At 43.4% G+C, this 469,622-nt stretch overlaps 2 protein-coding genes across 5 annotated transcripts; both read left to right on the top strand.

Annotated features, from left to right (window-relative positions):
* Positions 1-20,261: 20,261 nt before the first annotated feature.
* Positions 20,262-175,738, top strand: TTC26 (tetratricopeptide repeat domain 26). Of its 2 annotated transcripts, XM_033933397.1 has the most exons (18): positions 20,262-20,362; positions 32,592-32,729; positions 35,564-35,656; positions 39,254-39,368; positions 50,956-51,005; positions 57,990-58,135; positions 65,160-65,331; positions 77,803-77,877; positions 84,951-85,053; positions 93,968-94,023; positions 105,626-105,679; positions 109,629-109,692; positions 119,943-120,031; positions 128,338-128,421; positions 130,453-130,522; positions 143,168-143,274; positions 154,161-154,294; positions 173,736-175,738. In XM_033933397.1, the coding sequence occupies exons 1-18, from the start codon at positions 20,360-20,362 to the stop codon at positions 173,845-173,847; spliced, it is 1,665 nt and encodes a 554-aa protein (XP_033789288.1). In that variant the 5' UTR covers positions 20,262-20,359; the 3' UTR covers positions 173,848-175,738. The 2 variants fall into 2 exon arrangements, with proteins under 2 accessions (XP_033789288.1, XP_033789287.1); XM_033933396.1 differs by lacking the exons at positions 84,951-85,053; positions 93,968-94,023; positions 105,626-105,679; ... (5 more) ...; positions 154,161-154,294; positions 173,736-175,738 and adding an exon at positions 77,999-78,139.
* Positions 175,739-204,832: 29,094 nt separating this feature from the next.
* Positions 204,833-469,397, top strand: UBN2 (ubinuclein 2). Of its 3 annotated transcripts, none has more exons than XM_033935206.1 (16): positions 204,833-204,940; positions 205,766-206,639; positions 230,448-230,537; positions 263,472-263,573; positions 343,269-343,406; positions 349,248-349,357; positions 351,180-351,660; positions 370,739-370,857; positions 382,025-382,138; positions 393,223-393,366; positions 399,655-399,705; positions 420,365-420,407; positions 424,911-426,518; positions 449,823-450,063; positions 459,188-459,277; positions 468,143-469,397. In XM_033935206.1, the coding sequence occupies exons 2-16, from the start codon at positions 206,187-206,189 to the stop codon at positions 468,190-468,192; spliced, it is 3,834 nt and encodes a 1,277-aa protein (XP_033791097.1). In that variant the 5' UTR covers positions 204,833-204,940; positions 205,766-206,186; the 3' UTR covers positions 468,193-469,397. The 3 variants fall into 3 exon arrangements, with proteins under 3 accessions (XP_033791097.1, XP_033791096.1, XP_033791095.1); XM_033935205.1 differs by having other exon boundaries at positions 230,445-230,537; positions 468,146-469,397; XM_033935204.1 differs by having other exon boundaries at positions 230,445-230,537.
* Positions 469,398-469,622: the final 225 nt, after the last annotated feature.

Genomic DNA, 469,622 nt, shown 5'->3' with positions numbered 1-469,622 from the left:
GAAATGTCCATTCTCAAAATAAAGTCCAGAATGAGGTTTTTTTGAGAATGCCCGACCTCTACGTTCAGCAGTTTAATCGTCCAAACCACCACTACGTCTAACCTTAAAACACATTATCAATCAAAAAATCGCCCAAGTCTCAAACAAAACCTTGTAGGCGAAGGAGAGGCCAGTCCTTTGCCTAAAAGCAGGATTCTGTAACCGGTGTCTGTCAAAGCATATACTGTACATCTGAAGTAAAGTCTCCCATTTCAGAGTGTCCTGAGCCAGAATTGCATCCTGTGTGATGTCCTGCCCACTCTGACATGGCCACCACAGGGGAGACAATGAATGGGAAGACATTTCTGCACTCCTTTCTTGGGCCTTGTGTGGCTGCCCATGTAGCCCTTGAGATGACTCTGCTCCCATGGACCCCCGCATCTTCTCCTTGGTTTATGCTGTATAATTCCCCGAAGTTTAAAAGTTCAATAAAGAAAAAAAAAATTGAAATAAAAATAAAGCATGTGCCTATTTCTTGTGCAGACTTCTGCTAATCTGGCCTCCATGTTTAAGTACTGGACTGTAGCTTTTTCAATAGCAAGCCTGTGAGGTAGAACAGATTGTCTCAGGATTTAAGGGTTGAAAGTGGTTTCCTTGCCTTTTGGGGAAAAAATGAAGATAATAGCTGTTCCATGAAGATTTTTTTTTTTTTTTTTACTCTTGAAAGGTTTTAATAGTTAAGAGCAGATGTAGAGGGATCAATAGGGGATGTCTTATATTTTTTCAATAATTTTCACATGTAACTTGCTAATGTGTAGATGGTTTGCTTTGAAATTAGGTCACAGTTAAAAGTATACATGGTACCGGCTACCATGTACTTGTACAATAGGGCATCCTTTTATTAAGGTACACTAACAGATTTAGCACATGTTGTGCAGCCCAGTATACCTATGGGGTGCATGGCACTTAACATATGCTAATTAATTAGCACACCTTAGTAAAAGGACCCTTAGGTATGCTTAGGGACAGGGTTTGGGCAGAGCAAGGGTGGAGTTGCGATTCATGCATTAATTTTATAAAATACGTGCATTTACATCTACTCTCAAACAGTAATGGAGGGGCATATTCAAAAGGAACATCTAAGTCTGTTTTCATCTGTCGCAAGTCGTCCAAAGTAAAAAAAACAGCGTAGGACATGTTTTTGAAAAATATGTCCAAAAAATATTTGTTTTCGAAAATCTTCTATGTGTTTTCTAATATTTGTGTTTCTTTGCTTCTGTTTCAATATTCAGTTATCCGCCAAAAGGAGTTTTTCCTGGATTGGTGGACTATAAATTTTGTTAGACCAAATATCAAATTATTCACCCTCTTCAAAACTATTTTCCTAAAAACACCACTGATGATAATCTGCAGTCTAACCTTGAAGTTAATTTCAAAATCAAGAAACATAACTTCAGACAATAAATTATTTTTACAAAACTCATAAAATGGAAGAAAAGGTCTCAGAAAAGATTACCCTATGGTGGGTTGGCCACTATTCATGTTGTGATCAGCCACAATCTCAGGCAAACACCCCCCCCCCCCATCCTTATGATTTTCTAATTTTGTGTTATTGGGACATACTGCAAATAAATGAAAAATAAGTTTATCAACTAATTCCAACAGCAATACTTACCTGTAAACTGAAATGTAGCACTTGGTCCCTCAATTTGTGCAACAAGGGAACTCTAATTGCCACTTCCCAGCATTTGGACAAAGCCCAAGAAGGCTAGTGTAGTCATAAAAACATAAGAGGAGCCAACAAGGGCCTCAGTATGTAAATTAAAACCTCCTAATAGTAGTTATGCAGCAGAACTTACCTCCTGAATAAATTAAGAAAAAAACTGCAGCACTACAACTGAACTTTACTTACAAAAAAATCATATAATACTTTATTGTATTCATTTGTTGGGATTTATTAACTTTACATGAAGAGATTCACCCATGATAGTCTACAATAGGTATAGTTTCACATAAAGAACTTTAAAATTGTGTTAGCAATGTAACAATACTGTAGTAAAATGGCCATCTGAAAACATGAAATACAATCAGTAAGGTACCTATAAGCTAGTGGCAGAAAATCTCAGAAAAGAGAAACAAATGTCACTCCAAAACAAGTTACCTGTCCTTAAAAATCACAATTTAGAAAAAAAAGAATCAATTAAAAACATACAAATATCATAGATTATCCACAAACTTCCAATGAGCCTTCCAAAAGGCAGTCAAGCCACCTCCAGGCTCATCCTTTAAGCAGGAGAAAAGCTGCTTGTTGATGACACGGCATCGTCTCTGGATCAGCAAGAAGGGAGCTAATACTAACCACGAAGACAAGCATGGACTGTCCTGGAGCACACCAGGGACAGCAAAGTCCTAAACTATCTTTCTTGTGAGATCTTGAAGTCAATCCTTCACAGAGTGGTATATGTTTCACTGTTAAATTAAAAATTATGAATAAAACAAACAAAAAAAACCTACAGACCTGAGGCATTCTCTATGCTACCTCGGCCAGAGTACAGCACAGTCGTTGACCCTTCTTTCAGGGGGCTTATATTCTCAAAATTCTCACTAGGATCCAGGATTTACCATTGACCAGGTTTATTTCCCTGGGAAGAAGGGACCTGGGGAATACTGTCAGGACCTCTTACTATACACACTCCTTCCTTGCTTCAATGAGCAGGTTGGTGCTGCTCTGCATGGTTGGCAATCAACTGCTAGGCATCATTTATAGGATAACGCCTAGCGGTGCCTATGTGGGCTTAGGTGTTGTTAGGCATCAGTACATTAAGCCAGGTCTTACCATACCTATTCTTCTATACCACAAGTTTGGTGATGGGACATTCATGCGCGGGACTTCAGCGCGCCGACAATTCAGCACAAGACACCAGCGCGTCGCCTAAAAAGTGACTTTTAAAGAGCTCCGACGGGGGTGTGTGTGGGGGGGGAACCCCCCACATTATAGAGAAAACTGAACTTTTTCCTACAAAATCGGGAAATAGTTAAGTTTACTCTATAATGGAGGGTTCTGACTCCCCCAACCCCCCCAACGGCAGCACGAAGAGTATGAAGTAAACTGGGGGGGGGGGGTTCCCCACTCACACTCCGCATCAGAGCTCTTTAAAAGTCACTTTTTAGGTGGCACGCTGGAGTCTTGCACCAAATTGTCGGCGCTGCAATGTGGGCGCACTAAAGTCTCATGCGCGAATGACTATGAACCACAAGTTTTGACAAGGATTCAATGCGGTTTACAACAAGGCAAGCAAGGACAAACTCCTTGCCTGACTGCTGGACAAAGAAGATGAGGCAAAATTTCATCATTGGCCCTTTAAGGGCTGTGGAAGATCATGACCACTGAGTGGGCAGGGCTTGGATTCAGCGGTGATTGGCTGCAACGGTCCAATGAGAAAAGGAGGGACAAACTAGCCACACCTATTAACAATACCTAGCAACGCCTAAGTCAACCATGCCTATTCTTACCCCTAACCACACCTACTTTTCAGGTAGGCATTGGAGGGCTCCTCGACTTAGGCATCACTAGGCGCCATGCAGATATCTGGATGCAACCTAATTTGGCAATTAAAAAATTATTTTCAATGGGCTTGTAATGGCATCATGCCATTTAACCCATTAAAAACAATTAAGCACCCGAATTTTAGTTAGACATCACTAGGCATCCATGATTAGGGCACCTAGTGGTGTCTAACCTAGGCACCATTTATAGAATCAGGCCTGAAATGCTTTGCAGTCAATTTTCTTTCCCTTATGCTTCCTTGTTCAAGAGCCAGTATATTTGTAATATAGTAGAGCATCAATTGTACATGCACCATTAATTCACTTGATCAGTGGTGTAGCGAGGGTGAGAGGCAACCGGGGTGGTGGTGCCCCCTCCGTGATACTCCTGCCATGAACACGTACCCCTAGCTTTCCTGGCACGAGCAGCATCACCAATTTGCTGCCTGAGTTGGTGTCGGCTCTCTCTCTCTGATGTTACTTCCTAGGTATGGGACCCGGAAGTGATGTCAGAGGCAGGGCTGTGGAGTCGGAGTCGAGGAGTTGGAGTCGGAGGAAATTTCGGGTACCTAGAGTCGGAGTCGGAGTCAGAAGTACAAAAAACTGAGGAGTCGGAGTTGGAACATTTATCTACCGACTCCATTTTTGAACTTGGCATACCAATCACGAGCGATTCTTTCAGCTATAGCACCCACTATATACACAGCACAAATGTTGCGAGCAGCTTCTGCGGCCTTAGAACCTTGATTAAAAGCAAAAAGAAGGTGGTGTCGAAAATGCTCATTTCTCTCAACTTGACATTCCATTTTAACGATCTGAAAATTAACCAATGATGTGGAGTCAGAGTCGAGGAGTCGGAGGAAATTTCGGGTACCTGGAGTCGGAGTCTGAAGTACAAAAAACTACCGACTCCACAGCCCTGGTCAGAGGGAGCGCCAACCACTAGTGCAAGCAGAGGAGTGTGTGGCACAGTGGTTAGAGCTACAGCCTTACCACATTGAGTTTGTGGGCTCAAATCCCATGTTGCTCCTTGCAACCATGCACAAGTCACTTAATCTCCCATTGTCCCAGGTACATTAGATAGAGTGTGAGCCTACTTAGGTTATAAGTGGTATATAAAAAAAAATGCTGCTTACACTGGCAAAGAGCAAGAGGTACAGTGGAGTGGAAGTGAAGGCACACACATGGTTGGAGGAGGAAAGGGAAGGAGGAGGGGTGCCAGCACCCCCACCAACATGGTGCCTGGGGCAGACCCCAATCCCCTTAATGCACTTGATCACTTTTTATGTAGTAATAACCTGTCTCTCAAAATCATTAATGTGTGTAACTTGATAATGCATGGTAGGCTGTACTGGAAATGACCTGGCGAGAGCAAAAACAGACTTCCTTTCCAGTCCAAGTGTGACAGAGGTAAGACATATTTCTGCCTAATTCTGGTTATTTTACATTTGAGAGGATGGAAATAAGCAAAAGCGCTGCTACTCAATCAAGGAAAAATTATTGGCTGTGGATAGAGTACACAAAGGAATGTAGCAAGCTAAAATTTCAAAGGGCCACAAAATTTCAGAATCAACACTTGAAGAGGTTTTCTTGGGAATGAAGCTAAACTACGTGACATCAATAAAAACATTGACACTTCACAAGGACCTGACCCAAAACATGTGCATTATGTGACCAAACCTGAGCTTGATAAAACATTGCACACACGGCCCAATACTCCAAGCACAAACTGAAAAATTTGGAAATTTGATTGAACATTAATTTTTTTGCTAGTAGAGAGTACAGAAATAAGTTCATGAAATACCATGGAATTTCACAAGTGTTGCTTTTTGGGGAAAGCTGTTCGGCAGATGAGGCTGTCACCAACATGTTTCCCAGTGAGTTAGATCCCTAATAGGTGTCTAGTTAGGATAAAAATTTGTATTGAAAAACATACATTGTTAAGGATAACTATGGCAAACTGTAACCTGTGAACTCTATATTATGTTTATTGGTATTAGACCCCCTAGTACGTATAGAATTAGGATCTGGGAAACTGCAATAAAAGGACATAAAATGTAAATTTGGCCCTGGGTTTAGCGTTATAATATGGCTCCAGAAAAAGGACGGATTGAGACATCCTGGTTTTACTTCCATTGAAAGCAATGGTGTCTGGAATTGTATACTCACCACATCAGCTAGTCTTCTCCTAGAACAGCCAAAGAACTAAGCAAACGTGTTTTGTTTTGTTGTTGTTTTTTTTGTGATGTATTTTTGAGTTAGATGGAGAAGAACAGATTAAGCAGGAAGTTTGCTTCTTTCACAACATTTTTTGATTAGTTGGATAATTTATTAGTTAATAACATACTAGTTTTTAATAGGTACAATATAATTTGATAGCAGGTCGCTTCCTCTTTTTAAAGGTTGTCTGTTTCCCTAGTGAAAACACAAATGCAAAAAGAACATCTTCCTCATCCAGCTACTTACATGTTTAATAGTATCCACGGGGAATGCATAACAGTTAGCATTAGGAATAACAGTTTTCACAGAGCTAAGTGACACAGTGATAATTTGTAGGATAGAAATGTCCTCTGACGTTCCCCCTCCAGTCTTCTGATGACACGGTGCAGCTATACACTAGTAGCCATGCAAAATAATTTGCCTTGTATCACTGCATCCTGCATCCTGTTAAAGGACCTTGGTGCTCCCCAACTTAGCACACAATAAGGTTACAGGCAGTCCCTGGGTTAAGAACGAGTTATGTTTTTAAAGCTGTCCTTAAGTCAGATTTGTATGTAACTCAGAACGTGTAGATTTTTAAGATTCTTGCTGCTTACCTCTGCTCCCAGCTGACAAAAGGGTCAACTGTCCCTACTAGTGTTCCTATTAAGGTACAGTATGCACAACCACACACAGTTCTCAGTGGCATACCAAGGGGGGGAAATCTGCCCTGGGTGCACGCCTTAGGGGGGTGCACAGCTAGCCAGGTCCGGGTCGTCCGGTGCCGGTCTGCATAGGGGTGGGAAGATCGCATTGAGGCCATCGGTAGCGTCGGTAGCCCCCCCCCCCGCAACGCAATTCATGATTGGCAATGCACCCCCCCCACCTCCCCGCGATGACACTTAAGATCAGCAACGGGTCTCCTACCCCCGGCATCAACAGAACTTCAGATCGTCAACGCAGTGCTCAGTCAAAAGCTTCCCTTTGACTGAACTGCCTGGGCGGAAACAGGAAGTTGAGTCAGAGGGAAGGTTTGGACTGAGCATCGCGTTGCCGATCTGAAGTTCTGATGATGCCGGGGGTAGAAGGAGGCCTGTTGCTGATCTTATGTGTCATTGCGGGGGCGGGGTGGGGTGGCATTGCCGATCTTGTTGCCAAAATCGGAAAGGTGAGAAGAAGGGAGCGAGATGGGCCTGTGGTGGATGGAGAGATTGAGAGAAGGGGGCAGATGATGGAAGTGGGTAGAAGGCGGAGAGAGAAGAGGGCAGATGATGGAAGTGGAGAGAAGGGGGAGAGAGAAGAGGGCAGATGATGGAAGTGGAGAGAAGGGGCAGATGATGGAAGTGGGGAGAGAGAAGAGGGCAGATGATGGAAGTGGGGAGCAAATGCTGAATGGAAGTGGATAAAGAGAATACATACTGAATGGAAGGAGGGAAGAAGATAGAGTTAGTGAGATAGTGGAGGGGTGAAGGAAAGGGGTGGCATGCTGTGGGTAGACATAGTGAAAAGAGGGAAACTGAGAACTGCATAGTAATAAAGAATTTAATTTAGACGGAGGCAGAAAATAAAGAAGGAAGACCTGAGAAGGAAAGGGAGGAGAGAGAGATGCCAGAGAACGGGGAAGGAGACAGAGATATCAGATCTGAGCGGAGGAAATGAGAAGAGAGAGATGCTAAAAACTACAGGGGGGGAGGGAAAGAGAGATGAAAGGAGAAAGATGCCAGACCATGAGGGAACAGAGGGAAGATGATGGATGCCAGACCAAAGGGGGTGGGGTCTAGAGAAGAGATGGCAGGGGGAGACAGACAGTTTCTGGAAGGGGCAGACAGTGGATGGAACGGGCAGATGCTGGATTGAAGAGACAGGGCAGACGCTGGAAGGAAAAGAGTGAAAAGAAGATAAAAGCAGAAACCAGAGACAACAAAAGGTAGAAAAAAATCATTTTATTTCTATTTTGTCATCAGAATATATCAGATTTGAAATATATATCCTGCTAGAGACATAACTAGGGACTGCAAAGCCCAGGTAGTGTTTCTTTAGCTAGATGGAAGGGGTAGAGAAAGAGGGCACATGATGGAAGGAGGGGATAAATAAAAGGAGGGCACATGATAGGGGGTGAAAGGATTAAGTTATGGAAATACTGGAGGGGGTGAGGGAAAGAGGTCGCGAGCTGTAGGTAGACAGTAAAAAAGGAAATTGATGAGAGGGTAGTAAGAACGTAATCTAGATGGATGCAGAAAATAAACTGAAAAGGAAAATGAGGGAAGAAAGGGATTGCAGAGGGAAGGAGAGGAGAAAGATGCCAGACCAATGGGGTGAAAGGGGGGGGGGTCTAGAGGAGAGATGGCAGGGGAGACAGACAGTTTCTGGAAGATGCCATATAGGGGCAGAGAGACGGCAGACAGTGGATGGAAGGAAGAGAGTAACAAGAAGATGAGGAAAGCGGAAAACAGAGAAGACAAAGGTAGAACAAAAATTTTCTATTTATTTATTGCTTTAGGAGACATGTGTCACTGTTTCTGTGGTGTTGCATTGTATGCAGAGTCCAGCTTCTTGCTGGTTCAATTTAACCTTTGTCTATGTATTTCTATTTTATCCCCCCTTTTACAAAACTGTGGAGCATTTTTTAGCGCCAGCCGTGGTGGTAGCAGCTCTGATGCTCAGAATTCTGAGCGTCAGAGCTGTTACCACCGTGGCTAAAATCCACACTACAGTTTTGTACAAGGAGGAGGGGTTAGTTTGTGATGACATATTCCATGCTAGGCAAAGGTGTTTTCTGTGTTCTGTGTGTTTGAAAGACATGGTTTTCTGTTAGGATTGACGTGTAGGATTGATCTGTACTAGTCTGGCTTGTTTAGTTTTACAATGGGTGTATTGATGTTGTACTGCTCACTGCATATGTAAGATTCTGCCTTTTCCTAGGTACTCATGTGTGACATGTGACTTGTTACTAAAAATCATGTTTTTCGTACAGATGGGGGGGGGGGTTTGCCAAAAAATGATGAGCCCCGGGTGTCACATATGCTAGGTACGCCAATGACTGTTCTTAATGTGGCTATACATCATTCCTGAATCTGCTGAAGGAGAAGTGTAGGAGTCTATGCAACTGGAAATACTGCTCAATGAAATCAAATGAAGCCGCAACCGTGTTCTTAAGTACGAGTTGTACTTAAGTTGGGTATCTGTAACTCAGGGACAGCCTGTACTTCCTTGAAGAAAGGGTATATTCCTAATGTTTTGAAATAATCTGTTGTAGTTCCTTAAGAGGAGTACATACGTAGCAGAATAGGACAAGCCAGTGGTCCATATCCTCACCAATATTTTTCCCAACACAACATCAACAACTAGAAAGCCTGGAAGTGGAGCCAGAGATTGATTTGTTTGGCCCCTTCAACCGAAAAGGGGTTCCTTTGCCTCTGAAGCAAGAATTCAGAGGAGGTGCATCAGACAGTTATAGGTCCATCTCATTATTACACCTGTTGAGTAAAATTTTGGAGAACACTGTGCTATTACAATTGAGGAAATTCAGCAAAAAGCATGGGTTTTTGGATATTCAATAGTTTGGTTTCAGGGAGGGACATAACAGTCAGTAGCATAGAAAAGGGAGGGGTAGCAGAGTGGACCACTCCGGGTGCTGTCTTGGTGGAGTCGCCAGAATCTCTCCACCCCCCCCCACACCATGCTCGTGCCATCTCTTCTCCCATACTTCGTCATCATGAGCCAATTCGTGGGCCTACTGCTCGCACCAGCCTGGCTCCCCTCTGAAATCACTTCCGGGTCATGGAGCCAGGAAGTGACATCAGAGGGAAAGCCAATGCCAGCACGAGCAGCAGGCCAGAGAAGCTACTTGCGCTGTTGAATATTTAAAGAGGTATGGGGGGGAGAGGGAGCAAATGTAGCATGGGGGCAGGTAAGGAGTGGGAGGTGGTGCAGGGAGGTGCCACCACCCCTGGCACCTCGTATTCTTGCTACGCCACTGCACAGAGTCATTGCTATTTTCCCTCACTGATATTTTACCGTGATGCATGGACAAAAGGGATGTTTGTTCTGGTTATGTTAGAGCAGGGGTAGGGAACTCCAGTCCTCGAGAGCCATATTCCAGTCGGGTTTTCAGGATTTCCCCAATGAATATGCATTGAAAGCAGTGCATGCAAATAGATCTCATGCATATTCATTGGGGAAATCCTGAAAACCCGACTGGAATATGGCTCTCGAGGATCGGAGTCCCCTACCCCTGTGTTAGAGATATCATTAGCATTTGATCATAGACTTTTTAATTGTCTGCAGAATATGAGGTGTAGTTGCCTGGTATTGAATTGAAGCAGAGAAACATGAAGAAAGACCATATGGCCCATCTATGCCATCTACTAACTCTTTCTCTCCTTTTAGAGATCCAATGTACTTGTCCCAAGCACCCTGAGGCTTTAGGATCAATCCCTACACTCTCCTTGTGGACCTGGGCAAGTCTCTTAAACTTCCACTGTTCCAGGAACAAAATAAGTACCTGTATATATAAACCACTTTGAATGCGTAACCATAAAAAAGTGGCATACAAGTTCCATCCTCTTTCACTTTTCTTGAATTCAGATAGAATTTTCATCTCCACTGGAAAGCTGTTCCATGTATTCACTACCCTTTCCATGAAGAAGTACTGTATTTCTTCAGATTACTCCTGAGTCTGTCCCCTTTTACCTTAATCCTATGGCCCCTCATTCCAGAGGCTCTTTTCACTGAGAGACTCGCCTCCTGCGCATTTATGCCATAGAGGCATTTAAACACCTCTATCATATCTTCCCTCTCCCACCTTTCTCCCAAAATATACATACTAAGATCTTTAAGTATGTCCCTATAGTTGGGATTTTGTTCGTTTATTTTTATATTTTAAAGACTACACTTCAATAAAAGACTTATATTCCCTAGCGCAGGGGTAGGCAATTCCGGTCCTCGAGAGCCACAGGCAGGTCATCTTCTCCTTCTTCTTACAAACAGGGCAGCTATACATCAACCCCTCAACTCGCCCTGCGGAACAGATTCCAGATTCTTCAGGAAGGAACTGCCGATGAGTAACAGGAGCAGGAACAGGAGCAGACCCAACACACAGCTCCATCTCCAGGGACAACTGACCGGCTCCCCCCAAAGAAGCGCAGAGTAATAGTCATCGGGGATTCCATGCTGAGGGGCACCGAGGGACCAATTTGCAGACCGGATATGCAATCTAGGGAGGTCTGCCTGGAGCCAGGATACGAGATGTCACCGCCAGCCTGGATAGACTACTCACGCCCCGAGACCACTTTCCTATGCTTCTTGTCCACATAGGAACCAACGACACTGCCAGGAACACACCGGAGACCATCACCAGAGACTTTGGAGCACTGGGTGAGAGGCTGAAGCGGACAGGAGCGCAGGTGGTTTTCTCATCGATCCTCCCAGTTAGAGGCAAGGGAAGAGCCAGAGATGAACGTATCCTGAGGACGAACGAGTGGCTACAGGGATGGTGCCGGGATATGAACTTCGGATTCCTAAACCATGGGGAAGCGCTACAAGGACTTCAGGGACCAGACGGACTCCATCTGACCAGTAGGGGTAGGGAACGTCTTCGGACACTGACTAGCCCGCCTGCTTCACTGGGCTTTAAACTAGGTAAGTCGGGGGAGGGTACCCATTCACATATTAGTGCAGAAAGGAATTATCCTGATGAGGTGAGTCGAAACTCCGCTTCCATGTCCAAGGTAAGTACCCACATTGCAAACAGTTCTTTGGGAGTCACACCGACTCGAGTAGGATACGCCTCACAGGGACTTAGCAAACACAAGATATGGAGGGCCATGTATGTCAATGCACACAGTTTAGGTAACAAAATTCTAGAATTGGAGGCTGAAATAAGGAATGCCGACCTAGATGTGGTGGCAATATCTGAAACTTGGTTCACGGACTCACATGGGTGGGATATGTCTATACCGGGCTACAATCTACTTCATCAGGACAGAGAGGGCAGGTTAGGAGGGGGGTAGCTCTATACATTAAAGAGGACATCAAAACCACCAGGATCACAGATGTCAAGTACACCGGGGAGTCCCTCTGGCAAGAGGCAGAGAAAAATGCCTGTATCTAGGTGTGGTATACAGACCCCCAAGACAACTGGAAGACATGGACGCAGAATTAATTGAAGATATAGAGAATATAACTCTACGAGGAGAAGCTGTACTGCTAGGGGACTTCAATATGCCTGATGCAGACTGGAACTCATTTTCAGCGACAACCAGCGGTAGCAGGAGGCTCTTAACCTCCATAAAGGGAGCACGTCTCAAACAAATGGTAACGGAGCCCACTAGGGCCCAGGCGATCCTCGACCTAGTACTCACCAACGGGGAAAGCGTCTCAGAGGTCTCAGTAGGAGATACGCTAGCCTCCAGCGACCACAACATAGTATGGTTCAACCTTAGGAAAGGCTTCCCTAGATCAAACATGAAAACAAAGGTACTCAATTTCCGGGGCACAGACTTCACACGCATGGGAGATTTCGTCCATCAGACGCTGCAGGACCAAGCGGAGACCGATGATGTAGAAGCTAAGTGGTTAACACTGAAATCAACCATACATGAAGCAACTAGCCGCTTCATAAAATCAGTAAATAAACGACAAAGAAACAATAAACCCCAATGGTTCACCGCGGAGATCTCGCACCTCATTAAGGAGAAGAAAAAAGCGTTTCTCTCCTACAAGCACACAGAGAAAAGAGAGGCAAAAGTAGAATATAGGACCAGGTCTACAGCGGTCAAAATGGCAGTTAGGGAGGCAAAACTTCGAGTGGAAGAAATTCTGGTAAAAAACATTAAAAAGGGGGACAAATCCTTCTTCAGGTATATTAGTGACAGAAAAAGGAACACAGGCGGGATAGTATGCCTTAGAAGACCGGACGGAAGTTACGTGGAAGCAGATTCCGATAAAGCCGAACTACTGAATGAATACTTCTGCTCAGTCTTCACCTATGAGTTCACCGGGACACGGTCCGCAGTTGAAGGCAACACAAAGCACAGAAGACCCGTTTCAGAATTTTGAGTTCACACCAGGTGAAGTTTACAGTGAAATGGCAAGACTCAAGGTGAACAAAGCCATGGGACCAGACAATTTGCACCCAAGAATGCTCAGAGAATTGAGCGATGTCCTGGCGAAACCGTTGGCTGAGCTATTCAATCTCTCCCTAAGTAAGGGGAAAGTTCCCCTGGACTGGAAATTAGCTAATGTCGTTCCTCTGCATAAAAAGGGTTGCAGGGCAGAGGCTGCGAATTATAGACCGGTGAGTCTCACATCAATAGTGTGCAAACTCATGGAAACACTAATTAAAAGCAAATTGGACACGATCTTGAATGAAGGGAATCTTCGGGATCCCAGTCAGCATGGATTCACCAAGGGTAGGTCCTGCCAATCCAATCTCATCAGCTTCTTTGACTGGGTAACAAGAAAGTTGGACTTGGGAGAGTCTTTGGACGTCGTATACCTGGAATTCAGTAAAGCTTTTGACAGTGTCCCACACCGCAGGCTGCTAAGCAAGATGGAATCGATGGGGTTAGGAGAGACACTAACTGCATGGGTCAATGATTGGCTGAGTGGCAGACTTCAGAGGGTGGTGGTTAATGGTACCCTCTCTAAAACATCAGAGGTGACCAGTGAAGTGCCGCAGGGCTCGGTCCTGGGTCCATTCCTTTTCAACATATTCATAGGGGATCTGACTCAAGGGCTTCAAGGTAAAATAACACTATTCGCCGATGACGCCAAACTATGTAATATAGTAAGTGAATGCAGTTTACAGAATTATATGGCGCAGGATTGCTTACATTGGAAAGTTGGTCCTCAACCTGGCAGCTAGGCTTCAATGCTAAGAAATGTAAGGTCATGCACCTCGGAAGCGGAAATCCATGCAGGACGTACTTCTTGAACGGAGAAACTTTAACTAGGACTTCAGCAGAACGAGATTTAGGAGTAATCATCAGTGCAGACATGAAAACTGCCAATCAAGTGGAGAAGGCTTCATCTAAGGCAAGGCAAATATTGGGTTGTATCAATAGAAGTTTCGTCAGCCGAAAGCCTGAAGTCATAATGCCATTGTACAGGGCCATGGTGAGACCTCATCTGGAGTAATGTGTGCAATTCTGGAGGCCACATTACAGTAAAGATGTGCGGAGAATTGAATCGGTTCAACGGACGGCCACCAGGATGATCTCGGGGCTCAAGGGTCTCTCGTACGAAGAGAGACTGAACAAATTGCAGCTCTACACTCTTGAGGAACGTAGGGAGAGGGGAGACATGATCGAAACATTTAAGTACCTCACGGGACGTGTTGAAGTGGAAGATGATATTTTCTTTCTCAAGGGACCCTCGGCCACAAGAGGGCACCTGCTCAAACTCAGGGGCAGAAAATTTCATGGCGACACCAGAAAGTATTTCTTCACAGAGAGAGTGGTTGATCATTGGAACAAGCTTCCAGTGCAGGTGATCGAGGCAGACAGCGTGCCAGACTTTAAGAATAAATGGGATACCCATGTGGGATCCCTACGAGGGTCAAGATAAGGAAATTGGGTCATTAGGGCATAGACAGGGGGTGGGTAAGCAGAGTGGGCAGACTTGATGGGCTGTAGCCCTTTTCTGCCGTCATCTTCTATGTTTCTATGTTTTCAGGATATCCACAATGAATATGTACGAGATGGAGTTACGTGCACTGCCTCCTTGAGATGCAAATCTATCTCATACATATTTATTGTGGATTTCTTGAAAACCTGACCTGCCTGTGGCTCTCAAGGACCAGAATTACCTACCCCAGCCCTAGCTGGTTGTGACGTCTCCAGTGCATCTTTTTGCTGTTTCTCTAGAATAGTACACAATATTCTAAATGAAATCTCATTTAGAATATTGTGTACTATTCTAGAGACCATATTATCCACACCATCAGGAGTGTCTACCCTATTGCAGATTTTGGTGTCATCCACAAAGAGGCAAATCCCATCAGACAGCCCTTCAGTAATATCACATATAAATATTAAAAAGAATTGACCCAAGAACTGAACCTTGTGGCACACCACTCATAACATCTCTTTCCTCAGGGAGCTCCATTTACCACCACCCTCTATTGCCTTCCACTCAACCATTCCCTAACCCAGTCAGTCACTTTAGAGCCCATACAAAGGTATTCAATTTCTTTATTAGTCATCTATGAGAAACTATGCTAAATATTTTGCTAAAGTCTATATGCACCACATCTACCACTCTCCCTTGATCCAACTCTCTGGTCACCCAATGAAAGAAATGAATTAGATTGATCCAAGATGTCCTTCATAGTCAAACTATGTTGCCTCGGGTCCTCCAATCTATTGGATTCCAGAAACTTTATTATTCTCAATTTTTAAAGCATTTCCATTCATTTACCACAGAGGTCAGACTTACCTGCCTATATGTAGTTCCCAATCTCCTCTTTAGTCCTGCTTTTGTAGAGAGGGACTACAATATATTCACCTTTCTCCAGTGCTCTGGGACCACTCCTGACTCTAGACGGTCAGCCAGTGCAGCTGCCAAAACTTCTTTAAGTTCCTTCAGTATTCCTGGATGCATGCCATCCAGCCTCATCACTTTAACATAGAAACATAGAAACATAGAAATAGACGGCAGATAAGGGCCCACGGCCCATCTAGTCTGCCCACCTTAATGTCCCTCCCCTACCTTTGCCCTGTGAAGAGATCCCATGTGCCGATCCCATTTGGCCTTAAAATCAGGCACGCTGCTGGCCTCAATCACCTGTAGTGGAAGACTATTCCAGCGATCAACCACTCTTTCAGTGAAAAAGAATTTCCTGGTGTCACCTCGTAGTTTCCCGCCCCTGATTTTCAACGGATGCCCTCTTGTTGTCGTGGGACCCTTGAAAAAGAAGATATCTTCCTCCGCCTCGATGCGGCCCGTAAGATACTTGAATGTCTCGATCATGTCCCCCCTCTCTCTGCGCTCCTCGAGCGAGTATAGCTGTAATTTGTCAAGCCGTTTTTCGTATGGTAGATCCTTGAGTCCCGAGACCATCCGGGTGGCCATTCTTTGCACCGACTCCAGTCTCAGCACATCCTTGCGATAATGCGGCCTCCAGAATTGCACACAGTATTCCAGGTGGGGCCTCACCATGGATCTATACAATGGCATAATGACTTCCGCCTTACGACTGACGAAACCCCTTCGTATGCAGCCCATGATTTGTCTTGCCTTGGACGAAGCCTGCTCCACTTGATTGGCAGACTTCATGTCCTCACTGACGATTACCCCCAAGTCTCGTTCTGCTACCGTTTTTGCTAGGATCTCGCCATTAAGGGTATAAGACTTGCATGGATTCTGGCTGCCCAGGTGCATAACTTTGCATTTTTTTGGCATTGAAGTTGAGTTGCCATGTCCTAGACCATCGCTCCAGTAGGAGTAGGTCGTGCATCATGTTGTCGGGCACTGAATCTTCGTCTGTTGTGCATTTGCCCACTACATTACTCAGTTTGGCGTCATCGGCGAATAATGTTATTTTACCTCGAAGCCCTTCTGCCAAGTCTCTTATAAAGATGTTGAATAGGATTGGGCCCAAGACTAAGCCCTGTGGTACTCCACTAATCACCTCTGTCATTTCGGAGGGGGTGCCGTTCACCACCACCCTTTGGAGCCTACCTCCAAGCCAGCTCCCAACCCATTTCGTCAATGTGTTACCTAATCCTATAGAACTCATCTTGCTCAGTAACCTGCGGTGTGGTACGCTATCGAATGCTTTGCTAAAGTCCAGGTACACGATGTCCAGGGACTCCCCAATATCCAGCTTCTCCGTTACCCAGTCAAAGAAGCTGATCAGGTTGGATTGGCAGGATCTCCCCTTAGTAAATCCATGTTGTCGGGGATCCCGTAGATTCTCCTCATCCAGGATCTTATCTAATTGGTGTTTGATTAGAGTTTCCATTAGTTTGCTCACTATCGATGTTAGACTCACTGGTCTGTAGTTTGCTGTCTCCATCTTTGAGCCTTTCTTGTGGAGTGGAATGACGTTAGCCGTCCTCCAGTCCAACGGGACGCTGCCTGTACTAAGGGAGAGGTTGAAGAGCGCGGACAGTGGCTCCGCCAAGACATCACTCAGCTCCCTAAGCACCCTGGGGTGCAGGTTGTCCGGCCCCATTGCTTTGTTAACCTTGAGCTTTGACAGCTTACCGTAGACACTGCTGGGCGTAAACTCAAAGTTACTAAACGGGTCAACTGAGCCAACCCTTGTCTGTAGCTGAGGGCCGAGCCCTGGCGCTTCTCGGGTGAAGACTGAGCAGAAGTATTCATTTAATAGTTGGGCTTTTTCCGAATCCTTTTCCACATAGTCTCCGTCTGGTTTCCTAAGACGTACAATCCCGCCTGAGTTTTTTCTTCTATCACTGATATACCTGAAGAAGGATTTATCTCCCTTCTGGATGTTCTTTGCTAGAGACTCCTCCATGAGGAATTTAGCCTCCCTGACTGCTGTTTTGACGGCTTTTGATTTGGCCAGGTAGTCTGCTCTAGAGTCCTGCTTCCCTGATTGTTTGTAAGAGATGAATGCTTTTTTCTTCTCCTTGATCAGGTCTGAGATCTCCGCAGTAAACCACTGTGGCTTATTGTTCCTTCGCCGTTTACTTACTGATTTTACATAGCGGTTTGTTGCTTCTTGTATGGTTGCTTTCAAAGTCGACCACATGTCTTCCACGTTATCGGTTTCTTCTTGGCTTTGTAGCGCCTGGTGAACGAAGTCTCCCATTTCTTTGAAATTTGTGTCCTTGAATTTGAGGACTTTGGTTAGTGTAGTAGATTTAGTGAAACCTTTCCTGATATTGAACCATACCATGTTGTGGTCACTGGAGGCCAATGTGTCGCCCACCGAGACCTCTGTGACACTTTCTCCATTGGTAAGTATCAGGTCCAGTATTGCCTGATCCCTTGTCGGTTCCAACACCAGTTGCCTGAGGCTTGCTCCTTTCATAGAGTTTAATAGCCTCCTGCTGCTGCCGGAAGCAGAGGTAAGTGTAACCCAATCCACATCAGGCATGTTGAAGTCACCTAGCAATACTGTGTCCCCACGCAAGGTGATATTTTCTATATCTTCGATTATTTCCATATCCAGATCATCCTGTTGTCTTGGGGGTCTGTAAATTACGCCAAGATACAAGCATTTGTCCTTCCCTCTGGCCAAATTAACCCAAAGGGATTCCCCAGTATACTGGACATCTGAGATTCTCGTGACCTTAATGTCATCTTTAGTATATAATGCTACACCCCCTCCCTTCCTACCCTCTCTGTCCCGGCGAAGCAAGTTGTAACCCGGTATGACCATGTCCCACCCGTGGGAGTCTGTGAGCCAGGTTTCGGATATCGCCACCACATCCAGGTCGGCATTCCTTATTTCTGTTTCCAATTCCAGGATCTTGTTTCCTAAGCTGTGTGCGTTGACGTACATAGCCCTCCATGTTATATTTTAGCTATCTGCTCAAGAACATAGACCTCTGAAAATCACACTTCCATTCCTATTAGTATTTGTGTTTGGTGGTCCTACTCCTGGCCCTTCAGCAATGAACACAGAAAATAAATATTTGTCAATTCTTCCTTATCCATATCAACTTTTACTTATTCCTCCCTTCACTCTTGAGTCTCACATTGCCACTTTTGCATTTCCTCCAATCACTAACATATCTAAGGTGACCATACGTCCTGTTTTGAACGGGACCGTCCCGTTTTCAGACCCCCCTGTCCCGTTGTCCCCACACACAGCTTCGGGATGCCGAAATGTCCCATTTCAAAGGACAGCATCCTGAAGCTGTGCTTGGGGCAACAGGACAGGCAATCACTTCCTGTCCCTACCTGCCGCGCGCAAAAAAAAAAAAAGCCTCCCTCCTTCCTTTCCCCCGGTCCACTGCTATCTTACCTCCCTGCTGCTGCTAATCGCTTACACGAATTCTTCTTTCCGACGTCAATTCTGATGTCTGAGAGGATGTGCTGGGCCAGCCAATCGTTGCCTGGCTGGCCCAGAACGTCCTTTCCAATGTCAGAATTGATGTCGGAAAGAAGACTTTGTGTAAGCGATTAGCAGCAGCAGGGAGGTAAGATAGCAGTGGACCGGGGGAAAGGAAGGAGGGAGGCTTTTTTTTTTTTGCGCGGCAGGGAGGGAAGGAGGGAAGCAGGCTGGCTTTGGCCAGGGAGAGGGGTAGACAGGCAGGCTGGCTGACTTCGGGGGTGGGGGTAGGACAAAGGCAGTGAGAGGGATATAGGAAGGAGGCACTGAGGGCACTAAGGACATGGGAAGGAGGCACTGGGGGCACTAAAGACATAGGAAGGGGCACTAAGGACATGGGAAGGAGGCACTGGGGGCACTAAGGACATAGGAAGGAGGCACTGGGGGCACTAAGGACATGGGAAGGAGGCACTGGGGCATTAAGGACATGGGAAGGAGGCATCAGGGGCACTAAGGACATAGGAAGGAAGGAGGGAGGGAATAGAAAGGGCCACTTGTTGGGCCTGAGTGCAGAAAAAAAGAAATGAAAGAAAGGATACACAGTCAGAAGGAAACGCAACCAAAGACTCATGAAATCGCCAGACAGCAAAGGTAAGAAAAATGATTTTATTTTCAATTTAGTGATCAAAATGTGCCAGTTTTGAGAATTTATATCAGCTGTCTATATTTTGCACTGTATTTGTCTATTTTTCTATAGTTACTGAGATGACATTGCATATTTTAAAGTCATTTCAAGTTTCAAGTTTATTAAGATTTGTTATCTACGCAATATCATATACTTCAATGCGTATAACAATTTTTAAAAAATCTAAAAATAAAAAAAAAATGGGGAGGACAAAATAATACATTATAAACAAATTATTTACGTTCTAATACAAACTGGTACAAAAGGTAAGGGGGATGAACTACAATCTTTAAGGAAAGAAAAAGAAACATTTAGGGAAGAACACATATGGTGGGAGCACATTTGCCTTGACATCTTTGAAACCCCTCCAAATATAAATGATAATTAACATTTTCTCTGCATATAGTGAGCTTTGTAGTTTTTTTTTACAATTTTATGGTTACCATTATGAATTAATAAGATATTATGTGTACATGAAAATGAATGGAAGAAATTGGGGGCGGGACTGACAATTAATAGATGTCCCATTTTGATGAAAAAAATAAATGGTCACGTTAAACATATCCCAAAATATATCCAGTGTCTGAAATGTCTTATCTTGTCTTGTTTCTTTCCCCCCCCCCCCCCCATTTTACCATATTGGTAATTTTTTTTTTTCCATTGGCATCTTTACCAGCTTCTCTTTATTTTTCCTGACATTGTTGCCTGTTGTCTTCTTTTTACCAATCTCTTGTAGTGTCTGGAGGATAAGTCTATTAAAAAAATGTAGCCTGATATTGATACAACTGGAATAGCTTTTTCTACGCGAAGACAGGAAGTGACGTGTTTGGAGCGGAGGGAACGCACTAAGCAGGTTTCGTTTCTAGCCGGTCATTTCCGGTAGCTGCTGGTTGCCGAGGGAACCGAGTCGCTGAGGAGGTCGGTGGTAGTGGTGGTTTGCTGAGCTGCGGCTTGAAGCTCCGGTCATCAAAAACGTCAAGATGGTGAGTGAGAATCTTGAAAGCACAGACTCACACAAAGCGTTTCAGTTTATTTATTGTCCATACGCCGCACACAGACTTTCCACATTATCCTTTACAAATTATTTCGCTCCAGGGCTATTCAGCGAGGCGTGGATGAAGTGGAGCTTCCCCGGGGCCAATAGCTGTAGAAAAAATATTTTCCATTGCTTGAGACTTGAGTTAAACACTTTTATGGATTAAAACATCGTTTTCCTTTGTTTTGATGGTGGTATCTTGGATGGCTTATAATTATATCGAATCCAGTACTGTAGTGTAAAAACAGAGTATGATGCAGGGATTTTTCATTTTCTCACATTACTTCTTATTTATACTGTGGAACTTATTTTTATCTCATAATGTTTTTCATTTTGTGGTTAGGTACCTTATAGGGCAGGGGTGTCAAAGTCCCTCCTCGAGGGCCACAATCCAGTCGGGTTTTCAGAATTTCTCCAGTGAATATGCATGAGATCTATTAGCACACAATGAAAGCAGTGCATGCAAATAGATCTCATGCATGTTCATTGGGGAAATCCTGAAAAACTGACTGGAGGGACTTTGACTCCCCTGTTATAGGGGAAAAGAGGTTAGCATTGAAAAATTGCAGGAAGAGGAAACCCAAATAATGTCTGGAAAATTTAAGATGTTGTGGAAGTAGTCAGGAACGTGGGAAAGTTCTGGCTGCTCCACTGACATTTTCAATATAGTCAGCGGTGATTCTTGAGGCCTGGAGAAGGGTGGATATGTTGTCTCCTCAGAAAAGTAAAAGGAGGAGATTGGGAGCTATAGGCTAGTTCAGGGGTGGGCAACTCCAGTCCTCGAGGGCCGGAATCCAGTCGGGTTTTCAAGATTGCCCCAATGAATATGCATGAGATCTATTTGCATGCACTGCTTTCAATGCATATTCATTGGGTAAATCCTGAAAACCCGACTGAATTACAGCCCTCGAGGACTGGATTTGCCCACCCCTGGGCTAGTTAGTCTGACCTCTTTGGTGAGTAAATTAATGGAAACGTTGCTAAAATGGAGGACAGTGAAATTTCTCAGAGAACAGGATTGAGGCAGCATGGTTTTATTAGAGGTATGTCTTTGTAAGACTAATCTGATTTAATTTCTTTGATTTGGTGACCAGAGTTGGATCATTGGAGAGCACTAGATGTGTTGTCTTAGATTTCTTTAAAACCTTTGAAATTGTTTCTCATTGATGATGTAAATAAACTAAGTGCCCTTGGTATGGTTGCCAAAGTGCCTGACTGGGTTAGAAACAGGGTGAGTGGTGTGCTTCAAGGTTCGGTCCTTGGTCTGATTCTTTATAGGTTCAAACAATTTTTATTGATGCAAACAACAGCAAACACAACACCAGGGCACCCCCAAGGGTGCACAGTACAAACAATGATGCATCATATATCAGAATATAACAAGCATGTACACAAAAAAGGTAACATCGTCCAAACTCCCCCCCACATCCTACTGAACAGTAGGCGAGCGAAAATAAGGAGGCGGAAGGCACTCCGAGGCCCTGGACTCTTATGAGCCCCAAAGATGCCTCTACTCCCCCTCCCCCCACCCAATCCTCTTACCCTATCCTTGACTAAGTGCCAGAACCGTGCATTATCCCAGGACAAGCAGGCAGCATATTCTTGACTGATGGGTGACGGCACCGACGGAGCCCCGGTACGGACAATTTTAGAGTGATTGCACTCTAAGAACTTGGAAAGTTCTGGTAGGCCGCACCGCGCACGCGCGAGTGCCTTCCCGCCCGACAGAGGCGCGCGGTCCCCAGTTTCTTAGTTTCCGCGGAGCTAAGAAGATGCGTTTTTCAACGACTGTTGAAAATTTTTTCTAACTTGCCTTCCCGCTCGCGTAAACCTTTTTGGCTCTATTGCCTTTTTTCTTTTCTTTAACTTTTGTAAAAAAAAAAAAAAAAAAAACTTTCATTTTTTTCGTCATTTTTGGTTTTTCCCCGGCGGGGCCTTCTGCCACCATCGAGGCCTCGGCCTTCGATTTGGCTGAAGCCGTTTTTACTTTCATGCCCCCTCAGCCAGGGTTTAAAAAGTGCCAGCGGTGTGCTCGGCCTATATCTCTCACGGACCCACACAACTGGTGCCTACAGTGTTTGGGTCCTGAGCATCAGGCCTCCACCTGCACCCGCTGTGCCACACTTAAAAAACGAACCTTGAAGAATCGCCAAATACAACAGCGATTACTGTTCGGTGCCGAGATGTCCGACCCCGTTCCATCGACTCCGGCTTCGGCACCAGTTCAGTCGGCACCTTCTTCTTCGACGCCGCACCGGCGTCCCAGCATTCAGGTAAGCCGGCTAAGAAGCCTTCCCCGCTGGAGCGTCCTCCGGTCTCGAGTGCAGTGAGCCCAATCCTGCCGACTGTGAGGCGCCAGCGGAAGCGCTCCGCCCCTATTGAGGTGAGTCCCTTGACATCGGGCTCCTCATCTCCGGGGCGTCGAGCGGCACCGCAGGTACCGCAGAAGAAAAAGGCGGTACCGGTGCCATCCCTTGATGACCGTATTGCGGCCATCCTCCAGGTGCAGCTCAAGGAGCAATTACAACAGCTCCTTCCAGCTATCCTGGCACCGAACCTTCCGGTGCCGGTCCGCACTGAGCCACCGGTACCGATAGTGGAACAGCCTGTGCTGTCTGCCTCCACTGTTTCGGTACCGCTTCACTCGGCCTCATCGGTATCGATGCCAGTCCTCGCACCGGAGCCGAGAGCTCAACATCAGTCGGTGCAGACTTCGGCACCGGTGCCACCGATTACATCTCCTGGCTCGGTATCGATGAGGTCGGGTAAATCGGTGCGCAAACCCGACACGTAGAACCATCTACTCCAGAGTCTCGGGACCGTACTTCCCATGTCAGGGATCCTGATCTGTGGGGAGATTCAGAGGAACCCTTTCTCTCTGAGGGTGAATGTTCCTCAGATGAGGATGATTCTGCTGTACCTGACCCGTCCTCTAGGCATGACACTTCGTCTTTCTCGAGTTTTCTGAAAGATATGTGTGACTCTTTGTCTGTTCCTTTGGAGGCTGAGTCCAAAAAGTCTAAAGCCTTTTTGGATGCCCTTGACTTTGACCAACCTCCAAAGGAATTTTTGAAGCTCCCTCTTCACGACATCTTGAGGGAGACTTTCTACAAGAATTTAGAGACTCCCTTAACGGTTCCAGGGGCTCCACGTAAATTAGACTCTTTATATAAGGTAATTCCCATTCCTGGGTTCGACAAGCCTCAACTTCCACACGAGTCTTTACTTGTCGAATCTACCCTTAAAAAATCCTCAGGAGCCAGTGTATATGCTTCTGTACCTCCTGGCAGAGAGGGTAAAGTCATGGATAAATTTGGTAAGAGGCTCTACCAAAATGCAATGTTAGCAAACAGAGCTGGTAATTATGCTTTTCATTTTTCTTTCTACCTTAAACATCTCCTTACCACCATTGCTTCATTTGAGAAGTACCTTCCTCAACGTAAACAGCAATCCTTTCACCATTGCTTGTCGTCTCTGTTTCAACTTCGTAAGTCCATGGTTAGGTCCATTTACGACACCTTCGAACTTACATCCAGAGCGACAGCAATGTCTGTGGCAATGCGTCGCCTGGCCTGGCTTCGGGTATCCGAACTTGATGTTAACCATCAAGATCGGTTAACCAACGCCCCGTGCCTAGGGGATGAGCTCTTTGGGGAATCCATGGACTCGACCACTCAAAAGCTCTCTGCTCATGAGACACGCTGGGATACCCTGCTTAAAAATAAGAAAAAGCCTCCTCCAGCAAGGCCTTTTAGGCAGCAATCGGCCTATCAATGCCGCTTCACAGCTCGCCCATTACCAGCAGCTGCTCAGCAACCCAGGTGTCAACGGCAGCAACAACGTCAGCCTCCCAGACAACAGCAACAGCAGCAACCTGTGAAGCCACCTCTACAACAGAAGACACAGCCCTTTTGACTTCATTCTCCAAAGTATAGCCAGTACTCCTATATCTGCTCTCCTGCCTCAACCTATAGGAGGTCGTCTTTCTCTGTTCCTCAGCCGATGGGAACTTATTACTTCGGACCAATGGGTCCTCAACATCATCCACCACGGCTACTCTCTCAACTTTCAGACTCTTCCGCCCCAAAACCTGCCAAAAGAGTCTGCTTTGAACAGTCCTCAATCTGCCCTCCTTATTCAAGAAGTTCAATCCCTCCTCCTTCTGAACGCTATAGAAGAAGTTCCTCTAGATCAAAAGGGGCAGGGATTCTACTCCCGTTATTTTCTAGTCCCCAAAAAAACGGGAGATCTCAGACCAATCTTAGATCTTCGCGATCTCAACAAACATCTGGTAAAAGAAAAATTCAAGATGCTTTCTCTAGCCATTCTTTATCCTCTTCTCAATCAAGACGACTGGCTATGCTCCCTCGATCTCAAAGAGGCATACACTCACATACCGATCAATATAACCTCCAGACGGTATCTACGCTTCATGATCAATCATTGTCATTACCAATACAAGGTGCTGCCCTTCGGTCTTGCTTCCTCTCCAAGGGTGTTCACCAAATGTCTTATTGTGTTAGCTGCATTTCTACGCTCTCACTACCTTCAGGTATTCCCTTACCTGGACGACTGGTTAATCAAGGCCACATCCGCTCAAGCAGTACTCCTGGCCACCAACCAAACCATCCTGTTTCTACAAATACTGGGATTCGAGATCAATCTACCCAAGTCTCATCTCATCCCCACTCAAAGACTTCAATTCATTGGAGCGATACTGGACACACTCCTCATGAGAGCATTCCTGCCATCCAACCGTCTTCAGACTCTTCAGTCTCTATGTCAGCAGGTGCTTCCACAACATTCCATCTCGGCCAAGCAAATGATGATACTTTTGGGTCACATGGCATCCACAGTCCATGTCACACCCCTCGCACGTCTTCACCTGTGCACTCCTCAATGGACCCTTGCTACTCAGTGGTCCCAAGCGACGGATCCTTGCTCACGACACATATCTGTGACATCATCTCTTCGTCAGTCTCTACAATGGTGGTTGGTATCCTCAAATCTATCCAGAGGTCTTCTGTTCCATCTACCTCCTCATCAACTAGTCATCACCACCGATGCCTCTCCTTATGCATGGGGAGCTCATTTGAACGAGTTCCAAACTCAAGGTCTTTGGACAGCCCAGGAAAAGAAGCATCACATCAATTTCCTAGAACTCAGAGCGATGTTTTATGCCCTCAAGGCCTTCCAACATCTTCTCTTTCCTCAGGTCCTCCTGCTGTGCACAGACAATCAAGTGGCGATGTACTACATCAACAAGCAAGGTGGGATGGGCTCTCGCCTCTTGTGCCAGGAAGCCCAGAAGATCTGGACTTGGGCCATAAATCACCATCTATTCCTGAAAGCTATCTACATTCAGGGAGAAAAGAATTCCTTAGCGGACAAGCTCAGCAGAATTCTCCAGCCTCACGAGTGGACACTCGATCCTTTCACTCTACAGTCTATCTTCGCTCAATGGGGCACTCCTCAGATAGACCTCTTTGCAGCTCCTCACAATCACCAGCTGCCCCTATTCTGCTCCAGACTCTACTCTCCTCACCGTCTGGCAGCGGATGCATTTCTCCTCGACTGGTCCAATCTGTTCCTGTACGCTTTCCCTCCTCTGCCTCTCATGTTGAGAACCTTGTTCAAGCTCAAGAGGGAACGAGCCACCATGATTCTGATTGCTCCGAGGTGGCCCAGGCAACATTGCTTCTCCCTTCTACTTCAACTCAGTTCCAGGGAACCTTTTCTTCTTCCTCTGTTTCCTTCTCTGCTTACACAGCATCAGGAGACCCTTCTACATCCCAACCTCCAGTCTCTGCACCTGACAGCTTGGTATCTCTCTGGCTGACCTCTCATGATACTCTTTTGTCTCAGCCTGTTCGTTCCATTCTAGATGCCTCTAGGAAACCAGCCACTCTACAATGTTACCATCAGAAGTGGACAAGATTTTTTTTCCTGGTGTCTTCTTCATCATCTTGATCCAACTTCCCTGGCAGTGGAGACATTGTTGGATTATTTGCTTTCTTTGTCTGACTCTGGCTTTAAGTCTTCTTCCATCAGAGTCCACCTCAGTGCCATTGCTGCTTTTCATGAGCCGGTTCATGGAAAACTTCTCTCAGCTCATCCCCTGGTGTCCAGGTTCATGCGGGGTCTTTTCAATGTGAAACCACCTCTTAAAGCCCCTCCTGTTATCTGGGATCTCAATGTGGTTCTTTCCGCCTTAATGAAGCCTCCATTTGAACCTTTGGCTACCACTTCTTTCAAGTTTCTCACTTGGAAGGTACTTTTCCTTATTGCTCTTACCTCTGCCAGGAGGGTCAGTGAGCTACATGCACTAGTTGCAGATCCACCTTTTACGGTCTTTCATCATGACAAGGTGGTTCTGCGTACGCATCCAAAGTTTCTTCCTAAGGTTGTCTCTGAATTCCATCTCAACCAATCCATTGTTCTGCCTGTCTTCTTTCCGAAACCTCATTCTCATTCTGGGGAACAGGCCCTTCATACTTTGGATTGTAAGAGGGCTCTTGCTTACTATCTAGAGTGTACGAAACCCCACAGATCAGTTCCCCAACTCTTTATGTCCTTTGATCCGAACAAATTGGGACGTCCTGTTTCTAAACGTACGTTGTCTAATTGGCTGGCAGCGTGCATTTCATTCTGTTATGCTCAGACCGGACTGACACTGTAAGGTTCTGTCACGGCCCATAGAGTCCGAGCAATGGCAGCATCTGTAGCTTTCCTCCGTTCCACTCCTATTGAGGAAATCTGCAAGGCTGCTACTTGGTCCTCAGTTCATACTTTTACATCTCATTATTGTCTGGATGCATTCTCCAGACGGGATGGACACTTCGGCCAGTCTGTTTTGCAAAATTTATTTTCCTAATGGCCAACCTTCCCTCCATCCCTCTTTTTGTTAGCTTGGAGGTCACCCATCAGTCAAGAATATGCTGCCTGCTTGTCCTGGGATAAAGCACAGTTACTTACCATAACAGGTGTTATCCAGGGACAGCAGGCAGATATTCTTGCGTCCCTCCCACCTCCCCGGGTTGGCTTCTTAGCTGGCTTATCATAACTGGGGACCGCGCGCCTCTGTCGAGCGGGAAGGCACTCGCGCGTGCGCGGTGCGGCCTACCAGAACTTTCCAAGTTCTTAGAGTGCAATCACTCTAAAATTGTCCGTACCGGGGCTCCGTCGGTGCCGTCACCCATCAGTCAAGAATATCTGCCTGCTGTCCCTGGATAACACCTGTTACGGTAAGTAACTGTGCTATACCCCCACCTCCCCTCCCCAACCAGGTCTGATTCTTTTTAACATTTTTGTAAACAATATTGTGGAAAGGTAGTCTGGTAAGGTTTGCCTCTTTGCAGATGATACCAACATTTTCAGTATGGTGGATAAGGAGGGATATGGCAAAGCTTGAAGAATGATTTGGCAGCTAAGATTTGCTGTATATACTCAAATATAAACCAACCTGAATATAAACTGATGTAACTTTTTTTCACCCCCCATAAAGGAGGAAAAATAGTAGAGGCGAATATAAACCAGGAAATTTATATTCAAACGCCTTGTCAGGTTCTGTACCCATCCCACCTCCCTCCCTCCCTCCCCTGGCAGGCACTGCACCCTGTCACTACTATCTCCCGATGCCTTGCAGGCCTCCACTGGGCCTGCCATTAGCCCTGGTGGTCCAACGGTGGGCCGGGACAGGAAGGATCCCTCCTGTCCTAGCGGACTCTAACAACTCTCACCTCCTCAATTAGTAAAAAGCATACCTGGTGGTTCAGAAGTGGGCCGGGACAAGAAGAAACCCTCCCACCTCCTATCCCAGCCGATTCTAACAACTCTCATCTCCCTCCCATCTCCCTGATTTGTAAAAAGTATACCTTTAAAATCCCTGGTGGTCCAGCGGTGAACTTGGGCAGGAACAATCTTCCTATGCTTCTGCTCCTTGCAGAGCTGCTATCTGAATAGCTGCCGTGAGTTTTCGTGGCAACCTCGCGAGACCGCGAGAACTCTGAGGTTGCCATGAGAACACGTGACAACCATTCAGATAGCAGCTCTGCATGGAGCAAGAGCGTAGAAAGATTGCTCCTGCCTTGGTTCACTGCTGGACCACCAGGAATTTTAAAGGTACACTTTTTACTAATCGGGAAGGTGGGAGTTGTTAGAGTTGATCAGGACGCTGTCCTGGCCCACTAGGTTTTATGGCAGGCCCAATGGAGGCCTGCAACAGGTCCGGGAGAGGAGTGGGTGGGCGCTGACCCAAATATAAACTGAGACCCTAATTTTTCAGCCATTTATTTGGTCCAGAAATCTTGGTTTATATTCAAGTATATACGGTAAAGCTTAAAAAATATAGGTTCATTCATTTGAGATAAGGGAGAGGGACAGTATAGAGGGTAATATACTTATGTGCAGGAAAGTGGGACCTGAAGTGATTGTATCTGATGATCTTGAGGTAGACAAACAGGTAGAAAAGGTATGTAACAAAGGCTAGAAAGATGTTTGGGTACACAGAGGTATGGCCAATAGGGGGAAAAATAATAATGCCCCTGTATGAGTATCTGATGAGACCTCATCTGGAATGTTATGTACAGTTTTGGAGATTGTACCTTCAAAAAGATTTGAACAGGATGGAGTTGTTCCAGAGGGTGGCTACGGTCAGTGGTTTTTATCCTAAAGCTAATGAGGATGGACTTAAAAGATCTGATTTGGAAGAAAAGCAGTAGGGGAGATATGCTAGAGACATTTAAGATATCTCTATGGCATAAATACATTGGAGAAATTATGGAATGAGGTAGCAAAGAATGAGATAGTGAAAGAGGATAGATTCAGAAGAAATCTAAGGAAATATTACTTTCTGGAAAGGGTGGGTTTTGTTTGGAATGGGCTCCCAGCAGAGATGGAAGGGCCAGGTGCATGCAGCGAATGCGCGTGGGCAGCCCATAAGCCTTCTCCCCCAATGTCAATTCTGACATCAGGGAGAAGGTTCTTCTCTGATGTCAGAATTGACGTTGGGGGAAGGCTTGTGGGCTGGCCACATGCAGTCGCTTCACGCGCCTGGCCTGTCCCTTTTGCTGCAGCGGCAGCACAGGGATGGGTGAGAATGGAGTGTGTTGGGTGACAGGGTCGGCTTCAGGGGTAGCAGGGAGGAATCAGTGGCTTCAGGAGGGGGTGCAGGCAGGGAGAGAGCCTGCGTACCCCCTAAAAGGCGACCCGCGTACCCCCTGAGACTTTAATTAATACAGATCACTGCAGCTAAACTTATTTTCGGTAAGAGTAAATTTGATCACGTAACCCTTCTGCTCAGAAATTACTGTGGCTTCCAGTGTATCTCAGAATTCAATTTAAGTGCATTTGTATTGCATTTAAGATCCTATTTGGCATTTTTGCCACTTTGATTCCTTTAGACTGGAATGTTCATAGATCTCATCTTGCCAGAAGTTTTAAAAAATTAAAATTTACATTGCCCTCTCTCAGTGGTAAAAACAAAACCTTTAAGAGATTTAGTTATTATTTTGCTTTTAAATTAACCAAATTCTAGAATGCTTTACCACTTACATTAAGAAGATTAGGCTCTTTTGCTTTATTCCAGAAAGTTCTGAAATCTTTTTTGTTTGCTAAACATTTTGGAAATTAACTATTTCAGTCTATTTTTCCTTGTCAAATTTATGTAGTATGTTTTACATTATTGTTAACCGAGTCGAGTTCCTCTAGGTTGATGACTCAGTCTATAAAACTAAGTTTTAGTTTAGTTTAGTTTAAATATTGGTGTAGAGGAACCTTCAGAAAGTGTTTGGGCAACTCTTTATAGTCGAGTGCCTCTCTGTATTCTGCCAAGAGTTCTGTTTCAGACTCCATTCTAATTAGAAGATCCTGTGCTATTTGCCTAATGTACTTGATAAAGGACAGTATGGCAGGTGGTAGAGTCTGATCAGGCAGTGAAGCTGAATCTGAAAGACTGCCATCTGAGAATGCATCATTGTAGTCAGACCTGCTAGAAACAGGAAGAGACAAGTCGGAATCATAGTCCTCATCATAATTTCCCATAGACCTGGAACGGTGGTGGGAACACCTGAAAAAATGCCTGGTTGCACTATGATGTCTAGAAGTAGAACTGCTAAGTTTCCAAGTTTTATTTAAAATTTGATAAAAAGTTTATTAAAAATTTTCTAAGCAATTTACATTAAAAAAAGAAAGTTAAGGCAAAAAACACATAACCAGACTGATACAAAATGATCACTTACTGGAGGTTAAGGAAAGAAGGTAGAACTACAATTATGATAGAGAAAGTAACATAAATGGATAAAACATTAGGGAAGGCTTAGTAGCAGCCTAAGGAAGGCTGATTGGTGACCTTGTGAGGAGCGTTGATGAGAACACCATGAAGCTTGTCGAGAGGAGTGTCAAGAATCTGAAGATATGCTCTGACCCCCCAAAGATGATACGGCTATAGACACAGGTGTTAGGTGTGTGTTTTCTTCGCCTTCATTAATCGCATGTGACAAAAGTGCAGGAGTCTGAAAGTGGCGGTCTGCGGTATCTCGCTTACCTTGCTCAGCTCCAGTCAAGGCAAGGGACATGTTGACAGGAGTTAGCACAGATTGCGACTGCAGTAGCCTGACTAGCCCATTCCACAGCAGCATATTCAGATAATCTTGGAGATCAGGGGCCTATACAGTATTCACATATGGTGACTGTTGAAGGAAGAAGAGCACTTTTATGGTTGGTGTTACAGAATTTGCTTGCTGCTGTAAAGAGAATGCTTGTGTGGTAGGCGGCACAAAATTTGCCTTTTCAGAGTCCGACTGTTGTTTTTTTGCTACAGGTGCACAACATTGAAGGGGGAACAGTGCTTTTGCTGCTTAGCTTTCTTACACAGTTCCCCCAATGGTGGCAGCACCAAAGAAGCTGAGGTAGATCTGGATGTTCAAGTTGACGGCCTTGGAGTATGGCTATGAATTTGAACCTCCATGCTGGAGTTGGCAATCCTTGACGTCGCTTCAAAACTGAAAGACTAAAAATCATAGGGAGGAAAGCGACCCCCGAGAGAAAAGCCACCGACATGAGGATCCTCACATAGGAGAAGGAGGCTACTAGGCCGAGGTCTAAAAGCACACCTTGTAGTTATACTGGCAATTAAAATAAATAGAAAATAAATTTAATATGGGAAGGCACCAATTTAATACATGTAGAAAATAAATGCGTATGATATATGTATGTTAAAAATGCATATGATACACACCGAACGGCATATGAAGAGGAAACAAAAAGATAACTTCTCTGCTCAGCAGAAAACAAAGACACTAGGACAGAATTTGTCTCCGTCTTTATGGTTAACCATGGGAAACCATCTCCGTGTCATTCTTTAAGGAGAGAGGGAAGATGAATGGGCATCACCACTGATTCTCAAGCCTTGCATTGAAGAATGTGGTGTAGAAGGACTGAGGTTGAGATAGACACTAAATAATGACACATGGTTATCCATGGGGATGGGAACAAATTCTGTCACTGTGTCATTCTCTGGTGAACCCATGAGCTGACAGCAAGTGGGAAGTCACCCTCCTGCCGGTGATCTTCGGAAAAGGGTGGCGTCATCGGATAGGAGGGGTTGGGCACCCTCCTGCCGTGATCGTCGGGGGTGGGTAGGGGTCTACCAGCAGGAGGGGTTGGGCACCCTCCTGCCTCATTTGTTTAGGGGGGAGACTGGCAGCCACGGCCGCTATACTAATCTCAGCAGGGAGATCCCTTGCCGCAATTAGGTATAGCGGCCACTTCTACTTACATTGTAAGTGTCTCCCGCTTTTCTAGGGAAACGTGTAGGGCCCCAGAGGCGCTTTCAATATAGTCAGCCTGCCTGGGGAGTATTTTTAAAAAGCATGCATCCAGATTGGCTGACTAGACAGCTGTAGGACGCCTACAGCTGCCTACAATCAGGACGCAGTTGTACAGAATCCAGGCCTATATGCTCAAACCATGATGTTCAGATGCTCTCTGTAGCTATACATCTAAATCTTTGGGTCAGAAATACTTTAAAAAATATATATATATATATATACCACCTGCAGTATCAAAGCAGTGCGTGCATTCAGGTATGCTTGCAAATAGAGGGATCCACAATATTTCTGGGGAGCAGCTAGGTTAGGAGTCCTATTAATATTCTTATTTCTATTTTATCTGAACAGATGCTTTCAAGAGCAAAGCCTGCTGTGGGTGGCGACCAGCAGCAGAGCGATAAACGTAAGAAAAAAGGCAAAAAGATACCAAAGCTAGAAGATCTGTTGATACAAAGAGACTTTACTGGTGCTATCACTTTGTTGGAGGTAATGAAAGAGACAAGTATAAGATCCTGCTGCACAGAATAGGGAACTAGGACAGTGGGAGTTACTACACCGGTGTACTAGAAGTTTATTAACCAACATGTTTTCCCTTTTTTTAATTTATTGTGAATCTTTATCCTCCATTTTTGCTCAAGTACATCAATGTTTGATTCAATATTCACAATGACAGTGTCCCCCAGAATACCCAAGTCACCCCACCCTATTGCTGAGCCCCTTCACTTGAGCAATCCCTTAACCCTTGTCCCCATTCATCTTTTTCTTCTTAAAGTGTGATGATCTTTCTCAAAAATTCATTGAAATATGAATGTCGATAGTGCTTTCTAGTTTAATACTTCAGAATCACAAAAGAGACTGAAAGCACAATGGGAATGAAACTGCAAAAATAAAATAGTTTATATAGGCTATTTAGGCTAAGGGACAATTGTGTGCAGATTCACTAGCAGCTTTGTTCGCAGATATGAGGGGCTGCTGAAAAGTTCTCAGCCTAACCAAGAAGAGAATGATGTGTAGCCATGAAACTTACAAGTTATTCCACACTTTTCTTGATACTTTTCACTTCATTTCATATCATTGAAATGAAAAGTGTCAAGAAAAGACACCAATCTCTGGGAAAAGATGACTAAAGTCAGTAATTTGCAATGTTGAGAGTGGCAAATTTTTCATGTCATGAGTCCATAAGCAGACTGAAAAAGTTACATGTTTGAACTTATTCACTTTTTTATTTTTTCACATAAAAGGACAGGGTTTGGATTATTGCATTACAAATTGTTTGCTCTAACAGAATTCATTAAAACTTCATTTTGTGTTTCTGGAGACTTTATTCATCTTTTCCCAGAGTTGGTCACATTTTATGAGCAAAAATAGAACATAAAATTACTGACTGTGTGTGCTTATGAATGTTTTGAAGACGGTGTTTGTGAGGAGCTAGCTAAATTAAAAATAGACAAGGGAATGGGACCTAACGAGATACATCCCAGGGTACTCAAGGAACTCAGAGAGGTTCTGGTGGCTCCGTTGTGTCATCTTTTCAATGCTTCCTTAGAGTCTGGTGTGATCTGGAGAATTTGTGGCAGCCAATCACTAGTGGTCACTAGTGGCTCTCCACGGGGCAGGAGCGTGGGAAAGCCGCTCCTGCTCCAGTTTACCGCTGGACCACCAGGGATTGTAAAAGGTATGTGGAGGAGGCAGGAGGGAGGTAAAGGAAGGCACAATTATCCGGGATAGGAGGCGGAGGGATTCCTCCTGTCCCGGCCCACCACTGACCCACCAGGTTTTACGGTAGGCCCAGTGCAGGCCTGCAATAGGTTCAGGAGGGGGGGGGCGGGGGGGCACTGGCATGCATATAAGCTGAGACCCACATTTTTTGGCCATTTTTTGACCCAAAAATCTCAGCTTATATTTGAGTATATGCAGTAGTTGCATACCAGTAATGAGATGCTCTGTAGATTGTAGGATGCTGTGTATCAGGAGAGTCAGCTACTAAATTCTGTACTAGACTAAGGGAAATTGTAAAATAACAGCTTTATGGGCAGTCCCATGAGCACTCCGAAAAAATAATATTTAGGGCTAGATTCACTAAGCCCACCGATCGTGTCCTGATCACTTTGTGACTCGACCCGATTCACTAACCTTCCTCTCGAGTATATCTGCACCCGATCTGATCCACGCATGCAAATGAGGGGAAATGGCATGCAAAGTAGGAAGGGCCTTGATTCACTAAACAAATTCCAGAACACCGACTGGGCTGGCCGATCAAAAAAGAAGCGACTGCTGAGGATCACTCGCTCACATCTCTGCCGCCCTGCCTCTCTGGACTGACAGTGCACTACACCTACCCACCCTCCATATCAGAAAAGCGGAGCATACATAGGGGGAACTGGACTCCGAAAGAAGCAAACCTGCTCTCTGCCGCCCTTCGAGCCCGTGGTTGTGGTTTTAAAATGGGGCTGCACTACAGTGTGTTCTGTTCCAGAATATGCTGCAGTGCAACCCCGCTTTAAACCCACAGGTTAAAACCACAGGCTCGCGAAGTCAAAAAGGTGCTCCCAGAAACCTGCTACAGCTCCAGCAATGAGAATGTGATGAGTAGGCTGGAAAAGAAGGAGCAAAAGAGTAGAGGGAGAGACCCGGGCAACTCGCCAATGCAGCCAAAATCCACCGCTGGGACTGCAAAAACATATCAGCATAAGTGCTGAGCTATTAACCAGCAATTTAAAGCGGGGCTGTATGGACTTGTGAATAATAGTCAAGCAACAAATCCAAAATGGGAGCTACAGTGGCCTCCTATATGAAACCCCCCTCCCCTTTGTTTTGATCTCACTTGTGCGGTCTGAGCATGTGTCTGGATCGCTCTGCAGTGATCCGTGTTGTCAATGTGGGGTGTGCCTCCAATTGCGTTGATTTGCATACGGACTGGTAGTGAATCGGTTAGCCTGCCACGGATTGCCCACGGATCGGATTGGATCGGAAAGGTTAGTGAATCTGGGTCTTTGTTTGAAGAGCATTTAGGTCTTCTTCCCAATTGTGAGTCAGAACTCCAAATGGGATAAGAAAACCCACATTTGAGGTCACAAGCTGGGTGGGCTCTCCATAGCATCATTATTCTTCACCTCCAGGGGGTGTTGCAGTTTTATCTGGCTACTATCATGGGATCATGGCCACAAAAAGATTGACAAGCACTGATTTAGTTTTTTTCTTAGGTCTGAGAGAGCTATCTTTGTTGGCATTGTTGTCTGATATCATCCAGATGTGTGTGTTGCTGTCTACAGACAATCCTTTTACAAGTAAGCAACTTTACTTTCTGTCTTTTGTTTCAGTTCAAACGTCAGCTGGGAGAAGGAGATGAAGACTCAGATATGTGGATTGGTTACTGTTCTTTTCACTTGGGGGACTACAAAAGATCAATGGAGGTAGTGGATAATTCTATAGTATATCTGAATAGCTTGGAGATGATTGTTTTTATTTGTTTGAGTGTCAGTTTTAGTTTTACCTTATAGCCATAACATTTTGTAGTATGTGGTGAGTTTTGTCGTGTAGTGAATTTTGGCCCAGCAGTTTTCTTCTTCTTTGGGTTTCCAGTTTAATCAGAATTAGCCTCTCCTGGAACTTGAACAGAGTTTTGGTTCTACCCTGCTCATAGATGCACTGGAATAATGATAATTGTACAAATATTTCCAATCAAATATTGTTTATTAAATTTAACAGAAATCTTGGAGGCACATTACAAGTCAGATAGTATAAATGCAACTTCCCTGATATATGACATATAATTGGTCAAGAATACTTGATACCATATAAGGCTTGCATGCATATTTGGGGTGTGTCTTTCCCCCTCACACAAGAATTTCTAAAAGTTACATTTTAATACTAGCTTACATCATTTATAAAAATACAGAAGGAAATAAAGAAAAAGTATTGCAATATACTTATTCATACACACAACTTTAAATCATTCCCTTAAAAGTCAAACTGCTGCTCCCATGTTACTGAATGATTTTGCAGCATGCACTGAGAGATCCTTTGTCTCAGTGAAAGAGAAGGGGAGTGGCCAACCCACTCCCACAAAATCTACTTTTCCTATATAAATCCTCCAGTACATTTTTGAGGGAATTATATTCTAATCTAAAGTTCCTACATTTATATTTTAATAGTTTACTAAAATTTAATTCATTATATATGCATTTTGTATATCCAATTAGTATTTCTAACTTTACTCTGCAAAAAAGGGAGAGGGAGCGCCCCCCTCCTGGAATGTAATCTCTGTAGTAAGAAGAAAAAGTCCATCTCTACAGCAACCAGATTTAAAACCAAACCTTATCTGCCACAGGGCTCTGGAGACCAGACTGGGCACACATTAAAACAATGGAACTTCATAAAGCTAAGCTACCACCCCTGGTTTATCTTCTCTGACCTTCAACAGAGCTTATCAATTACTTCTAGTGCCCTGAGAGAAGGCCTACTCCTGTTTTCCAGTGACCTCAGCACAAAACACATATTTAGATCAATATATTATCCCATATTTGTCTTATCTGGTTTGTGTTCTGGTTCATCCAATTGTGATTTTATATAGCCACTCATAAAACCTCTGCTCTTGGATTAAGTCCCTATCTTATCAATGAAACCCTAACTAGTAAATCCGAAGCAATGGGAGGAAAATGTAATGGCTAATGCTTGCCCATTCCACCACATAACTGTCCATTTTTAATAGGCGGCCACCCCCAGGCTCCTTTGAGCCGAAGCGCCACATCAAACTACAGTACAATTAACCTTCATGCAAAAAGTGTGGAGTCTCTCCTCACCCCAACACATACTTTATCTGTCTTCTGTCCAGCCCAGCTTATGCAGCAACAACCTTCTGGCTGAAGCTAGAACCAAAATTCTTTACAGCTTTGTTTGAAGAAACTTTTTTTAGACAAAGAACACTGTTTTTAGGGAAATAAGAGATATAGGATGAATATTCCTTTGTAATAGTATTATTTAATATTTTATGCAACTAGCTTTATAGCCCGTTACATTAACGGGTGCTAGAATATATGTGTGTGTCTGTCTTTATTTCTTTCTCTCTGTGTCTCCTTAGCCGCTTTCTGTATTTCTGTCTTTCTTTCTTTTGGCTGTCCACCACCACCCCTTGCGTGATCCCCCTGTCCATTCTCCCTTCTTTTTACCTCCCCTGTGTCCACCACCACCCCTTCACTGCTCCCCTTATCCAGCAGCAGCCCTTCTCCCTTTGTTTTACCTCCCCTCTGTCCATCAGCACCTCTTCTTGCTCCCTCTGTCCAGCAGTAGGCCTCCTTTCATTTTTCCACCCCCCTGTCCATCAGCACCTCTTCCTGCTCCCTCTGTCCATGGGAGTTAGTACAGGCCCGGCCTCTGCCGTTCTCCCCAGAGTTTGTTCTTTACTCGGATAGAGAGTCCTTGCCACTCCCCCTTCAATTCCCGTGGGCCCGACTACGAACCTGGTGATACCAGCAGCGTGTGCAGCAGTCTTCACACGCTGCTTCGGGTCCTTCTACTGCCCTGATTTACTCTGGCACGTCCCTGATGACATCGGGTCCGTGGGAAGGGAAGGGGGGGCGGCAAAGGACTCCTCTGGTCTGTCGTGGAGGCTGGCCCGGCTCCATTTCTTGGTTCGTCCCAGAGAGGGGGGGGGCAGGAGGCGCTCTAAGTGTAAGGGAGCCGGGAGAGGAGCCACCACCGCCGCTGTGAACTTTAAAATAAGGGAGCCAGAGCCGGCAAGATCGCACATCACCTTGCGGTCTGAGAGAGAGGGAGCGTTGGCCACGGACCTACGGATCACAGATCACACAGGTATGAGTGTGCATGCGCGGCAAGCGTTTTATTATATAGGATTATATCGTATGTATGTACTTTGTGACCTGCTTAGGTTTTAGTCAGGATATAAGTCTGTTAAATAAATAAGGCTCCCTTTTATGAAGCTGCGTTAGGCTTTTTTTTAATCGCCAGCTGGGGCAGTATTAGTTCTGATACTCATAGGAATTCTATGAGCTTTGGAGCTATTACTGCCCCAGCCAATGATAAAAAAGCCTAGAATGGCTTCATAAAAGAGGGTGTAAATAAAGAGTGAGAACAAGAATAATTGAGTTGTATCTTCAGAAATGTCAAATCCATACCATTCGTCAACGATTGCATAGAAAAACGTCTATCAACAGATATTAGATTTTTTTTTGTATTCAGAACTCTCAAATCCCGTTGGAGAGGAGGTGATTTAGATCTCCAGCTACTTTACACAGAACAGAGGATTATTTATGAGCTTCATAAAGTTAGCCCCTCTAGTCTTAACCAAGACTTGTATTTTATTCTTAAGAACATAAGAGATGCTGCTGCTGGGTCAGACCAGTGGTCCATCACGCCCAGCAGTCCGCTCACGCAGCGGCCCTTTTGGTCAAAGACCAGTGCCCTAACTGAGATTAGCCTTACCAGCGTACGTCCTTGTTCAGTAGGAACTTGTCTAACCCTGGAGGGTATGATAGCCTCCGTGAGAGCATTCTTTTTTAATGTTACTATGAAATGCATAGATATCAGTAATTTTGTTTAGTGGTCCTGAAACGATAGGGTTTTGTATTCTAACTCTCAAGTTTGACACCTATTTTATAGAATTATCCAATTTAGTTTTTATGGTTCAGAATCTTCAAGTGAGTCTACTGGATAAACAGTCCTTTAGCCTTAAGGAGAGCTGCCTCCTTAATAGGTGTAACTTTTCAAGTAAATTCAAACTTCTGACATTAAGTATGATACAAATTGTATCCAATGCAGTACATAACAGAATGCATCACCAAGGGCCTGATAAATTTTTCCCATTAGATGAGGGCTGTAGTTTTATCATTCATACACCACATGCTCTTCCACCCATTCACACTCCATTGAGCATTATAACTTAGTAAACAAGGAAAGAGTAAAAGCTGAAGATTTTTCTATGTTGTTTTTCACTTTTCTTTCCTCTCTCTTTGCCACATATTATAAATACGATGTGATCTTATGTGTTTCAGGAGTATGAATCTATTAGCAAACGTGAGGTATGCAACCCTGATGTTTGGGTGAACTTGGCTTGCACTTACTTTTTCTTGGGAATGTATAAGGAGGCAGAAGAAGCAGCTACTAAAGGTGAGACTTTTGATATAACTGATCTGTTCTTTGTGTGGGCATCATAATTTCCATTCTTAGTAGTTGGGTTGGCTTGGATTATACAGCCATGCCTTGAATCTGTTGAGTGTACTGGTTTCTCCTTATTCATTTTAAAATAGAAACACCAATAGCAAGTATTAAAGCCAAATACTGGATGAACTTCAACAGTGAAGAAAATAAAGGTTAACCTATTGGCCCAGCAGCAGCACTTCCATATAGAAGTTTAGGGTTTGGTTGCTAGATCTGTTGGCTTTCCTGGCCTTTTGAGGATGGTTTCACTGAGCTGCATCATCCACAGCCTTATTGAGGTATTCCTAGTTGCCATAGTGGGGTGCAAGTCTGCAATAAGCAGCTCATTAGTGCTGCCTGATTCAGGGGAAAAAAATTTGATTCGATTTGATTTGGCCTATTGAATTGATTTTTTGATTTGATTTGATTCACTTTTCCTGCCCAATTGGGGTTTTTTTTCAAATGACCTGGCGGGTTTATTTTTGTAGCCTCTTCATCCATCCCACCCCCTTTACCCTTTCCAACCCCACTAGGTGCTGTAGTGTAAACAAAACGAAAAATACTTTTCCTCTCTTTGGTAGGTCCTAGCTCATGCTCATGCTCAGCTCTGGCAGGATACACATTTGAAATCTGTCATATTATAATCACAAAACAGAAAATAAAATTTATTTTTTCTACCTTTTGTTGTCTGGTCATTTTATTATTCAAATTATGTTGGTCCCAGGCTCTGGTTTCTGTTTGATTCTATTAACTCATTCACCAGGGTCTCCTGCCCATTTGACGTTTTGTTCTTTCTCCGTGCTCACCATTCATCTTTCATCTCTGTACTTTCCCTTTCACTGCCATATCCAACATTTCGGTTTCTTTCCCACTGTCTTTCATCTCTCTCTCTCCCTCTAACCCCTTATGCCCTGGTCAGACCTTTCTATTCTCCTCCATGCAGCATCTCTTCCTTCCTCCCCTCCATTATCATGTGCAATGTTTCTTTCTCTCTCCCCATGCACCATCTCTCCCTGCCCTCCACTCTATGTTCAACATTTCTCTGTCTCCATTCATGTCTCCCTCTCTTCCATCATTTGCAAGATTTCTCCCTCTTACCCTTTCTACCTCTTTGTTGCATCTCTCCCTTCATCTTCTCCACCCCATGTCCAACAATTCTTCCTTTCTCCTCTCTTCCCATGTGCAGCAATTTTCTATCCCTCCCATGTACAGCAGTTTTCCCTCTCTCCCTCCCATCCCCTTGTGCAGCAGCTTTCCATCCCTCCTATCCCTCTGTGCAGCACTTCCTGAGTGACAACCCCCTCCCCACCGTGAGACCTCAACTTTCGGGCCTCCTAAGGTAGCAGCAGCGTTGAACAGGCTGCTCGCAGCTTGCCCACAAGGGCTTCTCTCTGCCGCGTTATCAGTGATGTCATCAGTGACGCAGCAGAGACATGCCAGGAGAAGCCTGTTCAGAGCGCTGCCTCTGTCCGCCAGGCACCACTGTTGCTGCTGCTGCTTTAGGAGGCTCAGAGGTATTGTCAGGACTCGCTGAATTGGTGGATCCGATTTTTCCAGCAAACGAATCGATTTGAATCAATTCACCAAAATGAATTGGTGAATCAAGCAGCACTACAGCTTACTGCTGTTTTGAAACTTCAATATGCAGTTTTTCTACATAATAGTAGATGTTATGGTGGAACATCAACATAAGCACCCACTTGGCAATTAAAGTTTGCAGAGACCAGTATGGGAAGCAAAATTTTTAACTTGAAACAAAACGAGCCTCAGAACTAGCAAGCTGAGAACACAGCCCAGCTAGACCAATGAGCCTTAGAAAGGCTCCAAAGTGCTCAAATCTTTGGCTCCTCTTAACTGGAAGGGAAAGCACAGTAAAAAAAAACTCAGCAGGCTAACACTGCTAATGAGAAAAACCTGTGCTTGTACCAACCAGTTGAGCAATCAAAGTTTACAAAAATGCCCCAAACTTAGTCATGGTAAACAAAGGTGAAAACAAAGAGCAAAAATCAATAGCAACATGTTACAAAAAAGAAACTCCAGCAGTACTTATCTCCAAAGAATCACATCTGTATGGCTGCAAAGGATCCAATCGTGGCAAAAAAATCACGCTGTCCCAAAATGAATATTTGTAATCCAAATGGAGCCAGAAGAACCAGTCACAATCTTCCCAAGGGCCTTGTTTCGCTAAATTTTGCTGCTTCAGGAAAGAAGGAAGCTGGAGATGCAACAACAATTTGCCAGTGAAAAGCCAATACACCAAATGCTAGCTGGTCTCTGTTCTCAGCTTGCTATTTCTGAGGCTTGTTTTGTTTCACTTTAAATATTGTGCTTCCCGTACTGGTCTCTGCAAACTTTAGTTGCCAAGTAGTTGTTTACGTTAGGATGGTAATTAATTTTGGCAATAATACCAATTTTGTATTTACTATTTATGGTGGAACATCATTCATTGTGTTTCAGTGCTCACTTCTCTTTCAAATACAACTAATTTTTTATGTTAGATATGCATTTATATTGTCCTCTGTTTAGCAAATCGTAAAGTTTAAGCAGAATTGTATCTTGCAACAAAAGTGGCTCCAACTTCAGCCCATTGGTTATATAATTCTGATTGCAAGTTCACTTCAGCTACTCTGTGGAGTGGCAATTTCTTCATCTACAGTGGAATGTTGATTGAGGGGATATAAAAGAAACTGTTGTTGACAGAGGTACATTGTCGCATGAGCAAAGAAGTACTCTAAATGGACTTGTGAGATGCGGGAATAGGTTCTTTTCAGTGGTGAAAGCACTGTCTGCCTTTTTGGAAGTTAGGCTCACACCTACTGTATGTAAGGTGATTGCTAGGTGAAGAATGCAAGTCAGGGTGTTTGAATGTATCTGTTGAACATAATGCCTTGGAGATATATGACAGGATGTTGTGTCAAGACCTCTACAAAATGTGGTAAATGCTAAGTGATTCATGAAATACTGCAGAAGTGCATGATTCCATTATCAGAGAAACTTTGCCCAAGTGACTACCATGTTTCAGAATGACAGTGCCCTGTGCCATTGAGCAAAAGCAGTTGATGACTGGCAAAAATCCAAGATCTTGGTGTACAGACTATTGATCATAGGATAATTGGGCATACCTACTTTTATTTACACATTTATATACCACACTATCCAAAGTTCTAAGTTGTTTAAAATAAAAATACTCATAATAAATTTTAAAAACAGAGATCAAAATCATTCTTTGTCATAGTACCTTTTGGTTATATGGTTTTAGGGTGCCCACCAAAACACTCCTTGATTTTAAATGGTTACAAAACCAAAATTTATTGGAATATTCTTTCACCTTTGATTTTCATATGGTATGTGTTGATTACATACACTCAATGTGCGCCCCACCTGTTACTTGGCAAACATTGATGCGATAATTGAGCTCGGACCAGACTCTCCGAAGCATATCCGGCGTGATCGCGTTTATAGCTTCAGTGATGCGTGTAGTGGAGGTATGTACACTCTGTCTTTTACATACCCCCAAAGGAAAAAGTCACAAACAGTAATGTCCAGTGAGCTCGGGGGGCCACTTGAGAAACACCTGGTCATTTTGTTGCGTTGCATTGTCTGAACGTTGTAACTTCTGCACCAATTGCAGCTTATAAGGGTGAAAGTGCAAGCGATTGTGTAAGATCTTGCTAACCGTGTTTTTTGGGATTTGTATTTGCCGTCATCTTATTTATAAACATATTCCAATAAGTTTTGATTTTGTAACCATTTAAAATCAAGGAGTGTTTTTGTGGGCACCCTATATAATGGACACATCTACTATTGGTCATAAGGCCATTAGTTAACTGATATATGTTGGTTATAAGGATATTTTCACAGTGCCAGTGGCGTACCAAAGGGGGGGGGGCGCAGTCCACCTTGAGTGCAGACCATGAAGGGGTGCTCCTAGAGTTGGCATCATGGGCCAGGAACTTTGCTTCTCTACCGGTGTCAGCTTTCTCTCTGCTGGGTCCTGCATTCGTGGAAGCAGGAAGTAGGTGAGACTGGCAGAGAGGAAGGCCCGATGCCAGCAGAGCAGCAAGTTAAGGCTGCCAACAAAGAGAAAACTCACATACCCTGAGCCTGCCTTCTTAAACAGCAGCAGTGGTGATGGCAAACAGGCTTCTTGTGGCCTGGTCCGCTGGGGCTTTTCCTCTGCCACATTACTGATGACATCACAGAAGCCCTGGTGGAGCAGTCCGCAAACAGTCCATTTGATGATACTGCTGCCGTTGGAGGAATGTCAAATCTCACGGTGGGGGGTCGGTCAGATCTGGAGGTACTGCATAAGGGATGGGAGGGATGGAAAACTGCTATACAGGGGGATTGATAGGAGGGATGGAAAACTGCTATATAAGGGGATTGGAGGGAGGGATGGAAAGCTGCTGTATAGGGGGATAGGAGGGAGGAATGGAAAGCTGTTGCACATGGGGGTAGAGCAGAGAGAGCAAGAATCAATGGACATGGGCTGGAGAAGAGGAAGGGAGATGCAACAAAGAGGTAGAAAGGGGTGAGAGGGAGAAATCCTGCATATGGTGGAGGGGAGGGAAGCATGCATGGAGAAGAGATAAGGAGAAATGTTGGACATAGGGTGGAGGTCAGGGAGAGATGATGCATGGGGAAAGAGAAAGAAATGTTGCACCTGATAATGGAGGGGAGGAATGGAGAGATGATGCAAGGAGGGGAATAGAGAGATTTGACCCAGGGTACAAGGCAGGAAAAGAGAAAGAGATGGTAGACAGTGGGAAAAGAAGCAGAAATGTTGGATATGGCAGTGGAAGGGAAAGTACAGAGATGGCACGGAGAAAAATTAAAGCATCAAATGGGCAGGAGAACCTGGTGAGCGAGTTAACAGAAGACAAACAGAAACCAGAACCCAGAACCAACATGATTTGAATAATAAAATGACCAGACAGCAAAAAGTAGAAAAATAATTGTATTTTCTATTTTGTGATTATAATATGTCAGGTTTGAAATGTATATCCTCCCACAGCTGGTGTTAGCAAGCATGAGCTAGGACCTACCAGAGAGAAGAAATGTCTTTTTTGTTAATTTTGTTTACACCTCAGCGCCAGCATGGAGTTGGAGAGGTTGTAACCCTATGTAATGTTATATTGTAACACTGTGAATGTTAAACTGTAACATGTTCTGAGATGTTTGGGGAGGAGGGGCTATATAAATAAATAAAATTACTAAAAATATTTTTTTATATTGTGGGGGTGTTAAAAACGATCGGCCCTGGGTGTCACATACCCTAGGTTTGCCACTGCACAGTGCCATTTGGTCACATGGCTATTGGTCATATGGCCATTAGATCTCTGATATATTGGTCACAAAGAGATTATTATGAAGAACTTTTGTTTTATAGATTTAATGTTGTTACATATTTATCTGTGATCTAGAGATGGGAATAAATAGTGAGATCATTAAATTTGCTGATAACACTAAGTTGTTCAAAGTTGTTAAATCACAAGAAGATTATGAAAAATTGCATGAGGACCTTGTGAGACTGTAAGATTTGGGCATCAAAATGGCAGATGATGTTTAATGTGAGCAAGTGCAAAGTGATGCACCTAGGAAAGAGGAACCCAAAATATAGCTACATAATGCAGGGTTCCACGTTAGGAATCACTGCCCAGGAAAAGGATCTAGGTGTCATCCAGGATACATTGAAACCCTAAGGTGGATTCTAGTATGACGCAGGATACCCAATGTATGAACCTCCCTAATGATGGAGGCGCAGTGTTTAAGGACTCCCAGAATCGCACAGTGGATATTATATTTAAAAAACCCTCAGCTCATTGTGCAGTGGTGACTAAGAAAGCAAATAGAATGTTAGGAATTATCAGGAAAGGAATGAAAAACAAAGATGAAAATGTTATAATGCCCTTCTATCTCTATGGTACAGTTGCACCTTGAATACTGTGTGCAATTCTGGTCGCCATATTTCAAAAAAGATATAGCGGAATTAGAAAAGGTACAGAGAAGGGTGATGAAAATGATAAAAGGGATGGGACAACTTCTGTATGAGGAAAGGCTATAGTGGCTAGAACTCTTCAGCTTGGAGAAGAGACGACTCAGGGTGATATGATAGAGGTCTATAAAATTCTGATTGGAGTAGAAAGGTTAGATGAGCATCGCTTGTTTATTCTTTCCAAAAATGCTAGGACTAGGGAAGTATGCAATGAAGCTACTAAGTAAGTAGAATTAAAACAAACTGAGGTAATATTTCTTCACACAATATGGAGAGGAAAACAGTGATGGAATTCAAAAAAAGTGTGGTATAAACATAGAAGATCTCTAATTAGAAAATGAAGGATGTAAATTAAAGAGCTTAGGCCGGTACTGGCAGACTTACATAGTCTGTGTCTCTTATGTGGCAATTTGGTGTAGGATGGGCAGGGGAAGGCATCAATGGGATCTCCACTAACTTGGAACATGAAGATGTTACTGGCCAGACTTTATAGTAGATATCCTGCAAACATGATGGTTGGATAGGCTGGAGTGAGCTTGGATGGCAACTTCACCTTTTGGACAGGTGGATTTTACAGTCTGTGACCCAGAAATATCAATGAAGAGACAAGTTAATTTAATCATGTATTTTTAATGGTTATAACTAATGAGCAAACTGGACGGATTAATAATAATAATAATAACAGCTTATATACCGCATTACCGTGAAGTTCTATGCGGTTTACAAAAGATTAAGCAGAGGTACAAATTGACTGACTTCAAGAGGGGAAGAAGAAAGAGAAGTAATAAGACAGGAAATTCATTGTTGAGGAGAAAGTGATCAAAAGGACAGGATTAAGGTCTTTATCTGCCATCACCTACTATGTTACTATGTAATTTTGTTATGTCCCTTCCAGATTCCATACGCTAGGTGTTCAATCCCTTCCCGCAATCCGGGAGTTGCAGAAATCCAAACACAGTTCTGAGCACATGCTCCCCCCCATTAGAGTGAGAGCTAGAGCCACCTGCTGCAAGCAATCCATGCAAAACTCTTGTAAATATGCTGTGCATATTTTTCTTATTTTTCAGTAAAAGTTTGTCTTTTTCAGTGGCTTCAGTGCCTTGAGAACCCTTTCTGGTGGTCCCCTGTTGGAGGAAAAGACGCAGTCCCACGAGTCCGGGCTTCATGGAGAAACTTTAGTGGATCTGTGGAGCTCACCTGCTGTGTGCCACCATTCTTGGACTTGGGGTCCATTCTCCTGGGAGTTTGCTTACCCACCCACCTTGTCAAAGATTTAAACGCAGGCAGTAAGCGTCATGAGTGAAACTTCCCCAGGTTTCAGGGCACAGGCTGCATTTCCCACCCCCAGTCACATGGAAAGGATCCTTGGGGGGTTACAGTCGGTTCTCAGACAATGCCATGGTGGTGGTGTATATAATTCATCAAGGGGGCACAAGAAGCGCTTCCTTGGGCCAGGAGGCTGCATACTATTTCACTAGGCAGAGTTATGTCTTCTGTCTTTTTTGGCGGCACACATAGCGGGAGTTGACAGACTGCCTCAGTTGACAAGTCCTGGACTTGGGAGAATGGCCCCTCTTACGCAAAGTGTTTCTGTCTGATCGTACAGCGCTGGGGTCGGCCCTAGATGGACTTGATGGTGTCAGTAGAGAACTCAAGGGTCAGGCACTTCTTCAGAACAGAGCTTGGAAACTTAGGGCTGGATGCCTTTGTTCAGCCCTGGCCATCTCACAAGCTCCTTTGTGTCCCCTCCGTGGCCTCTGGTGGTCGGATCATCCACCGGATAGCAACACATCCAAGCTTTGTGATTCGAGTTGCTCTGGACTGGCCTCGTCATCTGTGGTTTGCAAATCTCGTCAGTCTTCAGCAGGACAGGAAGCTCAACTTCCCTCTTCCTGGATACCTTCTCGGTCAGGGTCTGGTGCCCATGGAGAATCCACAGCACTTTAGTCTTCCGGCATGGCTCTTGAGTGCTCAGATGTAGTCCTCTTGACGCTTTTGTGGTCAAAGAAACCTTCTACTATGGCTTCTTATGCCAAAAGCCTGGAAGGCTTTCCAACAGTGCTAAGGACCAGGTGGAGCCTGAGAGGACTCCAATTTAAGGGTTTAACAGTAGCCTCTCTTAAAGTTCAGATTGCAGGCCTTTCGTGCTTCAGAGCACGCAGAGGCTTTCACTTACTGCTTATCCAGATGTAACCAGATTTATAAGAACATAAGAACTGCCATCTCCGGTCCATCAAGTCCGGCGATCCGCACACGCGGAGGCCCAGCCAGGTGTACACCTGGTGTAATTTTAGTCACCCATATCCCTCTATGCCTCACGTAAGGAGATGTGCATCTAGTTTGCTTTTAAATCCTAGAACGGTGGATTCCGCAATAACCTCTTCTGGGAGAGCATTCCAGGTGTCCACCACTCGTTGTGTGAAGCAGAACTTCCTGATATTTGTCCTGGACTTGTCCGCCCTTAGCTTCAGTCCATGTCCTCTTGTCCGTGTCACATTGGACATTGTAAATAATTTTTTTTCCTGCTCTATTTTGTCTCTTAAGTCGTTCCTCGTATTCCAAGTTCTCCATACCTTTTATTAGCTTTGTTGCTCGTTTCTGCACTCTCTCCAGCAGTTTTATATCCTTCTTTAGGTTGGGAGACCAATGTTGGACACAGTATTCCAAGTGTGGTCTGACCATTGCTCTATAAAGCGGCATTATAACTTTCTCCGATCTACTCGTGATTCCTTTTTTTATCATGCCTAACATTCTATTTGCTTTCTTTGCCGCTGCTGTGCATTGTGCCGACAGTTTCAGGGTCCTATCTATCAGTACACCCAGGTCCTTTTCTTGTTCGCTCTTACCCAGAGTTGCACCTGACATTCTATACTCGTGTTCCTTGTTCTTTCTGCCTAAATGCATTACTTTGCACTTTTCCACATTAAACTTCATCTGCCATTTCTCCGTCCATTTCTCTAACTGACACAAGTCACTCTGGAGCTCCTTGCTATCCTTCTGCGATCTGATTGCCCGGCATAGCTTTGTGTCATCTTCAAACTTGATGATCTCACTGGATGTTCCTTCTTCTAGGTCATTGATGAAAATATTAAATAAGATGGGGTGCTTCGTTTGTGGCCTCCCTTGCATCATCCTTTCCTTTCATAGAATCAACATAAATCTACAGGGCCTTGGAGAAGCCCAATTTGAGCCACTGAAGGATGCTACTCTTCTGGATCTGAAGATCAAGACTGTCTTTCTGGTTGCCATTGTCTTAGCATGGCATATTTGGAGTTTCTGGCTCTTTCTTGCAGGGAACCCTTTCTCCTAATTATGGACTCAGGTGGTATTCTCCATACTGTACCTTCCTTTCTACCGAAGGTGGTTGCCACTTTCCATGGCAATCAGGATAGGAATGAAAGGATCAGATTTTGCACAAGTTGGATGTCAGGAGGGTCTTGCTCCACTATTTGGAGAGGACTAATGATTTCCGGCTGTCTGATCACCTCTTTGTCCTGACTGCTGTACCTCACTGTCCAAGTCCTCGATCGCTTGATGGATTCACCTGGCCATTTCCTTGACTTTCATCGCCCATCAAGCAGCTGCCAGTTTCTCTTAAGGCTCACTTGACTAAAAGTCTTGCTGTGAACTTTACAGGCGGCTACTTGGTCCTCTCTTCATACCTTTACCTGGTTTTACTGAGTGGCTGTGACGGCTCACTCTGATGCCACTTTTGGGACCTCGGTGTTGAGGGCAGGTTCTTCTGTCCCTTCCCAGTTGCTACCATTGCTTTGGTAGGTCACCTATTATATGGAATTCAGAAGGGATGTAACAGAATGGATGATTAGATTTTTAGCTTTGATAATCTTCTTTCTGTTAATCCCTGAAGGATTCTATATGACCTGCCGTCTGTGTACGCTCAGTTGTTTAGAATAACCTACTTGTTTCTGCCTCGGTTATTCTCCTTGCAGGCTTAAAGACTTTCTAGCCAGTTGACGGATCATGTGGGGAGTTTTCCACTTCTGTGATTATGTTTAATTGAAGGATGTCTCATGTGGGTGCTTGTTGCACACAGCAGGTTAGTTCTGTGTTCTTTAGTGTCTTTTTTGTATTGCATTTTGCCTGTTTATTACTTGTTTTTTTATTTTGCAGAGCTGCTCTTAACAGAAATTATTTGTTGCTGGGGAGGTCCCCGTGTCCCCTTATTTGTCCTGAATTGGTCCCAGTATGGTTGCTTGGCTTTGAGACTGAACTGTAGAGGGCTCTAACTCACTCTCTAAGGTAAGAGGAGAACATGCTCAGAAAAGTGTTTGGATTTCTGCAACTCTTGGATTGCAAGAAGGGATTGAACACTTGGAGGGACATAATCGAAAGGAGCGTCTAAGTCCATTTTCATCTAAGTTGCAAGTTGTCCAAAGTAACAATATGTCCAAATTTTTTTTCATTTCGAAAATCGTCTAAGTATACGTCCTGCTGATCTGATCGTCCAAGCTGCTAAATCGTCTATCTTTATACCACATTTTCGTCCAACTTTTCGTCCAAGTCAAAAACGCCTAGAACAAGCCCTGTTGGACGTGGGAGGGATCTGCAAAGTGATGGACTGAACACCCAGACATGGCACCTAAATAGTGGCACCTAAAGAGTGAACTTCACAAAAAGGGTGCCATGCCATCATCTCACTACAGCTCCCTTATAGGTCATGGTGAGCCCCCCGAACCACCTATAGAATCCCCTAGACCCACTTATCTACCACCCCAATAGCCCTTATGGCTGCAGGAGCCACTTATATGCCAATACAAAAGGGTTTTGGGGGTGTAAAAGGGAGTGCACATGTTTCAATATCAATGCAGTGATTACAGGGGCTTATGGGCATGGGTCCTTTTCTCCATGGGTCCCTAACCCACCCCCAAGACGGCTTAAGACGCCTCTGTGCAGCACGACTAGGCTTTCATATGCCAGGCTGCCAGATGATGTTCTAGAGGCACAATTTTCAAGTTGCGATTAATATTTTTATGGGGGGGTTGGTGATCACTGGGGTAATGTGTGGGGGGTCTGTATTATGTGTTTGCATGCTTATCTGGTGGGTTTTTGTGACTTAGACCATGTTTTAAATGTTCTAAGTCACAACATCCAAGTTCCGTCAATCCTGTGCTGTATAACTTTCGGTTATACATGCAGTACGACTAAATCTAAGCCAGCCCATGTCCTGCCCCACTCCCGCCTTCGACGCTCCTCCTGACACGCCCCGTTTAGCTCTGGTCGTTCAGCGGCACTATGAAGGCATAGGTCGTTTATAAATACAGTACGTCCAAAACCCGGTTTCATTATCGGCACTTGGACGTTTTTGCCTGATGATCGTTCAAGTGCTGACTTAGGCCGGTTTTTGGATACTTTTCTCTTTCGATTAAGAGCTCCCTAGCATATGGAATCCTAATTGGCTAGTTAGTTTACATGCAGATCTGTGATCCACACCGAACAGAATCCAGCAGAGAACTATTGACTAATATTTGGTTAGAAGTTATGCATACTATGTGATTGTGTTTCATGCTTTCTTTTAAATAAATGAATGTTTTTATCTTTTAGCTCCCAAAAGTCGCTTGCAGAATAGACTACTCTTCCACTTGGCACACAAGGTATTGCCTTCTTGCAAATATGCAATAGTTTTAGTTATGTAATGTAGAATTGACAGCAAAATGACTGAAAATCAAGAGACAGTTCCTGTCTAGTAAGAACTGTGATTTCTTTTCAGTTATGAATAATGCCTAGAAGCCCATTTATCAAAGGGCATTAATGGGTATGTGTTAATGCCAAAATGCAGATATTCTTTTATTGCTGTCATTTACTTCTACCCTAACACCCAATAGAGGTTACATCCTTGGCTGCTTAAGGATTTTAAAAATCATTGTAATTATTTCTTTGTAATTATGCCAACTGGGTTCCTAATTGCCTCTGAACAAGTTCTCTATTCATAAGCCATTCTCTGTAACCTTACTGCAATCTGTGGATCTAGAGTTCCCCAAAAAGTAGTCACAAACCACACATCAAAAATACTGGAATGGTCTATTTTTAAAATCTTTTTTATTCAATTTTTTAGTCTAGCAATCAGTGGCTAGACTAATTATCAAACAGGACTGTAGAAAAAGTATAACAGGTACGTTAGTCGTTTGTAAGCCCACTGGGACAGATAGGGAGAAATACTTGAGTACCTGAATGTAAACCGCTTAGTGCTATAAGCAGTGCATAAATACTGAAATAAATAAATACAAAAAAACAACTGTAATGATAAATAAATATGACAACGAATAAGAGTCCAAACTACTAATCAACAACACCCCCTTCATCCCCATGTGTTTTTAGAAATAGAGATAGCCAGCATTCTTGCCCTCCAGACTAGTATTTTATATTTCCCAATATGTACTATGTACTACGTGAACAAGCAGGGAGGAACAGGATCTCTTCTCCTTTGCTAAGAAGCTCAAAAGATCTGGACTTGGGCAATTCTTCACATTTTTCTGAAGGCTGTTTACATTCAAGGAGAGAAAAATTTTCTGGTGGACAAACTAAGCCGCATTCTCCAACCTCACGAATGGACGCTCAATTCACCAACTCTTCATCAAATTTTTTCTCAATGGGGAACTCCCACAACAACAAATTACCCCAGTTCCAGACTCTGCTCTCCTCATCATCTGGAGGCAGATGCTTTTTTCCTCGACTGGACAAACAAGTTCCTCTATGCGTTCCTTCCATTTCCACTTATTTTCAAGACACTTGTCAAACTCAAACAGGAATCTGCCACTATGATTCTGATAGCTCCTCAGTGGCCCAGACAACCATGGTTTTTCCTTTCTACTTCAACTCAGCATCAGGGAACCACTTCTGCCAATTTTTCCATCTCTTCTTACACAGAGTCAAGGTTTGCTTCTTCATCCCAACCTGCAGTCTTTACAACTGACAGCTTGGTATCTCTCGGGCTGACTTCACCTGATCTTCAGTTTTCTCAACCTGTAAAGGACATTTTGAATGCTTCCAGAAAACAAGACAATGTTATACACAAAAGTGGACTTGGTTTTCTGCTCGGTGCGATCTTCATCATCAGGAACCGCAATTCACCTCCTTGTCTTCGATTCTGGATTACCTGTTCCATTTGTCCCAGTCTGGCCTCAAGTCTACTTCTATTAGAGTCCACCTCAGTGCAATTGCTGCTTTTCACAAGCCATTGGATGGAAAACCTCTCTCTGCTCATCCTGTGGTTTCCAAATTTATGAAAGGACTTTTTAATTTCAAACCTCCAGTAATTTGGGATCTGAATGTGGTACTTGTTAAACTGATGAAACCTCCATTTGAACCAATGTCTACTGCTCATCTTAAATTGCTCACTTGGAAAGTGTTTTCCTCATTTCTCTCAGGTCTGCTCAAAGAGTCAGTGAACTTTTCAAGCCTTGGTAGCAGATCCACCATTTACAGCAGGGGTGCCCAACACGTCGATCACGATCGACCAGTAGCTCAGGAAGGCAACGTGAATCGATCGCAGACTCGTGTTGCCGTCCTGATCTACGGGCTGATCAGCCTTCCTCTCCAGTGTTCTCCCTAGGGCCTTTTAGCTGGGCGGTCCGCCCAGCTGTCATCTGCCGCTGCTGAACATTAAAAAAAACCCCAAAAAAACCGGCTTGGAGATTTCAGCCCATAGCGAACTTATGCTCCGGGCTCTAAAGTGTGCGTGCCGGCTTCTCTTCTCTTCCCTCCGAAACCGGAAGTTATGTCCGGGGGGGAGGGGAGAAGGGAAGCCGGCACGCACATGTTGAGAGCCCTGAAGCAAGCGTTCGCTACGGGCTAAGGCGGGAGACAAGTAAATGAAGCATTTCCTCTTCTTGCTGCCGGGTCCTGCCTACTTTCAGTTTCCGCGAAGGCAGGACCCAGCAGCATTTCCCCAATAGATTGATCACGATCTTGGGCTGATCAGCCTTCCTCTTCCCGACGGCAGAATTGACGTCGGGGAGAGGAATGCTGGTTGGCCGAAGCAGGGAGAGCTTGGGGCCTATTATTGGTGGCGTTTGGGTCCTGGTCCCCGATGGCAGTGGCAGTGGCTTGGGGGAGGGGAGGGAGAAAGAAAGAAAAAGGGCAGGCAGGGAGACAGAAGGAAAGAAAAAGGGCAGGCAGGGAGACAGAAGGAAAGAAGAGAAACAGAAAAAAAAAGAAAGGGAGGCAGAGAGAAAGAAAGGGCAGGGAAGAGGAAGGAAAAGTTGGGGGAAGGAATGAGGTCTGGAGGAGAGGAAGCATACAGGCTGAAAGAAGGGAAGAAAGATTTGATGTACAGTCAGAAGAAGAAAGTGCAACCAGAGACTCATGAAATCACCAGACAAGGTAGGAAAAATGATTTTATTTTAAATTTAGTGATCAAAATGTGTCTGAATTTATATCTGCTGTCTATATTTTACACTAAGGTCCACTTTTACTAAACTGCAATAGAGTTTTTTAGCTCAGGGAGCCTATGAGTGTCGAGAGCAGCGCTGGGCATTCAGCGCAGCTCCCTGCGCTAAAAACTGCTATCGTGGTTTAGTAAAAAGGGAGGGGGGTATATTTGTCTATTTTTGTATGGTTGTTACTGAGGTGATAGTGCATAGAGTCATCTGCTTTGACCTCTTTGAAAAACCCTGGAATAGGAATGATAATTAACATTTTCTATGCGTACAGTGTGCTTTGTGTTTTTTTAAAATTTTATTGTTGGTAGATCATTTTGACTTGGTCATTTAAAAAGTAGCTCGCAAGCCCAAAAAGTGTGGGCATCCCTGATTTACAGTATTCCATCATGATAAAGTGGTTCTTCGCACCCATCCAAAGTTTCTACCTAAAGTTGTAACTGAGTTTCATCTCAATCAATCAATCAATCAATTGTTGTTCCAGTATTTTTCCCAAGCCTCATTCTCATCCTGGAGAAACAGCTCTTCATACTTTGGCCTACTATTTGCAACAAACTAAATCGAATAGACCTTCTTCACAACTTTTTGTCTCCTTTGATCCTAACAAGTTGGGGCACTCTTTTTCTAAAAGGACACTTTACAATTGATTGGCTGCTTGCATCTTGTTTTGTTATGCTCCGGCTGGGCTGTAATTGGAGGGTCGAGTCACAGCCCACAAAGTTAGAGCTATGGCAGCTTCATTAGCTTTTCTCCGCTCTACTCCTATTGATGAAATCTGCAAAACTGCCACTTGGTCCTCGGTTCATACTTTCACTTCTTATTACTGTCTGGAATCCTATTCCAGATGGTATGGCCATTTCGATCAAGCAGTATTACAAAATTTATTTTCTTAAAGGCCAACACGCCACCATCCCATTTTTTTGTTAGCTTGGAGGTCACCCACATGTGAAACTATGCTGCCAGCTTGTCCTGGAATAAAACACAGTTACTTACTGTAACGGGTGTTATCCAGGGACAGCAGGCAGATATTCTTACATCCCACCCACCTCCCCTGGTTGGCTTCTTATCTGGCTATCTGAACTGAGGAGCCGCAAGCCTACGTCGGGTGGGAAAGCACTTGCGCATGTGCGGTGCAGTTGGTCTTGAACTTTTTAAAGTTCTTAAGTGGCAATACACTTGGAACCTTCCGTACCAGGGCTCCGTGGAAGACGTCACCCACATGTGAGAATATTTGCCTGCTGTTCCTGGATAACACTTGTTACGGTAAGTAACTGTGCTCTCCTGCATCCCCCTTCCCTGCAGCCCATTGGTGAGACATTCTTAGAAGGTTCTCAGAGAATCAGCTTGGAGGGAAGAAATTCTAAGGAGGTCAGGAAAACGATGTAAGTGGGAAGAGGTGAGAGCATTTTCATTTTCAAATTTAGGACACCTCCTCCCCACAACTGAGTGAGCTCAAGAATCACTGGGTGGAAATGTGCACCCCAATACCTACACAAGATAACCCAAACATCAAACCCATCATAGAAACATAGAAACATAGAAAAAGACGGCAGATAAGGGCCGCGGCCCATCTAGTCTGCCCACCCCAATGACCCTCCCCTATTTATCTCTGTGCAGAGATCCCACGTGACGATCCCATTTCTTCTTAAAATCAGGCACGCTGCTTGCCTCGATCACCTGAAGTGGAAGTCTATTCCAGCGATCAACCACTCTTTCGGTGAAAAGTATTTCCTGGTGTCGCCGTGCAATTTCCCGTCCCTGATTTTCCATGGATGTCCATTCACCCATTTTCTCGAGCTTGTAAATTCTTAACATTATATGTTAATGTCTTTTTGTAACCTGCTTAGAATCCAGAATGATATAAATAGGATATAAATGTCTTGAATAGAATTATGTAATAATGATCAATTGATCTTACATTTCCCTTCAGTTAGAAGGTATTGAATACAAAAAAATAGCTACATGGAATTCCCTTCCTTTGTATATATTAGATTAGAAGCTTATTATTTACCTTTCAATAATTGAATATGTATGTATTTATTTGCTTGTAAATTGGATTAGTACTTAGTCTTTAATTCATTTGTATTTTATCCGGTATAACTGTATTTCCTAGTAATGACTATTGGGTTATTCCATGTCAAGTGATCAAGGGCTCCCTGCATGACCATCATGGATTTTGATGAAACTTCATATGCAGAGTCCACCATATCTCAAACGAACTTTGGTAAAGTTTTAGTTTCGCCTGTGGAATATTCGTGGAGATATAGCCATTTGTTTGACCCCATACTGCAATGACATACAGTACGACAGTGACATTCTGACAACTTTGAGACACAATATCTCACGAGCTATGTTTCCAAAAAAACTGAAACTTAGTTACCCTGCACAACTTTTGGAGCTCTATTCAGTGCTACCAATAATAATTTTTGTCGAGCACTGAGTGAATGGCTGAATTGCAGTAAACTTGGCCGAAAAAATTAGTGCTCCAAAAAAAGTCAAAGTTTGACATTACTTAGCTCCCACAATAATTGAGTAATAAATGCGAAATTTGGCGCATAATGTCTCAGTACAACGTTGTTTTCAAAAGTACAATTTCAACCTCCAAGCTTTTTCCATTAGTTTACAAATTAAGTGTAAAGTTGCTAATTTGTGTAAAAAGGCCAAAAATAGGGTATTTTCAGCCTGCTTTTACAGAAAAATACCTTTTAGAAACTCTTTCAAATCAGTCTCATTAGAAAGAGCATATTTCAAACCCCCTAGAAAAGTGGACTTCATTTTTCAACGCAGGTTAACAATGCCCGAAAAAGGGGGACAAAGTTGGGAGATGTCACCATGGCAACGGCCTATGTTTCAACTTACAATTATGTCACTTTTCACACTGTTTTTCCCTGTTTATTTTTACTCAAGCTTTGGGTACAATTATAGTGTTCTTAATTAATGATTATTCCTAACTAGAAATTGAGATGATAATTTTGTTGCATGCAGATCACAAATTACAACTTGTTTTCTTTTTCAGATCCACATTATTATTAATTCAGTTTAAAATGGATGCCAACTAATCGATGCCAACAAAGTGGACTTCACTTCGGCTTGGGAACCATATAAGATACCCAATTTAGGCTTGGGAACCTAGGATAAGACACCCTAATCATTGGCTTTGGAACCAGAAAGATACCAACAAAAGGCTTTGGAACCTTGACAAAGAAACCAAATGCGAGGCTTGGGAACCTGGATGAAGTGGCCCACCCGCAACGTCTCCCAACTTTGTCCCCCTTTTCAGCCATTGTTAACCTGCGTTGAAAAATGAAGTCCACTTTTCTAGGGGGTTTGAAATATGCTCTTTCTAATGAGACTGATTTGAAAGAGTTTCTAAAAGGTATTTTTCTGTAAAAGCAGGCTGAAAATACCCTATTTTTGGCCTTTTTACACAAATTAGCAACTTTACACTTAATTTGTAAACTAATGGAAAGAGCTTGGAGGTTGAAATTGTACTTTTGAAAACAACTTTGTACTGAGACATGCGCCAAATTTCGCATTTATTACTCAATTATTGTGGGAGATAAGTAATGTCAAACTTTGACTTTTTTTGGAGCACTAATTTTTTCGGCCAAGTTTACTGTAATTCAGTCATTCACTCAGTGCTCGACAAAAATTATTATTGGTAGCACTGAATAGAGCTCCAAAAGTTGTGCAAGGTAGCTAAGTTTCAGTTTTTTTGGAAACACAGCTCGGGAGATATTGTGTCTCAAAGTTGTCAGAATGTCATTGTCGTACTGTATTTCATTGTGGTATGGGGTCAAACAAATGGCTATATCTCCACAAATATTCCACAGGTGAAACTAAAACTTTACCAAAGTTCGTTTGAGACATGGTGGACTCTGCATATGAAGTTTCATCAAAATCCGTGATGGTCATGCAGGGCACTTTCCAAGAATCTGATCACTTGACATGGAATGACCCTATTCTCTGTATTGTAATCTGCATATAATCAATTTATGGTAATTTGCAGTATATATTCTGTTGTATTGTTGTATACACTGTAATTGTATTGATCTTGTTCTTTCTGTGTGTTATTCCATATATTGCCTCAGACCATTCTACTAGGAGTCATATCATATAATTCAGGATCCTGCTGTAAACAGGTTGCTTCCTAATGCAGCACCTTCATGCAGTTCCGCTGTGTATTCTTTTCTTTTCAAGTTCAATGATGAGAAGAAGCTGATGAACTTTCATCAGAACCTACAGGATATTACAGATGATCAGCTAAGTCTGGCATCCATCCACTATATGAGGTCCCACTATCAAGAGGCCATTGAGATTTACAAGCGTATCCTACAAGAAAACAGGTTTGCCTCTCACATGTATTTCTTTATTATTTTTTTTTTTTAACTTATTTTTATTATGATTTTACAAATAATTTATGCAACTTACAGCAATAACAATAGTATATTCAACATAGAACCTACCAAAAATCCCCTACTCTCTCACCCTTTAAATTATACAGAAACTAAATAAAATAAAACCAAGAAAAATATAAATAAAATTAAAGAGAAAAGACAATTTTCAAAAATCCTAACATAAAGCAATGCCATAATTTGTGCATATTGATACCAAACCAAAAATGGTACCCAGTGTATGCAAGAGTCTATCGATGTTATGAGCATCTGTGTGCATAAGGATACAGACGCCCAGACATACATTATTCTTTGATGTGATTGGTCTCTGGCTTCTTTGTCCCATTCAAGTAGCATATCTTCTTGATAAACAATCCAGTCTGGCTGGATGCTTAATGTATGTGAATTCTGTGCAGGAGCATTTAGCTGGGGCTAGTGTTCATCTAAGTACAAGACCTTAGCACATCTTTAGAATCTCAGGTCTGTTAATCATTGATACTTTATATGTAATTTTCTGAGGATGTCTGCATTGACACGTCCCAAGGTCAGATATAACTGATATGATCTCCCATAGGTCCTTGCTGATATTGGTAAAGCCAGCAAGTTAAGGCTGGGCTGACAATAAGATTTGCCTCTTTGTGGATGATACCAAAGTCTGCAATAGAGTAGACACCTCCATGGTATGGATAACATGAGGAAGATCCTAGCGAAACTTGAGGAATGGTCCAAAATTTGTAAGAAATGCAGGGCCATGCATTTGGGCTGTAAAAACCTGAAAGAATGGTACAGTTTAGGGGGTGAAGTACTTTTGTGCGTGAAAGAGGAACAGAACTTGGATGTGATAGTATGTGATGATTTTAAAGTGGCCAAACAGGTTGAAAAGGTGACAGCAAAATCTAGAAGGATGCTTGGGTATATAGGGAGAGGAATGGCCAGCAGGAAAAAGGAGGTAGTGATGTTTTTTGTGAGACCTCATTTAGAATATTGTGTACAATTCTGGAGACTGCACCTTCAAAAAGATATAAACAAGATAGAGTCGGTCCAGAGGAACTAAAGGCTACTTAAAATGGTTGATGGTCTTTGTCATAAGGCATATGGGGAGATACTTTAAGATATGTATACTTTGGAGTCAAGGCAGGAGAGGAAGATATGATAGAGATGTTTACCTACATGGCATAAATGCGCATGAGGAAACTCTGGAATGAGGAGCATAGGATGAAGCTGAAAAGAGATAGATTCAGAAGTAATCTCAGAAAATACTTTTTCTTTATCGTCCTTCCAGACCGGCACAAATGGATGGGTTTATGCCAGCTGGTGGAGACTGAGAATATATTGAATTCTTACAGTACAAGTGGGCTGTGCAGTCCCTCATCGAATCAGTCTGTTCTCAGTCTCCAGCAGGTAGAGTGATAAGCCTGTTCAGTTTTTATCTAGGCCTTTCCTTAGGCACTTTTGGAGAGGAGAGGCAGGGGCCTTTCTGGTCTGGTTTTGTCTGGACTGAGCTTGGACTTGTAGGAGTCCAGTCCAACCTCAGGGGTGTCACACTGAGGCGGCTGAGTCCTTCCCTCCTTTCTCTCACCTCCTCATTTTTGCGTTAGAGGTGCCTCAGCTGTACATTTTGCCAGGGAGCAAAGACTACAGCTTTGAGAGCCAGTGAGGTCTGCTCCTTTAAATTTTTATTGACAAAAAAACCCATTTGAGGCAGAGCCATTAAGTTTTATTTGTGCCGGTCTGAAGGGAAGTTTCATTCATTAATTTTTCTCCCTTCTAGCTGAATTAAACCTTCCTCGTGGTTCACAATGAGCACTTCTCGGTCGAAAAAGTGCTCAGTGTGCTTCAGCCGAGGTCTTAGAGAAGCTGGTATCTGTTATTTTTGCTTGCAGCCATGCAAAGGAAAACCCTCATTGGGGTCCAGTAGGAGGTTTTCCCCAGCAGCTTTGACGAGTAGCTCGGCCATCTGCGGAGGGGATGCCTAGGATTTCCCAATCGCCCACAGCTCTGGGGCTTTCCCAGGCATTGTGGCTTTTACCGACACTGGGGATTCCCTTGCTGTCGCATTGGGGTTTTCTGGGGATTCCCTTTTTGCTGCTGGCTATTTTCAGGCCTCTTCAGTGATTTCAACCTCGGGAAAGGTTTTTCTTTGGAATGCGATCTCATGATTTTTCTTCTTTTTGCCATTTTTTTCTTTTTCTGGGGAGTGTAAATAGTTATTGTGGAGCCGCAGCATCTGATTCGTCTGGTATAGCTGGCAAACTGGGGACCCAGTTTTGGTTGCCTGTTCCGATCTTTCTCCAACAGTTGAGTTTTCATTAAAAAAACCAAAACAACTATTGTTGTTTGGAGTTCCTGTGCTGGTATGTTTGTCTTGTTCCTGCTTGACTATTCGTCAGACTAATTCTATGAGGGACTGCATAGCCCACTTGTAGTTTAAGAATTGAATGTGTTCTCAGTGTCCACCTGCTGGCAGAGGAGCGTAAACCTACCCATCTGCCATCCATCTGTGCCAGTCTGGAGAGACTAAAAGAAAGAAAATTAGCAGGTAGTAAGACCAAATTTCAACTTCACGAAGAGGGTGATGAATACTTGGATTGGCTTCCTGGTGGGGGGTTGAGGTAGTGGAGACAAAAAGAGTATCTGAATTTAAGAAAGCTTGGAACAAGTATGCTGGATTTCTTTGTCTTTGTCAAACTCCCTAACATAATATGTTGGATTTCTAAGGGAGAAGAGTTGAGAGTAGATGGCATGATTAGGCAGAGTAGATAGGCCATATGGTCTTTATCTACCTTCATTTTTCTCTGTATAAAAATACATCAAACTCATTATTTCCTAATTATTTTACTATTAGGTATGATTTTCATATGACTTATTTAACTACAAGTTAATTTTTAATAGGGGTGGGAGCCTGCTTTCAGAATATCACTGTTTAAATTGTCCTTAAATTGACAGAAGTCAAAATGTGAATGGTATATGAAATCTTTTTCCGTAGCAACAGCAGCAGATGAATCCAGAGACCAATGGGATAGCCGACATCTACCAGCAGAAACTGATTAATAGGTGGTCCTATTGGCTGGGACTCCTCCTGTATCTACAGTATTTTCTATCTCCCAGCAGGTTATGGTTGCTATTCATCTAGCTCCTGGATTCTGGCTGTGGCTAGAACATTATTTTCTCCTGTTGAGGCTTTCTCTTCAGTGAGCTGCCAATTCTATTTCTCCTGTTGAGATTTTCTCTTCAGTGAGACAGGGGTGTTCAGCTGAATGATGCCAGCTTTAGGGGTTACACCTGGGCTCCCCCAGGTCCCTGCCTCACCCTCCCTCCAGTGATAGAGGGGTTAACTGGGTCTCTACTTTTTTCTTCTTTCCCTTAAAAAAAAAAAAAGGAGACCATTTGCTATTTGTGATTATGCCTTCTCAGGGATGCTCAACCGGTGTCTACCGGCGTCTGCCAGCCCTATAAGCCAGGTTGTGAGTATTCCTTTTTTGCATTGCATCTGCGGGTTCCATTATTTTGCGATTGTCTTAGACCTACGGGTTTTGTTGTTGGTCTTATGCTTGTTCTGGAGTACCTGCAGCTGTGCGGTCGCATGCCTTTCCAAATAGCTAACTTATTCCTCAACATCTAAGCCTTGTTGGGCAGTGAAAACTGTGCAGTATGGGGAGTTTATAATTTGAATGTGTGGATGTTTCAGTAAAGGCCTCCTGTTTGGTATCTTGGGCACAGTTGTTCAAAACAGTGCTTTCCCGCATGCGGGAGCCACTAGCTTATTCTAGTGCATGGGCGGGAGAGTCCTGGCTTTTGCGGCCTGTTCACTGGGGCTGTCCTGTGCACAGCAGGTGCCGCGGCTGTGTTCAAGCCGCCAAGATTGACGCGGTTGTGGAGCCAGTGCTTTTCAATGAGCGGGTGGCTCACGCTTGTGCTCCGACGCTGGCGGCGGTGCCACGGCGTTCTTAGCGCCTGTTTCAGCTGCGTCCTTATCTCCGTGCCTCCCCGTTCTCCCGGTTCTGGTCCTGGTTGCGTCGGTGGGTTGCAGCTGCAGTTGCTGTTCACGTGGCGGTTGGACTCACTCCCGAGGTGATTCTTTGTGGTATGGGAGCCATCCTGCCTTGCCTGAGGGCGCTGGAGAGGGAGACCATTATGTGATTGGTTCCTCGGTTGCAGCTTGTTCCGGCACTAGGTCAGCAGGAGGTGCTTTGCCGCTGGGATGGTCAGCGGCGGGGGAGGGATACCGGGTCTTGGTTCGGATCTCTCCTCCTACCTCCCGGGGTCCCGGTATGGTGAGAATTATGACTTTTGTCTGTTTCCTCTTCTTTGCGCCTTGGGGCGGCGCTGCTGGTATCAGGTGGCGCTGTTTGAAATATGTCCTTGTAATATGTATGTATATTATATTGCTGAAGAGTTTAAGTGATATTATACACTTATTGTAAGATAATAAAATGGATAAAGAATTGGGAAAAAAAACAAAAAAAAAACCCCACAACTTTCCTTGTACTTGAGTGCTAGGTTTCCTGTTGGGGCTGCACTCTCCTGGTAATGTGGGGTTGCCTGGTGGCACCTTGACTTTTCAAGTGGGCAGGACTAGGTTTTGTTTGTGTCTGGAACAACGCAGGGTCCTGTGTTTTTCGGGCTACTCAACAGCCTTGTGCGGCTATCGTCTTCTCCTGACGTATGTTAATCAGCTCCCCTATTTTTCCCTCATGTTCTACTTCGCTGTGTGGAATCTCCTCTTGCTCTTCTGTCCGGCATGTTTTTACAGGACGGGAAGTTGGTTTCGATAGTCTTTCTCACCTTCATATCTGAGCATGGACTGTCTCGAGTTGGTTGACCGATGCAGCGCTTTCGCAAACATACATAGTGGTGGTAGTAACATCTTCTCCATCCTGGACGATTTGCTCGGGCGTTCCAACTCTTTATATTCAGGGGCGATCTCCTGGACCTAGACCTCCTGGCCTCATCTCGGAATGCAAGGCTTCCTAGCTTCCTCGACAGACGCGAGGTCTGGCGGTCAGAGGGGGTAGCAGCGTTGCTTCTTTCTCGTCTCTGGTTTCTCTTTTCTGGTATTTTCCCCTGGCTAATAATTGGATGGATTTGCCATCTCAAGCTCGCTTTCAGGGCTCCGTAATTGGAGTGGCTCTGGCTTGGCTGCGCCATCCTTGCTATGCGGATCTGTTGAGTCTTTCGACGGCCGATTTGTTGAGATTCCTGGTATCTCCGGATTTACTCTCCTAGGGTTCGACCACATAGCTATTTGTCCTACTTTGATGTTACGACCTGGCTTTCGCACAGTCATAGCTGCCTTGTATGGGTTATGTTTTCTTCTCTTCTCCAGGCGATCCTGATGTATTCTCCTGTGGCTTCTGCTTCCTTTTGGAGGCTTTTCCTTTCATGGCTTCTTCTCCACGTTTGCACACTTCCTGAGTTCTATGTTTTATCTTCTTTCTTTTTTGGCACAAGCGTATTGCCAGGGGCTTGGCGTTCATTTCCCGTCATATTCAAGTGACAATCTTCGAGTTTTCCATGGGCTGTGTATCTCGCTCTTCGCTTACTTTTCAGCTTCGTGTAGTTCTGTTCCTCCACGGAGAACAGGATCTTCGTGCACCTCTTCAGCAACCCTGTCCGGAGTCCGGTCTTAGGGTACTTCTTTGCAGTTGCATGCTGGATTCGTTTCGATCTTGTCTTTTGAGACTCAAAAAGGCTGTGCCATTCAACATGGTGTTCCTTGTGGTCATGGCTTCCGCTCGATGGTTTTCTGAGTTGCTGGCCTTTTAAGGCGGGGATTCTTATTTCTGATCTGCAAATTCTGAGGTGTCGGTTCGGGCGGTACCTCAATTTCTTTCTAAGGATGTCATCCTTTCTTTGATGCCGCTCTCGCTTTTCCTTCCTTTTTGCTGGGAGGATTACTGGGGTGGCGAGTTTTATTCTTTGCTGCGGTTTTTTGAATGTGTGTAGCATTCTCCGCACTCTGTCGGCTTCTCACGTGTTTTGGGTCATTTGGTTTACCTCTTTGTATTCTTCAGGGGATGCGACATACGTAGGGTAGCATCCCCAGCCTCCCTTACTCACTGGGGGGGGACCTTCTTTCCGCTTCCTTGATGGCAGGGAAGCGGTTGGTGGATGAACTTCATGTCCCTTCAGCCGGAGCAATGGCGGCTACTTGGACTCAGTCCAGAAGTTTTTTCCTTGGAGGTGTTTTGTCCTGCGGTTTCTTGGTCTTCCGAGAGTGCTTTATCTCAGCATTGCTGGCTGGATGAGGGGGCACCTGCGGAGGATGCGTTTAGTGTTTCGGTTGTTGCGGAGGCGGCATTTGCTTCCCACCCAGATTGAGGATTGCTTTGCTACATCCCATTGGTCTCTGGATTCATCTGCTGCTGTTGCTAAGGAAGGAAAAATTATGTTCTTACCTGTTAATTTTCTTTCCTTTAGACGCAGCAGATGAATCCAGAGCCCCAACCTTTCTGGATTTTGACTGTTGGTTTTTCTTTTGCATCTTTCACGGTTTGTTGTTATTGTCGGTGGTATTGTGTATTATTACCTTTTTAATTTTGTTATGGGAAAGAAGTTTTTTTACGTGCTATACCTGTTGATGGTTACAAATGCTTGGGCAAGGAGCTATACTGGAGATGCAGGAGGAGTCCCAGCCAATAGGACCACCTGTTAATCAGTTTCTCTATCTCCGCCTGCTGGTAGATGTGGGCTATCCCATTGGTCTCTGGATTCATCTGCTGCGTCTAAAGGAAAGAAAATTAACAGGTAAGAACATAATTTTTCCTTATTTGTTTGTATTTAATCATGTCATTTTTGAATTTCTGAAGCCAAGACAGTGGCATAAATTAACACAGTATTTAGAAGCTTTTGCTAAACTGTGGCTTGGCTTAATATTTACATATCTTACAGTGTTTCATATGTTCATATGTACCCTTTGCTTGGTAAGCAATGTTTGGATATTGTAAATGGCTATCCATCTCTTCTCTCCATGCAGGGAATTCATGGCTCTTAATGTCTATGTAGCACTGTGTTATTACAAACTGGATTACTATGATGTTTCCCAAGAGGTCCTTGCTGTTTACCTTCAGCAGATTCCTGACAGCACCATTGCTCTCAATCTCAAAGCCTGTAACCATTTCCGACTTTACAATGGCAAAGCAGCAGAGGTACCGAATAGTAGGGAATTTTTAATTGTGTTATTTGACAATATATTGTATTGGTTGGAAAGAATAAATCAAAGGAATTATTGCATGCATCTATGTCATTAATGGCTAGAGTCAACTTGTTTTTTTAAAAATTCTTGTTGATGTCTTCTTTCATTTTCACCCAAATATATATATATAAATATATATAGTGACGGGGCTGAGGTCTGCTTAGAATGCCAGAGACCCAGCTTCCGCTGTAGGCGCAAGGCCCAGTACTCCCTGGAGGACCTCACAATGGCAACAAAGGAAGGAGAAAATAAAGGCTGTCCAGAAATAAGTCATAGTTCAAATATTTATTCCCCAGTTCAATTTGCATTGGATTATTCTTACAGTCCCTTGGGCTAACCCTTATTTGGGCTCACTCAGTTCAAAACACAGTTCACTGCTTAAACATGTTGAAATAATCAAAAATTTTCCTCAAAACGAGCTTTCACTTATACAAAGTTCAGCTGCCACTTTAGCTCAGTCTCTGCAGTTTTCTGGTTCTAAGCACCAATGTTAGGAGCCCTTGGCCACCCTGTTACAGCCCCTTTTCTTTTCCTTAGGCTTCAGTTAAACACATTTCTGGAAGTTTTTCACCTGACTCCCTGAACTACATATTCCCCCACTGACCAGTCTTTAACCCTGGGCAGGCGATAGGGGAACCAGTCCAACCTTTATGATTTTGATGATCTAAATCCCTCCCATAGTTCCCACTGTCATGTATTCTAGAATGTCAGGGCTCTGAATTACATTAAGTGTTCCTTCCCTTCTACATGTTAGCCATCTTTAGCCCATCCCCCTTCCACTATGCTTCAATAGCACAAAGGGATCCTGGCTTTACCGTTCCTAGTATCAAAGCCACACATTCAACAAACATTCATTCATAAGGACACTATTGCTTCATTACAGTCTCTTAGACCACCTTCTGTTAGCCAATAAATTTGCACTACCTTCCCCATAGTATTTTACTCACTCATGCTTTCCTCAGTCATACGCTCCACTGCTTCTGGGCTCTACTTCATTTCATTATCACTCTCCCTTCTCTCAAAGGAATCTTCCTCTATTTCCATGAATGGTTCCTCCCACTCTGCAGTAGGGAACAGACTGTTCTCCTAAGCAGTTTCTGAACACATTTGCTCTAACTGCCCCCTTCTCCAAGCTGGCTTCTGCCTGGAGAATAAATTATTGTCACCGTTGCTGTGCCATGGAGCAAAATGCTTGCGATAGGTAGTGGAGCTGAGCTCCTGGCCAGATGCTGTCTGTTGTCTGATGAACTTCCTTCCTTCCTTCCAAGTTCCTGATTGCCTCCTCGTGTTCTCAGCTGGGCTTAATTTATCTAGCTGTGCCTTTACCTTTTCTTTGTCTCCCTAGGCAACCTCTGTCTGTTCTCTGAGCAAGATGTGCCTTTCTTTCCCTCCCCTTTCTTTAACCCTTGCTGTGGCAGATTGTTTAACTAGGGGTTTAGCCTGAGTACTTTCAGTGTATTTGTAAAAGGAATGATAGGAGAGTGTAGCAGGAATCATGTTCTTCCCTGCAGTATTCCCTCTGATCTGCCCTCCCTGTCTTCTGGGGCTAGGAACAGACTTAGTGAGCAGGTTTCTGTTCTAAGTCATGGGGACATTTTCCTTACTGGTTGGGTATTGTCGCTCTGCTGGTATCGGGTTTTGGAATGGCTACCGGGCAGTGCGCAAAAATACAGTCTCTGGCGTGCCTTCACAGGTTGAAAGCCCTGCTGGTAGTGATAATATGAAGTGCACAATAAAAGTCAGAATAGCAAGGTGCTCCTCAAAACAATAAGGCTTTAATTCACAACAAAGCTTCACTCAGCAATGCTGCCAAAGTTCAAAAGTTCCAAACAAAACAAATCCAAACAGAAAATTTGTCTTGCACTAGACTGAACCAACCCTTTCCTCAAGGTAGGTGCAAACAGTCCTTAATCAGCTTTTCCACAAAGAAAAGAATAACAGGGAAACAATAGTGAAAAATTTGCACAGTCCTTAACTCAGTCATTCATCAAAGTTCATTGGTCCTAAAAAAGCACACCGGGTTTGCCTGGCTTCAATCAGGCTTCCCCTACCAACTTTAGTAAGCTGGCGGGGATGGGGAGTTGCCGAATCCACAATCAAAATTGCCAAACTGGCCCCAAGATCCCAACCACAAAAGATCTTCTGTGGATTTGCCCCACAAACCCTCTATCACTCTCAGTGGCAGAGTTTCTCACAAACAGGGAAAAAGAACAAAAATCAAATCCCAAATCAAAGTCCATAGAACAGGGCGCCGTTTCCCAGCAGTGAGTCTTGCAGTGCTCACTCGGCCAGCACAAGTCTCCTCATTCAAAACATCAAACAATTCAAAAAAGGTCAAAACAATCAAACTTAGCTTTCCTCCATAAACACCTCTTCAGGTTCCAGGGATGTGTCCATAACCTCCACTGCTTGTGGACAGACTGGCTGGTTCACTCCAGGGAAAACTTCTAAATCTTCCATTTCAATTTCATTTCCCTGCTTGAGTTCAGGAGCATGGTCCATGTGTCTCCTTGCTCTCCTGGCTCAGGACTGACTCTCCTAAATGTACCTGGCTCTATTTGCCTTGCTCTGAGCAAGCCATGCCTTAACCTTTGTGTGGGAAGGGCAAACTGTTGCTTCTGCTGAGCTTTCTCTTGTTGTCTAATTAGCCTCAGCAGGTGGGCGCTCAAAGGACTAGGAGCCTGTTTTCTGGGCTGTGTCTTACTGGGAGTTACTTTAGGTTCACTAGAACTGTTCTCCCCAAACTGCTCCCCCTCCTCCCAGGTTCCTGTTCTTGGGCACTCATCTTAGAATCAGAGCCTGAATGCATGCTTGTTGCAGAGCTGCTGCACTGGTCAGCTCTTGTCAGCTTTAGAGTTGAGTTCCTTAGTCTCCTATCTAGAACAAGACTAGCTTCAGGGCTGGGATTGTGACAGTATAAATCAGGTTCTGAACAGGGTCTTCCATGTCATGACAAGAAAAAACTTGCAACTCCAACACACATCCAGCTAAAGTAATGGCAACAAGAAAAAACATCTTCAAAGTAAGGTCCTTCAGAGTGCAGGATCTAAGGGGCTCAAATGGTGGATGAATCAATATCAAAAGCACCAGACTGAGAGCCCAAGCTGAAACCGAAGGGTGAACTGGAGGCCAGATCAACTTCACTGCCCTCAAGAAACAGATCATATCAGGAAGAGATGGCAAACCGCACAAAAGACCTCTAAAAGAAGACAAGGCTTCCACTTGAACTCTCAAGGAGCACAAGGCAAGTTCTTGCTTCAGGCCATCCTGCAAAAAAATCCAAAATATATAGTGACATGGAAGAGCCTGTTCAGACCCTGGTTTAAACCCAACCAGTAAGGAAAATATCCACATGCCTAAATTTTTTAGGAGAAATGGGTCTACACGTCTATTTTTTTTCCACCAGATAGTATGTTGGGTTCAATTTATAGATGATGTGTTTTGCTTTTGGAGGGGCTCTTTGAAGTCTTTCCAACAATTTTTGGTCTACATAAATGCTTGTCATCCTAAAATACAGTTCACAGCACAATGTTTTTGGATGCTCTGATTAAGAAGGGGGCTTTAGTACCTCATTCTCAAAACCTATGGACAGAAATATTATTTTTATTTTTTTCCAGCAAGCACCCTTTCTGCCTGAAGGCAAATATTCCCTTTGCTTAATTTTTCAGGTGTTGGAGGATCTGTTATACAGGTATGGATTTTAAAAATAAATCAGGAGAACATCAAAGCAAATTTGTGAACTCTGGTTATCCATCCTCCATTGTAAAGAATGCCTGCAGAAGGGTGCTTTATAACCCTAGAGAGCAGTTATTACAATATAAAGAACGCAGGGGGACAGAAAATATTATTCCATTTAGCTCCCATTTTTCCAGACTTTCAGCACAAATTCAGCACACGATGTGCCCACTTATGACTTTATTAAGAATTCATCATCTGCAAGATGATTTTTTTGTTTGAAAGGAACCAGAACTTGAGTGATATTTTGAACATAAGAAATGCTGCTGCTGGGTCAGACCAGTGGTCCATTGTGCCCAGCAGTCCGCTCATGTGACGGCCCTTAGGTCAAAGACCAGTACCCTAACTGAGACTGGTCTTACCTGCGCACCTTCTGGTTCAGTAGGAACTTGTCTAACTTTGTCTTGAATCCCTGGAGGGTGTTTTCCCCTATAACAGCCTCCGGAAGAGCATTCCAGTTTGCTACCATGCTCTGGGTGAAGAAGAACTTCCTTACATTTGTATGGAATCTATCCCCTAATGTGTTGAAATCTGAGTCAACTGAAATGAACAGTCATCAATGAGGACATTCTGCATGTGGACATTGTATGATGTGTATTAACCTTTATCTGTTTTTAAGTCCATTATTCTAATTTGTATTTTATCTATATCCCTTGTATTAGCTCACATTGTTGTGAACCGCCTAGAACTTTTTCGGTATGGCGGTATATAATAATAAAATTATTATATATATATATATATATATATATATATATATATATAATAATTTTATTATATATATATATATATATATATATATACTCATCCAGTAACAAGTAACCCACACTACAGTTTTGTAAAAGGGGGAGGGGTTAGTTTGTGATTACATATTCCATACTAGGCGAAGGTGTTTTCTGTGTGTTTGAAAGACAAGGTTTTCTGTTAGGATTGACAGTGTAGGATTGATCTGTACTAGTCTGGCTTGTTTAGTTTTACAATGGGTGTATTGATGTTTACTGCTCACTGCATATGTAAGATGCTGCCTTTTCCTAGGTACTCATGTGTGATGAGTGATTGTTATTAAAAATCATGTTTTTCGTACAGATGGGGGGGTGCAAAAAATGATGGGCCCCGGGTATCACATATGCTAGGTACGCCACTGCATCCGAGGGTCGACAAAGAACTGAAAGGGACCATAGCTGAACTACTTCAACTACTAGCCAATCTGTCGATCCAAACAGGAAAGATTCCAGAGGACTGGAAGGTGGCGAATGTTACGCCGATCTTCAAAAAAGGTTCAAGGGGAGATCTGGGAAACTACAGATTGGTGAGTCTGACCTCGGTATCGGGAAAGATGGTAGAGGCGCTGATAAAGGACCGCGTCATTGATCAACTTGACGGACATGGTCTGATGAGGACCAGCCAGCACGATTTCAGCAAAGGCAGATCTTGTTTGACAAACTTGCTGCACTTCTTTGATGGAGTAAACAAGCAGATAGACAAGGGGACCCGGTCGACATTGTATATCTGGACTTTCAGAAGGCGTTCGACAAGGTTCCGCATGAACGACTACTTCGGAAAATTGCGAGCCATGGAATCGAGGGAGAAGTACTCACGTGGATAAAAAAATGGCTGGAGCATAGGAAACAGCAATACTCGGACTGGAAGAATGTCACCAGCGGGGTGCCGCAGGGCTCGGTGCTTGGACCCATACTCTTCAACATCTTTATAAACGATCTAGACATAGGTATGACGAACGAGGTGATTAAATTTGCAGACGACACGAAGTTATTCATAGTAGTGAAGACACAGGGGGATTGCGAAGGTCTACAATGTGACATAACCAGGCTCGAGGAATGGGCATCGACATGGCAGATGAGATTCAACATGGATAAATGTAAAGTGATGCATGTCGGTAACAAAAATCCCAGGCAAGAATACAGGATGTCCGGGATGGTACTTGGAGAGACCTCCCAGGAAAGGGACTTGGGAGTTCTGATCGACAAGTCGATGAAGCTGTCTACACAATGTGTGGTGGCGGCGAAAAGGGCGAACAGAATGTTAGGATTGATAAAGAAGAGGATCACGAACAGATCGGAGAAGGTTATCATGCCGCTTTACCGGGCCATGGTGTGCCCTCATCTGGAGTACTGCGTACAGCACTGGTCGCCGTACATGAAGAAGGACACGGTACTACTCGAAAGGGTCCAGAGAAGAGCAACTAAGATGGTTAATGGGTTGGAGGAGCTGCTGTACAGCGACAGATTAGAGAAACTGGGCCTCTTCTCCCTCGAGCAGAGGAGATTGAGAGGGGCATGATCGAAACATTCAAGATCCTGAAGGGGATAGACTTAGTAGATAAGGACAGGTCACCCTCTCCAAGGTAGGGAGAACGAGAGGGCACTCTCTAAAGTTGAAAGGGGATAGATTCCGTATAAATGTAAGGAAGTTCTTCTTCACCCAGAGAGTGGTGGAAAACTGTAACGCTCTCCTGGAGGCTGTCATAGGGGAAAACACCCTCCAGGGATTCAAGACAAAGTTATACAAGTTCCTACTGAACAAGGACATACGCTGGTAGGGCTAGTCTCAGTTAGGGCACTGGTCTTCGACCAAAAGGGCCACCACGTGAGCGGACTGCTGGGCATGATGGACCACTGGTCTGACCCAGCAGCGGCATCTCTTATGTTCTTATGTAAGAATTATGTTTTGAGAAGCCATACTAAATGTCTCTCGAGGGGTGTCATCTATCTGATATGGTGCCCATGTTTATTTGAAATGGGGAATGTCAGCCTCTGCATACACACAACAAGCAATACGAAAAGAGCAAAGCAGTCCAGGTCTTCAAACCAATGGGATTTATTGACAGTGATACAAGACAAAGATGTGACTTGACTTGACATGGGTCATGTTTCAGCTGAAAAGCCTGCCTCAGGAGTCTATGGCACAAAATATATTGTGCTGGAATAGTAATGATAAATCAAACATATATATGTATATAAAAATTTAGAGTAAAATCATACCTCTTAAGCTGTGTCAATCAAATGATGAAATAAATAGCTAAAATAATATGACATGACAATAAATTAATTAAAATACTCCTACAGATATTGAAACGGAAAATTGTAAGTAAAATACTACGAATTTAACAATGCACAGGAAAAAATGAGAGTAAGCAAGTAAAGTGGCATGGGCGCCGGTTAGAGAATCAGGGTGGTAAGGTGGGGTTAAGTGATTATAGGTCGCCCGTGTGCAATTCTCAAAAGCCGCTTAGGCGGCTGCTGAGAACGGGCATCTTAAACAGAATTTTCCCCTTAAATTGTAAGTTTAAGTGTTGGTACAGTATTTTATTACATGCAGTATTGTTGTCAAGTCATCACAATTTACATATTGCATCATGCTGAATGCGTTCTATTTTGGACTGCCAGTTTTTATGAGTGCACCTTGTCTTCAAGTTTTTATATTTTATGGCATGGAATGTCTTTTAGCTTGTAATGTAATGTAATGTAATTTATTTCTTATATACCGCTACATCCGTTAGGTTCTAAGCGGTTTGAAGAAAATATACATTAAGATTATAAATGAGAAGTAAGAAGGTACTTAAAAAAATTCCCTTACTGTCCCGAAGGCTCACAATCTAACTAAAGTACCTGGAAATTAATAAAGAAGAGAAAATAAAGATGGTTGAAAAAAGAAAAATTCTATGTGAACTTATAGGATGGAAATTAAACTGACAGTGAAGAACTGTATGAAAAATACTTATGGAATGCAGTTAGAGAGGGTAGGTTACAATCTATTTATGGTATTTGTTTAATTGGAAGGTGTTAAGGTGGGTAATTTGGGGGAAGGTTATCTGAAGGTAGGTGAATCTTCTGGAGGTAAAAGAGGAGGGGTTAAGATATTTGGATGAATTTTTTGAAAAGCAGGGTTTTGATTTCTTTTCTGAATGTTTTGAAGTTGTCTGATATTGTTATAAGATTGGAGATGGAATGGTTGATTTTTGCTGCTTGTGTTGCCAGAAGGTTGTCAAACATTTTCTTGCGTTGTGTGCCTTTGAGTGGGGGGAAGGCGAAAGGGTTCGAGGTTCTTCTGTGTCTTGAGGTGGAGATTTGGTTTAAGCGGTTGTTTAGATAGGAGGGGGAAGATTTGATTTGATTTGATATCATTGTATTTTACCCTGTAGGTTCTAGATTTGAGGAACCCCTGAAACCATTTGTAGACCTTGCCTGAGATTCCTATGGCGTCGAGAATTTGTAGTAATAAGGTGTGGTCAACTAGGTCAAATTCTGCGGAGAGGTCTAATTTTGTTGTCTAATTTTTTTTTATTGTAATGGATCCTGTGGCATAATCATTTACAACAGCTGTTTTGAAACCATTTTATAATTGAGTCTTTTATGTTACTTTCATATCAGCATTATTTGTTGTTACACTTCTTTTTATACACTCAGCATGGACTGAATTTATAACGGCACTTTTTGAAGCTTACTAGTTGATAACACATTATGCTTGTATGATAGCAAAGTACTGTGTTTTTAACCAATACCTTTTTTTATCAATTATCATTATAAGAGCATTGTTTTATTCCCTTTTTTTTTTTTTTTTTTTTTTGTTAGCTCAGTTGGATTATTTTCAGTCACTTTACTGGCTTACTCTCACTTTTTCCTGTGCATTGTTAAATGAATGGTATTTTTCTTACATACATACATACTAAACTAAACTAAACTAAACCTTGGGTTTGTATACCGCACCATCTCCATAGTTGTGGAGCTCGGCACGGTTTACAGGAATTGTAATGAGAAAGGAACTCCAAGGAAGGGCTACATACATACAGTATATATGTTTAATTTATCACTCCTATTTTCCAACACAATATATTTTGTACCATTGACTCTTAAGACTCCTGAGGCAGGCTTTTCAGTCAAAACATAGCCCGTGCTGAGTCACATCTCTGTTTCGTATGATTGTCAATAAATACCATTGGTTTGAAGACATTAACTGCTCTGCTCCTTTTAGATTGCTTGCCTATATTTATTGTTATATGTGGGATAGATTTCCCAGATGCTAAAAACACAATTGTTGGAACATTGTGTTTAAATACTCGCCACGTGAAGGAACCTATGGTATCTCACTGCCTACAATATCAGCATGAATTTGATTCATTGTGATGTATAGTGCTTGAGCACATAGAAGAACCACAGCGATGAGATGACTGGTGGCGCATGTTACAATAACATGAAAAACAGTGGATATTTGAACTGGATTCGGTAAGCCCTAAAGGACTGAATGGACAATAGAATGGGTAGCCTTTTTTTGAATGAAGTTTCTGGGTCAGCCGGTGATTGGATCTCAGTGGAAGAATCTGATTAGTAGTTGCCATATAGAAGGAGGACCTTGCTAATATAGATAACGGACTTCTCTGAGCATTGGTAGCCCTCAGCATCAATATATTTCAGTTTATGCAAAGCTGTAGAGTTGCTGAAGAGGAAGATCCCTGATGTAGCCAGATGGCGAAATGGGGAATCCTTGTCAGATCTTGGTATTTTTGATTTTGAACACCTTTGGATGTGAAGATTGAGGTGACGCTTTGTAGTTCCTTGTGGGCTCCCAGATGCAAACATCAGGAAGGAGGCCTGCATTACAAGCTAAGTTGCTTTTCATTCTAAAGTGCATGATATGACTGACCCAAGACCTGCTTGTTTGTTGCTTGGATTTGCTTATTGAAATTGGAATCATTAATTGTGAACACACTGAAATTGAGAGTGGGTCGATGCAGAAAGAAAATGAGAATGCTTTGTATTGGGAGGTTTTTTTTAGACCTATGAAGCAGAACTGAGGTCTTTTTTCCAATATTTTCTTTTTCTGTTCCTTGCTGTACTTTAAAATAACAAGGTGGATGGTTTAACCCATCAGTGTGGGTATGTATTTTTGTTTATTAAGATTCTAAAAACATACCTGTTCTCCTTATTGTTTGCCAAAGTTTGTCTCCATCTCTGACCTGGCCCCATGGCCTTTGTCCCAATCCTTCCCTCATCCCCGCGGGCTCTGTCTCCATCCTTTCCTTATCCCCATCCACGAGGACTCTGTTCTCATCTGCACAAGCCTCAAACATTTATTTTATATTTAAATCTTTTTTATTAAAGTATAAAAAGGGACAATATTCAGTTCAACTGTTTGTAAATCACAAATAGAGCCTCCCATTTCAATCTGGTTTTTGTACAAGTTTCCCAAAGATTCAATTGCCTGTGTTTTTACATCATCTGGGAAGGTGTCGCAACCTGCGGGCTCCTGAAACGCGCAGCGAGCCTGGGCCACAGTGACAGATACTATTCCCAGCGCGTTCCCTCCATGCACTCTAGGCAACAGCCTAGGGTAAAACAGCAAGTAAAATGTCCACAGTGCAAGCAAGCAAGCAATCCACACACAATAAAAGAGGTTCAAAAAATAAAATTAGACTTTTATTCCTGACCCGGAGTCAGGTTGCTCTGAGATTCTCAAGTAGGTTGTGATATTTTCCAAATACATTAATGCAAAAGCCAAAACATATAATGCTGGGCCAACCTGGCCACACTGGTCTCACAACTGTCAGAATGACCCTTATTTCAAAAATCAGAAAAGAAAAAAAAAATCACAAAAACCAAAACTATGGCTGGGTTTCAATTCCTACAGCTCAGTCCTCTTCACCAGCCTAAATGGGACAAAGTAAATTCAGCAATGAGGCAACATACACACTGGTCTTGCTGTATGGCAATGAATTTTTCATAAGCAAAAGGTAAACTGTTCAAGCTGAAGCACTCTGCCACTGGCTGACTGCAGTCAAGGAATCTATTCAAAACAGAGCTCCTCCGTGGCTGACATTCCCTGCAGTTGCTTATCAGAAGTAATTATTCTCCAGCTGTGTGGAGAGGAGCATAAGCCAAAAACTCCGTAGTGAATTGTTCAAGAAGTTTTAAAGCAAAAACACAGCAACAGAATCTTCACCACATAGCTCTCAAAAGTGAGACATTTCTGTTGCACACAAAAAAAATAACACAGTCTCAAGCTTTCACCAAAAACAACAGGTAAGGAAAAATATCAAACACTCCCCACCTTTTCAGCTTGTGTCCATGACTTCTAGCCTCTCACTAGGCTCACTGGAAAAACCAATATCCATCGGTTCACAGCTTCCAAACTGCTTCTCAATGATGGTTTCAGACTCTTCTGAAAGGTCCACCATCTCACACTCTTCCCCTGGCTCATCAGAATTCAGTTGGTGAGGGAAGTCATGCTGCCTTTCTTGAAAACGCTCCCAGCTCCTCTGCTTCTCCCCCTCTCTGGGTCTCAGTTGCCTTGTTTTAACAGCCTCCAATTCGCTCCTCCCTGCTCTGAAGAGGGAGAAGGGAGAAAGCTCTCTCTGCAACTGTGACTGCCTATGTGACAGCTTCTTGCTATGACTCTGGCCTTCTGGGAACTGTAGTTTTCTAGCTCCTGAGTTCCTTTGAGATCTAATAGCAGGCTTGGGAGAATAACCTGCAACTGGACTGAACTCTCCCTGGCAGTCAGTGTCTGGCTCAATGTCGGTACAAGGAAAGGCAGCGCTTTCATAATCGGCAGGGCCAACCTGGTCAGCTCTCCTGCATAGGGGTTTACTGCTCTTCCTATCTAACCCTGAGACAAAGCTAGCAGGAGAGCTAGATTTGTCACAAAGGTAATTAGATTGTTTTTCAGACATGGATTTAGAAGAGAACCAATATGATGTAGTGAATGAACAGGAAAATAAGTGCTTATTAAATGTTCGAAATGCTCCTTGATGCCAGCAACAGTGGATGAATCTGTTGCAATAACAGTAAGATGCTTGAGTAACTAGGCAATCAATGGAAGGATGTTACAGGTGGTAGGAATCTGATCAGCAGACAAGACTTTTGTTGCCACATCAAAGACAGATAAGACACAAATGATGTCATTTAACAGTAGTTAATTTACATTCAAAAGCATTTTTCTACAGTTTTTTTTTTAATCATTGAATTCAGTTGCCAGTTGTCTGAGGTATGTTAGGTTAGCATTTTTAAAATGCTGTTCCATCTAGTTAGAACAACCTGTTTAAGGCTAGTCTCAAGCTTTTAGAGAATGACACAGGGACACAGCCTGCCCCATCCCCATGTACTCTGTTCCCGTGGGCTCTTTTCCATCCCCACTCCACGGTTAACCGTGGTACCCATCTCCGTGTCATTCTATAGCAGATAAGCAACTGCACCTTACATAGCCACTTCCACTTTAGACCTCTAAATAGGATGAGCTTTTGAAAATTTTAAACAATAAGTCAGAGCAAAGGGAAGGTTATTTATTTAACTGCCACCCAAATGTATTTATGACAGGTTTAAACTGCTTACTGCCTCAACCCTTAGTGCCTACTGCCTCAACCCTGATATAGAAAATTCATTTTTAAGTATGAAAAGGGAGTTCAGACCCTGTGCTCACATCCTTGTGATGGTGGTTTAGTGTTGCAAAACCTGGGTACTAAAATTGGAACTGAGACCAGCAACTTATTTCACATATACCACAAACAACTGTAACAAGATATGATGCCTGAAACTTCTTAGTTCAGTTCCAAACTTTTCATCCAGAAGCATTTTCTAAAATGTTATTTGTAAGTAGTACCTCTTGGGCATAATTAAGAGTTTGATTTTTATCCATCTTCTATGCCTAATTGTCTTTTTTTCTTTCTTTTTTCATGTAGGCAGAGTTAAAGAGTTTAATGGACAATGCATCCTCCTCTTTTGAGTTTGCAAAGGAACTCATCAGACATAATCTTGTGAGTTATAAACCTTGAAGTTTTCATTATTGGCACATTGTCTTCTTGGCTTAGTGTCATACTGCCAGTTTTTGCTCTTTGTCTTCCATTCCCTTTATCCGTCCCCTTCTGTTTTTCCAAGGACAAGCAGGATACACAACCCTGAAAAGTGGTGATGCCATCCATCGGACATAAGTAAACAAAGCTTGCAAGACTTTCTAGAGCTATGCACTGTCTTGGTGCCACCATATGGAACTACCTTGGTTCCATTTTTTTCTGCAGAGCCCACAATACTTAAGGTGGTGCTGACTTGTGAATTTTTTTTTTTTTTTTTGTCATGATTACTTTACAAATATTTGTTTTTGTGATATATAAACTTAAACCTAGATGGAGAGGAGGAGACGTTGACTGTTCTCTCCTTTGTGTGAAACAACGGTTTATTTTTGAAATGAGAACTGTGACACTCAATGAACTCAATATGGAACTTGATTTACCTCCTTTTTTATAATACATATATCATTTTGTTATGCACTTACATACTTTTTTGTTTGTGTCTAGGTTGGGCATTGTTCAAAATACTTCACAACTTTTAACATCATTATTTATTGTGCCTCCATTTTTTACTCCTGATTATTTTTGAAACACTTTTAAGTTAAATTCAGATATCATCGTTGTTTATTATGTTTGCTACATGCCAGATTAAAATATAGGACTGCCAAATAAATATCTCAAAGTCGTTATTCCCTCTTTTCACAGGAGCTCATGAGCCTATGAACTCAGAATTTGATATGAGCACTGTGATACATAATGGACTCAATATGGAACATATATCACTCTTTTATGTGTTGATATATCATTTGTTTGTGCCTTAGCTGGCCCTTGTTTAAATTTTCATTATCACTTTTGAGGTGTTTGAGATCCCTTTCTCTGCTCTTGATTATTTTGTTTTATTTTTTGAGCACTCTTGCGTCATATACACCAATTGCTGTTTTTTATGTCCACTAGATCAGTGTTCTTCAACCACCGGTCCATGGACCAGTGCTGGTCCACAGAAATTTCCTGCCGGTCCACAGGGCCAGCATGTGCATCAGGCCCAAAACAGTGTTCTTCAACCGCCGGTCCACGGTGCCATCGATGCGGCATTATCTTCGAGCCAGCTCCCTCTTCCTAACTGATTCAGTGCACAAAGCCACGGACAGTGGCTCCTACAGGCATCCTGCACCTGAACCGGAAGCCTTTTCTCTGACGTTACAACGTCAGACGGAAGGCTTCCAGATGAGACACGGGACGTGCAAGGTGCAATTAGTACTATTATGGGGGTGGGGTCTGGGGTGGAGATTGAGTAGAGATGGGCGGGGTCTGGCCCACGACTTAGCCCAGTGTTCTTCAACTACCGGTCCACGGACCAATGCCGGTCCACAGAATAATTATTTTATTTCTGCCAGTTCATAGGTGTAAAAAGGTTGAAAAACACTGCACTAGATCACAGTATAGGGCTGCCAGTTAAAATTTCTTCTGTATGAAGGATTTAAATATTGTTTTATTTTTTTAATGTTAAACAGGTATGTGTGGGAGATATGTTTTTAAAAATTTTTTAAAGAATAGAATTGCTTTAGTATCCTTGCAAAAATCAATTGAGGAGGGAGGGGTAAATTTTCCAAATTTTTATAGGTACCATCAAACCTATATTTTACGTCAGGGTATGTATTGGATCCTCCCAGAACTCATAGATAATGCACCAGATTGGTTATACTTGGAACGGCGCCTTTTGTTTCCTTTGAATTTAGTTCATGTTCCAAGCATTAACATGCCTAGGAGATATAGGGAAAATAAAATGTTAATGGATACCTGGAAAACGTTGAGATATATCAGCAAATTAACACCTATCCCAATTAATAAGTCAACTAATCAATCTTTATGGATAAACTCCAAGATTAAAATAGGTGGAACCCAAGTCCTTTGGAAGAACTGGATTATTGCAGGCATTCGAACTCTAAAGGATGTTATTTCAGATGGTAAACTGCTTGAATTTTCACAATTGCAACATAGATTTGGTCTTAGTAAAACACAAAGTTTTAAATGGTTGCAGCTGAAGCAGGCCATTCAGGTAGGGTTCCCTGAATGGAAGACTTTGAACAATCAGTATAGTATGGAGTTCCTATGCTTCCAAGCAGACTTCCTAGGACATCAAGCCACACTGTGGTATAAATTATTATCTGGATACTTGAATAAAAAACCAAAGAATGGTCTGAGAGACATTTGGAGCATTGAGATCAAGCACCAAATTTCTGCATCTCAATGGCCACAAATTTGGTCTTGGAGAATGAGATGTACAGTGTTAGCATCTATGAGACAAACTTGGTTATTTTTGTTACATAGAGTGTTTTGGACCCCTGTTCGTTTACAAAAATTAGATAGTTCTAAGTCCAATAGATGCTGGCACTGTAATCTGGAACCTGGGACATTAGATCATCTACTTTATTTTTGTCCCTATATTAAGATATTTTGGAATTCAATATGGTCTCAAGTAAATATATTATTGGAAAATCATGTGGCACTCTCTTATGATACAGTGCTATTTGGAATGATGATGAGGAAAAAGAGTCAAATATCATCAGAGAACAACAAGCTTTTATTAGTTATGACAGGGGTTGCCATCCAACACATAACCAACAATTGGAAAAATCACAGAAACCTTAGTTATACATTTTGGTGGAATACATTATGCCATATATTTAAAATGGAACGAGCAATAGCAGTACAAAGAAGGACATATACTAAATTGGCAAAATATTATAGTAAATAGTCATCACTTCTTCTCTTCTCTATTTTGTTTTCTTTTTTAGCACACTAAAGGGGGGAGGAAGTTGGAAATAATGTTAAATAATATGTTATACTATGATATATAATATGTGTATATTTTTATTGAAAATATGATGAAGGGTGGGTGGTAGGGGGGTTTTACTAGAAGTTTATATGGCAGATATCAAAGTGCTATTCTGGAATAATTTGTTGTAATATATTTTTTGTGCACTTGTTTAATTTGATAATGAATAAAGAATTATTAAAAAAAAAAAAATTTTTAAGTAGGGCTAATGATCTAAAGTGTCTATATCACTTGGGGGGTCAATGACATGACATTTCTTGCACATACTCCAGCGTTCTTTTTTTAGCATTGCTTTCCTGCAGTATATTTTTTCATTCTGCATGGTAGAAGCTGATCCGAGTGCTTCGGTGTTTTATTATGAGTAAGTTTTACAATTTCCTAAACATAATGAAATGTTTATTAGGTACGGCAAAAGTGTATCCAATATGAATCGACTTATTAACGCTTTTATTTTGACCATTTTAATATTGAAAGGGCTTTTACAATTCATAATTTTTGATCTGCTATATATATGCCAGTAGATAATTTTGCTTCAACACCAATCTTCCCAAGAGCACCTTTTACTTTTCCAATTAATTATTCATCTTTTAGAACGGCTTCAGCAGTGTCACTCAGTGCTCAAAGTAGATGAGGAGGAGATTACACCAGCTCACCTGTCTTGGATGGATTTGTAAGCTTGCAAAAGTGGTTAATAAGAGTGGAGCTCCATTCAAGCACAATGGTGCCATATTTGAAAAAAGCAATGATACCATGGGGGTTACGTATTTTGAAAGAGCCAAAGACTATAAGTAATGTTAAAAAATTTCTGGAGAAGTGGACCGGTGTGGCAGGGATTTGATGGTGAAGACTACAGGATTTTAAGTTACGGGTTGTGGTAGACCTCTTTGATCAAAAGCATGCTGATCTTAAGAAAGCAATGGTGGACTTTAGAGACGCAATTAAACAGGTTAAGATAAAAAAAAATTGAAGAGGGATGAGCGTGACTATCAACAGAATAAAGTATACACTTGGGCAAAACAGAATATGAATATATACCAACCACAGAAAAAGAAAGTGACATTTGGGAGTTCACCTGGGGACACAGATGACACAAGTGAAGATTCGAGTGATGTCACTACGGACAGAATAGTGGGGGAAGATACTAGCAGTGAGAGCCTGTACTTGGTCGAGCCAAGATGACCCAGAGGTTTTGAGGGAAGCAGCTCATGGGGGTGAGTGCTCAGACCTGGATAATGATGAATCCCTAGTGATCAACATATCATCTTTTGCTTTGACAGTGGGCAGCACAAGGTCCTGGAATTAGGATTGGGCTTTGTGCTTTCAGCTCCTTTGGACTTATTTTGACTACGTATAAGTTTTTCAAATTTCTGTGGAAGTTGCACAATTGCAAATTTACTTTTTGGACAATCTTTGATAGTGGATAACTCAGTAGTCAAGCCGGTGTCATGATGGGTTCCCCCAGGTCAAGTTAATCCTATAATGGCAACTTTTAGAGATGTGGTACTGCGGGATTTTGAGGTATTGGAAGGGGGAAGAAGGACCAAGTTGTGGAATATTACAAGAGCCCAATCGGATGCCTGGAGAGCTGGCTTATCAAAAGGAAGTCATCGTAATAAAAGCAAATAAAGGGGGTGCTATGGTGGTGATGGATAGGAAGACATATGAGGCAGAAACGGAGACATAATTGCATACCAACAGTTGATTGAGGATCCGACTCAAGCACTTAAAACAGATATTCTGGACTTTCTTATGAAGCATCATAAGTTGGGCATATTAACCACAAAAGAGTTCCAGTTCCTATGGGAAAAACACCCGAAAGTACCAGGAATTCACTACTGGAAACTGTCTAAATTTATAGATGCCTTCTTATGTGAGGAAGCAAAAAAGTTATATCATATCTAAAAGATTCTACCCACATGTTAAGGATCCTACAAGAGGGCGCTTTACATGGAACTTTGGTAGTAACTTTAGATGTTGTTTCCTTGTATACAAGGATTCCACAGGATGATGCCCTGGAGATAATAGAGGAATTACTTAATTATAGGGATGAGCCACAAAGAATATCTAGCTTGTTTTTGAGAACTTTAGCTGAATGGGTCATAAAGAAAAATTAGGTGGGGTGACAATGCGAGCCATTCTTGCCCCGTCAGTTACCACATTGCTTGTGACTAGATTTGAGGACAAATTTTTATATTCCTTCCTATTTTTTTCAACACCTAAGATTATGGAAATGATTTTTGATGATGTGTTTTTCAACTGGGAGGGTTCAGAACATAAGAATAGCCTTACTGGGTCAGACCAATGGTCCATCAAGCCCAGTAGCCCATTCTCACTATGGCCAATCCAGGTCACTAGTACCTAGCCAAAACCCAAGGAGTAGCAATATTCCATGCTACCGATACAGGGCAAGCAGTGGCTTCTCCCATGTCTTTCTCAATAATAGACTATGGACTTTTCTTCCAGGAACTTGCCCAAACCTTTCTTAAAACAAGCTAGGCTATCTGCTGAATTGCAGCAGTTTGGGAGTTGGTTAAATACCATGGATCCCTGTTTGTTGTTCAAGATGTCCTATGACTCCAGAAATATTGGGTTTTTGAAGTTGAAAATAGTTAAAACAACAGAAGGACTGTCGATTACAATTTATCGCAAGCCTGTATCACATAACACCTTTTTGCATTTCTCTAGTTTCCACCCCTATATGCTTTAATTTAAACTTCCAGTTAATTAGTTTCTTTGGTTGCAAAGAATCTGTTCCACTGTTAGTTTAAAGAGGCAGTTATTTTAAAGAGTTCTGAAGTGAAAGGTTATCCTAGACTAGATCTATGCCAAGCATATTTGAGGGCACGCTTTACAAATAGGGATTTACTATTGAGGGTTTCGATTCCATTTACAACAGATACCCTGACATGTGTTCTCTTATTTTCTAGGGAGGTTAAGCAGTTTGTGTAGATAACGAGGAAACACTGGCATATAGTCAGTTGTTCCCCTGTTAGTGTATTCCAGGCAGAAGACTATTGGGGAGTATTTGAACCATCTAATGTTTGGGGAAATGAAAGAAAAGGGAGAGCAGGAACAATATAGACATGGAAAGTGTGGCGGGTGTCAGTGGTGTGAGGCTACTTTAGAGGGAGCTGAATGGAAAGATCCACAGACAAGAAGGAGAGTGGTGAGCGCTTGTCAGACCACCTGTAATAGCAGTCAGGTAATATAAGTCATTGAATGCCCATGTAGGTTAGTGTATGTCGGACGTACTAGTCGCCTCATTAAAATTAAGTTAAACGTACATAAATTGCATATAGTTGGGGAAGTGCAGGCTCCTTTGGTGCAGCACTAGTCTGATAAAGGCCATCAGGTGTCACACTTAAAGTGGAGAGTTATTGATAGTATAAAGATGGGTAGAGAGAGTAGCATCTATGAGAAAATATTAAATTTCAGGGAACAGTTATGTTAGTTTTCACTACATACACCAGGCCACATGGACAAATAATGATATATACAAAACAAGTGCTATTGCAATCCAAGTTAAATCTTAATTGGTATATGGTGTTAGTATCAGGTCGTGTGTAATTTGTAATGTTTTTGGTATGATTACACACACACTTTATGAGCCACAGGCCGAATGGCCTCACCAGCTGCCAGTAGCAGGCTTGAATTTTCAAAAAGATGCCCCTAAATACAAACACATCCCCATTCCCAGAGAATACCTCAACTCAGTTAGAATAAAGGTCCACCTGTACAGACTCTATGGGCTCCTTTTACGAAGGGCCTAATGCGCTAGCCGCTACCGCCTCCTCTTGAGCAGGCAGTAATTTTTCGGCTAGCAAGCGCTAATCCGGTGCTTGCGCTAAAAACGCTAGTGCACCTTCGTAAAAGGAGCCCTATGTTTATAACTACCTGAATATTAGTTGGGCGGTCTATCATAGGTAAAGCACTGTTTTACATATGGAAATGCTTTTAAACTTATCCTCAATCATTATTGAAAATTGCTTGTTAGAAGAAAGCTTTGTTCTAGCTAATTTTAAATAAAGAGTGATGTAGTTTCTTCCTCAGAAGCAAATATATCATAAACTTAATGAATTGGAATTCATAGCACTGGATTTTGTAATTATATTAATGTGCACTACATATTTGGTTTAAAATGTTATAAGGACCTTGAAGGATGATATTGATAGATATATGAAATGAGATGCATGTGCATCCTATACAGGTGGTGTTCCGAGGAGGAGAGGGTGCTTTGCAGGTTTTGCCTCCCTTGGTTGATGTTATACCAGAAGCCAGACTGAATCTTGTGATATACTACCTTCGACAAGGTAAGGAAGTTTTTTATCCCCCCACCTTTTCTTCCTACTATTTACACTATCATGAATTCCTACTGAATAAGGGACTTTTTCATCTTGGGTACAATAAAATATATCTTTCCAAAGCAAATCATGACTATTTTGCTTTGCCAGTGATGGTACAGTAAAGGTGTAATTTTATAAAGGAGTAATTTTTAAAAGGGCAGCTATTTTTGTTAAATATGGATTTGGATGTGCAAGGGGAAAATAAACTTATTGTTTTATTGGGAGGCATTGTGATACAGGGGAATGATTAATTAATTGAGGCATTTGTTGGTTTCTGGTATCTCCTACAGTCCCTTTTTAGTACAAAATCAAAATGGAGCTGAAAATATTTTTGTTAATTGTAAATGGCTTAAATCATCCAATAAAAAAAATACTTTCCTTTCTGAAACAACAAAATGCAGATGTATACTATATTCAAGAAACTCACTTGACGGCCACAGAAGCTAAGAAACTGGAAGGGGGTTGGGTTTAGCATTGTTGTTTTTTTTGCCCCAGCAGTAGGGAAAAAGGCAGGAGTAGCTATATTGGTGAATAAAAAATGTTCAGCTAATTTTAAAATGGTGGATTCAGATCCTCTAGGAAGATGGGTATATGTGGAAATGAGCTTGGGAAATACTATGTTGGCGCTATTTAATGTATATGCCCCTAATTCGAAACAAAGTGAATTCTTTAAAACTCTGCAACAGTTAATACTACCACTGGCCGCTTCTAATTTAGTGGTGGCTGGGGATTTTAACGCTGTGATGGATACAGTGATGGATAAAAAACCTAGTAAAATTATGAAATCATTAGGGTAAGTATTGGGTCCTCCCAGAGCTCATTGAAAATATACCAGATTGGTTGTGGTTGGAATGGCGACTCATGTTTCCTCTGCGATTATGTCAGGTTCTCAGTATCAAGATGCCTGGAGTATATAAAGAAAACAGAATTTTAATGGATACATGGAAAACCTTACGATATGTTGACAATTTAACACCTATCCCAATACATAAATCTACAAATCAAACTATATGGCTAAACTCCAAGATTCAAATTGGCGGTTTTAAAGTCACCTGGAAGCATTGGATTATAGCAGGAATGGTAAACTGCTTGAATTTTCACAGTTGCAACATAAACTTGGACTTAGATGGTTGCAACTGAAGCAGGCCATTCAGGCAGGGTTCCCTGAATGGAAAAATTTAAATAGTCAGTATAGCTTAGAATTCATATGTTTTCAGGTGGATTCTTGGGACACCAGGCCGCACAATGGTATAAATTCTTAGCTGAATTTGCAAATAAAAAACCAAAATCTGGTCTTAGGAATATTTGGAATATTGAGATCAAGCACCAAATTTCTGCATCTCAATGGTCAAGAATTTGGTTTTGGAGGGTGAGATGTACAATGTCGGCATCTATGAAACAAACATGGGTTTTTCTGCTACATAGAGCATTCTGGACCCCAGTTCGTTTACAAAAGTTAGATAGCTCTAAGTCGAATAGATGTTGGCATTGTCATCTCGAAGCAGGGACTTTAGATCATTTATTGTTCTATTGTCCTTTTATTTTGTCATTTTGGAATTCAATATGGGGCCAAATTAACTATCTATTGGAAAATCCAGTGGCATTGTCTTATGATATGGTATTATTTGGCATGGTCATGAGGGCTAAAAGCCAAATATTATCTAAAAACAACATGCTTTTATTAATTATGACAGGAGTTGCCATACAACAAATTACAAACAATTGAAAGAATTGTAAAAGGCTTAATTATAGTTTTTGGTGGAATTCACTGTCATATGTACAAAATGGAAAGGACATTGGCCATTCAGAAAGGAAATTTTAAGAAGTTTCAGGAGATTTGGGAGCCATTAGCAAAATATTGTAATGTTTAAATAGTGTTTTTCCCTTTTAAATATGCACATCTGGGTGGGGGGAGGTGGGGTTGGGAATTTTGAATAACTGATAAGGGGTAATTATAGATATTTATGTATAGATATAGTGATTGTTTAGGGGGAGGGGGATATAATTCTGAAATGGATATTATAAGACTATTAAGTGTGGAATTTGGATATAAAATGTTTGTATTTACTGTGACACTTATTGTAAGTATTGAAAATAATAAAAAATTGGGAAAAAAAAGGGCAGCTATGTGAAATGTCTTAAAAGATTTATATTTTATAAAGGTTCTCCAAACATATCTATGAATCTATCCCTCTTACATACCGTTTACTCGTAGACAAATACACAAAACATAAAGAAGACAGACCAGGCTTAATGATTTGGACTTTGATGATGCCATAGGAAAGTCCTACTTAATAAGCCAGTTCTCACTGTTGCACTGAATAAAAATAGTTTGCCTGTTTGGTATATTACACATCATTAAGTCTATAGCCAGAGGAAACAAAAGTGGCTAGAGTACACATCCTTGTTGCACAACAGTGACAATATTGAAGAAATGTCGTGACAATGTCTCTTATTTAGAGAACGACTAAAGTTCAAAAACATGTTATTGAATATGTTGATGTCCCATTGGGAAATACCACATATTCTTGTAGTATTCCAGATTGATTCCTTGTTTTTGCTATCAAATACCTTTTTGAAGTGATGAAATTTATTGACAGTAGCTTTTGAAACCTGAGGCTTTGTTCAGTGATGATACACAGTGTAAACGTTTGCTTAGTGCACAATTACCCACCTCAAAACCCTGCTTCCTCTTCTCACAGGATGACATCAACTATATGTTGCAGCTGCTTAAGCTACACAGCACAGAAGAATTTGCCAGATTTTGACAGATGGTATAATGCCACACTCCATGATGTTGCCTTTCTTTGGTAACTTGATAATCAGCCCTCACATCCATTCTTCTGGGACACATTCTTCATTCATAACAACTTAAGTTCAATGGTCTTGTTAGTTTTACTATTCAAATACCACTGGAATCTGGTCTGGAAGTCTTGTTACTTTTATTGCCATATCAACTTCTTCCATAATTTTCTCTTGCTTTACTCTTAATTCCTCATTGGGAGTGAAAACATAATAATTAAGTTTCAGCTGGATTTAGTTGATTCAACGTTTCCCTGAAATGCTCTTCCCAGTACTCCTGTTCTTAAATTAGCAAATCTTTCCATTTTTAGCTTTGATTGGAATCTTGAAGTTGCTTCTTGCTCCTGTCACAAAATAAGATGACCACTTGAACCAGAGGCTCTGACTCTCCTTTAATGGGAGGCACTGTCTTCCCAGTAAGCATTGGAGTTTCTGAAGCTGATGTCTTCGCCATTGCCTTCTGTGCTTCCTCCATTGTTATGGTGTAATTTCCCATCATGCTAAAACACTGGGGCAAACAGATGTTGCCATTTATATCTAATACCTTCTTCTCATAATTGTAGGGTGAAAGGTTTCAGTTCATTTTATCACTTCAAAATTATTTAAGCAAGATCCTAATATATGTCAATATTATATGGGTATTGGACAAGGTGTCCAGTTGCCCTCACTCATGCTAAAACCATTTCCTCTACCTTAAAGTTGAAGTAGCAGGTATTCTTTTGTAGATTTGCTCTCACTTGCCCCATGGCACAAGGGGCTCAGTTTAGTTTAATATTTGAATCAACCAACTCTGCTTCCTCTGAAAGTAGAAAACTGGTGATGTTCTGTATCACCTTTTCACAGTTAAAACCAGGGCTGTGGAGTTGGTAGATAAATGTTCCTACTCCGACTCCTCAGTTTTTTGTACTTCAGACTCCGACTCCAGGTACCCGAAATTTCCTTCAACTCCGACTCCGACTCCACAGCACTGGTTAATTTTCAGATCGTTAAAATGGAATGTCAAGTTGAGAGAAATGAGCATTTTTGACACCACCTTCTTTTTGCTTTTAATCAAGGTTCTAAGGCCGCAGAACTGCTTGCAACATTTGTGCTGTGTATATAGTGGGTGCGATAGCTTAAAGAATCGCTCGTGATTGGTATGCCAAGTTCAAAAATGGAGTCGGTAGATAAATGTTCTGACTCCGACTCTGACTCCTCAGTTTTTTGTACTTCTGACTCCGACTCTGACTCCAGGTACCCGAAATTTCCTCCGACTCCGACTCCACAGCCCTGGTTAAAACATTCAGCGAGCTCACTGATGATTGCACTTTCCACTGCAGTTTTCTAGGTCTTCTGTTATACCTGCAAGATATGATCATTTCCAAGTTCTCTTCTATTTAGACTTCCAGTCAGTGTCTCAGACCTGATTGCTTTTAAAACTGTCTTTATTTCTCAAAGTCATTCATGGAACTGCCCAGCTGTTCCACTCCTTCTTCCATCATTTTAGGTGAGGCCACTGAAGTTTGCTGTGGTTGTACTTCTTGATATTGTGAAAGTTGTCATCTTGTCCATTGTATTACAAATGGGAACTATGGGCTAACAGTGAAATCTTTCAGGCTTACACCGTTTGGATATGGAATATTCATCCAATTCCTCATAGTAGCTGTTCTGCCATCAAACACCTGGTAAAACACTGTTTTTGCTCATAGCCTTTATGAAGATGATCTAGGGAAAATTCACTGCTTAGTCCTAGGATAAGCAGCATAAAATCTGTTTTACTCTTTGGGATTGTGCCAGGTATTGTGACCTGGGTTGACCACTGTTGGAAACAGGATATTGGGCTTGATGGACCTTCAGTCTCACAGTTTGGCAACTTTTATGTTCTTGTGGAGATTCAAAGACTTTTGCTAGTCTGGATGGGAAAATTGCCTTCACAGGCTGCCCTCTTCAGACAACAGTCCTGCCCAGCAGTAGTAAATGCCCTTGTCTCTAAGTGATGCCTCAGAAAGGCTTTTTTCAGATGTAGAATTACCACCAGTAATTCTCCTTCTTGGACTCTGTTAAGTCAGGGTAAGAATCCCAACAGTACTTCTTCTCCCCTTAGATGCTAACTACTGATGCTTGGAGGCTTAGCTTCACATGGGCTGCTTTTGTATTTCCCAATTCTTCCTCTCACACAAAGAGAAAATAATTAACAGTCAGTCTTATCAGAGCATTAGCTTATGCAAATTATCTTGCTGCCCTTTCTCACAAGCTTTCACCACTATTGTCCTAACAAGACAGGGAGGTGTTTTCTTTTATCAGCCTCTACTCACTGGATAGAACTGTCACTCCATCTCAGCTAAACTCAAAAGAAAGCACCAGTTAAAACTATCAAACTGAATCTCTTTCTCAGCATTTAACTTGGTTCTTCATGCTTTAGCAGTACTTTGTTTAATCCCAAAGCATTAAACTTCCTCCTAATTCCACTTAGGTCTGAAAAATGAGGACTTCAATACCTCACATAAAGTCCTACCTTGCCAAACCCTACTTTTCCCTGTGCAAGCCACTAGTCCAGAGGTTTCTCTACAAACAATCATTCTATACCTTACTTTTGGTTCATTTTAGCTTCGCAGGGAATAAGCACGTGGAACATGTTATTTTTGGGTTCTATCTACCACCTAAGGGGTTACATCCTGTGTGCATGTTCCTCATTCCTTTAGTTGCAGGCATCATCAGCCCTCCCTGTCTGCCTGCCTCCTGGGGAGGAGCACTTTTATGAAGCTGAAGCCTAAAAGCCCTCCCCTGCTTCAATCCTAACCACCAGTTAGAGATTATCTTCCTCCCACCCTTCCAGGAGCTTCCTTTCTGCACCCTAGTGAAAGCCAAAATCTTCTTCAGTCTTAGCTCCTTTCCCTTGTATCTGGGCTACAGAGGGAGCGTAAGAGAGTCCCTGATTGACTCAGATGCATAAGACCCCACCCAAGGGGAGGGGTTTGAGGCATCTGAGCCAATCAGGGTCTTAGGCACCTCCCTATGCATCAGATGATGCACCAGGGAGGGGCCTAAGGCCTGCATTGTAGACGGTGGCCAGCAGAGGAATAGGAGGGATTGACTGAGCACTCCTGCTCCAGACTAAAGGTATCAGGGAGGAGGGGGAGCCCATGGAGGGTGGCCTCCACTGGCAGGAGGGAGTGGGCATCTCTCCTGCCATATTTAAGTTCAGGGGGGAAGAAGCATCCAGGGCAGGAGGGAGTGGGCATCCCTCCTTCCATTTGTGGGTCACCGTGTTTGTCGAGGGGCGTGCATGCGTTTGTCGTGGGTCAGTTGTTTGGGAGGGCCGGCAGTGGGGGATTTTATTTTTATGGGACAGATATTTTGTGGGCCATTAAAAAAATGAAAAAAACCCAAACAAACCTGGCAGAAGCCCTGACAGCAGTGACAGGAGGCTGCTTTCCCTGTCACTACTGTTAGGGCTCTGTGCATGTGATTAAGTCAGTGGATTTGCATGCAAATGATTTGCATCTCCGTGCAAATCATTTGCATGCAAACTTAATAGTGAATCAATTGCTGTTGGAATCGGCCAACAGCGATTGAATCGCTATTGTTGGTGAATCTAGCCCCAAGTCTCTGGAATTTGAGACTTCCTACAAAGTCCTGGTGGGTAGACAGAATTAATCCACTTGTCCCAGAATAAAGTGTGGATTTACAAGAAAAAAGATTAGCAAAGGTGAGAACCTAATCTTTCATTCAAAGCAAAAGTATGCATGTACTTTCACCTTGAAATTGGGGTAAAGTCATAGGTAAAATGTACTGTGGAGTTTTGTCTTGAAACACACATTCTTATACAATCCCTCGAGGCTGAACTCGTGGGATCTTGTATCCTCTTTAGCCTCGGCTGCAGGGCTAATAAAACTTCCCTCCCCTCTAGGCTATCTGCCTGGTAGCTTCCTGTCATGCTCAGTTTGTTCCTGCAGCCTCACTGCATGGGTGAAATCAGTTTCTTCTGCTTGTGATTTGTTTTCAATTCTTAGTCTTTATTTGATTTGTTTTGCGGGTTTGCCCAAGTGCTGCGGATCAACTCTGTGGGAATGATCTTTGGGTGGGAGATCGCAGACATTTTAAATTTTGTCTGCTTCTGAAGCTCTATAAGCTTAAACTGCAGTAAGACATCTGGACAGCCTGCAGATTGGATTGGGTCTCTGGGATCGGGCGCCATCTCTTCCCTGGTTCATCTGCAAAGGGGTAGAGCTTAGGCTGCTGTGGTTCCGTGGAGGTACGCCGGGATCGGAACCAGACTGCATGTCTTCCCTAATTTCCCTGAGGAGTCCTGGTGGCCGTGATCTGTGGTGACAGGGAAGGTGAGGCTGTCAGAAGACCTGAAAAATCCAGTTTGATCAGCTCCTGAGGTACTGATCTCCTTGCTTGTACTGTGTATTGCAGGCTGCCATAGACTTTCATTGCAGCACATGTCTCTGTGGTGTCTGTAAATCACAGAGTTTGGTGATTTTGGGGGGTGCTGAAATCGGGGTTTTGGGTGGTTTCCCTGCATGCCCTGGTCCCCCTCCTCCCACCTATAAAACCATAAAATCACCATTTTTTGCGGTTCCCCGCGTTTTTCCTGGGCAGTTTTAGGGCAAAATCTGCACCCTTACGACCGACGTGTCTGACATGGAACCTGAATTTGGTCCTATGCTCGCTGACTCACCCGCCCTATGAACCCCTGTATGGCATTTCTCTGAAAGAGCTTGCCATTAAGATCATTTTTCTTGTGGCGGTCACTTCAGTGCGGAGAGTGTCGGCACTTCAGGCTCTGTCATGCAGAGATCGTTTTCTTTACATCACTGTGTTGGCAGTGATTTTGAGGACTGTGTCTTCTTTTCTTCCAAAAGTGATTTCCTCTTTCCTTGTCAACCAGGAAGTTTGGCTGCCAGCCTTTGTTCCTATGGGTTCCAAGTCTAAGGACCGTGTTTTACGGTCTCTGAATGAGCAGCTTTTCCTTTTGAGATACCTGGAGGCCACTAATGCTTTTCATCTGTTGGATCATCTCTTTGTTCTAGCGAGCCCCGCGCATCGGGATCGACCTGCTTCTAAGGCTACCATCTCTCGTTGGATACGTGTGGCCATTTCCGCTGCCTATGTTTCAGCGGGGAAGAAGCCTCCCCTTGGGTTGAAGGCTCGCTCTGCCAGAGACTTGACTTCATCCATGGCAGAGTCTCTGGCGGTTTCGCCTGAGGAGATTTGTAGGGTGGCCATGTGGGCTTTGATTCTTCCCTTTGCCGGGTTTTACTGGCTTGATGTGGCAGCTAGGGGTGATAGGGCCTTTAGTGCTTCCGTTCTGGTGGCGAGCTCATTGGGCCCCCCCTGAGAATTGGGACTGCTTTGATATGTCCCACGAGTTCAGCCTCCAGATGGATTGTACAAGAATGAAAGATTAGGTTTCTTACTTCTGCTAATCTTCCTTCTTGTAAATCTCCTCTGGAGGCTGAACTCCCGCCCATCTGTTTTGTCCGATTTGCAGATCGCTTCTTCAGTTACTCGTAAGCTGGATTACTGTATTTGACCAGCCTCACTAAGAATTCAATACATGTTCCCTTAGGTTGGGTTCAAGAGTTGACGAGGTTCCTTGGTGGAGCCCCATCTGAATTTCAGGTTGTGTCTACGTTAGGTGGATTTATCTGTTTTTCAATTTGTACATGCTCAAATAAATAAATAAAAGTAGCCTTTTTTGGCTGTGGTTCTTTGTGTTTGATGTACTCATGAGCAGAATTGACTGGTAACGGGAGTTCCCGCACACTCTTCTCTTTTTCTGTTTCCTGTTTGCACTAGATATTACTGGCTTTTCGACAAACTGAGAATGACAGGAAGCTACCAGGCAGATAGCCTAGAGGGGAGGGAACAACTTTTATTAGCCCTTCAGCTGAGGTTAAAGAGGATACAAGATCCCACGAGTTCAGCCTCCAGAGGAGATTTACAAGAAGGAAGATTAGCAGAGATAAGACACCTAATCTTTTCATTTGATAATTGCCTTCAACATTTCAGCTTCTGAATAAGATATTTTTTCCTGTTTTATACTTTTATTCACAGTTCACTGGTTGAATACTGTTTCCTTGTGTTTTAGATGATATCCAAGAAGCTTATAACCTCATTAAAGACCTGGAACCCTCCACACCACAGGTATGAAAGGATATCTGTTGTAGGTTCTGTGTGATTTCATTATAACGATAATAAATTCCCTATCTAAGTGGCAGACCTGTGAGACTGCAAGCTTAAAAAAAATGTGGCCATTGCTTGGAGTCAGGTTACGGAATAATCACATATTTTAGCTCCTGTATAGGAACAGAACTGAAGTACATGTAAAGTGACTTGTGATAATCAAATCTAAGCAAAGGCATTCATGGGTAACCTGCATGAAACAACTCTTAACCACCTCTGAGCAGACTGGATAGGCCATTTTGATCTGCCATCATTTACTATGTTACTATATGTTAGTTATGCAATCCATATGTGGGTTTTCTCCTTTAACTAGTCTCTGACTACTTTCCCCCTAGGATGCATACTTTTAATTAAACAGAGTAGGGAGAAATGATGCTGTTTATTGTATTGTATATCATACACAATTTTGGATATTATCCTTGGACAAGTAATCAGCATATTCTCACATGCGGGTGAAGTCATCCATGGAGCCCGGTGGGCACAAGTTACTGCTTTACGAAATGAAGGTCTTTTATATCGCAGAATTGCATCTTCATTGAAAATTTCACTTTGGATTGGTACATGCTACACTTGAATGTTTGAAAAATACTGGATCCTTTGGTTCCAGGCAAGAGTGGTCATCCTCATGCATCAACTATCTGTGATGATCAGAAAATTATAATGACTGCGAAGTTATCTCCTCGTATCAATGCCACCTGACTCCGTTCTTGCTTACCATCTCACCTTCAAAACCTAAGCAGATGGACAGTTCGTCGCAGATTGTTTGAAGGTGGTCTGAAGTCATGTCATCCATCAAAAAGACCTTCTTTGTCTGCCAAGAACATTGCTGATCATCTTCAGTTTTGCAACAAATACAGAAGCTGGAAGTCAGCAGATTGGGAGAAAGTGATGTTTAATGATGAAGCCAACCTCACTCAGTTTAAGAATTACACTGGAAGGTTTGGAGACCTGCAAAACAAAGGTACAATGCAAAATATGTGGTGCCTACAGTAAAGCAGTGTGGAAAAGTGATGCCAAGTATTAGTTGATGTTTCTTTGTAATTGTTTTCTTTTTGTAAGTGTTAATGGTATTGTTAATGGCATATTTTATTATGTTCATGCTCTCATTTTTTATATTATAAACTTGCTTAGAAATTAGATAAGCCATTAAATCAAATTTTAATAAAATCTTGAAAGGTTTGGGGTGCAATTTCAGCACATGGACGAACTGGAATCTGGATGATGCCTAGAAACACGACCATGATGGGACCAGTTTACCTGCAGATTCTGAAAGACACGTTACCAGTATTCATGTCCATGCATGGTACCAATCATTTTCAGCATGTTGGAGCACCATGTCATTCAATTAAAACAGCTAAAGAATGGATAGCATCATGTGGATATCATTTACTGGCTCCTTGGCATGGAAATTTTCTCAATCCAATCGAGAATGCATGAGTGATAATGAAGAGAGCTGTGGTTGACATGCATCCAACATCACTAGAAGATCTGGAGAACAAAATAAAACAGGTGTGGACAACTCAGATCACACCGGAATACTGCCAGCAGCTATGCCATTTGATGCCTGCCTGTTTCCAAGCTGTGCTCAACAACAAAGAATGACACTCAAAATTCTGAAGAAAGGCTTTAACAACCAGAAACTTTGCTTATTTGTATTCATTTTGGACTAGTCAACAGCTGCAGTATTTTTGTGCATGTACTTCATTAAAAAAAATGTTTATTGGATTATTTGTTTGTATCTCTGAGTGTTTCTTGTACTGAAATTTGCACAGAATAGTGGCGTTCACAAACTTTTGCTCCTCACTGTGTGTTTATATATAATTTTTTTTTCTCGTTTTTTTCTTTTTTTCCTCACAGCCTTTGAGCCTCCTCCGTATTCAGTCAAAGATTAAATCCTTTGACTTTGCAGCAAATTTTTCCATCCATGTCAAAGCCAACGGCTAATCTCAATCACTGATCCCCATAACTGGTGTGTTCAGTGTCTGGGTCTGAACCACCATGTGGATATTTGTATTAGTTGTTCTACCCTTCAGAAACACTCCCTCAAGGTTCGACAACTTCAACAAGAGAAGCTAATTGTACTGACTATGGCTTCTGGAGATACATCAATGCCATCGGTACCGAAAAAGGTACCAGCATCCTCCTTTCCGTCGATGTCGGACGTCGTTCCTGCATCGGGTAGACCGACTAAGAATCCTTTCATTTATTAGCATCGCAGGCATCTTTGGCATCGAGTACCTCAATGCATGCCGAGTGCCAATGCCACCGATCTCCTACAGGGCGTGCATCCTCATCGAAGTCACCCATCCCTCATTGCCCTGCAACACCGATGGTACTGGCTGTTGAGCCAATGGTATCAGTGCCAATGGTCTGAGAACAGCTATAGGAGACTTTCCTGAAGGAGATGAGGGACCTTTTATGGTAGCATGCGGCACCACTGCTAAACCTCATGCCCTCAGTACCAGCCCAGTCTGAGCATAGCGCACAAAGGCCCAAAGGTACCAAATCCAGTTCTGCATCGAAGCATCGACTGACATCGACGCCCGATACTAATGCTCCGACTAAAAGCAAGGGAACATCAAGAGGTACCAGTTCCCTTTCACCTTAACACCGACATGGTACAGTTTCTCCTCGACGTAAGTTGAAACTTAGGTCTAGACATTCTCACTCTCAACATTGTTCTACCTCATCATCCTCCTCAGACTGGTACCGATGTCAATGAAGGAGTCATTCTAGACACTCTTCCATTCATCGCACTTCCCATTCCAGGAAACAACACTCTTCACTGACTCCTGAACATTAAGACACTGAAGGAGTGGACACTGACTTCTCTCTTCATACTACAGATACTAACTTGGAACCTAAACTATCTGCACCAGAGTCCTATGGAATACCATCAGACCCATCTCATCTACCAAGGCGTAGATCTCTACCAGAGGGTCTCTCATTTGCAAAGTACATCAGAAAACTTGGCAGAGATTTACCAGTTAAGCTGTAATCTGATGTAGAGTCCAGAACGGAGTTACTAGAGGCTCTGGACTTTGATAAACCTCCAAAAGAGCTCTTGAAGTTGCCTTTACATACACTCATCAAAGAAGCTCTTTTTAATAACTGGGAGGTCCCTCTTTCTGTTCCAACTGCTCCTAGGAAAATGGACTCACTTTTCAGGATTCAATCTTGTCCTGGTTTTGATAAACTGCAGTTATCTCATTAATCATTGATGATTGAGTCTACTCTTAAAAAAAAAAGTCATCCTGTTCCAGGGTCTATGCTACAGCACCACTAGGATGTGAAGTCCATACAATGGATAAATTTGGTAGACATCTTTTCCAGAACTTAATGCTTATCAGTAGAGTTCTTCTATATGACCTTTTATTTAAAACATCTCATTAAGAAGTTGCCAGATTTTGAGCAGTACATTCCATCTGACAGACTTGTGGAATTCCAGGATATTACCCAAAACCTGCCCCAAACACGAAAGTTTATGGCAAGGTCATCTTTTGATGCTTTTGATTTTACTTCAAGAGCTTCAGCTATGTCAGTTGCAATGAGGCATCTTGCATGGCTTTGAGCCTCTGATATGGACATTAATGTGCAGGATCTACTAGCAAACATCACCTGCCTCAGAGAAGAACTCTTTGGCGATAAAGTGGAAGATGCCACACAAGAGACTTACCTGGCATGAGCAGAGCTGGTCTGCATTGACGGCTCTAAAGCTTCAGCTCAGGCTCCTAAGACTACTCAAAGGCCTTCTACCTATGCCTATAAGAGGTGTTATCCAGCCACTTCCTCCGCCTCCAAGCCTCTGCCTCAGAAGAGACAAAGACCGCAGAAGTCTCAAAAACCTTAGCCTTCCACTTCCCAAAAACCAACTCAACCTTTTTTACATGCTTCTGGAGAGCATAGCCAAACTTTCCCCCATCTCAGCCTCTCCTCAGCCCATCAGAGGATGACTTCTATCATATCATCATCGTTGGACTCTAATTACCACAGACACCTGGGTTCTTACCATAATTCTGCAGGGTTACTCTCTCCATTTCACATCGGTACCACCAAATAACACTCCATGAAAGTCCTCTTTCATGTCGCAACAGATGTTCTTTCTTCTTCTTCAGAAAGTAGAAGCTGTGCTTCAACTAAATCCCATGGAAGTAGTAGCTCCTTTCCAGAAAAATTAGGGGTTCTGCTCCAGGTATTTCTTAATTTCAAAGAAGAAGGGAGGTCTTCATCCCATACTCAACCTCCGCATGCTATCTCTGGGAACTCTATACCCACTTCTAGAAATAAATGATTGGCTGTTCTCTCTAGACATCAAAGAGGCCTACACACATCTCAATACATCCCAACTACAGAAAGTGGCGTATTAACATTTCCAATACAAAGTTCTACCATTTGGCCTTGCTTTATCGCCAAGGGTTTTCACGAAGTACCTGGTGTTAGTAGCAGCAGCGACCCTACATTCCTATGGACTTCAAGTGTTCCCCTATCTGGACGTAGAGTAATAAAAGCTATCTCACTACAACTAGTGCTCTCAGTAACAAAAAAGACAGTAGCTTTCCTCCATCTCTTGGGATTCAAAATAAACTTTCCAAAATCTCATCTTCAACCCACTCAGGTGTTAAGAGTTCATAGGGGCCGAACTAAACACCATTCTCCTATGGTCTTTCCTGCCTCAACAAAGGAAAGACACCTTAATTCAACTTTGCAGTCATGTGACCAATCTACAAACCTTTTCAACAAGACAAAGATGCGACTCATGGGTCATATGGCATCCACAGTTCATAACTTCCTTTGCTCATCTTCATTTCAGATCAGCTCAGTGGACTCTAGCCTCTAAGTGGTCCCAGGCAATGGATTCCTTATCCAGGTGAATTAGGTCACCTCGCCTCTTTGTTAATCTCTCTAGTAGTGGCTGAACTTGGTCAACCTTTCCAGAGGCCTGCTGTTTCACATACCACCTCATCAGAAAGTGCTCACAACAGATGCATCGATGTATGCCTGGGGAGCTCACCTAGATGGTCTCAAAACTCAACTTTCTCCCTATCCTGCCTAACTGCTTGTTCCAGACTGCTGGTTTAACTAGGGGAGGGACATGCCCTGCTCTGCCTGAGTTAGCAGCAGAGAACCGAACCTCTCTTGGGCTCCCCTGGTGGTGACCTAGATACAGGTTTCTCTGCAGGATCTCAGTTCATTCTGGCTCTCCCTAGTGGACAGCTGGGAAACCACCATGACCAAGGTAGGCATGGAGCCCTGCTGTGCTGCTTCCTCTTCTGGTGGTCCCGCCCTTTCTCTGACGTCAGAGAAAGGGTGGGACCGCCGGAAGAGGAAGCAGCAGGTATAACATTTAAAGCCTATAGAATTCCTTGAGCATGCGCAGATGCATGTTCAAGGCAGGCAGAAGCCGGAGGTGTCAGGTCAAAAGCGTGCTGGGACAAAGGCGCGCTTTGTCTATGGAACCGAAGCCGGAAGATCTTCTAGGCACACGAGCTGTGCTGGTACTAGACGGGGAGGTGGGTAAATTTAAATTGTACTGGCGGGGGTCCGGTTCGCGCGGTGGAGGGGGTGCCGGTTGGAGCGAGGAGGCCTTTGCGAGTCAACACTCGGTTTGCGAGTCAAAAGTTTGCTGAGTGTTTTGCTCGTCTTGCAAAACACTTGCAAACAGGGTTACTCGCAAATCGAGGTTTGACTGTATATATATATATTGTACAATAGTGTGCTCTCTATATCATCTTCACATTAAACTTTGCAGGCATGCTTCTTTACTGACGAAATATGTTAGTGACATCGAGATGACAGGTGCCAAGAATCTGTTATAAACTGGAGTCTTGTGAAAGGTGATTATCTGTTCCTTTGCAGCTCGTGGTAGCAGAGATTAATAGTTGACAACTTTTCTTTGTACTTCCTCTTTCCCAAAAACCTGCCACAATTATTCAGATTCCGCTTACCCTTGGGATGGGAAAGGGTATTCTCAATCCTGATTTTATGGGCAGTTTAGACAACCTTATTAGATGTTTGCTCCTACTATTCTGGCTACCAACTCAGTCAGCTAAAGCACCTAGGAATAGCTTCTCTTCTACTGTATCCTGCAGACTGCAGTGAAAGGGGAAATAGCATATGGTATATTGCCTGCAGATTTCAACTAACAAAATTGAAAAGCTGTGTCAAGATACAACAATAGCCTTTAAATGCTACTGCTTTTTGAACTCCTCTTGAGTCAGCAGGGTTTGATCTCCTTACTAGTCCCATTTCATCATCAGGTCTGATCCCTTGTGGATGATGACATAGCTCTGAGAAGGATTAATATTATTTTTGTGTTACATTCAAAAATCAACATTCGTATTTAACACAGATCCAGTAGTACAGGCCTGACTATTCATGAGCAAATATATGTTTCTACATAGCAGTGCTCCATTCTCCTTTCTTGGCAATTGAAAGCTCTTGTTGTGGTTATTTTAAATTCCCTTACTCCTTTCCCCTTTCTTATAAGATATTCAAAATCCATCCTCTTCATTTATATGTCCAGAAAACAATAGATATCACTCTGTCAAGATTATTAAATCCAATTCCTTTAAATAGACATTGGCTCATTGTTTGACAAGAAGTCTTAACTTTTCTGGATCTTCAAAATATAAGGACTTATTTCCACTTGTCACTCTCATTTTTGCAAGATAGTACAATCCATAGGTAAGCCCTTTTTCTTTCATTTGAGGTCTTAACATGAGGAACTGCTTTTGCATGTTCGCTGTAGATTATGCGAAATCCGGCATGAACAACAACTTGGAATCCTTATAATTTAAGTTTCTGTCAGCTTTGGCCAAATTTAATAATTCTAATGCCTGCTGGAAGCGTAAGAGCTTGAAAATTTAAGGCATTGGTCTCACTTGATTTGCTGACCATTTAGATGGAATCCTGTGTGCTTGTTCTATTTCTAGGGGATTTTCAAATTTAACTGTAGTAATTTTGGTAAAAGTTTTCTAAAAATTGAATAATATTTCCCCCTTCCAAACCTTCAGCTAATCCAATAATTTTCACATTCTTTCTCCTTCCTCTGTTCTCGTAATCTTCAAGTTGTTTCTGCATTTCTTTAATAGTTTAACTGTCAGCTTTACATTGGTTCGTATTAAGTTCCATCTGATCCATTTTATTTTCCAATAGTGACATTCTTTGGTTAGCGACTTCCATCTGTCGATTTAAATTCAAAACTTCTTCCTTTACTTCATTAATTTTATTTGCGTTGTCTTGAAGCATTTTTTTAATGCTCCGCAGTTCTGCCATTACATCATTCTTGTCCAATATGTCCGTTACTTCCTCAGGAAGAGGTGCTTTCGACAGCATCATCTGATCATGTTTGACGCGCTTCGCTGTCCCTGCAGCCATGAATGCCATGTCTATCTTCACTTGCCGCGTACTTGACATGTTCCTGAAGTTATTACAACCACTTTAGGGAAGAAAAAAAGCCGCAAGATACTTTCAAATTTTCAATCTGTTGCCTGGGTTAGAGGAGCACCGCAATTACGCCTCCATCTTGTGTGCCGCCAAGCCACGCCCCCTGAAATTGATGAGTGAAAACAGAACTGATAAAAACTAAAAAGACTAAAGATAAGTAAATTCTCGTTAGCTTTTTTCAAACTTTGAAGTGGTCTGTATTCAGATGTTCACTGTGGAGTGAATTAATCACAAGTTCATAAAAAGACAAAAAAAAGGATAAAATGATTATAACTTAAATATGAATAGTAAAAATGTACTAAGCAGGTTTTTGGCCAGTGATTGAAGGAGTATGTATACTGATTACATCTACGCTGGCAGTGAATGTCGATGAGATTATAAGCGTAGTACTCCTTAACTCTGAGGCCTTTTCCTGCACAAACAGTATGTTCAAAAAGTTAACTAAATAATAGGCCCAATAAGAATGGTTAATAGTTTATTGAATATAGACCTTTTCATGTGAGTGGATTATTGACATCTGTTGTATACTGATTATCTATACCATTCAGTTAAAAATTCCTTAAGTTTGGGTGAACTAGTGAACCATAGAGAGAAGCAGCAAGTCCTATAAGCCACTCTAACCACTACTACTTTCATGGTGGAAAATGTGAGCCCATCAACCCCCCTCAAACCCTACTTTACTGCCATTAGGTGCCACCTGCGGCCATAAGGGCTATTGGGGTTGTAGACAGATGGGTATAGTGGATTTGGGGGATGTTTTGGAGGGCTCACCATAACCTATAAGGGAGTTCTGGTGAGATTTTTATCTGGCACCGTTTATGTGAAGTTCACAGCAGTGCCCTCTAAGGTGCCCCAATGCTCTGTTGTCATGTCTGGATGGTCCGTCCATTACAGGACTGGCCCCTCCCACGTCCAAATGGTCTTGTTCTTGGAATTTGAGACTTGCTCAAAAATGTAGTATAAAGATAGACGTCCTGGCGGTCTAGGAGTTCCAATGGCCTGGATGTAGAGGATTTTCAAAAAAAAAAAAAAATTATTTCTAGACGTATGGTGGTTTGCCTTTCAAAAACAGGTATTTTCTTACTGCCAACTTTGGAAGTCTAGAAAAATATGTCCAAATCAGACTTAGATGTATGTTTTGAAAATGTCCCTCTAAGTGTGGTTGGTATGGATAGGCCAGGCTGAAGTTGGAAGGATTATGACTATGGTATAGATGGACTGATGGGGGGAGGGAGGAGAACAAAAGTGAGATGGAGTAAACTGGTGGGGATGAGTTGGGGTTGGGAGGAAGAGAGACTGATGGGGCATTCAGTGCTTCCCTAGCTTCTCTTTTAGCACAGGTCATCCCAGTATGTGCATTAGCTGCTATGCTCTGCATTTAAATATGGTTTTGACCAGTTGTGCCCATGACCATTCCTTACCGTGTTTTCTTGTTTTATAGACATGGTAATATGTGTCGAGTTGAGAACCCCCAATTGTTTTGAAAAGTTGGCTCCTATGGATGTCATCATGAACAATATGTTAAAATCTACTGCTCAGTGTGCGACAGTGGCAACCAAAAAGTTAGGAATTATTAGGAAAGAAATAGATAATAAATCAAAGAATATCATAATGCATTTATATTGCTCCATAGTGAGGCCATACCTTGAGTATTATATGCAATTCTGGTAACCACATCTCAAAAAATATATAGTGGATCTAGAAAAGGTATAGAGAAGGGTAACCAGAATGATTAAGGGGATGAGGAAAAGCTAAATAGGTTACAGCTCTTCAGCTTGGAGAAAAAACAGCTGAGATATGACTGAGAGATCTATAAAATCCTGAATGAAATGGAACTGATAAACATGAATTGATTGTTTATTTGTTCAAAAAGTACAAAGGCCAGGGGACACTCCATGAAGTCAGTGGTATATTGAAAACAAATACAAAAACATATTTTTTTCACTTAGTAAATAGTTGTTGTAAGCTCTAAAGTTCTTTGCCAGAGCAAGTGGTAAATCAGTTAATATAGCAGGGTTTAAAAAATGTTTGGACAAATTCCTGAAGGAAATGTCCATAAGCCATTAGTAAGGTAGACCTGGGGAAAGCCACTGCTTATCTTTGGAATTAGGTAGCATGGAGTCTTGTCACTCTTTGGGACTCTGCCAAGATTCAGGATAGATGGACTATTGGTCTGATGCAGTGGGCCAACTCTTATGTTCAGTAGCTCATTAGAAATCATCCAAAGAATATATCTACTGTTGAGATAGAAATGGAAAAAGTCACTGCTGTCCCTGGAATTGGTAGCATGGAATTTTGCTACTATTTGGGAATCTGCCAGGTATTTGTGACCTGAATTGGCCATATTGGAAGCAGGATTCTGGGGTTGGATAGACTATCAGTCTGCCCCAGTATGGCTATTCTTATGTTCTTTTATGTGCAGAACACTGACATTGTCTTCCTTACATAATTTGTTTTACATTACTGTCTGGATCACATATCTAGGAAAGGTAGAACCTTGGTCAAGCAATTTTAAAAAAACTTACTTGCATATCAACATAGGTGTTTGCAAACAAATAAATAGAAACAAACTGTTGGAAGTAATACAGAAAAACTCCATGCTGGAGAGACCCCATGATCGATTTCATCCTGTATATCAAAAGAGAAAGTGATTTTGCTTACTTATAATGAAGTTCTCTATAGGTAACAGGAGCTAAGTACTGTAAGATACACAGGCCCACCCTCTGCCCTAACAGTTTTCTTTTAAGCTACATACAAGAAGTATTACCAAAGGGGTGATAACATATAAGAACAACTGCAAATGCTTAGATTTTTTTTTTTAACTAATTCTGATATCTTAGAGAACTGCTCCATTAGATGGTGTTATCCATTTGTGTGTCCATCTTATCCTGTTTATGGAGAAACCCCCTGTTACTTAACTTTAAGCAATTTGATTTGATTTTCAGCACATTGAATTTAAAATGGACATTTATATTCCACTTAACCTATAAGTTCTAGGTGGATTACAGTAACATAAATTTAGTACACAGAGAATAACATAAACAGGTGGAACATAAAACAAAACAGTTAAATTCATAAAGTAGCAAGTCAAAATTATAACACTTGTAACAGATTTGAATTTTAGCTTTATTATTCACGTTTTCCAAACTCAAGCTCAGGGTAAGCTACATTCTGGTGTATGAGTTTTTTCCCTGCCTAAACTTGTTCACAGTCTAAGAACATAAGAATAGCTCCTGTTACCTGTTTATATGTCAGCCCAGTAACCCGTTCTCATGGTGGCCAATCCAGGTTCCTAGTACCTGCCCAAAACTCAAGGAATAGCAACATTCCATACATGCAAGCAGTGGCTTCCTCCATGTCTTTCTCAATAACAGATTATGGACTTTTCCTCTAGGAAATTGTCCAAGCTCTTCTTAAAACCAGCTACGCTATCCGCTCTTGCCACAACCTCTGGAAATGCGTTACAGAGTTTAACTATTTTCTGAGTGAAAAAATATTTCCTCTTATTGGTTTTAAAAGTATTTCCCTGTAACTTCATCGAGTATCCCCTAGTCCAGGGGTGTCCAATGCCGGTCCTCGAGGGCCGCAGTCCAGTCGGGTTTTCAGGATTTCCCCAATGAATATGCATGAGATCTATTTGCATGCACTGCTTTCAATGCATGTTCATTGGGGAAATCCTGAAAACCCGACTGGATTGCGGCCCTCGAGGACCGACATTGGACACCCCTGCCCTAGTCTTTGTAATTTTTGATGGAGTGAAAAATTGATCCACTTGTACCTATTCAACTCCACTTAGGATTTTGTAGTCTAGCTGTACTGGTGAAATTTGCTTCATTTGGGTGGTGTAATGTACTTCTTTTCTGCATAGTTGCAGAATGGCATTTAAAGGAAATAATTTGAAAAGAATCACTATCTGCATCATTGCTCAGTTACTGATGCCTAAAGTAGAACTCTGAAAAGAATAACAGTAGTAAAATCAGAGAAAGCACTCAAATGGAATAGCAGGAACAAATAAATAAGTGTATTAGAAATACCACTAGGATATTTGTTAAGTTGGGCCCATAAATCTGCCTTAAGCTGATTCTCTGTCTCTCTCTCATACATACATATCCTATAGGAGTACATCCTGAAGGGGGTAGTGAATGCAGCTCTTGGACAAGAAATGGGTTCAGTGAGTATAACTTGCATATTGTAAATGTATCAAGTTTGAGTTTTGGTTTTTATCCCAGGACAAGTAGACAGCCTATTCTCACAGATGGGTGATGTCATCCACAGAGCCCGGTATGGACGGTCTAAAAGTGTAGTATCACTTTAACTCTTCAGAAGTCTCGAGATGACCTGTACCATGCATGCGCGACTGCTTTCCCGCCTGACATAGGCTCGTGGGTCCATCAGTTCTTAGTCTTCTGTGGAGCTAAGAAGTGGTGTCTTGGAGTGTCACCAAATGCACGTCAGTTTTTCTCTCTATTTTTGCCTTCCTGTCATTTTTCCACCTGTTTGTCTTCATTGTTTTCTTCCTTCTTTTATTTTCTTCATTTAGTTGAAGTTTTTTTGTGTTTGACTTCAGAGACCTACAGGCCACCTTCAGCTTCATGCAGCCCAGCTGCATCAATCAATTTTGGGGCTCTGTTATACTCCCTGGTAAAATTGAGTCCTTTGACTTTACAGTGGCTATTTTTCCATCCATGTCCAAACCTTCCAGTGGTTTTAAAAAGCATATTCAGTGCAACAGGGCCATTTCTATCACTGACCCGCACAGTTGGTACCTTCAGTGTCTTTGTCCTGAGCACCGAGTCGACACTTGTCTCTGCTGTTCCATCTTTTAGAAACACTCACTGAAAGCACAAATTTTACAGCAGGAGAAACTTTTCAGGTCTTTTTTGCTGGCGACCATGTCACCTCCTTCTCCAAAATCTAAGAACCAGTCTTCGGAGGTATTGACATCGACCTTAGCACCGGCATCCCACTTGGTGTCGGCTTCCTCGGTACCATCAACTTCGCCTCCCAAGAATGCTAAGAAGCGCAGCCAGGTCTCTCCTTCTACTCATATGTTGGAATCATCCCAAGCATTGAGTAAGTCGATGCACATCAAAGCATTGATATAAGAAGTCCAGGTCTCCCTCGCTACAGCTGGTGTCACCAAAGAGGTGTGCCTCCTCACTGAGGTCACCAATGCCTTGACACTCCACAGCTGCATTGACACTGACTGTACTGACACCACCTGTGGTACTGGTGCAATCTTTGCAGGACCAGATTAAAGAGCTGCTTCAAAGGGAGTTGGCATTCAAGTTGCATTCACAACCAGCCCTCATACCTCCCTCAATACCACTCCATCAATACCACTCCATCAATACCACTCCAGCCCGAGCATCACTCTACTAGGAACTCTGGTACCGAGCCTTTAATTACTCACAGGCATCACAGTTCTTCCCATTCCACTCCCCTCTGCTGCCATCAAGCAACCCCCCCACCCCCTGGCAGCGGGAGAGATAGTAAAGTTGCTTACCTGTAACAGGTGTTCTCTGTAGACAGCAGGGGAATGCAGCCACACTGCCCACCCTCCATCCCATTATCTTGACTTCTTCTCTTGCTAGAGACAAAACTGAAGGGACAAGTGGAGGGGGTTCTAGGAGTAGGACATCCTGCACATGCTCAGTAAACTTAAAGCTTACTATAGCTATGGGGAGGGCACCAACACACAGGCTCAGTCAGAGAACTTCAACAACAAGTGTGGCTGCATTCCCCTGCTGTCTACAGAGAACACCTGTTACAGATAAGCAAATTTGCTATCTCTCCCGGGGGGGGGGGGGGGTCAGGTAGGGGGTTGCTTTCCCAATCCCTTCTGCCACCATCATCTTTCCTGCTGCTGGGGGGAGGGGGCGGGTCAGGTAGGGGGTTGCTTGATGGCTGTGGAAGAGAGTGGGCATCTCTCCCGCTGACGGGGGGGGGGGGTGAGTTCATTGTGGAGACATTGCTTGGTGGCGGGATGGAGTGGGCATCTCCCTCTGCGGGGGGAGGTAGCAGCATTGTGCAACACGGTAGGAGAGGGTGAGCATCCAATTTGGTTTTTTTTTAAATTTTAATTTGCATGGGTGAGGGGGGAGGGATCTGAGCTGTCAAATCTTACTTTCCTGTCAGTGCCTGAGCCAATCAGTGTTCAGGCACTGATCAGAAAGTAAGGCAACGACAGCTCAGACCTGTCTGTAGATTTTGGCCGTAAATGTGGCACAACAAGGTTAGAGAATCACTCGGCAATTATAGAGAATCGCTCGACGTGATCATTTTAATATTAATGACCTCGTTGTAGTATATTTGCATGGCAGTATTGGAGACTGCTAGAAAACTCAGAAAAGACCTTGGTAAGCCATTTTGATAATCTGCCGCTAAAAAACATGCATGCTAAACTGGCTGGAACCAGTTTAGCAAGCACATTGAAGGCAGATTTTAGTTTTGAGAATCTGCCCCTTAATCCTTAGTGTTTTTCCTTCCTTTTAACCCCTCTCTTCCCATCAATACAGAGAAGACAAAATTTTTTGTCGCTTCACCACACCCGCTTGACACCAAAACACCACTAGGCATCAACAAACTTAACTACCCCATACAGCCCACCATTAAAATACTGGGTGTAACTCTTGACCAAAGCCTAACCATGAAAGATCAGGTGGACTCCTTAATCAAAAAGAGTTTTTTCACCCTCTGGAAGCTTAAATCCATTAAATCATATTTTGACAACTCTGCATTCAGAATCCTGGTACAATCCCTCGTACTGAGTCAACTCGACTACTGTAACATCGCCTATTTAGCAATCTCCTAAAAGAATATGCGACGCTTACAATTAATGCAAAATGTTGCGGTCAGACTTATCTTTGGTCTGAAGAAATTTGACCACGTGACGCCATACTACAAACAGCTACACTGGCTGCCCTTAGAAGCTCGTTTAAAGTTTAAGTTCGCCTGCCTCTGCTTTAAAGTTCTTTACAGTCTAGCCCCTAAATATATAACCGACCTCTTCTCCTTCTCAGCCAACAGACACAAGAGAAGCTCCCACTTGCACTTTGTTTCCACCCCGGTTAGATGTTGCAAACTAAAAAAACACCATGAACACCTTCTCTCACATCAAGCAGCGTTATGGGGTAAAGATCTAGAACAACTGCTCTCGCCCACCACTTACGAGGTATTCAGGAAGCGCCCCAAAACTCACCTGTTCCTGAAATATCTAGACAGTTGACCCGTTCCTCTCTTTCCACTCTATAATGGTTCTCTTGTCCCATCCCCCTCTTGTTGACCAATCCCTTAACTTCTTTCAACTTGTACTTCATTAATCTTTTGTAAACCGCATAGAACTTAACGGTACTGCGGTATATAAACTGTTATTATTATTATTATTATCCTTTCCAGGATGTTCCCCCTTCTACTTACTCAATTCTTGCTTCCTCTCCTTTCAGGCTGTGCAAGATCATAAAGATACCTACCCACAATCCAACCATATTCTCCTTCCCCTCTCCCACCAATTTAGCAGAAAGGGAAAGGGGATGGGATTTGTTATACATATTCTCATATATAGGTGCTTATTTAGTACCTGGGACATTGGAGAGAAGTGTTTGCCACAGTGCCAGTTTCATGATAAAAGAGTTGCAAGATGTTGTGACTCTTTACTATGAAATAAGAAAATTCATTTTGAGGCAGATATATCGAGGGACTGGTACTACAGGCAGCAGAAGAGAATGTATGAGTGAAAGCTGCTGCTGCTGACAGGATTAAGGGAAGAATGGGCATGGTGTGGAAGGGGAATCTGAGGAGGAAGTGTTTCAGAGAGAAAGATTACTTGATTTGCCTTGCTGCATGATGCCCAGGGCATCTGCTGCATTGGATCCCTCATCCCCAATACCAACTGAGCTAGGGAAGTGTTGAGATTGAGTCTTAAATTGGTGTTATGATAGAGTGTGGCAGTTAGTTTGATCATTTAAAGATAGTGAAGGTGGCAGGTTTGAAAGCAACAGTGGAAAAGTGGTGGGAGTCAGTGGTAACTTTGTAGGGGTGAAAGAAGGAGGTGACTAGTAGTGTGGGTGTATTTCTTGGTTTTTCTTTCTCATCAGTCTACTCTTCTATTTGCCTTTTAGAGGGACCATGTAAAAATTGCACAGCAATTCTTCCAGCTGGTTGGAGGGTCAGCCAGTGAATGTGGTATGTTAATAATCAATTAAATACAAATGATGGCCTCATTTCATATAATGCTTTACAAAAGACAAAGGCAAAAACTGCAGTGATGATGTACAAGATGCTAAGTTTTTATTGAACAATCATAAAAAATATAAATATAATCATAAAACAGTTTGTATCCAAAAGTATTAATGAACCCAGACCTGACACTGTCCATGTTTCGAAGAAACACTCCTTCCTCAGGGGTCCTATAATGTATCATATACAGAAAAACCTGATGGATAACAACTGGGATCAGCGATAAACAGCTGAGCAAACTGTAACTGCTCCTACGTAGTGCAGGACAGAAACGAAAGTAAAAAAACTTTGCTTATATTTTTTATGATTGTTCATGAAAAACTTGGCATCTTGTACATCATCACTGCAATTTTTGCCTTTGTCTTTCGACTTGATATTTCACTGCAGTTTTGTTGGATTCTTTGTTTGTTGTTGCCTTCTATATAATGCTTTACATCATCAACACACATGATCCTCTCTCTTTCCTTATAACATTCAGAGAACCTTTAAAAATTAAGATTCTGCTCTGACTGAGTCAAATCAACATGTGTTAAAATATGCCTTTTAATACAGGTATAAGTTCCTTTATCCAAAATCCTTGAGACCAGGCATAATTCAGTTTTCAGAACTTTTCAGATTTTGGCATGCCACTTATGCACTTTAGTTTTGCTACTGCGTTTTTTCAGGTTGACACCATTACAGGGCAGAAGTTCCCGTGGTCTTTATGAAGCATAAGTCCTAGTAAGGATGATTGCATAGTGACACGGGTCATATCAAGCTTTCTGCCAATTGGTCACTGGATGTCAAATGTGGTTGGAACATGTTCAGTTATAGTCATTTTTCTTGATCTCCTGATGAAGCCACAAGCGAAACGGGCCCCATTGAGATCACGATTGTGAAGTTTCATTGCTGTTTAAAGCTAAGTTCCACACTTATAATGTTTACAGAATATTTATGATATTTATGTTCAAATATATTTTATTGAGCTTAGCAAAAACACCAAACAGGGCAACAAAACGAAATACAGACAAGCTCAACATTTTTAGATTACAGAATGGACGTGTGATCGCGACGCTCCTCTCAGCTAGGCAATAAATGATTAAAAATTCCTCCCCTTCGAGTTGATTTTTGACAGAAAATTTAATACGGATTAATAAAACTTATAAATATTTACCAACAGATAAAATTTGATAATACTCTCTCCACCGGCACTGAGAAAAGACCTGAGAAGAAGGAGACAAGTAAGACTGTTGATTTTTTTTTTTTTTTTTTTCCGGCTTTTCTCTGGACTAGTGCGGGCTGCTTACTATTTGAACTGGCCAACGACAAAAGAAAAAGTAAAAAGAAGACTGATTTTGTTGGGAGGTTGGTGTCGGTTAATTCTGAAGTTGTGGCGGTTGGTAGTAGTGCTGAGACGGAGCCCTGAGGGCGGAGAGTTAAAGAGAACAGTTACTCTTTCGCCAGTTTCTTTTTCTAATATAAAGAGTAATATTGAAAGTAAAATACGGAAAGAGCATTTGTAATAAGAAGACTTTTGAACATTGAATTTGCTAGCGACAGAAAAGCAAAAAATTATTCTTCAGGTTTCGGTTGAGGGCTAATGCCTGTCAAAGATAAAAACATGACAGTTTGAAGTAGCCCTCCCCCGCCGGTAGTAAAATAATAGCCTTGAGGATAAAAAGCCGGTTGAGCTGAAAGACATCAGAAACAACTGGGGAGAAATAAGCTGGAAAGATAAAATAAAACCTGAAGGAAGAAAGCCAACATAAAAGGTTTGTTTCTCTTTTGCCGGTTTTTATTGACAAAATACTGACAGTTGGAGCGACGAGATATAAATGAGCAAGAAACTCACAGAGTGAATGAAACTTAAAATAAGGTACTGAGAGATGAGGAGCTAAAAAAAATTAAGAGTGCCGTTTTATCTCAGTGCTGAAGTGATGTGGGGATGAGGGCAGAGATTTCTGAAGAGCTAAATGAATAAAAATTAAAAAGAAGCTTGAAATCCATGGTGAACTAACATTGTACTAGCTGACAGCAGAAAGAAAAAGATAAAGGTTTAATATATATGCCCCTAATTCAAATCAATCAGAATTTTTTAAAAAGTTACAGAATATGTTATTACCACTGGCTGCTTCTAATTTAGTGGTAGCTGGAGATTTTAATGCTGTAATGGATCCATTATTGGATAAAAAACCAGGTAAAAGTATAAAATCTTTAGGTTTAGATAATTTGGCTCAATCATGTGATTTGAAGGATATATGGCGTATTCTTCATTTTAATGATCAGGAATTTTCATTTTGTTCACAGGTTCATAAATCATTTTCAAGAATAGATTATATTTTTGTTTCAACAAATAAAGTGCAACAGGTGATTAAAGCTTCCATAGATCCTATTATTATTTCGGATCATGCGGGAGTATGGATAGAATTACAATTAGATCAATTGGAGAATGGTAGACCTCTTTGGAGATTTGATAATGCATTGCTTGTTGATGACAAATTTTTGGAAAATTTTAAAACACAAATTAACGATTTCTTTCAAATAAATTTAGTGGAGGATACATCTATTGAGAATGTATGGGATGCATTTAAAGCAACTATGAGGGGTAATATTATATCATATTCAGCTTTTGTTAGGAAACAGATTAAATTACAATATATAGAATTAGAAAAAGAAATAAAAATATTAGAAGCTAAATTGATAAGTAAATGGGAACATGAAATATTACAAGCTCTTTTGAAAGCAAAAGGTAAATATAATGAATTAACTTCAAAAATGATAAGAAGAGATTTGTTTTCCAAGCAAACAGTGTATTATGGAAATTCTAATAAGGCGGGGAAATTATTGGCAAATTATCTTAAAGCAAAAAAAAAGAAGAACTAATATAAATGGAATAAAAGATGATAATGGTATAATAACAAATCAAACAAATATAATATTAAAACAATTTCTAAAATTTTATAAGGACCTGTATTCTTCTGAGCCTTATTTGGAGAGACAAAAAGATGGAAAAAATTTTTTAGACTCTATTAATGGACCTAAGATCCCTGATCATATGAAACGAAGTTTAGATGAACCTATATCTTTAAAAGAATTAGAAACAGCATTGAGATCTCTTAGAGTTGGATCCGCTCCAGGTGGTGATGGTTATACAGTAGAATTTTATAAAACATTTCAAAATATCCTTTCCCCATATTTACTAAATTTATATCAGACACAACTTATAAAAGGCAATATTAAAGGTACTATGGCTGAATCAATAATAGTTGTTTTGCCTAAGCCAAACAAAGATCCTACCTTGGTTTCAAACTACAGGCCTATATCTTTGATAAATGTGGATAATAAACTTTTGGCGAAAATTTTGGCTTTGAGATTAGCCAAAGCTCTCCCACATATTATAGATATGCATCAAACGGGTTTCGTTGCTAAAAGACATTCCTCTAATAACTCTAGATTACTGTTTCATATGTTAAATTTATCAAAAAAAATGGATGAACCGACTTTTACAGTTTCATTGGATGCAGAAAAAGCGTTTGATAGGGTAGAATGGAATTTTATATATCAGGCTTTAGAATGGTTTGGTATAGGTTCTGGATTTATACAAATGGTAAAAACATTGTATAGCTTCCCGATTGCAAGATTAAATATTAATAATAAGATATCTGATGGTTTTCAATTGCAGAGGGGAGTTAGGCAGGGTTGTCCTTTATCTCCTTTGTTATTTGATGTTGTATTAGAACCCTTATTGTTAGCAATACAGCAAACGAGAGAGATACAAGGTATTCCATATTCAGATATGGAATATAAAATTTCGGCTTATGCTGACGATATTTTACTTTATTTGAGAAATCCAGAGTCTACCTTATCTTCTTTATTGGAATTAATTGATAAGTTTGGCAAATTTTCAGGTTATAAAATTAATTGGAACAAATCTGAAATTATACCTTTAAATATTCATTGTGTAAAAGGATTATTTGATACTTTTCCATTCATATGGAAAGAAGAAGGATTTAAATATCTTGGCATTCAAGTTAAAAATACAATTGAAGATACTGTAAAAGAGAATGAAAAATATGTATTAAAAAAAGTTACGGAGTTATGTGAGCAATGGAACCCATTACATATTTCCTGGTGGGGAAGAGTTCAAACTATTAAAATGATGATGTTACCTGTAGTTTGCTACCAAATGAGTATGATATCTATTTACTTTCAGGGGTCCTTTTATAAAAAGCTTAATAGCATTTTAACAAAATTTCTTTGGCTTGGTAAAACACCTAGAATAGCTTTAGTAACTTTACAAAAATCAATTAAGGAGGGAGGGGTAAATTTTCCAAATTTCTATAGGTACCATCAAGCCTATATTCTACGTCAGGGTATGTATTGGATCCTCCCAGAACTTATGGATAATGCACCGGATTGGTTATATTTAGAATGGCGCCTTATGTTTCCCCTAAATTTAGTTCATCTGCCAAGTATTAACATACCTAGAAGATACAGAGAAAATAAAATATTAATGGATACTTGGAAAACGTTAAGGTTTATTGATAAATTAACACCTATCCCAATAAACAAATCAACTAATCAATCTATATGGATAAACTCCAAGATCAAAATTGGCGGAGCTCAAATCCTTTGGAAGAACTGGATTATTGCAGGCATTAGATCTCTAGATGATGTTATTTCAGAAGGTAAACTGCTGGATTTTTCACAATTGCAACATAGATTTGGTCTTAATAAAACACAAAGTTTTAAATGGTTGCAATTGAAGCAGGCCATTCAGGTTGGGTTCCCTGAATGGAAAACATTAAATAATCAATATAGTTTAAAGTTCTTATGTTTTCAAGCAGACTTCCTAGGACATCAAGCCGCATTGTGGTATAAATTAATATCTGGATATTTGAATAAAAAACCAAAAAATGGTCTAAGAGATATTTGGAGCATTGAGATTAAGCATCAAATTAATGCATCTCAATGGCCACTAATTTGGTCTTGGAGAATGGGATGTACAGTGTCAGCATCTATGAGACAAACTTGGTTCTTTTTATTACATAGAGCTTTTTGGACCCCTACACGTTTGCAAAAATTAGATAGTTCTAAGTCCAATAAATGCTGGCACTGTAATCTGGAACCAGGGACATTAGATCATTTATTATATCATTGTCCCCACATTAAAATTTTTTGGAATTCAATTTGGCCACAAATTAATAAATTGATGGAAAATCATATTGCAATATCATATGATACAGTATTATTTGGAATGATGATGAGAAAAAAAAAGTCAAATTTCACCAGAAAATAACAATCTTTTATTAATTATGACAGGGGTTGCCATTCAGCATATAACCAATAATTGGAAGAATTATAATAACCTAAATTATACATTCTGGTGGAATACAATATGTCATATATTTAAAATGGAAAGAACAATAGCAATACAAAGAGGGACATATACTAAATTTATAAAAATATGGGGGCCATTGACAAAATACTGCAATGAATAAATAGTAGGATTTTTCTTCTTCTTTTCTTCTTTTAAATATCTTTTTTGTGACACACATAGAGGGGGGGTAATAAAAATAATTTATACATAATATGTTATAATATATTATACAATATGTAGTGTATGAATGAAAAGTAATAGAAGGGTGGGGGGAGGGAGAGGGGATAAAAAATATATTTAGAATAAGATGTAATAGATATAAAAGTGATATTGTGTATTCATCAATTGTATTTTAATATTTTGTACACTTTAGGTAAAATTGAAAATTAATAAAAAATGATAAATAAAAAATAATAGAAGGGTAGGGGGAGGGAGAGGGGGAAAAATATATTTAGAATTTGATATATTAGATATAAAAGTGATATTGTGTATTCATCAATTGTATTTTGTTATGTTGTACACTTTCTGTAAAATTTGAAAATTAAAAAAAAAATTAAAAAAAATAAAAAACAATTACCGTATTTTCGCGGATATAACGCGCACCATTGTAAAACGCGCACAGGGGTATAGCGCGCAGAAATCACGATGATATGTACAAAAACTTTTCTATACCGCGCTCAGGCATATAACGCGCATGCTGCCCGACTCTCCTCTGGCCACCCCGACTCTCCTTTCGCTCTCCCCGACTCTCCTCTGGCCACCCCGACTCTCCTTTCGCCCTCCCCGACTCTCATCTGGTTGCCCCGACTCACCCTGACTTTCGGTGCACTGCCCCGACTCTCCTCTGGTTGCCCCGACTCACCGTTCACCCGCCCTGACTTTCGGTGCACTGCCCCGCCTCTCCGTGCCTGTCCCCCTTGAAGTCCTGTCCCCCCTTGAAGGTCTGCCTGTCCCCCTTGAAGATCTGCCTGTCCCCCCTTGAAGTCCTGTCCCCATCCTGAAAGCCTGATGCCCCCCCTCGACGTCCGATTCTTCTCCCCCCTCGGCAGGACCACTCGCACCCCCACCCCGAAGGACCGCCGACTCCCCGACAATATTGGGCCAGGAGGGAGCCCAAATCCTCCTGGCCACGGCGACCCCCTAACCCCACCCCGCACTACATTACGGGCAGGAGGGATCCCAGGCCCTCCTGCCCTCGACGCAAACCCCCTCCCCCCAACGACCGCCCCCCCCCAAGAACCTCCGCCCGTCCCCCAGCCGACCCGCGACCCCCCTGGCCGACCCCCACGACCCCCCCACCCGCCTTCCCCGTACTTTGTGTAGTTGGGCCAAAAGGGAGCCCAAACCCTCCTGGCCACGGCGACCCCCTAACCCCACCCCGCACTACATTACGGGCAGGAGGGATCCCAGGCCCTCCTGCCCTCGACGCAAACCCCCCTCCCTCCAACGACCGCCCCCCCCCCAAGAACCTCCGACCGACCCGCGACCCCCCTGGCCGACCCCCCCACCCCCCTTCCCCGTACCTTTGGAAGTTGGCCGGACAGACGGGAGCCAAACCCGCCTGTCCGGCAGGCAGCCAACGAAGGAATGAGGCCGGATTGGCCCATCCGTCCTAAAGCTCCGCCTACTGGTGGGGCCTAAGGCGCGTGGGCCAATCAGAATAGGCCCTGGAGCCTTAGGTCCCACCTGGGGGCGCGGCCTGAGACACATGGTCGGGTTTGGCCCATGTGCCTCAGGCCGCGCCCCCAGGTGGGACCTAAGGCTCCAGGGCCTATTCTGATTGGCCCACGCGCCTTAGGCCCCACCAGTAGGCGGAGCTTTAGGACGGATGGGCCAATCCGGCCTCATTCCTTCGTTGGCTGCCTGCCGGACAGGCGGGTTTGGCTCCCGTCTGTCCGGCCAACTTCCAAAGGTACGGGGAAGGGGGGTGGGGGGGTCGGCCAGGGGGGTCGCGGGTCGGTCGGAGGGTCTTGGGGGGGGGGGCGGTCGTTGGAGGGAGGGGGGTTTGCGTCGAGGGCAGGAGGGCCTGGGATCCCTCCTGCCCGTAATGTAGTGCGGGGGGGGGTTAGGGGGTCGCCGTGGCCAGGAGGGTTTGGGCTCCCTTCTGGCCCAACTACACAAAGTACGGGGAAGGTGGGTGGGGGTGTCGTGGGGGTCGGCCAGGGGGGTCGCGGGTCGGCTGGGGGGCGGGCGGAGGTTCTTGGGGGGGGGGGCGGTCGTTGGGGGGAGGGGGTTTGCGTCGAGGGCAGGAGGGCCTGGGATCCCTCCTGCCCGTAATGTAGTGCGGGGTGGGGTTAGGGGGTCGCCGTGGCCAGGAGGGTTTGGGCTCCCTCCTGGCCCGATATTGTTGGGGAGTCGGCGGTCCTTCGGGGTGAGGGTGCGAGTGGTCCTGCCGGGGGGGGGGGATGTATCGGACGTCGGGGAGTCGGCCGGGCAAGAGGGCTTGGGCTCCCTCTTGCTCCGATCGTGGATGCGGGTGCGGGTGGGAGCGCGTGCGAGCGGTCGTTCGGGGTGGGGGTGCGAGCGGTCCTGCTGGGGGGGTGAATCGGGCGTCGGGCGGGGTGGGAACTATGTTTAAAAACTTTTGTATACCGCGCTCAGGCATATAACGCGCGAGGGGTATGCGCGGTACGTAAAATCACGTATAACGCGCGCGTTATATCCGCGAAAATACGGTAATGCCAAAAAAAAAAAAAATAAAGATTACAGAACCCAGACCCCACAGATTTCTGCCCCCCGAACAACCTCTCCCCCCCCAAACAAACCCTCCCAAAACACCCCCACCCCGGGTCCTCCTTCCAGATACAACAATACCAATGAAAAAACACAAAAAGAAACAGGCATACTAAGTGCTTCATGATGGGACAGAAAACAAAGATTCAACAGTTAAGCAAACGGCTGTGAGCCAGAGGAGTCATGGTTGTCCAAAATGGTTCCCAAGTGCGCTGAAAGACACGGCCTGAGAAAGAAGAAAGGTCCGTCACATCCCTCCTTTCCCATATCAGGAGAGTAATCATCCAACAGCGCCAAAGGGAGTAATCCGGAGCATCATCCTCAAGCCATTTCAACAAAATACATTTCAGGGCAACAAGGACAGTCCACTTAAGGAAAGCTTCAACTCCCCTTGTACGAGGGAAATAGTGGGGAACAGCTCCAAATTACATTACATTACATTACATTAGTGATTTTTATTCCGCTTGTACCTTGCGGTTCAAAGCGGATTACATAAGAAGAGAACTGGACATTTCCAGGATGGTACATGACAATAGAGAATACAGTTTGAGGATAGAGACTTAATAACAGAATGATAGTAAAGACTTAATAACATCGGAAGATGTTTTGGACGGCAGTGTTTTGGTTTCTTGGGGGATGGGGTGAGGGAGGTTAGGTAGATTGTATATGCTTTTTGAACAGCAGTGTTTTGATTTCTTTACGGAATGTCTTGAGGTCTGATGTTGTGGTTAACAATCTGGTGATGGAAGGTTCGAGTTTTGCAGCATGTGTTGCCAGGAGGCTATCATAAAGCTTTTTGCGGTGAGTACCCTTGAGTGGTGGGTATGTGAATGATGTCAGTTTTCTTCTTGTTCTGGTTGGAAGGTTACGGTTTAGGCGGTCATTTAGGTAGGTGGGTGCAGTACCGTTAATTACTTTGAAGAGTAGACAGTATAGTTTGAATTGAATTCTGGCTCGAATCGGTAGCCAGTGTGAGTCTAGGTAGGCATTGGTGATGTGGTCAAATTTTCCGAGTGAGTAAATTAGTCTAAGGGCTGTGTTCTGAACAGTTTGAAGTTTTTTGATCATGTTTGTGGGGCATGGTAGATAAAGGATATTGCAGTAGTCCACGAGACCTAGTACCAGGGATTGTACTATTATCCTGTAGTGTTCTTTATCAAAGAATTTCCTTATTTTTCTTAAGTTGCGCATTGTGAAGAATGCTTTTTGGGTAGTTTTGTTGATTTGGGTCTGCATAGTGCAGCATCTGTCTATCTGCACTCCCAAGATTCTGAGTGAGGTCTGGATTGGGTATTTGGTTGCTTTAATTTCTAGGTCTGTTATGGATGGGTTTTTGTCCGTTTCAAGCATTAGGAATTTGGTTTTGTCCGAGTTTAGTTTCAGTTTGTGGTTTGTCATCCATTTTTCTACTTCATCCAGAATTATTTCCAGGTGTCCTGTTGAGGTGTGGTCTTGGATTTCAAAGGGGAGGAGAATAGTTATGTCATCTGCGTAGCTGAATGATGTTACATTTAGGTTGTCTAAAGTGGTGCCGAGGGAGGAGATGAAGAGATTGAATAGAATGGGCGATAGTGGTGACCCCTGCGGGACTCCGCATGGATTTGACCATGTGTTAGATTTCGTGTTGTTTGTCTTAACTCTGTACGTTCTTGTTTTGAGGATAAGAACAAAGGAGAACAAAGGAGAACAAATAAGAACAAAGGAGAGCGATGAATGGTAATTTTCCAAATGCTCTCCACAAAAATAAAAATAGCAGTCCAAAAATTTATGGCAAGTCCAAAATTTATGATATTTATAATATTTATTGTTTTAGCACGATAAGATTTTGCATTAAGGTTGGTGGTGGTGATTGACTGGTGACTGAAAAATTAATCCCCCGAATGGATCAGCTTAGGCTGCCCTATAGTGAGTTGGGGAATGAATTTCTGAGGTCTCACCACAAATGATTTTTATATTTTGAATGAAAGCTCAGCCTTACCACTCTTTTCAGTAATGATTAATGAATTATTTATGAACTTTGGCAATAGTTATTTCACCCCACATTTTTGTTGACTACAAAAATAAAGACCATTATGGTGAGTGACTTCTTTGTTCCCTGCTGCAGATACTATTCCCGGGCGACAATGCATGGCCTCCTGTTTCTTCTTGCTCAGACAGTTTGAAGATGTTCTGATTTACCTCAACTCAGTCAAGGTGGGTGGAGATTTTCTGCTTGTGGACGTGCAATGGCAGAGGTTAGCTATTTCTCTTCTCTTGGCCATCAGGATTAGCCCTCCCAACATTAGACAGTGATAGAGATTCTGACCCAAGGTTCTGTATAGGTCACCCAAAGTTGAGCATGTAATTTTGGACATAGATCACAGATCTGCACATAAACTAATTGACTAAATAAATGATAACAATCAATTATTGGTGTTAAGCACTAATTGGCAGTCATTAGTAGTTACGTATAGATCTGCATGCCTAATGTATCTCATACAAAACTTCAAACAGGGTTCAGCCAGGGATGTTCCCAGGACTTAAGCACGCAGTTATAGAACATTTGTATTTCCACACCTAACTGATGATAGATGGGTGTGAGCATTTACACTGACCTTTGGATAGCATAAGTTCTTATGCCCAAAGTTAATCCAGTAAACCAGCTGAATAAATTTTAAAAGTTTGCAATATCAAAAATTTTTCACTTAAGTATACAAACCAAAAAGATTTTGTAACAATTTTTTCATAAACAAAATATTGCAATTCAAATACTCTTGATAACTTGAAATTCTTAGTGTTTAAGAGCCATCAGAAGCGGCACTCCAGGTATACAAAATACCAAACTCATGGAGCTAAACGCTGCTACGCTTCTTCATCAGCTCATGCACTAGTATACAATCTTAATAATTAATGCTTATTTAGTTCAGAAATTCAAATACAAGTTAAACAGCTTATATATGAAGTTTAAATGAGACTTATCTTTAAAGCCCTAGTTAAGACTTTAGCTATTGCCAGGGGCAGGAAAATACCAATACCGACATGCATGTTTCATAGGTATCAGGTGTCAAGGCAGCTTCGGCCTCCTTCGAAGCTTGGGTGTGCCATTCCAAATTGCACCATGATCCTGACACTGGTGCTTCATGATTTGAATTTTCTAATTTCTGGAGTGGATTATATGGCTGATGCCTTGTATGATATCTTGAAAATTTTTGACAAGCTTGGCACTTATTCTGTTTTGGCTCAAAGAATGCGCTGGATTCGGCAGTGGTTTGAGGATTCCTCTTCTTTAGCGACCCTGAATCGGTTGCCATTTAAGGGACAGCTCCTGTTCGGCCAGGGCCTGGATGACCTTATGGCCAGTATATAGGATCGTAGGCCCAAGACATTGTGTGGGAGTAGGTTCCACCCTTTGAGGGAGTCTGGGCATTCTAGTTTTTGTCCCTTCTGGCATTCTCATCCATATTTAGGACCTTCCACAGGACAACAAGTTCTCTACACACTAGCTTGGTCTGTTTGCCTGCTTTCAGCTTTCTTTCCTGACTTTCTCTTAAAGGGACAGGCTGGTGGAAAGGTAGCAATCTCCTGGCAATGTTTGGGTAAACTGGGTAAAGCTTTCCTGCCTGTCCTTCTCCTGCCATTCCTCATCTGATGCAATCTCTCTTTCTAAGTGGTAGTCAGCTAATTCTGCAGTCTGAGTTTCAAATTGATCAGCTCTCCTGTATCAGGGTTTAGTGAATTTCCTCCCTATCTTTGGGACAAAACCTGACATGGAATTGGGTTTGTCACATTGCAAGTGGTCAATCAATTGCCTGGAACTTCGGGCGATCTGACTGGCTCTTCACCACTTCAGGGGTCGTCTCCATCATCGAGCAGTCCAGGTATTCTCGGACAATGCCTAGGTGGTGGCTTAAGTCAATTGACAGGGGGACATGAGGAGTCCCTCTCTGAGCTTAGAGGCTTAGTTGCTTTTCTGGTGTGTGGAGAGACACCTTGTGACGCTGTCGGCGGTACACATAGCAGGAGTGTACAATGTTCAAGCAGAGTTTCTCAGTTGTCAGACGCTGGACCCCGAAGAGTGGTCACTCTCAAAGTGTGTTCGATTGCATAGTGGAGCAGTGGGGCTGTCCCAAGTTTGACCTCATGGCAACTGAGGGCAACAAGAAAGCTGATCAATTCTTCAGTCATTGTCGCAAGGCAGGCAGCGAAGGGCTGGACACTCTAGTTCAGCTGTGGCCATGGGAAGGTATTTTCTATGTCTTCCCTTCATGACCCATAATAGGGCATCTGTTGCGATGGATAACAGTCCATGAGGGTCCGGCGAGTCTGGTGGCACCTTATTAGTCGAGGCAGCCATGGAATGCCGACTTGGTTCGTATCGGGGGCTTTGGCTCCCTTGTCATTCTCGCCTTCTCACACAGGGTCTGATTGCAATGCAGGATCCAGACTGCTTTGGTCTTATGGCATGGTTCTTGAATGGGCGACCTTAACTAGCCAAGGCTATTCCTCGGCTGTGATTGCCATGTTGCTACACAGCAAAAAGAAATCCACAGTGGCAGCCTATGCGAAAACTTGGAAGTGCTTCCAGGCCTGGTGCGCACAGAGGGACCTGTTTCTCCCTTCCATTCCTCTGGTTCTGGAGTTTTTGCAGGATGACCTGAAGAAAGGCCTCGCAGTAGTTTCGCTTTGGATGCAAATTGCTGGTCTTTCATGTATGGGCCCTCCTTTGAAGGGCTCCTTGGCAGCTCATCCAGATGTTTCTTGTTTTCTGCAGGGCGCTCTGTGCCTTAGGCCTCCTTTACACCTTTTCTGACCTGGAACCTTAATTTGGTTCTCCACTCTCTGGCTCATCCACCATATGAGCCTTTGCAGCAGGCATCTCTGATGGACCTCATGGTTAAGACGGTTTTCCTGATGGCGATTGCTTCGGCCCATAGGGTTTCTGAGCTTCAGGCCTTTTCATGTGGGTATCCTTTTCTGCATATTACGAATTCTATAATTCAGCGTACTATTTCTTCTTTTCTTCTGAAAGTAGTTTCTGCTTTCCATGTAAATCAGGAAGTCCAGCTTCCTACTTTTGCTTCCTCTGGTTCGCGGGAGCAGGACTGAGTGTTGCAGTTCTTGGACGTGTACAGAAATTTATTGCTGTATCTAGAGGTCACCAATGAGTTTCACCTCTCTGACCACCTGTTTGTTTTGGTAATTCCGGCCCACAACAGTAAGTTAGCTTCTAAGGCTACCATTTCCAGGTGGATTCACATGACCATTTCCGTGGCTTAAGTGGCGGCTGGAAAGAAGCCCCCCCTGGGGTGCGGGCTCATTCAACCAGAGGTATTTCATCCTCTTGGGCAGAGTCGCCAGTTGTTTCTCTGGATGAGATTTGCAAGGCCGCTACCTGGTCATCATTGCTTACATTCACCAAATTTAACAAGATCAATATGGCGGCCAAGCAGGGGGCTCATTAGTCCCACCCTGATTTTCGGGACTGCTCTGTTAACACTGGCCCTGGAATAAAGTGGGATTGTACAAGAACGAAAGATTAGGTTCTTACCATTGCTAATCTTATTTCTTGTAAATCCACACTTTGTTCCGGGGACCCACCCTATACTTGCTGATTTGCGGATTGTCTGCCTTCCAAGTACTGGTAAGCTGGATTTCTGTTTCCTGACCTGCCTTTATAAGAGTGCCATTACTATGGGTTTAGCATTTGATTTGGGGGGGGGGCCTTGATTCAGGCACCCCCTTCTGACAGTATAGGCTGTGTCTCCCTTTAGCACTGCTTTGTCGTTCAGGTTTCCAGTGTTTTATAACCTGTTATTTCGTTTTTCATTGTTGCTGTTGTTGCATTTGTTACTATAATTGATTTAATTGCTGGGGAGTTTCCCTGTTCCTCTCTCTCTTGTTATTATCCTCTATAGATGTTTCTGGCTACTTTAAGACTGACTGGTGAACACAGGAGCATTCTCAGTGATAAGGTGTGAGGGGGAGGAGGTAAAAGCCTCTGAAGTTTTGAGGCTTCTTACAGATCCTGGTGGGTAGATGGAAATAACACATTTGGTCCCGGAATAAAGTACGGATTTACAAGAAAGATTAGCAGCAAAGGTAAGAACCTAATCTTTCGCTCTGGAATTTAGATATCATATGTTCCTTGGTTCCTATATCAAAGCTTACAACCTTGGTTAAACTGACAAGTTACAGACACAAGGCCCAAGTATTATAAAAATAACATTAGTTTTTTATTAGCAGTAGATAAATTAATAAGCACATAAGAACAATGCACAGATGCTAGATTACCGAAAAAAAAAAAAAAAAAAAAAAGTGAAAGATGTTTAGCCCTTGTGGCTACGTTACAGGGTCGTACCATCACTCTTATCAATCTGTATGGCCCCAATGCAGATCAGGCCAGCTATTTTGGGTCTCTTAAAGCCGATCTGGTTGGTCTGGTGAAGGGGTCTGTGTACCTTGGGGGGGACTTTAATGTTACACCAGATGTTGTTTTGGATCATTCTGTAAGTGGGACTCGCTCTCCGTCTAGGGCTGCTAGACGGGCTTTACTGTCTTTGTTCTCTTCTCTGGGCTTGGTGGACTGCTGGAGGTTGTCTCATCCCACACAGCGTTCCTATACTCATTACTCCCATGCACATAAATCGTATGCACGTATAGACGGGCTATGGACCCATCGTAATTCGTGGGGGGGGATTCGAAAGGCTGAAATAGGAGTTATTCAAATTTCCGATCATGCGCCAGTATGGGTGGCTTGTACGGGTTATTGGGCTGGGGAGGGACGGCGCTTCTGGAGACTCAATGAGTCTTTATTGAAAGATCCTGTGGTGGTTCGGGAGGTGAGTGTGGCGGTAGACCAGTACCTTCAGGTTAATGATAATAATACGGTAAGCGATGCGACTCTGTGGGATGCCCTGAAGGTGGTGGTGCGGGGTATTTTCATTAAGTGGGGGGCTCGTCGTAAGCGTCTACGGGCACAACGTTCATTGGCATTACATGAACAGTTAGAGCGGTTGGGGAGGCAGCATCAGAGACACCAGGACCCCTTGGTGTTTGAACATCTTCGTAAGGTACGGGCGGAACTTTCTTTATTGCAGATGGGGGAATATGAGTTTTTGAGAGAGCGGTTGAGTCAAACGGTTTATGAGTATAATAATACCCCGGGTTCTCGTTTGGCTCGGCTTATTAAGCTGAAGCAGGCGAGAGCAGCTATTACAGAGATAAGGGATTCGCGGGGTACGGTACATCGTTCGGATTCGGCTATTAGTGCGGTTTTCCTTAAATTTTATTCTGATTTGTATCAGAAATCCGGGGGGCGAGAGGCCATGGCTCTGGAGGGATATCTCTCGGAGTTGCGGCTTCCTCGGCTTTCGGACGTGGATAGAGATCTGCTTAATGAACCTATTGAATTGGGAGAAGTCCTGGGAGTCATTGCTAATTTGAAGTTGGGTAAATCGCCTGGCCTGGATGGGTATACTAATCGGTTTTATAAACTTTTTCGGGAGATTCTCGCTCCGCTGTTGGTTCGAGTTGCGAATGGGATACGGGGTGGTTCATCGTTGCCCTCTACTATGGGAGAGGCCGGGATCACGGTCCTGCTTAAACCGGGTAGGGATCCTACTGGGTGTGGGTCATATCGACCGATATCATTATTGAATACGGATGCAAAAATTTTAGCGAAGGTCTTAGCGCTTCGCTTGGGACGGGTACTGCCCTCTCTGGTGCACTTGGATCAATCGGGTTTTGTTCAAAGGCGGCAGGTCGGTGATAATATTAGACGGACGTTACATCTCATGTGGGCGGCGCAGAGGTCCTCTGCTAAGATTGCCTTTTTGGCAATCGATGCAGAGAAGGCTTTCGATCAGGTGGACTGGGAGTTCTTGTGGGAAGTGATGACTCGGATGGGGTTGGGAGCTTTTTTTTTGGCCTGGGTGCAAGCCTTTTATGCGGCCCCCAGAGCCACAGTGCGTGCAAATGGGGTTTATAGCGAGTTTTTTTCCATAGGGAGAGGCACTCGACAGGGTTGCCCTTTGTCTCCTCTGTTGTTTGCTCTCTCTATGGAACCTCTGGCCATTCGTATTAGGGAACATGGAGATTTATTAGGTGTGATGATTGGGGATATGGAACATCGTTTAGCACTGTTTGCCGATGATGTGTTATTGTATGTCCGAGAACCGGAGGACTCGTTACCTATTTTAGTGGATCTTTTGTTGGACTATGGGAGGGTTTCGGGGTTTACGGTGAATATGGATAAATCTGAATTATTGAGTGTAAATTTGGGGGCAGAGGATCAACGTAGATTAGCTGCCCGGTTTCCTTTTCGCTGGGCTCCTGGGGTTATCCGCTATTTGGGGATTCGTTTACCGGTGGACTTATCCCAATTGTATACAGCTAATTATGCTCGGATTATTCACCAAATCCGGACTGATATTCAACGCTGGAATGGGTTTTGGTTGTCTTGGTGGGGTCGCATTGCAGTTTTAAAAATGAATATTTTACCCCGCTTGCTTTTTCTTTTTCAAACGTTACCGATTTCTGTTCCCACATTGGTGTTGAAACAGTTGCATACTTTGTTTTTTCGGTTTATTTGGCAGGGGAGATCCCCTCGTATTTCTAGAGCTGCGTTGTGGGCGGCCAGGGACAAAGGGGGGCGGGCGGTGCCGAATTTGTTTTGGTATTACCGGGCTGCTCAGCTGCGGCTTCTATTGGATTGGGAAATCGCTGACTTCAAATTGGCAGTACGCATAGAGCAGCATTTTGTGGGACGTCCCTGCTTGAAACATTGGCTTTGGTCCTCGTCCATGGGAGTCCGGACGGTGGCGGTTCCGGGGAATCCGTTTTTGGACCATCTCGTGAAAGTGTGGTGTGTCACTCGAAAGCGTTGGGGGGCTGGGGTGGTCCCATCGGTGCTTGGTGCGATGCGGGAGGAGCCCATGTTCCCGGCCGGTGGGGAGAGTTCTGTTTTTGTGCGCTGGGCGCAGTTGGGACTACACACCTTTAGGGATGTGCTTCAGAAGGGGGTCCTGGTGTCTTTTGAAACCTTCAGAATTAGCGCTGCCTTGCCCGAAGGAGATTTTCTGGCCTATTCTCAGATACGTCATTTTCTTCACTCTCAGAAGTGGGATCGGGAGCCTATTCAGTCGCTTGATCCCTTGGCTCACTTGTGGGTCACCCTTAGGAACCTTCCTAAACCGATTTCTGTTCTTTACCAGTATATTCGGGGCTCCTTTTCTTTTCCGGCTCTCTACCAACGGGCTTGGGAGGTGGATCTGGGTTGTACCTTCTCGGTTGAGGAGTGGGCGCTGATCACTACAGAAGTGGGCAAGGCATCCTCTTGTGCACTTATTAAGGAAAATGCCTATAAAGTGGTCGTTCGGTGGTACTACACGCCGGAGCGACTACATCGAATGTTCCCTGGTGCTTCGGTATTGTGTTGGAGATGTGGGTTGGCTTCGGGGACTTTTTTGCATATTTGGTGGGACTGCCCTATCCTACAGCCTTACTGGAGGAAGGTCGTGGGATGTTTATCACAACTGTTACAAATTTTATTGCCCTTTTCTCCACAGGGATGTTTGTTGGGCCTCTATAATGTGTGTTTATATGCCTGGCAAACTAAACTTAGACGCTGGGGTTTGGCGGCAGCCAAGTGCTTGATTGCTGCTCATTGGAAGCAGGAACTGGCACCTACTCAATTAGATTGGACTTTAAAGCTTAAATTTATTTATCACATGGAACTGTCTATTGCACAGCGTCATGGTTACTACTATACTTACACACGGACTTGGACACGAATCCTTGAAAGAATCGAATCTTTGTTTTAAGCTTCTTTCTGGGGGGGGGGATTGTGGAGGGGGGGACTATCCTGCAGAACCAACAGGGAGTCCCTCTTTGCTAGAGGTAGGGCTGGGTGGTGGGGGGGACATAGTGGAGTTTGGGTTACTGCTTTATATTGGGGGATTGTTGGTATGGTTGGGAGCACTTTTTGATGATTGTATTGGTGGGGGAGCATTATGAGACTTATAGATCTCTTGTTGTGGTTTTGTATGCTTGTTTGCAACTCTGTTGTCTCTGCTATGCAATTTCTGGTGTGTATAATTTTTATACCCAAAATCTTTTAATAAACATTTATTGATAAAAAAAAAAAAAAAAAGTGATGAAATACAGGTTAGGCAAACTTAGAGAAAATGCACACCTAGTAAGGCACAGAAGTTGTATCACAGGTAAGCCACAAGCATCTTCCTGGATGTTCAGTGGTTTTGACAACTCAGTCAGAGTTTATACTTTCTGTTCTCTCAGGGTTTCCGCAGCTGGAATCATGCTTGTTACAGGTTTCCTGGTCTCGCTGCGTCTTGTCAGGTAGAACCGACATTTCATCCATCATGCTGTGGCTTCAGGGTTTGCTTTATCCTGATGCTTCCCAATCCTGCAGCATCTGTATGTTTAGTTTTCCCAATCCTGCAGCATCTATTGTTTGTTTATTTTTAAGCTTGTTTCCATGTTATGTATACTTTTTGTTGTAGAGTTATTTTTATAATGATGACACCTTTAACTTCAACTATGCCCAAGCCAAAGCTGCTGCTGGCAATTACAAAGAGGCGGAAGAGGTGAGTGACTATTTATTAAACTCTTTTTTTTTTTAGTACTTGACATGCACATAGAAGAACTGATTTTTAGTTATGAAGCTATCTAAAACAATGTTAGGGAGTAAAATACCTTTCAATTATGTGTTTTTTCAATAATCCAGGAGAAAGAGGGAATGAATTTTATTCCAGGGTCTCTCTCTCTTTTCTAGACCTAATGACTTTGGAAAAATTCCTTGAAAAAAAAGACTTTCCTTGAGCACTTTAATTCCTTTCCTCGATAAAGAAAACTGGCAGTGTTTGCTGGATTTAAAGGAAGCTTATTCCCACTTTGAGATACTTTCTTTGATTTGGATTGTATCTCAGATTTCTAATAGGAAAATACGACCTCTAGTGCTGCATACTGCCTTGTGGCCTAGTGTCAACTTCTCTAGTATTTACAAAATGCCTAGCTATGGTAGCAGCACACCTATTCAAGCCTTTTCCCTATCTGGATGATTAGTCAAAAGTACTTCTCAGAAATGTGCCAAAGAATCAATGAACACAGCCATTCAGGTTGTGGACATCACAAGTCTTATTTGAGCCCATCACCTCAGTTGGAATTCATAGGAGCTCTGCTGCACACTCCTATTTGGGTAATTTTATAAAAGGCAATTTCTGTATAAAACATTATTCAATGCCTTATACAATTACCCCAAAAATGGATATCCTCAGCATTTTGGAAAACAAAACTTTAAAAATGTGTAGAAAAATTGACAGAGGCAAATGTCAACTGACTAACCAGTTTATTGAGGCATAAGCATTTGAGGACCATGCATCTGACAAAGTGAACTCTGGTTCTCAAAAGTGTGTGCTTTAATAAATTGGTTAGTCTAGAACAGTGGTTCCCAAACCTGTCCTGGGGGACCCCCAGCCAGTCAGGATTTCAAGATATCCCTAATGAATATGCATGAGAAAGATTTGCATATAATGGAAGTGACAGGTATGCAAATCTCTCTTATGCATATTCATTAGAGATATCTTGAAAACCTGACTGGCTGGGGGTCCCCCAAGACTGGTTTGGGAACCACTGGTCTAGAAGATGACACCAGAATTATGGGAAAAATGGTTCAGAAACAGTTCAGAATCCCTTTGTTTTTGTTTTTCTTTTTTTTCGATAGAATCAAACTTGGTTCTTTTTATTACATAGAGCTTTTTGGACCCCTACACGTTTGCAAAAATTAGATAGTTCTAAGTCCAATAAATGCTGGCACTGTAATCTGGAACCAGGGACGTTAGATCACTTACTGTATCATTGTCCCTACATTAAAAGTTTTTGGAATACAATTTGGCCACAAATTAATAAATTGATGGAAAATTATATAGCAATATCTTATGATACAGTGTTATTTGGAATGATGATGAGAAAAAAAAGTCAAATTTCACCAGAAAATAACAAGCTTTTATTAATTATGACAGGGGTTGCCATTCAGCATATAACCAACAATTGGAAGAATTATAATAACCTAAATTATACATTTTGGTGGAATACAATATGTCATATATTCAAAATGGAAAGAGCAATAGCAATACAAAGAGGGACATATACTAAATTTATAAAAATTTGGGGGCCATTGACAAAATATTGTAATGAATAAATAGCAGGATTTCTCTTCTTCTTTTCAATATCTTCTTTGTGACACACATAGAGGGGGGGTAGTGAAAATAATTTTTACATAATATGATTTAATATAATATATAATATGTAATATATGATAGAAAAGTAATAGAAGGGTGGGGGGTGGGAGAGGGGATAAAAATATATTTAGAATATGATGTATTAGATATAAAAGTGATATTGTGTATTCATCAATTGTATTTTAATATTATGTACACTTTATGTAAAACTTGAAAATAAAAAATAATATCAAAAAAAAAAAAAAGAATCCAACTAAGGAGATCTTACCCAGCTAGACTTCGTCTTTTAAGAAAAACTTTAATTGTTTTCCTTTGCAGAAAAAAAATAGACTATACAGTACTGCTATATACTAAACATCTTGCCTCTTATATGTCCAGGTATTTCTACTGATCCAGAGTGAAAAGATCAAGAATGACTATACCTACCTCAGCTGGCTCGCTCGTTGCTGTTAGTAACTAACTTAAAAAACACAACTTGTACAACTGCAATTTACTTGAACCTAACTTTACCTGTACTGAGTTCTCAGGGTTAGCAGCAGTCATTGAAAATGTCAGTCTATAAATAAATCAAATATTTTTTCTACATATGCTCCCCTTCAAAGATGATAGTGTCAGATACTCAATTTGCTAGTAAAAGTGGGAGTAGTTTTATAAGAGGGTACCTATTTTATAAAGGCTACATAGGCGCCTTTGTCCCTTTAAAAGATAGGCACCTAGAACCAACTCCAATAATATGCAAGTTTATGCATACAAACAATTTTCCAGTTCCCAAATAAGTTAATCTTCATTTCTTGAAAATGTCCATCAATCCATTGAACAGTAGTCTTTCTACTCGTAGCTGTCTGATTTGGAAGAATGCCCATAATCAAATTTCAAAATGCTGGTGATTCTGTAGTGCTTGAACTTGAAAACGATTGATTGTGCAGTGTATGTTGTACTTTATTCCTGGACATTCTTCAAATTCACTCTTTCTCTTGCATGATGCAGTTTCTCATACTGTTTTATCTCATTTGAGTGAATTTGTGCGATATGCTTCCACAGTTTAGAAGGTGAATCCATAAAGGCTGTTCTAGTGAAATGTGTCTAGTAGTCCTAAACACCAGAGTTAAGCATCTGAACCCACAAGTTGCTTGCAGATTACTGTCAATCAACTTTGATCTTCGCCTCCTTCCCAGGAAGCTACTCCAGCAACACGTTCCTATCAATTTGTATGCACCAATCCAAAAGCATAATGTCATTTTCTCCCCTTTTCATTCCATAAAACACCACCGTGGTCACACGTGGTGTTCTCTTTTGAATCTTTCAGAATAGAAGAGACCGCAGGTGCGACTGCACAATGCGCTGTTTTTCAGTGCATGGAACCTTTGAAGAGCTATATTGAAGTGTGCAGTATTTAAGTTTTTATACTTATTTAATTTTTGTGCTTACAGTTTTGATTGTGTTTGCTTTATAGGGACCCTGTTTTCTTGATGTAAAGACCTATTTGGGGTTCCCCTGAAGTAGAAACGAAATATGGTCCATGTTGGGACCCCACAAGTGTGATATTTCTAAAATAAGTTGTTTTTTTTTTGATGGTTATAACCGCATGTTAGTTTTCAACTAAAATTCAAAATATGCAATGATTGGTTGGTAAGGCTTTAAATGCGAGATAAATATCTCACAGAATCTCTGGGTCTCTGAGCATATTTTAATACACTCATATAATAGTTTATTTTTATAGTTACAGCTGGTTTTATGCTGGTTTTTATTCTTGCATAACAAGGGTATTGATATATTAGATATTCGTCCACTTTTTCCTTTTAGTTTTATGACTTGGTCAAATGCAGTTTCTCTGCAAGAGAACAGCAATCAAGAAGTGGTAGTGGCCATTGACCAGGGGGGAGAGCCCAAGCGCTGGCTGGCTAAATCCCCAGCACTGGCTGTTCAAAGCCTCTGTGTTCTCAGATATTATATATACCCGCTGCGAGAATTGAAGCTGGAAATTCCTCTAGCCCCCTTGTCACAGTGCTTAGTTATGAGTACCGTATTTTCGCGGATATAACGCGCGCGTTATACGTGATTTTACGTACCGCGCATACCCCTCGCGCGTTATATGCCTGAGCGCGGTATACAAAAGTTTTTTAACATAGTTCCCACCCCGCCCGACGCCCGATTCACCCCCCCAGCAGGACCGCTCGCACCCCCACCCCGAACGACCGCTCGCACGCGCTCCCACCCGCACCCGCATCCACGATCGGAGCAAGAGGGAGCCCAAGCCCTCTTGCCCGGCCGACTCCCCGACGTCCGATACATCCCCCCCCCCCCGAAGGACCGCCGACTTCCCGACAATATCGGGCCAGGAGGGAGCCCAAACCCTCCTGGCCACGGCGACCCCCTAACCCCACCCCGCACTACATTACGGGCAGGAGGGATCCCAGGCCCTCCTGCCCTCGACGCAAACCCCCCCCCCCCAACGACCGCCCCCCCCCAAGAACCTCCGCCCGTCCCCCAGCCGACCCGCGACCCCCCTGGCCGACCCCCACGACACCCCCACCCGCCTTCCCCGTACTTTGTGTAGTTGGGCCAGAAGGGAGCCCAAACCCTCCTGGCCACGGCGACCCCCTAACCCCACCCCGCACTACATTACGGGCAGGAGGGATCCCAGGCCCTCCTGCCCTCGACGCAAACCCCCCTCCCTCCAACGACCGCCCCCCCCCAAGAACCTCCGACCGACCCGCGACCCCTCTGGCCGACCCCCCCACCCCCCTTCCCCGTACCTTTGGAAGTTGGCCGGACAGACGGGAGCCAAACCCGCCTGTCCGGCAGGCAGCCAACGAAGGAATGAGGCCGGATTGGCCCATCCGTCCTAAAGCTCCGCCTACTGGTGGGGCCTAAGGCGCGTGGGCCAATCAGAATAGGCCCTGGAGCCTTAGGTCCCACCTGGGGGCGCGGCCTGAGGCACATGGGCCAAACCCGACCATGTGTCTCAGGCCGCGCCCCCAGGTGGGACCTAAGGCTCCAGGGCCTATTCTGATTGGCCCACGCGCCTTAGGCCCCACCAGTAGGCGGAGCTTTAGGACGGATGGGCCAATCCGGCCTCATTCCTTCGTTGGCTGCCTGCCGGACAGGCGGGTTTGGCTCCCGTCTGTCCGGCCAACTTCCAAAGGTACGGGGAAGGGGGGTGGGGGGGTCGGCCAGGGGGGTCGCGGGTCGGTCGGAGGTTCTTGGGGGGGGGCGGTCGTTGGAGGGAGGGGGGTTTGCGTCGAGGGCAGGAGGGCCTGGGATCCCTCCTGCCCGTAATGTAGTGCGGGGTGGGGTTAGGGGGTCGCCGTGGCCAGGAGGGTTTGGGCTCCCTTCTGGCCCAACTACACAAAGTACGGGGAAGGCGGGTGGGGGTGTCGTGGGGGTCGGCCAGGGGGGTCGCGGGTCGGCTGGGGGACGGGCGGAGGTTCTTGGGGGGGGGCGGTCGTTGGGGGGAGGGGGTTTGCGTCGAGGGCAGGAGGGCCTGGGATCCCTCCTGCCCGTAATGTAGTGCGGGGTGGGGTTAGGGGGTCGCCGTGGCCAGGAGGATTTGGGCTCCCTCCTGGCCCAATATTGTCGGGGAGTCGGCGGTCCTTCGGGGTGGGGGTGCGAGTGGTCCTGCCGAGGGGGGAGAAGAATCGGACGTCGAGGGGGGGCATCAGGCTTTCAGGATGGGGACAGGACTTCAAGGGGGGACAGGCAGATCTTCAAGGGGGACAGGCAGACCTTCAAGGGTGACAGGACTTCAAGGGGGACAGGCACGGAGAGTCGGGGCAGTGCACCGAAAGTCAGGGTGAGTCGGGGCAACCAGATGAGAGTCGGGGAGGGCGAAAGGAGAGTCGGGGTGGCCAGAGGAGAGTCGGGGAGAGCGAAAGGAGAGTCGGGGTGGCCAGAGGAGAGTCGGGCAGCATGCGCGTTATATGCCTGAGCGCGGTATAGAAAAGTTTTTGTACATATCATCGTGATTTCTGCGCGCTATACCCCTGTGCGCGTTTTACAACGGTGCGCGTTATATCCGCGAAAATACGGTAGCTCAGTCACTCCGACTGCGTTCTTTCCCTTGCCATCCGGACATTTCAAAGCTGGTCACAGACCACTTGGAATCACTTTACACCATGGCTCTGAATTTCCAGCAACTGTTTGTTCAGCCAAAGGTGGATTCACTGGTGGTGCAGGTCACCAAATGAACCTCATTGCCTAGTGAAGGAGGTGTGATATTAAAGGATACTCAGGACCTTAAGTGGATGTGGTCCTCAAGAGACAATTTGAAATTTTGGCCCTAGGGATTAAAGCAGCAGACACGGCTTCCTTTGTGGCACATGCTTGCCACACCTGACAGTCTCGAGTCCTGGCCTCAGAGTTAAGACGAAGACCCCCAAATGCTCCTATCTAGGATGAATTATATAGCGGACTCTTTGTATGACATCATTAGAGTCATGAGCAAGGTGTTAGCTGTGGATCAGACAATGGGCAGGAGATTCAGTCTCTAAAACTACACTGAGCAGGCTTCCCTTTCAGGAGCAGGTGCTATTTAGCAAGGGTATGGATGACCTGATGGCCAGTGTTATGGACCATCAACCTAAGGCCTTGATGAACAGCAGACCCCAAATGGCTCAGAGTCCATGATGTGGAAATTTTCAAAGTTCTTGAAGATTCAGTCCTTATGCGGGAGGCCAAGCGATGCAGAGGTCCTTTCAGGGGTCATGGCAGAATTTCAGCCAGGGGCAGAAAACAGCAAGCCTCTGGCTCTTGTCCCTCTCCAGTCTCCAAGAAAGCATAATGATGCCAGGACAGAGGCCAAGCCCCCCCAGAAAGGGATCAGGCTGTCTGCCTATTGGTTGGTCTGGGCTCAGATTGGCACAGACCATTGAGTCCTAGATGTTTGAGAAGGTTGCAAAATCAAGTTCTGTGCCTCACATCTGACCTTTTTGTAGATTCTCTGGCCGGCAGTGGTGCAAAGGCTATTGGATCTTTGATCCATAGAGCCAGTCCCGGATGAAGAATCTAGCTCAGGCAGATACTCCATATGCTTCATCGTGCCAAAGAAAGGCTTAGACGACTGGAGACCATTTGGTCGGTCATAGCGGCAGTGGTGCTGTTTCTTGCCTCCAGGACAGGGTTCGTTTTTGAGACTGTGTGTAATTTTGAGTTTTTAATATGTTTTATTATGTATGTAATGATTTTGTTACCTGCTTAGAATTGTGGATTTGCAGGGTATAAATATCTATCATAATAAAACCCTTAGTGCGCATGCACACTTCAGATTGCGTGATCCCTGCCTCCATGATCCGTGCTTCCGTATTACACATGCGCAGTAGAAGAAGCCAGCGGTGGTTTCCCTATCGCCCTCCTTCAACGACGCTGGCTCCTTCTACTGCGCATGCGTAGACACCTTAAGCACAGATGCACGGAGGCAGCGACGACTCCCCCTCTCGCCCTCACTCTGTCTAACAGGACCAAGGAGAGCACAAAAATAATGGAAGCAGGCATACTGACGCTCAGCATCCAGACTGTAGTTGGTGGTTGTTCAGGCTGGGGAGGAGGCAAAAGGAGTGATTTAAGGGTAGGTGGGAGAAGGGGGCTGGAGCTGAAGCGTCTCAGTGCATGAGAACGAAAGACAGACACACGGAAAGACAGCGGGCAGGGAGAAAGAAAGACAGACGTACTGCGGGCTGGGAGAGAGACAGAAAGAAAGAAAGAGAGACAGACAGGGGGCCAGGAATAGAGACATACAGACAGAAATAAAGACAGACAGACAGGGGACCAGGGAGAGAGACAGACAGAAAGACAGACAGACAGGGAGCCAGAGAGAGAGACAGACAGACAAAGGTGGCCAGGGAGAGAGATAGAAAGAAAGACAGACAGACAGGGGGCCAGGGAGAGAGACAGAAGAAAGACAGACAGACAAAGGGGGCCAGGGAGACAGACAGACAGACAGAAAGAAAGACAGACAGATAGCAGGCAGGGAGAGAGACAGACAGAAAGGCAGACTGCGGGCAGGGAGAGAGACAGACAGAAAGATAGACAGACAGGGGGCCAGAGAGAGAGTGAGAGAGAGATGGAAGAAAGAGAGACAGACAGACAGCAAGAAAGGCAGACAGACAGCAGGAGGGAGAGAGATAGACAGAAAGAAAGACAGACAAACAGGGGGCCAGGGAGAGAGACAGAAAGAAAGACAGGGGGCCAGGGAGACAGACAGACAAAGGGGGCCAGGGAGAGAGACAGACAGAAAGAAGGACAGAGAGACAGAAGGCCAGGGAGAGAGACAGAAAGAAAGACAGACAGATAAAGAGGGTCAGGGAGACAGATAGATAGAAAGAAAGAAAGACAGACAGGGGGCCAGGGAGACAGACAGACAGAAAGAAAGACAGACAGCGAGCCAGGGAGAGAGACAGACAGAAAGAAAGAAAGACAGACAGCGGGCCAGGGAGAGAGACAGAAAGAAAAACAGCAGGCCAGGGAGCGAGAGAGAAACAGAAAGACAGACAGATAGCGGGCAGGGAGAAAGACAGACAGAAAGGCAGACAGCAGGCAGGGAGAGAGACAGATAGACAGGCAGGGGGCCAGAGAGAGAGAGAGACAGAAATACAGACAGACAGGGGGCCAGGGAGAAAGACAGACAGAAAGAAAGGCAGACAGACAGCGGGCTGGGAGAGAGACAGACAGAAAGAAAGACAGACAGCGGGCAGGGAGAGAGACAGAAAGACAGACAGCGGGCAGGGAGAGAGACAGACAGAAAGAAAGACAGACAGGGGGCCAGGGAGAGAGACAGACAGCAAGAAAGGCAGACAGACAGCGGGAGGGAAAGAGATAGAAAGAAAGATAGCGGGAAGGAGAGAGACAGAAAGAAAGGAAGAAAGAGAAAGAAAGACAGACATATATATATTTTAGCACCCATTAATGTAATGAGCTTAAACACTAGTTTAAATAAATAAATAATTTAATGGAAGTCTATCTCCACATTCTCATTTTTCCGGCCAACAGGAGGTACTTGTGGTTTTATGTGCTGGAGCAGCATTTCTAGTTCTCTTCACTCCCCTTTGGCCTAGCAATGGCACCTTGCACCTTTACCAAGCTCATGGTTGTGGCAGCAGCACACCTCCACATGGCAGGAATCCAAGTGCACCCATATTTGGATGATTGTCTAATCAGATCCCTGTCCAGGGAAGAAGGAGAATGGGCAGTTTCAAGAATGGTCCAACTCCTCCAGGACCTGGGATGGATAGTCAGCTTCAAGAAGAGTCAGCTGGAGCCAACTCAGCACCTGGAGTACCTGGGAATTTTGTTCGGCAGACTTTCTACCCAGATGAATGGTTACTGTCCCCCCAGGCGTTCAACTCCATTGTTCAGCAGTGGGGGCATCCACAGAGGGATTTGATGGCCTCATCAGTAAATACAAAGGTGGCTCGCTTTTACAGCTGAAAATAAGAGCTTGAAAGTGCAAGGTTGGATGCATTAGTCCAACTGTGGCTGAAGAAGGAGCTCTTGTATGAGTCATTCACAGGATTGCAAATCATCCTGAGTTGATGATCCTGTGGCATTCGATTAGCGTGGCGTACCTAGCATATGTGATACCCGGGGCCCATCATTTTTTGACACCCCCCATCTGTACAGAAAACATGATTTTTAGTAACAAGCCACACGTCACACATGAGTATCTAGGAAAAGGCAGCATCTTACATATGCAGTGAGCAGTACAACAGCAATACACCCATTGTAAAACTAAACAAGCCAGACTAGTACAGATCAATCCTGCAGTCAATCCTAACAAAACACCATGTCTTTCGAACACACAGGACACAGAAAACACCTTCGCCTAGTATGGAATATGTAATCACAAACTAACCCCTCCCTCTTTTACAAAACTGTAGTGTGGATTTTAGCCACAGTGGTAACAGCTCTGACGCTCATAGAATTCTGAGCATCAGAGCTGCTACCACCACGGCTGGCACTAAAAAACGTTCCACAGTTTTGTAAAAGGGGGGATAAAATAGAAATACATAGACAAAGGTTAAATTGAACCAGTAAGAAACTGGACTCTGCATACAATGCAACACCACAGAAACAGTGACACATGTTTCCTAAAGCAATAAATAAATAGAAGATTTTTTTCTACCTTTGTCTTCTGTGGTTTCTGCTTTCCTCATCTTCTTGTAACTCTCTTCCTTCCATCCACTGTCTGCCGTCTCTCTTCCCCTATATGGCATCTTCTCTCCTTCTATGCCCCTTCCAGAAGCTGTATGCCTCCCCTTCCATCTCTCCTTTCACCCCCATTGGTCTGGCATCTCTCTCCTCTCCTTCCCTCTCCCACACCTCTCCTCTGCAATCCCTTTCCCCCCTCATTTTCCTTTTCAATTTATTTTCTGCATCTGTCTAGATTACGTTCTTACTATCCTCTCATCAATATCCTTTTTTTACTACCTAAAACTTGCCACCTTTTTCCTTCACCCCCTTCCAGTATCTAACTCTATACTCGTCCCTCAATCCAGCATGTGCCCTTTGTTCTTTCTCCTCCCCACTTCCTTCCAGCGTCTGCTCCCCCTCTCCCTCACACTTCCATTCAGTGGCTGTCCCTCCTCTCTCCCACACTTTCATTCAGTGTCTGTCCCTCTCTCTACCCCTTCCATCTACTGTTCACCTTCTGTCTCGCCCCTTCCAGTCACTGCCCTCTCTGCCCTTTCCATCCAATGTCTGCCTTCTCTCTCTTCCATACAATATCTTCCTTCTTTCTATGCTCCTTTCATAACTATCTATCCTGTGCCCCTTCTCTTCTTTGTACATGATTGATTTCAGCTCTGCCACCTCTCCATTTTTTTCTCTCTGTCACCAACCCATCCCCTATGCTCTGGCATCTCTCTCTTATCCTTTCTTTCCTTCGCACCCCACAGTCTGGTATCTGCCCTTCCCTGATTCTCTGGCATTTTTCTCCTTTCCTTCCATCTTTCCCTCCCCCTCCATGCTCTGAGATCTCCCCCTTCCTTTTCCCTTAGTCTGGCATACCTTCCTCCTTCCCTCCAAGCCCTGGCATCTCCTTTCATTCCCTCCCTCAACTTCCTTCTCCCTCCAGCTGGGTACAGCAACACTCTCCCCTGCAGCTCTGGACTTCCCCACACCTGCTCCCCCCAAATTGCCAATGCTTCGGTTACTCTTCTTTCTTCCTCCCTCCCCCAAACGCGGGACCCTCCGGCACCATCATCTCTTAGTCCCTTTAACGCCGGCCCTGCAGCTCCGGACTTCCCCACTCCTGCTCCCCCCCCCAATCAATAATATTTTAAATGTTATGGCAGCCACGGCGCTGTATCCATCGGAGGAGACTTCTAACCTCGGCCTGCCCCGGAACTCTTCCTGCAACAGCAACTTCCTGTTCCCGCCTAGGCGGGCAGTGGCTGCAGGAATAGTTCCGGGGCAGGCCGAGGTTAGAGAAGTCTCCACCGCGGCTGTCATAACATTTAAAATAATAGCGATTGGGGGGGGGGAAGCAGGTGTGGGGAAGTCCGGAGCTGCAGGGCTGGCGTTAGAGGCAGTGAGAACAGCCGGCTGTGCACCCCCCTTGATGCTGAACAATGAGATGGAAGGGGAAATAAAAGAGATGCTGCATCTCTCTCTCCCTTCCACCCCCGGGCCTAACATTTCTCCCTCCGTTCCATCTCCAGATCCAACTTCTCTCCCTTTCTCTTTCCAACTGCCCCCATCCCATCTCTCCCCCTGTCTGCCTGCCTACCTGCCAACCTCCCCCCAGGTCCACCATTTCTCCCTTTCTCTTCCCAACGATTCTCCCTTCAAGTACCTTTTTCCCTCTTCCTCCACTCCACTCTCTCCCTTCATCTTGCTCTCCAAGTTTCCAAGTTTATTATAAGTTTTGATTAATCGCCTATTCCAAATTCTAAGCGATGTACAGTTAAAAATTACAAAGTCGAGGGAAACAAACATGACTAACAAAATTATTACTAAACATATTAAAATTTCAATAAATACATAACAAGATATACCATAACTAACAAAACTATTATTAAACATATTAAAATTCAATAAGTACGTACAAGATCAAAAAGAGGGAAAGTTAAGAGAAGAAGTACAATTCAATTCAAAAGTAACGATTAAGGTAAATAATACATTGGGAGAGGGGAGAGACATTCATTATAATATAAGGAAGAATTAAAGGCATAGGCAATTCATTTAATCCTTGAATGCATCTTTAAAAAGAAAGCCCTTAAATTTACTCTTAAATTTATCCAAAACCCTTTCCTCTCTTAAATAAATTGGAAGGGAATTCCAAGCTTGAGGAGCCGTAACCGAGAAGATAGATTGACGCCGTGTATTAACAACTTTTAAAGAAGGGACAACCAGTAAATGTTGATCAGTTGACCGTAGTACTCTCAAAGTAGTGTAAGGAATCAAAACTTTATGAATGAATGCTGGGGTTTTAAATACTATGGACTTAAAAGTAAGCAGACATAATTTATACATGATTCAATGAGCTACTGGAAGCTAATGTGCCTTCTCAAGTAGGGAAGTCACGTGATCAAATTTTTTAGCTTTCTCAATAAGCTTGATTGAGGCATTTTGAATAATTTGTAGACGTCTAATTTCTTTTTGATCTAGTCCTTTAAATAAGGCATTACAATAGTCAATTTTGGAAATGACCAAAGAGTGAACCAGTATATTTAAAGATTTTGGGCATAAGAATTTAGCCATTGAACGAATTTGTTGGAGCCTATAAAAAGTGGATTTTACAACATAACTGACATGATCATGATAGGTTAATTTAGCATCAAAGAGAATTCAAAGAATCCTGATCTTATGAATCAATTTCAAAGAAATGCCTTTAATGGTAATTGGGAAAGAGAGAGTATGACTGTCTTTCCGAGGAAAAAGCATGACATTAGTTTTATCAATGTTTAGTGCCAATCTATTTGAATCGAGCCATTGACGAATCTGTTCAAGTTTTTCATTTATAGTGGATACTTCAAGGGAGCTGTTAGGATCCAAGGGATGTAGGAGCTGAATGTCATCCGCATAAGCGAATACGGAAAAACCAATAGATTGACACAAGGTCATGAGGGGTGCAAGAAAAATATTAAATAGAAGAGGAGAGAGAATCGATCCCTGCGGAATTCCATAAGGTGCTGAAAAACTTTCAGAAGTAGTATTATTAAAGAAGACAGTAGAAGAGCGATTATCAAAATAAGATTTAAACCAGAGAAGGACTTGATCTGAAATACCGATAGATTGAAGTCTATCTAGTAAAAGAACATGATCAACAGTGTCAAAAGCTAATGAGAGGTCGATTGAAATCAGAAGAACAGACTTATGATGGTCAAGATGGTAGAGTATGGAAGTTGTCATGCCTATTAAGGAATGCTCCGTAGAATGATATTGTCTGAAGCCTGTTTGGTTTGGATGTAGAACGTTTGTTTTTTCTACAAAGTCTGAAATTTGTTTAAATACAATCTTTTCTGTTAATTTGGCTAAGTAGGGTATATTAGCGATGGGCCTATAATTTGATTTTTCTTCGGAATTAACCTCACAGCCCAGCTTGCCTTTCTCTCCAGCACCGGTCCCTCTCTCCTTACAGCTCAGCATGCCTTTCCCTCCAGCTCCAGTCCCTCTCTCCTCACAGTCCGGCGTGTCTTTCCCTCCGGGCTGGTCCAATGTCGCTGCCAAGCTGAGGAATCTGCCGGCCTCAGCGATTTGGCAATGTTGTACGTGGCTCCTCCTCCTGCTTTTCGCCAGCTGCAGTCTGTCTCCTATGGCGGGAAAATTCCTGTTTCCGCCCGGGTGGACCGCGGCGGATGGAAGGCAGGAGGGGGAGCCACGAACAACACTGCCAAATCGCTGCCGAAGCCGGCAGACTTTCCAGCATGGCAACGACATTCGACCAGCGCGGGAGGGAGGACATGTTGGGCTGTGAGAAAGGGAAGTTCGAGAGCATTGCCGCGGGCCAGATAAAAAGGCCAGACAGGCTGGATTCGGACCGCAGGCCTTGTGTTTGACACATGTGCCCTACACAATCATTATTCTGTGATGCTTACAAATCATCCTTCTTAGGCTACCCCTCAATCCCTCCCCTTAATGTTTTTTCCCTTATTTGTTCTCTTTGTTTGGCAGTGGGGGCATCCACAAAATTGTAGTTCTACCCTTTTACCCATAATTTCAAGTTTGTCATGGTTTATGTCAATCTCTTATATGTTTGTTCCTTAATTATTCATATGCCTATTTTATTATTGTAAATCACTTTGAAATTTTTTATAAGCGTTTCATCAAATTTTATTTTATTTTTTCAAATTCTTTATTCATTTTTCCACCTAACATCAAGAACACAATATTACATCATTAAAACCCTGTAAACATCTCTTGTATTTCTTTTAACATTTTCTTAAAAACACATTTATACCCGCCCCTCCCCCCTCCCACAAACATTTCAATCAAAAATTTCATATAAATATTATCAATTGATCAAACCTTAATATAACTTTATACTTTCTCCCCTCCCCCCTATGTGCATCATCAAATTTTAAATAAATCTTGGAAACTTGGAATGAAATAGATCCGAAATACCAGCATAGTTTTGGCAGCAGGAAAAAGCTTACCATCGCAGTGAATACTTAATGTTGTTGGGAGGAGACATCAAGCTAAGTGGCCATTTCTTCCACCCATCTGCAGAAGGCTCTTTTACTTCAATCAGCCAATTATACTGGGAAGGAGGGAAGGGGCTAGGGTTTTCAAGCAATGTCAAAACTTGTCTTGCATCTGACTGGACCTGAACTTCTGATCCCAGCTCAGGAAGTTCAGGTCCAATCAACTGGTAGCCAGGTCTGAGAGTGCTTGGTATGGTCTTTGAAAATATATTTTACTTTTTAAATTTGTACTTTGTTACAAAGTACAAAAGTTCTGCTTATTTGTAACAAGTTACTAGCAAAAAGTATGGCAAATCTCGTTACAAGTAAAAGTAATACAAATTGTATTTAAGTACTTTAATGAAGTACAAGTAATTCGTTACTACCCATCTTTGCTGAGTGACATAACATAATGTTCATTAAGTTGCAATAAACAGTAAATTTAGACATGTTTTCCTTTCTTTGAACTATTGCAGATATCATGAATAAGAAGCCACGGCTAGCCTGGGAACTGTACCTAAAGATGGAGACCTCAGGCGAGTCCTTCAGCCTCCTACAACTCATAGCAAATGACTGTTATAAGGTAAGTTCTGTAAATCAACTGGTAGATCTGAAAAACCCAGTTTAATCAGGTCCTGATTTACTGATCTTCCTTTCCTTGCACTGTGTATTGCTGGCTGCCATTGAAATGAATTGCAGCACATGTATCAGAGCTGTCTGTGAGTCACAGAGTTGCTGATTTTAGGGGATGCTCAAATCGGAGTTTTGGAGGGTTTCCTTGCTTGCCCTGGTCCCCCCACCTGTAAAATCCTAAAATCGCCATGTTTCTCATTTTCCTGCGTTTTTAAAAGCCGTTTTTAAAGCAAAATCGGCACCCGTGGCGGCCATCTTGGATTTTCTTCAAAGTTTTTAAAAGTATATTTTTTCAACTTAGAAGCTTCATTTTTGCTCCAAACTTCACAGATGGCCACCTCAGGACAGGATGGCATGGATTCATGCCTTAGATGTGGTGGATGGCGGCTGAATTCACGGCTGTGTATCCCGTACGCCGCGACGGGGGGTGAGACGTGTGCGGATCCCGTGCTTCCTTCCTCTTAAACCCGGCGTGGATGGCGTTTTTGTGAAACACAAGAGCCGTTCTGGGAAAAAGTCTCCTCAGTCTGCTAATCTTGTGAGATTTTAGACACACAGAGCAGTTCCGACCGCCGGCGACTGTTTTTCCTCAGATTTTGTGGATCTGAGCTATCTGACTGTATGAGGAAAAAAAAGTAAAAGGGGCTTTGCCTGTTTCTCCCGCTCAGACTTCAGTACAACAGTCTCCACATTCGGATGCCAGCATGTCGATTTGTTCCTTTTCTGGGGTACCAGAAAGCAGGCGGCTCGTCCCCGTCCATGCTTCTGCTTCGGTGTCTGTGCCTTTGCTGTTGCCTGTTTTTCAGCAGAATCAGCAGATGTGGCTAATTTGGTGGATCTGGATGATATCCAGAACAGTGGTTTCCTTGCAGTTCGCCAGGCAGTCTGACTGCCAGCCCGTCTTTATTTCTGGGTCACTGTGAACACGGAACCTGGTTTCAGAACATGCGGGTCAGGCCGAATGTACAGTTCTGAGTTCTGAGCTTCCGCTGTCCACCTCCTTGCTGGACAATGCGGTTTTGGCTGATGTGCTGTTAGAGGTCTGGGAGTCCCTGGAGGGTTCCCATATCCTTGGACATGGCAAAGTTGTATCCCATGGCATTGGACTTCACCTAGCGCCTGGTCCTGCTGACGGTAGATTCACCTGTGGCTCAGGTCTCCAAGCATACCTCTTTCTCCTCAGATGGAGGGATTGTCCTGCAGGATATTCAGGACAGAAGAGTGCATTTTGTTCTCAAGTGTCTCTCTTTCTGCTATGGCGGGAAGGCGAGCTGCGGCGGCCACTTCCTTCTGGCCTGGACATGTTTGAATTTTTTGTGTGTGACTGACGCACGCTATGGCATCTTGAACTAAACTGGGAGATTCTTCAGTGTCCGCTCGCCGAATGACTTGGATTCACCAGTGGTTGGGTGCTCCTTCAGCTACAGGCTATGCTGAGCAGGTTCCCTTTTAAAGGTTCGATCCTGGTTGACCAGAGTTTGGATGACCTTATGGCCAGTGTTCAGGACCGTAAGCCTGAGGTGTTCCCTGGCTTTAAACCTCATCCGACCAGATTTTCGTCCCTTCTAGTGCACTTCTCAGTTCACTGGACCCCCTGTGGCAGGACGTTTCGGAGCTCCCTCCAGTCTTCACTTTGGAAGTGCAGTGCACTAACAGTTTTCTCACTCCCGGCCTTCTGCCCCTCCCTAGAGAGAATTATGATTCCAGGTCTCTGGTGGACTCCCCCCTCCCCCCCGGTTCAGGGGAGCAGCTTTCGGCCTTCCTTCCGGAATGGCGAATGGTAATCTCGGACCACTGAGTCCTCAATGTGCTTAAGGAAGGCCTTTGACTACAGTTTTTTTCCAGCCCCCGCCGGAATTCTTCCTGTTCCCTTCTGTGGGAATTCTGGACAGGACCAGCAGGTTGCTGGATCTGGCGGCTATAGAGCCTGTCCCAAAGGGAGACTTGGGCTCCGGGAGATACTCGATTTACTTCATGCCAATGAAGGACTCTGAAGATTGCAGACCTATTCTGGACCTGAAGACAGTGAACGCCTTCCTGTGAATTCTACGTTTCAGGTTGGAAATGGTGCGTTCAGTGGTAGCAACAGTGGCGCCAGGGGAGTTTTTGGCTTCCTTGGACCTCCGAAAGCGTACCGCCACATCTCGATATCTTTTTTTCTGGATCATCAGAGGTTCCTGAGGTTTCATGTTTTCGGAGGCATTTCCATTTCACGGCGCTGCCTTTCGGGTTGGTGTGGGTGCCCAGATCATTCACCAAAGTCATGGTGGTAGTGGCTGTCCATCTGTGCTCACTGGATGTGCTGATCCATCAGTACCTCAATGACTGGCTGATCAGAGCTCCCTCTTTGGAGGAAAGCTGCTTGGTGGTTCGCCAAGCGGTGACTGCTGGACAGTCTCGGCTGGGTGATCCATCTCAAGACGAGTCGCTCTGAGCCGACACAGGACTTGGAGTACGAGGGAGTCCGGTTCCATACGGGCAGGAACCAAGTGTTTCTGATGGAATCCGGGAAGCTTAAGCTTTGAAGTGGAGTTCGAGAGATGTTAGCGGCTCCAGCCCCGATGGCCTGGCAGTGTCTGCAGGTATTGGATCTCATGGTGGCGACCATAGTTGTGATCCGTGGGCAAGAGCTCACATCCGTCCTCTTCGGTTGTCCCTTCTTTCTCGATGGAATCCTCAGCAGGATGCGCTGGGGGTGTAGTTGCCATGGTTGGTGACAGTACGCAGCTGTATGGTGCGGTGGTTATATCTGGTTACTCTGTACAGAGGGCTCCTTCTGTCTTGAGAACATCAGCACCTGGCATAGGAAAGCCTAGTAGAGCTGCAAAGAGGTGGCTTAAGTAGTCTGGGGTGTGGGCTAGTTGAACCATACAGAGGAGGACCCGGGCCCAAAAGCCACTTTAACCACTGCATTCATGGTGAAACATGTGCACTCCCCAAAACCATATTGTACTGCCATATAGATGCCACCTGCACCCACAAGAGTTATTGGGGTGGTAGACATAGGGGTCTAGTAGGTTTTGGGGGTGTTTTGAGGGGCTCACCATGACCTATAAGAGAGTTGTGGTGAAATGTTTATGTGGCACCTTTTTTGTAAAGTTTGCAGCAGTGCCCTGTAAGGTGCCCCACTACTCTGTTGCCATGTCTGGGTGTCTAGTCCATCACTTTGCTGACTCCGCCCACATCCAAAAGGTCTTGTTCTAGGCGATTTTGAATTGGACAAATTTTTGGAAGGGAATGGGCTGTAAAGATAGACAACTTAGCGGTCTGGACGATCAAACGGCTGGGCGTAGAAGTAGATGATTATCAAAAAAAGAAATATTTTGGGGGCGTGGCTTGGACACGTAACCAGATGGTCGGGTAAAACATTAGATCCGTGTTAACAAGCTCTAATTACTAAAGATACGCTACAAAACTTTGAATCGGAGAGATAAAATACTCAAAACCATCAGATTAATGGCATCTAGTAAGCAAAACAAGAATGATTTGAGTGCTGGAGGGTTAGGCATGGGAAGTAGCAAACGTTCAAAGCCAGAACTGGCAACTCCATCTAAAGTTCCGTTGCCAGCGGAGGAAAATCCTGATATAATAACGGAGCTTCGGCAAATCAAGGAGATTGTTTTAGAAATCTCTAAAAAACTACAGAAGGTGATTGATGATGTTGGAATTCTTACCAAAAGAGTGGATCTGGCTGATAGTAAAATAACTATTCAGGAGGAAAAAACAGAACAAGTGAGCATTGAAATGATAAACAATAAAACGATTTGGAAGGAAATGGAAGTAGTAAAAAGGGATCTTGAAGATTGTCTGAACCGTGACAGGAGAAATAATTTGTGTATTATTGGGATGCAGGAGGGAGTAGAAAAGAATGACCCCATATCTTTTCTTGAGCAGTTCTTGCCTAAAGTTTTACCTATTAAATCAAAAGTTCCACTAGAGATTGAGAGAGCGCATAGGATTCCTGTACAACGAGTAAACTCTCAAAAAAGACCAAGAACTCTGATTTTCAAACTCCTGCATTACCAACATGTAGTGGAAATATCCCGACTAGCAAAAGAAAATAGGAATCGGAATCTTAAATGTCAGGACGCAAGAATACACATAGTCCCTGATTTTGCTAATGAAACAGCATTGAAAAGGAAGCAATTGTTGGATCTGCGCCCAGAGTTAAGAGCACTGGGTGCTAAATATGGGCTGCTATACCCTGCGGTAATGAAGGTTACTCTGGCCAGCAAAACCCAAAATTTTACGGATCCAAAAAAGCTACAGGAATATTTGGAACAATGTGAGCAGCCGATGTCTTCATAATCAAGATCCTTAATGAAGTTTATACATTTTATTATATCTTTGTGTATATGAGATATAATTTATATATAGAAATTTGAATTCGCTAATTCAGGAATTACAAGAAGGAATACAAGAAAGGAATACTGTTGGTATTTCTGGAATCTATACTTTGAAATGTAACGAATTGAACATGGCACGAGAACAGAACTGAGTTGTCAGCGATAACGGAAATTTTACAGGGGATATGGAATGCACACTTCTTTATTTTCCTTTTAGCAAGATATGGAATGTTTTTGCCAAATTTCATGAATGGTGACTTCGACATAAGACTTTTTTGTAAAAGTGAGGTTGGCAATGTCACAGTTAAATGATTAAGCTCGGTATTTCTTGAATGGTATTAAAGACAACTACTGTCTCAACCAATGAACTTATATGGGAAGGAAATGTGATTGGATGATCTAACGCATACCCTTAAGCGAGCATATACATTATATTCATCTGCAGGTATATGAAGAAATACTTTATATTAGGAATTTGAAGTGTGAGATTCCTTACATTTGAATTACAGGATAGGAAACAAGGAAAGATAACTGATGGTGTTTATGGATTGCATGCTTCTTTGAAACTTAACGGTGAACAATGGGCACGAGAGTAGATCTCTGGAATGGGATGGGACTAGGTTATAGGAAGAGTCAGGGACCACTTGACAGGTCATGGACCTGATGGGCCGCCGCGGGTGCGGACTGCTGGGCGCGATGGACCTCTGGTCTGACCCAGTGGAGGCAACTTCTTATGTTCTTAAGGGATGTTTACATAACTGGTCTTTCTGTTGAGGACCATGAATTGAAAGCTTTGGCGTTTGCGGATGATTATTTTGACAAATCCTGAGCACTCTTTGCCGCACCTGTTTGTTGCTTTGGTCAAGTATGGGTTTCATTCTGGGTTTTTGTTGAATTATCGGAAATCTATAGCCCTTCCATTCCATCCAAGTCTCCCTTCTCATTAGCCTGGTCTTTTTCCGCTTACCTGGGTGCCTGGGAAAGTTGTTTATATGGGGATTACAATTCTGCAAGATGTTACTCAGCTACATAATCTCAATGTGCAGCCCTTATTGGAAAAGGCTAAATCCCATCTCTTGACTTGGTGTCATTTTCCTATTTCCTATGGTCCTTCCTCAGTGGCTGTATGTTTACCAAATGCTGCCCTTGTCTCTTTCTCGGAAGGTGGCATGTCATTTGGATAAATTTATATGTGGATTTCTCTGGTTGGGGGAGTCGCCCTCGTCTCCCTCTCTGCAAGGTGACTTTACCAATCGATCGGGAGGTAGGGGAAGGGCTGGGCTTGTTGCCTTTGCATTAGAGAATGACACGGGGAAAAAATCTGTCCCCGTCACCGGCCCACCATCCTCTGCACCGCCCCGTCACCGTCACCGCCATCCCTTTCACCGCCCCGTCACCGCCACTGCCATCCCATTCACCGCCCCGTCACCGTCCCCGCTGCATCCATATAAGCCTTAGTACTGTAATATTTAGCTTATTCCTTTCTTATAAATCAAAGTTCCTGCTGCTGAACTAGAGAAAGAGATGTTCAGCTGGCAGGGCTTTGTTTATAAATTTTTATCAACACAACTAATATACTATTTTATCCTAAAGCAAAAAATAAATAAATAAATATAATTTTTTTTTCTACCTTTGTTGTCTGGTTTCTGCTTTCCACATCTTCTCATTGAATTCCTTCCATCCACTGTGTGTCTTCTCTCTGCGTCTTCCATTTGCTGTTACTGTGCCTCTCCCTTAACCCCCCCCCCCAATTGGTCTAGCACCCATCTTCTTCCCTCCGCTCCCGCATAGTCTGGCATCTGTCTTCTTCCCACTCTGTCTTCCACATTTCCCTTGGGGGTCTGTTCCTCTCCACCCTCCTTCAATGTCTGTTCTATTCCTTTCCACCACCACCCTTCCCTCCCTCCTTTACCATCTGTTCCTTTCTACTACCCTTCAGCTCCTCTCGCATGGCCTATCTACCTTCCTTCCTCTTATTTTCATGGCACGTTACAATGTAATTTGTGCAAGCCACTGGAGCCTGCAAGCTCGGTCCCTGTCCCATCCCCACAAACCATCTCGCTTCTGTGCTCCTATTTTCTCCATTTCTAATATCTCCCCTATGTATCTGTCATTGCCCCACCTGTGTCCATATACCATCCCCATGGCATGTCCCCTTTATGTCTCTGTCCCTATGCCCCATGCACATAATTTCCCCTCTTTCTGTTACCTTCCTGTGTCCAGATTTCCCCTATCTTCCTCTTCCATACCAGTGTGTCTCTTCTTTTCAACCCCATCTAGCTTTTTTCCCTCTTTCTTCCCTCCCCCCCTGCTTCTAGCATCTGGCTCACCTGCCAGTCCTTCCCTTTCTTTCCTGCTGTGGGTTTTTCTTTCCGACTTCATCCCCTTGGCCCAGAATCCTTTTCCCTTTCACTCCCTCCTTCCAATTTGAGCCGGGAACACTAGCGATCGCACGGTCCCCGCAGCCACTACCTGCCTGCCCAATCGATCCTAGTGTTTAGCCAGCTCTCTCCCTTCTCCTCACCTTAGTTTATAGGTTTTCTTTTTCGGCGACCTGCACGCACGGCTGCTCAGTGTTCAATCTTCTGCTCTGCTGCAACTTCCTGTTTCCGGTTGCGTCAGAGCAGAAGATCGAAACTGAGCAGCAGCGGGTGCGCGGCTCTCTGATAGCGTGCGGGTCGCCGAAAAAGAAAATCTACAAACTAAGGTGAGGAGAAGGGAGAGAGCTGGCTAAACACTAGAATCGATTGGGCAGGCGGGTGTGAGCTGCGGGGACCGCGCGATCCTTCATGCCTCACTGCGGGGACAAGACCATTCACCGCCCCGCGGGCGGTGAATGGCCTTGTCCCCGTCGCCGCAGCGACTGCTAGTTTTCTTCCCCGTTTTCGGCGGGTGACCCGCGGCTAAAATGCGGTGGCCGCGGGTAAACCGCCACCGTGTCATTCTCTACTTTGCATCGGATTGTAGAGGCTTGTCTTATGCGCCATATTCATGATTGGTTTCTTTCCACATCTTATTTCTCATGGACTCCAGTGGAATTGCAGTTCTGGAAGTCTTATCATTTCAGTTCCAATCCAATCCTTAGGGCTCCTTTTACAAAGGCGCGCTAGTACCTTAATGTGCGGAATAGCGCATGCTAGCCACTACCGCCTCCTTTTGAGCAAGCGGTAGATTTTTGGCTAGAATCCGGTGGGTACACTAAAACGCTTTGCGCACCTTCGTAAAAGGAGCCTTTAGTCTTATATATCGGGTCATTCCCCTGAGGGACTCTAACCAGTTAACAAAAGTTAACTCAAGGAAACATTAAAAAACAGTAATAGGGCAGGAAAAATTCAATTAATGCCAACATTCAGTTATGTACTAAAAATTTCTTAAACAGATAAGTTTTCAGAGTTTTTCTAAAGCATGTCAACGAAGAAAGACTTCTAATTTCTGAAAGGAGATCATTCCAGATTTTCACTACAGTAAAGCCATAGACTGTGAGAACCTACCTAAAGTTTGAATCCCTCTAATAGAAGGGAATATTAATTTGAATTTATGTATACCCCTAGTGGAAAGGGGTCGCTGAGAATTGAAAGAAAGTGAAAATAATGGGAAAAAAATCCCATATAAACTCCTAAATATAACATTGGCACATTTAAACTGAACCCTCCAATACATCAGTAGCCAATGCAGTACCCTTAACAATGGAGTAACATGATCGTATTTATTTTTACCAAAAAACAATTTGGCAGCTGTGTTCTGAATAAGCTGTAATCTCTTCAAGTTACACTTAGGGCTCCTTCAAGTTACACTTAGGTGCACTAGCGTTTTTAGCGCATGCAAAAACCGTCTCCAAGGCATGCAAAACACTGCAATCCGACTCCTAAAAAACCTGGGCCTCCGCGATGTCACCCCTGCACTAAGATCCATGCACTTGCTGCCTATCCAAAAATGATGCGCCTTTAAAGCCCTGGTTCTAGCTTTCAAGATATTCCACAAGATGACACCTAGCTGTATAGCATCAAAACTACAAATTTATGTCCCCAACCGATCACTGATATCCCAAGCAGAAAAACGGCTAGCCATTCCACCCGGATGCTCACTCACATCTGAAACAGCCTGTAAACACTCTTATTCCCATTTCATACCCAGATTATGGCACATCATCCCCCCCCCATCTGTCAGATCTTTAAACAGTCTATGGAACTTCAGGAAGGCCTTGAAAGCCTTCCTCTTTACAAACTCAGCTCCTTAGCTTATATCTGCATCCCTGACTGACCCTTACGGCTGTCCACCAGATCAAAAACCCACCATACTTCAGTGACGCACAAACCTACAAAACTATTTTACCTTATGTTAGGCTATGTCCATACGGAAAATGATGTGATTTAAACCACCACAGGCTATGTCTCGTCAGAAAATGCTGCAATTTTAAAACACTCTTATGTCCACTAAGTCTCCTTTTACTAAGGTGCGCTAGCGTTTTTAGTGCGCATTGAAGATTGACACTCACTAACCCCCGCGCTACATGAAAAATACTAACGCAAGCTCTATGGAGGTGTTAGCGTGTAGCGCGCGCAGCAATGTAGCGCACATTAAGTGCGCACTAAAACCGCTAGCACACCTTCGTATAAGGAGCCCCAAATCTATATTTCCAAATCTGTATGTTAAAACTATACTGTAAAAGCTGAAATTTATATCTCTATGTACACTAAGTTTGTTTTTCCTGCTTATACTGTGAATGTACTCTTGTAACCCATTCTGGGCTCCTTTGGGAGGATGGGCTAAATAAATGAATAAATAAATTAAATAAATATACTCCGCTTTTTGAAATTGTTACATGGTTTATTACCCGATATCTCTTATTTTGAAATGGGATATAAATTTCTCTGTAGACTGTGCTTATCGAGCAACACTCATCTCTGTGGGTTCTTGTCCCAAATGTGGTCACCTTAAAGCTACTTTGTCTCATATGTTTTGGACTTGTTCTTTGAGACAATTTTGGTCTGTAGTCTTTTCCAGAGTTGGTGGTATGCAGAGTTCCAGGTGGCATTGTAAGAAGCTATAGCTTATTTTGGTTCTTTGACCTGCAGCATCCTATCCCTACCGCCTTAAAGGTTTTTGAGATGAGCGATGCTTTCAGGCCTGAAGGTTATTTTTTCTCTTTGGATAGGACCATTGGCACGCACGTATGCTCCATCTCTTAATTATGGAAAGCAAGTCTCTATTTGATTGAGATACCCGGCAGAGAGGAGTATTGCTCACTCTGTGGCAGCCCTTTTTGGATACATTAACCCTTACTGCATGCAGTCGTGTTTTGCTTAATAGGCCTTGATTTCTGTTTTTTGTAATCTGTTTTATGCAGCCCTGGGAGGTGGGGGTGGGCTGGGGGGGTGGGGGAGGTGGGGATACCATGTATTTGTACTGACGTTTTTCCTGTACCGGTTGGAAGTATTATTCTGCCAGCTTTGCTTTGGTACAAAATTGTTGCGCTTGTTTGAACTTTTTGCAAAAAAAAAAAAAAATTAATAAATATGATTATTAAAAAAAAAAAGTGACTGTTGGGTAGACTGGATGAACCACACACGTCTTTATCTGCTATCATTTGCTATGTTACTATTTTATTTGAAGCTGTGTTTTATTTGAAGCAACTTATTTGAAGCTGTGCTTAAATCCTGACCCTACCCACATAACCAGGGCTGTGGAGTCTGAGTCGGAGGAAATTTCGGGTACCTGGAATTGGAGTCGGAGTCAGAAGTACAAAAAACTGAGAAGTCGGAGTCGGAACATTTATCTACCGACTCCATTTTTGAACTTGGCATACCAATCACGAGCGATTGCTATAGCACCCACTATATACACAGCTATAGCACCCACTATATACACAGCACAAATGTTGCAAGCAGCTTCTGCGGCTTTAGAACCTTGATTAAAAGCAAAAAGAAGGTGGTGTCGAAAATGCTCATTTTTCTCAACTTGACATTCCATTTTAACGATCTGAAAATTAACCAGTGCTGTGGAGTCGGAGTCGAGGAGTTGGAGTCGGAGGAAATTTCGGGTACCTGGAGTCTGAGTCTGAAGTACAAAAAACTGAGGAGTTGGAGTCGGAACATTTATCTACCGACTCCACAGCCCTGCACATAACAGTCTGTCATGCCCTCAGTAGACCCTTACTACCTTTCCAGCCCCCTCTAATTCCCTCCATTAGTACTAAGCTCAGACTCCCATTTGCCCTGTGTGATTCTGGCTCATCAGCCCCTTCTAATTCCCTACATAAGCACTATGTTTTGACTCCCCTTTTGTCCTATGGGACCATCTCTTGTGTGTACAATGTGCACTGCGTGCATCTGGTAGTACTATAGAAATAATAAATTGTTGTTGTTTTATGGATTATTGTTTGTAAGTGTGTTAAATTATTTGCATTGTGCTTGAGACAGTATCACAGCTTATTGGTCTTCATGCTTCATTCCCCTCCAACTCCTAATTAATACTTTCTCTTTCTTCACAGATGGGTCAGTTCTACTATTCAGCTAAAGCCTTTGATGTTCTGGAGAGATTAGATCCCAGTCCTGAGTACTGGGAAGGAAAACGGGGTGCTTGTGTGGGCATCTTTCAGATGATCTTAGCTGGTCGAGAACCTAAGTAAGTAACTCCAATGAGATTGATTTCTGTGTATGTGAGTTCCTCATACTCAGCTTCAGGTCATTCTTATAAAGAACTTAGGGCCAGATATACTAAGGGTTCTCCATTGGCAAGTAGGGTAAATCAGCCAAACAAGTGTATGTCATCACCCAACTACATTGAAAGAGACTAGTACACAACAGTTAAGCTCTGGAACACATTGCCAGAGGTTGTGGTAAAAGCAGATAGTGTAGCTGGTTTTAAGAAAGGTTTGGACAATTTCCTGGAGGAAAAGTCCATAGTCTGTTATTGAGAAAGACATGGAGGAAGCCACTGCTTGCCCTGGATCGGTAGCATGGATTTTTGCCAGGTACTATTGACCTGGATTGGCCAGCATGAGAACAGGCTACTGGGCTTGATGGACCATTAGTCTGACCCAGTAAGGCTGTTCTTATGTTCTTATTTATGATCATAGCCAGAGATGATAAAACCCCATCCCCTAATTCTTGAACTATTGCTAGTGAGCATAGATCATCCATGGATCTTGTTGGACACAAAGATCATAATATTTGCAAAACCTCATCAGAGGAAGGAAGATTGTCCAGATATTTTGTTCCTTACCAAATCGTAGTTATTAGATTCAGATCAAGTAATCTTGAATCAGCTTTATGTGAATGGATATGTAGGCCTCTCCACGCCATGTATTTGTAAGAGAGGAGGGGGGCTATTATCCCTGGCCAAGAAAAAAATTAAGGTTAACAAGCTTGATGTTAAAGCAGGGAATGATATAGAGGTCCAATTGTTATCTAGGGAGTTTAAAAGTTCTGTTGTGCTATTGTCCTCCTGGGATTTTGAGTTTAGATTTGACAAATTTCTTATCAATGTTAATTGAAAACAGAATTGATCTTGTAATTACCATGATCTTAGGTGATTTTAACATACATATTGACCAAGCTGATGTTGACATATAGGCAGCTGCTTTTTTAGATGCCATGGGAGGACTAGGGTGGGACCAAATCATCCCCACTGCAACTCATGTAAAGGGCCATATTTTAGTTCTTTGTTTTGTTGATGTTTCCCGGAAGTTCTCTGTGGGATCGACACTGGTCCCTTGGTCTGACCATTTTATGATTTAATTTCAAGTTCCAGTGCAGATTAAACGTGAAAAAGTTAGGAATGCCTCATATTTAATAAGGGAGGTAGTTGATTTGCAAAAATTGAGGGATCAATGGTTACCCAAATTGGATGATATTGACACTAGTGATCTCCCTGACATGGTAGTGTTTTGGCATGATTTTTTGGTTGAATGTTTAGATCAAGTAGCACCTGTGAAAGAGTATACTCTACGTAGAGCACATAATGCCCCCTGGTTTTCAGAAGACATCTGGATGTTGAAGTGTGATGTTAGAAGAAAAGAAAATTTGTGCTGAAAATCACGTACACTAGAGACACAGGAGGTATATTGGGATGCCTTTATGGTATACAAGAATGCCACCCTGAATGCTAAAAAGGCTCACTACTCAAATTCAATCCTACAGGTAGGAAACTCTGGGAAAGAGTTTAGAGTGGTGAAAAAACTTACTTCAGGTTGTGCACCCCGAGGTAATCCATGTTTCACATGTAGGGAGTTTCTAAACTTCTTTGTGAATAAAGTGAATAACATAACGAAGGAATTTGATGATTGGCCTCCTGTTGTGCGGAGGGAAGTAGGTGGTGAACAATGGTCACAGTTTGAGACCGTCACATTAAGACAATTGATATCTTTGGCAAAGCAGTTAAATAGGGCTGCATGCTCCTGGACCCGTGTCCGATAGGAGTGATTTTGGCAGTGTGGGAAGGGGTTGCGCCCTTTCTCTTAAAGATGGTAAATAGGTCCCTTCAGTAAGGGTTGGTGCCATGCTCTTTAAAAAGGCAGTGGTTAAGCCATTGTTAAAAACTAATGTTGATGGCTTGATGCTGCAACATTATCATCCCATTTCCTGCTTGTCTTTTCAGGAGTTTTTGGATAGACTGGGCGCTTTGGAAAGTGGTCAGTTTGGGTTTCGGGCACATCACTCTACGGAGATGTTACTGATATCCACTCTTGACACTACCCATAGAGGGCTGGATAGGGGAGAATAATTTCTGATGGTCTTTCTAGATATTTTGGCAGTATTCAATAGAGTCAATCACCATATTTTATTTGAAAGACTACAGGATTTAGGGATTGGTGGAAAATTTTGCAATGTTTTACCTTGTTTCTTGATGGAAAGTTGTTTCAGGTGGAGTTAGGAAAAGATCAGTTAGATTGGGCACAACTGACCACTGGAGTCCTTCAAGGATCTGCAGTATTGTTTAATATCTATTTGCTGCCATTATGTCGGGAGCTATAAGATTTAGGAATAAGCTACAAGCTATATGCAGATGGCATCCAGTTTGTAGTACCCGTAACAACTTCAATATGTGAGGCGGTTAAGAGGGTGGATAGTTGTGTTCTCTGTTTACATGTATTGATGACTGTAGAGTGCGCCTATTCTCGCTGATTGTTCGTTGACTGTTCCAGTCCTTCCTATCCCTGAATCCTGCCTACATGTATTCTATGACTTTACATTGTACCTTTTTCCATTGATTGTCCAGCTCCTCTTATTGTAAACCGCCTCAAACTACAAAATTATTATTATTAAGTGCTGGATGGAAAATGATCATCTGAAACTGAATACAGACAAAAACGAGGTGTTGTGTATTGGTTGCTTGAAGCAGTTTGACTTGTTTCCTCAGATGTTGTCATTAGTTGGTGTTGAAGTGCCAATAACACATAAAGTAAAATATCTGGGGGTATTGTTGGACTCTGTATTGTCCATGAAACCTCAGGTAAAATCAGTGGTGTCACGTGCTTTTTTCAAACTACGGTTATTATGGAAAGTAAGAGATTTTCTTCCAGTAGGGGAATTTTATACCGTAATCAGTGCAATTATAACACCAATTTTGGACTATTGCAATGTGCTGTACTTAGGGTTACCAAAATATGTAGTTTGTGCCTTGCAATTAGTCCAAAATGCAGTGACACGATTGATTGTTAATGCTGCCAAATTTAAACGTTACATCAATTTTGGTTCGGTTGCCTTTGCAAGCCTGAATTGAATTCAAGGTGCTTTGCTTGATCTATAAATTAGTTCATTTACAATGTCCATCAGCAGTAAGTGGCATTTTCACTGAATATCAACTGGTGAGGAAATTGCGTTCAGAGGATCAACTATGTTTGGAGGTACCCTCCTTGAAACAGGTGAAATCTGGGGGTCTGTCGAACAATGTTAGCAGTTCAGGGTGCAGTATTATGGAACAATCTACCTTTTGAAGTAAAGAGAGCATCAACTTTCCTAAATTTTAGGAAGTTACTGAAGACGGAGTTATTCAGACGCAACTCTTCTTCCTAATTTCCGGATAGTAAGTAGGCTGTTTAGCAAGAAGTTATTTTTCAGTGCTATTATGCAATATGTGTGATATTTTGTGGTTTGTGTTTTAATTATGAATGTTATTTTGTAACTCGCACAGAACTAGAGGATGGCGCGAGTAATAAATTTTTTAATAAAACCTCTTCAAATTCCTCCTATCGCGCTATCATAACTAGCTGATCCATCTCGTTGGTATTCTTTCTATCTAAAATTTTTTCCTCTAATTTTTCCATTTTATTTACCAGAAAGTCGAGATATTCATCAGCATCTAGATTTATCATATCCTTTTGTTTATTATGACCCTTAATTAAGTACTTTACTGTCTAAATAATTCTTTTGGTCTATTAACTGCTTTCTGTATCTTTTCACTATAATATCTATCTCTCTCTAATTGACAATACGTCTGATATTCAAATAAGTGAACTTGATAATTATCACAATCATCTGCATCTTTTGTTTTCCTCTATATTATTTCAAATTTCTTTAACTCTCTTCTCAAATTCTTTATAATATTGAATCATGGGCAGGGGCTAATATTTGCAACAGATTTAACCATTTTCAATGAAGCGCAGTCTCTTCTAGGGAGCAATTCACAAGTTTGCAATGACAAAAAGCTTAGTTTTAAGCGATCTTCTTAGAACACAGTAGTACAAAATCCTGGGTAGGAATTCACAGATATGCATCAACAAAAAGCTTTGTTTTTAGCAATCTCTTAAAGCTAATGGCCCTGATTCTTTAAATGGCGCCTAGCAGCAAGACGCCATTCAATGCAGTTGTCAATCAACTGCTTATCGCTGTTTGTAGAATCGCACCTAGCAATGCCTAACTCAACTTAGGCACCAGTAGGCATCATTATGTTAAGCTAGAGTTTTCTTGGCCTAATTTACTGGTGCTTAAGGCAATCCACACCCAAACTCCACCCCCTAACCACGCCTTCTTTTTAGGTAGGCACTGGTAGGTGTCGATCCAAAAATTAATACAGTGGTGCCTCGCATAACGGACGCCTCGCACAGCGAACGCTGCGCACAACGAACTTTATGTCTTGATCCGTACAACGAACTTCGTTTCACACAACGAAGTCGCCCGAGCTGCATCCTTCCCTGCGCTTAACTGCCCTCTCTCCGCCTGGTTCCCTCTTGCCCCCCCGACTCCCCGACACGATCGGGGCAAGAGGGAGCTCAAGCCCTCTTGCCCCCCCCCCCCCGACTCCCCGACACGATCGGGGCAAGAGGGAGCTCAAGCCCTCTTGCCCCCCCGACTCCCCGACACGATCGGGGCAAGAGGGAGCTCAAGCCCTCTTGCCCCCCCGACTCCCCGACACGATCGGGGCAAAAGGGAGCCCAAGCCCTCTTGCCCCGCCGATTCCCCGACACGATCGGGGCAAAAGGGAGCCCAAGCCCTCTTGCCCCGCCGATTCCCCAACTCCCCGACAATATCGGGCCAGGAGGGAGCCCAAGTCCTCCTGGCCACGGCGACCCCCTAACCCCACCCTGCACTACATTACGGGCAGGAGGGATCCCAGGCCCTCCTGCCCTCGACGCAAACCCCCCCTCCCCCCAACGACCGCCCCCCCCAAGAACCTCCGACCGCCCCCCCAGCCGACCCGCGACCCCCCTGGCCGACCCCCACGACACCCCCAACCCCCTTCCCCGTACCTTTCTGTAGTTGGCCGGACAGACGGGAGCCAAACCCGCCTGTCCGGCAGGCAGCCATCGACGGAATGAGGCCGGATTGGCCCATCCGTCCCAAAGCTCCGCCTACTGGTGGGGCCTAAGGCGCCTGGGCCAATCAGAATAGGCCCGGGAGCCTTAGGTCCCTCCTGGGGGCGGGGCCTGAGGCACATGGGCCCAACCCGACCATGTGCCTCAGGCCCTGCCCCCAGGAGGGACCTAAGGCTCCCGGGCCTATTCTGATTGGCCCAGGCGCCTTAGGCCCCACCAGTAGGCGGAGCTTTGGGACGGATGGGCCAATCCGGCCTCATTCCGTCGATGGCTGCCTGCCGGACAGGCGGGTTTGGCTCCCGTCTGTCCGGCCAACTACAGAAAGGTACGGGGAAGGGGGTTGGGGTGTCGTGGGGGTCGGCCAGGGGGGTTGCGGGTCGGCTGGGGGGGCGGTCGGAGGTTCTTGGGGGGGGGCGGTCATTGGGGGGAGGGGGGGTTTGCGTCGAGGGCAGGAGGGCCTGGGATCCCTCCTGCCCGTAATGTAGTGCAGGGTGGGGTTAGGGGGTCGCCGTGGCCAGGAGGACTTGGGCTCCCTCCTGGCCCGATATTGTCGGGGAGTTGGGGAATCGGCGGGGCAAGAGGGCTTGGGCTCCCTTTTGCCCCGATCGTGTCGGGGAGTCGGGGGGGCAAGAGGGCTTGAGCTCCCTTTTGCCCCGATCGTGTCGGGGAGTCGGGGGGGCAAGAGGGCTTGAGCTCCCTTTTGCCCCGATCGTGTCGGGGAGTCGGGGGGGCAAGAGGGCTTGAGCTCCCTCTTGCCCCGATCGTGTCGGGGAGTCGGGGGGGGGCAAGAGGGCTTGAGCTCCCTCTTGCCCCGATCGTGTCGGGGAGTCGGGGGGGCAAGAGGGCTTGAGCTCCCTCTTGCCCCGATCGTGTCGGGGGTGCCAGGGACTACACGGAGTCACCCACCGTACCACCCGATTCGGGTAAGCGCAGGTATCGGTGGGTGGCTTATTTGCGGGGGGGTGCCTTATTTTACATTTTTTTCTAAAAAGGGGGGGCTGTCTTATTTGATGGCCCTGCCTTATCATCGGGGAAACACGGTAGAAAAAAAAAAAAAAATGAACAGTTAAGTCCCAGTTTTTGCCGCTGAGACTCTGCCCTCTCACTGTAAAATTAGACTCAACTTAGTCTGTCTTTAAATTTAAAAAATGTGTGTTGTTTTAAAAAACAATTATGTTTTTAGATGTATCTAAATAAAAATAATAACCAAAAATGTATCTTTTTTTATGTCATCTTAGCATATTTTATGCTACAGAACGAATTATTTTTTTTAACATGTATTGTTATGGGAAAACGCGTTTCACACAACGAACGTTTCACATAACAAACTTGCTCCTGGAACGGATTAAGTTCGTTGTGTGAGGCACCACTGTATTTTAAAATTGTTTTTTAATGGTACAGTTCAATTAACAGTGCCGATTGAACCAATTAAAAAATTAAGCTAAGCACCTAGATTGGCTAGGCACACTAATCTAGGGGCCTAACAGAAGGCACATTTTATAGAATCAGGGTCAAAATGTTTATCCCAGGACAAGCAGGCAGCATATTCTCATGTATGGGTGATGTCACCGACGGAGCCCCGGTACAGACCACTTTAAAAGTGCATCGCCACTTTAAGGCTTTAGAAAGTTCACGATAGCCCGAACTGCGCATACGCGAGTGCCTTCCCGCCTGACATGGTCGTGCAACCCCTAAGTTTCCACAGAGCTAAGAAGTCATTTTTTCAACTGCTGTTGAAATCTTTTTCTCCGCTGCCTTTCCACTCTCGCAGATTTCTGACTTTTTAGTCAGTTTTGTCTTTATTTTCTTTCTTTAATTTGTTTTAGTAAAAAAAAAAAAGTAAACATTTTTGTTTTTTCCCTTTCGCGGGTTCGGCCCGGCGGGGCCTGTTTGTCCACCTTGGCCTCCGACTTTAATTTAGCCGAGGCCATTTTTCCTTCAATGTCCCACCCGCAGATGGGTTTCAAAAAGTGTGGATGTTGTGCTTGCCCTATCTCTGTGACCGACCCACATCGCTGGTGTCTTCAGTGTTTAGGGCCTGAGCACCTTCCTGAAACCTGTTCCTGCTGTTCATTGCTGCAGAAGAGGACTCTTAAAAACTGCTTAATTCAGCAGCATCTCCTTTTGGAGGGCGATTCGACACTGCTGCCAGCGTTGGTGGCACCGGCCAAACCGACACCGCACCATTCGACATCGGTGGATCCATCTTCAGTGTCAAACACTTCAGTGGGTAACCTTGCTAAGAAGCCTTCCCCTACCCCCTCTGGGCCTCAGGTCAAAGCAGCAGTGAGCCAAGTCCTGCTGACTTTGAGGAAACCCAAAAAATGCTCTGATCTGATTTTGGTGAGTGCCTTGACATCGGCCTCCTCATCGCCAAAGCGTAGAGCCGCTTCGAAGGTACTGGTGCTTACTCTGAAGCAACAAATTGAGGAATTGCTCAGAGTAGAGTTATGAGACTAGCTACAAATGCTGCTACCAACTCAAGTTTTTCCCATGTCAACATCGACTCCACCAGTGCCAGTCTGGTCTGAGCCTTCAACACCAGTTGCGCCAGCTGTGGAGTCTCCCTCGGTGCTGCTACTTCTTATCAAGGACCTGACACCTACAAGTCACCGGCACAAGTCTTTTTCAACTCAGATATCACCTGACTCGATGCCAGTGAGGTCTAGAAAAGTATTGCAGAAGTTGAAACACCTTGAACCCTTGGTACCGGTTACTCAACACTGACTTCTGACAATGCAAGATTCAGACCTTTTGGAAGATTCAGATCAAGAACCTGTTCTATCTGACCATGAAGGTTCTTCAGAGGAGGATTCTATTCACCAACCTTCTCAAGAGATTCCTCTTTTAACTGAGAAATCTTGTTTTTCCATATTTTTATGAGAAATGTCTGAGACCATGTCTGTTCCCCTTCAAGCTGATTCTAAATGGTCTAAGGAGTTTCTAGATGCTTTAGATTATGATCAGTCACCTAAGGAACTCCTCAGGCTCCCTATTCATCATATTCTACAAAAATTCATGATATTACAAAAATTTGGAAACGCCACTTACCATTCCAGTGGCTCCTCATAAGTTGGACTTTTTGTATAGGGTAGTCCCTATTCCAGGATTTCATAAAGCCCAACTTCCTCATGAGTCTCTCCTGGTAGAATCTACCTTAACGAAATCCTCAGGGGCTAGTGTGTACGCCTCTGTCCCTCCTGGCAGAGAGGGCAAGACAATGGACTGGTTTGGCAAGAGGCTGTTCCAAAATGCTATGTTAGCCAACCAGTCTGGTAACTACACTTTTCATTTCTCTCTCTACATGAAACATCTGGTCATGCAAGTTACCAAGTTCCACAAATACCTCCCAGAACGTAAGCTTCCTGCTTTTCAACTTTTCTTGGCTGACCTGCTACAGCTTCGTAAGTATATAGTTCGTTCCATTTATGACACTTTTGAACTCACTTCCCGGGCTGCAGCAATGTCAGTTGCCATGAGATGTCTGGTCTGGCTTTGACTCTCTGAGCTGGATGTCAATCATCAGGACACGTTGGCCAATGCTCCTTGTCTGGGGGACGAGCTTTTTGGTGCTTCCACTGATACCACTACCCAGAAATTGTCTACACATGAAACCCAGTGGGACATTCTGGTGAAGCCCAAAAAGAAACCTCCTCTTTCTCATCCTTTCAGATCACAATCTTCCTATCAGAGAAAGTTTGCTGCAAAGTCCACAGCTCCTGTTCCACCTCAACCAAGGAGACAGAGACAGCAACAGCCGCGTCAGCAGCAGCAAAAACAACAGGCTCCTCAGCCTTTTTGATGTGTTTCTTCAGAACATAGCCAACGTCACCATTCTTTGCCTCAGCCTATTGGAGACCGTCTTCAATTTTACATAGCTCACTGGGAGCTCATAACATCAGACCTCTGGGTCCTCAACATCATTCGTCAGGGTTACACTCTCAATTTCCACACTGTACCACCAGACCATCCTCCAAGAGCGTCTGCTTGGACCCTGCACAGTCCTCCCTTCTGCAGGAGGTTCAATTCCTTCTCCTGCTGAATGCCATCAAGGAAGTTCCCCTCAATCAGCAGAAACAGGGATTCTACTCCCGTTACTTCTTAGTTCCCAAGAATACCGGAGGACTGAGACCCATCCTGGATCTCAGAGCTCTCTAGTCAAATAGAAATTCAGGATGTTATTGTAACCCCTCCCTCTTTAATTATCAATTCTCACTCTCTCCACCTTCTATAGTCAGGTTACCTTATAAGCAGTGTTCCCTCTAAGCGGGCGGGTGTTGTGAGCAAACTTTTTTCACTGTGAGCTAAAAATATCGGGCGCCAGCAAGTTATGAGCCAAATAAATATGTTGCTTTCTACCACAGAACTTCCTTACGTTTGTATGGAATCTATCCCCTTTCAACTTTAGAGAGTGCCCTCTCGTTCTCCCTGCCTTAGCTACTAAGTCTATTCCCTTCAGTACCTTGAATGTTTCTATCATGTCCCCTCTCAATCTCCTCTGCTCAAGGGAGAAGAGGCCCAGTTTCTCTAATCTTTCGCTGTACGGCAACTCCTCCAGCCCCTTAACCATTTTAGTTGCTCTTCTCTGGATCCTTTCGAGTAGTACCGTGTCCTTCTTAAAGTACCAGTGCTGGACGCAGTACTCCAGGTGAGGGCGTACCATGGCCCGGTACAGCAGCATGATAACCTTCTCTGTCTCTTCAGTCCAGCATCTGCCCCTTCCATTCACTGTCTGTCTTTCCCTGCCATCTCGCCTCCTGCCCCCCCCCACCCCCCAATTTGGTCTAGCATCCATCATCTTCCTTCTGTTCCCCTCATGGTCTGGCATCTCTATCCTTCCCTCCCCCCTGTGGTTTTTAGCATATCTCTCTTCTCATTTCCTCCACTCAGATCTGATCATTCTCTGCTCTCTCTTCCCTTTTCTTCTCTGGTCTTCCTTCTCTATTTTCTGCCTCCATCTAAATTAAATTCTTTCTTACTATTTAGTCCCGTTTCCCTCTTTTCACTGTGTCTACACACAGCTTGTCACCCCTTTCCCTCACCCCTCCATTATCTTACTATTTTCTTCCCCCTTTATTTATCTCCTCCTTCCATCCAGTATGTGTTCTTTCCCCACTTCCATTCAGCATCTGCTCTCCCTTCTCAACTGACATCCATCTGCCTTCTGCTCTCTCTCCCTTCTTCTCACTTCCATCATCTGTCCCCTTCTCTCTCTCTCTCATCTCCTCCATTCCATCATCTGCCCCTTCTCTCTCTCTCTCTCCCCCCCCCAACTTCCATCATCTGCTCCCCTTCCCCTCACCTTTGTGGGTCACTTTCTTTCCCCTGAGGGTGGCTCATGTCACAGGGGAAACTTTGGCCGAGCAGAACCGCTTGATTGACAGTGGAACTTACTTGATTGATGTCGATGCTGGGGCCCGTTGCCGTTTGAAGGAAAAAAAAAAAGGTGGAAAAAAGGAACCTGTAAAGGCGAGAGGAAGGGAAACCTCCAGGACAGCTGCTTTTTGCCCTCCTTCAGCGGCCCAAGAGTTCAGACCAGCAGCGGCAGCTCTGTATGCTTTTAACTTCGGCACAGAGCTGCCCCTAATCAATAGTTTAGCGCGGTTTCATGAGGCAGCCTCGGGGCCTTTGATAGCCGGCCCGCTTCGATGATGCGATGTGGGCCGGCCTAGCAAAGGCCCCGAGGCTGCCTTATGAAACCGCGCTAAACTATTGATTAGGGGCAGCTCTGTGCCGAAGTTAAAAGCATACACAGCTGCCGCTGCTGGTCTGGAGGTGCGGAGACAAGGCAGGAGGCAAACGCGGTGGAAGGCAGGAGTCCCGGCGAAGGCAGGAGTCCCGGCACAGCGACTACAACAGGAAGTTGCAAGTCAGCTGACGCCGGCCTTTCGTTGCGGCGGGGACCGAATCCTTCGCGGACCGGCAAGATTTTGTTTGCGGACCGGCGGTTGAAGAACTGTGCTCTACACTGTGTGCGCTGTGACGAGAAACTTGTGCGCTGCGAGGTAATATTTTGTGCGTGAGCGCACCCCAGCGCAGCTTAGCGGGAACACTGCTTATAAGTCAAAGTGAGAATGTTTCTAAAAAGAGGGAAAAGTTAGCATAAAATATAAAATCTACCCTAAATAAAAGATACTGGGTGAACAATAAATGAAACCTTTTAAACAAATACTGGTTCTAAAAGTTTTTGTTAGTTTATTTTTACAAATCTAACAAAATCTATATATCTATATAACTTTAGAACAAGTTTCCATATAAAATCTTTCTCTAATATGAGACAAAATCAAACAACTGATACTCTGCCCACTGCCCAGAGCTTGCTTCTTACTTTGCTGATAAAGTCAATAAAATTAGGAAAAACTTTACTACAAAACAATGCACAATATCAGATCGTGAGCAAGTTGAATTAGGATCCTTCTATTCAAAATGCTCCCAGTTCAATATCCCAAATCTTACAGAAATCGAACTTCTTATCAAATCTATTAATACCAAGGGTTCTCAGGTAGATTCAATACTGCCTTTTATTCTCAAACGTTATTTTACGATCTTCGGTACCTCTATCCTTACTTTAGTTAGTGAAAGCTTGCAACAAAGTATCATGCCAAAGGCCTGGAAAGCATCAATTATCCGGCCAATCATTAAGGATGGCAAAAAAAGCTCTGGTGATAAATCAAACTATAGACCGATAGCAAATATTCCATTTTTAGCAAAACTGACTGAAAAAGTGGTTTTCAACCAGTTATCAGAATTCATTGAAAAAGCAAATATTCTACATCCAAATCAAACAGGATTTAGACAGCATCATTCCACAGAACATTCACTGATTGGCATGTCCACCTCCATACATTATTTTCTGGACCATCATCAATCGGTCCTCCTAATTTCAATTGACCTGTCAGCTGCCTTCGACACGATCGACCATCAGCTTATGTTAGATAGACTTCAATCCATAGGCATCACAGACCAGGTTTTTTCCTGGTTTACATCATATTTTACAGAACGTACCATGGCTGTGTCATTCAATAACTCAATCTCTAAAAGTTCCTTCACCACATCTGGAGTCCCCCAAGGGTCTGTTCTTTCTCCACTTTTATTTAATATATTTCTTGCACCCCTGATGACATTGTGTCAATCCATTGGTTTTAACGTATTTGCCTATGCTGATGATATCCAACTTTTACATCCGTTAGATACTAACAATCCCCTGGATACAATTACAATTAATAAGAAGTTAGAACAAATTCATAAATGGCTGGATACCAACAGACTAGCGCTCAACGTTAGTAAATCAAATGTGATGCTCTTTCATGTTGAAAGACAATCTAAAGCTTAACTTTCCTATCTCTATTAAGGGTTCTCCTTTACAACAAGTGAGCAATATCAAGATCTTGGGGATCATTTTTGATCATAAATTAACCTTCCATGATCATATTAGCAGTATTATTAAATCAACCTTTTTCAGACTCCGTCAAATTCATTCACTCTCACAATTCCTTTGTCCTAAATCTCTTAATATCCTTATTCACTCTTTGGTGATTTCCAAAATTGACTATTGCAATGCCCTATTTAAGGGTATAACTCACCAAAATTGACTATTGCAATGCCCTATTTAAGGGTATAACTCACAAGGAAATCAAACGTCTACAGATTATTCAGAACGCCTCTATTAAGCTCATATCAAAAGCCAAGAAATACGACCATGTAACACCTCTTCTTGAAAAAGCACATTGGCTTCCAGTAGCTTACCGGATAACATAAATTATGCCTACTAACATTCAAATCTCTACTTTATAAAACTCCTGCTTTCATTTATAAATTATTAATCCCATATACTTCTAAAAGAATACTGAGATCCAATGAACAGCACCTACTAACGGTTCCCTCCCTCAAAATTATCAATACAAGGCGACAATTCATTTTTTCCGTTACAGCACCTGAAACCTGGAATACTCTTCCTATTTATTTGAGAGAAGAACATAATTTGGAAAAATTTAAAAATAAATTGAAGAGTTTTCTTTTCAAAGACGCATTTGAAAATTAGTTATTTTAGTCAATTTTAATTCGACTCTATCATTTTATTGAAGCTTTTTTAACTTTACCCTCCCTATGTTTTTTTTCCTTAAATGTCTTGCTTTCTTTCAAATAATTTGTAGTTCTACCCCTTTATCCTTTTGTGTTTAATTTTGTTGAGTTTGTTAATTACCATGCAAGACCCTGTTTTTGTAATGCACTGTTTTGTCTCCTTAATACTGTATTTTAATATGTACATCGCTTAGAATTAAAATTAAGCGATTAATCAAATTTATTATTAAACTTGAAACTTGAAAGAATTTAGTTCTTTGAAATAATTTTTTTCTCACAGGGTCCAGGTGTAAACTCCTTTATCCCAGGACAAGCAGGCAGCATATTCTTAACACATGGGTGAAGTCACCGACGGAGCCCTCGGTACGGACCTTTTTAACTAGAAGTTTCTAGTTGGTCGCACCGCGCGTGCGCGAGTGCCTTCCCGCCCGACGGAGGAGTGCGTGGTCCCCAGTTTCTTCGTTTCCGCGGAGCGAAGAAGACGCGTGTATTTTTTCAACGGCCGTTGAAATCACTTTTTGCCTTCCCGCTCGCGCTTTTGTTCTAAATTTTTCTCCCTCTACCTTCGGGTTTCCTTTTTATTTGAATTGCAAAAAAAAAAAAAAAAAAAAAAACTTTGATTTTTTCCTGTTTCTTTCGTTTTTGCCCCGGCGGGGCCTGTTGCCATTATACAGGCCTCGGACTTCGATTTTGCGGAGGCTATCTTCCCCTTCATGCCCCCGCAGGTCGGTTTTAAGAAGTGCCAGCGGTGTGCACGCCCGATCTCCGTATCTGACCCACACAATTGGTGTTTGCAGTGCCTGGGTCCGGAGCATCGGGCGGACTCCTGCACCCGCTGTGCCACTTTGCAAAAACGAACTCTTAAAAACCGAAGAATCCAGCAAACCCTTCTCTTCGGCACCGAGTCGGCGATGGATTCCTCACCTTCAACGGCGGTACCGCAAAAATCGGCACCGTCAAGCTCGACACCGACCGACCCCGCATCGGCGCCACTGGCGCCAGGTAAGCCGGCTAAGAAGCCTTCCTCTTCCCTCGAGCGCCCTCCTGCTACGGTGGCGACACCGTCCCTACCGGCATCGCACCGGTCCCGTAAACGCTCCGCCCCGATATCGGTGAGTGCCTCGTCATCGGCCTCCTCATCGCCGGGGCGTGGAGCGGCATCCAAGGAACCGAAGAAAAAGAAAGCGGTTCCGATGCCACCCCTAGATGACCGTATCTCGGCCATTCTACAAACTCAGCTTCAGGAGCAGTTGAAGAAACAACTTGAACAACTGCTACCCTCTATCCTGGCACCGCTCCTTCCGGTACCAGACCGGCCCGAGCCCCGCACCGAGCCCCCGGTGTCCACTCCTTCGGTACCGGTAAACACCTCGATGCCGATCCTTTCGGCCCAACAACTTCATGATGATCCAGTGGTTCATTCTCAACCCACAGTGGATCCTCCTCGGCACCAGGCGGTACGGCACTCTTCTCGGGACCGAGAACGACGCCGATCGTCCTCCCCTGGTACCGTTTCGGTGCGCTCTGGTAAATCTTTGTCCAAGACTCGCCACACCGCACCCTCCACCCCGGTGTCCCCTTTTTCCTCACAGGGTTCAGGTGTTCTTTTTTCTGTAGAGCCGTTGGGTACCAGCGCTTCTTCTTTTCAGGAGATTCAGCTTCAATAAATGGAGTACTACTCCCTAACTAAAAAAAAAACCCCAAAGAAAGCAAAACCCTATGACACCCTGAAATTTATATTTGTTTCTTTACTTTTGACTAGCTACCCAGAAAAAAAAATGGATAATTAAAATTTCCCTAAACTTTTTCCCACCCACAATGTATCTTAATCTATAGGCTTATCTCCAAGGTTATAAATCAAATGGTTATCTAAACCAAAATATTTTAGTGACAGAATTCACTCCAGTTCATAACTAGTTTTTATAAATAACCAGAACTCATCAATAAATGATTCCTCAGCACTACTACTTACAACATCAAAAAGATACTTTCTATCCTGTTTTCTTAATGTTAACCAGGACAAAATTAATTTAACTGTTACTACATTCCATTTAAATACAAGAGCTCTGCACCTCAACACAAAAGTGACAGAAAATCACTGTATGACATAACCAAACACAGCCCTTGCCACAAAAATAGGCCAGACTTGAACTTAATTAACATTAGCCAAAAATCCACTATAAAATTTTTTAAAAAAAATATTTTTCTATTCTCAGGCAACCAAGACCAACCTGTCTTCCAGACTGATAACCACCCAACTGCTTTCCCTGGCAGTTTTAGAATTCTCGATAACCACCCAACTGCTTTCCCTGGCAGTTTTAGAATTCTCCCCAGCACTACTGACTTCTATATGAGGTCATCAGACCTGTTGCAGACATCATCAGTCTAGAATTCCAACAATCAGTCATGCAAACACAGCATTATCTTTGCTGGACAACAACAAAAAAACTTTTAACTTTAAAATATTAGAGGAAAAAACCTCTGTCAGGTCTCTCCTGCCTTGGGTTAACTATAACATATTTATTTTGTAACCCATGGTTACATTATCGCTTGCCTTGCTTTATCCTCTCCTCAATCAGAATGACTAGCTATGTTCTCTGGACCTTAAGGAAGCCTACACACATATTTCCATTCATCCAGCTTCCAGGAAGTACCTCCGGTTTCAAATCAGTCAATGTCATTACCAGTACAAGGTTCTTCCCTTCGGCCTGGCATCTTCTCCCAGAGTCTTCACGAAGTGCCTGATTGTAGTGGCCACATCTCTCCATTCACACGGCTTTCAAGTCTTTCCTTATCTGGATGACTGGTTGATCAAGGCTGTGTCGTCTCAGGAAGTGGTCCAAGCTACATCTCAGACCATTTCTTTTCTTCAGGTTCTAGGATTCGAAGTCAACTTCCTCAAATCACATCTCATTCTGACTCAACGCCTGCAGTTTATTAGGGCCATCCTAGACACCACCCTTATGAGAGCCTTTCTTCCTCCAGATTGTCTTCAAGCTCTCATAAGTCTGTGTCAGCAACTGCTGCCTCTTCAATCCATCTCTGCCAGATACATGATGGTTTTGGGCCACATGGCTTCCACTGTCCATGTGACACCGCTGGCAAGGCTACATCTTCGCACTCCTCAGTGGACCCTTGCTTCTCAAGTGACGGATCGCCTCTCACAACATATATCTGTGACATCATCTCTTCTGCAGTCGCTTTGATGGTGTATGACCTCCAATCTATCCAGAGGTCTCCTTTTCCATTTACACCCTCATCACAAGGTCATCACAATAGACGCATCCCTTTATGTCTAGGGGGCTCATATGGACGATCTTCAAACTCAGGGTCATTGGACCACAAGGGAACGGAAATTTCACAACAATCTCCTGGAACTCAGAGTGATGTTTTATGCCCTCAAGGCTTTTCATCATATACTCTGCCCTCAAGTCCTCCTCCTTCGCACAGACAATCAAGTAGCAATGTACAACATAAACAAGCAAGGAAGCCCCCAAAATCTGTCTATATTCAAGGGGAGAAGAATTCCCTAGCAGACAACCTCACCAGAATTCTTCAGCCTCATGAATGGACTCTCAACTCTGTAACTCTCCAGTCCATCTTTGCTCAATGGGGCACTCCACAAGTGGACTTTTTTGCGACCCCGCACAATCACCACTTGCCCCATTTTGCTCCCGGCTTTACTCTCCTCTCCATCTTTTAGCAGATGCCTTTCTCCTGGATTGGACGGCCTGTTTCTATATGCATTCCCTCCAATTCCTCTCATGTTGAGAACTCTGTTCAAGCTCAAGAGAGAAGCAAACAACATGATTCTCATTGCTCCACGGTGGCCCAGGCAACATTGGTTCTCCCTTCTACTTCAGCTCAGCTCCAGGGAACCCATACCTCTTCCAATATTTCCTACTCTGGTTACTCAGAATCAGGAATCACTTCTACATCCCAACCTGCAATCTTTACACCTGACAGCTTGGTTTCTTTCGGGCTGAGTTCTTCTGAATTACATCTCTCTCAGCCTGTATGTCACATTCTTGATGCCTCTAGGAAACCAGCCACTCAACATTGTTACCAACAAAAGTGGACTAGGTTTTCTTTCTGGTGTTTTCTTCATCATCACGATCCAACGTCATTGGCAGTGGAGCTGGTGTTAGATTATCTACTTTCTCTGTCGCATTCTAGACTTAAATCTATATCCATTAGAGTCCATGTCAGTGCTATTACTGCTTATCATGTACCAGTAGAGGGAAAGCCTCTTACTGCTCATCCTTTGGTTTCCAGGTTCATGAAGGGACTTTTCAGTGTTAAACCATCTCTCTGGGACCTTAATGTGGTTCCTGTCACCTGGGACCTTAATGTGGTTCTTTCCAGTTTGATGAAACTACCATTTGAACCAATGGCCACAGCTCATCTCAAGTTTCTCACCTGGAAAGTGGTCTTTCTTATTGTTCTCACCTCTGCCAGGAGGGTCAGTGCGTTACAAGCCTTAGTAGCAGATCCACCCTTCACAGTTTTTCATCATGACAAGGTGGTTCTATGTACATATCCAAAGTTTCTTCCAAAAGTTGTTACTGAATTTCATCTCAATCAATCGATTGTGCTGCCAGTGTTTTTTTCTAAACCTCATTCTTATGCTGGAGAAACCGCTGTACATACTTTGGACTATAAACGGGCTTTGGCCTATTACATTGACCGGACAAAGCCTCACCGAACATTTCCCCAGCTGTTCATCTCGTTCGATCCAAACAAGTTGGGGCATCCTGTTTCCAAGAGAACGATTTCCAACTTGCTGGTGGCCTGCATCTCATTCTGTTATGCTCAGACTGGACTGGCACTGGAGAGTCGTGTCACAGCCCACAAAATTAGAGCTATGGCAGCTTCTGTTGCTTTCCTCAGATCTACTCCCATTGAGGAAATCTGTAAAGCTGCCACCTGATCCTCAGTTCATACTTTCACTTCTCACTATTGTCTGGAGTCATTCTCTAGACGAGATGGGCACTTCGGCCAGTCTGTATTACAAAATTTATTTTCCTAAAGGCTAACTCTCCCATCATCCCATTTCTGTTAGCTTGGAGGTCACCCATACGTGAGAATATGCTGCCTGCTTGTCCTGGGATAAAGCACAGTTACTTACCGTAACAGGTGTTATCCAGGGACAGCAGGCAGATATTCTCACAACCCACCCTCCTCCCCGGGTTGGCTTCTTAGCTGGCTTATCTTAACTGAGGGACTGCGCGACCACGTCGGGTGGGAAGGCACTCGCTTATGCTTAGTTTGGGCTATCGCAAACTTTTAAAGCCTTAATGTGATGATGCACTTTTAAAGTGGTCCGTACCAGGGCTCCGTCGGTGACATCACCCATATGTGAGAATATCTGCCTGCTGTCCCTGGATAACACCTGTTACGGTAAGTAACTGTGCTATATTTCACTTAAGAGCTGAAACATACAAGTAAATACAAGTGGGTTTAAGTAATTATCTAAAGTTTGCTATGAGTGTTAGTAACCAATCGCAGATTCAGTGGTAATGCATTCCAAAGTACTGGGCCAATAATAGAAAAAAAATCTGTTCACAAGTCCCACATAGCAGAACATATTTTAGACTAGATACATTAATCTAATGGTGATTCACTGATCTTAAAACTTGAAGTGGCCTATAAGTTATCCCCCAAAAACAGGAGATGCTTACTTCCCAAAACTTGGAAAGTGACAACAACTTGCGGCTTATAAATTATGACATCAGAAACCTCAATACTTAGTGTTTTATGTACCAGTAATAAGATCTTAAACCTTTTCTGGAGAAAACAGGAAGCTAGTGTAATACTTGTAGCTGTGGTATAATTTATCTCCCATCCAAATAATGCCACTGAAAATCCAGGTATGTACTCAATGAATAGAACATCTGAGTAGGAGCTGTTCGTACATGAACAGCTCCTATGAAAGTCCTGCTATCAACCTCGGGCAGTTTTTAAAAAATATTTTTGTCTTTATTAATTTCCTCTTTCCATAAAACCAATTCAAAACAGAACTATATACTGTATTATTGCATAGCAATCAACCTAACAACTGTCTCCACCAACTACCCACTACCATTTTATGACTAACACTTCCATTTCCAGGAGTGTAGCAGTGTTGCTTCATTGAATACTGCTCTGATCACTAATAGTGAAACAAAAGTCGGTCATGCAAATACCATTTCAACCTGCACTTCTTTTTCACATTGTGTTTCTTATCAGAGAGACCCTCCGGGAAGTACTACATCTTCTGCGCAGCACAGGCAGTACACAGGTGGAGTACATCATACGCATTCTGAAGAAATGGGGGAAGGAGAACCGGGTGCCTGTCTAACCTAGAGGCCTATTCAGAAGGATGAATACCGGATCTCATACTCTTTGTTGCAGAGAGAGCCAAGAAATTTTGAATTATTTTACATACAATGCCACCATCCCTGCAGTTCCAGTAGTGGAATTAAAATGGGTAGTATATAGGACAATTCTACAACAGTTTGCCTACATTTAGGTGCCTGGAGGGCATTTATTTTATAAAGAAAAATAGAAGCCTTCTTTTCCTTATAGAACAAGTATAACATGTGTTTGTGATTAAGGTGTAAGGCACTCACTTTATTCAAATGTTTAGAGCAAGAGGTAATAATATATCATAAACTTCAATATATAAAGTATATAAACCATATATCCTCACACCTCATTCATATCTTAGTTTAAATTATGTAGAACAAAGGTGGATTTACCGCCTGAACACAGTGACGCCCCATGGTTTAAATAATGAATTAGAGTGGGCCACCCTTGTCTAGCTGGTCTGCCTCTGGGACGCGTCCATATTATGTCATCCATAAAAGATCAATGAATTAATATTCATTTATGAGTAGAAATGAATACACAATATAAATAGTGAGGGATTGCCCTGACATCAGACATTCACGTGGTCAAGGTTTAGACCACGTTGACGTCTGGGATGGGGCCGGCCTTTAAAAATAGGAAGTTGGAAGCATTTCCTTCATTTTGGAGAGTGAATTGGGCTGTTCAGAATGGAGTGTGAGTTATGAGGTAAGGAAATAAGAAACTTTTAAATAAAGGTCTGATTGGTTTTAAATGGAATAAGTAATATTCCGTTTCATTATTGCAGGGAGTGATAACCTTGAGAAAACCACTGGTAACACATGAGTGAAACTTGTCGGTTATCTCCCCCCTTTTCTGTGACCTGAGACCAGAAGCTTGATTAAGCAAAGCTAAGTAAACCGCTTTGGTTTAATATTTATAAGTTGAAATATAAAATATAAGAATAAAACGAAAACGGAAAGAAAAGTTCAAAAAGTATATAACCAAAAAAGAATAGAATGATCCTTTGACGAATTGAGGCATAAAGCCGCCAACTATGAGTAAACACTGAGTGGGAAGGTGAGGATATATGGTTTATATACTTTATATATTGGAGTTTGTGATTTAGGTGTAAGCCCTTATGCCAGTCATAGAGTTAATGTAAGTGTTCACAATTAATGCAGGAGATAGGCATATGTATATGTCTACCTGTAAAAGATATACTATATAAGATATGCACATATTTCCAGAATAGCGCTTAGGTGAAATTTTGGCATTTATACATTATGGCCCAGATTCCATAAATGGCGCCTGAAGTTAGGCAGCTAGATTGGCATGCCTAGCTGATCTAGGCGCCTAACTTATCTTCCCTTTTACTAAGCTGTGGTAGAGATTTCTACCACAGCCTGGAATGTTACTCCTGGAATGCTACTCCAATACTCATAGAATTCCTAAGAGTGCTGGAGTGGCATCGGAGCATTTAGTGCCCTGGGCCACGGTAGAAACCTCTACCGCAGCTTAGAAAAAGAGGGCCTTAATTTTTTAATTAGCTTGATCCACACTGTTAATGAGTTCATAATTAGCAAATAATTAAAATTAATTTGATGGTAGGCACCTAACTCATTAGGGGGCGGATCTTGGGCTTGTTTTGCATCTAGGCACTTAAATTGGAATTAGGCACCAGTATTTATCCCAAGAAAACCCTGGCATAAATAGGGGGTGCCTAAGTCCAATCTAGGCACCTCTAGGTGTGATTCTATAAACAAGCACTATGCACTGCAATCCTCTGGGCCTATTTTTTAGGCGCTATCTATAGAATCAGGGCTTATATGCACATACATGCCATTATTTTAATCATTAAATATTCGTACACCTGTAACAATATTATATAGTGTGTTCCAATTTCTCAAGTTTTTCAATTCATCAGAACCTCAGCGACACCACTTAAGGTTCAAGCATTTCATTGCCTTAAGCTTTGTGTGCCCATTCGTCATTGGTTCAGCTGTAATATACAACTTGTTCCTTTTCCATAAATATCTTTATTAATATCATTTATCTTTATAAGTTAACCTATTTTAAGTACCAACACTTTAAGTAGCTCTCAGCTGTCTGGGTAAATTAACATATGATGTAACGGAATCTACGTAGTTCACCCAGTGACAGGTCTGTGGTAGCTATTTAATAGATTGTTTTGAACGCCACTGCCATTTTACTTTAGAACAAAAGTGGTCGAGTGAGATGGCTGGTATGGAATAGGTAGGTGAGGAGTTTAAGTGATTGTATGAACCATCTATGAATGCAAAAGTTCTATTAGCTTCTAATGGCTGTTTTTGTTGTAGGGAAGAAGCCTTGATAAACTTTTGGCGAAACATGTTGCCAATAATTCCCTGCCAAAGGAACGGCACTGATGTAAATGAGATACTACAACTAAGATTTCTCCACTAATCACATAGGAAAGTTACTGACGTTCCTCAGATTGCCACACCAAACAGCAGTGTGGTAGCATATCCTCACCGGAACAATTTTTTGTAAAAAGATAAGTTATTCTTTATAGCATATATCAGCTTTAATAAGTTATAAGTTATAAAAAAAAGTATCACTATATGAAAAATATAAAGTTCACATAAAGTTACAAAAAATTGTTCCGGTGAGGATATGCTACCACACTGCTGTTTGGTGTGGCAATCTGAGGAACGTCAGTAACTTTCCTATGTGATTAGTGGAGAAATCTTAGTTGTAGTATCTCATTTACATCAGTGCCGTTCCTTTGGCTTGAATTATCAACATTATGGCACACTTACAATCATCAAGTAACCAGCAAACATTTAGTTTTTCGGAGGAACAACGGTCAGTGTTAACTAACCGACCTACTCTGTACGATAATTCCCAGGAAAATGCTATTGCCCCATCCTGGAGTGAGCTAGAGTTGTTACGGCAAAGATTGATAAGAGCTGAATTACATGCCAACACTCTGGCTCAATATGTCACTTCATCTATGATCCCGAGAGGTTTACGGATCCAAAAAGCACCTACTTTGTATTCATATGATTCTGAATTTACCAACAAATGGTGTGCTATCCTCAATAAGTGTAGCATTGATCTCATGCTACTGATAATAGAACAAACAACTAAGTTGGAAACCGAACTCAAAGGGAACATTGAACAAACATTACAAACCATCAAGAATACGTATACAAATGAAGCTGAAATGTCTAAATTGGAGGGGGATCAACAATCAGCTTTGGATACGTACAGAGACAAGATTAAACAGACAAAAATAAAAATATACAAAAGGGATGAGAGGGACTATGTCAGCAATAAGGTGTACATATGGCTATTTAAAACCAATAACGGATCACGACCACAACATACAATCTCAGATGACCAAGGTTCCACCAGTTCGACATCCGGTGGTAGTGACAGTTCCAACTCCTCTGCCAGAGGAGGACATACTACTCACGGAACAGTACCGTCAAAAAACTACATACCACAAGGCTCCAGAGGACGCCAGCGATATTGCAGCAACCGAGGACGGAGAATAGCTTTTCAATCCATGGGATATCAAGGGCCCCAAACGAGGTCCCAGAGGAACTATCAGCCGTGATCAATATATCAGGATACAACATCTCTCAAGACCAATTATCCTTGTTGGAATTGGGACTGGGATTTGTACCCATGAATACTTATGATGCCTTTGAAGCTCGCATAGCGGTGTACAAACTAATTCGCAGACTTCATACTTACTTGTACTTTAAGGACAGAGACATCTCTACTGATTCCTCAATCATATCCAGAAAATCGGGATGGTGTCCACCCTTACCTCTCCATCCCAACATCAGTACTTTTCTGGATTTGGTATTGCAAGATATCGAGATGATGGAACAACATTACACTCCTCCTCCCGACAATATTTCAAGAAGTCAAAGAAGATCTATAAAAGAATTAAAGAATAAACAGGAATTGATCATATCCCATGCGGATAAAGGAGGAGCGATAGTTCTTCAATCTCATGAGAAATACAATATGGAGGCTGAGAAACAGCTTAATGATATCTGCTTCTATAGTCTTTTATCTGAGGATCCAGCAATGGCATTGAAAATCGACATTTCCATCATTGTATCTCGTGCCTATAAGTCCAAAATTATAACCACAAAAGAAGCTGCCTTTCTTCGCCCCCCTTTTCATAGTACTCCGAAAATTCAGTTCTTACCCAAAATACATAAATCAATGATCAACCCCCCAGGTCAGCCCATCGTGTCTATGAAAAACTCCTTGTTAGAACCTCTGTCCAAATTTGTGGACAAATTTCTCCAACAGGAAGTGGTTAAAATCAAATCCCATGTGAAGGACAGCACTCACATGATTCTCATGCTAAAGGAACTTTCAGAGATCCATCCTGATTGGCAACTCATTACGTTGGATGTCAAATCTCTTTACACCATGATCCCCATTGAAGGAGCTCTTAGTATGTTGGAGAGAATCTTTGAAAGCCAAACTTTTTATAATAGAATTCCTACCACCTTTCTCATGGACTTAACCAAGTTAGTTTTAACTCGTAGTTATTTTTGGTATAATGGGAAGTTTTATCTACAAACCCACGGCATAGCCATGGGCGCTTCCCTCGCTCCGTCTATCGCCACCTTATATATGGCGAATCTTGAGGAAGAACATCTTTATCAGTCTCAGTGGTTCCAACATGTGGTTATATGGAAGCGATATTTGGATGACATATTTTGCATCTGGCGATCCAATTTGAATCATTTCAATGAATTTTTGTATTGGCTAAATCAAATGGACCCTAACATCCAATTCTGTGCTACCAATAGCCAACAACACATACCCTTTTTAGATCTTTGGATTTTCAAGTCTCAAGGGAATTTATTAACCACTATATTCCGAAAACCCACAGACAGGAATAGTATGCTTCGTTACCATAGTCATCATCCGCGCCAGTTAAAGGACAGTCTCCCATACAGCCAGTTTTTGGGTTTGCATCGCATTTGTTTTTCTACCAGGGAGTTTAAAATTCAAGCTCGGGACCTCAAAAAAAGATTTAAACTAAGAGGCTATCCTAAGGAAGTCATACGCCAAGCCTACACTCGTGCTAGGTATGCCCACAGAAGTGTTTTACTTCAGTATAATCATACCAATATTGAAAACAAATCCACAGTGTGTGTGCAACTGTTTTCCCCTCTAGCCCTCAACATCAAACGTAGCATACTCAAACACTGGCACATTGCCAAATTAATTTTAGGACAGGATGTGGATACCCCTACCTTCGCTTTTAAAAGATCCAGGAATATAGGGCAATTGATTACCCCTTATAGAGAAAGTATTTCTAGCGAGGCATGGGGTCATTCCACCTGCGGACAGTGCCAGTGGTGCACATTTGCCATTACAGGGGAGAGTTGGGAACATCCTCAAACAGGCCAGGTTTTTCAAGCCAAACATAAAACCGATTGCAACTCGTCTCATGTTATCTATATGATACCATGCCCTTGTCCTAAGTTATATATCGGACGCACCACTAGGGCCATTAAAATTCATTTAAACGAACACAAATCCAGAGTCCACACAGGTACCGAAACTGCCCCTTTGGTCCGTCACTGGACTTTATTTAAGCACAAGTTCACTGATATGAGATGGCGGATCATTGACAAGATAAATGTCGGGTGGGAGGGAGGCAACACAGAGCACAGGCTCACTATAAAAGAACTACGATGGATGTTTTCTTTAAATACCATGCATCCCCATGGATTAAATCTTACTAATGATTGGCTGACTTCAGCACTTTAATTCTCTGTCCTTTGTTCCGTTGTTTACTGTTTACTTTTTCTGACAATCCACTCAGGGTTAGTTAATTAATAACACTTTGGTTCAGTTGGTTCTCAAGACATCACAGGTCACATGTTAGGGGGAGGCTGCTTTAAATACTCCACTATACGCCGCGGCCATCTTACAGCCTTGGACTTCTATTAGGATTAGCGTTATGCTGTATTATCCCAGGACAAGCAGGCAGCATATTCTTGACTGATGGGTGACGGCACCGACGGAGCCCCAGTACGGACACTTTTAGAGTGATTGCACTCTAAGAACTTAGAAAGTTCTAGAGGCCGCACCCTCATGCGCGAGTGCCTTCCCGCCCGACACAGGCGCGCGGTCCCCAGTTTCTTAGTTTCCGCGGAGCTAAGAAGACGCGTTTTTCAACGGCCGTTGAAAATTTTTCTCTTCGCCTTCCCGCTCTCGTAAACCCCTTTGGTTTTATTACCTTTTTTCTTTTAATTTATTCCGGATAAGTCTGGTATTTATATTAGCATATAGTTGTTTGTAAGTACTGTCGGACGCCGGTTCATCGAACTAACGGGGTTCTCACTTTTTTTAGTGAATCATGTCCCCGACCCTGAGGAAACATCTGAAACGCGTCGGTGGGGAATGAAACAGACCCGGTGCAAAAAGATAAGTTATTCTTTATAGCATATATCAGCTTTAATAAGTTATAAGTTATAAAAAAAGTATCACTATATGAAAAATATAAAGTTCACATAAAGTTACAAAAAATTGTTCCGGTGAGGATATGCTACCACACTGCTGTTTGGTGTGGCAATCTGAGGAACGTCAGTAACTTTCCTATGTGATTAGTGGAGAAATCTTAGTTGTAGCCAATAATTCCCTACTCATCTGACCATTAAGCTAAGTGTTTAAAATTATTATTAAAGTTATTTAAAGTATTGGTACTTAAAATAGGTTAACTTATAAAGATAAATGATATTTATGGAAAAGGAACAAGTTGTATATTACAACTGAACCAATGACGAATGGGCACATAAAGCTTAAGGCAATGAAATGCTTGAACCTTAAGTGGTGTCGCTGAGGTTCTGATAAGTCAAAAAACTTGAGAAATTGGAACACACTATATAATATTATAGGTGTATGAATATTTATTGAATTTAAGCTCTCAAGTGCCGATAGGGGAAAACTGAATTATTCTAATCATTTACACATTATATTAGCACCCACTTTATAGAATTACCTCCTTTGTGCCTTGGCCTGGTGTGGGTCTTCAAACAATCCCATTTAAAACTGTGAACCTTCAAGTCTACTTATTGGGGGTAATTTTATGTGAGAAGTCCAGAAAAGTTTCAACATAAGCCTCTTTCATAGAGACACCAATCATCACTTTGTGCCTTTATAAAATAAGCTTCTACATATAGCCCCAGAAGCACACAAATGTTATGTTAAAATTTCATGTTTCATAAAGCACAGATTTGCACTTACTCTGAAAAAGTACCCTATGTGTGTACATCACAGCTGTGATTCCACTCCACTATGCATGATTGCCTGTATGCAAATCATTTAAAAGTGGATGTACCCTTTCCATGTACAGTATATACTTTTTATGCATTTATGTAGTCAAGTAATTTTATAAAAGTCATTTTTCTGCTTGTAAAACAGGCTTTACACAAGGGAAAAAGCTTTATAACTTACCCTTCTCATTTATCTCGTAATATATGTTTAAAAAAATTATTTTATTTGTTTCTAAGGCTCCCAGGCTTCCTTAAGCAGAATACTATTGACATTGAGGTGAGCTGATAGATATTTGGTTAAAGTGGCCTGTTTGAATATAGCCAGCTAAGGATAATGGATATTTTTATCTGATTATCCTAGGCTTGCTATATCTGTAGCCAACTTAACCGGATAGCACTGAATATCAGTGCTATGTGGTTAATTTTGTCATGCTCCCAACATACATCTGTGCCATCCCACCTTTCACCAGTTAAATTATGATATTTTTTAGCCTCAGATTAACTTGTCAGGCCAAAATGTAACCAGTTTCTAGAAGGGAAGCAATTTAGAAAAGCAGGAATTTACCTGATTAATGTCAGAGATCAACTAGTTAAATAATTTTGAATATCCATCCCTTTGTGCCTTTAAAGGCATTCAGATGCAGGGGGCCAGACAAGTAAAATTAAGCTATTCTATTCCTGACCTCGGTGGTGAACAAACACTTTACAGTTCAATTATATGGAAGCTTTTTAAACATATTGGGCCTGATTCTGTATAGGTCGCTTTAAAAAATTGGCACCGACTAGTGCAGCACTAAGCCTGATTCTATAAAAGTACACTGTATAGAATCACACTTAGCGCTGCCTAAGCAATGTTCCAGTGCAATAGATGAGACATTCTAGACAGCTTGTTGTGTCCCTGTGGCTGTGTGCCACGTGCAGAAGGAATCCACTCCGGATTTTCTTTCTGTGACTCCTGTACTTCACTGGACTCCTTAGCACCACCTACAGTGTTTCCTCTGCACGCTTGCCAGCAGGAGTGTGTTGTTCTGCTCTCTCCATTTTATTATTTTATTCAGTGTTTTTTCATCCCCTTTTCAGGATTCCTGGTACTCGGAGCGATTGTTCAGCTCTGCCTGCATTGAGATCACACAGACTTCAGTCTGCAACGGGCAGGCCAATCCCTGGTAGAACCTGTCAGCCAGCCTGCCTCTGCTTCACAGGAGCTCAGGGGCTGTCTCCATTTTTCTCCTTCTGCCGTACACTGGTTCGAGTGCAGGCTGTTGGGTATACCTTGGAGACTTGGCGGTGTCTCGCAAGCTGTGTATTTTTGCTTCTACCTGTCCCTGAGCACATAGGGGTGGAGGTACAATCAGGCATTGGGTTTGACTGGCAGCCCGAAGATCAGCGTTGAAGAGGCATTCCCAGTATGAGGCAGTGAATCTATAATCCAGCTGTTTTAAGAGAGATGAGGCAAGCTGCAGCACTTTCCCAGCACAGATCACAGTGAGTAAAGATTCTCACAGTCTTTGAAGTGAATCGGGGGAAGTTTGAAAATTGATGTTTTGGAGGTTTCTGCATGTTCCCCTCTGTTCACCCAACTAAAAAATCCTAAATTCGCCATTTTTAAACTTTGGTATCTCAGAAAAATACCACAATTTTGGCGTGAATGTCTTAGTGGTGGCCATCTTGGATTTTTAGTGATTTTTTTTTCAGAAGTTCTCTGCTTCTCTAAAACTGCAGTTTTTTGCCTTAAAATTTGTTGGGATGAAGTTCTTTGGCTCTCCTTATCTGAATTCTTGCCAGGATTGCACAAATTTAGCACTTTTGGAGCATCCTTGCACCATGTGCCACATGGAACAGCTGGGAAGGGCAGCAGCGCAACGCTTAGTCTCTCCCCTCATTAAGCAGGTGCCCAAAAGCTCGGCTAACCCAGTGGGGAAGCCTTCTTTGTTTCTGGGGCTGGACACGGCTGATAGTTCCGTGTTTAAGGTTATGGACCCTCCGCAGCCTAAGAAATGCAAGTAAAGTCATCTAAGGGGACTCTGCACCCCAGGAGCCGGAGGCTTTCTCAGACTTTATGAAATATTTGTGGAATGAATTTCAAAGTAAACATTCTTCCCCTGCACAATCCCACTCTGCCTCTGATATGTCTTTGAGTGGTGTTGCTTTGATGGGCATGTCTTCCTCTCAGTCAACCGCTTTTCCAGCACTGCCTGATCTTGATCTGGATGATCCTTATGTTGATGACCAGCTTTCTGACCCCTTAATTTCAGGAGCAGCACTCCCAGGATCAGGAGACCAGGGTCTGTATTCAGGCTTTTTGGAGCCTTCTGGTACTTTAGAACCTGGGGATGATCCCACAGTTCTGCGCTTGTTTAAGTCAGCAGCTTTGCCAGAGCTTATTTCTGAGTTGAATTTTGTCACTCAGCCAGCTCCATCCACTTCTTCCTCCTGGCTTTGTGGTGTGTGCTCACAGTCTTCCATCTTTCCCTTGCATCCTGGTATGAACATTTTGGTCTCAGAGCAATATGACTTTCCAGAAGGTGCTCTTAACCCTTTAATTGGAAGATGGTGAAATAGCTGCCTTACATAACTTGATGTTGAATGAGAGCAAATAGGCATTTGGAGATGCAGATCTCCCATAAGAGCCATAGAAAACATATGTTGCTTCTGAGCAACAATGCCAAATAAAGGGTTAAAATAGCGAGGGCCATGTTTCTCTTGTATCCTCTGGCACAGGAGTGCCAGCAGCTTCTGGGTCAGCCTAGGGTGGATTCTTTAGTTGCACAAATGACTAAACGCACATCTCTTCCCAGAGGGTTGTGTGGTACCAAGTGGATGTAGTCCTTTGGAGGATTTTTGATGTAGCATCCTTTGGCATAAAGACTGCTTCAGTGGTGTCTTTTGTCACACTAGAGACTGAGGTTGAGGATCCTCCTCCTCAACTTCTTTTGGCTGGGGGTAATTATGTTGCTGACGCTTTATATGATCTTATGCGGGTTCTGGCTAAAGTGGCGGCATACTTTGTTTCTGCTCGCAGGATGCTTTGGATCAGACTATGGGCTGGTGATTCCACTTCCAAGGCTACTTTGGCTAGACTTCCCTTTAAAGGGCAGTTATTGTTTGGCAAGAGACTGGACGACCTCATGAATTCTGTGGTGGCCCTAAGGTCCTTGCCTGATAGCAGACCCAGATCCTCTTGAGGTTCTGGACGCTCTAATTTTCATGGCTCCAGGCGTTCCTGCCCATATGCGAGCACCATGTCTCAGATTTTCCTAGAGCGCCTGGCAGTCGTTCCTCTTTGGCATCGCATCCTGATGTCGCTTGATTTCTGAAAGGGGCTCTTCACATTAGACCGCTGGTTAAGCTGCCGTTCCCTTCCTGGAACCTCAAAATGGTGCTGTCTAGCCTCACCAAGGCTCCGTTTGAGCCCCTAAAGGATGCTTCCCTCTTTGACTTGATGCTCAAGATTGTGTTTCTGGTCACTGTTACCTCAACCCAGCATGTCTCGGAGCTCTAGGCTTTTTTTGGTAAGGAACCTTTCCTCCGCATCTCAGACACACGTATGGTATCTTCCTTTCTGCCAAAGGTGGTTTTGGCTTTCCATGTTAATCAGGAAGTGCGTTTGCCTAGCTTTCAGCTTACTGGTTCCAAGACACAGGATTGCCTTTTGAGGAAACTTGATGTGCATAGAGTGCTTTTTCACTATCTGGAGGTCACTAACAAATTTTTTATCTCTGACCATCTGTTTGTGTTGACTCATTCTGTTAAGTGAGGCGCTTCCGCTTCTAAGGCCATGATCTCCAGATGGATCCATAGGGCCATTTTGTCAGCCTATATTCTTTCCAGCAATCAGTCTCCCGTTTCCATCAAGGCACATTTTACCCGAAGTATGGCTTCTTCATGGGCCGAAGCTAGAGTTTTCTCCTCTAAGGAGATCTGCAGGGTGACAACGTGGTCCTCTCCATACGTTTGCCGTGTTTTACAGAGTGGATGTGGCAGCGAGACAGGACTCTACCTTTATGTCCTTAGTCTTACAGGCTGGCACATCAAGCCTGCCCTAGTATTTTGGGGACGGCTTTTGTACGTCCCAGCTGTCTAGAATGTCTAACCTAAGCTCTTTTCCAGTAGATAGGTGAGACATTCTAGACTCTCACCCTGTCCTTCCTGCACCTGCCTATTGTCTACTTTGTTTCTCCAAGTTGTTTCTTGAATTCCTGTCAGCCCTTGGGGACTGGAAAGAATTCTGTATATAGGTTGCCTTTTTCTGCAGTAGTTTCTGAGCTCCTTTGAGGCATTTGTTTATTGGCTGTTTGCAGTTGATGTTTTATGTTCTATTTTGAGCAGAACAGTGATTTCTTGATTATCATGGGTGTTTATTTGGTGGCTCTCGGTGCTTGGATACTAACTGTAGATGGCGCTAAAGAGTCCAGTGAAGTACAGGAGAGGCAAAGAAAGAAAATCCGGAGTGGCCATAGGGACACAACCAGCTATCTAGAATGTCTCACCTATTTACTGGAAAAGAGCGTACCAGGGTAAGTACATAATCTCCTTTTTGGTGTCGCTAGGCACCCTAACTTTAGGCGTACTGTATATATGTCAGGGTTTTCTTTGCCTGCACCTAAGCTAGGCACCTAATTCAAAAGGAAGAGCCTATCTTAAAAACACACCAACAATATGCTCCAACCATCATCTTTGGATTAGATGCCTACTTTTTATAGAACTGTTTTTTAAGTTAGGTGCCTAACTTTCATTTAATGGCCTAAAGTTAGGTGCCTAAAGTCCATTTAATAGCAATTATGAGGTGTTAAGTGCCAACTGTAAGCCTATTAATTAAATTAGGCACTTACATTGGCTAGGCATACCAATGTAGGCACCTAACTTTAGGCGGACTAGATAGAATTTGCCAGATTGTAAATATCTAAACCGTTTACTTTTGAATTGATTCAAAATAAGGACACTTCGTGTGTGAACATATTTTGTACTCTATTTTGGTAGAATAGATATTTAAAAGTGTCCATCAATCTGATAAATATTTTTCCATCCTATGATTGTGTGTGAAGCAGGTACTTCAGATACAATACAGAACTACTTTGTTTCAGTTTTTATATTTTTAATTTATGCTGTACTGCCATAACTTAATGTCTGGTCAGAGTTCAATATTAGCAACTTCTAAGTAGAACCTTTCTTGAAAGCTGCATCCTGTGTAGTCAGAAAATACTTTAATAATTCCAGATAGTGCTCCAGGAACCAAATAAAAATTGAAATGAAAGAAATGTTTTATATGATATCTGTTTCATTGTCTGCTACAAAATAAAAATATAAATTCTGCCTTAAAAACATAACAATGGGTCATGTGATGCAGTTTGCCTGAGAGGACGCAGGAGAGGAGAGCTCCACTCCCACACCAGTTAAATCGGCTATATTTCTCTGCTTAAGCATCTTTTTTTGCACCCCTTCTTACCTCTGCTGTGGTGCTAAATTGCCCATGTCTTTCTGGAGCCATCCAAGCAGCCAGACCGGCCCGAGAAAAAAATCCAGTCACCTACAGCCAAGATGGCGGTGGAGCCTGCGTCTTTCACGATCCTGGTGGGTGACTGGATTCAGGAGATTACTCGCTCTGTCTCGGTGGCACTGGCGGACTGCCTTAACAAACTCCAGTATGGCACAGTTGCTGGATCTCTCGGCTCCTTTTCCCTCCTTTTATCAGGTCCAGCCAGCATGGGCAATTCCCCATAAGTATCTGTTTTCCTTTCTTCAGCTTTGACATTACTGGATCTCTGCCCGCCAGGAGTGTAGGGGGGGTTAGTACTCTGGATCAGATCTTTGCTGCTACCCTGCCTGTGCTCAACCGGTTGTCCCACTGGTATGGTGCTTTGTGACTCTCTTCATGGGTTTCTGGGATGTGTAAATTGCGGGAGAGATGGGAGGGGGATTTGGGCCAGAGCATTCCTGCTCCCCAGTTCTTGGACTGTTCCGGACCCTTTATCTTTTTTCCAAGTCGGCAGATTATCAGGAAATGCAGTATAAAATACTATATAGAGCCTATATCACTAGGCATAGGGGGGCACAGCTTGGGTTGTGGAGCAGTGATCTTTGTGTCAAGTGTAAATGTAACAAATTTGTTTCCTTTTAGAAAGATCAGGGATAATAATTATCAAAAAGGAAGTCAGAAAATGATTTAAATGCAACAAAAAACTGACTTCAATAGAAAAAAAACTGTCTATAGAGAGTGATCAATTAAATATATAAAATGCTCAGAGACATGAAACTCTGAAGGGAAGGCTAATAAACCCCCCTACTGTAAGAGTTCACCTTCCAGTCATTGCAACTTCATAAATCAGTGATCACGCTCTAAGACACAGTGAACAATTAGTATAAATTTCAAAGCTCTTTTAATCCTTCAAAGTTATTGAGAGTGATATCTTCTCTTCATATGTCAAAAAACAGCCATCACTACGTTAATTAGATGTATTAATGTTCACTTAGCTTTTAAACTTAGTTTGAGGGGTCCCAACGTGGCCCCGTTTCGATCTCTGCTTCAGGAGACCTGAATGTAGGTTTTCAAAAAAGGCTTAGTGCTGTAAGTTGTAATAATTCTTTAAACTTCGTGATGTTTGCTGCTGGATCTCAATGTTAGTTCTCAAAGTTCCAACCGCCAGGCAGAACTAACCTTTAAGCGATGTACACTTTAAAATGTAAAATTATAAAATAAGAATACATCTCAAATCATACAAGGACCAACATGATACAACAGGGAAAGGGGTTGAACTATAATAGTTATGGTAAAGAAAGGAGTCTAGGGAAGCACATAGTTGACGGGGAAATCTCTGATGTCTCCTGAGTTGTATACTTCTTTAAAAATAAGTATCATACATTTGATACTTAAGTGTGAAAAGCATCTTTAAATAAGAAAGACTTTAAGCTGCTTTTAAAGCGATCGAGTTTTTGTTCTCTAAAATAAGAGGGTAAAGTATTCCATAGTTGCAGAGCAAAAATTGTGAATATTTAGTTTCTTCAAGTATTAATAACTTTTAGGGAGTGAATTACAAGTAAATTGTGATCTGCAGATTGCTAAGTTCTCAATGGTGTATATGGTATTAAGAGTTTATCTAGGAATGCTGGTACGTTTGGTTGTCGTATTTTAAAACAAAGCAAGATTATTTTATAAGTAATCCGATGGGATATTGGCAACCAGTGGGCATTCTGTGAAGGGACGTCACTTGATCAAATTTTTTGGAATTAGTGATGAGTTTTATAAATGCGTTCTGGATTAACTGCAAGTGTCTTAGTTGGATCTGGGTGACGTTTTTATATAGTGAGTTACAGAGGTCCAGTCTAGAGATGACGAGGGAGTGGACTAGGGTGTTTAATGCGGCTGGTTCTAGAACTTTTGCGATCTTATCATTTGGAGCTTACAAAAGTAGCTTTTTACCAACTAACTTATTTGATCACAGTATGATAATTTTGGATCTAGTATGATGCCAAGAATTTGATGTTATGTATCATTTCTAGGGGTATATTATTAATATGAACTTGTGCCAAATATTCCTTCCTTCCAGGTAAATAACATAGTTTTGGATTTTGCAATGTTTAGTGCCAGCATATTTTCCCTCATCCATAGGTTGATTTTTTTTCCCTATTTTCTCATTTATTTCTTGAATTTGGTTAGGATTTCCTGAATCTATTTGGTGTAAGAGTTGGATATCATCTGCATATGGAGTAAAGTCTATAGATTGGCATAGGGTTATGAAAGGAGCTAGAAATTCATTAACAAGTAATGGTGATAATATCTAATGTACTTGGGGCAATGGGGGGATTAAGTGACTTGCCCAGGCTCACAAGTAGCAGCGTGGGTTTGAACCCACAACCCCAGGATGCTGAGGCTGTGGCTTTAACCACTGCGCCACACTCTCCCATTATTATCATTAAAATTATGCAATTCTTTTAAACCTCTGAGAATCTAAAACATTTTCACAAATTAGCTGACTTAAACGAAATCAGATTGATTCCTTCAGTATGTATAGTTGTGAAATCAATACTCCTACATACCAATCTGAGTGTATGGGAGGTAACTGAGATTTGATAAAATGGCTTGTACTACACATTAGAAGATTGTAAAACAATATTAGTAACTTAGGCCCCCTTTTATCAAGCCACATTAGGGTTTTTTTAATCACTGGCTACTGCAAAGCAATGTTACTTACCGTAACAGTTGTTATCCAGGGATAGCAGGCAGCTATTCTCACTAATGGGTGACATGATCCAATGGAGCCCCGATGCGGACGCTTCACAAGCAGTCTTGCTTGAAGAAAACTTGAAGTTTCGAGTTGCCCGCACCGCGCATGCGAGAGTGCCTTCCCACCCAGATCAGGGCGCGTCTCCTCAGTTCAGATAGCTAGTAGAGAAGCCAACCCAGGGGAGGTGGGTGGGACGTGAGAATAGCTGCCTGCTGTCCCTGGATAACAACTGTTACGGTAAGTAACATTGCTTTATCCCAGGACAAGATGGCAGGTATTCTCACTAATGGGTGACCTCCATGCTAACCATAGTGGGATGGTGGGAGAGTTGGCAACTTAGGAGAATAAATTTTGTAATACTGTTTGGCCAAACTGTCCATCCCATCTGGAGAAAGTATCCAGGCAATAGTAAGAAGTGAAGGTATGAACCAAGGACCAAGTGGCAGATTTACAAATCTCCTCAATCGGTGTCGATCTGAGGAAAGCTACAGAAGCTGCCATAGCTCTGACCTTATGGGCTGTGATTTTTTTGTCAAGGGGCAATCCAGCCTGGGCATAGCAGAATGAGATGCAAGCCGCCATCCAGTTGGAGATGGTGCGCTTGGACACGGGGCGTCCCAACTTGTTCGGATCGAAGGAGATGAAAAGTTGAGGAGTTCTGTGAGGTTTGGTGCGTTCTAGGTATAAAGCCAAAGCACGCTTACAGTCCAGAGTATGAAGAGCAGATTCTCCAGAGTGAGAGTGTGGCTTCGGAAAGAACACTGGCAGAACGATGGATTGGTTAAGATGAAATTCTGAGACAACTTTCGGGAGAAATTTCGGATGGGTGCGGAGAACCACCTTGTCATGATGGAAGACTGTAAAAGGTGGGTCCGCGACCAAGGCTTGGAGCTCACTGACTTGTCGAGCGGAAGTGAGGCCAATGAGAAACACCACTTTCCAAGTGAGATACTTCAGGTGAGCCTTGTGAAGAGGTTCAAATGGAGGTTTCATAAGCTGTGAAAGGACAACATTGAGGTCCCAAACCGCTGGAGGCAGTTTGAGGGGAGGATTGACATGGAAAAGTCCTTTCATGAATCTGGAAACCACAGGATGAGCAGACAGAGGTTTCCCTTGTAGAGGCTGATGAAAAGCAGCGATTGCACTGAGGTGGACTCGTATGGAGGAAGACTTGAGGCCAGACTGAAACAGGTGCAAAAGGTAGTCCAAAACTGAAGGCAAGGAGGAATGTTGAGGCTCCTGACACTGAGAAACACACCAAACAGAGAATCTAGTCCATTTTTGGTGGTAGCATTGTCTGGTAGCAGGCTTCCTTGAAGCTTCCAAGACATCCCTCACAGGTTGGGAGAACTGTAGAGAGGTTACGTTGAGAGGAACCAAGCTGTCAGGTGTAGAGACTGCAGGTTGGGGTGAAGTAGAGATCCCTGATGCTGTGTAAGCAGAGATGGAAAAACTGGTAGAGGGTATGGCTCCCTGCTGCTGAGTTGAAGTAGAAGGGAGTACCAAGGTTGTCTGGGCCACCATGGAGCAATCAGGATCATGGTGGCATGGTCTGACTTCAGCTTGACCAGAGTCTTTTGAATGAGAGGAAATGGAGGAAACGCATATAGAAAGCGATTCATCCAGTCCAGGAGGAATGCATCTGCCTCGAGACGCTGAGGGGTATAGATCCTGGAGCAGAAGTGAGACAGTTTGAAGTTGTGGGGGGCTGCAAAGAGGTCTATCTGAGGCGTTCCCCACAGGGAGAAGATGTGATAAAAGGGCGTGGAGTTGAGGGTCCACTCATGAGGTTGTAGAAGACGGCTCAAGCTGTCTGCTAAGGCATTGTCAGCCCACTAAATGTAGACCGCTCTGAGGAAGGTTTTGTTGCGAGTCGCCCAATCCCACACTTTCAGAGCTTCCTGGCAGAGGGAGGCCAATCCCGTGCCTCCCTGCTTGTTCACATAATACATGGCGACCTGGTTGTCTGTGCGAATGAGGACAACCTGGTCGCGAAGGAGATGTTTAAAAGGTCTGGAGAGCGTTGAAGTTCGCTCTGAGTTCTAGGAAATTGATGTGGCACTGGCGGTCCGTGCTGGTCCAGTGACCCTGGGTGCGGAGGCCGTCCAGATGAGCCCCCCAAGCATAGGTCGACGAGTCGGTCGTGAGGACTTTCTGATGGCAAGGGGTTTGGAACAACAAGCTTCTGGAGAGATTGGAGGATAGCATCCACCAGCGAAGAGACTGTTGCAGAGCAGGAGTGACCTGGATGTGTTGAGTCAGAGGGTCGGACGTCTGGGCCCACTGAGACGCCAAGGTCCACTGAGGCGTCCTGAGGTGAAGTCTGGCAAACGGAGTCACATGCACTGTAGAGGCCATGTGGCCCAGTAGGACCATCATCTGTCTCGCCGAGATGGAAGGGCGAGAGGACACTGAATGGCAGAAGTGAAGAAGAGCCTCCATGCGTGGGGGAGGGAGGAACGCTCGGAGTTGGGTAGTATCCAGGATCGCCCTGATGAAGGGAAGAGACTGGGAGGGCTGTAAGTGGGATTTTGGGAAGTTTATCTCGAATCCCAGATGTTGTAATAACCAAACTGTCTTCTGGGTCGCGAGGGCGACTCCCTGAGACATGGAATCCTTGATGAGCCAGTCGTCCAGGTAAGGGAACACCTGGAGGCCGTGGTTCCTGAGTGCTGCGGCTACCACTACCAGGCACTTGGTGAAGACTCTGGGGGATGAGGCCAGGCTGAAGGGAAGCACTCGGTATTGAAGATGAAGATGTCCCACCCGGAATCTGAGGAATTGGCGTGAGGCCGGATGAATGGGGATGTGAGTGTAGGCCTCCTTCAGATCCAGAGAGCATAGCCAGTCATTCTGCTCGATGAGGGGATACAGGGATGCCAAGGTCAACATGCAAAACTTTTGACCAGAAACTTGTTGAGCACCCTGAGGTCCAAAATGGGCCACAGATCGCCCGTCTTCTTCGGCACAAGGAAGTACCGGGAATAAAACCCCTTGTTCTGTTGGTCCCGAGGGACCGGTTCGACAGCCCTGAGCTGCAGCAAGGCCTGGGCTTCCTGAAGAAGAAGGGTGATCTGCGTCAAGTTGGAAGGATACTCTCTTGGAGGATGTTCCGGAGGAACCTGATGGAATTGAAGGGAGTATCCCTCCTTGACAATGGAGAAGACCCAGAGGTCAGTGGTGATAGTCGTCCATCGATGGAAAAAATGGTGGATGCGACCTCAGATAAGTGGAGTTGCTGAAGAAGGTAGAACGACAGAGGTTATGCTCTCTTTGAGACAGTCAAAAGGGCTGAGGAGCCTTAGGAACAGCAGATGGTTGAGGCTTTTGCTGATGTTTCTGCGGGTGCTGCCTCTTCACAGGCTGCCGGATGGGGGAGCCTGTTTCGGGGGGGGGGGGGGTGACGCCGCTGGTAGATCAGCGGCGGGCATGATTGACGAGGAAGAGCAGGCCTGGGCTTCGGACACAGGATGGACTGGAATGACTTCTCATGGTCCGAGAGCTTCTTGGTTACCGCCTCGATGGACTCATCAAAGAGGTCGTTGCCAGCGCATGGAACATTGGCAAGCCTGTCCTGGAAGTTGGGGTCCATGTTGATTGTCCTCAGCCATGCCAGCTGGCGCATAGCCACCGAACATGCTGCGGCCCGAGCCGTGAGCTCGAAGGCGTCGTAGGAGGACTGCATAAGCTGCACCCAGAGCTGGGATAACGAAGCCAGCACCTCCTGGTACTCGAATTGTGCCCTAGGATCCACATAGGGCATGAACTTCTGGAGTACGGACAAAAGGAACTCCAAATATGTTGTGAAGTGGAAGTTGTAATTCAGGACTCTCGAGGCCATCATGGAGTTCTGGTAGACTCTCCTGCCGAACCGGTCCATGGTCTTTCCCTCTCTACCAGGTGGGACGGAGGCGTAGACCTGGGAGGGATGGTACCGCTTCAGTGAGGACTCCACTAGCAGGGATTGGTGGGAGAGCTGAGAGCTGTCGAACCCTTTAAAATTAACAGTGCGGTATCTGGTGTCCAACTTACCCGGCACCGCGGGGATCGAATAAGGTGTCTCGAGGCACCGTGCAAAGGTCTGGTCCAATAGCTTGTGTAAGGGAAGCTTTAGGGACTCCTGCGGTGGTTCAGGGAGGTGCATAGTTTCCAGGTATTCTTTCGAGAATCCAGGGGGATGTCCATGTCATGAGCCATCTGTCGAAGGAACGAAGAGAAGGACAGTTGGTCGGCCATTGCAGGGCTTTGAGACGGGCTCGAAGAGGTCGAGGCCTCCAGATCCATTGGGGACAGGGATCGAGACGGTGAGAGAGATCCCATTGTGTCCTCGAGCTCCGGCATTGGTGGAGGAGTAGTGGTCGGTGGTGAATACTCCAGGTATGCTTGCTTCCGATGAGGCGAGGCCTGCTTGGACGAGTGCCTCGTTGAGTGCCTCGATCGGTGATGCGGACTGTGTCGAGAGGTCGGCCTCGATGGGCGAGGCGAGTAGGTCTTCGCTGAAGCCCCCAGGCAGTGGATGGGGCTGGAAGCGGTTGATCGAAGCAGGGGTGGTTGCTGTAAAGGCTCTAACCTCGTCGGGGTGATCGGTTCCAATGGAGGCACTCGCAAAGACTCTGCTCCTTGCATCAAGTGAATCGGCTCCAATGGAGGCACTCGCAAAGACTCTGCTCCTTGCATCGAGTGAATCGGTTCCAACGGAGGCACTCGCAAAGACTCTGCTCCTTGCATCGAGTGAATCGGTTCCAACGGAGGCACTCGCAAAGACTCTGCTCCTTGCATTGAGTGCATCGGTTCCAATGGAGGCATGGGCACAGACTCTGCTCCTTGCGATGCAAGCATTGTTGCCAGACCAGATACTCGCAGAGACTCTGCTTCCTGTTGAGAGTGTGTTCCCCGCTGAGGCACTGGAGGGGGATCAAGCTCGCGGGAGGCTTTCACGCCCAGGCTGGATTTGGGAAAGAAGCTGAGGCCCCATCGTGGTAAAGAGCTCGATGAATTGCTTCTGTAGCATGGTCTGGAACGAGGCCGGCAAGGATGGATCCGCATCTGAAATGGGACCACCTGCGCGGGCCTCGCGCTCCCTCGGAGCAGTGTGTGAGTGCTTGGACTTCGAGGCCTTGGGCACTTTCAACACTACTGGGGGAATGGGCTGCTGAGCTACCTGACCTGAGGTTGAGGAAGGCATCGCAGCAGGCGCCGGAGTCTGAGCCGGGACGAACGAGGCGGGCTTGATGAGACTCGGCACCGCAGAGGTGGCAGGCTGTGGAGTTGCGGATGATGTTGAAGGCTAAGGTCCATTTGTGGTCGATGGCTCCTTCGAGGACTCCATGAACAGCAATTCCCACAAAACACAACGGCGCTTGAAAGCATGTGCGGTGAGTGTAGAGCAAAGCCGGCACGATTTCGGGAGATGTTCAGGCCCGAGACACCGAACACAGCGTCGATGAGGGTCCGTTAACGATATCGCGCGCTGGCACTTGTCACACTTTTAAAAACCGGTGATAGGCCGGGACATAGGCCGAAAAAGCTCCGCCACAAGATCGAAGCCATGGGGCTGCAGCCACGTGGCCTGCCCGGTCGAACGGAACAAATATTTTTTTTTTTATTTTAAAAACAATAAAACACGACGAAAATCAGCGATTAAGATCAAATAAAACCAAAACCGCGGACTTAGAAGGCACAAGTGAAGAAAACTTTGCGCAGAGAGTCGAAGACGAACTTCTCAGCTCCGCGGAAAAGAACTGAGGAGACGCGCCCTGGTCTGGGCGGGAAGGCACTCGCGCATGCGCGGTGCAGGCGACTCGAAACTTTGAGTTTTCTTCAAGCAAGACTGCTTGTGAAGCGTCCGCATCGGGGCTCCGTTGGATGACGTCACCCATTAGTGAGAATACCTGCCTGCTTTTCCTGGGATAATAAAAGCTCTGACGTTCATAGAATTCATTCATTGCAATAAAAAACATTGCAGCTTGCTAAAAGGAGGCCTTAACTTTAATTTTAATTGATGCCATCTAAGGGATTACTGTTTGTTAACTGTACTTTTGAAATGCTACATAGCATACATTCATTTTAAACTTACATGATTCAGAATTAAGATTCAAAGGGCCTGACAGTACTTGTAGAAATGTTATCCTGAATAGTGGCAAGCTAACACAGTGTCAGGTCAAAAGCGCGCCGGGACAAAGGCGTGCCCAGACAATTGAGCACAGTGCGAAGGCGCGCACCGCTCTAAATTACTGTTTTTAGGGCTCCGACGGGCGGACGTGGGGGGGAACCCCCCCACTTTACTTAATAGACATTGCGCCGCGTTGTGGGGGGTGTGGGGGGTTGTAACCCCCCACATTTTACTGAAAACTTAACTTTTTCCCTGTTTTTAGGGAAAAAGTTCAGTTTACAGTAAAATGTGGAGGGTTACAAACCCCCATAACGCTGGCGCAATGTCTATTAAGTAAATTGGGGGGTTCCCCAACAAAAACCCCCGTCGAAGCCCCTAAAAACTGTAATTTTGTGCGGTGCGCACCTCCGCGCTGCGCTCAATTGTCGGCGCGCGCTTTTGTCTTTCGCGCTGTTGTCTATGAACCAGCTAACACATCTGCTTTCTCTATTACATTTCCCAACAATCAGAATGAAATCTTTGCTGTCTTTCATCCAAGCAGTGAAACCAAGAGTGTTCCTGTACTGTACTCTACTGATTTTCATGATGCTTACTTACATGTCCTCATAGGGATATATTAAACACTTGTTTTTTGAATGCTATTAAATCCAATACAGGGCCTTGGGGCAAAAAATGATATAGAGGCAAAGGTGCAAATAGCCTCTCCTGTACTGATTCTCAATATAGGCCTTGCCATTCAATTTAAATTCTACATTGAGAGTGTTCTCAAAGGTTCTGGTGTTCCTTATAGCTCTGCTTATTTGGAGGCCATCCTCCTCTCTGCCCAAGCTTGTTTGAATGTTGTCAGTTTGCAACTAGGTTATCTTCACTTGCAACTGTTAGTATATAACTAGGAATTGGGTGGCTGAGGAGTAGGCTAGTGCAGTGGTCTGAGAACCTGAGGAATTGGGTTCAATTCCTACTACAGCTCCTTGTGACTCAGTAAGTCACTTAACTCTCCATTGCCCCAGGTATGAAATAACCTGTATTATATAATGTATAAGAAACAACAACAACGTAGGAGACCAGTTGGTGTTCAATCCTATTTATTTGTAACAGGCTCGACACAATCATGTTGTCAAATGAATAGGATTTAGCACCAACTGGTCTCCTTCTTTGTTGTTTCTTGCTTCTCAATGTTGTAAAGGCAGTTTCTCCTGTTTGTTGTCTTTATATAATGTGTAAACCACTTTGACTGTAACTATAGAAAAGCAGTATATCAAGTCCTTCCCCCTTTATCGATTGAGAGAAGATTTTTCTTAATTTTTCTCAAGACCTCTAGCATCTTGGAATAAAGGAAACTCTCTTCTAGGCCTGGTCAAACTACTAAAGGAAGTTCAATTTTTCTAGAGCAGTGCAAACTTTTTAAAACTGCGGCACACTAAACTCGGGGCCGTGGCTGGACGGCATCTGGAAATGCGCGGATATCGACGTGATGATGTTATGTGCAAGTGTGACATCATCATGTTGACATCCATGCATGCGTGGAGGCCCTCCAGACAGGACCTTGATCCTACAATTACTATGCCGTGAGGGGTGCTTGAGGAGGAGAGGCGCCAGTGCTGGTTGACTGCCTACAGGACATGCCTTTTACCACAAGAGGCATGTCCTATAAGCAGTCCGCTGGTGCAGGTACATCTCCTTACTGGCATCTCACGATTCACCCAGAATTTTGCTGCAACACAGTTTGCGATACACTGTTCTAGAGTCAAGAAATTATGGCCATTGGAGTATGGAAATAGTGGACCAGATTGTATATGAGGGTGGTAGAGTGAGGGTAAAGAGTAAAGGGGATGGGACTTGATATACTGTGATTTCTGTATGGTTACAATCAAAATATCAGTTGCAGACCAGAGTCTGCGTCTTCTCTACGCAGGCAGAGCTGAAGAAGCACAAATAAATCCTGAAAAAGGGACAAAAACACCAAATAAAATAAGAAAAAAGGAACAGCAGAATGGAAACACTTCTTCAGGTACATTTGGAGAAGGGAAAAACTGCAGGTGGTGCTAGAGCTCCCAGTGAAGTAGAGGAGAGTCACAGCAAAAATCCGGACTGGATTCCTTCTGCATATGGCAAGCGTCCATTGTGAGATAATCCACATATCTAGATTGTCTTACCTATTGCATTGGAAATACTTTTTTTATTTTCAATATAATTTTTATTGATTTTCTAGTAACATACACCATACAAAGTAACATACATATACAAGTAACAACCTACAACAGAAGATAATGTAAAGCTATCCATGTGGATTCTTCATGGAAGCTTAAAGGAATGTAATCTGTAACTGAAAAAAGTAACCACCCTCCACCCTAACTCCCAAGAGCTCCAACATAGTGAATCTAACAACAAACTATGTGCTTTATGGCAGTGTACCTCTAACCCTGTCCTGGAGGACCACCTTCCAGTCAGGTTTTCAGGATAGCCCTAATGAATATGCATGGTGCAGATTGGCATGCCTGACACCTCCATTATAATAATAAAAATAACAGTTTATATACTGCAGGATTGTGAAGTTCTATGCGGTTCACAATGGTTAAAAATGCGACAAATTAAGTAAAACTAACAAAGTAAAAGCTAGTGATTTACAGCTCTAGAGATCAGTTATTGTGGAATAAGATTGTACAAATCATCTACCTAAGTACTTTAGGAACAGATATGTTTTTAGATGCCTTCTAAATTCCCCATAAGTATTAGTGAGCATAAGTAATAGTTCCAGATCTTTACCCCATAATGCTGACTCATATGAGAAAAGATGTTAATGTTTTTTAAATTTACATCCTTTAACCGGTGGAGAAACAAAACACAAGTGTGAGCTTCTCATGTCTATTGGTTGAGAAAGAAAAAAGGTCAGTTATATATTTAGGGGCTAAAGCAAAAACATCCAAACTTAAACTTCACACACATCTCCATCGGCAACCAGTGCAGAAGTTGGTAGGAAGGTGTTACATGATCAAATTTCTTCAACCCCAAAATTAGCCTGACTGTCGCATTTTGCACCAGTTAAAGTCGCCGCATATTCGTCTGGGAAATTGCTAAATAGGCAATATTACAGTAATCAAGTTGACTTAGTATAAGGAATTTACCAAAATTCTAAATGATGAAACATCAAAGTATGCTCTAATGGACCGAAGTTTCCAGAGAGTAAAAAACACCTTTCTAACCAGAGTCCAGATGTTGCACAATGCAGTCCCAAATCAACAAGACGACCCAGAAAGCTTTTCTAAACATGAGAAATCTACGTAAAATCAGAAAATTCTTCAACCCAGCACAATTCAAACTAATTGTCCAATCCCTAGTCTTAGGTCTGCTGGACTATTGCAACTCCCTCTATCTTCCTTGTCCAGCCACTATGATAAAACAACTCCAGACCATACAAAACACCGCCCTCAGACTGATCTACTCACTTAGAAAATATGATCACATAACAACTGCCTTCTTAGACTCTCACTGGCTACCCATACAAGCACGAATTCAATTCAAATTCTACTGCCTATTATTCAAAGCGTTAAATGGCTCTTCCCCCTCCTACCTAAACAACCGCTTAAACCAGATCTTCACCTCAAGACACAGAAGAACCCCGAACCCTTTTGCCTTCCCCCCACTCAAAGGCACACAGCGCAAGAAAATGTTTGACAACCTTCTGGCAACACAAGCAGCAAAACTCAACCATTCCATCTCCAACCTGCTGACAACAACGGGCAACCTCAAAATATTCCGAAAAGAAATCAAAACCCTGCTTTTCAAAAAATTCATCCAAATATCTTAACCCCTCTTCACTTTCCTCCAGATAATTCTCCCCTATAAAATCCTCCCCAAATCACCTATCAAGTAAACAGATCCCTGAAATGCATTGTAATCTTACCTATTCTAAATGTAATCTATTGTTTATATCACAGTTCCGCACTGTCAATTTGTTATCCAACTTGTAAATCCCCTCGGAATCTTTCCAGCTATATCTCCTCTGTTGTAAAAAAAATTGTATCTTCACTGGAAAATGTCCAGTCAAATCTTTTGTAATCCGCCTTGAACTGCAAGGTATAGGCGGAATAGAAATCCGTAATGTAATGTAATGTAAGTCCACCTGGTCCTTCATGGTTAGGCCCTGATCCAGTATTACACCCAAATCTCTCATGCATATTCATTAGGGCTATCGCAAAAACCTGACTGGCTGGTGGTCCTCTAGGACAGGGTTGAGGACCATTGCTCTATGGGACAAACCGTCCCACATAGGTGACCAAATTTCTTTATACCTTTTCCACAATCGAGATGACCCTCACTTAACATCCAAATATTTCATTTTCAGCAATGTAAAATTTTGTTTCTCCATAAGGTGAAAGTGGGAGTATCAGATTGTCTCCAGTGTAATAGAATATTACACACACACACATACACTGGACAGACCCAAGGATCTTACATTAGAAAATAACAATAAATCAGACCTCAGAGGTATCTGTTTACTTAATACAGTTTGTAAGTGAAAGGCAATAAATGATCAAAATGGTTGTATTGTCTCACAAGACCAAAACATGTATCAAGCCAGCATGGGTATAGTGACATTTAGGACACTGCATGAGAAGTGATACCAGAAATATAGGCTTGATAAGGTGATAAATACAAGTGAAGGAGGAACTTGTATTGAAGCTCCTGTAGGGCAACAGAGTGAGTCAAGACCTTTAAATGTTTCATGAGAAGTCTCAGTCCATCCCCTGTTATCTATTCCAAGGGTTGGGGGTCTCTATTCCATACCTCTGCCAATGCATCATAGTCCCACAGAGTACTACTGGCTTTGGTTTGTTGGGATAAAGTAAGAATTTCTTGAATTATATCAGCCAGGTCTTCATTGAAAGTAGCTAAGTCCAGTGATTGAATATAGTGAGAGGCCTGTTGATAAGAAAGCCAATCTTGCTCCCACAAGTGACCTTCAAGCTGCAAATCCTGGAATGATTTCATGGCCTCTTGTTCAGTAACCAGGTACCTCACATAGCAGAGACCTTTCTCCTGCCACTGCTTTAAATAAATTTTGCATACATCAGGGTCCAGATTCTTGTTACTCCACAAGGTGAGCAAAACAGTAGAATAGGATGGCAAATGCTTACACAGCCACTGCCAACATTATCTCATTGATTTCAATAAAGGATGCCTTCTAGTAGGGAAAATCTGATAAGGTTTTCAAGAATGTAAATAATATAACAAATGCATAGGAGATATCAATTGCTACTCAAGATATACAAGAGTATAAAATTGAGTGGTTTTTTTTTTTAAAATCCAATCCACAAGAGACCTCGTTAAACAAGCAACATTAAACCTTTGCAAGTCAGGGAGGGCCAAACCTCCTTGTCCTACAGTGAAAATACTTGGAATTATTCTAGATCAAAACCTCTCTTTTCACCAGCAAATCAGTTCAGTAGTTAGCAAATGCTTCTACAGATTAAAACTCATTTGATCACTCTCATCTCTACTTGATCCTCCATCTCTAAACATTCTCATTCACTCCCTCATCATTTCAAACATCAACTATTGCAATTCCCTTTATCAGGGTATAAATCAAAAAGAGATACGTAGACTTCATATCCTACAAAACTTATTTACCATGCAAAGAAATTTGAAGAGAAGGTGGAGGTTTCTTTTTTGTCTTCACCAAAGTATCCCACCTGGTTTCATGGGCCAACATCTTTTGGGTAGTTGAATCCAAAGATGCCCCCAAAAGCTCATCCCCCAAACAAGGAGCATTATTAGCCAATCTAACCTGATGGTTAACAATAACATCAAGTTCTGACACCCTAAGCCAGGCAAGGCGCTGCATAGCCACAGACATTGCCGCAGCATGTGAGGTTAGCTCAAAGGTGTCATAGATAGAGCGAACCATATATTTATGAAGCTGCAGAAAGTCAGAATGCTAAAAAGCCGGTAGTTTATGGTCAGGTAAGTATTTTTGAAAGGCGGCAACTTTAAATAAAAAGAAAAATGAAAAGCATAGTTGCCGGACCAGCATTCTGAAAGTGCCTCCATTATATGCAAATTTATTTCATGCATATTCATTGTGGATATCCTGAAAACCTGACTGGCAAGGGGGTACTCCAGGAATAAGTTGAGAAACATTGCTTTAAGCTACAACTGAAAAAAAGTGTAAGCTAAATTCTTAACAGGAAATTCTTCCCCTTGCTAGTGTCCAGGAACCAAGAGTGCTCCACTGTATATATGTCCTGTCTGTCCAAATTAGATAAACAAAAACAAACCAACTCTATTATGGTAACTCAACCCACGAGGAGGACCCGTTATGCTAAAATACAGCTCAGAGGTATAAAACTCTAAAGAGGAGGAGGTAACCCCCTCTTAGGAAAAAGAGTTTATTTTCCAATCATTGCTTCATAACAAACGAGTCCAACTCAGAGGTTTGAATGATTGTAAAGTATATATGTCTCACTAATAATGCAATATGCATTCAAAAACGTTTCTCAAAAAATAATCAGAATTTCTGCATTCAGGTAAGCACTAAAAACTTTGCATTCATATAGTAAATTCTCAAAAAAAAGGTACTTGTCAGGGTCCCGACGTGGCCCCGTTTCGGTGTCTACTTCAGGAGACCCCGTCTGGCTGATTAGCTTGCTTACAAATTGACAACCATGTAACATTTAAATGGAAGATCTGAAATGCAAAAAACAGAATCAAAAAATGCAATAGAGATGGGCTGACACCTTCTAATAGCCACAAAACCATGCATAACTTAATAAGGCTTGCGACTAGCCAGCAGGACAGGAGCACAAAAATGTACGTACCGTTCAGCAGATGAAAAAATTATTTGTGCTACACAGTGTACCCGCCCCCACTGCGGTATTTAAACCTAAGAAAGGCGGGAAAACAAACGTGGCAAACGTGATGACATCACTATTACACTGAAAACAGAGTACAATGCAAAAAACTTCAGAAAATGTTCACGGGAATCAGACATGATCAGAGGAAAGCCACCCACTCGATTTCATTATTGAGGCCATAAGGGTGAAGAGTATTAAGATCGTAGATCCATTTCTGTTCCTTTCTCCACAGCATGCGAGCTGTATCGCCTCCCCTGGTAGTACTGTAGCAATCCAGAACTGTAAATCGCAAATCTGTAATGGCGTGGTTGTTATTCTGCCAATGCTGCACCATTGCTTCTTGCACTGCGGTGCGTATACGGCTCATATGTTCCCCAATACGATACTTTAAACTGCGGGTGGTGTTCCCCACATACACAAGTTGACACGGACATGATATGGCATAGATAACATGGTGAGTGTTGCAATCAGTCGCACGCTGAGTATACTTGCGCCGAGGAGGTAGAGACATTTGTGAAATAGTCACACTGAACTGACAATATTTACAATGTCCACATGGTAGGTGCTGACCTCTGGCAAAATTAGTGAATTCTGGATTCAAAAATTGAGAATGCGTGACCCGCTGTTTCAAATTGGAAGCTTTGGAAAAAGCAAATCTAGGAACTTCTTGAAATGCTCCATGATATTGTAGAATGGACCAGTGACGTTTGATGATTTTCTTTATCTGAAAAGCGTGAATAGAATAAGGTATCACACAGACCAGTGAACTGGCTTCAGATCTATGTTGTGATTGCAATAACAAAGACCTATTGGCATGTAATGCTCGTTTGTAAGCTTTTTTTAAGGACAGAAGGGGGATAACCCTTCTCCAAGAATCTGTGTTGCATTTCATCCGATCTGTATACATATTCTTCCACCGTTGAGCACAGTCTCCGGAGTCGTAAAAACTGTCCCGTAGGGATATTATTCCTTAAGTGTTTTGGGTGGAAGCTGTCATATTGTAACAGATTATTTCTGTCTGTGGACTTGCGAAAAATAGATGTATTAAAATGTCCATTGGTGAATGTGATAGTAATGTCCAAAAAAGCAATTTGATGAATGTCCATGGTCATAGTGAACTGTAAATTAGGGTCACAACTATTGAGCCAATCATAGAACCGTGCTAGGTCCTCTGGAGTGCCAATCCAAACTGCCAGCACGTCATCAATGTATCTCTTCCAGAATAGAAAAAATTGCCAAAACTCAGAGGTGTACAAAAACTGACTTTCAAACTGGGATACATACAGGCAGGCTATGGATGGGGCCATTTTGGACCCCATAGCCGTGCCTTTAATCTGTTTTTAAAAGTCCAAATCAAATTGAAAATAGTTCATGCTGAGAGCAATACGAGCTAAATCCAGCAAAAATTGTACCCTACTGGCTGGTAATTCCTGGGATTGAAGTTCAACCTTAATGACCTCAATAGCTTCTTTTTGAGGAATATTGGTGTATAAGGCTGAAATGTCAAAGGTCAGTAATATAGCATGTGGAGGTATGTTCTGTAAAGAGGACAAAAAATGTATCATGCTGGTAGAGTCCAAAACATAAGAAGGAGCCAACGGGACTCGATCTTTGAGATATAAATCTAAAAAAGCTGATAATGGTTCTAAAAGTGATCCAATTCCTGAAACTATAGGTCTGCCTGGAGGGCAGGTCAAAGACTTCCAATTTGAAACAGCGGGTCACGCATTCTCAATTTTTGAATCCAGAATTCACTAATTTTGCCAGAGGTCAGCACCTACCATGTGGACATTGTAAATATTGTCAGTTCAGTGTGACTATTTCACAAATGTCTCTACCTCCTCGGCGCAAGTATACTCAGCGTGCAACTGATTGCAACACTCACCATGTTATCTATGTCATATCATGTCCGTGTCAACTTGTGTATGTGGGGAACACCACCCGCAGTTTAAAGTATCGTATTGGGGAACATATGAGCCGTATACGCACCGCAGTGCAAGAAGCTCCCCTGGTGCAGCATTGGCAGAATAACAACCACGCCATTACAGATTTGCGATTTACAGTTCTGGATTGCTACAGTACTACCAGGGGAGGCGATACAGCTCGCATGCTGTGGAGAAAGGAACAGAAATGGATCTACGATCTTAATACTCTTCACCCTTATGGCCTCAATAATGAAATCGAGTGGGTGGCTTTCCTCTGATCATGTCTGATTCCCGTGAACATTTTCTGAAGTTTTTTGCATTGTACTCTGTTTTCAGTGTAATAGTGATGTCATCACGTTTGCCACGTTTGTTTTCCCGCCTTTCTTAGGTTTAAATACCGCAGTGGGGGCGGGTACACTGTGTAGCACAAATAATTTTTTCATCTGCTGAACGGTACGTACATTTTTGTGCTCCTGTCCTGCTGGCTAGTCGCAAGCCTTAAGTTATGCATGGTTTTGTGGCTATTAGAAGGTGTCAGCCCATCTCTATTGCATTTTTTGATTCTATTTTTTGCATTTCAGATCTTCCATTTAAATGTTACATGGTTGTCAATTTGTAAGCAAGCTAATCAGCCAGACGGGGTCTCCTGAAGTAGACACCGAAACGGGGCCACGTCGGGACCCTGACAAGTACCTTTTTTTTGAGAATTTACTATATGAATGCAAAGTTTTTAGTGCTTACCTGAATGCAGAAATTCTGATTATTTTTTGAGAAACGTTTTTGAATGCATATTGCATTATTAGTGAGACATATATACTTTACAATCATTCAAACCTCTGAGTTGGACTCGTTTGTTATGAAGCAATGATTGGAAAATAAACTCTTTCCTAAGAGGGGGTTACCTCCTCCTCTTTAGAGTTTTATACCTCTGAGCTGTATTTTAGCATAACGGGTCCTCCTCGTGGGTTGAGTTACCATTATAGAGTCGGTTTGTTTTTGTTTATACAGTATCTTTTCTGACTCTCTTTTGTTACATTGTCCCTGTTGATAGTGAAACATGTCCAAATTAGATGGCAAACTCTTCTGAGCAGGGACTGTCACCATCTATCACAGTGGTTTCCAACCCTGTCCTGGAGGTCCACTAGGCCAATCGGGTTTTTAGGATAGCGCTAATGAATATGCATAGTGCAAATTTGCATGCCTGTCACTTGCACTATATGCAAATTTCTCTCGTGCATATTCATTAGGGCTAGCCTGAAAACCCGATTGGCCTGATGGTCCTCCGGGAAAGGGTTGGGAGCCACTGATCTATCCCATGTTAAATATACAGCACTGCTATGTCTTTCAGTGCTACAGAAATGATAAATAATAGTAGTGTATGCATCATTCTCTAAAATATTATACTTTCAACTTTGAGCAAAAACGAACTCATTTTAGACGATCATTATTGCAAACTTTGCCGTAGAAGCGATTAAATATGAGGTGAGTTGAACTGTTGCTTTAAATTTTTACAGTACACGAGGAAAAGGCGTCCACGTTGCCAAGGAAACCAGGGAGGTATTACGCCACTTCCGTAGAATCCAAAGTCACCTGACCAAGGCACGCCGAAAACCACAAACAAGCAAAGAACGTGAGGGACGTCTCTCGACCCTGCGTGACGTGTCCTGTCCGCTTCAGTTGACCTTTCGCATGCGCGCCGGGGCAGCATATTTTTATTTATGTGGGCTGCAAGATGGCTGCAATGGCGGCGAGCAGAACGTAAGTGTGGGGGTTAAAGAGAAGCCGTGCAACCGGGGCGAGTGTGGAGTTGGAGCCTTATTTCTCCCGGCAGGAGTGAAACACACTACGCTAGGAGGAGTGAACTCGAAAGTGGACAAGAGGCAACAAGGAAGGAAGAAACAGTAGAAGAGGCGTGAGAAACACAGATATAGCTGAATGGCGGAGCCGCGCAGGGTACCGTTTGTTAGCCTTTCACCTGTCAAGCCACGCGAAGTTGCCACGGGTGGCGGTAGCGGTGGGTCGGCTCTGGAACAGCACGAGGCGGAGCAGCAACGCGAGTCTGGTGGTCAGTGGCCGAAGCCACTGCAACAGCTTGAGGAGCAGCAGCAACAACAACAGCAGCAGCAGGGCGAGCCTGAAGGGCAACGGTCGCAACAGCCACAACAGCCTCAGCCACGTGAACCTGAGCGACCACAGCCCCAGAAACAGCAACACGAGCTGGGAAGTCACAAAACAGAACCGCCGCTGCAGCGCGAGACGGTGCGGCTGGAGCTGTCCCTGAAGGACTCCACGGAGGAAAGCTGCGCCGAGTTTAGTTACCCCGAGCTGCTGCTGTGCGGTGAGCGGGGCTCGGCGACAGTAGGAGCGCCGACAGCCTCTTTGGTGCAGGTATGTCAGCGGGCCCGGCCGGTGTTCCTTGTGTCGCTGTCTCTTCGGAAGCGTTTAATGGCTGGGAGAGAGCGTGCGGGGTGCACAGGGAGGTGTGAGGCCTGTGTGATGCGGCTCCGCCGCGCTTGTCCGCTCGGAGCCTCCCTCCTTCCCAGAATGCACCGGCGCAGAAAACTAAGGTACTAGTGAAGTTACCCCCCCCCCCCTTTCTTGGTGGTTCTACTTCTGAAAGAAAACAAGAGGTTGCAAACCAGAGTTTATCAATAAATAAAAACTAAATGCTGCTTCCTTCTTTTGCTAAGTATTTTATTTTCCAAGCATTCCTTGTGTTTTCGAGGTTGATTGCCAAATGCTGTTCTTAAATCATTTGTGGGTGCAGAGTTCGAAAACTCAAAAAGAATGCAGGAGTACTACCTCATACGTTTGAGAGATGGTTACCTTTTAAATAGGCTGGTATAAATATACAGATTACTGTGGTGTACAAAATTGTACTAGTATTAAGAGAGAGTCTACTGTTGTGCATTGGGCAAAAGTTATTTTGCCATGTTATTTTTTTCCTTTGATTCATGAGCCAATTCCTGTGGCGTATTCTCTGTCTGCTTCCGCAAAGAGTTCAAACTGTTCTTACTGACCTACAAGTGTAACCCCTCTGCAGCTCCCCAATATCTTTCTTATCTCTCCCTATACTCTCCCCCGGGAGCTCCATTATTTGGGTGTCCTCTGTTATTTGGGTAAGTTGGGTTGTCTTTATCCTTCTCTACTGCCAACTCCCTACTTGGTCCCTTCTGCATTGCTGTGCCATACGCCTGGAATAACCTGCCTGAATCAATATGCCAGACTCCGTCTCTGGTGGTATTCAAATCCAGGCTCAAAGCCCACTCTTTCAAAGTTGCGTTTTAGGTCCTAACACTTTCAACTTGTACTACACTACTAATGTTTCTTGTTCCCTCTATAGCTTCTATTCTCTCTACCTCTTCATCCCTTTGTATGTCCCTTCATGAGCACCATATGATGAGCTCCCCTGTGTCCTGTGTGTCTGTCATAATTTAGATTGTAAGCTTTTATGAGCAGAGACTGTCTCTCTTACATTTTAATGTACAGTGCTGCGTACATGTTACACTATAGAAATAATAAATAGTAGTATTCACTGTTCAGGTGTGTGGTGGGGGCAAAATAGTTCTGCCTCACACATTAACAGGTGGAGAAAAGAACCCCCACCCCTCTCCACATAACCATCTGTACCAGGGCATGTAAAAAAAACTCCCTTATATGCAGCCTGACCTGAAGAAGCACATTCTAAAGTACTAAGAAATTATCTGTGCCATGTTTAAAGGCAGCAGTGTTTGGAGGCAAAAGCAGAACCGGCATTTTTTGAGTTTGGCAGTGGTGGTGTCTAGGGACTACTTGCATCCTCGGGTTTTTATATAATTTATAATTTTTACCAAATGGGGTCATCTGAGGTGAATTGCTGCTCTTCACCTCACATAACCCTTTGCTCCAGAGCTAAAATCTTTATTCCAGTTCACTCCAGCCTTGAGCTGCAGTAAATGATTCGTCAAAGGAAAAAAATTCACTAAAATTAAGTACATTTTGTTACATTGTGAGCAATTTTATTTTTGGCTATTGTGAATGCCAATAGTGGTTTTATCACAGACTTTTCCATGCTAAAAAATGTATTGCATTGGGGTGAAGTGTAGTACTGGGAAATGTGAATTATACAGCCAGCTGTATTAAAGAATATTGCAGTTTTGATATATAAGGCTGCTCTTTAGGTAGAATTTTGCAATTAATCCTATTTATTATAAATTACAAGGCGTTTAGGTCACATTTTTTTGGTTGCAGGACATCCTCTGTCTTCTGCAGAAGCTGATGGAAGTGCATTATAGAGACATCTTACTGGTTCAAAGACACAATAGCTAATGTTTGTTTTTGCTGCTGCTAGAACATTTAGTATTCTTAGTTTGAAGTTCCAGTCATGATACATGCATCTGAGACGCTGAAAACTATAATGACTTGTAGCCTTGTTGGCTTAAAATTTCTGGTTTGGATTTGCTTGTCCAGCCTGTGTGTCTGTGGCTCATGTTGTTTTAAAGATTTTTTGAAGGACAGTGGCTGATCAAAACATAGTGACATTTTTGTCAAGTGAAAACATACTTAAGCTGAAAGCTATGCCATTGGTAGTTTCAGTACCAGCAGGGCCTCCCAAGGCTGGCAGGTTTTAGCGGAGATGTCAGACTAATGATGTAGCATCCATCTGGGAAGCAGCAGATGGGCAGTGTTGGAGGTGGAGGATTACATTTGATGCGGCAACAGCAACATCAGCCTTATACTGTGGAGAAGAAAGGCCAGGCAATCTACTATTCTGACAAGAAAACTTGATGATGCTGATTAGACAAAGAATTGACATATAGTGTTTGGAAGATGGTCCCCTAAGTTGGAAGGTACTAGGGAAGAGTTGATAGTCGCTCAGAGTATGCCCAATGTTTGTGAAGCTGACGAATCAAAGCCGTCAAAATGTCCTGATGCTGATGTTACTGGACAGAAAAGGGAGATCAGAAGCTGTAAATATATTTTTCAACATGGAACGTACGAAGCATGAATCAAGGAAAATTGGAAATTGTTAAAACATCAAATGGAAAAAAACCAAAATCGATTTGATAGGGATCAGTGAACTCAAATGGACAGAGCAAGGCCATTTTCAATCAGACAAGCATTGGATCTGCTACTTTGGTCATGAAACACATAGGAAAAATGGTATGGCATTCATCCGCAACAAGTTTTCAAAAATGGTACTAAAGTACAGTGTTATCAGTGAAAGTCGTGTCAATTCGTCTACAGGGAAATCTGATTAATGTCATCTTGACCAAGTATATGCTCCAATGACAGATGCGGAAGATGAGGATGTAGAATTTTTCTACGAACAATTTCAAAATGTAATAGATCAAATGTTGAAACAAGATTTACTGATCATTATGGGGGACTTCAATGCAAAAGTAGGAGGTATATCTGAAGATGGCAGTGGTTGGAATGCACGGCTTAGGAGAAAGAAATGAAGCTGGTGATAACTTAGTACAGTTTGTAAAATGAACCAGCTCTCAATCATGAATACCCATTTCCAATACCACAAATGTCGCCAGTCCACATAGACCTCTCTAAATGGATGTATCGAAATCAAATTGACTACATCAACATAGGATAGAGATGGAAATCTGTAGTTTTGACTGCAAGGACTAAACCAGAAGCTGATTGTGGAAGCAATCATGAGCTTTAGACATGCAAGACCAAGGTAGAGCTTTGCAAGAAGATCATTGGAGACCTCCCAAAATATGACATTGAAAATATTTCATCAGACTATTGAATAAAACTAGACAACAGATTTGCCTTTCTTTAATACAGGAGACAGAGAGTCCGTAGAATTATGGAATGACATCAAAATTGTAATTAGTGATGAAACTAAAAAACACTCCAGAAAAGAAAGAGCCAATAAATCGCCTTGGATCTCAGAAGAAACCAGTAAATTAACAGACCAAAGGAAGACAAGAAAATTTTTCTGATAATGGAGAAAAAGTATCACAAATGAACTGAGTTAAAACATAAAGTTTGGTAAGACAAAGAACAATATCTCAAGGATATTTGTCAGAAAATTGAATTGGAACATATAAATGGAAAAACCAGATTAGCGTATCAGAATGTTAAGAGATTGCGGCACAAATTCTAACCTTGAGTTGGGATGCTTAAAGATGCCATTAGAATGAACAAACTTTTCCGTCACAGCCTCATCTATTTGGAATTCACCCCTGGAACTACGGGATGAACCCATACTTGATCGTTTCAAAGGAAAACTAAAAATGTTTTTTATAGATGCATTCAACCTCTAATGCACTTCTTATGAAACATTATCTTTATTTCTGCTTTGGTTATCAGATGGGATCTCCCTTCCCGTTGTATTTCCCCTATATGGCTCTCTTTCCTATTTTATAATGTACTTCTTTATCTTAATCCCATTGTCCTGTATGTTACCCTATTTTACTATTTTTATTATGTACAAACCGCTTAGAAGATTGATAAGCGATATATCAAATTTTATTAAACTTGAAATTAAATCAGACATGTCAAACTCTGGCCCGCGGCGTGTTAAAAATTGGCCCGCCAGACATTTTAAATTTTATAGTAAATCTGTCCTGCCAGCATGAACCGCTGCCACTGCTGCTCCTCTTCACTTACGTCTGCCTTCACCTGGTCTCCTCTTCAAAGCAGCTTGCTGAGGATCGCTGGTCAGCTGTAGTGAACCTTGCAGGCCGCTATCCACCTCGGTAGCACATTCCCTCTGATGCGATCCTGTACGTCAGAGGAGGGGCGGTATCACTTCAGAGGGAATGTGCTACCAAGGTGGACAGCGGTCCGGGAGGTTCACTACAGCCTGCCGGCGATCCTCAGCAAGTTGCTTTGAAGAGGAGGCCAGGTGAAGGCAGACGTGAGTGAAGAGCAGCAGCGATGCGTGCCGGCGGGCCAGAGTAGACCAGGAAGCCGGGGTGGAGGGAAGGTTAGAATGGTGGGCCAAATCTGAAGGTGAGACCGGGAAGAAGAAGGGGGGAGAACATACAGGCCTTCGGGACAGGGGCAGGCCCTGGTGTAGAAGTACTCAGCAGGAGAGAAGAAGGGATCCAGATGTGCATATGCTGGACTGAGTGAAGGGTGGGGTGGTGAAGAAATAAAAAAGAGGAGAGGGAAGGAGCAGAAAGAGAGAAGTTGGACACAAGGGATGGTGTGGAGGGGGGATAGAGATACTGGATAGGAGGGTACTTGGGAAGAGAAACGGAGAGATGGTGGACCCTGGGGTGGTGGGGAAGGAGGAAGAGATGCTGGATGAAAGGGTAGTTGCGAAAAGGACAGATGGTAGATCTGGGGATGGTGGGGTCCATTGCTGCAGCTGTAGATTTGGACACGAAAAAAAATAAAGATGCTAGACCTCCAGGGGAGGGAAGAGAAACGGAAGTGGAGGACAGAGATGGAAGATGGATAGTTGGCATCGACAAAGAAGAAAACGACAAATGGGCAGGAGACCCTGGCAAGTGAGTTATCAGAAAACCACCAGAGCCTAGGTCCAACAAAAGGTAGAAAAAATTATATTTTCTATTTCGTGATTACAATATTTATTTTGTTTACACCACAGAGCTGGTGTGGGGTTGGAGACGTAACCCTATACTTCTAAGACTAAGCCTTAGTCACTTAGGGGTCCTTTTATTAAGGTGCGCATTTAGCGCGTGCTAAATCGGTTAGAGTATCTTAATTAAAGGACCCCTAATTATATTAATTCAAAATTTGGCCCGCGGCTTAGCCTTTTTTTCAGATTTCGGCCCCTTATGTGATTGAGTTTGACACCCCTTTATTAAATAATCCAGAAAGCATTAAAAAGAGATGGAAAGAATGTATGGAAAATGTATATAAAAAGGTAATGAGGATAACATTGGGGAAATTGAATTTGAAACTGACACCAAAGAAGAACCAGATATTTTAAAAGAAGTCATAGCAGCAATTAAAGTTTTATTGAAAACCAAAGTCAATTGAATTAATCAAAAGCTCAGAAGGTGCTATCATGGTCCTCACTTGACTGTGTCAACAGATTCGGAAGGAAAATACATGGCCAACCGATTGGAGAAGATAACTATTCATGCTTATATCGAAGAAAGGTGACGCCAAGGACTAATGACTACAAAACAATTGCATTAATTCCATACGCCAGCAAAATATTGCTGAAAATAATACAACGAAGGCTATGTATTTTATTTATATGTATCTTTTAATTTGCATAGACCTTTGTGATTTGTGGAATATAAATGTTTTAGAATAAACTACTGGTGTTAAGATTATACTTAAAGAATTCTCATAAATTATATGGAGAACAACGGATTTGGATATACCCAGATGTCTCTAAAGTTACACAGGAACGAAGAAAGGATTTCCTATCTCTGCGTAAAGAAACTCTTAAGTTGGGGGCTACGTTTCTATTAGCCTATCCCTGCAAGTGTTTGGTGAGGTATTTGGGAATTAAGTACACTTTTTTTTCTCCAGACCACTTGAGGGAGTTCCTGAAAGTCAAAAATATCATCAAGGATTGATTATATGATGGACTTTGAGTAAAGATAGTAACCGGTTTCACATTAAGCCTTTTCTTTAGAATTTAATGCCACTTTAATATCTCCAACCTTAAAATATTTCCATGCCCCCTATCATTGTGGTCTAAGAAAGGGATAAATAATATTTCTGTATTTGATTTTTGGTTTTGAATGGTAAAATGGTTTCCTTCCTGTGTTACTTGGAACAAGAATATTCTTGTGATTTGTTGTGAAAGTCTAATAAAGATAATTATATTAAAAAAAAAAGAATAAACTACTTTAAGTTCAGGCTTGGTTTCGGAAATGTTGAGAAACAAGAGACATTATTACCAAGGTTAGATGGATATTGGAGAATGCCAAAAGCCCACCCTGTACCTTTGCTTTATTGACTACAGCAAAGCTTTTGACTGTGTGGATCACAATAAACTATGGAGAACTCAAGTGCAAATGGGAATACCCAAAAACACAACTCAGATGATAGAGCCTCTACAAAAATCGAGAAGCTGCAGTGAGAACTGAATATGACAACACACCAATTGGTTCCCAATAAAACGTGGCATCGGGCAAATATGCATCTTGTTGCCTCACCTGTTCAACCTTTACAGCAAAGCCATCTTCAGAAAAGCAAATTAGTTTCAAAGTTGATAAGTGAAATATAAAGAACCTGCGTTATGTAGATGATAATTCAATGCTTTTAAACAACAGTAAAGAAGACATACTGTATCTACAGAGAAAAGTCAAAGCTGAAAGTCATAATATGGGATTAGAACTGAACATAAGACGAATGTCATAAACATGGAAAATGATGAAGATTTTGAGTTTGAAGGCGATTGAAATTCTTTACAACTTCAATCTCAGGGGCTTGACCATGCAGTGAGCAAGGCAGACATGTTTTTCTTGTGTCTTGAGCTTCGCAGCTCCCCTCTTCCTATAACCTTTGGCACTATAATGGGCGACAATTCTCAGTGCAAACTTTATCCACTTTTGGTGTACACCCGTATGGACAAGTTTGTCTCGAAGGGCGATGCCGAAATGATTGTGAAGACTGGAAAAAAGGATCGAGAATGAGTGAGGACAGCTGCAGGTGGCGAACCCAAAATAACAGCTAGTGTGGAAGACCCTGATGCTTCAAAAACTTATTGAAGCTGTAGTGGTGGCGCTGGGCTCGTGTTTAGATAGTTAACAAAACTCTGACCACCCTTTCAACATCGGTTACAGACTTTAATGCTCGATTTTTCTGAGCTCAAACAGTGATTGAGCTCAGCTGAGGACTCGGTAACAATTGTGCATGAGGAGTTAGCTCAATTACGCAGCAAAATCTCTGTTTGATGAAAAGCTGGATGACTTGGAAAATCATTCCAGGCGCAACATCCAACAATATCCAACTGGTGGGGCTGCCAGAATCACTCAAAGATACTGATATTGTACCTACTCTGGAGAAATGGCTATTGGAGGAACTGCTGCTAACTCCTTGTGCAGGCCCGTCTGCTCATTGAATGAGCTCATAGAGTGGGACAAAAGCCAGACCTTGGATCATTATTGCAAGAATTTTGAACTTTGCCCATAAGGATCTCTTGCTATGGAACTTTCGGCAGTGCAAGGAGCTTACCTTCCAGAACCATCGTGGCCTCCTTTTCCAAGATTATTCGGTGCAGATTTTCTGCCATTTGTAAGCAGCTCACGGAGAAGAAAATATGCTTTACTCTGCAATTCCCTGCACATCTACAAGTGGTTTTTAATGGACAGCCATTTGTATTTGACACCAGTGACAGTGCTCTCGCTCAAATCTTTTGGTGGTTTCCTGAGCGGAACAGGAGCCCTTAATTGAGTTTATTCGGTTTTGCTGGCTATATAGTCCTATGAAGAGGCTTTTATGCCTGTGACTGCATTCTGCTCTGTTCCTTCCTGGTGGAGTTGGAGTTGTGGACATGAGTGATACTGCACTTTAAATTTTGGGGATTTTTGTATTTGGAGAGCGGGCTGATGGAAGGCTGCATATAATTGGGATAGCTCTTTCACCTGTTTTAGATGTTTTGTGTGCCATGTTGGGCTGCACGTGTTGGCGTTGTGCGTTTATAGTATTGGATAGGAGATGTATTATTCCCCTACCCAAAAATTCTGTGGCATAGTGACAAAGCTTTAAGAGTTAATTACAGTAGACTCTTAGCTATCCGGCATCCATGGGGATTGATGAATGCCGGATAACTGTTTTTCTGGCTGATTGAGAGTTACTTTAAAAAAAATAATACTATAGCAGCAGGCAGCCGTTCCTGATAACACCCCCTCCCTCCTTCCCTCCCTCGAAGCAGCAGAGCCAGTCCTGACAACTCCCCACCCCCTTTTCTAGGCCTGAGGCGGCAGCCAATCCAGACAACCATAAGCGATGACTGGATAAACAAACTCCTTCAGGAGGGTTAACAAGCCCTCCAATAGAGCAACATTTCTGAGCATACGGAGAAGCACATCAATCTTTGACTTTTTTGAAACTGGTTTAATTGAATAGCAAATACATTGTATATTTTTCAAAGTTGGATGCAAGGCAGAAAGTGAAGAAGGAGAGAAAAACAGTCAATGGATAAGAAGGCATTGGAAACATAGTTAAAAGCACAGAATAATAGTCACCACACAACAAAGGTAGGGAAAATGATTTTATTTTCAATATAGTGCTAGAAATGTCAGTTTTGAGAATTTATATCTGCTGTGTATATTGTGTGTATATGAAAAATGAATGGAAAAAAATTGCATTACAATTAGTAAAGGGGGTGGGATCTGGGAAAGAGCTTGGGTGGGTGTAGGGTGGTGCTTGGAAGGTCTGTGGTTGGGGCACTCAGTTGATATTGGTTAGACTTCCCTGCTGGCAAGCCCTACTGGCATTTCAGGGCCTGTCTGGAGGGCCTCTGCGCATGCGTGGATGTCAAAATGATGTCACGCTTTTACTTAGCAACAGCAGCAGATGAATCCAGAGACCAATGGGATAGCACACATTTACCAGCAGGCGGAGATAGAGAAATTGATTAACAGGTGGTCCTATTGGCTGGCACTCCTCCTGTATCTTCATTATGCTCTATCTCCCAGCAGGTGATGGTCGCTATTCAACTAGTTCCTGAATTTTGGCTGTGACTGGAAAATTATTTCTCTTGTTGAGGTTTCTCTTCAGTGAGATGGCAATTTTATTCTCTTCAGTGAGACAGGGGTGTCTGGCTGAACGGTGCCGGTTTTAGGGGTTACACCTGGGCCCCCCCAGGTCCCTGCCTCACCCTCCCTCCATTGCTAGAGGGTCTGACTGGGTCTCGATTTTTTTTTCTTCTTTCCCTTCTCTGTTAAAAAAAAAAAAAAAAGGAGACCACAATTGCTACATTCTGCCCTATGTGTTTTTTACTGTTGTTTGAACTTCAGGTTCTGTTTGGGAGTCTTAGTACTGTGGGTTCTTAGCACTGATGGTGCTTATTGCGTGCGGGCATCTAACTCCCTATGTGCTCTAGGTTAGATATGGAAAAAGGTAAAGCTGAAATCTTTTGTAGAATTTCAAGAGGAATTTGGAATACTGAGTAGATCATTTTTACAATATCAACAACTTAGGGATTTCATAAACTGTAAGGCTGGTAAGGAGCTTTGTGTGGTAGAGCATCCTTTGGAAATGGCTTTGCTGATAGGCATGGATAGAGGGGATTTCCTGCCTTTACTCTGCTTTGGTATCTCACTACAATTCTCTCTCACGAGATACTGCTAGATGGGAACAAAGACTGAGGAAATCTTCCATGGAACAAACCTGGAAGCAGGGATTCAGGGACCTCTTAAAATTTACTATGGCCACTCCTTTATTTGAGAAGGCTATAAGCTCTTTTATCAATGGTATTATGCTCCTGGGGATGTGAAGGTGCAATTGTGGGCACATGGGTACTTTTATACATGTCTGATGGGATTAGCCATGCATAACCTCCTTCTTGGATACCCCCTGCTGTTAAATTTTTGGATTTTTACCTCTGAATGCTATCCCAACAAGGCGGAACAAGTTTGTTTGAACTTCCCAATGAAAGGTATCTCAAAAGAGACCCATTGCCTGACTGTTCATATTTTCAGCTGCAAAGCTCTTAATAGCCAGAGGATGGAAGACACCCACACCTTCTATGATTTCATTATACAATAAAGTTGATTAAGTGTGTTTTAATGTCTCAGTTGACTGCTCATAAGGAGGGGCCATCTGAAGGAGTTTCATAAAATTTGGGATGTCAATGTTCAGTGGAGGGAGCATAGTAATTATGGTGGTTATGATTATGCTTTACCTACTCTCTAAGTTGTCTGATAACTTGGGAAGGACCTGGAAGGACAAAACCTTTGGTAAGGTTATTGTACAATAGCACGTTATATCTTCAGCTTTCATTATATATTGTATGTTATTATTGGAAAATCTTTAAAGTTGAAAAAAAGGTCACAACAATTTTGGTTGAAATCACATACAGCCAAATTTGAGGTCTCAACCCACCAAAGCCAACAGGTCTTTCTCTTCTGATCACCCCACCCCAACGTACATAGATCCAGCATGTCCTGTCTACTGCATGGCTTTGTTGTTTTTTGTTTTTTTGTTTCCCCCTACCCTTTGCACCTCAAATCTCTCTTCATAGAGCACTGACAGTGCAACAGTACCCCTAGACTGCCTGAGGTTTGCTCTGGAACTCTTTGTCTTACCTCCCTTGCCTGTGTTGTCTGAGTTGGAAGTGCTCTGGAGGATGGATGGGGAACAGGAGTGATCTCCAGTTGCTCTTTCATCTGCAAACTCTCTGTTCAAAATGGTGGCTACTACATGTAGTGATAGTCTTGCGGTACTACCTCGAGGGTGGGGTGGGGGGGCTAATATGGTTGGGGGGACTTTGAGAAATGAGTGAATGCTCAGTGACTGCCATGGGATGAATATTGATCTGGATAGTTTTAGTTATGTAAAATTAACATCACTTAGTAGCATCAAGAATTTTAATTGTTTAGATAATGGAGAGCGATTACTATACTCTTGGAGGTTAGCAGCAGTAACATTGATACTTAAACCTGGGAAATAACCTACTGACTGTGGGTCTTGCATCTCCCTGCTAGACACAGACTATAAATCTTTACAAAAATTCTGGTGAACGGATTACAAATAGTAGCACTGAAATGAGTCCATAATTTCTGGGCAGGATTTATCCAGCAGAGACAAACTTTTGATAATATTTAAAAAAGCCTTACATTTACTTTGGTATGTGAGGGAGACCAGCTTCCACAGTCTAGTTTTTATCTCTTGATGCCGAAAAGGCTTTTGATAAGGTGAACTGGTCTTTATTATTCCAGACTTTGAACAAAATGAGAGTAACTGGTAGATACCTACACTGGGTATGCTTAATCTATATGTCCTCTTCCCCCCTCATCGATTCTCAAGGTGGATGGCATCTACTCAGAACCAATGGAATTAGAGAGGGGAACGCGTCAGGGATGTGTATTCTCTCCCTTACTATTTGCCCTTTCCTTAGCAACAGCAGCAGATGAATCCAGAGACCAATGGAATAGCTCACATCTACCAGCAGGCGGAGATAGAGAAACTGATTAACAGGTGGTCCTATTGGCTGGCACTCCTCCTGTTTATCCAGTATTCTCTATCTCCCAGCAGGAAAAGGTCACTATTCAACTAGCTCCTGAATTCTGGCTGTGACTGGAACTTTATTTTCTCCTTTTGAGGTTTCTCTTCAGTGAGACTGCCATTCTGTTTCTCCTGTTGAGGTTTCTCTTCAGTGAGCTGGCAATGCTATTTCTCCTGTTGAGATTTTCTCTTCAGTGAGACAGGGGTGTCCGGCTGAACGGTGCCGCTGTACACCTGGGCCCCCCCAGGTCCCTGCCTCACCCTCCCTCCATTGCTAGAGGGTCTGACCGGGTCTCAATTTTTTTCTTCTTTCCCTTCTCTGTAAAAAAAAAAAAAAAAGAGACCACAGTTGCTACATTCTGCCATGCTTTTGCTGCAAACTGGCTTCAACTGGCCCTAACAACAAGCTTGTGAGTATGTCTGGCTTTTACGGTTGTTTGAACTTCAGGTTCTGTTTGGGAGTCTTAGTACTGTGGGTTCGGTCATCGTACATTTTAAGGTATGGATATTTTATTGAGGCTAAGTTTTATGACTAGAAATCCGTGGAGGGAGCCGGGACTTCCCGCCCTTTGCATGCACGCGCTTGGTTTCCTTGTTGGTTACAGCGCAGCAGTAGCGGGGCGATTTCATGCTCGTACTTGTTCTCATTGTTGGGTTTCAGTGCAGCAGTATTCCTGTTTATTCTGAGGCTCTCTTTCATCGGTGTTTGTCACGGCCATATGCAGCCGATTGTGCAGGTGCCAGTTTATAGCAGCGCGCATGAGATGGGACATGTTTTTTCCGGCGCTGTGGGCCGTTCTTCTGGTTATTCGAGTCTGATTTTCTTTCTATGCAAGCTGCAGCAGGATAAATTTTGCGGGGCTCGAATCCAACTATGTTTCTAGGAGCGTTGATGCAGCAACCACGTGTCAGCGAGAATCAGGCGTGTGCTTGGGTCTCCGGCAATGGCAGGAGAGCTGCAGCATTCCGGTAGTTTGTTTCCAGCTGACTTTGGTCAGGGTATGCTGGGGCTTCTCTCCTTTCCGGTTAAAGTTAGCATATAAGCGGGCGAGATTCGCCCAACGGGAACTACTATTACAAGAAAAAGATCACGAGGATGAGGAGACAGACCTCCTCACATGTGTTCTCCCGTTTTCAAGGGTGGTAGCTATGATAGTTAAGATTATGCAGCGCCATTTATATATAGTTCAAGTTCACGAGTCCTTACAGGACTTCCCCAGGATAGCATACTCCAGAGGTACCACGTTAGGCCAGAGGTGTAATTTTTCAAAAATATGCACGTTACAATAAGATGATTGGAGGACAACGTAAGAAGTGTGGAAGGTGCCAATGGTGCACCTTCACCATAGAGGGACAATTTTGGCAAGTCCCGGGGAAGGATATTATTGTGAAATCAAATATGGACACCGACTACAACTTGGCCGATGTGGTCTATATAATAATGTGCCCATGCGGGTTGGTATATGTAGGCAGAACAAGCAGGATGATAAAAGTTCGACTTACTGAACATAAATCGACAATTGTCAACAGGATTATCCAGGCCCCTCTAGTTGAGCATTGGCTAGAGCAAGGCCATAAGATAGAGGAGATGAGATGGAGGGTTATTGAAAGAGTGGTGGGAAGGGACGGTGGGAAAGATCATAGAAAACTCAATGAGAGGGAACAGAGACATATTTTCACGCTGGACACAGTGGCACCCAGGGGGTTAAACAGTGAACTGGAGTGGGCTTCAATGATTGGTTGAGGGTTGGGCCAATAGGAAAGTGGGGGAGGCAACATTTCCATGGTAAAGGGTGGAGGTATTTAAACACTGAGGTTTCAAGCCGCCACCATCTTTTCTCCTTTAAAAGCTTACATTTGGAGTCGGATGACAGCAGCCACCTTGGTAAGAACAAGATATTATATGGCAGAACAATAATCAGGAAATTATACTTAGGTAGGGAGCAGTAACATTAACTGTAGTTTACTGCTTTTTTCCTTTTTTATGTGCAGGGAGACCCTTGATAAAGCGCAACGGCGTGAAACATGTCGGGTCAGGCTCCCAGATGTTGGCCGATGCAGAGATAAGTGCATAGTATATACAACAAGATAATTGAAGTAAAATAGAAAACGCTAATTTAAATGTATAAAATCTAGTCACTAATAGTGGAGTACTGGTTAATGCACATGAGCCAATGATGAAAGTCACCACGTAATTTCTTCCTGCGGTTTTAAATTATAACAGCGGTGGAGTGGTGGGACTGAGGCTTTTGTATTCAACCAACTTTTTGAAAGGATTTGTTATCTAGTCCTATTTCTTACTATCAAATCACTGTACAATATGGACAGATACTGAAGCTGGAAAAACACACTACTATAGCCATTACTTGAGTGTTACCTCTCATCAGGACATTACTAAGAAGTTAACAGACCACTGGAAAATCCCGAAAGGTCCATGTTGGGTGGCCAAGGCCATAGCAAGACTTATCCAATGGATGCAGCTTGTAACCAGCTATTTGTCCCACCAAAGGTGAATTCCCTGGTGGCGCAGGTTTACCTCTCTCCCCAGTGAAGGCAGAGTTGTACTTGGAGATAACCAGGACTGCAGACTGGATTTATTCTCAAGAGACAATTCAAAGCCACAATCTCAGATGAGGTCAGCGGCATCCTACGTTGCATGTGCTTGCCACTCCAAGTTGCATCACAATCTGGAGGCAGCTGCTGGACAGGATCTCCAATTTGTAATGTCTGGTGTGGACTGTTAGCAAATTGTTTTTATGATCTATTCAGAGTATTGAGCATACACTATTGCTGCCTGTGGGCGAGAGACTCAGCTTGTAAGGTGACGTTGAGCTAACTGCCATTTAGAAGGCAATTTTTGGGGGAGGGGGAAATCTGGATGATCTCATGGCCAGCGCAGGATTGTAAACCAAAATCTTTGCCTGACAGCAGGCCGAGAACCCCCAGGGTATCAATTCGAAGTAATTTTCGTAAAACCAGGCATTTTCACCAGTACTTGGGTGGACCATCGGTCCAGAGATCATTTCAGTGCTCTAGACAGATTCAGAGGGCCAGGTACCCCAATCTTCAGGTTCCCGCCCCACAACTGCTCCCAGGACAGGAGCTGGACTTCCAAGATTTGGAGGGAGGTTAACGGCTTATTGGGAGGCATGGGCAGGGATTACTTCTGACTGCTGGGTACTGGAGATTTCTCTAACTGGAAGACCAGAGAAAGTGGTCATAGTCAGAGTGACTGTTCAGAGGCTACTAGATCTAGCGGCCATAGAAGTCATCCCGGATGAAGAATCAGGCTCAGGCAAATACTCCATATACTACTTAGTGCCCAAAAGAGACGCAGAAGACTGTAGGTAGATTCTTGACCTCAAGGCTATCAACGTGGCCCTCAAGATACCCTGTTTCCACAGGGAGGCGGTGCATTTGGTCATTGCTTCCATGGTGCCAGGGGAATTTCTTGCCTCATTGGATTTGACAGAAGCCTATCTGCACATTCCCATATTACTGGAGCAATTCCAGTTTGCAGCTTTGCTGTTGGGCTAGCCACGGTGCCTTGCACCTTCACCAAAGTGATGTGGTAGTAGCAGTGCACCACTGTGAGGCAGGGATTGAGGTGTATTTATATCTGGATGATTGGCTGATAAGAGCCCTGTCTTGAGTCCAAGGGTAGACTGCAGTGAAAATGGGGATGCCAACTCCTGCAGAACCTGGGCCGGGTGGTCAACTTTCAGAAAAGCCACCTAGAGCTGACGCAGTGCCTGAAGTATCTCAACATCCTGTTCAACACAAAGGAGAACATGGTCTATCTGCTGGAGGCCCGCAGAGTGAAAATCGCACATCAGATCAGGGAGTTTCGGGACAGTCCAGCCTCCACTGCTTGTCATTATTTGCAGGTGCTAGGGTTGATAGTAGCAACTATAGATGTGGTTCCCTGGGCAAATAGTGCTTCTACATCCTCTCTAGGAAGCACTCCTATCCCGAAGGTTCCCACAACGGGATGCATTGCAGATGCTGTTATCTTGGACATCAGGGGTGTGTCCAAGTCTGACTTGGTAATTGCAGCCACAGTCCCTAGCCAGAGAAATCAATGGATAAGAAGAAGGCCCTGGAAACATAGTTAAAAGCACAGAATAATAGTCACCACACAACAAAGGTAGGGAAAATGATTTTGTTTTCAATATAGTGATAGAAATGTGTCAGTTTTGAGAATTTATATCTGCTGTGTATATTGTGTGTATATGAAAAATGAATGGAAAAAAATTGCATTACAATTAGTAAAGGGGGTGGGATCTGGGGAAGAGCTTGGGTGGGTGTAGAGTGGTGCTTGGAAGGTCTGTGGTCGGGGCACTCAGTTGATATTTGTTAGACTTCCCTGCTGGCATTTTAGGGCCTGTCTGGAGAGCCTCTGTGCATGCATGGATGTTGACGTGATGATGTCACGCATACGTATGATTTCATCACGGTGATGTCCGCGCACTTCTAAGTGCCTCGAGCCATGGCCACTACCTTTAGTGTGCCCCGGCACAAGAAAGTTTGAGAGATACTGCTTCAGATTATCATGTTCTATATCTATTACAGGTAATTTGGCAATTTTTTTCTTTAAAAAAATCAGCAAAACCTTCACTTAGCAGATTTGAATCCACTTCTAAGGCTCTCCCAATGCCTGTAAGATCTTTAACAATTTTGAACAAAACAAAAAAGTGAGAATAAGACGACCAACCAGCCCTGCCAGGCCCTGCACCAAGCCCTCTTCCTCCCCTGGGATGTCTCAGAGTTGACCAGGACAGGAGTTGGGAGAGATCCCTCCTATTCTGATCCAACACTGGACCATTGGGGATTGCGGCAGACTCTGGGGGTGGCCTGTAATAGGTCTTGGGGGGGAGTGATCTGAATATAAACAGAGACCCCCATTTGGGGGCTATTTTTTTGGCTCAAAAACCTCAGTTTCTATTCAAATATACAGTCATGTGAAAAAATTAAGACACCCCATGAAATATTCAGTTCTTTCTTAAGAAACGTTCACATATCGATGTCAAATCTTTTTTTTTTTTTTTTTATCCCTTGAAAAGAAAGTGATGTAATTGCAGGTAAACAAAAGATATCCACAAAAATGTGTATTCTAACTGAGGAATAAAGTAGGATACCCCAATAGCTAGTGTTACCTCCTTTGGCTGAAATAACTGCAGTGAGACGCTTCTTGTAGCCATCTACCAATCTGACATCGGTCTGAGGAAAGTTTGGCCCACTCCTCAATGCAGCTCGTTTCAAATCACCCCACAACATCTCAATGGAATTAAGATCAGGGCTTTGAATCGGACACTCCAGGACTCTCCATTTCTTAGTTTTCAGCCAGTTTTAGTGGATTTACTGGTATGTTTTGGGTTGTTGTGTTGCAGAATCCAGTTCCGCTTCAGCTTTAATTTTCTTACAGATGGTCTCACATGTTCCTTAAGCACCCTCTGATACACGGTAGAATTCATGGTGGATTCTATCATGGTGAGCTGGCCAGGTCCTCCTGTAGTAAAGCATCCCCAAACCATGACACATCCATCTTCATGCTCCACATTTGCTATGAGGTTCTTTTCCTGGAATGCTGTATTTGGTATATGCTAAACATGTCCTCTTTTCTGGTATCCAAATAATTCAATTTTAGACTCATCTGTCCATAGAACACTATTCCAGAAGTCCTGGTGTTTGTCTATGTTCTCTCTGATATACCTCAGTCTGGCCTTGATGTTTCTCTTAGAGAGCAAAGGCTTCCTCCTTGCACATTTCCCATGCAAGTTAAATTTGTGCAGTCTCTTTCTAATTGTAGAGGCAAGTCACATGAGAGGGGGCACGCCAGGCTCTGATGAAACTGTTTTCTTTCGTCTTTCCCAACTGCTGCTGTTCCTGGGGATTCTATGAGCTGGTTTAACACAGCTTTCCTTGTCCAAGCTCTTGTCCAGCAGCAGAAGGGGGAAGCCATCGGCACGATGCTGCATGGCCCCGACATGGTCACCAGCAGTGTATTGATGCTGGCGTCAGATGATCTCCTGTGGCCTGCCCTCTCTCCCCCCTCTCCTCGACAGACTTGCACTCCGGCAGCTGCGTTGTTGGACACATCGAAGGGAAACTGGACTTCACTTCAGGGGTCTGCTATCGGCGGCGCTGCACCTTGCCTGTCCGGTGACTGGTGTCATGGTTGTCTTTATTGGTGTGGTTCCTGGTCCTGCTTCTTTGGTGGCGGCTGGTTGACCTGGTTCTGCAGACTGAACTTACTATCAAGCCGCCTCAGAGACTTTTCTATTTCTTAAAGTTGTTTTATTTTATGTTTAATTTTTTTATCTTTCATTATTTGTATTTCCTATTTCTTTGATTTTTGATCTTAGAAATGTATCGCATATTTTTATTTTAATCAGGTACTTTAGCTAGATTGTGAGCCTTCAGGACAGATAGGGTAGTTTTTCTCAAGTACCTAATTTCATTTTAGTTTGATACATTGTAAACCGCTTAGGTCAGTAAAATGCAGGAGTGGTATATCAAATCTTAAATAAACATAAACACTTTCACATCAGCAAGAGCCTACTGTAGGTTCCGTGATGACATTTTAGGGTTTCTGGAGACTTTTTTTAGCATCTTGCAGTCTGCTCTGGAAGTCAACTTGCTTGGATGGCCAGACCTGGGCATGTTGGCAATTGTTTGGAAAGTCCTCCACTTGTACACTATTTTCCGGACCGTGGAATGGCAAATGTCAGATTCTTTCGAGATCTTTTTAAATCCCTTACCAGACTTATAAGCTGCTACAATCTTCTTTCTGAATGCCTCAGACAGCTCTTTTGATCTTACCATGGTGTTCACTCTCACCGCAGCAGTCATGAGCATACCAAACTAAATGTCTGAGGTTTAAGTAGGGCAAACTTTCAAAATGCTGAGTAAAGATGTTCTAATCATGTGCACCTGATGTGATACACCTGTGTGTGATTTGAGCCACTTTAAGTGGGAGGATATGTGGGGATGTCCTAGTTTATTTCTCAGAATACACATTTTTATAGATATCTTTTATTTCATGAGTAAATCAAGGAACATTTTTGTTGTTTACCTGCAATCACATCACTTTCTTTTCCAGAGATGAAAAAAAATTGGTATCGATATATAAACATTTCTTAAGAAAGAACTGAATATTTCATGGGGTGTCCTAATTTTTTCACAGTAATAATTCCTTCTATATTTAAATCACAATGGTCAGACCATGTAACAGGTTTAATCTCCAATGATTTCCACATCCTATTAAAGGAATTAGATAAAAACACCAAATGTATTTTATTGCTCTGAACATATGTTGTTCCATTATTCTTTTGACAAAACCCAATATTGTCCATTGAGCAGAAAAACCTTATGAATTCCTCCCAGTTTCTGATTAATAGGTATGTTAAAATCACCTAATACAGTTAATTTCTCACGATATACTGAAAGCTCAAATATCTAAGTAAGTGCAATAGCTTATCAGATGTAATATTTAGAGGGCAGTATACTAATAAGATGGATCCGTATGGCCATTTCTTGAGCTTGTATTGGAAATGAGAAGCATTCGCTGTTATCCTTGAAAGCGCGTTCCACTAGAGGTGTGGATTTCTTGTGGGCAGAGCCAAGAAATCTGTAGAGTGGCTACATGTCCTCCCTCCTTACTTTCACAAAGTTTTACAGGGTAGACATAGCAGCCAGATTGGATTCCACATTCATATCATCCTATTGGTAGAACTTCTGCTTTATCAGCTTATATTTTGGATGTCTTCTATTAAAGCTCTGTCCACTTCTGTCTGTGAAGGATGCCTGTATATCACACCAATGTAAATACATTTTCCATTCCGTCTTTCTAGATTGACCCATAGTGCCTCTTCCTTACACTTTAGATCCTGCAATTGTGTGGCTTTAATATGATCTTTCAAAACAAAAAAGTGTGAATAAGACTTGACCAACCAGCCAGAGATTACCAATTTGTGGATTTCCCAAATGAAGTCTTTATTTGCACAGTTGTCAATTAAGCTCAGACACAACACTGTACATGTTTTAGTTCACATGAGGCTGCCTCAGTGATCAGAAAACGTATGCGACGCTTCCAGTCGGTCATGCAGAGGAAAAATTTTTTTCTCTCATAAACGAACAAATTGAGCTGAGAAAATAAAATATATGCTTGAACGTTTTTTCACTGCAGGAGTCCGCTGCAATGTGCAGGAACAAAAAAATGCCACTCCCCCTCCTTTTCTTCCTATCCTGTCTTTCTTGAACAGATTATAACCCAGTAAAATTATATCCTAGTCATGGTTCTCTGTGAGCCATGTCTCTTGTGATTGTTATTAAATCCAAATCAGCTTCTTCCATAGCCTCTAGATCCAGAACCTTGTTTGCCATATTTCAAGCATTAATATACAGTATACTGCTTTCCAGAAAGCCCCTTTTTTCCCATGTATGTAGTGGTATTGGATCTTTATGTACCTCAGGGCTTTGATCACCCTGCCCCAGTGATTCTAATTTAAAGCCTTCAGTAGATTACCTAGTCTACTGCTGAAGACACTTCTTTCTTTCTTTAATAGATGCACACCAGCCCTTGGAAAATCATCCCTTCTTTAGCAACAGTAGCTGATGAATCCAGAGACTAGTGGGATACCGCACATCTACCAGTAGATGGAGTTAGAGAACTGAATTGCAGGTGCTCCTCTTAGATGGGATCTCTCCTGACCATTTAGTATACGCTCTCCAGCAGGCGGATGGATGCCATTCTTTGAGCTCCTGGCTTCACTGACTGAAAATCAATCAAATTCACTGAAAAGAGTGAATTTCACTACTGTTGCTATGGCTTCAGTTAGTGCAGGGGTGTCTAGTTGAGTGGTGCCAGCTTTGGGGGTTACACCTGGGCCCCCCCAGGTCCTTTCCCCAACCTCCCTCTAGTGATTGAGGATTTGCTGTGGGTCTCTGCATCTTTTCTTCTTTCCTAATGGGTTTAAAAAAAAAAAAAAAGACACACACTGGGAGTAGTGTTTTGCGCTGTCCTTTGCTGACACACTGCAACTACTGTCCCTGCCAAATTGTAAGTATTTTTTATTGTGCGTGTATGATTGGCACGTGTGCAACGAGATGCATGGTGTGCGCTTTTAGTTGGCGCATTTTCTGGCCATGGAGGGTGTTAAATGGTGCTCGCACTGTGGGAAACAGCGGTTGTCATTGGGTCTCTGTGTGGCGGGCTGCTCGGATGGCACCCTTGTGAATTCCAATATAGTGGTGAGAGGGCAGCATGGTTTCCTACATGGCTGATCTGTTTTTGCTTTTGTCGCCTGCTTAGGCCGGCCTCTTGGCATCGGGACATAGGCAGGATTTAGTGGCAGCCATGGACACTGGCACCTTGATGTCTTTGGGGCAGAGCACGCTGGATCTGATGCTGATGCGGAAGGGGTCTTCGGCGATGCCGTTTTCTCCCGAGTTTGTCTTGATGCACCAGGTTTTTCTTTTATGGGGATCCTCGTCAGCTCAGGCTGGGGTTGGTTCTTGGAATGTTTGCCTTTAACGGGCCAGCTTTCAGGGATGGCTGGGATCGGGGCTCAGAGTGCAAAAAAGCGCAGAATGGAAACCGCAGTGGTGGTAGACCCTGCTGTGAGCCCTGATATGTCTCCTCCTCTCACGAGCTCCATGGTGGATGGAAATTTGCAGGATCTGCATGATTTATAAGTGGGGGAGGGGTGGGGGTGGGGTGTTGGTATGGGGGGAATGGGCTGTTTGGGGGGGGAGGTTGGGGCTGGGGAGTTGTTTGTTCTGTTTGTCTCTACACTGCAAGGACTTGTGTTTTTTGGAAGCTTAGCCCTTGCCATTGTTGTATTTGTTATTTGCTGTTTTCCTATTCATTCTAATAAAAAGATTTGAACATATAAGTGGGGGAGTCTGTCCTATGGGGTGGATGACCCCATGGCCCTTTGGCTTTTCCATAGAGAGGAGCTGCCCGTGTTTCCATAGAGAGGAGCTGCCCGTGCTCCAGGGGCTACAGATCTCTCAGGATGTGCCGCAGTCGTCTTGTGCCACCTAACCCTCTCATGGCCGGCTTAAAGAAGCCCTCCAAGTCTTTTCCGGTTCATGAAGCCATGAAGGAACTCATTAAGGTTCAATGGACTTCTCCAGAAGTGGGAGTGCATGTGGCAAAAGCGATGCACCAATTGTACCCCTGGATGAGATGGAAAGGTTGCGGTTGCCTACAGGGGACGTTCTGGTGGTGGCGGTTACCTAGAACAATGTTTCTCAACTCTGTCCTGGAGTACCCCCTTGCCAGTCAGGTTTTCAAGATATCCACAATGAATATGCATGAAGGGCATTTGCATATAACAGAGGCAGTGTATGCAAATCAAGTTTATGCAAATTCAATGTGGTTATCCTGAAAACCTGACTGGCAAGGGGGTACTCCAGGACAGAGTTGAGAAACACTGACCTAGAACAGTATTTTTCAACACGTGGTATGCGTACCCTTGAGGGTACGCAGCCTGGTCGCTGCCGGGGATCCCTGCCTGTCCCCCGCTGAAGCCGCCGCCAGGGATGCCTCCCTGCCTCTGCATTCCCGCTTCACCCCCCCCAAGCTGACCCAGAGCCAACATGCTCCATCTCCCCCCCCCTCCCTCAGTAGCAACTCCGTGCAGGGACGGGGCTATAGCGCATTAAGCAGCTGGCCAACAAGCCTTCCCCCTGACGTCAATTTTGACATCGGAGAGAAGGTTCCGGGCCAGCCAATTGCTGCCTGGCTGGCCCAGGACTTCCTCTACAATGTCAGAATTGAAGTGGGGAGGGGAGAAAGGCTTGTTGCCGGCTGCTGCACACGCTATGGCCCATCCCTGTGCGGAGTTGCTACTGGGGGGATGGAGCATGTCGATTCTGGGTCGGCTTTGGAGGTGGCAGTGGTGCAGCGCGCATGCAGACAGAGGCAGGGAGGTATCCCCTGGTTGCAGTGGGGGGCAGTCAGGGCTTCTGTGGACGGGTCAGCTTTGGGGGAGGAGGAGGAATAGAAAGGGAGAATTGATGGGCATGAGTGTGTGAGTGAGAGATGGTATACATGGGGAAAGGAAGAAAGGAAAATTTGGCATAGAGAGAGGAGTGAGGTAGAGATGCATGGGGAATAGGATGAGAGGGTGAAATGTTGGATATGGTGGTAAAGAGGGCAGTTTGAAGGGGATGCAAGGGGAAGAAATGTTGGATATAGTGATAGGGGGAGAAATGTGGCATTGTGCTGGAGAGGGGTGACAGAAGGAGAAATGGGCTTGGGGCTGTTGAGCAGGAGTGAAAAATGCTGCACATGATCCAGGGGATGAGTGAGGGAGAAATGTTGGATGTGGCATTAGAGGGGTGGGAGAAAGGGAGACATATTGCCAATAGGGGTGGAGGAGAGAAGAAGAAAAGTTGGACTCATGGAGGGACAGAGAGAGAGAAATGTTGGTTGGGGAAAGGAATGGTGTCCAGAGGAGAGGAAACATACAGGAGGCAGAAAGAAAGAAATATTGGATGCACAGTCAGAAGGAAATGCAACCAGAGACTCATGAAATCACTAGAGCTTGGGCGGAGTACTTGGTTTGTATTTATTAGGATTAGGGGGTACTTGGCTTGAAGAAGTTGAGAAACACTGTTATTGCCTATGGAAGCCCAAGTTTACTTTCCCAAGTCTGATTGCCAGTAGGTAAGATATTCCAATGAAACTTTTCTTCCCTTTAGCAGGTCATCAGCATGTCTTCAGGTTATGTTTGCCATCCAGAGTTCTGTTTCCCCAGTCAAGTCTATTTGTTAAGCTACTGCAATGATGTTGCAACTTTTTTTCAGATGTAGACTGTGCTATCATCTATGTAGATTTAACGCCATAGGTATTAGTGCATCAGTACAGTTAGTGGCAGTGCCTTTTTGAGCCATGAGGTAGTGTTACTGTAAGATTGCCTATAGTGCCTTTCCAGGTTTTCATGGAGGATGAGATTGTGTTTTGGTTTTATTCTGCTTTGTGTTTTTACATAAAATGATTTGTACCTAACTTCTGGTAATATCAATTCATGGATTTCTATAAAGAGGAATAAATGTTTTTCTTTTTGCCTTTAGAAGAAGCCTCTTCACTCAGAAGATCCATTTAATGACGATGCGCGAGAAAGGCAGGAAGTGGAAGCATTGGCCAAAAAGTTTGAAGCAAAATATGTGAGTGTATATATGTTTTTTATTGAATATCAAACCATTACAAGCATGAAGAAGAATCACAGTTTTAATAACTGATCCCAGACATTTTTAAAGTGATCGAGAGAGCTCCGACATGCCGCTATTATTCTTTAATATTTAACTAATTAAACTATGTTGCATATAGAGGACCATCAGAACTGAAAACAAATGACTTAGATTTTTTTCCAATTTTATATTTGTTGTTGTTGTTTTACATGGTTTTCCTGTTAACCTATTTGATTTATATTTGCTCTACTCTTTAAATCTTGGATCCAATACATGGAGGACTAGTGTGTGATCAATTAGATCATTTATTACTTCATTTATGTATCTTTATTTTCAAATTGAATTATGTATTATGGTATATCTCAATTTTGGAAACTCAGTTTATTATGTTATTGATCTCACTTTACTGTACAAGATGTATATGCTTGGTAATATAAAATTCTATAAATAAATAATAATAAAAAAAAAAGAAAAAAGGGAGACCCAATGATCCACAGTGAAAACAATCCACCGATGAAAACAAACTGTGGATACAGATGTTCTGGAGATAATTTATTGAACACTGACATATAAAACCATGAAAATTCAATTTAAAAAAGTACATTGATAAAAAAATACTGTGATAAAAATCCAACCGGACCCCAAAGCAATGGCCATGAGTATCCCATTTTAGGACCAGGAGGTTCCCAGTGATAGACCCTATTGGTAGCCAGTTTGCTGTAGCTGGCTGCAAACGTGGCTGTTTGGCCCTGCCAATTTTGGAAATGGTAGGTGTTATCAGCCAAAAACCCCTTTAAATTTGTACTATCCCTGTGGCGCATGCCACCAAAAGTGCACATAAAGTAGTGCTGTTTAGTGTGCAGCCTGGAGAGCCAAGATGTTGGGATACTTTAATTTTTACGGCTGATTCTCCTCCTTTTTGGGGTGTTTGTAATGACTTGTTATATTCCTGTTATATTGGGTAACTGTCCCTCCAGACCTATAACATTAGGCTTAAGAGTTTTGCACAGGATATTTCTATAACAGTAATCCAGTGGTTCTGTTAGAATACCAGAAGTAGATTTCCATCTGGGCGATTTGAATGTTTGCTCCTTAATTGATAAGCACCATTTAGTTATGATTTGTTAACACGTGCTATAGATCTATGCCTAGTGGAGACTTGGCTGACGGATGCCAATATAACATACTTATCCCAGGCAGCACCAGCGGGATATTTTGGCTTTATTTTTCTAATAGGTGTTCACGAAGGGGTTGGGGGTTGGTGCTCCTTTATAGGAAGTTGCTGCCCTTATGACCAGTTACCTTGGGTGCATATAATAGCTTGGGGTTTGAGTTTGTACTTCTTTACTCACCTCTTCCGGTTACAGCATGTTCAGTACAAATGTTACAGATGCTTCTGGTACATCATTCCATATTAGTAACAAATATGATGGTAGTAGATGATATTAATTTACATTTAGAAGATGCACATGCTCCATTTGTTGAAAACTTTTTTGCATTCTTACAAGGTATTGGTTTTACTATGCATATTACTGGCTCCACTCATGAGGCAGGTTGTTTGTTAGATGTGCTGCTGACTTTGGGCACATTAACAGTGCGTGCTGTCTTGAAAGGGTCGTATCATTTATCCTTTACTGATCATTCTCTCTTGTGTTCTGTGCGCTATTATAGTACCGTATTTGCCGGCATATAAGACAACTTTTCAATACCTTAAAATCCTCCCCAAAGTCGGGGGTCGTCTTATACGCCGGGTACTGTTTAAATGCCCTTACTTTACATTAGAGAGCTGCACGGGGACGCCCCTAGGGTCGCGGGGATCCCGTGGGGACGCCCCCTAGGGTCGCGGGGATCCCATGGGGACGCCTCCGAGGGTCGCGGGGCTGGATGTACTCAGTCTTCTGGATGTACGCGGCTCTTCTTCTCCCTACCTTCTCTGCTTGCAGCACAGAGCCGAACGGAAGTCTTCCCGACGTCAGCGCTGACGTCGGAGGGGAGGGAGGGCTTAAACAAAGCTTAAACAAAGCCCTCCCTCCCCTCCGACGTCAGCGCTGACGTCGGGAAGACTTTCTGTGCTGCAGGCAGGGCAGATAAGGAGAAGGAGTAGGTGGGATGAGGAATATTAATAGAAGTACAAGGTGAGAGGAATCTTAATATGAATAGCTTGGCTGAATATTTTTATGCTTCATTTTCCATGGGCTTAAGAAATGTTAATCACTTGACTTGCTGGTTGAATTGTGTGGATGTATGTACAAACATATTTAAAATAGTGTTTTACTTTCAGGCTATGAGGGAACAGAAGATGAATGATTTGGTAAGGGATGTAGGTTTTTTTGTAGCATACTATTTGAAGATCAGTTTGGTTTTCAGTTAATCGCATGATAAAGTACATGTACAAAAATGTTTCTTAATGTTTAAGCCTAAAATAATAATCTTTGATGTACATTTTGGAGTTTTGGATATTTTTTTGAGCGACATTACAGCAGCTGTAAGAAGGTAATTTAGATTCGCGGTTAAGGACAGGGAGGTTTGTCGGACCGGGGCTGTTGTCGGTCGGTCGGGGAAGTGCCACAAAAGTAAGGGGACCTGGCCGGCTGTGCTGCACCCGGGGCGGTAGAGAAGGTGTGCGGAAGAAGGGGTAGTCTTATACGGCGAGTATATAACAAACTCTATATTTTAACTGTAAAAGTTGGGGGGTCGTCTTATACGCCCAGTCGTCTTATACGCCGGCAAATACGGTATATTGATCGCTCCCTCCAGGTGATGATATATATTCACTCGTTTGCTAATTTGTCAGATCAATCTATTAATCAGAATTTGTTCAGATGGGAGATTAAGGAATTGTTGTCTGGATGGAAACATCTAGAAGAAGTAGAAAAGCAATGGGCAAAACTGAAAGGAGCTTTTGTAAGGGCAACAAACCATTTGGTAAGGAAAGTAAGTAAGAGGAAAAGAAGGCTGCTTTCCCTAGCAACAGCAGCAGATGAATCCAGAGACCAGTGGGATAGCTCACATCTACCAGCAGGCGGAGATAGAGAAACTGATTAACAGGTGGTCCTATTGGCTGGCACTCCTCCTGTTTATCTAGTATTCTCTATCTCCCAGCAGGAAAATGTCGCTATTCAACTAGCTCCTGAATTCTGGCTTTGGCTGGAACTTTATTTTCTCCTGTTGAGATTTTCTCTTCAGTGAGACAGGGGTGTCCGGCTGAACGGTGCTGGCTTTAGAGGTTACACTTGGGCCCCCCCTTGTCCCTGCCTCACCCTCCCTCCATTGCTAGAGGGTCTGAGTCTCAATTTTTTTCTTCTTTCCCTTCTCTGTTAAAAAAAAAAAAAAAGAGACCACAGTTGTTACATTCTGCCATGCTTTTGCTGCAAACTGGCTTCAACTGGCCCTAACAACTAGCTTGTGAGTATGTCTGGCTTTTACGGTTGTTTGAACTTCAGGTTCTGTTTGGGAGTCTTAGTACTGTGGGTTCGGTCATCGTACATTTAAGGTATGGATATTTTATTGAGGCTAAGTTTTATGACTAGAAATCCGTGGAGGGAGCCGGGACTTCCCGCCCTTTGCATGCACGCGCTTGGTTTCCTTGTTGGTTACAGCGCAGGAGTAGCGATGCGATTTCATGCTCGTACTTGTTCTCATTGTTGGGTTTCAGTGCAGCAGTAGTCCTGTTTATTCTGAGGCTCTCTTTCATCAGTGTTTGTCACGGCCATGTGCAGCTGATTGTGCAGGTGCCGGTTTATAGCAGCGCGCATGAGATGGGATATGTTTTTTCCGGCGCTGTGGGCCGTTTTTCTGATTATTCCCCGAGTCTGATTTTCTTTCTATACAAGCCGCGGCAGGGTAAATTTTGCGGGGCTCGAATCCAACTATGTTTCTAGGAGCGTTGATGCAGCGGCCACGTGTCAGCGAGAATCAGGCGTGCGCATGGGTCTCCGGCGATGGCGGGAGAGCTGCAGCGTTCCGGTAGTTTGTTTCCAGCTGACTTTGGTCAGGGTATGCCGGGGCTTCTCTCCTTTCCAGTTCGGACAAGTTGTATGTGTTTCACCAGCTTTGGGACAAGCTTGGGCAGCTTTATATGTCTATGTCTGTGTTCCTGCTGTACTCCCTTGAAGGAAGCTGCTTGTTTAATTGGACTCTGGAGTTAGCACTCAAGGGGTTTACCAGAGAGACTCTGACCTGTGCTAGGTCACCCAGTCTCGGTTTGTCTCCAGACTGGGGCGACATACGGCAACTCACGGCACAGTGAGATCAGCAGTAAGATAGTGCCCTGTATTTCACACAGGTATCTCATTGTCTCTCTTGGGGTCCCTGCAGATTGAGCCTTTTGTCTATTGGTAACTGTCCTTATTTGGGCCTCTGTGCTGAGCTGCATGTGTATAGTAGTGGCACAGGATATTTATGCCTAAAGGTAGTACAAGCAGTTTCCAAGTTCGGGCTGTCTCTATGGGCATAATGACACTGCGCATATTCCTGTGGCCAGGACTCTCTTTCTCTATTTCTGAGGGGGCCTGGATTCAGATTTCCATGCTTATCACGCTGGTTTCTCCTGTCACCATTTTCTCATGGCACATGCTAGACGGGCCCCCCGACCAGACAGAAAGGGCTGTACAGCTCCTTTTAACCAGGAGCCAGTTACCTATTCTATCAAACCCGCAGAGGATCACGCACTATGTGGCTGTTAGCCTCATCCCTGAAGCTCTCATTAACGATGTGAGCTTTGTCTGATACCTGTAAGGATGCTGTTGTTTTCCACGGGGCGGTAGATGCAGCATCTTGATTGAGTCTAGTACGTATTCACTTTAAAGGACATACGTATTTCGCTCATGTTGCATGGGGTTAGTACTGTTTTCATGGTTCCAGTATATTCCTCTTTACATTGTGAACCTTGATTTTTCCTAGGAGAATCTTCTTGCAGATCCTACAGTCTCATTCTGCCATTCCCTGACCTTCTGCACTTCATTCTGAGGGGATCTTGACTTCTTCCAATGACTCTTCAGGCTTTCTCATGAGGGAGAAGACACTATAATGTCAGGTCAGAGGGCTGTGAAGATTTTTCAGGATGCTTGCATCTTTGCATTCTCCTCAGGTTTTCCAGTTTGTTCTTGGAGTCTCTATGTTTTGTGTTTCCCTTTTCAGTGTTACTGGTCCTCAGGACAGTTCTTGTAGTTCTTCGGGAACTAAGGGACGTTGTTCCACTTACTGCATGGTGCCCGAGACAGGGGCATTGGGCAGGCTGGATCCCATTCTGCTGAATTAGTTTCTCGGGGTTACATATTTCTGCAGACAACCTGGGAGTATATTTACATTTTCTCTATGGGCTCCAAATCGACACTTGGTTTGCCTGCCTCTCTTGGAGCAGCGCTTTTGGTTTTGGCACATGCCATTTCGTCTACCCAAGGCTTCACGAACGTTTTAGGTGATGTGGGCGGTGGTACCGTTTTGGCGCTACCAGGCAATTCATCTAATTTCTTCTTGACTGCCTGCTTGATTCGGATGACTTCCAGTCGGGCCATTTGACTGACACGAAAAGGGTGGTATCTTTTCCTCAGTTCTTTACACGTGCATCTTCGAATTTGCACAGCGCTCTTTTCTCCTGTACTATTTATAGGTATATCGGGGTAATGTTTTTATTCATATAGGAGAGACATGTGTTTCTTTCCGGAGACTGGGGCGTGGGGTCTCGGTCTCAGATTGGTATTCTTCTTCGCTTTCCATGACCAAGAGTATGGGATTCTGTACAGTTTCTGGGATCCATATTGCTGACTCCACTGGGAACTTCGGCTTGCTTTCCCCTTCTTACACTACAGCTTTTGTTCCGGTGGTTCCCTGTATCTCAGGGCTCCAATTATTTGGTATGCTCCTCCTGCATCACTCTGTATGATTTGGTGGCTCAGCGCGATTTCTCTTTTCAAGGCATGCCTCGGTCTTTGCTGGACTAGCTCATGATCACCGACCATCCCGGGCTGTCGGGTTGGGGGGGGCTCGGTGGCTTCCATCCTCAGCTCCAGGATTCTGGTCTTCAGAGGCGACTCAGTACTTGTTCATTCTTCTACTCTTGAGCAGGGTCAGGCTACCTTTCTGGAGCTTCAGATCATTCTTCCGGATTGCCGCTGAGGGTCCTTTTGGTCAGTATTAGGATGGGGGTATTTCTCTACAGCTTGGGCAGTAGGTGTTGTACTCAGTTGGCAGATGAAGTTGGTCTGCTTCAATGGGTGGACTCTCATCTTCGTCTTCTGTTGGCAGATCCTTTTATGGATCAGGATAAGAGTTTGGATAGACTTTCTCTCGGCGGAATCTGAGCATGGCCCATTTCTTGTATGTTACAGTGTACAGCGCTGTGTACGCTCTGGAAAGTGTGCATGTTAGTAATAGTGTAATCTTCTACATCCTGGATATTGAGATTTGTGGCTCAGGCGTTCTAGCTCCTTTTATGAACGTGAGATCCCCTTGACCTAGACCTCATGGTCTCGTCTCTCAAGTCTAAGCTTCCTAGCTTCTTCGGCGGGCCCAGGGAGTGGGAATTAGAGGGGGTAGCTGCATGGCTCCTTTCTCGCCTCTGCCTTCTCTTTTTCAGTGTTTTCCGCTGGCTGATGATGGCTTGGATTTGCCATCTCGAGCTCGCTTTCCGGGCACAGTATTTGTAGAATCTCTGGATTGGCGGCGCCATCCTTACTATGCGGATTTGATGAGTCTTTCGACAGCCGGACTAAGAAGTTTCCGGGTATCTCCGGCTTTGCTCGCCTACGGTCCGATCAACATGGATATTTGTACTACTTTAGTATTACGACCTAGTTTTTAAAAAAATCTTGGCTGATGTGTAAGGGTTATGCGAAGCAGGTTGTTTCTTCTCTTATCCAGGTGCTACGGACGTCTTCTCCTGTGGCTTCTGCTTCCTTTTGGAGGTTTTTCCTTTCTTGGGTGCTTCTTAACGTTTGAACCACTCCAGAGTTCCTTTTTGGCACAGGTGTATTGCCGAGGGCTTAGCGTTCAATTCCCTTCAGCTTCTAGTGCCTTCCTTGGCTTGTTACGAGGGCTAGGTATATTGCTCTTCGCTTACTTCTCAGCTTCATGTAGTTCAGTTCCTAAACAGAGTGCAGTATATTCATGCGCCTCTTAGAAAGCCCGGTTTGGAGTACAATCTTCACGTACTTCTGCTCAGTTTACCGAAGGCTTCATTTCATCCTTGTCTTTTGGGACTCTAAAAGGCTGTGCCGTTGAACATGGGGTTTCTTGTGGCCATGGCTTCAGCTCTGCAGTTTTCTATGTTGCAGGCCTTGTTTAACGGGGATTCCTATTTCTGATTTCCAAAATATGGGGTATCAGTTCGGATGGTACCACTATTTCTTTCTAGAGGGTGTCATCTTTTCTTTTATGTCATGCTCGCTTTTCCTTCCTTCTTCCTGGGAGGAGAAATTGGGAGCAGTGCTTTTATTCATTGCATTTTTTGATACGTACGTAGCGTTCTCCGTGAGCTCGGTTTCTAACGACTTTTAGTTAATTATATCTCCTTTTTGTATTCTTCAAGGGACGCCTCAAACGTATGGCGGCGTCCGAAGCCTCCATCGCTCAATGGGTCCAGGAGGACATTCTTTATGCTTGCTTGCTGGCAGGGAAGCGGGTGGCGAAAGAACTTCATGACCTTTCCGCCGGAGCGATGGCTACTTCTTGGGCTCAGCCCAGAGGTTTTTTTCCTTGGAGGAGATTTGTCTCGCGGCTAATTGGTCTTCTGAGAGTGCTTTCTCTCAGCATTTCTGCTTGGATGTGGGGGCGCATGCAGTAGGGGCGTTTTGTGCTTTGGTTGTTGCGGAGGCGGCGTTTGCTTCCCACCCAGATTGAGGATTGCTTTGCTACATCCCATTGGTCTCTGGATTCATCTGCTGCTGTTGCTAGGGAAGGAAAAATGATGTTCTTACCTGTTAATTTTCTTTCCCTTAGACGCAGCAGATGAATCCAGAGCCCCACCCTTTCTGGATATTGTCTCTCGGATTTTTCTTTTGCAACTTTCGCAGTTTGTTATTATGGCAGGTTGTTTTCTGTATTATTGCATTTTGAGATTTGTTATGGGAAAGAAGTTTTTTACATGCTATGCCTATTGATGGTTACGGATGCTTGGGCAAGGAGCTATACTAGATAAACAGGAGGAGTGCCAGCCAATAGGACCACCTGTTAATCAGTTTCTCTATCTCCGCCTGCTGGTAGATGTGAGCTATCCCATTGGTCTCTGGATTCATCTGCTGCGTCTAAGGGAAAGAAAATTAACAGGTAAGAACATAATTTTTCCTTGGTTCTCAAAAGAAGTAGCTGAGAAGATAAGGAAAAAGAGGATAGCTTTCATAAACCACAGAAGATCACAGAAAGATGAAGCTAAGCAAAAATATCTGGAAAAGTTAAGAGACTTGTCGAGTAGTCAGGAAAAAAAAAAGATGCAAACGGAAGAAAAATAGTTGACATTTTTTTAGCTATATTAGTGACAGGAAGAAGTGCAGAAGTGGCACTATGAGACTCAAATGTGAAGGGCAGAAATATGTAGAAACTGATAGAGAGGCTGAATTGCTTAACAAATATTTCTGTTCAGCTGTGAATACAGAAGCGCCGGGAGCAGAACTGCAGAAGACAAACACAAATAGGGCAGGAGGTGTGGTAGACCTGATCGATTTTCAGAGGATTGTGTGCATGTAGAGCTAGCTGAAATAAAGGTGGACAAAGCAATGGGACTGGCTGGTGTATATCCAAGGGTACTTAAGGAACTTAAGGAAGTTCTTGCAACTGCTGGCTGTCCTTTTCAATGTATCTCTAGAGTTGGGAGTGGTAGCAAGAGGACTAGAGAAAGGCAGATGTGATCCCTCTCCACAAAAGTGGAAGTAAGGAAGAAGTCGGGAACTACAGGCCCCAAAATTATGGACTAGGTCAGGAACTGGTTTAGTAGACAGAGGGTAGTGGTCAGTGGAGATAGCTCTGAGGAAAAGGGTGTTAGGGATGTTATCAGTAGTGTGCCTCAAGGTTTGGTTCTTGGGCCTTTTCTTTTTAACCTTTTTTTTAAGTGATATTGTTGATGGGCTGTCAGGTAAGATTTGTCTCTTTATGGATGATACCAAAATCTGCAATAGAGTAGATACCCCTGATGGGGGAACATAAGATTAGCCTTACTGGGTCAGACCAATGGTCCATCAAGCCCAGAAGCTCGTTCTCACAGAAGCCAATCCAGGTCTCTAGTACTTGGCCAAAACTCAAGAAGTAGCAACATTCCATGCTACTGATCCAGGGTAAACAGTGGCTTCCCCAAAGTCTTTCTCATTAACAGACTATGAACTTTTCCTCCAGGAAATTGTACAAACCTTTTTTAAAACCAGCTACACTATCCACTCTTACTACAACTTCTGGTAATATGAAACTTGAAGAATGGTCTGAAATTTGGTAGCTAAGATTTAATGCTAAGAAATCAAGGTTACAACCTAAGGGGTGGGATACACTATAGCCCTTCCCACAATATCTTCTATATTACAACTGTTTATTAACAAAAGTCTTCAGGCCCTCAGAGGTGCCACCAGATGCTCAATTATGTCTCATAGCAACTGGCTTTATGCCCCCTATCGTCATCGGGTCTCTTTAGTTTTTTTTGTGCAATGCTATATTTTCGTGTTAATTCAATAAATAGTTGATAAAAGTTAGAACTTATCTTGGGTGGTTCAGCCAAGAGGGATAGAGTACTGCCAACATGTTTCACCCTATTCGGGTTTCCTCAGGGCACAATCCCTCAGAACTGTGTGTGCTCTATACGACGTGGCCACCCGAATGAATGATCTAAGATGGCCACGTCGTATAGAGCACACAGGGCCATGTTCTATGCTCTCAAGGCCTTCCAGCACCTTCTCTACCCTCAGGTTCTTCTCCTGTGCACAGACAACCAAGTCGCCATGTACTACATAAACAGGCAAGGCGGCACCGGATCTCCCCTCCTCTCTCAGGAGGCCATCCGCATCTGGACCGGGGCCACGGCTCACAGTCTCTTCCTCAAGGCTGTCTATATCCAGGGCGAACAGAACTCCCTGGCCGACAATCTCAGCCGCATCCTTCAACCTCACGAGTGGACTCTGGATCCTCCCACACTCCGCTCCATCTTCGCTCGGTGGGGCACTCCTCAGGTGGACCTCTTTGCAGCTCCTCACAACCATCAGCTGCCCCATTTCTGTTCCAGACTCTTCTCTCCTCATCGTCTGGCCCTGGATGCATTCCTGCTCAACTGGACGGATCGGTTCCTCTATGCCTTTCCTCCACTGCCTCTGATGTTGCGGACGTTATTCAAACTCCGCAGGGACAGAGCCACCATGATTCTCATCGCCCCTTGGTGGGCTCGCCAACACTGGTTCTCCCTCCTGCTCCAGCTCAGCTTCAGAGAGCCCATTCCTCTCCCTGTGTTTCCTACTCTACTTACACAGCAGCATCAGTCTCTACTGCATCCCAATCTGTCCTCGCTCCACCTGACAGCTTGGTTTCTCTCGGGCTGACTTCTCCAGACAATCTGTCTCAGCCTGTCCGTCGTATTTTGAATGCCTCCAGGAAACTGGCCACCCTCCAATGTTACCATCAGAAGTGGACCCGGTTCTCCTCTTGGTGTCTACTACATCACCACGATCCCACCTCATTGGCGGTGGAAACTGTACTAGACTATTTTCTTTCTGTGTCAGACGCTGGCCTCAAGTCTACCTCAATCAGAGTCCACCTCAGTGCCATCACTGCGTTTCATGAGCCTATCCTCGGAAAACCTCTCACGGCTCATCCCCTGGTTTCCCGGTTCATGAGGGGCCTCTTCAATGTCAAACCACCTCTGAAGCCTCCTCCAGTCATCTGGGACCTGAATGTGGTTTTATCCGCCCTCATGAAACCTCCTTTTGAGCCTCTTGCCACAAATTCGCTCAAATTTCTTACGTGGAAGGTGCTTTTCCTCATTGCCATCACCTCTTCCAGAAGGGTTAGTGAGCTGTATGCACTGGTTGCCGACCCACCTTTCACAGTTTTTCACCATGACAAGGTGGTTCTGCGTACCCATCCTAAATTCCTTCCCAAGGTGGTCTCGGACTTCCACCTCAACCAGTCCATTGTGTTGCCTGTCTTTTTCCCTAACCCCCATTCTCATCCTGGGGAACAGGCGTTGCACACGCTGGACTGTAAGCGTGCCCTTGCATACTACCTTGCCCGTACCAGGGCTCACCGCTCGTCCCCTCAGCTCTTTCTGACCTTCGACCCTAACCGTCTAGGTCGTCCTGTCTCTAAACGGACGCTTTCCAACTGGCTTGCTGCCTGCATTGCGTTCTGTTATGCTCGGGCCGGTCTCTCACTGGAAGGTGCTGTCACGGCCCACAGGGTCAGAGCTATGGCTGCTTCTGTGGCTTTCCTCCGTTCCACGCCCATCGAGGAAATCTGCAAGGCTGCCACTTGGTCCTCAGTTCACACATTCACTACTCACTACTGTCTGGATACCTTCTCCAGACGGGATGGACACTTCGGCCAATCTGTGTTACATAATTTATTTTCCTAATGGCCAACCATCCCTCCTTCCCTCTCTGTTCGCTTAGAGGTCACCCATGCGTTAAGAATATGCTGCCTGCTTGTCCTGGGATAAAGCACAGTTACTTACCGTAACAGGTGTTATCCAGGGACAGCAGGCAGATATTCTTACGTCCCACCCACCTCCCCGGGTTGGCTTCTTAGCTGGCTTATATTAACTGGGGACCACGCACTCCTCCGTCGGGCGGGAAGGCACTCGCGCATGCGCGGTGCGGCCAACTAGAACTTTCTAGTTAAAAGTGTCCGTACCGGGGCTCCGTCGGTGACATCACCCATGCTTTAAGAATATCTGCCTGCTGTCCCTAGATAACACCTGTTACGGTAAGTAACTGTGCTTTTCCTTCCAATATCTAAGAAGGCTTCACAACCAGAGGCATTACCTGATTTGACGATGGCAATGGACTTAACAAGAATATTGGAAACCTCAGTGGATGAAGCCATCTCATATTCTACACTTCTGGTGACTTTTGTTTTTCAACAAGCTAAAGATGCACTTCTTAGGCTTTTTTTAGGCTCAAAGAGGTGACCTTTATGGATTCTAAGATTTATATGTTTCCAGATGTTTCAAAGATAACTCAGACTAGAAGAAAAGAGTTTCTCCAATTGAGACAATCCGTACTGTCTTTGGGTGCTAAATTTCAACTTAGATACCCTTGTAAATGTTTGATCCTTTTGGATCAACATTCTTATACTTTCTTTGACCCCTCAGTTATGGTTTTTCCTTGAGGGAAAAGGAGTAATCCCTCCTAGTACCTCTACGCGGACTTAGTCCTTATTAATACCTTATTAATATTTAGAAGATGTCCACTGCACTATTGAAATGATTATTTTCATATTGCATTACATTACATTTCTATTCCGCCATTACCTTGCAGTTCAAGGCGGATTACAAAAGAGATAAAAAAACGGAAGAACATTTGTCCTTTCTAGAGAGGTAAAGGGTAGGTTATGTAGTTTCTGTGTGGTGGGAAGAGGGAGAGGGAAAGGACGGTAAGTTTGAAGGTAGGGCTGTTTCAGGAATTTCTTGAAGAATGTAGTTTATTTCTTTTCTGAATGTCTTGTAGTCTGGTGTCGTTATCAGTAGAATGGAGATTTTGTTATCTAGTTTAGTTGCTTGAGTGGCCAGGAGGCCATCATATAGTTTTTTCCGTTTTACTTCTTTGATTGAGGAGTGTGTGAATGGGGGGGGGGGGGTTTCTATGTCTGATTGAGATGGTTTGGATGAGGCAGTTGTTCAGGTAGGTTGGGCTGTCTCCGTTTAAGGCTTTAAATAACATACAGTAGAATTTAAATAGTATTCTTTCTTGGATTGGTAGCCAATGTGAGTTGATGTATGTTTCTGTAATATGATCGTGTTTTCTCAATGAGTAGATGAGTCTCAGAGCTGTATTTTGGATTGTTTGTAGTTGTTTAGTCATTGTAGCAGGGCAGGGGAGGTAGAGGATGTTGCAGTAATCTAGTAGATTTAGGATTAGGGATTGTACTATAAGCTGGAATTGTGTTTTTTCGAAGAATTTCCTGACTTGTCATAGGTTTCTTATCACTGTGAAGGATTTCTGTATTTTATTTATTTGCGGTTGCATGGTGTATCATCGGTCTATAGTCATTCCTAGTAGTTTTATGGTAGTTTGAATGGGATAGTTGATTGTGTTAATTTCTATATTGGTTATGGTTGAGACTCTGTCATTTTCGAGGAGGATGAATTTAGTTTTGTCTTTGTTGAGTTTCAGTTTGTGATCTTTCATCCAGGTTGCTACTGTTTCTAGTGTTCGGTGTAGTGTGTTTGTCATGGCGTTCTTTGGTTGATCAAAAGGTATGAGAATGGTAATGTCCATCTGCATAACTGTAGGTGGTGATGCCTAGATTATCTAGGTATGTTCTGAGAGATGCAGTGTATAGGTTGAAGAGAGTAGGGGATAGTGGGACCAAGGTTCAGATTTTTCTTTATCTGATTTTATTCTGTATGTTCTGGATTTTAGGAAGCCTTCAAACCAAGAGTATACTTTATCTGAGATGCTTATTGCATCCAAAATTTGCAGTAGGATGTTATGGTCTACCAGGCCAATTGCTGCGGTAAGGTCTAGTTGTATGAGAAGCATTTTTTTTCCTGTGCTAAGGTGTTGTCTGGCTGTGTCAATGAGGGAGCCTAGTAATGTCTCTGTGCTGAAGTTGGATCTAAAGCCAGATTGTGTGGGGTGAAGTATATTATGGTCATCTAGATAGTTGGAGAGGTGTTTGGCTGCTAGTCCTTCTGTTAGTTTGACATATAGAGGTATTGAGTCAATGGATCTGTAGTTGGATGGTTGGTCTGTTGGTCTTTTTGGATGATGATTTCGCTGAGGTCAGTTGGGAAAAGGCCGTCAGTGAGCATGGTTTGCATCCATTGCAGAAGTAGAGTACGGAATTTTGTGCTGGTGGTTGTAAGGAGATATGATGGGCAGTGGTTAAGGTCACAGGATGCGTGGCTGTACTTTTTTGTAGAGTTTATTGAATTCAGACCATTGTATGTTGGGGAATTGATATTCTGTCAGCTGCAGTTGATTCTTTATCTGTGGGAAGAATTGCGAGTTTGTTTAGGTGGATGGGGTACAATTGAGGGTGGCTCTGGCATTTGTATTTTTGTTCTTGAAGTGTTCTGCTAAGAGGGTGGCTGAGGGAAGTGGGGTATTGTTAGTGGTCATGTAGGCTTTGGTGTCTGTTAGGTCTTTTAATATTTGGAATAGTTTTATGGTATCTTGGGTTTCTGTGCCTATTAGATTAGTGTAATGTGTTTTTCTCTTGTCCTATAGTAGTATTTTGTATTGTTTGTTAGTTTTTTTCCAGGCGGTTTTCGTGTGATCTAGATTAGTTTTTCTCCATTTTCTTTCTAGTCGTCTGCATTGTCAAACCATTGATCTGATCTTCTGCTGATTCTAGTTTTGGTTTGTAGTGGGGCTTGTTCATCAAGGATGTTGGTAGTCAGATTGTTCCACTGTGAGATGAAGTCCTTGGGGTCACAGTCCTGGATTGTTTCATCTATTTTTGTCCAGAATTTGGGGGGATTGATGTGTTTACGTGAGGTTTAAGTTATTTTTAGGGGGTTTAGGTATGATTTCGTTCTTGGTCCAGTTGATGTTGAATGTGTATGTGTAGTGGTCTGACCAGAGGGTTGGGGACCAGGTTCCATTAGGTGTTTGAATTTCTGGGGAGGATGGTTGATGGGTCATGAAGGCTGTGATGTCAAGCGTGGTTTGTGGGTTTAGGATTTGGAAGGATAAGGCATTGAGAAATGATAGACAGTTTTCTGCTGGTTTGGATGCTTGGTCTTCAAGGTGTATGTTTAGGTCTCCTAGGATGAGGTTGTATTCTGCTGTTAATGAGTTTTGGTATATGAAGTTTTCAAATTCGGGTCTTACTGTAGTCCAGTTTCCTGGTGTTATGTAGCAGAGCATACAGTTTAGTGAGTTTTTTAGAGTGGTGGTTGAGAGATGGCAGGCAAGGAAGTCCATTTGTGGGGTGGATGTTTTTTCGAGTATATTTAGGTTTAGGGAGTCCTTGATTAAGATTGCTAGTCCTCCTCCTCTTTTTTTCTCTCTGCAGGTCACTGTTACCCAATACAGCCCGAACTCAAACTCCTAGGAGTAACGATAGACAGATGCTGCACAATGCAGTCCCAAATCAATAAAACATCCCAGAAAGCTTTTTTAATTATGAGAAATCTACGTAAAATAAGAAAATTCTTCGACCCAGCACAATTCAGGCTAATTGTCCAATCCCTAGTCTTAGGTCTACTGGACTATTGCAATTCCCTCTATCTACCTTGTCCTGCCAACATGATAAAACAAAACACTATACAAAACATGACTATACAAAACACTGCCCTCAGACTGAACTACTCCCTGAGAAAATATGATCATATTACAACTTCCTTCCTAGACTCTCACTGGCTACCTATGCAAGCACGAATTCAATTCAAATTCTACTGTCTATTATTCAAAGCATTAAACGGCTACGCCCCCCCTATCTAAACAACCGCCTAAACCAGATCCTCACCTCAAGACAAAGAAGAACTCCGAACCCTTTTGCCTTCCCTCCACTCAAGGGCACTCAGCGCAAAAAGATGTGTGATAACCTTCTGGCGATGCAAGCAACAAAACTTAACCACTCCATCTCCAACCTGTTGACGGCAACGGGCGACTTCAAAACTTTTTGAAAAGAAATCAAAACCCTACTTTTCAAAAAATTTATCCAGATATCTTAACCCAACCCTTCCCCCTCCTCCTAGATAAATTCTCCCCCAAAACCTACACTTAAATAATCTCTTCCTCCCCAAAACACCAACCAAGTATTCAGCTCCCTGAAATATAACGTAATCTTATTTGTACTCATCTATTTGTTATATCGCACAGTAACGTACAGTCAATTTAATATCCAATTTGCAAGTTCTTCCAGAATTAATCCAGGTACCTCTCCTCCCTTGTAGCCAAAAAAACCCAAAACTGTTGTAACTTCACTGGAAATGTCCAGTTAGCTCTTTTGTAATTTGCCTTGAACTGCAAGGTATAGGCGGAATAGAAGTCCCTAATGTAATGTAATGTATCCCAGAGGGCAAACTTCTGTTATTCTAGGATCTGCATCTGAGGTTTCTGTGAGGAAAAGGCAGTCTAGGTTTTCGGTTTTTATCCAGTTTTTTATGTGTTCTGTTTTAGGTCCTAAGGCTCTGATGTTTAAGTAGGCACATGTTAGGGTAGTGATATCTGTTGGAAATTGTGAGTCATTTCAGGATAGACGAGTGTTTTAGGAGGAGGTTGAGGTTTGGACTTGGGAAGTGGTCTTCTTCTCCAGGCTTAGGTGATGGGATGTTGAGCGCTGGTTTGGTGGTTTGAGCTTCTAACTATTGGGGTTCTCCTGTTGTGGTGTTGGATTTTGTTTGCAGTAGAACATATGGGTGGGGCTGGTAAGTTGTTTGCTACTGCTTTCCAACTGATAATGAGGAGGATTATCAGTAGGGTGGCCAGGGTGTGTGTTTGTGGGATTAGCTTCATTTGGGGGGGGGGGGGGGCGGGTAGTGGGGACGAGTAGTTGGCTGTGAGAAAGTTGTTCTTATTACTTTGATGAAGTATCAGATCCCATGATGGAATGTGTATTGCTTCTCCCAAATTGTGGACTTATTTTTAGAGAGATCGTTTAATCCTTAGAGAATATATTTTATTTTATTTTCTTGTTTAACTATATGTAATCTCCCAATTTTTCTTTAGATAGATATTGTTAATGTATATTTATAAATTGAATTAAAAAAAAAAAATGTTACTTACAATCAAATCATAGTTGCAATGAGGACTAAAAGCCAGAGAATAGCCCTACCAGCGCCCGTTCTTGTTCAGAAGGAACTTGTCTAACTTTGTCTTGAATCCCTGGAGGGTGTTTTACCCTATAACAGCCTCCGGAAGAGCGTTCCAGCTTTCTACCACTCTCTGGGTGAAGAAGAACTTCCTTACGTTTGTACGGAATCTATCCCCTTTCAACTTTAGAGAGTGCTCTCTCGTTCTCCCTACCTTGGAGAGGGTGAACAACCTATCCTTATCTACTAAGTCTATCCCTTTCAGTACCTTGAATGTTTCAATCATGTCCCCTCTCAATTTCCTCTGTTCGAGGGAGAGGAGGCCCAATTTCTCTAATCTTTCGCTGTACGGCAGCTCCTCCAACCCCTTAACCATCTAGTCGCTCTTCTCTGGATCCTTTTGAGTAGTACCGTGTCCTTCTTCATGTACGGCGACCAGTGCTGGACGCAGTACTCAAGGTGAGGGCGCACCTTGGCCCGGTACAGCGGCATGATAACCTTCTCTGATCTGTTCGTGATCCCCCTTCTTTATCATTCCTAGCATTCTGTTTGCCCTTTTTGCCGCGACTGCAAATTGCATGGACGGCTTCATTGACTTGTCGATCAGAACTCCCAAGTCCCTTTCCTGGGAGGTCTCTCCAAGTACCGCCCCGGACATGCTGTATTCGTGCATGAGATTTTTGTTACCGACATGCATCACTTTACACTTATCCACGTTGAACCTCATCTGCCATGTTGATGCCCATTCCTCGAGCCTGATTATGTCACGTTGCAGATCTTCGCAATCCCCCTGCGTCTTCACTTCTCTGAATAACTTCATATCGTCTGCAAATTTAATCACCTCGCTAGTCGTACCTATGTCCAGAACATTTATAAAGATGTTAAAGAGCTTGGGTCCAAGCACCGAGCACTGCGGCACCCCACTGGTGACGCTCTTCCAGTCCGAGTATTGTCCATTTACCCCCACTCTCTGTTTCCTATGTTGCAGCCAGTTTTTAATCCACGTGAGTATTTCACCCTCGATTCCATGGCTCACATCATCTGTCTCGCTGAGATGGATTGCAGACTTGAGTGCAAAGATGAGAAAGTCTCTACTCTCATATATTCTCTTACTTGATTCTCAAGTTTCTGAGCTCACTATCCTCCTCTTCTTTCAATAGAAGATGAGATCGGTTTCTGCAATACCTTTGCATATCCCTTTCTTTGGTTTCCTTCCATATGAGGATATCATACATTTCCATTCCCAGTTCACAATAGCTTTGCTATACTTCTTTGCTGGTTTTCCTTTTTTCCAGCATGTTTCTTAGGATGTGCTACTTCTTCTTGCCATCCTTGCATTGGCTCTGGTAATTTTCAACACATACCAAACCAGAGCTCTCACAGCCCTCAAAGGGAGCATTTGAAACATGTGGCTTTGCTTCCAGTCCACTACTTTTTTTTACCTATGGTCCACAGTAATGTTTTTCTGTCCTTTTTACTGTGTTTTCGCCTAGTTTCCATGAAACTATTCTAACCAATGGGAACCATGCCTTCATTTTGCTTGACGAAATTCCCTTCACTCCCATCTGTCTTCCTGAGCCACACCTGGGTTTACTTTCTCTTTTTGAACTGGTCATCCATATATGTACATTTGTCAAAATCCATTTATTTTCTTTTTTTGAATCTTTCTGGCGTCTTCCTCGCCTATGAGGTCTATTATTTACAACTTCCTTTACTATAGTATTCCCTGGGTTCTTCCCCTTTATCCTCTTCTTTTGGATGGGTTTTTATGCTTAGTCTGTATTTATTTCATTCCCTTGCCTCCGTCTTCTCGTATCAGGCAGTATACCTGACTTCCTTGTGAGGCAACAAGCATTTGTTTCCTAAATTCGCTGTTTTTTTTGACTTTGGGAAGTTTGTTTGTTTTTTTTATTAGCATTTGTTATACTGCATCAGCATATTACAGATCTAAATGGTTTACAGTGAAATACAAATACAGTAATTTATGAAAGGAAAGCACTAGATAGAAAAACTAAACAAACAAAAAATGTAATAATAAAATTGTGCTGAACCCCATTCATAGAAACATAGAAATAGACGGCAGATAAGGGCCCACGGCCCATCTAGTCTGCCCACCTTAATGTCCCTCCCCTACCTTTGCCCTGTGAATAGATCCCATGTGCCGATTCCATTTGGCCTTAAAATCAGGCACGCTGCTGGCCTCAATCACCTGTAGTGGAAGACTATTCCAGCGATCAACCACTCTTTCAGTGAAAAAGAATTTCCTGGTGTCACCTCGTAGTTTCCCGCCCCTGATTTTCAACGGATGCCCTCTTGTTGTCGTGGGACCCTTGAAAAAGAAGATATCTTCCTCCGCCTCGATGCGACCCGTAAGATACTTGAACGTCTCGATCATGTCCCCCCTCTCTCTGCGCTCCTCGAGCGAGTATAGCTGTAATTTGTCAAGCCGTTTTTCGTATGGTAGATCCTTGAGTCCCGAGACCATCCGGGTGGCCATTCTTTGCACCGACTCCAGTCTCAGCACATCCTTGCGATAATGCGGCCTCCAGAATTGCACACAGTATTCCAGGTGGGGCCTCACCATTGATCTATACAATGGCATAATGACTTCCGCCTTACGACTGACGAAACCCCTTCGTATGCAGCCCATGATTTGTCTTGCCTTGGACGAAGCCTGCTCCACTTGATTGGCAGACTTCATGTCCTCACTGACGATTACCCCCAAGTCTCGTTCTGCTACCGTTTTTGCTAGGATCTCGCCATTAAGGGTATAAGACTTGCATGGATTCTGGCTGCCCAGGTGCATAACTTTGCATTTTTTGGCATTGAAGTTGAGTTGCCATGTCCTAGACCATCGCTCCAGTAGGAGTAGGTCGTGCATCATGTTGTCGGGCACTGAATCTTCGTCTGTTGTGCATTTGCCCACTACATTACTCAGTTTGGCGTCATCGGCGAATAATGTTATTTTACCTCGAAGCCCTTCTGCCAAGTCTCTTATAAAGATGTTGAATAGGATTGGGCCCAAGACTGAGCCCTGTGGTACTCCACTAATCACCTCCGTCATTTCGGAGGGGGTGCCGTTCACCACCACCCTTTGGAGCCTACCTCCAAGCCAGCTCCCAACCCATTTCGTCAATGTGTTACCTAATCCTATAGAACTCATCTTGCTCAGTAACCTGCGGTGTGGTACGCTATCGAATGCTTTGCTAAAGTCCAGGTACACGATGTCCAGGGACTCCCCAATATCCAGCTTCCCCGTTACCCAGTCAAAGAAGCTGATCAGGTTGGATTGGCAGGATCTCCCCTTAGTAAATCCATGTTGTCGGGGATCCCGTAGATTCTCCTCATCCAGGATCTTATCTAATTGGTGTTTGATTAGAGTTTCCATTAGTTTGCTCACTATCGATGTTAGACTCACTGGTCTGTAGTTTGCTGTCTCCATCTTGGAGCCTTTCTTGTGGAGTGGAATGACGTTAGCCGTCCTCCAGTCCAACGGGACGCTGCCTGTACTAAGGGAGAGGTTGAAGAGCGCGGACAGTGGCTCCGCCAAGACATCACTCAGCTCCCTAAGCACCCTGGGGTGCAGGTTGTCCGGCCCCATTGCTTTGTTAACCTTGAGCTTTGACAGCTCACCGTAGACACTGCTGGGCGTAAACTCAAAGTTACTAAACGGGTCAACTGAGCCAACCCTTGTCTGTAGCTGAGGGCCGAGCCCTGGCGCTTCTCGGGTGAAGACTGAGCAGAAGTATTCATTTAATAGTTGGGCTTTTTCCGAATCCTTTTCCACATAGTCTCCGTCTGGTTTCCTAAGACGTACAATCCCGCCTGAGTTTTTTCTTCTATCACTGATATACCTGAAGAAGGATTTATCTCCCTTCTGGATGTTCTTTGCTAGAGACTCCTCCATGAGGAATTTAGCCTCCCTGACTGCTGTTTTGACGGCTTTTGATTTGGCCAGGTAGTCTGCTCTAGAGTCCTGCTTCCCTGATTGTTTGTAAGAGATGAATGCTTTTTTCTTCTCCTTGATCAGGTCTGAGATCTCCGCAGTAAACCACTGTGGCTTATTGTTCCTTCGCCATTTACTTACTGATTTTACATAGCGGTTTGTTGCTTCTTGTATGGTTGCTTTCAAAGTCGACCACATGTCTTCCACGTTATCGGTTTCTTCTTGGCTTTGTAGCGCCTGGTGAACGAAGTCTCCCATTTCTTTGAAATTTGTGTCCTTGAATTTGAGGACTTTGGTTAGTGTAGTAGATTTAGTGAAACCTTTCCTGATATTGAACCATACCATGTTGTGGTCACTGGAGGCCAATGTGTCGCCCACCGAGACCTCTGTGACACTTTCTCCATTGGTAAGTATCATTCCTTCAATAGATATGAGGGGTTTCTGATGACACTGTCCTTCCCAAATAATCCATCAAAATAGAAGGTCTTCAGTGTAATCTTGAATGACTGTGTGGTTACTTCTAATGCCCGGTAGTAGATGATTCCGTAATTGGGGGCCAATGAAATAAAAAGCTTTATTTCTAATGGATTCCCGTTTGGCACTCTTTGCTGATGGGAGTACTAGTCTGTCATCTTGAATTGATCTTAATGTTCTCCTGGGATAGTAAGGTCTTATTAACAAATGTAAATATTCAGTTTGATGACACAAAACCTGATGAACCAAAGTTAGCATTTTAAATTGTATCCTATAGTAAATAGGTAACCAATGAAACTAAACTAAACATTAAGCTTATATACTGCATCTTCTCTATAAATATAGAGCTCGACACGGTTTACAAAAATTAAAAAGGGAAGTACAATGGGAGTTGGTGGTAGGGGGAAGCGGAAATTTACATTTTTGAAAACAGCCAAGTTTTCAGATGTCTACGGAATAGTTGGAAAGAGCCCAGGTTGCACAGCTGAGCAGGGAAATTATTCCAGAGCTCTGTAGTTTTGAAGTGAAGAGATTTCCCTACTTTTCCAGTGCAGGTAATGCCTTTTAGTGAGGGAAAAGATAATTTGAGCTTTTGGATAGATCTGGTGATGTCAGGTCTCGCAGCATTCCAAGATAGAAGAATTAAAGGGGGAAGAATGCCATGAAAGTTAGGAATCCAACATAAATTCTCAATGTCCCTTATAATCTTATTGTTAGCCAACAAAATTACTTCAGGGCCTTAGAGTCGCCAATAGGTGCCAGAGATTTCTTTGGTCACCATTTAACTTGGCTTATGGCTTCCTCACTAGCCCCCTCATTCAATTTTTTCATGTTTTTTATATTGTATAAAGTGCTCAGCGCAGTATCAAAAATTTTTTAAATATATTAAATGTTATTTATTAATCTAAAAAAACTCATAGTAATTCCACCACTTATCTTTGATCTTTCCTATTAGTAACATCAGGAAGGGACCTGTCATTCGACATGTTTTGCCCTCAGTCTTTTTCAAGAACAGTCCCCCCTTCTCAAGTTTTCGCACTCCATCCCGATCTGTATTAGAGTTCTAAAGTTCCAAAGTTAAATGGTGACCAAAGAAATCTCTGGCACCTATTGGCGACTCTAAGGCCCTGAAGTAATTTTGTTGGCTAACAATAAGATTATAAGGGACATTGAGAATTTATGTTGGATATCTTAACCAATGTCTTACATTGAGACCTGAACTGATACTGTTGCAATGAAAGTTAGGCAGGCACATTTAAAATAGACCCTGGAAATTACTGGGAGCCAGTGGAGTTGTAGCAAGAGTGGTGAAACATGGTCAAATTTGCTCTTTGCAAAGATCAGCCTAGCTACAGTACACTTCTCCCCCTCCCCATTCGCGGTTTCGGCAATCACGATTTCACATATTTGTGATTTTTGGGGGAGGGGGAAAAAAAGAACCCCCCCCCACAGTTTAGTCTCCCCCCCCCCCCCCCCCGGTGTCCCAGCCTTACCTAGTGGTCTAGTGGGCTTTCGGGGCAGGAGCGATCTTCCTACACTCCTGCCCCGTGTAGATCGCCAATAGGAAATGGCTGTGGGGAGTTCCCGTTGTAGTCTCGAGAGACTACGGGAACTCACGGCAGCTATTTCCTATTGGCGATCTGCATGGGGCAGGAGCATAGGAAGATCGCTGCTGCCCCGAAAGCCCGCTAGACCCACCAGGTAAGGCCGGGATGCCGGGGGGAAGGCAGGAGGGAGGCGGGGGTGGGTCAGAGCCGGACCAGAAGATATTCGCAGTAAGTGTATTCTGGATCTGCTGAAGTCTTTGAAGACTTTTCTTGGTCAGGCTTAAATAGACCGAGTTGCAGTAGTCCAGCCTTGAAAGAATTATTGATTGAACAATGATAGCAAATGTGTGACCTTATCAAATTTCCTCTTAAATTCCAGCATTTTAAGAACATAAGAAGTTGCCTCCACTGGGTCAGACCAGAGGTCCATCGCGCCCAGCAGTCCGCTCCCAAGGCGGCCCATCAGGCCTATGACCTGTGAAGTGGTCCCTGACTATTCCTATAACCTACCTCTACTTCTATCTGTACCCCTCAATCCCCTTATCCTTTAGGAATCTATCTAAACCTTCCTTGAACCCCTGTACTGTGCTCTGGCCTATCACAACCTCCGGAAGCACGTTCCATGTGTCCACCACCCTCTGGGTAAAAAAGAACTTCCTAGCGTTTGTTCTAAACCTATCTCCTTTCAATTTCTCCGAGTGCCCCCTTGTACTTGGAGGAGTGTGTGGTGCAGTGGTTGGATCTACAGCCTCAGCACCCTGGGGTTGTGGGTTCAAACCCCGCGCTGCTCCTAGTGACCCTGGGCAAGTCACTCAGTCCTCCAAAGCCCCAGGTACGTTAGATAGATTGTGAGCCCACCGGGACAGAGAGGGAAAATACTTGAGTACCTGATTGTAAAAAAACACTTAGATAACCTTGATAGGCGGTATATAAAATCCTAATAAACTTGAAACTTGAACTTCCCCACAGTCTACCTTCTCTATGCCCTTCAGGATTTTGAAGGTTTCTATCATGTCTCCTCCAAGTCTCCGCTTTTCCAGGAAGAATAGCCCCAGCATTTCCAACCTGTCAGCATATGAAAAGTTTTCCATACCTTTTATCAGTTTAGTCGCTCTTCTCTGGACTCCCTCAAGTACTGCCATGTCCTTCTTGAGGTACGGCGACCAGTACTGGACACAGTACTCCAGATGTGGGCGCACCATTGCACGATACAGTGGCAGGATGACTTCCTTCATCCTGGTCGTGATACCCTTTTTAATGATACCCAACATTCTGTTCGCTTAGCGGTATTTTGAATAGTTTGTAATCTCTTAATATTATCTTTTGTTGTGCCCATAACAACTGATCCCTTAAACTGTTAGCCACTAATCTCCAACTATGTAAGTTCCACTCAATTTGTAGCATCTTTCTAATAATTGTAAACCGCATAGAACTTCACGGTCCTGCGGTATATAAACTGTTATTATTATTATAAACGATATTGCAATAATCTAAATTTGGTGATCAATAATGCATGGATAAGAGTATGCAGATTGTGTTCCAGAAATAATCCCCTAATCGTAATTTTCTCATGGTTTTAGTTATTTTAGCATTTTTAGGCACGGAAATCTTGCCGGCGGCTTTATTGGATTGTTAGCCATCTTTTTTTCAAAAGATTCCTGTACTTCCAAAACTCAACTTTTTGCCTCAAAACTGGTTGGGCGGGAGTCATTGGGCTCTGCTACCCCAAATTCATGCCAGGATTGTGCAAATTCTGTGCCTTAGGAGCGTCCTTGCACCATGTGCTGTGCCGCATGGACAGGAAAGGCGTGAGCAGCCAGCTTAACCTCTCCTGAGCATGCTCAGCTGACAAAAGGGTGGCTAACCCGCTGGGGTGGCTTTTTCTATTTTCAGGGCTTGGATATAGTGACACCCCACAGCGCAAAGTACAGTCATCACAGGGTGACTTCTAGCTCCCTGGTATGGCTTTCTTCTCAGAATTTATTCATTTATTGTGGAAAGCCTCTCAGGAGAGCCGTGCTCTGCCTGTACAGTCCCACTGCATGCTGGACTTGCCTAATCAAGGCATTGCCTTCCAGGGCATTCAGAATATCTTAAAAAAAAAAGGGGGAAGTCTTATTAATAGGAGATTTTAACATGCCGGATGTTGATTGTGGTATGCCTATTGGGGGGGTCTTCTAGAAGTAGGGCAATTCTGGATTCTCTACAAGGAGAACTGTTCCAGCAGTTGGTATTGGAACCCACGTGGGATTGGGTCATACTGGACTTAGTGCTTACAAACAGGGAAAGTGTTTCTGATGTTAAGGTGGGTAATCATCTAGCATCCAGTGATCACTGCGTGGTACGGTTTAATATTAAGATGGGTATAGAGAGGGCTCATTCAAAAGCAAAAACTAACTGTGTTCGGATGGGGGTTTAAGTCAAGGAATTATTGTCTGGATGGGAACGTCTGAAAAGAGTGGAAATGCAGTGGGCAAAACTGAAAGAAGTGATTGTAAGGGCAACAAACCTTTTTGTGAGGTTAGCTTTCATAGACTACAAAAGATCGCAGAAAGTGGAAGACAGGCAAAAATATCTGGAAAAGTTGAGAGGCTGGTCGTGTAGTCAGGAAGGCGCAAAGATGCAAATGGAAGAAAAAAATAGCTGACACGGTAAAACATGAAGTCAAGACATTTTTTAGATATATTAGTGATAGGAAAAGGGCAAAAGTGGCATGGTGAGACTCAAAGGTGAAGGGGAGGAATATGTAGAAGCTGATAAAGAAAAGGCCGAATTGCTTAACATATATTTCTGTTCTGTGTTCATGTCTGAAGTGCTGGGAGCGGCAGAAGCCAAATAGGGTTGGAGGAGTAATAAATCCTGATTGAATTTCAGAGGGTTGTGTTCGTGAGGAGCTAGCTAAAATAAAGGCAGACAAAGCGATGGGGCTGGATGGTGTACATCCAAGGGTGCTGAAGGAACTTAGGGAAGTTCTGGTAGTTCTGCTGACTGACCTTTTCAACGAGTCTGTAGTTGAGTGGTACTGGAGGACTGGAGAAGGCAAAGAGGCAAATCTTACCCAACAACCCTTCAGCAATATCGTTTATAAAAATGTTAAAAAGAATAGGCCCAAGAACAAAACCTTGACGCACACCACTGGTAACATCTCTTTTCTCAGAGTGATCTCCATTGATCACTACCCTCTGTCGCCTTCCACTCAACCAGTTCCTGACCCAGCCTTTCACTTTCACATCCCAAGAGCACTCAGTTTATTTATTAGACGTCTGTGTGGAACACTGTCAAAGGCTTTGCTAAAATCTAAATACACCACATTAGTGAACATCCTCTATCCAATTCTCTGGTCACCCAGTCAAAGAAATTGATCAGATTTGTCTGACAATACCTATCTCTAGTGAATCCATGTTGCCTCCAGTCCTGTAATCAACAGGATTCCAGAAACTTGACCATTCTGTTTTAAAAGTGTTTCCATTAATTTGCTTATCACAGAAGTCAGACTTACCAGTTTGTAATTCCCTTCTTCCTTATTTCCACTTTTGTGGAGAGGGACCACATCTGCCTTTCTCCAGTCCTCCGGTACCACTCCTGACTCTAGAGACTCGTTGAAAAGGTCAGTCAGCGGAGCTACCAGAACTTCCCTAAGTTCCTTCAGCACCCTAGGACGTATACCATCCAGCCCCATTGCTTTGTCTACCTTTATTTTAGCTAACTGTTCACGAACACAACCCTCTGAAAATCGATCAGGGTTTATTACTCCTCCATCCCTATTCACGTTTGGCTTCTGTGGTCCCGCTCCTGGCACTTCAACCATGAACACAGAACATAAATATCTGTTAAGCAATTTGGCCTTTTCTTTATCAGCTTCTACATATTCCTCCCCTTCACCTTTGAGTCTCACAATGCCGCTTTTGCACTTCTTTCACTAATATATCTAAAAAATGTCTTGTCTCCCCGTTTTACTGTGTCAGCTATTTTTTTTCTTCCATTTGCATCTTTTCTTTCCTGACTGAGCATTTCTATTTCACTTGTACTGTATACTATACTTGTTTTTCGTGCTACTCCATGCCCAACTTTATGGGGGTGTTTCCCCTTGTTTGGGGGGGGGGCTTTTTTCCATTTAAGAAAAAAACAAACAACTTTGGTCCGTACTGATTTGTTGTATATGTTGTGTTTGGCTGTGCTTTTGACCAATAAACAGTTTTGAATATAAAACTTTCTTGCATCTTCAGGGCAGCTCCACTGTTATGGGGAGCTGCCCCAACGAGCGAAAACCCAGCCATCCAATGCAAAGGGAGGAAGTCGGGCCAGCGTTGTAGGTGGGCCTAGCAGCGTGAGCACGCTCCTTTCCACGGGAACTGAAGGGTGGAGACTGAACACTGCAATGAACACTAACAGAAGAGACTCGGCACAAACAAGCCTATAAAATCCTGTCAAAATGCCACCTCTCTTCACAAACAGACCCTCTAAACACAAGCAGACTTGCCAACAACCCAGATAAACTCTGAACTCCCTCATCCAAACATATTGGACAGCGGTAACCAGCTTACATACATAGCACAAAATGAGAACCCTAATTACTCTAATCCTACTGTTACTATACATCACCACCAGCATAGCAGCGATTCACAACACACTTCCTACATGCAGCACCACTATCTCTTGGCACCACCCACAACAAAACTGCAAAAGTAAAACTAATTTGCAAAAAAACAAACAAACCAATCCAGACCTTTTCTGGAGGAAAGTAACAACATCTCTGATCTCTCCTTCAAACAGCACTACGGCAATGCTAGCAAATTGGAATAAAGCCTTAACCAATACCTTAGACGCTCTCTCCCTCTGCACCCTCGCCAAGTAAAAAAAAGAAGGATCTCTCCCTGGTATGCAGAATCACTAAGAACAGAAAAACAAATAAATATACAGGCAGCTAGAAAGGAGAAGGCGAAAAAGCACAAAACCAGAGAGCGCTATGGAGAGCAGCAATCAATAAATATAAGTTCAACATATCAGAAGCCAAGAAATGCTACTAAGCCAGCAAAATAGGAACCGAAACTAGGGCTTCCCGATTCAGGAAAAATAATTTTGTTTCGATTCAGCCTATTGAATCGATTTTTCGATTTGATTTTCCTGCCCAATTGGGTGTTTTGTTTTGGTTTTTTTTTTTGTTATTTTTTTTTTTTTTTTCAAACATCCTGGTGGGTTTATTTTATAGCCTCTTCACCCCTTTTATAGCCTCTTCACCCTCTTTGCCCTCTCCTACCCACACTGGCACTGTGATGTAAACAAAACAAAGACTTTTCCTCTCTCTGTTAAATCCTAGCTCACTTTCGTGGACTAATACCAGCTCTGGCAGGGTACACATTTCAAATCTGACACATTGTAATCACAAAACAGAAAATAAAATTATTTTTTCTACCTTTTGTTGCCTGGTCATTATTCAAATCATGTTGGTCCCAGGCTCTGCAACAAACGTCTTCTGGTAACTCGCTTGCCAGGGTCTCCTTCTTTCTTCTTTCTCCGTGCTAACCATCCATCTTCCATCTCTGTCCTCTCCTTCCGTTTCCCTTCCCTCCCCCAGAGGTCTGGTATCTTTCCTTTTTTTTTGTCTCCATTCCCGTAGCTGCAGCGATGAACCCCACCATTCCCTGATCCACCATCTCTCTTCATCCAGCATCTTTCCCTCCTTCCCCACCACTCCAGGGTCCACTAGCTCTTCCTTTCTCTTCCCAACTACCCTCCTATCCAGAATCACTATCCACACACCATCCCTTGTGTCCAACTTCTCTCCCTTTCTGTTCCTCCCCTGGGTTATTCCATGTCAAGTGATCAAGGGCTCCCTGCATGACCATCACGGATTTTGATAAAACTTTATGCACAAAGTCCCACATGTATCAAACGAACTTTGGTAAAGTTTTAGTTTCGCCTGTGGAATATTCGTGGAGATATAGCCATTTGTTTGACCCCATACTGCAATGACACAGTACGACAGTGACATTCTGACAACTTTGAGACACAATATCTCACGAGCTATGTTTCCAAAAAAACTGAAACTTAGCTACCCTGCACAACTTTTGGAGCTCTATTCAGTGCTACCAATAATAATTTTTGTCGAGCACTGAGTGAATGGCTGAATTACAGTAAACTTGGCCGAAAAAATTAGTGCTCCAAAAAAAGTCAAAGTTTGACATTACGTAGCTCCCACAATAATTGAGTAATAAATGCGAAATTTGGCACATAATGTCTCAGTACAATGTTGTTTTCAAAAGTACAATTTCAACCTCCAAGCTCTTTCCATTAGTTTACAAATTAAGTGTAAAGTTGCTAATTTGTGTAAAAAGGCCAAAAATAGGGTATTTTCAGCCTGCTTTTACAGAAAAATACCTTTCAAAAACTCTTTCAAATCAGTCTCATTAGAAAGAGCATATTTCAAACCCCCTAGAAAAGTGGGCTTCATTTTTCAACGCAGGTTAACAATGCCCGAAAAGAGGGACAAAGTTGGGAGATGTCACCATGGCAACGGCCTACGTTTCAACTTACAATTATGTCACTTTTCACACTGTTTTTCCCTGTTTATTTTTACTCAAGCTTTGGGTACAATTATAGTGTTCTTAATTAATGATTATTCCTAACTAGAAATTAAGGTGATAATTTTGTTGCATGCAGATCACAAATTACAACTTGTTTTCTTTTTCAGATCCACATTATTATTAATTCAGTTTAAAATGGATGCCAACGAATCGACTAATAATAATCCTTTTCTGCCAGACTGTGCCATTGGGCAAAAATTGTTGTCAAAGTGTCATGACGGCACATTTTATTCTAAAAAATGTGGGCTCATTTTTTTTACATAATTTGTCAACCGATGAAAAATTGCTTATCACTCGGCGCTCTGAAGTTGAACTGATGGATAAAGACAAATCTGCCTCCACCACAAAGCAAAGTATCTCGACAAATACGAATTAAAGCAAACATCGTGTTGTAATCCATTTGAAAAGAAAAATCACATTGTTCAAAGTGGATTGTTAAAAGTCGATCTTGCCATGTCTAATGATTTTAGAAAAGTGGCAAAAATAAATATCAAGCCAGGTCAGAAACTTTGCAGTAGGTGCAAAGCCCAATACGTTTCAATGAGTGAAGCTACTGCAGCATCTTCATCTTCAGACGATTTTGATATCAGCATTTCCGATGCAGTTGATCAAAGCTTGACTGCTTTAGGAACCTCTCCATTGAAAATTCGAAGGTTAGCTAGTAGAGATAAAGCCGGCTATGTGATACGAAAAATTGAACGTGTGCAGAATGTGATAGCCAAGAAGATTACATCTGCTGCTGGAGTTTCAGCTGAAGAAGTTGGGCCGTCTCGTCAGTCTGTAAAATGCAAGTTATGTGAAGATTACACTGACCTCATTGAAGAAATGAAAACGAAAATTGCAATATCCAACAGGTCAATGAAAGTTCAATTATTGACGATGGCCCCAAAAAGTTGGTCAATAAAGGAAACAGCAATGAAGTTTGGCGTTTCAGAGTGCATGGTCAGAACAGCCCAAAAAGTAAAGAAAGAGAAAGGCATTTGTTCTATACCTGATGCAAAAATTGGCAAGTCCCTTCCAAAAGAAATTGCAAATAGAGTTCAAGATTTTTACGAAGACGATGAATTCAGCAGAATATGTCCTGGCAAAAAAGATTGCATTTCAGTCTGCCTCAATGGTTTAAAAGTACAAAAGCAAAAGCGGCTGCTGTTGTGTAATTTAAAAGAGCTGTATGTGGCGTACTGTAACAAATACGGAACTGAAATTGGTTTTTCCAAATTATGTGAGCTCAGGCCAAAGTGGTGTGTAATCGTTGGTGCATCAGGTGCACACTCCGTGTGTGTCTGCACGATACATCAAAATGTAAAGCTCATGCTACAAGGCGCCAATGTCAAAGAGAACTACAAAGTTCTTATGGAAAAAACTGTGTGCGACCTAAATGTCAAGGACTGTATGCTACAACAATGTCAAAACTGCCCTGGTGAAGAAGCACTAACAGCATACCTGGAAGAAATATTCAAGGATTTAGATCCAGAAGAATCAATAGAATTTAAGCAATGGGTTCACGCTGACCGTGAAACATTAGAAACAAGCGTACTAACCATGGACAACTTTATTGAAAGACTTGCAAGCAAGATTTGGAAGTTGACAAGCCACCATTTCATTTCAAAACATCAAAGTGAATATTTGAAGATGTTGAAGACAGGCTTAAAAGAAACGGAAATGATCGTTTTGATGGATTTCGCTGAAAATTACTCATTTGTTGTACAGGATGCCGCCCAAGGCTTTCACTGGGAAAATTCATAAGCTACGGTACATCCTTTTGTTGCATATTACCTCAATGAAGTGGGCACATTGCAAGTTGTAAACTGTTGCATTATTTCTGATCATATGCAACATGATATGATATCTGTACACGTGTTTATTCAAAAGTTGATCGAATTTTTGGTAACTCAAACAAACATTACCAAAATATACTACTTCAGTGACGGCTCAGCTGCACAATATAAAAACTACAAGAACTTTGTGAATTTGTGCAATCACAGAAATGATTTCAACATTGAGGCTGAATGGAATTTTTTTGGAACTAGCCACGGAAAATCACCCTGCGATGGAGTTGGTGGAACAACTAAACGACTGGCTGCCCGGGCTAGCCTCCAAAGACCATCAACGGATCAAATATTGACGCCAAAGGATCTATTTAACTTTTCAGCTGCATGAGTGGGGACTCAATTCTAAAGTCTTGCACCACATTTTATCGATTTGGGAGACTCCTCAGATAGATCTGTTTACATCTTCCAGCAATCACAAGTTACCTTACATTTGCTCCAGATAGTTCTCCTGGAAGCAGATGTATTTCTTCTGGACTGGTCATACAAGTTCCTGGATGCATTTCTACCAATTTCTCTAGTTCTAAAGACATTATTTAAACTTAAACGAGAACCAGCCACCACGATCCTCATAGCTCCTCGTCCCAGACAGCCATGGTTTTCTCTTCTACTTCAGCTGACTGTCAAGGATCCTAATAATCCTCTACAGATCTTTCCATCTCTGCTAACTTAGAGCCAAGGTTCTCTTTTACATCCCATCCTGCAGTCCGCTACATCTACAGCTTGGTACCTCTCAACCTCAGCATAGAAGACTACGATCTCTCTACTCCAGTTCAGGTTTTTATAGCTGCTTCCAGGAAACCACCTACTCGGCAGTGCTACCATTTTAAGTGGACTCGCTTCACCATATGGTGTACTCTCCATAACCTGAATCCTACAATGTCCTTGATTTCTTTGGTGCTGGACTTCCTTCTACACCTCTCAAACTCTGGGCTTAACTTTTCTGTACACAACTGGGATCATTTTGACCCCAGCCCGACTTCTTAGTTTAGTTGCTTACTTATAATGTAATTTTGATTTCAAATTCCAGGTACCTTTTCGATATTAACAGACAATGCGTGTCCTGTTCTTTTGGGATATATACAGCTTTTGAAATTTTTATTATTATTTTTTTTAACCTACTTTAACGTGAGTATACCTAATATACACACCTGGGGTCAAATCGACCCCACAGGTTTATGAACGCAACATTGTCAGAATTATTCATTTTTGCTTGGGTAAGTTCATGTTCTACTTTATAAACTGTGTTTACAAGAAGACAATTTTATAAACTTTGTCTATAAACTGACAAGAAGATGACAAAATTCTGCAACACTGTGGCAGAGCTGCATGCCCTGATCATTGTCAGTTTGTGTGCAGTGAGTGTGCTGAATAAGAGAAGAAACATTATTGAAGCATTACTGGAACATCACTGGTTGTGCTGTAGGCCTAAATACGCATTTAATAAACACAAATGTTTGACTTGAGTGCCATGACAGTGAAAATTCACTAAATTATTAAGCGTGGCAGTTAGGTAGTTGATATGGAGTGGACATACTATAAAGCAGTAGCCCAATCTTGCGGCCTCTAAACATATTATTAAATACTATATTGGAAAAGACAGCCATGGATAAATACTTAACCAAGCAGTTTTCTGTTACAGGGTAGGAAAAGCCATCGACATAGGAAGGACAGACTACAAGATCTTATAGATATTGGTTTTGGCTATGATGAAACTGATCCCTTCATCGATAACTCTGAGGCTGTAAGTAATTGACTTATGTAATGAATTATGGAAGACTAATATAGTGATCACTGTTAGCTTCCCAAAGAAGTTCTTTGACATTGCATGATAATGGAATATGTGATTGAAAATTACTTTTCAAATTTGTGCCAGTTCATATTTTTCTTTGTATAAAACAAAATACTGATGTTCTGAAAATAAGACTAGATTTACTATAGTGTGCTACTGTTAGCATGCACTAGTGCAGTCTCTCCAAGAACAAATAGGATATCAAGTTCTCACTGTTGGGAGAAATCACTTAGCAGTGCATAAGTTTCTCTGGCTTAGATATATCTGAAGATGAACAGTAGAGTTCATCAGATATATCTGAAGATGAACAGAAGATGAACAGTAGAGTCATACACACATGATAGTATGTTCCCATCTTTTAGCCCGCTTCCCCCATTTTTATATTTTTGTAATTTTTCTATACCCTATTTAACTTCTGTTCACTCTTTTTCTCCAACACATGTAACTTTTCCCATCTTTTAATTTAATTTATATTTTATTGTGAACTGCCATGTGGCATTTTGTATAATTTGGTGGTATATCAAGTACTCTTAATTAAAAGAAATGAAAGAAAATCAAAATTTGCAAATTAAATCAAGATAAAATTGCAAATTAAATTAAGATAAAATTTAGACATTGAACTGTGCAAAGGAACTGGTTGACCAGAGAATTGGATATAGGGAGTGTGCTAGATGTGGTGTGTATTGGTTTTAGCAAAGCCTTTGACAGCGTTGCACATCGGCATCTAATGTATGGAACCCAAAGTGACAGACAAGGTCAGGAACTAGTTGAGTGGAAGGCAGCAGAGGGTAGTGGTCAGTGGAGATAGTTTTGAGGAAAGGGATGTTACCAGTGTTGTGCCTCAAAGCTCATTTCTTGTTCTTTTTAACATTTTTGTAAGAAGTATTTCTAAAAGGCTGTCTGGTAAGATTTGCCTCTGTGTGGATGATACCAAAATCTGCATTAGAGTAGATAGCCCTGGTGGTGTGGATACCATGAGGAAGGACCTAGTGATGCTTGAGGAATGGTCTGAAAATGCAAGGACATGAATTTGGGCTGCAAAACCCCAAGGAAACAGTACAGTTTAGGGCACTGATCTTCATTAATTTCTAGGTCAGGGCCATTTTGGATCTGAATGAGCTGAAGGAGTGCTACCAAATATCTTCCCATACAATACCTTAACATTACTGATAAGTGTGTATCAAAGACATCCAATCCACCAGTCTGCTTTCAGACTTTTTATTCTGTGTATACTCAAGGAGATGGGCATTTCCAAATGCATTCTTTTCATCTGTTCAGAAAAGCCTTGTCCTTCAAGCATTTAGTTCTTCTTCCCATCCACTTCCCCCCGTCATAAGTAAAGAGGCAGTGAGTAGCAGAAAAAAATCAGAATGATGATGAGGGCCATCCCAGAGTTCGCAAGGGCCGCCATTGGCTCCCCTTTAATTGAAGAACACTAGTTTAGGGGATGAAGAACGTTTCTGCACGATAGAGGAACATGATTTGGGTGGGATAGTATGTGATAATCTTACGGTGGCCAAACAGGTTGAAAAGGAAACGGCGAAAACTAGAAGGATGCTTGGGTGCATAGGTTTGAAGAATGATCAGTAGGAAAAGGAGGTATTGATGCCACTGCATAAGACTTTGGTGAGACCTCATTTAAAATATTGTGCACAATTCTGTAGCTTGCACTTTCAAAAAGATATAAACAGGATGGAGTCAGTCCAGAGGAAGGCTACTAAAATGGTTGGTGGTCTACGTCATAAGGTGTAGAGGGGGCAGTCTTAAAGATCTCAATGTGTATACTTTGGGGAAAGGTGGGAAAGGGGAGACATGATAGAGACATGTAAATACCTATGTGAGGCGAGTCTCATTTGAATGGAAGCTCCAGAGTAAGAGGGCATGGGATGATGTTAAGAGGTGATAGGCTCAGGAGAAAATACTTTTTTACAGAAAGGGTAGTAGATACATGGAATGGTCTCCCAGTAGAAGTGGTGAAGACAGAGATTGTGTCTGAATTCAAAAAACCGTGGTACAGGCATGTGGGATTTTTTTTTAGGGAGAGGAGGAGATAGTAGATGCTGCAGATGGGCAGATTGGATGGGTTATTTGGCCTTTATCTACTGTTATGTTTCTCTGTTTCCAAGTAGCTGCTGAGGAGTTAATTCTGCTGATAGAACCGTGTATATGTTGGCACTATCAAATCATATCTGTTAAATTTGTGACCAGTGCATCATTCTCTATATTGTTAAAGAAAGGTAGTCCAAAGAGAAGAAAAAAACTGCCCTAAACCATCTAATTAGGGAAACATAAGAGAGCTTGAGGCCTGAAGAAGAGACACATTGTTGGTCTTGATAGGCAAAAATAGAAGGAAGTTGCAGAGCCAAGGTAGTATTGAAATTACAGCTTTATCCCTTTTTTTAGAAAACTGTAAGATCCTGTGCATTAGATATCGAGGGAAAGATGAGATTGGTGGAAAGTGGAGGGGGAGAGAAAAGCAGAAAAGGGCTGTCAGATTGAGAGTACATAGAGCATCAGCCAGGAGCTGTGGATTGAGCTAACTGGGGGAAGGCATGTTTGGCAAACTACAGTCTAGGACCCCACCAAAGTGTTCCAGCAGGCCCCTATGCACTGATCACATGTTAGCTAACCGATCCTGCATGGCTTGTGGAAGCTGGTAGCTAAATACAGCTGCTTGACTCCCTTTACCCCTCTTAATGATGGACTATTTCCAATGTCAGAAGTGGTCCCAAGAAGGTGGTCCTTAATGATGCGCATGATCCTGAAGTATTTGGCAGGATACAATGCTTTCTTCTACTGTAGCTTTTCTTTAGCAATAGATTGCACAGCCTGACCTTTTTTTCCCAGTTTGGGGGTGGGGGGTGGGGTGGGGTAAAGGAGTGAAGGGGAGGTAGTTACTGTTACCTGGTCCTGAGCTCCAAATGACTCCAACTTTTAGTCCTACTCATTAAGCAGACTTTGGTGACTGTTGGGCCTCCCCATGTGAGAGGTGGCTAAGCATTAACAAGAGGGACCATTCTTTAATGGAAGTGCCTTTTTATGGCCTAAGTTTTGTAGGGTAGTATGGGAGACCTTTCAGACCCTCAGTTATCCCGAGACAAGCAGGCAGCATATTCTCACTGATGGGTGATGTAACCGACAAAGCCCCGGTACGGACCACTTTAAAAGTACATCACCACTTTAAGACTTTAAAAAGTTTGTGATAGCCTGCACCACGCATTTGCGAGTGCTTTCCTGCCCGATGTAGGGGCGCGGCCCCTTAGTTTCTGCGTAGCTAAGACTTTTTCAATGACCGTTGAGCTTTTTTTCTTTCGCTGCATTCCCGCTCTCGCGAAATTGTGACTTTTAGTCATATTTCTTTTTCTTATCTTTGTTTTTCCATTCGTGTAAACTTTCCCCTCCCCCCACCCAAACAAAAACATTTTTGGTTTTTTCCCTCTCGCGTGTTTGGCCCGTAGGGGCCTCTTCGACAACCTTGGCCTCCAATTTTGATCTGGCAGGGGCTGTTTTCCCGTCGATGTCATGCCCGCAGAAGGGTTTTAAAAAGTGTGGTCGCTGTGCTTGGCCCATTTCGGTGACTGACCTGCATTGCTGGTGCCTCCAGGGCTTGGGGCCTAAGCACAAGCCGGAAACCTGCTCCCGTTGTTCTTCTCTTCAGAAAAGAACTTTGAAGAACTGACTTGTCCAGCAGAAGCTCCTTTTTGGCGTCTCAATGGAGGGAGACTCGACACTGTTACCGACGTCCCATCTGGACCTCAGGTCAAAGCAGCAGTGAGCCAAGTCCTGCTGAACTCAAAAAAGCCCTGAAAGCACTCCGATCTCGGTGAGTGTCTCGACATCGACCTCCTAGTCATTGGAGCGTAGAGCCGCACAGAGGGTACTGGTACTTACCCTTAAGCTAAAGATAAGACAATTTACTTCAGGAAGAACTGGGTGAGCATTTTCAAATGCTAGTGCCGATCCAACGCCTGCCTGTGTTGACATAGACTCTCCCGGTGCCGGTCTGAGCCATCGACACCAGTAGCACCTCCTCTGGAGTCTCTATCGGTGCGCACACTTTCCATCAAAAATTTGGCACTGTCGACTCAACGATGACATTCCTCCTCAACACAGAAATCACCTGAGTCAACTCAGATGTGGTCTCGCAAAGTATTGCAAAAACCTAAGCACCTGGAGCCTTCGACACCGAGTCCGATCTGTTCATGATTCAGATCTGTGGGGGGACTCTGAGGATCCTCTTCTCTCTGAGGCTGAAGGCTCTACAGATGATGACTCTCCTCAACATACATCCCAAGAGGCTCCTATTTTATCTGAGAAGTCATCTTTTTCTAAGTTTCTTCGAGAGATGTCAGAAACTTTATTCCTCTTGAAGCTGATTCCAAACGTTCATAACAGTTCCTCAAGGCGCTTGATTATGATCAACCATCCAAGGAACTCCTCAAGCTTCCCCTTCATGACATCTTAAGGGAAACTCTCTATAAAAATATAGAGACGCCACTTACCATCCTTGTGGCTCCTCGTAAGTTGGATTCTTTATACTGAGTAGTACCAATTCCTGGATTTGACAAACCCCAACTTCCACATGAGTCTCTCCTGGTAGTGTCTACCTTGAAGAAATCCTCAGGGGCTAGTGTGTATGCCTCTGTACCTCCTGGCAGAGAAGGTAAGGCTATGGATACCTTTGGCAAATGCCTATACCAAAATGCCATGTTGGCCAACCGGTCTGGCAACTATAATTTCCATTTTTCTTTCTACCTCAAGCATTTAATTAAACAAGTGTCCACTTTTAAAAAAATATATTCCAGAATGCAAGCTTCAGCTTTTCAGCATCATGTTTCTGACCTGTTCCAACTCAAAATATATAGTCCATTCCACTTATGATACATTTGAGCTCACTTCTCGTGCTGCGGCAATGTCAGTGGCCATGAGGCGTCTGGATTCGTGTTTCTGAGCTGGATGTGAACCACCAAGACAAGCTTGCCAATGCTCCTTGTTTAGGTGATGAGCTTTTTGGTCCCTCCTTGGACATGGCTACTCGAGTTATCAGCTCATGAGACCAGATGGGACACCCTGGTCAAGCCTAAGAAGAAGCCTCCATCATCTCATTTTTTCTGGTCAGCTTCTTCTTATCAGAGACGGTTTGCTGCTAATCCTGCACCTCCTCCTCTATTTCAACCAAGGAGACAGGAACAGCAACCCCATCAACAACAAAAACCACAGGCTGCTCCCCAAAAACCTACACAGCCTTTTTGATGTGTTTCTTCAGAGCATAGCCACTGTCAACGTTTTACAGTCTTTGTCTCAGCCCATCGGAGACCGTCTTCAGTTTTTCATCGCTCGCTGGGTGCTCATCACATCAGACCTTTGGGTTCTCACCATCATTCGGCGGGGTTACACTCTCCATTTTCACACCCTGCCTCCAGACCATCCTCCAAGAGAGTCTGCTTTGGACCTTGCACAGTCCAGGAGGTTCAATGCCTTCTCCTGTTGAATGCCATCGAGGAAGTTCCCCTCTCTCAGCAGAATCAGGTATTCTACTCCTGTTACTTCTTAGTTCCAAAGAAGACGGTAGGACTGCAACCCATTCTGGATCTCAGAGCTCTCAACAAATTTCTAGTCAAGGAGAAATTTTGGATGCTTTCCCTCACCCTGCTTTATCCTCTCAATCAGAACAATTGGCTATGCTCTCTGGATCTCAAGGAAGCTTACACACATATTCCAATTCATCCAGCTTCCAGAAAATACCTTCATTTTCAATTTCATCAACCAGTACAAGGTACTTCCATTCGGCCTGGCATTTTCTCCCAGAGTATTCAAGAAGTGCCTGATTGTAGTGGCCGCATCTCTCCAATCACACGGCTTCCAAGTCTTTCCTTACCTGGACGACTGGTTGATCAAGGCTGTTATTCTCTCAGGAAGTGATCCAGTCAACATCTCATTCCATTTATTTTCTTCAGACATTGGGATTTGAAGTCAGCTTTCCCAAATCACATCTTATTCCGACTCAATGTCTTCAATTCATTGGAGCTATCCTAGACACCACTCTCATGAGGGCATTTCTTCCTCAAGATCGCTTTCAGGCTCTCATTCGTCTCTGTCAGCATCTGCTTCCTCTTCAGTCCATCTATGCCAGACACATGATGGTTCTTCTAGGCCACATGGTGTCCACTGTGCATGTGACTCCACTGGCACGACTCCACCTTCGTACCCCTCAGTGAACCCTTGCATCTCAGTGGTCTCAAGTGACAGATTGTCTCTCACAACATATATCTGTAACATCATCTCTTCTGCAGTCGCTTCAGTGGTGGATGATCTCCTCCAATCTATCAAGAGGTCTCCTTTTCATTTACTCCATCATCACAAGGTCATCATGACAGATGCATCCCCTTATGCTTGAGGGGGTGCATATGGACGAACTCCAAACTCAAGATCTTTGGACCGCCAATGAACAGAAATGTCACATCAATTTCCTGGAGCTCAGAGCAATGTTTTATGCTCTCAAGGCTTTCCATCATCTTCTCTGCCCCCAAGTCCTCCTTCACACAGACAATTAAGTAGCAATGCATGGGAGGCAGTGGGACTGCTGGACGACCTGGGAGGAAAAGGGTGCGTCAAGGATGACAAACAAATTGCAGACAGACTGAATTCCTTCTTTGCGTCTGTCTTTACAAAGGAAGACACCGCAACAATATCTGACACAGTGAAAGATAGCATAGTCCGGCACCTAGACACACACGACCTGATGAGAGTCAGTCAACATGGGTTCAGGAAAGGGAAATCATGTTTGACGAACTTACTTCATTTTTTTGAGACAGTGAACAGACAAATTGATAGTGGAGAAACGGTGGATATTGTATACTTGGACTTTCAGAAAGCGTTCGACAAGGTTCCACATGTAAGACTTCTCAGGAAATTACAAGGCCATGGAATAGAGGGAGATATACAGTGGTACCTTGGTTTATGAGCAAAATTCGTTCCAGAAGCATGCTCGTAAACCAAAATACTCGTATATCAAAGCGATGTTATCAACAAAAGTGGACTAGGTTTTCTTCCTTGTGTCTTCTTCATCATCATGATCCAACTTCCTTGACAGTGGAATTGGTGTTGGATTATCTACTTCACCTATCTGACTCTGGTCTCAAATTTACGTCCATCAGAGTCCATCTCAGTGCTATTACAGCTTTTCACATGCCAGTTGAGGGAAAACCTCTTACTGCTCGTCCTTTGATCTCCAGATTAATGAAAGGCCTTTTCAATGTTAAACCACCTCTCAAGCCTCCACCTGTCGTCTGGGACCTTAATGTGGTTCTTTCCAGTTTGATGAAGCCACCATTTGAACCAATGGCCACAGCTCATCTCAAGTTTCTTACCTGGAAAGTGGTCTTCCTTATTGCTCTCACCTCTACCAGGAGGGTCAGTGAGTTACAAGCTTTGGTAGCAGATCCACCCTTCACAGTTTTTCATCATGACAAAGTGGTTCTACGCACACATCCAAAGTTTCTCCCAAAAGTTGTCACTGAATTTCCTGTCAATCAGTTGTTCTGCCAGTATTTTTTCCTAAGCCTCATTCTCATGCAGGAGAAACCGCTTTGCATACTTTGGACTGTAAACGTGCTTTGGCTTATTAGATCGACTGGACAAAGCCTCATCATACTTTTCCCCAACTGTTCATCTCATTTGATCCAAACAAATTGAGTCATCCTGTTTCCAAGAGAACGATTTCCAACTGGCTGGCTGCCTGTATCTCATTTTGTTATGCTCAGACTGGACTGGCACTGGAGAGTCATGTCACAGCCCACAAAATTAAAGCTATGGCAGCTTCTGTTGCTTTCCTCAGATCTACTCCTACTGAGGAAATCTGTAAAGCTGCCACCCAGTCCTCAGTTCATGCATTCACTTCTCACTATTGTCTGGAGTCCTTCTCCAGACGTGATGGACACTTCGGCCAATCTGTATTACAAAATTTATTCTCCTAAGGCCAACACTCCCACCATCCCATTCTTGTTAGCTTGGAGGTGACCCATCAGTGCCTGCTTGTCCTGGGATAAAGCACAGTTACTTAACCGTAACAGGGACAGCAGGCAGATGTTCTCACAATCCACTCACCTCCCCGGGTTGGCTTCTTAGCTGGCTTATCTTAACTGAGAGACCGTGCGCCTACGTCGGGCGGGAAGGCAGTCGCACATGCGCGCCTACGTCAAGCGGGAAGGCAATTGCGCATGCGCAGTGCGGGCTATCGCAAACTTTCTAAAGACTTAAAGTGGCAATGCACTTTTAAAGTGGTCCGTACCGGGACTTCGTCAGTGACATCACCCATCAGTGAGAATATCTGCCTGCTGTCCCTGGATAACACCTGTCACGGTAAGTAAATGTGCTTTCTCCGCTGTCTATTTCTAAGATTGAACAACCTCCACTTCATTTAGAATACTGTATACAATTCTGGAGATCTCATCATCAAAGAGATATAAACAAGATTGTGTCTGTCCAGAGGTAGGCTACTTAGATGGTCTTCATCATAAGGCGTATGGGGACAGTCTTAAAGATTTCAATATGCACACTTTGTAGGAAATATGGGAGAGGGGAAATATGATTAGAGAGATTTAAATATCTATGTGGCATAAATGGGCATGAGGCCTTTCTTTCAGTTAAAAGGAAGCTATGGAGAGAGAGGGATGAAGTTAAGAGGTGATAGGAGTAATCTAAGGAAATACCTTTTTACAGAAAAGGTGGTAAAGTGTGGAATAGTCTCCCGGTAGAGGTGGTGGAGACAGACTGTTTTTTAATTCAAGAAAGCGTAGGACAGACACATGGGATCTCAGAGAGAGAGGAAGATATAGTGGATGCTGCGCATGGGAAGACTGGATGGGTCATTTGGCCTTCATAACACATAAGACTAAATACTACAGGTGGTGGGCCCCTACAGCATCTAGTTCCTCTCCAGGCGTTAAGAGGTGTTAAAAGCCAGTTTAAAATAATATTTCCAATAAAATAGGCAAGACATTCTAGACAAGTGGGTTGTGTCCTCATGGCCACGTGCCATCTGCAAAAGGAACCCAGTTCGGATTTTTCTCTGTGCCTCCTTTGTACTTCACTGGGCTCCTTAGTTCCACCTACAGTTTTTCCCTTTGCACGCGTACCAGCAAGAGTTTGCTTATTCTGATCTCCCCTGTTTACTACTTTATTCAGTGTTTTTAGACTTTTTCTTTTTGGATTCTTGTGCTCGGAGTGTTTCCTTAGCTCTGCCTGCATGGAGAACACAGACTTCAGTCTGTAGCTAACAGGCCAATCCCAGTGGATACCTGTTTAGATTTTTTTGGAGCTTAGGGCCATCCCTGAAATAGTCTCACCTACTGTTAAGCAGGGGTTAAGTACAGGCTGTTAGGCGCTTTTTGGAGGCTCAGCAGTGTCTCGCAGGGTGCTGGCTGTGTCTTCTAACCTCTGCTCATCCCAGTACATGAATGTCAGTTCGCATGGGTGGAAGTGCAGTCAAGCATCGGGTCTGACTGGCATCCCGAAGATCAGTGTTGAAGAGGTATTCCCAACATGAGGCAGTGATTCTCTGATTCCAGCTACTGTAAGACAGCTGAGACAGGCTGCAGAACATCTCTGATACTGGTCACAGTGAGTAAAGGCTGTCGCAGCCTGTGAGGTTAATCGGGAGAGGTCTGAAAAGTGGGGTTTAAAAAAAAATAAAAAATTAAATTTTATTTTTATTGAAATTTCAATTATTTCACAAGAATCCTCTTGTTCAAGAAAAACAGAAAGAAAACGTATAAAAGGAATTACATCACTAATGTTAATTAAAATATTAATTAACAAACAAAATATATTCAATCTTTCTCAGACCACAACTTGGAGGAGGAGAATTCCATAGAGTAGAGAGACTCAAAAAGGAGAAAAAATCAATAATCTGGAAATAGGCTTAATAGCTATAACACCATATTATAACTACTGTTCTACAGTTTCTGATATTCCCCCTTTCGCCAGAGTCTTCAGATCCAAAAAGGATCGTAATTGTTCCGGTACAAAGAAGACATATTTGACTCCCAGGTATTTTATTAAATACTTGCAAGGGTATGCTAATAGAAATGTTCCACCAAGAGCTAATGTCTCCTTTCTCATTGCAAGAAACAATTTCCTGCGCTCCTGTGTAGACCTGGTGACATCTGGGAAAATCCAAACTTTTTTTCCATGAAACATAGTTTGTGAATTCTGAAAATATAATTTCATGATAGCATTCAGGTCCTGCTCAAAAACAAATGAAATCAGTAGGGTGGCCATCTCAGTATTTTCTGATAAAGTAGTTTTCAACAGCTTGGTAATATTTAGAGAAGTATCTTGCTGAATCTGTGAATCAGGCATGGCTCCAGCAACATTTTTAGTTGGCAAATAACAAATTCGATTAATTGGCGGTATATGGTTTGAGGAAATTTTTAATATTTCAGTCAAGAGTCTTTTAAACATATCTAATGGTGCCACTCCAAATGCTTTAGGAAAATTCAGTATACGAATATGTAATCTACGATTATAATTTTCCAGCTGTTTAGTTTTTCTAAGGAAAAAATTTATCTCTTTAATCAAGTCATTAGTAACAGCCTGAACGTCTGTCATGGTTGTTTTAACTAGTTGAATTTCATTAGAAAATTCTTCTTTAGTATTTTGAAAGGACTTTCCAAGAACATCCACAGTACTTACAAGAGTCGCAATCTCCTGTGAAGACCTGGTCATTGAGGAATTCAGCCTCTTGAGAGCTTCCCAAATACTCTCGAGGGTAATCACTGCCAGTTTTGATGTTAACAAGCCAGTTTCCAAACCGGCTCTCTATTTTCCCTGACTCGCTGGATTTATCGGAAGCCCAGCCCCCTGATTCGGGGTTCCCCCTGGTTCTTCCTCCACACAAGGACCTCCCGGCAGGGCCGCAACTACAGCAGGGAGTGGCGGAGAAATAGTTCCTGGAGGGGAGAGAGAAACCTCCAGTTCAAAATCTCCAGCCGCTCTCTCTGATGAAGACAGCCCGAGCGTACCTCCAGGTAAATCTCTGGCGTTGTTGTTGGTGGTGATATAATCCAGAATCGAGCGCTGGACAGGGGTGGATGTCCTAGCCGCAGTGGGGTCGGCTCGGACACTGCCCTTGCGCTTTTTGTACGGCATTTCCAAAACAGAAGTTAAAAGGCAAAAGGAACACTTTCGGATCGATGTTAGTTCAGCCGCCTCCATGCTGCCGCCATCTTAACTCCTCCCCTCCATTATCAGCCTGAAAAGTGGGGTTTTGATATCTGTATGTTCCTCCTGTGTTCCCCCATCTGAAAAATCCTAAAATCACTGTTTTTTTCACTTTGGTAAGTGTGAAAAATATTGTGATTTTGGCATGAATTTCTTAGCAGTGGTCATCTAGGATTTTTTGCAATCTTTTTTTCCAAAATCTCCCTGCAAAACTGCAATTTTTGCTTCAAACCTTGTTGAGATGGAATTCTTGTGCCCTCCTAGTGTGAATTATTGGCAGAATTGTACAAATTGGGTGACTGTGAAACCTTTTTGCGCCATGTATTACGTGGCACAGCCGGGAGGGGCAGCAGTTCAAGGCTTAGTCTCTTCCCTAATTAAGCAGGTGATTATATGCTCAGCTAGCACAGTAGGGCGGCTTATTTTGTTTTCAGGGCTCGGCATGGTTGATGTTTCCTTGCGCAGGGCTGCGGACATTCTGCAGCCTCAGAAACACATTTATTTCAGTCATATCTGGGTGACTTTATGCCCCAGGAGCTGGAGGCCTCCTCAGACTTTATGGCAGGGGTGCCCAATACGTCGATCGCAATCGACCGGTAGATCGGAAAGGCAATGCGAGTTGATTGCGGAGCCCATCCCGTGATAAACTCGTGTTGCCATCCCGATCTACCGGGCCGATCAGCCTTCCTTTCCCCGATGTCCCCACCACCGCCCCAAGCTCTCCCTGCAGAAGCATCGGACTGACCAGCATTCCGCTCCCTGACGTCAATTCTGACATCTGAGCGGAAATTCTGGGCTAGCCAATCGCTGCCTGGCTGGCCTGGAACTTCCTCTCAGACGTCAGAATTGACGTTAGGGAGCGGAATGCTGGCCAGCACAACGCTTCTACAGGGAGAGCTTGAGGCGGCGGTGGCTTTGGGGGCCTGTTCCTTGATAGCTGTGGCGGTAGCAAACCTAGTAGCTTGGGAGGGGGTAGGCAGGAAGACAAAGAAAGAAGAGAAACAGAAAGAAAGAGAGAGCAGGGAGACAGAAAGAAAGGGGGCACAGAGAGAAAGAAAGAAAGGGAGGCAGGAAGAAAGAAAGAAAAAGTTGGGGGGAGAGAATGTGGTCTGGAGGAGAGGAAGTATACAGAATGCTGAAAGAAGGGAAGAAATATTGGATGCACAATCAGAAGAATAAAATGCAACCAGAGACTGATGAAATTACCAGACAACAAAGGTAGGAAAAATTATTTTATTTTCAATTTAGTGATCAAAATGTGTCCGTTTTGAGAATTTATATCTGCTGTCTATATTTTGCACTATGGCTTCCATTTACTAAACCGCAATAGCGGTTTTTAGTGCAGGGAGCCTATGGTTGTCGAGAGCAGCGCGGGGCATTCAGCGCAACTCCCTGCGCTAAAAACTGCTATCGCGGTTTAGTAAAAAGGGAGGGGGTATATTTGTCTATTTTTGTATAGTTGTTACAGAGGTGACATTGCATAGAGTCATCTGCCTTGACCTGAAAAAACCCTGGAATATGAATGATAATTAACATTTTCTCTGCCTTTCAGTGTGCTATTTTATTGTTGGTAGATCATTTTGACTTGGTCATTTTAAAAGTAGCTCACAAGACCAAAAAGTGTGGGCACCCCTGCTTTATGACATATTTATGGAATGAGTTTCGTTGCAAGCGTTATTTTCCTGTGCAGTCCTTCTCCGCCTCTGTCCTGTTTCTACATGGCGGCATTTTTATGGGCACATATTCCTCTGTCTACTGCTGTTCCAGCGCTGCCTGATCCCAATGTAAGTGATCCTTTGGATGATGACCAACTCGATGGCCCTTTATTCTCCAGCACAGCACTTCCAGGTATGGGAGATCAAGGACTGTATTCTGGCTCTTTGGAGTCCTCAGGAGCGGCCAGTTATTATTTCTGAATTTTGGCAGGAATTGAATTTAGTCACTCAGCTGGCTCTATCCACTTTTTCCTCCTGGCTTTGTGGCGTGTGCTCCTAGTCTTCCGCCTTTCCCTGGCACCCTAATATATGCATTTTTCTCTCACAGCAGTATGTCTCTGTATGCAGCTCTTAGTTTAGCGTGGACCATGTCTCGCTTTTATCCGCTGATACAGGAGTTCCTGCAGCTGCTGGATCAGCCTAGGATGGATTCTTTGGTTGCACAAGTGATTACGCTCACTTCCTTTCCCAGTGCATGGTGGATGATGATCTCTGGAGATTTCTTATGCAGCTGCGGCATCCTTTGTTACTTGCACCTGTTTATCTCGGCTACGCACTCTGGATACTGAGGCTGTAGAGCCTCTTCCTTCTTTTGTCCAGTGGTGTTTCTGTTGGTGACACTTATGTTTTCATGCGAGTACTGCCTAAGGTGCTGGCATACTCCATTTCTGCTCACGGGATGCTCTGGATAAGACAATGGGCTGGTAATTCCACTACCAAGGCTGTTTGGCTGGCCTTTCATTTAAAGGGCAGTTATTGTTTGGCAAGGGCCTGAACAACCTCATGAATTCTGTAGTGGTCTGTCATCCTAAGTTCCTGCCTGATACCTGACCCAGACACTCTAGAGCAGGGATGCCCACACTTTTTGGGCTTGTGAGCTACTTTTAAAATGACCAAGTCAAAATGATCTCCCAACAATAAAATTTAAAAAAACACAAAGCACACTGTAGGCAGAGAAAATGTTAATTATCTTTTATATTCTGGGTTTTTTTCAAAGAGATCAAGGCAGTGACTTTATGCAATGTCACTTCAGTAACAACTATACAACCTGATCAGTTCAACTTTTTTCTTGAGGGTAAGGCAGCTGGAAGAACTTTGGCGCCTTCCATGGAGTCTCTCAACCAGGCAGATAGTTAATTGAATCCAACTGCACTCTGTAATGTGATTAGATATCTATAAATTATTCCTGAAAACCACTTCCCTTGGAGGTGATGGATTCTCTCTCCCTAGATTGTGGACTCTGAAATTAGTCATTAATGTGGAATTATTTTATAATTTGTTCTTTTGTTTCTTATTTCAGTTGTTTATTTCCACTAAATTGTTGTTTAACAATTTGTAAAAGAATATAAATAAATAAATAATAATAATAAAAAAGAATTGCTAAAGTACTTGGAGGCCAGGGAGAAAGCCGGATGTCGCCCAGTGGCAGCTGCTCGTCCGACGGCTATGGCAAAATGTGGATCAACGGGGAGGATAACCCCAAACTCTCCATGGAGAGCAACAAGGGCAAGCTGCCCTGCGCCGACTACATCAACATGTCCCCGGCCAGCGGCTCCACGATCAGCACCCCTCCCAATTGCTACCTAAACCCGACTGACGACCCGCACAAGCCCGTCTACTCCTACTTCTCCCTTCCCCGCTCCTTCAAGCACATCCACAGCCAGAAAGACGAGAGCGCATTACGCCCCTCCGCCGCCCTCTCCGGCCGCCTGCTCTGCGCCAAGGACTCCTCTTCATCCTCAACCAGCAGCAACAGCCTGGGGGGCCCGGAGGGCAGCGGGGCACAGCGGGGACTTAACGAGCTGACTTATCGACTGATCTTCGCCCTCTAAAAAGTAGGAGCGGCGGCCAGCTAGCAAGAGGCAGCACTGCCGATCCTGCTTTAGGGGCGAGGGTGGAGGGTCAATCACAGAATAGGGAGGCCATTTTTTTTTTTTTTTGGGGGGGGGGAGGTTTAAAATCGTATCGATTCACCCAATGTGAATTGATTCGAATCAGGCAGCACTAAGAAGTCCTCGGCTCTTACCTCAACAGGCTTCTTTCTCCTGTAGTGTGCTAAGTTTTATCCCCCACCGACCTTCACCCTGCCCTGCCAGCACTCTGATTGGCTGACGTTCTTCAAGCGGTGGGCCAGTCAGGAGGGGAAAAAAAAAAGAAGAGTAGGGAACCCGGTTCTGCGATCGATTGGGGTTGCCTGAGCGATCGACCGGTCGATTGCAATTGACATATTGGACATCCCTTCTCTAGAAATTCTGAATGCTCTGCGAACTTACCTGTATACACTTATCAAGTCTCAGAGATTTCCTAGGCAGTGGGGCTCTGGCTGCAGGCGAAAACCAACCATCTGCCATTCCACGCTCAGCAGCTCAATGAAGCTAGGCCGAGGAGTGTCCCTCTACAGATGGGTTTCAGTTTTCCTGCTGGTCTGGGCTCACATTTTGTTTGACTGTTGGGTCTTGGACATTATTTGATCAGGCTATGAGTTGGACTTTGCCTGGTCTCTGACAGATTGGTTTGTGGACTCTCCTGCAGGTCGACCGGCCAAAGTGCTCATGGTGCAAGCCACTGTACCATGTTTGCTGGATGTTCAGGCGCTAGTGCTGGGGCTGCTTGCGCTTTCAGGCTCATCATGCCAAAGAAAGGCTCCTACGATTGTAGGCCTGTTTGGAATTTCTGGCACATCAATGCGGCTCTCATGCTTTCACATGCAGACAGTGCGATCTGTTATGGCAACAATGGTCCAGGGAGAGTTTCCAGTCCCCTGCACATGCTTGCAGTTTCAGGTTGAAAAAAACCCTCCAAAACCAACAATAATTCTTTCCCAGTTCTTGGCTCTGTCCTTTGGATTGGTTCAGCTCCCTGTACCTTTGCTGAGGTGATGGTGGTTGTGGCAGCTTCTTTGTGAAACATGGATCTGTTTGTACACCCTTACATGGACAAATCTCTCTTAAAGACTCCCTCGTTGGATGAGGATTGACATACTGTACAATGGATTTGGTGATCCATGTTCTGGAGGTCCTTGGTTGGATTTTGAGCTCTAGAAAGCATAGTCTGATGCCCACGCAATCTCTGAAATATCTGGCTGTTCTTTTCGACATAGCAGCTGCTATCTTTCAGAGGCACACAGACAGGTACTGTGTTCTCCCGGTTTCTTTCTTCTTGAAGCAACCAGATATATCAGCGTGGGACTGTCTTCAGGTCCTAAGGTCCTTGGTAGCTATGTTGGCTGTGGTTCCTTGGGCACGGGCACATGTGCGTCTTCTCCAGCATGCCTTACTCTCTCACTGGGCTCTGCACAGGGATGTTTTACAGACCAGTCTTCCCTGAATTTTGGAGGTACGGTCCACCATGACTGGGTGGCTTCTCCCAGAATTGCTCTGCAAGGGCATTCCGCTGCAGATTGCCTCCTGGTCTGTGGTAATGACGGAAGCCAGCCTTCAGGGCTGGGGAGCCCACTGCAATCATTGTCCAATTTAGGGGTGTTGGACACCCTCTCAGAGGAAATGGTCGATCAACAGGTTGGAGCTGCGAGCCACTATCTGAAGGTCACAAATGAGTTTCCTCTTTCTGACCATTTGTTTGTGCTGACTCATTCTGTCAAATGGGGAGGTTACTGCTTTTAAGGCCATATGTCTGGAAATGGCCAGATAACTTCTTCTGTAATCTGCCTTGAACCGCAAGGTATTGGTGGAATAGAAATCACTAATGTAATGTAATGCAATGTAATGTCTAGATGGATCCATAGGGCCATTTTGTCAGCCTACATTCTTTCTGAGAAACAGTCTCCCATTTCTGTCAAGGCACATTCTACCGGGAGTATGGCTTCTTCGTGGGCCAAAGATAGAAAAGTCTCCACTGAGGAGATTTGCAGGGCAGCAACAAAATTGATGACTGCTGGAAACTCATGGATAAGGGTTATCATGTCCTTCTGAAGCTGCTAGATCTCATCGTGGTGTTCAACACTATTGAGCATACTCTCCTCCTTACATGGCTCTCTGAAATTGGTATCCGAGATGCTACATTCCAATGGTTTGCTTCCTTCCTGAATAATAGATCCCAAAGCATACTACTCAACGGTGCTCAATCAAAACTAATCAAATATGGTGTACTGCAGGGGGCTATGTTATCCTCCCCCCTATTATTCAATCTCTACATTAGATCTGTCCTAGACATAGCCCGCAACTATCAAATACAGATTCATTCCTTTGCAGATGACATCCAATTTTACTTACCGCTAGGAAAACCCGTGACACCCATATTGCGAAACTCCTGAATTGCCTCTCGGAAATAAAAAACTGGATGTCCATCAACAAACAACTAAACGCCTCGAAGATGGAACTCCTTTGGATCCACAAAGAACACTGCAACTATATCCATCCCTTTTTAGAGTGGGACTCGACTACCATAACTACAAAAGACCAAACATGCAGCCTAGGAATACTCCTTGACTCCAACCTTTTGCTCTCCAACCACATCTCTCAGGTGGTATCTTCCTCATTTTACTACCTGCGACAACTCCAAAAAATAAGAAACAAGAAACTAATTTTCTGAGTAAGACTTCAACCAGCTACTCTAAACCTTAGTCCTCTCCCACATGGACTACTGCAATGCCCTATTCAACGGTCTCACCGTGAAGACCATACGACATCTCCAGCATGTACAAAACACAGTGATTAGATTTCTAAAGAACCTCTATCCCCGCGACCTAGTCCCTCAGGTCCTATCGTCTGCTCACTGGCTACCTGTAGCCAAATGTGTCTTCAAGGGCCTGATGTTATCTTTCAAGTCCTTGCACAAGATGGTGCTGGATTACATGACGGCCAAGCTTCCTCTGTACTCTGCTCCAAGGATGAAATATGCCTCAAACCGCCAAACGACGTTCATTCTCCCACTTCATACCAACCCTCTGGGGGTGGAAAAAGTGCATCTTATGGAGTGAAAAATATGGTAGATCCCTAATGTGTATTGTGTTAGGACAAAATCTTGTACAAAAAAAATCTTTTACCAAAAAAAAAAAAAAAAAATCCTATTGTACTATAGCTATGGCAAATTGTAACTTGTTAACTGTATATTATGAGGCTCATAATCAAAAAGGAAATATGTCCAAAATCCCACCTAAATCGGTACTTGGACGATGAAAAACACAGGTCGTCCAAATGCCGATAATGATAATCGAAATGGGTTTTGGATGTATCGAAAAGCAGCTTAGGCCTTTTTACTGCTGCTGTATGCCCAGAGCTAAAAGGAGCGTTTAAGGAGGAGTGGTGAGGGTGGGATGTCGGCTGACCTAGACTTAGTTGTACTGCAAGTATAACTAAGGTGACCATACGTCCCGTTTTGAACAGGACCGTCCCTTTTACAGATCCCCTGTCCTGTTGTCCCCATGCACAGCTTTGGGATGCCGAAATGTCCTGTTTTCAGAGACGGCGTCCCGAAGCTGTGTGTGGGGACAATGGGACATGCGATAACAGGAGAATGGGCTCTCTCCCTGCTTCCTCGCCCGCCGCCACAACAACAGCTGGAAAGGCATGTCCAGGCGCCGGCCCAGAAGCCTTCTCCCCGACATCAATTCTGACATCGTTGAGAAAGTTCCAGGCCAGCCAATTGCTACCTGGCTTGCCTGGAACTTCCTCTCTGACGTCAAAGAAGAGCAATTGGCTGGTCTGGAACTTCCTCTCTGATGTCAGAATTGATGTTGGGGAGAAGGCTTCTGGGCCGGTGCCTGGACATGCCTTTCCTGCAGTTGTTGCGGCGGGCAGCGGCGGACCAGGGGGGTGGGAGCAGAAGAATTGGCAGTAGGCTTCGGAAGAAGGGAGGCAGGCAGGCTGTTGGTTGCTGAGCTTTCTCATGCGGCGAGGCAGGAAGGGGGGAGGGAGGCTGGCTGGCTTCAGGGAAGGGGGTGGGACAAAGGCAGCGAGAGGGAGGCAGGCAGGCTGGCTTTGGCAAGGGAGGGAGGCTGGCTGGCTGACTTTGGGGAGGGGATGGGACAAAGGCTGGAAGGCAGTGAGGGGGACAGGAAGGAAGGAGAGAAAGAGGCAGAGAAAAGGGGGGATTATCAGCAGAAGAAAGACTAGAAAAGGAAGGCCTTGACCAAAGGAGAAAGACAGGAGGCAGATGCGGGACTATGGGAGGTTCAGACAGAGGGGGAGAGACCCTGAGGAAGAATATAGAGATGCAAGGTCATAACAGTGGAGGGAGAGAGAGGGAGACCTGGAATAAAGATACAAAGGAGAACTGACACAGGATCTGGGGAGGGTAACAGAAGGAATAGAGAGAGAGACCTGGATCCAAAGGAGAAAGGGCTGGATTTGCCTTGACATATTTGAAAAAACCTGAAATTCGTAAATGATCATTAACGTTCTCTGTGTATAGTGTGCTTTGTGGGTTGTTTGTTAAAAAAAATTTATGGTTACATAAGAACATGAGAACTGCCATCTCCGGAACAGACCCAGGGTCCATCAAGTCCGGTGATCCGCTCACGCGGAGGCCCAGCCAGGTGTAACCTGGTGAAAACTTAGTCACCCGTATCCCTCTATGTGCCTTTTGAGGAGATGTGCATCTAACTTGCCCTTAAATCCTAGAACAGTGGTTTCCGCATCAATCTCCACCGGGAGAGCATTCCAGGTATCCACCACTCGCTGTGTGAAGCAGAACTTTCTGGCATTTCTCCTGGGTTTGTCCCCCCTCAACTTCAGTCCATGACCTCTTGTCCTAGTCACATTTGACATCGTAAATAACTTTTTGTCCTGCTCTATCTTGTCGATTCCTTTTATTATTTTAAAAGTCTCAATCAGATCCCCTCTCAGTCTCCTCTTCTCGAGGGAGAACAGTCCCAGTTTTCTAAGTCGTTATTTGTAGCTCAAGTTCTCCATACCTTTTACCAGCTTCGTTGCTCGCCTCTGCACCTTCTCGAGCAATTTCATATCCTTCTTTAGATAGGAAGACCATTGTGAATTAATAAAATATTGTGTGTACATGAAAAATGAATGGAAGAAATTGAAGGTGGGGCTAGGGTGGGATTGGGGCGGGACTGAAAATTAATAGATGTCCCGTTTTGATGAAAAAATAAATGGTCACGTTAAGTATAACTGAAAGTTCAACGAGATTTCCTAGACGGAACTTATACGTTGTGACTTAGGCGATTTAAAAACAGGTATAAGTGTCCAGAAGGTATCAAAAGTGATCAGATAACCACTGCAGGGACAAAGTAAAGACCCCCACACACTCCCACAGTGATCACTGACCCCCCCCACCATAAAAATTGGAATGAAAAAAGTACATACTTGCCTCTAGAACATCAGCACCTGGCATAAGAAAGCCTAGTAGAGCTGCACAGAGGAAGCTTATGTAGTCTAGGGGTGGGCTAGTGAATCATAGGGAAGAGAACCTAGGCCCACTGCATTCATGGTAAAATATGTGCACACCCCAAAACCTTATTGTAAAGTCCATATAGGGACTGGGATTTGTATACTGCCTTTTTTGTAGCTTTACAACCACACTCAAAGCAGTTTACATACAGGTACTTCAAGCATTTTCCCTGTTTGTCCCTGTGGACTCATAATCTATCTAATATACCTGGGTAGTGGATGATTAAGTGACTTGCCCAGGGTCACAAGGAACAGCACAGGGTTTGAACCCACAACATCAGGGTGCTGAGGCTGTAGCTCTAACCACTCAACACACTTTGCAGCTCTAACCACTACACCACACTCTCCTCCTGCAGCCATAAGGGCTATTGGGGTTATAGCAGGTGCATTTTAGTAGGTTTTTGGAGTGTTTGGGGGGCTCACCATGAAGTATAAGGAAGTTGTGGTGAACTTTTGGTTATGGCAGTATAAAAGAATAAAGTTATTATTTATGTGGCACCCTTTTTATAAAGTTTGCAGCAGTGCCCTGTAAAGTGCCCCACTACTCTGTTGCCATGTCTGGGTGTCCAGTCTATTAGTTTGCTGGCCCCTCCCATGTCCAAAAGGTCTTGTTCTAGGTGTTTTGGACTTTGGATGATTTTTGAATGAAAATGGGGTATAAAGATAGACAGCAGTCTGGATGATCAAACGGCTGGACATAGAATAGACGATTCCCCCCCAAAAAAGAAAAAAAAAAAAAAAATTAGCATGTATTTTTAGAGAATGGACTGGATGTTTTTGACTTTGAGCGACTAGCATTCTAGGCCCAAAATGGACTTAGATGTATTTTTTTATTTTGCCCTTCCTCGTGCAGTGTTCTCCCTAGGGCTTTTTAGCCGGGTACTCCGCCCGGCTAATTTAGATGACCGCCTGGCTGTCCCGGCTGCTCAACATTTTTTTTAAAACCCTCTCACCAGCTTGGAGATTTCTCGGGCTGACTCGGCACAGCCTGAATTGCCGCCGAAAGTGTTTGACTCCTGCCTGACTTTTTTTTTTTTTTTAACGCCAGCAAGTGACTTGAGCCCATGCTCTAGGGCTCTAATGTGTGCGTGCCGGCTTCCCTTCTCTTCCCTCCGAAACCGGAAGTTATGTCCAGGAGGGGGGGGGGGGGGGGGCGGGGGAGAGAAGGGAAGCCGGCACGCACATGTTAGAGCCCCGGAGCATGAGTTCTCTACAGGCTAAGGCGGGAGACAGATCAACGACAGAGGGAATCTTACAAGTTGCTGCTCTTGCTTTAGGCCTTCCTCGCTGCTGGGTCCTGCCTACTTTCTGTTTCCATGAAGGCAGGACCCGGCAACGAGGAAGGCCCGAAGCAAGCAAGAGCAGCAACTTGTAAGATTCCTATGGAAGATAGGTCAGCGATGGAGGGAAGCTTACAACTTGCCTTAGTCTGTAGCGACTCTGCCGACGGGTATGTGAGATGGGAGGGATGGGAAGAGAAATGCTGCTGCTGCACCCAATGGGGGGAGGGGGAATTGGGTGCAATTGGGGGGAGGGATGGGAAGCGAAATACTGCTGCACCCTATTGGGGAGGGGGGAGGGGAAGAGAAGTGCTGCTGCTGCACTCAATGGGGGAGGGGGAACTGAAGTGCTGTTGCTGCACCCAATTGAGGAGAGAGAGGGAGAAGGAAGACCAGGGAAGAGAGAGGAGAGGGAAGAGATGCCAAGGCCATGGGAGGGAAAGGAATGGAGCTACCAGACCATGGAGGGGGGGCAAGAGAAGTCGGGGCATATGGGGGTGGAGGAGGAGACAGATGCCAGACCAGGTGAAAGGAAGGTAGGAGAGAAAGGAAGGAGAAGAGATGCCAGATAATGGAGTGGGAAGGAAGGAAAGAAAGGAGAAAAGAGAGATGCCAGAGCATAGGGGAGGGGGTGGAGACAAAAAAATAAAGAGTGGGTGAAGCTGAAATGAATCATGTACAAAGGAGAGAAAGGGCACAGGATATACATTTTATTGAAATGACATAGAAAGAGGGAAGATGCCATATGGAACAGAGAGAGGGCGGACACTGGATGGAAAGGGCAGAGAGGATGGACAGTGGATGCAAGAGGCAGAGAGAGGGTGGACAGTAGAAGGAAGGGGTAGAGAGAGAGAGAGGATAGAGGCTGGGTGGAAGGGGCAAAGAGAGAGGACAGATGTTGTATGGAAGGGAGGGAGGACAAACGCTGAATAGAAAGAAGAGAACAAAGAGAAGAATATTAAAGCAGAAACGACAAAAGGTAGAAAAAAATTTTTTGTTGCTTTATGTAGAATCAAGTAGTATTGTAACCGTATTGATTAAAGTTTATAAATAGGAAATGGAACTAAGGCAATTTTGGGGGGACTAAACCCCTTTCCTCAGGTCAGGACAGGATACCATAACAGCAGTATACTATACTATTCTGAAGAAAGATTTGGCCTCTGAAAGCTAATTGAAAAATGGATTAGTCCAATAAAATGGTATTTTCTTATTTCTCATTATTTGTTTTATTTCTATTTGTTAATTTGTAAAGTGGTGATTGTTATGTAGCAGGTTTTTTTTCAAATTTACATCTACTGTCTTTATATTTTGCACAGTATTAGGGTGTCACTGTTTCTGTGGTGTTGCATTATATACAGAGTCTGGTTTCTTGGTTCAGTTTTGTCTACCTATTTCTATTTTTAGTTTGTGATTATTCCATATTGGAAGAGGGTGTTTCTGTGTTCTTTGTGTATGAAAAGGACATGGTTTTCTGTTAACATCGACTGCAAAGGATCAATTGACTGTGCAGGATCTGGCTTGTTTAGTTTTACAATGCTGTGTTGGTGTTCTAGTGCTCACTGCAGTGTTTAAGATGCTGCCTTTTCCTAGGTGCACCCTTGTTGTGTGACTCATGGATTATTATTAAAAATAACTTTTTTATATAGAGGAGGGGGTTGTTAAAAAATGATCAGCACTGGGGAGAACACTGCACATCTGTTAACCTGTAACCCATCCTGAGCTCTTTGGGGATGACAGGATAGAAAACAAACAAATAAATAAATAAATGTTTGGGAGCGGGGTTTGTGTGTGTGGGTGGAGAAAAAGACCCCATGGTGTCCTCGAGATCTGGTAGTAGAAGAGGCGAAGTAGCCGGTGGGGAATACTGAAGAAAAGGCTGCTTCCGATGAGGCGAGGCATGCCTGGACGAGTGCCTCGAAGATCATCATCTACTTATTAACAGACTTTCTTCAATCGGCATTTCAGGACAGGTGCTAAGTTGGCTTAAATCATATTTCCAAGATCGCTCAGCAAAAGTAGTGTTTAATAATTCAACATCTAATAATTTCACCAATTCATTTGGAATTCCACAAGGCTCAATTCTCTCACCGCTTCTATTTAATATTTTTTTGGCACCTCTACTGACGCTCAGTCAATCTATTGGATTTTCTACATTTGCATATGCAGATGATATACAATTGCTTCATCCTCTAAATCCATTAGATTCAAATGAGATAATATCCATAAATAATAAGTTAATACAAATAAGCCAATGGCTTAAAGACAATATGTTAGCACTGAATCCAACAAAATCTTCAGTGATGTTTTTCCCCTGGAAAAAATATTTAAAGGAACAATTTTCATCTCAGATATTATTAAACAATATTCCCCTTCAGCAAGTAAATACAACAAAAATATTGGGAGTAACCTTGGATCAAGAATTTAGCTATCATAATCAAATCAGCACAGTTGTCAAAAACTGTTTCAATAAATTGCGGCTTATCAGATCAATAGCAAAGGTTCTTAAACCAGAAGCACTTAATATTCTTATTCACTCCCTAATCATTTCTAGGTTGGATTATTGCAATTCTTTATACTGTGGCATAACTCACAAAGAAATAAGAAGACTACAAATAATACAAAATACAGCTATAAAAATTATAACAAATTCAAAAAAATATGATCGTTACACCTCTCCTACAAGATGCACCCTGGTTACCTATTATACACAGAATAACGTTTAAAATCGTATTATTAACATTTAAAATCCAACAATCACACGAGCCGTTATTTCTGGACAGGCTTCACTAAGGACGCTGAGATCGATGCAACAAAACTTATTAACCATTCCTTCTTTAAAAATAATTGGGACAAGAAGAGCAACCATATTTTCAGTACAAGCACCCCAACTGTGGAACAATTTACCAATTTATCTACGTAACGAACCATCACTAGTCAAATTCAAACGCGGTTTGAAAAGCATTTTTTATAAAGATGCATTTAATACATAGATAGATAATTGTAACAAACACAGTACTTATTCTCTAAAGAATCAAATGAGTAGGACATCAACATGGAAACTATAAGTGCTTTTATAATCTTAATCCTCTTATTTTTCTCTTCTTTCAAAAGATCATTAATATTAATCTGGATCTTTATACATTCTTCATATTAAAAATTATCTACTTTTAAACTGATTAATTATTCCTAACATTACCTCTTTCCTTGAATCATTTTAAAATAATTGAAGCTTTTTCTATCAATTAATTTTCTTCATATTTTTTTCTTAATATACCCTATCCTTATGTACAAACCTTAAATGTTCCTTTTTTTTTTTTTTAAATTAATTTTATAAATTATATAAATTGTATTTCTGCCTTTTACCTACTTGTTCCAGTTTGTATTAATAGAACATAATGATTAGTTTGTATAATTTTGTCTCATTTGTATTTGTCATCCCTGGCTTTTATTGTACATTACAATTATGTAATATGCATTGAAATATTGGATATTGCGTAAAATCAAAATTTAATAAACTTGAAACTTGAATGTCTCGATCGATGATGCAAGCTGTGTCTGGAAGCAGGCCTCGACAAACGAGGCGAGTGAGTCTTTGCTGAGGCCCCCAGCGAGTGGATGGGGCTGGAAGCGGTGGATCGAAGCAGAGATGGTTGGCTGGAATCACCTCGAGGCACTCGCAAAGACTCAAGCCCTTGCAAAGACTCAAGCCCTTGCATCGAGTGAATCGGTTCCAATGGAGGCATGGGCAAAGACTCTGCTCCTTGCGATGCATGCATCGATGCCAGACCAGACACTCGCAGAGACTCTGCTCCCTGTAGAGAGTGTGCGTACTGCTGAGGCACCGGAGGCGGCTCGACCCCGCAGGAGACCTCCGGATGCCCAGGCTGGATTTGAGAGAGAAGCTTCGGCCCCATGGTGGTAAAGAGCTCAATGAATTGCTTCTCAAGTAAGGTCTGGAACGAAGCCGGCAAGGATGGATCCGCATCAGCAATGGCACGGGCTTTGTGCTCCCTTGAGGCAGTGTGAGAGTGCTTGGGCTTAGAAGCCTTGGGCATTTTAAGCACCACCGGGGGAATGGGCTGCTGTGCTACCTGACCTGAGGAGACAGAGGAAGGCACCGCAGCCTGTGTCGAAGATGGAGCCGGTACAAACGAAGCAGGTTTGATGAGGCTCGGAGCAGAAGACGTGGAAGCCTGGGGAGCCTCAGGTAAGGCAGATAGTGAAGCACCCTTCAATGACGAAAGCTCCATTGAAGACTCCACAGTGAACAACTGCTCCCACAAGAAGCAACGACGCTTGAAAGCACGGGCTGTAAGTGTTGAACAAGGCCGGCATGATTTCGGAAGGTGTTGAGGCCCGAGACACCGAAGACAGCGTCGATGAGGGTCCGTCAGCGAAATCGCACGCTGGCACTTCGCACACTTTTTAAAACCGGTGATAGGCCGGAAAAGCTCCGCCGCAAGATCGAAGCTGCGGGGCTGGGGCCACGTGGCCTGCCCGGTCGAACGGATGGAAGAAATTTTTTTTTTGTGAAAACAAGAAAAGAACGACAAAAATCAGCGATTAAGAGAAAAAGAACCCAAAACCGCGGACTTTAGAAGGCACAAGTGAAAAAACTTCACACAGAGAGTCGAAGACGGACTTCTTGGCTCCGTGGAAAAGTAAGAACTGAGGAGACGCGCTCTGCGCTGGGCGGGAAGGCACTCGTGCGTGCGCAGTGCGGGCGACTCGAAACTTCGAGTTTCTTCAAGCAAGACTGCTTGTGAGGTGTCCGCATCGGGGCTCCGTTGGATCACGTCACCCATTAGTGAGAATACCTGCCTGCTTGTCCTGGGATAAACATGGACATTCTATTACAAGATTGCACCATCGAAGAACAACGTGCAGTAGTGCGCTTTCTTTGGTCAGAGTGAGTGAAACTTGTAGAAATTCACCATCAGATATTAACTCAGTAAGGACATAGCACCATGAATCAATAAAAGGTTTAGAGTGGGTAAAAAGGTTTAAAGTAGGAACTCAAGCTAGTTCTTCCTTTCCCCTAATTTGGCACATTATGATTTGTTCCATAGCTTATTTTATTTGTCTCCTGTACTTTAGAATAGTCTCCCCAATACCTGTGTTCTGAATTGGCTTTTCTAAAATGTAAAGCTTTGCTGAAGACAAGGAGATTATGTACTTTTATGCTCTTTTCCAGTAGATAGCTGAGACTTTCTAGACAAGTGGGTTATGTCCTCATGACTGCGTGCCATCTGCAGAAGGAATCTAGTTTGGATTTCTTTTTTGTGCCTCCTTTGCTCCACTACAGTTAGTACCCATGAACCAAGAGCCACCAAACCAATGTGAAGTGGAGACACCCATAACAATGAAGTTCAGAAACAACTGTTGTTCTCTCAAAGAAGCAACATGAGAATATCAACTACATACAGCCGGCAAAAACCTTAAAGGAGCTCAGAAGCTACTCCCACAGAAAAGAGGAACATATACAGCCATGTGTAAAAATTAGGACAACCCATGAAATATTCAGTTCTTTCTTAAGAAATGTTAACATATTGATGTCAGTCAATTTTTTTTAAAATTTATCTCTGGAAAAAAAGGTGATGTAATTGTAGGTAAACAAACCGCGGCTCATCAAACACAGAGCTCGCCGTCACCACGCTAACGTGTTTGAGCCGCGGTTTGACTTAATGCCCGCGTTATTCCTTCCTTTTCAGAAAGAAAGTTCGAAACACAGCTTGTGTCAAGAAGGAGGAAAGAGGAAAGATGAGTTAAGGAGAAGGACTTGTATCCTACAGCTTGTTGGGTCTCGTGATTGTGTGGAGATTTGGTGCTGTATTGATTTGTGAACTATACCTTGCACTTTTGCTTCATTGTCTGCACGGTCCTTTTGCATACCTGGATTTATTTGGACTTTATTTGAATTTTCTTTTTCTTTTTGATTCTTGTAAACCCCCTTGGGGGTGATTATTTTTGTGATTTTCTGAACACACTTTTAAGAATTTTTTTTGAATTTTCACCTGTGCTGCTGCTTTAGTTAGTTTTTGAACTGATTTCAAGTTTGCACCTGTGTTGCTGTTCTAGTCACATTTTGGACTGATCTTAAGTTTTTCACATTTTTTGCCCCCCCCCCCCCCTTTATTTCCCATGATCATGAAGCCTTTGTCTTTGTTGTATGTTTTGTCTTATATGTGTATATGTTAAAATTAATGGATTTTACATTTGATATTTTGATATTATTACAGTTATATGAATAAAGTTTTGATTATCTTTATTATACATATTTAAACATTTTCTGCCTGCTATTAACGGTTGCTTGATTTATATTTTTAATGTGATTGATTGTGAGGGGTTTCTAGCTTTAGATTAATGTTTAGTTGCCAAGTACTGGACCATTGTTCCAGTAAAAGGTCCTGTTCCATAGTGTTGGGCCTGGTTGCGCTGTCAGGTTCTGTTGCCCTGCCCACAACGTTGCATAGTTTAGCGTTATCGGCAAATAATGTAATTTTGCCTCGAAGTCCCTGAGTCAGATCCCTTACAAAGATATTAAATAGCATCGGTCCCAAGACCGAGCCCTGTGGCACTACACTGGCAACTTTCAGCGTTTTTGAGGGAATACCGTTTACTATCCTAACCCTAACCCTTTGAAGTCTGCCGCTAAGCCAGTCTTCTACCCATGCTGTCAGTTTTTCTCCTAATCCTAACTTGTTCCTTCAATATAATCGGTTTTTCAAGAGATTCTTTTAAATGATCAGGAATTTTAGGACCTTCAATTAATTTTAAAAATTCAATTCCTTCAGTTTCCTTATTTGAATCAAGCTCAGAAGAATATAATGCTTTATAAAATTTCAAAAATGGTTCCAAAATGTTGTTAATTTGGGAATGAGATTTCCCTTTTTCATCTTTTATAGCTACTGTTTTTATTTTCTTTTTCTTTACTTTAGGGTAATTCACTAATGTTCTTCCTGCCTTATTCAAATTATCATAATACAATGCTTTGCTGATAAAATAACTCTTTTTTTAACTATTTTAGAGGAGATCTCATTATATTTATATTTGTTTTTCAATAACTCTTGCATCGTGCTTTGTTCCCATTTTAAAGACAATTTTAATTCTAAATATTTAATCTTTTTTTCCAAATCAGAGAACTCCATTTTAAGCTTTTTCCTTGTATGTACTGAAAATGAAATAATATGCCCTCTCATAGTAGCTTTAAAAGCATCCCACAGAGTTTCTAAAGAGATTTCTTTTGAAGTATTTAATTAGAAATATTCCTTAATTTTTTGTTGTAATTCTTCAATAAAGTTATCTTCAGCTAGCAGAGCATTATTAAACCTCCAAACAGGTCTACTATAATCTTGATCAGTTATTTGTAATTCTATCCATACTCTTCCATGATCTGGAAAAATAATCGGATCAATGACGGCTTTTGTGACTTGCTGAATTAAAGTATCTGATACAGAAAATAATCTATTCTTGAAAAGGAGTTGTGTACTTGAGAACAAAATGAAAATTCCTAATCTTTAAAATGTAATATCCTTAATATATCTTTTTTTATATATATAATATTTCTTTATTGGGCAAAGGCAACAAAACACATTACAACGCAAAACAAATACACATCTGCAATACCAAAATAAAGACACATCTGGAAAACCCACAAATGCAGGTGAGCTTAAGTCCACACAGGCCCAATACAGTGTTTTACAATAACCCCCAACAACCCCCCATCAAGGACCCCAAACCCCCCCTCCCCAACCCAAACCCGCATGGTGGACAAGCAATCTAAAGGAGAAAGAAGAAAAAGACAAAGAAAAGAAGAAAGATAAACAAGAAAAGATACCGTGGTAAAAATCAGAGCATACAGTGCGCCAGGGGAAGCAGCATACAAACCCACACACAGGAACATGACATCCCAAAAGATTAGCAATTCAGCAGCAGACTCCTCTCCCGATGTGAAAGGGACAACCAATACCCCTCTCATACATCCTGAAATTTAGTCCACCTGCCCTCATCACAGGTCCCCACCATCCTACGCTCCACAAGCGCTAAATCATAAAGGGACAATTGCCACTGGGAAAAAGAGGGTGCATGTGGAACCCGCTAGGAGACCAGAATGGCCTTCTTAGCCAGGAGGAGAGCCTTGAACACCAATAATCTCTGCCCACCAGAACAGCTTGAAAGAGCCTCTCCAGCATAAAAAAGAGCAATATCAGGGGTACAAGCAAGCAATGAGAGAGATAGGGAGGACAGGAAAGCCCACACTCGCCTCCAAAAAGCCTGTATCAGAGGGCAAATCCAGAACATATGTCCCAGGATAGCTGGACTCGCAGGGCATTTAGGACAGCGCGCATGCTCCGCAAAGCCAGCACGATAAGCCCTCTGGGGAGAGATAAACATTCTCTGAAGGAATTTATATTCCTGTTCCCTGTGGAGCATATTACAGGAAAGAGTACGCAAGAAAACAAAACAATGAGAAAGTAATGAGGACGGGATAGTGCAACCTAAGTCAGCGCTCCATGCCCCAGCCAGCAAATCAGCCCGCTCAGTCGACAACGGCAGCTGCAGCGCAGTGACATAATAACGTAGGCGCGGAGCTGGATCCTCCCACAATGCCAGACTCTGTCCCAGGCTCTTCGCCACCGAAGCACGCAGAAAGGTCCCTCCAAGACTAAGCACATAATGGCGAAGTTGCATATAGCTAAAGGTATCCACTCGATCCAACCCATATAATGACGCCAACCCAGTAGTAGAGAGAGGAACCCCGCGATCATCAAGAACATCCCCCACCCTACGGATCCCCCGTGCATGCCAAAGCCGAAAAACTCGATTATCACTGCCCGGACTAAACTGCAGATTCCCCACAAAGGGTAACATAGGGGAGACCCCATAATTAACCCCCAGATGTTTACAAAGCAGTTTCCAGATAAGTCTCATATAAGCCCAGACCACATGCCCTCGCTGAGAAGGGTCTAACTGGGCCAAGAGTGCATGCAACATAAACAATCCCAAAACCGGAGACAGAAAATCCCTTTCCACCAAAAAAGTCAAAAAGGAGGAACTCTCCAAACACCAATCTCGAACTAATCTCATACCACACGCCAAATTGTATGCTCGAAGGTCTAACAGACCGAAACCCCCCTGCGCCTCCGGTAACATCAAGACAAGCAAGGGCAGACGAGGTCTCCGCCCCCGCCACAGAAAAAGCCTCAGGGCACGATATAATTCCTCCAGGTCCGCACGGCGCAGCCAGATCGGTAAAGTCTGTAACAGGTATAGCCACCGAGATACCACCATCATATTATATAAATAGATGCGGCCCGCCAGGGAAGCCAGCAGAGCACCCCACAGGCGGAGGCTCTCAATAGACCGCCTAAGCATGGGCCTGACATTAATCTCATAAAGGCGCGTTAGAGAGGAAGGTATTAAGACACCCAGATATTTCACCTGTAGAGAGGCCTCTTTCAAGGGGAAGTCAGACCACAGGTGAGAAATATGTAAGTGGAGAGGCAGCGCCTCAGATTTGGACACATTAAGTTTAAGGCCCGAAAGCTCCCCAAATTGACTAAACAATTCCAACAAGAGAGAGAGGTGCGAGACCGGATCCGTGAGAAGAACCATAATATCATCCGCGAAAGCCATGCAACGTAGGGAGGAATCTCCGACCTCCACACCCGCAAGCAGGGGATGGGTACGGATACACAGTAATAGGGGTTCCAGAAATAAAATGTAAAGCAAAGGGGACAAGGGGCAACCCTGCCGAGTGCCCCGTTGTAGAGAAAAAACCGGAGAGGCCTTCCCATTGACCAGCACAGCAGCCTCAGGACTAGAATACAGAGCACGGAGAGCCCCCATAAAGAACCCATCCACCCCATAGCGGTGTAACAACGGGAAAAGAAAGGCCCACTTGACCCGATCAAAGGCCTTTTCGGAATCAAAACTAATAGCCAGGGCCGGCTGCCGCCTAGAATCACAATGAGCCAAGGCTATCAAGAGCTTACGAACGTTGTGACCCGCCTGACGACCCTGCACAAAGCCTACCTGATCCACCCCTACCAACGAAGGAACCAACGGGGCCAACCGATTAGCCAAAATCCGGGCCAATATTTTCAAGTCAACATTAATGAGCGAAATAGGGCGATAAGACTCCACCAGAAGAGGGTCCTTACCTGGTTTAGGCAGGACCGTGATCAGCGCCCGATTGGATCCAGCAGGAAAATGTCCCCCTTCCACGGTATGCTGATAGTATCTTCTCAACGGATCAGCCACATAACCCTGCAAAAGATGATAGAACTCCCCACTAAAGCCGTCCGGACCCGGAGATTTACAAAGAGGTAGATTCTTAATAACCCCTAAGACCTCCTCCCGAGTGATAGGGGAGGCCAGGCTCGCGCTGTCCGTCTCTGAGAGTCGAGGCAAAGGAAGAGAGTCTAGATAAGCCTGAATCGGAACATCCCTATCCACCACCTCCGCTGAGTAAAGGAACTATAAAAGGAGACAAAAAGCTGTTCCAGATGAGATTGAGCTGTAACCAACCGCCCCCCAGAGTCCTTAAGAGAGGTGATGGAGGAGAAACCCCTCCGCGCCCTAGTCAACTGAGCCAACATTCTGCCCGGTCTGTTGCCAAAACGGTGCAATCTATACTTGTAATAAAAAAGAGATTTTTGGGCACGTTCATGTAAAAGGGCATGGAGCGCTGACTTTGCCACCTGAAAATCCCGCTTATGAGACCCCGTGGGGGAATGAAGGGCCAAAAGCCTGCTCTCCCGAACCCTACTCTCAAGGGCTAAGATCTTGTCTGCCATTAGTTTCTTCCTGCGAGCGCAATAGGCCAACACAGCACCACGGAGCACCGCCTTTGCGGCCTCCCAAAAAAGACCCCCATCACCCACATGCCCACCATTAAACTCTACGTACTCCTGCCACTGCTGCTCGAGGTACAGTTTAAAATCAGGGTCAGAGTACAGGGCCACCGGAAACCGCCATCGCCCCCCTCCACCCTGGGTGCCCCCTGCCAGACTCACATCCATCCACACCGGAGTGTGATCGGAAATGACCAGCGCACCTATCTCAGACTTATGGACCGCATAAAAATAGGAACGGGAAAGAAAAATAAAGTCAATTCTAGAAGAGGAATCATGTGCTCTAGATGTATGCGTAAAATCCTTTTCACCAGGATGCAATGTTCTCCAGACATCCACCAAATCTAAAGCATTCATCCAAGCATGTAGCCCATTATCTGACCTCCCCGACGAACGTAGGGCCCCCTAGTAGAATCCAGAACAGGATCCAAAATAGAATTAAAGTCCCCCAGAAAGATCATGGGGACCCCAGGTATCTGTGACAAAGACATTATAACCCCCAAAAGCTTCTTATAAAAAGCCATTTGAGCACTATTAGGAGCATACACTGACATCAAAATAACTGGACGCTGAGACAACATACCCTGAACTATTACGTAATGACCCTCCGGGTCGGAAATGACTCCCGACTGTACAAAGGGCACCGATTTATGAATCAACAAGGCCACCCCGGCCTTCGCCTTAGGGGAAGAGGCAGAGTAACACTGGCCCACCCAGGACCGTCTCAATTTGCTATGTTCCCTTTCATTAAGCTTGGTCTCCTGCAACCCCACAATATCCGCCTGGTGTCGGGCTAGGTGTTGTAGAATCTTAGTTCTCTTAATAGGGGAATTAATGCCCGACACATTCCATGTCACACAGCGCACTCCCCATTTAGATGACACCCCACACAAGGACCAAGTATACCCACATAGCAGAAAAGGAGTAAACCGTTGCCAGGAGTCCCAGCCCTCCCCCCAGCAACCAAACAACCAGCCATCTAACATCCACATCCATTCCACCACACGGATCCCACCCCTCTACCCCACCCCTCCCCACCCCATCCCCACCTCCCCCCTCCCTGACCCCCCCACACTCCGAATACCACCTCTCCAGAGAAGGGACTCAAAAGACCCAAGCCCCCCCCCAACCTCCCACATAGCAAGCCCGCACCCATTAGTAAAATAAGAGAGAAAATAAAAGAAGGGAAGACCACAATATCAATAAGTGAAAGACTAATAGTAATATGAGCAATAGTGCTAAGAATACTATGAATAAACAGAAACAGGGGCCAGAAAAACTACAACCCCCAACAAAGATATTATCATATAACAGAGCCACAATCAGCAAACCCGGCACCCTCCAACAGGAGGGCACACTCAACACATGGCACAGAGCAAAAAATCAGAATGTACTCAAGGCTATCGAGGCCCCCAAACAGGGACCTGCTCCAGCACAATAAAGAAAATAAGAAAAGAGCAATCCGAGGTGTCTCTTCACGCAGGTAATCCTCCCGCCGCAGAGACCCTCACGCAAGCAAAGTGAAAACCACCAAGAAATGTCATCACTCTTCAAGTGCTGGGCGCCATATCAGGAAACCAAAGGAATACTTGCGCCCGTGCCGCCTCTCAGTTATCGAACAAGAATGGTTGGCCATTATACAGCACCCGAAGCTTAGCTGGAAACTGAAGCATGAATCGCATCTTTTTCTCCAAGAGAAGCTTGCAGACAGAGGAAAAGTTCCTGCGAAGAGAAGCCACTGGAGCAGAATAGTCCTGGAACAACAAGAAATGCTGATTTTGGAACTGAAGATCCTGTTTGTGTCTATAGTTTTTCAGCAGCAGATCTTTTAGAGCAAAATTAAGAATCCGGATGATCACCACACGTGGCCTGGCCGAGCCATCCTGCTTCTTGCCCAGACGGTGTGCTCGCTTAATACGCAAGGGGCCCAGACCATGCGCCACAAGCAACTCCGCCGCCAGCCATTTTTCCAAGGTAGCCAGTAAATCCGCGTCCAGCACCGATTCTGGGATGCCCACCAGACGGAGGTTGTTCCACCTGGAGTGATTCTCCAGGTCATCCAGCTTTTCCTCACAATGAGTCACTTTGCTCTGCAAACTTTGAAGCTCCGCCTGAACCGAAACCAGAGAATCCTCCGCGGAGCTGACTCGATGTTCCACCTCCTGCACTCGGCCATTGAATTCAGCAACTGTCGTGGTAAGCGTTGCCAGGGTGTCGTGCACTTTGTCCAAGCGGGTGCCCAAAGCAGCCACCACCGCCTCAGTCAGCCACATGAGCGTCTCCTCACTCACTGAGTCCGCCGCCTCAACCGCACCCGCCTTCTTTCCCTCACCACCAGGCCCCGATTTTAGGGTAGCTCGCTCCTTCTTCCCCGATTTAGAGGCCATCTCCACGCTGCCCTTCTGGACAAACTTGTCCATACGCCGGTACCGACTCAAAGGGTGTGATCGGGTGAAAATGTAGACGCAGATTTTCCTGCAGGGAGGTTGAATAGGAGGAAAACCGCGAAGCTCAGGGAAAGTGCGTCTTTCCTGCTCTCCGCACGGCCACGCCCCTCTCCATATATCTTTTAATCCACAAGATTGGACTAAATTTTCCAAACCTAATGATTTCATTATTCTACTGGGATTTTTATCAATCAAAGGATCCATAACCACATTGAATCTCCAGCCACAATCATTTTAGTTGTAGCCAGTGGCAAAATCAACTGTTGAAGAGATTTTAAAAACTCAATTTGACCCGAATTAGGTGCGTAAACATTAACCAGCGTCAAGGTATCATTCCCTAAGCTCATGCCCACTTGGACCCATCTTCCTATGACATCTGCAGAAATTAATCTAAAGCTTCCAGTGCATTTCTTGTTTACTAAAATAGCTAACCCTGCTTTTTTACCCATGGCTTGAGCATAAAAACAATGTTTCACCCAGTCTCCTAATTTTGATGATTCATTTGCCGAAAGGTGAGTTTCTTGAATGTAATATGTCAGCTTCTTGTTTCTTTAAAAAAACTAAGAGCTTTCTTTCTTTTAATCGGATGATTGAGGCCATTAATGTTTAATGAGAAAAATTGAATAATCATTTTTGATGTATTAAACTTCTAAAACATAATTTCCATAATTCCCCTATATTTATCCTTAATAAATAATTAATGTACCTTTTCCCTACCCATTTAGCCCCCTCCTCTACCCTCCCCCCTATAAATCCTGATTGCTTGGAAGTATTTATGTGAAGCTAAACCCCAAAGCTCCCCCCAAAACCTATCTAAAAGAAATATCCAATTTTTGATAACATATCAAATTCATATTATAAAATTGATTATAAAGAAATATAACAGGTATAATAACAGGTAATATAACAGGTATCCATACAAACATTTGATTAAACAGTTTTAAGCCTAATATCTTTTTTAACGTACAAGTTAAGTACTCTCTATAACCTCTATGTTTAATTTATAATAAAAACCTACTTATGAGCAAATTTAATTCCCTTATCTTCTAAATATTATAATTATACATTTCTACCTTAATTTCTTTTCATTATAACTTGGAAATCACATTCTGTTTTAATTGTAATGAAGGAAGATTCCAATTCTTAACATGACAATCACCAATAAATAATATCATACTATTCAAATTCATATTATAGATTTATTATGATGAAATAATATTAATATTTTAGTACAACTTGTGTTTAAATTTATTTAAAACTAGCTTTATAGCCCATTACATTAACGGGTGCTAGAATATATGTGTATGTTTGTCTTTATTTTTTTCTCTCTCTGTCTCCTTAGCCACTTTCTGTATTTCTGTCTTTCTTGGTTTTGGCTGTCCATCACCACCCCTTGCATGCTCCCCCTGTCCATTCTTCCTTCCTTTTACCTCCCCTTATCCAGCAGCAGCCCTTCTCCCTTGTTTTACCTCCCCCCTGTCCATCAGCACCTCTTTCTGCTCCCCCTGTCCAGCAGTAGGCCTCCCTTCCTTCCCCCCCCCGTCCATCAGCACCTCTTCCTGCTCCTCCTACTCCCCCTGTCCAGCAGTAGGCCTCCTTTCCTTTCCCCCCACCCCCTGTCCATCAGCTCCTCTTCCTGATTCCCCTGTCCAGCAGTAGGCCTTCCTTCCTTTTCCCCCCCTGTCCATTAGTACCTCTTCCTGCTCTCCCTGTCCAGCAGTAGGCCTCCCTTCCTTACCCACTATCCATCAGCACGTCTTCCTGCTCCCCTTGTGCAGCAGTAAGCCTCCCTTCCTTTCCCCAACCCCCACCAGAGCAGAATCTCCCCTCTGTCTATCCACCCAACAGTCCAGCATCTCCCATCAATCCATCCTCACCTCTGTCTGCCGTTCACCATGTGGTCGACCCACTGCCGACAGGCGGGGTCCAGCTCCGGCGCGTCGCTCGTGCACAGCAGCGGGAGCAGCGCCACCAGCAGCTGTGCTGCCATCGGGAGCCCTTCTCGAGGGAGCGGGACAGGCTGCTGAGGAGCTTCGGGTGCTGCTGAGATGGCAGAGACGTAGCGGCCGAGCTGAACTGGCGTCCCCCACTCCTCCCCGGTGCCAGCGCCGCTCTCCCTCTCAGCGAACCGGGCTGGAAAAAAAGGAGACTGTGACATATAAGCGCGCATGCGCACTCGTGCCGTCGTGACGGAACAGGGAACACGCGGCGCGAATGCGCACGCGCGCTTAACATTTTATTATTAGTATAACCCTTTAGAGATAGATTAATTAATTCCATTATAACTTATACCCAGTTAATATTTCCTTATCATTAAAGAATTAATCGATTTTCTTTCATCTTTAGTTCAAATTAGTTTGATTGAATTCCATAGAAATGTTACCTTTTTCCTATATCTATCATTTACTAAAACCTGTTACTATTACCTATTACTAAACCAATATGTTATAATCCAGTAAAGTCATAAAGAGTAATTGATATCAAATGACAGCTATTTAGGAAGACTCAGTCCTCCAGCATTAATCGTGTTGACACCTTGATGAAGTTGTGGGGGGAGGGTTGTTGTTTTTTTAATGTCCATATCTGTAATTTCCTAGGATGAATTGAGATGTACTGATGGCACAGCTGTCTGCAACTTACAGATCTCCATCTTTAATTGTAGCAGTTTGGAGTATTTGTATTTTAGCTTTTGATTCTTCTTTCAGAAGTAGTATGTCATCACTGTGAATATGGTAGCTGCATAACTGCCTGTAGATATTCCAACTTTCAGCCAGAAGTCTATTCTTTTACATGTGCTCACTTTCTGTTCAAACAGCACTTCTCCTTCGCTCAACCCAAGTTCCCGTCACATATAAGTAGTTTTCTAAATTCCATGGATAGAGGCACTAACAATGGCTTAATGATCTCCATCAAAACAAAGCAAGCAAGCCTCTGTTGTCTCCCACAAACAGTGGAATGCGCTGCCATCACAGGTTTCTTCAGGGCACTTATCTGACATGGAGATTTTCTCAGAGCCTACTTTAGACACATCATATAGTAGCCTTATTGTAGTGGCCCTTCTAAAACCGGATGACTGCGTCAGGACCTCTTCCCCTGATTTCCAGAACTGATGATGCCTTTGTGCTGAATTGATGGAAGTACTTTAGTCTTTTGTATGTGACGCTGATTTTATTGGTAAATGTGATGTTGATTACTAGAGCGGAGAAGTCAAACTGTAAAACCGGACCATCCTTCCTATATGAGAACCGACAGTTATTGTAGTAGCGTGACCGTCTCAGTATAAACTCACATCTTCCCTCCAGACTTGTCATCACTACCAAATTATCAAGTTTTTATCCTTCCTTCTTTTCTCCTTCAGACATCATTCCTTACAGACAATTAAACACTATTCAATCCATACCGTCTCTCAGACACAGAAGAACAGACAGCCTCAATCAGTCACCAATCACTTCAATCCATTTCAGGACTTCACAGACTTAAGCCATATGTCAAAATACACACTATTCCCATTATCCTCCGATTAATCTTACTCTATTCTGGTTTTCCTTTTTCTTTTCCGTCTTCCTTCTTTTAATTAATAATAATCTTTTATTCCAACCAACGAGCTATTCGCTTGTTTTTAAATAGTGCCATTTATCCAATCTTCATTATGCCAAATCTTTTTCTTTCTCTCTGGATTATCTCAAGTCACATAGTCATCGGTTCTTTTTGTTGGGAAATGAACTCTATAAGCTCTTCTGGTTCTTCAAATTGGCAGGTCTTATTATCTATTGTAATTCTCATTATTGCAGAGTACATAAGACCGTACCTTGCTCCTAACTCCTTTAATTTAGGTCTTAATTGGAAGAATTTTTTTTTCTGTTTTTCAGCAAAATCAGGAACAAAAATCAATTTTTCCCCTTTATATCTTAAATCATTATTGGCTTTAGTCAAATTTAAAATTTCTATTGCCTGCTGATACCGCATTACTCTGAATATGACGGTCTTGGAATCCCTCTTGTATTTGATTTTATCAGGATTCTATGAGCCCTCTCGATCTCTAACGGAAATCGAGGGCTCAATGGCATTAATTTAGGAATAATACTTTCTAAAAATGTAATGGCATCTTTCCCCGCCAATCCTTCTTGTAAATTTAAAATCCTCAAATTATTACGTCTGGACCTGTTCTCAATATGTTCAGTTCTTCTTTCCAGGTGTTGAATTGGCTGGTGGTCCATTTTGCATTGTAGTAATGTTTCTTCTGCTTTTTCCATTTGTTCTTCCATCTGAACAGCACGAGCATTAGCAATTTCTATTTTCTGCTAAGTTAGATACCTCCTCCTTTACCTCTAACATATTTCGTAACTCAACTATAATGCCTGCGTTGTCATTAACTTCATCCAACAGAAGAGGCACTCTGGATGGAGTCGGGGGATCGGCCTTAATCCTTTTTGCATTTCTTCCCGCAAAACATAAGAACATAAGAAGTTGCCTCCACTGGGGCAGACCAGAGGTCCATCCTGCCCAGTGGTCCGCTCTCGCGGCGGCCCATCAGGCCTAATTGCCTGAACAGTGCCCCTGACTAATTTTGTAACTGCCTCTAATCCTATCCCTAATACCTACCTCTACTTCTATCTGTACCCCTCAATCCCTTTGTCCTCCAGGTATCTGTCCAGACCCTCTTTGAAGCCCTGTAGCGTGCTCCTGCTTATCACATCCTCCGGTAGCACGTTCCATGTATCTACCACCCTCTGAGTGAAGAAGAACTTCCTGGCGTTTGTTCTAAACCTTTCCCCTTTCAATTTCTCTGAGTGCCCCCTTGTACTTGTGGTTCCCCGTAATTTGAAAAATCTGTCCCTGTCTACTCTTTCTATGCCCTTCATGATCTTGAAGGTTTCTATCATGTCTCCTCTAAGTCTCCGCTTTTCCAGGGAGAAAAGCCCCAGCTTCTTCAGTCTGTCACTATATGAGAGGTCTTCCATACCCTTTATTAGCTTAGTTGCTCTTCTCTGGACTCTCTCAAGTACCGCCATGTCCTTCTTGAGGTACGGCGACCAGTACTGGACACAGTACTCCAGGTGCGGGCGCACCATTGCACGATACAGTGGCAGGATGACTTCCTTCGTCCTGGTCGTGATACCCTTCTTAATGATGCCCAACATTCTGTTTGCCTTCCTTGAGGCTGTGGCGCACTGCGCCGACGCCTTCAATGATGTGTCTACCATCACTCCCAGGTCTCTTTCAAGGTTACTCACCCCTAGCGGTGATCCCCCCATTTTGTAAGTGAACATCGGGTTCTTTTTCCCTACATTCATGACCTTGCATTTCCCTATGTTGAAGCTCATTTGCCACTTTTTGGCCCACTCTTCCAGTGCTGTCAGCTGAATCATTTTTTGTTTGACGCGTTGTGGACATTTTACAGATCTAAAATCTTCAAAATTGATCAATTTGAATGGCAATTGTATATATTACCACAGAGGTTTGTGAAGGTATGGAGCTCAGTGATTAAGCGTCCACCATGTTAGGCTTCCAAGCCACGCCCTGACAATCTCATTCTGGATGTTGAGGGCCTACTAGAACGTGCTTCACTCTCCACTGATGTGTGACAATCTCTGAAGTGGTTGTACCATTCCTTTATCTGTGTGGTGCTCATTGCTTCATCCCGGAAGGCCTGTTGAATCTTGCAGATCGTTTCCACTTGGGAATCGCCAAGCTTTACACAAAATTTAATGCAGTAGCGTTCAACTTTTTCTGGCATTTTGTCAAAAATAGAAATCCAGAAAATGTGACAGGTCGGAGAAACAAAATGGCGGCGTGGTAGCAGTGAGATTGATCTGCTCCGCATATCCATGCGATTTACCTGTTGAAATTGTCTATTCCTCTGAGTTTTGTGATGCCTCATACAAAACACGAGCTTTTTCAGGGTGGATCCCTCTTCACCCCGACAAGCATCATTGGGACAGATTTCTCACTAGCTCGCCGGCTAGTATGGAGGGTGGAAACCCAGCAGTTACTCTGGCGGAGGGAGCCGCCAGGACTGGGGACTTGAGACCTCGTTGTCCCCTCCAGCAGCCCGGTTACCACCGAATCCAGTGTCAGAGGACGTGGCGCGTGCAAGTACAGAAGACCAGAAGAGTCAGTCGGCTATACGCAGTGGGGAGGCTCCACGCTCTCGAACACGCTGAGTCGTCAACTGGACAAGTTGCGGAAGGAATCCGCACTCCACCGATGACGCTGGAAAACTTATGGAATGTTCTTCAGAAGTTAGAAGTCAGCAGGTGATATTTCAGCTATACTTAGTAAAACTGATATTTTATCAGCATCTGTGCAAACTATTCAAACTGAAACTAATCTTAAATTTGATCAAATGAACACAGAGATTGCCTCTATACAGAAGCTCTCAGGTACCTTCGTAAAAGAGAGAATGTTTCTTCAAAGAAAAATTGAATATTTAGAAAATTACAATAGAAGGCTTAACCTGAGAGAGTTGAATTTTCCTAAGTCTTCTACATTTACCCCTTTGGAAATGTTTAAAAAATATTTTATGGAAAACTTAAAATATACATAAATAGGATATATTATCTTCCAAAGAAGAAGACTGAACTACAGTCTCAAAGCACTCATGCTGATAATTCACAACAGATTGACTTTAATAATATCACAGATATACTGGAAAACTCACAAGAAGTAGTTGAATACCAAAGGACATTGTTAATTTCTTTTGTTTCTGAACAGGATTTAAATGCTTTAATGAAAATGTTCTTCTGCAATTCTAATACTCAATTTTTTGGTCAAAAAATATGGATATTCCCAGATGTTTCTAAATCCACTCAGGATCATAGAAAGTTGTTTTTGGATATGAGGGAAGAGGTAAAAAATTTGGGAGCTACCTTCCAGTTAAATTATCCATGTAAATGTTTTATTAGATATGCCAGGAGCAAATATGTTTTTTTTCACACCGGAGCAACTTCAAAGTTTCTTAGATATGAAGAAAATATCTTAGTTTTCTTATTAAAGGCTACATTATAAATATTTAGCCGGGAATGTCTTCACGTTAAGCCTTTTCTGTTTAATAATTGTTTGAATTATTTAGAGCTCTCTATCTTATCTTACATTGTTTCTCTATACTCTCCATTTTGAGGACATATAAGAGTTTAAGTTTGGTGACAAATTATATACCTATTTGAAAATGTAATATTGATTTATCATTTATAATTTTTGTTATTCTCTTTTCTGACTTGGGTATTATTCTTGTTAAAAATTTAGATTTGAAAACTCTGATTTACTGTAACAAGAGGATTTCTTGTGTATTTGGAAAATTAATAAATAATTTTTTTTTAAAAACCCAGAAATCCAACAGTGCTCACACTTCCTCACTCATCAGCGGTCTGCCAGCGATTGACAGCTTCTGTAGGCAGGAAAAAATTCAAACATGCGCGTTAGGGTCGCCTACATACGTTCACCAAACCACGCCCCTTTGCTTTGTTTACGCAAGAAAAATTAAGGTCTGATACTTTTTGAACTGTCCTCGTATATGTAGCACAAAGTAATATCAACAGTTCAGGAGTCGGCTGCACACAAAGAGGGTCCTAGTTGACCAAAAAGGTTCCCATGAGCTATTTTTCCTTTAAAACTTCAGGTGGTTAGCAGGAAACAATTCTAGAGGAATTGAGGAGTGTGATACCTTGGCTATTTTTTGCACTCCCAAGGTATTTCCAGGTCATTTTATTGGCCAACCTGTAGAGCTCCAGAAGAGCATATTATTGCTACTCTTGTTGCATCCACAACAAATTAGGTAGGCAATACATTTATTCACAAACCACTTTGTCAACCATTGGTGGGATGTTCAAAAGCATTTACAAGTCAGGAAAAAATGTATTTTGTAAAATCTGCAGTTTAGGCAATTCAGTAATGCTGTGTTTCATCTTGTGTCCAAATAAAGCTTGACAACCCGTGGCTGGTACCTTGCCTGGCTATCGGGAGTGGCCCCTAGGCGATGGGGTTGCCAATTTTGCTGATTGGCAGTGGCTCAGCCACCACTGACCAACGCAAGGTAATTAACGGACCGCAGTTTTGTAACAACTTTGATGACTAATTTATGAAAATACATCTGAGCAAAGATGTGTCATAAGCTTAAGGCACAACAGGCTTAGCTGCATTGTAAAATGTCCCATCTCTAGCTCATTTGTGTACTATATATAGCTCTGTATAACATAGTGTCTCTGTGAATGCAAATTCTGCATGATTTTGGGACCTTAATTCTGACCAAAGCAAGGCTGGATCCAAGATGAAACGGTGGATTTTGAAGTAATAAAGGTGTTCTTACACAATCCCTCTGTAGTCTGGACGATAGAGTTGTGTATCTTATCCAGCCAAAGTCTTTAGCAATCTCAAATTACAAAACCTGAGCCCTTCCCATCAGGTCCATCTCCTGTGATATGCTCCCTGAAGACCAGTTTTGTATTTCTACAGCCAAACTGTAGGAGCTCATCTCTTCTTCTCGTCTTTCTTTTCTTAAAATTTAGTGTATTTATTTGATGCGGGTCTTGCCCTTGTGCTGCGGATTTGCCCTGTGGGGACATCCTTTCGGCGGGAGATCGCAGACTTGAGGAAAAGTCTGCATCTGGGGGAGGGGGGGGGTTACCTGCAGTAAGCCCCCTTGACAGCTTGCACTTCAGATCGGGGCTCCGGGATCGGGAGGTAGCTCACCTCGGGTTCTGTGCTAAGGGGCAGAGCACAGGCTGCATGGTTCCGTGGAGGCATGCCCGGGATCGGACTGGATTGCTTATCGTCCCTTATTATTCCGGAGGTCCTGGTAGTCACTGGCTGGGGTAGAAGACTGGAAATTTAATTTTATCAGCTTCCTGAGGTACAGATCTCCTTGCATGCTGTGTTTAAGCTTGCCTGCCATTCTTTCTATTGCAATGTAACCATAGGCACTAATTAAATAAGTTTGAATGAAGAAAACTCCAATATCCAAAATAATCAAATGTAAGGCTTTATCTCACATTCATGCCGTGCTTCATTCCTTTTTAGACGCAATGGTCAGTGTGAATGGTGTAAAGAGGGAGTGGGAACCTTGAGAAAGCCCTTAGAACTACACGGGCGAAACATGTTGGTGATTTGTTGATTCTACCCCCGTTGAATAGCGTCTTGTGCACAGCTAAGTACCTTTTAGTGCATATTTATTTAAGTGTGCTAAACTATAACTATCAAAAACAATCAAAATATTTATTGCACTGGATCCGATGAGTGGGAGCATAAAGCCCAGCACAATGAGAGTAGTTTGAGTGCTTGGTGGCCCGCTGAGGACCAGTAAGATTAGTCAAAATTTAGAGAATGAAGCACGGCATGAATGTGAGATAAAGCCTTACATTTGATTATTTTGGATTCTTTCTATTGCAGCACAGACCACTGTGAGTAGCTGAATGCATGCTGCTTTGGTGATTTTAGGGGGTTTCCTTGCATGCTTTTATCTCCCCCAACATGTAAAAATGCAAAATTGCCATTTTCCCATGTTCCATGTTTTTCCTGGGCTGTTTTAGGGCAAAATTGGCACCAGTGGTGGCAATCTTGGATTTTCTTGAAACTTTTCAAAAGTATATTTTTTGTACTTAGAGCTTCATTTTTGCTCCAAACTTCACAGATGGTCTCCTCAGGACATGATGGCATGGATTCATGCCTTGTTAGCGGTGGATAGTTGTTGGATTCGCAGCCGTGTTTCACGTGCGCTGTGGCCCACGAAGTGTGTGGTGGTTTCCATGTCATCCACATTTGGAAAGGCCCCCCTGCCTCTAATGCTATTGGCGATTCGAAGGGTGTCTTCAGTGACCTTAGAAAGGATAAGGTAGACGCTTCAGTGAAACGCAAGCGCAGTTCTGGGGAAAAGTCCCATAAATCTTCTAAGCACTCCAGATCAGATGCTCATGGAGCGGCCCTTGCCACAGGGGAGTTCTTTCCCCCAGAATATGGGAATATGATGTGTCGGGCGTAATTGGTTAAACCATGCCTGTGACTTCAACTCAGATGGGCTCTTAGCAGCTACTGGATTCCAATATGTCTCTGTGTTCCCTTACAGGGACTTGGGAGAACAGATGGGTGGTCCCCACGCTGCCTCTATTTTCTATCCCTCTGCTGCCACAGGGCACTTTGGCAGCGTGCGCTGATGTTGCTAACCTGGCGGAAATTCAAGATCAAGATGTGAGTGGGTCCCGTGATCTTGTGGATGATCCTTCCATGCGCAGACTGTTCAAGATGAACCATCTTGCAAATGTCATTGCTGAATCCTTGCGGGAATTGAACCTGCATTCGGATCCTAACGCCCAGGTGGAATGTTCACTGATGAATGACCATTGACTGCTCTTCACCTCCTTTCTGGATAATCCGGATCTGGTCAGGTTTCTGTCATAAGTTTGGGAGTCTCTGGACGATCCCCGAAAATGTGCCAGAGCCATGGCAAGACTATATCCCATGGCACCAGAGTGCTCTAAACATCTCACGTTGCTGAAGGTGGATTTGGCAGTGGCGCAGGTTACTAAGGGCACCTCTTTGCCCTCAGATGTGAAGGGGTGGTTCTGAAGGATGTTCAGGACTAGCAGGTGGATTTTTCTCCTTAAGCGCGTCTTGGATTCGGCGGTGGCCGGGGTCAGGGCAACAGTGGCTTTGTCCTTTGTTGCCCAAGCATGTCATTCCAAGCTCTGCCATGATCCAGAAGATGTAGTCTTCCGGGATCTGGATTTTCTGAACTCAGGAGTGGATTATTTGGTGGATGCCTTATATGATATGAGGAAGGTGTTTGCTAAGCTAGGAGTTTATTCTGTGTCCACCAGAAGAATGCTTTGAATTCGTCAGTGATCGGGGATTCTTTCTCCAAGGCCACCCTGAGCAAGACTTCCTTTTAAGGGCCTATTCTTGTTCGGCCAGGGACTGGGTGATCTCATGGCTAGTGTACAGAACATTAAGCCTAAGGTCCTACCGGGCAATAAGGCTCGCCCCATCTGGGGTTCAGGGTGTCCTCATTTTTGTCCCTGCAGGCGCCCTCACCAGTACGCCGGTCCCCCGGCCTCAGGTCAAAGACTTGCTCCCTCTTCCAGACCTCGTTTCAGGGACCCTAACCATCAGCAGTCCTCCAAAAGACGTTCGCCTGTCCCCGCTAAGAAGCAGTTATGACGCCAAGCTTGTGGTACCTCTCCCTCATGTCGGTGGACGACTTTTGGCCTTCCTGACGGAATGACAGACGGTAACCTCGGACTGATGGGTCCTGAAGGACCTTTCGTGGCCTCAAATTGGAGTTTTACCGACCTCTGTCGGACGTCTTCCTGAACTCTGTCACAGGGCGCCTCGAGATAGCCTTGTGGGTGCAACCACAGTCCGCAGACTGCTGGATCTTGTGGCGATAGAAGCCATTTCAGAGAATGGCTTGGGCTCGGGGAGATACTCGATATATATTTCATCATTCCAAAGTAAGGTTCAGAAGAATGGAGAACTGAAGAACCATGGGGTTGAAGGAGACATACATAAATGGATCAAAAATTGGTTGACAGGTAGAAAGCAAAGGGTAGGAGTGAAGGGCCACTACTCGGACTGGAGGAGGGTCACGAGTGGTGTTCCGCAAGGATCGGTACTCGGACCGCTGCTACTCAATGTATTTATAAATGATCTAGAAACAGGGACAAAGTGCGAAGTAATAAAATTCGCAGATGACACCAAATTATTTAGTGGAGGTAGGACTAAGGAGGACTGCGAAGAGAAGGGACCTGAACAAACTAGGAGAGTGGGCGACGAGATGGAAGATGAAATTTAAGGTAGAAAAATGTAGTCTTGCACGTGGGAAACAGAAACCCGAAGTACAGCTATACGATGGGAGGGCTGGTCATGGGTGAAAGCACCCATGAAAAGGACTCAGGGGTAATAGTGGACAAGACAATGAAGCTGTCGGCACAGTACGCAGCGGCCTCTAAGAAGGCGAATAGAATGCTAGGTATTATCAAGAAAGCTATTACAACCAGAACGAAAGAAGTTATCCTGCCGTTGTATCGGGCGATGGTGCTCCCTCATCTGGAGTTCTGCGTCCAATATTGGTCACCGTACCTTAAGAATATGGCGATACTCGAGAGGGTTCAGAAAAGAGCGACACGATTGATAAAAAGGTATGGAAAACCTTTCATATGCGGAAAGATTGGAGAAACTGGGGCTCTTTTCCCTGGAGAAGTGGAGACTTAGAGGGGACATGATAGAGACCTACAAGATCATGAAGGGTATAGAGAAAGTGAAGAGGGACAGATTCTTCAAACTCTCAAACTACAAGAACGAGGACATTCAGAAAAATTGAGAGGGGACAGATTCAGAACCAATGCTAGAAAGTTCTTCTTCACCCAAAGGGTGGTAGACATCTGGAATGCGCTTCCGGAGGGTATAATAGGACAGAGTACGGTATTGGGGTTCAAGAAGGGATTAGATATCTTCCTGAAGGAAAAATGGATAGAAGGGTATAGATAGAGGATCACTATATAGGTCCTGGACCTGATGGGCCGCCGCGTGAGCGGACTGCTGGGCATAATGGACCTCTGGTCTGACCCAGCAGAGGCACTGCTTATGTTCTGCTGACCAATCCTGGATCTGAAGGCAGGGAACAAGGTACTGAAAGTCCCTTGCTTCTGATTGGGAACTGTGAGATCCGTTCTCGCGGCAGTAGCACCAGGGGAATTCTTGGACTCCCTGGATCTCACGGAGGTACACATTCCCATATTTCCGGGGCACTGGACATTTCTGTGCTTCCACATCCTGGGTCAACACTTTCAGTTTGCGGCTCTTACGTTCAGTCTAGCATCTATGCCCAAAACCTGCACCAATGTTATGGTTGTGGTTACGGCCCACCTTCACTCTCAGTTTCCTGGTCATCTTACCTGGACGACTGGCTGATCAGAGCTCCCTCTCTGATGGAGGGGCACCAGGCAGTGCAACATGTAGTTCATCTATTACAGTCCCTCGGCTGGGTAATCAACATGAAGAAGAGCCATCTCGAGCCAACACAGGACTTGGAGTATCTGAGAGTCCGGTTCCACACTGCCAGGAACCAGGTGCTCTTTCCGGACTCCTGGAAACTGAAGATACGTTAATCCATTTAAGGAATGTTAACAGTTCTGGCACTGTCGGCCAGGCAATATTTCCAGGTCCTGGGCCTCATGGTTGCGACGATCAAGGTGTAGCAAGGCTATGTCCCCTACACGAGTCCCTGTTGTCCAGGTGGAGTCCGTAATGAGACCCATAAATAATGCCACCGCCTTGGACAGCTGTGGCTTGCATCAGCATGCATTGGTGGTTGCCTCTGAGGATCTCGGATTGGGTAACTCTCCATGGACACGAGTCTTTCCAGCTGAGGGGAAGTCTGCTTGTCTGCCCCGATGCAGGGCTGGTGGTATACCTCAGAGAGCAGGTGGTTGATCAGTCGCCTGGAACTGTGGGTGATCCGCCACGCTGTGCTGCACTTTCAGAAGTGTCTCCATTGTCAAATTGACCGAGTGTTCTCGGACAATGTTATGGCAGTAGCTTATGTCAACAAACAGGGAGGCATTAGGAACCCTCTCCTGATCCTGGAAGCTCGGCTACTCTCTTCCTTGGCAGAAAAGCACCTGGTGGCCCTGTCCACAGTGCAAGCAGACTTTCTCAGTCGCCAGACCCTGGGTCCGGGAGAATGGTCCCTATCCAGGTGAGCGTTCCTGTCCGTTGTACGGCAGTGGGGCCATCCAGTGTTCGACCTGATGGCGTCTGCTGTGAACAGGAAGGCCGATAAATTCTTCAGCCACCGACAAGAGGCCGGCAGCGAGGGCTTAGATGCTCTGATACAACCTTGGCCTCGGGGAGGTCTCCTCTACATGGTTCCACTGTGGCCCATGATGGGGCGCGTTTTGCACTGCATGCAGGCCATGGGGACCTGGTGATCTTGGTGGCTCAAGATTGGCCATGGAGGCCATGGTATGCTGACCTAGTCAGGCTGAGCGTCTCCCCCTCCCATCCTTGTCTTCTCACTCAGGGCCCAATAGTGCTTCAAGATCCAGACCGCTTTGGCTATTGAGTGCACGACATTGACAGCCAGGGGCTATTCGACTGCAGTCATCGCTACTTTACTTCATAACAACAGGAAATCCTCTGTTGCGGCTTATGCTGAAGCCTGGAGGTGTTTCCAGGCTTGGTGTTCCAGATTTCTAGTGAACCTGCAGCTCCCTCAGTGGCACAGGTTCTGGATTTCCTGCAAGCTGGCATCAAACAGGGACTTGCTGTATCTTCCCTTCGGGTTCAGTTTGTGGGCCTTTCTTGCTTGGGACCTGCTTCACTCAGGGGCTCACTAGCGTCCCATCCGGACGTTGTCTATTTTTTGCGGGGGCGGTTTGGCTGAGGCCTCCTCTGCGGCTTCCTTGTCTGACATGGAATTTGAACTTGGTTCTCCACTCATTGGTTCGTCCGACCTATGAGCCCCTGGAGCATGTTTCTCTGCAAGACCTCACCATCAAGATGGTTTTCCTTGTAGCGGTCATATCTTCGAGTAGAGTTCCAGAGCTAAAGGCCCTTTCATATCAGGTCCTTTGGATCACGGATTCTGTTGTCATCTTGTGAATGATGCCCTCCTTTCTTCCAGGTGACGCAGCACCATTACCAATACAGAGTCCTACCCTTTGGCCTTGCATACTCTACCAGAGTATTCACCAGGTGCCTGATTGTAGTGGCAGCAGCATTGAGGGCTCAGGGTTTCAGCACTTTGTGACCAACTACATCCTCTTAATTTGCACGGACAATCGGGTTACAATGTATTACATAAACAAGCAAGGAGGCACGGGTTCTCTCCTCCTTTGTCAAGAGGCTCAGAAGATTTGGAAATGGGCAATTGCTCACAACATATTTTTGAAAGCAGTTGGAACACAATTCTCTTACAGACAGACTCAGAAGGTTTCGTCAGCCACACGAGTGGATGGTCAACTCTGCAATTCTGAATTGCATATTCTCTCTCTGGGGGTCTCTTCAGATAGACTTGTTTGTGTCCCCCACAATCACAGACTGCCCCAGTTTTTTGCTCCAGGTAGTATTCTCACCAACGTCTGGAACTGGACGCGTTCTTTTGGATTGGACACATGTTTCTTTATGAATTTCCTCCAATCCCTCTCATCCTGAAGATGCTTGTCAAGCTCAAACAAGAATCAGCCACCATGATTCTTATAGCTTCTCGTTGGCCCAGGCAACCCTGGTTCTGCTACTTCAACTCAGTATCAAGGAAACAATCCCTCTTCCAGTTTCTCCATCTCTTTTCACACACAGTCACGGATCTCTCCTGATCTTCAGTCGTTACATCTGACAGCTTGGTGCCTCTCAGGTTGCTATTGGCTGAGGTGCATTTTTCTCATTCTGTCAGACTTATTTTAAAAACATAAAGAAAATCGTCGACGAGGCAGTGTTACCAGTGGAAATGGACAGTTTGCCACTTGGTGTACTCTTCATCATTATGATACTACATACACAGTATTGGATTATCTTCTACATTTATCCAATTCAGGCCTCAAAGACCACTTTGATTTGAGTTCATCTCAGTGCTATGAATGCTTTTCACAGCCCAGTTGATGGTAAACATCTAACTGCTCATCCTGTGGTGTCCATATTCATGAAAGGACTTTTCAATGTCATACCACCTCCAGTAGTTTGAGATTTCAATGTGGTTCTCTCTAGACTTATGAAACCTCCTTTTGAACCAATGTCTTCGGCTCATCTGATAATATGTTGCCTGCTTGTCCTGGGATAAAGCACAGTTACATACTGTAACAGGTGTTATCTAGGGACAGCAGACAGATATTCTATAGTGCCACCCCCGAAGTTCCCATAGGAAATAATGGAGGTTTACTGACAGCATGCAGTACCAGATTTTGCAAGTACGCAGTACAATACTGACTCCTTGATTCTTTAAATATAGGCAGAATGGCAGAACTGCAGTGCCACAGGCCCAGAGTGCTCTACAGAGGATCGAACAGAGGCCGGGGCCCAGGAGGGGGCAAGAAAACCCAGAGGAAAAGCGGGGAAGTGGAGTGGCGGAAATGTGGGGAAGCTGAAAGCTACAAGGGTAAAGGCGGAGGGCAAAGCAGAAGTACAGGGAACAGGAGAGGCGGCCCAGGTGAATGCAGAGGTGAATGCAGAGGTGGAGGAAAAACAACGAGACCTGCGGTGCTTCTACACAAATGCAAGAAGCCTCAGGGCCAAGATGGGTGAACTAGAGGTCGTGGCCAAGGGGGAAGACCTGGATATAATTGGAATTACAGAAACATGGTGGACTGAGGAGAATCAATGGGATGTGGCGCTGACGGGGTACAAGCTCTACAGGAGGGACAGGACCCACAAGAAGGGGGGAGGCATAGCACTATATATAAAGAACTCTATCGACTCAGTCGGGATGGATATGGCAAAGAAGGCAGAGGGGCTGGAATCGCTATGGGTCAAATTGCCGGGAAACAAGGGTGCAGACATAAAACTGGGGATGTACTATCGCCCACCTAGTACGCCAGAAGGAGTCGGACACGACTTGGAAGCTGAACTGAGACAGGAGTGCAGGACTGGAAATGTAACAGTGATGGGGGACTTTAACTACCCGGGGATAGACTGGAGTACGGGTCACTCCAACTGCACTAGGGAAACAGGATTTGTAGAAGCTGTGAGGGACTGCTTCATGGAGCAACTGGTCAGGGAACCGACGCGAGGGAGTGCTACTCTTGACCTCATCCTGAACGGATTAGGGGGGCCTGCAAGCGGGGTAGAAGTGGTAGGACCACTAGGCAACAGTGACCACAATGCGATCAGATTCACATTAGAAAGGGGGACACCCATAGTAAGGAGGACCGCAACAACTGCGCTCAACTTCAAGAAAGGGAACTATGTTGCTATGAGGAAAATGGTGGGGAAGAAGCTCAGAAATATCTTTAAGATGGAGACTGTGGAAAGCGCCTGGACCCTGCAAGAAGCACAAAAAATGTACGTCCCCAATTTCAGGAAAGGCTGCAAGAACAAGCGGTCAAAGGACCCGATTTGGATCTCAGCAGAAGTAAAGAGGGCAATAAATGACAAAAAAGTATCCTTCCGGAGATGGAAAAAGGACCCAACGGAGGAAAACCACCAGGCGCACAGGAAATGCCAAAAAGAATGCCACCGAGAGGTTAGAAAAGCAAAAGGGAAATACGAAGAGGGGCTGGCCAGGGAGGCAAAAAACTTCAAGGCATTCTTCAGTTACATAAAGGGGAAACGACCAGCGAGAGAGGAGGTGGGGCCGTTGGACGATGGGGATAGGAAGGGAGTGATTAAGGAGGATAAAGAGGTAGCTGAGAGGTTGAACACGTTCTTCTCGTCGGTTTTCACGAGAGAGGACACATCTAATATACCGGACTCAGAGGAGCTCATGAGTGGGGAACAGGCTGAAAAATTGGAACACATAGAGGTAAGTAAGGAGGATGTCCTCAAACAGATAGACAGGTTAAAATGCGGCAAATCACCGGGTCCGGACGGGATCCACCCAAGGGTTCTGAAGGAACTAAGACAGGAAATAGCGGGCACAATCCAGCATGTTTGTAACCTATCCTTGAAAACTGGAGAGGTACCAAAGGACTGGAAATTGGCAAATGTCACACCTATCTTCAAGAAGGGATCGAGGGGTGACCCTGGGAACTACAGGCCGGTGAGCCTGACTTCAATTGTAGGGAAGATGGTGGAAGCTATGATCAAGGACGGCATTTGCGAGCACATTGAAAGAAATGGTCTACTGAGAACAAGCCAGCACGGATTCTGTAAGGGAAGGTCGTGCTTAACGAACCTTCTGTACTTCTTTGAGGGAATAAGCAGTCGGGTGGACAATGGGGAACCCATCGACATCATTTACCTCGATTTTCAAAAGGCTTTCGACAAGGTGCCACATGAAAGACTGCTTAGGAAGCTGTGGAACCACGGGGTGGGAGGAGATGTGCACAGATGGATCGAGCACTGGTTGTCGGGTAGACTGCAGAGGGTTGGAGTAAAGGGCCAATATTCTGACTGGCGGGGAGTCACGAGCGGTGTGCCACAGGGATCGGTGCTGGGGCCGTTACTCTTCAACATATTTATCAATGACCTGGAAAAAGAGGCAAAGTGCGAGGTCATAAAATTTGCAGATGATACCAAACTGTGCGGCAGAGTTAGGTCCAGGGAGGAGTGTGAGGACCTGCAAAGGGACCTGGAGAAGCTGGAGGACTGGGCAGACAAATGGCAAATGCGCTTCAATGTGGAAAAATGCAAGGTCATGCATATAGGGAAAAAGAACCCGCTGTTCAACTACAAATTGGGGGGGGGGGCATTGTTGGGAGACAGCAGTCTTGAGAGAGACTTGGGGGTGCTGGTGGATGCATCACTGAAGCCATCTGCACAGTGCGCAGCAGCTTCGAAAAAAGCCAACAGGATGCTGGGCATCATAAAGAGGGGCATAACAACCAGGACGCGGGAAGTCATCATGCCATTGTATCGAGCGATGGTGCGTCCGCATCTGGAATACTGCGTGCAGTATTGGTCGCCATACCTCAAGAAGGACATGGCGGTGCTTGAGAGAGTCCAAAGGAGAGCGACGAAACTGGTAAGAGGGCTGGAACACTGCCCATACGCCGAGAGGTTGGATAAGCTGGGGCTCTTCTCCCTGGAAAAAAGGAGGCTCAGGGGAGATATGATAGAGACCTTCAAGATCATGAGGGGCATAGAGAGGGTGGATAGGGACAGATTCTTCAGACTGAAGGGGACAACAGGTACGAGGGGGCACTCGGAGAAACTGAAGGGAGATAGGTTCAAAACAAATGCAAGGAAGTTTTTTTTCACCCAGAGGGTCGTGGACACTTGGAATGCGCTGCCGGAGGAGGTGGTCGGGCAGAGTACGGTACAGGGATTCAAACAGGGATTGGACGGATTCCTGAGGGATAAAGGGATCGTGGGATACTGAGAGAAGTATCCAGGAAATAAGTATAGAAACCCGACCAGGTCGTGCATGTGCAAAACCGGAGGGTTAGGACTTCGATGGGAAGATAGGACTTCAATGGGAAACCAGGGTGGCAAGGGGGCCCCTTCTGATGATTCAGACAGGTGACCTGTTTGGGCCGCCGCGGGAGCGGACTGCTGGGCATGATGGACCTATGGTCTGACCCGGCGGAGGCACTGCTTATGTTCTTATGTTATGTTCTTACAGTTGAATCTATGTTGGTTTGTTTCTAGCATCAAAGGATGATCAGGCTGTACCCCTACAGCACCTATATAACTATTCCTCATGTGCTATTCTATAATGCTTAGCCATATAAGATGCACTTTAAACAAAGTGGGAGTGCACATTACTTTCTTTGTATGATTAACTAATCAAGGGCACATCTTAGGAAAGTGCTACTCAATCAGTTAACAAAGCAATCTTATTTTACTTAATTACCTCAAATGGAATTTATAGAATCTCTGTTCCACAAAGGATTGCTACATTTGTATCCATGATTAGATGATGATCTTTATTTTTTCTTCCACATCAGTACAGAATATATTACTATTGTTGGACTTTCTCCTTATATGGTATTTAGGCCCTCCTAGTGCATCCCAGGATGCACTGGGTAGTGGCAGGGTAGCAATTTTGAAGAGGTGGACCCTTTTGGCAGGAGGGGGTGGGCATTCCTCCTGCCAGCCTTCAAAATAAGGTACAGGAGGATTGGGGAGGGTTGGGGGTGGGGGCGGTCGTGGGCCATCAGCCAAGTGAGAGGGAGAGTCTGATCCTTGATTTGCAGGGGCAACAGGTCTTTGCGGGGGGGGGGGGCTGGGCCCTTGTTTTGAATGGGGACTAGCCCAGACCACTGGGAATTTTTTTGTGTAGGGGTGCTGTTTTTGGAAGGCTGTGGGGGTTCAATGTTGGGGAGGAGGATTCAGGGGCATACCTGGGGTGAAATCAGCAGTGTGGGTTGGAATTTCCTGGGACATTCTCAGCTGACGGCGGCTCTGGAGCCAAATTCAGCTGATTGGGGCTTTCTGTAGGGATGGAGATCTGATAAGTTCTGATCCAGGGCATCAGAACACAGGCAGTTCTGAACGCAGGCCAGGTCGGCACACTGACCTAGGCCCTGTGTGTGGATCTAGGCCTGAGTGTGGATCTGAGGCCCTGTTTCTCATTCCCTCTCCCTCCTTCACGTATTCATTCTAAACAAGGACAAGGTTTGCACCTTGAGACAGAATGCTGAAGTATTCCCCCCTCCCCGACTCTTGCCACTTATTAACCTGACACAGGTTTACCCTTATCTTATCTCTTATCTTGTTTAAGCATCCCTTATATGGGCAACAATCAGTCTTTGCCTACAGCTTAAGGCTAAGGAGCATACATTATAACCTTTGGACTGTCACATGCTTATCTTATTTGAGCTGTCCTTATTTGGAAAGGTCATCAGCTGACAGGCATTGCACAAGCATTGCATATGTGCAAAGACTCGGGCCCTGTCCACGTGTTAATCAGGCCCTTGTCTAAGTGCTGAGTTGGAGGATGATCACGAGGTAAAAGCACGAGGTAATCACAAGGTAAAAAGCATGTACCTATCTTTGTATCCATCAATGTAAAACCATGTACCTTTGTACCCACCAATCATGAGATGTGTAAACGAGGGAGTTACTATGATGTCATTAGCTTAGAAGCATAATAAATAGGAACTCGGAGCTAGCCCTTACTAGTGCCTCCTCCCGATTCTAAGATTGTGTGTGTGTGTTTCTTTTGTGGGGCATTCCTACAGCTTTCCCTGCTGGCTCCAAGAAGACGCCAGCAGCAGAAACCCTGGTCACCTGATTCGCAACTTCCCCTGCTGGCTCTGAAGCAGCAGTCAGCTGATTAGAGTTTCCCCTTCCTGCTCCTGCTTTAGAGCCAATAGGGTAAACCCCAATCTGCTGATTGTGGCTCCAGAGCCAGCAGGGGAAGCTGCAAATCAGCTGAGCTGGGCAAAAGAGGAGAATGGCGGCTGGGCAACTGTGGCTGCAGACAGGAGGAGGAGTTGTGTCTAGCGATTGCTCTTTTGAGCAGGTGCCAGGTTCCTCCCCCTTTTACTAGGGCTGCTGCATACGAATAGCATGTTTATAACATGCATGCTCATGTGCTAAGCATCACCTGATTAAGAAAATTGCTCCATAAACCTTGATCTTTTTGTGTATAGCTTGAGGTTCATCATATTTTCTCCTTGGAGGAGAAAATCTGTAATGGCAGCAAGCCGTAAAAGTGACCCAGTTTGGAAATATTTTAATGAAGTTCATGTACCTGTGGGTAAGGCAGGCTAGCGTGCAAACTGCAAGCACTGCAACGAAGAAATGCAAGGCCTGGTGTCATTAAAAGTGTTTTGAAGATGCCAAAAGGAACATGTTTGAGCAGGCAGGATCTTCAGGTTGGTAAATGATTTGATTGCATCACATTTATTAGACTGCCTTGAAGAATTGTCATATTGAGCAAAAATATGTTGTTGTTACTGCATATTACCATCATTTTAGGCAGTACTGAGTGACAATGAATACAACGAGTAAAACTAAATAAGCAGAAATTGTATCAATAATAAAGTAACAGCATTGACTTTTTTGTTTAGGGAATCTATCAACATAAAGGTTTCTGGAAACTATCCACCTTCAAGATCGCCATCCTCCTGTTCTACAGTTTCAGAGTTACCTGTCCAGGATGGTGTTTTGTCACATCATTTACATCACATATCTACAGTATATCGCCTAAAAGAAAGAAAAAAATCCAACCATCCAGGAACCACCTTAGATGAGTGATAAAAACCAGCAGATTAAAAAATTGCCCAGTTTGAGACGCTCTTCTTTCTGTCTGATTGAAAACCCACACCAGGATACAGTCCAACTAACAGAGTAGATGTTGCAAGGAAACTGCTGAATAAAGTGCATGACAGAGAAATGGAGCAATGTGCAACAGGTATAGAGGGTAAATTTGTTAACCTAAGTCTTGATGGGTGGAGTAACAAATGATACCTCAGGAAATATACATACAGCAGAATTTACAGGAAGTTGCAGCAAAAGCTATAGCTATAATAAAAGTGAACAAAAATTAAAATGTCTAGAATGCAGTTTAGTCACAAACAATGCTACAAATTATCCAAGATGAGAAGAAATTTAGAAGAGCATGAAGAGAATACCAAGCTAATAACATTTGATTGCTGTGCTGATTTGCTGCACCTCTTGGCCAAAGACTTCAGTGTTCCAGATATAAAGACTAATGTCGTTGAAATTTTCAAATACTTCCATAACAATCATTTTGAAACAGCATTTCAGAAAAGAATGGGTGGAACCAAGTAACGTTCCTACAAGATGTTAGAACGTGAGGAGTATATCAAGAATTGGCGTATTTTGATGAGTTTGTGAACAAAATTGAAAGAAAATAGATTGCACTGTTACTGCCAAAATCCTCAGCATTGGGCTTAAGAGAAATGTTGAAGATAAGCTGAGAATCCTGAAACCCATTTCTGAAGCTTTAAACAAAATACAGAAAAATAACTGTTGCTGATGCTGTTGAAATTTGAAGGAACCGAGTGAGCACTTAAATTCAGAACTCTACAATGACAGAATTAAATCACAAGCATTAAAAAAAGAATGGGACAAGCACCATCTTGCAAATATAGTGAGTATCTGATACCAGGGTCAAACCTTAAGTGCTGAAGAAAAGGAGTTAGTTAAGACATGGGTATCGAGGAATCATCTATTTGTAATGCCAACTATAATAAATTTCAGAGTTAAGGGGGAGCTGTTCAAGAAATATGTTTGCCAATGATTTTAAAAAGTCACACCAGTGAACTGCTGGCTGGTGGAGTTCACTTACTGAGTATTTGGATTTAGAGACTGTTGAAGTATTAATTTTACTTTTAACAGCAGTTGCTGCTTCTGCTAACGAAGAATATTCTTTTCCTTTGGACTCATTCATTACAAACTGAGAAATTGTTTGGGACCCAGTAAAGCAGGAAAGCTTGTTTTTCATTTCCAAATTTTGAGGAAAAGTGAGCTACAGGAGACAGTACAGAAGAATCCCGATTATCCGGGATTCCAGCAAATGGCACTCTCGCCCAACCAGGGGAAAAAAAAAAACTTTCCTCCAGCCCCTGAAGCAGCAGTGTCAGTGGTCCTGACTGAACAATCTCCTTTCAGTCCCTCCCTACAGCCCTGAAGCAGCAGCCCTGACCTGGCAACCCCCACCCCATCCCTCCTTCACTTTCTCGAAGCAGCAGTGGTTGTCAGTTAGCAGAGGCAGCATTGTAAATGGACTATTCACAGCCAGCCCTGGCAGGGCCTTTTCTCTGTCGCATCACTTCCAGCATGACAGAAGAAAGACCCTGCCAGGGCTGACTGAGCAGCGTGTTTACAGTGCTGCCTATGCTGATCGGCTGCCATTGCTTCTTCGGGTATGGGGGGGTCAGGACTGCTTCGTATAAGGGGGTCCAGGAGGCTAGACCTGCGCAGAGGTAGTGAGGGCATATCCTGGAGGGAGGAGGTGTACTAAAAGTGTGTATGGGAGAAGGGGAGATTGATGGATGCTGGATCCATATGGCGGGGTTGAGATAAAGTGATCCAGACCAGAAAGTAGTGTGGAAAGGGAGGACCAGATGCTGGACCTACAAGTGGGAGTGGGGGGATGAAAGAGGAAGAGAGTGAGGTGAGAAGGGAGACAAAACTATTTGAGTAACTCTCAAGCAACCAGAAACTACAGTTATCTGGCATCTACCAATCCCCATGGGTGCCAGCTGAGAGTTTACAATATTTTAAGTTTTTCTTCTGTGGACCTGGCTGATAGTCTAAGGTTTTTTTAAAAAAGATATTTTGTTTAATTATATTGGTTAACATGTTAACATGGATGTTTAAGCAAATACAAGAATACTTATGCTATATTGTTATTGTTTTGGTTAAATAAAACTATTTAAACTATTAAGGTAATTATTTTTTTCTTCTTTGAATAAAATACAGCAGAAATGTCCAAATATGAATGATTAACCTATTAAACTGGAGATAGTTCACCTCGTAATAATTTCATAATTATCTGTGTTTCTAATTGTATTAGAAATCAGTATTTTTGATAACTGTAAAACTAACCTGAAAAGTAAATTTTCAAGAAAATGAAACCATCTAGTTGTAAACATTAAGATTATACCATCAAGAATGAGTCTTTATGTAGAAAACTATGATTTACCAACCTAAAAATCCTACCTTTTCAAACATGTTCCTTTTGTCATCTTCATCAAAGCACTTCTCTTATAACATTGGTGGTGTTAATGTCTGTTGTATATATCTTAGGAATAATGCTTCTGATATTAAAATAAAGTCCAGGCTTAAGTATGTGTTATGTGGTAAGGAGAAAAATGTACATCTGCTTTGCTTGGGTATAGGGTCCTCCAGGAGTTAATCAGACTCTGGTCTTTCATCAGAAAGTTAACACCCTTAAGAACATAAGAACATAAGCAGTGCCTCCGCCGGGTCAGACCATAGGTCCATCCTGCCCAGCAGTCTGCTCCCGCGGCGGCCCAAACAGGTCACGACCTGTCTGAATCACAAGAAAGGGCCCCCTTGCCACCTTGGTTTCCTATTGAGTCCTATCTTCCCATCGAAGTCCCAACCCTCAGGTCTTGCACATTCACGACCTGGTTGGGTTTCTATACTTATTTTCTGGTTAGCTTTCTCAGTATCCCACGATCCCTTTATCCCTCAGGAATCCATCCAGTCTCTGTTTGAATCCTTGTACCGTACTCTGCCTGATCACTTCCTCCGGTAGCGCATTCAGAGTGTCCACGACCCTTTGGGTGAAAAAAAACTTCCTTGCATTTGTTTTGAACCTATCTCCCTTCAGTTTCTCCAAATGCCCCCTCGTACCTGTTGTCCCCTTCAGCCTGAAGAATCTGTCCCTATCCACCCTCTCTATGCCCCTCATGATCTTGAAGGTCTCTTTCATATCTCCCCTGAGCCTCCTTTTTTCCAGAGAGAAGAGCCCCAGCCTATCCAACCTTTCGGCGTATGGGCAGTGTTCCAGCCCTCTTACCAGTTTCGTTGCTCTCCTTTGGACTCTCTCAAGTACTGCCATGTCCTTCTTGAGGTACGGCGACCAATATTGAACGCAGTATTCCAGATGTGGACGCACCATCGCTCGATACAATGGCATGATGACTTCCCGCGTCCTGGTTGTTATGCCCCTCTTTATGATGCCCAGCATCCTGTTGGCTTTTTTCGAAGCTGCTGCGCACTGTGCAGATGGCTTCAGTGATGCATCCACCAGCACCCCCAAGTCTCTCTCAAGACTGCTGTCTCCCAACAATGCCCCCCCCCCCAATTTGTAGTTGAACAGCGGGTTCTTTTTCCCTATATGCATGACCTTGCATTTTTCCACGTTGAAGCGCATTTGCCATTTGTTTGCCCAGTCTTCCAGTTTGTCTAGGTCCTTTTGCAGGTCCTCACACTCCTCCCTGGAGCTAACTCTGCCGCACAGTTTGGTATCGTCTGCAAATTTTATAACCTCGCACTTTGCCTCCTTTTCCAGGTCATTTATAAATATGTTGAAGAGTAACGGCCCCAGCACCGATCCCTTGGTACACCGCTCGTGACTCCCCGCCAGTCAGAATATTGGCCCTTTACTCCGACCCTCTGCAGTCTACCCGACAACCAGTGCTCGATCCATCTGTGCACATCCCCTCCCACCCCGTGGTTCCACAGCTTCCTAAGCAGCCTTTCATGTGGCACCTTGTCGAAAGCCTTTTGAAAATCGAGGTAAATGATGTCTATGGGTTCCCCATTGTCAACCCGACTGCTTATTCCCTCAAAGAAGTACAGAAGATTCGTTAAGCACGACCTTCCCTTACAGAATCCGTGCTGGCTTGTTCTCAGTAGGCCATTTCTCTCGATGTGCTCGCAAATGCCGTCCTTGATCATAGCTTCCACCATCTTCCCTATAATTGAAGTCAGGCTCACCGGCCTGTAGTTCCCGGGGTCACCCCTCGATCCCTTCTTGAAGATAGGTGTGACATTCGCCAATTTCCAGTCCTCTGGTACCTCTCCAGTTTTCAAGGATAGGTTGCAAACATGCTGGATTGTGCCCGCTATTTCTTGTCTTAGTTCCTTCAGAACCCTTGGGTGGATCCCGTCCGGGCCCGGTGATTTGCCGCATTTTAACCTGTCTATCTGTTTGAGGACATCCTCCTTACTTACCTCTATGTTCTCCAATTTTTCAGCCTGTTCTCCACTCATGAGCTCCTCTGAGTCCGGTATATTAGATGTGTCTTCTCTCGTGAAGACCGACGAGAAGAACGTGTTCAACCTCTCAGCTACCTCTTTATCCTCCTTAATCACTCCCTTCCTATCCCCAGCATTGTCTTGTGTAGATTTCTTTGGAGGCTTCCAATCCATCATGGGGTCTGCTGTGACATTAGAGTCACCCCCTATGATGTAGTGATAGCCCATAAAAGTACCTAAATGTGACAACAAAGTGGAGATAAATTTATGGCTATATTTGTTAGCAGTTTATACATTTCCCAAAACGATATGATGTCCCCAAATTTCTCTGGGCAAAAGGTTGTATCTGCTGTTTAGGTCTTGTAATTGTATACATGAAAATTGATTTTCTTATGAATTAATATGGCAAAGCCCCCCTTTGTCAGGAGTTGAATGCAGAAAAACTTTTTCACCCAGTCTCTCTGGAGTCTGGCATGTTCTGTTTTATTTAAATGAGTCTGTTGAATATAGGCTATGTCTGTTCCCTCCCTCTTAAGTATTTCAAGGTTTTTTTCTTTTAATTGGAGAATATATTTTTATCTACATTTAAAGTTACCATTTTTACATTAGCCATAATCAGAAATGAAATATATGATTTGTATGAATCTCATGTTCTTTTTCAGTAATGGGTTGGAGGGCTCTCCAGCATAATCCTCCGCCATGAGTATCACAGTGTAAACAAAAAAACACCTTCCAACCCAAGAACTCATCTATCTCAACTCGCTCATCTCTTATGTTTTCCTCCTCACTCACATCCCATCCTGCAATCTCTCCTCTTCCGCTCTTTAGGTTAGTCTACCCAACCCCTGGCAGCCAGTTTTCCGCTATTTTGCATATTAAACCATTATCACTATCCATTTAAGAACAGTGTAGGACAGCTGTAAAGATTAACCATAGAGTAAAGTTCACAAAAACTTTCCCATATTATCCAAAATGTCCAGCTGAAGAACAATCGGGAGAAAAACAGAAGAGCCCCCAACTTTTCATCACGATAAACACCAGAATGAGTATTAGCAAGTGTAATTTTTGATTCATGTACTGAACCCAAACACCATCTCATGCCTTACGATCAAGGTGATTCAATACTTATTTCATTGCAAACATGCTATTGCCATTTATAGGAGCTCTTCCATTTGATGGTAAGTTATTCACAAAAGCTTCCAGTTCCTTTGCAGTATCGATATATATATATCACCAATCTTGCTCTAGCCAGTTATTTCAGTGTGATTCTAATATTCCTTTTATAATGTTCATTACAGTATGGTGCCATAGCCCTTCGTTGAGCAGAAACCTGTGCTGAGAATTCTTGAAAAATTTGTATTCTACTCATAGAGCCATCAAATGGATCTTGTTGCTTCCTATATTTGGCCAATATATATATTTTTTAAAAATTTATATTCTTTTTACAAGTTGAGAAGACATCACTTGAAAGAAAATACAATAAATCTACTAAAGAAAAAAATCAAACATAATGTAATACATAAAATAACAATGAATATAGTCCACATTGGAGAGAAGAGATCAATCACATCCAAGTGAAATTGGATAAAGGAAACAAATCTAATCAAATTACAGAGCGCAGTTGGGATCAATTAAATGGCCCTATCAGCAATTTCGATGGTAGTCTCTGGAGTTTTTGAAATTGCTGCTTTACTTTCAAGAAAAAAATTGTAACTGATCAGGTTCATAAAAAATATAATTCAACCAACGAATAGAGGACAAGTGATAACAAGGGTTCTTGCTATTCTATACCGCTCTCAGAAACCTGTGATATTCAGGACACTTAAGTATCCAGACATAACTGGTACAGGTGCAAAGTATCTTTCATAAAAAATATAGCCTGATATGTAATGCAACATTTACAGGGGAAACGCAATTGAAAGGTTGCACCTAAATCAAGAACAGACTGACAGTAAACCAGGAATTTCTTACGCCTTGCTTGTGTCCATTTCAATACATCAGGAAAAATTTAAATTTTGAGTCCATAAAATTCAACATTCTCAATCCTATAGAATAGGCAAAGAATTGCTTCTTTATCTTGAAGAAAGACAAAAGTCACTAATAAAGTGGCTCTAGACATACTTTCTGTCTGTGATGACTCTTAACATTTTAGTAAGATCAAGTTCTTCGTCCACTTTATCTTTAGGAATATTTAGATAATGCAATTTTTGCAACGGTGGCATATTATTTTTTGAATATTTCAAAACTGAACCTAAGCATGAATGAAATAAATCACTAGAAGACTGAAATCTAGAGACAGGAAAATTTAAGAATCTCAAATTTAAATTTCTATTTGCATTTTATAGATTTTCAATTTTTCTAGTAAGTAGATTTTTGTCTTTCAGTTGCAAATTAGTAGACATCTTCATTTCCGTCACTGATTTTTCAACTTTGTCCATTCTAATGGATTGTTGTATTTTATTTTCAAAATTCTTAAATTTAACATTAGTATTTTGGATTGAGAAAATAAATTGTGAGCAAACCTTATGTAGATTTTCCACTGCACTCCAGAGAGCTTCCATGTCAATTACTGCTGGTCTAGACAGAGGGGCAGGGAGAGAAATCACCAGGGACTCCACCACAAAGATTGCCTCCTCCAACTGTAAAATAGGTCCCTCAATCTCTTCCATACTCCGTAGTGCTCGTCTTCCCACCGCTAGAGCCGACTGCAAAGAGATCAGCAAGTTACAGTTCCCATCTGAGGGTAATCAAGGAACTGAAAGGGGTTATAGCTGAATTGCTTCAACTAATAGCCAATCTGTTGATCAAATCGGACAGGATTCCAGAAGACTGGAAAGTGGCGAATGTTACGCCAATCTTCAAGAAAGATTCAAGGGGAGATCCAGGAAACTACAGGCCAGTGAGTCTGACCTTGGTACCGGGGAAGATGGTAGAGGCGCTGATAAAGGATCACATCGTTGACCACCTTGATGGACACAATCTGATGAGAACCAGCCAGCACGGCTTCAGCAAAGGAAGAGCTTGCTTGACGAACTTGCTGCACTTTTTTGAGGGAGTTAACAGGCAGATAGACAAAGGTGACCCAGTCGACATTGTATATCTGGATTTTCAGAAGGCGTCTGACAAGGTCCCGCATGAACGACTACTTCAAAAAATTGCAATCATGGGATTGAGGGTGAAATACACACATGGATCAAAAACTGGTTGGCAGATAGAAAGCAAAGAGTGGGGATAAATGGACAATACTCGGACTGGAAAAGCATCAACCAGTGGAGTGCCGCAGGGTTCGGTGCTTGGGCCTGTGCTCTTCAACATATTTATAAATGACCTGGAAATTGGAACGATGAGCGAGGTGACTAAATTTGCAGATCATACAAAGTTATTCAGAGTAGTAAAGATGCAGGAGGACTGCGAAGACCTGCAACATGACATAAACACGCTTGAGAAATGGGCCGAGACATGGTAAATGAAGTTTAACGTGGACAAGTGTAAAGTGATGCATGTTGGTAACAAAAATCTTGAACATGAATACAGGATGTCTGGTGCAGTACTCGGAGAGACAACCCAGGAAAGAGACTTGGGAGTACTGGTCGACAAGTCGATGAAGCCATCCGCGCAATGTGCGGCAGCGGCGAAAAGGGCAAATAGAATGCTTGGAGTGATTAAGAAGGGGATCACGAACATATCGGAAAAGGTTATCATGCCGCTATACGTGGCCATGGTACGCCCCCACCTGGAATACTGTGTCCAACACTGGTCCCCCTATCTAAAGAAGGATATAAAACTGCTCGAGAGGGTGCAGAGACGAGCAACAAAGCTGATAAAAGGTATGGAGAACTTGAGCTACGAAGAACGGCTTGGAAAACTGGGACTGTTCTCTCTTGAGAAGAGGAGACTACAAGGGGATATGATTGAGACTTTTAAAATAATAAAAGCAATCGACAAGATAGAGCAGGACAAAAAGTTATTTACGATGTCAAATGTGACTAGGACAAGAGGTCATGGACTGAAGCTGAGGTGGGACAAGCCCAGGACAAATGCCAGGAAGTTCTGCTTCATACAGCGGGTGGTAGACACCTGGAACGCTCTCCCGGTGGAGATTGCTGCGGAACCCACCATTCTAGGATTTAAGGGCAAGTTAGATGCACATCTCCTCGGAAGGCATATAGAGGGATACCAGTGACTACGTTTTCGCCAGGTCGCACCTGGCTGGGCCTCCGCGTGAGCGGATTACCGGACTTGATGGACCCAGGGTCTGATCCGGTGATGGCAGTTCTTATGTTCTTATGTACTACTCGAAAGAGAAGAGCAACTAAAATGGTTAAGGGAGGAATTGTCGTACAGTGAGAGATTAGAGAAACTTGGCCTCTTGTCCCTTGAAAAGAGGAGACTGAGAGGGGACATGATCGAGACCTTCAAGATAATGAAAGGAATAGACTTAGTAGATAAAGACAGGTTGTTCACCCTCTCCAAGGTAGGGAGAACGAGAGGGCACTCTCTAAAGTTAAAAGGGGATAGATTCCGTACAAACGTAAGGAAGTTCTTTTTCACCCAGAGAGTGGTGGAAAACTGGAATGCTCTTCCGGAGGCTGTCGTAGGGGAAAACGCCATCCAGGGATTCATGACAAAGTTAGACAAGTTCCTGTGTAACTAGAACGTACACAGGTAGGGCTGGTCTCAGTTAGGGCGCTGATCTTTGACCTGGGGGCCACCACGGGAGCGGACTGCTGGGCACGATGGACCACTGGTCTGACCCAGCAGTGACATGTTTTTATGATAAGATGATAGCTCCGGCGCTTCCTGTAAGGCTATAGGCGTCCCCAACATCGTCCTGGGATGCGGGGGATCTACAGGCCCCAATGGGCTAAGCGTGGTATCGCTTTCCAGGACCGAGGTCTGCCCTCCTCGGTCAGCAGAAATGCCTGCACCAACCAGGACAGCAAAGGCTGTTATCACTGTCTGGCGCGTTATTGAAGTGGAAGAGGAGGCAGGAAGAACACTCCTCTGCTTACCCCTGCGTTTTGGCATCCTCAAAAGTAACAGGCAACTTTGAAAATAGTTATAATTTGCTGGCAACATGCAGGAGCCACTCAAAACGCATCTCACTCCATCGCCATCTTGAACTCTGTCCCTTCTTTAACGGCATAATTTAAGAAATGAGCTTTGACTTTGGGACTTCTTATTGTTTTCCTGCCTTTGGCCTAATCTGTGCACTGTTTCTAAAATTATTTGCGCAACCAGCCCATGCAAATCCACTGCTTTTGAGAGCCAGCTTTTAAGGGTAGTATGTATTTCAGAGCCCTTGATCATTTGGGGGGATCCCAATGAAATGCAAGCTATTTCTCTATTGTCTTGGCTTTCACATGGTCTTATAGTCAATTCCAGAGTGCAAATTTGCTCTTCAAAATAGACTCTGTTCTCATGCTAGGCCAGGTCTCCTCTGCTCTCTGTAGACGAGTATTTTGTGTATTGATGTTATCTTTCAGCTCTTCAATAGAGGTGTGAATTTTAGTAAATTTCTCCTCCATTACTTTAGTCAAGGATCAAGTGAGTTTTTTCACTGCCACTTCTTGCAAGGTGAATACAGGCACGAATGGCTCTTCTGCTATTTTGTGATCCATTGTGTGAGTCTTGTCTCTCTCTGGCTTTGCTGGGTTTTCACTGGTATGTTGTCTCCAGGCCCGTGATGAAATTGGCCCCTCTGCTTCCCATTGATTAAGCAGATATTGAAGTAAAGTTCTGTTGCGAAAGGCGGTTATTAAATGTGATAAAGCATTTAGAGCTGATTTAGAGCAATGTGCCTTGGAGTTCAGCTCAAGCGCATCACTTGACACCCCCCCTCCCCCCGCCCCCAATGAATAGTTTTTCTAATCTGATGGCATCTTGTGAACAAGCTCATGCATAAATAGATGAACCACTCAGGTAGATTCTCAACATTGGACTCAAGACGAACATGTTTTGATTTTCCTAAAGCCAATCTCTGTAGCTTTGAAGAAAGACGAGAAAATGGCTGTCCATTGAAAATGGAGTCCATTGAAAAGAAACTTTTGTCAAAGAAAAATCTTGATAAATCGGTTGGAGATCAAAAGTTGGATATTTTGTATATGACTGCATTGTTAGAAAAATCTTGTTTGAAAGATTCAGTTGCTGGGTCTTTAGTACAATTTGTCATGGCTGCAGATTGGGATTGGTTGTGTGGTGGGGGCTTTTTGTTGTTTTTTTCAAAATTCAAAATGTAAGAGCTTTAAAAGAGATAATAAAAAAAAGAAAGAAAGAGAGAAGCCACTTCAAACAAAGAATATCTTAGTCCACATTATGGGGATCATAGACTGTAGCATCATTACCAAATTCCAAAGGAAAAAGATGGAAATTTAGGCAAAAGAAGCATATCAAAATAAATGATTAAACTCCTGTTATCTTCAACACTGAAAATATCTAGGAAACATTACTCTGAAGAACAGGCTTATCTTTAAGTAAATTCTCTAAATGTAATGGATCTAAAAAAACAAACATCACTTCCTTATTGTGGAACACATAGACAAACATGATTTAATGAGACAGAGTCGGCATGGGTTCAGCCGAGGGAGAACTTGCCTCACCAATTTGCTCGACTTCTTTGAAGGTGTGAATAAACATGTGGATAAAGGTGAGTCGGTTGATGCAGTGTATCTAGATTTTCAGAAAGCTTTTGATAAAGTTCCTCATGAGAGGCTCCTGAGAAAATTAAAGTCATAGGATAGGTGGCGAAGTTCATTTGTATATTAGGAATTGGTTATTGGATAGAAAGCAGAGAGTAGGATTAAATGGTATTTTTCTCAATGAAGGAGAGTAAAAGTGGAGTGCCGCAGGGGTCTGTACTTGTTGGTGCTATTTAACTTATTTATAAATGATGTGGAAATTGGAACGATGAATGAGTTGATTAAATTTGCAAATGTTCAAAGTTGTTAAAACTCATGTGGATTATGAAAAATTGTAAGCAGCCCTTAGGAAATTGGAAGACTGGGTGTCCCAAGTGACAGATGAAATTTAATGTGGACAAATGCAAAGTGATGCACATTGGGAATAATAACCCGAATCACAGTTACCAGATTCTAGGGTCTACCTTGGGGGGGTTAGCACCCAAGAAAAGGATCTGGGTGTCATCGTAGACAATATGATGAAGCTTTACGCCCAGTGTGTGGTGGCGGCAGCCAGAAAAGCAAACAGGATGCTAGGTATAATTTAAAAAGTGATGGTTAACAAGACTAAGAATGTTATAATGCCCCTGTATCGCTTTATGGTGCGACCTCATCTGGATTATTGCGTTCAATTACATTACATTAGGGACTTCTATTCCGCCTATACCTTGCAGTTCAACATTTCTGGTCTCCTTATTTCAAGAAAGATATAGTGGTGCTAGAAAAGGTTCAAAGAAGAGCAACCACGATGATAAAGAGGTTGGAACTCCTATCGTATGAGGAAAGACTAAAATGGTTAGGGCTCTTCAGCTTTGAAAAGAGATGGCTGACGGGAGATATGGCTGAGGAGAAGTCTATAAAATCCTGAGTGGAGTAGAACGGGTACAAGTGGACCGGTTTTTCACTCCGTCAAAAATTACAAAGACGGGGAAACTTGTTGAAGTTACAGGGAAATACTTTTAAAACCAATAGGAGGAGAAAATTTTTCATTCAGAGAATAGTTAAGCTCTGGAACGCATTGCCAGAGGTTGTGGTAAGAGCAGATAGTTTAGCTGGTTTTAAGAAAGGTTTGGACAATTTCCTGGAGGAAAAGTCCTTAGACATGGGGGAAGCCACTGTTTGCTCTGTATCGGTAGCATGGAATGTTGCTACTCCTTGGGTTTTGGCCAGGTACTTAATGACCTAGATTGGCCACTGTGATAACAGGCTACTGGGCTTGACGAACCATTGGTCTGACCCAGTAAGGCTGTTCTTATGTTCTAAAAATTTACATGAAAATGCAAAAAAAAAAAAACCCCCTAAAAAACCAACAACCCAAAACCTAGAACTTTAGTCTTTAAAATCAAAAAAGCCTTCCATCTCCTTTGTCAGGCCTGCAACATCAGAAAAAATAGTTTTTGCTATTGCTTGACCACAGAAGGGACTTCATCCATATCTCCACACCGGACAATTCTCTCCTGCTATGGTAGCTGCCTAGGTTTGTTTTGTTTTGATTTGATTTAAACAGAGGACCCAGATTTTCCTGAACATTTCGTTCATATCATTTCTGTTTTCTAATACAGATTTCTTGGGACCCCTGAGGAAGATGTTTTAATCAAAACACGGACCGTGTTTGGTCCTTACTTTCTACAGCATATGTGGTTTTGAACTGTTGCATGCAACTTCACAACATTTTATTGACTGAATAAAACGTCTGCATCATGTACATCTGTCCTGCAGTCTCCTTTTTGTTTTTGGTTTTACCGCATTCACTGCGGACCTGTTGAGTATTTTCTTGCGTGTTGACCACAAAAGGGAACATTCTTTTTAGAAATATACAATTTTAAGATCGCTCCCTTTCTGCCTCAGTTAAAAATGTCACTGGCAAAGTAGCTCAGGTAGAAATATATTCTATGAGGAGTCTAAGAACTGAGAAATATGTCTGGATTTGAAATCTGATCATACTGAACTGCTTAATCACTAACTTGAGTACCTCAAGGAACACAAAAAATATTAGCTAAAATAATAGCTTCCTCGAGAATACTGCAAAATATCTTTCAAATACATTTTGAAGAGTCTAAATAATGATGAGTTGAGTAATTGGAAAATTTAGGAGTCTCGGATTTCTAGTATGTGAAAGATTTTTGATTGCCTCTAGATTAAAATATTAAATTTTCTTTAGTACCAGATGTAACAGATGATTCAACTTAGAGGCCCAGATTCTCAAAACTTTGACGCCATTGTTAAACTGTTTTCCAACTGTTTAGCCTGCATGCATTTTAGCGGTGGATTATCAAAACGGCTTATCTCTGTCTTTATCGAGGTTTGTAGCAGTCTCTGACACTGACATGCAAATGTGCTCTTCAACATTGAAATAAGCACTCCGGTGGACTCTTAACAATTGCCAAGCCATTTTCTAAGAGTGGCGTCAGCTTTTGGCGACAAAAATCAGAGACTGGTCCAGGGGTGCTGATACAGTGACAGCACTGTTTAAAACCCTGGCATGGCAATGTTGGAAACTACTAGAAAGCCAACCAAACCCCCTTCTCCCCCCCTCCCCCCACAGCGGGAGAGATGCCCACTCTCTCCTGCCACAAATATCCCTCCCTGCAGCAGCGACCCCCCTCCCCAAACAGCAGGAGAGATGCCCACTCTCTCCTGCCACAAACAACCCCCCTTCAGCGGTGACCTTCCCCCCCCCCTGCAGTGGGAGAGATGCTCTCAGGGGCCTGGGGCTCTGATTAACCCAAGTTATTTAAGGTCCCTCCCATTGGAGGGTCTTAAACAACCTGGGCCAATCAGAGCCTCAGGCCCCTCCTTGGATGCACAAGGAAGGGGCCTAAGACTCTGATTGTCCTGGACGCCTAAGGCCCTTCCTATGGGGCATCCGGGCCAATCAGAGCATTAGGCCCCTTCCCTGTGCATCCAGGGCCTGAAGATTTGATTGGTCCAGGTTGTATAAGGCTCCTCCTATGAGAGGAGCCTTAACCTGTGCTAATCAGAGCCCCAGGCCCCTCCCCAGTACATCCCAGGATGCACCGGGGAGTGGAAGGCCCATTTTAAAGAGGCGGGTCAGCTGACTGCAGGGAGTGGGCATTTCTCCAGTCAGCCAACTGGTTCAAGAACCGCAAGCACCAGAGGTAGAAACAAAGTCAAACAGGCTGGAGTAAAATGTCAATCATGGTGCAGTTGAGCTTAGGGAGCCTCCCGTATCCTCTAGGCAGTTGAGAAAATCCTGGGCATCTGCCACAGTCTTATAGAAACAGGTGGTTCCATTATGTGTGACTCAGCTTCACGGGATATAACAGAGCAAAGTGGATCTTGCAGTCAAATAAGCGGGAACAAATAGGGCTAAACTGCCTCCACTGTTGGGCCACCCCCGAGGAATAGTCCTGGAAGCAGAGCACCTGACGGGACTGGTAAGTCAGCTGGTGGCCTCCCCAATGCGCTCGCAACACCGCCTCTTTATGGGCAAAGTTTAATACCCGCAAGATGATCGCCTGCGATTTCAGTTCCCTCCCGCCGCACACCAAGCCGGTGAGTGCGTTCCACCTTCAGGGGGCCCAACATCTCCGAGGGGGCCCAACTTCTCCGAAAGCTCCAGGGATTCTGGCAGCCAGCACTCAAAAAAAGGCACGAAGTTCCGGGTCAGACAAAGTGTCAGGAAGACCCATAAAGTGCAGGTTGTTTTGCCTGGTGAAATTCTCTAAGTTGTCCAGACGCTGCTCTAGCACCTCCAGCTTGCATCCCGAAGCAGTCTGACTCTCTTCCATGCTGCTGACTCGATCTTCCATGTCCTTCACCCGTGCTGGAACTGGGTGAGATCGTGACCCACAGCCTCCAGTTTGCCCTGCAGCGAGCCCTGTTTGGAATCCAGGGTGTGGAACTAAGCATCCAAAATAGAAGCAACTGCCGCGGTCAATTCGGTCGTAATAGTCGCCACCCATGCAGGCGCTGACTGACCAGCGGAGCTCGCATCCTGCGCCATTTTGGGCTCCTGCACGTGGCCCTGATCTTTTTCCTTTCGGAGGTTTTTGGAGGCAATCTAAAACCCTGAAGCACTGGCAAGACACACAAGCAAAGCACAGTAAGTGCCACAATCGTTGGAGCTCTGGGAGAAAGTCAAGTAGGTCGTAAGGATGGAATTAAGTGGGCTGGTGGCAGGAGAGGAAGCTAACCGCAACCTCCTTGAAGCATGGTGTCATGTGACCTCCCCTCTGGATCCTTACTTAAATATGTTAGTAGTATGGGTCCTTTTGAACATCAGTCCAGATTAGGGCAGGGTCAGATATATTTAGCTCTCCATTTTTTACTGTTTTGACTATAGGAAAAGTGATGTGGAAAGAAAAATATAATCTAGATGGGACCAGCTACCATGTGCCTGCAACATATGAGTGTAATCTTGCACTTCTGGATGCAACGGGCTCCATGGATCTATGACATCTGAAGTGCTGTAGAAATCAGCACTTTTCCTGAGTTTCCAGAGGTGCAATTGGAACATCTGACTTATCTATATTGGGGTCTGTGACGAGATTAAAGGCTCCCAGTAGGCCGCAATGATTCCATGTTTATATTTGTAAGATATAAGAAGTTGTATTGTATTGTTTCTTGATATCAAGCAAGTAAAGCAACAACCTGTTGCAGAAAGGAAAGCTATGCAGTGTTGGGTCCATAGTTTGTCAGTAATAAGCATTCCTTGTCCCACACCATCAGTCTCACCAGTAATCTAATCTAAATCTTGAATTTATATACTGTCATTTTCCCAAAAGAAGCTCAACTCAGTTCACATAAAAATAAAAAATCAAAGTGAAAGTAGTTAGATTAGAGAAAAAATAACTTATTAATGAAGACCCTCATCCAACATCTTAGAGAGAAGATAACTAATTTTCCTTATAGCAATTTTCTAAGAACTGTTAAAATAAGTGTTTTCAGTAAATACCGGCCAGTATTCAATTTCTCTAAAACCTGGATATTTGAAGGCAATGACTTCCTGATTAGAATCACCATCCCACCAGGACGAAGAGAAATGGACCTCTCCCACCTGTTGAGCTAGTTTAACATGTTGCTCATATGTCAGTTTGGTTTCCTGGAGGGATGCTACATATATTGTTTTTTTAGCAATTAAATGCTGTAAGAATTTTGGAACGCTTTATCAAAGAAGTAATTCCCCTAGGTTTCAACGATGTCCTTTGTTCTCGCTCCTGGGAGGCAGGTCACCCTAGTCGATCCTCTCTCCCATCTGCTATGTGACTATCTACTTGCCTTAGGATTGAGTCTCCCACTAGGATCACAGACTTTCCCTTCTTCAGTTTTCGCTCCGGTCGCAGTTCTGTGTCCTTGGAGTGCTTCGCTGCTTCTTCTTCTGGGCATCGACTAGACCTTTCCTCCCCTTCCTGCGGGATTCCTCTGTGGGTTTCTTCCTTGGAGTCATCATCCCCTTGTTCTCCCTTCCAGGTTGGTGTCTTCATCTTTCCTCTGATGTTCGTGTTCTTCCACCCTCCTCCTGTAGGCCTCCTCAATGAATTCCTCAAGTTCTCTGACTTCATTCTCAATGTGTCTCTCTCTCGTGAAGTCCTCCGCTGTCCTGAGTGGGTCTTCTGTGATATAGAGTCCTTCCAATTCTTGTATCCTGTCCTTCAGCTGCCTGATTTCCCTCTTCAAGCTTTTCAGCTCCTGACACTGACCGCATACATATGACTGCCTCCCCGAGGGGAGGTAGTCATACATGTGACAGTCTGTGCAGAACACTGGAAAGCTCATCTTCTGGATTCCCTCTGCTTCCATTGCTATCCGCTTCTTTGGAGTACTCTCTTTTATTTCACTGGTTCCTTTTTGCTTGTGTGAGTTTGCGTTCTCTTCTGTGCCTGTTTCTTGCTACTTCCCTATTCCCTAGTTATATGTTTTTCCCTGTATCCACTTCTAGTGTGCTGCGTTTGTCTAGTGTGGTGTTCTGTGTTGGTTGGATTTCCTAACTTTAGGATAGCAATTTGTGTCCTGCTGTTGTTACGTATGTATGTGCCCTCTGTGTCTGTTTTGTTTTTGCTTTTATGTACTTGGGTATTTAGATGTGTTATTTGTTGGCTTCCTTACCTTGTTGCCCTTCCTTGGTCTTTGGGTATGGTGAATCTGCCCTTCTTGAGGCCCTTCGCAAAGGCGCTCTCGCTAAGGCGAGCGCCTTTGCCACTCGCCTTCACCGCGCGCCATTGACTCCTCCCCTTTTATGGAGGAGTTCGGCTCCAGTGTGCTGCTGACGTCGGAGGGGTGGGTGGAGCTATCTCTCGCCTCTGCCCCTCTCTGTGTCCTGCCTGCCTCTCTCTTCTTTCTTCCACGTGCTGTTCTTCTGCTCCCTGCCTGCCTCTTGCTCCGCTCTCCTCAGCCGCCTCCCGACTCTCTCCGTCTGACTCCTCCGCTGTTCACCATACCAGTATCACTTTGCTACTCTGTCATCCACAGATACCAAGGCCATCATTTTCCCCATTTTCAGGCATCTTTAGTCAACTCTCCCAACTTTGTTGCAAATGGTCACAAATGTCTTCACTGCTGTTCAGAACATAGTACTACTGGTGTGTTTCCCACTGTCGGCCTCCATGAGCTTTCAGCATATGGGAACAGATGTCTTTAGTTAAAATTGATGTACATGAGTGATTTTCAAAAGTTTTTCATCTCATGGCACACTGAAGTTGCATCAAGGAGGGACTCGGCAGAAGGAAGGACTGTGCAGGCTTCTGAAGATTCATTCTGTCATGTGGCTGAGGCTCCTGAAGGTAAGATAGGCTTGAGACTGGAGAGATCCCTGCATAACTGGAGAGATCCTTACATGAGCGAGAGTGTCGGTCAGACATTCAACAGCTAAATTGCCTTTAAAAAGACCATCTTGAGGGGGCGCACATGAGCAGCACCAAAGATTGTGGTGTGGAGCTTTTGCTTAGCTCTTTCCCATCTTAAGTTTTCAAGCATCCTTCAGCATACCAAATATGACTCTAATAAAACACTCAAAATCAAGGCATTAAAAGGAAATCCAATCCAGCCTCTTCCTGCAAGTCACAAAAGGATACCACTGAGAAGGTCTACTTCAAACATTAAACAAGAATTTCTACAAGTTAAAGAAATGATTGCTGAAAATAAGGAATCTTTGTCAGATCTTAGAGGACACTAAATTTTAAGCAGCATGTATCATCGATCTGAGCTAGAGTTACAGTGGCATAAAATAGAATCAGTGAACACGACATGCAGACCCTCTCACGCATACAAAAATCCATGCAAACAATGGAACGCAAAATTGAAAATCTCAATCTCTCAAGGCAAAATTTTTGCATCCTAGGTCTATCTGAAAAAGCTGAATATTCATTGCCTATATTGTTTTCCCCACTGAACCTTGTAACTACTTGAACCTGTCAAGTTATTCTATCGATAAATCCAGATATCTTATACTTGTATTTCTATACCACAACATGTAATTTACTTAAATCGTTGTAATGTAATTCTCTCGGTAATGTCCTGATCTCTTTTAACTGTAATCCGCTTAGAACCGCAAGGCACAGGCGGAATAGAAATCACAAATGTAATGTAATGTAATGTAAAACTTCTCAACTTCAAATTACCCACTCATCTCGAGTTTGAGCGTGCTCATCAGTCTCCATCTTTCATCATTCAAAATGCAAAATGCCCTCATCCTATTGTGATTTAAATCTCTACAGTATCAACATACCTATCAAATTCTCCAAACTGCAAAAGCCAAAGCCCTGTTAAAGTATGAGGGTCATAACATTCTATTTGTTCCTGATCTGCATTAAAAATCTATTCAGTAGAGGAAACAATTTCTCACCATGAGACAGTAAAAAAAGATTTGGAGCCAGATTTGGCTAGTTCTTTTAAGCTACTAGGAAAATCATTCTTAATAATAATACAGAGTCTCGAAAGCTTTGCAATAATACTTAGAGCCAATTGGATTTTGAAGATGGACATTACATCTCACCATTCAGCTTCTTAAAAAAATTTCTAGTCGCTCTGGATTATTGCATCTACAGCACACATTTTGTTCAGCCCAGAAGAAAAATGCTAAGTTGTCATAGTCACATATGGACGGTATAAATAACTTATTAAATTCAAACCTTTTCAGATATTTTTATCTTAGAAATGTATTTTCAGGTATCTAAATTTGCTTTCCTTGTCATCAGCAGCAGATGAATCCAGAGACTAGTGGGATAACAGCCATCAACCAGCAGGTGGAGATAGAGCGCACTGAGTTGTTCTCAGGGTATATCTTGAATGCACAGCCTCCTGGCCAACCAATATACTCATCTCCAGCAGGCTGGCGGATGTGTTTCTCATAGCTCCTGGATTCTGTGAGTACTGGGACTACGGAATGTTCAAGCCAGGTTGGGCTTTTGGAATGGAGGGGTGTTCTAGCACATTGTGCCAGCTTTGGAGGTACAGTTGGGTGTCCTCCCCCCTCAGCGTCCCTATCTTACCCTCTTCAAGGTAACACCTGGGCCCTCCCAGGTCCCTTACCCGAACCAACAGAGTGCCTTCTAATCTAATCTAATCTAAACCTTAAGTTTATATACCGCATCATCTTCTGTAAGTTTATTCTTACCCACGAGGGATGCCGGAAGAGGTAAGGTAAAAGAGTGCTGGTCACCGGCCGTTTAAGCGGTAACAGGCTAATTAATTTTGTCAGGGGCTCCGGGTGTGTTGCAGTTCGGGGTTGCAAGAGCTCGATGCATGGCCTTTTCCGGGGACGTGAGAACCTAGTTTGGGGTAACCCGGCAGTGCCCTTCCCTCTTGGGGGGGGGGAGAGCACCAGCGGCAAGGATTTCCAAGGCCTTACTGCAGATGAGCCGAGGCCGTTTTTTCCTTCACTGCCTCACAACACTTTTGTTTTTCCTTGCCCGATAGCAGCTAGGGGTACGCTGCTTGCAGCAGTGGTGGCATTTGGTCGAACAGGTTGCTACTTTGGCGTGGTCTGGTGAGACAAGCTTGGGTCTGCAAGGGTATGGGATGCCTTAAGGCCCATAGGTCATGGGGGTCCCAGTCGCCTTTCAGCTCGGTACAAGTAAACGTTTTTTACTTGCTTCTGGTTGCGTTTAGAATCGGTAGGAGCGTGGTCTTTGGTGACCTACACTCCTTCTGCTAGTCGGTCACCAGCAGCTTGTGGGCGGTAGTTCCCTTTGCTTGTCGGGTCCTCCAAGGGAGGGCGGCTGGTCCACTTGGGATGACTTCGGCCAGGTGCTGTTGGTGGCCGCTAAAGGGACCGTGAGTTGTATTACTTTCTGGCCGGAGCTGCCTTTCGACAGGGAGATGTAGGCAGTTCTTTGTTGGTACAGGACTGCCTGCAGGATAAGCTTGGCAGTAGCTACTGGCGTCAGGTTTCTGAATCAGAGAGGATGCTTGGGTCTCAGAGTAGACGTATTCCTGTGGCTTAGGCCTCAGACAAGGAGTGTTCTGGGGCTTAGGCCTCAGACGAGGAGTGTTCCGGGGGCTTAGGCCTCAGACGAGGAGTGTTCCGGGGGCTTAGGCCTCAGACGAGGAGTGTTCCGGGGGCTTAGGCCTCAGACGAGGAGTGTTCCGGGGGCTTAGGCCTCAGACGAGGAGTGTTCCGGGGGCTTAGGCCTCAGACGAGGAGTGTTCCGGGGGCTTAGGCCTCAGACGAGGAGTGTTCCAGGGGCTTAGGCCTCAGACGAGGAGTGTTCCGGGGGCTTAGGCCTCAGACGAGGAGTGTTCCGGGGGCTTAGGCCTCAGACGAGGAGTGTTTCGGGGGCTTAGGCCTCAGACGAGGAGTGTTCCGGGGGCTTCGGACACACTCGAGGGGTGTTCCTGGGGCTTAGCCTCTGAATGTGGGATACATACCCTCTGGAGTTTTGTATCTCCTTGGACATGTGCTGCAGGGCAGGATTGGGGAGACATGGAATTGCACATTCCCTGGGTTATTTCCCTCCCTAGGTTTGGATTGCTTTGGTACATCCCACTAGTCTCTGGATTCATCTGCTGCTGATGACGAGGAAGGAAAAATTATGTCCTACCTGTTAATTTTCTTTCTTTTAGTCACAGCAGATGAATCCAGAGCCCCATCCGGTTGCGGGGTTTTTCACTCGCAGGCACGGTTTGGACATGCCTTGTGGGCTGGAATTGCATTCTCAGTTTTAGAGCATCAGTGATTTGGGTAGCGCATATGTGGACAGGAGTTACTTATGTTCCTTATGTCTCTTAGGTTTCATTCCTTTTCTGTGTGTTATTGCAGCTGCTTTGAGAAAACTTGTACTGGTTGGCCAGGAGGCTGTGCATCTAAGATATTCCCTGAGAACAACTCAGTGTGCTCTATCTCCACCTACTGTTGATGGCTGTTATCCCTCTAGTCTCTGGATTCATGTGCTGTGACTAAAGGAAAGAAAATTAACAGGTAGGACATAATTTTCCCTTACTATTCCATTTTATATACAGGCAGTCCCCGAGTTACAAACACCCAACTTAAAGTACGACTCATACTTAAGAACGCGGTTGCGGCTTCATTTGATTTCACTGAGCAGTATTTCCAGTGCCATATATTCCTACATTTCTCCTGTAGCAGATTCAGGAATGATCCATGGCCACAATAAGAACAGTGTGCATACCTTACAGGGAGCACTGGTAGGAACAGTTGACCCTTTTGTCAGCTAGGAGCAGAGGTAAGCAGCAAGAATCTTAAAATCTACAAGTTCTGAGTTATATACAAATCCAACATAAGAACAGCTTTAAAAATGCAACTCGTTTTTAATCCAGGGACTGCCTGTACTTAAATAATTTTAAGTACTGATTAATTTGTTTTTACCTCTTCTTTGTTCCAGTCATCTTTTTATTTTTTTAGATTGAGTATTGATTTATTTTTATTTTGGTCCTCTTAATTTATTTTTAGTTCATTATGCTCACTTATTCTAGTCTGAATTTGCCAATTTTTGCTGGTTGGGGGGGGTCAGTCTCTGGTGATATGTCGGGGAAGGCTGTCATCGGGGAGGGGGCACTTTTTTTAAAAAAAAAATGGGACAGATATTTAAAAAAAAAGGTTTCCTGCTCCGAACAGCCGAGTGGCAAGAGGCTGCTTTGGGTCTTCCCCTGCCTCTCAAATATTCAGGCTTCCCCTGCTGGCTCTGCGCATGTGTGTGAGTCACTCTCACAGTGATCAATTGGATAGGAGAGATGGATATTATGTCGAACCTCTGCGCCAATCATTTGCATGCAAAATTTTTTGTGTATCAGTAGCTCTTTCAGAATCAGTCAAAAATCGGATCAGAGCAGACCCGAGCAGTCTTGCCAAGCCTGTTTAGTGCATCTGGCCCCATGTGACCCCTTTTTACCTCTTAATTGTTTTCACACTTTCACTTCTCTCTTTTTCACTTGTAAATTACAATTTGCTATGCCAACAGTAGAGCTGCAGCAGTCACAGAGAAGAGGTGATAAACCATGCTTTTCAAAATATAGATTAACAAATCAGAAAGCAATTGCATCCCCATGAAACTAATCAGAAACTTAAAACACCTGTAATCCTGATTGAGTAATTAATTCCCAAGTTGTGCCCGTCTTGCAGCTCTTCACTCTACTGGTCAGTTCTATTCACTGAATAGTCTGATATCTAAAGTTATAGACATTTTAAAATAGTCTTATTATTTAGATATAGAATTTGTTAGCTCTGTAGGTTTTGTTTCAGTTTATTTGCAAAAATTGACTAACATAGACTGGTGCTTTCTGAGCAGTTAGTTATTGCATATTTGCCAGTTTGATACAGGGATTTATTGAACTAATTTCAAATGTTTGAATGTATATTCAAGTAAATAGGGTGCCTCTAGTTTTTATTGTTCTTTAAATGCTTTGACTAAATTCTTTTTCTACTTCACCTTCTAGTATGATGAATTGGTTCCTGCCTCTCTGACAACAAAATATGGAGGGTTTTACATCAACACGGGAACGCTACAGTTTCGTCAAGCATCTGACTCAGAGGATGAAGATTTTGCAGGGAGCAAAAAGCACAAATCAGCCAAAGTGAGCAGGTTTAGAAATTATGGAGAACAAGAAAATGCACTGTTGTGGGTTATATGGTTTGAATTTATTTATATGATTATAAATGGATGATGCACTGTTTTGTGGTAGTTCTAGGCTCTGTTCTTGGCTAAAGTTTGTTTCTCAATTACCGTATTTTTCGCACCATAAGACACACCCACCTGTAGAGGAGGAAAAACCAAGAAAAAAAATTTTGAACCAAATGGTGTGCCCTATACTCTGTCTCCCCTCTGGTGGTCTAGTGGTAGGCCAGTACAGGGCACGTGTAATGGTAGACATGCGTAGTGGCAGCCAGCCCGCCCCCCCATCCCCCCCCATACCTTTTTAAATCATCCCCCTCCCAGTATTTTTAGATCAATCATCCTCCCCAGTACTTTTAGATAATCCCCCCAGTACTTTAAGATCAATCATCCCCTCCCAGTACTTTAAGATCATTCCACCCAGTATGTTTAAATCATGCCCCCATACCTGGTGATCCAACGTATATCCCTCCCTCGCTAGCGGCGCACAGGTCAGGAGCGCGAACGTCAGGCAGCAAGCTTCCCACGCTCCCGCTTGGGCCCGTGCTGTTTTCTAAATGGTTTCGTCAGTTCTCGTGGCCAGTAGGAGAAAGAAGGTAGTGATGCCCCTGTATAAGACTCTGTTCAGACCTCATTTAGACTATTGTGTATATAAATAGGATGGTGTCAGTCCTGAGGAAGGCTACTAAAGTGGTCGCTGGTATGGGGATAGACTTAAAAATCTCTAATGTATACTTTTGAGGAAAGGCAGGGGGGGGGGAGGTATGAAAGAGACGTTTAAATGAAGCTCTGGAATGAGGGTGGATAGATTCAGAATTAACAGCTGAAAATACTTTTTCACGGGAAGGGTGGTGAATACTTGGAACGGCCTCCTGGTGGAGGTGCTGGAGACAGATAGTATTTCTGAATTTAAAATAGCTTGGGACAAATACATTGGATTTCTAATGGAGAGGAGGGGACAGTAGATGGTCATATGGTCTTTATATGCCTCAGCCTTTTTTCAATGAGGGATTACGTGGATCAGGCGGAGGCTCTGCTTGTGTGTATGTGTGTAAAGAAATATATCAAATGTTCACTGTCCATGCTTATATCATGGTATGTATTGTTTGCAATTAAATTTGTTTTAGTATTAATGTGTGTTATTTATTATATAGGGTGCCCACAAAAATACTCCTTGATTTTAAATGGTTACAAAACCAAAATTTCTTGGAATATTCTTTCACCTTTGAGACTACAGTTATATCAACTCATAGTTTCATATAGTATCTATTGATTACATACACTTGATGTGTGCCCCACCTGTTATTTAGCAAACATCAATGTTATAATTGAGCTTGGACTAGACTCTATGAAGCATATCCGGTTTGATTACGTTTATAGCTTCAGTGATGCGTTCCTGCAGATCATCCATATTTGCGGGTAGTGGAGGAACATACACTCTGTCTTTCACATACCCCCCCATAGGAAAAAGTCACAAACAGTAATGTCTGGTGATCTCGGGGGCCACTTGAGGAACACCTGGTCATTTTGTCACGTTGCATTATCTGAAGGTTGTAACTTCTGCACCAATTGCAGCTTATAAGGGTAAAAGTGCAAGCGATTGCGTAAGATCTTGCTAACCGTGCTTTTTGGGACTTGTAGGTGCTGTCATCTTATATTCCAATAAGTTTTGATTTTGTAACCATTAAATCAAGGAGTGTTTTTGTGGGCACCCTGTATTACTATTATTGAATCAAAGTATATTTATATTAATGTATTTAAAAAGATTTTTTTGTGTGAAGTGCTCAGACCCGCAACATATGGATTTAGTATACAACCAAACCGAAGTTGCCGCTGGGACCATCATAGCATATCACTGTCTCGACTGGCATAACTTTGATCAAAATCAACAAAACAATAAATTAATAACGTGTAAAACAAAACTTACCTGTGATTATCTTGGCGGTCCGCTGGTCTGATGTGTGTAGGCGGCAACTGTGGTTGTGAACTTAGTGTGGTGAAATGATTCCTAAAGCCAAATGTACAGTCAACCCTCCTGACTCGAGTTTGTGTCCTTCATCAGGAGGGGATACTACAAAACAATAATCAAAAATAATGTTCATGACTAATGTTGCTGACCAAGTCATTCAAACCTTATAACTCATATGAATATAAAAAACCTAAAATGTGAACCATCATACCTGAATGTGGCTGCAATTACCAGGCGAGCTGGCAAGGCGTGGACTGGGAAGGCGCATGCGTTTGCTAGCATTTGATCCCTGACTCTTATAGAACTCTACACGCTGACATAATTATGAACTGACAGAAGAGACTGGAAGAGCCACAGCTGGAACCAGTCAAATTCAGCATTAAGTCCCTGGGATATTAAAGTGTGCCATTTAAATATGAATCTATGTTCCTTTACTAATAGGAATTTAGACAAAACACCCAAATTGCAAGCTTGAAACTAAACAGTGTATTTAAGGTCAACCAAAGAAGTACTATACTAACTCCAATGTGCAACCAGCGGAGCTAGCAAGCGGTTTCTGCGGATATTGCTAACATGTTCTGCAATGCAAATCTTGATTTTTCTAATAGTATAACTGATGTAATATTTGTCACAAGGGCATGATATACAATACACAACAGCTTCAGATTCACAGGTGGTGTTAGTTCTTAACATGAATTGATGACCATGCATCTGAGGAATGTCTAAACACTTTTTCTGAGCACGTAACTGCAATATACAATGTCCCCATGCTTGATGTTCTTGGCCTGTCTTGGAGAATCAATCAAAACCCCTATGGTGTAAAATTTCACCCAAATTACAATTACAAGAAAAAGCAAATTTAGGGGCATTAGTTAAGTTCTGATGGACCTTCAAGAAGGGCCAATGTTTTTTAACAATTTGTTGAATTTGACCACTATTAATAAGGTAGAATGCATGTTGGGGATTTGTTTTGCTTTGAAGGTACTGAATGCATAAGCCATTCGCAATGGCAATATTTTGCTCTTTTCCAAGTCCTTCTGACAGTTCATCTGGGATATCCTTTCTGTATAAACTTGTCATACAATAATAGAGCTTGAGAATTAAAGTCCCTATCATTTGAACAAATCCTTCTAAGATATAAAAACTGACCTACTGGCATACTGTTCATGAGTGGTTTGGGGTGAAAACTTTGATATTGGAGAACTGAATACAATCGATGATTTTCGATGTAGAGAGGTGCATATTCTTTGACCTTCTTTAGAAACCAATATATCCAAAAATGTTATTTTGTTTTTATCTGTCACACTCAAGAAATGAATGCTCTGATAACATCAAAGAGGATGACATCATGGTATCAACTGATGTCACCGCATTATATACTAATGTTCCTCAATCGGTTTCCATTACATTAGTACAGGAACAGCTCAGCTCAGTCTTACAAATTTATCTATAACTAAATAAAAAATGGTTAGTGACTTAATTGAGTTGGTGGTACAGTATAACTATTTTCAATTTGTGGATAAGTTTTATATACAAACCAAGGATGTAGCCATGGGAGCTACAGTGGCCCCCACTATAACCTGCCTATGTATGTCAAGATTTGAATAGATCTCATTTTGGACAGGTTCAATTATGGAGAAGATTTATTGACGACATGTTTTTTATATGGAGCTGTGCAGAGGAACAATTATAAGCCTTTTTGGCTGAATTAAATACATATGATAATCAGTTAATACTTGTAAAAAAATGAATTGAATCCCTAATGTAATATACAGTAATTAGTGTTTAAGCCCGTTACATTAACGGGTGCTAGAATAGATGTATCTTTCTCTCTCTCTCTCTCTCTCTCTCTCTCTCTCTCTCTCTCTCTCTCTCTCTCTCCTTGGCTGCTTTCTGTCCGTCTTTCTTTCTTTCTGTCTCTTTTTCCTCCGCTGTCCACCACCACCCCTTGCCAGCTCCCCCTGTCCAGCAGTAGCCCTTCTTGCTTCCTTTTATGTCCCCCGTGTCCAGCAGCACCTCTTCCGTGCTCCCCCTGTTCCTCTTCCCTGCTCCCCGGTCCATCAGCGCCCCTTACCTGCTCCCCCTGTCCAGCATGTTCGTTTGCAGCCTCTTTCCTGTTCCCTCGTCCATCAACACCTCTTCCGTGATCCCCCTGTCCCTCTTCCCTGCTCCCCGGCCCATCAGCACCTCTTTCGTGCTCCCCCTGTCCCTCTTTCCTGTTCCCCCGTCCATCAGCACCTCTTCCGTGCTCCCCCTGTCCCTCTTCCCTGCTCCCCGACCCATCAGCGCCCCTTACCTGCTCACCCTGTCCAGCATGTTTGTTTGCAGCCTGGTGAGGATAGCGGCCAGCTGTAGCGAACCTCGCAGGCCACTATGCACCTCAGTAGCAAGTTCCTTCTGACGCGTCAGAGGAAACGTGCTACTGAGGTGCTGAGCGGCCTGCGAAGTTTGTTACAGGTGGCCGCTATTCTCACCAGGCTCCTTTGAAGAGCGGCATCGGCAGATGTACTGGGCGGCGATGATGCGGCTCTGGCGCCACTGGGAGAGAGCTTGCCTGCAGCTTCCTCCAGCAGCAGCGGTTGGTGAGTGAGGGCGGGAGGAGGGGAGTAGCCAGAGTGTTCCCTGCCGCCGGGTTCTAAAATGGAACACGGTCACGGATCACACACCATGGCGGCAGGGAACACGAAACCCTTAGGGTTTTATTATATAGGATGTATTTATTATATTACAATATTGTTTTCATTCTGTACCTCAGTTTGTTAATTGTTTTCTGTTATGGCACTAAGTTCTTAAATTTAAGTGTGGCATAAAATAATAAAATGCATGAAAAATAACATTCATTTGAGATGCCCCTCTTTCCTAAATTAAGAACAATAGGCTTGAACAATATTCTTTTACAAGGTGCTATTAATTATTCACCCAAGGTGATGTTGTAGATCACCCTTTATACCTTGTAACTAAGGCGTATCAATCAGTCTATATGGCCCTCAGAGATGCCACCCAGGGATCAATGTGATCATATCCCTTGGCTTCACACACCCTATCGTCATCGGGTCAATATCAAATGTGAAAATGATATAAGCTTTTTTTTCTTTTTGCTTTTTACTTTTACTTATTTTACTCGTGTGTGTTAAACTCTCTTTGCTAATTTTAAAACAATAAATATGGCTAATGAGTTTAAGGTCGATACTTAGCTTCACCGGGATGGTTAGTAGCTGTTGGTAAGGGATACATATGCCAACATGTTTCACCCCTAAAAAGGGGGTTTCTTCAGGGCTACTATCCCTTTTGTGTTAATTTTACACGGCTGGCCACCCGATCTAAGTTTCACTAAGTATCGACCTTAAACTCATTAGCCATATTTATTGTTTTAAAATTAGCAAAGAGAGTTTAACACACACGAGTAAAATAAGTAAAAGTAAAAAGCAAAAAGAAAAAAAAGCTTATCATTTTCACATTTGATATTGACCCGATGACGATAGGGTGTGTGAAGCCAAGGGATATGATCACATTGATCCCTGGGTGGCATCTCTGAGGGCCATATAGACTGATCGATACGCCTTAGTTACAAGGTATAAAGGGTGATCTACAACATCACCTCTTTCCTAAATGACATAGAGATTTTAAAACATATTCTGAGGAGTAGTTTTTGGGTTTTTTTAATCCACATGAACATAATGGGAAAACCCCTTCAAACAGCCAGTATAATACTTAAGTATGAGAAAAGGTTCACTGATAACAAAAAGTAAAATGTATCATTTTATCTATTTTGTGCTTTTTTTGGGGACCTGGGTTTTGGATATGTTTTGATCTGGGTTTCTGTATTTTTCATAGGTATCCAAATTAAAAGAAGAAGAACGTGCAATGAAGAAGAGAAAACGGAAAGAAGAAGGAGCAGAGAAAGAGAAAAAGCCTCGGAAAATGAAAGTCCCCAAACAGCTAGGGTAACTAATAGTGTAAAAAGTGTTTGGCAATACTTATAGAATTGTTAGTATGCCTTCTTCATCAGCATATATAGCACCTATGTATAGAAAACAGTGAAGACAGGCACAGGTAGGTATTATATTTTCACATGTAGGTGAAATCCAAAGAACCTGGTACAGGCACTATCAAGTGCACTGTCACGTTAAATCTTTAGACAGTACCCATACTGCTCTCATGCTGCTATCTTCCCGCCCGATGTCAGCTCATGGGACCATCAGTTCATTGTTTTCTGCAGAGCTGCAAAGCTGTCTCTTCAGTGTTTTCCTCAATGTGTCAAATTTTTTCAGTTTTTAGGTGCTTTCCTTTCATTTTTCTCTTTTTTTTTTTTTTTTAAATCATAATTTTCCTTTTTATTTGTGTTTCTTCATTTTTACTGACTCTGGCTCCGTTTTTCTTAGTTTTTTTGTTTTTGGCTTTCTGGATCCTCTTGAGCTTTTTTTTTTTTTTTTTCTCTCCCCCCCCCAACAGCATCCACTCCCCACCATTGGCACAAAACAGGGCCAGCCTCCCCTCCCCTGGTGGTCTATGGTCCTAACTGGGATAGCAGTAATCCTCGGTCACTCCTGCCATCTCCACTGTCAAAATGTCTGCTGAGATGGCAGGCAGGGGAAGAGCAACGGGAGTTGCTCCTGCCCCAATTAGGTCACTAGACCACCAAAGCTCTTAAGGTAGGCTCAGGGAGGACATATGGGTTGTGGAATTTAGGCAGCAGTTTTATTTGGGGATGGGGTTGTTTCAGCTTCAACTGAAAATGCCATCAGCATTTTCGGTCAAAATAGGGCCAAATCAGAATGAAACAAAATAAAAATTGGGTCAGCCTCTGCTTAGAATACACTGTTGGATGATGTCAACCAGTTCTATAATTGACTTTTCTCCTGTTTTCTGCAAACACCTATTAAAGGTGAATAACTTCATTCTCTAGGTTTGTTACATTTTGTAAATAATATCTATAGAGTAAAACCTTGGTTTGTGAGCATAATTAGTTCCAGAAGCATGCTTGTAATCTAAAGCACTTGTATATCAAAGCGAATTTCCCCATAGGAAATAATGGAAACTCAGATGATTTGTTACACAACCCAAAAACTTGAAATACAAAATACTATACGTACTTGTATTGCAAGACCTCACTCATATAGAACAGTCACTACACTCCCGCAGCGTCAGAGAAAGAAGAACCATCGGCTCAGTTGTGATGATGTGATGTGTGTATACTGTATGTACTCGTATTGCAAGACTTTGTTCATTTAGAACAGTCGCTACACTCTCACAGCGTCAGAGAGAGAAGAACTATCGGCTCAGTTATGATGATGTGATGCGTGTATACTGTATGTACTCGTATTGCAAAACTTTGCTTGTTTAGAACAGTCACTACACTCTTGCGGTGTCAGAGGAAGAAGAGCCATCGGCTCAGTTGTGATGTGTGTATACTGTAAGTACTTGTATTGCAAGACATTGCTTGTATATCAAGTTAAAATTTAACCAAATGTTTTGCTTGTCTTGCAAACCAAGTTACTTGCGATCCAAAGTTTTACTGTATATTTAAATCTTTCACCACATCACTACACTGTTTTGCTCTTATTTTATTGGCCACTAAGCAAGCAGCAAGTTGAACCAAATAGCATGTACAGGAATATATGTTAGCCAAAAACATAGATTGGGAATGTCTTTGCAATAATTGACCTGCATATGAGAAAAAAGAGGGTTTTTCTTAAAGATCTTCAAGAACTTTTGTTAGTGAGCACATCATGTTTTGTGTTAATAGACTGAAGTCTTTCTTTGCAGAGTTATGGCCTTTAACTTGCACAAATCGGAAAAGAAGAAGAAGAAGCTGTACAAGGATTCACTGTCTCTTGCAGCCATGATCAGGAAATTTCAGAAAGAAAAGGAAGCCTTGAAGAAAAAAGAAAGCAGCCAAAACCCTCCACTTGTGACTGTGATCACTTCTTCACAGAAGCCCCCCTCAGCCCCTGGAAATGACATGCCTGACTTGAATCTTGACCCTGATCCAGTTCTTTCCATCTTTGGGAGCACCAGTGAGCGAGAGTTGTTTCAGGAGGCTGAAAATGCTTTAGAGATGCTAGGTGATATTGACTTTGATCGGTTGTTGGATGCTTCAAATGGCAGTCCTCTTTCAGAGCCAGGAGAGAATGGCAATGCTACACAGCCAAGTAGCATATCTCAGGTCCTGTCTCCTAAGCAAGTCCCTGCACTCCCAGAAGGTTTGCCCCAATCCTTGGAACAGCGTGTTGGGGATCTCCGAACTGTAAGTATCACTGAAAGATGAGGAAACTTTCCAATACATTATTTGGTTTGTACATATTTTGACACAAGCTAAACCAAAACTACTTCATATGGTTCAGTGGTAGCATTATGTTACCTATGTGCATCTTATCTTTGACAGTGGTCCACTTTGGTTTTTGGGGAGTTAACTAAACATCTATTTCAGAGTTAGCTTTAGTTGTAACATGTGAATTCATGAGAATAGATATGGTGATCTTTGTGATATTAAAATTTCACAAGTGAACTGTAATATTATTTCCTTGAAGGGACATAAACATCCTTATTGGCCCAAATGTTAGTATGATTTCATGGTGAATATCAGTTACCAGTTTGTTGGTGATAATATGAATCCCATATATTTGAGGTACTTGTTTTCTAGAGGTACTGCAGTGTCACTCACTGGCAACTTTATTTCCTATGGGAGACTCAGAGGTTAAAACAAATTGCATTGCAAAATATAGGACACTAGATTTCTTGAAGTTTTATTCCTGTACTAAAATTTACTATACTAAGGGCTAGGTTCACTAAGCAAACCAATCGGGTACCAATCGGTTTGTGACTCTATTTCCCTCCGACCCGATTCACTAACCTCTGTCCCAATCATACTCCGATCCGCGCATGCAAATGAGGGGGGACGGCATTGAAATGATGGCAGGCAACAATTCACAAACAAAAACCCTGCAACACCGACTGGGCTGGCCGATCACAAACAAGCGACTGCTGGGGACCAGTCGTTCACTGCTTTCAGACTGCCATCTCCCGCTCTGCCTGCTGTCTACCTTGACTTTCCAGCTTTCTGCCCCTGACTCTCATAGAAACATAGAAGATGACGGCAGAAAAGGGCTACAACCCATCAAACATAGTAACATAGTAGATGACGGCAGATAAAGACCCGAATGGTCCATCCAGTCTGCCCAACCTGATTCAATTTAAATTTTTTTATTTTTTTTTCTTCTTAGCTATTTCTGGGCGAGAATCCAAAGCTTTACCCGGTACTGTGCTTGAGTTCCAACTGCCAAAATCTCTGTTAAGACTTACTCCAGCCCATCCTCCTCCAAACGGCCATGCACAGACACAGACCGTACAAGTCTGCCCAGTAACTGGCCTAGTTCAATCTTTAATATTATTTTCTGATTCTAAATCTTCTGTGTTCATCCCACGCTTCTTTGAACTCAGTCACAGTTTTACTCTCCACCACCTCTCTCGGGAGCGCATTCCAGGCATCCACCACCCTCTCCGTAAAGTAGAATTTCCTAACATTGCCCCTGAATCTACCACCCCTCAACCTCAAATTATGTCCTCTGGTTTTACCATTTTCCTTTCTCTGGAAAAGATTTTGTTCTACGTTAATACCCTTTAAGTATTTGAACGTCTGAATCATATCTCCCCTGTCTCTCCTTTCCTCTAGGGTATACATATTCAGGGCTTCCAGTCTCTCCTCATACGTCTTCTGGCGCAAGCCTCCTATCATTTTCGTCGCCCTCCTCTGGACCGCCTCAAGTCTTCTTACGTCTTTCGCCAGATACGGTCTCCAAAACTGAACACAATACTCCAAGTGGGGCCTCACCAATGACCTGTACAGGGGCATCAACACCTTCTTCCTTCTACTGACTACGCCTCTCTTTATACAGCCCAGAATCCTTCTGGCAGCAGCCACTGCCTTGTCACACTGTTTTTTCGCCTTTAGATCTTCGGACACTATCGCCCCAAGGTCCCTCTCTCCGTCCGTGCATATCAGCTTCTCTCCTCCCAGCATATACGGTTCCTTCCTATTATTAATCCCCAAATGCATTACTCTGCATTTCTTTGCATTGAATTTTAGTTGCCAGGCATTAGACCATTCCTCTAACTTTTGCAGATCCTTTTTCATATTTTCCACTCCCTCTTCGGTGTCTACTCTGTTACAAATCTTGGTATCATCTGCAAAAAGGCACACTTTTCCTTCTAGCCCTTCAGCAATGTCACTTACATACATATTGAACAGGATTGGCCCCAGCACCGAACCCTGAGGGACTCCACTAGTCACCTTTCCTTCCTTCGAGCGACTTCCATTAACCACCACCCTCTGGCGTCTGTCCGATAGCCAGTTTCTGACCCAGTTCACCACTTTGGGTCCTAACTTCAGCCCTTCAAGTTTGTTCAACAGCCTCCTATGAGGAACTGTATCAAAGGCTTTGCTGAAATCCAAGTAAATTACATCTAGCATATGTGCTTGATCCAGCTCTCTGGTCACCCAATCAAAAAATTCAATCAGGTTCGTTTGGCACGATTTACCTTTTGTAAAGCCATGTTGCCTCGGATCCTGTAACCCATTAGATTCAAGGAAATACACTATCCTTTCTTTCAGCAACACTTCCATTATTTTTCCAACAACTGAAGTGAGGCTCACCGGCCTGTAGTTTCCTGCTTCATCCCTGTGACCACTTTTATGAATAGGGACCACATCCGCTCTCCTCCAATCCCCAGGAATCACTCCCGTCTCCAGAGATTTGTTGAACAAGTCTTTAATAGGTCTCGCCAGAACCTCTCTGAGTTCCCTTAGTATCCTGGGATGGATCCCGTCTGGTCCCATCGCTTTGTCCACCTTCAGTTTTTCAAGTTGCTCATAAACACCCTCCTCCGTGAACGGTGCAGAATCTACTCCATTTTCTCGTGTAACTTTGCCGGACAATCTCGGTCCTTCTCCAGGATTTTCTTCTGTGAACACAGAACAGAAGTATTTGTTTAGCACATTTGCTTTCTCCTCATCACTCTCCACATATTTGTTCCCAGCATCTTTTAGCCTAGCAATTCCATTTTTTATCTTCCTCCTTTCACTAATATATCTGAAAAAATTTTTATCTCCCTTTTTTACATTTTTAGCCATTTGTTCTTCCGCCTGTGCCTTCGCTAAACGTATCTCTCTCTTGGCTTCTTTCAGTTTCACCCTGTAGTCCTTTCTGCTCTCCTCTTCTTGGGTTTTTTTATATTTCATGAACGCCAACTCTTTCGCCTTTATTTTCTCAGCCACTAGGTTGGAGAACCATATCGGCTTCCTTTTTCTCTTGTTTTTATTGATTTTCTTCACATAAAGGTCCGTAGCCATTTTTATCGCTCCTTTCAGCTTAGACCACTGTCTTTCCACTTCTCTTATGTCCTCCCATCCTAACAGCTCTTTCTTCAGGTACTTTCCCATTGCATTAAAGTCCGTACGTTTGAAATCTAGGACTTTAAGTATCGTGCGGCCGCTCTCCACTTTAGCCGTTATATCAAACCAAACCGTTTGATGATCGCTACTACCCAGGTGAGCACCCACTCGAACATTAGAGATACTCTCTCCATTTGTGAGGACCAGATCCAATATCGCTTTTTCCCTTGTGGGTTCCGTCACCATTTGTCTGAGCAGAGCCTCTTGAAAGGCATCCACAATCTCCCTACTTCTTTCCGATTCCGCAGACGGAACATTCCAGTCCGCATCCGGCAGGTTGAAATCTCCCAACAGCAGAACCTCCTCTTTCCTTCCAAACTTTTGGATATCCACAATCAGATCCTTATCAATTTGCTGCGATTGAGTCTGAGGTCTGTAGACTACACCCACGTAGATAGAAGTTCCATCTTCTCTTTTCAGAGCAATCCATATCGCTTCTTCCTCTCCCCAGGTCCCTTGCATTTCGGTCGCTTGGATATTGATCTTTACATAGAGAGCTACTCCTCCACCTTTATGACCATCTCTGTCCTTCCTAAAAAGATTATATCCCGGTATGTTTGCATCCCATCCATGTGATTCACTGAACCATGTCTCTGTGATAGCAACAATATCTAGATCTGCCTCTAATATCAGGGCTTGCAGATCATGAACTTTGTTGCTTAGACTGCGAGCATTTGTGGTCATCGCTTTCCAGCTATTTTTCAGCGATAATCTCCTTTTTCGTATGGATTTTTGTGTCGTTTCACTTTCCGTTGCAATACTAAGAAATGAGTTGCTGATATTGCTTATGTTGCAGCCTTTACTACTATCACATCTTTTCTTTTGCCGGGGGTGGTCTCTATAATTGTCCTTCGTACATACACCACCCCCACCTTCTAGTTTAAATGCCTAGAAAAATATTGTCTAAATTTCTCTGCAAGGTTTCTTTTTCCTGCTGTAGTAATATGTAGCCCATCAGTGCAATATAGCTTCTTGTCCTTCCATGTATTTCCCCATCCTCCTATGTACCTGAAGCCTTCTTGATGACACCAGGCTCTGAGCCATCTATTAAAGTCCTCTGTGTTTTTCATTCTTTGCTCTCCTTTTCCATATGCAGGCAGTATTTCAGAAAAAGCTAAAGTATTTACAAAAGGTTTCACGCCCTCATCAAGCTCCCGAAAAGCTTTCTGTGCTGCAAGTGTGGAGTTGTTGGCCAGGTCATTTGTTCCCAGATGGATAACAACATCAGTGTTAAAATCCTTAGTTTCTTCCTTAATTATAGTCAGTATTTGCCTGGAACTCCTGGTAGCTGAGGATCCTGGAAGACATTTCACTATTTTGGACTCCTCGCCCTGTGTTCCAAGGTTAATGCCTCTGATGATGGAATCTCCCAATAGTAATAGTTTTCTGTTTTTGGCTTTTTTATTTGTACTTAGGGTGCTCTTGTTCTCTTGAGTTTCCTTCATTGGTTCCAGTCCCACCTCCCTTCTGTTTTCCTGAGTATCGCAGTGCACTAGTGGAGCGAAGGAATTCTGTAGAGGTAATATTAGTGAAGGTGGATGTTTCTGTGTTACATGTCGCAGTCTTCCTGAGCCTACTGTGACCCATTTGTTCCTGGGTTGTTTTATTCTTTGAGGTAGAGGTGGTAAGTGTGCCCACTCTGCTTTCCCACCCCCTGTCTATGCCCTAATGACCCAATTTCCTTATCTTGACCCTCGTAGGGATCCCACATGGGTATCCCATTTATTCTTAAAGTCTGGCACGCTGTCTGCCTCGATCACCTGCACTGGAAGCTTGTTCCAATGATCAACCACTCTCTCTGTGAAGAAATACTTTCTGGTGTCGCCATGAAATTTTCCGCCCCTGAGTTTGAGCGGGTGCCCTCTTGTGGTCGAGGGTCCCTTGAGAAAGAAAATATCATCTTCCACTTCGACACGTCCCTTGAGGTACTTAAATGTTTTGATCATGTCTCCCCTCTTCCTACGTTCCTCAAAAGTGTAGAGCTGCAATTTGTTCAGTCTCTCTTCATACGAGAGACCCTTGAGCCCCGAGATCATCCTGGTGGCCGTCCGTCGAACCGATTCAATTCTGCGCACATCTTTACTGTAATGTGGCCTCCAGAATTGCACACAGTACTCCAGATGAGGTCTCACCATGGCCCTGTACAACGGCATTATGACTTCAGGCTTTCGGCTGACGAAACTTCTATTGATACAACCCAATATCTGCCTTGCCTTAGATGAAGCCTTCTCCACTTGATTGGCAGTTTTCACGTCTGCACTGATGATTACTCCTAAATCTCGTTCTGCTGAAGTCCTAGTTAGTTTCTCCGTTCAACAAGTACGTCCTGCATGGATTTCCGCTTCCGAGGTGCATGACCTTACATTTCTTAGCATTGAAGCCTAGCTGCCAGGTTGAGGACCAACTTTCCAATGTAAGCAGGTCCTGCGCCATATAATTCTGTAAACTGCATTCACTTACTATATTACATAGTTTGGCGTCATCGGCGAATAGTGTTATTTTACCTTGAAGCCCTTGAGTCAGATCCCCTATGAATATGTTGAAAAGGAGTGGACCCAGGACCGAGCCCTGCGGCACTCCACTGGTCACCTCCGATGTTTTAGAGAGGGTACCATTAACCACCACCTTCTGAAGTCTGCCACTCAGCCAATCATTGACCCATGCAGTTAGTGTCTCTCCTAACCCCATCGATTCCATCTTGCTTAGCAGCCTGCGGTGTGGGACACTGTCAAAAGCTTTCCTGAAGTCCAGGTAAACGACGTCCAAAGACTCTCCCAAGTCCAACTTTCTTGTTACCCAGTCAAAGAAGCTGATGAGATTGGATTGGCAGGACCTACCCTTGGTGAATCCATGCTGACTGGGATCCCGAAGATTCCCTTCATTCAAGATCGTGTCCAATTTGCTTTTAATTAGTGTTTCCATGAGTTTGCACACTATTGATGCGAGACTCACCGGTCTATAATTTGCAGCCTCTGCCCTGCAACCCTTTTTATGCAGAGGAACGACATTAGCTAATTTCCAGTCCAGGGGAACTTTCCCCTTACTTAGGGAGAGATTGAATAGCTCAGCCAACGGTTTCGTCAGGACATCGCTCAATTCTCTGAGCATTCTTGGGTGCAAATTGTCTGGTCCCATGGCTTTGTTCACCTTGAGTCTTGCCAGTTCACTGTAAACTTCACCTGGTGTGAACTCAAAATTCTGAAACGGGTCTTCTGTGCTTTGTGTTGCCTTCAACTGGGGACCGTGTCCCGGTGCCTCACAGGTGAAGACTGAGCAGAAGTATTCATTCAGTAGTTCGGCTTTATCGGAATCTGTTTCCACGTAACTTCCGTCCGGTCTTCTAAGGTCTCCTGTTCTCTCTATCCCAACTCTCTGCTGTGATTTTCTCTAGCTGCCCTGCTCTGCCTCGAATCTGCTCTCCTGCTCCTTAAGCCCCAAGTCTCTTCCTTTTTCTCTGCCTCTGAATCTGTTCTCCTGCTCCTTAAGCCCTGACTCTCTGCCTTTTTCTCCTGCCGCCCTGCTCTGCCCAAATCTCCTATGCAGCTCTCTGCCCCAAGCGCTGCCCTGGCCTTCCCCCGCAATGTGAACCTGTGGTTTTAACCCACGGGTTTAAAGTGGGTTAAAACCAAGAGCTCGCTGGGCTAGTAAAAGTTAAAAAAAAAAAAAAAAAAAGACACGGCTCTTAGACGCATGCATAGACCATCTACAGATGGTCTGCGCATGCGTCAGGATCATACACTAGCAATCTGTGCGGTTGGAGGGGGGGCGTTACTCCGATCGCCCTCATTTTAATTTTTTTGTTTGGTGAATTGGTCGAGCCTGCACAGATCAGGCATGGAGAGTCAGGTTAGTGAATCTAGCCCTAAGTTAATATGCAGGGTTCTATTTTGTTCAGAAAGTTGGATTAGTATGTCTAAAGTTCTGAGATTAGATTTTTATCTTAAAATACTGTTAGTATTTAATCTCTTTAGATTTGGAGTTTTAGAACAAAAATATGCTTAAAAAATTTATTCAAATAGTACATATTTTAACCTTTTTTTGTCTTTCTTTGGGTAACTTTGGGATGGGGAATTTGTGACAGCAGTAGGGTTTCCCAGTGTATTCTCATTTGAGAAATCTCTGGGTCTCCTGTGGTGCTGCAAGAAGAGCAGCATAGTACGGACCTTGCTACCCAACTCTCTGTTTTCTGTAGTCACTGATGGAGTCTAAGGACTGGGTCAAACTTGAATAGTGGTGGTGGTAGAACCCCTTGTGTTTACCTTCTCTGTACCACACTGATATTAGCCTAGCAATAGGATGATGTCAGCAGCAGTAGTTTCAAGTTTATTAGGTTTTTATATACCACCTATCAAGGTTATCTAAGCGGTTTTACAATCAGGTACTCAAGCATTTTCCCTATCTGTCCCGGTATCTCATGTCATGCCTCCTTTGCAGTCAATGAGTAAGAATTGCAATTCATACAGGGGGAGAGGTTTAAAATTAGTTTGTGAGAGTTAGTGGAAGGGTGTAAGGAGGGTAGTATGAGTGAGATAGAATCAGGAGGTAGGATTTATTTGATTTCCTAACCCTGCCTTTCATCTTTTTCTTCCCTGTTTTTTTATTTTTGCTGCTGTTCCTATTCTTCTGCTCCTCTTTCTTGAGATATGTTCCCCATCTTCTTCCTCCTGCTTTCCTTACCCTTCCTCCCCATTCTCTATTATCTCCTTCCCATTTCAAATCACTTTTAAATTTTATCATAATTATTACTCCCAAAAATAATCCAGCACACTATAAGTTTTAGAATACTTCAAGTTACTTGAATTGAGAAACTTTGGATGATACAACGTTTCTGAATCATTATGTCTTGCCAAACATTGTGGACAAAAATGTCCTGTAAATCAGTAATAAACTTTGCTTGATTTATTTATATTTTAACTTCAAAAGATATATATACCTAGGGTTACCAGATTTTTGGGAACGAAAATCTGAACCCATGGCCCCGCCCGATTCATGCCCTGTTCCGCCCCCAGTTCCACCCTGTTCTGCCCCCCCAGTCCCGCCCTCTCAACCTGGTTGCTTGTCAGGAGGGCATCTGTGCATACACTGGTGTGATGCAATGACACATATACAGATGCCATCTCGATGTCGCTGCTACCTGCAAAGCTTTTCAAAACCTGGACAAAGTGCTGGGTTTTGCCATCCAGACCTCCAAACATGTCCTGGAAAAGGAGGACATGTCCGGAGAAATCCGGATGTCTGGTAACCCTGTGATGGGCAAGCTGAACTGGACTGATTTTATTGTTCCAGAAAAACTTTAGGCTGTATTTAGCTGCATTAGTTGTTTAATGTGGGAATTAGGTTGTGCAAATTCCCACATTAAATAGCTTTAGAAAGAGTGGACTGGGGCTTTGGAATGGGTGGAGACTTTGCATTACAGTTAATTCAGTAGCTAATATAGAGCAGTTGATACCCCTCCAAAGATGTAGCCAACTGCATTACTTGCTAACTACTGAGCAGTGAATGATGCGCTGTGACCTTCTTATTTTATACTCTGTGCTAGTGGCATAGCAGCCCTCCCCAAAATACTGGGAGTGCCATAACACTTAACACAGAGGTTTTGCTGTTACCACACATTAATATTGGCAATTAATGTTCAGTAACTGCAAAACCTTACTGTAGTCCAGTTAAGGATCTTTGTGGTGGTTTATTTGTCCTGTAAACTTTAGAGAAGGTAGCCTGCTTGGCGTCTGTCCAGATTTGTGTACAATACTGAACCTAAGCAAAATGGCATAAAAGCAAGGAATTTGCAGACTTCAAAATTTTTTTTTTGCCCACTGTTTATACATTGATCATGGAATTATTTTCTTCTAAACTTTTTGCTAGAATTGTATGAGGGGTGCCGAAAAGTTCTCAACCCAACCAACTTCCTAAATTCTGAGAGTTATTTTGTCACTGTAGCTGAAGAGTTATTTTATTTTGCAAAGTGCTAATTTGCAGAATCATAATGCTGTGTTATGATATTGTTTCAGATCATTGATTGAACCATGTCAGTGAAAAGTGTGTAATTCCGAGCAGTCATGAAGTTCCTATTCCTTTAGAAGAAAATTCCAAAGGAAATCCATGAATGTATGAAACAAACATTGAGTGACAAATGTCCATCATACTCCACAGCAAAGAAGTGGTGTGCAAACTTTCAGCATGGTGATTTTGAGACCGAAGATGCAGCAAGATCTAGGAGGCCTCAAATGATGTCAACTCCTGAAATTGTTGACCATGTCCATGACATGATTTTGGCAGATCAACAAATATTGGCTAAAACAGTTGCTGAGATACTACAGTGGTCTCTGTCTCCTATCTACGCCAGCTAAAAAGAATCAAACCGAATAGCACTAAACCTGTCCTAGTCCAACTCCGCTACACCTATGTGCTCTCCAGAATGGACTATTGTAACTCCATCTTCAATGGAATCACCGTCAAAGAACTCAAGCGCCTCCAGCGAGTACAGAACTCTGTGATCCACCTCTTATATGACTTTGATTACCACGACACCCGTCTCCCCAGCCCTCCATTTAGAACACTGGCTACCAGTTAACAAAGCCCCTGTTATGGCCTACAAGAGATTCTACTTCATCACCCCTGCCTATATCACATCCTAAATCCCTCAATACACTACCACCCGCCCACTTTGTTCTGAAGCCAAGAAACGATTATACTTCCTTAGCGCTGGCAGCAGATGAATCCAGAGACTAGTAGATAGCACACATCTACCAGCAGGTGGAGATAGAGAACTGATTTGCAGGTGTATATCTTGGATGGAACTCCTCCTGGCTTTATCTCCAGTAGGTTAGATGGCTGCTATTTTTCTAGCTCCTGGCTTCAGCTCCTGGAATTGAAAGGCTATACGCTCCTGTTGCTTCGGCCTCAGTAGAGTTTAGGGGTGTTGGCCAGATGGAGCCGACTTTGGGGACAGGACCTGGGCTCCCCAGGTCCCTTCCCCAACCTCCCCGCCCATGGAGAAAAAGGAGTGCTTTGGTTCGGAGATCGTCTTCGTTCCCATATTGAAAAAAACACGAGCTAGGTTTCCAGCACAGTTGCTGTGCGCTGCAATGCAGGAAACTTTCCTTTGCCTTTCAGTCGCCGGGGAGCACATGAGTACATTCTTTCTTTCTTTCTTGCAAGATGGAGTTTCCAAAGGGCTAGCCTACAATTCTCTTCCTTTCCATGTATAATCTGTATGGTTTGTCTTTAGTTTGAAGATATCTGTTTTAAACTATTGTACCCCTATTATTTTTATCAATATTGTACTTTCGCCTAGAATCTTGATCTAATCTAATCTAATCTAAACCTTAAGTTTATATACCGCATCATCTCCATGAGAATGGAGCTCGACACGGTTTACAAGAACTTAAAATAGTGGGTAGAGAAGAAGAAAAAGGATTACATGAACTTATGTGTAGAAGGGGGGAGAGAAAGGGGGGAAGGATAGAGCTACAATTTGCTGAAAAGCCAGGTTTTCAGTTGTTTGCGGAATAACTGAAGGGAGCTCAGGTTCCGCAGCGGGGTGGTGAGGTCGTTCCAAAGACCTGTGATTTTGAAGAGAAGGGATTTTCCCAGTTTGCCTGAATAGTGGATGCCGCGTGGAGAGGGGAAGGCTAGTTTAAGCCTTTGGGCAGTTCTGGAGGAGTCGGGACTGGAGGAGTTGAAAGACAGTGGGATAAGAGGAGGCAGGATTCCGTGAATGATCTTGAAAGCCAGGCAGGAACATTTGAAATGGATTCTGGAGATTATTGGGAGCCAATGAAGTTTGGCAAGGAGTGGGGAGGCATGGTCAGACTTGCGTTTTGAGAAGATCAGTTTGGCTGCAGTATTCTGGATTAGCTGGAGTCTTAGAGTACTTTTTTTTTATAGATTTAAGTAGATGGCGTTGCAGTAATCTAGTTTGGAGAGGATGATGGATTGGACAAGGATGGCAAAGTGTTGTTGGCTGAAGTAGGATCTAGCTTTCCTCAGCATGTGAAGGCTGAAAAAGCATGATTTTGCCAAGGAGTTGAGGTGGTCATTGAGGGAGAGAGAGGAATCGATAGTGATACCAAGGACCTTGCATGAGAACTCAAGCTGTAGTGTATCGCCTGTGGGTAGTGTGAAAAGTGTGGGCAGGTGTTCGAATTTTGGGCCGAGCCAGAGTAGTTTTGTTTTAGATTCGTTTAGTTTCATCTGTACCGAGAGGGACCAGGCACGGAGTCTCATTATGCAAGCTGTAATGTTTTCGTGGAGGTTGGTGAGGTTCTGGTCAGTCTCAAGGAGGACAAGGATGTCATCTGCATAAGTGTAGATTGTTTCCAGGGGGGATAGTTGAAAGAGTTTCAGGGAGGACATGTAGATGTTAAAGAGAATAGGGGAAAGGGGTGATCCTTGAGGGACACCGCAAGATGGAGTCCAAGGAGTGGACATGGTGCCATTTGTGTTGACGGTGTAGGAACGGGAGCGTAAGAAGTTTGAGAACCACATTAGGACGGTGGAGTCGATTCCAATCTCGGAAAGTTGGTAAAGTAGTATGTCGTGATGGAAGACATCAAAAGCAGCGGAAAGATCGAATTGTAGTAGGACAGTGAATTTGTTACGTGAGTGTAGTTGTTGTACCTTTGAAATTAGGGAAACTAGGAGGGATTCAGTGCTAAAGCAGGGTCTGAAGCCATGTTGGTAGGGGTGAAGAATGGAGAATCTCTCGAGATAGGAGGAGAGCTGGGTAGCAACTATGGTTTCTAGAAGTTTGGTAAGTAGAGGGATATTTGCTATGGGACGGTAGTTTGATGGTAGGGAGGGGTCGAGATCGGCTTTTTTCAGAATAGGTGACAAGGCATGTAATCAAATTTTAAATAAACTATGAAACAATGAATTCTTCTTTAGAGTCTCAGCTAGATGTGGGTCGATTTCTTAAGGGGTTGAACCTCATTCGGCTACTTTTGCAGAGACCATGTCCGGATTGGAATTTGAAGGTGGTTCTTGGGGGTTTGCTAGGGGCTCCTTTTGAACCTTTGAGTAGCACGATGCTCAAGGATGTTACCTTGAAGGTAATTTTTCTGGTAGCTCTGGTGTCTACTAGGCGGGTGTCAGAGTTGCAGGCATTGTCCTGCAGGGATCTGTTCTTGCGTTTCTCAGAGTCGGGGGTTTTGATTTGGACGGTTCCTTCGTTTCTTCCTAAGGTTGTTTTGCCTTTTCATGTCAATCAGTCCCTCTTCCTTCATTCAGGGAAGAGGATTGGGGATCACGGTTTCATTTTTTGCATTTGCTGAATGTGCGCAGGGTGTTCTTGCAATATCTTTAGGTTACTAATGATTTTTGACGTTGATCACCTTTTTGTGCTCTTTTCAGGTCCTAGAAAGGGTCTGGCAGCTTCCAAGGCCTCGGTGGCTGATTGGGTCCAGGAGGCTATTGCTTCCACTTATTTGGTGGCAGGCAAGCGTATGCTGGAGGCTCTCCATGCTCACTTGACCAGGGTGATTGGCTACGTCTTGGGTCGAGTCCATGGGATTTTCTCTGGAGGGGATTTGTAGGGTTGCCACTTGGTCGTCCTTGAACATGTTTTCTAAACATTACCGCTAGGATGTGGCGGAGCGAGCGGATGAATCCTTTGGTGTTTCGGTCATTGCAGAGGCGGCATGTACGTCCCACCCAGTTTGAAGTTTGCTTTGGTACATCCCACAAGTGTCTGGATATATCTGCTGCCGGCGCTAAGGAAGGAAAAATTATGTTCTTACCTGTTAATTTCCTTTCCTTTAGACGCAGCAGATGAATCCAGAGCCCCACCCAGTGTGGATTTTTGCTGTGGCTGCGCTCGCAGGTGAGCTCAGTTTTTGGTTTAGGTTGGTGGTATTCTTTTTACTTATGGGAAAGAAGTTTTCTGATATGCAGCTGCATTGTTCCTTATGCTTGGGCAAAGAGTGATACTAATTGGCCATGAGGGGTTCTATCCAAGATATACACCTGCGAATCAGTTCTCTATCTCCACTTGCTGGTAGATGTATGTTATCCACTTGTCTCTGGATTCATCTGCTGCATCTAAAGGAAAGAAAATTAACAGGTAAGAATATAATTTTTCCATCCCTGCAGGAAGATCCCTCCAAATGGAAGCAGCTCATAATCGCTCATCCAGCCACTTCATCCCCCGTCTTTGGAACCAATTGCCTGTCCAGATAAGATCACAAGACTCGCTGATGACCTTCCAGAAAATGCTGAAGATTCATCTCTTCAACTGAACAGTGCTAACAGGCAACCTCCTCCTAGCGCCCCTTCCTTATCTCTTTCTCTCCTCCCCCTCTCCTGTTCCTTTCTCTCCTTCCTTTAACTCCTTGCTCCCCTCCCGCTTCCCCATCTCTCCCCTCCTCTTCTCTTCCTGTGCTCTCCTTGCTCCCCCTCCCCTTCTCTCTCTGTCTTCTCACCTGTCTCTTCTTCGAATGCTTATAATTTTATTGTCCTGTAACGTTATTGTGAATGTCAATCGTAACCCATTCTGAGCTCCCGGGAGAATGGGATAGAAATCTAAAAAATAAATAAAAATAAAGATATCCAGGGAACATGTTGGGTATATAATCCACAAGCAGCTGGATATGCTGTCAAGGCAAGCGGGTGTCCAAATGTTTGAATGCTGACGAGAAACAACATTGTTTAGACACTTCCAAGTTGATTTTGCAGTATTTTCAGTGAGCTGATGCCAACTTTTTGAAACGACTAGTTACAGTTGATAAAACATGATTACACCACTATGATCCTGAGACAAAACAACAATCCATGAAATGGTGGCACTCGGGTTCTCCAAGGCCAAGAAAATTCAAGACCCAGCAGGAAAGATCATGGCCATAGTGTTTTGGAATCAGGAAGGTGTTGAAATGACTTTCTTCCAAGGGGCCGAACAGTTAATGCAGAATACTACTGTAACTTGCTGTGCCAATTAAAGGAGGTATTGAAAGAAAAAAGGAGAGGGAAGCTATGGAAAGGAGTTCTCATTTTGCAAGACAATGCACCTGCTCACAAGGCTAGCAAAATGGTGGATGTTTTGACAGGGTTTCAGTGCATAGACCATCCACCCTACTCACTAGTTCTCGCTCCCTCTAACTGTTTTCTGTTTCCAAACCTTAAAGAGTTTGAAAGGGCAACAATTTTCGAGTGACTCAAAGGTGATTGCAGCAGTGGAGTAGTATTTCAGTGGCCAAACATCAGAGTATTTTTTGAAAGGGTTACAGAAACTTCAGACACGATGTGCCAAGTGTGTTGAACTTAGGGGTGAACATGTGGAATAACTTATAAGTTTCATTGCTCCACGTCATTTCCTTCTTGATTGGGCTGAGAACTTTTCAGCACCCCCTTGTATCTCTTGGAGACTGTTTTCTTGTATTTTAGTCCCTATAGAAAGGTGATATATTAGATACCCTTACCTGTAAATGGGTCATGCTATGGCTTCCACAGCCCCTTTTACAAAGCTGTGATAGAAACATAAAAACATGATGACAAATAAAAGCCAAATGGCCCATCCACAGCATTCATTATCTCTTCTTCTCCCTAAGAAATCCCACGTACCTGTTCCATGCTTTCTTGAATTCAGACATAGTCTTTGTTTCCACTACCTCTACTGGGATACTATTTAACACATCTACCACCTTTTCTGTAAAAAGGTATTTTCATAGATTTCTCCTGAGACTATTGCCTCTTAACCTCATTTTATGCCCTCTCACTCTGAAGTTTTCTTTCAATTGAAAGAGACTCGCCTCGTGTATTTATGTCACATAGCTATTTAAACATCTCTATCATATCACCTCTCTCCCGCCTTTCCTCCAAAGTATACATATTGAGACCTTTAAGTCTGTCCCAATATGCCTTATGACGAAGACCACTGACCATTTTTGTAGCCTTCCTTTGGACTGACTCCATCCTGTTTATATCTTTTTGAAGGTGCAATCTCCAGAATTGTACACAATTTTCTAAATGAGGTCTCACCAGAGTCTTATACAGGGGCATCAATACTTCCTTTTTCTTACTGACCATACCTCTTCCTATGCACCCTAACATCCTTCTAGCTTTCACCGTCAACTTTTTGACCTATTTGGCCAACTTAAGATCATCACATACTATCACTCCCTAGTCCCGCTCCTCTTTCATGCATAAAAGCTCTTCACCCACTAAACCAGCGGTGTCAAATGTTTGTCCTTAAGGGCTGCAATCCAGTCGGGTTTTCAGGATTTCCCCAATGAATATGCATGAGAACTATTAGCATACAATGAAAGCAATGCATGCAAATATCTCATGCATATTCATTGGGAAAATCCTGAAAACCTGATTGGATTGTGGCCCTCGAGGACTGACATTTGACACCCCTGTCCAAAACTGTACTATTTCCTTGGTTTTTGCAGCCCAAATGCATGACCTTACCTTTCTTAGCATTAAATCTTAGCTGCTAAATTTCAGACCGTTTTTCAAGCTTCACTACCTGACAGCCCTTCAGCAATATTGCTTACAAAAATATTAAAAAGAACTGTCCTAAGAACCAAATCTTGAGGTACACTACTGGTAGCATCCCTTTCCTCAAAGAGATCTTCATTGACCACTACCCTCTGTCGCCTTCCACTCAATCAGTTCTGGACCCAGTCTGTCACTTTAGGGCCCATTCCGAGGGCACTCAGTTTATTTATTAGATGCTTGTATGGAACATCATCAAAAACTTTGCTAAAATCTAAATATACCGTATTTAGTGTACTTGCTCTATCCAATTCTCTGATCACCCAGTCAAAGAAATTGATCAGATTTGTCTAACAAGATCTGTCTCTAGTGAATCCATGTTGCCTGTAAGCCACTGGATTCCAGAAACGTCACTATTCTCTGTTTTAAAAGCGTTTCCATTATTTTATTTACCGCAGAAGTCAGATTTACTGGCCTTTAGTTCCCTACTTCTTTCTTACTTCCACTTTTGTGGAGAGGGACAGTAACCGCCCTTCTCCAGTCCTCCGCTATCATTCCCAATTCTAGAGAAGCATTGAAAAGTCATCAGTAACACAGCAGAGAGAATTCACCGTCAGACAAGACCGAAGCAGCCTATTTAGAGTGCTGCCAGCCCAACGCTGATTTGGAGGGAGGTACCGGTATGTAGGGCTCACTCACGATTATCGGTTCAGATGGGAGGGAAGGATAGCTGCAGGGAGGGAGGGGGTAGCGCTGCCGGTGAATCCCAACTAGGGCTTATTAAGACCTACTCCGAAAATCATGCTAGGGCTTATTTTCGGTGAAACACGGTACTGTGAGCTGGTGGAGGATGAATTAGCAAATCCACCTTAAGTTAGCAGTTCACAAATGCTCACCAAATTCCCACACCTATGATGACTGGTGAATTCTCCCCCAGATTTTCTATTGCTTCCTGAGTGTATCGTATGAAAGAGAAGAATGCAAAAACTTTCAGTTAAACAACCATTCATTTACTTGCCCTGGTTCAGTCCTTCCTTCTGTCATATTCACAGACTTGCAGGCCCTGCTTGTTCTGCCACTGCACACAGGAAAAATAATCTTCAAAAAGGAAGGAAAAATAAAACTTTCACAACGAACAAACTTTAGTCCTTCTGAGACACACCCAGCTTCACTAGCTCACACAATTCTCACAGTCCTGGTGTCAAAAATTCTGCTTCAAAAAACTCTGCACTGTCTCAGGACAGCAGTAAAAAAAAAAGAACTTTTAAACCAAAAAGGATTAGCTCACTTCCATGGACTCACAGTCCTGCTCATTAGTGCTCATAATCTCTATTGGCTCAATAAAATTCTCTTTCTCTGGCAGCACAGACAATGTCCTCTGGCTGTGCTGTATCAGGTGCTTCCCCAAGAGTCTGTTCCCTCAGCCTGCTCACTCTCTGACTGAAGCTCCCAGTCTTGAACATGCCTGTGTGTGTGCAAGTGCCCTGCCCAGCTCTGCATGGAGGAGGGCTGCAGCTCTGCTGCTGAACTCTTCCCCTACTTAGCCAGCAATCTCATAAGGTTGGAATTTCAGGGGGCAAGCCCTGTTTTCTAGTTGATTTTCGGTGGGTATTCTCTGGCTAGTTACTAGATACAGTGGTGCCTCACACAACGAACTTAATTCGTTCCAGGAGCAAGTTTGTTATGCGAAAAGTTCGTTATGTGAAATGCGTTTTCCCATAACAATACATGTTAAAAAAAATAATTCGTTCTGCAGCATAAAATATGCTAAGATGACATAAAAAAAGATAAATTTGTCAAAATGGTGAAAATGGTGGTCTTGCTGAGGCCAAACTCTTTAACGAGGTCACACTGTTTTACCCCACATTCACTCCTTCTAATTATTTCCCGTTTCATTTCAACAGAAATCACCTTCCTGCTTTTTTTAGAAGCCATGATATATAAAAAATATTGAGTTTATCTTAAAAGGACGACTGTATACAGTGAGAGAGGGCAGTTAAGCGCAGTGACTAACGACTGCCTGCAGTGCCTGCGCGGAAGGATGCAATACATCGGCAGCTCGGGCGACTTCGTTGTGTGAAACGAAGTTCGTTGTGTGAAACGAAGTTCGTTGTGTGAAGTTCGTTGTGTGAAACGAAGTTCGTTGTGTGAATCAAGACATGAAGTTCGTTGTGTGCAGCGTTCGTTGTGTGAGGCGTTCGTTATGCGAGGCACCACTGTAATCTGTTCTTGAATGGTACAGTGTCTTGCTCAGCCCCTGACTCTCTCTCTATCTTAGGATAGGGGTTCATTTCAGATAATTGGGTTTCAGACCTACACTGATCAGCTCATGTTGTCTTTAAATGTGTGTGTTTGATAGATATGACTGACACAAGGCTGGTATTAGTGCCGGACTTGTGACAATAGGCAAATCATCATGACCATACAGTCTGGTTTAAGTCTCTGCTTGTTAGCAGGTCATGCGAGTAACTACGAGCTCTATAAATATTTGGTGCTGGTTGCACAACTTTGAATGTTATAATGGATCCAGTCCATGTCAACTGTACAAATGGTCCCCACCTTACCATCTTCAATTTTAATGAAACTTGGCATGTAGGTACCCTAACTTATGGCATTAAGCCATGCAAAGTATCAGCCCCTAAAACCTGAAATTCATGTAGTAAGAGGTGCCTAAGTAGAGGCCTTAAAATTTTTGTGCGTGTCATATGAAACAAATGGGCAACTACAAGGGCCTCCTGTACACAGAGTATTGCTAACATCAGCCTAAAATTTAATCTACATGTACAACTTTTTGTACTTAATAAGCTTTGAGTTTCAAAAGTCTAGGCTAAATGCTCTTCTAATGCCAAAGTTGGCCAAAAATTTTCTCATTTTTGGCTTCATCTTTGGGGTGCCATAAATTTGTAACAAATTTAAGTAGTGACTTCTTGCTTGGTACACCTGCTTTCATTTATTATTTGTTATTTCTTATGTTTCTTACAAAGCAAAACAAAATTGTACTGTTGGAGATTTTTCAATTTTCATTCTTCTTTTATATCTTTTATTACACTGCTACTTGATTGCTTTTGTAGAAACTGAGGGGGCTAAAGCAGTTCCCTAGGAAGGAGGTGGAGTTGGAAAACATGATTAACAGTTTTCTACAAGCAAATTGCTGGTTCAGATGCAAGACCTAGGGCTCCTTTTACTAAGGTGCGCTAGCGTTTTTAGCGCACGCAGGAAATTGCTGCATGCTACGCTTCTAGAACTAATGCCAGCTCAATGCTGGTTTTAAGGTCTAGCACGCGCAGCAATGCTATTCCACACATTAAAGCCCTAACGCGGCTTAGTAAAAGGAGCCCCTAGTGTTCAGAACCAGTAGACACATCTACAAGAAAAAAGATGTCCTAGAACCTAAGCTTTCTTTAAAAAGTTAATAAAGGGTTCTCTGATATGTTTCCTTATCTAGGATGATCGTTTGAGAGAACCCTTGCAGAGGTTGAAATTGGCTGTCAGCACTGTCATGCCAGATCAGTTATCCAGATATCAGGATGATTGCCAGGCCCACAATCAAGCCAAGAATGCCAAGTATGTGTATTAAATTTTATATTTTAAATTTTTCTTTAGTCTTACAGCTTTTTTTTCATTTACATCTTCATACTACTTTCCCCCTTTCTTTGTTATATATTACCACCCATTTTACCTACCATATCTGAATTTTATTCATTCATTCATTTATTTATTTTATTTAATTTTAAAAATTTCTTACCCGCCTATACCTAGGCAGTTTACAAAAATACAATCACAGTATTAAAGCAGACAGACAAATCATATACAATAATATCTTCCATAAAACAAATACATTCTCTTTGTCATCTCCATATAATAAAACCAGAAACCTCATTTTAAATTTTAATCTTTGTTTTACAAATAGCTTTTATATACAGTCCTCTTTATTTTTTGTAGTTATAGCAGAATATATGTTAAAACAGTGGTCTCCAACCTTTTTGATGGACTACAGCATGAATGAAAGATAGCTCTGAGGGGCACCAAAAGATTTTAAGCTTACACATACTGTATATACTCGAATATAAGTCGATCTGAATATAAGTTGAGACCCCCATTTTCACCCCAAAAAGGAGGGGGGGGGGGGAAAAAATATGGTTAACTCGAATATAAGTCAGGCGGCTTAATATTCAAGTGCCCTGCCAGGCACTGCACCCAACCCCTTCCCTCCCTGCCCTATTCTCATACCTCCTCTGCTGATCCTTGGTGGTCCAGAGGTGCAGCAGGCAGGAGCAAGCTTTCCATGCTTCTGCCCCACTGCTATCCTGGTCGATTGGTGGCTGCTGTGAGATCGGGTTTCTTCAGCCGCTGAGCGGCACTGAGCAGGAGCGCACTTTGGCACTGCTACTTGGCACTGATCGGCTTCCTGACTGGCTCCCGCAAATTCTCACGGGAGCCAGTCAGGAAGCTGCTCAGCGCCCAGCAGGAGCATCAAAGCGCGCTCCTGCTTGGTGTCGCTCAGCGGCTGAAGAAACCTGATCTCGCCATGGCAGCCACCGACTGACCGGGTTAGCAGCGGGGCAGGAGCATGGAAAGCTCGCTCCTGCCCGCTACACCTCTGGACGACCAGGGATTGGCATAGGAGGTATGACGGACAGGACAGGGAGGGGGGGGCAGGATGAAGAGCCTGGCGACGGCCTGCTATAATTCTGGGAGAGGGCGCTGGCCCGAATATAAACTGGGATCCCCATTTTTTGGCCAAAATTCCCAGTTTATATTTGAGTATATACAGTACTACTAATTGTGTAAACTACCTTGATCTGCTTGTTCAGACTTGGTATTAAGTATTAGAAATTAATATTAATACTGATTTTACAACACTTAAAGAATATATTTTAAAAACTCATAGTTTTAACACGGGAGAAATTTGTTCATACCACAATACTCCTGCAATAATCAATTGCCATATTTTGAATTATTTGTAAGGCCCGTACCCTAGATTTTGCAATTCCTAACAATGCATCGCAAAAATCTATCTTATAAATCACAAGGCTCTGCACTACAGTTTAAAAATCAGAGCCAAACAGCATTGGTTTTATTCGTGTTAGGGTTCGTAAGTGAAAAAATATGCTCCCTTAATAACCTGAAGCACATGTTCTTGCATAGTCAAGAAAGACCCCCAACAATCTCGTGTGTCAGTATCGGAAGTTTCACATCATGCAATTTCACCTCTTGGAACTTGTAATAGCCTTTCATCTTATCCAATAAACATAACTTCAGTTTTTTGCAAATTCAACACTAATTTGTTCTCATTCATCCAATTTTCAAATTTTTCCATACACTTTGACAATTTTTCAACTACATAATCATTATCCTAGGTCAAGCAAGCAGCATATTCTCACACATGGGCGACGTCATCCACAGAGCCCGGTAGGGACATTTTGATAAGTGAATTGTCACTTTAAGTTAAAAAACTTTGTGACTGCCCACACAGAACATGCGCAAGTGCCTTTCTGCCTGATGCCAGCTCGAGCCCCTCAGTTTTTCATTTTCCACGGAGCGAAGTTTTTTTTTGCTGAACTTTGTTCAGTTTTTTGTTGCCTTTCCGTTTCGCGTTTTTTATTTTCTATTCTATGTTTTTTCTTTAAAGTTTAGTAATTCAGTTTTATTTTTGGTGGGTTTTCTAAAAAAAAAGTAAGAGAACTTTTCCGTCAAAGACCTCTTCCGTTCGTGGCGACGGCTTGTAATTATGGTTTTTTGTTTGCTGGCCTTTTTCAAAGGTTGATGGATTTCTTCTGTAACACCTCTTTAAATTACTTCTTTAAAATCATTTCTTCTGTACCCTTTTTTTTATGTCAAGAACAGTTCCTCGATGCGAGCATGGATGGTGCCAGGTTTTCGCAGCCTTTGGCGTTGAAAGCATCGACATTAACATCAATATCGGCATCGCAAGACATTCTGGCATCGGTGATGCCAGCTAAGAGGCCATCCACTTTCCAACAAGCGTTACAGGTCTCTAAAGCATAGAATCCCTTGATGCAGACCAAATAACGACGCCACTGCTCCCTAGCTTCACAGGTTGTTTCTCCTTCACGGTGTGCATCCTCATCGAGGTCAGCCATACCAAGACAACCTGCTGCACCGATGGTACCGGCTGTTGAGCCTATAGTACTGGTGCATGCTTCAGGTCTCTACAGCATCAAGTCAGTCAATGCAGACCACTTATCTACATCACCACTCCCCAGCTTCACAGGTTGTCTCTTCTTCATGATGTGCATCAAGGTTAATTTAATCAAAACCTTTTCTAAATGTAAGAAGGTGTTCGTTTACAGAAGTTGGATAGCTCTAGGTCTAATAGATGCTGGCATTGTAGTTTAGAAGCTGGGACTTTAGATCATTTAATTTTTTTCTGTCCCTATATAAATGCTTTTTGGAAGTTAATTTGGTCCCAAATTAATTAATTGTTAGAAAATCATGTTGCCCTTTCATATGATACTATATTATTTGGTACATCTATGAGATTTAAGAGTCCAATTTCAGCAAATAATAATAAACTTTTATTAATACTGACGGGGGTTGCCATTCAACATTTTACTGGAAATTGGAAGAATTATACTAAACTTAATTATACCTTTTGGTAGAATTCAGTTTGTCATATTTATAAAATGGAGAAGGTAATTTTAAAAAGATTTGGGGGCCATTGATTACATATTCTAATGATCAGACACCTTAAACACCTTGTTATTATATAAGATATAGGTGGGGTGGGATTGGGAAATATGATATTTGATAATTGATTTATTGTTAATGGGTGGGGTGTGTGGGAAGGGATTCTTTTATACTTTAATGATTATAAGTAAGATTGTCAAGTGGTTTGTAAAAATTATTTTGATTGATTATTATACACTTGTTGTAAGAGATGAAAATGAATAAAGATTTACAAACAAAACCTTTTCTAAATGTAAGAAGGTGTCCAAAAATTTCAATATCCTCAGCAAAGACCAACTCCCAAGTTTTCTTAGCTTGCCCACGGCACTTCAAGCTTAGCTAAGTTTAATTAAACAAAGGAGGTGAATATCAGTTTCTGGGAAATAACCTTGTTGTTTTAGGTTTTCACCCGGGTATATCCCACAGGCAACGTGCACTTAAAGTACACTGTGGGCTTTACCCAAAAGCATCATTTTTAATCACCAACATGTTTACTTTTTTCAAAAAAGTGCCCTCTGCAATGAAAAACTTTTAAAACATTTAATATATAGTGTCACTGTGATTCCTTAATAGAATAAATAGAAAAAATAGCAACTATCAATCAAAACGTTGCTTCAACTTATCGGGAGATGATGTCAGATGTTCAAATAATCTAGTGTGCCTTAGCTGAATACCCTACAGAGACTCTATGTTTCATGTCCTTCCTCAGGGGCAAGCTCAGAAGTTCAACCCACTGCCATCAAAAAACCACCATCTCCAAAGTGCCTTGACTAAAGAACAACTGAATGTAACCGCATTTAAAACCAGGAAGTGTCCACAGGAACGCCTCTTCCAGAGTCAAACGTGATGACTTATGAACATGAAATTCTCTGCGAGTAATTTGTACTAAAGGTCGACACCTGAAATTCGCCATTCTACTGATTCATTCATGCCGTATGGCATAAATGAACGCAGGGTGTAGATCCAGAATTGTTCTCTGGAAAAACAAAAAATTATTTCCAATCCCCATCAAAGTCCTGAGCAACTTGATCTATAATAAACCAATGCATGTGTTCAGATAAACGTCCTTTCTCTATACTGTGCGCCACCATAGGAGCGTTTTGTTTCTTTGTTTTTAAACAACTACAGTGTTCTATCATTCTCACTCTAGCTGTCCGTGTTGTGCTCCCCACATACAATTGGCCACAAGGGCAGAGACGACATACACCAGAAACATGGAATCACACGAGGTCGATTTTCTGAAGGTATATTGCTGTTTAGTGTAGGGATGAATCCAAGCCATCCCAGTTATAGTAGTGTCACAGCAAGAGCAATGCCCGCATGCCTTATGACCCTCTATAATTGTAAGATCCGTATTGTCCTTGAATCTGGATCTTACTAGTTTGTCTGAAAGATTTTTCCCTCGGGTGAAAGCTATGCATAGGTGTTCCTGAAAAACAGAATGGAGTTGTAAGATTTCCCAATGTTTGTGTATACTTTGGGCAATTCTCTGGGCTTGAGTAGAAAAAGACAAGTACACACTTGTGTTTATTTGAATTTTCCTGCGTGGTCTTCCTCAAAAGGAGATCTCTATTCGCAAATTTGGCTCATAAGAATGCTTTATGTATAACCTTAGAAGGGTAGCCCCTAGCATGCAATTTTGAGGTCAGTAGTTTAGACTCCCTGTAAAAATCATGCATGGATGTGTATATCCTTAAGAATTTCTTATGGGAAGAGCTTTTTAAACCATATGGATGACAACTGATATATTGAAGATTATTTTCTGTATTTTTATGATGAACTGTAAAGATAAGACTGTTTTCTGATTTTGTTACAACAATATCCAGAAAAGTAATTTTTTCAAAATGCCACGTTTGAGTAAATTGTATGTGGCTATGTAGGGTGTTAAGCCAGATGAAAAATTTATGAAGGTCCTCTAGAGAGCCTGACCATATCAAAAAGATATCGCCTATAAAACATGTCCATATTTTTAACGTGCTGAAGAAAAAAAGAAGAATATAAAAACTGTTCCTCAAATTGGCTCATATACAAATTGGCAATGCTGGGGGCTGCTACAGTCCCCATGGCAATCCCCTGGCATTGTTGATAAAAATTGCCATTAAATTTAAAATAATTTTTATTTAGAACCAAATTTGTCAATGACATGATAAATTCTGTGGGGACTCTGGTGGAATCGTTCCTTTGTTGCAAAGTCTGATGTACTATTTGTGCTTCTTAAACCTGGGGTATGTTGCTATATAAAGCATCTACGTCTAAAGAAACAAGGATGTCTGTGGGACCAATGTTGGTTAACTTCACTAACAAAATGGTTACAAATATTTCTGGGGTAGCTTTGAAACCAGAACAACTCTGGGTCTTAAATAAAGGCCTCTCCTTTGTTCCAGCTGTCGTCACAATGATTTTCAAGCCCGCTGTGATATATCACGTATTATACACTCATTGCAAATCAAATAATTTTTTCCTGAAACCACTACCCAATCGGATGATTCCATCATATGGCCTCACTCAACCTGGATTCCCCGTGGATCCCCACATTCCAAAATCTAGATTTAAGAGATATAGAACATGCGCTTCTGGAGGATGTGATAAGACAGAGTACATTACGGGGTTTTAAAGAGGGATTAGATAAATTTCTGAATGACTCGGGGATTGAGGGATACAGATAGAGATAGGACTATGAAGGTTAATAGATAGAAGGGAAAAGGGGAATGAAGGGTTTCAGACAAAAATCAGTTTACAGGTCATGGACCTGATGGGCCGCCGCGGGAGCGGGCTGCTGGGCGCTATGGACCTCTGGTCTGACCCAGCGGAGGCAACTTCTTATGTTCTTATAGTAAAAGAACTAGAACACAAGAATCAAGCTCCTTGTTTTGTCAATTTATCTTGGGAGGAATCTTCTGCTTTATTGAGTTTACAATCTAATGAACAAATTATAATAAAACCTGCGGACAGAGGGGGTTCAATGGTGGTCATGAATTGCACCCAATATCATGATGAAGTGAACCAGCAACTAGGAGACCTGAGAAACTACAGTCCCCACAGAAGATCTGAAAATAATCATAAGGGATATAGTTCATGCCAGTAGGTATATCACAAAGAATAAAAGTAGATATTTAGCTTGTGAACACCCCAGACCCCTGATTTTTATACGGTTCCTAAAATCCATAAATCCATTCATAACCCCCCAGGGAGACTTATTGTCTCCCTCAGAGGGACTATATTGGAACCTTTATTGCGGTTCATTGACCACTTTTTACAACCCCATGTAATGAAAGCCCAATCATACATAAAAGACACTACTCATTTTATTAGTAAAGTTCAGCAATTAACCAACATTGGTCCCACAGACATTCTTGTTCTTCTCATCAACATGCTCTTCTCCATTGCATTGTTTCTCATGTGCTTAAGTGAATAAGAGATTCTCATCAATCCTCGTCATCTTCTTCATCGGATCGATACTGAGATCATCCTATTTTTACTCAGACTGGACTTTTTAATTTTTATTCAGGCTTTGCTTTGGCTTTACCTATGCCTGACTCTTCCAGTATTCCTTTAGAACTGTCGTTGCAAGGAATTGCTTCCCAGGACCAGATCTTCTTCAATAGATCTTTTCTTTTCTGGATATATGATGAGCTCAGCACATTTCTGCTTTAAGTTTAAAGCTCTTACTGACTCACTTGCTGTGTTCCTACATGTTTGGAACATTGCTTCATTTTCTTTTTGCATAACAGGCAAGATTTCTCTCTGTGGACCTACATACGTTTTTGCAAGGAAGCACATATGGCTCAGTAGTTAAAGGCACTGCTTCTCTCTTCCAAAGGTCATGTATTCAAATCTACACAATCCTAGTACCTTAATAACTTCGTCGCTATTATCAAAAATTTATGATGGCGAACAGGATTTTGTTTTTCCAATTTCTTCCTTTCTCTAAAGCAACTCATAAGGAAATTATCCGTCTCTAACCAGTATATTTCTCCGGAGCATCTTTCTATAGTATCAAATTCATAGATTGGATGTTTGCATATTAAGGTCAACTTCTGCTGCTTATCTATAGTATCTGCTATGTTGTGGGCTCTGAGATATCTAGTTGCTGGGAATCTCTCTTTCTCAAGGTGACCATGTTACATTTCAATATGGAAGGAATTTGAATACTTTGAATAACACAAGTTTCCTTTCTATTTGAGTAACAGGCAAGACTGGGCTCTTGCTGCAAAACCAGTAAATCTAGCAGCAGCCTCAGAAAATTCACATAGCAGCTCCTTCTAATATGCTCAGTCTTTTTTCATTTGCCTCTGACGAACATAGTAGATTTCTCTCTGCTACTTCCTCAACCTATCTGTTAGCATTAGTGGTTCTAGATGTTCGGTCTTTGTTCACCTGACCTTTGGGATCTACAACTGCATTGACTGATGAACCACCAACAGTTTGAATACACAATTCTGACCGTCAGCCTGGCCTCCTCCAGGAGGCTTCATCAGAGCAGCGTTCTGATGTCAGCAACTTTAGTGCCGAGCCATTTTTTCCCTTTTCTCAATTGGCTACTATTGGATTCCTCTCCTCAGGGATGCTATTAGCTTTTTCACATCTCAGCTTTTAATCATCTCAACCATTGCACTTCATAACAGCCCTGCTTGACATAATTATACTCAGGGCCTTGCTACTTCAGCACAATAGGACCACTTGTTTCAATTTTCCAGTCAAGTATTTCATCTTCAGCTAGACAACTGATGGGACTCTTGGATCACATGGCATCTTCAGTCCATATTACTTTCTTCACAAGACTTCATTTTTGAACTACCCAGTAGTCTCTGGCATCTAAATGGTCTCCAGTTTTTACCCCTTTTTTCACAGCCACTTTCGTCGCTATGTTACTCTCTTCAGTGGGGGCAGACTTCATCCAATCTTTCCAAATGGCTGCTGCTTCAGATGCTCTTGCAAACTTCACCTGGACAGTATAAACACATGAGCCTGTCCTGCCAAGAGCAGACGTTTATATACATATGTTGAGACTTAAGCTAGTTGGAATACTCTCAAGTCTTTTCATCACAGTATATTTAGTCAACTCCTCTTACTATGCATGAGCAATCAGCTTGCATTCTACCACATAATCAAGCATGACAGTATCAGGTTTTCTGTCAGAAGGCCAAGAAGACCTTGAACTGCTCAATTGCTTGAAACATATTTCTAAACCTGGTCTTGAAGTAACAAATACTCTTGCTGACAACCTCAGCTGATTTCTTCCACAAAAAAGTAGATGCTCACCTCCTTGGTTTTGCACCACATTTTCTCTCTTTCTGAGACTCCTCAGATAGTCCTATCCTGTTTCAGACATTATGTTAAGGATCTAAAATCCTTCTAGATCTTGTCCTTTCTTCTCATGCAGAGTGGAAGCTTCTGTTACATCCCATTCCACAATTGTCTTATCTGACACTTCTATTTGGGATGAACTCATCTGATGCTGATCAGGCATAGGATGCTGATGAGAGGGCATAGATGAAGTTAAGAGGTGATAGGCTTCGGAGTAATCTGAGGAAATACTTTTTTACGGAAAGGGTGTTAGATGCGTAGAACAGTCTCCCGAAAGCGGTGGTGGAAACAGAGACTGTATCTGAATTCAAGAGTGCCTGGGATAGGCACGTGGGATCTCTCAGAGACAGAAAGAGATAATGGTTACTGTGGATGGGCAGACTAGATGGGCCATTTGGCCTTTATCTGCTGTCATGTTTCTATGTCACCAGGAATCCCTTCATGGCAGTGTTTCAGCAAAATATGGTCTTCAACATAGTAAGGTATTCATCATCAAGATGCTTATCCTCCATATCTTCAGTGTTGAAATATTTTTTCCGCTTACCAACTTATGGCTTAAAATCACTTTAGTTAGACTTCATCTCACGGTCTTCCATGTTTATTTTACTGTTCATTCTGATTATTCATCTTCTAGTTGACAGTTTATGAAAGCACTTGTCAATATCAGACCATTTCTCAAACCTCCTCTACTGGTTTGGAATCTTACAGCCTCCATTTCAATCAATGACCTATGCTCTTCTTAACTTCCTCCCTTAGGAAGTAGAATTTTTTTTTTATCTCCACCACTTTTGACTTCTGTGACAGTTTCACACCTTGGTGTCCGACACACCTTTTCAGTTTTTTACCATGATAAGGTGTTTCTCTGTACTTTTCCAAGGGTAGTCTCGGATTTTCATTCCCATCAATTCATTGTGTCACTAGTTTTCTTTCTGAAATCTATTTCTCATTCTGCCAGTCAGGTCTTCATACCTTCTACTGTAAACGGGCCTTTGCTTTTTACTTACAAAGGTCTCAGTCTTATAGAGCAGTGGTTCCCAACCCTGTCCTGGAGGACCACCAGGCCAATCGGGTTTTCAAGCTAGCCCTAATAAATATGCATGAGAGCGATTTACATATAATGGAAGTGACAGGCATGCAAATCTGCTCCATGCATATTAGGGCTATCCTGAAAACCCAATTGGCCTGGTGTTCCACCAAGACAGGGTTGGGAACCACTGTTATAGAGCATCACTTCAACTGCTCACCTCTTTTCATACTAACAGGTTGAGCCACCAAAAGATCTATTTCCACATGGCTTGCAGTCTGAATTTCTTTATGCTATGTTCAGGATGGGCTGCAATTCAGAGATCTTATAACAACTCATGGGATCTGGGCTATGCAACTTTAGTTGCTTTATTACGTTCCACTTACATTGCTGATATATGCAAAGCAGCTACTTGGTCCTCAGTTCACAAGTTCATCTCTCTTTATTCTCTGGAATTCTTTCCAGATGCGATGGTTACTTCGGCCAAGCAGTATTATAATTTTTATTCTCTTACCTGACCAACTCTTCCTCCATCCCATTACATTAAGCTAGGGAGTCTCTTATGTGAGAATATGCTGCTTGCTTGTCCTAGGATAAAGCACAGTTACTTACCATAACAGGTGTTATCTGGGGACAGCAGGCAGATATTCTCACATCCCACCCACCTAGAACATAAGAATAGCCCTACTGAGCCAGACCAATGATCCATCAAGCCCAGTAGCCTGTCCCCATGGTGACCAATCTAGATCTCTAGTACCTGGCAAAAACCCAGAGAGTAGCAACATTCAATGCCCCTGACTGGCTTTTTTAGTTGCTTAAAGAACTGAGGGGCTCAAGCTGGCATCAGGCAGGAAGGCACTCGCGCATGCGCGGTGCGGGCTATCGCAAAGTTTTTCAGCTTAGTGACAGTTCACTTGTCAAACTGTCTGTATCAGGCTCCATGGATGATATCACCCATATGTGAAAGTATCTGCCTGCTGTCCCCGGATAACACCTGTTAACAGTAAGTAACTGTGCTATTCCTGTCAACACAGGAAAAAAAAATTGTATATCATCTGCATAAATTCGTTAGTATACTTTCAATCCTAATATTTTTCTTAATGATGCAACATAAATGTTAAACAGTAAAGCTGACAGGGCAGATCCCGGGAGTACTCCTTTGTTCATTGATAACACAGAAGATAATTTATTTCTATTTTTGACCACAAATTTACGATCCCTCAAGAATGAATGAAACCATTTCAATACCGTGCCTTCTAGTCCTCCTAACCATAACTTGCTGTATATACTTCTTCACGGAGAGAGTGATTGAGCATTGGAACTAGCTTCCAGTGCAGGTGGTCGAAGCACGCAGCATCTCAGACTTCAAGAACAAATGGGATACCTATGTGGGATCCCTACGAGGTCATGCCAAGGGATAGGGTCACTAGGACTGAATGAGCGGGTCAGTAGAGTGACAGTATAATTACAATTATTCTTTAGGGAGTCAGTAGACTTAAGAGGGTGGGTAAATAGTGTGGGCAGACTTGATGGGCTATGGCCCTTATCTGCCGTCATCTTTCTATGTTTCTATAACAAAATTCCTATATTCACCGTCTACTCATTTTCCATGGGTTGTTATTTTTCTTTAGTCCCTATTGGTATACGACTATCTAATGAACTTGTGCATATATATTCTGCTGTTTTGCACATTCTTTGCTTTGTATTTAGGATGCAGGCTGAGGAGGAACGGGAAAAGAATGGATCTGAGGACGACGATGATGAGAAACCAGGCAAGAGAGTCATGGGGCCGAGAAAGAAATTCTGTTGGAATGAAACAGTCAGGTATGTAACATCATCATATGGTAGTGTCTGCAGTGGGCTATTTGCTGTTGCAGTTATCTTTTTTTATTGTTGTTTTGAATTAGGCACATAAATAAGCAGCATTACATTAACCAGGATCAAACAGCTTTTCTGGAGTTGAGAAGCCAGTAAAAATTTCTGATTATTATATACAAATGATCTCTATCCTATATAATAAAACCCTAGAGTGTGCATGCGTTCTTGAAATTTCGTGATCCCTGCCGCTGTGATTTCTGATCCGTGGCAGCCAATCCAGCGGCAGGGAACATTTTGGCCACTCCCGCCCTCACTCGCCATGGAAGCCAGGCAAGCTCTCTCCCTGCCGCGTCCTCAGCAGGGAACACACCTCCCGCCCTAACTCTTCGCTGCCGCCGCCGCCACTGCTGCTGCTGCTGATCCACCTCTAAAGAGCAGCTTGCGATGGTGTCCGGCTTTAGCGAACCTCGCAGGCCGCTCTCCACCCTCGGTAGCACGTTCCCTCTGACGCACGGGATCACGTCAGAGGGAACGTGCTACTGAGTTGGAGAGCGGCCTGCGAGGTTTGCTAAAGCCGGACACCATCGCAGGCTGCTCTTTACAGGAGGATCAGCCACCACGGGGATCGTGAGAAGAGCCGCCGGTACTTTGAAATTTGCAGGCCAGCCCACGGGAAGGGAAGGGGGAGGGGGCCGAACGGAGCAGGACAGCTCACGGTAAAAGAAGGGGATGGGGGAAAATGCTGCTACTGCTTCAGCAGGGACCTGGAGGGGAAGGGAAATACCGCTGCTGCTTCTGCAAAGGAAAGTGTGGGGGGGGGAGAGAAGGGAATGGGGCGGTGGGGGAAAATGCTGCTACTACTTCACAGGGATCTGGAGGGGAAGGGAAATATCACTGCTGCTTCTGCAAAGGAAAGTGGGGGGGGGGAGAAGGGAATGGGGGGTGGGGGAAAATGCTGCTACTGCTTCAGCAGGGACCTGGAGGGGAAGGGAAATACCGCTGCTGCTTCTGCAAAGGAAAGTGGGGGGGGGGGGGGGGGGGAGAGACAGACAGAAAGAAAGAAAGACAGACAGACAAAGGGTGCCAGGGAGAGAGAGAGAGAAAAATAGCAGGAGGGAGAGAGACAGAAAGAAAGGAAGAAAGAGACAGGAGCAGGGAGAAAGGCATAAATAAAGAAAGACAGACAGGCATATATTCTAGCACCCGTTAATGTAACGAGCTTAAACACTAGTTATTTAATAATCAATGTTATATTGACATATGCTCAGTATTGTATAGCCCTGCCAGGGATCGAAATCCTTATAACGAGACCCACCACCCAGTTATTGCATATATGCTGGAAATGTGCTAATTTATTTTAATAACCACCAAAAGAGAAGTGATAATGAATAAACACTTAATCTCTGATGCTTGAGTGAATGTGCTTTTGCCCTGCTCTCGGTCCCAAGCCGAAATGTGGAGCCGGTAACAGAGTCCTTCCCTGAAGAAGACAATCCTCGAAACTCGAGTCGGGGGGACAAGGACGCATTATGGAGGAGTAATAGAGGTTGTTTTTAGTTCACTATGAGCACGAGTTAATTTATTCACCGCTGAGGATCATTATAGAGATCACACCATCCGATACAGATAAGTTTTTTTTATTATTTTATTTTTATTTTTTCACACAAATTTTATTGGATGGTAAGGGGACAGTGAAAAACGACGATGGTCCCCCAATGAACCCCAGTTTGGTGTTATCACCAGTCATGGGTTTTGGGTCTGAGGTTTTCACAGTTCTTAATTAAATATAATATTATTGCATTTTGAACTGTGATTATAGAAGGCATTTGATTAATTTGAGTATCACAGTGTAGTAATTAATATCTCTCCATATTAAAGTGACTATTGAGTGAATGTGCTTACAGGTCCTAAGGTGAACCATGTTTTGAAATCTTTTTCAAGGAATCCCAAAAAGCAGGTTAAGTGCGTATATTAGATACGTATTTCTTTATGTATTTAATCATTTATTTAGCCCGTCCTCCCAAAGGAGCCCAGAACAGGTAACAAGGGTACATTCATAGTACGGTTAGGACATACTTAGGTGAGAAATATAGGCTCTACAGCATTTACAGTACAGACAAATATCAACATAACATGCAGACATAAAATTCTGACTGGGGTGGAATTACTTTCAGCACATTCAGTGTAGATGTCACATGGAGGTAAGATAGCTTTCTTAGTAAGTGGGTGCATGTTTGTTGTCAGAGAATGTAGTAGTAATTCAGGTTATATTTGCGGTGGCATGAGAGTATTTGTGAGATTCCATTTGGAGTTTTTGGTCATGTCTTTGAGATCCATCCGTCAGGGATGTCGACGTGGGTCTTCAAGGTGCTGGGTTTGTAAAGAGGAAGGTTTTCACGGCTTTTCTGAAGTTCCAATAGATGGGGGGATGATGTGCCACATTCTGGGTATGTAGTGAGAATATAAGTGTCTTCGGGATGTCTCAGACATGAGTGAGCGGCCAGGTGGCAGGACCAGCCGCTTTTCTGTTTGGGATCTCATTGATCGGTTGGGGACATAAATTTGTAGTTTAGTTGCTGTGTAGTTTGGCGCCATTTTGTGGAAAGTCTTAAAAGCTAATACCAAGGATTTAAAGGCACATTGTTTTTGGATAGGAAGCCAGTGCATGGATGTTAGTGCAGAGATGACATGGTTGCAGAAGACCAAGTTTTTTTAGGAGTCGGATAGCGGCGTTTTGCACACCTTGGAGACGGGAGAGTGTTTTTGCAGGTAAGCCCACTAGTAGAGCATTGCAGTAATCTAAGCGGGATAGTACAAACGCGTATAGTAGCTGGGCGAAATTGTTTTCTGAGAAATAGAAGAAAGATGACACTAATTTTAATACATGGTCTGAGAGCAATAGGTTTGAGTCGAGAATCACTCCTAGGCTGCGGACGTTGTCTTTGGCTGTAAGGGTGTCATTTCCCCGGGAGAGAGATGAGCGGGGGTGTCCTTATGTATTCAGAGAAGTTCAGTTTTAGATGCATTGAGTTTTAGTTTATTTGCAGTGAAGTTTTTTTTATTTGTGCATCTTGGTGTTGACCTAGGGGAAGGTAGAGCTATATGTCGTCTGCGTAAGAGTGTATTTTGATTTGGTATTATTTTGTGATGTCAAGTACTGGTTTGACATATAAGTTGAAGAGGAGTGGGGATAATAATGCACCCTGGGGCACTCTGTAGTCGAGAGGTTTTGATTATGATAAGGAGGGTTCCAATAGTACTTTCTGAGACCTTTTGTTTAAGAAGGAGGAAAACCATGTCAGTGCGACATCACGGATTCCTATGGAGAAGAGGTGTCCAACCTTTTGGCTTCCCTGGGCCACATTGACCAAAAAAAATGTTTATGGGGCCGCACAAATGCTGCAGCAAGACAGAGGAGGGAGCCTGAAAGACGGTAAACACCCGGGGGCAGCAGAGGAAAACACTGCATCGCCCTCGACCGAGGCTGCACAAAATACTTCACGGGGCCGCAGGTTGGACAACCCTGCTATATAGTCTGGATAGGAGGATTGAATGATCGATAGTGTCGAAGGCAGCACTCAGGTCTAGCAGAATCAGCAGTGCATCTTTCCCCTCATCAAGGATTTTCAAGCAGTCATCTACGATGTCTAGAAGCACCGTTTCTGTGCTGTGGTGCTTCCAGAATCCTGATTGGAAATTGGATAGGGTGGCGTTTGTTTCCACGAATTCTCGTAGTTATGTGAGTACTATCTTTTCTAGTATTTTTGAGATAAATGGGAGATTTGAGACTGGTCTGTAGCTGCTTGGATTGTCCGGGTCCATGGTGGGTTTTTTTAAGGGTGGTCTTACTACAGCAGATTTCCAGCTCTGTGGTATTATGCCTGATTGTAGGGACTCGTTAATTAGATGTAAGATGGAGTTCAGGAAAGATTCGCTGGTGGTTAGAAGTGTGGTGGATGGGCATGGGTCCAGGATTGATGTGGGGTGTAAGGAGATTGTTGTACTTTTTAGGTCGCCAATGGAAATTGGTTTGAAGCTGTTGAGTTTCTGTCTTGTGTAGGTTGTTTTGTGTAGTTTACAGGGTGCCTGGTAGAGCTTTGGCTTCTAGGTCTAAGGATTCTTGTATCTTCTTGTGCTATGCATGAACAGATGGTGAAGTTATTTCTTCTTTTACCCGAACTACTACAAATAAAAACAAAATTTGTATAAATTTTTCAAGGCTAAACAAACAAAATTCTTACTGGCAATATAAAGGGGGGTACCTGCCATTCGAGCTTCAGACTGTATGATTTCTTTCCACTTAAAAAACTTTAACTAGCGAAGCCATCAAGGCATTTTAAAAACTAAGAACGTCATGATGTTAACATGATGATGTGTGGAGTGATAACAGCTGCCAGTGATGAACTGTCAAAACCTGTGATCACAAAAATGCTTGCCATTCGACTCATTGTTCAGTCCTCCCGGAGCAAGGGTTTTAAGATTATAAACACAACGTTGTTTTCTACTTCATAGAGTGCGTGCCATATCTCCTCCTCTATTGAGTCTGGGCATATCTAAGATGGAAAACCACAAAACCTCAATAAGATATTTCTTTTCTGCCAAATGTTGGACCAAGAGGGCTGATAGAACACCCATCTTAATTCTGCTCAAATGCTCCCCTATTTGTGTTCTAATACTTCTAGTGGTCTGTCCTGTGTATAATAGATTACACAGACATTGGATAATGTAAACAACATTATTGGTACCACAGTCCGAGGATGTCTGTTGTCCCCTTATCTTCACCCATTCTTGTATCTGAAGTTCCTCTAGGGCTACATTGTGTGGACACATCTTGCAACATTTGGCCATTTGCCCATTTGGCCGCACTTGCTATGTCCTTTGGTTGTGGTTGAAATTACCACTTGGTCTTCTATAAACTGTGACTTCACCAGTTGCTGTTTGTATGGGCCTAGTGTTCTTGTCAATCAACTTATGGTACCTGCAGGGAAGTAGCAAAGGGAGGGGGGTGGTCTGCCCTGGCACCATGTTGGTGGAGGCACCAGCACCTCTCCGCCCCCCCAGCTCTTCCCATTCCTCTATGCACGTGCCCCCTTCCCCCCTACCTCTAGTTGAAGTTGTTGTTCATGGTGGTAAGCATGCTCTTCTCGATCCCATTGGCTGTCCTGTCTGGGTGCCACACATAGGAAGTGACATCAGAGGCAGAGCTGATGGGGTCGCGAGGAGCACATTGTTAACCGCTGCAAGTAACTTCAACTAGAGGTACGGGGGAAGAGAAGGGGGACCTCGCGGCAGGTAGGATCGGGGAAGGGGGCACCACCGCCCCAGGTGCCTCTCACACTCACTACGCCACTGGTTCCGTGGTCTACTGTAGTGTTATAGCCACATAATTTCCTGCAAGCATAGGGAAGAAGAACACCCAGCCTTAAAGTCCAAAGCAATCCAATAAAAGGCAAGGTGGACGTCTATTCAACCAAAGGGTAATACTTTATTTGAAAATGCTTTATTCCTAGTTATAGTCCCAATTAGGATCCAAGTTTAGGCGTGGTTGACACGCAAGCATCAGGGGACACTGATAAAAACATTAGAAATTCAAATATGAAAATATGTATAGAAATGTTTGTATTTAGTATTTTAATTTGATCTGAATATTGTCTGTCTGTTCTGTTTCCTATATTTGATTATTTATGTAAACTGTACATCGCCTAGAAATTGTGATAGGCGATTAATCAAATTATATAATAAACTTGGAAACTTGGATATAAATAATGACACATTAAAATGAAACATAATTAAAATAGAAACATAATTTAAAAGTTCATGCATACTAAAACCCAAAATTCTAAGACATGTGTACACAAAAAGATGTGTTAAACCAAGGTTCTAGGAGACATTCATATATACATAAATAGATGCGTGAAAAACATATGAATACTGAAAACCAAAGTGCTAAAAGACATGCATATATCAATAAAGGAATATATAAAAGACAATGTATAAAATGCCATCATTAATGTACAACATTAATAAAATCATCTCGTATGAAAATCTTCTTGGTTAAAAACATGCGTGGTATGCATAAAAAAGTGAGCCATCTCAGGCATATACATTTGTAACTAATAATTCATGTATGAATGCCATACAGTGTTCTGGTTGTGAGAATTATCTTTCCATGGGACAGATTTGTAAAGAAACAAAGGGAAGATTCCTAATATATATGAGTCACAGCACAACTGATATTAAACAAAAGTGTATGCAATGAATGAGTGCATTTAGTTGCTGGTTGAAGTGCAGGGTGAAATGAAATGGTGCTCAAGACCCGAAGGACAACGAATAACTATACAAATAATACTGGGAATGAATTCCTGTAGGCATCAGGGATAAAGTTTTAACAACACTTCACTTTAGCTGCACAATGCTGTCAGTAAATTTGTTCCGCGAAACGAAGGCTTTGTCGGAAGACAGTAAATACAAAGCAACCACTTCGGTTTCAGAAAAGAGCAAAGTTATAAGCTAAGTACCTTGAACTTGAGAGAAAGTATGAAGTATTAAGTCAATTTATGTAGTATCTAATAAGTTGAGAGTGTCTGGCACTTAAGCACAAGCACTTTAAGTATTCTTCAAATCTCATGAGCTGAGAGTTCTAAATGAAATGATATGAAATGAGAATGATATGGAAATTCTCTACAGCATTGAAGTAGTATGAATGAAATTAGCTGAAAAGTGCTCATTAAATGGATTGAGCTGAAAGTATTAAGGGGTCCTTTTATCAAGCTGCGGTAGGGGTTTAACGCGCGTAATACCGCCTGCCGCACTAGCCGCTAACACCTGCATTGAGCAGGCGTTAGTTTTTTAGCCTGCCGCGGGGATTAGCGCTTGATGAAATGTCCGCGCTAACCCCGCTAGCGCGGCTTGATAAAAGGACCCCTAAATGTAATCTCTTACAAGATGAAGTAGCCATAATGAATTGAGCTAAACAGCATTAAATGAAAACCATTTACAGCACTGAGGCTCTTTGTTGAAAATATTTTTGAAAATACTTGAAGCATTAATGCACTTTAAAAAGTTAAAGTACCATCTGCTGCCGGTCCTGAGTGTTCAGCTGAATTGTAGTTTTGCCTTTTTAATATTGATTAGTGACGAGAGTTTTAACAAATGTAAAGAAATTCAATGAAACTTAATGAAGTATTAAAATATTAGAATTTGATGAATTGTCTAAGAGGTTAGATCAAATAAGAAGATATTTATAAAAAAAGTAATTATTTTACTAATAAAGTACTTAAGTAAGTGAATTGACAGTTTAAATAATGGTAGGAAGGACGGGTCCAAGCCTGTGATGTCATCAGGAGTAAAAAAAAATTTTCTTCTCTTGGAAGAAATTCCATTATGAGATGAATTGCTCCGCTTTCTGAGGCTTGCTCCTGTTAGTATCACTTGGTTTAAGAAAGTGAAGAATAATGTTTTCTACAATTTAGGTTGTTCCTCTAATGGTTCTGTTGTTGCATATTTAACTATTTAATTAACCATTTAGTTCCATAGATTGATGGTGGTTTTAAAGGATCCACAGGACAGCAGAGTGGATATGGTCCTCAGGAGGCAGTTTGAGGCTCTAGACTTAAGAATTAAGACTGCAGCTGTGGCTTTCTTCATGGTATGTGCCTGTCATTCTAGGCTACAAACTCAGAGCCTAATGGACTCTGAACCCCTACCTCAGCTTGTGTTGGCAGGAATATATTATGTAGCGGACACACTCTGATACAGGGGTACAGTATTTTTTATCTCTGCTTATCATATGCTTTGGATCAGGCAATGGATGGGTGATTCGACCTCTAAAGTGACGCTAAGCAGGGACAGATGCTGTTTGACAAGGGGTCTCAAACTTGTGGCCTAGGGACAACATGCGGCCCGCCAGGTCATATTTTGAGGCCCTCGGTATGTTTTCATAATCACTAAAGTAAAATAAAACAGTTTCTTGATCATATCTCTTTATCTATAAATTACAATATTATTATTAAGATTTAGCCAAAAGGGAAGATTTATAAACTATAAAGAGTTTTACCTCATGCAAAATTGTCATTTCTTTAATAAGACATTAACTATTTTTTTCTGAGGCCTTCCAAGTACCTACAAAACCAAAATGTGGCCCTGCAAATGGTTTGAGTTTGAGACCACTGGCCTAGATAATGTTATGGGTAGTGTGCAAGATTGCTGACCGCAATTTTTCCAGACAGCAGACTCCGAGTACCTAGAGGCCAGTGCCATGGATCCTTTTGAGGGTCCCAGCGCTGTTGCCAGTACTTCACAGGAGCCTCTACACAGAGAACCTTTCAAGGTTTCAGACAGAAATTCTGAAGAGAAGGAAACGATTTCTCATATTGAGACCCCAGGCATTGCAGTTAGGTGCTACATTTGTCTTGAGGTACGCCTGTAAATGCGTTATGGTCTATAAAGATAGTCGATACATTTTCTATGAACCACAGCAGCTGTCTAGATTTATCTCTTGCCTGTAACTACTACGTGAACCTGTTACAACCAAGTATAAGCTCAGAGAGGATATCTGACACCTGTTAGCTCCATCTTATTTTTCTTTATTAAAGAGGTAGTTTTTCAGCCTAACTGCAGCTCCTCATCCAGTTATTGAGGACTAATTATACTCTGTGATTTATTATTTCATTGTTTAATCTTTCCCCAAGAAGTTAACACATGCTAGGAATATTTCTGTTTGCATTGTATTTTTTCTTTATTTAATTGATAAGTATGTCAAAAGTTTAAAATATAAATAAAGAATTTTGAAAAAAAGGAAATAGACTGAAAAAATTGAGAGTGAAACTTTTTAGTTATGCTGACGACATCACAGTTATAATTCCATGCCCTTCTTACTGTGTCTGTTGTTCATCCAATGGTTGAACACCTGATAAATTCCATTGGCGAGTTTGGCAAGGAATCAAGCGAATCGGATATAAGAACTGATGATGATGGGGACAAGGGAGAGGGCTGTAGTGATGATAGCGAGTCAAGAAATATAAAGATCATCAGTTCCTTCACAGAAGAACTGAAGAAGAGTTTATTGCAAAGATTTCAAGACATTTTGTATGATAACTCTTACAGATTAAGCAGCTTTCTGGACCCAAGATTCAAGTCTGCATATAGTGAGGTAACAGATATAACTGCATTTGTTATACAAGAGATCCTGAAGATGCAAACACCGAGCGTCCCACAAGCAACACTAACTGCGCCAGAAAGCACTCCTGAACAACTTCACACACAGGATACAGATTTACCTCGTTGGCAACACAAGCGCAGCTTTTGGAAAAAAGTTAAAGATACCAATGTGGCTGCCATTAAAGCTAGACTTCCATCGATGTCAGACAATAATGGTGAAATCAGCCTCAGATGCAATGCAGAGCTTGCATGCTGTAAACTTGAAGAACCTTTGGAAACTGGTGGTGATGTATTTACATACTGGCATGACAGACAAGAGAAGTTACCTTTACTAAGCCAGCTTACTCAGAAGTTTCTATGTTCGCCAGCAACTTCTGTTCCTTCAGAAAGAATAGTCTCTGCAGCAGGTCAAATAATTGCTGCTCAGCGGAGTTGTCTGAAGCCAGCCAAAGCTGATAAACTAATATTTCTAAATAAAAACTGGAACATGTAATTCATTTAATCCATATTTCTAACTAATTTTAAAGCTATGTTATAGTTTTGATGTTCCTATTTTTGACATGATATTGCCTTGGTTAAATAAAATTTTTAAATTTAAAAAGCTGTGTCATTGAAAGTGAATCAAATCAAATTGAAAAACTGATTCAACAGGGTAAATCGAATCAAAATATTTTTCTCTGAATCAGGCAGCACTACTCAATATTATGTGCAGGCTCTTATCCTAGGACAGGCAGGCAGCATATTCTCACATGTGGGTGATGTCATCCTTGGAGCCCCGGTACAGACAGCTTTAAAAGTGCATTGCCACTTTAAGAACTTAAGAAAGTTTTCAAACTGCCTGCATCACGCATGCGCGAGTGCCTTCCCACCCGAAGCAGGTTCGTGGCGCCTCAGTTCTTAATTTTCCATGGAGCTAAGAAGTCGTCTCTCTTAAAGTTGTTCGTATCAGCACAGGAGAATTCTAAGTCCTCAATACTATGTGCAGGCTCATCTCTCCCACCCTAGGCTTTGGGAACTGCTTAGGTATGTCCCTGTGGTTCAATATTCCATCCCTATTGCACTGAAAAAAAGAGATTAGGTTCTTACCTTGATAATATCTTTTGCGTTAGTTAGGGATGGTATGCTGAACCCCCGCCCAGCAATTTATCTGATGCGCCTGCTTTCTGATTCAAGCTTAATAGTCGGTTCCATAGCTAAGATTTTACTGCCAGTCAGACTATTGGCTTATGAAGAGATTGTATATAGGTTTACAAGGGAGAAATAGTTGAACTCCATAAATGTTCGGGCTGTTTATTTTTCTCACTTAACTTGTATTTTCTTACATTCATTGTTCCTCTCAGAGGCATGCTAATGTTTTAACTACATTACTGTTAATTCAGCGACTGTTTAAATTCATCTAAGCAGATCAGGCCCTGGTTTCAGTGAATTCCCAGTACCCCTCATTCTCCTGTTGCCTTCTGTAGGGCTGTAACTGGCTTTGGTACAAACTGAAGGGGGCAGCAGACCATGAAGGAGGAAGAGTTGAAAAGCTATGATTGACATCTTCTGCAGTATGTTCGCGAGCACAGATGGACAACCCTATGGTTCAGCATACCATCCCTATCTACTGGTAAAGATATTATCAAGGTAAGAACCTAATCTCTTTAATGAAGAGTCAAATGATATGGTGGTATGCTTGGTAAATTGTTTCAATATAATACATTAGTGGTTCTTGTATATAAGGGCACTAGTGTTTGTGAATTGTAAAGAACTTGGTTCAGAATTTGGTAGTGTTCAGAAAATGAATTATTCAGGCCTTTTGCAGAGTTCTAGTTAGATATCAAGTCAAAAGCCTTTGCTTTGAAATGAATATCTTTCTTTGAATATCTTTCTTTGTTGAGTATTCTATGGTCAGTATTTATTTTTTATGGAATTTTTTTTTCTCTGGATAGGGCTTTGCTGTGCAACCTTGTTGCAATCAAGCTACGGTGCTATGAGCTGGAACCAAGCAAGAACCACTCAGTTGAGGATTATCTGAAGACTTTTTTGGAGACAGAAGTGAAACCCCTCTGGCCCAAGGGTTGGATGCAAGCAAGGTAAGACATTTCGCAGTCCTACAGAAGAAATGAAAATCTACCAGTGTAAATCAAGAAAGATCCATGTATGTGAATTTTATGTCTATGTTATAAGTGCCAAGAAAATCTCCTTAGTGGTAGATTGATGAGTTTGGTCTTTGGTTTTTCTTTACTTCACTTGTATTAAAGGACTACTGGGAAATTTTATTTATTTAAATATTTATAGCCTAGTCTGCATTATCTAAGTGGAGTACAATTAAATAAAACATACATAATAAAATCAAACACAAAAACATAAAATAACATCATAAAGCATCATCCAAAAGTTGTGTTACTTCGTTGAGAAATCTCAGCAGTTACCACTTCTTGTTTCAAGTTACTACTTTTTAAATCAAATTAGCTTGCATAAACGGCAATGTCTTTACTGCTTACAAAATATTAAGAGACCTGGTGATGTCTACAGTTTAAAAGATAGGTCATTCCACTTTCTTGGGATATAATTCAATATAAAGCATAGAGTCTGAGTAGGTAATTAATCTGACCTGTTTGAAAGAGAGAATGTCCAATAACAATTTATCCATAGACCGTAAATGACATAAGAGTTTGTACAAATGGAATAAAGAAGCTAAATTCACAGGACCATCATTATTCAAGATTTTATAAATCAAACATAGGGCCTGTTTTACAAAGCCGTGCGGTAACGGCCCCGAAGTCCATAGAGATTTAAAGGGCTTCAGGGCTGTTGCCGCACGGAAGCTGCTAGCTTGGCTTTGTAAAACAGGCCCATAGTATCTTGAAATTAATTCTTAAATTGATTGGTAATTGGTGAAGACCTCGCAAAACTGGAGTGATATGTTGAACCGCAGCATTTTGGACAATTTGCAATGCTTGTCAACACATATTTAAGGAAGACCCAAATATACAGTACTGTTTTACAATAGTCCAAAATTGGAGGAGAAATTGCTTGTATTACAGACTAAAGATTATAAATTGACAAAAAAATCCTTAAGTCCCCTCAGCAGTGGAAAGAATGGAACAGACTACAAGATATCTGATAAGAATTTAGAATTCTGTTTGGCACTTGTTAATTTCATTACATGCCTTACAGAATATACCCAAAGCAATCTACAGTAATATAAAACATTGTTTATAATGACAATAATTATAAATTCATTAAAAAAATCCCAGGTTGCCTCTTTCCAAGTCTCAATAACATAATGTTGTATTCCCAACAATGTACTCTTTAAGCATAGTGGATGGTGGTGAGCATTGACCCCCCATATGACATTCTGAAGCTGACTTTAAAATGTAGGGAATCTGCAACATGCCAACAAGGAGGAGGTACAACAGCCCATTATATAATCTTTTTAATGGCTGATTTTAAACAAATTTGATGTTTACCACTATAATATAAAAAACAAAAGGAATTGACCCCAAAATATCCACAAAGAAGAAAATCCAGAGAAAACCAAAAAAACTCTGTGGAGTGACGATGTTCCTAAATGGACTTTATTTGAAAGTATCAAAGTTCCAAAGGTACACTAAAATCATCCACATAAAATAATGTGGACTAGGTCCTTTAAGGCTTTTATGTGGATGATTTACTTTTATGTGGATGGAATTATTTTATGTGGATGATTTTAGTGTACCTTTGGAACTTTGATACTTTCAAATAAAGTCCATTTAGGAACATCGTCACTCCACAGAGTTTTTTTGGTTACCACTATAATATTTCATCACATCTGAAGATATTGAAGGAGTTTCTTCCCATAGAAATGATTATAGGCTGGAGTAAGTTTGGGAACTCAAATCCTATGTACAAACAAATTTATTGGCATGGCCTACAAGCATTACAGCCCATATTTTGTTCTGGCTCAGCTGACTTATTGATTCAACACATTGTTCATATTTAAAATTGGTACTTAGAAGTGCTCATTCAGAAAAGAAAAAGGTGTCTATTCTTGCTGATTTAATTGTGGACTAAGGTTTAGATTTGTAAGGTATTATTAGGATATGGGTTATGGATCCAGATGCTGCCACTGAAATATCACCTGGAGGTTTGTGGCAACATGCCATTCTAAAATTAATGCTAAGGAGAGGGAATTGTGATTATTATTTATGCTGAGTTCAATCTTAATTCTGTAGATCTGCCGTTCTTCTTATCTGAGTTTGTAGCTTTGACCAATAACCACTAAGGAACTTGTATAGCGTTTATTCAACCTGACTTTATGGCCATAATTTATCATTATTTATGGAATTTATTTGATGTGCCTCTTTTTTGCTTAATATGGGAGAATTCTCATTTTAAAATATCATCAGCCTGACATGTACTGCAAGATTGTTTTGGTTTAATGTTGCACTTTTGAAACACAAGAAAATAGAAGTTTTAGAAAAACATAGAAAAAACACATCTTATAATTTACTTTCCTTATAATCTTGCTGATCATCTTAAGTTTAAGTCACTGCAGAATGCTCTAGTCCCTTGTTCAGATCGCTATTTGTTAATTATATTGGCAAAAGATTGTCAGTTAATAGAAGCACTGGTTGTCACTTATAGATTGAGCTAAGGTTCTTTAGTGTTTCTCAGCACACAGTATGGGTACTCCCAGAGGTACACAAGACATCCTCTGGAGTTATACACCGCAGTGCACCACCAATAATATTAAGTTCTAGTGCCCCTCCCCTGCACTTTTCCCTGCTGCTCATCCCCAAGTACCTCATATCTAAGCCAGCAGTGAACAGCATTTCCTAATTACATAGTAACATGGTAAATGATGGCAGATTAAAACCCAAGTGGTCCATCCAATCTGCCCAATCATACATGCTCCATAAATTAATTTAGTTTAAATGGTCATTTTCTTAGATATTTCTGGACCAGAAACCCAGAGCCCTGCCCAGTACAGTAAAACCTCGGTTTAAGAGTGCACCGGTTTGCGAGTGTTTTGCAAGACGAGCAAAACATTTGCAAAATCGGTGCCTCGGAAACCGAGCTTGACTCGATTTATGAGTGCCCCCCCATGTGACCCGGCATCCCCCCCCTTGCAATCTGGCATCCCCCGCCGAGCACCCAAATAACATCCCTTACCCCAATTTGGCACCAGCACCAACGCACAGGACATGCTGTTGCCGAGGCCCGAAGATCCTCTCTCTTGGCTGAGCTGGGCTGGACTGGGCCTTGAGCATTTGGGCATGCTCAAAGCCTTCTGGTCTCGCTCTCTCCGAGATTCTCGGAGATCTCTGTGCAAGCCTGCCCAGTACTGGCCTTAGTTCTTTCAATGTATACCCATTATTTTCTGATTAGAGATCCTCTGTGTTCATCCCATGCTTGTTTGAACTTTGCCACCGTTTTCTTCTCCACCACCTCTCTCGGGAGTGCTGCTCTCACTGGCCATGGCTCTCCTAACTTTACTTCTTGGTTTACCGAGATACTTCTCGCTACCGGCCAAGTGTTGAAGAGGTGGATAGGCAGGTAGACAGGAGAGAAGGAAGGAAAAAGAGAGGTGCTCCAGACCTGGGTGGTAGGAGGAGGTGAGAAGGAGAAGTGCTGCTCAACAAGGGAGGGAGAAGGGCAGATGCTGCTGGACCTGGATGATAAGGGGAAGTGAAGGAGAGATGCTGTTGGACCTGAGTGGTGGAAGAAGGTGAGAGGGAAAGGTGCTACTGGACCTGGGTGGTGGGGGAACGTGAGAGGGAGAGGTGCTGCTGGACCTGGGTGGTGGGGGAGGTGAGAGGGAGAGGTACTGCTGGACCTAGGTGTTGGTGGGAGGTGCTGCTGGACTGGGGTAGAGGAGGGAGAAGGGAAGGTGTTACTAGACCTGGATAGTGGGAGGAGGCGAGAGGGAGAGATGCTGCTGGACCTGGGTAGTGGTGGGAGGTGAAAGGGAGATGTGCTGCTGGACTGGGAGTAGAGGAAGGGGAGGGTGAGATGGTGCTGGACCTGGATGGTGGGGGAAGGTGAGAGGGAAAGGTGCTACTGGACCTGGGTGGTGGGGGTACGTGAGAGGGAGAGGTGCTGCTGGACCTGAGTGGTGGAAGAAGGTGAGAGGGAAAGGTGCTGCTGGACCTGGGTGGTGGGGGTACGTGAGAGGGAGAGGTGCTGCTGGACCTGGGTGGTGGGGGAGGTGAGAGGGAGAGGTACTGCTGGACCTAGGTGTTGGTGGGAGGTGCTGCTGGACTGGGGTAGAGGAGGGAGAAGGGAAGGTGTTACTAGACCTGGATAGTGGGAGGAGGCGAGAGGGAGAGATGCTGCTGGACCTGGGTAGTGGTGGGAGGTGAAAGGGAGATGTGCTGCTGGACTGGGAGTAGAGGAAGGGGAGGGTGAGATGGTGCTGGACCTGGATGGTGGGGGAAGGTGAGAGGAAAAGGTGCTGCTGGACTGGGGGCAGAAGAAGGTGAGAAGGGGAAGTGGTGCTGGACCTGGGTGGTGGGAGGAGGTCAAGGAGAAATGGTGCTGGACCTGGGTGGTGGGAGAAGGTAAGAGGGAAAGGTGATGCTGGATCTGGGCGGTGGTGGGAGGAGAAGGAGATGTGCTGCTGGAATGGGGGTAGAGGAGGGAGAAGGGGAGGTTGTACTGGACCTGGATGGTGAGGGGAGGTAAGGGACAAATGCTGCTGGGCCTGGGTGTTGAAGAAAAGTGAGAGTGAGAGGTGATGCTGGACTTAAGGAAAAGAAAAATGTGCTGCTGGACTGGTGGGAAGGCAGTGGAGAGAGATACTTGGTCGGGGAAAGACGGGGAGACACTGGATTCAAGGAGGTAGATATGCAGACCATAGGGCAGGGGTGTGTCAAAGTCCCTCCTCGAGGGCCGCAATCCAGTTGGGTTTTCAGGATTTCCCCAGTGAATATGCATGAGATTTATTTGTATGTACTGCTTTCATTGTATGCTAATAGATTTCATGCATATTCATTGGGGAAATCCTGAAAACCCGATTGGATTGCAGCCCTCGAGGAGGGACTTTGACACCCCTGCAATAATGGGAGAGAAGGGAATAGAGAGGGAGACCTGCAAGCCACAGGGTGTAGGAGGGGGTGCAGAAAAGAATAGCGAGGTGATGCACAGAGAAGAGATTCTAGGCATAGAGGGAGGAAAGGGACAGAGACAAAAAGGGAATGCTGGAGGAAGAGGGAATGGAGGCACAGAAGGGCAATGCTGATCACAGGGGTACAAAGGGACAAGGACACAGATAGTAGATGCTGGTATGCATAAGGAAGATAGAAGGTGGACATGGAGAGAGAAGATATGTCAAATGGACAGAATACCCTTGCAAAGATAGAAGAAAATAAAGAAAAAACTAAAGAGACACTGACAAAACGAATGGAAAAATTAAATACAAAGTTAGAATAAAGTTTTGTATTCTGAATTTATTAATCTCATTTCTGTGTAGAAATCTGCAGCAGTTCTATAGTTCTGCTATCTCACTAGGTGTTGTATTAGTGTTTTAGGACCTGGTGAAATATTTACAGTGTATTTTTTCAAAATAGGGCATACAAATGCCTGCTTCCATTCAGCTGGAATAGATCCCGAAGAGAAACTCTAAATAATCTTAATCTCTGGCCAGTGGTGAAAGTCCATGTTTCAATTACAATAGCCATGGGGATGAAATTGGGTCATGTGCACAGGTAGTTTTCCAGATGGCAGATAAGTTCCTTCTCAAAAATGGTTGTTGATGGAATGGAGAAATCGGACCAAGTTGGAACATGAGAGGGTAAGTGAGTATCAAGTAAATCGCTTAGAAATTACAATAATGCGATTGAATCAAAATTTTAATAAAACTTGATGGTCAGTGGATTGTTAGGTTCCACCTTGTTTTATGCTCCTATTGGCACTGGTTTTCTTTAATTGCATTTTTGGTCAATAACAGAGCAGACTTGGCTTGGTTGGAGAGTTCCCCTTGCCCCTCCTCTTTCTCCTTTTGTAGTGGTTGTCAACTGCTTTGGTACAAACTTAAGAACACAGAGCAGGGATAGAGGAGCTAGAGCCGAAAAAAGTAGATGATGCCTTCTACACAACTCATGATTAGAGGTGAATAACCCATTGCTTCAAGACTCGTATGCCTTTCTACTAGAAAGAAGATTATCAAAGTAAAAACCTAATCTTCCCTTATTCTGTTGTAAACCATTTGCAGTAAAAAGTGATATAGTAATAAACTAAATTAAATTCTCTAGAACTAGAATTCTTAAAAGTTTTCTTTGGGTAAGAGAGCACACAGGTGCATATTCAGATGAATCACAGACAATAAATATAGACTGGACTGAAGTTTCAATATGCATTTATTCATTTCGGTCTCACTGTATTGTTTTTTTTTCCAGGATGCTTTTTAAGGAGAGTCGAAGTGTTCACAGTCACCTCACTGCTGCTCCGTGAGTACACTTTTGTAGTTTTATATGCTCATTGATATTTCTGTTGCAAAGTCTTAGGATTCTGTACTGAAACTGTTGTCCTATAGTTGCAAACTTTGCATAAGGGTGTCACTCATATCTTTCAACTCCTCCCCTTCACCAGTGGAAAATAGCTGCCTCTTCAGTATTTCCTTCTGCAAGCGAACTGAGAAGGTGTTGTAGGGCTATTGCTACACTACCATTTTAGATTTTGGACCTTACCTAGGCCAAACTCCATTTTATCTCTCTTAAAGCATCTTGGAATTTCTGCAAGCTGTGTGTGCGCTCCAAGGTCACCTTGTACCATCACTGAGAGACTTCGTCTCCAGAATGTGTGGAGGAGAGAAGTTCTACATCTGCAGAATTTGGACAATTCTGCCTGGTACCTTATCTTATCTGGATGATTTGTATTACATTTGACACTGTCCAGCAGGCTTTGCTATGTAACTGTGGTATGCTCCTGCAGAATGGCACCAATTGGTCCTGGAAAATGCCTGCGTAAAAGAGAAAGGAGAAAGGACACACCTTTTATAGGAGGATAAAAAAAGTTTTGCAGTTTTTAGGGAGTTGGAATTGGTCGAAGTTGGAGAGAAGACAAAGGAAGTCTGGAGAGAAGTAACCAAATTTGGACTGGCGTGGCTTCATGTGTTTCCCCAGAAATAAGATTACAGAGAGCAGTCTGTGTGCCTTGCTGCTCTAGCAAGAGAGTGTTCAATAAGACTGACTGCATTCAGAGAACTGAACTTTGCCTCTGGATACCCACAAAGGACTGTCAGCTAGTACTGACCTTTTATCAGCCTGCCATACCTTTTTCACCAGCTGTGCTGCAGTCCATCCTAATGGAAAAACTAGAGCACATCTTGGCTGACTGCCTGGAATGAGAGAGAATACTTCGCACACCCCCATGGAGACATTTTCTCCCCTCTGATGGTAAGTGCAGAAATTGCCTCTATAGTTCAACGGGGAGGTAGAATTGGAAAGCATTTCTCTAAGGAAAGGTTTATGGGACAGGATAATTATCAGTAATAAAACTTAGCTGTGTGTCCTTCTGGTTCTAAGTAATCTAAGTTTCTTATGCGTATTTTGTGTCTGTCACAGAATTATTAGGTGCCTGCACATGTTGTCTAGCTGTATTAGGGATAATGCCATTTTTATGCCTGTATCTAAGCCTTAGCATTTTGGTATGCCATGATTTATTTTATATGACTGACTAGAATTCTGAATAAAAAATTTTTGTTCATTATTTGGTCTGACTGATCTGATTACAGAAACAAACAAAAAGTATTGTACCTCAGGTTTTGTGTATTTTAGTGCTTCCCCTAGATATCTGAGAGCCACAGAACCCTGAACTAATTATCCATAATTGGTTTATAACACTAATTACACTACGACGTGTCCTGATCTGTTTTTTCTTTCTTTCTTTTTATTATTTTTGGGTCTTTTTTTCCATTAGTTCTTTTTTTCCTGCATGGCTTCCATGTCCAGAGTTCTCCTTCTTGGGCTTACTCCACTGGGAAAAGGATGCAGACCCATGAAGGGCTGCTGCTCACAAGCCATTCTCTTGGAATACCTGTGGAACCAGCCTGCTTTGTCATCCATCAAGTGTCTGGGGTCCATTCCCCTGGAAGCTTGCTTTCCTGCTGATTTATCAAAGGCTTAAGCGCAGGCTGTGGGACCTCTGTATAACAACCCTTTGGGTATCAGGGAACCAGTTGCAAATTATATGCCCCCTCCCCAACGCATCTCATGGATTTTGAGGGTTAAGAGTTATTGGTAAGAGTTCTCCTGACCAGCAACCAGAAGATTTCCAGTGGTAGATTTATTTCCAGCAGTCTCTGAGGCAGAAATCCTTTACCTACAGGAAAATTGAGGGGTGGGGGAGATTGACAGAAAAAAAGGTAGATCCAAGGGTTTCTAGGTTTAGAGGTATGTTCCCTCCCCTTCAAAATAACTTTTTTGATGTTTTCTGCATTTCAGGAAATATTCCACTGGTCTTTGACCTAAGGGCTGCCGCATTAGCGGGCTGTTAGGCATGATGGACCACTGGTCTGACCCAGCAGCGGCAATTCTTATGTTCTTATGTTGTTTTTACATGATTTTACTGGCAGTGACCATCTTAGATTCTTTTTCAATCTTTTTTTTTTTCAATAGCTTCCTTCTGCCTCAGAACCCCTTGTTTTGCTCAGGGATCATTTGCAATGGATTCTCCAGGCCAGTCTACCCCTGTTTCATGCCTTTTTTGCACAGCTTTGTTTGCAGACGAGCGGCCATGTTCCACATGCCGTGGGGCAAGGGATCAAGGGGCTGGAGCTTCAGGGCTCCTTAGAGTTCTCCAGGATGGGAGAACCCCAAAAAGCCTGGCCAACAGGGAAGAGATCCTGTTCAGAAGCCACACGCAATGAGGGTGTGAAACGCAAGCGTGTGGAGGTCCAACTACCCCAGTTGGGTTCCACACAATTCCTTAGGGCCACCTGTCCAGGGGTTTTTGAGACTTTGTCAGTCTCTTGTGGAAAGCCTATTTGACAGGCCCGGGGAGCACTGCCCTGCCTGCGAGTATGCTAGCACCGGTACAGGGAGAGTTCCGCCTAAAGCAATCTTCCCCACCTTGAAACAAGCTGACTCCAGGCGTCAATGACCACTCAGAGAAGAACTGGGAGGACTGGAAGTTCCTTCCCAAGCCTTTATTATCTCACGGATCCGCTGCATCCTTGGATGAGTTAGGGTCCCTTTATGGGGCTGGAGATCAAGAGGCTGTAGCTGCTATTGATCAGGGTTGTGATCCCTCAGTACGCCATCTTTTCAAGTCCACCATTGTTTCACATGTCATTTCGGACACACTCTGAGAGTTGGAAGTTGGACTCTCAAGAGCCCTCCACCTCCCATTGTTCCATTATGAGTGGTACAAACACACAGACTACCTTCTTTCTGGCTCATCCAGACATCACTTCATTAGTCATTGACCAATTGGAGTCCCCAGAAGGCTCCCTAAAGTTGGCAAAGGAAATGTCCAGGCTCTATTCTTTGGCTCTGGACTTCCAGTGGCTGTTTTTGCAGCCGACAGGTTCCATGGTAGTTCGTGACTAAGCGTACCTCCCTTCCTAGCAAAGGAGGGGTGTTGCTGAAGGATGCAAGGTGGACATAGTCCTTTAAAAGACAGTTTGAAACACTGGCTTTGGGTATCAAAGCAGCAGCAGCTGCCTCCTTTGTGGCATGGACCTGTCTTACCAGGTTGTGGCATATTCCTTCAGACATCTGTCCCCATTTGATAATGAAGGGAGTGGATTATGTAGCCGGTACTCTTTATGACATCATCAGAGTCATGAGCAAGGTGTTGACTTATGTCATTTTTCTGCCCCCCAGATGCTCTGAATTAGGTAGTGGGCGGGCGATTCAGCCTCCAAGGGAACTCTAAGCAGATTACCCTTTAAGGAGCAGATGCTTTTTGGCAAGAACTTGGAGGACCTTATGGCTAGTGTGGTAGATCGCCATCCCAAATCTCTACTAGACAGTAGAATTCAACATTCCACAGAGGGCAGCTTAGGCAATTTTCATTTCTCTCAAAGATTCCGCCAGTGTCCTCTGGTTCCTCTTCTCAGAGACTCTTCCAAGGATCTAGACAGAAATTTGGCAACTAGAGATGCCAGCATCCATCTGGGTCACGCAGTGGTTTAGCCACCAAAAAGCAATAATGATGCCAGGTCAACTGACTGCTTTATGAAGTGAATGGGAACGGATCTCATCAGACTGCTGGGTTCTGGATATTATTTGGGAGGGGCACAAGATTGAGTTTTCTCACCCCCCTCCAGATCTGTTCTTCGACTCCCCAGCCGGACAGCCAGAAAAGGAGGCCAAGGTCCAAGTGATGGTACCACTTTTGGATATTTATACCATAGAACCAGTTCCCGAAGACGAATCGGGCTGTGGCAGATACTCCATATACAAGACACCACAAGAAAAAGGATTAAAAAAGTGTACAAACAACAAGCAAACTTTGACACACCATCCCCCCCATCTGGCAGATCACTAGATTGACTCTGGAATTTCAGGAAGGCCGTGAAAACCTTCCTCTTTACTAACCCAGTACCTTTAAGTCATTCACCCAGAAATGCCACTCAGTCAACACTCCTACGTCACCTAATCTCACCAGATACTACTTGGTGCATATGTTTTATTGTCATGTCTATATTGTAATTTATGTAAATTATGTTCTGTCTGGATTATTATGGATGTACTTTGTAACCCGTTCTGGGCTCATTTGTGAGGCCGGCTAAAAAAATTGAATTAATAAATATGGTACTCCCATTTCCTTTATTGCTGTTGGTTTCATCCCTTCCTCTGATCTTAATGTCCTTCCCAGTTTGTATATCTCCCAGAATGCCCCAAAACATGCTGGGGCAGACCTATACAGAACCTGGTGGACTATCGTAAGAACTTTGTGCTGTACTCTCTGTCTTGCTGGGAGCCAGAGAAGCTGTTTCAAAGCTGGTGAAATGTGTGCCATTCTTGAACAATGCCTCTAAGAGAATGGCTATGTTTCCTTATATTAGTTTACTAGGATCAGATCTCTAAACGTGCTGTAACCATACATAGAAACCAGTATAGAGTGTTTTCAAATAGCTTCAATAGAGTATGAGTGTGCCTCAGCTCCATCACTCCACCGCTGTACACGCTGCACCTCGGGAGACCCTTGACACAGCGCCTGTATGGTACGAAACATGTTGGGTTAAACTCCCCGGCGTTGGCTGGATTTAGCTATGTGATACAAGCTAAGTACAATTAAGCACATTTGAGCTTTATAGCTAAGAAACTTTTTTATAGATATACATAAGAAAATACATAAAAAAAACATATGCATAAATGATTTTGGGGAAAAAATCAACAACAGAGGTTGAAAATGGTTATGAGCGGCCAATGATGAAGTGCCATATAAATCTCTCCGCAGTCAAGAGCTAGCACAGCGGTGGAGTGGTGGGGCTGAGGCACACTCATACTCTATTGAAGCTATTTGAAAACACTCTATACCGGTTTCTATGTATGGTTACAGCACGATTCTTGAACAATGCAGCATTCAACAATGTAAAAGATTCAAGTCCCAAAGACAAACCTGAGTGTATATCAGTACAATCACAAACATGAACCATGTTCTGAGCTCTTCCTCTATTTAAGCAATTGTTGAATGTTGTATTGTTCAAGTAACTATCAGACAACCATAACAGACCCCTGGTGCAGGCTTTTCACTGAAATACTGTCAGTTTTAGGTCTTTGTGAAAGGTTTGAGGGGAGATCTGGGAAACTACAGACCGGTGAGTCTGACCTCGGTATCAGGAAAGATGATAGAGGCACTGATAAAGGACTGCATCATTGATCTCCTTGATGGACACAATCTGATGAGGACCAGCCAGCACGGTTTCAGCAAAGGAAGATCTTGCTTGACAAACTTACTGCACTTCTTCGAGGAAGTTAACAGGCACATAGACAGGGGTGACCCGGTCGATGTATATCTGGATTTTTAGAAGGTGTTTGACAAGGTCCCATCATGAACGACTACTTTGAAAAATTGCGAGCCATGGAATAGAGGGTGAAATACTCATGTGAATTAAAAACTGGTTGGCAGATAGGAAACAGAGAGTGGGGGAAAATGGACAATACTTAAGACTAGAAAAGCATCACAAGTGGAGTGCCGCAGGGTTCGTTGCTCGGATCCGTGCTCTTCAATATATTTATAAACGACCTGAAAATTGGTACGACGAGGGAGGTGATTAAATTTGCAGACAATACAAAGTTATTCAGAGTAGTGAAGACACAGAAGGATTGTGAAGACCTGCAATGTGACATAAACATGCTTGAGAATTGGGCCGCAACATGGCAAATGAGGTTTAACATGGATAAGTGTAAGGTGATGCATGTCGGTAACAAAAATCTTATACACGAGTACAGGATGTCCGGTGCAGTATTCAGAGAGACCCCCCCAGGAAAGAGACTTGGGAGTACTGGTCGACGTCGATGAAGCTGACCGTGCAATGCACAGTGGTGGACAGTGATGGCAAAAATGGCGAACAGAGTGCTAGAAATGATTAAGAAGGGGATCACAAACAGATCGGAGAAGGTTATCATACCACTGTACCAGGCCATGGTATGCCCCCGCCTGGAATACTGTGTCCAGCATTGGTCTCTGTACTTGAAGGACGACACAGTACTACTCGAAAGGATCCAGAGAAGAGCGACCAAAATGGTTAAGGGGCTGGAGGAGTACAGTGAGAGATTAGAGAAACTGGGCCTCTTCTCCCTTGAAAAGAGGAGACTGAGAGGGGACATTCAAGATAATGAAGGGAATAGACTTAGTAGATAAAGACAGGTTGTTCACCCTCTCCAGGGTAGGGAGAATGAGAGGGCACTCTCTAAAGTTAAAAGGGGATAGATTCTGTACAAATGTAAGGAAGTTCTTCTTCATCCAGAGAGTGGTAGAAAACTGGAACGCTCTTCCGGAGGCTGTTATAGGGGAAAACATCCTCAAGGGGTTCAAGACAAAGTTAGACAAGTTCCTGCTAAACCAGAACGCACGCAGGTGAGGCTAGACTCAGTTAGGGCACTGGTCTTTGACCTAAGGGCCGCCGTGGGAACGAACTGCTGGGCATGATGGACCACTGGTCTGACCGAGCAGCGGCGATTCTTATGTTATTAAATATTTAATCCCAGTACTTTAGGCCTATGTAGATACTTCATAATGCCTAAGAAAGGCACAGAAGATTGGAAGCCTATCCTGGACCTAAAGTCAGTAAACGAAACACTGAGTTCCATGCTTCCGCATGGAGATGGTCCGGTTAGTCATCAAGTCAGTGGTTCTGGGGAAATTCCTAGCCTTGCTGGATTTAAGGGAGGCATATATTCACATTCACATTTTTCCAGATCACAGAAGGTATCTGATATTCCATGTTCTTCAGAGGCACTTCCAGTTTTTGGCACTGCCTTTCAGATTGGCCGCAGCCCTGCGCATCTTTACAAAGATGATGGTTGTGGTAGCAGCTCACCTTCGCAGGATGGGCATACAGGTTTGCCCATACCTGAATGATTGGCTCATCAGAGCCCCCTCAAGGCAGGAAGGTGTGCACACAGTTCAGCAGGTGGTGGATCTCCTCCAGGGACTTGGTTGGATAGTCAGTTTCAGGAAGAGTCAACTGCATCCGACTCAGTGCTTGGAATATCTGGGAGTCTGCTTTGACCCAGCAAGAAACCATGTCTTCCTTCCTGAGACACACAAACAGAAGATTAGGAAGCAGATCACAGAGATCTTGGCATTGCCAAGCCCCATGGCCTGGCATTACCTTCAGGTACTGGGCTCAATGGTAGCCACCCTGGAGGTTGTCCCCTGGACAAGAGTGCATATGCATCCTCTCCAGGATTCCCTTCTCTCAAGTGGTTCCCCCCTAGTAGCGCTCTCTATAGATGCAGCTTCCCTGGTCATAGGAGGCAAGGAACAGCTTATGTTGGTAGCACCAGGGGGGATACCTTATCGAAGGGCATATTCCTCAGAATCACCTAATGGGTGATGTTCATGACTGATATCAGCCTGGGTGGCTGGAGGGTCCACTGCTATGGTTGCCCGCTCCAGGACAAGTGGATGCCATCGGAAAGCAAATAATCCATAAATCTGGAACTGAGAGCCATTCATTTGGTGTTGAAAGCACTGGAGACTTTCCTGACAGCGTATTAGAGAGCTGCACGGGAACGGGGATGATGGGAATCCCGCGGGACCCGCGGGTTCCCCCTTTGGGTCACGGGGATCCCGTGGGGACGCCTCCGAGGGTCGCGGGGTTGGATCGCAGTGCACTCGAGCCGCGAGGGTAGTCTCCTTCTCCTTACCTGCCCTGTCGCAGCACATAGCCAAACGGAAGTCTTCCCGATGTCAGCGCTGATGTCGGAGGGAGGGCTTAAGCAAAGCCCTCCCTTCCTCCGACGTCAGCGCTGACATCAGGAAGACTTCCGGTCGGCTGTGTGCAGCAGGGCATGTAGGGAGAAGGCAATGGCGTACGAAAGAGGGGGGAGGGGGCGGTCCGCCCAGGGGAATGTGCACAGCCGGTCAGGTCCCCCGATCGACCGACAACAGGCCCAGCCGACAAACCTCCCTGCCCTGTAGCCGCGAATCTAAATTACCTCTTACAGCAGCTTCACTACTCCAGCTGCTGTAAGAAGGTAATTTAGATTCGCGGCTACAGGACAGGGAGATTTGTCCGACCGAGCCTGTTCTGTTGTCGGTCGGGTGGGGAAGCGCCACAAAGGGAGGGAGAAAGGAAGGAAAGGTGGAGTGCAGAAGAAAAGATGCTTAAGGGAAATGGGTAAAACTGAGGGGGAGAGAAGGCCGCTGAAAGCACATGGGGAAGACAGAGGGGGGAGAAGGACGCTGAAAGCACATGGGGAAGACGGAGGGGGGGAAGAAGGACGCTAAAAGGACATGGGGAAGACAGGAGGGGAGGACACTGAAAGGACATGGGGAAGACAGAAGGGGGAGAAGGACGCTGAAAGCACATGGGGAAGATGGAGGGGGGGAAGAAGGACGCTAAAAGGACATGGGGAAGACAGGAGGGGAGGACACTGAAAGGACATGGGGAATACAGAGGGGGGAGAAGGACGCTGAAAAGACATGAGGAAAATAGGGGGGAGAAGGACGCTGAAAGGACATGGGGAAAACAGGGGGGAGAAGGCCGCTGAAAGGACATGGGGAAGACAGAGGGGGGAGAAGGACGCTGAAAACACATGGGGAAGACAAAGGAGTGGAGAAGGACGCTGAAAGGACATGGGAAGACGGGGGGGGAGAAGGACACTGAAAGGACATGGGGAAGACAGGGGGGGAGAAGGACACTGAAAGGACATGGGAAAGGCAGAGGGGGGAGAAGGATGCTGCCTGACAGGATATGGGGAAGATGGGGGGGAGAAGGACGCTGAAGGGAAATGGGGAAGAGAGAGTGGGGAGAAGACGCTGGCAGGGAAGAAGACAGAGATGCCAGACTATGGGAGGAGCGGAGGGAAGAAGATGGGTGCCAGACCAGTTTGGGAGGGGGGAGAAAGGTAGAGGCACAGTAACAGAGCAAATGGAAGAAACAGAGAGAAGAGAGACAGTGGATGGAAGGAATTGAATGAGAACATGAAGAAAGCAGAAACCAGGCAACAAAGATAGGAAAAAAATTCTTTTTTTGCTTCAGGATAAAGTAGTATATTAGTTGTGTTGATAAAAATTTATAAACATTAGAGGTTCTGGTAGAAACCCATTTACAAAGTATGTATTCTTCCCAATTAATATTTCCAAATTAATAAAGTCTTTTTGCTTATTTTTAAATGGGTTTCTACCAGAGCCTTTAATTCAGTAGCATAATTCAATGAAATAACTATTTCTGTAGTTTATAGGGACGGGCGGGGACGTAGGAGATTCCTCGCGGGGACGTAGGGGATTCTTTGCGGGGAAGGGCGAGGACGGAGGGGATTCCTCGTGGGGACGGGTGGGGACGGAGGGATTCCTCGCGGGGATGGGTGGGGATGGGTGGGAGTCCTCACGGGGACGGGTGGGATTTCTGTCCCCGCACAACTCTCTACTGTGTGTGTTCCGTTAATGCCTCCGCAGTAGCTTATGTGAACACAAGAAGGCATCAGAAGCACCTCATTACACCTTGAGGCACAAATGTTCAAGAGGGCAAAAGCTCATTTACAGGTGCTCTTAGCAGCCCATGTGGCAGGAGTAGAGAACGACCAAGCCGACTCTTTATACAGACAGACTCTGGATCCAGGGGAGTGGTCCCTGTCCCAGAGAGCATTCAGTCTCATTGTGTGACACTGGGGAGACCAGAAATGGATCTCATGGCCTCAGCCAAGAACGCAAAAGCAGATCACTTCTACAATTAAGGAGCCGAACCGGGAAGCATAACTATTCTCTGAGTGAAAAAATGTTTCCTCCTATTGATTTTAAAAGTATTTCCCTGTAACTTCATCAAGTGTCCCTTAATCTTTGTAATTTTTAATGGAGTAAAAAATCTTTCCACTTGTACCTGTTCCACACCATTCAGGATTATGTAGACTTCAATCATATCTCTCTCCGATCATCCATCTCTTTTCCAAGCTGAAGAGCCCTAATCTCTTTAGTCTTTTCTCAAACAAGAGGAGTTCCATACCCTTTATCATCTTGCTCACTCTTCTTTAAACCTTTTTTAGTTCTGCTATATCTTTTTTGAGATAAGGTGACCAGAACTGAATGCAATACTCAAGGTGAGGTAGCACCATGGAGCAATACAGAGATATTATAACATTATTAGTCTTGTTTACCATCCATTTTCTAATCATTCCTAGCATTTTGTTTGCTTTTCTGGTTGCCACTGCACATTGGGTAGAAGGTTTCAGCATATTGTTTACAATGACACCTAGATATTATTCTTCGGCGCTGACCCACAAAGTTGACCCTAGCATCTGGTAACTATGATTTGGGTTATTCTTCCTAATGTGCATCACTTTGCATTTGTCCACATTTAAATTTCATCTGCCATTTGGATGTCCAGTCTTCCTATTTCCTAAGGTCTGCCTGCAATTGTTCAGTCTGCATGTGTTTTAACAACTTTGAATGGTTTAGTGTCATTTGCAAACTTATCACCTCACTCGTCATTTCAATTTCCAGATCATTTATAAATAAGTTAAGTAACACTGGTACCTGTACGGATCCCTGAAGCACTCCACTATTACCTTCCTGCATTGAGAAAAATGGCTATTTAAACCTAGCCTCTGTTTTCTGTCCAATAACCAGTTCCTAATCTACAATTGAACATTGTCTCCTATCTCATGACTCTTAATTTTCTCAGGAATCTCTCTTGAGTCTCAAGGAGAGTGTGGCATAGTAGTTAGAGCTATAGCCTCAGCACCCTAAGGTTGTGGGTTCAAAACCTGTGCTTCTCCATGTGAACCTGGACAAGTCATTTAATTCTCTACTGCCCCAGTTATATTAGACTGTGAGCCCGCTAGGATAGATTGGGAAAATATTTGCATACCTGATTTGTAACCCATTCTGAGCTCCTTTGGGAGGACAGACTAAAAAAAAATCAAATAAATAAGGAATCTTGTCAAAAGCTTTCTGAAAATCTAGATACATTACATCAACCAGCTCACCTTTATCTATATATTTATTCACACCTTCAAAGAAGTCAAACAAATTGGTGAGGCAAGACCTCCCTTGGCTGTATCCATGCTGACTCAGACCCTGATGTTCTAAACTTACCATTAAAATGCTGTGGGTCAATGTTGTGCTGGTAAATTTTCCAATTTCAAAAAGATGAACAGAGCTGCAAAAACTGCATTCAAATGAGCTCCGCCTCTCATGTAATCAGCAACCCCAGACCTGCTGGCATATGCTTTTAACAAATGTGCATGAAATGTGCCTTTAAGACATGGGTATATGGCACCCCCACATCAAGTATGATAAATGTATCTTCATCTCTCATGCAATCAGCAGTCCAGACCTGCCAGTGTACACATGCTTTTTAACAACACTACCGGGCACCTCCAGACCTGATAATTTTGGAGTGTTAAAAGTCAGCGTTTCATTTTGTACATCAACAGGCAATGTCTGGGCATCACCCAGAGTGCTCATTTTAATATTAATGACCTAGTTGTACTGCATTTGCATAGTATTATTGGAAGATGCTTTGAAGCACACAAAAGGACGCGAAGAGCCATTATGTGAATCAGAAGCAAAAATACGTATTTTGACACTAAACTGGTTAGAGCTCGTATAGCATTGATCGTTAAAGGCAAGATATGTTAAGGATATCAGAACCTCTGTCCCATTAAATCATTTTGTCTACGTGTTACACAATTTTATTTTTAAATGTTTCCATATTTTGCACAGCACTGAAATCAGGCTTATTAGTCTGTAATTTCCCAGATCTCCCCTGGAACCCTTTTTAAAAATCGGCCTAACGTTGGCCACCCTCCAATCTTCAGGTTCTACAGACAATTTTAGTGACAGATTTCAGATCACTACAGCAATTTCATGTTTGAGTTCTTTCAGTACCCTGGGATGTATTCTATCCAGTCCAGGTGATTTATCACTCTTTAACTTGTCAATTTGGCTTAGTACATCTTCCAATCAGGGTCTTAGGCTCCTTCCTCAGTATCCTGGATACAGAGGGAGGTGCCTAAGGCCTGATTGACTCAGACGCCTAAGGCCTCACCCCTTGGGAGAGGCCTTAGGTGACTTAACCAATCAAGTCCTTTGACCCCTTCCCGTGCATCACATGATGCACTGGGGATGGGAAGGTGAGTCATTTGGGACTTGCGACAGAAGCCTCTCTGTGGGCTTCCTGTTTCCATTTTAGAGTTACCTCAGAGGTTCGGGGGGGGGGGTGTCAGGTGGGAGTGAGCATCCCTCTTTCCACTTTTTTTGAGTGATGGGGGACCTCCGGTGGCAGAATGGAGTGGGCATCCCTCCTGCCATTTTTTTTGGATGGCGATGGATCTCTGATGGCAGGAGGAGTGAACAATCTCTCCTGCCATTTTTTTGGATGGCGGGGGACCTCTGGTGGCAGGAGGGAGTGGGCATCCTTCCTGCCATTTTGGGGGGATTCGGGGGGGTGGCTGGAACAGTAGCGGACTTCCGGTGGCAGGAGGGAATGGGCATCCTTCCTGCCACATTGCTGCCGTGGGGGGGGAAGGAGTTGCATTGGCAGGAGGGAATAGGCATTCCTCCTGCCATTTTCGCTGCCATAGGTTGAGGGGGGTTCAATGCCCTAACAGCAGTGATAGGAAGCTGCTTCCCCTGTCACTTCTGCTAAGGCTCTGCGCATGTCTCAATTGTTCACTGAGCAATTGATCGGTCATGTTTGCATACAAATGATTTGCATTTAAACTTGATAGTGCATCAGTCGCTGCTGGAGAATTGGCCAGAGAATCAGCTAATAGCGATTGAGTCATTATCTTTAGTGCATCTAGCCCAAAAGCTTTTTCTGAGTTGTCAAAGCTTATAGCCAGTGCTGACAAAGAATATTGCTTGCATCATTCTAAAGCTAGTATAAGCTTTCTCATATTTACCACTGCTTGTCTTCTTAACAAAACCCGCCTGCTCTTCTCCAATCAGTTGGAGCATGATCTTTGCTAATCGTTTCATTAAAATATGAGCTAAAATTTTCAAATCCACATTAATAAGAGAAATAGGTCTGTAAGATTCAGGAAGCATATGATCTTTACCAGGATTTGGCAATATGGTAATTAGTGCATGATTGGAGTGAGTCAGAAGACTCTATAGATATAGCGTGTGTATAATAATCCTGCAAAGGTCCTACAATATGATTTTGTAACAACTTAAAAAATTTGGCATGGTACCCATCTGGGCTCAGAGATCTGTGTAATTTAAGTTGCAAAATAGTCTGATGGATCTCCTTCCCGGTGATTGGACTTTTCAATTCTGCCTGTTCTGAGGGGGGTCAACAGGGCAAAGAAATTTACTAAGCCAGGAGTTTAAAACCGCAGCTGAACAGGTGACTTCTGATGAGTAGAGACGTTGTTAAAAAAAAATTTGGTGTTTTTGTTTTTTTTGTGAGAGGAGGATCCAAGATGGCGTCAGAGTATGATGTGTTTGAAGAGGCTCCTGCATTTGACATTCATTTTCAACTAATGTACGAACTTACCTTCTATTGGGAAGTAGTTTCTCTTGTGGAGATGCAGGGGAAAGCAGAGGAGTGATCTTCATAACATCCTCTGCAACTTCATTATCGTATCAGACAGCTATTACAGCTTTTGCTGTCCATGTTGGAACGGGCGGATCCGTTAACCAAAGTAGATTGACCTCGCATTTGGACAGCGAGGTTTCATTGAGTCCGACTGGTCCTAGAGCCCCTCCTCGTCCCGGGACGATGTTGGAGATGCGAACAGTGCAACAGGAAGCATCGGAGCTTCTTTCTCTGCTAGTGCTGCTAGCTTCACCCCTGACCCCGGAGGTAATTTGATCTCAGCCAAGATTCCAGCAACCGGCAATGGGAGAAGTTGGCTTCCAAAGAGCAATGAGTGAGGAAATCGGAGTTCAAAGTCTCTTCAGAACAAATTCAAGCAGACACATTACCTCCTATTTCACCTCTTAGCCCTTTGGTTAAACCGGCGGTGATAGACATGAAGGCGTAGTGGGAAGCTATAGAGAGCATTTCCTCAACACAAAATACAGCAATACAGATTAAAACTTGTGAAGAAAAAAATAGAACATCAGACTAATAGAATAGACTAAGTAGAAAAATTGGTCTCAGATATAAAAGTTTCTTCTAATCTTCAATTAAAGGACAAAAACTTACTAATAAGGAAAATTGAAAATTTGGAAAATACCAATAGGAATTTAAACTTGAGGCTGTTTAATTTTCCACTTTCCAGATTGCAATCTACTAAAGAACTATTTTGGCTTTTTCTAACATCGGTCTTAAAATATCCTGAGTCTAATATTCCTCCGCTGCAGAAGTTATATTATTAAACTTACTTAAAGAAGAAAAAGATAACAAGACAATACAATTTGGTGATTTGGATCTCACCGGAGTATTAGAATCCTCTCAGATTGAAATATCAGCAAGGGCTAGTTTATTAGTGACTTTTGTCTTTATGCAAAATAAAGAAGCAATTCTGCATCTATTCTATAGAACTGAGAATGTTGAATTCTATGGTCGTAAGATAGCGATTTTTCCTGATGTTTCAAAGTGGACACAGTCTAGGCGGAAAAGATTTTTGACTTATCGTCAATGAGTGTTAAGTTTAGGACAGCGGTCTCAAACACGCGGCCCACGGGCCGCATGTGGCTCTCCAGGTTTTATTTGCAGCCCGCAGTCTGGAGGCGATCATTCTCTTCCTTTTGGAGCAGCAGCCAGCTCGTTCGTTCAAAGCCGCGGGTTTGGCGGCTCCTTGCGCTATCCACTCCTGCATCGGAAGCCTCTCTGATGTCACAACATCAGAGAAGCTTCAGACGCAGGCACGGATCTTGCAAGGAGCCGCCACCTGCAGCTTTGAACAAATGAGCCGGCGAGACACGCTGCTGCTCCAGTGGCGTACCAAGTGGGGGGGCGGTCCACTGTTCTCCCTAGAGTGCGGCTCGTGGCTCGTCTAGAGCAGTGGTGCCCAACCTGCTTCCCTTCTCTTCTCACTGCTGCCATCGGGGATCAGGCCGGCACCGTGTTCTTTGATCTCCCTGCTTCTCTTCCCTGCGGGGCCGACCAACTCTCGCAGACCGACGTCAGTTCTGACGTCGAGAGGACATTCTGGCTAGCCAATCGCTGCCTGGCTGCCCGGAACATCCTTTCCGACATTAGAATTGACGTCGGGCAGTGAGAGTTGGTCGGCCCCGTGCAGAAGAGAAGCAGGGAGATCTCGGCATGTTCCCGGCAGCGGCAGCACCCTATTCCACGGCGGCGGTGGCATGGGGGAGGGCAGGAAAGAAGGAAGAAAGAAAGAAATAAGGTGGGGTGGGGACAGGGAGCCAGAAAAAAAAAGCAAAAAATGGGGCACAGAGGAAGGAAGGAAGAAAGAAAGAAGGAGGGGGGACAGGGAACCAGAAACAAAGCAAAAAATGGGGCACGGAATCAGAGAAAGACAGACACAGAGAAAGAAAGAAAAAGTTGGGGGAGGGAATGAGGTCTGGAGGAAAGGAAGCATACAGGAGGCTGAAAGAAGGGAAGAAGTATTGGATGCACAGTCAGAAGAATAAAGTGCAACCAGAGACTGATGAAATTACCAAACAAAGGTAGGAAAATGATTTTATTTTCAATTTAGTGATTGAAATGTGCCAGTTTTGAGAAAGAAAAGATATTGAACTTTAAATGTGAGTGCTGCAGAAAAAATAGAGTACTTGGAGAGACGCAGAAAAAATAGTTAATGTCTTATTAAAGAAATGACAATTTTGCATGAGGTAAAACTCTTTATAGTTTATATATCTTTCCTTTTAACTGTTAAATGAAAGTTTTATAAACTATAAAGAGTTTTACCTCATGCAAAATTGTCATTTCTGCGGCCCTCCAAGTACCTACAAATCCAAAATGTGGCCCCACAAAGGATTTGAGTTTGAGACAACTGGTTTAGGAGCTACCTTTCAACTTTGTTTTTCTTGTAAATGTCTTATTACCTATCAAGCAAACATATATTTTTTATGATCCAGATCAATTGCAATATTTTTTGGAAGGCAAGGCTGCTTTAAGAGACCAGACGCGACCGTGTCACCTGCCAATCAGACAGTAATTAATTAAACCAATAGATCTCTCTAATTTCTTTTTGTATATTCTTTATCTCAACCTCCCTTGAAAGTGTGTGGTTCCTCTCTCTTATATTCTTGGACTGTAATCATAGTAATACTGAGACTGGGATGAGATTTTCTATCCCTTTTCTCATCTTTTTTCTCTTTGTTCATAATTTATTTTATGTATATTGTATTTCCTTTTTCAAAGTTTTTGCTCTTTGATGTTCAATGAAAATTTTAAAAAAAATTGTTGAAAATTATGTCTTATTCAGATTGCTTATGAACTATTTGGCTCAAGTATTTTTCATGACTGAAATGGTTGCAGGACCCCTCCAAGATTTAGTTAAATTAATAGCAGCTTGCTTGGTCTATTACAATATTTATAAAGTTGATATTTGTTATACTGAATAGATTTTAGTGTTTTCTCATGAATTAAAGAATACAAAGCTGACTGAGCACAAAGCCAAGCATGTTTATTGCTCAGCGTTGGGGCATGCTGGTAACTATTTTGAGCTTCCTACATAATGATTCTAGATCAGTGGTCTCAAATAGAGAGTTGCGCGGGGACAGAAATCCCACCCGTCCCCGCCAAAGTCCCACCCATCCCCGTGAGGACTCCCACCCGTCCCTGCGAGGAATCCCTCCGTCCCCACCTGTCCCCGCGAGGAATCCCTCCGTCCCCACCTGTCCCCGCGAGGAATACATCCGTCCCCGCGAGGAATCCCCTACGTCCCCGTAAACTACAGAAATAGTTATTTCATTTAATTATGCTACTGAATTAAAGGCTCTGGTAGAAACCCATATAAAAATAAGCAAAAAGACTTTATTAATTTGGAAATATTAATTGGGAAGAATACATACTTTGTAAACGGGTTTCTACCAGAGCCTCTAATGTTTATAAATTTTTATCAACACAACTAATATACTACTTTATCTTGAAGCAAAAAAAAAAAAAAAAGAATTTTTTTCCTACCTTTGTTGCATGGTTTCTGCTTTCTTCATGTTCTCATTCAATTCCTTCCATCCACTGTCTCTCTTTTCTCTGTGTCTTCCATTTGCTCTGTTACTGTGCCTCTACCTTTCTCCCCCCTCCCAAACTGGTCTGGCACCCATCTTCTTCCCTCCGCTCCCCCCATAGTCTGGCATCTCTGTCTTCTTCCCTGCCAGCGTCTTCTCCCCATCTCTCTTCCCCATTTCCTTTCAGCGTCCTTCTCCCCCCCCCCCATCTTCCCCATGTCCTATCAGGCAGCATCCTTCTCCCCCTCTGCCTTCCCCATGTCCTTTCAGCGTCCTTCTCCACCCATTTGTCTTCCCCATGTGCTTTCAGCGCCCTTCTCCCCCCTCTGTTTTCCCCATGTCCTTTCAGCGGCCTTCTCCCCCCCTCTGTCTTTCCCATGTCCTTTCAGCGGCCTTCTCCCTCCCTGTTTTCCCCATGTCCTTTCAGCGTCCTTCTCCTCCCCTATCTTCCCCATGTCCTTTCAGTGTCCTCCCCTCCTGTCTTCCCCATGTGCTTTCAGCGTCCTTCTCCCCCCTCTGTTTTCCCCATGTGCTTTCAGCGTCCTTCTCCCCCCTCTGTCTTCCCCATGTGCTTCCAGCGGCCTTCTCCCCCCTCAGTTTTACCCATTTCCCTTAAGCGTCTTTTCTTCTCCACTCCACCTTTCCTCCCTTTCTCCCTCCCTTTGTGGCGCTTCCCCACCCGACCGACAACAGAACAGCTCGGTCGGACAAATCTCCCTGTCCTGTAGCCGCGAATCTAAATTACCTTCTTACAGCAGCTGGAGTAGTGAAGCTGCTGTAAGAGGTAATTTAGATTCGCGGCTACAGGGCAGGGAGGTTTGTCGGCCGGGCCTGTTGTCGGTCGATCGGGGGACCTGACAGGCTGTGCACGTTCCCCGGGGTGGACCGCCCCCTCCCCCCTCTTTCGTACGCCATTGCCTTCTCCCTACCTGCCCTGCCGCACACAGCCAACCAGAAGTCTTCCTGATGTCAGCGCTGACGTCGGAGGAAGGGAGGGCTTTGCTTAAGCCCTCCCTCCGACGTCAGCACTGACATCGGGAAGACTTCCGTTCGGCTGTGTGCTGCGACAGGACAGGTAAGGAGAAGGAGACTACCCTCGCGGCTCGAGTGCACTGCGATCCAACCCCGCAGGAACCCCGCGACCCTCGGAGGCGTCCCCATGGGATCCCCGCGACCCTAGGGGGCATCCCCACGGGATCCCTACGACCCTAGGGGGCGTCCCCACGGGATCCCCATGACCCAAAGGGGGAACCCGCGGGATTCCCATCATCCCCGTTCCCGTGCAGCTTTCTAGTCTCAAACTCGCGTCCCGGGGGGCCACATGTGGCCCGCCAGTACTATTTTGAGGCCCTCGGTATGTTTATCATAATCACAAACGTAAAATAAAACAGAATGTTGATCATATGTCTCTTTAGCTATAAATTACAATATTATTATTAAGACTTAACCAAAAGGAAAGATTTATAAACTATTTTTACCTCATGCAAAATTGTCATTTCATTACTAAGACATTAACTATTTTTTCTTAGGCGCTCCAAGTACCTACAAATCCAAAATGTGGCCCTGCAAAGGGTTTGAGTTTGAGACCACTGTTCTAGATGTATTATTTGAGAAGAGATTTGGTTCTTTCTTCTACTTGTGTAAGCAATAATCTCTATTAAAGGACAACCTTAGCTGTATTCCAAAACAAAGGATCCCCAACATGCTGTTGATTATGATTGCAAAATTCATTCATCTTTAGTAGTAAAAAAAAATTATATTGAATAAGAAACCTCCACTGAAAGCCTCTTCCAATCCGCAAACTAGAACTGTCCAATTCAAATAGATTCAACGATTCACTTTGATAGAATCAATTAAATCTGGGAATAAAATCAGCCTCACCAATTCAGTGAAGGCGCAGTGTCGTCATGGTCTGGGAACTTGTCCACAGTGGCAGCCTTCACAACATGCTGCTTCTTGCCAGCATCAGGCCTTCCTCTCTGCTGGGTCCTGCCTTCATGGAAAAAGGAAGTAGGCAGGACCTGGCTGAGAGGAAGGCCTGACGCTGGCAAGAGCAGCGAGTTCTGAAGGTTGCGCTGCCGATGGTGTGTGTGTGGAGGGGGGGGGGTGAAGTGCAAGTTACATTCTCCTTGCTTGTGATATTGGTGTGCAGGTTAACTAACCTTCTCCACTCTGGATCCCTAAACGTAGAAGAGTATGTAAACCAAGCATAGAACACTAAAACTATGTAATGACTATGGCAGTTTAAAAAAAATCATGGGCAAGGTAACCTTAAGTGCCAGCAAGTATAGCCCAACATAAGCATGGAGAATGTAACTTGCACTACACAGCAAGCTCAACCCTCAACAATCTTCCTGGGCAGACATGATGGAAAGTATTGGTCTTTCTCTGCTGTAAATCAATACCTTGTGCTCCCTCCCTAGCTGCATTCAAATCCAAGCTAAAAGCCCACTTTTTAAAATCTGTTTTAAACTCCTTAACTCCCACTCACTGCTGTCAGATACCTATACTCACTGTATCATTTCCCCTACCATAATCTCCCCAACCCCAAAATGTCCTGTCTAGATTAGATTGTAAGCTCTTCTGAGCAGGGACCATCTATTTTATGTTAAAATATACAGTGCTGTATACGCCTTTCAGCACTTTAGAAATAATAAATAGTAGCATAACCCACTTATGCCTCTCTCAATCCTGCTTGTCAGTGAAAAATCCACCTCTACAATCTCACTAAGAGGATGGATTTACGCATGAGAGAATCCACGTATGCTCAGAATTTTACACCAAGTTCTGAGCTCTGAGAGAGCTGATCTGTCCCAGTGATATACAATGACATCAACTACTTTTGTGCCTATTAGTCTTGCATTGTATTTCTAATTACAATACTGCAGATTTGAACAAGTAGGTAGCTCCTTTATCAACAGGGCTACTGTTATACAACTAGATCTCAGGATTTTGGTGCTTTGTTTTAGTATTGGCTTTTATTCGTGGGAGGGGATTTTAAATACTTGAAAATAAAAGAACTTAAAGAATTTATTTGTAACAGACGTGAAAAATGTTTTAAATAAAATAAACATTGCCATCTTCATATGCAAAAAACTGTTCTGTTCTACTAAATATAAAAATACATATTTTTGTAAACTTTGTTTCATTCATCTTCATTGTGTAAGTTTGAAAACAGCAAGGTTTTTAAAAATGTTAGTATTCTACATTGTGTCTTATGTGGAAAAGTCAAATTTGACTACGTAATTGTAGCAAAATACCCAGGGGTTTGAAATTAAGAAAAGCCTGCTTTACAGGAAGAATTGATCGATGTTTTGTTTGGGGGGGGGGGTTTATCTCCCTGAGCTGGAGATTCATTTAAATATTCATGAATTCTTTCTTTGTCTTTCTATTTAGAACAAAGAAGAAAGTTATTTTGGCACCTAAACCTAAAGCAAAGGTAAATGTTTTCCTTGGGAAAAAGGGGGGAACTTGTTAGCAGCAGTGAAATTCTGTTTTTAATAGCTTTTCTTCTTTAAATGTATACTTAACTAGTATTTTAGCCCGTTACATTAACGGGTGCTAGAATATATGTCTGTGTGTCTTTATTTCTGTCTCTCTCCCGATGTCTGTCTCTCTCCCTGGCCCCCTTTGTCTGTCTTCCTGTGTCTCTCCCTGCCCCTGTGTCTTTCTTCTTTTCTTTCTATCACCATTTCTCTCCCACCACTTCCCTGTGCAGCAGCCATAGCAGCATTCCCTCCCCCTCCATTTCTCTCCCCCCACACTACTTCCCTGTGCAGCAGCAGCATTTCCCCTACCCCTCCTTTCCCTTCCCGCGGTCTGGCCGGCTCTCTTAGTCCCATACCGCCTCCCCCACTTCCCTTCCTGCGGTTCCGACAAACCTTCCGATTCCAGCAGCGTCTGCAGCACTCTACACACTGCTGCTTCTGGGCCTTCTACTGCCCAGCAAATCAGGGCAGTAGAAGGCCCCAAAGCAGCGTGTGTAGAGTGCTGCAGATGCTGCTTGAATTGGAAGGTTTCAGGACCCGCAGCCCTTGCCGGACCCGAAGCGAGCTCTGGGGGTTTTTAAGTCCGTTGGGGGAGGGGCGGAGAGCATCTCTTCTCCCTTCCAGCTCCATGCTTCTTGGCTTTATCCTTCAGACGGCAAGAGCCGCCGTGGCCGACAGGCTCCACGCCGCCGCACGCATGCACACTCCTACCTGCGGGTCCCTACAGCGCACGGAAAACAGGAGCACGCAGGTGGGTGTGCACATGCGCGCTTAGGGCTTTATTATATTAGATTCATCTTACAAGACATTCTTTCTAGAACTAAAGGCATCTACTTTCCAGGATGTCTATGCGGGTCCAAGGTATACACAAGCACCAGATGAGGCTCATTTCTTATACAAGTTGTCTTTCCTTCAAAGTTTTCATTTTTTAAAACACATTCAATATCTAATTTGTTAGTCACCACTAAAGAATTACCATATATACTCAATTATAAGTCAATCCAAATATAAGCCGAGAACCCCATTTTTCCCCCCAAAAGAAGGAAAAATGGTTGACTCTAATATAAGACGGGGGTTTAATAATCAAGTGCCCTGCTAGGATCTGCACCCAGCACTCCTTCCCCACTTCCTTTCCTGCCAGGATCTGCACCCAGCCCTTCTCACTCCTTGCCAGGCTCTGCACCCTGTCCCCCCTCCCTGCCATGTACCATCTCCCTTCCGATGCCTTACAGGCCTCCACAGAACCTTCCAAGGGATCCAGTGATCCAGCAGTGGGCCAGGATATGAGGGATCTTCATCTCCCATCCCAGCCAAATAAAAATAAAAAAACCCGTGCACCCTCCCCCGCACCACCCCGACTCCTCAGCGGCCGGCAGCCTCACTCACGGTGGATGGGACAGGAGGAATCCCTTCTGCCTCCTGTGCCTGCCGAAATTTATAACCACATCTCCGTTGCGTACCTTTCGGGTCCCTAGTAGCCAGCCGGTTCATGGAGCAGGAGCAATCTTCCTGCCCTCCTGCTCCGTTTGAAGCCATTGGATGATTGGCTGCTGAGTTCCAGCAAATGTTCACTATGCCTAAGATGGATTCTCTGTGGCTCAGATGACCAAGCGCATATCCCTTCCTAATGAAGAGGGCATAGTGCCTAAGAATCACCAGGATCACAGACTTGACATGTTATTCAAGAAGCAGTTTGAGACCTTGTCTCTGGTGGTGCAGGCTGCTAAGGCAACCTCTTTGTTGGTTCGAACGTGCCATTCTAAATTGCATGACCAGAATGGGGCGCATTCACATCCTCCTTCTCAGTTGTTGCTGGTAGGAGTGTACTATGTGTCTGATGCTTTGTATGATCTTTGGGTAGTGGGCAAAGTCTCAGCTTATTCTGTGTTCGCAGAATCTTGTGGATCAAACATTAAGCTGAAGATTCCACATCAAAACCCAAGCTCAGCAGGCTTCCTTTCAGGAGCAATATGCTGTTTGGCCAGGGGTTGGATGACCTCATGGCTAGTGTTAAGGATCACTGCCCAAAGTCACTTCTGGACAGCAAGCCTAGGACCTCTAAAGGGCAAGCCCGTGGGTCCTTTCGCAGCTTCTGCCATTCTCACCTTTTCTCCTCTGGGTCCTCGTCCCAGAGGTCCTTTTAGAGCCCATGGCAGAGATTCTCTGGAAGAAAAGCCTAGGGTTCTGCCTCCCACCCGGATCAGCCCAAGAAGTTGCAATGACACCAGGCCCCCCCAATCTCCCCGAGCAAGATCAGAGGCAGGCTACAAGACTTCCTAGCAGCTTGGGAGGTTATCACAACCAACCAATGGGTTCTGGATATGCTGGTCAACAACGTTGACACTAATGATACTGCCAGGTATCCCTGTGAATGTATCAAAAGAGACTTTGTGGCTCTGGGAGAGAAGATGAAGCAGTTAGATGCGCAGATGGCATTATCGTCCATCTTCCCTGTTGTGATTATACATCAGACATTGTATCATGAATCCCCAAAGATCTTACAAGAATTCTTCCAGATCTATAAACTGAGAAGAGAGCTTAGAGATGTAAATGGGATGAAATTAAATTTGGAGGGTAGAATGTCGACTATGTATGCTAAGATCAGAGCATCAGTGATATCTGTGGCTCGCGTACAACTATGGAATGCCTTGCCTGGTATCCTGTGGTTTTGTATGGGGAGGATGAATTTTAAGAAAATGCTGAAAACTCAGTTATTTGCCAGTGCCTTCTTATGCTAAGATGTATTTCAGTTGATAATCGCCTTCTAGAATTTTTCTGACATCAATGTATGATTTAAAGCTTGTTTGTACTTCTGAATTGATTGAATTTGTGCTCTATCCCTATTATAACAGGGATGATTAATGATGTTGTTTTGACATGTCTATGTTATATGTGAGATTCGGAGGGAAACAAGATTGTTTGTATGTGATATGGAAACCGCATAGTTGTATGTGGTATATAAATTTTTTAATAAATAATTTACATGAAAATAGTTACATGAAATTATAAAACTGTAATATATACACACACACACACACACACACACATATACATACACATATACATACACACACATATACATACACACACACACATATACATGCACACACACACACACACACATATACACACACACACACACATATATACACACACACACATATGAAATCAAACTTAAGCAAACCACAGATTTTCACTAATAAGGCTTGTTAAAATGCTTTTGAAGCCCCTAATGCAGTTTGGAGAAATATGGCCACATTGGGTTCTATTGCTTTCAATAAATAAGCTATATTTGGAAATCCTTGGTTGAAATACTCTTCTATGTACTGTTCTGATTTTGTACAGCACCGGCCTCTTCTCTTATCTTTTTTTTTTTTGCTTTGTGTTATAAAGTGAATGTATTACAGACAGACAATTCTCAGGAGTAATTTATCTCTGAAACTTGTGGAAATTGCTCACCTTTCTGTGGGTGAAAGTATACACATACTTTTACCCACAAAAATAATATATATATAGACTGTGAGAGGCAGTAGTACACACAGTTTTGCATATGTAAAATAATGCAGATTTGATATGGAAAACATATCTAGAGGAAGAAAACTGCAGGTACAATTTTGTAATAGATACAGAAGGGTGCTGATAATCTGGATATCCAGTTATCCAGATTGCTTTCTCCCTCCCGGACCCCTCCACACCTTACCTATAAAGCCCTGGTGGTCTAACCGAAGTGGGGCAGGAGCGATCTTCTTAAGCTCCTACCTTGAGCAGAGCCGTGATCAAAAATGGCTGCAAGTTCCCTCGACAGTCTGAGACTGTGTCAGGAACTCACGGCAACCATTTTTTATCATGGCTGTCCATGGGGCAGAAGCATAGGAAGATCGCTCCTGCCCCGCTTCACTGCTAGACCACCAGGGCTTTAAAGGTAAGGTGTGGAGGCAGGATGAAACAAAGTTCAATCATCCTGATTTCCCTTTATCTGGACTGCCATCTGCCAAAGTTAGTCTGGATAATTGGTGTTCTGTACTTACAGAAACAAAGAACAGGAGAATCAAATTCACAAAACTCAAAGACGCAAGGTAAGGAGTGGACATGTCCTATAAAGGGCCTTTATTAATCCATAAAACTCAGACTCAATTGAATTCACTAGTCTTTATAGGACATTTCTACTCCTTACCTTGTGTCTACTGTACTTACATCCATCTACTAAGGCAATTTTCAAAGGGATAATTTGTTCTTACTTTCCCTTTCAGAATTGGTATTAAGCATGTGGGTGAATGTAACTGTGAACTTTTCAACAATATAGACTGAAACTTGCCTCCTGTATATGCCTGTAGGATTAAGATAGTGTTTGAAACATGCCTCCTGTATATGCCTGTAGGATTAAGATAGTGCATAGAATAGCACAAAAATTGAATTGCATAAATATACCTTCTTTATTTTTTTTTGTACTCTAGGAATCTAGTCCAAAGAAGGAACAGAGAACCTCAGGACCCTCGGTGACTTTGATCCGTATTCCTGCCTCAAACTCCATTACTTCCATAACTTCAGCAGCTAGTTCCAATAATACACCAGGCCCTGAAACCATCTGCGTGGATGATTCACTCGATGAGGATTTATCCTTCAACCCATCCTCACTAGATTCTGTTTCTGAGGCTTTAGCTGTTCTCAACAATGGATCTAAGGTTCCTCCAGCCAACTCCAGCCTTGAAACGCCTACATCTAGACCTCGAACCACATTGAGAGAAGAAAAGCTTGCCACCATTATGAGCAAATTGCCTCTTTCTGCACCGAAAAAGGAACAGTCCCCTTCACCTCATTCATCAAGTCTTATTGCTGGTCACACAGGGTCCATACCAAAGAAATCCCAGGACTTGGCAGCACAGGTTGCTATTACTTCTGGCCTCATTGCGGGATCTTCTATTCAAAACCCCAAAGTTTCCTTGGAGCCCTTGCCAGCCAAGCTACTTCAGCAAGGGTTACAGAGATCGTTTCAGGCTCAAGTCTCCTCCACTTCTTCCTCTCCTCAATCCCAAGCAACAGCAGCATCACAGATTAAGTCCTCATCACAGACTCATACTTCCTCCTCTTCACAGTCACAAATGACTAAACTACATCCAACTTCTGTACAACAGAATTATGTAACCCCCTTGCAAGCAACCCTTAGCAAGTCACACACTAATCCAGTAGTGAGATTAACTAGCAGTCCCCAACTCTCCTCTTCATCTTCTATTCTGAAAACTCCAGAGAAGCAATCGGCATACCACCATATATCTGCTACATCCTCTACCGGAAGTAGCTCTCAGGGGTCTCATTCACTAGTCTCAAGGACATCAAGCCCTTCTACCTCTAGTAACTATTTAGCAAAGTCTGTTGTACCCCAGGTATCCTCCACTGGCTTCAAATCTCCCTTTTCTGTTGTCCCTTCTACTAAGTCCACCAGTTCAAACAGTTCTTCCAATTCTAGTGTACCAGTTGCCCAAAGCAGTTCCCACCATAAAACAGCTAGTGGAGCAAATATAAACAGGCAATCTCCTACAATGAACTTACTGTCCTCCAGCCGTTCATCAGGTGTTCAACCAGTGAAAAACCTTCAGCCTTCTAAACTGGCCAGTTCATCTCCTAAACTAGCCACCCCTTCTCCAAAGCAGGCCAACTCTTCTACTAAACTAATTACCCCTCCTCCAAAACCTGCGAGTTCTCCTAAATTGGTTACCCCTCCTTCCAAAATAACCAGTTCTTCACCTAAACTGGTCACACCTTCCCCAAAAGTAACCAGTTCTCCCAAAATAGTTGTTCCCTCTGCCAAGGTTCCCAATTCTTCACCTAAACTTAGCAGTCCATCACCCAAGCTGTCTAGCTCTTCTGGAACTGTCAACAAGAATAACTTGGTTGGAGTTGGTGCAAGTGTATCTAGTAATAGGGGCAGCCTTAACTCAAGTGGAAATAGGACTAGCCTTCCTGGGGGTACAGGAAGTGGAACACAGGGTGCTACAAAGCCACCATCTACTCCACATCGACCATCATCTGCCTCAGGGTCTCCATCTGCAGCAGCCGTTGTACAGGTATGTGTATATGTATATGTGCATTTTTTTCTGTACTATTTTTGAAGATGTTTTAGTAATCATATTTTTTTGCACCATGCTTGGAAAACATAAAAACTATCTATATCTTATATATCATGCATGTATAGGATGTTTTTCATAAAGTTGTTTTGATTATTTGGCTGTGCTGTAAACATCAATACCTGACATGAACTTTGACATATGAAATTAATCATTTATTTTATTTCTATTTCTGTAACTAACTTTCCATAAACAATGCTGAAAATAGAATAATGATGTAAAACACAATCCGCTATAATAAAACCCTTAGCGCACAAGGGCACTTCAAACTCCGTGGCTCCGTGCCGCCGCATGCACAGTAGAAGGAGCTTGTGGCGATATGGGACATGTGCGGCAGTTTCCCCAGCGGCGGTGGCAGTTTGCAATGCATGAGGCAGTTTCTTCAGCTGAAAAAGGAGCCAGCTGAATAAGGAGCCTGCGACGGTTTGCGTGCGGCAGTTTCCCTATTGCTACAAGGATCCTATGGCGGGTCCTGGCATAGCTGCTTCAGAAAACACGGGAGATTTATCAGATAAGAGCAGGGAAGGGGTGCTGCTGGACAGGGGGGAGGTAAAAGGAAGGGAGAAGGGCGACAGGGGAAGCAGGGAAGGTGTGCTGCTGGACAGGGGAGAGGTAAAAGGAAGGGAGAAAGGCTACTGCTGGACAGGGGGGAGGTAAAAGGAAGGGAGAAGGGCAACAGGGGGAGCAGGGAAGGTGTGCTGCTGGACAGGAGGAGTAGGGAAAGGGTACTCCTGGACAGGGGGGAGGTCAGACATCAGACCAGTGGGTTATGCAAGTTTCAAGTTTATTAGGATTTTTATATACCGCCTATCAAGGTTATCTAAGCGGTTTTTTACAATCAGGTACTCAAGCATTTTCCCTATCTGTCCCGGTGGGCTCACAATCTATCTAACGTACCTGGGGCTATGGAGGATTAAGTGACTTGCCCAGGGTCACAAAGCGAAAGCCTCTGAATCATCCTGCAAAAGAGTCTCTTTTCAGCTCCCTTCAGAAGTCCCTCCTTCACCAAGAGCTCTCAGCTGTTTTCCAGTTCAGTGCGATAGAACAAGTTCCCCTCCAGGAGAAGGACCCAGGGTTCTCAAAATATTTCATGACACCAAAAAAGACAAAAGATCTCCATACAATTCTGGATCTCCATGCTCTGAACTAATTCTTAATGAAGTAGAAGTTTTGTATGGTCTCTCTGGGACCTTTCTTACCATTACTGGAGAAGAACTACTGGCTCTACTCTTTAGACCTCAAGAAGCATACATGCATATTTCCATCTTACCTACCCACAGGAAATATCTTCGCTTTCAAGTGAGTTCATACCATTTCCCTTTGGTCTAATGTCAGAACCAAGAGTGTTTACGAAATGCTTGGTGGTAGTGGCTGCAATCCTCCACTCGTGGGTTTTATGTCTTCCCTTCTATGGACAACTGGCTAACCGAGGCATCATCGCAACAAGCTCAACATGCCATCAATGCCACTGTTCATAGTCTGGAGTTTCTGGGATTTGCAGTCAAATACCAGAAATTACATCTCCAACCAACTCAAACCTTGGAGTTCATAGGAGCTCTTCTAGATATGACCTAAGCTCATGCTTTTCTACCTCCACAGAGAGTCTACAATTTTATCCAACTTTAGCAGAAAGTCTCCTTTCTGTCACACATCACTGCACAACATTAAGGTCCCCCTCTTATGGGCATCCAGACCAATCAGCCTTAGGCTCCTTCCCAGTGCATCCAGGGAGGGGCCTGGGGCTCTGATTGGCTCAGGTTGTTTAAGGCCCTTCCTATGGGATGCACCGGGCAAGGGAAGACACATTTTGAAGAGGCGGGCCAGCTGACCGCAGGGAGTAGGCATTCCTCCGGTCAGCCAACTAATTCAAGGTAAGGGGGAGAGGGGTTGGAGGCTGGGGGATGTTGTGTTGCAGCAGGAGAGAATGGGCATCTCTCTCACTGCTGGGGGGGGGGTCGTCACTGCTGCAGGGAGGTGTTTGTGGCAGGAGACAGTGGGCATCTCTCCTGCTGTGTGTGGGGGGGGTGTTTGCAGTGGGAGAGAATGGGCATCTCTCCTGCTGCTGGCGGTGGGAGAGAGTGGGTATCTCTTCTGCTGCAGTAGGGGGGGGTGTTGGTTGGCAGCAGATGAAATTGGACATCTCTTCCATTGTTTTGTTTTTGGGGGGGGGTTCTTTTTGCATTTATTCTGCACATATGCCCATCGCTATCACCAGCGATGGGCACATGCAAATTTAACGAGTCTTCGCTACTCTCCGCCAACCTCATTTGCATGAGCGTTTTTGGGAGAATGACTCGCTTTTTTAAATTCGCTACTGTTTTTTTAGCGCGTTTTTTAAAGAATCTAGGCCTTAGTTTTGTTCCATTTACTAGCTTCAAAAGATAGTCTTATCAAGGAATCTCTTAAACATGCATCCTTTTAAAGTTGAAAATGAGAACAAAAGGATTCCACATGTACGGCAGGCGTTCACTTGTTGAACAAATTGATTTAAAAGATAGGTCAGTGCAAGGCTTAATAATGTTTTATAACACAAACGGGCAAATTTGAAAACAATTCTAGCCTCCACTGGCAACCAATGCAGTTTTTTATAATATGGTGTAACATGTTCATTCTTTTTCAGGCCAAAGATTAAAAATATAGCTGTGCTTTGTATAAATCTCAATCTCTCGATAGTTTTCTTATAAGATCCCAGGTAAATGATGTTACAATAATCCAAGGTGCTCAAGATCAAAGACAGCACCAATAGTCTGAAAGATGCAAAAATCAAAGTATGATTTCAGAGTACGTAGTTTCCATAGAGTGAAAAAAAAAACATTTTTTAACCAAGATATCGGTAAGGTAATCAAAAGTTAGAGATTGGTCTAAATGACTCCTAAAATTTTTATGGTGGTATTAATAGGATAGTCCCTTCCATTCAGTTTTAAAGAAGTCTTCTTAGATTTATTGGTTGAACTGGCCAAAAAATTTTTAAGCATGCTGACTTCATTAAAGTGTGGAAGTACCTGAACAAAGAACCGATGGGATGGAAGAATTGAAAGAAGCTATAAAATCTCCAACAGATCTTTATATAAAGAAGGTGAACAAGAGAAACAGGAAACTGGTATGGTTCACCAAACAAGTTGCTAACAAAATAAAGGCAAAAGAGGCGGCATTCTTGATATTCAAAAGAATACAAGAAGAGAAACATACGAGTAGAAAAGATTACCGGATAAAACTGAAAGTAAAGTAAGAAACACAGCTGGCAAAGGCTCTAGTGGAAGAACAAATGGCTGAAAATACAAAGAAGGGTAGTGAATAGAGGAAGGCTAGAAATGGAGACTAAGGGCTAGATTCACTAAGGGCACGGACTGGATCCGATCTGTGTCCGGGGGGGGAGGGGGGCTGAATCACGAATCGCCCTCATGCAAATGAGGGCAATGGGAATCACACCCCTAACCAACTGCAAGGATCACTGAATAGCGATCCCGACGCATGCGCAGACCATCTGACGATGGTCTGCGCATGCACTGGCTCTCCGTGCTCGGCAGAGATTTTTACTTTTTTTTTTTTATCACGAGCCCGTGGTTTAAACCTGCGGGTTAAAACCACAGGCTTGCACTGTAGGGCAGAGAGCAGGAGATCAGCCCAAGAGCAGAGAAGCAGGGCAGCAGAAGGTAAGGCAGTTGAAAAGGACCTGAGCAACTGGTCCTCAGCAGTCGCTTATTTTTGGATCGGTCAGCCCAATCGGTGTCCCTCATCTTTTTTTAGTGAATCGTTTCCTGCCTACATTTGAATGCCATTCCCCCATCATTTGCATGCACGAATCGGAGGATGATCGGGACAGAGGTTAGTGAATCGGGTCGTAAAGGATTTACTAAGTGGTCAGAACTTGATCGGTGGGCTTAGTGAATCTAGTCCTAAAAGATGCAATAAACTACTATGAGGAAAAAGCAGCTATGCTTAAATACTTTTGTCTTCACTTAAGTAAATCCTTTCATAGGACCTTGGACAGCTCATAAAGGTACAGGTGAAAATGAAGACAGTATTACACAGTTTATGGAAGAAAGCTTTTATAATAACTGAAAAGCTGAAAATGAATAAGGCCATGGGGGCCATCCCAGAATCTTGAGAGAGTTCAGAGAGATTCTGGCAGGCCCTCTTAAAGATTTGATTAATAAATCCTTGGTGATAGGGGAGGTTCTGCAGGATTGGAGAAGAGCTGATGTAGTTCCTCTTCACTAAAGTGGAGACAGAAGAAGTGGGAAACTATAGGCCAGTAAGCCCTACTTTGGTGGTTGGATAGGTAATGGAGGCATTGCTCAAGGAGAGGATAGTGAGTTTTCTGGAATTCATTGAGTTACAAGAACTGAAGTAATATGGTTTCACCAAAGGAAAATTATGTCAAACAAATCTGATCAATTTCTTTGGCTGGGTGGCCAGAGAATTGGATAGTGGACATGTGCTGGATGTTCGAGCAATGGCGTCTTCAGTATCCAATCTACATTCCACTCCTATTAAGGACATGTGTAAAACAGCCACCTGGCATTCAATTAATATCTTCATTTTCATTTACTGTTTGGAGAATCATTCCAGAAGAGTGAGTCCCACTCCCTCAGCACTACTTGCCCATTGCACAAGCTACAGTGTATCAGCTCATTAGTTGCTTTCCCCTGAGCCCACAGTTCATAGCAGAGGCTGGGTAACTGGAACATTGGTTATGGAAGGTTTCTGTCCCTCTATCAATCACTACTGCTCTGACATGATCATTTATGTCCTCCAACACAACAGTATCAACCGTGATTTCATACCAGTATGAGCTGGTTACCTTGGTTTGGGTGTGGGCCTGTGCAAACAAAGCCAAATGCATTCATAGGTAGTATAGCAAAACTCTTTATTAATTCAAAAGCCCTGAGTCCTGTTACTTCACAGGGCCGTATCGAGTCATATGTATGTTCTGTATTATCACATGCATGTTTTATACAATTGGTTACCATTAAAGTCCCTTTAGTTTGGACTGGAGACCTGGCCTTCTCTGCTTCCCTTGGTTGTTTTTGTACCTCACAGGGCCAGGCATACAAGGAGCAGTCTTTGTTCAATAAACAAAAATCCCTAAGATGGGCCTGTGGCTGACAGGACCCAAGACAGGTCTGTGGTTTGAGACTGCCACACATAAGAACATAAGCAATGCCTCCACTGGGTCAGACCTGAGGTCCATCGTGCCCAGCAGTCCGCTCACGCGGCGGCCCAACTGGTCCAGGACCTGTGCAGTAATCCTCTATCTATACCCCTGTATCCCTTTTTCCAGCAGGAATTTGTCCAATCCTTTCTTGAACCCCAGTACAGTACTCTGCCCTATTACGCCCTCTGGAAGCGCATTCCAGGTGTCCACCACACGTTGGGTAAAGAAAAACTTCCTAGCATTCATTTTGAATCTGTCCCCTTTCAACTTTTCTGAATGCCCTCTTGTTCTCTTATTTTTCGAAAGTTTGAAGAATCTGTCCCTCTCTACTCTCTCTATGCCCTTCATGATCTTGTAAGTCTCTATCATATCTCCTCTAAGTCTCCTCTTCTCCAGGGAAAAGAGTCCCAGTTTCTCCAATCTCTCAGCATATGAAAGGTTTTCCATACCTTTTATCAGACATGTCGCTCTCCTCTGAACCCTCTCGAGTAATGCCATATCCTTCTTAAGGTAGGGCGACCAATATTGGACGCAGTACTCCAGATGCAGACGCACCATCGCCCGATACAACGGCAGGATAACTTATTTTGTTCTGGTAGTAATACCCTTCTTGATTATACCTAGCATTCTATTCGCTCTCTTTGCAGCCGCTGTGCACTGTGCCGTCGGCTTCATTGTCATGTCCACCATTACCCCCAAGTCCCTTTCTTGGGTACTCTCCTTCAATAACATCCCTCCCATCGTATAGCTGTACCTCGGGTTTCTGCTTCCCACATGTAGTACTTTATATTTCTCAACGTTGAACTTCATCTGCCATCTCGTCGCCCATTCCCCTAGTTTGTTCAAGTCCCTTTGCAATTCTTCGCAGTCCTCCACTAAATAGTTTTGTGTCGTCCGCAAATTTTATTATCTCAAACTTCATCCCTGTTTCTAGATCATTTATAAATATATTAAATAGCAGTGGCCCAAGCACCGAGCTCTGCGGGACACCACTCGTGACCCTCCTCCAGTCCGAGTAGTGGCCCTTCACTCCTACCCTCTATTTCCTACCCGCCAACCAGTTTCCGATCCCCAAACACAGCTTTGCAACAGCCTTTCTTTAGTCCGGTAACACAGCCTGGCCCCAGTCAGACTTCAGAACAAGGCTTACAAGTATTCAGCAAAAGAAGTTGACTTACCTCAGCTAGGCTGAATGTTGTAGTCGAGGTGTATACTGGGATCACGTTCTCCTCTGGGTACCCTTAACCCAGTTCTGGCCCTGCCTCTCATATTTTCTGGCAGCTACTTCCTTCCTATTGACTGCACTATTGAACGATCTTACCATTTAGATATGATCATGAATGTCTTTTCAGGTTTTCCATAAAATTTTAAAAACTACGATGTTTCAACGTTTTTAGAATGTAATTCCTAATGTATCTTAAAATCAACACATCTTTGTAAACACATTTTTATTGTAATATTCTAGGAACATCACTCAGAATTTACATGGCTGCTCACAAAATACTTGCAAATCTGGAAAATGTTTTTTTAGAACTTGTTGCTTACAAAAATAAATTTTTTTTAGATCTTGTTGCTCGCTTGAGAAAAAATTTGCATGCACCTGGCCAACCTTGGAGCATTGTCACTTCCCCCTAAGGAGGAGTTAAATAAATGAAAGTGGCTCTAGCAAATTAAGATAGTTTCTAGCAGGAGGAGTGGTAACGTCCTACAGACTCATCACACAGAGCCTCACTTTAGAAGCAGATTTGAAGGCCCCATCTCCAACTTCTGCAGGCGCAGGGCATGCATCTGTCTCACACTCATTACCTGTCCCTTCTGCAACCACTGGCATTGATTTTTCCTTTCCTCCTCTGAGTCTGAATTTTCTCACTCTGGCTGCAATCCTTCATCAGATACACAAATCCGAAAGGCTCTATTTTTTTTACAATCTTGATCTTTCTTAGCTTTTATTTTAATAGTTTATGCTTAGCAGCACCACTTAAAGGCTTTCAGTCTTTAACAATAACAATATTGACCACAACTGACAAAATGTTAATGATAACAGATAAATGAAATAAGCAGAAGTAGGTTACATAGAATGTGAAACATAATCTAAGTAGATATTGGTAGATGGAGGAAAGAAAATATTTTTTTTGGTCGTTACTGTTAGAGTTATAGGATAATGTCACAAGCATTGGTAAATTCAAAACATGATGTTATTGAAAATTTATTGGTATTATTTTCCTTTCTTTTTCCGTATCCTGTACTCTTTCTGGGATTATATATGATAAATTTTTAATTAAAAAAATTCTAAATATCAGACTTTCAGCCGTGTTTATAAATAGTTATCACGTTCCTGAAGAACACACCCATCAAACTGTACAGGTAGGTGTCTACACAAAACCCGCCTTGATGAGCAGGCTAGGCTTTTCAAATTATCTTTCACACTGCTAACTTTACTAAAGTTTCCTAACTTGGCTACTGAAATGTAAACAAAATCTGCAAGGTTTATTTTCCATTACCATTCCTAGGTAAGAAAGTAGCTTTAAGTCTTATAACTGGTTTAATGTGTAGTTAGAGATTACATTGAAGAAACTGCTATATTTATAGAGAATATTTGGATGTTAAAGAGAAAAGTTAGATTCAGCAGAATTTGATTGTATCGCAGTATCTCCTTGCTTGCCCTTCTTACAGAATAAATCCAAATCCATTTTATTTGATGTACTGCCAGTTTTCTAAAAGAAGAAATCTAAACAGTGTACAAAGCTCTAAAAACAGGGAAGAAAAATATAACACAAAACTAAATAGTATAGCAGAAGACATGAAAGGAAAGAAAGGAAAAGTTACATAGTACAAAAAAAGGGAGGAGAAATGCTATGCGAGGGATGGCAATACATAGGGGAGAAGGGGAAATACTATGGGAGGGTTGGCAATCAGTTTATCAAGGCAAGATAGTAAAAGAAAGAGGGACCAGAGATAGCCTAGGTGAAAAGGCCAAGGAAAAGTAATAAGCCTTTAATTGAGACTTAAAAGTATCAAAAGAGGGCTCAAGTCTCAGGTACTGGGGAAGAGAGTTCCACAGAATGGGGGCAAGAGTGCTAAAGCAAGAGTCTCTAGCGAGATCCAGGAAAACCTGACGAAAAGAAGGCACTACTAATAAGCCCAAGTCAGGGTGTAGGGAATCGAAAAGGAAGCTAAAAATGAGGGAAGACAAGATGATTGTATTTTATGGGATAAAACATTAATCTTGAACAGAATCCAATAAGCCAGTGTTCTTCAACCTTTTTACACCTATGGACCGGTGGAAATAAAAGAAATATTTTGTGAACCGGCACCAGTCTGCGGACCAGCAGTTGAAGAACACTGGGCCAAGTCGTGGGCCAGACCCTGCCCCAGACCCCACCCCCATAATAATACTAATTATAACACAATTTTTTCCATTTATTTTTCATATATACAAACACAATATAATCTTATTAACACATAATGGTTAACCACAAAATTAAACTATACAAAGCTATATTCCTAAATTTACCATTGGTGATTATATTTGGTTTTTGCATGAATAAAAAAATTGTTTGATCGTAAACTACACAAAGCACACTGCATGCTTCTCAACATTTATTCCTACCAGAAAATAGATAACCTCTTTGCAAATACAGACCAAAAACTAAAAGTAGTAATATATACAAACAAAACCCTAAGATGCAAGACTCTGCATGCAGTACAACCCCAGAGAAAAAGAAACAAATGCATTTCTTCCTGAACAGTGCAAAATACAGACAGCAGATGCACGTGCTGGCCATGTGGACCAGCAGCAAATTTCTGCGGACCGGCACCAGTCCATGCACCGGTGGTTGAAGAACACTGCAATAAGCAACTGGGGAGAAATGTTCAGAAATAAGAAGAGGAGTAGTGTGAACATATTTCTTGCAATTGTACAGAAGCTTTACAGTGGTGTTCAGACTAGTTGCAACTGATACACAGACAATAAGAATAGAATTGCAGTAATCAAATTTAGACAGTATAAGGGAGTAAAGAAGACTATGATGAGAACCTGGTTCTAAAAAAGCACAAATAGAACAAAGCTGTCGGAGCCAAAAAAAAAAAGGAAGAAACTGTTTTGAAATGTGAGAGCATTGTCCATTGTAACCCCCAGGATTTTTGGTCAAGAAACGAGAGGAAGCAATGTGCCTTTGATAGTAAATGATGGGGGATCCATGGGGGGGGGGGGTAGAGGCAGCAAAGATCATTGCTATTTACTGGAATTAAGTTTCAAGTGATTGTTACTCAACCAGTCAGCAACAGAATCCAACTTGCCAGAAAACAGGGTATGGTCAATGACAGAGGTGGAATTAAAAGGATAAAGAAACTGTACATCATCAGCATAAAGAAAGTAAAACCTAGGGCTCCTTTTACTAAGCTGCATTAGTGTTTTTAGTGCACGCAGCATTTTAGCATGCGCTAAACCCGCGCTATGCGGCTAGAACCTAACACCAGCTCAATGCTGACGTTAAGGTCTAGCGCGGGTGGCAATTTAGCGAGCGCTATTCCGTACGTTAAAGCCCTAACGCGACTTAGTAAAAGGAGCCCCTAGTGTTTGAAGAAGAGGGGCCAAAAAAAATGTTGAATAAAGTTAGACCCAGAATGGAACCCTGGGGCACACCAGATAGGAGGCTGGGTGTGATGTAAAAGAATTAGAGTAAATTAACTTTGTAAGAGTGATCTGTAAGATATGAATGAAACCACTGAAATGTCTGAATAGTAATGTTCAAATCCCTAAGGTACAGAATGATCCACCTATTCAAACGCAGCTGACAGTTCTAGAGAGAAAAGTACATCTCTCCAATTATCCAACATCAATCTGATATAATTAGTGAGCCCCAAAATGGAGTGTTCAAGAGGGATAAGGCTGGAACCCAGTTTGATAGGAATGGAGAGCTTGGGCTTCTTCTAAATAACTGGAGAGTTGGGGGGGGAACCCCAAGTTTTATTTTACTATCTTGGAGAGAAAAGGGATATTGGATATTGGCCTGTAGTTGCTGACAAAAGAACCATCCAATTTTGTGTCTTTTAGCAAGGGAGTGACAATGGCCTGTTTCCAAGATGAAGGAAAAATAGCAGAAGAGAGACTAGAAGTAACATGGAAAGAAACAGAAGTAGTGGTTGGAGAAATTTCTGGAGACGGAAGGCTGGGATAGGGTCATTAAGTAGGGAGGGGTGAAAAAAGGAAATAATATTCTGAAATGAATCTTCATTTGGGACGTTGAATGAGGCAAGGGAGGCAAAAGGGATAGCAGAAGAAGGGGAAGAGACAGTTGGAATAGCCAGACGTACAGGCAAGGATTGCCTTAGCTGAGTGATCTTGTAGCTGAGTAATCTTGAAGCAAAGTCGTCTGCAGACAGTACAGAAGAGGTCATAATGGATGATGGGAAGGTAAAATGATCAAGTAAATGGTAGAGTTGAGATATATTCTAGTGGGGATTAATTTAACAAAAAATGTAGAACTGTTATATGCTGTTAATTATTTCCCACTTCTGAAAGCGATCTGGTAGGATATTGAAAGATGGAAACATCTAAATATCTCCTGGCTGGGTAGAGTACAAACAATAAAGATGGTGGTGCTTCCGAGGCTGTTATATCTTTTTTCAGCCCTACCGATCCCTTTACCAAAAAATTTTTTATGCAGTTAGAGCGGAAGATATTAGCTTTTATCTGGCACCATAAAACTCCAAGAATTTCACGAGCAATGATGTATCAACCTAGAAAATTGGGTGGAATGGCAGTACCACAATTTCAATATTATCAAGCAGCAATATTATCAAGCAGCAATTACAATATTTAGTAAATTGGAAATGGGATAGTGGAAAATCTTGGGTATGTATGGAACAGGAGTTGCTGGAAGGGTTTCCATTGTGGACAATACCTTGGCTTCAACTCTCACAACTCTCTATAATAGCTGAGAACTCTAACCCTGTAATATGACACACTCTTGACCTGTGGATTCAGGTACGTAGGTGATGTTACGGGGATAAAAATAATTTTATGGGGGTAGCTATTATATATGCCTAATTTTACTCCGGGAGAAGTTGATGTGGCCTTTCATCTCTGGGGAAAGAAAGGTCTAAAAGTATTAGGTCAATTGTTGGAAGATGGGAAAATTATCCCTTTTGAATTACTGAGAGAAGAATATGGCCTCGTACCAAGTGATCTATTTTATTATAGACAAATTGAAAGTTTTATTAGAAAAGTGGTTGTAAAAGAATCAGTTGCTGCACAACAGTCTGATTTAGAGAAGGCAATGATAGCAGAGAGTGGGAGAGGAAGCATTACTAGATTATATAGTGCACAATTGGGGCATCTTTATCCCCCTTTGAAATATAGACCGTCGCTGGGAAAAGATTACTGGTAAAACGTACTCTGACAAGGAATGGTTTAAAATATTGCATTCTCTTTTATATGGCACTATAGCCAGCAATATGATAGAAAATGGATATAAGATGCTCTTTTGTTGGTATTATACGCCAGCACAATTGCGAGCTATGTATGGAAATGGATCGGATAAATGTTGGAGAGGATGTACAGAAGTAGGCTCTTTTGAACATATTTGGTGGTACTGTACTAAATCACAGATTTATTGGGATAAAGTAATTTCTTTTATTGAGGAATTACTAGGCATTCCGATCCCTAAGACCATGGAGTATTGTTTGCTGAACAAAGGACCAGAGGCCCTGCCTTTGAAGTATCAGAAATGGATACATTTGATAATGACAGCAGGGAGACTTATTCTGGCATCCGCCTGAAAACAACCAGAACTACCAGGGCTGAGACTATTACTGGCTAAGGTACAATATATACAGCAGATGTCCAAATTAACAGCTCTTCCGATAAATCAGCTACAGAATTATAATTGGAGTGCATATGAAATTTGGATTACTTCACAAAACAATAGCCCCAGCTGAACTTTGATTTATAAATCTGTGCTTACACTATACATATCTCCTGCACACATCCTTCCACAGGGGTTGGGGGGAGATTGGAGGGTGGGATGGGAGAGTTGAGAAATATCAGACAATATAGATAATATAAAAATTTCAGTATTTATTATGAAATAATGAATCATTGAATTGTTTTGTATACAACTGTACAAATTCAGATGTTTTTAATTGCATTATTTTTCAATAAAAGAAAAAAATTAAAAAAGAGATATATTCTGGCTATTAGCTGAAGAAGCTTAGAGAAGTGCAGGATTTGTTTGTTTTTTAGCTTTTTTTGAGGCTTAAGGAATAGTGATGGGAAGCACTCTTAAATGTGACAAGAGTCACCATAAAAGGAGACTTACGCCAAAGGTGTTCAATCCTGTGAAGCTGACATTTCTTGGCTGATGAGCATAGTGGAGCAGATTTATCAAGAGCTAAGCACTGTGTAGTGCCCCATACTAAAAACTGGTCTTCAGTAGACAAAAAAGTCAGGTGAGAAATTCCCAAGATTGGTAAGGAATGTTTTGAAACAGAGTGAAAAATTCTAGTTTTAATAGGACATGAAAGTGTAACACGGAGGACACTGCAAGAAAATCAATGTAAATGAAATCAAAGAATAGAAGGGGGAAATATGGGATACAGATGATTGGCTAATAATAACCACATCAAGAGCATATCCAGTGATATGAGTAGCTAAAGATATCAACTGTGTAGGATTTAAAGTACTGAGGAAAGAGTGAAAATCTGTAGCCAAAAGATCTGATGAATCATCTTAAGTGAAGATTAAAGTCACTCAGCACCATGAATGGCATTGTGACACAACAGGAAGATATCAAATTAAAAAGAGAAAGGAGAGTAGAACAGGTAATAGGAGATGATTGATAGATTAATAAGAGATCAAAGTGGTAAGGTGAAGAAAAGTTCACCATGAGATGTTCGAGAGGACACTGAAAGGGAGAGTAGAGTCTATGAACTATGAGAAAACAGGAAAAGGGAAGAGAACAGATAGCTAATCAAATGATCTTTCTGTAAGGATGGTAGAAAGAAATAAAACTATAATCATATGGACAGCATTGGTGAAGATAAGCCTTCTCACCTGAAGACAACCAGGTTTCCTCGAGGCAAAGAATGTCAGGATGGGCATAATTCAGATGTATTCTTAAACTGAATAGGTAAAGGTAACATAACATATTGAGCTTTGCAATGGTAATTGAATTAACAAGAGGCTGAGGAGCCGAAGTAGTAATCGAAGTTGCCAACTGTTTAGGCATCAAATATTTTACCTGCAAATGTAAAAAGCAGTAAGCGAAATCCAATCTACATCTCCTAAGCAGTGAAAATGTAGAAGTAAAATACCTTTCAAGAGGCTCTGCTCAGACAAATGGTGACAGAACCCACGAGGGAAAAAGTGATATTGGATCTGGTCCTCACAAATGGAGAGAGTATCTCTAATGTTCGAGTGGGTGCTCACCTGGGAAGTAGCGATCATCAAACAGTTTGGTTTGATATAATGGCTAAAGTGGAGAGCGGCCACACGATACTTAAAGTCCTAGATTTCAAACATATAGACTTTTAAAAAAATGGGAGAGTACCTGAATAAAGAGCTGTTAGGATGGGAGGACATAAGAGAAGTGGAAAAACAGTATGGTCTAAGGTGAAAGGAGCGATAAAAATGGCTACGGACCTGTATGCAAAGAAAATAAATAAATCCAAGAGGAAAAGGAAACCGATATGGTTCTCCAAACTAGAGGCAGAAAAAATAATGGCAAAAGAGTTGGCGTTCCTGAAATATTAAAAAAAAACCCAAGAAGAGGAGTGTAGAAAGGACTACCACTTGAAACTGAAAGAAGCCAAGGGAGAGAGATGTCTGGCAGAAGTGTAGGTAGAAGAACAAATGGCTAAAAATGTAAAAAAGGAGACAACATTTTTTCAGATATATTAGTGAAAGGAGGAAAATGAAAAATGGAATTGCTAAACTAAAAGATGCTGGGAACCGATATTTGGAGAGTGATGAGGAAAAAGCAAACGTGCTAAACAAATACTTATGTGTTCACGGAAGAAAATCCTGAAGAAGGACCGAGATTGGCAAAGTAATGCAAGAAAATGGAGTAGATTCTGTGCTGTTCACGGAGAAAAGTGTTTATGAACAACTTGAAAAACTGAAGGTGGACAAAGTGATGGGACTGGACAGGATCCATCCCAGGATACTGAGGGAGCTCAGAGAGGTTCTGGTGGGGTCTATTAAAGACTTATTAAACAAATCTCTGGAGACAGGAGTGGTTCCTGGGGATTGGAGGATAGTGGATGTGTGGTCCCTATTCACAAAAGTGGTCACAGAGATGAAGCGGAAACTACAGGCCGGTAAGCCTCACTTCGGTTGTTGGAAAAATAATGGAACTGTTGGTGAAAGAAAGGATAGTGAACTTCCTAGAATCTAATGGGCAACATGGCTTTACAAAAGGTAAATCATGCCAAACGAACCTAATTAAATTTTTTGATTGGGTGACCAGAGAACTGGATCGAGAACATATGCTAGATATAATTTACTTAGATTTCAGCAAAGCCTTTGATACGGTTCCTCATAGGAGGCTGTTGAACAAACTTGAAGGGCTGAAGTTAGGACCCAAAATGGTGAACTGGATTAGAAACTGGCTGTCGGACAGATGCCAGAGGGTGGTGGTTAATGGAAGTCGCTCGGAGGAAAGAAAGGTGAGTAGTGGAGTCCCTCAGGGTTCGGTGCTGAGGCCAATCCTGATCAATATGTTTGTGAGTGACATTGCTGAAGGTTTAGAAGGAAAAGTTTGCCTTTTTGCGGATGATACCAAGATTTGTATTATAGAGTAGACACTGAAGAGGGAGTGGAAAATATGATAAAGGATCTGCAAAAGTTAGAGGAATGGTCTAATATCTGACAACTAAAATTCAATGCAAAGAAATGCAGAGTAATGCATTTGGGGATTAATAATCGGAAGGAACATATATGCTGGGAAGTGAGAGGCTAATATGCATAGTTGGGGAGAGGGACCTTGGGGTGATAGTGTCTGAAGATCTAAAGATGAAAAAACAGTGTGACAAGGTAGTGGCTACTGCCAGAAGGATGCTGGGCTGTATAAAGAGATGCGTAGCCAGTAGAAGGAAGAAGGTGTTGATGCCCCTGTACAGGTCGTTGGTGAGGCCCCACTTGGAGTATTGTGTTCAGTTTTGGAGACCGTAATGTATCTGGCAAAGGACGCAAGAAGACTTGAAGCGGTCCAGAGGAGGGCAATGAAAATGATAGGAGGTTTGCGCCAGAAGACGTATGAGGAAAGACTGGAAGCCCTGAATAGGTATACCCTAGAACCAGGGTAGGCAATTCGGTCCTCAAGAGCCAGAGCCAGGTCAGGTTTTCAGGATATCTACAATCCACAATAAATATGCATGAGGTAGATTTGCATCTCAAGGAGGCAGTGCATGCAAATCCATCTCATACATATTCATTGTGGATATACTGAAAACCTGATCTGGCTCCAGCTCTCGAGGACCAGAATTGCCTACCCTTGCTCTAGAAGAAAGAAAGGACAGGGGAGATATGATTCAGACGTTCAAATACTTGAAAGTATTAACGTAGAACAAAATCTTTTCCAGAGTAAGGAAAATGGTAAAAACCAGAAGAGATAATTTGAGGTTGAGGGGTGGTAGATTCAAGAGCAGTATTAGGAAATTCTACTTTATGTGCTTCAGAGAGAGGTGGTGGAGAGGAAAACGGTGACGGAGTTCAAAGAAGCGTGAGATGAAAACAGAGATCTAGAATCAGAAAATAATAATAAATATTGAAGAACTAAGGCCAGTATTGGGCAGACTTGCACGGTATGTGTCTATATATGGCCTTTTGGTTGAGGATGGGCTAGGGAGAGCTTCAATGGCTAGGAGGGTGTAGATGGGTTGGAGTGAGCTATGACAGACTTCAGCAGTTGGAACTCCCAAGCACAGTACTGGGTAGAGCTTTGGATTCAGAAATAGCTAAGAAGAAAAAATTTAAATTGAATCAGGTTGTGCAGACTGGATGGACCATTCGGATCTTTATCTGCCATCATCTACTATGTTACTATGTAGAAAACAATCAAAGATAAACAAAGGAGCATGTCAGTTTTTGATAGGGAACTTGGCTGACACACTGATGTTAGAGACACTTAGATATTGTTGCTATCACAGAGACATGGTTCAGTGATTCCCATGGATAGTACATAAACAAACTGGGCTTAAAATCTTTTTAGGAAGGAGAGAGATGGTTGAAAAGGTGGAGGAGTAGCTCTGTATGTGAGAAACAATATCCAAGCGAGGAAAAGAAGCAGCAATATGGATCGCCTTGAAAAGAAAAGATGGAATTTCTGTCTACATGGGTTCTGTCTATAGACCTCTGATACAATCAGAGCAACTTGATAATGATCTAATTGCAGATATCCAAAAGTTGGGAAAGAAAGGGGAGGTGCCGTTGCTGAGTGATTTCAACCTGCCGGTTGTGGATTGGAAAGTTCCATCTACAGAATCAGAAAGAAGTAGAGAGATCATGGATGCCTTTCAAAGTCTGCTCAGACAAATGGTGACAGAACCTATGGGGGAGGAAGTGATGCAAGATCTGGTGTACCAGATTGTGAAACAAGTCCATTTGAAATGATAGCAGTGCTGAGTGGAAGGCCTTCTTAGGGCTACAATGATGGCTGACACTGGTGCAGATGGTGCAAAGGCATTTACTGGTTGGGAGAGAGGTACCACGCTGTGAGAGCTAACAAATGTAGATTGAGATGGAGGAGAGAGCCTTCGCTCTGTGTCAGCAACATGGACAGTTTTGAAGTGTGATGGTTCCCTTCCGCTGAGTTGGAGGAGGAAATAAAACCACAGTTGATTTGGCCACCAAGGTACTATGAGAATCATAATGGCTTGTTCTTGGTGAAGTTTGAGTATAATTTTCCCGCATAGAGGAATTGGAGGGAATGCATAAAGAAACTTGCCCCGCTGTAAAACCAGGACACAACAGATAGTGTGGAGGTACTGTGGTCTACTCTAAAATCTACCCTACAGGAAGCAACCAACCTCTATATAAAAACAGTGAGCAAACGGCGGAGAAATAATAAACCTCAATGGTTCTCCGTGGAGATCTCTGAACTCGTGAAACAGAAGAAAAGAGCATTTGTATCCTAAAAGCAATCAGAAAGACTAGAAGCAAAAGAAAACTATCTGGCGAAATCTAGAATTGTTAAAACAGCAGTCAGAGATGCCAGACATCTAGCAAAGAATATTAAAAAAGGGGATAAATCCCTTTTCAGGTATGTTAGTGACAGAAAAGGGAACACAGATGGGATAGTGCGCCTTATGAAACCCAACGGTAATTATGTAGAATCGGACTCCGATAAAGTTGAACTACTTAATGAATACTTCTGCTCAGTCTTTACCTGCGAGGCACCGGGATCCGGTCCACAGCTGCAGGCAAAGGAGAGCTCAGAAGACCCGTTCCGGAATTTTTAGTTTACCACCGGCAGCGTCTATCAAGAACTATCAAGGCTCAAAGTGAACAAAGCCATGGGACCGGATAAACTACATCCCAGAGTTCTTAGGGAGTTGAGAGATGTCCTTGTGGAACTGTTAGCTACGGTCTTCAATCTCCCTGAGTACAGGAAGAATCCCATTGGACTGGAAAACAGCTAACGGAGACTGCAAATTACAGACCGGTAAGTCTCACATCGATAGTGTGTAAACTTATGGAAACATTGATTAAACACAAATTAGATACGATCCTGAACGATGAGAGACTAAGGGATCCCCACCAACATGGATTTACAAAGGGAAGGTCCTGCCAATCCAATCTAATCAGTTTCTTTGACTGGGTAACGAAAAAGCTAGATATGGGAGAGTCCCTGGATGTCGTGTACTTGGACTTTAGTAAGGCTTTTGATAGTGTCCCACACCGCAGGTTATTGAACAAGATGAGTTCATTGGGATTAGGGGAAACATTGACAGCATGGATTAAAGACTGGCTCAGTGGCAGACTTCAAAGGGTGGTGGTAAATGGTACTCCCTCCGAAACGTCGGAAGTGATCAGTGGAGTACCACAGGGCTCGGTCTTGGGTCCTATCTTATTTAATATCTTTGTACGGGACCCGCCTCAGGGACTTCGAGGTAAAATTGCATTATTTGCCGATGACTCTAAACTGTGCAACATAGTTGGCAAAAGCACAGTGCCCGACAGTATGACGCAGAACCTACTCTTACTGGAACAATGATCCACAACTTGGCAACTGAGTTTTAATGCCAAAAAATGTAAGGTTATGCACCTTGGCAGCAGAAATCCATGCAGTACTTACACTCTGAATGGTGAGACCTTAGCAAGAACTGCTGCAGAATGGGACGTAGGAGTAATCATTAGTGAAGATATGAAAACTGCCAATCAAGTAGAGAAAGCTTCATCCAAGGCTAGGCAAATGCTGGGTTGCATCTGAAGAAGTTTTGTCAGCCGAAAGCCCGAAGTTGTAATGCCATTTGTACAGGTCCATGGTGAGACCTCATCTGGAATATTGTGTTCAATTTTGGAGGCCATATTATCAAAAGGATGTGCTAAGAGTGGAGTTGGTTCAGCGAATGGCCACCAGGATGGTCTTGGGACTCAAGAATCTCCCGTATGAGGAACGTCTAGGTAAGTTGCAGCTATACTCTCTTGAGGGATGCAGAGAGAGGGGAGACATGATAGACGTTCAAATATGTTACTGGCCGTATTGAGGTAGAAGAAGATATCTTTTTCCTTACAGGACCTACGGCAACAAAAGGGCATCCATTGAAAATCAGGGGTGGGAGATTTCATAGCGACACTAGGAAGTATTTCTTCACTGAAAAGGTGGTTGATCATTGGAATGATCTTCCACTTCAGGTAATTGAGGCAAGCAATATGCTCGATTTTAAGAAAAAATGGGATAAGCATGTGGGTTCACTTTGAGGAAGTACTTAGGTAGGAGGGTCATTAGAGTGGGCAGACTTGTTGGGCCAGTGGCCCTTTTCTGCCGTCATGTTCTATGTTTACTCAAGGAGAAAAACATCAGACTCCAAATGATTGGGAGTGTAGAGTCTGGAACAGAAGAATGGGAGTTGTTGATTGTAGAGGGAAGCAAAGAGATCCACCGCTGGGGTTCCCCAATCCACAAAGATCTGATGCATAAGTGGTGGTGTTGCGTGACCACTTGTGTGGTTTAGGAGTCTGCTCAACTTGTCAGCTAAGATATTCTGTTTCCCTGCTAGGTAGACCGCTTTCAGGACATGATTTTGAGGAATCGCCCAGGACCAGATTTGGATCACTTTTTGGCAGAGCAAGCAAGACTGTACCACTCTACTTGTTCACGTAGTACATGGCTATCTGGCTGTCTGTACTGATGAGTACTATTTGATTGAGGAGACAATCCTGGAATGTGTATAGAGCATTGCAAATTGCTCAAAGTTCAAGGAGATTGATATGGAGAGGTCTTTCAGGAGAACTCCAAGAGCCTTTGGTATGGAGGCCATCAAGGTGGGCTCCCCATCTAAGCATGGAGGCATTGGTTGTCAATATATTTTGATGTGGTAGTGTCTGAAATAGAGAGAGGTGTCTGGAATAGAAGGCCCCTAGAGAGATTGGTCAGCGATAACTACTACTGAAGTGATTTTCAGAGATGTGAGGTCACTCTTTGCTGTTGGGATAGTAGACCAATGGCTTGAGACCATTAGGTTGAAAGTGCCCATTGAGGTTCCCTGAGATGTAGATAGGCAAATGGAGTTACATGTACTATAGAGACCACTTGGCCAAGAAGTCATAGCATTTGACATGCAGTTATGCGGCGACAAAAGGAGACCTGGCAAATTCGAATTAAAGGATTGAGCTTTGTTGAGGTAGGAAGGCACGAGTTTGAATCATGTCTAAGAAGGCTCCCCTGAACTTTAGAGTTTGAGTGGGTTCTAGAAGGGATTTCTTGTAGATGACTGTGAATCCTAGGAGCTCCTGTAGACGAAGTGTTGCATTCATGGCTTGGTGAACATGTTGAGGTTTGGAGGTCTTGATCAATCAGTCATCCAGATAAGGGAACATATGAAAACTGTATGAGCAGAGGCATGTAACCACTACTACTAAGCACTTCGTGAATACTCTGGATGCCAATACCAGACCAAATGTAAGCATCTTGTGCTGAAAGTGGCATATTCCCACTTGAAAGCAGAGGTATTTCTTGTGAGCAGATAGGACAGAAATATGAGCATACTCTTATTTGAAGTCTAGAGAGCAGAGCCAATCATTCTTCTCTAATAGTGGTAATAAGGTTCCCAGAGAGACCATGTGAAATTTCTCCTTCACCAAATATTTGTTGAGAGCTCGGAGATCTAGAATTGGATAAGAATTGGCGCTGCTGGGTCAGACCAGTGGTCCATATTGCCCAGCAGTCCACTCACGCGGCGGCCCTTAGGTCAAAGACCAGTGCTCTAAGTGAGTCCAGCCTCACCTGTGTTCGTTCAGTTTAGCAGGAATTTATCCAACTTTGTTTTGAATCCCTGGAGAGTATTTTCCCCTATAACAGACTCCGAAAGAGCGTTCCAGTTGTCCACCACTCTCTGGGTGAAGAAGAACTTCCTTACATCTTTTTCTGTGTAAGGAAATATTTGGAGTAGAACCCTCACTCCTCTCCTACAGAGGAACTTGTTCTATGGCATTGAGGAGGAGGATGGCTGAGAGCTCCGGGTGAAGGGGAGCCCTTTGCTAACAGCTAAAAAGAAACTCTTCTGAGGGGTGGTTCAAAGTTTTTTGGGGTTTTTTTTTTTTTGTGTAAATGAAGGGCATAGCCTTGACTCATCATTTGAAAATCCAACGGTTCAATGTTACTAGGGACCAGCGATGATGGTAATGGGTGGGATGACCTATGGGTAGAGTCTCAGGCAAAGGCTGAAAAACACTGACTATGCCCTCTAGGAGGAAGTCAAAAGGACTGCTGCTGTTTGGACTGAGGTGGTCCAGAAGTTTTCTACTGCCTCTGTTGTCAGGGGCTGAGTGGATGCAGAAGGCTGGCGATATCTGTGTCTTGAGTAATAAGTGGAGTGTTTGGCGGTGTTTGAGTATCTCCATGGCAGCTGAGACTGATGAGATTTTGAGAAGGACAAGGTAGTCATGCAGAAAGTATGACTCTTGATTTTCTGTATGGCTTCCTCTGTACGGTCTCCGAACAAATCACCCCTTAAACACAGGGTATGTTAGAGAGGCGGTCTTGAACGTTGGTGTCTAGATCTGAGATTCTTAGCCATGCTTGTCTTCGCATGGCAATTGAGACTGCAGAGGTTTGAGGGATAATATCAAATGCAGAGCATACCATGTACTTTCTGGTTTCTAGAAGATTGTTCATTAGATGTTAAGGTTGATGCTCAGATGGTATATATTGGTCATAAAGGAACAACTTTTGGATGAGATTTCAAATAAAATGTCATGCAAAAATTGTAGTTTAAAATTCTATTTTCCAGCATGGAGCCCTGGAACATATTGCGTCCAAACTTATCCAGAGCCCTGCCTTCTCTCACAGGGAGTGTACTGGCATAAGTTCTGGAACTGTGAGCCCTCTTCAAGGCGGACTCTACAACTAAAGTCTGGTGCTGTAACTGTGGTATGTCAAATCCAGGGCAAGACTGGATCCAGTAAAGAGTGTTCAACTTGCTTGGAGCTACTGGGACAGTAAGTGGAAATTCCCATTTTTTAAATAAGACCTCTTTCATGAGGTTGTGGAGAGAAACCTTTATGCAGTCTGTAGGTCACTTTTTGTAGCCAAGTACATCCATGAATTCTGCTCGAGGTTCTGCTTAAGGCTCCATATTTAATGGGAGTGCTTGCGCAATCTGTGTTATGAACAGAATCTACCCTTTTGGAGCCCATATTGAGTTTGCAAGAGAAAGGAATATATTGTAAGGTAGGGACTTTAATACTTTATTTTATTTTTATGTGTTTTTATTTTCTGTGCTTTTTTACTTTGTGGAATGCTTCCTTGACCCTTGGCTGAAGTGGAACTGAATTAAAATTGTTTAGAATTTGAGAAGAAAGTTCTATGAAGGAAGGAAACATAGTTGTTAGTAATCATAATTTTCATAAATTTATTGTGCTTGCTACTCTGGAATGATGAAGCAAGCTTTGGCCTTCATAATTGATCTTTTGGGTTTCAACAAATAAGAGAAAAATAAATTGCAGTAATCATAGCCAGTTGTTAAAAACTGCTCATTTCTTTTGGTTATTTGATGCAGTACAAATTGAAACACACGGGCAGATTCTATATAGGATGCACACCATATCACAGGTGCCGGTTAGAGAATCGTGTTGCCATCAGCTGATCCGGCAGGAAACGCACACCACCACTGCCACCCCCAAACTGCCTCTCCAAACTGTCTGCAGCAGGAGGGATGTCAATCGCTCATGCCACCACCCCCGAACTGCCTCCCCAGACTGTCCGTGGCAGAAGGGATACCCAAGCTCTCCTGCCACCACCCCTGAAACAACCCCCAACCGCAATAGGCAAGAGTGATGCCCACTCTCTCCTGCCAGCAACCCTCCGAACTCATGACCCCCCAATCAATGACACCCCCGAACCCTTCAACCAGACCCCCACCCACCACTCCAGCAGACCGCAACCCCCCTCCCATGGGAGTAGTCTTAGGTATCTGGCCAATCAGAGACTTAGGCCACTCCCAATGCATCCCAGAATGCACTGGGAAGGAGGCCTAAGATTCCGGTTGGCCCAGGCATCTAAGGCCCCTCCCCAGTGCATCCCAGGATGCACCGAAAGGGGAAAGGTCCGCCTGCACCTGCAACAACTGCCTTCCTCAGGAGGTTTTTGTTTGTTTTTTTTTTGGAGGGGGGTTAACGTACGTCCCGATTGGCTGGTTAGACAGCGGTAGGACACCTACTGCTGCCTATAGTCGGGATGCTGTATAAAGAATCAGCCCCACAGTCTATACTTTGAATAATAATTTATTGATATAGGAGATTATACCTATGAAACCTCCTAATATTTCCCGTGATTAGTGGAAAAAATGTCAAAAACAAGACATAAGACAACCTGAACTTGAAAATCTTGTAATTTAAAAAAGAATGTATTTTGTTTTAACAGACCACAGCTGGAGCATCTTTACTGGCAAGTACTTCACCCTTAACCCTCATGACGGCACCACTATCTGTAACTAGTCAGAATGTGACTTCAACTCCATTGACTCCTTTTGGGATGTTGAGTGGTCTGGTACCTGTGCCATTCCAGTTTCCATTGGAGTTGCTTGGCTTTGGAACTGATACAGCTGGAGCGGCAAACTCTTCAGGATCTACCTCATCAGCTTTCCACCATAGCCTCACACAAAGTAAGTGTCCTGTCTGCTACAGCCTGACTTCAAATGTGGGTCTTTCTTCCCCAGCATTTTCATTTTTGAAAGATATTCTCTCTTCTTTTCCATCACTTAGGGCTCCTTTTACTAAGCCGCATTAGGGCTTTAACGCGTGGAATATCGCACGTTAAATTGCCGTGTGTGCTAGACCTTAACGCCAGCATTGAGCTGGCATTAGTTCTAGCCGCGTAGCACAGGTTTAGTGTGCGCTAAAAACACTAACGCAGCTTAGTAAAAGGAGCCCTTAGTCTTACTCCATAGTAAGAACCCCACTATGCTAAAGAACATAAGGAGAAAGAGATATAGGGGAAATTAAAATAATTGTGTTAAAAAGGAAATATTGACCCTCATAAATTCCCCCTTTTAATTCTGGAGGAGAAAATAGGGATTTATTGTGATAAAACACTTGGTTTTATATTTTTGTTTAATCATAATGTATTCTAATCAGAAATGATTTATTTGGGATCTCACCTAATTTATTAGCCTTTTTATCCTTACACATTTATCACGTTCTATTTTTAATGCATTTTTAACACTAATTTGTTTTATTGACTACACAACATTTTCTGCACTTTCAGTATGATAGAACAATTCTAGAAATGCTCAAAATAGTAAGAATAAGAAACCAAAGAGTCTAGATTGCATAGACCATGACAACCTTTGTCATAACCAACCAAATAAGTTTAACTCTAAAAATTGTCTTAACAAGGCCCATAGGTTAGTCTATTTGGGCTAGATTCTGTAAAGGACGTCTAAAAGATAGGCATGGTTTAGATGTCCATGTGCACAATGCTGAACGTGATTCTATAATGCATAGACCAGTGTATCTCAAATTGTGTGCCACAGCACATTAGTGTGCCTCCTGAGATTTCAAGTGTGCCATGGCACACTGTGGCCAGCTGATTTGCATGTTTTGTAGGGCCAGAAATTCTCAACACGCTGTACTTTGCCAGCACTACATGCTTAACAACTCCTGCTGCCATCTCGTATCTCCCAGGACTCACGTATCTCCCTACCCTCAGACCAGCAGCGGCAGCTCAGTGTGCGTTTAACTTCACCACACAGCTGGCGCTAGCATTAGTTTAGCCGCGGTTTCATTCAGCAGCCTCGGGACCTTTGCTAGGCCAGCCCACTTCATTGATTCAACTTCCTCTTTCATCAGAGGCGTGCCGGCCTAGCAAAGGCCCCAAGGCTGCCAGATGAAACAGCAGCTATACTAATGCTAGCGGCAGCTGTGTGGCGGCCCACTTTGTTGATTCAACTTCCTCTTTCGTCAGAGGCGGGCCGGCCTAGCAAAGGCCCCAAGGTTGCCTGATGAAACAGCAGCTAAACTAATGCTAGCGGCAGCCACTAGAGAGAGGAGAGGTACTGCTGGATAGGGAAAGGGAAGGGAACAGGGGTCCTGCTGGACATGGGGAGAAGAGGTACTGCTTGGCAGGGGGAAGGGGGAGGATGGAAGAGAGAAGGGATACTGCAAGACATGGGGAGAGGGAGGTGCCGCTAAATGGGGGGGGCAGGGAAAGGGAATAGAGAAGAGGTGCTTCTGGACCTGGCAGAAGGAAAGAGAGAGGAAAAATGCTATACACTGAAGGGGAGGGTGAGATGGTGGATGGGGAGAGAGCATATTAGTTGTGAGTGGGATTGGGGGTGGGAAGGAAGGAAAGAATTGTAGGAGGAGTGAGAGTGATGAGAGAGGGAGAAATGGACATGGGGTGGAGGAGAGGGAGAAATGGTGTATGGGGAGAGAGCATCATGTTGGGTTGGGGGTGGGAAGGAGGGATGTCACTTGAGAGAAAAGGCAAGTAGAGAGAGCAAACGTGCAGGAGGCAGAAAGTGTTTGACTCATGGAAAGGGCGAGATGGATGGGGAGGATGGAAAGGAGAAATATCTCACTTGTGGGAAGGGGGAGAGGGGATAGAGTGAAAAGTTGGACTCAGAGAGAGAAAGAGAGAGGTGTTGGTTGGAGGAGCGAAGGAGGACCCAATGGAGAAGAAGCATGCAGGAGGAAGAGAGAGAAAAATGTTGGACTGGTGGAAAGGAGGAAGAAATGTTGGACTGTGAGGGGGGCCAGAAAGGAGGAGGGGAGAGAGAAATGTTACACTGAGGAGGGGAGAGAAGGAGAGAGATGTGAGATCATGGAAACGGGGAGGGAAGGAGAGAGAGATAGGAAGGGAAAGGAAGACATGGATAAGTAGATTTTGAGAAGAAAGCAGAAAAATTGAATGTTAAGTTAATGCTAAAGATGGATGCAGGGCAGAAAGTAAAGAAGGAGAGAAAAACAGTCAATGGAAAAGAAGGCCCTGGGAAACAGTTAAAAGCACAGAAAAATAGTCACCAGAAAACAAAGGTAGGGAAAATGATTTTATTTTCAATACAGTGATTGAAATGCATCAAGTTTGAGAATTTATATCTGCTGTGTATATTGTGTGTATATGAAAAATGAATGGAAAAAATTGCATTACAATTAGTAAAGGGGGTGGGATCTGGGACAGAGCTTGGATGGGTCTAGGACGGAGCTTGGGAGGTCAATGGTTGGGGGTATTCTGTTGATATTTGTTAGGGTGTACTTAGCTTGAAGTACCGTATTTTCACGCAAATAACGCGCACCCGTATAAAACGCGCACACGGGTATAGCGCGCAGAAATCACGATGATATGCACAAAAACTTTGGTATACCGCGCTCACGGGTATACCGCGCATGCTGCCCGACGCTCCTTTCGCCCGCCCTGACTTTCCGTGCGCTGTCCCGACTCTCCGTTCACCCCCCCTGACTTCCGTGCACTGTCCCCCCTTGAAGGTCTGTCCCCATCCTGAAAGCCTGATGCCCCCCCCCCGACGTCCGATACATCCCTCCCCCCGAAGGACCGCCGACTCCCCAACAATATCGGGCCAGGAGGGAGCCCAAATCCTCCTGGCCACGGCGACCCCCTAACCCCACCCCGCACTACATTACGGGCAGGAGGGATCCTAGGCCCTCCTGCCCTCGACGCAAACCCCCCTCCCCCCAACGACCGCCCCCCCAAGAACCTCCGACCGCCCCACCAGCCGACCCGCGACCCCCCTGGCGACCCCCACGACCCCCCCACCCCCCTTCCCCGTACCTTTGGTAGTTGGGCCAGAAGGGAGCCCAAACCCTCCTGGCCACGGCGACCCCCCTAACCCCACCCCGCACTACATTACGGGCAGGAGGGATCCCAGGCCCTCCTGCCCTCGACGCAAACCCCCCTCCCCCCAACGACCGCCCCCCCAAGAACCTCCGACCGCCCCCCCAGCCGACCCGCGACCCCCCTGGCGACCCCCACGACCCCCCCACCCCCCTTCCCCGTACCTTTGGTAGTTGGCCGGACAGACGGGAGCCAAACCCGCCTGTCCGGCAGGCAGCCAACGAAGGAATGAGGCCGGATTGGCCCATCCATCCTAAAGCTCCGCCTACTGGTGGGGCCTAAGGCGCGTGGGCCAATCAGAATAGGCCCTGGAGCCTTAGGTCCCACCTGGGGGCGCGGCCTGAGGCACATGGTCGGGTTGGGCCCATGTGCCTCAGGCCGCACCCCCAGGTGGGACCTAAGGCTCCAGGGCCTATTCTGATTGGCCCACGCGCCTTAGGCCCCACCAGTAGGCGGAGCTTTAGGATGGATGGGCCAATCCGGCCTCATTCCTTCGTTGGCTGCCTGCCGGACAGGCGGGTTTGGCTCCCGTCTGTCCGGCCAACTACCAAAGGTACGGGGAAGGGGGGTGGGGGGGTCGTGGGGGTCGCCAGGGGGATCGCGGGTCGGCTGGGGGGCGGTCGGAGGTTCTTGGGGGGGGGCGGTCGTTGGGGGGGAGGGGGGTTTGCGTCGAGGGCAGGAGGGCCTGGGATCCCTCCTGCCCGTAATGTAGTGCGGGGTGGGGTTAGGGGGTCGCCGTGGCCAGGAGGGTTTGGGCTCCCTTCTGGCCCAACTACCAAAGGTACGGGGAAGGGGGTGGGGGGGTCGTGGGGGTCGCCAGGGGGGTCGCGGGTCGGCTGGGGGGGCGGTCGGAGGTTCTTGGGGGGGGACGGTCGTTGGAGGGAGGGGGGTTTGCGTCGAGGGCAGGAGGGCCTGGGATCCCTCCTGCCCGTAATGTAGTGCGGGGTGGGGTTAGGGGGTCGCCGTGGCCAGGAGGGTTTGGGCTCCCTTCTGGCCCGATATTGTCGGGAAGTCGGCGGTCCTTCGGGGTGGGGGTGCGAGTGGTCCTACCGGGGGGGGGGATGTATCGGACGTCGGGGAGTCGGCCGGGCAAGAGGGCTTGGGCTCCCTCTTGCTCCGATCGTGGATGCGGGTGCGGGTGGGAGCGCGTGCGAGCGGTCGTTCGGGGTGGGGGTGCGAGCGGTCCTGCTGGGGGGGTGAATCGGGCGTCGGGCAGGGTGGGAACTATGTTTTAAAACTTTTGTATACCGCGCTCACGCATATAACGCGCGAGGGGTATGCGCGGTAGGTAAAAACGCGTATAACGCGCGCGTTATATGCGTGAAAATACGGTAGTTGAGAAACATTGCTGTAGGCTAGAGAATGACACGGGGAAAACATTTGTCCCCCCTCTCCATCCCGTCCCCTTGAGCTAAGTCCCCATTCCATTCCTGTGAGCTCGGTCCCTGTCCCGCAAACCATCTGATCCCATCCGCACAAGCCTCAAATAGTTTTATACTGAACTTATTTTATTAAAGTATAAAAAGAAACAATATTCTGAACAATTGTCATTTTATAAATCAAAATTCTCGATGCCAAATTAGAGAAAGAGATCTTCAGCTGGCATGGCTTTGTTTATACATGTTTATCAACAACTAATATACTGTTTATCAACACAACTAATATACTAATTTATCCTATAGCAAAAAAGAGAAAAGAAATTTTAAAAAAATTCCTACCTTTGTTGTCTGGTTTCTGTTTTCCCCATCTTTTCGTCATTCTGTTCCTTCCATCCACTTTCTGCCTTCTCTCTGCCTCTTCCATATGGCATTTGCTCTGTTACTGTGCATCTCCTGTCCTTCTCTCCCTCCACCCCCACCCCTCATTGGTCTGGCACCCATCTTCTTCCCTTCTATCTTTCCTTCCCTCCCCCAGGTGGTTTTTAGCATCTCTCTCCTCCTTTTCTTCCCTCAGATCTGGTAACTGTCTCCCCAATCTAGCATGTGCCTTTTTTTCTTCATCCCCTCCTTCCATTCAGATCCCTTCAGCGTCTTCTCCCCTCTCTTTCCTACCCACTTTCCTTCAGCGTCTACTCCCCTCTCTCTCTCTTCCCCATTTCCCTTCAGCATTTGTTCCTTTCACCCCCCCTCTCCACTTCCCTTCAGCACCCTTCTTGCAGAACAGCAGCCCCCTCCCTCCCTCTTACCTTTGCTAGCGAATCTAAATTTTTTCTCTCCAAGCAGTCAGAGCCTTTTCTGAAGTCGCATGCGGCTGCTGGAAACTTCTCCTCCTCTGACGCAACTTCCTGTTTCCAATTGTGTCAGAAGAGAAGTTTTAGGCAGCCGCATGAGACTTCAGAAAAGACTCTGACTGCTTGGAGAGAAAAAATTTAAAGGCTCGTGTTGCTCAGAGATAATGAAAATCACCAGGGAAGGGAGGGAGGGCGATGCCTGGACCACGGCGATTAGGAGGAAGGAGGGAGGGGGCTGCGGGACTAAACAATCGGAGATAAGTATTTTGCGCGCGTTTCCTCAATTAACTGCAGGGACAAGGCCATTCCCCGTGAATGACCTTATCCCCATACCCGCAGCGACCAGGTTTTTTTCACCTCCATTTCGGTGGGTTACCTGCGGCATTCTGTACTGTAGGCAATCAGCTGGTGCCAGCGCCTCTCCAGCCTTCTTCGCTGCTGGCACTCCCTACTAGGTTCTCGGGGCCCCTCTGGAGGACCTCTGATCATGCATAGACATCGACGTGATGATGTCATGCATGCAAATGTCATCACGGCGACGTCCGCGGCTTCTTGGTGCCTCAAGCCGTGGCCACTACCTTTAGTGTGCCCCAGCTGAAGAAGTTTTGAGAGACACTGGCATAGACGCACTATAGAGAATCGCACTTGGCAGTACTGAGCGAATCTAAGCGCATCTATATTGTTAGACGTCCTTTGCAACATCACCTTTTAGGCACTGCATAGATGATACCTTAGGAGATCATAGCCATCGCAGGGAAAAAATAAGTTTCCCTCAGGATCCTGCAAACGACAGAGTGCAAATGTAAATGGCTAAGTCCACAACCCATACTCTCTTATTAGACCAAAAAGAAGCTGTTAAGGTACCCGGGGAGGGGGGGAGTTGTGGAGATTTGAACCCATGACCTGTGGAAGATGGAAGAAGTGCTTTTAACCACTGAGCTAAAGGAACTTTTGTTTTGCTAGGGGTTCCTATTATTTTTTAGTGACATTCTGCCATCTAGATGTATATTGATGATGTCACAGTGATGTCAAGATTATGGATAATATTGAAGGGGAGAAAATTCAAGATGGCGTCTCTGTAGCACCAACGCTGTGACGGGCTCTGAGTTGGAAACTTTTTCTTGGAACAGGAACGCTCTGAAAGCGGGAGTAAGATGTGTAAAAAGAAAGGGGAAAGTCAGGACTTAGCCTTCTGAGTCCTCTCCGCTTCCCCTTTCCTCCATCGAGAGATTTGTAGTTCGAACAGTGCGACTCTCCGGAGTGGGTGCAGATGAAGAGACGGCCCTACCCATGCTTAATGTCATTCTGAGCCCGGAGGAGAGACTTCCACCCTCTGACCTAGACATGGTGACGCGCCCGGATCGATTGATGAGCCCTCAGGGAGCTATTAGCGTTGCGGTTTTCTTGTCGCCAGAGGGGAGCATCCAGAGTACAAAAGGAGATTCCAGTGTGCTGAACGCCGATATGGGAGCAGATTCTGAGCTCCTCCTGGAGTCCAAAGGTGCTGTGGGAGGCTTAGAGGGACAGCCCCAAGAGAACTCCAAGAATGAGGAATTGGACCAACAGCAGTAAGCACTTTTATTTACACCTCTGGCTAAACCTTCCATGTAACATTAGACTCTATCTGGGGTGCTGTAGCGCGCTTGGAAAAGATTTTCATAGGAAACAAAATTTCGGTGGATAATTCTTTACAAGACTGTAAAACACAAATTATCATCCTGGAAGCAAAGAATTTTGAGATGGAGAAAAAAATGGAGGAAGCTCAACAAGACCTAAGAGAGATTAAAACTAACACCTTGACTTATAGTCAAGGGTTAGCTGGATTGAGAAACAAAGTGGAGAAAATGGAGAATTACACCCATAGGTTGAATCTACGTTTTGTCAACTTTCCTCAATCCAAGAATTTTAGCCCCCATTGAACTGCTTAAGAAATATCTGATGGAAGTTCTGGGAGTTCCAAAAGAAGCTGTGCCTCTATTTTTTGCCAGGGAAAGAACAGCAGACTCTAGTCTAGGAAGATTTATCTGTGGACAGTTTGAATGTCACACAGTTACTAGAAACATCTTTAGAAGAAGAGTGTATAAGAACAACACTCCTAGTCTCATTTGTATTTGAGTCTGATAAAGACTGGGTGATGAGGTTGTATTTTCGTAGCTCTGATAAATTGTTTTTGGGAGAAAAAGTATGGGTATTTCCTGATGTCTGTGTAGATACACAGGAAAAAAGAAAACAGTTCTTATTGTTACGCCCTCAGGTGTTATCCCTGGGAGCTCATTCTTCTTACGCTTTCCCTGTAAATGCTTAATTCAATATGAGTCTAATAGGTATCTTTTCTTTGATCCTAAACAATTAAAGGCTTTTTAGACTCGGTCAAAAATTGGATTGCTGTGGACCCATGCAGTATTACAGACCCTGTTTAGTGCATGGCCCTAATTTACCAAAATGTGTTAAAGCACTTACTTGTAAATTGGCCACATTAAGATTAACAGTTCTTGTTTATTATTGCTAAAATGAGGTATAGGTTGGTCTCCTCAGATAACAGATTACTGCACATTCTTTGCTGTCCAGGAAAGAATGCTGTATGTTCATTTTGTAACTGAAACCAGCAAAGGAATATATGTAGAAATAAAAACTGAATTTTTTTTTCTGTTTTGGATTTAAGTCCAAATTCTTGGTTCTTAATTAGGAAATAAAAAAGCTTGTGGGCCCCTTTTATCAAGCTGCGTTAGACGTTTTTAGCACAAGCCAGCGCATTAAAGGCTCCAACACTCATAGAATTCCTGTGATTGTCAGAGCACTTACCTCGCCAGCCCATGCTAAAAACCTCTAGGGCAGTGTGGTAAAGGGGGCTGTATTTTTTTTTTAAAGTATGCATCTTTGATTGTACTTCCAATTCGTTTATGAACACATCAATATTTTCTCTGTGCAATTAAGAAAGATTAGAACTTGTAATAAGATGCTTTAAACTTTTGTGATCTTCACTTCTAAATCTAAAAGTCCACATTATACAAATATAGTTTTGCTAGATACTCCATTTTAAGAACAACAAATTTTTTTAAAAAAAAATTTTAGTTGACAACAATTGTCTCAATGCTGGTATCAGTCAATTAGTACCAAAATATAGAGCAATATGTTTCATTGAACTGTTTGAGAGTAGAACCAGACACACTTTTATTATGATGCTTATCATATTGAGCTATCAGACCTTTTTTGGTAATTAGTTAACACCATTCACCTGAAAACAAATACTAGAAGTTGCATCAGCCATTACTGTTGTGTAATTAAATCAGAAAGCTAGTTTTTATACTTAGAAAATATTGTAGCATGATGCTTTCATGGGATATGGGTTAGATTACCTAATCCTCGCAAGTGAGTGTACATTGAAGAGGAAACAAATCATAATGCTCTTAATGGGTTTCAATCCATCCCATCATTTTTATCTTCTCTCATGTTTGAATTACCATTGTAATTAACAGAAGGGCAGTTATATTTCATTACAGTGGGATCCAGTTGCTTGGTTATTGCTTTGCTTCATTGGATAGCTTTGGCTTACTGGTGCTTTCCACGTTGTGGTCACATAGCAATCTGATTTTCAGGTACGAAGCTCTTTTCAGCACTGGGGATATCTTTGGTTTGCTATCATTAATGCTTATGGTTTGTTTTGGGTCTGTAATTTTGCTTTGCTATCTCTCTTCCTCTTGTTTAGATCTACTGAAGGGTTTACAGACAAGTTCTCAGCACGCAGCCACCCTCCCTCATTCCCCTCTGCCTGTTCACTTGCAGCAAGCATACACAGGTAAGGGGCACCAATGCACATGTTTTCATAAGCCTGAAAGGATCACCTCAACCATCTGCAACTACTATGAAGCTGAAAGGAGGTGTCAGGTGCAGAAAGAAAAGACGAGGGTAACCTCTGCACAGAGATCAACTGACCACACACCACTAGTTTTAGCCAGCCCTGCACTTTAGCGGAGCCCATGGGTGGATTGATAGGCAATGTATTTTTTTTTCACAAACACGCAGGCACTAGTGGTACCTTTGCTGGTAAAGATGCTGAGCTCCACCAGTCAAATTACTATAGTGTTGTTACTGCCTAATGCTTCCATTCTGCTCCAAGCATGCCAGGAGTTCTCGCATATGCTCAAAGCAGATCATTTGTCTCTCTGACGTCCCACTGAAATAAGCTATGCATATTGGGCTACCTCTGATGGTGCTATCGACAATAAATTAATAAGAACCATGGTGTTATACTAACCATTATGCTAAAGATTGTATTTATGCAAGAATAATTTGTTGAGGAACAGTAGTAACCTGTACTACATAATGTTTAAGGACATACACTAAGAAAGTTAAGGAAACACTGAATTTCTTATTCTTTATATATAGGGAAGTTTATTTACAAATCTGTATAGGCAATGCATTAATTATACCACTCAGCTTTGGGACCTTATGTAAGGAGAATGGCATTAAGAAAAATATTGATAAAAATCCTGAATTAATTTTACTAGAACAGTCTGAACTCACTCTGATTGGGGGTCCAAGTGTATTTTTCTTTCTATTAACTAGTTGAGATGATGAAAGGGGCTTTTGTGCTTTCAGAAAGGAGTTTGAGGTTTCTATACTTCCCCCTCTGAATTTGCGGGTTTAGTACTCGCAAATTCAGTTATTCGTGGTTTTTTCTTCAGATCCATCCCCTGCCTCCTTCCTGTGTCCCGGACCTTCCCAGACCTTACCTGGTAGTCTAGTGGCTACGCGGGGCAGGAGCGATCCTCCTATGCTCCTGCCCCATGCAGAGCCATCATCAAAATGGCTGCCGTGAGTTCCTTTGGACTCACAAGACTACAACAGGAACTCCCGGCAGCCATTTTTGATGACGGCTCTGCACGGGGCAGAAGCGTAAGAAGATCGTTCCTACCCCACTTCACCATTAGACCACCAGCAAGAAAATATAAAAGCAGAGAACAAAACATAGATCCGTGGTAGATCCTAGGAGAAACAGTGCCTGCCAAAACACCAAACAACCAAAACATAAGTCCAAAAACTAGGAGGCCAGCAAGAAAAACAGTGCCCTCCAGCCATCACAGATCTTCCTCACTCCACAAATCCAGAATCCAAACAGACAATGCTACCAGGGCTTGGATAAAACCTAGTTCAAACAGGTGCCGATGAGGCAGGAAACCACTGCCAAAGTTGGGCCGCTGCACTGTCACAAGTGTCAAACACAAAAGGCTGGTCATTATACACAACACATAGTTTAGCAGGATATTGCAGAGTAAATCACAGTTTTTGGTCAACAAGTTGCTTGCAAGTAGACGAGAACCCCCTCCGTAAGGTCGCCACCTGCACCGAGTAGTCTTGAAACATCAGCACTTTATGGTTTTGAAATGTAAGTTCTTTCCGTTGGCAGTAATTCTTCTGAAGCAGATCTTTGAGAGCAAAGTTTAAAACACGTAGCATGACAATACGTGGACGAACCGCTCTTCCTGCCCAGTCGGTGCGCTCTCTCAATCTGTAGGGGCCCCAGCGTGGAGGTGGTAAGAAGCTCAGTTGGCAGCCATTTTTCAAGCACACCTGCTAAATCACTATCTGGTATGAGTTCAGGAATACCTACCAAGTGGACATTATTGCACCTGGAATGATTTTCAAAGTCTTCCAGTTTGTCTTCACAGGCGGTAAGTTTATGCTGTAGCTGGGCCAACTCTGCGGTTACCGTTGTCAAAGAATCCTCAACCGTGCTCACTTGTTGCTATACTTCGGTGACCCGAGCAGCAAACTCTTGTACAATAGTAGAGATAGCACTCAGAGACTCCTGCACGGTATCAAATCGCATGCACAGCACTAAAACAACCACCTCAGTGATTTTCGCCACCAGCGCTTCATTGACCATTTCCAGCTCCTCGGCGGGGCCCGCCATCTTTCCCTCTGCTCCTGAAGGGGCCCTGACACGTTCTCTTTCCTTTTTCCCCGCCTTAGTAGTCATGTCGGATCTGTTTTTCTCTCCATAAGATGGTAAAGAAAGAAGATGCAAGCAATAAAAGGTGCAAATCGCGGCAGAGTATCGTTTCAAAAGGGCAGTTAGAGAGGGAGAGCTACGGAGCTCAAGAGAACACGTCTTCTCAGCTCATTGTATGGTCACGCCCCTGTTTTTTTTTTTGTTTTTGTTTTTTAAAAAGGTACAAAGGGGAGGGGATTAAAAAAAAGTACAAGGGGTGTATGATTAAAGGAATGGTGGGATGATTTAAAAGGTACAGGGGGGCTATGATTAAAAAGGTAAAAGGGGGGCTATGATTAAAGGTACGGGGGATGATTAAAACTGTACAAGGGGGACTATGATTAAAGGTACAAGGGAGGCTTTGATTAAAACGGTACAATGGGGAATATGATTAAAGGTACGGGGGATGATTAAGAAAGGTAATGGGGTTATGTGGGAGGATGATTTAAGGTACTTGGTACTGGGGGCGTATGTGGGGGTATGGAGCCTGCTTGTCTGTCTGCCTGTTACTAGGCCTGCCCGCCCTGTGCCCTGTCCCGGCCTGCCACTAAACCACCAGAGGGGGAACAGGGTACAGAGCCTGGCAAGGAGTGTGGAGTTGGGTGCAGAGCCTGGCAGGGAGAATTTGGTTCAGGATGTTTTTTTTTTTTCTTGTTCTCCTCTAAATCTAGGGTGTGTCTTATGGTCAAGTTCGTCTTTTGGAGGGAAAAATATGGTAATTTGAAGAGGTAGTGACTTTCATATCTCTGAACCCTTACCTACAATTGTCCTGTTAAAAGTTGTTTTCAATCTACAAGTCAATACTGAAGGAATAACCAGTCTCATACCTTGTAATGATCTTAAATTCTTACTCAGCAAATATAGTTGTACATAAGATGACAAGTATGATGGAGCTACCATAGTTTCACTGATCTTAAATATACATTATAAACCTTTTATGACATTTGGAATTTGTGACTGAAATGAGGGACAAAGGGCGCCACGGTCAAATGGACATATCTTTAAGAACATAAGAATTGCCGCCGCTGGGTCAGACCAGTGGTCCATCGTGCCCAGCAGCCTGCTTATGCGGAGGCCCTCTGGTCAAAGACCATCGCCCTAACTGAGACTAGCCCTACCAGCGTACGTCCTTGTTCAGCAGGAACTTGTCTAACTTTGTCTTGAATCCCTGGAGGGTGTTTTCCCCTATGACAGACTCCAGAAGAGCATTCCAGTTTTCTACCACTCTCTGGATGAAGAAGAACTTCCTTACATTCGTACGGAATCTATCCCCTTTCAACTTTAGAGAGTGCCCTCTCGTTCTCCCTACCTTGGAGAGGGTGAACAACCTGTCCTTATCTACTAAATCTATCTGGGTACAAGAAAGCCCAAAAAAAGAAAAATAATATTTTCCCAGAAATGCCTCTAGATTGATATGCTTAGAACACCCATCCAGGGCAGTCAGAAAGGCTGGGTGAGATGGGCAACAGGGTGTTGCTAGAAATAAAGTACTATGTGGTTGCTACCATGACCGCTACCCAGCTGTGATACTGAAAGATGATGCACCTTCCCAGCCAGCTGCAACACCAAAGGAGGAACCTCCTTCACCAGCCAGTAGGGGGTGCTATTTAACCCGGTGACAGTCCTGCACCCAACAGGTGTGTCCTTTATCTGATTAATCTGACATGCCAATAAATGTTTCAGCCAAAGTTACTTCTCCAATGTTCAGATATTACTTTTCTCAAAGATCATATCAACTTATAATAGGACATATGCTCAGAGACATCTTTAAATGATTTTGAATACTTTTTGAGCCGCACCACCTCAGATACAACTTTTTTTTAATTTAAATTTTTTATTCATTTTTAAACTTTCAAGAAGTGATTTATAATACAATCATATACACTCTTATCACTTTTTAATCACACATATATTGAATCATAATTTAATTCTTCCCTTCCTCCCTCCAATATAACATTATAATTTAAAATAATTTAAAATTAAAACCCACCTTCCCCCCCATCCTATACTTCAATAAATAAAAGGGGAAGAAATAACTATTAAATATCATCATTCCTTACAGTAATTTGTTAATGGCTCCCAAAATTCAATAAATTTTTTATAACGTCTTTGCTGAATAGCTAATAATTTTCTCCATTTTAAAAATATGGCACAATGAATTCCACCAAAAACTATAACTTAATCTATCATAATTTTTCCTATTTTTTGTAATTTGTTGAATGGCAACTCCTGTCATAAGTAGTAATTTATTGTTTTTAGTGGAAATTTGACTTTGTTGTCTCTTACTTCTCTCTATCTGTTGGGAAGCAAAATACAACTCTTGGTTTGACTGTTGTTGAACTCTGAGTACAGTTGTTTTGGTACAAAATTTCTCTTCAATTTCCATGGTTCACTTGGTGGGCAATTTTCAGCACTGTGCACAGGGATACAAAGTCTAAAGGAACTTTTGCTTCACTTTCTCTTTGAAAATTTCCTGGGAAAAAAGTACTTGCAGAAATTTTCACCTGCTGTTTCAGTGGGTACATTTTTCCCTTGAAAATAACTGTGCCCACAGCAGAAACACATGACTAAAACAAATCTCAGTAACCAAATTAGCCATGAATTCGATAACCTGGGTGAATATGAAAATCCCTATTAATTATTAATAGAGCTCCATACCAGTATAATGTACAATAGAGTGTTTGAAAAATTTGTCTAGTAGACTAACATTGTACAAACCAAATAGTGCTAACAGCTGGAAATTGCTTTTACCTTTCAGTTAAAGCATTGATGCACTACTTTATCCATAAAACAACCCCGAAGACTTCATCTTACAATGGGAAAGATTATGCTCCAACACCCTTGATGACCTAGCCTCACTTCAAACCAAAACCAGAACTAGCAGAAGATCAGATAAATGATTCGACTCTGAACTGCTACAACTCAAAAGGCAATGTAGACAACTAGAAAGGAAATGGAGAAAATCGAACTCTGATCATATAAAATCTGCCTGGAAAAAAATCAACACAACAATACAAATTACAATTAAAGGAAAAGAGAAAAGCACACTACACCAATCTAAAAGGCACTGAAACCCAAGACATCAAAAACTATTCCAAATTCTAAAAACCCTAACTGACACCAAACCCTACCTGACCACTAACAATACTATTACCCCCTCAGCCATGCTATTAGCAGAACACTTCCAAAATAAAATTACTAATGCAAGAGCCACCCTCAGTGACTCCTCTACCCATCATAACGAATTCACAATTCTCCCCACAGATAGAATACTGCAGCAGACAGAATATGGTCTCAATTCCCCAACATTCAATGGCCCGAATTCAACAAATACTACAAAAAATACAGCCATACATTCTGTGACCTCAACAACTGTCCACCATATCTCCTAAAAACATCCAGCACAAAATTTTGCGCTCTTCTTCTGAACTGGATACAATTCTCGCTCATAAATGGCCACTACCCAACCAACCTCAGCGAAATCATCATCACCCCGATCCTCAAAGACCCCAAAGGACCGATAGACCACAGTTCTTCAACCGCCGGTCTGCGGACTGGTCACGGTCCGCAGAAAATTCCTGCCGGTCCGCACAGAACCGGCGAGATCAACATCTTCAATTTCCTGCCGGTCCATGCAGGACCAGCAAGATCAAGGAGCACAGGGCCGGAGAGATAATGGGGAGCCTCAGACTGTGCTTTCTTCCCTCCCAGCGGCTCTCCTTACAAGCGCAGCGATTCAGGAAGGAAGCCTTGGAGCTTTTGCTGAGTCGGGCCGCCTCTGATGATGATGCAACTTCCGCTTTCCTCAGAGGCAGTGCGACCCAACAAAGGACCCGAGGCTGCCTTACTGAATTGCAGGGTTGGCAAGTAAGGAGAGTTGCTGGGAGGGGAGAAAGCTGCTGGGCATGGTGAAAAAAAAAGGGACAGCTGTTACTGGACCTGGAGAGGGAGGAGAGATGCTGCTGGGAGGGGAGGAGGGAAAGGAGTTTGGGAAGCTGCTGGGTAAGTGGAAAAAGGGACAGCTGCTACTGGACCTGGAGAGGGAGAAGGAGAGATGCTGCTGGGAGGGGAGGAGGGAAAGGAAAGGGAAGAGAGTTACTGCTGGACAGGGGGAGGAGGGAAGGGAGAAGAAAAAAGGAAGGAAATAGCTTGCAGGGAGATTAGAGGAGGGGAAGGGGAGAGACAGGAATGAGATGGGAAGGGGGGTCAGCAGAGGAATCGAGAGGGACAAATATGCTAGATCTGGTGTAGGAGAGATAAAAATGAAGAGAGCAGTGAAGCTGGAATGAATTGTGTAAAAAGGAGAGAGGGGCATAGGCTGGATGGAAAGGGGAGGGGGCATAGAACGAAGACAAATACCATATGGAAGGGGGAGAGGTCAGACAGTAGATGGAAGGGGCAGATGCTGGATTGAAGAGACAGAGAGGGCAGATGCTGGAAGGAAGAGAGTGAAAAGAAGATGAAAGCAGAAACCAGAGACAACAAAAGGTAGAAACAAATAATTTTATTTCTATTTTGTGATTAGAATATATCAGATTTGAAATATATATCCTGCTAGACTGGTGGGGACTGCAAAGTCCAGGCAGTGGCTTAGGGCTCTCTCTGACCAGGGGGGGCAGTTGCCTAGTTGCACTCCCCTAACCCTATTCCTGCTATGTGTGACTGCGGTATTCTGTTAGCATGATATTTCTGTGTAGCATTCTGTAATGATTTGGCTTATTCAGTTTTCTTGATAGTAGAGGGGATATATGTGAAGGAGAGGGGAGACAGGGGTTTTGTTGATCCTTGCTCTGTATTATTTGTATTTATAAAATGACAATTGTACAGAATATTGTTTCTTTTTATACTTTAATAAAATACATTCAGTATACAATCATAACTGAGGCTTGTGTGGATGGGATCAGATGGTTTGCGAGGACCGAGCTCACGGAGACGGGGCGGAAACGGGGTTTTTAAATTTCAGTCCTAGTAGTTTGCCGGTCCACAAAATAATTTTTTTTTTCCCGCCGGTCCATAGGTGTAAAAAGGTTGAAGAACACTGCGATAGACCAAATAACCAACTACAGACCCATTGCCTCTATTCCACTCTATGTCAAAATAATAGAAGGACTAGTTGCCAAATTCCTCTCCAATTACCTAGAAAACCAAAACATACTCCATCCCACGCAATCCGGCTTCAGAAACAACTTCAGCACAGAAACACTACTAGGATCTCTCCTGGACACAGCCAGACAACACCTTAGCTCAGGAAAAAAAATGATGCTCATACAACTAGACCTGACCGCTGCTTTCGACTTGGTGGACCATAACATACTACTACAAATCCTAGATACAATAGGTATCACAGATAAAGTATACTCATGGTTTGAAGGATTCCTTAAATCAAGAACCTATAGAGTAAAATCTGACAAAAAAAAATCTGAACCTTGGTCAAACCCCTGCCCCAAGGATCCCCTCTATCACCGACTCTATTCAACCTCTATACAGCCTCCCTCAGCTCACACCTGGACAAACAAGGCATAACTTGCTACAGCTATGCAGATGACATTACCATTCTCATACCCTTCGATCAACCAAAACTCTCCATAACAAACAATACACCAAGTAGCAAATCAGTAGCAACCTGGATGAAAGATCACAAACTGAAATTTAACCCAGATAAAACTAAATTCATCCTCCTAGAAAACAACAAAATACCAACCACAACCAACATTGAAATCAACGCAATCAACTTCCCCATTCAAGTCACCCTAAAATTACTAGGAATAACAATAGACAGATGCTGCACCATGCAACCGCAAATCAATAAAACAATACAAAAATCATTCAGTCATTAGAAACTTAAGACAAATTCAGAAATTCTTTGAAAAAACTCAGTTCCAGCTCATAGTTCAGTCCCTAATACTAGGCCTACTGACTACTGTAACATCCTCTATCTTCCTTGCCCTGCAACTATAACAAAACAACTACAAACTATCCAAAACACAGCACTAAGACTCATCTAATCATTGAAGAAACATGACCACATTACAGAAGCATATCTCAAATCACATTAGCTTCCAATACCAGAAAGAATACAATTTAGATTCTACTGTCTATTATTTAAGACTTTATACGGAGACAGTCCAATCTACCTTAATAATCGCCTCATCCACAACACCTCAACCAGACATAGGAAAACTCACACCCCTTTCTCATACCTCCCAATTAAGGAGGTCAAATGTAAAAAACTATATGATGGCCTCCTGGCCACTCAAGCAGCCAAACTAGACAACCAAATCGCCAATCTACTGACGCCATCCCTCGACTACAAGACTTTTAGAAAAGAAATAAAGACAATACTCTTCAAGAAAGCCCTGAAAAAAGAAATAACACCGCAAGTTTCAATCACCACCTCTCACTAAAGCCAACTACCCAAACAAATAACCATACACAATTCTTACTCTCTTTGAAAATGTCCAAACTTTTTTTTTTCTAGTAAGTTCTTGTTGTAATACATCCTTGATAATTCTTTTGTGATCTGTCTTGAACTGCAAGGTAATGGCGGAATAGAAATCCCTAATGTAATGTAATTAATGCTTGTTATAAATTACTGTATAACCAAAATGGCTATAAAATATATACTGCAGCTGGGATTTTTTCTCTTATGTTTTTTCTCTTTATTGCCAGAAGGAGGCCAAAATAAAGGAGATGCTAAGCTACAACGGAAATCCCAGTGACTTCCATACAAGCAAAGGGAGCACACAGCAGTTCTGACTAAATAGTCCCACGGAATCAGTCCAGAGAGTGGATACAAGGTCACAGCGCTGCTGATTTTGTCAATGTTTACATATTCTGATCCCAAGCACTGTGGTGAGAGGAAACTAATACTTGATCAAAGCAAAAGGAGGCAGCAATGAAGATGATGAGTTCTCACATGGAATCCAGTACTGCCCCCTTCCTCCCCCCCACACTTCGGTGGTTTGATCTGTTATGAAAAAGTGGAAGGCTAATGAAACCCCAAGGTGGCTTTAAGACAGAGTTGTCAAATCCCACAGCAGCACATGTCTGTTTTTGAGAAGGGGTAACAATTAAAATAGACTTAGTTAATTAGAAACTCCACTCCAGTGATGAGTTACTGCAAAACAGATGAATTCTAATCCATAAAATGATTGTCATTCTACCAATAGGTGTTAGCATTCATTTTAAGACCATAAGTTTAGAACATAAAATCGAAGCGTGAAGCTTTGTGCACAACCATAAACCTCAAATTTTTCTGAAATTCAGATGTTAGCTTTGCAGTTAACCTGTGTTGCTTCAGGACTTTGGGAGAGTGACTTGATTCACTGGAGGTATGCTCTGATTCTATATTGGGGTAATCTCTATCCCTAGCTTACTGTTCTATTAAATTAGGAATGTAGGTGGTCTTCATAATATGCTGCAGATTCAGTCCCTTGTTAGACTGTTGAGTCTGAACTTTTGTTCTCAGAGCAGATGAGCAAATGTTTCACTGAGCACACTTATACTTTTTAAGATAGTAATGTGCCATACATTCTCTCTCTCTCTCTCTCTCCTGACTTTTCCATTGCCTTATGCACCCTGTGAAAGGGATACTGTGGATGCATGCTGTATAGCATAAGAGGTCTTTCAAATGCCTTAGAAGGCATGGAGGAGTGCTTCCTGGCTTCTATACCATAATAAAAGGATTGGGTTTTTTTTAACATTACTACTCAATCAACTTAATTTTTAACGTAAAATCTAATTAATTTTACAGTAATTCTTGGTGCCCAGGTTGTCAGATCTTCATAGCATCAAATCCTGTCGCTGGCGATGGGTATGGCTGGTGCCAAAGGATGTACTGTCATTTACCATTTTGGATGTAAGGGCTTATGGTAAAAAAAAAAAAAAAAAAAGAATTGAAGAAGCTACTAAATTTGTGTTGTTAGTGTTCCCTGTGCTTTTTGCAGCTATAAAAAGGAGTGCAAAACTTTCTAATACCCTTCTACTGTTTTCTGTTTGTTTCTGTATGTTTTTCCTTTGCTTTCTTTTAAAAATTCTTTGTAGTAGCCCTACCTTTTGTACGTATTCATTTCTTCTCTACAACTGCTGCTTTTTCTGATCATACTCTTCTAATAATCTTTGAGATTGGTTCCTCTGAATTTGTAGCTTC

This window comes from Geotrypetes seraphini, chromosome 2 (genome assembly GCF_902459505.1).
Source record: "Geotrypetes seraphini chromosome 2, aGeoSer1.1, whole genome shotgun sequence".
Classification (NCBI taxonomy): Eukaryota; Metazoa; Chordata; class Amphibia; order Gymnophiona; family Dermophiidae; genus Geotrypetes; species Geotrypetes seraphini.
This window is presented reverse-complemented; position numbering and strand designations above follow the sequence as displayed.

Excerpts from the sequence above, each read along its gene's own strand:
- TTC26 (XM_033933397.1), top strand. Across the intron at positions 65,332-77,802 it reads ACAATGGCAAAGCAGCAGAG|GCAGAGTTAAAGAGTTTAAT; the intron begins GTACCGAATAGT and ends TTTTTCATGTAG. Across the intron at positions 105,680-109,628 it reads TTGGACAAGAAATGGGTTCA|AGGGACCATGTAAAAATTGC; the intron begins GTGAGTATAACT and ends TTTGCCTTTTAG.
- UBN2 (XM_033935204.1), top strand. The coding sequence starts at position 206,187 with ATGGCGGAGCCGCGCAGGGTACCGTTTGTTAGCCTTTCACCTGTCAAG. Across the intron at positions 370,858-382,024 it reads AATCAAGCCAAGAATGCCAA|GATGCAGGCTGAGGAGGAAC; the intron begins GTATGTGTATTA and ends CTTTGTATTTAG. Across the intron at positions 450,064-459,187 it reads CCACCATAGCCTCACACAAA|ATCTACTGAAGGGTTTACAG; the intron begins GTAAGTGTCCTG and ends CCTCTTGTTTAG.